The 553,750-nt window shown below is 37.4% G+C and overlaps 11 protein-coding genes across 24 annotated transcripts; 5 read left to right on the top strand and 6 right to left on the bottom strand.

Annotated features, from left to right (window-relative positions):
• Positions 1-85,370: 85,370 nt before the first annotated feature.
• On the top strand, positions 85,371-89,376 carry LOC121318289 (protein sidekick-2-like). Its single transcript, XM_041254842.1, has 5 exons — positions 85,371-85,620; positions 86,197-86,328; positions 86,427-86,579; positions 87,159-87,302; positions 89,000-89,376. Exons 1-5 carry the CDS (start codon positions 85,371-85,373, stop codon positions 89,374-89,376), a joined length of 1,056 nt encoding a protein of 351 aa, XP_041110776.1.
• A 9,341-nt stretch (positions 89,377-98,717) lies between these two features.
• LOC121316995 (splicing regulatory glutamine/lysine-rich protein 1-like) lies at positions 98,718-130,732 on the bottom strand. Of its 4 annotated transcripts, none has more exons than XM_041252487.1 (12): positions 130,423-130,732; positions 129,203-129,336; positions 126,111-126,226; positions 119,872-120,036; positions 112,478-112,656; positions 110,944-111,074; positions 110,740-110,836; positions 110,266-110,385; positions 107,961-108,104; positions 107,157-107,243; positions 106,844-106,973; positions 98,718-100,351 (listed from the first exon to the last, which is right to left on the bottom strand). In XM_041252487.1, the coding sequence occupies exons 1-12, from the start codon at positions 130,548-130,550 to the stop codon at positions 100,199-100,201; spliced, it is 1,584 nt and encodes a 527-aa protein (XP_041108421.1). In that variant the 5' UTR covers positions 130,551-130,732; the 3' UTR covers positions 98,718-100,198. The 4 variants fall into 4 exon arrangements, with proteins under 4 accessions (XP_041108421.1, XP_041108411.1, XP_041108429.1 ...); XM_041252477.1 differs by having other exon boundaries at positions 107,961-108,107; positions 130,423-130,730; XM_041252495.1 differs by lacking the exon at positions 119,872-120,036 and having other exon boundaries at positions 107,961-108,107; positions 130,423-130,728.
• A 7,440-nt stretch (positions 130,733-138,172) lies between these two features.
• Positions 138,173-230,367, bottom strand: LOC121316974 (erbin-like). 5 transcript variants are annotated; one of them, XM_041252443.1, is made up of 28 exons: positions 229,615-230,339; positions 225,356-225,442; positions 211,871-211,944; positions 181,370-181,561; positions 180,439-180,556; positions 178,268-178,346; positions 177,522-177,611; positions 174,828-174,884; positions 172,524-172,587; positions 171,635-171,709; positions 170,475-170,619; positions 169,281-169,353; positions 168,451-168,580; positions 165,272-165,387; positions 163,745-163,814; positions 162,583-162,682; positions 161,647-161,768; positions 159,347-159,517; positions 158,572-158,754; positions 157,527-157,644; positions 156,770-156,953; positions 153,875-155,471; positions 152,480-152,623; positions 150,920-151,003; positions 146,459-146,653; positions 145,370-145,462; positions 144,852-144,926; positions 138,173-141,639 (listed from the first exon to the last, which is right to left on the bottom strand). In XM_041252443.1, the coding sequence occupies exons 4-28, from the start codon at positions 181,553-181,555 to the stop codon at positions 141,532-141,534; spliced, it is 4,377 nt and encodes a 1,458-aa protein (XP_041108377.1). In that variant the 5' UTR covers positions 181,556-181,561; positions 211,871-211,944; positions 225,356-225,442; positions 229,615-230,339; the 3' UTR covers positions 138,173-141,531. The 5 variants fall into 5 exon arrangements, with proteins under 5 accessions (XP_041108377.1, XP_041108384.1, XP_041108368.1 ...); XM_041252450.1 differs by lacking the exon at positions 225,356-225,442 and having other exon boundaries at positions 146,564-146,653; positions 229,615-230,340; XM_041252434.1 differs by lacking the exon at positions 225,356-225,442.
• A 2,658-nt stretch (positions 230,368-233,025) lies between these two features.
• On the bottom strand, positions 233,026-247,679 carry nln (neurolysin (metallopeptidase M3 family)). 2 transcript variants are annotated; one of them, XM_041252412.1, is made up of 13 exons: positions 247,534-247,679; positions 245,993-246,249; positions 244,905-245,053; positions 244,189-244,296; positions 243,557-243,659; positions 243,211-243,371; positions 242,038-242,173; positions 240,704-241,070; positions 240,038-240,239; positions 238,072-238,258; positions 236,694-236,822; positions 236,190-236,326; positions 233,026-233,825 (listed from the first exon to the last, which is right to left on the bottom strand). In XM_041252412.1, exons 1-13 carry the CDS (start codon positions 247,572-247,574, stop codon positions 233,667-233,669), a joined length of 2,136 nt encoding a protein of 711 aa, XP_041108346.1. In that variant the 5' UTR covers positions 247,575-247,679; the 3' UTR covers positions 233,026-233,666. The 2 variants fall into 2 exon arrangements, with proteins under 2 accessions (XP_041108346.1, XP_041108355.1); XM_041252421.1 differs by having other exon boundaries at positions 247,617-247,677.
• A 22-nt stretch (positions 247,680-247,701) lies between these two features.
• Positions 247,702-263,463, top strand: LOC121316963 (small glutamine-rich tetratricopeptide repeat-containing protein beta-like). The gene is made up of 12 exons (XM_041252396.1): positions 247,702-247,783; positions 252,524-252,645; positions 254,023-254,126; positions 254,715-254,784; positions 255,100-255,199; positions 255,355-255,459; positions 259,757-259,895; positions 260,587-260,649; positions 261,124-261,161; positions 261,269-261,352; positions 261,778-261,911; positions 262,827-263,463. The coding sequence occupies exons 2-11, from the start codon at positions 252,546-252,548 to the stop codon at positions 261,887-261,889; spliced, it is 915 nt and encodes a 304-aa protein (XP_041108330.1). The 5' UTR covers positions 247,702-247,783; positions 252,524-252,545; the 3' UTR covers positions 261,890-261,911; positions 262,827-263,463.
• A 717-nt stretch (positions 263,464-264,180) lies between these two features.
• On the bottom strand, positions 264,181-275,160 carry LOC121316949 (trafficking protein particle complex subunit 13-like). Of its 4 annotated transcripts, none has more exons than XM_041252354.1 (13): positions 275,053-275,160; positions 273,373-273,441; positions 273,187-273,286; positions 272,072-272,156; positions 271,435-271,562; positions 271,245-271,317; positions 270,778-270,822; positions 269,504-269,521; positions 267,906-268,039; positions 267,523-267,721; positions 267,124-267,224; positions 266,615-266,765; positions 264,181-264,470 (listed from the first exon to the last, which is right to left on the bottom strand). In XM_041252354.1, exons 1-13 carry the CDS (start codon positions 275,129-275,131, stop codon positions 264,363-264,365), a joined length of 1,290 nt encoding a protein of 429 aa, XP_041108288.1. In that variant the 5' UTR covers positions 275,132-275,160; the 3' UTR covers positions 264,181-264,362. The 4 variants fall into 4 exon arrangements, with proteins under 4 accessions (XP_041108288.1, XP_041108298.1, XP_041108307.1 ...); XM_041252364.1 differs by having other exon boundaries at positions 266,615-266,762; XM_041252373.1 differs by lacking the exon at positions 269,504-269,521.
• Positions 275,161-276,129: 969 nt separating this feature from the next.
• On the top strand, positions 276,130-286,211 carry LOC121316938 (E3 ubiquitin-protein ligase TRIM23). Of its 2 annotated transcripts, none has more exons than XM_041252332.1 (11): positions 276,130-276,418; positions 278,265-278,427; positions 280,592-280,770; positions 281,038-281,316; positions 281,400-281,582; positions 281,780-281,995; positions 282,599-282,733; positions 282,862-282,991; positions 283,226-283,336; positions 283,909-284,033; positions 284,680-286,211. In XM_041252332.1, exons 1-11 carry the CDS (start codon positions 276,323-276,325, stop codon positions 284,857-284,859), a joined length of 1,797 nt encoding a protein of 598 aa, XP_041108266.1. In that variant the 5' UTR covers positions 276,130-276,322; the 3' UTR covers positions 284,860-286,211. The 2 variants fall into 2 exon arrangements, with proteins under 2 accessions (XP_041108266.1, XP_041108275.1); XM_041252341.1 differs by having other exon boundaries at positions 276,131-276,418; positions 280,649-280,770.
• On the bottom strand, positions 286,204-294,901 carry ppwd1 (peptidylprolyl isomerase domain and WD repeat containing 1). The gene is made up of 11 exons (XM_041252319.1): positions 294,753-294,901; positions 293,862-293,964; positions 293,583-293,686; positions 291,562-291,682; positions 290,284-290,731; positions 288,912-289,102; positions 288,191-288,380; positions 287,841-288,022; positions 287,580-287,661; positions 287,129-287,311; positions 286,204-286,774 (listed from the first exon to the last, which is right to left on the bottom strand). The coding sequence occupies exons 1-11, from the start codon at positions 294,877-294,879 to the stop codon at positions 286,631-286,633; spliced, it is 1,875 nt and encodes a 624-aa protein (XP_041108253.1). The 5' UTR covers positions 294,880-294,901; the 3' UTR covers positions 286,204-286,630.
• A 5,979-nt stretch (positions 294,902-300,880) lies between these two features.
• On the top strand, positions 300,881-387,228 carry LOC121316924 (A disintegrin and metalloproteinase with thrombospondin motifs 6-like). Its single transcript, XM_041252306.1, has 25 exons — positions 300,881-301,292; positions 304,620-305,017; positions 305,591-305,955; positions 307,536-307,707; positions 310,335-310,549; positions 313,196-313,279; positions 314,277-314,422; positions 338,146-338,189; positions 340,316-340,421; positions 342,306-342,452; positions 347,460-347,601; positions 352,768-352,875; positions 358,707-358,852; positions 361,067-361,130; positions 364,390-364,492; positions 367,222-367,355; positions 371,462-371,585; positions 372,195-372,275; positions 373,515-373,678; positions 376,794-376,932; positions 379,056-379,185; positions 380,024-380,228; positions 381,454-381,630; positions 383,459-383,615; positions 386,653-387,228. The coding sequence occupies exons 2-25, from the start codon at positions 304,921-304,923 to the stop codon at positions 386,760-386,762; spliced, it is 3,360 nt and encodes a 1,119-aa protein (XP_041108240.1). The 5' UTR covers positions 300,881-301,292; positions 304,620-304,920; the 3' UTR covers positions 386,763-387,228.
• Positions 387,229-438,460: 51,232 nt separating this feature from the next.
• LOC121316917 (spliceosome-associated protein CWC27 homolog) lies at positions 438,461-526,470 on the bottom strand. Its single transcript, XM_041252293.1, is given in 15 exon segments — positions 438,461-439,596; positions 449,077-449,183; positions 449,483-449,586; positions 469,114-469,217; positions 514,428-514,597; positions 515,244-515,283; positions 515,945-516,024; positions 517,595-517,598; positions 518,716-518,787; positions 520,945-521,048; positions 521,216-521,314; positions 521,448-521,591; positions 523,680-523,792; positions 524,033-524,129; positions 526,275-526,470. Coding segments are annotated over 15 exon segments (1,443 nt in total). The 5' UTR covers positions 526,317-526,470; the 3' UTR covers positions 438,461-439,433.
• A 238-nt stretch (positions 526,471-526,708) lies between these two features.
• LOC121316913 (protein SREK1IP1-like) lies at positions 526,709-553,058 on the top strand. 2 transcript variants are annotated; one of them, XM_041252268.1, is made up of 6 exons: positions 526,709-526,744; positions 527,073-527,179; positions 530,144-530,188; positions 530,848-531,006; positions 549,302-549,380; positions 551,215-553,058. In XM_041252268.1, exons 2-6 carry the CDS (start codon positions 527,167-527,169, stop codon positions 551,405-551,407), a joined length of 489 nt encoding a protein of 162 aa, XP_041108202.1. In that variant the 5' UTR covers positions 526,709-526,744; positions 527,073-527,166; the 3' UTR covers positions 551,408-553,058. The 2 variants fall into 2 exon arrangements, with proteins under 2 accessions (XP_041108202.1, XP_041108213.1); XM_041252279.1 differs by lacking the exon at positions 530,144-530,188.
• The last annotated feature ends 692 nt before the right edge of the window (positions 553,059-553,750 follow it).

Here is a 553,750-nt window from a genome sequence, read left to right as displayed (position 1 = left end):
TTTTTATTTTTCATTATATTAACTTGAATTCCAGCCAGAATATACATGTGTGTATTCCAATTCCCTAAAAAGGATTAATGAAATCATTTCCCGTATTCACTTATTTACTGTATTTTAGATTCCATCTATCAAACCAACAACTCTGAACTCATCAAAACAGAATTTCAAGGTTTACCAGATATAACTAATCTCGTATCAAATGCACAGGATTTGTAAACTGCCAAGAGTGAAAACATGATTCAAAATAGTTAAATAATGATAACAAATGACCTTGGGGGGGTGGGGATCAATCTTGCTGCTTTGATTTTGTCTTTCATCCACACAAGATATGTTTTCTTTGTATAACATTTACCTAATATAGTGTAGAAAACCACAGTTATCCTTTACGGACATCATTTGCAGTAAAAATGAAGGTGAATTCACAGGCAGTGACAATGCCCTGGATCAGGATTATGACTATCTTATCTCCAAATCTACCGTGAAAAAAAAAGTATTGATTTCCTGTCAAACTTTATCAGGGTGAGGAGTGATGCACATACAATTTCAAGGAGCAGTACATGCCTGGGGGGAAAAGATATAAAAAGGACAGGCTGTGAAAATGTTCTAGAACAATAATAACCTAGCTTTGGGGATTAGTTAAATGCTTCCTCAGTAAGGGACCAAGGTTAGCTCAACCGCGCAGACCAAAATAACAGCCGAATTCAGGAATGTGCAAAGTCTAAATATGTTGAGGTATCTTGTGGGTGATCAGCATAGCAACATACACCCCAGTTATCAGTCTGCTGGAGCTCATACAACACCCTGGCTGAGTTTAGTGAGACTCCATCTATGTGAAGGCAGAGGGAAACTAACAGTACAGTAGCGGTCAGCCCTACAAATGTTGATCCACCTCCTCCTGTCACAAATCTAATAGGATTAGGATGTCTGTAGCAGACTGCTGGGGGAGGGGGGGTGTTAAAGCATCTGTATGTCCGCAGTTTAATTTCATATTCTAATTTCATATTCTAAATGCAGGCATATAGACCAGCAACCAAGTCCCAGAATTACATACTGGTAAAAATAAACAAATAAATTTAAAAAACCACCACCACAGAATCCAAAGAATTTCAGCTAATGTTAGTGTTGCAACAAAACTAATAACATAATAATACTAATAATAAAAACACTCTTTCCAATTTTAAAAAGTGATTACAAGGGAAAAGGGGTATTTTTTCTAGCTTGCGCAATGCCATTTGTTTTGTATTTAGCTTGGAGGGCACTGGGACATCAGACACGCTCTCCAGCTGCCAATGTCTGCTGCCAGACGATGCGTTTTTTTCAAAATGATAAACATGGCAAAATGTTCGCCAAAAATCATTAACAGAAGCAAGGCCAAAATAAATTACTAGTCACTCATGTGAAGCTTGTGATATAAAAGAAATAATAAAAACTGACTGGGAGGCAAAGCTGTTGGCCCCCAAAGACCTCTTTTGTAGTAACAGTGACAATCAGGAATGGGGAAGAGTCGGGCCCTTCAAGGAATCTTTGCAGTGCAGGGAAGAGGAGGGAGCAGAACGCTCAAGAAAAAGAAATGGAAATATCAGGGGCCTGCCTGCAGAGCAAATATATTGTGTTGTCTTTTTTTAACCTTAAGCAGTTTACTTTAAAACACACAGAACCTTGTTTTGAAGAATGGATTCAACTCATCATATAGTACATGACCATACTTGTGCAGATATTTCTAATGCTCTAAGGGTACTTCACTCCTTATACAACCTGACAATCTGGTTGCAATTAGAATTCAGCATAAGTTTCAAAAAGCATCACATCAAAGCATATAAAACGATGTGTAGCGAATGTATGAGAACTGCTCCATTAACAATACCAATAGGCGCTATTCTTTCAGCAGTATTTCTTATTCAATATGATTGGCTTGCACATTAAATCAATCTGTGCGTTTACATGAGCATAAGAATTCCGATAATCAAAAGTCATGTAAACAGTTTTCGGAAAATGTATCAAAATATTCCTAAAGTCAGTTTTCAGAAAACAGCACCTAGAAATTTCCGATTAAACTCCGAAAACTAACAAAATGTATATCATGTAAACACACTTCTGAAAACTCATTGAAATAGCATACTGCGCATGTGCACACTTTGACCCTTCTCTCCTGCATGTGATTTTAGAAAATAATAATAATCTGTCAGAAAATAATAATAACAGTCAGTCTGCATGCATCCATTTGTCTAGTTAAGGATAAAGTAATACATTTGTTAAAGTCTCCACATGTTTTCCAGTTTTAAAATGACGTGAGAATTTAAAACAATGTCTGCAAAAGAAACTGGTAATATAGAACAGGATGAGCTGTTGGAAAGGCTGATTGCACATTTTGGGGAATCTGAATAGAGGTATAGTATAGTATTTTTTTAAATTAAGATCTGACTGTTCGATAAAGTACTTGAGTTATTGGATTGGTCTCCATTCTGTTGCAGAAATATCCAGTCAGTTCAAATCTTACTTCGGCTACTACAGTACTTTGCATGTAAAAATATCCTGCGTTTTCCGAACAAACAGTTGAATTCTAATGAGATTTTCTGTAAACACAGAACAGGTGACGCTTTAAAAAAATCATGTTTTCTGATTCAGTTTTCCGAAAAAAATTAGTTTTCGGAAAACGCTTTGTCATGTAAACATACTGAATGAAAAGCTTTTGCTTGGTTTCTCATGTTCCAACCACCCTACGCCCCTAACTGAAAAGATAAACCATGGCTGTCCTTCAAAAATGCGTAAATAAACAAACATACAATTAAATAAAAATAAATAAATAATTAAAGGTTAAGGATACAAGATGCATTATTTGTATACTACAACTGCTAAGAATACACCGTAGCACTATAACTTACATGTCTAAAACGTTTTTTAGTTGTCATTTCTCCCCTTAATGTCCAATATGCTTCAACCTAAACCACATCAGAATGCCAAAAAAGGAAGGCCACCTCAAAAGAGGTATATAACTAAACCTTCTCTGAATCAAACTGTGTATGTTTTAGGGTCTAAAACAAGCTCATATGGGATAAAATGACTTTTAAAAACCCAAGCGGGTTTCCAAAGAATTCAGGGTCCAGGGATTCTTCATTCTCTGCCCACATTCTTAAAGCATTAATGAGGCGCTCCTGAAAACAGAATTTCATTAAAAACTGGTCATTTGTGCATGAAAATGTCTCTGAAACATGTTAATTCCCCTCACGGTGGGCATGCCTCTGCAGCTGTCTGACATGGTTTACAGGATTGCTTGTTGAACCAAAATGAAGGCTGAGACGCAATGTATATTACTACCCAATGAAAAACAGAGAATCTGCAAAGTGTGACAATCTACAAAGGGTTTGGAACCAAAACTGACAATACCAGAAGTACTCTACAAGCAGAGCTTATGGCAAGCCAAGCAAACCTTGGGTTTCGGTATTTCTCTCACCCAATCAGAGGTCCACGCAATCTAGTAACGACTATTCAGAATACAACATGCCTCCAGACACCTGCGTTAGACCTACAGCCAATCATATTCATGCCAGATGTCAATTAAGTCAATGACTGTGTTGCAAAACCTGAAAACGTCTCCCCTCTTGTTTTGTATGTCGGCTTGGAAGTCCTGCATAAGCAAGCAGCTCTGGAAAAGCCAATACTTTTAATAGTGTAGGGTTGAGAATAATGTCATTACCCGTTAGATAATTGAGCTGAAGAACAATAACTGCTCCATTCAAAACAATAGACGATCAGAGAGGTTTATAATACCCCATTATAAATGGAAACTTCTATTCCACAGCATTACCTACACAACATCAACACCACCATTTCACCCCCTAAACACTGCTACTTGAATGTCAAGAAAGGTAGAGCCGAGACTGACTATGGGAAAAATGTCAGACACTAGATGAAATAAAATAATATTTGTGAAAATAGCACTAAAAAGCAGAATAAATATAACCAAGTAAAACAAGACAAACAGGGCCTTGTATGCTATTGGCTTTGTAAGGGTCAGTAAATTCTGCTAGTGTATATTCTTCTTGGAGCTGCTGGGAATAGATCTTAGAAAAGCCACACATCACATGCACGTACTGCACCATGAGCATCGTTTGCATATGTGCTACTCCAAATAACTCATCCCTCGAATGTCTGTGCTGTGGAGACGAGTCTGTGACATTTAAACCGTATTTGATACATTAAAGAATGCCGCTCACCATTCACTGTGTATTAACACAAAGCATGCCAATCAGGAACTTCCAACAAAGTCAGGCATCGCTGTATATAAAACAGTGATTATTTCCAATATAGTATGCATGGCACTCCGATTCACAAACACAGGATCTCCGTGTGGTTCTGTTTACCGGACAAGGAGGTTCAAGTTCAGAAGGACAGTTTACACATAGAATCCAACAATCAAATGGAGGTCACGCATATCAGCAATAAATCAGAAAATGTCATAGAATGTTATTGAGGCAGCATGCTTGTTAAGGAAAACCCCAGTAAGAAGTTCAAGGTTTTTCTGAGACTCAGCTGCAGCACTTTCTGAATTCCAACTGCACACACATGGCCTGGGGTGAGTACTTCCCTCAGTGGAGTACTTTTCTCAAGTGGAGTAATAAGGTTATGTACTATGTGGTAAGGGGAAGTGGAAGCTGTGTGTTACGTGGCCCCACGGAGGAGAATAAAAAGTTTATCGCATTGTTGATTTCACCTGTCCTGCATCAGTGTATTGCTGTCAATTTATAGATTTAATCTGCCTATGTTTTAAAATCCCTAGGTAAATCTTATAGAATATTGAATAGCAGAAGGCCTATGAAAACTCATAAAATGCTACAAGCCGTTTCCAGTGTTTTAGAATACATCCAAGCGCTCTTTAATTTTCATTGAGCTGCAGAATGCCAGAAGCATTCCTATTTAATTGCATTTCCCAAAAGGAGTTCAATAAAATGTCTTTAAGTGCCAATTGGAAGAAAAAAAAAAAAGTGCCTGCGTCTTTGAAACTGATGTATGATTTAAAAAAAAAATAAAAAAAACCACCTCAAAACAAAGCTCTAAAAAAAAAAATAAAAAATAAAAAAAATAAACACAGCTATAAATGGGAAAATGTATGCTTTCCTGGTTACAGAAGATTCCTGAAATATGATCTGGGGCCTATTCTTCGTAGTTCTGTAGACTTCCAGACAGAATAATAAATAATGCTCTCCTCACAGCCTCCAGAAATCTCAGAAACTGCTATATTGCAAGAATTATTGTCACAAAATTGAATGTCGAAGGCATTTAAACCGATTTTCATATTGTTTATATATGTTATAGCGTTGTGTAGAGTCTGCTAAAGTTTTTTGTGTTTTGTATTTTTAAAACAATTACGTTTTCATGAAGTGCTAAATTGGTAAATAAAACAGAATCTTAAAAGCCAAAAAAAATACCCCAAAATTACATAAAGCCTTTAAAATTCGTCCCTGATTGAATCAAATAAAACATTACAGCTTCAGACACCCTCTGCCCTGATTCAATTAATCTCAGAGTAAAAACAAACAAATAAAAACCACAAACAATAAGCCAACAGCACGTAAGATGATAAATTGACAGAACACAAGCACTTTAAGAAAATTACAGCATTCTCTGAAAAGCACCACCAGTACTTAATAAAGGCACAATGTTCGCAATGCAGAATGCCCATTAGATCAAATTACACTGCTTCAAGCTTACAGAACCTCAATAAAATCGCAATGTAAATAGTGCTCTGCTGGTTAAGATCAATTCTGAAAACAAGAATCTTAAGAAAAATGTCTTATCTATTAATATTGCATGTGATCACATGACTAAATGACTGCAATAGGAAATAAACTTTGGTAGCTATATGGATATATTCAGAAAGAACACTAGTGTTGTATCAAAATATGGTAGAATACCTTCTGATGTTAGAGGTAATGTGCACATTTCTAGATTGTATATTTTCCTGCATGGGCAAATCGCTGGCAACTTGCCCTCACCATAGTAAATGTATTACATGGCCAATTTGCCCACAGTGGAAAAGCAGGCCCATTGTCTCTGAATAATTTAGATCAGGTTCCTATAGCTGAATCAGTGGCCACTACACCTCTATCCATGAACTTCTAGATAAAACATGGACATTTGATCAACACTAATCATAATCTCTCCTCTTACACTTGCACACTGTTAGGCATAAAAAGGCAACCAAAGAGTAGCTCTGTGATTTACATTCCCAGGGATCCTATGCATATCATCTACTTAGTGTGCAAATGTAACCATTCAATGAATTCAGCCTTAACATGTGTGAAATGCACACAGGAGTAGAACCGTACAGTCGTCTAGAAGAATAGAAAAGTGACAGTTGACCTCAGAAACTGCTAGTCGATTAATCAGTTAGTCATGTGAAGCGTGTGCGTTCAGATCCACAGACGTACAGCTGCGATTGTGGTTGCAATTAAAGTACAAATTACATTGTAGGACATTAACAACTAGTTTTCTAAACGGTTATGAAATACAAAGAGCAGAGCACTACCTTCACAAACAGAGCAACAGGCATTATCAAATACATGAATCATTTATTTCTTTATTTTTAAGTGGCAACTACTTGACCAGTTTCACTTTTTTCTTTTTCAACTATTTGCAATTAGCAGTTGTTCTACCCCTATTGCATAGCAGACACAGTCATACAAATTCTTGACAAGCCTGCACTCAGCTCAAAAGCTGTAGTAAAACATACACTTGCCCCCTCTTGTGATTTTTATGAGTATGACAAGTAATTTCTACAGCTGCAGACTTAATTATGTACTGGACTGTTTTTAAACATTTTAAATGCTCTTTATAAAAAGATAAATATAAAATGACATTAAACATCTTGCATTTTAGTGGCACCAGTCACTCACAAAATACAAAGTAAATCTACCTGCCCCGGAAAGCATCTGGTGAAGATAAAAGCCTCAAATGTCGAGCTGAGTTGGCGCCCACTCTAGACATTTATTTTGAAGATAAGTACAAACCTTCTTGGTTCAGGAATTTTCGAATCACGTAATAAAATTGGTGCTTGTAATGTGGACTATTGACCACTAAGGGCAAAGTGGAGACCACCAAACTGGTTTCACTTCTGACCAAGAGTAAGACATATTTTAACCCCAGCCTCTACAGAAATTGCAAAGATAAATGATATTTTTGCATTTTGCATTAATACGGCATTTTTTTTTGCTGTCTTTGTATTTTTCTATTTCTGGATACATCTTATTTTTAGAAAGCTAAACTTAGTAGATTATTTTTGCATTATTTTTTTGTAATCTGAAATTGAAGAAATCCCTTTTGTATTATAAAATAACATATTCAACATTCCTTCAAGAATTAAACATATTTGTCACAGTATCTTTTCAATTCTTTTTTATGAAAGATTTAAGATAAAGTCTCTCACTATGCAGGTGTATTCCATCCTCTGCCATTGAGAATTCTGAAACTTCCATTTGGAAGGAGTAAAGCCTTCAACATATTAGACTTCACTCTTCTGCTAACCATCACCTTTCTAATTAAATGTAATTCAATTTCCCATTTTTAAGGGATTTCGTGTGCAGTTGCAACCAAATGCTTTCCCCATCTCTGCCATTGCAGCAAAGCCCTTGGTTGAAGAGACTGTCAAAACAAAACACTGGATCTATATTGCCTCATCCCAACTGCCTGTCAGCAGCCCCTCTTCATTGACAAATCAAGGGTTAAGTCACATGCACTGACCATTCAACGTAGAAAATCTTATTCACTCCTATTTGTACCCTGAATTGCCGTACCTGTATTGGAGAAAGAACCAGGATGATATAAAATGTCATGGGATCTTATACCCTCAAGACTTCGGTTTATAACATCACCCACATTAACCTGCCACTCTACATTAATGTGGCAGACCAAACTAAAGACGATGCTACTCACCAGGCTGGCAGTGAGAGAAGGGGCTGACTTCCCAAGGGTTTGCGAGCGCATGCGGACCAGGTTGGAGGTATCGGCTGGGGATGTCCATGCTTGCTGTGCAGCAACATAAGGCAGCAGATATTTCCCTGCAATTGAAATTGAAAAACGGTTGTGTTCATTTTTTTACATTTAATTTGACCTGAAACCAATTTTTTTCTGCCCCATAGGGTGCTATATCAGCACACAAGCTGCAAAAAGGAAGCATTCTTTAACAGACCTGTAAACTGATCTAAAAAGTAGACTGCAATTTCAGTATAGGAAAAAAAATTCCATGCTCTACTCAAGAGCTTCTCCTGTGCGTACCCATGTGTACTTTAGCGGTGGTCCTCTAACCTGGTTTCGAAAGATTATTTTTCAGTATAAGAGTCCAAGTCCTATAAATGTTTTCTGATCAAACAGAACTTCTACAGAACAAAAACATTCTTTAAAAAAAAAAAAAAAAAAAAAAAAAAAACACACTTGGTTCTTTGCACAACAATATAGTATTGAACACAACAAAAATAAATAAAAATTCAGCAGTAAGAGGGCAATATAAGACCTGACCACAGTTCAGATGGACCGGACCTGACCCGACCACAGTTCAGACGGACCGGACCTGACCCGACCACAGTTCAGATGGACCCCCTGCTACTCATCTCTGATACAAAATCTTTGTCTGTCTTTGAAATAAAACTCTGCCATGTAATCCAGCATTTATAATCTGCTTTCAACATATGTGATGACCCTGGGCTTGCCATGGTGATAAGAAACCACATCAAAACAGAAATATCAAGAGTTACTGACTGTAAGAAATTTAAAAAAAAAGCACACAATCCACTCGTTATTAATATAACCCTTTTGATCAATAAACCATTGGGATATTAAATACTTCCGGCTGAAATGGCAAATGAAAGCCATTAAAAGTAACAACTGCACAGGTTTTAACTAAAAGATTTACATTTTGCATATACCATATTTATTTAATTGCCACTTTTGCTGCTAGCAAAATATTAATGCAAGCAGAAAATATATTTAAAATATATATATATATATATATATAATATATATATATATATATATATATATGCGCTGTATATATATATATATATACCGTGACCAAGAGTCATATGGATCCATGTTGCAAAGTACTACAATTGCATTTTGTGGTTTCTTTCATGGTTTTCAAAAAATAGGCAAACTATTTCCTTATCAATTTTTTATCAAATCGTTGATCAAACTACTGATATTTTGTGGGGGAAAAAAAAGTTTCGAATTATGGCTTCATATTAAATTCATTCTGGTTCAGTTCCAAGGAAAAAATAAACTTGAAATGGTAGCATAGTCCAAGGGGTATGTCATATCAGATTGAAAGGTTTGTAATCATGAAGTAAAATGTAAATGTGAAAAAGATGGGTCACTAATATATCCACAGATTTAAAAAAAAAAAAAAAAAAAAGTGGCACTGACACAGATACTGTTAATGGCCATGTAATTGAGCTTTATTGAGAAACTAATAGAATACAACCAAACTATAAAAGCCTTATGTCAAAGCACGTGAACTGTATCATTGACATGGCCTGAGTTTAAAGCCTTTTTACTAGTAAAACCAATACTGGTAATAAAATCAAAAGAACACAGCTGTGTAGCAAATACTGAGACAATAATTCAAAGTGTGCTGTCTCTATTACAGGACCCCCAATATGGCTGCTACATTAGGTAAGAAGTCAATTTTATGACCAGCAACAACCCTGCAGATAAAGTAACTACTATACTGTGGTGGCTGCAGCTTTACAAAATAACTGTATGACACTCACTACTGAACTTCCCAAAACAAATCCCTGTTCCTACACAAATGGAACAAACCCCACCCCAGTCACACACACGGTCATCAGTACAGTTTCAGCTTCTTTCCTCCAATCCTGGTTAGACACATGGGATTGGAGGGTCTGGGTTTTTAACTGTTCGTTGTCTGGATAGCGTGGAGTCCTTAGACCTTACAGCTGCCCTGAGGTGTGTTAGCTGGACCCTTTTATAGTGCAAGACACACTGCTGAGACATGCCCCCCAATCAAAAATAAACATAACACAATGGTAAAAAAAAGTCAAATGATGTTCTGTAATGGCAAAACAGGTGTTGCTATTTCAGGGTAAAAGCAATCCTATCAATTGCCCTGTGAACCTGCATTCATTCGACTTTAAAACTTGAAGTCTTTGGGGGTGCAGACGAACCACTCTGCCGCTTCCCTGACAAAAGAGTCAAAAGGCTGCTCTGTTCTGTGTGATATGCTCCACCCTGCAGCAACATCCTGTACCTCACTGAACAGTGGAGCCATTATCAAGAAAACAGGATACAAGCAAGGGAATGTCAACGGACACTTTCTCAGTGTGCACTGCTGTCCTTGAAGGCATAAATCATGATGTTGGACAAGGCGATTCCTAATTATTAATGCAGTATGTGTCATACACCAATCTCAAACCTGAGAACAGGCAGATAGACTGTGTGTGTGTATATGTATGTATTTATGTATGTGTAGGTGTCTACTTAAAATTGAAATAAAATGTACATATTTTTCGCAGGTAGGTTATGGAATAAAATTAGGATTTCACAGACCTGTTTAAACATTAAATAAACCTAAGTAAACAATATTTCAGAGCACCATAAAAGCCTAAAAATAGTGGTACGTACATCCTTACTAAAACAGAGCGCTGTCATTTATTAAATTCCCCCAGCAGTTGCTGCCAACATTCTCTGTCTGGTGTGACCTTGCCCATACACTGCACTTTCTGCATCCACTGAATTGGCATCTGGCATACTTTAAAAAAGGCAATATATGCAGCATGTTCGTTGTCATGTTAATTTGTCCCATCCAATAATTTATTTCATTAGTACAGAGTCAAAACAAAGATAACGTGCCTACTTGGGTCTAAAATTCTAACTGTTTAAAAAGTTAGCAGCGTGTTGTTTGAAGTGAGGTGGCTGTGCTATATCGTACCTGTAGTACTGATTTAACTTGGCTACAACCGACAGGAATACTTTTTTTCTGCGCTGACTTTTCCGTTTGTTTTCTGAAGGGTGATTGTTTCAGCAGCCTCTGTAGTAGCCTTTTGTTTAATGTGTGATTCTGAAGCTAAATAGCGATCAATCGTACTTTCTCCAAAGACACATTACAAGATGGGCAAAACAATTACCTCCATCTGCATGTACAGTTTATTTGGAAAATATTTTGACACCACCATCAGCCGAAATATACTTTGCTTTTTTGCTTGGTCATCCATTTCTGGTATTTTACCTGAAAACTAGATTAACAACCTCAATCAAAACAATACAGCACTGACTTTGTCCCACCCTCTACTGTACAGTACAGGTCACAGAAAAGCCAGTACAGATGCACTGATAGGCTGATTAAAACACTGCTTTAATCTGAACAGTAAACAAAAACATTAACTGCTTTGGAGTATTTTTTTTGGAAATGTTATTTGTCGAAGGATGGGGTTTTATTGTTGTTTTTTTTGCCTAAGTGCAATGCACACAGAATGGCGAAGTAATATACTTTGCCATCTACAAAAGGAAGATACGTAGTTTGCATCGTTGTGTTGTGCAGTAGCAACATTTAAACAATGTTTCTTTTTTGTTTCCTCTCTGTACTTGTCCAGTATGCATTGGCCCCTAAAAGGAGGTGAATTTCGCGGTGACCCCTCAATTTCCCAATTTCCGCAAAACTGCGATTTAGGTAGACATGCATGTCTACCTAAATCGCATGCATGTGTGTGTATGTACATATATATATATATATATATATATATATATATATATATATATATATATATATATATATATATATATATATTTAATAGGAGGCTTACAGTGGGGAAACTACAGACCTGGGGGAAGAACTATAGTTACCAACAGGGGACTATAATGCCTGAAGCCAACTGACTTTCTCATTGTGTATTTATTTACAGAGTCAGGTTGGACTTTAGGAAGTCAGAAAACACTGAAAGCAAAGTTTTTTTATGACAATTATAGTGTTTGCAGCATCTTTGTTTTGTAGTATATTTTGGAATTCACTTTCAGTTATAAAGAGGATATAAACAAATCACATGTCAGAATTTAAGGACTATATATAAACAAATGCATACATACACACACACATACACACACACACACACACACACACACACACACACTAGAGGTTGGCATGGGTAGAAAATCCAAAACTGGGTACCCACCACGATAAATACCAGGGTACCCAGATCTTTTTCAGGTAATCATTTAAAAAATAAATAAAAAAATAAATCGCATATTAATGTTTTAAGTGCATGATACATATTTAAATACTATATAGTACTGTGAAAGGGTGCCTTTGCAGGGGTGACGTCAGAACCAGGAACAGAAACACGCTTTTGCTTGTGGATGAAAACTGAGCAGTGGCATTCAGATTATTTATTAAATAATAATACAAACAAAAAGCATTTAAACAAAACGCACAACACTGAAAATAAAATAACGCGTTGGCCAAACGAACAGACAGACAAAACAGATGTGGACGAACCCAATAAACAAGTACCGCGCTGGAGCTTCCAGCACGCTGTAGCAATTGTTATTATTTAACTCTCCTCTCTCTCACCAGTTCTCCACTTCCCGAACACACAACCCCGAGTGAGTGCTTCATGCATCTATACATACACACAATTGTGCTGGGATTCAATTACCAATTAATTATTCACTTGAATCCCAGCACGTGAACTAATCTGTGTACTTCCGTGGTCACATATCAATACCCACTTAAATATGCACATGGCATGAGTTGTGCCATCCTCGTGTCTAAATACAAATTACACTTTATAACACTTGTGCTCATAACCCATATTTATATCCTGTGTATTCTATACACTCCGCCATAAGTACACATACATTTAGTCCCTTCAGATCTGTAGACTTGTGTAACCTTTTTCAGTACTGGAAACAAAAAAAATAAATAATAAATACCTTCACTGCTCATTTCTTTTAGAGACGCCAACATATCTGAATTTTGTTTATCGCGGTTTTCTTTTGAAACTTCTCCAATCAGATGAAAATAATTTGTTGTTTTCTCATCTTAGTTTGACAAGTTTTGAAATTGGCAGGGGTATAGGGTTTTTAGTTTTTAATGTGTGATTAACAGTGGGCTGTGGACACCAATAAACTACATTCCCACAGTACATTAAGATTGAGCAACAAGAGTTTAGATTTGTGTTTGTTTGGTTTTTTTTTTTTGTTTTTTTTTTTTTTTTTTTTTTTTTTTTAATACTTTCAGCTAAAAAAAATTCACGTTTATTTTTATTATAACCAACCTTTAGGAATTTCTAGTGGCACGCGTGCCTAAATTAATTACGGTCACACAAGCAATTTTTTGTTGCATATGCAATCAAATTAGTCGCCCTGTAGAGCCTGTTATGTTGTTTTGTTTCCGATTTTAGTTCCTGTGAATAGTTGCCGCAGTTATTAATAAGGTGTACTTGCCGCTTGCTGTGTGTTGTTGTTTTCTGTAAAACACTGATATCCTGTCAGTTAAAAAAGGCTTAATGCTAAAGCTTGTTTTAGCGTCGGGTAATTTAAAACCGGGGTTTTAGGATACACGTGCCGACCTCTAATATATATACACACACACACACACACACACACACCTGATTCATCTAGTGGACAGAAAGAATGATGAGAGGAAAGGACTTTTCATTAGTTCTAAGATGACAGACAAAAATGGGCTGAAGAAAAAAAAAAGGAAGGAATATTTATTGCCTTAACATACAGAATAAATTAATGAATACAGGTTTGAAGAACATTTACTGTACAGCATGTAAGTGTGTGCCTGCCACACGTTATAAACGTACCTGTCAGAGCTCCACCAAGACTCCCTCTACGGGATCGTTTCCCATCTTCACCGAGCTGCCATTTCAATTTGAAAGCTTTTCCCAAGCCACTCGAGACCTCAGGGTTACTGGACTTGCGGAAGGGGATGGACGGAGCATACAAGATGTGATCCAACTGGTAAAATCAAACAAAAAAAAAAAGGTACACAAGTTTTAATCATGACTTTTTTTTTTTTTTTTTCAATCAACTGATGAAAGAACATTAAAAAACAACCAGTCGGACATGACCTAAAATTGTAGCAACAGTTTACCACTAAACATTCAGTAAGTCAACTGCAGCATTCTGTGTGTGAATGCAGACAAACTGGAACGCCAAGGCCTTTAAAACCTATGACACCCCGACAAAGTTCTTCATTCTGTGCCTAGTGTATGTCATTTAAAATGAAAGTTTACTTCTAAACTGTCTTTTAAAACTGTACAATACTAAAAATATTGTACAGTGGCTTGTAAACCCACAGGGGGGTTAGACCTTCACATCAGTAAATAATTTAGATTTCATTACTAACTGTATCACACAAAGTCAACGGGATTAGGTCTAATCTACAACAGTTGTATGCAATTCCTAAAGCAGAATAATTATTATGGGATACTGGAAGTTTGTGATTTTTATTTTCCAAATCATTACCAATTTTAAGTATTGCTTCATATGCTTTTAAATCTAATAACAAAATTATTCATCCTTCAACAACATAATAAATAATTAAAATGCCAGTTTAACAGGAGTCCTTTGATAAACTTATAGCTTTGCCTCCTACTTAAAAATCAGCCTTTCACAGGATGCAGCTTTAATTTTAATTCCACATGAATGAATTCAAATATACATTCAGCTAAGCCAAACACTCATTTGCAAAATCCATACATGTTCAACTACAACAATAGTTCAAATAGGTTTATCCCCATTTCAATCAAAATTATTCAAGCCTATTAGATTCTGATTGGACAAGAACTGACAGATGAAGGGAAAAAATGCATGTATACTTCTTGTATGTGTAGCCATTTATATTACAAGAGAGCAGCAGCAGAGTAGAGCACATTTCATAAAGACTCAATAGGGTTCCAGTCTTGAAACTGGGGATAAACCAGTGACCATGCACACCGCAATTGAGCATCCTAACCCCTGTGTCACAGAGCAAGGCACCTCTGCATTTGTGGAGCTTTTAATCTCATGTTACCAACAGGAATGCGATATCGTCACCCACAATTTGGCAGTCATTGCAGTTCATGGAGCAGGTGCAAACCGGCACAGCCTTTGGCACACCTTGCTTCTGTTCATGCAGTGCATGAGAGTATAATCCTGGTAAATGTGACCCTCCCTTTTTAACTGCCTAAACTACAGGTAATAACAAGTCTGCCTCATATAGTGCACTTGAGAAAATACATGTGGTACATATCAACTCTTAAATACATTGCCTTCTACACATTGACCCCAAACAATAAGGAATATCCAATAAGTCTAATTGGATCATTTTGGGAGTGCAAACATCTTGCTATGTGACACAGTAAAAGTGATCCATTTAAAACCACCGACGTGGAGGTTGTAACTACCACAAAATCAATCACGGTATTTCTGAAAGCTCAGACGAATAGGAAACATTTAGGGTACTTACATCTTTGTAGTCATTATACTTATCAATTTCAGTGTCAGTTGCAAATGAAAAGTAAAAAAAAAATAACAACAACAAATACACTGCAGAAAATGCAATGTTTAAATCCTGAAAGTTTTACAAGGGAAAACAGTTTTGGTTATTGGGAGAAGTCACTGGAAAAATGTATGTGGCTTTCATTGCAATTTTGGATCAGAAAATTGTGGGTCCAAGGGACCAATCTTTTTTTCTGAGGATCACTTGAAAGGAAACTAGCCACCACAATTTGCTAGTGAACAAAAATGTAGAGAAAAGCAGTTTGAGAAATGCAGTTTAGCACAAGGAAATATTCCTGTACTGTAGAAATTCTTCAGTAGCTTCTTGATATTTTCACACAGTAAATTAGCGTCAGCTCAAGACAAGCAGTCTCCAGAGTTTAGCTTTAAACTACAGCATGTTTATGAATCCAAGACAAATGAAGTCGGTCATTAAAATGTTTTGATGTCCTTGTAAATTGTATGAATTGCCATGGAGCCAATATATACCAATACTAACACGAGCACACAACGAACATGTTGACATTCCCCAAGGACAAAGAAAAAAGAAAAAGTCATTATCTTTCTACGTTGACTCTTTTGCTACCGGAGTCGAGAAAATAATATCTGGTTTTAAACACAGAGGCAGTGGTAAAAAGAAGCAGACAGTTTTAATATTGATATTGCCAACGCCACATAAGGAAAACACCTTTAAACTTCATCGTGTTTAAACTGCAAGAAATGTGTCTATAACCAGGTAAACATCCTTTCACTTGTAGGAGGAAAGGGTCCACCCTTTAAATGAGAACTCCACAAATACAGTACATGAAAACGACACACACTCTAGCCTGAATGCTGTGTACTATCTGACTACAGTAGGAGGGAACACCCTCTCCTAGGAGAGTATTAATCACATCCCATGCACATTTAACCAAGGGCACTCTTATTTTTAGCAAAGCAGGACAACTGTGCAGAGTCTGGTGGTAGTAGGTGAAAGAAGCACTCATCAGGTCAACTCAGGTTTCCTCAGAATTCTACACCCATTTGTATGACTAAAATAGTTTTACTCTGACCAAAGCATTCCAAATACAAATACATTCAAGTTGGAACAAAAAGAATCAGCTATCAAATAAAAGGCTTATCTCCTAAAATCATTTTGGACAAAGTTGCTCCTCACCAAATGTGGGGTTACCATGCTGTAGAATGATAGCTGGGGTTTGGCATGGTACAGTACGCGGAGAAGACGTTTAAAAAAAACGTCTTGAAAAGACTTGAAAAATACTTTTAAAAGGATGTGGCTGCAACAATTTTCATGTATTTAAATTCCAAATGTGAGCTGTACCATGTCTCTCTAAATGAAAAGTCAAATCCGAACTGTCTCCACGTCTACTGTATGGGTTTTTCTGATAAATTGTCAAGCAAGAAGAAAAAAAAGAAACACAAAAACTACCAATGTCACTTAAACTACCAAGACAGACAGACAGATATACAATTCCTGCTCATTTTCACAAACCTATTCTTTTGTTACAGTAAGTGTTAACATTTGCTATTCAGGGCACATCATTTAAATAATACCAAAAAAAAAAAAAAACCCACACACACACACAACATAAATGAATTTTGTTTAACTTATTTCAAGAGATAATGAACTTGGGTAAACACACTTAAAAACTAATGGAAATGAATGATGCAATTATATCTGGTATAACTGCTTCTAAAAGAGCCACTCTAATAAAATGTAGCATATCTTCTGAGAGGCAGTCATTTGGGTATGAATACTAATGGAATAGACCTAGCACAGTCCCTATTTTAAAATAAAGATAAGTAAATCAAAGTCTTATACTGTACAGTATCTCACAGCTGGAATGGAGCAAGTTGGGTCTTTGTTTATTCCAATTAGTTAAATCCACACAGTGAGAAATTTCAGTAAACAACCACCTTTCAAACAATGTAAAACAAAAAGAACAAAAAAGCTGAAGGACAACATTCTCATTCCCACTGGCTGTTTAGCCTGCTCTGGTTATAAAACAACTGCAGAAGTTCCCGACTAGAATACTGGGCGTGAATTTCAGCTACTGAATAGCATCATCATGGTATGGGCCTGTCCAATTTGGGGGGGGGGCCATTTTCTAAAGCGTTTTCTGAAGTGTGCTATACATTATAGTAAAATGTGCATTTGAGGGTACAGGATTACAGAGACTAGCTTCTTTGGTTTCTGGCTGCTGGGACTCCTGGACAAATGCTGATCCCCCATAATGTTAGATTTACAAAATTATAAATAATTGGGTACCATGAGACAAGATTTTGGCCTGTGCAATTCATACTTTATTTCGACCAAACACAAACACAGGCTTCTGGGTTTCCTCTTTCTGGACTGATTTTTTGGTCATTCTGTTGGTTAGTTTTTATCTAAACATTCAAGCGACAGATAAGTCAACAGCAATACCAACATTATTTTAATAGCAACTGCTGCACCAGGGCTAGACTCTTAGGGAACAGAAGACAGACACTTTCCAATTACAGCCAAGCAAAGGACTTGACTTGTATTGTTTTTCAAATCAAATGTGTTCCTGCATGCCACATCTTGAAATATAATGCTGGAAAAGGTAATTATTTAGCTCCATGTAGAGTAATCCTTCCACTTACCTAGCCAAATATTACCATTTAACCATTTATATGCTTTGAGTGCAGAATATGCTGAGAAGGTCCTACAGATTCAATTATGGCTGAGTGACCTTTGTCAGCCTAGAAGCAGAAGCATGAAACTCCCTTCCTCTTGAAGTGAGAATCATTATTTCCTCTCAACCCCTGAAAAAAGTGAAAGGGCATTTCTTTTTCCTTTAGTGTAATTTATATATAGTAAATAAATAAATAAAGACAGGCTCATTTTTTTTGTACATGTTTTATTAGAACCTTACTGGCACCAATTAGTCACCTCAGAACAAGCTACACCAATATGTTAATAAAAATCCGAAGATTAACTCAGGGAAACAATGTTTCATTAGTAACCATATCTACATGCAAGGATTTTCCCTGTACTATAACAACAAACTACTTAGTATTTCATCTGAATGCATATAGCCCTAATTTACAGTTTTGCACATTTAAAAAAAAAATGATTGAGTTTGACATCCTTCACATCAAGCTGTCTATTTTATACTATTGTGCTGATAGCTAAAATATAAACAGGAAGAACAGCAGCAATTATACAGAGGGCTCTGAAAGCACACTTAAATTGGGGGGGGAAATCAGAACCTTTGTTAAGTATTTGTAATAAACAACGAATTGCTACATACACCAAAACACAAAGAACTGTTGCCATGCTCGCCGTTTATGAAAGTCTGACAATATTTCATCCTCCAGAGGGTGTGTTTTAAAAAAAAAAAAAAAAAAAAAAATAGCAACAATAATAATAATAATAATAATAATAATAATTATAAATAATAATAATCTGTGCAACATTTTATTTTGCATGGTATAAGAGTATTTAATAGATTAACCATTCATTCAAGCTGCCACCAATGTTACAGTTTACAGCTAAATGATTGGCCTACCGATAACACTATGTAACACAATTTTTGTTCCTGGGTAGTAAGTGTTATTTCCTAATTGCTTATGCCTCAAAAGTATATAAAATGGCTATTATTCCCCAAAGACTTTGCTTTTGTGACCAGGACAGTGATTTTGAAATTTACCTATTTCCAATGAGAAAACGGGTGAATGTGTGTCTTTTCGTTCACATAAAGTCAGAAAAAAACAACATATGAATCCAAATTAACATGTATTTATACTAAAGTAACACAAAAAGTAAATGTAAATACAGTATAATCGTAAATCTCGAAAAACTACTCGCTTCTAAATCTTTTGTAGTCATTTTTGTATTAGTTTAGTATACATACATGTTAATTTGGATTCATATGTTGTTTTTTTCTGACTTTATGTGAACGAAAAGACACACATTCGCCCATTTTCCCATTGGAAATAGTGATATTTTGAAATATCACTGTCCTGGTCACAAAAGCAAAGTTTGTGGGGAATAATAGCCATTTTCTATACTTTTGAGGCATAAGCAATTAGGAAATAACACTTACTACCCAGGAGCAAAAAAAAAAAAAAAAAAAAAAGTGTTACACGGTGTAATTCTATAATTCTCATATCTTGTCATTCAGGTGTTTACATTCCATATTGCATAACTACTGTCTGTTTATTAACATGTAACTGAACTTCAAAAAATGAGTAATTTAATATCAATGAAACACTATGCCATGCAAAATAAAGCATTACCAACGCCTCAATAGAGACATTTGCATAGCAGTGAATTATTCATTTGTCCTGTACATAAACCATATATTCTTGGTTATACTGAAATGACTCTTAAAAATATTGTTATAGAGCACTTCTAATAACCTGTTTGACAATGCACTTTCTGCTCCAGTTAGTGTGGCTTCTGAGCTCCTGCTTTAAATTCTGCAAGTTAAATATCACTGCTGACAGCCTGTCAGGACACTTGCAGGCATATTTGGTAATCCCCAAGGTTCTTCCACCAGAAGGGAGACACACACTGCACATATCACTTAACAGAGAGAGAGGCAGAATCCATGCAAGTGAGGTGTTCCTAACTACACAGGTCACATTTTTATTTAGGGTCCACATGAAGTTTTTTTTTTCTTTCCTTACGCAATTAGGTGGCTTAGCATTACAGTCTGAATACACAGTCTAAGTGTCAGGTGTCAGATTCTTGCTCAGAATATAAAATAGTCTAAGTTTGTGGAATATTGCAGACTGATGCAAAGCCAGTCATGTCCTCGGCTGTGAGCCATTAGTCCTTGACATGACCTTTTAAACCCAGTCCTCCCTCGAGTTGGTGGGTCCACAGTAAATAAGAGGACCTCAGTAAGCATGTGTGCTGCCTGGCAGAGCCATTTTAACCCTGTTACTGTATAGAAAAGAACACAAAATGGCACTAGTCCTTTAAATGGCTGCTTAATTACATGCACCAAATAGAGATAGAGAAAAAATATAGATCAAATGTCTTGCAGATCTATGAATTATAAACTTATATAGTACCTTATTGAGCAAACAGAATCCCTGCAAGCTGTCGGAGTAGTCTCAATTCCAAATGCAAACACCTCTTTTAAAATAAACAAACACTTTGCCAAATGAGTAAATATTCTATTCCTAAATACACAGGTTCTGGCAGTAACGTTTGCCCTGTATTGTTCTGCCCAGCTTGCAACACAATGCCCTAAAATGTGTGACTACTGTATGTGTGCCTGTGCATAACCTTGAGGAGTTGATGAGAATGAGTCAAAGTTTAGTTATATAGCCAGAGTAAAAATACTCCCAACTCACACAGCAGTCGTTTAAGCTAAAGCCATTCCCAAGCTATAGACAGTGGCTAATTGAAAGGAAATCTTAATCATTTTTTTTTAAAGTGTATTTTTTCCTTCCATGTGTTGGGCAGTCCAAGGATAGAGCACCACAAGTGTCTTCAGAACTGAAAAGCTGGCTGTAATTAGTATGTTGGTCATTAAGGCTACTTATATTGTTTTTACATTATTTTTTATTTGAATAAAAAAATACCAATACCTCCCCCCTGGATCCCCATGAAACTAGAACAGGATGTTATCAGTGCATTGCATATTCCTTTATCCTTGAAAGATAGCATCTGAAAACTGGGTTTAAAAAAGTTAGTGCTAAACAGTTTTGTACCTAAATGACCTTTGAACTTCTGCAGATGAAGCCTAAGGGGTGAAACTGACTTGAATATTTTCTTTAAACAAACATTGGCAACATCAGAACTTTTGGCTGTCTTTGAGTTGCAGTCTTTGCATTTCAAATACTCAAAACACAAGTCCACGGTTTACAGAAATGAACAAAGTGAATATCAGTGTGCCGGAGATTACAACATTTTCCTTGCCTGTCAGTTTGACAAGGCATCCTCTCAAGATGCTTTCAATGACGATGTCAAAGCATTAAAAATATATCTATATTCTGCACATCTAACTGTATGCTCCAGTGCATATTTATCAAATGCCTGTAGAGGATTCTACTGAAATTATACATTTATTGATAAGTCTACCACAACCGACAAACTCCTACACTGAAAAAAAGGGGTTGAATAAATCGTGTTAGTTCATGACATAATGCAAGTAACCTGAACGACTTCTTCATAAACATTGCCATTTACAAACCCACTGCAAGGTTTAATAAGAGAGATGTCCGATTCTGAAGCACCCTGAATTAAGTCGATGAAAAGTATTTAGGCAATAGAACAGAACACCCACCTTCAGTTTAGTTCACAATAGGGTTATTTACAGTTTCATTTCATTTTTAAATAATGCTTGTTCAGAATCGAAACAAACTGCATGTGTTTTGAAGTCACACATTTTGCTGTATGGGTAACACTAGAAAAGCATGTGCAACCATTAGGGCATTGTGTTGCAAGCTGGGCAGAACAATACAAGGCAAACATTACTGCCAGATCTTGTGCATTTAGAAACAGAACATTTACTACCACTCATAGTCTCATTTGCCAAAGTATTTATTTCAAAGAGATGTTGGCATTTGGAATTGACTGTATCCTGAAATACACACATTGTTTGTGTAAGTGAAATAATAATTAAGTATTTTATTAAAAGCCAGGTTATTTATATATGGTTTGTCTTGTAATAAGAAATTACAACATAAACCACAGCTTACTCTATAACCTGTTTTATTGGTGTATAACAACTTTCAGTACAGGCACATAAAGAGCCTCCTGGGTATGGGGCATACATGAAAACTCTTATTTGCACATATGTCTTCTCAACATTTCAGTTTTAGAATGTGTCCCACATTCCCACAACTACAGTTTAGAAAAGGGTCCCTACTTATTCACAATGCATTCTCAAGTTATTTAAGAAGTGGTTGTTTTTTGATTAAATAGCTTTGTTTGCATGGAACTTTTCTAGAAGTAGAACAGTTTCATCAAACGTTAATTTAACCCATCAAACACTTATCCTTTTAATAACTTATCAGTCAAGAAGTATGTTAAACACTGTAATACAGCACTCATAACATTTATTTTGAGCCAACTCCAGTTCTTCATTGTTAACTGTGCAACAGGCCGATGGTAAAGGTAGAGGTTTTACTACAGACCAGCAGAAAAAAAACACACGTAGGAAGCCCCCTCACGTCCTATTGGAAAAAATGTGGGCACTTGGTAGAAAATTAACAGTACTGTATTTATAATACTGAACTTTTTTAGATTCTAAACGAAAGCTTAAGATATAACTGAATAGTTACATTAAAAGACTATGCCAGGGTTACATATGAAAATGACTAGACATATTTTCCATCCAATTCATTCACTTTGCTTTTGGTTTACCATTATCACAGTGAAATCTGACAATGAACAGGTTTCACGTTTCAATGAAGATCCTGAGTCATTTGAAGAGATAGACACTTTACTCCAAAAATGAAGTGATTTCTTATGGCATTTTGTGAACGCCTGAAATATAAAAAAAAAAAAAAGAAGAAAATCCTACTCATGAGAAAGTTTTGTGAATGGAGCCCACACAGTAGATTCAAGGCCCTTTTAACGTTTCGTCTCATCTGCGACGCAATACTTCCCAGAAGGCCTGGCAACAGCCATCGGTGTTATACAGTACAAATACCAATTTCCTAATAGCACCATAAATTACAACTAATTTAAAACTAAAAAGGTGATGTGTACTGCATTCTTTTATGTAAACATTACAAACAAGACCCGAGTTACTAGACCCATGTTAACAGAGTGAAAAGCAAATTGTGTGCAAGATAGTCTGGAGCAGCAGGCTACTGTAGGGCCAACCTAAAAACATGTTACCAAGCTTACGAATGCAATTACCTTTAATGTATTACAGAACTGCAGGTATTTAATCTGTGATGGATAGGATATAAAATCATCATTGTATTATTTAAGGGTAGTAACAGGAGCATTTCAGCAACATGTTAACTGTAGTTCAGTGAAACCATAAAGAACTGATTTCTAATGAAGTCCAGCACACAGAAGAGTAAAGTAGGAAAGAAGAAGGTGAAGTTCGCCAATTGACTAAGACCCTCTCGACATCAAGCAGTCAGCGTTTTCTAAAAAAAAAATAATAAAATTGAGCTCGGATTTTTACAGAAAAAATACAATGTTCTTATTGGACTGCAATTTTATAATACAAACACTTCTGAGACGCAAGGCCTCAGGCCTTAGTAAAACCCAGGTGTGCAATTATAACATAAGTAACTAGTCATTTGTTACTGCTCAAATCTGTACCATTGTATTCTCTGAGTGGTAAAATGGACAGAAAATTGCTAGTAATTCAATTTTAAGGCAAACACACCTTGTTACAGTCACGCTTTGCCTTTAAATGATCAAATGCAAGCACAGCCACAGTATTTAATTACAGGTAATGTTAAAGGTAAACAGACCCATTCAAACATTAGACTACAGTAAAAGCAGTCAAATGCAGTAATGACCGAAATACTACCGTGTGAAATTAAATGGTTTAGTAAATTTAGAGCAGGGGTACTCAATAGGCGGACTGATTAAAAAATATTACCAGTAAAAGATACAATATAATGCTCTTTTTAAAAACACATACGAGTCAACGTGTATGTATGTTACTGTTGGTACTCTTGACTCAAGGAAAGCACACAATATGGTACCATACTGTACTACTCGTGTGCACGAAACTTCACTTTGCAAGCAATGGCAGCGCAACAGACAGAACCTGGCCACGACAGATATCTCATCATTCCACCATCCACCAAAATGTGCTGTGTGTGCAAAACTTAGCAAGGAGTATGCTGACTGTACTGCCGATTAAAACTGTCAAATTCTGCGATCCAAATCAGGCTTACAACACACACAGTTAGTGTTTCTCGTCTTAGATATCTGCAGATCACATGATGTGTGCAGATATTCGTTCTCCAAGACAAACATTATTAATATTAATATCAGCGTTCTGTTCTGACTGATGCAAATCTTTGCGTCTCTGTATTGCCCTTGCTGAGCTCACCTGTAACTCAAGGTCCTTATTATTTTTAAGGTGTTTTTATTTTTAATTCACTTGAAAGAGAAAGCACAGTGATTTTTCAGTTCAGTTTTTTTCTTCTTGTGCTTCAGTTTTGTTTGCTACAATGTGCTTTGTTTTTGCAATGGTGAAACACAATGTTTGGCTCTGCTAACACAGACACATACTAATACAGTAGTTGTACAATTCTGTGGTTATGGCTGGGAAATAACAAGTAACAAATCAGTAAAGAAGGCAGACTAGTAAAAATGGAGACACAGTTTTGGTTCCCCCAAAAACTCATTTAAACATAGTGAAGAACTCTCAAACCAACAACACGTGTAAAACCATATTTGTGTAACTTTGTCGGTATGGGGCTAGGAGTGAAAATGTGCTCCGGACCTTGACCTTGCTGTAACCAAGAATTTTGGACCTTCACTAAAATAACTGAGTACCCCTGATTTAGAGAGAAAAAAAGGTAACTTTTCTATACAGCGTGCATTTGAAAACACACAAATGTTCCATAAAACCGGTTGAGAGTAGTTTGGTTATAATTTTCTAATGAATGGATTTCAAGTGACAATACGTTACATAAATGCAACAATGAGACACTGATATGAATACAGCAAAATAAATTTAAAAATCAATTATTTTATTTTATTTGAATCCACGACAATCTGTAATGTTAAATCAGTTATTTCCTCTAGCAAACACTGATTTGTTACACAAAGTATTAGAGCTTTCCGACTGGCTTAGGTCTTTTTGTCACTATACACAAATGCAGTTATTGAAAAAAAGAAATTTAAAAAGGAAATATACTGTATAAGACAGTTCACCTCCAAGAAGTGTAACATCAGAACATATGAAAGTTTACAAACGAGAGGAGGCCATTCGGCCCATCTTGCTTGTTTGGTTGTTAGTAGCTTATTGATCCCAGAATCTCATCAAGCAACTTCTTGAAGGATCCCAGGGTGTCAGCTTCAACAACATTACTGAGGAGTTGATTCCAGACCCTCACAATTCTCTGTGTAAAAAAGTGCCTCCTATTTTCTGTTCTGAATGCCCCTTTGTCTAATCTCCATTTGTGACTCCTGATCCTTGTTTTTTTTCTCAGGCTGAAAAAGTCCCTTGGGTCGACACTGTCAATACCTTTTAGAATTTTGAATGCTTGAATTAGGTCGCCACGTAGTCTTCTTTGTTCAAGACTGAACAGATTCAATTCTTTTAGCCTGTCTGCATATGACATGCCTTTTAAGCCCGGAATAATTCTGGTCGCTCTTCTTTGCACTCTTTCTAGAGCAGCAATATCCTTTTTATAGCGAGGTGACCAGAACTGCACACAATATTCAAGATGAGGTCTTACTAGTGCATTGTACAGTTTTAACATTACTTCCCTTGATTTAAATTCAACACTTTTCACAATGTATGCGAGCATCTTGTTAGCCTTTTTTATAGCTTCCCCACATTGTCTAGATGAAGACATTTCTGAGTCAACAAAAACTCCTAGGTCTTTTTCATAGATTCCTTCTCCAATTTCAGTATCTCCCATATGATATTTATAATGTACATTTTTATTTCCTGCGTGCAGTACCTTACACTTTTCTCTATTAAATGTCATTTGCCATGTGTCTGCCCAGTTCTGAATCTTGTCTAGATCATTTTGAATGACCTTTGCTGCTGCAACAGTGTTTGCCACTCCTCCTACTTTTGTGTCATCTGCAAATTTAACAAGTTTGCTTACTATACCAGAATCTAAATCATTAATGTAGATTAGGAATAGCACAGGACCTAATACTGATCCCTGTGGTACACCACTGGTTACCACACCCTATTCTGAGGTTTTTCCTCTAATCAGTACTTTCTGTTTTCTACATGTTAACCACTCCCTAATCCATGTACATGCGTTTCCTTGAATCCCAACTGCGTTCAGTTTGAGAATTAATCTTTTATGCGGGACTTTGTCAAAAGCTTTCTGGAAATCTAAATAAACCATGTCATATGCTTTGCAATTATCCATTATCGATGTAGTTAGACACGATCTCCCTTTCCTAAAACCATGTTGACTGTCTCCCAGGACCCTGTTACCATAAAGGTAATTTTCCATTTTGGATCTTATTATAGTTTCCATAAGTTTGCATATAATAGAAGTCAGGCTTACTAGTCTGTAGTTACCTGGTTCAGTTTTGTTTCCCTTTTTGTGGATCGGTATTACGTTTGCAATTTTCCAGTCTGTCGGTACCACCCCTGTGTCAAGAGACTGCTGCATGATCTTGGTTAGCGGTTTGTAAATTACTTCTTTCATTTATTTGAGTACTACTGGGAGGATCTCATCCGGCCCAGGGGATTTGTTTATTTTAAGAGCTCCTAGTCCCTTTAACACTTCTGCCTCGGTTATACTGAAGTTATTTAAAACTGGATAGGAACTGGATGACATGTGGGGCATGTTGTCAGTATCTTCCTTTGTAAAAACTAATTAATAAGTAACTAAGTAATCATTTAATATATTTACTATTTTTATTTCTTCATCTACGATTTTGCCATTTGTATCTCTTAAACATTTAATCTCCTCTTTGAATGTTCTCTTGCTGTTGTAATATTGGAAAAACATTTTGGAATTGGTTTTAGCTCCCTTAGCAATGTTCATTTCTATTTCTCTCTTGGCCTTTCTAACTTCCTTTTTGAAGTGCCTTTTTTCGCTGAATATTTTTTTTAATTGATCTATTAAACCATTTTGGCAATTTAGTTTTACATTTAGATTTGTCTACTTTAGGGATGTAATTGTTTTGCGCCTCTAGTACTACATTTTTGAAGAACAACCATCCTTCTTCTGTGGGTGTTTTCTCTATTTTACTCCAATCTACTTGTGTTAGTCTCTGTTTCATACCTTCATAGTTTGCTTTCTAAAATTGTAAACCTTAGCTTTAGTCATTACTTTTGGGGTTTTAAAGAACACTTCAAATGAGACCATGTTGTGGTCTGAGTTTGCTAGTGGTTCTCTGACCTCTGTTTTAGTTATTCTGTCTTCGTTATTTGAAAAGACTAAATCAAGGCATGTCTCCCCTCTGGTCGGTGCCTTGACAAATTGTGTTAGGAAGCCATTTGTCATTTCCACCATTTTTATTTCATCCTTCGTGCTACCCACCGGGTTTTCCCATTTTATTTGGGGGAAGTTGAAATCCCCCGTTAGTATGTCTTCTCTTTTGCTACACGCATTTCTAATGTCATTGTATAACAGATTATTGTGCTCACCTACTGAATCTGGAGGTCTATAGCATGTTCCTATTATTATGCCCTTTGAATTTTTGTCCGTTATTCTGACCCATATTGATTTGGTTTTATTTTGTTTGTCCAGGTTTAACACCTGGGCTTCAAGACTGTTTCTTATGTATAGCGCCACCCCTCCTCCTCTTCTGTCCTGCCTGTCTTTCCTATACAGTGTATACCCACAAATATTATATTCGTCCCCATCACTCTCAGACAACCACGTTTCAGTAACACCTATCACATCATAGTTACCTGTTAGTGCAGTAGCTTCAAGTTCTAGAATTTTGTTTCCGATACTTCTAGCATTTAGATAAATACATTTAATGGTTGTCTTACCTGAGTTGTTCTTGTTTTGATGCAGTCTCCCTTCTGTTTTTTTGTTGATTTCTCCCCCCTTCCTTTCTAGTTTAAATGCTTCTGAACCTGCTCGAGGATCTTTTCTCCGAGTAGACTGGTTCCCTTGTTATTTAAATGCAGTCCGTCCCGTCTATACAGATAGTCCTCGTTGTAGAATGTGGTCCAATGATCAAGATAGATGAAGCCTTCCCGTGTGCACCACATCTTCAGCCATGCGTTTTGATTAATTATTTCCAGCTGTCCATATGGTCCTTTGCAAGGTGCCGGTAGTATACCAGAAAATACCACAGTTTTGGTTTTCTCTTAATTTCCTTCCTAGCTCTCTGAATTTGTTTTGCAGGGATTTTGGTCTGTCTCTTCCAATGTTGTTTGTACCGATGTGGACGACTACTACCGGGTCGTCTCCTGTTCGTTCTAGGAGCCTGTCCACGTTCTCAGTGATGTGCTTGACCGAGGCTCCCGGAAGGCAGCACACTGTTGTAGTAAGGGGGTCCAAACTGCAAATTGAACTTGCTGTGTTTCTCAATATGGAGTCCCCAACAATCATGACCTCCCTTCTTTTTGCTGTCTGGTCACCACTGTCAATGGGGTCCTGGATGTTGTTCCTTTCATTCTCCTGTTGTTGGTTCTGCTCATCAAAATTCTGAAGTGACTCAAATTTGTTGGTTGTTTTGATTTCTGGTGGTTGTGTTTGACGAAGTTTCTTTTTTTCCCTGCTTCTGCCTACCTGAACCCAGCTGTTCTGACCTATCTCCCTGGTGGCTTTCAGTTTGTTAGGGGTGATGCAGACTTCCATGAATTGTGGGTGTGCCAGTTCCTCAAGATCCTGTTGCTGTCTCACTTCTTCCAGCTCCATTTCTAGCATACTTACTAGTTTATGCAAATCCTGGATCGCGCTGCACTTTACGCACACTTAGTTTAGCTCCACTGGGTTTTCTTGGATTTCCCACATCAAGCAGGTGTCGCAGATTACTGGCTTGAAGACCATGTTGAGGGTTTTTTTTTTTTTTTTTTTTTTTGAAATTTAGTTTCTTCTGCAGCCGTCAGCCTGCTTTCAAACTGCTTCTAAACTGCTCTGTACTTTTCCACGCCTGTACTTCTCCCACTCGCTGTCGCTGGGAGGACTGCCTCGTTTAACTGCGTTGTTCTGCTGTGCTGTTGGCTCCTCCCCTCGCCCGTGTCTCAGAACGGCGCTGAATTTGAATCAGCTGCTCCGAGTTTCAGCTTGTTTGTTATCAGAAAAACACACGCGGCTGTTTGACTTTGAGCTGCTGCTGCGTTTCCCCAATGTCCTCCGTTTTCTGATTAAAGCAATTCAAGATGCAATTTCTCCTTGCTGCTTCTAAACTGCTCTGTACTTTTCCACGCCTGTACTTCTCCCACTCGCTGTCGCTTCCACTCGCTGTCGCTGGGAAGACTGCCTCGTTTAACTACTACTTTTAAATCAGCATTTAAAATATAAAACTCTAAACAGCAATGAATGTCAGGGTATATTTATGTCCTTACCCTAGATCTGAGCTCCATCTCAAGGCCAGTCTCTCATCATAATGCTCAAACCTTTAATTAGACTGCTTGTTTGTTTTCAGTGGAAACCAATCCTACAGACATCACTGAATCATTTTAAATTTCTCAATTTTGAACCAGCCAGCTATTCTCCCACACATTAGTTTAATGAGATAGATCATCATTGAAACCTGGTAGCAAATACTACTTTTATAATCAACATGATACGCAAACCTGCATCTAAGAGCAGAATCTAAAATTACAACCAAAAGTGTTCAGCAAAAACAAGAACATTTAGGACGAACAAAGTGGTTTCTTAGCAACCCTGTCATTGCTATAACAACTACTTAAGATAATAGATAAAAATAACTAATGAATAGCAAGTGGACATGAAAGCTCATATTCTTTGATCAATCAGCCTATGATGACTAATATTTTTTTTCAATGCAATTGCAGCATTTCCTGCTTGCTTAATCCCCCCCATACAGAAAACAAATAGCTACTGTAGTATAACCAAGAAAACGTTTTATCGTGGTTGTTGTAATTATCCCCCCCCTCCCACAGGATATTTTCCCAATTTGGAATGCCCTCCCGCTTTTCAAGCGCTGCACAACCCTGCACCCTGCTTCTACCAGGTGAGCCCCTCGAGGAACTGCGATTTCATTTTATTAACCTTAATTCACAATTTACACAATGTCATACCAATATATGCATGGATATGATCCTATTTTTGTAGAAACATATGTCAGTGCTTAGTGCTGGGATAAATATCCGAACAAATTTATTTATTTTTTTCTTTTTTTTTTTTTTTACCTGAGCTGTATTCGGATATAAAAATCACATGTTCGTATTCACTACAAATGACAAAATGCCTTGAACTTATTTACCATTTCACAAGAATTTGCGCGACAGTTTAAAAATATGGCAAATTAAAAAGAGCTCTGTGTGACATGCAACATTAAATATATATATATATATATATATATATATATATATATATATATATATATATATATATATATATATATATATATATATATATATATATATATATATGACACACTCACACACAGGATCAACACAGCAGCACTTGGGCCTCAATTTAAAAGTAAACAAAACAGATTATGGGCGTGCATTCATAGTGACCTCTATGGAAAGCCATCTGGGACAAAAATGCATTCCGCTGTGCGAGCCACAATCTCATGGGAAAAGAAAAAAAAAGTTACGTTTTTAAAGGGGCGAACGAACAAAGTGAGTGCCATTGTGTTACACACACACACGGCTACTAAAGTCACTGTTTAATATAACCAACCCGGTATCCTGTCAATTTGTCTCGCACTTTTCATCACCACCAATTCATCACCAGCGACAATTCATCAAGGACAATAACTCGCTGATTAGGGTTAGGGTTAGGGCTAGGGTTACAAGCGCTGCACCTGTCATTTTCACCTGTAGTGTTTTAGACAGCTGCGATATGGTAATGTACCTTCCGTAATGAATTGTCACTGGTGACACAGTGTCACAGTAATAAAATAAAATTAGAAACCATTAAAAAATATATTAGATTTTATATTATATATATATATATATATATATATATATATATATATATATATATATATATATATATATATATATATATATATATATATATATATATATTTGGCACAGGTTTATACTGCACTGCACCCAACGAGGTCAGACTCTGGCAATACCCAGTGTGGACAATTATATCAATTACTTTTTTTTTTTTTTTTTTTTTTTATTATTTTCTTATTATTAATTTAGATCATTATTATGGGTTTGACTACCAAACTATTTCTAACTAACTATGTTAACACATTAAGAACTTTTTACATCTAACTCCTCTCAAACATCTGTTTTCTGTTAGCAAAAATAACACCTATACATGCCCGTAATGTTTTCCAATCATTAAATCAGCTGATTAAGCAGTCGCAAGGTTTTTTGTTTTTTTTTTACTTGGCTGTTATGGCGTCAAGGTTGAAAGCAGTGATGGGAATGGTGAAAAGACATAGGGACCTTGAACACAATTAGAGGGTATTTACAATGAATCATTACAGTGAGCCTTTATGTTACATCCCCTATTAACCCACATGCAGTACTGTGCTTTAGGGGTGAAATGACTACTAACTGGACAAAGTCAAACAGAAAAGGCAATATTGGAGAACAGATGAGATATGGTTGGCTTAACTGCAAGTGGGAGCGAAACTGTGAAAGAATCTGTGTCTGACTTTACACATCTTTGTTTTGATTCCAGACACAAATCCAGCCGTGATCATCATCACTGTTCAAAAATCAATTCAGTGATGTGACATTATAATTTACTGCTCTGGTGACAGAGAAACAAACCAAGTGAACAAAAACATAAAATGTAACCTTTAGTACAATACATTTGTATACCTTAGTTTGCAAAGCATTTCATTGAACAGAACATGAACTTAAAAAAAATATGAAACACTGTTTTCATCATATTTCAGTTAGGAAATTAACTTGCCAATGGTTTGAAAAAAATTAAAATCAAGCCCAATATGTTTTGAATTAATCTGCTAGTGTGGTTACATCTCCTATTGTTGTATAATGCATATATACAGGGCCATCATGCTTAGCTTTACAGTAGTTCTAGGTACTTTAAGGACGGAACATTTCTGTGTGGAATAGTGGCAGCACTAATATAATAAAGAATACAGACTGGTTGAGTTTTCACACCACTGACCCATATTGCTAATTACATGAACCTTTTCTTATTCCTCCCTTCCCAAAACCATTATTCAGCATATCCTAAATAACATTTGATTTACTGAAAAACATTACCAATGACATTTGGTAATTTGATAATTTATCATACAAACAAAATCACTACTGTTTTGTTATTAATGATATGTTGCAAATTGTTTTATGGACTGACAACTAATTATATTTAATTAAAGTGCTACTGTATTTTCATCAATTTTTACATTTACTTCTAAGAAAAGTTAACCAACCATGCTGAGCCTGCCAATGTTTTTAATTATTAAAACAGTACAATCATACCCATTCTTGCAGAATAGTGGCTTTATGCTTGGTTCTACTGAGAAGAATACACATTGGTATTCTGATTCCATACCTGTTCCAGCTTGATTGCCGAGTTGTCGGATGTGCATATTAACAATCATCACAGAATTGTACAAGGGTTACAGGGTTAGACGATAGAACCAAAAGGAGATTCTGGTACCAGAACATTCAAAAACCACAAATAATCTAAAAATATGAGAATTAAATCCAAAAGGTGGAAAAATAAAAAGGAAAGGTTTAAAAAAATAAATAAATAAATGGGGTAAAGATTTATCCCGTCAATCTGTTATGCAATGAAACCCTATCGCATATAAAAAGAAAGGAAACACAGGACAGAAGCTTTTGAAAGCACAATGCTACTGAGATACTAGCCAAGGACTGCAGGGTACGGCAGGTCAGGAAAATCTAAATCTAAAATTGAACCATCAAATTTGATGTTGCAGCAACATGTTCAAAATATTTCTGGAGGGATATGTAACCACACTTGAGCAACAAATATCACAGATTTTTTTTTTTTTAATATTATTATATTATTATTATTATTATTATTATTATTATTTCCAATAAACCAGCTACAGTGCTGGATGGATAGACTGATGGATACTTCTTGCACCTGGGAAATGTACATGATCTGTTTTAAACGCCTGCCGTTACACAATAAGGAAGCAGGAAGTTTCAAGTTCAGATTCATATTCCAGTTGCCCATATACCCATACCCACTATGGAAATGGGTTTAGGTGATTTTTATTTTTTTTTTCTCAAATCTTACTCAATATGCATTGCCATCATTTTGAACTACAAGTCTTTTTTCTTCACAAAATGCACATTGTAAACGTGTATTTGATTTTGTACTACACGAGAACGTTCCTGCACATGAGGTGTTTGCATCTCAGTGGACTAATCCTGAAGAAATAACTATGCTTATTTTCAAATTTCCCTTTATTTATGCAATACTGATTAGTTTTCAATGGCTACTGTACTGTACTGTACAGGAAAAGAAATAAGTGTTAGAAAGGAATTCCGGGGGGGGGGTTCATATATTGCATGTTTGTGTTATAAAAATTGTACCTCTGGGGATATGGGAACGGCTGTAATTATAATTGCCCTTATGAAATTCCCAGTTCACCAGTCCCAATTGATTCCTAGTGGTGGAAAGTTAATTGCAGGGAGGTTTAAGAACATTTTAATCCGTTCAGTTATTAGTGATGTGAGAAAGAATATTTAAAAATAACTGTGTTCCGATTTCTTAACCACAAAACAAAATCTAACCCCATACACCTGCAGCAAAGGAATATAATACCAGTAACCACCCAGGGGGTTTTGTTGAATCAGTGCATTTTTTTATATATATTTCAGTTTCCCTTGAAGTAATTTTAATTGTCGTAATAAACAGCACTAGAAAACAGTTTAAAACAATTTTCTTTAAACCAAGCACATTAAGAGTGGATAAAAAGCAGGGCTGATCTCTGTTCTCCGGGATCAGCAGCCCACCCACCTCTGCTCTGGATTACTCAGCGTAAAAGCAATTCTGAAGGCTTGTGAGATCGTGGGACACTCAAACGTCTGTGCTGTGTGGGGACTCACTGCGGTGAGGTGAAAAAACATAATTCTACCTTCTAAATTGGGGGGAAATAAAAAAAATTAATTGGTCACTCTATAGATACACCGAGCATCAAAAGAAACGTATCACTATCACAACACATTTATTTAAAAAAAAAAAGTATATAAAATGATGGGACATTGACAAAATGTTTTAGCTTTTTTTTTTTTTTTTTTTTAAATCAGTCAATCATTCATCCTTGACCATGGCATGCTTGAGTGACTACGACTGAAGCATATGCACTTAATCACCTAATTAGTGAGACAGTTTATTGGACACTGGATATGGAGTGATTTCAGCTGTTGAATTGCAAGCTTGAATAAAAGCCATAAAGAAAAAAAATATATATATATATATATATATATATATAATCACAGAAAAAAAAAAAAATATGCCACATCTGTCAAGACAGCAGCGCCTTCGTGTAATCGGCATGTTGGAGGCTGGACTAGTGCAGTGTACTGTGGCTCGCCGTCTTGGGTGCTCACAGCCAGCAATTTCAAACCTGGCGAGACGGTACAACCGGAAAAACTTTGTCAATGACAGGCCACGAACTGGGAGACCAAGAGTCAAAACACCAGCCCAAGATCAACAGATCATTTTGCAGCATCTTCGTGGTGTCAGTTGTTAATCAGCACAATAAGAGGTCACTGCACCTGCTTTAAAACAGAGTTCACATCAAGTGAATTTTATCCAAATATAAGTGATACATTTCTTTTGATGCTCAGTAATTTTTATATTTGTTATTTTTTTCTTATTTCTGAAAATATTACTCTCCCACTAAAAGGAAAAAAGAGAGCAAGTCTATATACGGACATTTAAAGGATTAATGAACGTGATTTTGGGTTGACTGAATGTCAAGCAGAACGTGAAGGTTCTGAAAGTGCTCATAGTGACTGCAGCTAAGGAAATACCATAAACCCTTACAAGTGTTGCACTTCCATTTACTACACAGGTCTCAAATGTACAGTTCTGAAAGAGACACATGTTATAGCAAACATGTATTTTCATTTTAAAGCATGTTATCTAGTTCTACAATAAGCAAGTTTCCAGTTTCCATGCCTTACTCTTGGGACATTTGGTACATTTTACCACATCAGTGTCTCTAGGGTCAAAGCATGCTACTGGCTGCAAAGCCTGTCAGTCAGGAATAACTGGTTTGTTAATGACTGTTAGAAGCCGTTGAAAGGGACAGTTAAAGAAAATAAACAATCTTTACCAATAACATTTTCACAAATACACATTTGAGACCTATAAAACAAATAGAAGTCACAAGCAGCATGATTTATGGAAATCTTTTGTTAGCTGCAAATCAGTTATTGCTCTTGCAAATCCCTAAAGAGCATGCAGAATTCCACATATGTGGTGTCCCTGGTTAGTGGGTTAACATCTGCACTATGTTGTTTCCCACTGAAATCTCATTCTTCACTCGAGGTTTGAAGAGGTTCACACTGAACTCAGACTGCCAAAATCAACTTTTTCACAACATACAGTACACATTCACGCTGTGCCTTCTTTTAATTAAAGCACGAATCCAAATAGTTACAGTCGTACCAAGAGCTTTGACAGAACACTTTCCTATTGATTAGATCAATGGAGTCAAAAAAGAAGAAGAAAGAGTGCTAATCATTCTTCTGTTAGTTCTCTAGAAGTTCTGAACTCCGCGCTATGTGATTCTCAATCGGAGAAAGCTTCCTGTGTTGATACGAGTTTGTGAAACAGTGCCAAAAACCTCACTGATGAAGCTACAAAACCAGCAAAACTTCCCACAGCTTCTCATCATGTGAACTATCAAAACTATGCTCGAATGTCAAATATTTACCATGGAGATATGAATAGAATATAAATATGACCTACATAGCCCAACCTTTTTAGACATTTTAGTTAATTATACTTGATTGCTTCTGTTCTGTTTGTGCCAATACTGAGATTGTCCATTTGTCTGTGTGGATTTCACATCTATATGGTAAAAGATTTGAGCGGTCACACTAACATGGTTTTTGTACCATGTCTGGTTTCTCTTCAGTACTGGAATTAATGTATTATATTAGGAAGAAAAGTCAGAACTGCGATGGAATTCCTAAAACACTTTATGCATTTTTAAAATGTGCCCCCTTCAATTCTAATAAAGGGAAGCGTCCATAACTAAAAGGAAAAATGAATTACATAGGTAGGTGTAGTATTTGGGTCTTACTGGCTGCAGTCAGTTTTCTAGTTTGGAAATTCTGGCCTGTGATTGGTTAAAACCTCATCATCAGATTTAACTACTGCCCTCACATCCTTACACCACCGGGCAATAGTCTCACTCTGTCACGTGATTGGTTCAGTCCCCGCCCCTTTTCAAAGGAACACCCTCCACCTCCACTCCTAAACAAGATAAAATGGCTGAATGAAAATTGCTGAACAGCGATTCTGAAACCTAATAATACTAATGAATTTTCTGTTATTTGTTTATTTATCAGACGCCTATATCCAAGGCAACTTACAGACTAGGGTGTATTAACTATGCATCAGCTGCAAAGTCACTTACAACAACGTTTCACCGGAGCACAAGGAGGTGAAATACAAAACATACTACAAAAGAAAGAAAAAAACTTGCGGTATGAACTTATTTACTTATGCTATATCTAAATACATTAAAGCCATAAATATTTGCGACTAAAATATTTGGCGAATCACACCCATAAAACCTATTTTGCTCCATAAATGTTGGCGTCCTGTTGCACAGGTAGTAGTATACTACTTCATTATATGTACAGCACTAAGATATTTGTGCTAAAAATATTTACTTTTTTTTATATGCAAAAAAAATAAAAAACAATAAAAAGCATGCAAATATTTATGGCTTTACAGTACAGTCATATTTACTATCCAACCTTGCCTCTCATTTTGCTGGTGACAGAGTTAGTGATCTTAACCAAGTCCACGGCAAGCTCAACCAGCATGGCTATCATAGCAACTTCAAAGGCATGCCATTCCATCAGGATTACGGCTAGTTGGGCAGTCCTTCATTCTTCAGCAAGATAATGACCCAAAACACACCTCAAAGTTGTGCAAGAGCTATCTGGCGAAGATGGAAAGTGAAGGACAACTCAATCTAATGACCTGGCCTGCCCAGTCTCTAGACCTCAATCCCATAGAACTTGTATGGGACGAACTGGACAGAAGAGTCAAAGCAAAGCTACCCACAAGTGCCCTACATCTCTGGGAATTGATGGGAAGACATGTCGGGTGATTTCCTGCTGAAACTTGTTAACCGAATGCCTCGTGTTTGTGAGGCTGTTATTAAGGCAAACTGTGACTATTTTGAGGAATCCAAGATTTACAGACAATTTTCAATTTTCTTGAACATTGCTTTGATACTTCTTATGTTGTTTTGTATATTGTAACACGTGTTTTCGTTTTCAAGTATTTACAGAAACATATACGACGTAAAACATTGTCAATTATGAAAAAAAAAAAACTAGTTTCCAGCAAGTGTACTCAAACTTTTGACTGGTACTATATATATATATATATATATATATATATATATATATATATATATATATATATATATATATATATATATATATATATATATACACACACACACACACACACACACACTATTGAATTAAGAAGAACTTAAAACCAATTTTTCTTTTAATTTGGTTGCGTCTTTAAATTCGCGAACAGTACCGGACGCAGTATTAAAAACGGCAGCAAAAGACGTGACTACCCGAGTGCACTAACAGCAACATATCTAACGAGTTGAAGGGTTCTGTAGTATTTATCCTGCAGAGCAGACGCTCTCCTCCTCGATGTAAACAATGTAAGCGTTGCGAGAGGAGGAGCTACATTTGTGACAATTCGAAAGTGAGTCGCGGGGGGCATTGTTAAAAAGCGTAGGCTCCCTGGTCAAGCCCCCCAGCTAATCAGGACCTATCGATCAGCTCAGCTCCAGGCAAGTCTTCCTGTTTACCACAGCAACAGTGCAGCTGAACCAGTGACAGGGTCCTCCTTGTTACAAAGCATAATTAGCTTCCTGAGGAAAATCGAAGAGACGCTTTCACGATTTCAGCGTTTCATTATTACGCTTAGTTCTAATCGGACTCCAGTATTTTTCTACATGCCAAGCAATGCCACAGTTCACAAAAAGGTAGAAAAACCAGATGAGATTGGAAATGAAATGAGAAACAGCAGATAACTAATGCCCTGTGACAGCAAATGGTTGCAAACTGCCTCCATATGTTGTTTTCTTATACAAGTAAAATAACCTTTGTAAATGCAGCTTTGATTTTTTTTTTTTTTTTCTCAAATTAAGGATGGGAAATTTGGGTTACGTCTTACAATTCGAAGAAAATGATTATATATGTATACACACACACACACACTGCAGTTTAAAATGTTTGTACTCTTAATTTTATTAATGTCTATGCAAAGTTTCTGGCAGGTTTTTTTGATTAACAGTGAAAACCTTGTAACCATTGCAAAAAGTCAAGCAGACATACGACTAAGGTGGTAACTCCTAGATTCATGTCAACCTTCGACTCAGTGGAGCTACCAAAAGAATAAGCCAATAGCTTGCATCATCATTCCTGATTGACATTTTAAGATTAAGAGCATGGAAATAAACAGAGGATCAATCTGTTTGTACAGAGGTTCAGACACCTGCTTGGGTGCTGCAAGGTTGCTGGTTCATGACTAGCCTCCCTGCGGTTACACATACAGCACAAAAGGCTAAACTGTGGCACATGCAGCCTTGATCTAGCTTGAGAGGTCACATCAGCAATCTCTGCACTAAGATGGAAATGGCTACATGACAGCCTAACAGACATTTTGTTTCCTCAGAGTGTTTTAGTAAAGACAGAGTATTAAAATCTAGTGTAAATAATAACAATGAAACCTTTTTGCCGTTACATCACTCTGTGGTAAACAAAAACACTTCAAACTAGTTCTTAAAGCAGAAGGAGGTTGTAAAAGACATCTTCAAGCTTGCTTGTACCCAGCAGGATTTGGAACCAACCTCTGGAAGGGTCAAATGATCAATACATTTTTTTCTAGAAATAAACAAATTTCCTAGAATTGCTTTTTATTTGTTCCACTAAAAAACTTGATTTTGAGTAGACACATCTTCCAAGGCCACGTATTAAAATGTTACGGTTGCCTTTTTTTAATTTGTTCATTTCCTCTTTGTTCCCAGTTTGACCAAAGTGGAAAGCAACTGCCACATTAAATATATAACAAAGTACTACATTGACCTATTAATACAAGAGAATGAGGAATTGGGGCATTGACAAAGAGACAAGAGGGGATTGTACACATCAGGTCACCAGGGGGCTAGTCAAAAAACAAAGTTGCACAGAAGAAAGTTCAGATAATCATGCTGATTTTACTCTGTTTAGAAAAAGAACGATTCGATAATTTCAGATTAATATTCTGGAATTTCTCAAATTCGCATGTGTACTGCTGTTTGAACATTAACATTTTTATTTATTTCTTTATTTTTATGAAAAGGTATAAAAAAATACATGGAGACATTAGTTCTTTCATGGGGTCAGAAAAAAAAAGGTTTTACTTTCATTAAAACAAATAAGAAATTTACTTCAATTTTGCTTATAAACACATTCTTGGCTCGTAGTAAGGCGGCCAGCTGTATGTTATCCAGTATCAGACATGCCAAACACTATTTCTAAAGAAAACAGTCTATCAAGCCAAAACATACTGTCAGGCTGACTGTATCAGTAAACTAAAGAAAAAACATTGTTTTTTGCTCTTTTATTCCACTTAACTATTGTTTTTCTTTGTTTGAAATATGCTTTAAAAAATGAGAATATTGTTACTAGGCTCTGTCACCTCCCACAGGTCAAAGGTCATGGGCCTTTTCACCACCTTCAGACAGCTCACCTTTTGTATACAAACAAAACCTGGTACCATTTTCTCATTTAAATGTGGCTTACATATTATCAACCACAACTGGAGATCGCCCCTCAAAGTTTGATGCTCAAATATCTTGATTGCCGAGTGTATTCAATTCTCTGAAGCCTATTTTCACAGTGCATAGCCAGTTGGTATAAAGTGTTGAAATGTCCATTAAATTAATTGTTTAAACCAGCACTGCAAATAACATTGCAATACAGTATCATTTAAATCAATCCCTAAAGTCTGAAGAGAACACACATTAATAACCAATTACAGAGAATATGTATTGTATTGTAAAGTAAAGTAAACAAGGCCAATTTGAATTATACACTAGTGCTGTTAAACAGTGGAGCTGTCATAGGAAGCCCCTCTGAACAACATGACTGGTGTACAAATGAAGAAAAACTGCATATCAAATCACCCACTCAGGTAATTACACATGCTACAGATTTCAGAGCACTGGGACAGCAGAGAAACACCGGGCAGAAACTACCTGACTGTTATGAACTGTGACTCTACGAGAACAGAAATGCAGTATAAATTATAGCACTGCATTCCATTCCCACAGAGTTCTTCAGATGGCCTCAAACCAATCCTAACTTTGAGAAATGAAAACAAACAGTAATTAAAAATATGCCTCAAAGAAATAGAGCCAATAAAATTATTCCAATGACATAAATGACGATGACTCTGTTAGGTCTCATATTTTCCTATATGAAAGATACACACACATTATGGTAAACATGTATTTCATTATTTTTTTATTCAAAATAATTAAGACCAAAGGGTTACCAAGAAAAATAAAAATAAAAATCAAAGCATCAGGACTCCAGTTCCCAGAAGCCACCAACACTTTTAGTAACCCATGGCTGCTGCTTCTATGCTGAAGTTGATATTAAAATAGTGTCCTTTCAGAAGGTGTTTTTTTTTTTTTTTTTTTTTTTTTTTTTTTTTTTTTTACTGAATGGTTTTCATATTTAAAACATGAGTGTGAGAGAGAGAATACTGCAATTTTGTTTTTTCATTTTCATATTCAAATGAGGTCTTAAACGCTTGTACGTTAAACAATCAAAAGGAATATTTCAAAGGATGTGGTTTTTGCCATCCTGTAAATGAAGAAAAAAAAGCAAACAACCAGCACAACAAATGGGGGCCAGTGTTTACAGTATATTTCTAGCACTAATAAGATTAAATTATATCACTCCTTGATTTACATACAAACCATCAAAACTATCTTGAACAAATTATATTAAAATTGAATGTACACCCTTTTGTAATTTAGGAAGAAAATGGCGTGGTGCACATTATACCTGTGCAATATAGGTGTAACAGTGTACAGTTTACCAATCGTACATACCACAGGTCCACTTGTGACTGGTACCAGTAAACTACAATGGAGAAAATGGCAGAAATGGGACAGAAACATGCTATTTTCTCTCCTTTAAAAAAAATATATATTTTGCACGGTCCTACTTTGTCTACACTAAAAATCAAAGCAGCAGAATTGTACAGCAGGGGTTCCCGTGCACGTAATAAGATTTTCTATTTCTGTGTTAACCGTGATTTACTGTGAACATGCATTAAGGTTATCATACCGTTAACAATTCTATACCATTATGCCCCTACCATGCAATAGTACTCCAGAGAGTACACTGGTGTTTGAGATAGTAGGAGACTGTTACATATGTGTGCATTATCAAAGAATGCATGTTAAAGCAGCTCTGTCTTGTTCGTCATGCAAGGGGTGCTTATAAAAAGCTGAGCATTAAGCAAAAAAATAACAGTACTGAATATTGTCCCTTTCATTTACAGCATAAATTAAAAAAAAAAAAAAAAAAAAGGTTATTTAAAATGTATCCAAAACAACTTTAAAATGTAGTTTAAGGAGAGCAATGACTAGAAAGCCAGATTACAGCCACTAATTCATCACTGCCTGTTTGCAACTGCATTATTCCTCTTTCCAGTGCAATTTTACTTGGTATTCAAGCCAATAAATGGAAAAGGGTTTAAGTAATTAAAATTAGTAGCCAAAAATAATACTTAAAGTACTTAGAGTATTCTTGCTTCTGAACTGCTAATAAATGAGCCTAGAACACTATCAAAGAATCAAATCAAATCATGTACACCCTCAAATTAACATTTGAAAAATGTGTTCTGAGGAACAGCGTGACTGGAATAGCTTAATCCACAGGAGTAAATGAAAACAACCTTTTTTTTCCCCCATACAGGTAAAAGATCTGCCGGCCAGTACGCTCTTTACTCATCTGGTAACTAGGTAACGGTTACTGGACAAACAGATTGTATTTGGTTGTAGGGGTGTATAAATGGGCCTACACTAATCTAAGTTACTAAATACATACATGAATGGCCCTTTTGGATCCTTAGTCAAACACAATGGCTAATACAAATTCATGAGGCAAGCGAGTTTAATTAAAACCTCTACATTACAAATAGGGTTGCCAAGGTAAGTCACAGAAGTTTTCCTCTTGCAATGGATCCAATTAAGGCGCAAGGTTTCACACAGTTCGTGACAACCCCCCCCCCCCCCCCCCAGAGTACCTGTCCATGCAATGTATTATGCCCCCTATAGTCTGGATGTCACCGGCTGGAGTCCAAGCTATCTCTTTGCCGATCGAGGACGGGAGCTCCCAGGGGTGGCGGCGCTGCCTGGGGGAAGGGAGGGTTAGGTTGGCCAGGGTGTCCTCGGCTCACCACGCACCAGAGACCCCTGTGGTCTGGCCGGGCGTCTGCAGGCTGTAAGCTGCCCAGAGCTGTGCTGTACTCAGACACTGTAGCTCTGGGTTACTGCATGGCGAGTCTACAATGTGTGAATAAGTAAGCGGCCGACGGCACACACTTCGGAGGACAGCATGTGTTCGTCTTCACTCCTGCCAAGTCAGCACAGGGGTGGTAGCAGTGGGCTGAGCCTAACAATAATTGGACACAACTAAATTGGGGAGAAAACTAATTAAAACTAATTGGTGACTACTAACCCTAACCACTAAAAAAAACATTTGAAATGTTGTGGGGTTTTTTTTTTTGGGGGGGATTGAATGCAGTACAAACCATTTACTCTATCCTATGAGTAATGAGGTTTGTTCAGAATTCCATATGTGTCTTCACTCTCCCGGTTAGAAATGGTTCATTCAGATCCTTTGGAATATTCCTCAATATGTTTTCTAATAAAAAAAAAATAAAATAAAAAAGAATTCCAAGACTTATCTCGGGATCATCGTATGCTGTATAGCTTTAACCAGCGGTGGACAGCATTGCTTTGTGGGAATTTCCAATAGCCCAAGTAATAATGTTAATCAACCTTCTACATACATGCAGCTTACCTTGAGTTCAGGCACCTCATACACAATGCTAAACATGATTGGTGATCGGTTTGTTTTTATCCATCTCTTAGAAAAGCAACTTTGTTTTTTTGTTTTTTTTTTTATTGGGATTTGAACGCAGGTTTGTGCAAGATTCAGTAATTCAAAATACCTAGTAGCTTACATACAAGCCTACTGTTTATGTGTTAATGCTGACCGTGCTGCGTGTTCAGTAACATGTTAGTGTGATCATGAATTGTATTCAATGCCTCCTGTGATAGATTAGAGCACAGTGCCAACCAGGTTAAAGGAAATTATCTAATACTTGTTAGAAACTGGCCTTTACAGTAACGTTTTGACCATTGTCTTCTTGTAAGGATATGGAATCACTGTTTACAGTATATCTACTGCCATATGTTACCCGCTGCCACGTGAACTCCCAGCACAGTACTAGTTCAAACAGCAGTTCTAAGACATGCTAAAAAAAAAAAAATTCTCTCAGTACATATGTACCAAAGTTTAAGCTCATATCTGTTATTAAATCAGGTGGTACGTCTATAAAACTTTAGGTCTGATGGGCGCATTGGAGTAGCACATCTTCAACAATTACAAATTGTTCAGTTTTGGAGCTTTGACAACTATGATGTTAAATGATTTTTTAAATGTTTTGAGTTTAAACATTAACTGAGTCTTACACAGCGTAACCATTTTCAAAACACAGCCTTAGTGTTTATACAACAGTGTGTATACAATGTATGACTAATATTGTTTTTCCATATTCAATATGTATTCAAAATCTTCCACATGTACACATTTGTTGTGCACATGTAGTTTTAAGTTTTAATATTTAAGAAAGTAAAACCATTGTAGTAATTATCAAGACACACGACTTTCACAAACCTTGATCACCCAACCTTAGGCAATGTAGTCCAAAGTCAGTGTTAAACCTAGCCTGTGCAACCATCCATATATGATAAGTGGGGTTAGGATTACTGCTAATCAGGGTCAGTCAAACCAGCTGTTCAAGATAAATGGTGTTAGTATTAGGTTCCAAAAGCGTGTCAGCAGAGGAATATTTACCTATGGGGATAGTTAAGTAGCATGTTTTCAATGAAGAAAATCGCCCATATGAATCTAAAAGGCAATACAGAACCACCTCAATTTAAACTGCGTTCCATACAATTTAATTAGTTCTAGTCAGATAGATCCTTAGTGATTTACCCAGAGATTACTCCTAAAAATGTGTAGGTGATGCAATCCAGGTGGTACTATAAAATATACACCAAAAAAATAAAAAAAATAACACATTTATCAGAGCAGGGTATAGGATGATCAAATCAACCCTTAGTGCTAAAAGAGTTAGCGTAATGACTAGCAAGGTCTTTGTTCTGAGGCCCTTATATTTATGTTATACATGAAAACACATAAGTGATGCATTCTGTTTCAGTAGCCCATAATATTATACAAATCCTGCCTATGCCTGGTTTAACTACCTATTGCCTCTTGTTCTTGACAGGTATGTATCTCAGCAGAGCAGCATACAGAGTGCAGTGTGATACCTAATAAGTCACAGCTTGTCAATGTTTTTTCTTATGCTGAAATGGTCCAATGCCTGTTTAATAAATCTGTCAAAGCTTGTTTGGATCAGAGTATTACCGCTGCCTACAACACCACTACTGACCGCATACAACATGAGCTCTACATACTACAGTAATTGCAGCTGCCTCCAAGACATTACAGCCTCCCTACTTCATGAAACGCTTCACAATTTTTTAAACCCATTTAGGCCTAATTAAAACTAAAGTCAGTGGTTTCCAAAAAAAAAAAAAAAAAAAAAAAAGTGTTCCTTTTGTAAAAACGTACACTTACTGTAGCGGTCGTCAGACTTAAGGTTTAGCACATTCCATTATAATAAAATAATAATGTTAGTAACATGCATCGACACTACAAATATACTTACTTATGGAAGAGCAGACGGGTTCCTCCATATACAAATACCCTGACACAAATCCTCTTCTCAAATTCTACAAATCAGGTGTCGACCTCACTGTAAAAGGTCTCCACACACCGGGCGCGATGCGATCAGTCCTGCAATAAAGTGGTACTTTCGCTGCGACACTACCTTTCACACCAGTGGCGCCAAGTGTGCTCGATGTACAGCTAATAAAAATATGTAATAGCTTTTCAGAATACTTATTTCAGTAAAGGTAAACTAATCACACACCAGCTATATCCAGTTCCCTGGAAATGGACTGCCAGATGTTCTCCCTCATTGCTGTGCCTTTACAATTGTTGTCCTTTGTTGCACAGCTCCAGGTATTTTAATACTGTAAGAATTATCTTTTATTCTGCCATTGTTTACTGAAGGTGCGCAAGGGAAGCAGATCCTCATTGGTCAGTTCCCCAGCTACCATGTGACAAATCGCAAAAACAGACACCAATCCTATGTTTGCCCCCCAGTGTCACCAGTCTCATCACAGGCAGTGCGAACGGCTCATATCAAAAATACTATTTTTTTTTTTTGCAGTGGTGCATGGTGTGGTACGACACATTTGCTTGTCACACCGCTTCGGGTGTGTAGAGGCCTTAATCCTTAACCTATTAGCTTTTCGGATGTCCGCACTCATACAAAACTTAGTAAATTATGTCAGAATTTCTTCATCTCTATCTTTATTAATAAAAGAGTTAATAGTAATAAGCAGCTGCCCTCAGGATTTTCATATACACCCAGATTACAGGGCATTCAAACCAACTTTCAATACCACAGGATAAGCAGTTAGATATATGTAAAAATACACATTCCTAAAAGACAAAAGGGTCTAGCATTTCCTTATACTGAAAGTCATCCATTTATTTATTAGATTATCTGCTTAAATTTGTATTCAAAATCCCCCAAAAACAGCTGCTTCAAAATGCTCTCCTGAGTGTTAGTTTTACAGGTGTACGCTTGCTTTAAGCTGTACTTGTTCAATTACCATTTTTTACATGTCTTTGGGCAGGATTGTTAAAAAAATGCACTTGAGATGGTCTTATCTGCACTGCCACATGCAGTGACATTTCAAATTTATGTAAAGTCTTTGTGGGAATGGCTACTAGTTCATAATGTACAAATACCCCTTTCCTGATATAACTGAAGGCACTTCTGATTCCTAATTCTTGTTTCAGTGTTTCTGATTGTTTGTTGGATGGTTTTAACAGGACGCCAAGACAGATTATATGATCATATAATCACTGTTTCATTATTTTAAACACCGTTCTCACTGTTAAGGGAAAAGTGACAGACTTGAAAAGGGACTCTTTTCTAATCGTTCTCATCAAGCCAGCTGAACTTGAAAGCAAGCGCTGACAGCATCACACATTTGTGTTACATTTAACACTAAAATATTCCTTGGCATCCTGTATGTTTAGTTGTCCAATAATGAAGCATTCAGAGGACTCTACTTTTAAAATCTCTAGTTTCTTCATTAAATGTATTTTTCAAATTTTGCATACAAGTGTAACTTGCAATTTTGTTCTGATGCAGCATTCATGTGGTGAAAATTCCACAGTGGTAACCTAAGAGTGCTACTAGAGTTGAGATATTGTAACCCAATTATGACTCCTCCCTATACTTGTGTGGATATAGGACTCAAACAATATTCCATACTTTCAATTGCATATGCTCTATGCAACCTTTCTATCACTACATCAAGTTTAAAACATGGATTTATTAATGCCACTCACTGCACAGTACTGCACAGTTTAATCATGTAGTTGACATTACAAAAGCATAAAGTGACCACAATGACAACCTTGTGATTTGCCTTACCTAATAAAACATTTTTAAAAAGCTATCAGCAGTTTATCTGCAACAAATCTCTGATGTTGTGTTTTTCATGCGTGCCTTGGATAAGGTAAACATTACTATTATACAAACCAATCAGCTCACTTCTCCAAAACCCACTTACACACGCCCAGGTACACCGGTTTAAAGATGCATGCTAATAATATTGATCATTCCTAACACAGAACAAAAAAAAAACACAACATTGATGTATACACGAATGAACATTTACCATTTCGTCGTCCTCTTCCTGGTCATCGATATCAAGTTCGTGCTCGTTATTCTGTGTGTCCTTTTCTTCAAAGCTTCCTTCAGCAGCGCTTGTTTCGCCTCCCGGACCGTGTTGTTGCTCACTTCTTTCCCCAGAATTCGCCTGTCCTTCGGAGTCTGAGGAGTCCTCGTTGTTATTATTATTGTCATTATTATTTGTATCGAGCAAAACATGTTTAATTTCTCCCTTGGACAGGGTTTCCGAACCAGAAGAGTTATTGCTCCCGCCACTCGCAGGCGCAAACCTTGGATAAACTTCCCCATCCATTTCACTCAATTGCCGAATGGTTTTCCCTTATGGAAGAACCAGACACGCACAAAAACACCGAACTTCACTGTTTAACTATATCCATAAATACATTTTTAAAAGTATACTTTGCAAAATACTCTATGCATCTTTTCCCATTTCAGACGATGTTACACAAATAAGCTGCAATACTACATTTAAAAAACAAAAACAACAGCGCCTAAGTTTTGGACTGAGCGCTACCAAACTAACCTGGACTCAAAGCACTGCCGCATTCTGACTATATCTGAGTACCCTAGTCTCCGCCCACAGGGACAGAAGTATGGAACTGCTGTGGAAACCCACAAAGCCTGCTTGCATAGATAAACAAAAACAGCAAAGTTGGAAAACTAAAGTCCACATTGAATGCATTAGAAATGTACATAGACAGCATAAAGCCAGATAGTGATTGTATTTTTTTTTTTTAATCTAATGCAAAACCAACACCATTTTCATATCTGCTCATTACAGCAATAAAAAAAAAAACATGCGCTTAATTTATTTTCTTAATAAAAATCACACGTAAGCATTTTTTTTGTATAAAAAAAGTAGAAGTTGGAAAATCGAAGTTTGTTAATTGTACAGAAATGGTCAATGCGACGAATTCCCGCGCTTCCATCAAAATGTAAAAAATAATAATAACAATCAAGAAATCAAAAGTTTTGATGAAATTTGATGTACCATTTATAGGACTGCAACGTCAAAGTTTTTAACTCAGAGTACATTTTAGTAACTGGGTTTTTTGTGTTTTTTTTTTTTTTTTTTGTAACTGAAACTCGTTTTAAATCCATGGATTATGCGTCATTACGTAGTGATGTACAAACGTACTACTGATCAAAACCCTCTGTTGCTATGGCAACTGTCTTTAATGTGTTATTGTGTTTAATAAAATATTTCACACAAGTTTCAGTACAATAGATAAAATACATGCTGTATTAAAAGTATTAAAAACATTGGCCAAAAAAATGGAAAAGGTAATTAAAATTAGACACAAAACATGCAAATGTGCGTGGTAATGTGACGTGTTATGTGATCGACTTCACCATATACGATTTGAGAGAGTTATGTGCAACTATTCAGCAACAAAGCAGAAAGAATTCAGTGACTGCGCAGCTGCATCTCTCTCTCTCTCTCTCTCTCTCTCTCTCTCTCTCTCTCTCTCTCTCTCTCTCTCTCTCTCTCTCTCTCCCTGGATTACCCCTGAAAATGAGTGGTTAAGCAATCCATGTGAATTCCCACGTTTGGTCAAATGCAGAAAAAAACACCTGTGGTTTTCTCAACAGGGTCCCAGTTGTCCCATATGATATATATATATTATATATATATTATATATATATATAATATATATATATATATATATATATATATATATATAGTTAGTTGGTTGTAATATGATTTGTCATTAAAAATAATAATATCAAACCATATGTAATTGTTTAACCTGATAACCTTGCAGCAGCACAAGAAAAACAAATGTGTAATGCAAACAATAAAACATATGCGAGGGAAGAACTGAGAGAGCACAACATAATTATCTGTCATTAAAGACATGTATTTAGCATAAAAGGAGACCCACTTACAAATCCAAAGGAAATGATCCAAACGAGCACAGGGTATTGATCGTGTTGATCGTGTAGCAGCCTGACACTCCATCCCATCCAAAAGAAAACATTCCTCACACTTGACTTTTTTAAAGTTCAAGTTAATGGAAACTCAGAGTATAAGCTATATTACTGCCTGAGTATTTCAAGGACTGTTTCGGAGAGTGGTTTACCTTTGCCTTTGCCAGCAAGGCTTGTTGTTATTGTTAAGTTTAAATGAAATGCTTTTAGTTTATTACATTGAAAGGGTTCAAAGCATGCAGGGGTTATGTTAAAATAATGGTAACACATTAGGGGAGCATGGTATACCACACATGTGCATGGTAATTCACAGGAAATACATGGCACACTATAAGCTTTGTGAAGTGGAAAATCACAATAGAAATGTAACTAGTAAATTACCCAAGTAAGGGAAACATTTTTGTAATGCTGTCTGCCGTGTCTCTCATCGCAGCTCAGCTGTTCTGTTTCCCAATTGTCCCAAATCGATTTTCCATTTGGTTGTTTTTCTTCTTAGGTTGCGACTGCGATGAAAGTCACAAAGTTCTGACAGTGAAGACATCATCCCATGTAGGGTGTTCCCAGGGATGGATGGGGTGTGCGCATGTTAAACTGAGCTGGCTAGGGAAATCGAAACAGAAGAGATGTAAAATGTAGTCACAGTGAGTACACAGACAAAATTAGGGAGGTCAGAAGATTCAATAGCACTAGTGCGTGCTAAAAACACATACAGTGCCTGGAAATGAATGAAGATAAAATAGGAAAATAATAATAAAGTTATACAATTTAAAAAAGTCCTTAAGCTCATAAAACACCAGACAACTTGCTGTCAGCTTTTCCTGGAAAATTATGAATCAGCTTGTTTTAGAGGACATTTTTAAGCAATTTTAAGCATAATAATAGTTACAAGATCTAAACTATCTCGGTTTCAGCTACTTTATAAAAATTGCCTAAAAAGTCCCCTAGAACTAATTGCTTGAGAAGTTTCCTAAAAAAGTTGCTAAAAAACATCCCTACAAATTAAAAAAAATTCCCCATTATTTTAGGTTGCATTTCTTATTTAGAAGCAAACAGTTTTGAATTGTCCTGCCTTCAAGAATGAGGATACTAAAAGCTCACATTAACACACTTGCTTGTGTTGGGGTGTTAGGATTGTATTTTATATGAGACAAGCCAGCAGGCTGTTCAGAGAAATGTTCCTCTAGATGATGTAGTTTATTTTATGTTGGAACCTATGGGTTACTGCAATGAAACCTGACACACACACACACATTTGCATTTCTGTATTTGTGGGGACTTCTCATTGACTCTTACTATATTTTTATTTACTATTTTTAGCTCCAGTCAGATAAAACGCCACACAGGGTGAAAGTCGATAACAAACTATATATTTTGTCCCATTTTTTTTTTTTTTTGAAAGGCATATTTAGTTCTTAAAAACATTTTACAAAGTGCCCACAGCATAGTTTTTTCAGGAGTTACTATCTATGTGGGGACATTTTCTCAAATGTTGTCCGCACATTGATAGTAATACCTGTCCACACACACATAAGCACACACATCTTCTTCCACTGAAAAATGTGTGGTTGCCATCAAATTCCATGAAAAACTCATTATGGCATATCATGTTTTCTACTACCCACCTGTGACATGTCTACTGTGCAGCTTGCCTTCAGGGATGGATAGGAAGGTCACTGGTTTGATCCTTATGGAGCTGAGAAGAAATGTTGTTACAGTACAAAAATACACAGTTAATATAGAGTTGTATTTCAAATGTGTTTATAGATTTTTTTTAATGAAATGCTTGAGAAGATGATAAAAAGGGTCAATTTAAGAAACATGAAAAAGGGTAGTGTGCTATGTGCAGTTGCCTTTTGGCCCATCTCCAGAAAATGGTAAACTCATATATACAATTCTGTTATATTGGCACATAAATAAAAAAACATTGATATTTATTTTGCTAAGTATCTACATTCATTTTAACATTAGTAAAATCTTCGCAGCACGTTTGCTTCTTCTGTTGGAAATATTAAACCCAATGTGGCTTCTTCTAGCACCCTCTGTTGCTGAGCTCTGTGAATGCAATTTCACCGCTCTCCATAGCGCTGGTGTCAGCTTAGGTTACCTCACTCAGCTGGAGTGACATTTCTCAAAGGAAACTGGAAATTACATTTGCTCTGTTATTTTCTAGCTGGTGGTCCACGTGGCTGCTGCAAAGCTAATGCCAGCATACTGGACTAAGTCAAAATCTTTTAAGTCAAAATCTAGTTTGCCTACTGTATTTTTACTTTAAGATACGAAGGTTAAGAAAATAGGGCAATATGAGAAATATAATTATTACAGAGAAGCTTTTCAAATGAAAAGGGAAGACAGATAAATACTTAGTGCCGATTTGGATATGAAGGGATAAATTTAACTAGTCCAGTTCCTTAATGTTTTGACATAAAAGTATGTATCAACAAACTAGTTAATTGTAGCATGAGCTAGGTCAGAGGCACCAGTGTTTTCACCCAAGAAGATCCTTAATTGCTGGGTCAATTGTACTGTTGAAACAAATTTTTGCAATGGTATTGATTGGTACAGAAGTCTAAAAGTAATGCTGCTCAAGCAACAAAAAAGCTCTGAGCATATATCTGGTTTAGGGGTGTGAAAAAGAAACTAAACAAAATTGGAAAAGTGCTGCAGTTGTATTGAACGAATGTATGAGCAGATAGGAGTGCACACACAGAAAGTGACACAAAGGACACAGGAGCTAGCAGAAGTAATATATATGAATGAGGAGTAAACAAGCTGTGGAGCCCTAGTGTAACGGAATGCAGTTAAGGGCAGCTTCCGCACCTGAACCAAGTTGATAAGACTGATAAATGATTGTATCTGTTGTTAGTTAATCTCATCTTCATCTCAGGATGCTTAACTGCTGCGCCACTCGATTGTCATTTTTATCAGTTGCATTGGATAATATTGCTCAATTGTCAATACATATACAAATATTACAAATGCCAGGCAGCTGTTTGTGTGAATGTATTGATTTGTATTTGAAGCACTATTTTAACACATTTTTCAAATGTACCACAATCTTTCAGTTATAACATGCAACCCTTGTATAAAGCTGACTGAGCAGTTCAATGTAGTTATATAACCTGCACCCTTTGTTAAAACACACTCCTCTCATAAACGGTGCCCCTCTCGTAAAACTTAATACTAATACCTAGTAGGGTCAATCATACTTTTAACTGTGTTTATATATACAATATATTGTGTATAAGCATACAGTGCCTGATATAAGTCAGACAATCCCTATATAAAATGTTAGCTTTTGTAGCTAACATAACATCAGTAAGTTATGATACACATGTAAACTGCACTCAAGAATATCAAACCCATCGTATATAATGTGCATCCTGTGTGTAGCCTGCAGCAATGCTCCCAAAAAACATAAAAGGGTGCACATTGTATTCTGATCATTATGGTAATCCTTTGAATCCAAATGGATAGGTTTGGTTTGGACTTTATATCAAAAATTTGCACCCCCTTTTGCCCTCAGAACAGCCTCAATTTATCAGGGCATGGACTCTACACGGTGTCGAAAGCGTTCCACAGGGATGCTGGCCCATGTTGACTTCAATGCTTCCCACAGTTGTGTCAAGTTGGCTGGTAGTGGATCTCTACTCCGAATAGCTCGTTCAATCTCATCCCACAGATGCTCAATTGGATTGGATCTGGTGACTGGGCAGGCCACTGCAGTAAGCTGAATTCACTGCCATGTTGTTGGGACCATTCCTGGACAATCCTAGCCTTGTGGCATGGGGCATTATCTTGCTGAAAAAATCCATTAGCAGATGGATACACTGCTGCCATGAAGGGATGCACCTGATTGGCAATGGTGTTCAGATATCCTGTGGCATTCAAATGTTGCTCCACTTTTATCAATGTGTGCCATGAAAACACACCCCACACCATCACACCACCACCACCAGCCTGAATTGTTGACACGCGGCATGATGGATGCATGTACTCATGTGGTTTTCTCCATACTGTAGTCCTCCCATTAGCGTGAAACAGCAGGAACCAGTATTCATCAGAACAGGCAATGTTTTTCCAATCCTCCAGTGTCCAGTGTTTTCATCCCTTAGCCCACTGCAACCGCAGTTTCTTGTGTTTTGCTGAAAGAAGTGGAACTCTGTTAGGACATCGGCTGCCATACCCCATTTGTGTCAAGGTACAAAAAGTTGTGGATTCTTTTATGGGTCTTTCGGCACCAGTGTTGTACTGGACTGTCAGTTGACTAACTGTAGTCGGTCTGTTGCTCTGCACAGTTCGTGCCAGTCTCCTTTGGCCTCTTTCATCAATGAGCCGTTTTCGACCACTGCCCTGCTGTTGGCTGGATATCCTTTAGGTGGTGGACCATCCTTGATACACACGGAAAACTGTTAAGCGTGAAAAACCCAGCAGCGTTGCAGTTCTTGACACACTCAAACCGGTGTGCCTGGCACCTACTACCATACCCCATTCAAAGGCACTTAAATCTTTTGTCTTGCCCATTTACCCTCTGAATGGCACATATACAGGGTCCATGTCTCAATTGTGTCAAGGCTTAAAAATCCTTCTTTAACCTCTCTCCCCAATTCATCTATAGTGATTAATGTGAATTTAACAGGTTACATCAATAAGGGATCATAGCTTTCACCTGGATTCACCTCATCAGTCTATTTCATGGAAAGAGCAGGTGTTCCTAATGTTTTGTACACTCAGTGTATATATATATATATATATATATATATATATATATATATATATATATATATATATATATATATATATATATATATATATATAGATAGATAGATAGATAGATAGATAGATAGATAGATAGATAGATAGATAGATAGATAGATAGATAGATGGTTCTTCAGTGCTTTAATCAGGTTTTCATGAACTCTAATGTTTCCTCCCAGGCTTTAAAAAAATAAGGTTATGCTATAAATATAAGTATGCAAAATATAACAAAATACGCATTTTTTAAAACAATCGTATACTCACCAGCCTCTCAAGTCCCCACGAAGCAGCTTGATCAATATTCCTATTTCTTTTATTCAGGTTCCATTGCAACAATCCAAACAATTACCAATGTGCTTTATGTTGTGGTTTCTGGCCTTCAATACAGGAGCTTGTTCCACCCATACTGGCTCTAACCTTAACTCTTAAAGTGACATGAGGGCAGTTCTCTAGCCATGCTAAATATGCTCCCTCTCCTCACAGTAATAACACACAAACGTAGCCTGTTTACCATCTTTATTGTATGCAACAGGCGTGTGACGCGACAGGGTGCGTCGGCAAGGTGTCTCAGAGACCACAAACGCTACAGTTCAAGGGCTCACGCGTATTTATTTACATTTATCACACAATACAAACACAACAAATCGCACCACGCAGCACCTTCACCAACACCCCCTCACTAACACCTGTGATCACCTTTTAAATACACCTGTGGCTAATCATTTAATTATTTGTTCATTCAATTGACGGCTCCAGCCACATCCAAATGTGTTTTTCAAGAGAGGACTTGAACCTCCTCCCTGCCACTCACACACACACACAGTGCACAGGCAGAGCTTTCAGACCAGGTTTGCCTGTGCAGCTGCTACAGGTTTCTTTTTCCCTCCTACTTGTTTTGAGTTAAACACTTGGTTCACTGCACTCATGATCTTTAGCAGTGGCATCGGTAAGCAATTGTGCAGTCAGCACTGCTCAGTACAGACTGGTTGATTTATGAGTAATGCTACATAGGCCTCATCAGTAGCTGCCGGATTAGTGATACCACTGTATGCCTTATAGGTTCTAATTAACCAGGCCGCATAGGCCGCTGGATGCTCCCCATCCTTCAAGTTAACTTGAGTAATTGTTGTTCAGTCTGTAGACCGGCACCCCATCATAAGAACATAAGAAAGTTTACAAACGAGAGGAGGCCATTCGGCCCATCTTGCTCGTTTGGTTGTTAATAGCTTATTGATCCCAGAATCTCATCAAAGCAGCTTCTTGAAGGATCCCATTGTGTCAGCTTCAACATTACTGGGGAGTTGGTTCCAGACCCTCGCAAATCTCTGTAAAAAAGTGCCTCCTATTTTTTGTTCTGAAAACCCCTTTATCTAATCTCCATTTGTAAGCCCTGGTCCTTGTTTCTTTTTTCAGGTTGAAAAAAGTCCCCTGGGTTAACATTATCAATACCGTTTAGAATTTTGAGTGCTTGAATCAGATCATGGTCTTTTTTGTTCAAAACTGAAAAGATTCAGTTATTTTAGACTGTCTAAATATGACATGCCTTTTAAACCCAGGATAACTGTGGTCGTTCTTTGCACTCTTTCTAGAACAGCAATATCCTTTTTGTAGCAAGGTGACCAGAACTGAGCACAATATTCTAGATAAGGTCTTATTAATATATTGTAAAGTTTTAACATGACTTCCCTTGATTTAAAGTCAGCACTTCACTATATAGCCAAGCATTTTGTTGGCCTTTTTTATAGCTTTCCCACATTGTCTAGATGAAAACATTTCTGAGTCAATATAAACTCCTAGATATTTTTAATATATTCCTTCTTCAATTTCAATGTCTCCCATATGGTATTTATCATACAAATTTGTATTGCCTGCGTGCAGTACCTTACACTTTTCTCTATTAAAATGTCATTTGCCATGTGTCTGCCCAGTTCTGAATGCTGTCTAAATCATTTTGAATGACCTTCGCTGCTGCAACAATGTTTGCTACTCTTGATATTTTTGTGTTGTCTGCAAATTTAACAAGTTTGTTTACTATACCAGAATCTAAGTCATTAATGTAATTAGGAAAAGCAGATGACCTAATATTGATCCCTGTGGTACTTCAATGATTACCTCGCTCCATTTTGAGATTTCTCCTCTAATCAGTACTTTCTGTTATCTACTTGTTAACCACTCCCTAATCCATGTGCAGGCATTTCCTTGAATCCCTACTACACTCAGTTTGAGAATGAATCTTTTATGCAGGACTTTGTCAAAAGCTTTCTGGAAACCTAAATGCTTTGCAATTATCCTTTGTCAATGCTGCATCCTCAAAGAAATCAAGCAGGTTAGTTAGACACAATCTCCCTTTCCTAAAACCATGCAGACTATACTGTTATAATAAAGGTAATTTTCCATTTTGGATCTTACTGTAGTTTCCATAAGTTTACATATAATAGAAGTCAGGCTTATTGCTGTAGTAACCTGGTTCGGTTTTGTCTCCCTTTTTGTGGCTCGATATTACGTTTGCAATTTTCCATCTGTTGGTACAACCCCTGTCGCATGATCTTGGTTAGCGGTTTATAATAACTTCTTTTATTTCCTTGAGTACTATTGGGAGAATCTCATCCAGCCCAGGGGATTTGTTTAAGAGCTCCTAGTCCCTTTAACACTTCTGCCTCTGTTATGCTAAAGTTATTTAAAACTGGATAGGAACAGGTCGACATATGGGGCTTGGCTTATCCTCATTTGTAAAAATATATTTATATATTTGCTATTTTTTTCTCTTCATCTATGATTTTGCCATTTGTATCTCTTAGACATTTTACTTTCTCCTTGAATGTTCTTTTGCTGTTATCTTTCTAACTTCCTTGTTGATTTGCGTTTGCAGTTCCATGTACTCTTTCTGTGTGCTTTGTTCTTGGTCCCTCCAGTAGAGCATCTCCTCTATTTTTCTTATTCTCTTTCCCGTCATTAATGTTTTTGAGCAGACCCTCTGCAAGTGAGCCCGTACACACACACACACACACACACACACACACACAAATATACCTGCAAACCCATCAGACATTTTAACATAGGACTATTAACTGTTAACACACACACACACACATATATATATATATATATATATATATATATATATATATATATATATATATATATATATATATATATATATATATATATATATATAGTAGTTTTCAATCATTTCCATTCAGGTTTTAAAAGCGGATTTTTGGATCATCTGGGCAATCAAGGAAGGAAACAGTTTGCTGAAGTGAAAAAACAAGTCATCCTCAACACCAATATGTTGCATAGTGACTGATCAATTAAACTCAGAAACACAGAGTAATGTAAACAGTGTCTTTACTTGTGATCCTCCCATGTAAGAGAACCTGCGCTGTACTAGTAGAAAATACATCATTATTAAAAGTTTACATTATAACAGGCAGACCAGTCATCTGCAATTACAGGATCTAAGTTAGCCTGAGTTGTGTTATTCGTCCACAGTTGTCTAGTCATAGTTAATAAAACCTGTATGTGTGATTCTTATGTGTAATACCACAACTTTTGAGATGACTGAATATATATATATACATACACACACACATATATATATATATATATATATATGTGTGTGTGTGTGTGTGTGTGTGTGTGTGTGTGTGTGTGTGTGTATATATATATATATAAACAAGCCATATTAGTTCATTTTGTACATGGTATTGTTTGTGTTTGTTTAGCACTTCCCTTTAATAAGCTGCTTGTTGGTATTATAGGTTCTGTACAGCACTGTGCAGATCTGCCACTGGAACTGGTTCTGCCATTTGGTGCTACTTGTGTTTGCACTTTAATAAATTCTCAGTTAGTAGATATTCTATATTTTATGTTGAAACACCTGTCCAATTATGTGGGTTTATTATTACAAAAACAGTAATTTGAAAAATATTGAACAGTAAAAATTAGGTTTACCAGAGCTTCTTACCAAAGAAAAAAAAAAGTTTGCATCGCTACACACGGCAGTTCTTTACCTTTGCCCTACCAATATTAAACAAACTTAGACGCCTCTTCCTGTTATCCTACACATTTGCTATTTTGTATATTTGTGTAAGTTTCCGTGCGTTTTAACAATTTGTGGCACTACAATTTTTTAGTGGGTTGTACCTTGTAACAATAAGCAGGTTGGTGCATTGTTAATCCAGGCCATCAGAGACAGTATATACAGTCCAGACACGGCTTGCGGGAGAAGAAATTAGCACATGTATTTTAGCAGTCAAATGCATTGGCCCTACCTAGCCTTGTTTCACAGTAATAAGAGGTATTCAACAAAGTACAACAAAGTAGGTGTTTAATGTTACTTAAAGGTTTTGTAACTAATTGGTTCCAGTTCATTGCACCCCTTAGAGATGTTATGACAACATTAAGAAATTGCAATGCGAACTTAAAGGTAAGTAAAAAGGTTGGGGTGCAGTGAAAAGCGTAATTAATGGTTGTAAAATAGATTTTAAAACGTCATTTTGTACACTTTCAAAAATAATACTTAAACTGTATACATTTAGCAACGCTCATTCTTCCCAGGTATAGCTTATTAAGTAGGCTGCTAACAAATAGAGCTACTGAAATAATCACCCATAACTGATAAAAAGCAAGGACGTTAACAAAAAATTAACTGTTGTATTAAACACATAAGACATACTACTGTGGTAAGAAATATGGTTATTTCAAATGCCCTATAATGGAAGATTTTTGATTTTGCATTGATTAGGTCTTATTTTAAGGTAAGGGTTTCTAATAGAAGAAGTATGCTAATTAAGAACATTGATTTAGAACTACATCTTAATATTATCATTAAAATGTTTACTTGTATAGTATACTGTAACAGTTTATGGCTCTACTAAAGCACTTAATCAAATCGTGCACTGATAGTGAATATACAGGTACACTGAATCGGTTTATTTAATTGCAGAGGAACAGAGCCATCTGTTGGTAGAAAAAAGTATGGTGCTTATATTTAGTGAACTCAGTGTTGTCACAAGGAAAGGTAGCAGCGTTAATAACATGCTTACCTACCAGCCTTGCTTCAGTGTGGCACTGTAGGCTGTTAATACTGGCTGGACAATCAAAAGAAACACCTGCTACAGCATACATTTGTGAAAAATGCTGTTCCACACATGACTGGTAATTTAAATGCATACAGTATCTTAACATGTGTTCTGTAACATCTAGAAGCTGCATTACCTAATTATATGTTAGCTTTAGTCACAATGTGCAAGACATCAAATGTGACAGGGCAATAGTAGGAGCTCAGTACTTCTATACCCAAGACAGCAAACATATTGGTGGTTCATAAGGAATAGTCTCAAAAGGAGGCCTATGAACGCTATGGACAGGTATTTTAATTATCTAAACAGCAGCCAATCTAAATACTGATCTCTATTAAATCATTGGGTTTCCACCCAGAACTCATCTATTTATCTTACAGTTTTTCTCAATTGCTTAAACACTTTTCCTGAAACGCTATTTACATTTTCAAAACAGTTAACACAAACCTCAGAACAGTAACATATTTTGCAAAACTCTATATCATTTATGATTGCTTTGAAATATAATTCAAATGTCAGGCACATTTTTGCAAAACTCTAAATACAAATCTCAGCACTTGACACAAAAGTCAATCAAGTATGTCTCATTAAACAAAACAAATTAATTTGTTCACAGCTGAAAGCAGCCACGCCCAAATCGGGTTATCTTTCACTCATTGGTAGAAATCTTAATTTTTAAATTGTTCAATCAATTATTATTGCTGAAAAACACTTATAGATGAGGCTACCAGGGAGATGATGATGAAAAATAGATCAGCAAATTAGAGAGGAGCCACAACCTGGAGTTGACAGAGGAAGTCTGTTTGTGAGGTGGGAGAGCTGGTGGAAGGGGAAGAGGAAGGGGAAGGAGGGCGCCATCCACACATTTCAAATGACATACGGGCTACAATTGTAGAACATGTCATCAATCATGGCCTGTCAATGGCAAAGGCTGGGCAAAGGGTTCAGCCAAATCTCAGCCGATCCTCTGTGGCTTCAATTATCAAGACTTTCAGGAATGAGAATAGGTATGTATGAATATAATATGGATCATGCAAAAGAGCCACATGAACACATTAGTTCACAGTTTTAATGTACAGTAAAATATATGTTAGAGTAGTTTTGCCATTTATGTATTGACTTTGTATAGCCAGGTGTTTTTGTTTACAGGATTGAAAGACTACCCAACTCTGGTGGCAGAGGACAAGTTATTACTGATGTACAAGAGACAGCAATAGTGAATATGGTTATTGCCAGTAATGGCATCAGTTTCAGAGAAATTCAGAGTGCCGCGCTGCAAAATCAAGACATGTTTGCAAATGTGCATGCAGTGAGCCTGTCTACGATAGATAGAGGTTTGAAGTGAAATCAGCTGAGTATGAAGCAAATGTATAAGGTCCCTTTTGAGAGGAAGCGCAACAGAGTGAAGGAGAGATAAGGTACTAATATATACAGGTAAGGCCTCTTGAAAGCACAGTAATTTATTTTCTTTACTATTGTATTGAATCTTTTGCAGAGAATAATGGAGCTGGAGGCCAATGAATCCACTCATGTGTTTGTGTATGTGGACAAGGCAGGATTCAACTTTACTAAAGTGCAGAGACATGGGAGAAATATCATTGGTCACAGAGCCACGGTGAATGTGCCAGGACAGCATGGGGGGAAACATCACAATGTGTGCGGCAATAGCTGAAAATTGGCTTTAGTGGTAACGTCAGACCAGAAATGAACACACACAGCACTGCAAGGGGATATGGTGAGCGAAATGAGCTGCTGCGCTGTTTAATCAATAAACAGAAAATAAAACTCGAACAAACAAAAAACACTGTGTAAAATAAAACGGCACAGTAGCCAAAACGAACAGACAGACAAACGGTGGATGAACAGAGCACAAGTACCGTGCTGGCACTCCCAGCACGCAATAGCACTTGTAGTTTTAATAGTATGTAATGTAAATCTTCTCTCTCTCACCCGTTCTCCACTTACCGAACACTCAACCACAAGTGAGTGAAAACATGTTGCTTTTATGCAGCTGTACTGAGACTCGATTGCTAATCAATCATTCAGTTGGAATCTCGGTACAACTGCACGTGAATTAATAAAGTGCAATTCCCCCTGCTCACATATTATTACATTTTACCTGCACGTGAAGTCCTGTGCAATCCTCGTGCCTAAATACAAATATACATTTTAAACACTTGTGTTACACAGACCCATTTATATCCCGTGTACCAATGACTATACACCAACATTAACACATTACACGTAACATACAACACAAATAAATAGCACAGGGGCGGGGCACTTTGCCGCAGAAATTAAAATGTGAACTTTAAAGATAAGAAAAACTTCATTTTATGTTTAAATCTAGCTATATAAAAATATTCCCACACCATACCAACTTACCACAAGCGTTATTAGCAATTATTCATTTTCACATATCAAACATCACACCTGTGTGTGGCAGTTTCTCAGAACTTGAGTTTACATATTCCTGCTGTGGCTACTGATGAAGATTACACAAATGGCAGTTTGTTCCTATGCCCTTTCTTTCATTTTTGTAATTGAGGCAAATACTTAAATAGCATACAATTTTCTGTAAAGTAAGCACTGCATACCTTCGCAAATACCAGTTGCTATTGTCCACCCAAAAGGTGTTGCTATATAGCTAGAAACCTGGATTAAATTAGTTTTGAGTTGTGTCACTTGAGGGTGCCAATCAGCATCCCAACTAGTTCCTTTATATTGTGGTGGTGTATCTGAAACTGCTTTCTGAGCCAATAATACTCTTACAAAGCGAGCAGTGTTTAAACAGGCAGACACACGAGACCAAGTTGAGAGGGTCGGATTCTTTTAACCTTCTCCAGTCAATTCAAGACACTTTGTTTCGGTTAATAAGAATACACTGTTTGTTTAATAGAGAATGTATTCCTACTGGCTTTTCTCCAAAATTACTGAGCAAGAGACTTGAACAACAATCCCAACCCTTTGCAGGCAGCCCTTGTAAAAGCAAAAACATAAAATGCTGCTAAATTGTTTGTAGTATGTTAGACACCTTTACTACAATATTTACTTGATCCTTTTTGAGATACTCTAGGAATGCTCATGGACTATAGTAGATTGTTATTTCTTGAATTGCTGGGGAAAAAAAGACCACTCATCCTCACAAGTGAAATAAACACAACATACTTCTGTTTATATAACAAGTATATACAGGTATTTGAAAAAAAAAAATGTTTGAACCTAAATTAAACTGAATTCAGGGAGTTACTTTACTTTCATGGAGCTACACATCTGCTTAGCAATGCAGGGTAAATTGTAACGTAAGCAGGGTAAGCAGTGAAATTCGTTAAGTCATTTTGTCGTTGGATTTGAATGAATGCCAAATAGATCCCAAAATGAGACCGAGTAAAAAGTAAAATGTTCACTCTGTGGCATTGAATATGACAACGTTATTCAACATTACAACATTGCTTCAGCAAACAGAGCACTCTGATTGGCTAAGTGACAACAATTCCTTTCACTTCTGAGTATTAGGGAACTGTCTTTGCCCCGTGCCTTACAACACCATGCTACAGGACAAAATGACTGCACAAACTGTGCTATTACTTACCCAAAACTAACTAATAATGGTCACTCTACTACAGCATTTATTGGTTATAATATTCTTAAGTATTTACCTTCAAGGAAGTTGTAGTAGCTTTCAAAATGGTCACTATTAAGCACTTCAAAAATGAATTTAATGTGAATTACTACTGTAATTGTAATATTTACTGTACAACACTGCAGTCAAATGCGGTATTGTAATTTTCATATACTGAAAACACACTTTGTACTATTTGTCACAAATGATTACAATAATGGTAACTTTTACAATTATTTTCAATTTGAAAATACAGTAACACAGTTTATAAAAACACATAAATAAACCACATTGGTGAAACACAATTTAGCATTCTTGCACCAGGTCCCAGATATCCCAAACAATGGCAATGATTTTTGTGGTGCAGCACTCTACTTGCACATTGCTTTTCTTTTTTAAGTAGCTAGTACAGATTGTTATATCAGACAAAGGTAACGTAAACAGGATATTTACTCATCATCCTCCAACAACAATGCATTTAAGAAATCGTCTCGTTATCAGATCTATACCCAAAGTAGAGTGACATTGTGACAAGCAGGCTGTAGCGGTGACGTCAGACTCGGAAGAAACACTCAGTACTGCCAGGTGAAATGTGAATTGCGCTGTTGTGCAGTTTAATCAATTAACAAATAAAAAATTTAAACAGACAACAAAACACTTTGTAAAAGAAAACAGTGCGTTGGCCAAAACAGACAAACAAAACGGACTAACACTAAACAAACAGGGCACAAACACTAAACACAAAACAAGTACGGTGCTCCTGCTTCCAGCACTCGTAGCAGTTATTTTCTTTATTATTATTATTATTATTGTTATTATTATTATTACCTTGTTACTCTCTCCCATTCCTTCACCCTGAACACACAACCCCGAGTGAGTGAAACATGCATCTATATATACTGTTGTGCCGGGATTCAATTACTAATTAATTATTCACTTGAATCCCAGCATGTGAACTAATTTGTGCAACCCCTTATATTATTAAATACTTTAAATGCAGGTGAAGTGAAGTGCAATCCCTGTGCCTTAATACAGCTATATATTTTAAATCACTCGTGCTACACAGAGTCATTTATATCCCCTGCACCAATACCTATACACCAACATTAACACACCACACACAACATATAACACAGAAATACACACAGGGGCGGGGCACATTGCCACAGACACCTGATGGCATGATTAATAATTATTTATCTAAGATGATATTACAACATTTGCCATCAATGTTGATAAACTCAGCAGTACCCCAAGGACTTCTAAATTCGCATTTCTTTTTCTTTTTTATTTAAATGAGTCAGGAGTTAATGTTTGAAATCCCACAGTTGGCGTATACCAGTGGTGCACAACTCAGGTCATGGAGGGCTGGTGTCCCTCCTGGTTTTTGTTCTAACCATACCCTAAATTAATTAATTGGACCAATTAAGCTTCTAATAAGTTCCAATAAAGTACTTTAGGATACAGTTGGAATAAAAACCTGCAGGGACACCGGTCCTCCAGGACCGAGTTGAGCACCACCGGCCTATACTGTCCTTCGATCACCCAGGAAGGTTCCTTACCCGCACCCCTCTGGGAGAAGCAGCTGGCTGGGAAAGCGGACCACCCTGAACTTTGCTGGTATCTCACTCGGATTAACAGATTTTTACATCTAACTGATATTGTAGATGCTGGAACTTTCTTTCTAAAAACAACTGTGGTCTCTGAATACTATTCTGGTTTTCCATGGTTTCCATACCTGGACTAAATCTCCACACTTCAATCAGGAGCTTTAACAATGCAGCGTTGATCTACACAGTAGATGCCTTGATTTTCTTCTTTTTCTATTCCACTCTGTTAAGCCATCCTAAGCCTGGATAGGCATTGCTGGCTTTGTGATATTTAACCTGGTGCACATTGGTATCCCACTACATGGGAGGTTACTGTTTGCAATCAGTCCTGGAAGCCTTCAATTTCTTAATTTGCTTGAGTTTAGTACACTGATGAGTGTAGATGTTTAATTATTTTTAGTTTCCGAAATTCAGTGCATTCTCTGAAAGTGAACTGTGTCCAAGTGTCTTAAACTAACTCAGAGGGATTTCCTCTCTGCTGAAAGCTGAGGTCAGGAATTTAATAACAGCTCTTAATCCACTTATGGAACAAATGCAAATTCAGGCCACTGACTGCAACAGACCAATTCAAATGATTCTACTATATCTATTGTTACTTTGTCCCAAGCACCTTCACATAAAGACACTGTCTAGAGTGAAGCTGGATGAGTTGCTGTTGTTTTGTCATCGTGTCTGGAGCACATTCTTTGATTGCTGCTTCCACTCTGGGCCACTAATAAAGTTCCCTGTTAGAGTGCATAAAGTAAAGGCAACTGTCTGCCAAGATCTCTCCTTTTTTTTTTTTTTTAACTGCGTAAGAACATCACTGAAGTCACAGCCTGATGTGAGTGATGGATCAAAAAGTATTAATGCGGGTCTGTTTCCAATCCTTTGCCTCAGCTGGTCAGAATTATGTTTGGCAATATCAGCAAACTCAAATGCTTTGTTTCCTGGCAGGAGGACATGCATAGGCTCAACCACTGTGGAGAAGATTAGTCCAAATTTACTATAACATTGTATTTTGTCTTGGTAATGGCAGCTTCAATCAGTGAAGGTTTTTCAAGGGGCAATTCCATCTGAAAAAGAAATATTTTATGAATACAGGGAAGCACGTCTTCTCAACTGTTTCATCTCTAATCAATTCATTCATCATTTGTCGAAACTTGCATGAAATTACTCGTCCTCGTAAGTCTGCAAGATAGTAATCAGTAGAGTCATCTATGTGTTATGGATGTGGTTTGAAGCGATATTTTTCAGATACGATATTCACATTTGGAGCAAAGTAAGCTTTTGATAGGGGAATTGTGTAATAGATCACCTGGATCTCCAAAGCAATGGCTAAACCAGGCCCGACTCTTTTCTTCTGAAAAATCATCTCCATATATTGCAAGTAAGTAGTTTTCAATCATTTCCGTTCAGATTTTAAAAGTGGATTTTTGGATCATCTGGGCAATAAAGGAAGGAAACAGTTTGCTGAAGTGAAAAAACAAGTCATCCTCATCACCAATATGTTGCATAGTGACTGATCAATTAAACTCAGAAACACAGAGTAATGTAAACAGTGTCTTTACTTGTGATCCTCCAGTATAAGAGAACCTCCCCCTCCCCTGCGTTATACTAGTGGAAAATACATCATTATTAAAAGTTTACATTATAACAGGCAGACCAGTCACCTGCAATTACAAGATCTAAGTTAGCCTGAGTTGTGTTATTCATCCACAGTTGTCTAGTCATAGTTAATAAAACCTGTATGTGTGATTCTTATGTGTAATACCACAACTTTTGAGATGACTGAAAAAAAAAAAAAAAAAAAATATATATATATATATATATATATATATATATATATATATATATATATATATATATATATATATATATCGGTCTCTGACATCCAGTGAACAACACTTGAAGAACTTTGACTCTTCTGTCCAGTTCATCCCATACAAGTTCTATGGGATTGAGGTCTGGAGACTGGGCAGGCCAGGTCATTAGATTGAGTTGTCCTTCACTTTCCTTCTTCGCCAGAGAGTTCTTGCACAACTTTGAGGTGTGTTTTGGGTCATTATCTTGCTGAAGAATGAAGGACTGCCCAACTAGCCGTAATCCTGATGGAATGGCATGCCTCTGAAGTATGTTATAATAGTCATGGACTTGGTAAAGATCACCAACTCTGTCACCAGCAAAATCGGTCCATAAGACCAACTTCCACTTCTCAAACGTCCAGTTTCTGTGTTTTTTGGACAAGGCAAGTCTCTTCCTCTTATTCTGCACAAAAATGACTACAAAAGATTTAGAAGTGAGTAGTTTTTCGAGATTTACAATTATACTGTATTTACAGTATAATCGTAAACCCGAAAAACTACTCACTTCTAAATCTTTTGTAGTCATTTTTGTATTACTTTAGTCTAAATACATGTTAATTTAGATTCATATGTTGTATTTTGAAATATCACTGTCCTGGTCACAAAAGCAAAGTTTGTGGGGAATAATAGCCATTTTCTATACTTTTGAGGCATAAGCAATTAGGAAATAACACTTACTACCCAGGAACAAACATTGTGTTACATAGTGTAATCATGAAAAACCGGGTTTCAAGCAGGTGTACTCAAACCTTTGAGTGGTACTGTATTTTTTATTTTTTTTTAATTACTTGAAAAAGACTAATTATTGGAATTACATGAAATACTGGAAATTGTTTATTATACTTGAATAAATTAACAAACATAACTAAGAATAACTTAAAACTTACACAAATTGTGTATATCCTTTTATGACTCCTGATACAATTCACTGCACAGTATAAATTAGATTCTATAGGGACCTGGGGTTGCAGTAAGATATCACTGGTACCAACCAGTCTACAACTAAAGCAACGTTTCGCATCACTTAGAATTTTAGGATGAGACAATTAAAATAAAAAACAACTTGAACATAATTTAGATTTATTTTTTATTTATCATGTAATCAAAGAAACTGCAAAATTGTATCGCAAAAGTCTACCTGAAGCCATAATAATAGTAGAGTGTTTCATGTTAGCTTTTGAAATGTCATTTTATGGAAAACTACAAAAAATGGTATGTAATTCATCAACGTAACATTATTTAGCAAGTTTCTTTTGACTTTATGAAGCAAAATTTGTTAATTCTAGATTGTTATTCAAAACTTTTGGCCATAACTGTAGTATTGACTCTCACCTTCTTCATCAATACCTTCCTCACAATCCAATGCAGTATATTTGGAAAGTATGCTCTCATGAAGACTTTTACTAAATATAAACTGCATGCCCACTATCCGAACACTGGTAACAACATCCTATTACACAAGCATGTGTGATTACATCTTACTGGTTTATAGATTATTAGATTATTATGTAGATGTCCATCACAACCTTAACCCATTAAGTGCTATTGCAGTTATTTACATTTTTCGGAGAATGTTTAACTGGCATCTACTTGTTATTTAAATGTTCTCTATAACTATATCATTATGATAATTTACTCTAATTTTGTTAACTACAAAAGATAAGTGTAAATATAATGTATGGAATGACTTAAATGCAGCTTGTGTTCTGATTTTTTCAAAGAAAAATTAATGTGATACTTCTGGGTTAATTTTTATGTTACCATAAGATCATTTGTGGGAACCACTATTTTTGCTAGTACATGGAAATCTGGGAAACGCTGATGAAAAACAATGTCAGTAAAACTGTTTTTAGATACTGTGTTTTTCAAAGGTTGGTGACTAAACCAATTTGACAGGAAGATGCAATAAAGTCCCCACATAGGTTCTAGGAACTTTATCTCAGTCACAAATCTTCACCATGTGGGTGAAAGCACCTTAAAGACAAAATACATCTTTGAGCATTTTGATAAAGTCAAAGAGCCTTGAAAAAAGGAAGTCGCAAATGTTATAAGTTGTGCCAGAACTTTCCGAGTGATTAACTTTAAGAAATGTAAAATTGTTATGTATTAATTAAATGGAATAAAACATGATAATTACTCAACACAAAACAATGCTTCCCTAAACAAAACAATGAGTCCCTCGGCTTCCCTTATTCACACAACTGTTGAGTATCAACCAAAATCTGACGGGGTTATTTAATATAGAACCTGTCGTGCTCAAACCAACTAAAACTAATTTATATTATAAAAATGATTACTTGTCTTACCTTTTATCCTTATGATCTTTTTTTTCACTTTCCTTTGTTTCCTTATAAATGCTGGGGGTTGTAGACCTGGGTAAGATGTTATCGCTAATGAAACGAGTGAGTTAGGTTTAACGAAAGGTCACATTTACATGATGAATAGTGATTTGCTAGTTTTACAACATATTTTCATTTCCAGTGTATGGACTCAGTACGGCAGTACGGCCGTAAAAATGTTAGCGCCCTAGATGAGAGGAACATTTGCTTCCAGTCTGCTTTTAAAACAATCAGTGTGGAAGATAATTGCCATTTGAATTGGTACTCACTTGTAAAGGTGATAAATATGTGTGTTTTAATTTATTTAATACCTGTCTACATAAACTTTTTTTAGTTTTTTCAGAAATATGAATATCTGCACACCCCTATCATTAATACTTTGGTAATAACCTGTTGAAATTCCAGTATAAAAAACTGTTAACCTATTTTGAGGCTCTCTTGTTTTAAACACTAGACTAATATGTTTTAAACACAATTTTAATAACTACATACTACATAAAAATAAGGTTTTTAAAAAGAAAGGTATCTAACATGAAAAATATTCAAGCACATCTTACGAGCAACGCTAGTTTTAAAATTAATAATAATTAAAAAAAAAAAAAAAAACACTGTCCGGATCACTTCATAATCATCCAGTATACTGGACAAAGTGCAAGGGGTGAAGTTATGTTAGGAGACAAATGTGATTTTCTTTTTACGTTTACTAAGAAAAACACTGTAAGTGGGCCTGTCAACTCTCGCCTGGAATAGTGCCATTGCACTTTACATGGGGTAGGAAGAACAATGACAACTCTCAACGCTCAACTAAGACCGAGTGAGAGGACCCCTCAACCCCTCTAAAAGAGGCTTTTGGGCAAATGCTTTTGCCTCTTCTGCAGATGTGATCTTAGGTGGAGACAAAATAATGGTACAAATAAAACATGTGATGGTCCAGACCATGGAATAACCTCCAATCCCAGTTAATGGGCCTTAATAAAATAATTAATATATACAATTAAATGAAAGTTATGGTCAGTGGTAACATGAAGAAGATTGTTAACCCCTGAATGAATGGTGCGGTCATTACTGGACCAGTAAACACTGTTTGCTGAATGTGGCACTTGGGAACTGCTCCTTGCTCGAAAGAAGCTGTCAAGACTCAGATGTCAGGGTGGTGATGGGACTTGACCTGTGACCCCAGAGTTGTGTAGGACACAAACAGTGAGCTGCCCTTATTGAGGGCACAGGTCGGGTGATGGGAACCAACAGCCCCCATGGACACAGCGCTTTACCCCTAGACTGGACAGTTTAATTTCAGCTTTCCTAATGTATTAAGCAGAATAGTTCCATATTTCAGAAACTTGAGCAGTTAAAGAGAAATGCACATGTGAAACACATAAGGCACAAAAGAGAACTAATCAAAACATAAAGATTTTAAAGGCTTGATTAGATTTTAATTCTGCATTCATTTGTTTCTCCAACAGTGGTTTTAGGAGAAACATTTGAGACACAGAGCAGATAAAAATGGAAAGATACAAGATTCTCAGAGAAGCCTTCTGTGTCTCATGTCTCCTCTGTGGCTCCTTATTGCTGTGTTTCTATAAAATGAAAGTGGAATAAAGTGGGGAAATCCCCACATAGTGCCTCATGTGTAAAAATCTAATGTATCAGTTTTATTATTTTACTATCCAGTATTCTGAAACTATCATTCCTTTTTCTGTGAATGAAACACACCGATTTGCATGAGCTACAGATATGACAAAATGCAAGAGCTTAAAATAGTATAGCTCATTATTTCTGCTCCCCCTTTTATTGTGCAGAGAATCATTTGCTTCTTTGTATTGAAGTTTTATTCAGGATATTGTGGATGAAATTTGTAGATATTTCAAATCTGAGTCTGAGATGCTGAGATATTAAGTTTGTCTTCCCCCCCTTAATATTCTCTAGATCTACTTAGTAGTAGAGGATCGTAAAGATTTAAATTGGGGAATGCTGTGCTGACCTGCAGGTCTGGTCTAAACAAATTAAGTTGATGTTCATCTGTTAATTAAGAATGCCTGTCCAAAAGAAAATATACAATTTTGTTCCTATAAAGGGTTAAGAAGTGTGAAAGCAATGACTTTCTCTCATGAAATGAATTATTATCATGAAACATGGAATGTCTCAGTGAATCGAAATTCTTAATTTCCTTATTCTAAAACTTAATTGAAAAACAAACCTTTACAAGGGTATAATATTGACTTGTTTAACAATCCCAGGGGTTTAAATTTACTAAAACTAGGCGATTGAAACATAACAAATAAGTAAAAATTTAACTGATAAATTGGTTTTAGAATCATTTTAATAACTAATCTTGCAGAGGCAAGTTTAACAAAGGTTTCCCAATAAGATTGAAATGTGTATTGTGTTTTAATGAAGCTTAAAGTGAAAATAATTCTTAAATTATTTTACTTTAATTGTTGTAAAATGTGTTTAACATGCATGTAACGGTAATCTAATTAGGAGGATGAAACTATATTTTTATTCTTTGATGATCAATATAACTAAATTAATTTTTGTTTTATAAATGTTAATGTTTTCCTGTTATCACTGAGGAGGGGACACTACCTTTGTTAATGACACACATTTCTCGTGTAAGGGGAAGCGTCATTCAAACTAATTGGTGTCGGGTTTAGCTTCCTGTTTACCCGGAAGTGAATGGATCACCAAGTAATTGCCTCTTTCGGTGCTATATTTAAAGCAAAACAAGCATGAAGTCATTCTCTTGGTTCCGGACACTCACATTTTTCATAACCATTTAAACATTGGTTGAATTTATCAGAGGAGGCTGTGTGGTCCTGTGGTTAAAGAAAAGGACTTGTAATCATGGGGTCCCTGGCTCACTCATTGTATGACCTTGAGCAAGTCACTTAACCTGCACATGTACATAACCATACATAAGCATGCGGGATTCTGAAAATGTTTGTTTAAAAGTGTTCCTGCTTGTGTCTATATTCTTCTTACTTTTGTGAGCCTTAATAAACTTAATAATTTGTATGTGTTGAGCTTCTTTTTGCCTGTTATGAGTACTAAAGTAAGCGTTTATGATTGATTTGGGATCCTTAAACATATATATATGAACTTAATGTTTATTGACTCTTAGTTATTTGACTGGTCAACCTCTCTTGATATTAAAACTGAAAAGCATGTTTTTATAACTTATCCTCCTATTTCTTTTCTATTTTGTTCATAGTTCTTTTGATACTGAAAAAATGAATAATGGAATTGTATAATATAATTTTATAAGAAATATGAAAATGGTTAAGAACTAAACCCTAGTTTTATATTTCAATATTAATCACAGAAATTAATATTAACTAATATGTTTGTATAATACCAAAATAGTGGGGGTTGGCCTAGGATATTGAGGTATTCATGTTAAATATTATATCTTCAGAAATATGCACTACAATATGCAAATATTTTAAACCGCTACACCCTGTTAGATTTGCAGTAGGCCACGTGTTCTGATTTCAGTGAGTTTGAACTTCAGCAAATAAAGGCATCAGGATGCAGAGGCAACACTTCTTCTTCTTCTTCTTCTTCTTCTTCTTCTTCTTCTTCTTCTTCTTCTTCTTCTTCTTCTTCTTATTATTATTATTATTATTATTATTATTATCATTATCGTATGTCGCTTATTTCAAATTTAAGAATAAAATGAAGCAGAAGAAAAAGAGAAGGCAATGATAATATTGTTGCTGCTAATAAAAGGTCAATGCTCTCCAGAGACCTTGTATTTCAGCACCTTGACTGCTACATGTTTAGCGTTCGCTGCATGTTACAGAGTGCATGATACAGTGGCATGTGCTTATATCTGAAATCACACAGCATGGATCCTTTTGGGGGTTGAGGGGTGGAAAACGTTAGTTCTGGTAAGTATATTTTTATAGATTCTTAGCTCATACAGAAACTCTTCAGTTTCAAAAGAAACAACTTCAATACTGAAGTTGTCGTGCTAGTGGAGATGAACACTTTCATTTATTTATTCTTCTCTGGCAATTAGCCCAATCGCAATTACAGTCATGTTAAGACATGATCCTAATATTGTGTGTATACAGTACATACCTGGTTGTAGAGCTAATTTATTTGCCAAAACACAAGATACATATTTTAACAACAGATTTGTCAATCCCTGAACGTAGTTAAAAAGATAAACTTCAAAGCCAGACTACTTGTGAACTGATACAGATGCCCTAACTCAATAATAACTTCCACACACTGTGTGGGGCAAAAACATTGAAAATAATTTGATGCTGCCCTGCAGCTAACAGTGTGGTAGCAAGGATGGACCTTGATGGTCCAAACAGTTTATTGTCAATTCCTTTTTCTTATGTTTTTACAGTATGTCTAAAACACTGACATATGAATCCATTGAATTCTATGATACATCAATGTGAACCTATGCAAACTACTGGTGTGACAGGCAGGATTTGGACAAAAAAAATGTACCTCCTGGCATAAGAGTTAATCAGACATTGCCTTGTGAAGTGAGTTTGGTGCCTGCGCTACCACCAGGTTTTGTGAAAAAAATTCTAGGTGTGGTCTCAATAGTAAAGCCTTAGATTCCTCAGTAACACACCCCTTCTAGTGTTCTTATATGGTCTCTGACCTCAAACCATTATAGAGGCCTTTAAAATACAGGTGGGTTGGTTGAGGGAGCTTGATTAGTAGGCAATAGCCCACAGGTGTAAACCCCTTGTCTAACAACACCGTGTAACAATTTTGATCCTGGGTAGTAAGTGTTATTTCCTAATTGCTTATGCCTCAAAAGTATAGAAAATGGCTATTATTCCCCACAAACTTTGCTTTTGTGACCAGGACAGTGATATTTCAAAATATCACTATTTCCAATGGGAAAACGTGCAAATGTGTGTCTTTTTGTTCACATAAAGTCAGAAAAAAACAACATATGAATCCAAATTAACATGTATTTATACTAAAGTAATACAAAAATGACTGCAAAAGATTTAGACGTGAGTAGTTTTTCGAGATTTACGATTATACTGTATTTATTATTTATTTATTTATTTTTACATTTTTAGCTAGATAAACCAAATCCTAATAATTTGGCTTTTAAAAGCATTCGTATTTTTTTTTTCCCCCCCACAAACTATTGTTACTGGCTTTCTTCTAATTATTTCAAACAGGTTTTACAGAAAAACTTAAACATCACTATCACTATAATGGCCATTGCTCACAAACTCAAAATAAAAAGGTGTTGACACACGACTAGCTAAACCCTAGTACCCTCTATGGAACTTCCTTCTGGTTAGCATAGCTGTAGTAACAGACTTTGTTTTTTATCATTGCGTCTAAACAGCATTGTATACTGAACGTGATCATTTTCTTAAAGTCAACAACCTAGCATGATCCTTAGCCAGTTAGAGAACAAAAAGATCTCAATGATAAGCACACCTGCACAGTTTTAAAATAACAGTCACTAAAAGGGTTTCTCACAGGAAGTATTAAGACTAGCTTAGTACACGAGAAAGAACTTTTAGTCTCTGTTATTTTGAAACTCCTCAAATACATTTCTTCACTGCTTTACAATGGTTTTTAATGTTATTAATTTAGTTTATGTTTTAAAAAGGAAAAACAAATAGATCAGTTAGTTGAGTGTTGCCATGACTGATTTAGAGTCTTATAAATATATGTTTATTTTTAAAATGAAAAGTCCTCAGTTATCCAGTGTTTAGAATATTATGAAGTATAAAGATAAAATGATGCATATTATCAATGCAATACATTTGTGTAATAATGGTTTAAAAATAATGTAACTTTAAGTTTACCCAAATTTCATAGACAGTTGGTGGCATGCTATTCCATTCATTCTTCAGTGAAGTGTTCACTTGGTAGCTAAATGATCTAAACATGTTAACAGTTGAAGCCGTGATGGAAGTACAGTACATGTGTGTACATGCTGTAAACAGCTTTAAAAAGAGTAAAGAGTCGATGGTGACAGTGGTCTTGGTAATCCTGCTGTAAAACTTGCCCCCTATTGCATAATCAACATGAGCCCACTTTGTATGTGCTTTTCACTGCTTGCAGGATTGTAAGTGGGAGCTAGCATTAGCAGAACTGTATTTGATACATGTGTGCAGTTGTATCAGAGACAGCTGTGTCTTCCATTGGAAAGTCTGAAGATTGCCGTCTGTTATTAGTTTCATGTGTTTATTTTGGTGTATGCTACTAATAAAGTGTGCAAAAGCACTGAAATATGTGATGCCTGCATGACTGTTGACACTTGGTCTACCCTAACACACTGTGTATAGCCTTTTTAAACTTATAAAGGTGCATAGACAACATAACTGAAACTGTAGAAGCAATAGGAAGAACAGATAATTGAACTGATAAAGGCTGCATGGCCACGAGAGTGGATCAAGAAACTGATAACTTAAAACTATTGTAGAATAATACTCTGTTAATAACTTGCATGTGTTTTCTTGGGAGACGTATGAATGTGGGTTAATTATGAACACTTCTTGTACTTGCTTTAAGTTTTGAGCAATCTTGTTTGCAATTTTAGAGATGATGTATTCTCACCAGTCACTACAGTCTGTAATTAAGCTACATGTATTTAACTGTTGAAGTGTTACAGAACCCCTGCAGTGTTTATCAGAAACACATTGACCTTTGCTGTATCCTTTGTTGTCCATATCGCAGAATGTATTTTTCAACACATTCCTGATTCACACTCCATAGGTACGTTTTACCTCAGGAGAAAGCTATTCTTTTTTCTGTATCCAGTTCATGCTCCCTCCTGTAACAATGTTGGTGCTCTGGTTGAAATTAAAGGCGCTGTGGAAACAGAAAATCAGCATTGTAGGAAGGCACATGATCTGGATAAACTGTGATCCTTAGAAGAGAATAAGAAGTAAACATTGAGAAATGTGTTGACTAGTTAAAGAGTCGGGAATACAGAAATAAAATATAACACTGCGATAGTGACAACACAAGACACAGCTAAGGCAACAAACTCTGTAAATAATATCCAATCATTTTTCATTTTTCTTTTTGCAATCAAGTAAGGACAACAAATAGGGGCTGTTTTATATGTTATCTGTTAATAACGTTATATAGCTGGAACACAGTAATGAAAGTTATATTTTTCAGGTAACTTAATATTTCCTGTAAAGAAAAACTACAAATATGAAAAAAAGTTCTTGTTTATATGTTTTATACACAACTGAATGTAAATTTTATTTTTGAAATTATAATGATCATGCTCTGCACCTTTTTAACCTGTCCACTGCATTCTCAGGCTCAAGACATCAACTGAACTCAGAGAATGTGATCAGAATTTGAGAGAATGAGTAATTAAATGAATGAATGATGCTACTCAGGTAGTCGGGTCAAACAATCTCTTCAATCGTAGCTCTCTCTCTGTCCCCTGAAAACATAAAATGAAAGATATTTGAGATTCATTTCGCACTTTGATTGGGCATTAATTGTGGGGCACTTCTAGATCTGCCTGGGCAAAACCTGGAATGAAAGATTCATTTCAGACTTTGCCTGAGCAATTGTTTCAGGGATTGCCCATAACATATGAACTGCATGGTTCACTAAGTGATAGAAATGTGCAATTGTCACGCAAGAGAATAGACTGACATAACCAGTTGCTTTGCCACTTAAAAGTTAAGTATCAGTACAGAATGCTTCATGAGAAGAAGAAAAAAAAAAGATTATACAAAAAGGCATAGCTTACACTTTTTATAAGCAAACCGTATATTTAATGTTCTTCAACTAAGTAACACATGAGTCACTGAGACTTGCCCCCTTGTGTCATAGCTGTATTTCAAGTATGTGGCTTTTCGCCAACGCTGGTGGTAATGAGAGACTTGCTACGTGGATCATTCGTAACTCTGTTGTTAGCAAGCAGCTGCTTGTGATGTAGGGGGTTTGGAAAGGCATGCCTGGGAACTTTGCTTGTATTGATCGCTGTAACATGTAGTAAGCAGAGGAGATGAAGTATGTTGCTTTCTTGTTGCTGCTCCGCTATGTCACAGTGGGTAAGTCTGTGATTTTTGGTCGTTGCTATTACAAAGAGAGGCTGGTGTACTGCTCATCCATAACTATAAAGTAATAAAGAAAAAACTTAAATACTGCAGAAAGAATATATTCTTTGTTTGTTTCAGTGAGCTTGTTGGAAACCAGTAAGAAAACTTCTGCAATTGCTATTTTTTAACACCTTTTTTCTTTTTCATTGAAGAAAAAAGAGCTTTAAACTTTGCATTGGAGCTGCTGTTCAGTCAATCTGGAACTTTTTTTATTGGAAATGGCTGGCATCAAAGCATGTGTAGTTCAGATCAGTGTCACAAATGAATGTACATTTGAATGCAACTCATTTGAAATACTACTTTGTGTAAATAGTTGGTAACATTTCTAATAAAAAATACCCACGACACTTAAACATAAACTGTGCTTTTAAGTAGAAACAGTGCATGGCGTACAGAGGAGGATTGTATCCCATTACTGCAGGTGGTAATGTAACACTTATACACTAAGGGGTATGCAATCCATTCCATTGAAGGACTTTGTTCCAACCAGATCCTAAATTATTTAATTGACCCTGTTGGAGGTCAATTAAACAATTAAGGCTCCAGGTAGAAGAAAGTCCTGCAATGGAATAGATTGGAAGTGCCAACAGCTGCCCACCCCTGTGGAACTGAACAGAAGATAAGCACACTGCAAGCCTTTTAGTATTTTTATCATTATGTAGATTTTCTCAAAATGTAACACCTGGTATGGAGAGGTTAACCTGGTGCAATTTTAAGCAGGAAATGACTGAGGAAATAACAGTTATTTTACAGAAATATATTCTTTGTTTTCTTTTAAGCCTTTCATGTATGAAATATTGCAAATAGCTGGGGAAAAAATAAATAAATAAATAAATAATAACATTAATTGGGGCCTAATAAACTAAGCGGCGGGAAACTAATGTGCCAACTGCGTATGGTAGTTCCCAAAGTGTCACACCCTGTTTACTGACTAATTAGAGGCAAAAATACAGATCTGAAAAATTCCAATTACCATACAAATTGTGGGTGGCAACAAGTCTGAAGTTGCGCACAGCTAAGATTTTAGTTTTGGTTTGAAGGCAGCAGGAGCTTAGCCTGATTTTTAATTTTTGCTTGAGGCCTTAGGCAGGTCGACTTACAGAGGTAACAAGTTATTACAATATAGCTAAGAGATTACAATACAGCTAAGATAAAAAGCAATACAGTTTTTTTTTTTTCTTTGGGGATTTTTTTAAGTTTCTGTTTGCACTTTTTTGTCAAAAGAAACGTTTTTTTGTTTTTGTTTTGTTTTTTTATTATTGTGATCGGTGTGTTTGTTTCTGTAGGTTGTAGGGATATGTGCTTTGTATTTGTAGTGTAATACGTGCAACTACTGTTATAAGCTGCAAAAAATGTTCGTCTTGCTTCACTCTTGCACCATACATTTTCAGTCTTGGCTACTTTGCTCTGCTCAAACCCTGGGGAGATATTTCAGAGTTTTAATTGATTTAAATCATGTTTGTAATGTAAACTATATCCTGTCACACGTCAGACCTTAGGTACTTGCCCGTCCACCCGAAGTTGGGGCCCACCTAAATTTCCATTCCTAGCTACGCCCCTGAGGTGGACGGGTCTCAACTGAGTGTCTGTCAGCATAAAAACATCCGGTGGGGATCATTCTGGGCAACTGCAACACCATGCTACACAGAGGAGCTCTGCATACACTCAGGAAGAGAGCTTCCGCTCTGCAGGAACCCTTAAACTGCAACACGGTACTTGTGAAGGCAATGCCCAGCCAAGGCCATATGAAGAGGCAGGAGTTGTAAGAATACTGGCTCATAGGTAGGTTAGTTTAGGGAATATTGATCCCAAGGAAGGTATAGCGAGGGTTACGTAGTGTAGCAGGTTGCTGGAGTGGGACACTTCATTTAGTAACCCTGTGTGGCAACTTTTCTTTGCAGTTTTTGTATGGTGTTTTATTTTGCCTTTTGTACAGTATTCTGTATGTGTTCTCTCTTACGCTACCATCGTTGGTAGCAGCACATGACCCGTTTGTTTACTTGTTGTGTGTGAATAAATCCTGCGCGCCTGAGCGGCATTTCAACTCCAACTCCCACGTCTCTCTGTCTTGCATAACGGTTACCCACAGAAGTGACTCGATTACCTGTCACAGCATATTTAGTACATTTCACCCTAGACTTCCTTGTCACAGTCCCCCCGTTGTATATTTGTGGCAGTGGTGAGTGAATACAGGTGAGTGCAGTGCAGAGCAGATTAATCACGCAGACAATTGCTTTCAGGTGCAAAGGTGTTTTATTTAATGAATGATAATGTCCAGAGTCCGAAGGCAAACATCAGTAAATTGTCACTGGGTTTGACCCCCAACCAAAAGTCCAGGTTTTAAACACACCAACACTAAATACAAAACACAAACAGACAGTGAAGTCATATTATGTGCTAGTGGTGCAATTTCTCCGTGAAATGCTAGGGCGAAAGTGATGTCCGGATTGATGCTGGCTTGCGCTACAGCTCCAGATCGTGTTACTGGTAGCCTATGGAGACAAACAACAGTTACAGCCAGCACTAACAAACACTCACGTTTTTCAGTATTAACAGTATTCCTTCAAGGTCAAATCCAACAATTTGCAAAGGAACATATTACTTTGCTACACCCTTATTTTATACCCTCCATCATGATCCCTTGGTTAACGAGCGCATCTGCTTCTCCAATTCATGGATGCCACGTTGGTTCCCATTGGAGTTATTGAGTCGGCCAACTTCCACCTATCCACGGGAATAAAGTGTCATGCCTTTTAGTCGAGGTACTCTGTTTAATGCCCTGACAGATCAGGAGGGTGATCTAACACCAAGCATCATTTGATCTCTGTCACAATATTATATGAGGATTTAAGTAAAGTTAACTGGGATTTTTCAAGACAAAATCGTTGACTCATTGTGAGAATCTTTGAAAGACTTCATTACTAGCTAGATGTCATTTGTTTACAAGGCTTCACATTAACTTCCTGCTGTGAGAGCAACCCCATTTATTGTTCTGACTAAACAAAGGATTAAATGGATATAAAAAGATGTGTGGATGTGTGCCTGAGAACATGTAATAGTAATGTCCCGCAGGAAGTCCTGCAGCTATCAGCTGAATTGGGTAAGGAGTAGGTGAGGCTGGGCCTGCCGAAGGTCCCTTATTACAACATTCTTAAATAAGTAGCTGTCTCACTGCTGTAACAGCCAAAATATCATAACCAGAAATAAAGTATTTTCTTATAATACCAGAACTCCCAAAGGCAATAGGCTATGCAAATGAAATATAAAGGAAATGTACCACAAATGCATTTGATTATGCTGTACTTACATTAAGGTACGCAGTCAATGTTTAGATTTCTATTGATGGATTTTTTCTTGTTTTATCCACGCAGGCATTCTATATGGGTGTACACTGTTTAGTCGTGTTTACTGCCAGTCTTACTCAGGTATTTATTGACATATCTTTTATTTATGATTACAATTCTTTAAAATATAGGTGTCTGTGTGGTCTTTGATATTGTTTCATATTAATTCAAATGTCTCAGTAAAAACTGACAGTGACTGTTTTTTTTTTTTTTTTAAGTGATCACAAAGTCTACATGTTTTGATCTTGATTATTGCCAGACAGCCCCAGGTACTTTTTTATTATTATTTTCATTTGAATGAATTCATTTCCAGGATCATACATGAGTCTCAGTCTTATGGGTTTTCTTTTGTTCTGTTTCACAAAGACCATTTTTAAATTTTCAAAGGCGATATTAAGGATGCTAGTTTAGTCTGTTGTTTTCTATAGATAGATACATATGTTGTTGTTTTTTTTAATTTTTGCAGATGGGATCCATGGCTTGGAATGTTACAAAAAATATCCTGAAAATCATTTGAATTGCACTTGGAAGCCTGGAACTCACGCCTCAAACACTACAACATACACATTAATAATGGAACAGTGAGTTTTAAATTATGGTATATATGTTGCAAGAAATAACAAATTATACCTTTGGACAAAAGTTGATCAAAATTAAACCTTACAGGGAAAAAATATTGTTGTCGTTGTCTACAAAGTTAGTTGATAAAACTGTGAGTGTGGGCTTTATTTAGTGAAAGCTGAGGTTTGTTCAGAGGATCTCGCATCATCAGGGAAAAGAAGCTGGAATTCTGAAAATGGTGGCCAAGGTTTCTCCCATTTCTCAAAGTCATTTTGAAGACAAAAAACACCAAAATGACAAAGCAAGAGTGCATTTCACTTACCATCGGTTTGAGAGAACCTTAATAATCTTTTCCTTACAAAAATTGAAACGGCTATATAGGAACATAAGAACAATGGAAACGTTATGAGCGTGACAAGTCCGTTTGGCTCATCGATGCTTCGGTCCTGGTCTGGTTCCTAGTTGTGATCCATTGCAGAAATTGGTCAAGTTTTTTTTTTTTTTTTTTTTAATCTAGAGTGACCAATTATTATTTTCATTTATTTTCACCCAATCTGGAATGTCTAAATTATGTTTTCTGTTCACCACCACGAGTCCTCCACACAGCACAGAGGTTCTGAGAGCGTCCTCCGATCTCACAAGCCAGAATCACCTTTGTACCAAGCAATCCAGAACAGAGGTGGGCGGGGCTACCGATCCCAGAGAACAGAGATCAGCCCTGCTTTTTATCCACTCTGAATGTGCTCAGTGTCTGGCCAGTAGGGTTCGTGTTATAGATATAGATTAATATACAACATATTCTGTAAGCTGAGAGAACAAATAACAGCATTTGTATTATGTGTAGGTTAAATTTTTTGTGACTAGGGGCAATTGTAATATATTAACATATTGCTTAATTCATGTTTTGATTTTATAAGGATCGACAGGAGCAAATGTAAAAAATTCATGAACATTTTAAATACATTCCACTTAATTGAAGGGCTCTTCAGTAAAAATTCTATGACCATTTGGGTCGTTGAAAGTGACCCCTACAGGAATTGTTCCAAAGCAATTTTCAAAGGCACGCCAAATCAGTTGGGTAAGTAGCACACACTGAACAGCTCTACATGATCAATATATTATTTTTAGTCCTTAATCCTGCATCAGTGCACCAGCCATGGGGGCCGATCGGTTCGGTCTCACTGAGAGGGCGGTTCTCCCTGAGCCATGGGAAAACCTTTTATTCTTTACTAACCACTTGCTTTCATTTATGCCCGTGTTCTTCTCTGGCTGCTTCCTTGCATGTTCATTTCCTTATCTCTCAGAATTTCTGTTGCCCCGCATGATTCTGTCTCTGAGGTCTGTCCGTGCCATTCTCCCTAAGCATAGGCTTTCCTTGTTAGTCAGGGGGACTTCTAGTCTTCTCAAATGTATCCTCTATCCGTCTCTTCATTTTCCCTTTGGGGGAAGTAATGCTTACTTCCCAGCCTTGGAGGCCTATCGGTTCAGTCTCATCTCTGTAAGAGCGGCTCTCCGCCAGCCAAGGGGAAAGCATCTCATCTTCCTAAAGTCAAAAGCACATAATTCCCATTTCAAGTCCGAGGGCATACTCCTCTCACTCCTTGTGCCTGTCCTGTGGATGGTTTGTTAAACTCATGCAATTTAATTCTGAGTTTGAAAATTATATATATATATATATATATATATATATATATATATATATATATATATATATATATATAGTTTTTTAAAGTATATACTGCATACTTCCTGTTCCCAGGAAGGCTGTCTTGACAGTACTTTACTTACAAAGCCTTAGATATAAAGTGCATTTTATTTGTTATTATGATTATTATTATTATTTGTTTCTTTAGCAGATGCCTTTATCAAAGGCGACTTGCAGAGACTAGGGTGTGTGAACTATGCATCAGTTGCAGAGTCACTTACAACAACGTCTCACCCGAAAGATGGAGCACAAGGAGGTTAAGTGACTTGCTCAGGGTCAAACAATGAGTCAATGAGTGAGCCAGGATTTGGTTATAAGCCCTTTGCTTTAACCACAGACCACACAGCCTCATATACCAATTTAAAATAAATTGGTAACAGATACGTACACTTTTAATAATTAACAGAGTCGAGCATGTCTGCCAGAATTTCAACTTGTGAGGTAATTTCTGACGGAGTTTGTCCTAGCTGTGTACTTTGCTTTATCTGTGAATTTCTCTCCACCTTTCTCTGAACCCTCCTTTGGAAATATTTTTCTTCAGCTAAATATGTTGGTTGTTTGTTTCAGTAAGATGTCCTCCACCATCACAAATAAGTTATACAAGAGGTCAAGGAACGTTACACATATCTTGGAAAAAAGAAAAAAATGTTTTTCAATATCTGGTTAAATTCAAAGAATCTAACATGGTTACCTGGAAAACGGTAAGTAAAGCCAAGTCAGAATTAACAGAATTAACTACTGTGCCTCATTTAAACAAGGTATAGCTGCACAAAACGTTTATTCAGATGAGCTCTCTATAGAGGAGGGTCATTGCTGTTGATTGGGCTATTTTACCAATCCAAGTGAAAGAAGCGAAGAAACAGCTGCTTGGATTTGTAATGACTGCTGCTTTTTTTAGACTGCAGAGAAAAACAAAGCACACCAACCCAAGCGGCTGCATCTTCACTTGGTACGGCGCTAACAGAGAGTTTCATTTGCTCAGAGATACTTGGAGTGACTGCACGTCAGGTAGCATGCCTGCAGTTCCATGACTTCCCTCAAAAGACAGTTTAGCTGGATATATCAAAAGGAAAGTCAGTGGTTATGTTTACAGTTACTTTTTGGATCCTTTTTCTTTTTCTCTTATGGTATTTTTCTAGGTTCTAAAAATGCATGTTTAAAGCATTTCCTGTGTTTGACCAGTGCTCGAAGTTCACAATGGTACTATCCTTCCCCAACAACCTTGACAGACCTTTTCTTTATTTTAAGCAATCTATGCTGGACTAGTTAGTAAGCATGACAAATTATGATATTAGCAGAAACAACAATAGAGAATTATGCTAAAATTAAGTATTAGGAAGGTGTAGATGGTAGAAAGTATCCCTTTAACCTGTTTTATCTTGGAGCATCATATGTTGTTGTTGGCTTTGCACAATGTTATAAAAGTTTACCATGATTTTTTTGCAGCTTTACTATGCTTTTGGTTATACTATGCATTTAGCAATAGTTTAACCAGGTGTGGCACGTTTGTTCATATGCTTTACCTTACCTTGTTATTCTTTACCATGCTTACCCATGCTTTACCACACTCTCACTATGCTTTATTATTACACTTTGCATGGTAAACTTTTAGAGGGGCAGTATCTAGGTTACAACTCTCATAGTAGTGCTGACTATTCAAAGACAAATCAATCATAAACTCTGCTGATATTTGAATAATTTGAATAGCCACATGAACAGCAATTTGAATTATTAGACTGTATTTGGGAGTTTGTTTTAGCAGAGTATTGTATCATAAACATCCCCTGTGTGTTTATTTGTAGGTCAAATCAGACAATAATCATGAAGTCACAGTGTCCGGGTTGAATCGATCAGTTTCGTATGCAGCTCAGGTTCAGTGTAATCCTGACAGCACCAGTAGGAGGTGTCAGAAGTGCATGTGGAGTGATGTTTTACTTATCCCTCCTGGTAAGTAATCTCTGACAAAAGATTGTGCAAGCTGTCCATTAACTAGGATCAACAGCAGTGAGGTCCACAATTCAGTAGCTGTTGATATGTTGTGGAGCCGAGAATGGTAAATAATAAAGGACATTTTTAAAAAAGGTAGCCAAGCAATCGTGGCTCAGATTCAGGGCTGCGTGTAAACAAATACTGCACCCATGATGCTTTGAAAATGTAGCAGTAAGGGTAAAGTGAGATTTAAATATACTTTACACATCAAAGAGATGACATTAAGTCTAGTGAGACACCCCTCTTGTTTACTGGATTAGATTTATTTTTAAATCACCTGTATTTTGTTGTTGCTAAATAGAGCTGACAGAGGAGCCAGATATTGTGGAATCTATTACAGAACTATTACCAAGCGGGAAACAAAGGTTCCATATGAGCTGGAAGGTACTTTCTTTGTCATTTAACTTTTAGTTTTAATAAAAAAAAAAAAAAAAAAAACTACTTTCAATTATTGCTTTTGCACAGGATTTCAAATCGGATTACTGTTTATGTGAGCAATGGTCCATCTACATATATAATACAAAGCTATGAAGTTTAAAGCATATTATACTGTGTGTCGATACTTAGTGGTTTGATTCTAGTGTTTTAAGATTAACAGGCATTTGTCTTCAAAACACAGGAGTTCATTAAAAACTTATGTAACCCCTATCCGCTGATGAGTCAGATACGGCTTGCTTTAATTATTTACCTTTACATTTTCTTTAGTACAACAGCAATGTTTCAGGATACAGTGTCACTGTCAAAGAAGAATCTGGAGAATTTCAAGAGACCTTCAACACTACCCTTCCAGAGCTCAGTCTGACTCTTTCTCTATCTGCCTACTTGGTCCGTGTTGTAGCTTTTAACAGCGGCGGACAATCGCCAGCATCTCAAAGAAAGATCTCAGAGCCTCAAAATATAGGTAACCATTTTGTGCAATAGTCAATGTGTTTGCTTGAATTAGCATCAGTGGTTTTGCTTCAAATTATTTTAAAATTACTAATCTTTGAAAATATCTTTACAGACTTGCCTAGTAAAATCAATGTAGCTGCCTGCTCAAATGAGAGCTTTTCTATTTCCTGGAATAAAAGCCTTGTTAAAAACTACACCTGCTATTCTGTTGTGTGGGGCCTGGTTCATGGAAACAAGTCATCACAATCATTTCATTCTCTGTCAGAGAATATAACCTTACGAGGTACATTTTACCAGCAGTTCGTTATAACTATTTCTAGTGCCTGGTATGCAAGGAGGCTTGCTTGGGGCAGTTTAAATGTCATTAAAGTTGTTTTTCTAAGCAATTTAACCCAAGAAAATGTTTGTAAAGGTTTTATTTTTTATTTTATTTATTTATTTTTTTTAAATCCTTAATTCACAACATGAATATGGTTTTATATTTGATTAACTGGACAACAAAGCTCAATAGCTAATCTCAAAAATCAAATTTCAGTACCACATTTAAAAAATAATGGCCAAAAAGAAATGTTTGACGCACACCCCTTTGGTAAATCTGCTTGAATTTGAATTGTGCTGTGCATGTAAATAGGCCTCTATCCATTTTTGTAGCTGGCTTATAAAAAAGAACATTTTTAACAAACAGCAATTTATAGTTTAAATATAAATGCACAAATCAATCAACAGTCACTCAGATTTGGGAATTTTGTATTTAAGATGTTCTTGCCTTCAGTGGGAAATTTGATAATAGCCTTGATGCAATATCAGAGAGAAATTGAGAATGCATGCTCTTACCGCAGTGTTGCATTGGTATTTTCAGGGACCTTGGAACCTTACAAAATATACAGATTCACTCTACATTTAAGACACAATAAATCCCCCTGCAACTTGAAAAGTCTGAATAACAGTGAAAGCACATATGGCAGGACGGATGCTTATTGCATTGAAGGAAGTAGGTTTTATTCATCGGGACTTTTGACAAGCATTTTCAAACTAAAATGTTACTCTGATGTTGGCTTAATAATCTGTTTAAATGTTATTGGGTTACAGAACCAAAGAGTGGACCTACCAACGTGACCTACAGCAATGTTACAAAAACATCAGCTGTGATAAACTGGAGTAAAGTACCCCGAGAGGATCTGCAGGGATTTCTTCAGGGCTATATAATCCACTATAGAGCTAAAGATACAAGTGCTTCCTCAGGTTATTTTTAACTATATATATCTATATATCTATATATATATATAATTAGGGAGATCCTCTATATATATCTATATATCTATATATATATATATATTATGGATATATATCCCTATCCGGGGGTCTGTCACATTGGTACACCAGGACACATATAAATTGTGGATTAACCTCCTCATGGAGTAGTAAATACATTTTGATTTTTTTTGTCCGAGGGCTCATGTGGATTTTTGACTCTGAGATGCAGTACTTTCAACACCTGGACCTGTTTTGACAACTATTATAAGCATTATCAAAATTGTTTGGTGACAAAACATTCCTTCAAACCTGCCCTTCTGAGAATAGGGTCCCAATTATAGACCCACACACACATATATAGAATATATATATATATATATATATATATATATAATATAATTAAGATATATGATTTGATATAATTTGACTTTTGTTATACGGATACTATAAAATAATATATTTAAATGATTATGTGAATTTAATGCCTTGCTTTTTTATATTTATAATACTTACAATAATATATTGTATGCATGTCTTACCTTCATTGTTCTATTTATTCTTTTTCAGCAGTCACTGTTAATGCCTCCACAAACAGTTATCTTTTAACAAAACTGAAGAGCAAAACAATCTACAAAGCCAGTGTGTCTGCCTTCACAGCGGCTGGGGAGGGAGTCCGAAGCGACCAAATCATATTTGAAACAAAGAAATACGGTATATTTGAAGGCGCTTATTTTAGATTACAACACCATAAGGCATATTGGCCCCCAAAAATCTGGATTTTCTTTAATAGCCCTAACGTATCTAGGTTATATATATATATATATATATATATATATATATATATATATATATTAGAGAGAGAGAGAGAGAGAGAGAGAGAGAGAGAGAGAGAGAGAGAGAGAGAGAGAGAGAGAGAGAGAAAATATGCTGGTTTTGAGAACCGATAATAAAAATGTCTTTAATAATCCAATCTAAATAAGGGAGAAGCACAATAAGGTTGTCAGGTGTTGATGTGATGGTGTTGAAACCTTGAATACAATAACTATCTCGTAATAAATGTCTCTTCTGAGCATGACTGCTGTATTTGATGATGCTTTATTTTCCTGATTGTTTTTAACTCAATAATAACCCTGAAGACTGATAATGTGATTGTTGAAGCAAAACTGACAGATATTTTTCAATATAAAAAAAATACAACTGGAAACGTTAGCATGGTAAATAATTATGCAAGCATAAACAGCAATACAGAATAGTAGGGGCACACATTGTAGATGAAATAACACATCTTACTCATCTATTATTGTTGCAGAAGCATCACTTTTATTTTGTTTGTTTGTTTCTCTACAGAGCTCAGTAATATAACTGTCATTGTTCTGTGTGTCATGCTTGGAATACTATTGAGTCTGTGTGCTGTTCCTATTTGCTCCAGAGCATTTAATAGGTAAGAATATAATTTATCCCCTTACTTAACCAGAAGAGTAATTATCATTCAAGGAGTGTAGAACCCAAGGATTACATTCTAATTATACATTGCTTTGGATAAACCAAGGACTGTGATTGGCTGAACAAGGTCACATGACCTTACAATAATCATCTTACAGCACAGTGTATCTGGGAAGAAAGCGTTAAATGGCAGGCATGCTGATTATGTCTTAAATGAAGGCCACAAACTGTCTAAAACCACACTAGCATTGGTTATATATATATATATATATATATATATATATATATTATATTATATTAATATATATATTATATATTATAGTATAATTTTATCGAAATAGCTTTTTACACCTCGCTCCTGTTACAAATGTATAACATATTTGGTTTTTGGGAAGTGTACATGTTATATGACATATACCTATATTGGATAACCTTGTCTTTTTTGCTTAAAGAGAAGAAGTCTCTCGTTTTTCTACAAAAAAAACCGGTTTATATTGCGTTTGCAGGCCGTTTCCGCTTACGGGCTATATCTTCACGTTTACATGTCGTTTTTACGGATTCACGTCCTTTAACTAACTTCGATTAGTGTAATGTAAGACATATCAGCCCACTGGTATGTACAGCAAAATGAAACCTAAGTGAAGGAGAAATACTGCAATTGTATCACTATCACATTACATTCTGTATATACTTAAATAAAAGTAGTCTTCACTGATGTACCTACATATTCAATTAAGACTATAGGAAAATTCTGACTGGTAGCTAGATATCCAATGCACTTGAAACTAATGTTTGTATTTAATTGTGTATTTTCACCATTGAGATATTTCATGATTCCATTCCACTTCTCAATACTGTTGAAGGCAATACATTTTCTGAAGACTCACATGACGTCACACTACCCAGATGTTCTTTTTTCTAATTTAAGAAGTTTTTGGATACCACAACGTCGCCTCTGTTTGAAGCTGAGACTGATGATAAAGATGCCGACAGCCTGCATATCGTTGAAGATTCGTCAGGGATGCTTGCAGAGACTGAGCAGCTTCAAAATGAAACTGTCCAAAGCAACATGGATCCCAGTCCAACAAATCCAGCCCTCCTGCCTGTCAGTGATTATACCACCATGAAGTTCTTTCATCAAGTCATGCCTCACGCATCCATAGCCACTGCTGTAGCTCATGTCCAGCCAGGCAGACAGAATGACATAGAGCTGAGTGCCATGGCAACGCTGAAGGGTGTGGCAGCCCTTGACTATCTAAAGCAAACATTTGGCAATGTTTACTCCAATGCAAAAATGCCACAATTGACACAAGGATATGAATGTCAAGCACAGAATCTTTAGTCTTCAAAGGAAAAAGAACCTGCCAATGAGTGAAAGCCCATCAATTTTTAGTTGTCTTTCGAGAACCAAGCAATCACAATAAACCATCGTCTGCAAAGCCTCCTGCTTCTACCACAGCAGGTATTGTATATACAAATTATGCTGTCTGTTACAGTGGTTTAGAATTCCAAAAGGTTTATGTTTGAGTCAATATCATGTACATGAAGAAACCAAGTCAAGGAGAAAAACCTTTCAACTGCTGCTTTTATCATTACTTTTTTTGAGTTTTGAGAATAGATACTGTGAACCTCCCTATCACACAACACATTGTGTGTTACCACTGGTAGACTATAGAGAGATTTGCTTTACTGTCTTCCAGTCATGGTATCTATTATGGTCACAGTGCACCTCAAATGCCTTTCTAAGGATGCAATAGATAGACGTACATACTGCTGGTTTAATAAACTAGTTTTCATTGTGTTTGTATGTTTGGCTCTAATGTAATTTCGAACTTGCATCATTTGTATCAGCGATGTGCAGGTAAGAGTAACTATTTTTAAGGTTTTTTAAGTTGTTCGGTATTATTTAAATGGAAGCAGGCTGAGTGGTCAACCAGGCATGACTCTCAGGCAACAGTGAGTGTGCTTAGTGTCTGCGAGTGCAATTGCTATAGAAACTTGCATGACGCTTACATCTGCAACAGCATCTACAGCGGCAGACGGGGTGTGCAGCAGGTCATTCTGCTTGCTGCTGCAGGTAAAGTCAGTCAGACTGTAGCCACCAGAGAAGGCAGCCAGCACAGCTAACTGTGAATACAGTGCACATGAATCTAGGTATCACACAGACCTACTGCACCTGTGAAGGCGGAGAATTGCTCCTTAATACTGACACATTTCAAACACACATTTGCACCAGACAGAGTACAGGGCAGCTCACTCCAGTCTTCCACCAGCTTGTATCAAACAGCTCGTATACAAGCTGTTAATTTACTGCATAACTGGTGTGGCCTGCCTCTAGCCCTCAGTACCATAATATGTGACAGGGGTACATCCTTCAGAGAGACTCAATATAATTTGGTCAGTGTAACTTTTTGGATGAATACATATTTTCAGTGTAGTTTCTGTGATTCCAAGACTTTTAAAAAATGTTTTGTCTCACTTTTCTTTCAAAAGAGCACATATACAGAATTAGCATTATACTCATCAAGACATGTTAAATAAATCACTCATTACCTCATATTTATGTTTTTGTCCGGAAGAAATTATTTTTTAGATGACCTATTTTAATTTAATAATAAAACCACTGATTATGAATTTTGTCTTTCATTTACAATATTATCATGTTATACTATAATTGAGTCTGATTTTAATTCAGTATAGTAAATTAGTTAATATGTATTCTTCAGCATTAAATGATCACTGAATTCCATTAGTAGTACTGCATTATGAATTGCATATACTATAGAAACATCTTAACATGGATGCATACTGACTAAATACCCAGAACGTCCTGTTAAATATATTACCAGTTTATTGTAGGTGTTCTCTAACATTCTCTACTGTTGTTTCTGCTTGGTTAATTATTTACATTGCCTGTTGCTGATTTATCCAGTGTTTGTAAACAGTGGGACAGTTTCTGTCTCTGGGGCATATAGTATTACATAAAAAATAAACACTTAATTAAGATTGGAGCATTTGAGGCCATGGAGAGGTATTCCCAGCCACCCTATGACAATAAGATCCCAATGCTCAAATAGATTTTGGAAATACTATCCTGACTGAAGGATTTCACAATGATAAGAAAGAAAGAAAACTTGTAGAAACAGTTTTTTTACTACCAGGCTCTGCTTTCTCCTCTCGGCCTGAGATTGCCAGTAATGCGTTGTATGCCAAATCTGCCTCAGTTTGAAGGAATTGCCACTGGGTCCTATTGAAGACTCTATACTGAGTAGTGATTATATGAATAAATTATTAAAAAATACAACTTTTAGTACTACTGCAATGTGAAGGGGACATTTCAAAATCGTTGAAAAAGTGATAGGGACATGTCCCCTGTGTAAATTACGCTTATGTTTGTGACTGGGATGTGCAGCTGTAATGTCTGGTTCTAAGTACCGGTGATAATTTTATATAAACAATTTCTAGTCCCAAACTGACAGTTGCTGAGAAAGATTACATTTCAGTTTCACACCTCTAGAGACCATTTCTAAATTTACCCTGCCTGGTTGGACGACACTTGTGGACCGCAATTTTCAAATAGTGCTACAGATTCTCAATGGGATTGAGATCAGGACTTTGACTGGGCTACTGTAGGACATTCACCTTTTTGTTCTTGAGCCACTCCAATGTTGCTTTGGCCTTGTGCTTGGGATCATTGTCCTGCTAAAAGGTGAATTTCCTCCCAAGCTTCAGTTTTTTAGTGGACTGAAGCAGATTCTCTTGCAGTATATATCTGTATTTTGCTCCATCCATTCTTCCTTCCATTGTAACAAGATGCCCAGCCCACAGTATGATGCTGCCACCACCATACTTCACTGTAGGGATGCTGTGTCTTGAGGCATGGTCAGTCTTAGGTTTGCGACACACATAGCGCTTTGAGTTTTGGCCAACAAGCTCTATCTTGGTCTCATCTGACCACAAAACCTTTTCCCACATCGCAGCTGGGTCACCCTCATGCTTTCTGGCAAACTCTAGACGTGCTTTCAGATGGTATTTTTTGAGTAATGGCTTCTTTCTTGCTACCCTCCCATACAGGCCAGTATTATGCAGAGCTCTTGATATGGTTGACTGGTGCACCATTACTCCACTCCCAGCCATTGAACTCTGTAGCTCCTTCAAAGTGATTGTTGGCCTCTCTGTGGCTTCTCTCAAAAGTCTCCTTCTTGTTTGAGCGCTGAGTTTTGAGGGACGGCCTTTTCTTGGCAGTGCCTGGGTGGTGTGATGCAGCTTCCAACTGTGATCCAACTGTGCTCACTGGAATATCCAAACACTTGGATATTATTTTGTACCTTTTCCATAATCTATGCATTTGTATTACTTTATCTCTAACTTCTGTAGAATGCTCTTTGGTCTTCATTTTCCTTCAGATTCACAGCCTTACCAATGATCCTTCAACAGTGGGGGTTTTATCCAGAAAATGTGACAGCAACTTTAATGGTTCACAGGTGGAGGCCAATGGTAAGGTAATTGTGTCCTCGTTAGGGCAATTTCTTTCATCGGTGCAAACTGGGAGCTTCCACAGCACAGGGGTTGAATACTTATGCAAGCAAGATATTTCAGTTTTTTGTTTTTCTTAAAAATATTTCCCAACATAAAACCAATATCACCTTACAATAATTGATTCTGAGTTTCAGTGTTTAAAAATAAAATATCAAACAGAACGAAATTTCAATGTACCATTTGTAATTCAGTAATATGAGAGAATTGGTCAGGGGTCTGAATACTTTTGCAAGCCACTGTGTGTGTGTGTGTGTGTGTCTATATATATATATATATATAATATATATATTATATATATATATATATATATATATATAATATATATATATATATATATAGATATATAGATTATACGACATATAACTCTCTTAAATACATATAAAGATGGAAGTGTATGTTAGGTTACACCAACGATTATTGTTTAATACAGACTACTTCAAATGACTTACAGACAGTCATTGTTACATATTGGGACCCTACTATCATAAGTCGTCAGAATGTCAGCACGGTGTTTGTGGTTTCAAGTTTAAATGGTCATATAAATTACTTTAACAATCTGTGATTTACTAGAGTGTTTGTTTTTATTTTTTTGTTCCTCAAAAGTAACTGTAATAACTAAAAAAAAAAAACATTTTAATTTATTGCAAACATAGAAGGTTGTGTGTGTGTGTGTTTTTTACCCCCTCGGTATAACGCCACCCTCGCTTATTGCCAGTTTTTGCCCATGGCCCTTACCTGGCACTATAAAGAGGGCTGACTGTATTTCATATTTCAGGATAATTGTTAAAACATGGTGTCAAATACAGTTTTGTGTCCAGACTACCCCTAAATAAATATGAATTAAAAAAAAACAGTTAAAATTTTAAAAGTGAAACTACTTTTTTCAGTTTCAACTTGAACTTCAGAATTTGATATGACACAATTTATGTAACTGTAAATTCCACAAATTATGGTAACTACACCTACCTAGAATAGAGAATATTCAAAGTGAAATAATCAAATTGAATAATCTGCATTTCAGGAAATACTGCTTTATTTCATGTCTTACAGAACAATATGACTATAGTCAAATATTGTTGAAAGAAGCAATGTTGATCCATTATTCTTTTTTTAGATGACATTTGTCATTTATATATTGCATTTTTAAACTTCTTGTTTAACTGAATCTTCAAGGGGGTTATCAAGTAACTATGGTTTGAAAGGTCGAGACAGCGAAGTACAGTATTTTTTAACACTAACAGAGTCCATATTCATAGTTTAAAACTGACACTAGATTTTATTTTTGTAAATTTTCATTTCTCAATTGTGCTTGGTGGGTCTAAAAAACGTTAAACACCAAGGAGGTCTGAAGCATACATCTGAGATTTCCATTACATGAGAATAGATGTTAAAACTTCATGCTGATTTGAACTCGGCTCTCGCCAAGATACCAACTAAGACGTAGCTTTACAGTAAACTAATGTGATCCATCTGCATCTCCATCCATTTGCGTTGCTTTCCATCTGATGATGTAGATATCCTTCTGTCTGGTGTTGATTGCTGAAGTGTAACGCTGGCTCCAGGGATCAGCTCATTTTGCCTCCCAGCGCATCGGCACACACAACAGCTGCGATGCTGGCTCCAGGGATCAACCACAGTGCTGTCTCCCCAGCGCATCAGCATGACAACCGTCTGGATTGAGCTAAGTAGGGTACATCTCTGGGGTCTTCAAGTGGGCACCTTCCATCCTTGTTTCGCCGACTAGCCGACGACACCTCAAGAGAGCTTGACAATGATTCTGGCATTCTAGCATCACCCCCCACCGTCCCTTACTTAACTCAGCCCAGCTTACTTACCCATACATCGGTGTTGCTTTCTTCCTATTGTGCTTGAGATCCCCAACCAGAATCTTTCTGTCTCAACCACAGCCAGTTGCTTCTCCTTTCTGCTGCTTCAGTTAAATTCTTCACTGTGCGATGCAACTCTTGGCCACTGAACCTGACATCTCTGAGAAATCGTTGTCGAGTGTGCCACAAATCCTCGACAAATCACCTCCACTGGATAAACTCGGACTCTCCATCCTCGCTGTTCAGCAGCTAGTTGAGCATACCGAAGTTTCTTCCTCTCATACACCTCATCCACAGCATCCTCCCATGGCACTGTTAACTCTACCAGATGAACAAGGTATGCTGATCCTGACCACAAGACAGTGTCAGGTCGAAGGTTAGTCGTGGCAATCTCAGGTGAAAAAATAAGCCGTTGACCAACATCTGCCAGCAGCTTCCAGTTGTCCTGGACGAGGCTTGGTTTTAACACCTTTTATTGGTGGTTACTTTCCTGGACGGAGGAATATTGTCTTTTGTGTGTAATGCTTTGATGGAACTTGTGGCAACTTATTGGTCAGGTTAAACTTGTCTTCCAATGCTAAGGCCAAACATCGCAGCACCTGGACATGGCTCCAAGTAAACCGTCCTTGGCTAAGACCCACCTTACATCCTGTCAAAATGTGCTTTAATGTTGCAGGTGATGAACACAAAGAACATCAGGGATCCTCACCCACCCAGAGGTTTAGGTTCTGTGGTGATGGGAGAACATCATATGTTGATTTGATGAGGAAACTGATCTTGCTCTGTTGCATTGTCCATAGGTCTTGCTAGCCGATGTTGCGTTGTTCCACACTTTCCCATCTCATCCATTCTCCCTGCTTGGCCTGGGAAATATCATTTACACACCTCATCCTCTCCTCCTGCTTTTGCACCTCGTTGACTACCAGCTTCATCCGTTGGGCTCGGGTTGCCTTGTGCCATGTAGGAGGAGCTGAACTGAGACCAGACCCCCTCTTCCATGTTGAACCTTGAGACTTAGCATCTTCCACAGCTTTCTTTGCCACCCACTTTCTTCCAGTTTTAAACACAGCTGCTGCCTCCCTTACGCATTTGTCGTGTGAATCTACTAATGTCATTTCCAGTCGGACCTTGGCGCACTTAAACTCCTTGGTTAGAGCAGAGTGGTAGCTGCAGTATTCATTTACCATAAAGTCACACTCTGCTGAGGCAGCATGGAACTCCCAACCATTTCCTGACATATGACCCGATTAAAGCTTCCAGCTTCTCAACTGTTGTCAAGGAAACCTCATACACAGTCAAGGCCGCAAATTGAAAGGACCAGAGCCTCAGTTTTCCCGGTAAAGCGCTGCTGACTATTCTCTTCAACCCTTCCACTGCTTGTTGTCTAACTTCTCCTTCACAAACTGAATCCTTTAGATCCCCATCGTACCATCTCCCAAGACTTTTCACTGGCTTCTGCACTACAATGCGCACAAATAACGATCCGCAATTATGATAATGAGGGTCTTAATGAGCGCACTGGTCTATTTAGCGCCCACACTTGCAGAGCTAGAAGTACAGAGAGCAATAGTCACTGTATGACGTTTGTGAAGCACAAAAATACAAACCAAAAAAAAGGGCAGCAAAGTCATCTTTGCACACAGTAAAGAAAAGTTTTCTGAGAAGGAGCAGAGAGCCCTTACGGCTGAGGCCTAGCATGACACTGAGTTGTTTGGAAAAGCCTCAGCCAACATCAGCTATGCTAGTATCCATAGCAAATGACATATATTGGCCTGCCATTTTTAGCACGACATCCAGAAATTTGCCTAGCACTCTGGAAAAGCTGGATTGTGCTATCTCTCCAGACATTCCAACTGTGGCCTGAAAGGAACCAGAGGCTAAGCAGTGCAGAGAACACAGTACTCATATATGCAGGGATAGCAGCCCCTAGAGTGGCGCTGGAGTCTAGCTCATCCCTCAATTCAGCTATTAGGTCTAGGATGACAAAGTTCAAATTTGATAATCAGTGCAGAACGCCAGGTGAACACCAGTCTTGACATACGTCATTTTTTGTGGCCGAAAAAATCAGACTTTATGGCTGCTAATCATGATTTACAGCAGCATTATGAGGGTTTTCACCCGCAAATCGCTTTGCACGAATCCTTACATCACCCCCAATATATCAACGTGAAACCAACGTGGTGCAAAACAGAAACACATAAAGTTCTAAACTCTATTGAATTTATAATGTAAATTTCACATCTGTAAACTGAAATACTGTATCTGAAGATGTTCATATCCATATCATTTTTTTTTTTTTCCCCTTCAACTGTGGTTACAGGAAAAAAACATGAGATTCACAACAGAAGAATGAGCTCCTCAAGCATTTCACCAATTACTCCTTTCTTTAATTAGTGACTCCAATTCTTTTAATTCCATGTTAATGTTACAAAATGAGGAACAAAGAACTATAGCAAAGCAGAATCCACAGTTTGTCAATTGTATTTGAAATATTTGAAGAACCAAACAAGCTCATCACAATAAAAAGGGACCAGTAAGCATGTCAATAAGGCTTTCAAAACCTCAGTTGGCACTTCAGACCTTGAATGATATTATGTAGTTTCTTTTAAAGTAAGTTTTATACTCAAAAAGGTAATTGATTCCAATTTAGAGTCGTTGACCATATATCAACTGTGTGCATAGAATAGTGGAATTATGTTTAATCACAATTTCATAAGTAATTCACCAGATAAAGTATATGCAATAATACTACGTTTCACCACAATTGGGTAAGTGGTTCTCCAGATATGTAAAAATGTTGTTACATGCAGATGCACAAACATAGACATCCCAGCCCTCTATAATCTTATTTTGTAATAACTTAAAACTAAAGTGTATTAATATTAAGTTTCATGAGAATTGAATATGCGGTTCTCTAGATATAAGGAAAAATACAACAGAGCTGTTCATACGAGTATTGTGTGCATGGTATTAGATGTAACCTATAACATGAAGCAGATCATCTGTAAAGGTGAAGTTTCTGCATTGAAATATGGGAGGACAGGACAGAGGGCACAAACACACACACACACCAAGCTGAATACAGCCAGATTTCACAATGGGGATAAATGTAAACTCAGGCTCCTATATATATATACAATTAACAAACAAACAAGTTAATGAGGACATCATCATTTAATATTGGAAATTAGGATTTCTTTAATGTTGTTTCCTGCCATACAAAGGTAAAGATACATTAAATATCTTAAAAGGGTGGGACACAAACTAATTCCATCCAAAATTAATCAGCCGCCCACACCACTCAAACCTGCACTTATCCAACAAAGGCGCTCTATGCAGATGTGCCCTATAGCCTGGGGATCGCAGGTTCGAGTCCAGGCTATGTCACAGCCGACTGTGACTAGAAGCTCCCAGGGGGTGGCGCACAATTGGCCGAGATGCTGCCCGGGTAGGGAGGACTTAGGTCGGCAGGGGCATCCACGGCTCACCGCGCATCAAAGACCCCTGTGGCCGATAGGGAACCTGTGGTTCTGCAGTGGAGCCGCCAGATCTGTGTTGTCCTCCGGCCCTATAGGTCTGGTGGCCTCGCTGTGGATCCGCAGTGTGTAAAATGATGGATTGGCAGCAGCATGTTTCAGAGGACGCGTGCTCCAGCCTCCGTTCCCAGAGTTGGCGGGGGCGGGGGTGGGGGGTCATTGCGAGCGGGGGGCCGAGGATACAGATAACAATTGGGCACACTAAATTTGGGAGAAAACCGAGGTACAAAATTGGAGACGACTAAATTAAAAAAAAAAAAAAAAAAAAAAAAAAAACACACTTGGGAAAAGGTAATACCAGATCAGAACTTTTTTTTCCCTTGTAATACATTTATCACATTTTCTCAAAAAACATCTACATTACATAGTTAATTTCAAACGTTATATACAATTGTGTACAACAAAAAAGTAACATATTGCCAAAACTGGCATCTTCAGATACAAATCCAAGTTCTTTTTCCCCAAAAATAATATTCAAAGAAACTTTGTGGAAAGTTATTGCACACACACACACAGACACAAATGTGATGTAGCGTATACATTTTACAGTAAAATTTAATTTACAGGATAAAGCAGATAGTGAAAAACTGTTTCTGTACAATAGCAGTTACACAACATTGACTGTTTTCTTGAATTGCTGCCTTTGTAAAAACAACTGCTCTAAATCATCTTTTAGAGCTGACCCCCCCCCCCAAAAACATTTATTTTGCACCGGGTAATTATTTTCCGCATGTAGGACAACTGAGAAACTGTCCCTGCTACTTTTGGCACCCAGTCCCCCCCCCCCAAAAAACATTTATTTTGCACCGGTAATTATTTTCCGCTGTAGGACAATGAGAAACTGTCCCTGCTACTTTTGCCTCCCCAACCCACAGACCTGCCAGCCAATACAACATTCCCTTCGGGATTCCCCAGCAATGACCAGTGACTTCGTATATCCAGGTCTTGAACCTGCACTCCCGACTGTATGACTCTGCACAGCACATAGCTGTGCTTTTACCCGGTACTGACACTTTTCAATTTGTGTCTCAATGTAAATACCAGCCATGATTTGGGCTTGGTATGATTTATTGGTAAACTTGATAGAAGCTGGAGGTCTCTTTTTCCCTACTTGATTATAAAGTACAGTACTATACCCCAAAGAGGCTCCAAAGAAAAATCAGAGCTTGTGCTGTAAAATGTGCAGATCACGCATATTAGAATATGCATCTATAAAAAACATAACTGTTAAACTGCATCTAGCACCCCTATTTTACTGTTTGACCTGCAGCAACACTCACTGATTACCTATGAATACAGATTTATATGATTGCCAGTTGTGTATCTTAGCACAAGAAACAATGCACCTTATAAGATGAAATCTGTTATAGGTTTACAATGAGGGACCAGGCACTTTTCATTTGTGTATGTATGCAAGAAATTTCACTTGGATTATTCGATGCACACAGTCTAATCTCCACACCAAACCACCTCATAAGTAACGTTATTTTTGGCATGCAGTTCTACAAAAACAAATAAGAAACCGTTCAGAAAGTGTCATGACATTTGGAGTGCTTTTTCCTCAAAGTATTTCTTATATTAATATAAAGCGGTCTATACTGAAAATTTCAAAGACTGCAGCTGCTAGTTATAAGAAACCGTCAACCATACAATGTCACAGTTTAGACAGTTTTAAATAACCATAAATCCAGTAAAGACAGTATTTATAACTAACCAACTAAAAGCATGCAAAAATAAGAGCAATACGAGATCATTTGGTGGGAATATACATGGCAGAACTTAACTATATACATTTAAAAAAAAAAAAAGTTGCAATTAAAAAAAAGTGGGCAATACAAATTGTTCTAGCAGACATTTAGCAGCACAAAACTATTATTTTAAGAAATAAGTTTGAGCACTACACATGGATAATACATTACCAAGAAAGCTGTGTGTGTGTTTGTGTGTTTCTGCACATCCTTCATATGAATATCATATGATACATTGATTCACAAAAGTAAAATGTGCACAAAGGAAAATAAAAATAATAAAATAATGGATGAACATGTCATTATTTAGAAATTTACAAAATACGAAAAAAAAGAAAAAAAACCACATTTGACCAGCTGGTATCTAACAATGTAACTTTCTAGTTTACATTCCAACACTTCTTTGAATATTCCTGGATTTCCCCCTCCCCGTTTGGCAGGCTGCTTGGTTCACTTCAGTTTTAGTTGACAATTCTTTTTTCTAGCTGATCCACAATCTTGGTGTGATTATTGATTCACTCAGACACCTCTGTTTGGACCGAGAGACCTTCCTCATGATTATTGTAGTTGCCATTCTGTCGACCCTTTATGTGATCTAGACGGTTGGTATGAATGCTGTCCTTGTCACTTTCATACTCTTTCTCTTCTTTATCAGATTCTCTTCCCACCTGAAACACAAAAGTTGGAAATAAAAAAGGCCTAACTTAGCCACTTTTGTATCTACCAGTCAAAGGCAACAGTAGCAGCACTTATTCCTTGATATGTCCATAGGTTAAAAACAAGGTGGCAGTGAAAACAAACATTTCTACTGGACACCACCTATAATGAAACTTTATTGTGAGAATTCACAGAATACAACTGTGTGTCAACTATAGGGATCATATGATGTGTATCACTGATATGGCTAGAAGTTAAAGACTTGTAGTGCATAACATTTTGCACCAAATGGGTTTTACTGGCATTTAGCTCATTGTGACGGAGAGCGAATGAATCCGAATCAAAAATCTCCCTCTCGATCAGTGAGGGCACTGTACAACAGGAGCTGCGGGCTTCCTACTGAATGGTTGGGCAGTTCATCCCAGGGACAGTCGGGAGCCGCCATTCAGGAAGAGGGCGGCGTTACGGTACCTGGAGTCATCACCCTAGTACGGTGAGCGAAGTTTCAGTCATGAATTGGAGGAGACGTGATTGAACTAGCTATCGGAGGGGGCGGGGCTTAGGGTACTTTAGGGGGACGTGACGCCGTAATTGGCTCCTTTGTTGTGGTTAATGGGAGGAGACAAGGACGGAATCTTGAATGAAGTGTGGGTTCATTGAGGAGTATTGTGTTTGTTTTGCCAGACGGCTGATACAAAGCTGGAGCTGCAGCAAGAAGCCCGGACCTGAACGCGCACGAGCACCAGCACTCAGAGCACCGCACCTGCACCAGAGCACCCAGTTTGGAGACGTGTTTTTGTGTTTATTATTTCGGGACTGCAACCCCTTTGTTTTGTAGCTGGTAATACCCATTGCTGGGTAGAACCAGCTTTATTATTTTGGGTCCAGTTTTCACTGGCAATACCCATTGCTGGGTAGAGCCAGCTTTATTACTTGAAACCCGGTTTAAAAAGGGCATTAAAAGAAACCTGACCGGTAGACTTCGTGTTTGTCCTTTGTTGGAGCACCTCAACTCACTATACACCGGAGCACTACAAACCACTTTGCCACAATTGGTGTCAGAAACGGGAGCCATGGACATGGCTGCGCTAACCACGCTGCTACAGGCACTGGAGCACAGACGGGAGACGGAGGATAGACAGAGGGAGGAGAGATTCACGGCGCTGATCGAGAGGGTCGGTCTTGGAAACGCACCCCGAACTCCAGCAGTACCCGTGATGGCGCCTCTCAATACACGGGCACAAAAGATGACTGCGGAGGATGACCCGGAGGCGTACTTGGTTGCCTTCGAGCAGTTGGCCACCACTGCGTCATGGCCGAAGGAATACTGGGCCAGCCAACTGGGTCCCTGTCTGATCGGGGAGGCTCAGGCAGCATATCAGGCCATGACCAACGAGGAGGCTAGCCAGTACGACCTGGTCAAACAGGCCATCCTCCGACGCCTCAATATCACGGGGGAGACACATCGGCCATCGGAGGCCACGGGAGACCCGCCCCAGGGTGGTCGCGCAAAAACTTTGTGACCACATGGTGCACTGGCTCAACCTGGCAGAAAAAACGGGTCAGCAAATGGGGGAAGCCATCGTCCTGGAGCAGTTCTGCCATGTGGTCGGCGCCGAGACCCAGGGATGGATACGGCGCCACAATCCCACCACCTTGGAGGCCGCCGTCAGACTTGGGGAGGATTATGAGGACTCCCTGGTCTCCGTAAAGACCGGACTACTGACCCCTCTCGGCGCGCCCATCACCCGCGGATCAGTGCCCTCGTCTCTCCAGTTGGGAACCAGACCTCCCAGATCACCAGCCTCAATGGGCCGGCCCACCTCCCTACCATGGAGACAGCGGTTGGCCCCCAGCTGGGGTAGATTTACTGCCCCCGACCCGCTGCAGTATCAGCAGCGGGACAGACAGCTAACCCCAGTGCCTTCTGCCCCGATCGTCTGTTTCAGGTGCCATGAGCCTGGACACATCGCCCGCTTGTGCCCCGCGGCAATGGAGTGCAACATGGCGACCTGTTATCTGGCATCTGAGGCAGGTAAGGTACGGGGAAAGGGTCGGGAGGGGCCTTGTATTATTGATGTAGTGGTTGGTAATGTGAGTACCCATGCTTTAGTGGACTCAGGGTGTGCACAGACCTTAATTCAAACGTCTCTCTTAGGCGGTATGTCGTGGCAGCCACAAGGCAAGGTGGCGATCTCCTGTATCCATGGAGACACGGCGACATATCCCACCCTAAAAGCATACGTGTCGATAGGTTCGACACAACGCCACCTCATAGTGGGGGTGGTGGAAAGGCTGCCGCATCCCGTAATCCTGGGTCGGGACTGGCCACAGTATCGACAATTGCTCCAAAAGGCAGTCCCGACCACACACGTAACCGTGGCAGACAGAGCAGGGGAAACGATTGGTGATATTTTTCCCCTGCAAGCCGACCTGTTTAATTCTCTTTTTCGTCCTAGGAAAACAAAGAAAGAGAGACGAATCGAAAAATGGGAAGGTGCATCTCTGAATCGAGGCTGGGGACTGGTGGGAGAGAGCGCAGATGGTATCAAACGCCACTCAAAGGGAGTCGGTACGCAGTGTGACCGAGGGGGCGAGGTTACTGGGCCATCCAGGGCAGATGCTACTCCAGCCCCTCTCAATGTACCGGACATGTGGGGCTAAAGCGCGGACCTAGTGTGGGACCAGAAAAACGACCCCACACTGGTGCACGCTTGGGAACAGGTCCGGTCTATTGAAGGTAAGGAAGTTGAAGGTGCTGAGGCGCTGGTATATCCGCACTTCATTATCAAGGGGCAATTACTGTATAGGGTAAACCCTGCCACGGGCACAGGACAGCCTGTAACGCAATTGATGGTTCCCCCGTCGTGTCGGCCTGAAGTCATGAGGCTGGCGCATGACATCCCCTTTGCAGGACACTTGGGAGCCGACAAGACGAGGGAACGCACATTGGCTCGATTTTATTGGGTAGGACTTCATAATGAAGTGTCGAAATATGTAGCCACATGCCCAGACTGCCAGCGAATAGCGCCGGGTCGAGTGCGCCCCGCTCCTTTGGTCCCACTGCCAATTATTTCCACTCCCTTTGAGCGCATTGCAATGAACATAGTTGGCCCTTTGCTACCTTCTGACTCTGGGTATACGCATATATTAGTAGTGGTGGATTATGCAACGCGATACCCAGAGGCAGTTCCATTGAGGTCCACTAGTGCAGCTGCAATAGCCAAAGAACTAGTGCAGATTATGGCGAGAGTAGGGATCCCCAAAGAGATTTTGACTGATCATGGAACTAACTTTCTGTCTAAACGCTACAGCAGGTGTATAAAATATTAAAAATACGTCCCATCAGGATGTCCGTTTATCACCCACAATCGGACGGTTTGGTGGAACGTTTTAATCAAACATTAAAACAGATGCTGAGATGATTTGTGAATCAAGAGCAAAAACATTGGGCATCACTTCTCCCCTACCTCCTTTTTGCAGTGAGAGAGGTGCCGCAGAGCTCAACAGGGTTCTCCCCCTTTGAGCTCCTGTACGGCCGACAACCTCGCGGTATCCTCGATCTGTTGAGAGAGGGGTGGGAGGAGCACAAAGGCTCGTCCAAAAACATAGTGCAGCATATGCTCCTACTCCGTGATCGCCTGGATTTGGTCGGTCGTTTGGCCCAGGACAATCTAAAATCGGCACAGCACCGACAACAGCAGCATTACAACAAAAATGCACGGATTCGGACCTTTCGGCCAGGAGACAAGGTAATGGTGCTTCTTCCCACGTCGGAATCGAAGCTATATGCTAAATGGCAGGGGCCATATGAGGTGATTCGGGCTATAGGGAAAGTTAATTATGAAATTCGGCAGCCCGATCGCCGTAATGAACGGGAAATTTACCATGTCAATTTATTAAAGCCCTGGCAGGCAAGGGATGCCTTATTTATAGCCCCAGGTGAGGTAGAGGATGATTTTGGACCCTGTATAGAGGCTCCTAGCATACAGAACATTCCGATGGGGGAACAGTTACTCCCAGATCAGCAGAGAGATCTGCGTAGGTTAATTGAGGAGTTCAGGGATGTTTTTTCTGATGTGCCCGGCAGAACTAATCTCGTTTTATATGACATTATCTCTCCCCCAGGTGTCACGGTTCGAGAGAGACCTTACAGGATCCCAGAAAGTCGACGAAGTGGCGTTCGCAAAGAGGTATGGGATATGCTCGAGCTTGGGGTGATTGAGCCTTCCAGGAGCGAGTGGTGCAGTCCGATTGTGATAGTCGCCAAAAAGGACGGCACCAACCGCTTCTGCGTTGATTTCCGCAAGTTGAACGCTATTGCCAAGTTCGATGCATATCCCATGCCTCGGGTCGACGAGCTTCTAGACAGACTGGGAACGGCGAGGTTCATCTCGACTTTGGATCTGAGGAAGGGATACTGGCAGATCCCATTAACCTGCAGATCACGTGAGAAAACGGCATTTTCTACCCCTGATGGTTTGTTTCATTTCACAACCATGCCGTTTGGGCTACATGGTGCACCTGCTGCCTTTCAGAGACTAATGGACCAGGTTTTACGCCCACATCATGAATATGCAGCAGCGTATATTGATGATGTGGTGATTTACAGCTCCACCTGGCGGGAGCATTTGGCTAGGGTCGCAGCCGTCTTGCAGTCTCTGAGGGTAGCCCGGCTGACAGCTAACTTGGGTAAATGTGCCTTTGCCAAAGAAGAAACACAATATTTGGGATTTATTACGGGACATGGGCAGGTGAAACCAGTCGCCACCAAAGTCCAGGCTTCGATGGACGCGGCAATCCCGAAAACCAAGTCCCAGGTGAGGTCTCTCTTCCGGTTGGCCGGTTATTACCGTCGATTCATCCCCGAGTACGCCACAGTGGTAAACCCTCTAGTGAACCTCACTAAAAAGTGCACACCAAATTTAATTAAATGGACAGGGGAATGTCAGGGGGCCTTTGATACCATTAAGCAACGACTCTGCCGAGCCCCCGCCCTGATCACACCAGATTTTGATAAGGAATTCCTCCTCCACACCGACGCTTCTGATGTTGGTCTGGGGACGGTCTTGTCCCAGCAGGTCGACGGAGTAGAACACCCCATCCTCTACATAAGCAAGAAAATGCTCCCTCGGGAGCGCAACTACTCCGTCATAGAAAAGGAATGTCTGGCCATTAAATGGGCCACTCAGACCTTATGCTATTACCTCTTGGGTCATTCATTCAATCTCGTCACTGACCACGCCCTACTCAGATGGTTAAGCACGATGAAGGATAGCAATGCCCGGATAACTCGGTGGTATCTGGCGCTGCAACCCTTCATGTATTTCATGACACACCGTGCAGGGAAAGATCATCAAAATGCGGATTACTTTTCCCGGGAGGGGGGTGTAATGGGTAAGGTAGATTCAGCCGAGTGTTCCTTCGGCTCCCCTCTGAGCGGTGGGATATGTGACGGAGAGCGAATGAATCCGAATCAAAAATCTCCCTCTCGATCAGTGAGGGCACTGTACAACAGGAGCTGCGGGCTTCCTACTGAATGGTTGGGCAGTTCATCCTGGGGACAGTCGGGAGCCGGCCATTCAGGAAGAGGGCGGCGTTACGGTACCTGGAGTCATCGCGCTAGTACGGTGAGCGAAGTTTCAGTCATGAATTGGAGGAGACGTGATTGAACTAGCTATCGGAGGGGGCGGGCCTTAGGGTACTTTAGGGGGACGTGACGCCGTAATCGGCTCCTTTGTTGTGGTTAATGGGAGGAGACAAGGACGGAATCTTGAATGAAGTGTGGGTTCATTGAGGAGTATTGTGTTTGTTTTGCCAGACGGCTGATACGAAGCTGGAGCTACAGCAAGAAGCCCGGACCTGAACGCGCACGAGCACCAGCACTCAGAGCACCGCACCTGCACCACAGCACCCAGTTTGGAGACGTGTTTTTGTGTTTATTATTTCGGGACTGCAACCCCTTTGTTTTGTAGCTGGTAATACCCATTGCTGGGTAGAACCAGCTTTATTATTTTGGGTCCAGTTTTCACTGGCAATACCCATTGCTGGGTAGAGCCAGCTTTATTATTTGAAACCCGGTTTGAAAAGGGCATTAAAAGAAACCTGACCGGTAGACTTCGTGTTTGTCCTTTGTTGGAGCACCTCAACTCACCTTTACACCGGAGCACTACAAACCACTTTGCCACACTCATTTACAGTTTTAACACTGTGCTTCTGCAAACCTTTAATGCGTTTACAGGGTACTTTAAGTGCACCTGCACATTTATATGTGGAAATTAGTTGAACCATTTATTTTTCAGGTGACCTTTTACTTGTTTATTGGAATATCCAGATTTGTCAATACTGGGGTGTGATAACATCTTTAAAAATCAAGGTTACCCTAGGCAAGGGGAAAGACCGACAGCCACTAAACAAACAGGTTTCAAACAAATGCAGTAGTTTTTGTGATGTGAACAGTAATAAAAGAGACTGAATGAAGCTCATGTTCTGTATGGCCTCACCTTGACCGGGGTGCTTCTTTCCAGTTTTTCTTTGTCCTTGCTGCTCCTCTTCCTGGAGGGTGATCTTTCCCTTTCATTCCTTTCTCTGCTGCGTTCCCTGACTTTCTCCTTCCTCTTCTCCTTTTTAATTCTGTTAAAATAAATTATTTTGTCAATTCAATATTGATCAGAGAAGGTTGTCAAATTAAGTTCAATATAAAACATGGACTAGCTCACAACACTTTTACAATAGGAGTCAAATTTCCAATTGATACAATACACCATTTCTTTCATTTTATTAATTAAACACTTTGTAAATCCCTTTGTCCCTTACCTCCTTGGAGAAGGAGACTTCAATTTTCTTTTGGGAGTTCTTTGCCTTGGAGATTTGGACCTACTCCTGCTCCTCTTTCTGCGGCTTCTACAACACAAAAATCAATTATTAGCAAAGGTTACCAACAGGATCTCACATTATCCACACCAGCAGTTTAGAAAGCACATTTGAGACCTTATTTCATTGTTAATGACGGGACAGGTTACTGCCTGTTAATGGCCTGCAGGATTAGCTAAACAACCCACAGGTCATCAGGTGACAGTAAAGGACCACTTTTGTGAAATTACATTATCAACACACGTGCCCCATTGTTAAATATACATTAACGACACATCATAATTTTAGAGCACAGTTACTGTGTGACCTGTGCAAGAATCTAGAAGATTAAAAGTTGTTCATGCAGATATGCTCCAAAGTATGTGGAGCTCTGTTATTGAACCAACTGAGTCATGGGTAAATAGGCAAAACAATTAACATACCTCTAAAAATCAGAAAACATCATGAGGCTTCTATGAAAATGTAACACTGTAAAAAAGCAGCGTCATATTTCAACAGGCTGGAAAATCACTTATTTATTAAAAAAGAAAATCACTTATTTATTTGTTATTTTTAAGTGGCTGCGTGGTTGTTCAGTTTAGAGTGATCCAAGTCCTTCAAGGAGGAAACCAAGCCCTTCAGTAATGTGAAAAATATTCTAAGATTACCATGTCTGTAGTCTGATTGAGTTGAGAGCACACATGCGAAACGATGTTTTAACATTTTTACAGAATAGTGGAATTGCAGCTTTAAAACAAACGTGCTGACCTGCTGGTGCTTCGAGATCTTCGGGATGAACTGTAGCTCTTTGGTGGAGATTTCCCTTTCTTTTCTTTCTGTTTCCTCTCGTCTTTCTCTCTTGAGTACTCCTCTTTACTTCTTGATTTGCTGTCCTTCTCTCTTGTTTTATCTCTGCTAAAAGATAAATAACAATTGATAGCTCTTTCACCACTCCCCGTTCAATACATGCATCTACGCGACTAGCATTTCAGACTAGGGTTTTTCTGATGATTATTCTGTGAAGTATTATCATGACAATTGCGATACAGCATGATATTTTACTATTATTAATCTAAAATGTGTTTTACCACATTATAAACCTTGAAACTGAAAAAAAAAAAAGTTGCTTAATTATAATTTGGGCCTATGTTTTTCATTTTTCAGTGCTTCTTTTTAGCTATTCGTTTTTTCGGAGCTTTCGCTTTGTATGTACTGTATGAAATAACTGTTTTCGGTTACTTTTCAAAATGCTTTTTTTTTTTTTTTTTTTTACATTTCACCACAATTTGCAATACTGTTTTAAATCCACCATATCTTAACTTTAACACAGCTTTAAATCCTGCGAACAAGCCGTTCGCAGGATTAATCTCATTTTAAACCTCACAAGAAACGTAGAAATGTGCTGCCACTCAGTAGTTGTGGTGGTTTTAAAGTATTCAAAATGAATCAATGATGCATACAAGCCAGGAAGGAGGGACATTGTCCCGTTGCACCATTTTTTTTTGTAGTAGGTTTTATTTATTTATTTATTTAAATGGGGAACATGAATTGATTAACCACTTCCACTGTTTTTCCAGTTTTACTGAGTTTATTGGCTATACACCTTCACTACAATTTCATTTATTTATTTTTTTTTGTATCTGGGGTGTTTTATCAGTTAAAAATGAAAATCAGAAGCCCTAATTATAATACAACCGATATTTACATATCATGCAATATTGTAAACTCAGAACACTTTCTAAAAATCAACGAAAACATAATTAATCAATTACTGTAGACAAATTACAGTGCAATTTTAATCAACAGTCCTTATTTAAAAATAATTAAATAAATAATAGGATATTTGTTATAAGAGTACTTCCAAAATAATTAAATAAAAACATAATAAAAATGTAATTGGCATTAGAGCGGGGGGGCGGTGAAATGGCTTGGTTTAAGTTTTCTAGCCAATTAATTTTGGCGTTTCTTATAATTGTTAGTCTGGTTTAAGGATGTTAAAAATGTCTTGTTCCCAAATCTAATAGATACACTATTACTGGGTTAAATGCATTTCTAAATGGAGCTGGTCACGTCAGCCTGCCTACGTTTTACTCGAGTACCAGTAATTGAGCATATGAAAATGAATGCATAGAACAGATGTGCATACAGACTAGATGTGGTGAGCCTCTCCTTATAGCTTTTTACTTTAGGACCATAATAAGAACGGCACCAAGAGTCAGGACCCAGGGGGATTTTGAAATGCAAAATATTTGACTTTACTGGTAACTGTATACCAACAACATGTTAAACTTTAATTAATGTTTGAAAATGCTAATATTTAGTTGAAAATAAATAAGATGCATGGATATAGTGAGTGTGGTGTGCACTAACCGTTTAGGGAGTAGCTTTTAAAATATATCGAGGGTTCCTGTTTGAATACACACCACCCTCACTATATCCTTGTGTCTGTTTAAACAGTGTAAAAATGTAGTCCTCCTTAAACGACGTATCCAAAAAATGAGTCATAAAACAGAAACTTAAAAATGCATTATTATTATTATTATTATTATTATTATTATTATTAGTACTACTACTACATGCAATTAGTTTTACTTAACACTGTTTTTAATAAACACTATTCCTTAGTGATGTTTCTTCTTCAAAAAGCGCTTGGTGGTGATCTCAAATAACTGATTTTATTTAGGAGGAATGTTTGTTTCCTTGCTATCAGCCATATTTGGCTATATAAAATCCAGTGAAAGGTTTATTATCGCCATCTACTGGATGTCCATGTTAGTTGATGCGTTTCTCAGGAGTGGACAAAATCATAAATAGAAATAAATAAATTACTGCGATAATTAAATATTGCCAATAGAATAATCATTAAAAAGATAATTGCAATCTTAATTCTATCGTCCTATCACAACACCCCTTTCTCAGACTATTTACTAATTCGTTTATTGTATGTACTGTGGTTTAATACTGAAGCAGTGAGCTGTTTATGCATCAGAGTAAGCAATCTTTGGAGTCCATTATGGAACACTATTCTACAGTCAATCCACAAAGCAATGTTTGAACTGTTGCAATAACTCACCTAGACCTGGATCGGCTTCTGGTGCGCTTTCTATCTTTCGATCGCGAGCGTTTTTTCTGGGAACTTTGGGTGCTACGTGCCTCTCTCGGTTTTGACCGAGATCTTTTACGGGATCTACTCCTGAGAGAGAGAGAGAGAGAGAGAGAGAGAGAGATTTATAAGTGGAGGGGGGGCAGAGAAAATGGAAACTACATTTTATGATAAATGTAGGGCTAAATCAGAAGCTAGTTTTGCTTGCATAAGTGGTCACCCTTAAACAGCTGTGTAAAATGAAATTTTATTATCACAATACATAGTTACAAGTGTGATGTACAGATCACTATTTCTACGACAATAAAACTAGAAGTATAGACCTAGGATGTTATCTGCATGAACTCCTTCATACAGTTAACATCCTAGTTATCAGCTCTACTGAGAAGATACATACAACCACGTAATCACTGCATAGTTTGCCTTTGCTGTGCTGTTTTTTACCTGTGTCTGGAGCGAGACCGCTTCCTTTTGGATTGTGAGCAAGATCGAGATCTTCCAGCCTTTTTGCTGCTAGTGGTACTGTTTTTCCCAGACTCGACTGTAAATGTCAGATAAACAAAATGCAGATATATTTTAAGTGCAATATTTCACGTGGAAATGTATTCATGGCAAAATAATGTTTTTACATTACTTTAAAAACTGTACCTGGCTCAATAGCTGCAGAGATACATGACTGCGCTTCCCTCACTCTCTTCATCACATCCTCTAGTTCCTTAGCAGCAGCCTGTGCAGTCATCTCAGGAGGTTTTACAATAGCATTGTTAGAGTGATTGATTCTAGAGGATGGATAATAGAAAATTACTCAAACTAATTTCATAGATTTTTTCTTTCAGCAGAAAATTTGCTAGGTAGAATCTTCTGCAGATGAACACGCATAAAAAGAAGATTATATAAAGACACATTTTATTTCATAGTATTATCGCAACGTTCTTAGTTTTCCGATTAGTCCTGCACTGCATGACTTGCATGCCCTGACTGCACACCACTGAAACATTTGATAATATCTTGCTTTTATATATTTCTAAAATGTTATAAATTTATAAGTGGTCAAACCTGTTCATGGGGCCACTTTTATTCAGTGACCACAATTCTCTTAACCAGCAACGAATTCAAACCTGTATTAAGCACCCTTACACAGAGATATTGTTATAAGAAAACTTTGGTTTTAAATGGTACGTCCTAAAATCAAAGGAATACAGTAACCATTTTAGCAGTCTTTTACCCATAATCAATAAAACAGCAGCACTCGCTTGTAAAGGAAGAGAGAAAACGTGGAGAAACAAAAGGCACTCCCTAAATGACAGAATTTAAGTTATTAAACGTAAAAGACAGCAAGTGCCAGAAAAACTGCTGAACAATTCGGCACTAGAGACACAGATACAGCATTCTGAAACGGAAAGAACTAGGGCTTGAAGTTTTAGGTTTTTATTTGTTAAACTCAATTAAACTCTTAATTACTAAACAAAGTCGCTTCTTTTTACCTTGCTGTCCTGACTGACTTGCTGATTCTGTTTCACCTTCGTCATTATTCGAACACAAGAGCAAGCAATGACATTAATCACTACCCCCAGATGCTACTTTAACTTGCATTTTGTTCTCGCACATGTCTGGGAACTAGGTACCTTCCAATGTGTCCATTTCGTGTTGTGTTGTTCTTTCCCACTAATTTGACAGAATGTTTTCATAATTAGACCTAAAGGCAAACCGTTAAATGGAAAATTCAAGCCATTCTTATAAGAGTATGAAAACAATGTGCACAGTAATCGAAAAAGATTCCTCACTTTCACAAAAGAAAATGTTTTGTAAATGCATTATCTAAATTAATGTTACTAAATAACAGACTTCCTTTTGTTCATATTACATCTGCCGGCTTTTACAGTGTATGTAAGATATACATACTCATAGGTAAGCATGTCAGACACAAATAGAAAATTCGTAAGTTTTGGAGACCACTATTAAACTGTCCCTTGAGTGGTCTCTTAATACAGGTTTGACTGTACATGTTTTCAATGTGCAATGTTTTATAAAAGTTCCCAGGAGATGGTGCAGAAACACAACACGCTGTTTGGTAAATCCTTACTTGTTCATAGCCGCTTAAAACTCAAAAGCGCAATTCTGTTTTTTGTTGTTAAGCAGACTTAAATTAGACTCAATTGACATTTTTACTAGATTGACCTACTTCAAGGGTCTGTCTCCAAACACGACTCCATTGAAGGTCAGAGCTCTTGGCACAGACTCTTGATCAGCGAATTCCACAAAGGCAAAGCGAGTGGGCTGAGTCTCATCCCCAGCCATTCTTACAAATTTCACATCTCCAACTTGCTTGAAGTACTCCAGTAACTGCTCGGCTGTCGCTGTCTGGAACAAAAGAATAGTATAGTCTAATCAAGGAACCACCAAACAGGAGTACAAACCTAGCTGGTACAGACATGTTGCTCACATGAGGAATAGAAGCAAGAATCCTGCACTGCTGGAATCCTAGTTAACAGCACATCTTACTGCAACGGAGCAATCTTATTGGTTATAAAGGTTGTGATTATGTTTCCATCAGCAATAAACAACTCAAGCCTCTGCATCGAATGTGTTCACATTCACCTTGTTTTACCTGTAGACATCCTGAAATACATCAGTAAGAAACAGCATACTAAACAAATCCACATGTTGCAGGTCGGAAGGTTAATGGTTACACTATAAATGTACCTGGGCGGTTTGAAATGATTCTGAGCTCTACTCAGCTATGGCCAAAAGCTTTGCATCATCCTAGAATTTTAGGATTGAGACAATTACATTTATTTTTTTGTTTACATAGTTTTGATCTTTCACACCAAACTGACTTTATTCCAAAGTTCAGTATCACATTAATTCAAAGAAAGACTCTTGACATTTGCAGAATTTTTTGTTTAAATATAAAAAAAAACAAAAAACACACTTATCTGACTGGCAGCTACGGAAAAAAAGATCAAAAAACAAACAAAGTAAATAGTCTCGGACGCAGAATAGCAGTAACAAACTAAACCAGCATCTCCCTCGATAGGTTGCAAACTAAAAAAATAATAATAAAATAATACATCAACACGCCATTTTGTAATGTGGCTCACCAAAATACATACAATACGTGCTGACTCCGGAATCCTCCACAATTGAAACTGGTTGCATGTCAGTTGCAATCATCTCAATAATCAATCTGTTATGTTTCAGCCCCAGTTTTGTTGCATTTCCTAGCAGTATTAGCATATGCTTGCTTGTTTGTCTGGGCCCCACCTCCTCCGCGTTAGATCCAGCACCAGTAGTAGAAGCAGACATTGTATGTACAGGATACTTTATTTTCACTTTAACATTGTTCCAGTTCTGCCGCTGTAACTAAACTCTGCAGAGCACAGCCTACATTTCACTCTTTGGTCTCCTTTTTTATCGAAATATGCCCAGACAGGGCTTTGCTTTTTTCAAGCTCCGAAAGGATGACATTGCTAGTCATGGGAGTAAGAGCATGCTGGACATTGGGAGGTGAATATCCAGACACAATGATGCCACGTGACAAAGGCAGGAAGTAAATAAACAAATAGATAAATAAATAAAGAGTAGCTGTTATTTGCAGACACCATCTTAATCTTAATATTTGACCTGCACATTTATACAATTAAACAAAATTAAAAACGTCTGACACTTTACGAATGATTAAACTCTAAACGATTAACACCCCTACATTCCATTATAGTTTAAGACTTCCTTAATCCTCTCAGGCATGGACTCAAATGACCCCATTCACATTACTGGGCTGGCCCAGGACCGCTGCATATTTTGGTCTGCAACCCCGTTCATATCTGCGGTTTAAGGCTCTTAGCGTATTCACATATGCAACTGAAAAGCAGGCCTAAAATGTGTCGAATTGCTTGTATTTCTTTTTATGGAATGCTAGCCTGCACTCAGAATGGAAGAGCTAATGGGATATACAGTATTATAGGCTAACTTCACTATAATGACCCCCATGGGACCTGGAGAAATGTTTGTTATATCAGGGTGTTCACTATAATAGGGTTTGGCATTTTTTCTTTATCAGAATAATGACAAAACAGCAATTTTGAATTGATCATCAATATATAGTACTTTTATGACAATTCCTTCACATTGATCAACATTTAAACGGTACTGTGACAAGGTACTCGTATCACGTGTGGGTAACCGCATTGCAAGACAGAGAGACATGGGAGTTGGAGTTGAAACGCTGGCACAGGTGCGCAGGATTTACGAAACACAAAACATAAAGTAAACAAATGAGTCTACGAACAATGGTAATGCAGACGACTGTACAAAAGGCAAAATAAAAAGGTGCCACACAGGGAGAGCACCAACCTTACTGAACAAGGCGTCCCGCTCCAGGAACCTGCTACATTACGTAACCCTTGCTATACATTACTTGGGATCAATATTCCCTAAACTAACCTACTTATGAGTCGGTATTCTTAGAACTCCTGCCTCTTCATATGGCCTTGGCTGGGCATTGCCTTCACAAGTACCGTGTTGCAGTTTAAGGGTTCCTGCAGAGCGGAAGCTCTCTTCCTGAGTGTATGCAGAGCTCCTCTGTGTAGCATGGTGTTGCAGTTGCCCAGAATGATCCCCACCGGATGTTTTTATGCTGACAGACACTCAGCTGAGGCCCGTCCACCTCAGGGGCGTAGCTAGGAATGGAAATCTCTCCCCGGGGTTTCAGCAGAGCAAAAGTAGCCAAGACTGAAAATGTATTGAGCCGAATGAAGTAAAGCGAACATTTTTTGCAGTTTATAACAGTAGTTGCACAGCCAACCACTCGCTGCCCTTCTCAACTAAACCTAGCAGGCAGCAAGTCTCAAATCGAGTGCCCATCTGTAAACAATCACCTGATCAAAACTAACTGCAAAAAGTACACAAAACAAACCTGTTTTCACATATAAATTACACCAACACTAATTTCCCCCTGTGCAGGGCAATCACCCTGCTACAGGTATGTTTAAAAGAACAGCAAATAAATGATAAAGAAAAGAATGTACACTTACATGCCGAATACAGTAATTAATGTCCTTTCTCTTGAAAACATTAAGCAGCGTAGATTGCTCCTCACGCCCGTTGCCTGGTTGCAGTTTGTGTGAAGATGATAGACAGGCAAAGATTGCATTCGTCATGCATGATTCACACTACAGTAGGTTGTCTTTGAATTCGCGAATCTGAACATGGTCTTTGTTTTCACTGAGAGAATAACGCTCTTGCCACTGGAGAAAGTTCAGTGTCAGTCAGTACTCAGATTGTTGTATCTGGGTCGATCCTGGATGTTCTAATAGGGCTAATTTGCATTGAAAAAACTGGTTCTTGCTTTTGGGATCGCTAAAAATGGGTGTTCGTTATACCGACGTTAGCCTGTACTTGATTTGTAGCACGTTTGTTATTAATATTTTTTTTTCAATGCAGTGCAGTATTTTATGCAATTTTACAGTATATATTTAGAAAAACATATATTATTGATTATTTTGACTTAATGTTATGGTGCATCAAAGATCTTAATACTTGTGGATGAGAACAGTACTTTACACGCAAGTAAAAGCAAGCAGAAATCACTGTTGGGAAAATGGTTCTGAACAGTAGGGAAGAGATGGACTCGAGTGTTTTCAAGTACCAGTCCTTGTTCATAGTGGTCTCCTTGGGTAAAACGTGTTGGATCCTGTGTCTTTTTTAAAAAACGTATCCCCAGATATGGACCTTTTCCGGATGCTTTGTCATTGGGACGGTACACTCTGGCTTGTATCTTTCTGCTTTGCACCTTTGAACTCTTAATCCACCTCAGTTTCCCAAACAGCTTAAATGGTTATTGTCAGAGAAAATTACTTTAGGCCAGTCATCTTTGGTCCAGTTTTTGTATGTGCGATCTCTGATGTTTTTCTTGCTCAGAAGTGGCTTTTTAGCAGGCATCCCTGACACTAGACCATTCTTCCAAGTGGCGCCTTCTCACAGTGCGCACAGATACCTTCACTCCAACTTTCCATTGTCAAAGTAAGTGGACACTACTGTCCGTCTCTTAACTTGCATAAGTGGCGATCCTGGCCAACAGTGCTGACTTTTGGGCATCCAGACCTGGGGGCAGCTTTACAGCTTCCAGTTCTTATATTTATGGATGATCCTAGATACTGTGCTTTGGCTGGAATAACCTCTGTTGGCTATCTGACGACTGCTAAAACCTTCCTGCCGTTACGGATTCTGACCAGTCCTGTCAGTGAATGAGGTTAAAAGATCTAAAACTATGCAAGCAAAACAAGCCTCTCTCTTTTGTATTGTTGTTAAGACGCTCGCTTGCGGTGCACAAGGGTCGCCGTTTTGCACCCAGCCTCGACCCTGTTACAAGACCAGTGATGGTTGAGCATGTTTCCAAGGAGATATGGCTCGCTCTGAAGTTACACTACCTATGTAAAAATGAGGCTTATATATGATGCTTAAATCTACTTGTTACCACTTCTAATTGTCAACTTTCAATTACTTCTATTTGAGTAACACGTCAAGATTTGGGATGTCTTCGGAAAAGACAGTATTGTAGATTTTGAAATGTCACATTTTGAAGTCAGTTTTTCATTAAGCAAATGGAAAACTGGTATAATTTGACTTTGTGAAGCAAAATTTGATAATCCTCAAGCATGAGACAGCTGGGACAAGTTTTGCTGTTATACTTTGCCCATCGGACAAGTAGTTTTTGTTTATTTATTTTTCCTATGTTCGTTCTGTTGCTGTTGACACACTGGGTACATTTGTAATGAGCCACGCAAGTTTCTGAAAACTGAATTGCAGAAGTGTTTATGTCCCACCCCTATCACTTCTGATTGGCTAGCTGTGAAAAAAGCTGATATACTATTGGTTACAAAGAAACCCATAAATGGCTGCCTGAGAGCTCCTGGCAACAGACTGACTCATCTTTTAATTTAAGGTATTACCAGGATTTACGTTTTTTTGTAAATTAGCAAATAAGGGATACTGCTTTCTTAATACAGAAACCTGACATTAAAATGCAGAATACATCCAAGGAACTGTATGAAATAAAGTACCTCAAACATCCCAACATCAGTTTACTACTCACCACTACTGATACTAATATATTGGGATCTTCATTAACAATAAACAAACTGTCATTGGTTATGCTGAATGTGCATAAACATAGCACATGTATTCATACACCAATAACAAAAAAATTAAATCATTAAAAATAAAACCGTCAACAGCACACTGCCAAGTGTACTTCCTACCAAGAGCCGCCAATCCACCACCACGCGGCTAGGCGAACGAAGACTTGCAGCTTCCGTTTGATTGGTGGGCCCCGGGGTGGTGGGACAAAGGCATGTTTTAGGCACCTCACAATTTGAATGAATGTACACTATATTACCAAGAGTAATATATGCATTGTCATAAATTCACAACCGTTTATTTGACTTTTAATAAAGGTGTTGGTCATCCTTTGACAGCAATCACAACACAGACCCTTTCACTAACACTTTGTACCAAATTTTGGTAGATATAGGGTGTAATATTTCACTATTCCTCCATCAGAACAAGTGCCAGTTCAGCAGTGGATTGTGGTCTGTGGACTCTAGCCCTCAGGTGGCATTCCAAGACATGTCAGAGTGGTTCACTTGGGTTTAAGTCAGGGCTCTGGGCTGGCCACTGCAGATTTTCATTCGTTGAAGGGCTCCAGACAAACTTTGACTCAGGAGCCAATGGCTCCTAGGCCAAAAAAAAAAAAATATTCACCAAGTGCAATTGTTGGGTGCCACTTTAGGAGCAAATTGGTTGCTACCATGTTCGACTTTGCTAGACAGTAAAGCGATATCAAAACAGTAACAATGTTTGTACTCATTTCTTTGTTGTTCTCCTGAATGGTTAAACTAGTCGCTGATGACTGCAATGAACTCATAATGCTAAGACTTTAGATATTTTATAAATGTTGTGTATGGAATTGGTGACTGCATCTTTAATCCTTTAACTGTTAGTAAAGTCCTGACTTGAGCATGTAACACAGCCAACTCTTGTGTATATGTTAGTTTATTTTTTCAGAAAAAACAAGTTTCAACAAGTTCATTCTGTTATTTACAATATTAAAAACACACAACAGCCACCACAGTCATATTTTAGATATTTCCAAACCATTCTTTTTCATTTTCTACTACAAATCAAGAAAGCTGCAGTACATTTCATTTTCAATTCCCTAAATGTAATATTTCAAATCAGATCCAAACACTTCCAAATTTATGGGTTCTGTTTTCACAGTTCTTAAAAATAGTCAGTTGGAGAAATAAACTAAATTTTCCCTGCAGCAGCTGACCCTGCTTTAGTACAAAACTCATGCTACATTTCTGTTTTTCATGAGGGTAATGTCATAAATGCCTGTGCCTGCTTCTTTAGCCAAAGTGATATCAGCTCATCATCTAACTAGGTAAGATGCTGCGCAACAAAATCATCCTCAAACACCTGACGGCAAACAATTTAACCAAATCTATAATATCTGGGATAGATGCAGCTGCAAAAGACAACAAAGTGAAGAAAAAAAAGTGATCGGTTAACTTAACTTTATTTAGGCACAGTACGATTTGACCGACGAAAGACAACATTGGTTTTGGTATTGGAGTTCAAAGAATTTTTTTTTATTTTTTTAATCTTAATACAGTAACCTTTTCATGTCAGTTTTTTTTGTTTAATTTACTTTTTTGCTGCATTTCAGTCCCTCTGCACCTCCAGACATTTGTGTTTGGTTATTGTTACCGTCACACTTGCACTTCAGTTTAAAATGGGATGCAGACTTTTTTTTTTCTATCTTTACAGACTGGCATCATGGTGCGTTCACAAATATTGACAAAGGTTTTTACAGGGAGAGGTAGCATGTTTTGTGTTACAGGAGGCAATTTTAAGTTGCAGTCTGGAACATATGTTGTTGTCCTCAACCCAATTCCGTCACTACAACCAAGGGACCCAGTCCAGACTAGAGAGTTATGCTTCCTTCATCAACAGTCACGTGGTCTAATTTGTCAATAATTTTGGCCTGCCTGTCCTATTTCTACAATGGCACAGACAGCTGTCTTCCACTTCCAAAGGACATTACCCACAGTTGACTTGGGCAAAGTCTTGTTAAACCTGTTTTTTTTTTAGAAATGCACAGCTATAAGTTTTTTCATTTATTAAAATTGTCTGTGTATATAACGTAGATTAATGCATAAACGTGAAGTGTGTTGCATGTTGTTAAAGGAATTTGCAACTGTTTTAAACTTTAAACTGGTGGCCTTCAATAAAACCACCACAGCTTTACTACTATGCAACAATTCAGAACACTCCACTGGATATGCATTCATTTTTCAAATTCATAATATGGCAGTGATTTATTTTTTACTAAAGCTTTTAAAAGAGCTAAATCATTAATTGTTACCTCATTCATTGTCATGTTTGTATGTTCCATTTTTGCTTCTGCATCTCATATCTATGCTGTATACAGATATATATTCTTTATTTAACGCAAACCATGAAACAGAGCAGCAAATGGTTTAAATAATACGAGTACTCATTGGTTGGAATTACCTGTGAATTCAAGTTGCCAACATAAACAGTTCTTCTGATCTCATCAATTTTGGAGGGATCCACATTTCCCATCAAAGGGGGTTGTGACGAGATTCCTCCCAAAGCTGCCAGGGAAGGATCGAGGCCAGCCTGCAACGTTCCCAGATTGCCAATTGGGATACCAAGCTGCAACATTACAAACATAGTTCAATTTAGGACTACAAATATTTACTACACTGAATCAAAATGAAACTGCTACAAGGTGCCCCAGAGGCACATGAACAACAGACAGCCCAGCACTCTTTTCTAGCTGGTTAGGCATTACATGTTCCCTCTGAGGAAATGCAAAAATTCAATTTGTTACAATGACAGGTATAGGAATCTATAAAAGCTATGACCCCATTTTCATAAAACTAAACTAATCCGAAAGGGAAAAACAAGCTGGTTTAAAACATCCATTCCTCTGTAAATAAGAGCCATGTTGTTTAGTTTTAAAATGACTATTTGTATGCAAAAAGACCCTGTAAATAAGAAGAAACATCTGTCAATTCATCCTGGTATAAATTCTTGCTATACTGGGTCAACAGATTTCCATAATGACAATAACATGTAATACAAATAATCCACACATTTCCCTAAACTATCAGACGAAGGGGTTCCTTTACAATGCAGCATCAAATCCTACACTTTAAAGGATCAACAATGTAACTGAAGAGTTGTTTAATACATGTGGATTAAATACAATTATTAGATACACCCTTCTGTGTGCGATTTGTAAAAATAAACCAGTTAGATGCATTTCCTGGATTAAAGTTTTAAAATTAAGTTTTTAATACTGGTAGTGAAAACATACTAGTTTACTTGTATTAAACTAAGCTGAATAATAGTGGACCAACAGTTGATATTATGCCTGTTTTGCGATAAACAACGTTTACTTGATGATTTCACACATTTTCATAAAAATAAAGCATATCCCTCTTCTTCTCTTCACATGATATTCTACATTAGTATGCCAAATAATTATAAGATTTCTAAACCAATCTGTTTATTGTTTGTATTTTAACCCCAAACAAGAAAAATAAAGCTGATCCACTTGCCTCAGAAATGAACTTAAACAGCTTCATATTGGAGAGGCGGGGGTTTACTTTATCCAATGGACCAGATAATCAAGTGTTCCCTCTTTTTAAACCAGATTTCAATAGCCTACAGAAATGTAAAATTTACAAACACCACAAGGTTTTGGCTCTGAAATGTTCCAAGCTTAAAATCAAGCATACACTAGGTGTCCTACTCTATGACAGACACTTAACCAGATGAACCCAACTCAGGTTCATGGTGACGCGCTTTTTTTTTTTTTTTTTTTTTTTTTTTTTTTAAGATTCACAGAACTGGAGATTGAAATCCTCTGCTCAAACAAACAGCACAATGCAAACAGCTGTACAGCAAGCTTCATATCACTAAAATTTGAACAGCTGGCCACATCAATACTACTGTATGCCATGTAAAAATCTTATCACAATCAGTAAAACAATAACTTCTTAAAGGGAAAGACTTTCAGCCAGTTTACATTTTTTAGCCATTGAGAGACCACAAGGGGTAAAAGGATTCAGTTTCCAGAGGCCAATTTTTAAAAACTTGTAATCTGGGTATCAGCGATCTGGATTTTGTAATCAAGATTACTTTTATCTGGATCTTTTTTATCCATTTTTTCAGAAAATGTCACTGCTACATTACATTTATCCAGATTACAAATAATTACAAATATACTTAACCGTGTGTGTGTGTGTGTGTCTAATTATATATTTTATATATACATATATATATATATATTATATATATATATGATATATATATAGATATATATATATATTAATATATACATACATACACACACACACACACACACACACACACACACAGTACTGTGCAAAAGTTTTAGGCAGGTGTGAAAAAATGCTGTAAAGTAAGAATGCTTTCAAAAATAGACATGTTAATAGTTTATATTTATCAATTAACAAAATGCAAAGTGAGTGAACAGAAGAAAAATCTACATCAAATCAATATTTGGTGTGACCACCCTTTGCCTTCAAAACAGCATCAATTCTTCTAGGTACACTTGCACAAAGTCAGGGATTTTGTAGGCATATAGTCAGGTGTATGATTAAACCATTATACCAAACAGGTGCTAATGATCATCAATTCAATATATAGGTTGAAACACAATCATTAACTGAAACAGAAACAGCTGTGTAGGAGGAATAAAACTGGGTGAGGAACAGCCAAACTCAGCTAACAAGGTGAGGTTGCTGAAGACAGTTTACTGTCAAAAGTCATACACCATGGCAAGACTGAGCACAGCAACAAGACACAAGGTAGTTATACTGCATCAGCAAGGTCTCTCCCAGGCAGAAATTTCAAGGCAGACAGGGGTTTCCAGATGTGCTGTCCAAGCTCTTTTGAAGAAGCACAAAGAAACGGGCAACGTTGAGGACCGTAGACGCAGTGGTCGGCCAAGGAAACTTACTGCAGCAGATGAAAGACACATCATGCTTACTTCCCTTCGCAATCGGAAGATGTCCAGCAGTGCCATCAGCTCAGAATTGGCAGAAAACAGTGGGACCCTGGTACACCCATCTACTGTCCGGAGAAGTCTGGTCAGAAGTGGCCTTCATGGAAGACTTGCAGCCAAAAAGCCATACCTCCGACGTGGAAACAAGGCCAAGCAACTCAACTATGCACGAAAACACAGGAACTGGGGTGCAGAAAAATGGCAGCAGGTGCTCTGGACTGATGAGTCAAAATTTGAAATATTTGGCTGTAGCAGAAGGCAGTTTGTTCGCCGAAGGGCTGGAGAGCGGTACACGAATGAGTGTCTGCAGGCAACAGTGAAGCATGGTGGAGGTTCCTTGCAAGTTTGGGGCTGCATTTCTGCAAATGGAGTTGGGGATTTGGTCAGAATTAATGGTCTCCTCAATGCTGAGAAGTACAGGCAGATACTTATCCATCATGCAATACCATCAGGGAGGCATCTGATTGGCCCCAAATTTATTCTGCAGCATGACAACGACCCCAAACATACAGCAAAAGTCATTAAGAACTATCTTCAGCGTAAAGAACAAGGAGTCCTGGAAGTGATGGTATGGCCCCCACAGAGCCCTGATCTCAACATCATCGAGTCTGTCTGGGATTACATGAAGAGAGAGAAGCAACTGAGGCTGCCTAAATCCACAGAAGAACTGTGGTTAGTTCTCCAAGATGTTTGGGCCAACCTACCTGCCGAGTTCCTTCAAAAACTGTGTGCAAGTGTACCTAGAAGAATTGATGTTGTTTTGAAGGCAAAGGGTGGTCACACCAAATATTGATTTGATTTTGATTTTTCTTCTGTTCACTCACTTTGCATTTTGTTAATTGATAAATATAATCTATTAACATGTCTATTTTTGAAAGCATTCTTACTTTACAGCATTTTTCACACCTGCCTAAAACTTTTGCACAGTACTGTGTGTGTGTGTGTATATATATATATATATATATATATATATATATATATATATATATATATTATAGTTGAGGTGCAGGGTATTTAAAGAAAGCAGCCAGTCTGTTCAGGGCTGCTGCTGTGTGGGGCCCAGTTGATGGTGCTTTCAACCATTAGAAAAAAAAAATAAAAGGTACTGTGTGAAAATCTTTTTTGTGTATTTTGTTTTGTGAATTTTTATAACAGGTAATCAGCCTAGCTGTCCTGTTTTATAGTTAGGTTCCTGTTTGTTCAGTGCTCCAAGTAGGAGCTAGGTGTTTATTTTGTTTTGTTTATTAAACACAGTGCATCAGAGCTGAAACTTCCATTTCTGGGTCCTGCTTTGAAAGGGGCAACGAACTGTGGTGAGGTGCAGTCTTGTTACTGTATAATATATATATATATATATATATATATATATATATATATATATTATATATATATTATATATATATTGATATTTATATCCCATATATATATATATATATATATACATATATATATATATATATATATATATATATATATATATATATATATACATATATATACATATAATATACATATATATATATATACATATAATATATATATATATACATACATATAAATATATACATATATATTTTGATTACAAAATCCTTATCACTGTTCCAGTTTTTTTTTTTTTTTTTTTTTTTTTTTTTTTTGGAAAAAACGGCCCCAGGTCTATCCAATCTTGTGTCTGGGATGTTGCCAAGACAGTTGACAATTATGTAATGTTAACCAAAGATGTGCCAAGCATTCATGTTAAATCAATATTGCATTGCACATCAAAGAGAATATTTAAAGATAGTGAGACATTAGACCAATTGAAGTGGCTAACTAGTAGTACATTTTTACAAGATAATTATTACACCTGTAGTGGAATAGACCTATAGCCGTGGAATTGTCTACCACTGCACCAGATAATTTTTTTGGCCTTGCCTTAATTTAAAAATATATTATTAATTATTATTATTATTATTATTATTATTTTTAAATAATAATCATAGATGACTTGGTTCCTGACACCAACGGTTAGGGTAGTGACTAACCCGAGTCCAGTCTACCCCCAGGTGGGGGGGGTGGGGGTTAGGGAGGGGTTATGGAGTAGATCGTGCAGTTTCTTTGACTAATGTACAAACCACACCAGGTGATCTCTGAACCAGGCGAATGATATACAAATATTTATTATATTTATTATAAATAATAATAATAATAGTAGTAGTAGTAGTCATAGTCATCATTAATTAAATATTATTATTATTAACTGGATTGTTAACAATAAGATGTAATATAAGTAAATCGAATTTTTTTTGTCTCAATCCTAAAATTCTAGGTGATGCAAGTTTTGGCTGTACATATCACTAGATTTCTAACCATAACGTACCTGTATTATTCATACTTTCCAGCATGCAGTTTACACACTGTTAGAAAGCTTGCAAACTATACTGGTTGTATGTCAATCATTTGCATTTGGCTGCTTTTCAAATGTAAACACGCATCAGTGCAGACATTAAAATCCTCCACTGTCATAAGTTTTTGTGAAGAACTCACCTTAAACCCTGGAAATATCTTTACAATTTGACTGGAGAATAAAATAAAAAAAATGTTACAGGAATAGCTAAAATAGTTCAAATGAGGGCATTTGGCTAAAATATGTCTTGGGAGCCCAGGGTTATCACTACTGAACAAAAGGTACATCATCACAATAGGTGTTAACATTATTTAGCATAGGTTACTGGGTGTCTCTGATTGTGAGAATATATGGTGGTGGTGGATTTCCACATGCTGTAAATCAATCGATTTACTTTACCATAATAAACACCTCTAGGTCTTAGTTATCCAATTTCCACTAAGTGGTTCATTGCCATTTCAACAATTCTGTCCATACTTTGATGTGTCACGGGCATCAACATTTTTGTCATACTGATACAGACATAATTGTTCTAGTACTGAAACATTTGCTTTTTTATTTGAATTAGAACCAAATGGAGCAAACTCTGCACTGGAGCAAAAGCTTAGTAAAGCTGCCACTTAATTATCTTACCTCTATTATTAAAGAGCAGGTATCATACCAGTTTTAACTGAGGGCTTTTTAGTACTGGATTCCATCAAAGAATCTTCCATGACACAGACTTTTGCATAAATACAATATTAGGTATAAACATACTCTATGTTACATATATAAATATATACACATTCAAACCTCAGCATTAGTCTTTAAGTGTAACATTTTAAAACTATGATCACAGCATATCTGACATATGGAAGACCATATAATATGTAGGGCAAATATGTGTAGGCAGATTGTTTTATTTGAGGAGTACATTACAGAAAACAGCTAGCTGAACAAAGCGCTATCATTCCTGTTATAAGATTACATACCTTTATTCTTGACACTCAGTTTTCTTCAATATGAACAGCTTGTCTCACCATCAGTGAAGAAATACATAATGCTTCACATTCATTTTGCTAACATCTTGGACTTTTCCCTTGATTTTTTTTAAATCTGAACTATAATTGTTTAACCTGCATATGAATAGAAGTCACATTTTGCCCACAACAGTGTCTTTATGTTTGTATATAGTGTATAAATGCCAGTGCTTAGCTGCTTGCACATTCAAATCACAAATGCTCATCTCAGACTTGAACATGGAGTAATCAAAGCACATTAGACAGAAAAAACCAGCAGAAGACATGTTGTAAATAAGAAACTTACTGAAGGGAGGGGAGGCGGCGTTGGTATTGGCAACAACCCCGCACCTGGCATCAAGGTTGCCACAGTAGTGGCAGGAGCCAAGAGAGACAGCGCTTTGGCTTCTTCTGGGATTTTACCTGTAGGGCAAAAACAACATGTTATGGATTTGAATGGCTGTAAACACCAAATCTTCATTTGATTTCACAAGAACCAAAGTATTCTAGACAAATTTGATCAAACCCCTACTGAACTAGATAGTGAGGAGCTCTGATAATGATACAGCCACTTTATCAAAACGGAGCATCTTCATTGTTTGTGTGAATATCACATTCGTCAATGTATCACTAATCTTTACTTTAAGTATACCATTGTAACATATTTTAAACTAGTTATTCCTTACAGAAAAGATTTATAAACTTGCAAATTGCCTATTGATGTTTTCATTTTTTAAAAAGAGTTTTCAAAATATCAAATTTAATAAAATCGATTTTTTTTCTTCCTTAAGAGCTTAAAAAAAAAAATGTTGATAATTGTGAACACTTGGAGCTATGGGTCACCTGTACTGGAAACTTATTGGTCATGACTCATACGATATCAAGCGCGGACGCTTTCCCAGGCGATCGTTTCAGTGTTGTGACACAAGACAACCGTTCGTGTTGGCTGCATCACTAATAGCACACAGAACATCAGATACAGAAAAGAAGAACATTTTTTAAAAAAATGGAATCCCCAGAAATTCAAATACGCAAAACAATAAAACAATATATATAGGTTTATTTGTTAAAATAAAAAAATAAAAAAAACCTAGTGTGGATTTTGAAATGCATTACAGCTGTTTCGTGCAGTCTGTGCCAATGCATGCATCTCACTGAATAAAAAAATAGCAGTGAATAAGTAGCACAAGGTACTGTAATGCCTATTTACATAGAAATCTTTAGTATGGCAATCAAAGAATTCATTGCAATGTCTTTATCAAAACAAAAACAAAATCCTAGAAATTATATGCACTAATTACATAATTAAAGAACAGGTATTAAATTAAAAAGGTAAAGATGTGCATTCTGAAAAGAAACAACACTTGCAGCTAAATGGAAGTTAATCAACACTGTATGTGTACCCTTCTTGACCACAGAAAGATGACACTAGGCATTACAAATTATATGGGTCCTACTTCAATCACAATACTTATTTTAAATCCTGTTCAAAAGCCCGGAATGACGATAAATATCTTCCCCTATTATGACTCCTACATGCAGGGCAGATTGTCTGGGGGTTTAATGAGAAGCTCTTAGGTTTCCAGCTAGCTATTTTTTTAAATGTATTTTCTGTACATAGCAGCAGCAGTTAATTTTTGGATGGGGCAGGGTACCACTACTATGTAAAATGGTCATGACAAAAAAGTACAAAAACATGCAATAGTTAGCCCAAAAGGATGTCTAAAATAGTTATGTATTTTAGACATCTGAAGAAAGATTTAAAATGTGAAGTTTCTTTCTGGGTCCATAATTCTTTACCTAGAAGTATATCAAGGTTTAGCCTTTAGAAGTAACCAAAAATGCCCAAACAGTAATGTTAATTCTATAGATTTACAGGTGCCACCTGGACAATTACTTCAAATACAGTGCACAATTGTTATTTATTTATTTATTTATTTAAAGAGCGAACCCTAAACTTGTATTTTAAAATAAATACATAAGAAATCAGTCACGGGTGAATACAATTTAGGACTGAAAAGCCAATTCCTAGAATAAAACAGAAGAGGTTATTATTATTATTTTTTAAGAGAAGCAAACAAGGGACAAAAATTAATTAATAAAAAAATTAAAAAGAAAAAAAAAAAAAAGGGAGACAAGGTGTCCATCTTGGAAGGGTTCATCGGCTATTCTCCCAGTCACATTTCCCCATGTAGAGTGCGTCTGCCAGCGGGTTTAGTGGCATGGCAAACAATGCCTTACTCAGGCAAGTGTAACAGGTCTGCCTTGGCCAGTCTAGTCATCTAATAATGCACACATAATTACACAGAAAAAACATACAAAACCAAATTAATAACTTCAGAATCCATCTACCAGTAAATGTGGACAGCAAGCAAAATATTAGAATGAACCAGAAACACCATTATAAATAATAAGTTTAATAAAATGTACCACACTATTCAATGAAAACGCAAGTTCTTGTTTCTACTACAGCCTTATCTGTACAAATATCCATCTCCACTTCTTTACTAGTTTACACTATTAAACAAATGCCGGGAATGTGTTTCAGTTCCCATTTAAACTGTGCTACTTCTTTGCCTAAAGAAAAACAAACCTCTACCAAAAACAGGGGGGCTTGTGAAATGATCTTAAGTGGGTGATGTGGGCTAAGACTGGTTTCCCAAAAATGAAATCCTAAACACTCAGCATTGTCAGTGATTCTATCATTTTAACATACAGTGTTTCCTGCGTTGGTGATTACTGTGTGAACTATCAAATAAATGTTGGAAGAAAAAAAAAAGTGATAGAAAATGGTCGTGAAATATTTTGCCAAAACAGAGGGACATATCAAAAAATTAATATGTTATTAAAAAAAAAAAAAAGTAGATATGGTAAGTAGAAATGGGAACTCTGTACAGCAAGACAAGCAAACAATTTGCTTGAATACTGTTTGGGGAAAATTCCTACCATCACATGGTTGGAAACAGAAGCCAGTATAGCCATTGTTAAGCTGTGTTACCACCAGCTGGATTATGTGAGCATTGAAGCTCATTTGCCAGAAGGCAAATTCAAAATCTTGTTCCTACTGTAACTGGTACTGGTAAACAAAAAATAAATAAGCAAAACAATATTTAAAAATAAATTTAAAGAGAATAAAAGATTAGAAAAAATTCCATTCAGATCAGTGGTCTCCAAACCTTCTACATCATGGCCCAATTGTCACTAATAACAAAATAGAGCATTGAAGTCCTTTAAATCAATTGAACTTTCCAAAACATAAGATCCCAGGAGACTTGTCTCAATTCAGATCTGTTTACAGGGTTACAGGCTGAAGAACACAGGTTTAGATTTTGTAAAATATGCACCTTTTACCAAGTTTTATAAACGCAAAACCCTTACATTTACATGACAAGTACTCACCTTCTGCACAGGGTACAACTATCAGAGCTCTGTCAATAAAAACTGTGTTGGTTAAATGCTGGGCCACACCAACACTTGGAGGCTCACGGAATTTTATATAACATACTTTAGAGGAAAAAGGAAGAGCAGCATTGCTGAAAGATAAAATTAGACAGAATTAGATGACTTCATTCACATATTGAAGCGAATGCTTCCTTCCACTATACAGTCAGCCCTGTTCAGTAAAGACAGTATGTATAGAAGTTACTCGTAGAATTTGATTTGTTGTTTGCACCGTTTTCATCCCACACTGCAAGATTGCACAGCTTGTTTTCAACAAAGAACCAGTTGAATCTGCTAAGTTGGGAGATATAAACTCTCTATTTTAAATTATCTAAACGTCATCTGATGTAATAGTGCATTAGCATTCAGGTTCTTAAGTGATCTCATTTGACACTAGATCATAGAAGTCAAGGTCCTGTGACTGTGACCTTTTGAAGTCTGTAAAATACATGGATGCTCAACTCCCAAGATATGCAATGCATTCGAGAACATTAGATAACACTTCAATAGAGCCAACGTCAATATAATGTTTTTTACATCATGCAGGTTTTTTAAAACATGTATTCCAGCAAAACTGTAAAACAGTCCAATGCATTACAATAAACTTCCAACCCAAAATGCCATTCTGCTTACTTAATGCATCAAAGCACATCTCATTGTCAGGTCCATTACATTTGTAACTGATAAACAGTAAAGATTTACGGTTACAGGGATCAAATTAATTTATCACCATGACTAAACACTCTAAAACATGGTACACCATCATTGGTTTATTTAATATGATATCACTGTATGCACTTAGAATTAATTATACACGTCGATATAGTACAGAACTAGCCGCGGCACACATATTAAATAAATATCATATTTTCACAAACTCGCAAAGCTCGACAACTACGTCATTTAGAAATAAATCACAAATGCCTGTCGACTTGGCAATTGTATTTCCATTACCGTAAATAAATCACATTTTCTATGCTATAAACCTCATGATATCGACAGGTAATTTGAGAAGCATAAGCTATACAATATTATTGCGTTTTCATGAAGAAATCTTACTATTTCAGTCTTTCTAAACTGTAAACTAAATGGACTTGTTCTCTACCAAAGCTGTGATATCGCAGGCCTTCAAATCCCGGGTATTTCCTAACCCGTCTTCACCATTACTCGCCACTTACTCGGGCGGGTAGAGGCGCAGTTCCTCGACATCACCGAGGAAACCGAAGAGGGTTCGCATCTGCTCGCTAGTCACGGCTGGGGAGAGGTTGGTGACCTGGATGACACAGGTTCCAGGGACCCCACTCATGCTGGAGCTTGCTGGAAGAAACTAATAAAATATACTCAATTGAAATGCCGAATTTCCGAAGTGTTTATGGTTACAAATGATTCCCTTGCCACTTTTTTTTTTTTTTTTTTTTTTTTTTTTTTTTTTTGCGTTGTTGATCCCAATTGAGAATGAAAATATGCCGTTACAGCAGTTCCATCCGCCGTGCTGTCACAGCGCCACCTTCTGGTGGGGATGTATCAACAATAATATTAAGGATGTCACGTGTTTGGCTTTTAAATATTACAGTTTATCTAATTTCCTTTAACAACGGGTGCATTTATTTTAGTAAACCAAAGGCATATTAACCCATACTATATCAATTAATTTTAAAAATAATTAGTCACATCGTTGTTTGTCCGGTTCAGAGTAGTTGATTAAGCTGTTGTTTTGTATCTCAGTCAAAAATAGATAGCCATCTTAGATCGTTTTAATTTATACAAGTCGCGTAAGTATTCATGAAGTATGAAGACATGATTTCCATTACATGAGAGTAGATGTTAAACTTCATAATGATTTGAACTCGGCTCTGGTCAAGATAAGCACCAACTAAGACATAGCTTTGAAGTAAACTAATGTGATCCATCTGCATCTCCATCCATTTGCGTTTCTTTCCATCTGTTGATGTAGATATCCTTCTGTCTGGTGTTGATTGCTGAAGTGTAATGCTGGCTCCAGGGATCAGCTCATTTTGCCTCCTCAGCACATCAGCACACACAACGGCTGCGATGCTGGTTCTGGGGATCAACCACAGTGCGGTCTCCCCAGCGCATCAGCATGACAACCGTCTGGATTGAGCTAAGTAGGGTACATCTCTGGGGTCTTCAAGTGGGCACCTTCCATCCTCTGTGTTTTGTCGACTAACCCACAACACCTCAAGCTGGCTCAACAGTGATTCTGGCATCCCAGCATCACCCCCCTCCACCCCCCACTCAGCTCAGCCCAGCTTAGTTAACCTGTACATCAGCGTTGCTTTCTTTCTACTGTGCTTTAGATCCCCATCCAGAATCATTCTGTCTCAACCACAGTCAGTTGCTGCTCCTTTCTGCTTCTTCAGATAAGTTCTTCACTGTGCGACGTAACTCTTAGCCACTGAATTCGACATCTCTGAGAAGTGACAATGAATAAGTAACCTTGTGAAGAGACAGCAATAGCTGACTATTTCAAATCCAGGTAATGCACATTACCTGATCGATAAGAAAACTATGTGATGGCGCAGTGTCTGCTTTAATGTTTTTGTAAAACACCAATTTAAAGGGTTAATAAAATATTTATTTTGTGTGACAATGTGTTTATTATTTCTCTTTAGAATGGATGAGAAGATTGCTGCGGTTTATAACTATATGCAAAAATCTACTTGTAAAAATCAGGGCAGAATCTGAGAGGTTTGGCTACTAATTATTCTTTAGAAGGTTAGTGCATTTATTGTTTTATATTTTACTTGTTTAATTATTTTGTTTATATCTCCTTTTTCTTAGTTATACAGTAGTATAAACAAGGATGGCATTTTCTGACAAGGTCGCAAATTGTGATACACTATAATTGTTAGAAATTGCTAAGGGTAGCAAATTCTATAAACCGTTGTAGGGCTAGAAAGTGGCTATTGTCAGAATGTGGTACCCCTACCACAACTTGATATGTGTATGGTCAGAAAGTGGTACATTGTCCGATTTTGGTACAGGTACATGCAGTTGCTATAGTCATAAGGTTTGTAGGAAAATTTAAAGCAAATGATAAAGTTAATTATATACACTACTGCCTGACGCACTCCTTTACTCTTCAGAGCTTCTACTTTCAACTTCTCAAAATCCTCTGAGTTCAAGCTCCTGCCTCAATTGCTCAGTTTCCCTTTTCAGAGTATGTAACTTCTGTTCAGTTTCTTTAACTCTAGTACACATTTCAGTAGACTGCACTTGAGCTTGTTTAAGTTGTAGAAACAGCTCATTTTCTGTATCTTTTACTTCATTCTTCTGATGCAACTCCACTACAAAACACTCATGTTCCTTACTCGCTTCAAGCTCCTTCATCTTGAACACACAGTTGTGTAGCTCAGCAGTTAACTCACAGATTTTCTTTTCTTTCTCGTCCAGCATCTTGTCACTCTCAGACTTGCTTCTGGACTGTTTAGCAATAGCACTGGTGAGCTTGCTTAACTGGATATCTTTCTCACAAATTTGCTTCTCCAATTTTGTCAATTTGCCTTGGAGTGGCTTGATACTGCTGTGGTTCTTTGTGAACTTGGTTGCGGCGTTTGTTTTCTATTCTGCAAATTTCTTCTCCCACACCTTGGCCTGATCAAGGGCAGTTGCCTTCCACTGGTTAAGAACCTCCATGCTTTTCTTTACCTCCTGTAGTTGGTGCTTGAGCTTCTGGTGCTCCTCCCCTCCATCCTGGGTCTGTATGTGTTGCTGCAGGTCACACTGTCTTTTCCTCAGCAGTGCCTCGGGTAGCTGCTGATGGTCACACTTGTCTAGCACATCTTTATCTGGCTCTTCCAGCACCTCCGGCACCTCAGGCTTCCTCCAGCCCTGCTCCATTTCCCACTCGCGCAGTGGGCATTTGTCTCCTCGTGTCCGTACTCTTGGCACCAGAAGCACATTGGTACACCCTCCTGGGTCACCCTCGTCTGCTCTGCCTCCCCTGGCTCCCACTTCTTGGCCGGCAGACACTGTGGCTCCTGTGTTCGCATCCGGGCAGGCAGCTCCTCCCTCTCTGTCTCTTTGTTTGGGCATTCTTGCCAATCGTGTCCAAACCTTTCACACAGTCCGTACCAGTATGATGGGACATTAGGGCACTCTCTCCAGTGATGGGCCTGTTCTCCACAATATTCACACCAGGGAGAGCTACTGACAGGTGCTTCTCCTTCTGGATCTGGCTTTGGTTCCTCCCTCTCTGGTTCTTGGGTAGGTAGCTCCGGCAAAAACAACTCCGTCCCTGTATCTGGAAGAAGCTCCTGGTGCCGGCCACATGCTGGACCGTCTTCAAAGCAATGATAGGTTTTAAACAGGGCAGTGCTTGTATATTTATTTTCACACAAACAAAACAAAACCTAACTCCAAATTGAAGTGCTAACTAACTAGCCACAATCCCTCACTACCAGACTGGACGGCTAAGCCACTTACCAGTCACAAACACTTATGTACAAGTGTAACTTTAACACTATACCTTGTTCCCTTTGTTGTCAGTCCACAAACAAACTCTCACCAACCCCCAACCACCAGAACCAAACTGTGATTTTCTTTATTAATTAACTCAATCAGTCGCAGCTGATTAGCATTTTCTCATTATCTTTAATGAATAATAAATTAATATATATAGATATATATATATATATTATATATATATAATATATAGATATATTATATATATATAATAATATATATTATATTATATAAATAATTTTACAAAACTGAAAATCAAAAAATGGATAATTCCACCCCCCCTCCACCCAGGCGTTAATACTTGGTGGAAGTACCTTTAGCAGCAATTATAGCTGTGAGTCTGTTGGGATAGGTCTCTACCAACTTTGCACACCTAGATTTAGCAATATTTGACCATTCTTCTTTACAAAACTGTTCAAGCTCTGCCAAGTTCCTTGGGAGCGTTGATGGACAGCAATCTTCAAATTATGCCACAAATTTTCGATTGGATTTAGGTCAGGGCTCTGACAGGGCCACTGAAGGACATTTACCTTTTTGTTTCTTAGCTACTCCAGTGTAGCTTTGACTTTGTGCTTTGGGTCGTTGTCATGCTGAAAGGTGAACTTCTGTCCCAGTTTCAGCTTTCTTGCAGAGGACAGCAGGTTTTCCTCAATGACTTCTTTGTACTTTGTTCCATTTATTTTCCTTTCTGTCCTGACAAGTGCCCCAGTCCCTGCCGATGAGAAACATCCCCATAACATGCTGCTACCATCACCATGTGTTCTTTGGGAGATGTGCTGTGTTGAGTTTGCGCCAAACATAATACTTTGTATTTAGGCCAAAAAGTTCCATTTTAGTTTTCATCAGACCACACAACTTTTTGCCACATGGCTATAGAATCTCCTGAGTGTTTTTTTGCATACTTCAAATGGGATGCATGGTGGGCTTTCTTGAGTAATGGCTTCCTTCTTACCACCCTACCATACAGGCCAGCTTTGTGGAGTGCTTGGAATATTGTTGTCACATGCACACTTTGACCAGTCTTGGCCGTAAAAGCCTGTAGCTCTTGCAAAGTTGCCATTGGCCTCTTGATCGGCTCTTTAATCAGTCTCCATCTTGCTCAGTCATCCAGATTGGATGGACGGCCTGATCTAGGCAGGGTCTTGGTGGTGCCATACACCTTCCACTTCTTAATAATCGTCTTGACTGTGCTCCAAGGGATATTCAAGGCCTTTGATATATTTTTATATAAAATGAGAAATGACCGCAAAGTTGCACAAGTTTAGAAGACCCAATGTATTGCATAGCACAAATATTTGTATACTATTTTCTTAAAGGTTGAAATATATGATCAATTGCATTAAAAAGGATGTAAAAGACTGGAAAACATGACAAATGCAATTAAGACCAATAACAACATAACATACTGGATCTGAATGGGTGTGTCCCTGTTTTCTTAGTGGAAGTTGTTTAGGCATTCTCGAGCAAGCACCGTGTGCGGCATACCATGTTTTAATGTATACCTCAAAATAAAACACCAGAATCAAATTTTTAATGTGTTTCAGGTACTAGTTCTTTTTTAACACAGCATGAAAAGTTTACAGAGATAAAAACAGAACCAATGAAATACAGGTTCTTTACATCACACAACCAATAGTAGAACATTAACATGCCAATGAGGTATAGGTCCTGATTGGCAGGGGGCGTGCCCGGGGCACCTGCACAGCGCTGGCGTTCAAGGCTACTGCCCAGCAATAGCCATGCAGATGTGCACTGAGCAAAAGCTTGCTGTGTTTACACTGAGGAGGAGAGCGTCCGCTCCGCAGGATAACGTAAAGGCACTGCCCAGCCAGGACTGTCAGGAAGACCCGGGAGGCCAGGACTTTGATTAGGGGATTTGTATTTCTTATACCAATGCATTTCTTACACCAGTCTCATGGTTTAACATTCATGGTGTTGGTCATGCATTCTTATTCATTCAGTTATATAAAACGTTTCCTATGTAACAGTGTTTTTGTGCTGTGTTTTGTTGTTTCCTCACTCCGGAGAGCCCCACCTCTTGCTGGGTTACATGAGCGAATCCTTCGAGGATTTTCAGTTTAGGTCCCGGAAATAAAAATTCCAGACATCAAAGTGCTACTTAAAAATAACACTGACTACAGGAATCAAGATACACCTGCTCACCGCAATAGAAGTAACCTGTCATTCAAATACTGCCCCCTTGTCCATTGGAGAACGACACGCTTAGCTTTTTCTCTAAAATGCATCTTAATGGTACATGGTAATTTCTTAGAATCACGTTTGTTAAACATTTTGAAATGATTTATTGAGAGGTGCGTTTAAGATCTATGGTCAAGATTATAGTCAAGAGTAGAATGATAAATATAGGCAAAATAAAACAAAGATAATGTCTATACTACACATAAGCCTACACCAGTCAAAGCGACAGTTATTATAATGTTGGGACTTCTAACCCTAATAATAATAATAATAATAATAATAATAATAATAATAATAATAATAATAATAACAACAACAAAACAACAAAGTACACATTTGAAAGAAAAAAAACAAGTGTATATGGTTCTTATATTCATTGCTGCCTCATCATACAGAATTTTTTCAGGTGGTTCATTTTTTAATAGTTCAAAGCCTGTTTGTGAGTTACTGTATCAAAGGAACAAAACAAACGAATGAATGAATAGCCTATGCAAAATGCTGGGATGGCACTTTGGAATGGCTTCTGGTTAGGAACAGGACATATATGAACGTGGCTCTCCGAGGGTGGGAGATGGGAAACCTGCAGGGACTTATTCTCCTCAGCGCACAACAGCAAACCCTACTGGCCAGACACCGAGCATATTCAAAGTGGATAAGATCACTAAATTAAAAGAAAAAAAAAAGAATGTACAAAGTGATTCTAAAAACAATTATTTATTAGTTAAGGGTTCTATTTAGTAAAATGAGTACAGACATTGCTGATGCGTTGGGGAGGCAATATAAGCTGATCCCTGGAGCTAGCATTACACTTCAGCAATCAACACCAGACAGAAGGATATCTACATCATCAGATGGAAAGCAACACAAATGGATGGAGATGCAGATGGATCACATTAGTTTACTATAAAGCTACGTCTTAGTTGGTGCTTATCTTGGCGAGAGCCAAGGTCAAATCAGCATGAAGTTTTAACATCTATTCTCATGTAATGGAAATCACAGTACACAACTAGCAGTGCAGTGCTCAGCAATAATATACTCTTTGGTGCATCAAAGGTATATCTTACTCAACCTCTACTCCACTGGAGTGCAGTGCAGGATGTGAAGCACTCTCAGAGGGGGGTGGGTTAAACTACATATAAAGCCTAAAGGGTGCAGTACATCCTAAAAGAGGTTGTTACAATAGGAAAGGCCCATAAAGCAAGCAACGATTTCTTTATGTGCCGTGGGAAGCACCAAGTGACTGATAGGGGAATACAATTGATCGATACCTTTCAGATGTTATAGTCCTCTCCAGTTGCCAATAATGACTGAGAATCAGTTGTTCTCTCAAAGATCTGCCATTCCTTAAAGCAGAGTGACAGAAACAGTCTTGAATTTCAAGTTGGAGTTGTGTTCCACTATCATAAGATTGACCAAATCAACCCCCAAGACATATATACTGTAGAGGCCTATTGCACTTTTATTTGTAATGCTTACCTAACAATTGTATGCTCACCTCCACAGTGTATTGGTTGAACTGGACTGTTTTTCTTCGTTATTGGAAAGTGAATGTAAAAAAATTGAATGGTGCAGTGCAGGAATTTTTGTAACGTACGGTAATTAAGCTGTATTTCTTTCAAACACTAAATGCTATCTACTGCAATTTGTTTTTTGGGCAAGCTGACATTCATGGATGGATACACGAATATCCAAAGTAAGAAAACATCCAATCAAATAAAACTGAAATTAAATTTTGTTCTTTTCACTGAAAAGAATATGTACCCCCAAAAGTGGAATTCGTCTCAGTTACACTTGCAGAAAAATACTGGCTGTCAATCCCCCTCTTTGTGTTATTGCTTCAAAACAGACACTAGATGGTGTTAAACAATCAAGTTAGAGGGTGTTTATATATATTTCACATGGAAGGGTCCTTCAGAGCAGCCCCTGTAAATCATCACCAAGCCCCGCCCCCCACTTATACACAAGAGAGTAGAATGTTGAAGGACATAACATGTCCTTCTAGCAGACTTCGATTCCAACTGTCCCATTGGAGGTCATGAAGCATACAAGTTGTTGGCTGCAGACAAGGGTTGACAAATGCCGCTTGGGAATAGCTTAAGGCCAAATTAAACACTCAGAAAATTGTGTAAAGATAACTTAAAGTTTAAGAGAAAAAAAACAACAAAAAAAAGCAGGAACTTTGTTTAGGAGGCATTTTACAGCACAATATCAATAAGTTAAAAAAAAAAAAAAAAACACAATACATTTTAAAGAGCATTAGTTTATTTCCTACTGTCCACAGGTTACTTTAGAAACAGTAAAGTTATATACAAAATTTGGAATGTTCAAATAAAGCAAATCTTAAAAATCAATCATTTCATCACAGCTGCTTAGAGAGAAAACAATGAAATTAAACAGTAATACGGTAAAAGGGCTCGTTTTTGCATTTCTTATTTATTGCTGGTTTACTCGCGGTATGTTTATTTTTAAATTATTTACACGTTCAATTAGTAAAATCTAGTCAAAAAAAGCAAACTACCTAAATAAATAAAAAAGCATAATAAATATGTATGAATTTTAGAATTTGTTTTAAAAGAATTGAACTTTAATGATTTGGCAATAGAGGACATGCGATAAAGTATAAAAAGGGGACTTGCGTTAAATCATAAAAAAGAGGAGTTAAAAGAACAAAAAAAAACAATATTATGCCACATTCCCATTTATTTTAATCTGTCAATTAAAATTAAACAGGTGCATGTTTTATATTAAATTTCAATTTTGGGCAGCAGTACAGACATTTGAATTGCCTCAAATGACGTGAGAAAACCAAGAGAAGTAGAACAATCTCATTTCAAATTTAAGGGAGCACAGCTAAGTGTTTTCTTCATTTCAGTGGAAATAATAGAATTTTAAATTGAAACTTGCATTTGCAAGCAGTCAGTTGTGGCAGTTTCATTAAAGCGGTTTATGTAATGATGTAATCACTAGTGCAACTACATTTGAAACATAGCCGAGAGTTCATGATAATCCATCCATTTTTGTTAACCACTTAATCCTTTACAGGGTCGTGGTGAGCTGGAGCCTAACCCGACAGACACAGGGCGCAAAGGCAGGACTGCACCCTGGAAGGGATGCCAGTCCATCGCAGGGCACCTCACACACAGGGCAATTTAAAGCGTCCAATCAACCTGAACAGTATGTCTCTGGACTGTGGGAGGAGACCAGAGTAGCCGGAGAAAACCCACGCGAACACGGGGATAACATGCAAACTCCACACAGACAGACCTCAAGGAAAAAAGCAGGTAGCCGATAGCACACAGCGAGGGGTGCGTCCTACAATGGTTTTTAAAAGATGCATTCTTGTTGAAGAAACTGCTTATAAATTAGACCACCACATTTTAGTGTCCGGTACTATTGCCAAGTTCATTAAAAAGTCAAGTTATATCCAATTTATATAAAAACAGAGGAGCAGTGCTGATGAAACAGAAGACATGCATTATTTTCATAAATTTGAAACCTCACATATTGACTTTGTTAATTTGCTATTACTATTCTTGGTGAAATAGAAAAAACAGCAAATTTTGTTAGGCATCTTCAAATAGCTATCAATTACGATTCTGAAGTGTCTAAGGAAAAGGCTTTTGGTAGAGACACTGCTGCATGTTTTCTGTAGCACAGAAACACATTAATAGTTGGGGTAGTTATACATTGTGCTACAAAATATCTATATCGAGAGAAAGAGAGACATGAAAAGTTTCTTAGAAATTGTTTTGAAAATTAAAGTTCCTATGTTTTCATTCAATTTTAAATATAAAATTATGTATAACAATCTGCTGTTTGAAGAGTCCTTACAGGGTTTCCTTGCCATTAAAAAAATAAATAAATAAAAAATCAACCTCTATTTGAGTCAGATTAGCTATTGCTATTTTGACAAGTACAATAATACCAAAACATATCACGAGTTAAAACAGACTATATGAAATTTTCATTAAACAGTGTTAAACATGCAATTGAATAATGCTTCGAGTTCCCCCTTGGTTCGAACAGTTCATGGTCTCCTATGGCACTTTACTGTGTTCCACATTGCTGTGTGCATCATCCCCCAGCAACAAACTTTTTTTTTTAAATGCATTTTGAAACTGTCAATAAAAACTCTTTAAAACAATTAATTTTAGTTAACATTAAAAATAATAACTTTAAAACACTAAGGAAAGGCAGTCAGTGGTGTCTGATTCTTTTGTTAGAAACCCTTTAGTAACTAATCTTGTGTCTAATTCACATTTTTACATCTAGAAGAAAAGCCCTTTGATAAATGCCTACCAAAACGGTCCCATCCACACTTCCAGTCCTCAGCAGTCTCAGTCACAATGCCACAGTTTACACACTTACTTTGGTAACCTAGCACCATACTTGCTATTCCCACATACAAATCAAGGCAACTTAAGGCCAAACAAAATAATTTTCCCAATTTCACCAATGTCTTCTCACTGATCCAGTACTTCAACAACAATTGACTGTGTTTTTTGTTGGTTATAGTTCAATGCATTTACCAGTGTGTTATGCTGTTCTTCTATAAAAACAATGGTGCCATTATTTCAGAATTATATTACAAAAAGAAATACATGGGTAACATTTGCCAAATCATGAGGTGGTTTTCATTAAGTGATGCAAAAACAAAACAACCCCCCACCCCACCAAAAAAACCCAACAATGCTTCCACAGAAACACTCTGCACCAAATGTGGATTACAAGGCAATTAAAGCTAAGTTGTTCTTTCTAACAAATTGGGTGACTGTGTAGACAAACGACGAACTACCCTCCTACTACTAGTGTCCCAAGCCATGTGGTCCAAGGTGAAATTCGTATTGTCTCAGGGTGTCAGGATCTGTCAAAGGATTTCCACTGCAGGTCAAAGTCTACACGACATCTGCAAAGTCTCATAAGTACAGCCATTTCAAAAAACAAGAATGACCTGGAAGCCCAGGCCACCTACACCACTGTCTGGATGGAAAACAAAAAGATGAAATTGTGTCTTGCCCAACTCCGAAAACTCAATCCAGCACCACATTCACCTTCACAATATGCACATAGCGTTGTCTTCAAATCACCTCTCCTGTACATTTCTAGAAGTGGTTTCAGCATTGAACAGTTGAAAAATTAAAAATAAAGGCATATACATCTATGTAACAGACAGCCCTGCCATCTGCGAGCCAGCTAAAAAGGTAGGCTTACTACTTAGGCTTTGTATGTTAAAGTAACGCAGATCAATTATTAAAAAAAAAAAAAAAAAAAAAAAAAAAAAAAAAAGCACACAGGTTTGTTCATGTAGTAGTATATCTTTAAAAATGTACGATTCTTTTGTTAAAAAAAGAAAAATAAAAAAATCCCCCCAGTGTAAGCTTTCAAAATCCCCACATTTCCCAATGCATGCCCCTACCACTAACAATGGTTGTGCCCCACACCACAAGCACTAATTTTCATTACTGTATGCAGTTCAAACATCTAATTTATATAACTGACTTTCGTTTACAAAAATAATGAAGCAATCATTCTTTTTTGTTGTTTTTCTCAATTTTCCAAGGCGACGACTCTTGCTGGGCAAGTTTCTTGTTTTGTTCTCGCCTTTATGCACAGACGTCTCTCAAAACGATTAGGTCCACAGTGCTCTGAAAAGTTTTTAGCAGGGAAACTGCCTGTCCGTGATCTATATTAACAAAGTTGTATCCATTGGCCTGCAAAAAAGACATCTGAGTTAGAATATAGGAGACAGTTTTCACATTAAAACAGAATTTCTCTCTCTTACAGAAGTTTTCTGACTTTAAAAAAACATATATCTATAGGAGAGACAGTTTTCACTATAAAATAGAATTAATCTCTTGTATCCTATATATATATATTGTCTAACATATCACTCGATTATATTATATACGATCTATAGTCACGATATCCTACAGATAAACATTTATATCATATATATATACCCATATATATATTTAGATATATATATATATAATATATATATACATATATATATATACTATATGATTATATATCTATTATACATATATATATATATAATATATATATATTATATATATTAACGTTATATATATATATATATATATATAGATATATTATATATATATATATATATATATATATATATATATATATATATATATATATATATACATATATATATATATATATATATATATAATACTAGAATACATGGTGCCCTTCATTAATGCATTTGTAAAAACAGGAAGGTGTTAGTTATGATTTGTATGAAACAGTGTTACAAGCTGAAAAAAGCAAGTTTGGTATATTCCATCAATGTCTTAGTTTCATTGTACTTCTGACAGTTTTTGTAAAAAAGAAAATTAAAAACTCTGTCAAGTGATTGGAATCTGTCTAGTTGGTTCTCTGGTATCCAGCCAAAATCAATCATGCCCAGGTAACGTTTGGTTATCATAACCCTGGCTATCGTAACCTTTGTCTTGGCCTCTGTAAAAATTAAGCAGGCTTTCGCTATTGAGAATGCCTGCATCTCACTCAGCCACTTTGTGGAGTTGATAGCGAGCAAGAAAGCCACTTTAAAAATGATAAAAATTTCTGCTCAGCTGAATGAAGGGGCTCAAATAGAGGGTTCATGAGTGCATTAAGCACCACGTTTAGCCTCCAGCGTGGAACAATATCCTTCATAGGTGGCCGAAGCTGCAGAGCCCCTTTCAAAAATTGCCCCACCAGGAAGTGCGACCGAGTCAACCTTGACATGGCAAGCTGAAATAGCTGCCAGATAGACCTATAAATGTAGAGGGTGATTGCAGTATTACTCAGTATTACTGCCATGGGGTCAAAGATGCAGGATAGCTGTTTCTCAAGTATGCACTTGGAAAATGAGGCACAAAACTTGCAGAAGCTAATATTAGCCAGCGCCTCCTTGGCATGCTCTGTCCACAGGCAGTAAAAACACCTGCCGTGCTTGTGCCCAATAGGCAGATGGCCTTGCATGTCTCACAGACAGCGCTCCAGATAAGGTTTTTGGGTATGGGAACAACTTATGGGAGTAAAATGTATTTTCAGGGGGTAAAATGCAACATTACCTTGAAGTCATGAGTAATTTCAATAAATACTGTACAATCTTTAATGGTGTAGGCATTAAAAAGAGCCTTTCATTTTTCTGTGTGTGCTACAAGCTTCTTTATCGGCTCAGCGCATTTTTTTCGAACATACCGACTGCAAATTAATTACATTACTTACATTTTAAAATAAACTCCACTTCAATATGAAGCCATACAGATAAATAAGGAAATACATTAATGAGTTATAACATTATAGGCATCTTTTCTTAACTTTCTTAGGCCTCGGACGATGGTTCCAGTTGGATTTGTGGCTGGACTGGGGTGTTTAGCTTCAACCTGTGTAGCTTCAAATTTGTATTATTCATACTGTGATTGGCTGCAAAAGACAACAGAGCTAGCCAGAGACAATGTTTGTTGGGTTGGTTTTTCTTGTGTACAGTTTCCTAATAACTGAAGCCATTGTATTCTGGGAGATGTAGTTGTTGGTGGTAGTTATAAGGGAGGCACACAAGCTGTGCAGAAAAATTGCGTATTTTTACGCATTCAATTAATTTAAAGTGTATTGCGAATTTCTTAATGCATAAAAACGGCAGGTACACAGCTTATCTGGACCGCTGCTCACAGGGAAAGAACCTGGGCATGATGTGCAGGCAGTGCAATGTACAGATACAGTTTGGAACCAAACCGGTGACCTGAGCACCGGTCGGTAGAGGGCTGGAACCGGGTCGGTACCAGGTCAGTGTGGAACCAGTTTGGTGCATTTAACACTGGGTTGGTACTGGTACAGGACCGGTGCAGTACTGGTTTGGAACCTGTTCTGCACCAGGCTGGTACGGTACCAGTTTGGTGGTTTTGCTCCGCGCAGGACAGGGTCAGTGACTGCAGCACCGGGTCGGTTCGGTGTTTTAGAATTGGGTCTGTACCGGTTAGGTGACTATAGCACCAAGTCAGTACCTGTGCAGTAGCCTCCGTCACCGGTTTGCCATAACCGCGGGTGGCATCATATGGGGATGCCCACTTGTAAAAGACAATGGCAAAACCACTCAACCAGTACTACACATGAGACTGAGGGAAGCCTGCTTGTTAAAATAAAAAATAAAAGCTGTCACCAAAACAGCATCAAGATACTGTGGTTGAATTGCAAGCAACAACCTAAGCGAGTATCTCGGTCCTGCGCAGTGCTGCTGAGCCCAGCAGCTGCTCTTACTACAAGTGTCATATGGTGCTAAAAAACAAAAATGAGAAATAAAATAAGCTCCAGCCGGAGCTATGCAGCTTGGGGGGAGAGCACAAAGTCAGCTGACTTATTTTGCTAGACTGTAGTGCACACAATACGAATAATTAGTAAAAACTATTATATCGATTAGTTTAACTATCGCATATAATTTGTGTAAAAGCACAATAAATGCGATATACAGATGAAAGCCACAATGTACTTATCTGAACAAGGCTCTCCGATCAGGTCAGTCTTGAAAGGAAAAATGGTGCAGAGATCTGTGAGCGTAGTCCTTTTGTGCCCTCGGGGGTGGGCCATGACTGTGTCACAGGCTCAAAGAGCAGGTTTGGAAATACCAATTCCGTAATGCTTACATTTCATACTTCAAAGGGAATTATCTTTTACCTCGATGATGATGATGATAATAATAATCATAATAATCACCACCACCACCTGAATTTAACAATGGAATCACTCAAAGCTGACCCTGATGTCAGTGTCTTAAATAAATACTAAGCCATCATGCTTTCTCTCTCAATTATTTTATACATCTAAAAGCAGTCCACAACACTGTAATTTTCATGTGCTTTAAAACAGTTTGGAAAAAATTCCTTAGATGCATCCTGAATATTAACACATTTACCTGAATGATCTTATCCCCTGGCTGCAAATGTTTTGATGCAGGTCCTTCAGGCTGGACTCTGGTTACATATATACCCTGTAAAAAGCCAGAGGTTATTAAAAAAAAAAAAAAAAGGAAATGCATGAAAATATGCACAAAATTCACCACCTTTTGTCGATGATCACCTGTCAGAACACCACTAAAGACCAGGTGATCTCTCAGCAGCCTGAGCATCATTCATTGCAGTAGCAAAGTTCAGCCGGGCAAAGAATGGGACACACTGATCAGTACAAAGTGTGTGGTGTTTTTTGGGGTTTTTTTTTTTGCTTTCAAGGCAAAGCAGTCATTTTATCACAAAACAGGATATGAGTTTTACAGTTTTACATAGCTTTGTATTTTGATATGATTGTGACCAAAAAAACCAAAGTCTGTTCTTACAAATCTGTAACGACCCCGATGCTTGCATATTTCCCGGCATTTCAGGTTTTGGGATTGAACAGAAATATTATTTAAAAACACTTTAATAATCTGGTACATACTTTATCTTCTGGTCGAAATGGATTTCCTCTGCCTCCAACGCCTCCTGATATACTGAAGCCCAACTCAGGATTCTTCTCTATTTTGACATGCACCTACCCACCCCCCAAAAAATTAAAATATATCAGTGATACATTAAATACTTGGAATATTGCTATTATTTTTCAAATTATAACAAAATACATGTATGCTAGCAGAAGAAAAAATTCACTTATGTAGTATTATGTACAGAAATTATATAATGCATATAAAATACCAAATTTCATCACAATTAGATGCTCAGTTCTGAAGATAAAAATTCTGAAATACACAGAAACTTATGAACAAGCTCTTCCATTTTAATCACCACAGGGCATAATCAAAATTTTCAATTTTAGTACAGTACTCCGTTGCATATCCGCCCGTCACATATCCACCCTAACTGTTTATCCACCATGATCAGCCTCTTCAGCAACATTAGTTTATTATTGAACAGAGAAGATTAGTTCAGAGATTGTGAATCCTACCAAAGTTTTCACACACTGTGTTGTATGTATTCCGTGCGCTGCCATTGCTGGTAGTGTCACGTGAGCTGCTCAGTGTGTTGATATGTAAATAAATCCTGTTATTCTGCAGGGCGTATCAACTTCAATTTCAGTCTCGATATCCTGCCTGTCACTCGGAAGCGAATGCACGCACCCACACGGCAGCATTAACAATCTATCTTTCTAAACAAGGTTTTTAATGGAGCTCCCCAATAAAAGCTGAACTCAAAACTAATTGTGTGAATATAGTAATTGTTATAGCTATGTATAACGGTATTTAAAACAGGATTCATTCATCCAAGCTTTTACATACTCGCCCTTACTCTGGTCCCACCGCATTCGAATATGTGACGGATTACTGTATTTTATTTATTTTTACATCAAAATATATTCAAGTGGTCAGTGCCAGGATTAAAGCAGAACAGAAATGGCAGATATTTATGAAACAGTTCTGTTTGCTCTGTGTCTATGTAGTAGATGCAGTAAGAAGAGGGATGAAAAGGACGGAACACAAACTGTGCAGTAACACTATGGGTCAAACAACAACAAAGGGCTCGAAGGCCATACCTCCTTCTGCACAACCTCGTGGGGCTGCCTGCTGGGACCCTGGGGCTGGTGGGATACTTTGAGCATCAAGTAATCAATCAGCTGCTCCCTGGAGGGATGCCTCACCATAGTGGCCTGGGAAGGTTGACAGTGGACTTGGCTGCAGTTCATCTGGGGCTGGGAAGTTGGGCACATCTGTCCATTTGTCAAAGGCACCTGTGAACAGATAAGATAAATGAGCTTAAAAGCACATTCCACTGTTTGTCAGCCGGACCACTCTTGAATTTTTTTTTTTTTAATGTACACACAGTAGGACAAAGCAAAAAACACATAATGCCTTTGTATTTGATCTCAATCTATTCTACATGATACTGTTGTCTCTTGCCATTGTCAAGATATTTGGTTTGTTTTTATCTACAAACAAACACATTGAATAATGTGCACAGTATATTTGCTGCCTCAATGCCCTAGGGGCTTTTGATAATTCATAGTGGGTAGAGTTGATAACTGAGGCTACAGTACATAGCAGGTGATTAGCCAGTTTGGGTTTTCAATTATTTGTTGCTAAAGGTGAAGGGCAATGAATGTCATTCAGTTGGTTGTTCAGACACTAAACTTAATACACATGTGACCCTCCAGCTAAAAGTCTTTCCACCTACAATATTTTGGCAAAGTTTTGGAAAGGTCCATTTAACAGAAATGTCACATGACATGCTAGTGCTGTGGTTCTCAACCCTGGTCCTGGGGGAACCCTGCCCTGCTGGTTTTGTTCCAACCAAGCACTCAATTACATAATTGAACCTTAACTGAACTAATAATTTGCCTAATCTCAGCTTTTTAAATAGAGTAGCTTATAAAAAGTTTAAGAATTTATGTTCATTATACAATTTTATACCTAAAGTGAAATCTCCATCTGTTTAAAATAATTTAAAAGCTCAGAGTAGGCACATTATTATGTTGTTATTGTTATTAGTTGTAATTGAATGTTTGGTTGGAACAAAAACCAGCAGGGCAGTGTTCCCCCAGGACCAGGGTTGAGAACCACTGTGCTAGTGAATAAACCACTCAATATTTTAATAAAATATAATTCAGACATCTTAAACACATTTCACAAAACACATACTTTGTTAAAATGCTCTAAAAAGTATAGCCACCTGAAAAAAATGACATTTAAAAGGAGAACAGTAGACAAAGGAAAAGCCCCCCCACTACATGATGTACAATAGTTTTTCTGCCTCAGTAACTAGTGGACGATTAAACCTAAAAAGATGAGAAATGCAACAAGCCTGGAAGGAAAATTTAACTATTAAAAATAAAACTCTGAATACTAATTCAAGTATATTAAATATGAATGTTGCACAGATAGAACACATATATCATATCCTACAATTACATAATAAATGGGACCAATTCCAATATGTTAGATCTGTTTATCCAAGACTGACAATAATCCAACTCTGAGGTAATTCAATTGAATAAATTAGATCTTGGAGGTCTAAACAGTCAAGTGCTATAGATATAAAAAAAAAAAAAAAATGTTAGTCATGTAAGTGAGTGAGTGACCACATATCCTGTCTGTCTAATCTGAAAGAACATCTGCAAAATCTCCCAGGACTGGTTTTTCAAAACGTTGGTAAATCGGATTATTGCGTTTGATCTGGATTATATTGTGCAACTGGATTTTACAAAACATCGAAATGCGATCGGGATTACTGTGACCCAGATTTTGTTTTGGTAATCTGATCACACTTTTAATCACGATTAAATGCTGCAATTGGGTTTTTCTGAATTTAAAAGAGATGATCAGGATTACTTTGATCCAAAATAGCAGGATTAATGTTATCCTACTGCAGAGGTGGATTTGGCTTTTAAATGACCATAGAACAGTGACAGTTTGAATTATCACAGTAAACGCACACTATATATGTCCAAACAGAGTGTTAGAATATAATTTTGACATACTTCAGTTTTGTATCCATGCAATCAAAAAATAAAACTTATTTAGCTGGTACAGCTTTAATTAAAAAAAAAAAAAAGCATACAGACACACCATCACATATGCATCCTTAAAGCTCATCCGAGATGCTGGACTCCTGACCGTCGAGGAAGACGATGAAGATGTCTAAAAACACATCCTTTTTCAAATGTTTTATTTTTATTTGATTTAGATTTAGTTATTTAATTTCTGCCAAGCAGGCATAAATAAAATACCCTTTACTTGCATGCGTTATATGTGCACTTGATATGTATTTTTTGCATACAACCGTAAGTCGCCCTGGGTAAGGGTGTCTGCTAAGAAATATATAATAGCAGCTAACATTAAAAGTGATTTAGATTTTGTTAAAATAAATAACATAAAACAATAAAAAAAAAAAAAAGTTGTGTATTAATCATTATTACCACAATCTTATTTATTTTGTTAAAATTAGGTTATATGATAAATCAGGCCTGTTAAAAAATAAATAAATAAATAAATAAATAATAATAAAGAACTAGCCTATCAAACAACTGGATTTTGTAATCGTGATTATTTGTTATCTGGATAAATGAAATCCAGCAGTGACATTTTTTGAAAAACCAGATCTAATTTATGCAGATAAAAAGTAATCTCAATCACAAAATCTAGTATTACAAAATCAGGATCACTTTGATCCAAATTAAAAGTTTTGAAAAACCGGTCCCTGGTGCTTTTCCAGCTAAACCAGGCTTTTGTCCCCAGTGTCTGGTACAGTTCATATTTGGTATATGAAGAATGCGACTACGTTACTTTATCCCCAGACGAAGGCCACGCTTCCATAAATCACAGCACTCGGGTACGCGCTCCAGTTGCCCCTCCCATACCTCCATCTCTAGGTTTTTAAATTACTCCAGTTGGCTACCAATTCGGGAGGGAGTCCAAATTCTCTGGTCTGACTTCACTCCTCAGGCTGGCCTGAATTCTAAAGTCTGAATCCGGACTGGGAAGAATAATTATACATCCGGGTTTGTGAACACCAAAAACAAGTAAGACGAGAGCCATTTTTACTGAATAAAAAGATTTGAAAACATTAGTACAAGTATAAGGCATTTCTTTGTCAGATGCAATAATCTCTATCTATATATAGATTATGTAGCGATGTGGAGAAATGTATGTATATGTACTGCGTGAATCAAATGCGCAAAAATATCTAGATGGATTTATCTTTTAAATCGTTGACAATTTGACTAGAATACCGTCTGCAATGAATTCACGATTTTCTGGGGGAAAATCAGTAGTATTTCCTGCCCAACTCAAGTGATAACTCAGAAAAACATGGAAACAAGGTCAACTAAAAGTTGGCTGTCCATGGAAACAAGGTAATAAAAGTAAAAGTAAGCCCTATCCTGTTTGGCACATCAAGCAAGTCTGTGTGTGTGTGTTCATAACCTCTACCACACAAAGATTTCCATAGACAACAGTGTGAGGTAGCATCTGTTGGAGAGAAAACAGAGAAGCACAGCTGCCTTTCCTTCAAAAACCAGAATACACTTCCAATTGGACTGGTTAGATACTGTATTATATTAAAATGTGCTCATTAAAATGTTACAGCTATCAGAGTGGATGGATTATACAAACCCATGTATTATGACTAGTCACCCAGGACTAGATTATAATTTATTCTACAGACAATGAAACAAAACTGTAGTAAACAAATCAACCTAATAAGAGCAGCATTTTTAGGAGGAACTTATTTATTTATTTATTTTTTATAACCAATCCATCAACCATGCTTGAATCCCTAAGATGCAATGGGAGCTTTAAAATAGTGTTTTGTACACAGACAGATTTCCCTGTAATAGAAAAACTGCTGTCTGTCATAGTGACAGGTCACTAAATGCTTTACCGATCACAACACAAAATGTCAGCGCCATTCATCTGATATATGTCCACTCAAAGCAATACACATATACATAGTTGGCAAAAAAAAGGCCTATGACAAAGTTTATATATAACAAATAAATAATTTTCTCTGTGATTTAAAGAACGTTTTAAGACATCCATCACTACAGATTTCAGTCTCTCCGAGTCCAGTATTGATTGCCTGGGTTGAGACCAGCCCATAAACTAAATGTGTAATTAATACCATGCATCTCCAAATCTCCTGTCTACAGATCTGAATCCAGGGTACTAACTGGATTGCAAGGACTGCTAATAAGTGGTAAACTATTTGAACATGACAAAAAACAGTACCAAGCAAACAAACCCAGTAGTAGCAAACTATATCCAGTGTTAAAAGATGATGCTTCCATGCATCACAGCTTTATATAAACAGTTCAATGTGTTTGCCAGGTTGGTTTTTATATATATATAAGTACTGATTATAAACCCAAACACAAAATTATCTCCTTCCCAAATCGTTTGAGCACCATGCTGCTATTATGAATGCAATTACGACATCTGATACTTGCTTCTAAGTTTTGTGCATGATTTCATTTTAAGATAAAAAAAAAAAAATACCTTACTTTTCTCATAATGTCCATAGACACATCCTTGTGACCATGTACAACCATTTCGTAGCCCGGCGATCTTGGAGAAAAGACTTCGTCCTGCCAGAGTGAAAGTTGTTTTATATATATATATATATATATATATATATATATATATATATATATATATATATATATATATATATATATATATATATATATATATATATATATATATATCTATATCTGTGCAATGTGTACATAAATACTCAGTCATAATTGGAACGACCCAAGAGACAAGATAAATGACAACTCATTTTTCAAAAGGGATTCATAGGCCTCATAACGAGTAGCCACATTCCTTTTTCCAGCAAGCGGTTTTAACGATACAGTCATTATCCTAACGAGATGAGGCCAGAATTTTAAACACTCTATCTCCACTCCGATAGATAATAAATACATTTTTAGATTTTAAAATGTTCTTAATCTGGTAAATGCTGGTTTAGCACAACACTTTTGGAAATGCAAAATTCCACCAAACCAGATCTATACCTAACGGTGATCCTTTTGTGTTCAAAAGAACTTGTACTTTGGAGATTTAAATATATGCAACAGCTTTTGTAAGAATATTAGCTTTGAGATGCATAGTGATGAATTGAGAAAGGGGACATCACCAAGACTGAATTGAATATTTAAATAGCATTTTGTAATTTAATATTTTTGTAAGGAATTTGTGTGTCTACTGCCCGAATGTGTGTCTGTGTTTTTGTTTGTTACTTTTGCTCTCCACTAGGAACTGGAATTAATTCATTTTTAGATGACTTCAAAAATAGCAGAGAAATAGTAATCCTTGCTGCACCACGTGAATCAGTCTACTACATAGAAAGTCTGGATAGATTTCACCAAGCCTTGAATAACTTGGATATGAATCCTTTTGAAATGAGCTGTCTGCCATCATTACCATGAACTGTATTTGATTCATTTATACAGACATTTACATTTGAAATCTATTTAAAGCAAACATATTTAGTAACATGTCTTAATAGTGAAATAGAGAACAGGATAATAGAACACTGTCAAAGATTCAGAATAGTTCAATAAATAAATCAATTTCAGGACACTGACAGAACAGCATAAATAGGAAAAAAAAAAAATAATAAAAAGTGCGATTCTCCTGAAAGCAAAACTACATTAGCCCTATAAGCAAAACTACACTAGACCTATGCACTCTAGGTTTGATTTAGTTTTTAAAGATGTGTTGCAGTAGCAGAAAGACCAAGCAGGGAATGTGTAATTTCCACATGAGCTGATGAAGTGTTTGAAGAAAGGCATTGGTTTACTTTAATTCCGTAAACCCAATTTCAACCACTCCAACTTCAGATTCTCTGCACAAACTGTACTTGCTGGAAACAAACTGTACTTTACTGTAGATGTAAATTAGGACTATCCAAATACACATCCAAAAGAACCAGTATTAAACAAATGAATGTTTCGGCATGAATACAAACTTAAGTGGAATGCCTCTTCAAACAGGTTGAAACAAGAGGATGAGAGAAAGAGTTTTTGACAAGCCTAATGTACTTTGAGTGTACTCACACGGAACATGTGTGCTCCGGAAAGTCTTCCATCTGCAACACTAAAGGCAACACTGCCCTGGCTGCCATGCAGATCCCTAGAGCTGCCATAGTGAAAGCTGCTAACTGCAGCATAATTGGAATTAAAGGACCTAGACAGCACATTCTAAATAAAGAGGAACACAGATTGAACACAAGACAGTTTAGTACAGCATGCGATATCCACAGGACATGTTAATAGAGAACTCGCACAACACAAATACACAAAAAACTCCACACCACAGACTCCAACAGCATGCACTGAAATAAAAATACAAAGAAAATACAAAAATGACACCCCGTTCGTGCTCTTGAGGTCTGAAAGGAACCGGCATGCGTTATTTATACATACAAAGACATGCAAGTATACACATTTTCTAAACATAGCAGCTGTAAGTCATTCAAGTTCACATCTTTAAGGCCCCATTAGAAAATAAATGGTGAGTATATTGTACCAGACGAGAATAAGTTAAAAACTTTGAAGAGGCAAGCTTGATCAACAATCTAATATGACGTTTTTTTTTTAGTTCTTGTTAGATTTAAACAAGCAGCATACTTAAAGAATTGTATTCATATTCTTGTCCCAATCTGTTTAGAAGGTATTAAACATGCACAGCATTTTTATTAGCCAGACAATATTATTTGTTCTAACTGACATGTATTTTGATAATACAATAATACAATATAATATATTAAATTACATTTAAATATCACCCCCTACATGATATTCTGAGATCTTTCGGATGAGACATAAAACAGAGGTCTACTGTAAGTGACTCTGCAGAAGTAGTTGTTTGATGGATAGTTCAACGCCTAGTCTCTAAGTCGCTCTGAATAAAAGCGTCTGCTAAATGACCAATTAATTATGCTTGGCAAAACAAAACAAATAAACTAAACCGGTTAAATTGCTTTTACTGAGCCAAGTAGCAGAATGCAGGTGTCCATCCTTGGTAGTTTTTTGAGAAATTATTAATTCCTAACTTGACCTTGGGCACCTTGTCATGCCTTATTATTTGACCTACGTACATTTACCAGAACCAGGTTTCATCTGTGAACAAATGACAAATCTCACTGGCATTTTGAAATTTGAAACAGATAGATAACAAGAATGACAGCTGACTTTATAAAAACTGTAGCCTGGGTCCTTCACCCCTATCCTTAAAAGGATAGAATAAACTTAAACAGGTGTGACTACCCTGAAGCTGAGATCAGAACATTAATGATTTCAATAACGTAGCCAAAAAGCTAGACAAATGACTGCCTCTTTAGAGTTCACATACCATTAAAAGGCTTTCTGTACTCTGTCTGTCAGGAAAGCCTTTTCCCTCCCGTACCTGTGGAATGAAGTAAGGATTACTCTGGCACGAACAGCACATACCTTTTCTAACTTTTTTGCCTCGATGTGCCGCATCACCTGATCTCTCCAGTCGGCAGGTACCTTGCTGACCTCTTGTGTGTCGAGCAGCGAGTGCTCTGATTTCACCCTCACGTTGGACCGCTTGGTAGGGCTAGTCCTTGAATAATTGAAATCACTAATGGACATCGTTCTCTCAGGCACCTCATGTGCGGATGGCCGTGCGCTTTGCGGTCGGGGGATGTTGGGGCTGTCGATGCTGTAGGTCCTGGCGGAAAGGGGTCTCTGCATCCCCTGGTTCATCAGAGGTCCCTTTCCCATGCTGTGAATGTCCCTGTAAGTTAAGTAATCTCCAGCCGGGGCCGCGATGCGCCTGGGTTGTGTCGGGTCTCCAAGAGACATTGAGGTGGAGGAGGAATTGCTACTCTGCCTCTGCAGGGTGCTCCGGGGACCACCTGGCATAAATTTGTCTTTCTGGGGATTGACTTCCCACATCTCCATTTGTCTGGGCGGACCCCGTTGCTGCATGCTGTAGCCCAAGCTGGCCTGTGCATTGTTGCGGTTCGAGTAGTTTGTGTTGGCTGTGTGTTTCATGTAGCTGTCAGTACTGTCTGACCACTGCAGGCGAGGGGGTGGTAAATATCCTTGCTCTGGTGGGATGGCTGTTCTCTGAGTCCAGGGGCCTTCTTTGGGCATTGTGCTGCTTGAGTACTGGATGTTATATTGAGGCCCCCCTGGCATCTGCATGCCAGCAGGCATGGGCCCCTTCCCTGCTTGGGCGCTTTGTTGTTTGAAGTTGGGATCGTGTTTGGTTAAAGTTTTGGTACAGGACACAAGGTCAGATGAAGAGGCGGAAGAGCCGGGGTAGACCTGCAGGGGTTGGTGATTAAGTAGAGATGCCGACTTGCTGCGGACAATATTCTGCCCCTGAACATTAGCTGCAGGTACTCTTCCAGGAGCATTTGGCTCATGTGGTCCGTTATCGCCAACAATGTGGTATATTTTAAGCGCTCCTGGCTCGATGTTGGTTACACTTTGAGATTTCACCACAGGTCCCAAAGGCCCCCGCTTCTGTGGGGACAGTTCCTCAGTGCTCCTAGAGACAGACATATCTGCACTTGCTGTTACACCGACTGCAGCAGTTCTCACCATCTCAAACTTAGTTGGAGAACTGGGAGTTTCTTCAAATCGACCACTGAGATGATTAGAAAGAGCCTGTGTAGGACATTGGTTACCATTCTCCAAGTAGTATTCTGCAGCTTGTTCAGCATTGTTGTTAAGCAAAGACTTATTTTTTAAGTCTTCCCGGACTGTGTTCTTGGTCTTTTCCAGGGTATTTAACCTTTCCATATTATCTGGAGAGAGCTTAGATATATTCATATTGATTTCATCCCATTTGTTGTAAGAAACTTCCATCCCATTATTTAAATCCATACCCCTGTCTATGAGGGACAGTTTCTCGTCCACTGTGAACTCAAAATCTGACATTTTGATGGCTTCCTTTTGCACCTTCTTTTCCTGTTGATTTTTCAGAATGGCCTGCAGAGAGGTGTCCGAACCATTCCCATTCTGAAGGAGGAGTGCTGTTTCCTTCAACTGATTTGAATTTTCATCATCTTGTCTAGAAAAAAAAAGACATTCTGGAGTCAAATGCTGATTTAATTTAAAATGGCTAGAAGAGTTTACGCATACATTTTGCAACAACAATAAAAACAGCCTGGGAAATACTTATTTTTTCACTATTGTATATTTCAAACATGACAAATCACTTAAAACCCCTTCACACACGCTCTAACATATTTGGTTGCAAAAGATCTGTAACAATTTCTCAGCTGTGTTTTTTTTTTTTTTTTTTTTTTTTTTTAATACTTAGTCGTTGCCAATTATTTTTAATATTTTCTCCCAATTTGAAATGGCCAATTATTCATTTATGCTCGACTCACCGCTACCACTCCTGCACTGACTCGGGAGTGGCGAAGACGAACACACGCTGGCCTCTGAAGCATGTGCAGTCAGCCGACCGCTTCTTTACACACTGCGGATTCACCATGCAGCCGCCCAGGAGCTACAGCGTAGGAGGACAACGCAGCTCCCGGCCAGCTAACAGGCAAGCCCACAGGCGCCCGGCCAGACTACAGGGGTAGCTGGTGAGTGGCGAGCAGAGGACACCCTGGCCGACCATTTTTATTTTTTTAATTAATTTACTTATTATTTTTAAATCGCTGTCTTTATAGGCGAGTATGATTTGTTAGTTATCAAAATCTCAGTCAACAACTGAAGACAAAAAGAGGACAATTTCATACCACTGAATTTGCATCGATGAAACAACCTGGTTAACCATACTAATGGCACAAAAATGCTTAGATGACAGATATGGTTGTATTCTTGTAGAACTTAGAGGATAAAACAAAATACATTGACAAAGAATTGCATTAGTTCCATTACTTAGTTGAGCACAAGGAGGTTTCAATAAATACTTTCTGATTTAAATATAGGCCTACTATGTAATAGTTTGGGATATTCGGTCCATTTAAAACAGTAGGTAGGTGTTTATTTTTTATTTTTTTATTATTTTTATATATTATTAGTTGAATAAACTGCTGCCGAAGACCATTTTGCTACCTATTTTCCAGGCAGGTAGCAAATCCTCACTACTGCTTTAAACGTGAACTTCTAGCCCTGATAGAACATTAGAGTGTTAAAATGATTGGCTATATACAGTAAAGTAGCCAGTATTTAATGTCTTTGTAGCATTCAGTACACTAAAGTTTATGCACAAAATTATAAAACTGTAAACAATTGCATTTAAAAAGGCCTATAATTGAAACATGTCAGAATGGATATGTATGAGCTGTTAGCCACTGGCATTAAGTGGTTGAGAAATAAAACACACAATAGGATGTACCTAACTGTATTTACCTGATCTTGGTTATAATCATAACCTTTGCCTCTTTCTCTGGAGTGCAGAGGGAAGTGTCCTGGCTACTGTCTGTTGTCAGGGACACAGAGTCTGACATGCGAGATGGCGAGGAGCAGTTGCTGTTGTTCTGGTTACTGTTTGCAACAGTCTCATCCAATAAAGAATCAGCATCTTTACTTTCATCTATAAATAGAGATAATAAGCGTTTATGGAAGAGATACCAAAGTGCATCTGGAAAGTTTCTTCACACTGGGGCGAAATATAACCTCACCCAATAAGAGGCCAGAACCAGGCCTTGGTTCCTAACCCTCAGTACTAACAATAAACCACTCGCATCGTGTTTCATCATAAGTGGATGAGCAGTTGTCAAGATATACCAGAGCTAAAATTGTAGTTGTGACACATCGTACAATATCCTAATAACAGGTCTTGAGGGCTACGGCCTGCATGGATCAGCTGCTCCAGTTCGGTTTTAAATTTAAATCTTTGATACATCATGTCCCATATATGACCTACACAATCCCATTTCAGTCTCAAATCAAAACCACTCAGATAGGAAGAAATAAAAAATATCCGCCCTTTTTATCCCCTGCATACAGAGCTTGCACCTAACATGGATTTCAATGTTTATATGCCTTTTCAAACTTTAGTAGAATATTAATGATACTGGCTGTAGAACACTTTTACACAACATGTTATCTTCCTCTACAAATTAAAGTCAAAAGAAAGTCTGCTGTGCATAATCCGTTTACTTACCTTTCTTATCCTTACTTAGTGCCACCACTTTGGGCTGATTAATAGAGATCTCAATAAGCGGAGGTCGCAACTCTGCAATCTTCATCTCCTCTTCATCAGAGGACAGGTCTTCAGAGTCCTGAAAGCAAGGATTTAAATTTATTGATGTAAAGGGTTACAGATTCATGACATACTTCTTATGTTGAAGATCTTTTGATTCTAATCTTGAATTTATGCTTATATGTGGAATATGTTGATATTTAAAGTATTAAAATCACTTCCCATGCTGTGCTTCAGTCTTACACTATTGGTCCAGCTGCAATGAGGCAATGTGACCTACCGCACAGGGAGTAATTACAAACCATGTAAAAACAGTGGATATAAGGAAACAAAAATATCTTCATCAACATGGGGTGAGAGTAGTAATAATGCTGCTGCCAGTGCTAAAACCATGATAAATTCCACTTTGATATCTGTTAGGCTGATTGACTCCAATGGCCTTTCCAGTTAACTTTACATCTTTCACCACAATGCAGAGCCAAAGCACAACACCCGTTTCAGTGCTGAACTCCGACGTAAACAGTCAGTGTAACCCCGTAACCGTAATCCTGGATACACCTCTAGCTGTAGCAGATGATGTTATATCCAGAATGGGACTTCATGTGTTATTAAATGTGAAACAAAGGAAGAGAAAATAAGTCATTAGTTGGGTCATTTCATTTACTTATTTATTTTTCTTTTCATACTATTTTGTATTATGGTTTGCAGCCTATCCTTCTATACAGTCCATATAATTTCCAAGAAATTCTCCTGAAGCACTTTCACATTACCATTTCCCACCACCCTCCCAATTAAATTAAGTGTCACTATGAGTTACTCTCAAACAATATACAAAAACCTTGGTTGCAAAAACAATATTAAAAGAACAACAAGGTGTATAGCAGAACATATGCAATACTGGGAGGGGGGCTCAATTTGTATGGAAGTGTATTTTCTGCTGTTGTCACTGTTAGTTAAAAAAAAAAATATCCCCATGCCGGCTTCAGAGTCTGTCACAATGCCATACCTCAAGTGTGTCTTCATGGTTGATTCTAGCTCGAATGTTCTCAGAGGTCTTAACAAGTGCAGCCGTCTGTGAAGTCTCTTTAGTGTCCTTAGAATCAAGTTCACTGGGTTTTAGCACACAATTCACAGTTGCATTTGGATTGCTTTCCAGGTTTTTTCCACTTGCACAGTTATTCCCTGAAGCCTAAGAATGCAGAATGAAAGTTTCTGATGCAGAGTTGGAAAATGGGATAATGCACTCTCTCAATAAATTGCCAACTGGTGGCTCTATAATCTGAGAAGGCAGGTGCAGTTTCTGCCTTTTAAATTACATTTTAACAAAGTTTTTTTTTTTTTTTTTCACTTTAATGTCTCAAATAAGTTGTTTTTAAATAGCATTTTAAAAGATAGTGGGGTAAACAAAAAAATGTCAAAATTCTTGGCTGTAAGATGACATACGGCACAAACCCTATGCTGTAAACGGTTTAACAGCACATACCAATTTATTGCAGGTAGTTAACACGTTTACAATTTTTTTTTTCGTGGAAGCCTTCCTCATGGATCATCTCAGATGCCCTCAGGCTTAGCAATCCAGTCAAAAATACAACCTTAAAAACACGTCTTCACACACAAAAACATCTGATTGGTTTATAATAGCACCGATAAATTCCACAGTGGTCATTACCTGTGAATAATTCACTTGTCTTTTAAGTTCCTTTGACTCGGGACACCTCACTAACTGTGCGGATCGTTAATAATCTAGTAGGTCCAACCCTAGTCACTCCTGGTGTCCTTACCTTTACACCTACATCGTTCACTGTAACAGCCGTATCTTCGTTCTGTCTTATTTCTTTTTCAGACTCTGACGACTCATCCTCTTTGAGTCGATGGGCTATAGTGTGTGCAGTTTTCACCATATTTTTTAGTTCCTCTGGGTAAGGCGTTGGGTAGCGCTTCAGATTCCCCTCCTGTGTTCCAGACAGAAGACAAATCAACTCTGATTCATGAAAACAACCACACCTCAAAAGGGATGTCTTTGTAGAGGTAACAAATTAAGCTTACTAACATTTATTTTTATTTTTAGAACTACTATATATATATATCTTATATACTATTTTCTACAAAGACTTGCATAAGGTATACAAAATAAATAAATAAATAAATAATAAATCATCTACCACCCACCAAGGATATATAAGCAACACATTATAGGTGTCCCAACGACAGTGAAGAGGGATGGGTCGATATACCGGTTTTTCAGTTTACAGCGGTTTAGGTACATTACGGTATTAATACGGTTTCTTTTATTCTACACCACAATTATCGTAATTCGGTTATACACCTGTTAATGCTTTTTTCAACTGCAAACACATTTCTTCTAAATTAAGCGATGGTACTTGCAGCCTTAGCAAAGTGTCTGAGGAAGATCTTTTTGTGAACTGATACTGTATTTTGATAATGGTTTTGAAGAAAACTGTCAACGACACAGAATACACATTTCAATTGCTGCGTTCGGTTACCCAGAGATGGCTGTGTCGGCTGCTCTTGGCTGCTGTCTGTCTTTCTGACCTCGCAAGCAACTTTTAGTGAAACGCCTTCTCCAAACCTTGCAGCGTAGCACACATTTTCAACGTGCTATATTTGTCTGGATTATCTGGATTGTCAGTTTAGTGTAATAGATAAACATTACCTTTATTGTATAATTATACATCACTTAAAGATTTAGCACATTATTTATTTAAATAAATAATTGATTTATTTATTTAATATAGCGTTGACAAGGCTGTTCATGGCTTCATTGTATAATGATAAAATATTGTTCGCCTCCGCTAACAAGGTGGCAGCAGTAGTTTTAGTAGTTATTTGCATTATGATTAGCAGGTCACTCGTGATCTCTGCATCGTCCCTTTGGTTCACAGCCGCAGCCAGCCTCCCACAGTAACATTTCAAAGCTGTGCTGGGCTACGCAGAATCTGCACAGATTTCTGTGGGTGTTGAGTGACGTCTACAGCGCATCTCCGCGATTCAGTGCAGCACTGTGCAGAACTGCGGAAATCTGAGCTATAAGAACACGACCAATGTCTCAAACAAAACTAGTGCAGACCGGCAACTACAGCAGGATAGCCTACTTATTATCAACATAGTTTTGTTTAAACTAGCTGTAACACTATTCCAATTTTCTTAGGTAAATGAAGAAATCTTTTTTTTTTTTTTTTTTTTTTTTTTTTTTTTTTTTTTTTCTTTTTTTTTTTTTTTTTTTTTTTTTTTTTTTTACAAACTCCATATCTGTAATAATCATTGGAAGCTTACTTGTGCAATGTCGTAAATGTATATCCAATAACATGTTTTAGTATTAAAATACTTTTTTTTTTTTTTTTTTTTTTGCTATACATATTTTATTTATCCGGTTGAAAAAAATAAACGACTCATTTGTGCTCTTAAATAATAACCTGTGTTACATGTTTGTTTTAAGCAAAAGACCGATCATTTCCCAATTCTATTTGCCATCAGCTAAACAAAAGTATTATTTATTTATTTATTTATTTAATTTATTTTATATGTTAAAATGTTTTAACAAACTACACCACCACGTCATTTTGAGCAAATAATAGATCTTAATACTGTTGTAGTATAACATTGAGAGTGTACAAATTTAGGTTTTTTGTTTTGTTTTGGTTTTTTTTTAATTATTATTCTGATTGTCTTTATAAAAAAGAAACATACAAAGTTATTTGACATATTAAAATACTAAATACCAAATGTTTAAATCATTCCATGAAAAGTAATGTGATTTGCTGGTTTTATTTTTGTGAATTACAGTAATTTAAGCGATTTACATTAGTCTTTCTTCTTTTAAGCCTTTATTTGATAAAGCCTTTGTATACTGTGATATTAACGTTACCATGGTATTTTTTTTAACGGTTATCATACCGTACACATTTCATACCGTCCCATCCCTAACAGTGACAGTATTAGCTCAGCGAACCAGCTCTTTCTGGAGTTATGGCCTTCATTAGCACTCAAGAACTTGTCAATGAGTGCCCACACAAGTGTAACCTATTCATAAACAACACTGATTTTCAGGAAACACACTGACCCTGGGTGGTGTCTCCCTCTCATCTTTGTCCTCATCACACTCAAAGGCCACCTGTGCTCTTTGTTTCCTCTGTTCCTCCCACAACAAAGGATTGAAGCTCTCATTATCAGAGTTGGCCAAGACTAGAAATAAACAAGATAGTAAAAAATAGCAAGATTACTATTCCTATGTATTACGGGAGCCGCTCACACTGTAAAAGTGATGCAACATTATCCAATGTCTTTTCTGCCCATATAATAATTGTGGAACTGTTCAGCACTAAAACTAATTTGATCAATTTAAGATAAGAAATCTCACATTATTGACATTCAGCAATATCTCACAAACCAAGCAGGAAATAAAATTGAATAAAAAATAGCAAACATACATCTGATACATTTAGATTTTAGGGCGGCTAATGAGTGAAAAGGAATCAACAAACTAAAAGGACACTATCTGATCTTCATCAAAGGAGAGCAGTCTTGAGTTGGGCAGTAAAAGAAGAAATTAATCTAACTTAATGCTTATTTAGTGCATAACCCTTTATGGATAAGATAATCAGTCAGTGTTTTGAATGCGCTAGTGCGTGTCTGACACTTTACCAGCACAGCACCTAAATTAGTGAATCAGAATAATTTTTTGCAAGACACTGCCTCCCTAGAACAAGTGAGAAAAAACTGTGAATCCTCTACCTCCATTTTCCCCATTATGACACAAGTCAGGATCATCTTTCAGCTTTTTAGTTTGTCAGGAATAATTAAGTGTTTTCCAATTGCATTACGTGCTTAATAGTAGAAACAAGAGATGAATCCCTTAAAATATGACACAACAGAGCACTCTGGGTTTAAAAAAAATAGCATTTGAATGTTGCTACTTAAGATGTTAATTGAATTAAAAGACCAAGTAACATCAGCATTGTAGCCAAGCTGCTTCTGTAGTCGAGCTGTTTAAACTTACAATCTTCTGTCCTTGGCTGTTGAGGGAACATGTAGTTGGTAAGCACGGTTTTGTGTGTATCCTCATCCTCCTCCTTCTGAAGAGGTATAAGGGGCTTAGACTGAAGGAGAAATGTAATTAGCATAAAGGAATCAGAGTATATTTCATATTTACAGTACTGTACTTCAGTAGGTTTGTCAAACTTTTTTTTTTTTTTTTTTTTTTTTTTTTAAGTTAAAAAGCACTACCACATGAGTTCCAGTCACATTCACATAATTTTTGTAGTTGGATGTGAACAGTGCCTCAATTTAAGACTAAATGTTCTCATTAGTAATAAAACAGCCCATTGCAAAGCTCACCCCACAACATCAACTGGCTTGATTGCATATTAACAATAGCAGCTTTCAAAGGAGTAATCTGCACATATAGATAACAATCCATATGGACCAGCTGGCAAGTGGTAATTTTCACTTAAAAACATCTGTGACAACAAATCTAAATGATTTAGAAACTACTAAAGTTCATGTTAATAAGAAAATATTCTGTACCCAGTAACCATTGGTTATTAAAATGGTTAGTAATACAGTACAGTGTCATTCAGTTTATTACTAAAATATAATGAACTGACTGTGCCATGGTTAATCCTTCTGTGACCTCAATTAAAGCCTTGTTTTTCCAGATTGTTTACATCTCTCAATAAGTTTTAGCAGCAGAGATATAAACTTCCACTCCACTTGAAACCTGTTTGCCTTTGTCACTGAGTCAAACAGATGTTATCACCTGTGTCATTCTCATGGTGCTCCATTAAAAACACCATAGTTATGTACTGAGATCTGTTACATCACCAGCATCACAACAAAATCCCCTGTTCGGCAGATACATGCACCAAGCTATAGTATGTACAAATACTCCATGAAAATGTAAGTATCCGACCCATAAGCTATCCACACACAGTCTGATTTGTCTTGTACTACATGCAGTAAACTTCAAGTCAGCAAAACAAAAACAAACAAAAAGGATAACATTAACCACAGCCATGGTAAAGACTGCTGTCCCAATGGAAGACAACATGAGTCGTCAATAGTGTGTAAGGAATAATAAGATGGAGAAGAGGGCGAATGAGGAAAACTATCCAGAAATTCAAGCTTAAATGAATTAAAAAAGAACAACCACATCCACCCACCTGGTTTTCCGACAACCACATTGCTGTCAGCTGGCTCAGTTTGGTAAAGGTAAAGGGTAAATTCTTCAGCCTGTGGAGGAAATTGAATTGCATGGTCCAGTTAATGCAAAAATGAGCAGAAATTAGCATGGGTATTGAAACAAAACACTTTCAGCTGGGCTGATGTGTAGGTATTTTACTCAAGCCATTAGTCAGCTCCGAATCAGATAAGACTAAAATGCCGAGCAGTCACGTACATGAAGCCCAAGTGGAAAAAAGTAATTAAAGATTCTTTAGTGGTACAGGTCTTTTCTCTTTACCAGGGGACCACACATTCAGGGTTTTTTAAAATTTATAAAATACATTAGGGAGCCAACACAACCTTAGTTGTCTCTCCTGCCGATAGACTAAACTTCTAGCCTGATGATTGTATATTTTACAGTATTCAAGTCCCTTCATGCAAGAAATGGAGGTACTAATTATAAAGATTGACCTTAATGCCTCACAAGGGTGCAATAAAAAAAAAAAAAAAAAAAACACTTGTCTAACTGGTCGAGACAGAACAATAAATGTGCTAAAGATCAAAATCTTGGTGCTTAAAATCAGATGTTCAAATGAATTTCAATGGTAAATAATTTTTACTGGTCAGTTCAGTTCCGATAGTCAATTTTAGTGGCAAAATGAAAAAAGAAAATGCAGCAGTTAAAATAAGCTGCATAAAACAAGCTTGACAATTAAATCAGATTAAATACATCTCTACAAGACAAACAAGTAGTTTGTGTTACTTTGGTATTTCTAGTGTTTTGCATGTAGTCCTGTACTTAGGAGCTGCTGTTACCATCACTTCAGCTAGAGAGTGCATAATTATACAAATCTAAAAAAAAAGGCCTGTGTCCCCCACAGCATGCATCTGCCATTAATAAGACCCCAAAGGGGAAGGGTACAGATACTGTTACAAATATTCAGGAAAATACAGACATGACTCATGATCAGTGTATTCTTTATTGCCCTTTCTGAGGAACCAGTGTTTGCTAGCTTTCAAGAACCTGGGAGTCACTGAAGTATGCAGGTTATTTCAGCATCACTTCACTTAAAGCAGTGGCACGTTCTACATTCTACTCTCTTGGTAGATTTCAGTCCACTGTGGGGAAACCATCGGGATCAGCCAGTCCTCCACAAGTATTATTGCATGGTAATTAGCCACAGTTTATCAAGACAAGTTTTCCTAAACCGTGAAAATCTTTTATAATGCAATTTAATTTAAATGTACTACAGTCAAAAACACAAATCAGTAATGTGACTGAGAAACATTAGTTCACTTACTTTGATGCAAGGACAAGCAATCCTGCTGATAAAATAAGGGAATTGCATGTAACTAATGAATTTGATTTGATGCATAACTTAATATAAAACATATATTTTTTAAAAGATTCAACATTTGAATGGGACCAGTTCATACAAACGGATAAGTAATGTATGCACGTATGATTACTGTAAACTCAAGAATAAAAAGAGATAAAATATCTTCACCATGTCAATTTCACCCACCTGTTGTCGCTCAGATTGACAACTTTAAGTTTCTGCATTTCGCCCATTTCCTCTGGCAGAGACTCCAGTTTGTTTGAGTGTAGAAACAGCACGGTTGCATTCTTCCAGTTACCAACCTGAAGTTAATGAAGACACAACATACCCATGAATGTACATGGTGTTTTTGTATACAGTACTCTACCAAAATGTAAAAAATATATACTATTTGTGTTTCTATAGTGCTTTTCTAAAAGATCTAAAAGCAAGATTTTAAAATGAATCTGTTCATGCTCAGGCTGTGAAGTGGATTCAAGTCTTTACAGGTGGTATCAGTTTTGTGGCTGACCAACCACATAAGCCTCTTTACCTCAACAGTTTAATTTTACCCATAGTCGACTTACTCCTGAAGACCACGCAATGCAGTTTGAAAAGGTGTCAACAGCTGAAATTTCTAATTTGTTATAGGGGACACTATTCTTGCAACAGTAGGATATTGAAAATATTAACCCTGAATAATTGTACTGAACCAGTCTTCTTCTTCTTTAATACTCTGAAAAGACCCTCAAGACGAGAGTTATGAATCACACTTCTGAAACTACTGTATAATTGACCACACACTAATACTCCCTCCACTAGTTTTCAAGAGTTCCTGTAAAATCAGTCAGCAAAAATAAAGACTACTGAATTTACATTTGATTCTGTTTATTTCACAATAGCAACAGTATTTTATAAGCAATACAAGTTAGGTGGCAAGTGCCAAGTGTTCTTTGTTTTAAACTGTAAAATGAATACTGCTGGCCAATATGTAAAACCTGAAATGCATTAGCTGCTCAATAAAATGGTTTACAAATTACCTAATTTTCAAATGCTGCCTCAAAAGCTATTTATAGATATATAAAAGTTAATAAAAAAAAAAAAAAATTATATTAAAATCTTTTAATGCCTTTATCTTGGTTAACAACTAAAATAAAATTATACAAGGACTGGATAACTCAATGCAAGGCTTGGCTGGTTTCCACCTGCCACTGGGATTGAGTTTAAACCCATTTGAAATGGATCCCATTAGTTTTCATCAGCAACAGAGTAATATCAAATTGTAGGGCTGCAACGAAGTGTACATTCTGACCTTTGAAGGTTCAGAACACATTACCGAAAGAAGGAACTCTTCGATGGTACTCATTTGCATAATTTACTGGCGACGTCACCATAGCTACTTGTTTATATTTGATTGAAAAACCTATTTTTACAGGTAATCCATATAAAATAGAACATTTTAAAAATATGTTATATAGAACAGTAACTGTTTTTATAATTTAAATAAAAATACATGTTTATTTACACAATTGATGCTGCTTGCAATATATACAGTAAGCTTGCATTGCAGCAGCACCAACTGCAGCGGACTTGGGCAAAACAAAGCTTCTACTACGACTACAACTACTACTACTAATAATAATAATAATAATAATAATAATAACTACAATATGAACTTAGGCTTGTCAAGTGACCCCAGAGATTGGTTATGCCTCCATGATATGAGTCACTTGCACTGTTAACATTCAACTTTTGCCTCTGGATCACACAAGCTGGAAGGGGAATGGGCGGATGGTGATCAGTTTTCGAAATAATAAAAATGATTAGTGTTTGAAACATACAAAATATACGCAAACATATTCTACCATAGCATTTCTCTTACACCTGTCTTGTACACTAGGTATTCAGTACCTATTCTGCTGAAGCAATACAGCCACTAGAGGTACCCACCCACTGCTTTGGATACTATACCCTACTCCATACATGGGAGCAGCACCATGTAGAGCTGCTATATGTATAACGACTTGGTAGCGGATTTTAGTACCAACTTTTGTTTACGTAATATGCATTATACAAATTAAAAGATTGAATGTTGCATGTGAATGACATTTAATGTGTGATTTAGAATATTCACACACTGTCAAAACAGTTTTTGTTAAACAGGGAAAAAAAAAAAACACACAGTGCGTGAATGGCATCTGACGAACCTTCGAAGGTTTAAAACAATCTTCGAATCCCTGGCTAGTGAACAAACTTTCAACTTAATATTTTAAGCACAGCACAGAGACCAAGACCAGAGGACATGCAGTAGTCCGTCGCGTACCTGACTGCGGTGGGACCAGAGTAAAGACCGATAAATGAATCCCATTTTAAAATGCCTTTATACACAGCTGTAACAATTACTGTATTAACACAATTGTTTTGAGATTCACCCAATCAGCTCAGCACAGGGCAAGCCTTCCTGCGGGTCTCCTGTTCCATGTCCCAGCTGCTTTCAGGGAGTACACGTCTGTCACAGTGCTGTATACATTTACATTAGCGTCAGGTAATTTACACAGTAGCAAAATGCATAGATTTACACATTTTTTTTATGTTTTCAATTATAAGCACAACACTCTTTCCTGTAGCCATTTTTCATTGCTGAAGAGCTTGATCATCACGGATAAGCTGTTAGGGCGCATATGTGATGGGCAGATACGACAGATTACTGTAACTGGAAACTGAATGGAGACAGCCTTAGGACAGAGGTTAGGAAGCATTTTGTTGTGGTGAAAGTATGGAATCCCAAGCCACATTACTGGGGCTGAAGCACTGGTATCCTGAACTAGCATTTATGAGTGAAGATTTTTCTTACGTTTTTGTGATTTGAACCGGGACCGTCACAGTATGAATTTAAAAGATATACTGAGATGTACTGAGTTCACTTCAGCCCAGTTGCTTTCACGGACACATGATTTGAAGCCCAGATTTCAGGGGAAAAAAATAAATAAATGAATGCAAAAAGGAGGGCTGTGCATTGATTATAGTATGTGAACAATATTATAGAAAGGTTAATTTAAGAAAATTAGACTACTGTATAGTAAATGTGATACATGGAGGCAAATCACTCTGCAATGTCTGTCTGCTGCCCCAGTTTCATACTGGAACAAATACACTGAAGACCACACTATGTTGATTGTGTGTTCTGAAGATATGGATGAAACAAGATAAGAAAAACTTTTATAGTGCAGATGGAAATATATAAATCATTGGCAATTTAATTAGTTATTCAGACAATGAACGCATGTGAAGTGAACAAAGTCTTCCATTCAAACAAATTGTTTGACATTGCCACGTCTTCCAGAAATGGGCCTGACTTGTATGTTCCAGACTAAAATGTGGTTTACCTCAGGAGGCAGCTGTGTCAGAAAGTTGTGATCTGCAGCAAAGGTCCGGAGGTTGGTGAACTGCCCAATGGATGACGGCAAGGCTTCTATCTCATTAAAACTGCAATCAAGTTCTTCCAGGGATGTGAGTCTACAAAAAGTATAAAGTGTAAAGATCACTCACAAGAGACCCACATACATTAGTGTTTTCCACACGTAATACTTTTTATGAAAAGACTGGACACAGCTCAATTAGCTTTTCAGGAATGCAAACACTGATTAATATAAAACATTGCATTTAAAAAAAAAAAAAAAAAAAAAAAAAAAAACGGAGTAGAGAACAATTCACTCCAGAACTCAGAGTAGAAAACTCCTCATCCACAATCATGAGAGAGAATACCAGGGTTTTAAAATTCCTACAGACAATTCTAAACAGAATTACTGTGTATGTGTCTAACTTCTCAAAAAAATACCATTCTAACTCTGTAACAGAGACTGTTGAGCTTAAATGTACAAATGCCACTCCTGGCAGGTTTATAACATCCACAGACAGGATTAGCGTTTTTCAGAATTTCGGTTACGTTGACACAGCCTATATGGAGGATGACCTCAGATTACTCTTCACAAAAACGCACACATGGATCTGTATCCACTACTACAGTTCACATTTTATACCCTGGGACACGGGAATTACGAAACCACTGCTATCAGAAGTTATTAGGCATTTCATAACCCAGCACAACACTTTGCTGACAACAGGATCTGAATCTTCAACCAAAGGAACACTAGGTTTGAAAAGCCCAAAGTTACTGACAATTGTGCATGTCTTGTTGAATAGCAGAAACACCTACCCGCCTATGGAGTCTGGCAGGTACATCAACTGGTTTTCATCCACTTTGAGTGCTGTTAATTTCTTCAGGGAACCTGAAGACAAAAAAGAGTTAAGTACTGCACCTGCGATATCAGGAACTCATACTCCTGAACCCAGCCCTGGCTTTCAGAATTATCCTCAAATAAGTATATTTAAAATGGTGCCAAGAGTTTGAACAGTCAATCAGTTAAATGAATAGTCCCTCCTCTATTTATCCATCTTTTAATCAACTTTAAACAAGAAGACTGCGTAAGACTCCATCTGTATGCAAATTAATGTTTGTAAATACTGTACAAATATCTTTCCTGAGTCAGTGAATGTGTGTCTGTTAGTAAACAACCCACTATAGAAACTACCCTTTCTCTGGCCCTAGTGGCAGTGTTTCTCACAGGAATGTTTCAAAAAGCCAAAAGGAGGATACTCATTCCTTATTGAGTGGTTTAAACAGAATGTAATCCTTCTGCCTGACACAGTAAGTTATGTAAACAAATCCAAATCTATGAAAAAGGGACATTCATTATCTCTGCAGTTCATGTCAGGAAATTAAGATGAAGCAATAAAGAGGTTTGGCTGGAAGACGAGGGGGGTGTTCACTTGTTAAAAGAAAACAGGAATCGTACATGATCACATTTAGCATGCAAAAAACACCTAAAAACAAAAAATAAATGAATAAATCAAATCATGTGCCCATACCAAAGAAACTCCACATACAGACTACTTCCCAAGGACTAAAAGTTGCCCTTTCCTGTAATTCATATTTTTCTCTGGCTAGTTTACGATAATATAACGTTGCATAGACAAGGCCTTTATATAGCACACAGCTGCTGCTGCTGGAAATGTGCGATACACAGGCTACTATCTATCTGGTCAGAGCAGAAAGAGGAGGCGAGACCATGCCGCATAGGAGGCTTTCAAGGAATTTTTCTTTGTGGTCTCTTGACTCTAGGGTTATCCGACAATCATATTCAACTGAATTAGACATTTCAAATTTAAAACCAGGTATCAAATCTCATCTTTAACTCTGAGCCTGACCATATAACATTCTCCCCACTTATAGTTGCTTTCATGCTCTAATCTCAAACCCTCAGCCTCACACTGTAGCCACAGAACTTGGAAACCTGAAGGGTTAACATTCAAAACTCTGATACAAATGAAAACAGAGAAATAAACCAACCTGTGGATCCTGGAAGTTGCTGCAGTGCATTGTTGGAGAGCAGCAGGTCTTGCAGGCTTTCACAGCCTGACAGCTGATCGTCAACCATTTCAATGTTGTTCTTGGATACATCTAAATAGGTCATTTGCTTTAACGTCCCAATTACCTGCAAAATAATGTTTAAAATGAACCAGGGGGTAGGGATGCAAAGGTGGGGGGTGGGGGAGAAACCTAGCAACAGAAAGGTTAGTCGACTTATTTAAAACAGAAGATACGTTAGGCAGAGTACTTATTTATCTTAAATTCTCTTAGGGGTTACTTGAGAAGTATTTCTCTACTAGGAGATGACCTCATTGCTGCATCTGTTTTAATTACAGCACTAACTGGAACAAGTAAAAAAAAAACAGCACAGGAATAGACTATACACTAGGGAGTCTAACAGCCTGCATAAGGTTCTTTAACAATTCATTTTCTGAAAGCGCCAATTGGATTTTTAATGTATTTTGTGACACAACAATGCCTTTATTGATTAAATAGTATTCCTGAGGCAGCTCTTTGAGTACTAGAATAAGTAGCTTATTCAAAACCACCAAGGAAGGAAAGAAAATTAATTTAAAAACACCAGGACCACACCATGGCGGAAGGAGTTTTAAATAAAGCGGTGCTGAATTTATACACAAGTACACATTATAAATCTTACCTTTTGTAGAAAAATGAATGCAATACATCTTACTTCAGGATTTTTTTTTGTTACATTAATCTTTATCCCTCTTAATTTGGGTTTGTTTTCTGATTTTGCTCAATTATTGCCAACTCTCCCCAGGGTTGGCCATTTTGCTGAACAAATAAATCGCAGTAGAAATGTTCTAGACCAATGTTTCTCTACCAAGAATTTTTTAAACAGAGATTTTAAATACAGGTCGCGCTGTGCATGTGGGAGATTAAAGGACAATACAGTGCTTGCTGTGGCCCCCCAGCCAAGACAGGCAACTGTAGGGCCAGGATTTCAAGAGATCACATAACTCATCTGACACTTCACATGGCAGTGCCTTTTACTAAGTGAGTGAGCAGTGCATCTGAACCTCAAAGATTTACTTTAAATGTACCGCTGACCCCAGTGTCTTAGATCCAGCTTATTTCTGACCTTAGCAAATTAATGCTCTTTTATAATGCACACATACCCCTGGAAGGTATGCCAGTCTGTTCCCATCCATCCAAAGCTCCTTCAGACCAGTGAGTTGTTCAAGAACTTCAGGCTGAAGAATGATAAGAGACAGTTATAACCTACAAATACTGTAAGGCAGCTTTACTTTTAAATAAAAGTCCGATCAAGTGGTGAAAGGCATCTAATAGACATCAGGAAGTCAAAGGACTGCTTAAATTGCACATTCAACTAAATAACACAAACATGGGTTTATCCTTTGTTTACCACCATAGGAATACTTTTGGTTCTACAGTGGATAATAATATAAATTACAACCAAGAGTAATAAAAATACCGTTTTCAAAGGGTTAAAGACATTTTATTTCACAGTCCAATTTATGAATTTTAGCTCACAAAACAACCTGGGACAAGCATTTCAAAGCAAAGAAATTAGTTCAGGCAACTATATTAAACAATTTTATACTTCTGATACCACCAAGAATACAACACTACAGATATGCTTGGTTTTGTAAATTGAAAATAACTCTTATACTGTATTAGAATGAGACAAACAATCAATTCAGACAGTTATGGAAGAGTAAAACCTGTGCAAAAAAGTTCTAGTGCTTAAATGGTAAACTCATCCAATTCTGAGAAGAACACTTTTCTGAAAAGCATGTCTAATTGAGAAATTAAAAATAGCTTAACTTTTTCAAAGAGACAGCCTATCTGAAACCTAAGCTTCCTTGGCAAACATTACAGAACAGGAATAAATAACAGTTGTTGTCTTAAGTGTGAAACACAATGCATCATTTATCCCTCTGAACATCTTTTAAGTTGATTCGAAAGTTTGTTGTTGATTAGAAACAGAATTGGAGACAATGTGGTTTAAGCCATGTTCAAATCCTCTATTCAGCTGATACGCACCACTTCTGTGAACTCATTGCTTCCCAGGTCCAGTCTCTCCAGCTGGGTCAGCTTGCTCATGGTTCTGCAAGGAGGAGGGATTTACAGAGAATTAGGTTCTGGAGAAATCGCAGAGCAGACATCAGCTGAATTACTCTTAAAACTAACATTTTTACTATAAATCGAAAACAGTTCTGAATATTTTATCCAATCCTTTGGATACATATGAGACCTATTTTCTTAAAGTTTTGTATACAATGGAAATAATACTATGTAAATATTCAGACATTAGAATCCAATGTCACCCCTATTCTGTGCATAGGTGCAGGAATAAAACCTGACTAAACCCCTTTTTAAATACAATATTTATCCTGATTTTAACTGTAAAAACAAAACAAACAAAAAAATCAAAACCCCTGCTACAGTTTTATCCAAGTTGTATTTTTTCCTGTACATTTATAAATATTAGCATGTTCCTTCAGTGAATAACTGAATGTAAAACTGTGTGCAAGATTTTTCATCCTACAACATTCTGATCACTGCTTTGTGAAGAAAAATCACAACCACAAACAAACAAATGCATTTAATATATTACGTCAATGTTTTACTATAGGTACATTATGCCAATATTTCTAGGAGTGGGTGTCAGAAGTAGCAAATGATCTTCGAGTCTCTGTAGTGCACTCAGTCCTTTGAAATTTCAATTACCATACTGTTGCCAACTATACACAATAATCATTTTGGCATAGTGTATTTGGATATTCCAAACCACTTCTAGACTTCGGTTTTGCATAAATAAAATAACTTCTGCTATTTGCATCAAACTATACAGTAAGAAACATGCCTTTGGTTCCTGACACATATAATGCACTTCAGGACATAGGTACAATACACAGGTTCACATTGATGAACTTGTTTATGAATATGCATTACACACCTAGCATCATTTGGCTCAAACAAGAAGCCAAACTCAGAATGCCGTGTTCAGATTGCAGGTATGGCCCCTGTACATCTTGCATCTCCCTCTTAACCAGGCAAGTCTGTGTAGTAATGGCACATTACTGGATGTGAACAGTGGATATTGTGAAGGTCGGCACTGATTTACGACCAAGGATATGTGAATATAAATCTATTATAACAGCAGGCAGAAAAACTAAACAACGTGTTCCTTTGTAAACCCTCTCCAGTAGCACGTATGTGTGTATCCTGCAAGTGTGTCACTTCCTTTGATATCTGTACTGATTTTATTATTCTGCCACTTTTTACAGTAATTTCAGGGTTCAATTCATAGTTGCATTAACAAAATACCAAATCATTTCAGGTTTTAAACGTTTCTATATTTTGTGCAAATATTTCAGTGGTGTACCAGAAAGCATAAGTCAGTCATTAAAGCTGCCATTAATATGGATTATCACAACATTATAATAACGTGTACAAGAAAACTAAGCTTACGTACTAATTTTTAGATTGTTTAGGCAGCAACTATAAACCACTCACGGAAAAGAAACCTGTCCGAGCAGGTACTGATTACACAAGGCTTGCAGGTCTTCTACAAAACAGACCATTTTCACTTCTTAGAGATTGGGAAGGAAGTCCATTGCCAGCTCTGACAGAATGGTTAGCACTATTTAAAATACCTTTTTTTTCAAGGGGGGGGGGGGGTGCACGGGCTGTATGGTTGGTACAGGTTACAGGTTTGAAAGGATTAAAAAGGTCATGGCAATCAAGAGGAACTGGTCCCTCCCATCGTCTTTTAATCACTGAACTATTACCAGTATTTTGCCTTCTGCACAATTATGCCCATTAAAAGGAAAACATTCACAACTTTAAAGAGAAGTGGATTTATTTCTGCAAATCAGTTGGTTTCATCTTAGTACATTTAAGTACCACACATTTGATAGGTATAATCATAGTGAATTAGCTATTTAAAAACATACGTAGTAGTACAATGTGGTTCTAACATAAGACCAGATAGTGACTCCACAGTTTATTTCCTCTATATCAAGGTTACACTAGCGAAGACCCATGTGAACCTATTTACTAAAGTAGTGTTCCTTCTTTTTACTAAAAGACTATGGAAACTTCAGCAGTAACCAAAAAGGGAATTCCCATAAATCAATCTTGTTTGGCTTTCAACCTTTACATAAAATAGTTATATAAAACCACTTAAAGTTACCGTCACTGTCTTCAGCTGTAGTGGTTAGATTATACATATTATGATGTACACAAAATATATAACATTCAGAGTGTTTCTCAAGCAAACTCTGAGCTTAAAACATCACCCTTTCTATTAAAAAACACACAAGTAAAAACCTGTATACCTACTTTGGCAACATCTTTAACTGGTTTTCTCTCAGCTCCAGTATCTGCAGTTTGGTTAACCTACCAAAAATAAATCAATAAATAAATAAAAAGATATTAAAATGGCAAAAAACAAATAGGATTGTCAGAAGCAGGTCAACGTAAATGTATGTATGTCTGTATTATAGCTCCCTGGGGTAAGGAAGTGGTCTGGTGACAGTTGCACACAAACAGTTACTGTAATCCTTCAGCATACAAAAGAACAACATGTGCCTAAGTCTGTGACACCTGCATGTTCCCACTGCCTGTGCTATTGTATGAGTGGACCCAAGGTTGATGATCTTTGAATTATGTAATCATTAGTAAAAATTTGATAGAAAGGCTCAAACCACTTTCTTTTAGTGTCTTATTTCGATCATCCCTTCCAGTATGTGACTTTTTTTTCTTCCCCCAATTATTAGTATTTGTTTTGTTTTTTTTCATTGTTAACCAAGTCTAAGAGACAGCTGAACAAAACTTGATCCAGATGCGTCTTGACTCTGCTTCTTTCAGGCAAGACTTTAAAAAAAGCAATATATTTTCAAAATTAAATGCATGTTCTCAGTGGCATTTACAAGTCTGAGATCACTGTTTCTCTGCGCCTTCTATTAGAAAGGGATCGTGCAGCAGGTATGATGTAGTTTATTTATGACAAGGTTATGACCACCATTACATGGCATTACAAAGAGCAATCTTCATTCTTCTAAAACATGCTGCTTTGTTAAATGTTTAATCCCCTGCTGCTTAGGTCTGGAGATCATAAAATAGCACAACATATTTAAGAGAATAGGGTCACATCTTGATATGGTGTTCAGTGTCGCACATTAAGTTGCCACGATACACTGTATTAGTTATCCGTAAATATGTTAGTTACTCAGTCATTGTTAAAAACGTTGGTCGTGACCATTTTTGTTTAAAACAACAAAGTCAAAGTTTTAAATCTGCATAGTTTTATCAGTGAAAATAAAACAGCACTCAGATAACCTGTGAGACTTTAATCAGCTTATATAGCTCCTAGGTAAAAATGAGTGATAAAAGTTGTACAAGTGACCATCTAAAGTCACATTACAACTGTAGTCTTTGTCTGAGGTAGTTTGGTTCTGATTGCCAATAGTTACTTTTCATCAAGGACCTTATAAGTGTTCCAGTGTAATTATATTTTTTTATGGACAGTAAAAAAATTGTTTAAATGCATGGGCCAGATGGTGTCAGATTCTTTCTGAAATTAAATGCGATCTTTTTAAGTGCAAACAAATACAAGAAACACAGTAATAACTCCTGTTATTCACCTCTTAGACTTGGAATTCAGGTCATATTGTGATTCACAAAAACACATTTATATTCTACTTTTAAAAAAAAAAAAAAACAACAGCCCAACACCAAAAGTACATGTTCAGGAAGTTGTTCAGGAAGTTTAATGCAGTGCCTTCACATTGCATAAACTGCATTTTAAATCACTTATGATACAAAACTTTTCAGCAGGAAGTGAATTTTAATTACACCGCCAGATTGGAATTCCTGCCTGTCATTTTTAGTTACTGAAAAGGAGAGGCCTCTGTGACGAACACAGTACAGAACAATATGAAACAGGGGCGGAGGGCACCAGCTGACACAGGAAGCACACTGACACACACACCCATCCACTTGCAATAAATTCTACTTTAACATACAAGCTTGTGTAACCTACTGTACAGTAGTCTGAGGGCACTGAGCCTCCCAGCTAGATGGTACATGGGGTGAGGGTTACACTTTTGCCAGAAGGCACTACTTAGAGTGAGAATGCAAGGGGAGAGTCATGTTTAGAAACAGGAGCCCTGGTGACATCTGACCCTTTAAGACAAATGTTGGAATAGGGAATGTACACTAATAAGTACCAACAGCACATAGGGGCAGTAAAGTGGTCTGTATACAGTTGTCCCAGATTTATTAAATATTAGAGGAGTAAAGACTTAAAGTGCACTAGGGAATGGAGAGAGAATTATATATATATATATATATATATATATATATATATATATATATATATATATATATATATATATATATATATATATATATATTATATCTATATCTAGAAGAGAGAGAGAGAAGAGAAAAATTATTCTAAGATACAGGACTTCATTTTCTAGAACCAACTAGAAAAATCCAATACATTGGAGGGGTTAAATTTTGCTTTTGCTGCACAAAAAAAGGTCAGAACTCAAGGATGCTTTTTGAAGATGTAAGTTATGTATGACCCAGAGGGAAAAAGAACACATCAACTGAGTTTTAAAATACATATCTCAACTTTACTTGGTTAACCACATTCTGCTTAAACGTCTTGTGTATGCTTCAAATTAATTCAAAACCTTGACCACACCCAAGATGATGACAAAGCAGGTCTCAAGTTCACATAATATAATATTACTTAAAGTAAAAAAAAAACAATAATAATAATAAAAAAAGTAATAGCTTAAAATTGAAGCGCATTAGGATGTATCTCGATTTGCAAGACACATTACTTTTGTAAATGATATAGGAAAGTTAGTAACAACTAAACTAACTTCTTAGCATGCATGAGCATTCCTTTTCATGGCACACTGGTCAATTTTCAAATCCATTGTGAGGTCACGTCCCTACATAATACCTGTTAAGGTGGGTAATGCAGCAAAGATAGGAGGGGGACAAACTCAGACTTACCTGCCGAAATTTGCTGGTAAGAATTCCAAAAAGGCATCATTCAGGTACAGCTGGGTTAGGTTGAGAAGCTGAGTGAATCCATCAGGTAGTCTAAACAGCAATATAAAAAACATGATCTATTCAGTGTTTGGCCAAGAAGTTGCAGTTCACCATCACCTGGATCCCAGAAATGGGTATGAACTTGTATGTCATTTTGCAGTTCATTTTGCAAACATTTCTGCTAATGCCTTCATCAGTCATTACATAACACTTGTATAATGCTTATGCCGCTTTCAAACAGTTTCATGATGCGAACTGCATGCTCAGGAGTTGCTCCAGCCCTTTGGCTCATTATCAAAACAATTCTGTTATTGTAAACTTATGATCATCACCAGTGTCTTAAGATTAGAGGTGCTAAAAACCCAAGCTTTGTTAAGCTAGTGCCTTTAGTCCCTTAATTGTTGCCCATGGGGTTGAAATCCTGCAAACGTATTTCAATAAAATCAGAACTTCACCAAACCATCCTCCTAGATCACATCTGCTTTTCATGGTTTGCAAAATTAACTGGTTCCTGATTAATGTTTTCAGCAAATACACCCTAGAAAAGTACATGTTTGCTAAACCAAAGTAATGTCTTGCTTGATAAAACTTGAATGTCTGTAACTACACTGTTCAATTAGAGCTTGCTTTTCTTCTCTGTATGATTTTTTTATTCATTTAAATGCTTTGGCCAGATGGGTGTAATTTTAATCATTCGGAATGCTTACTTCGAAATGGGATTTACGCTGGCTTCGACTATTGTTAAAACCTTGCAGTTCTTGATGTTTTCTGGAAATTCCTGGATGCCTGTAGAGAAAAAAAAAATGTAAATAGATAATTGTACTTATCCCATTAGGCTACATCAGTAAGCACACACACACAGGGGCAAGTTGTTTATTTTAATTTTTTTCAGGTGTGTACAGCACATCTATGTTTCAAATGTATTTTAGATGATGTGCTTAAATCATTTAACAGGAATTAACAACAAGAACTGTAAGCGTGAGAAGGTACGGTAGAAGGTCTGAGTAGCCAGAGTTAAGGAACAGGAGATCCTGGGGAGAAAAGTCACTTAACGTTCTTACACCGAGTCACACCCAGCTGTCAAACATACTGGACTGCACTGCAAACTTGTGAATGTCTAAATGTGTGACATTGTTTGTTTACCAGGTTAAAGAGTTGTGTAAAGAAACACAAATGACACACGTAACCTGGAATTTAGCTGTATACACAGAAATGTTGTATTGTTTTGTAATCTGTTAAAAAAGGCACCAGTACTGTATAAACATAACACCTTTTCTGAGGTGCACCTACCAAATTCCCAGAATAACGTTTAAAAAAAAAAAAAAAAAAAAAGAAAAAAGTTAAAGAATTTGACCTCTGACACTTTAATACCAAACGTGGTGCGCATACTTTTGGCAACAAATTCCAGGGACCTTCAACAACATTTAGATTCACTTTGAAAATAAAATAAAATTCATACTGATTGCACAATGTTAATATTAAATATTCAAATGTATAACTTGATAAAAGATGTACAAGTACTTTACCGGCAATAAGAAATGTTGTTGTACCACACAGTATTTATTTAGTGGCTATATTATTTTATTCCTCAGAAATATGAAGCCTACATAATTCCTTCCTTTCTAAACCATTGGGCTTAATTAAGCATTAGATAGACCTAGATCTTATGAAGGGCTTGTACACATCTGTATTACCTCCTGAAACATTTCAGATGTGGCAGTCCTTGAAAGACCCAACATTGAAGGACTAAAATTACAGGGCATTTAAATATTTAGACATTTATTTTAAAAAATGGATGGTTTTATTTGATGATAAGAGGTAAAACATTGAACTGTCATGTACCCTCAGTTTAACATCCTACAACATGTATTAAACTCAGAATACATAAACAAGAATATACAATAAAACTAGAAATGGCATAATGTAAAGGAGAAATGGCATATCAGGTTGAACGGTTTGTAAACATGTCAAACATATGTGTGAAAAAGTTCTGTAGCATTAACATATCTAGTGGTTAAAACAAAGTGGCTCAGTAACAGAACGTAAATCACAACTGTGTGTCATTTAGGTAACTGATACGGCCAGAGATTAAAACAGCGTAACACTGATTTATTTTATTGCGCAACACCAGTACTAAAACTAAGAAAACTACGGGAATACAGTGGAGTACGAGATACTGTATTAGGACAATAATTCAAAGTGTACTGCCTCTAGACAGCAAAAACTGGCCTCTACAGTATATGGGAACCATATTCGTTTAGGAGGTCAATTTCATGGTCACCAACACAATTAGCTACAGTAGCAGGGCTTATAACCTGAAAATATCTCAAACAGTATCCAAAGCCCCCACCCCCCAAATTGCTAAAAGCAAAAACGGATAAGCCCTTAAGCGAGAAACTGGTGCACAGACGCTCTACCCAAGTCCACTGAAAAACAACCTAGAAAACATTAGATCATGTAAAAAGCCGTATGAATTTAAAGCTTAGTTTGCATTCAAAAAAGATAAGTAGATAAGTGTACTTTGCTATAAGACTGATTACACTAACAGGAAAAAAAAGTTGGTTTTGCATTTTATAAATCAATTTTAAAACTGATTATTAAAACACATGACAATTAATAAACTACATTTCAAACCAGATCAATTAAACATGATTCCCAGTGGATTTAAATTATTAAACTACATACAAGCAGAATTGGCAAATAGTGTCTGTTATGATGATAATGCAAGAACAGTAGAGGAATTTACATTCTCAATATTGTGACATAGGGGATCACTACTGATGAATAGATTGGAGTAATTGCACCGGGAACACGCAGCACAATAGACGTGTCAATTCTGCATTTACATATTTAATAAAGGAAGTGCTCATTTGCTTACCATTCTTGCTGACGTCCAGATCCCTGAGATTAATGAGGTTTGCGATAGAGGGTGGCAATACAGCTAGGTCGTTATCTGGCAAACTCAGTTTATGAAGAGACTGGCAGTTGAACAATTGCTGTAAAACAAGACAGACACTTCTTAAATGCATTAGACATCAATTAAAAACCAAGTCTAATAAATGCTTAACTTTTTCATCAGTGTGGTCTTAACATAGATACCAGTAACCATCATTTTAAAAGCATGCTGAGGGGTCATCTGTAACTCAAGAGCAGCATTAGCTATTCTTCAAATAAGGAAAGATTAAAAGACAATTGTTGCTTTTTTAGACACAAGGATTATGGATCAAGGTTACGGAATACCAATTAAATTCCTGTTCACAACATTCTAACTATAGAAGACAGTCTGTACCTAACGCTTAACTGTCCAAAACTTAAATCAAACTTGGTTCCTATTGAGTCTCAAGAACATCCATGAAGTGACAATTATGACGGGTCATATAAATGTTCCATCCTACCTACACTAGACACTTGTATTTCTTGTGCTCTTGTATATATAATACAAACAAACCTAATGGTCTTCTTGTTCCAATATCTACCACAAAAGTAGGCAACCCTCACCTCTTTTGAATGTTTATACTCAAATACAATGTTAATGTTCTAAAAATTTGAATGTCAAAAGCCTTCTCCAAGATTGACTGTTAAAATAAATGAAAAAAGGCAGCCAGCAATGCTATTCAAAACAACTCATATAACCCCTTATCTTACTATTCATGTTCTACATATGCAGTGTTTCCTTTTGCAGTACAAAAAAAGCCTAGCAGTATTCATTATTCTGAAAGCACTATTAGTTTAGTTTTGGTATCTGTACGTGGTAACATTTGCTGCTTATTCCAACAGCACTCAGCCAGTAGCTCTAAGAAAGACATTACCTTGGGAAGCTCCTCAATCTGGTTAGCATCTAAATAGAGCTCCTCTAAGGTCTTCTCGAATGCGAATATCTCCTTGGGCACCTGCTCCAGGCTGCAGTGAGAGTAATCCAGCGCGGTGACTGCCTCCTCCTCTCCTCGCAGACAGCGACATGGCACCAGCCGAAAGAAATTCCGCTTCATTGTCATCAGGCACTGTGAAGAAAACAAATGCAAAAAGGTCAGCAAATGAGAAATCCCTTCAAGTCAGATTGGGAAGTTTTACAACAGGCTTCAGGATACTGTATTTATAGAGTAGGCATGCATGTTGCACAGATTCGCTTTAATAAGCCATATATCAATATTGCTTACACCTTCTACTGTACAACAAGGTAAAGGTTGGTCAAGTATTTGGCCACCGGCAAGTTTGTCATTATTGTTAAATGTGTGGTTTCCCAATATGGGATAGCTTTCTGTGATGGCATTTTTAGGTGCACTTGGGAAGAAACTAACTAAGAGCTATTTTTCTGATCTTTGGTTTAACTGTAAACTACAGGTTCCCTAGTTTGGGAATTTGTTGCCGTCCCAGTCTTACCATAAATACTATATATATATTGGCATAGGCGCTACCATGTGTGTTCCTGTACCCTGTATCTGTGTAATGCTACTATAGAATTAGAAATGTGTGATGGTTGTTCATGACTACGTATGCATTGTTATTACCAGTTAGTTAGAAATCTAACAGCTTTCACAAAACCCTGTTAAAACACATACAGCAATAGGTTGTAGTACAGTATGGAATAAAGATGACTTCTGACATTTGTAGTCTCACAGCTACAGTAGAACCTGTTTTTGTGTTTCCTACTGGATGAAGGCAAATCCTGATTAAACAAGGACTCTGCTAAACCTCATTTGTGTCACTCGATTCTGTTAGAGAGAAACAACAACCTGAAGCAATATAGGATAAAGCTGCATGAAGGTGTCATGACTTGTAATGGTTGTTCGGGGTTAGGGTAAAAAAAGGAGGTGGCTCTGGTTTAATAAAGCAGCAGGAATTGTATTGTGTTGATTACCCAAATAGTAAAGACATAAGTGCTTTATTCAGTAATTACATGAAGCTGAAACTGTTGCTGTCCACCAGATTCAACATTGCACAAGTGTAGATGTTTATCAGTCTCCAAAGAAATTATATCAACAAACTGCATCTTCCCGCAGAAAACTTTCTGATCCAAGAAAGTCTGCAGCCTTCTTTTAATCACAAGCTTTAGCAATACATGCTGCTCGAACCATTATGCATATTACAATGCTTTGTGTTGGGTGGGGGATTGTACCTCAAGCACATCAAATAAGTGAAAGTTTCGATGCTGGTTTTCAATTCCCTCGAGTTGTTGTACTATATAGTACGGTACAGTACCATACCCATTTACTGAGTCTTGACTAAAAGATTTGCATATACTGTATTTTAGATATGTGAAACTATGTACAGACAATGTGGTAACATTTAAATAATTTTGTGAAGGCCTTACTGAAGATAGCAAATGATATTCCTCCTCGGTCGTCCAGGTAGCATGCAAGAACGGTGGAATTACTAGAGTATCTTAAATGGTTGGGAAAGGTTACATGTAACAAAACATGTGATTGACAGAAACCATTTAAAGTTTAACCCTTCGCCAGCTGAAAATAAACTTTTTACTCTGAAGGCAGAAAGGTGTGGAGGCCACGTAACAAATGCAGAATATGAATACTGAAAATATTGTTTATTGATGAAACAGAGCTTCCAAACTCTACCGCCGCAGAATATAAATCATACAATTTGAATTGCATATCTAGCCTAACAAATACTAAATAAATGAAGCAAACTGCACTCAAACGCGTTTTGTGATAAATACAGAACTGAGAAATATACATTTTTCAATCATTGTTACACATTAGTTGTCTAATGTAATGCAGTGATTTTTTTACCGTTACTTGGTTAAACATTTGCATTGTCTGCTGCTGATGTTAGGTTGCTACGAAGTTTTGACGTGAGAGGAGGGAAGAAGAGACACAGATACGGGCGCTTGTAATAAAGTCCACAGTTGTGATCAATCTTAGGTGTCCAATAAATGTCCATCTTCTCCTTCATGACACCCAAGCCAGAAGACATTCATGTTTCAAAAGTATAACTACAAACTGAGAAACTTGCTATTTTGACTGAGAAAGGGTCAATTATCAGCGAGAAACCTTTGGCCGTGCATTAACCCTTTTAATATATTTTTGTTGCTTTATACAGTTTTGGATCAATATTCCAAACACAAGCATCGCAACAATTTTACAATTTAAACAAGACATTTATTGTGGCTCTGCCTCTGATATTTTAATCATCCTCTGATCCTATGCAGCCCTGTTGGTTGTTATCATAGATATAGACTACACGCTTAACTGGTAGCCTACATAAAATTGCTTTATACTACTGCACAAAAAACAATTGTAACCATCTTTAGGGCTACTAATTGTTCCATTCTTGGGAATACCAAATTTAGTTTTTCAACAATGGCCAATTCCATTTGTTCCCACTTTTATCAACATATTAATAATTTAATATGGCATTTGCAGAAATGTACCAAGTATTGAAAGAAATTTATCACTATTATAATACATTTAAAAAAAAAAAGGTATATCAAATGATTAACATTGATGAAATCTTTTTGGTTTCTTTTTTAAATCACTCGATCATTCATCCTTGGCCATGACACGCTTGAGTGACTATGACTGAAGCATATGCACTTCATCACCTAATTAGTGAGACAGTTTATTGGACACTGGATATGGAGTGATTTTAACTGTTGTGCAAGCTTGAATAAAAGCAATAAAGAAAATCACGCTCGCATGTGAATTATATAGCATATAATATATATATATATATATATGTATCTATATATATATATTATACACAAACATATATATATCTATACACCACACACACATATATATATATAATATACATATACACACACACATATATATATATATATATATATATATATATATATACATATACACACACACATATATATATATATATATATATATATATATATAGTTTACTATATATATATATATATATATATATATATATATATATATATATTATATATATATATATAAGATATATATATATATATATTATCACATACACACACCACACCACATCTGTCAAGAGAGCAGCGCCTTTGTACAATCAGCATGTTGGAGGCTGGACTAGGGCAGTGTACTGTGGCTCACAGTCTTGGGTACTCACAGCCACCAATTTCAAACCTGGCAGTACAGTATAACCAGACATACTCTGTCAATAACAGGCCACGAACTGGGAGACCAAGAGTACCCGAGGTTCTAAATTAGCAGAACGTGTGCGGTTTTGTACATAAGCAGCTTTCTTTGCAACATTCTAATTCAATATAAAAGAAAATTTGAAATGTAGCAATGTTAGAATATTTGTTGTAGACACTATACTTTTCAAAAAACCATAAACTAGATATATTTTAAATACCGATATTAAATTGAAATAGACAGTAGCCTACTACACACAATTACTCAACATAAGTTAATACAATAAAGATGTTGAAAAGCACAGCGGCTAGATTTCAGCGGGACTTGGGAATTCACGTATGCACACATGGGATGAAATGCATTTTATATTGCGGCAAAGCAATGTATAAGAGCAGAAAAAAACAATTACTATAATGATTTTTACCGAGACCCATGCCTCTGGTGCCTCATAGCTAGCTACGGCCTCCAACACGCATGTTACAGTTTACATAAATATTACTTTACACTTAAAGGGGGTGAATTACTATTTTATATGTTAGAGATATTTTGATTTTAAAACACAAGTAGTTTCGTTTCAACCTTTCTGTTGATAAAGGAAGGGAATGCATATCATAATTACAATATTTTTTTTATAAATAAATAAATAAATAAATAAATAGTAGCTGCGTGTTTTACATGTCTCCCAATAAATATTAGCCGGCATTTAATCAAAGGAACAGTGTGATGGAACCGGACGCCATACTGGGAAGTTTTGGAAGTTATTATATCCGACACTGGCCCCCTTTGCTACTCTTCAGTCCTAATTTTAATTTCATTTTTTTGGTAAGGTTGGGTCACTTTCCTGCATTTTTTTAACGCAACTCTGAACATGAGTATATGTGTACATTTGTAAAGTACTCGCCCAGGGGACTATGGAGACACAGAGATCAACTAGTCCTCATCAGATTTAAAATTTACCAGAGGCGAGCATGAGTTTCTAACCCTGCTTATCATTTTTAAAGTCTCAAGATTCTAAGGAATCTGGACATTGTCCAAAGAACTTGTGTCAGTGTAAGACTATGGTACTGCAGCAACAGAGCTACTAAATCACAGAGAGATTGCTTTTGTCAGCAGAATGGTTCTGCTATGGCTAAAAGGTCTGCATCACTTAGAATGCAAAGAATTAGTATTGAGACAATTTTTTCCATAAATCGAAAAAAAAAATCTATTTTATATAATTATGTTTTCTTTAACATCATGTAACTATGCAATAATGTTACAAGTGTCTACTGGAAGACATAGTAGTATAGTATTAATGGTTAGATTTTGCAATGCCAAATATTTAAATTTGTCAGTTTTATCATTAAATATATTGTACTGTACATAATTTGGTCAAATTTGGGGTTTGTCAGAAACTACAGTAAATAGAGACATGTACCAGTTCCAGTAATCTCCCACAGCAAAACTACCACACACAGCAGGGACTTAATGAAATCAGCAAAGGGGAAATGGAAATGGGTAGTGAAGTTAATAGCTCACAGAGAACAAAATCCAATTCTTTGTACCAGTATTAAAACAAACCTTTCGTCAAAATGCGATTAAATATAAGCAATACTGTACACATCATTGGATTGTACAAAGTCTTCTCTCTGTACTGCAATTGCCACTTGAGGCAGTGAGAAGCAGTCCAATAAACTCCACTGGTAAGGCTTAATTTAAGAATTAATACACAGTTCACAATTCACTGCTGTGCCTAAAAATGTGTGGACTGCACTGCAGAATGGCAGAAATGCTATGAATCTGCATCTACCGTCAGGTGGTGATCTTGACATATACTGGGGTGTACAGTAGTATCCTTGAAGCAGAATTAAATTACATTTTTTTAAAATGGTTTTCAATCAAAGGGTTACACTTTGACCTGAATATAACAAAATACAAGGGTTATTTGGAATGAAAGCTAAAATACTGTCAAAACAGTTCCCCTTGTACAGTACTGCCAAGTATGATTAAAAAATTAAATGACTGTTAATGTACTGAGTAGTGCTGCTCACCCATCCTTCTGTATTGCATTAGAACCAATCAGGCACCACTACTCACTTTAGTGTACCTTTGAAGGTTATTCCACTACTATAAAAATCACATGGTAATGGAGCTGGTCAGCTGCCGCTGCTGATGCAGCAGCTCTGCCACAGACACCCAGAGTCTTTGTACTGTCGGCTCTTGATATTCACTGTCCTACTTTCTAGTTTATTGGAAGCTGTCAAGAATTGATGTCTTTACAGCTTTATGTACAGTAGGTCTGTATACAGCAAACTTAGCTTGATAATTCAAATAAACTAAATAACACTATGTAACACAATTTTTATTCCTGGGTAGTAAGTGGTATTTCCTAATTGCTTATGCCTCAAAAGTATAGAAAATGGTTATTATTTCCCACAAACTTTGCTTTTGTGACCAGGACAGTGATATTTCAAAATATCACTATTTCCAATGGGAAAACGGGCAAATGTATGTCTTTTCGTTCACATAAAGTCAGAAAAAAACAACATATGAATCCAAATTAACATGTATTTGTACTAAAGTAATACAAAAATGACTACAAAAGATTTAGAAGCGAGTAGTTTTTCGAGATTTACGATTATACTGTAAATACAGTTAAACTGTTAATTTGGATTCATATGTTGTCTTTTCGTTCACATAAAGTCAGAAAAAAACACACATTTTCCCATTGGAAATAGTGATATTTTGAAATATCACTGTCCTGGTCACAAAAGCAAAGTTTGTGTGGAATAATAGCCATTTTCTATACTTTTGAGGCATAAGCAATTAGGAAATAACACTTACTACCCAGGAACAAAAAATAAATAATTTTGTTACACGGTGAAATTCATTTTAATACCAAGAAACACACCCCTCCCCCGTTTACCAATATATAAAAAAGCGTGGATAGGGAGTATTTGGCAGTGATGGTAGGACTTTTTCCAGGGATAAAAGAAACGAGACATAATCCCAAAAGTGCAGCATGTGAGACACACAGTTTCTCTCTCCTTCTCTCTCTAGAAGGGCACTTACGACTCTGTACATGACCCTGCCGCTGCTATCACAGGACACATTATACTCTCTCTAAAAATTATTTTAGGTTTTACAATGTTTTATTTATACCACTATGAGAAAGTGGGAATTTCAAACATGACTTAGCAGTGACAGGCAGCAGGGCTCTGCAACATAGGCACATCACTAAAAAACTCACTTAGAGTATAAAGTCTTTTTGGACAGTAAGTGTCTAGGCATCGATTGAAGCTCACATATTGGCCCGAAGTCAAAGTCCGGGTTACAAATGTTATTATTTTAAATGCCTGCCACAACACTGTCAATATGGTGTAGGGACACTGACAGCCAAGAGGGCACCAATTCAAAAACATGTACACATACATGTGTATAGGGATTGACTATTTACTGCACATTCACTTAGTAACTGGTTGGAGTCTTTAATAATGCATTTATTAAAAAGAGCAGTTCCACACTGTTTCATTGCTTTTCATTCCACACTGATCCCCAAGCAGCCCTTCCTGTTGGAAGACTAAGCTATCGGGTCACTGCCTTTTCCATGGCTACTGATGCCAGAGCTTTACAGAGGCTCACTACAAAATTCAATTGAAAGAGACTGAATTACTGTACACTTCAAATCATTTTTAAAGCAGAGCACATGATTGCCAAATTATCATTATTTGTGCACATACAAATGCAATTTTGTAAGAATAACTACCACTCATTCAGTAACTAAAAGTATGTTAATTCTGTAATGGTCTGTTTTGTCAATGAAAAATAATACTGTTATTAAATGTACTGGATTTTTGCTTTTTAAAGCACTTGCAAATATTTCCTCACATTTCATGCTATATGTACTTTATTCAGAATACAAAACTTGAAACCACTGATCTCTCACAAACCACTTCAGCTTGCCATTTCAAATTTTCAAAATTTCCTCGGGCAAAACTCTAACAGCACCCTTGACTTTGACCTGCAACCTAATATGCAAGCCATCTTGGTGCTTTGTGACTTGGTTTGCTTTCCATATTACCTACAGTATTGCTTCGAGATACTGGCTTCATACTCTGTACACAGTTGTACTGTATTCTGCAATTCTCTGTCACGTTCAACTGCAGGTGTCTTACAAGAAATAAACCCTTTCTGACAGCTATTTTATAAATCTACCGCCACCAGAAGACTCATCTCAGAAACCATTTGAGATAGCAACTTCATATAATAGACAACTTGCTTTCAGACTGTGTCATTACAGTACAGCCAGTACACACTGTTGTATTCCCCGAGTTCTGCACTATATTTAGTACAGAAGTTATTTATAATATTTCTAAACCTGCCTACAAGAGTTGTGAATCTGGTAAAATCCCCACATTCCCAGTCAATGGCACTCTCAATACAGATGAAGGGAGCTTTGACAGAATACTGTTACAGTCTATCCTGAATTGTGTGGAGCAGAAAACCATCTACAAACACAAAGGATTAATTAAATAAAGTAATAAAATGAGAGCTCAGTGAAAAACAAGGAAATAACATACTTTAAACCCCTTGTATTGACCATTGAGCATGGATTTACAGAAAGTGTTTGAAAAATGCAAAGCTGTTAAATAAGTTTGGTATGCAGAATTACTCAGCAATTTATACTGTACTATACAGTACAGGTGAAAGAACACTAGTTGTGGATCAAAAAGTACGTGATACTGCAAGTTAGCTTTTACTAGTACACTTCATTTATGAATATTAAAAGACTTTTTTGTTCTTTTAAATGTAATCCATTGGATCATTTCACAGGTTACAGTAGATCAAAGAAACGTAAAAAAGCCAAAGGTAAACCTACCTCGATTTAAACTTAATTCAGGAAAAAAAAAAAAAAAAGTACTGCATAAAACCCTGTATTCGGTTACCGCACAAAATGTAATCTCCTTAAAAACTGTACTGCATTTCTCCCATTAAGTTGAGGCATGCCTTCAAATTCTATACTCATGCCGGGTTTGGCATGGGGTTTTATAAATTCCAGGGAAGGAGGGAGGCAAATAAAAAATAAAAAAAGCACCCACATGAGATTCTGCTGAGATCTTGGGCCAGGAGACAAAGCAGATACGGATAGAAGGCAGAAATTGTTCATGGACTTTGCTCCAACCTGACACTTAAGATTCTTACAGTAGTAAGGCTGCCAAAATCTAAGCTTTGCTGTTTGCCCACTATCATTCGGCAAGGTACAGTAAGGTTAGAAGGATAACTAAGATTCACATGTAAAGAAACTAGACTTTGCACATAGAATGGTCAAATTACTTTAACAAAAGTTCGGTGAACATCTTGCACACAAGGAAAAATAAATCTAATTCTGAAATTACAGTCATCACTCACATATCCAACCCTATAAAATTTTGACTTCAGTGATGGTTAAACGCATGTGACACATCTGATTATTTCATATTGGCCTGTTCCAACTCTTGTCCGTTTTACAGGGAACACAAAAAAGCCATGCTATCAAAAATACACATCTGAAATGGCTTTTAAAATTCCATTTAGATGTACTGTATTGGTTTTGTTTGTACAGTACTATATTTAACATAAGTAATATTTGAATTGAGTGATACGATTCTGAAAATATCACTTGCCAAAAAGAGACGACATGCAGACTAATACAGTACTACATTTAAATCCAGTAGGTATTGTAGCAGTACGTAAACTTCACCATTAACGACCCAACAGCAAAATTAAATCAAAATGTTACCCATGCACAGAACTGCATACAACGTAAAACACAATTTGACAAAAGATAAAAAAATAAATAAAAAAAAACACAAGTTTCCATAATTAAAACAGTATCCAAAATTGCAGAATATAGTGCTCCAAGTCCCTAATGTCACAGTTCACTTGCAAATGAAAATGCACAAAAACAACTAAAGATCACAGATTTAAAAAAATACACAATATCAAAAACTGTTTAGTGATTAACTGTTACATTACCGTAGCTTGACTCTTCGCTTTGGCTAAATTTTCATCAAGTGAAACTGAAGGAAGCGCTGTGTAAAGCAGCCTGTGACAGACATTCAAATAAACTGCAACATTGAAGAGATGTGCTTTGTAACAGAAAAATGGTGACGAGTCGGAAAATCGCAATGAAGGGTAAGTGCATTTATTTGTTACATACATACACACTGTATAAAACAAGACACTACTTTATACTGCAAGAGTCCTTTTCTGGTTACAAAAGATCACATATTAGAAAATGTAGTCGTGACAGTAGCAAAATATGTATGAATCCCTTTTACTTAATTTACCTTGAATTAGATCTTGTATTTTGTAATGAATGTATTTGAATAGTACATCTCCTTGGGACAAAGCATACTGTAACTGTGGCATAATATGCCTGTAACTGACATGATACAACCAGCTACTGTATAAGTTCAGCAAAGGAATCACTTTTAAAAAGGGATATTAACATCTATGTATGTATGTATGTATCGAAAGATTTGTTGCATAGAGAAGTCATAACTGCCACCTATCATTTAACCTGCTGCCATAGGGCACTACTCCAAACAAGGGGTTTCACTGCAGCTACCTAAATCCTGGTTAAATTATTCAGTGTCTTTAATAAAGAAGCATGCATACAAGTGCATGGTGACTTGTGGTCTCATCAGGTTAATGTTTCACCTGAAGCTTCATTTGATATACTTGACAGTACTAATGCACAGTTAACTTGACAATCTCTTTACTGCCAAACATCTTACTTTAATTACCTACACTTTTAAAATCATAGGGCTACTGCAGACAAATCTGACAACAGAAATTTGGCAACAGAAATCTGACATGGCACTTGTGGAATGTAATACTTTTGCATCAACAAAATAACTTTTTTATTCCAACTAAATGATAGTTTTCAGTTTCTGTTTAACAAAATTGTTTTGATTAGTTGGTAGGGTCAAGTTTTGCATCCCTAGGTGCTGAGCTTGATGTTTTTTTCTAAGGTAAAATCGAGCTGCACACTAGCAAACAGCAAGGCGTCCTCAACATCAGTCATTGAGCAAATCGGAAATGCTGGTCACTTGTGGGAATGTTGAAATCTGTAGCACCATCTTTTTCTTGTATGATGGTGCATTAGCCACCTCTTTCAACACCTCCACTTCTGTCTGCAAGGATGGTGTGTTTTTGTACAACTTCATGCAAATGGCACGGATGTGTGAGCACTATGGCAACTGGAAATGCATCATAGGATCAGTACTCCCAGAGGCACTAATCTGGATGCAAGTCAAAACATTTCCCAATATCAGAGTAGAAACTGTAAAATAGTACAAAGCCTATAGCTATTAAGTCATTAGTTGTTGAGGTCCCTTTTGTCCTAATATTCCATGAGTAACACATTAACAGCTCTGCACAGCAGATCAAACTGTGCTTTGTTTGATGCAATACTGGGCTTTCACAAACTGACCTCATTCAGTCAGTCATTGGCAGCCTCCATAACCGAGACGGTTTAAAGGCAAATTGCTGCGCAAGCAACAAGGTACATGACCTGTGGCCACTTACTGGCCTAGACTGTAAACTTGAAACTTTGTATACGACTGTCAGCCAAAAAGTAGGAGTTTGGATCAAAATGTAAAAGGGTAATTTCACAGCATGCATTTGTCTAATATGTATGCAACTATTTAAAAACAAAACAAAAAAAAAGTAAATATGTTTTTGGTTTAACACTTGAAGGCTATATATCATTTCAGATTAATTTGCATAGAGTCGAGCAATTGTTATTGTTGAGTGTTTAGAATCGAAGGGAGAATACAGTGCATGGGTGACAAGGTTTGCATACTGTAGCAAAGTCCTCTACATTCATGATGACCTGTCAGGGTACATCTTGCCCTCCTATCATGTGTCAGTGGAACAATTGATTTCAGTGTGACCAGCCGCAGCAGAAACGGTACATCATTTTTCAGTTGTTTTGTGTCCACGCTTTTGGCTGCAGATTCAGTCTCAAACTGGGATGTAAAAGCCAGAGATCAAGCATTGAGAAACTGCTGTATCACTACACAAGAAAAGGAATGGTACGCTACACAGCAGAAAGAGCTACGCTAGTAAATTCACTATCAACTGCATCACCAACTTCTGAAGGGGAACAAAATTAATGAAAAATGTGGATACCAAGAGCCACAAGCAGGCATGTCAGAATCTACAGAAACGCAGACATTTTTTTTCAATTTGGACTTCCACAGTACTGTAGACCACATGACATAAGATGGGGAAAAATAAAGCAGCCACTACAATGTATGTAGTCAGGGCCACAGCCAATTCCATTAGTAAATGCTTCAAGCTACTGTAGTTTACATTTTGTATGCATTGAAGAGATACAGTAAGTACATTTACAGCTTCATTTTTCTGCTTACCCTGACCTTTCAATCAGTATGAAAACATGTAAAAAGGGGTGGGGTGTTCCCATGATTTCTTCATTTAAACAGTATTCTTATTCTTCATACAGTGCTTCCTGGAAAGAGTCAAATTACACTGTCTCCTTTTTAGTCAGTGCTTGGGATAACCTGGGAACCTGCGACAGAAAAGCATAATTGCTGATTCTCAACAAAGGAATCTACTGTATGCAAGAATTAGAGGCAGTTGCCAGCCCAGAGATATTTACAGAAACCCGTCATGTCCAATTCTGAAAAAAAAACAAAAAAGCCATACGAGATGTGTTTACAGTAGCATTTAAGACATCTATTTGTGAATACTGTAGTTTACTGTAAACTACTTTATTCCCAGCACAAACCAAGTTGCATGTTAAATGTGCGATTGGTAATGTATCTCTATTTTAACTATGTATTCATGTTTTCACCAATTAAACTATGTAAATAAGGTAAGCACAATAAAGAATTGGGTGTGTAAGATAACTTCTTTGCTGAAACTAATCTTATTTCAAACATATGCTGTATGAAACAGGATTAAATTAAATATAAATCTGGATTAAATCTACCTTACCTTAATGAATTAATTAAAATTGGTCTTCATGCTGCAATTTTTATTTGGTGAAGAAAATATTTGACACAGTATGCTATTGGGTGCCTTTTCCTGACAAAACTGCAATTGACTGGAGAAGATCTCACAAAAACAAAAGCATTTTAAAATGAAATTGCTTTTGTGAAGTCAGGCCATTCAGGAGATCTACTGCATAAATGTCCCTGTGGAGATGGAGAACAGCTGTATACTAATTTAAGGCAATGTAGCAGGAAATATGAAGGGAATTAATCTTTCTGCAAAAGAAGTGACTAGCTAGAATCTGCTTATTTGTAATATGAACACAAACAATGCACAAAATGATCAACTTTAGCAGCTCATTCTACATCCCTCCTCAAGATCATAAACAATACTGCAAACTAGTATTCGCTTTTTAAGCAGCGGCATACCGAGAACTTTACTGGAACACAGCTAAACATTTTACACTGAATCAGAGACTAATCAATGTAACACACTTAGATAGTTGTAATAAGCTTTAATATATAGCTCAATTATTTTCTAATTGGACAACTGTCCCAAAATGTGTGTGCACAAATTAGAAAACAAGTACAAGGTGCGAGTGCTACTGCTGTAACTGAATGCAGCAATACAAGCCATTAGCACTCACTTGTACTGGGTTTTATTCTAGTGCTAATGGCTTGTATTGCTGCACCCAATAAACATTTACAGTAAAACTTTTACATTTTAAAATGTTTTTCACCAGGAAGGCCCAAGTGAGAGATTCAAGGAGAACCCACAGTATGGACTATTGTACAGTACGGACTAGCAGTTCAGTTCCAGAGCCAACAAGAAGAGTAATGGAATTCCCCATCATATCTGAGGATAATCACCCAGATACACAATAAAATACTTTCCTTTTAAATCCATTTAAAGTTTTTTTTTTTTTTTTTTTTTTTAATGTATGGCTGGTTTTACCGATCCTGATTATCACTAATCTTGTAACTCATGTTATTTTAGGTAAAGTAGTCCAAGTGTGAAAAAAAGAAAACCGTTAAAGTTTGAAACATTTGTTGTAACTTACTATACTGGTTACAGGTAAGAAATACAGAAGTAGAAATAGTAATATTTTATATAAAAAGTGATTGAAATTGATCATCGTCGACCAGGAGGCTTATTGGGTTTTTTATGTCAGTAGTTCAAGAAGGACTACAGTATTTGGAAACTGTTTTTCAGTCCCTAAAAATATCACTTGGTTCACCTTTTAAAACCTATTTAAAACTTAAGTCACCGATTTGATTAATACCATACCGGTATTAAATGGTTTACCGGCAGCAGATCTGTGGCACGATGCCATATAAAAACTTCTGCAATAGTGAGAAAAGAAAAGGACATTTGCATAATCAGTTAAATCTGGTACAGACCCAGTACAGTACCTACCCAGTACTGCAAAGCACTATGGTCACATGACTGTTTACATTTGGAGCACCAGGCACACTATACTGTCTAAAGCGCAAGCTCCTTTGACTTGCCATTTCCTGAGATGTACATAAACATGGGTTTTACAAATAGAGAATACCTCAAAAGTTTTTACCAAGCCCAGCACTAGTGGGATTACTACTGTCTATCAGTGGCTGTGCATAGAATTATAAAATGGTGGCCTATACTAAGGATAGGATGAATACCGCGGTTCAGAATAATTTTCCTTTAAAAAGGTCTCAGTGAACCAACACATTTCATTTGAAAGCTGGTTAAACTTTTAAATACAATTAGGTTGTTCTGTGTATATAATCTACAAAGTGCTTTCAATTAAAAACAAATTGTCACCCTTTAATCTGTAGACAAGTGAGTTTCACGTGGCCGATGCAGATCCACATTAAACACATAAGCATAACAATAGTGTATAATGTCTTCATGTAGGGTTTTTAAAAAAAATTAAAAAAAACCCAACAGAAATGACACTTAATTTGAACACAGTGATGCTCTTAAATGTCATTAGGTTCGATTCAAAGGGAATTGTCAGCTTTTAACTGGCCAATCATCACCATGTATGTTTTGCCTCCTCTCGATTGAAAACTTTTAAACCACAACATCAATAGATCAAAGAATTGTAACAAGAGGGATTTTTTTAAACCCTACCTGAAGACACACTATTGTTATTATTGTGTTTATAATGTGGATCTGCATCGGCCATGTCAAAATCACCTGTCTAAAGATTAAAAGATGACAATTTGTTTTTAATTGAAAGCACTTTGGAGATTATATACACAGCACAACCCAATTGTGTGAATTAAAAGTTTAACCGCTGTATTCGTCCCCTCCCTAGCCTATAAATTTCCAACATTTTTCTCCATTATACTGTAGAATTTAGGCCTACAGTTCTGTTCACTGCTTCCCAACAGGTTTAAACAGGTTTTTCAATGTCATGTATAACAAATCAAATAAAATGCGACAGGACAATGGCCCCAACATTACAAAACATCCTCTAAAGTCACATAAAAAGCACAAACAATCTCAGCATTGCTTGTTCTTGTACCTAAATGAAAACTGTCACAACATGTAAAAGCACACAATGTTTTGTTTTTTTAAGGATTACCAGGCAATAGACTAACACACACACTTCAAGGCACTATCGCTTCTGCACTGAATTAAGAGTGACAAGTATCTTCCCCCATCACAAATTCTTTGTTTGTCCTAGCTTTGTGTGAGGAAAGGCTGCTGCAGTTCCCCCATTCTCTAGGTTTGGTTAGCTTGGATTACTGTAGATGTCAACACTGAGCAGCGATACCGTGCAAAAAATGACCTCCTTCAGAGCACAATTTTAAGGAGATTCTATTTCAAAGTGTCCGAAAAACAATTGTTTAATTCTGTTTTAATCCCAGTTCTCCACAGAAACACAGTACACAATTTCAGATTGCAGTTTACTGTAGCCATCTGCAATAGCAAGTCCTCGCTGAAGCCCTCTGCCTCCCATACCCCGGGGCTTTTGCAGCTTGCCAGCAATATAATGTGCTTCATATAAAGTTCTGCATATGTAAAAGAATAAGGAAAAAAAAAAAATACATTTCATAAGTACAATATGTCACCTTTACAAAATTAGTACAAAAATAAAATGTAAAACAAGACTTTTCATGATCACATTGAAAAAACCAACAGAATAAACAAGTACGCCTACAATAATACATTCTTTATGTATGACTGGAACCATGCTCTTTTTTTCATGAATATGCAAGCTGCTCACAGTACTTTGCATTCTGGGTCTGTTTTCTTTAGTGTTTTCAATAGAATGAAGTGTTGCTGCCAATTCTGTGCCCCCTTCAAATAAGATGTCACATGTTAGGGGAGCTGACATAATATTTGAAAGAAACATTACAAAAAGAATAGCGCAGGGGTTCATTTAAGCAGCGGAGCCATTTTTTTTGTATGACATGGAACATTACTGTATTACTTACAGTTCTACAGTTTAGGGGGTTGTGGGGGGCAGTTTAGTGCTGGAAATGTTAGTTTCACAAAATTATAAAAAAAAAAAAAGGGGGGCAGTTTTTTTTTTTTTTTTTTTTTTTTTTTAAACACTTAATAGGACGTAACTTAGACCAGTGCTATATTACTTTGGCAATCAGTGTGCCTGGTGGGAGTTTGTTATTATGAAACAAAAGACTGCATAATACAGGGTGTGGAGGTGTTTACATAGTATTACTGTCCATGAGTGCCGGCAGCACAGCGAGCTCTGCATCTTCAATCCTGAACAAAATAAATAAAAATGAATAGAAATATAGAAAAGAGTATGTCCCAGAGGGCATTTGGGTCCTTTCCTAGAACATCCTGTACAGTACTGACTGAAGAGTTGGTTAGGGTTATTGATCCATGACTGGGTTTTACTGCCTGGCAGAAAAGAAATATACTTTCAAGGGGAAAGGGGCAGAAGTAGCTGAAGGATCCATGTAACTTGATACAAGCTTGTTCCATAGCTTGGCTTGAGTTGCACCAACTGATACAGGATGTTTGTCTTCAGGTTTACAGGGTCTTCTACTGCAGGTTCACAAAAGATCAGATTCATTCAGGATGCTTATCATCTATAAAGGTTCTGTCTGCTACAAGCTGAAAGGAAGCCCATGAAAACAAATTGGCAATTCAAGTGTTTTTCATCAGCAGAGAAAAAGTACCGTACAGAATTCTGTATTCACAGAACTGACATTTCACACAGCTTTTTTACTGTAAACCACAAAAAATGAAAAGCAGTCAACCGATTTCAGACAACAAATTAATTCCACTGCATATTCCACCATTAAATAAAACAAGCCTCCAGTAGTAAAATAAGCCTCTTGTACAGTAATATTTTTGTAGTGGCATGGCTTTTATCTGCTGTCAGTTACTCTGATGTTAAATGTACTGTAGCCTACACTCCCCTTCCTAACCCTTGAAATCCACTTGGTTCAACACAGGGTTTTAAGAAATGTAGAAACTAACAAAGCAAGTGACAATTTCCAATTTTCTAAATGGAAGACAACAGCTCAAAGTATTCTTGTGTGTACATGATAAACAATTTAACGAGCCATCCCCCTGTACTGCAAACCAATAGACAGAGCTTCTAGACAGATGATATGGTTTCACTCAAAGCCACTTTGTCCTGTCCTGTTTATACAATGCACTATGACAACTCAAATCGCATTTTCATAATATTTGCATCTGGTTGACAAGAGACATTTATTACTGAAATGCAAAAAAACAAAAAAGGTAAAAAGGTCTTTAAAATACAGATCAAAATAATGGAGGCAATACTTTATGTTTCTATTAAATATTTTGACTTGCTTCAAAGGACATTGTACATGACTATCGGAGCACACAGCACAGTAAAGGTATTTCAGAGCAGATAGAAGATTGTGTATATTTCACATGTTACTAAATCTGGACATGCTAAAATTTCTCAGCAAAAACAATACCTAGTTGGCCACAAACAATACAAAGATCTGAAACCCCCCCTCTCCCCCCACAGACTTAGTGTCGTTACAAAAATAAATAAATAAAAATAACACTGCCTCCATCGCTGCAAGATGCAATAACCTCTTAAACATGCTACTGTACATCAGACTTCAACCTACAAAATGAGTGCTGAAAAATAAGGCACAATATACCGGTAATGATAACCTGTATTAGCTTGACCACAAACAGGAAATCCTTTGTTAGATTAGAAGGCTGGTGTTGACTTTTTAGCTTACAGGGTCTTGCAACCATAACTCAGTTTCAATATTAAGTCTGCCATTAAAGGAAAATGCATCATTACAAATGAATTACTTTTGTGCCATAGGGGAAAGGCAATGTAGTTGTGGAGACATTTTTTCTTTGATATGTGATATAGTAATTAAGTCCAAGACTATAAGACAGTCGACACATTGCAGGAAATATTTAAAAAAAAAAAAAAAAGGACTAATTTCAGGAGAATAACCTAAAAATACAAGGTGTCGGTTTAATACATTATTCCATATTCGCCAAGGCAGTTTTAAGTGCAAGGATCCTGGCTCCCACGATATCTGCTAACCACTTTGAAAGACAGATAAGCATGCTTAGTGCAGCATGTAGCAGTTACGAACAACATATCCAAGCTCAGCTTTGTCGTTTTAAAAAGGAAGGAGTGGAAGTCAGAGATTAAATATGTTGTCAATCTTCAAGTGCAGCAAGCTACCTTAAGAAAAAAAAACTCAGTAGTCAACAAGGTATGTTGTTTTCTAATGATGTAATTTAGAGAGAGACCAGAAGAATAAAGAGTAAATGAACCTTGCAATGATTTTGGTGTAGAATTACACTTGATTGGGCAACACTACAACTTTAAAAATACCCCATTTATGAATCTTAACTTTGCACCACAGATCAATATACTAGTGATGACTGTTTCTTCTCTGTGTGCAAAGTGACATCCCCACGACGAAATGCTGGCTCATGCTTTAAGAGCCTGTTGGAAGACTGATTAAATATTTTAATCAACCGAGAAACATATCACTGCACAAACATGAAATCAAGTCTCAGATTAATTTGCAAGCCATACTTCAGTCAAGGTGGTTGGCATGTTTGCTTCACACAGTAGATTTCCTACTGTATGTTGTCAAGAAAGAAAAACAGTAGTGTGTGATTCAGACAGGCGTGTAAAATTACACTTCAACAGGAGACTGTTAATGGTATTGAAACATTCCCATTGGATCCTCTGATAATCTAAAAGCACCTGCACAATGTAGAGCAAACCTAGTAAGGCTTCCCAATACAAAAATAATCATATTCATTAATCTACTGCATATACATTACTGGTCAAATGTTCCAGTTTTTATTGAAATTTAAGCAGTTCAAGTCCAGTGAATAACCTGAAATGGTACAAAGGTAAGCGGTAAACTGCCAGAGGTTAAAAAAAAAAAAAGTTTAGGTTACCACAAACTGAAAAATAATGTACATTTCAGAGTTATACAAAAAGGCCTTTCAGGGAACAAGTAATGGGTTAACAACTTACAGCTGTTCTGCAGCTATGGAAGTAAATTAAGCCTTGAAAGTTGATGCTAACAATTCCTACAGGTGTCCCAACTTTTGTTGATTACTTTCAAACCCTCTGTCTGTATAAAAGCAGTGTTGGAACAGACCGTGTTACTACACCCTCTTAAGCATTACTTGGACAGTACTGTACTGCAGGAAGTAGTATATTGCTATCATAATGACGAGAAAAAGGCAATTAACAAAAAGGAAGACAGACAGACCATTATAACCCTTAGAAGTGTAGGTCTTTCCTTTAGAGAAATTGCAAAGAAAGCCAAGGTGTCAGTGAGTACAGTTTCCTACACCATCAAAAGGCACTTGGTAACTGGAGGAAACTCCGACAGGAAGAGGTCTGGCAGACCCAAAGCCACAACAGAGTTTGAGAGTCAACAGCTTGCGTGATAGGCGGCTCACAAGACAACAGCTTCAAGCACAGCTTAACACTGATCGAAGTAAGCAAGTCTCGGTTTCAACTGTGAGGAGAAACTTCGAGCTGCAGGTTTGACAGGTCGAGTGGCAGTAAGAAAGCATTGCTAAGATGGCAAAATAAGAAAAAGAGGCTTGCTTGGGCCATGAAGCACCGCCAGTGGACTAGTGAAGACTGGAAGGTGGTCTTATGGACCAATGAATCAAAATTTGAAATCTTCGGTTCACCACAGGGTTTTTGTACGCCGTCAAATAGGCGAAAGGATGGTTCCTCGGTGTGTGACACCAACTGTCAAATATGGAGGAGGAAGCGTGATGGTCTGGGGCTCTTTTGCTGGATTGCACAGAGTGAGTGGCACCCTGAACCAAAACGGCTACCACAGCATTTTGCAGCGCCATGCAATACCCTCTGGTATACGTCTAGTTGGTCAGGGGTTCATCCTACAGAAAGAATGACCCAAAACATACCTCCAGGCTATGTCAGAACTACCTTAGAAGAAAAGAACAAGACGGTAGGCTTCAAATCATGGAATGGCCAGCACAGTCTCCAGACTTAAACCCCATCAAGCTGGTCTGGGATGAACTGGACAGAAGGGTGAAAGCAAAGCAACCTACAAGTGCAACACATTTGTGGGAACTTCTGCAATAGTGTTGGGAAGAACTTTCCGAACAATATTGGATTTCCATTGTAGAAAGAATGCCACAAGTGTGTTCGGCTGTTATATCTGCAAAAGTGTACTTTTGCAGATATAACAGCTACTTACTACTTACTACTTTGAGTAAAAAATTTAGATTAAATTTTGTTAAACAAAATGATTCCATGATTTCTTTTTTATCTCCAATTGTTTATTTGTTCTATGTTTTAATTTCAGAGTACATTCTGACATTAAACTGCGTAAATTTCAATAAAAACTGGAAAAATGGAGGTGTTCTAAAACTTGACCGGTAGCGTACTAGAACTTGACAAAAGAAAATATTCATTGGTAAGAGTTCTCTTGGCCATATTGGACGAATTAATTCTGTGAATGAATTCAGTGACAGATATAGTTGATTGGGTGTCAATTTAAATATTGCAACATCTGTATATAAAAATGACGGCCTGGTATATTTTCAAAGCAATTTTAGAAATAGAATACACCATAATCCATGGTACATGTAGCATTTATATCCACTAGGCCATAAATCAGTGCACAATGAAATGAATATTTAATTCGGCCAATACTTTATCCCACAGCCATGTAGGGATTAAGTATTTAAAACATCTGATAAAATCTGAGGGTTAACAATGTTAAAGGTACAGTAATAAACATCTCTCAGTGAAGTGCCAAAATGTTTAATATAATTAGACGCAGATACTTTTTAGGAGCTCTTTATCAAGCTCTCCCTGCAGTATCACACTTTCATCTGCAAAGTCACAGCAAGCATACTGGCAACACAACCAATGTTCCCTCTAAGCTGCACGCATGCACAGCCGCGCACCAAAAAACATCAGGCCATGCAGCACTGCAAGTGCTCACAAAATAAAATCACATACAGCACTCCTACAGCTTTAGGACTTAAAATACATCCAGTATATTTTGTTCTGAATATACTGCACCACCGCAGGAAGTGTCAATCACCTGCTTTGTATATATAAGTTTGGACATTGAGGACACCTAACTTTACCTTAGATAATACTGTGCGAGTACAATATGTTATTTCAATGGTTTGGTAATTAGGAAGATGCTGAAAGGACGATGTTAAAACCTTCAGTCTATTTAAAATCTTGAACATTTGTAGTGCCTTGTTCTTGCTGATATTTTCAAGTTTATTTGTTGTGTGTGTTGCAATTTACTGACAATCACATTTGCTGGTGATCGTTGTTTAGCAGTTTATATTAAACTATGACATCACTTTTTAGTATTCAATCAAGCTGCTCACTGACAGAAAGGTAAAGTAAAGTAATGCTCAGAGAAGTTTGTAGTCCGCTCAGTACAAAAAAAAATCAGAGGGAACAATGGACGCAACTGCCATTGTCTCCAGTTCTCACCGTGTCCATATTGCTTTAAATGAAGCTTGAAGAATAGTATACCAATAATAAAATGGCAAGAATAAAGAAGCAATCTCAGGGAGGGTGCTGGGTGACATTGTATAAACGCAGTAACACATAAAAGGGTGTTAAAATATAGTCCGAAATCTACAGACCGAGGCAGTTTAAGGGCACTTGGCTTCCCCTAATGCCTACTGTAACAGCCCCTAGGCCTGCAGATACTGGACCATACTGTATTTGAACACCCACCAGGTGTCAATGCACTCACTCCATGCAAAACTAATTTCTGATGTTGACACAAGACAATGATTTACAGTTTTTTTTAAATCAACCAATATTGGTCAACACTTATACAGTGGCTCTCAAAACTGTTCAACCCCCTTGGACTTTTCCACATTTTATTGTGCTACAACATGGAATCAAAATGGATTTAATTAGGAGTTTTTGCCACTGATCAACACAAAAGTCCATAATGTCAAAGTGCAAAATACAATATACAAATTGTTCTAAATTAATTATAAATACAAAACAGAAAATAATTGAATGCATAAGTATTCGCCCACTTGAGTCAATATTTGGTAAAGGCAACTTTGGCAGCAATTACTGCCATGAGCCTATTTGGATAAATCTCTACCAGCTTTGCACATCTGGACACTGCAATTTTTGCCTATTCTTTGCAAAATGCTCCGTCAAGTTGGATGGGGACCTTTGATGAACAGCAATTTTCAACTCTTTCTACATATTCTCAATTGGATTGAGGCCCAGGCTTTAACTGGACCACTCCAAGACATTGACTTTTTTGACTCCAGTGTGGCTTTGGCTGTATGTTTGGGGTCATTGTCCTGCAGGAAGATGAATCTTCTCCCAAGTCACAGGTCTCTTGCAGACTTCAGCAGGTTTTCCTCCAGGATTTCTCTGTACTATGCTGCATACATTTTGCTCTCTATCTTCACGAGCTTACCAAGCGCTGACGCAGAGAAGCATCCCCATAGCATGATGCTGCCACCACCATGCTTCACGGTAGGGATGGTGTTCTCAGGATGATGTGCGGTGTTAGTCTTGCGCCAAATATAGCGCTTAGTGTTGAGGCCAAAGCGCTCTATTTCGGTCTCATCAGACCATAGAATCTTCTTCCACTTGGTCTCAGAGTCTCCCACATGTCTTCTGGCATACTCAGGTCGAGATTTGATGCAAGTTTTTTTTTTTTTTTTTTTTTAATAATGGCTTTCTTTTTGCCCCTCTCCCATTAAGGCCAATTTTGTGAAGCACCCGGGCTATTGTTGAAGTATGCACAGTGTCTCCCAGCTCAGCTGTGGAAGACTATAACTCCTTTAGAGTTGCCATAGGCCTCTTGGTGGCCTCCCTGACTACTGCCCTTCTCGCCCAGATACTCAATTTTGGAGGACAGCCTGTTCTAGACAGATACACAGTTGTGCCATATTCTCCCCATTTCTTAATAATGGACATTACTGTGCTCCGGGGATATTCAGTGCCTTGGAAATGTTCTTATATTCTACCCTGCTTTTGAAGAACCTTATTCCAGATTTGCTTTGAATGTTCCTTCGCCTTCATGATGTAGTTTTTGTTAGGAAATTTATTAAATCAACTGTGGGACCTCCCAGAGACAGGCGTATTTAACCTGAAATCATGTGAAACACCTTAATTGCACACAGGTGGACTCCATTCTACTAATTATGGGACTTGGAATGACAATTGGTTGCACCAGAGCTTATTTAGGTGTGTCATAGCAAAGGGGATGAATACTTATGCAATCAATTATTTTCTGTTTTATATTTATAATTTAGAACAATCTGTAGATTTTATTTTTTACATTGTGGACTTGCGTTGATCAGTGGCAAAAACTACTAATTAAATCCATTCTGACTCCATGTTGTAACACAATAAAATGTGGAAAAGTCCAAGGGGGGCGAATACTTTTGAGAGCCACTGTATCCTAGCAAAACATCTGGATCAGTGACTATGGCCATTTTTAAAAGCCTACTGCAACAATGTGGTCAGCAAATTTTTTATATAAATAAATAAACAAAAGAACCCTAAAAAAAAAAGGTTAAACAGGGTTTTGCTGCCAAATTTGTACTTTTTTTGGCAGCTTTTAAATATGGCACACTACAGTAATTCAGTTTCTTCCTGGTAATATACTGTACAAGGCCTCATTAACCTAATTTAACCTGACACTGTCTACTGTAACCCAGAACCTCCTTACCCCAGACAAACCTGTCCTATTGTCTGCATTGAAAAAGGCTATTGCTCCACTACTGTAGCAGCCGTTCCTTTAAGTATTTCTTAGGCTCCAAGTTAATGTACTAGACACAGGAGACAAGCTGCATCTTAATCTAAGTGTCATGTTTTGAAGGAGAAGCAAAGAAAATATTTTCTGATAGAAATAAAACAAATCATGTAACCCAAGTGCTTTCCTTAAATAAATAAATAGATAAATAAATAAAGACAGGAATGAGAATTGAATAAACCAGGGAAAGGCAACTTTGGCCTAACCTGGAAATCAAAACAGTTCTGAAGGCAGACAGTTGCAACTGGCAGTAACCCCCAAGAGTCTAATCTTTACATACATTAATACATTATATAAGCAAACAAGACAACAAATCAACCAATTTGCTAATCCAGGGTTATTAAAGAGTTCACCATACAGATAACTTCAATTAGCTTTGCAATTCATTTAATGTTATACTTAAGTCTGCTGTGTCCAGTTAGAGAAGTCACCAGCTCAGCAATACAGTACCAAATCAACTGTTTGTGGAAACTCTTAGGACTGAAAAATGGCTCTTTTGAGGAAAATGAAACAAAAAAATGCAAGTTATTTATGGGAAGAGGAGGTTGAAGAATGCATCGCTGGCCTCTTATAGTCTGTGCCTGGCTGTGTCAGAATGCCGCTTGATCTTACCCCAGTGAATTTACAACATGAGCAAACTAAAGAGTTAATGGGCTATTTTGTGCAAACAGCTCCCACTGCGCTCAAAATGAAGAGCAAGGAACACGTTTCTCCAGCAGACTAAAGTATTAAAACGATGGGGCTTTGTTTTTAAAGAAATGCAAGGCAAGTCCACAAGATGGCCTTCTCTTCCCTCCCTTCCACCCACCCACCCAACGACACACACAAACTAAGCAGGACTTCTGAAAACAAACTTAAATGGGAAACCAATATATTTCAAACAGGTTTGAAATAAAAGAAAGGTACAATTCCTATCTATTTATTTAGGTCACATGGCAGCAGTGACTGATCTCTTAAGAAGAACTTTTCCAGTAAAATGCCTTGCATAAGCTCTGTGCTCCTCGTACTAATAAAAAAGCCCAAGAATCAGTACGGTTATACGAGTGCATTCACTTGTCCCTTTACATTTTAAAACAGCTTCTCAGTTTGTTCTGAATTAACCAAGGCACACCATAATGACATTTTAGTATTATTTATTTTGAAATCATCGCTACCCAAGCAGAGCGTATACTGTTTTCCCTGAAGTTTTAAAATCCAGTTCCAAACTCCTTTTATTGTGAAATTAAGCTTTAAAGTAAATTGCATTTGTAATCGTTGATGGTACAAAAACAGAGCAGCCCTCTACTGTATGCTGGTCCACATCTATTCAAGTCCATTTACAATTACAACTTCACTACTGTATTGATATTCTGCTTCACTAAAGTGAGAAAGCTAAACACCACAGTAAGGGGCCCTTTGGAGTGATCCCAAAATCTGATGATAGAAAAAGTAATGGGCAGTGAACAGGGGTACTGAAGGGCGTTTTAAAATCATTATTATAGACCACTTACCAAGCGAAGTAAATGCAATATTTGAAGGTACTGGATGCTTGTTAATCACAAAATGTACATTTGCAGTTGAGATGAAAAATGTTCTTCCTCTTCTGTGAATAATTAGCTGGATGAGATCCAGAAATATCAAATCCATCTCACCTCTGACATAAAATATTTCCGCCAACACGGTAACTACAGCATCCCAGTTACTGTAGTTTTAAAAACACAGTAATAAATCACTCTGACTACCCACTTTTTTTTTTTTTTTTTTTTTTTTTTTTTTACATAATGCAATAAACCAATAACAACAACTGTAAGCCCATCTACACTTAACTAAGAACATCTGCATGGAATACAACTTTCATAAAAACTTAAAGAAAAAGCACTGTAAACTTGTCATTAAAATCAAAGCATTTTGTTTTTATTCCATTTCCAAATGCATTATTGCATACCGATACTTTTATAAATGATATTCTGTGGAATAAAAGTATTGGTATGCAAATAAAATATTGCAGTCTATGATGTGAAAACATGATTTCAGCAAGATCTTTTCCCCTGCTGAAAACAAACCTTAACCTATTCAGATAACTGGGTAGCTCTTTAAATTACAAGGCAGGGATACCATGCAATTACATTAATAAACACTGTGAAAATACATGGAGTGGCCTTACAAACATGTTACTGGATGCACATGGCACAGCACATTTGTGTGATTTCAAGCTTATCCATTGGTTCTTACCACGTTATTACAATGTACAACCATGTAATATTATGTGCCAACATCTACTGTACAGGAAGAACTGCAAGCCAACTATGTTTAAATGCTACCAGGCAAATGCACAGAAAGCGGTTAACAGAAACAACTGTACCAATTTAACACGTACTGCAGCATACCACAGTAAAAGTACAGCCATTGGATTTGTTCAGTACATGGCCTCATGCTGAAATCTTCAAGCTCAGCCAGCAATACCTGCAGCTGACTTGAGGAATTGCATTACCCCCTTAAATATAATTAAATATAAAATAAAGATGCGCTTGAAATTTGATTTACTTTTCCATTTCAGCTTTACAGTGTAGGTTCTCCTCTTAGACACTAAAGTGACCCAACATGTCAATGTGGTGGCTCATTATACTGCTAACATCACCCCCCAATTCAACAATGTGTCCACTTCTCACATTCAGCATGTCCGTTAACGCTTGCAACCAGAAGCATTTATAGCCTGGAGAATGTCTAAATCTCTGACACCAACACAGCCAGACATAAACGGGAAAATATTTTTAATGCATCACTGCATCACTTATTTATCTTGCCATCAGTTGTGAGAGCCATTACTCACTGCTGACCACATTTGTTTTGAGAAAACGTGTGTTCAGCAGTGTGTGCTTTATTCAGAATTATTGAAGAGTAATTAATGAGGCACATGGCTCTCCCACACTGACCGACTACCACATCCTTCTTCCTCTAAGCTTTTCTCTTCTCCTGTTAATCAAGCGTATCAATAAACATCAGAGGGGTAGGGAGAGGCATTTGCGCAGTGCTTTGGCTTGGGGATATAAAGCATTTCACCTTGATGTAACTGGCTTCAATCCAAGGCTGAAATTTATCTTTAAAAATCAGACAGTTGTTGACGGGCTGTTAACCTAGTTTCTACTAGACTGCAAATCACGGAACTGCTGACTTGCACCATCTTTGAGAAACTGAAATGGGCACTGAAAACGAAAACTACCTTTTTTCCTATTTGAGTACTAGACAGAAAGATAAGCTTTCTTACATTGAATTTAGGTCACCATTAGTATTCTTAGCAGTCATCCTTTTAGCATGCTTAGAACCTGTCAAGGAATAAAATAAAAGTCAAGATCTTATCTTTACTTTAGCTTTTCTTTTAAATGAAGACCATTAAAAACAGCAATGCGGCAAGAGGAAGATTTTTTTTTTTTTTTTTTTTTTTTGAGATTGATAACATTTTCTTTTGGAGAAACTAGCATCAAGTTCATTAATTTAAAAGGAAGCGTGACATTAACAGGTTGACCCATTTTACAAAAGTTACCAGGTATGTGTGTTTTTTTTGTTTTTTTTAACATTGGAATTAGGTGTGGTGCTATATGCACGTGATGACATCTGTACACAGTATAAGATGTACTGAAATTTTGGCTTCACTGTGATTGGTTGATTTCTGCCATGTGATTTACAATATTAGATGCTAACTGAAGACATCTTTAAAATAATGCATTTCTTTTACTGTGACCACCAAGCAGCTCTAATCAACTTCATTAAAGTTCAGGGACACAGGACTCAAATGAATTTGCAGCACACTCTAGAGAAAGTATTCAATCATCAAGTTTGAAAAACGAAAACATTATTGTTATCTTTACATTGTTGATTTTTTAATTTATTTTCTGCTCTTCTGGTAGCACACTTACTCCAGCCACTCCACGTTTCATATATAAAATGCTTGCAAATGAACAGCTAGATGTAAAATACTCCGCTCTCGTTACTATGGCATCAACAATAAAACATGATGTTTGTACACTGTGCCAGAACCACATTTCACTCTTAAGCTTGTGGCTTTAAGCTTCTTGCTAATCTCTGAAAAGAAACCCACCCCCTAGGTATCTTACTGGGAACAGTGAGCAAGGCAACAGGCACAATATCCTACATTGCCTTATAAAAATGTATTGGAACCTTAAAATCTTTACAGCTACCTGTTTAAAAAGTATCTGACACTGACAGTAAAAGTACTTTACTCTTGGGAGACCTATTGCAAGTGTTCACTTAGATATTGGCCACTGACTGGCACTTTATTAAAGCTATGCTTGACACTTGTAACGTTTTTTTAATAGTTTATGCAGGTGCCAAAAGATTCAAATGCACCATAGTACCACATGGAGTATTACAATCAGTAATACAGTATATATAAAATACAGTATATTTGCTAGCATTGAAAAACAGTTACAGTATAGACTGGACATATTTGGCTATATCTGACCTAGGAGTATGGATGTTTATTCAGCACAGTAATAATGAATATAATTGAGTACAATATGCCTTTAGAAATCTTGCAAGCCTATTTTATAGCTTTTTTTTTTTGGTTGGTTTTTTGTTTTGTTTTTTTAAATTTTAAGTGCAAGTAAATAAAATCCACTAAGTTTGGTTTCATCAACACTCAGTTTGATAGTATCTTTTTAAAAGGTCGGGCTAAAAACGGCAAGCTGTAAAACTCAGCATGCAGGCAAAAACATTGAAGTGTGAAATTCTGGAAGACTGACAGTGGAAAAGCTTCCTCCATGAGACTATTTATTAGCAGGATTACAAGCTTCACTCTGGTAAAATGACAGCCTATTCAATTAGGGGGCTTAGACGGTTTGCTGAATTGAACACTATGGTTAGGAAACTGGCAATTGAGGTTGTTACATCTAGAACAAAAGCACTGTGTCACCATTGCTTGCACCACATTTGTAAACATTTAAAAAAGGATTAACTTAACTAGTTAAGTAATTGTTTCCCAAAAAAAACATTTGAAATTACAAATGCATACTATAAAATATAAAATGACCTTGCAGATGACATTTAAAATCAGTCATGTCTGACTATAGACATTAAATGAGAACAAATGAAAAATGTACTATGCAGTACTATGGTACAGTGGCTTGCGAAAGTATCAACCCCCCTTGGCATATTTGCTATTTTGTTGCTTTACAACCTGGAATTAAAATTGATTTTTATTTGGATTTCATGTAATGGACATACACAAAATAGTCCAAATTGGTGAAGTGAAATGAAGAAAATAACTTGTTTAAAAAAATTCTAAAAAATAAATAACGGAAAAGTGGTGCGTGCATATGTATTCACCCCCTTTGCTATTAAGCCTCTAAATAAGATCTGGTGCAACCAATTACCTTCAGAAGTCACATAATTAGTTAAATAAAGTCCACCTGTGTGCAATCTAAGTGTGACATGATCTGTCACATGATCTCAGTATCTATACACCTGTTCTGAAAGGCCCCAGAGTCTGCAACACCACTAAGCAAGGGGCACCACGAAGACGAAGGAGCTCTCCAAACAGGTCAGGGACAAAGTTGTGGAGAAGTACAGATCAGGGTTGGGTTATAAAAAAATATCCGAAACTTTGAACATCCCACGGAGCACCACTAAAGTCATTATTAAAAAATGGAAAGAATATGGCACCACAACAAGCCTGGCAAGGGAGGGCCACCCACCAAAACTCACGGACCAGGCAAGGAGGGCATTAAATCAGAGAGGCAACAAAGAGACCAAAGATAACCCTGAAGGAGCTGCAAAGCTCCACAGCGGAGATTGGAGTATCTGTCCATAGGACCACTTTAAGCTGTACACTCCACAGAGCTGGGCTTTACAGAAGAGTGGCCAGAAAAAAGCCATTGCTTAAAGAAAAAATAAGCAAACACGTTTGGTGTTCGCCAAAGGGCATGTGGGAGACTCCCCAAACATATGGAAGAAGGTACTCTGGTCAGATGAGATTAAAATTGAGCTTTTTGGCCATCAAGGAAAACGCTAGGTCTGGCGCAAACCCAACACCTCTCATCACCCCGAGAACACCATCCCCACAGTGAAGCACGGTGGTGGCAGCATCATGCTGTGGGGGATGTTTTTCATTGGCAGGGACTGGGAAACTGGTCAGAATTGAAGGAATGATGGATGGCGCTAAATACAGGGAAATTCTTGAGGGAAACCTGTTTCAGTCTTCCAGAGATTTGAGATTGGGATGGAGGTTCACCTTCCAGCAGGACAATGACCCTAAGCATACTGCTAAAGCAACATTCGAGTGGTTTTAGGGGAAACATTTAAATGTCTTGGAATGGCCTAGTCAAAGCCCAGACCTCAATCCAATTGAGAATCTGTGGTATGACAAAGATTGCTGTACACCAGCGGAACCCATCCAACTTGAAGGAGCTGGAGCAGTTTTGCCATGAAGAATGGGAAAAATCCCAGTGGCTAGATGTGCCAAGTTTATAGATACATACCCCAAGAGACTTGCAGCTGTAATTGCTGCAAAAGGTGGCTCTACAAAGTATTGACTTTGGGGGGGGTGAATAGTTATGCACGCTCAAGTTTTTTGTTTTTTTGTCTTATTTCTTGTTTGTTTCACAATAAAAAATATTTTGCATCTTCAAAGTGGTAGGCATGTTGTGTAAATCAAATGACACAAACCCCCAAAAAATCAATTTTAATTCCAGGTTGTAAGGCAACAAAATAGGAAAAATGCCAAAGGGGGTCAATACTTTCGCAAGCCACTGTAATTGTCATACATTACCACAGTCAATCATGTATTAAACCACCACATAAATTATGCTTCCTGCACTATTTTTATTGTACATATTTGTATTCTAATTTACTTTTCCTTTGTCATCAAGTATACAGAAAACAATCTTTCAACTTCATAAATATGCCTGACAGAAACCTCTAAGAAACATCAGTGACTGACTGATTGAGTCAAAATTACAACAGTCAAAAGTCTGAGAAGTTACTGTACCTTGTCATTTATGATGTGTCTTTCCTGGAGTCCAGCTTGAGGCAGAAAAAGATCCAAGACCGGCACAAAGTAATCTGGGGAAAAAAATTAGGAGAAAAAAAAACAAAACACAGAATTAAAATCAGTTCGAGGAAGGAACCATATATCTTTATTCCTTTCATGTTTTTCCAATTTTCACTCAAATAAGGAAAAAGTGAATGAGAATTTAAACAAATAGTAGGTTTTTTTTTCCATTTTTAAATTTTTATATATATTTCATGTTGACTCCTGAGAGCCAGACTGTTGTACTGTATATACATTGCACAGGGACGTTAGTTAGTTAAACTGAAAACAGCAACATGAACCAAATGAATCAAAAAAGCATCGCTCCAGCCTGTACGTGAAGTATAGAGTGTCATTACATAGAGGCATTGAGAATTAGTGCCAATTATCATGCTGTGATTTTTATACTGGATAAATGCGCCAGTCCAGTTGAAATGGGCCTGAACACAAAAACAAAACAAAAAAAAACAAAAGTCATTAAATCTACAGTACTACAGACTGAAAATTCAAACACGTCACAGCATTATCATCTATTGTACAGGGCCACCATGCCTTGAGTACAGAAGTGTTTGAAATATGAACATGAAGAAGAGTGATTTGAAGAGTGGATACAATTTATTAGACTATCTGTGTCCAACCACTAGCTTGCAAGTCTCAAAAATATTTTTCAGGTGTAGGTTATTGTTTGTAGGACCTGTGTGCCTAAACTGAGTGACAGATATCAGAGATAAAGACCATGATGGAGATAAAGACCATGATAAAAAAAAATCTATTTGTACAAAGAACCAGACCAAGCCTATCAATAACATACCTCAATTACAATTCCTAAGCTGTCCCAGAAATACCAAAGCCAAAGAGATTAAGTGTACCATTCTGACTTACTTTATGTATTCATTCTAGTTTACAAGCATCTAAAAGGATTTCCCTGTCCACTTTAACAGTGGAAAGAATGGGACGTTAATTTTAAGTGAGATGTTCTAGGACACTATATTCTTTCCAAACGTACTACAGGGAGTGTGCTCTGAAGATAGTCTTTCAAGCCTGAGACCAGGTGAAATGAAAAGCCCTGTAAAAGCAGGGAAGTAACATTTCCATCGTATTGCAGAAACACTTAAAAGTAAACTACACAGCGCTTAAGAGAAGTACTGTAGAAAGCAGCTTCTAAGTTTAGCCTGAGACTTTATTAAAAAAAAAAAAAAAAAAAAGTACAAGCTAAAACAAAAAGCAACAGTGATAAAAGATAACAAAGTTGTGCGGTAATCAGTTTATATGGTATTTTCCAAAAAGCTGCGAAAATTTAGAAGACCCTAGAATGTTTTTAATTTAAACACACCAAGACGTTTTCAATCAATCTTTATTTTATATAGCTAAAGTAGTTTTTTTTTTTTTTTTTTTTTTTTTTTTTTTTTAAGTAGCGAGCAGTTGCACAGTCCTTTTCTTCAGATATAAAAAAGTTTGGTTTATTCAATATATACAGGTTTAATTCTGGAGACAAAAAGAACGCTCAAAGCAAAACAGTACAAATCATTTTCATATGAAAACTGCACTGTGCAAAACTTAAGTTAAAAACAAAACAGAACAAAATAGAATGCAATAGTGTAGATTTGCTCCTCCAGGACTTTCACGATTGACAAGTCTCCAGTACTAGTCTTGAAAAAGAGAAGTGAGCTGAGCTGAGTACACCTTGATTAAGTATCCACTGACTTCAGCCTCCTTCTCCTTTGTAGGTTCAATCCCCCTGGGCAACCCCCTGTGGAGAGTCTCATGTGCGTGTCGTAAAGAAAACTGATTCTGGATCACACTGCCTAAGATGGTGTTATCTTGGTGTGGCCCTTTGTTCCTTTATGCTTAAACTATGTTATCTCTTGAGCGCATTGGTTCCTCCAGTAATGTGCGATTGTTTAATTTCCAGCAATCAGACGGTCATCGTCAGTGCAAAGAAATGCAATCTCGCATTTACCAGTTACTACACCCCGTCTGAATCTCCTTTTAAAACTAACAGAGTGAATAAACCTGCAAACACCTGCATCTTATATTGCATTCAAACTTTGTTCCATGTTATCCAACAATAACACCTTTCATAATGGACCACCAGCACAAAGCATTTTAGTTTAATACAGGCCTTCTGTTGCCTTATTGCCTGGAATTAAAATGCATTAAAATACTTTTTTTTTCTTCATTTATCTACACATCCTACTCCACAACTTCCAAGTGAAAAAAATATTCTAGAAATTTGTAGAAAATAAATAAAAACTGAAATAGCTTGGTTGGATAAGTATCCACCACCCCCCTTGTAATAGCAATCCTAAATTAGCTCAGATGTAACCAATCGGTTCACTCTGCTGGGTAGTGCATATCAATGCAAAGACTCAACCATGAGCACAAAGGCGCTTTCAAAAGACTTCTGGGACAAAGTTGTTGAAAGACACAGAATATCCCTTGGAGCACGGTCAAGACGATTATTAAGAAGAGGAAGGTGTATGACACCACCGAGACCCTGCCTAGATCAGGCCATCCCTCCAAACTGGATGACCGAGCAAGGAGGAGACTGATCAGAGAGGCTACCAAGCCAAGACTGGTCAGAGTGTGCATGTGACAACAATATCCCAAGCACTCCACAAATCCAGCCTGTATGGTAGGGTGGCAAGAAGAAAGCCATCACTCAAGAAAGCCCACCTTGAATCCTGTTTGATGTATGCAAAAGCACTCAGGAGATTCTGTAGCCCTGTGGCAAAAAGTTTTGTGGTCTGACGAAACTTTTTGGCCTAAATGCAAAGCATTATGTTCGGTGCAAACCCAACACAGCGCATCACCCAAAGAACACTATCCCTATTGTGACGCATGGTGGTGGCAGCATCATGTTATGGGGATGTTTCTCATCGGCAGGGACTGGGGCACTTGTCAGGATAGAAGGGAAAATGAATGGATCAAAGTACAGAGAAGTCCTTGAGGGAAACCTGCTGCCCTCTGCAAGAAAGCTGAAACTGGGACAGAAGTTCACCTTTCAGCATGACAATGACCTAAACCACACAGCCAAAGCTACGCTGGAGTGGCAAAGGAACAAAAAGTTAAATGTCCTTGGAGTGGCCCAGTCAGAGCCCCAACCTAAACCCAATCAAATTTGTGGCATAACTTGAAGATTGCTGTCCATCAACGCTCCCCAAAGAACTTGGCAGAGCTTGAACAGTTTTGTAAAGAAGAATGGTCAAATACTGCCAAATCTAGGTGTGTAAAGTTGGTACAGAACTATCCCAACAGACTCACAAATGTAATTGCTGCTAAAGGTGCTTCTACCAAGTATTAACTCAGGGGGGTGGAGACTTATCCAATTATGATCTTTCAGTTTTGTATTTAATAATATATATATATATATATATATATATATATATATATATATATATATATATATATATATATATATATATATTTCTCAATAAAATATATATATATATAAGAGTTATTTACATATATAAGAGTAGAAAAAGGGTTCATCATACTCAATGCACCAAACATCTAACCCTTTTTACGAACAACAAAACGTCGAAAAAAGGTGTGTAAGGGGTGTAGAACTTTCTTACAGGCTCACAACTGTACCAAAGGTTTCAAGGGGGTGTAGACTTTCTATAGGCACTGTACATCAGTGCGTGTTATAAAAAATATATATATATATATATATATATATATATTTTTTATAACACGTGCATGTCACGGATATCTTGGTGCGTGATGTACAGTGCCTATAGAAAGTCTACACCCCCTTGAACTTTTTTCACGTTTTGTTTTGTCATATATATATATATATATATATATATATATATATATATATATATATATATATATATATATATATTGTAAGTAGAATTCATATACAGTACTTTCAGATAAAGTAAACAGTTACATTTTAAACCCCAATAAAGTAATAAAAAAAAATCCTGTACTGTATTGGTGATGTGCAAGTTAAAGAGGGGGGCAGTTCTCAGTTTACAACACTGAGAAAGTAAGGTTACTTCAGATCAATGAATTATGGCTGACTTCAAAGATTTGATTCTCATGTGGGACAATATTTATTTATACTGTAGACAAGTTTAATTGAGGTCAATGAAGAAAAATATGGATCAGATATTAATGCCCTATTCAAAAATCAACTAACAGCACCTATAGTAGTGACAAAAAGATCCTAGTCATCATAAGGTATGGTGTATATTTTTTGTTTTTAAAATGGGTAATCTAAAACGTTGAAACCATTACTTTAGCTGAAATGTTTGTCAACTTATTACTGTACATCTCAGAATTTATGATTGCGTGTGTGAAGTTATGAGTAAATGGACAGATTTCACATCTGCAGAATTGTATCCATTCAGCTAATAAATAGCACTGTATTGCAAACACCTGGCATAAAATATTTTGGGGAACAAACTGGAATGTAAACGGCTGCCGGCTCCTTAAAAACTAATTTGCTCCTAAATGGTAAAAGTATAGAATTAGACGAAAGTAAATTAAAACGAAGGGAGCACTGTATTTTGTACAAACAAAAAGGATTGTACGACAAAGCAGCTTTCATCTCATTCCGAGTTCATTCTAAATGTTCAAGGACTCATGGTAAAACAGTCCTTTAAGGGTTAATTTATTACCTCATGATAAAAAAATGCAGAAGTCAATTATTCTGTCTAGGTGAACAAGGAGTAGCCTGCTGCACAAGTAAAACTAGCCAAGATTTAACAATGAGCAGATTACTTTTTGCAATCTTGTAGGTTGGGCTCTGGTACAAACAAAAATCCCTGTAATTTATATTAGAAACTTTTAGCCTGTTAAGAACTCATTTTGTGCTACTGTAAATATGATGAATAACTGAGATGATGGGGGGGGGGGGGGGGGGCAAAGGGAACAAACCTACAGCTTTTGTAGTAAACTTCTCGTACTAAAATAAAACCAAAAAAAAAAATAATAATAATGCAACCCCCGGGGAAATGGCATCTTGGATTGAACAGTCTGAAATCCAGTAAAATTGGATTTGGGGCGGGGGATCCAGTACAATATGTATTGTTAATGGTGTCTTAGATATGGTTGGAGTTTAAATTACAACAAAAGTCTGAACTTGCCCAAAACTTGAGGATTTAGCGCAATACAATCCTTGAACATTCACTATGCTTAATGTCGGTTCCCAGGCTACAAGGCATTCACTTTATTAAAATCTGAAACCAGAAAGCAATAGGGTGCCAAGTTGAGGCGGCAAAAAGTGGACATCAAAATGTCTTTCACTGCCTCTGTAGTCATTGCCCCCTTTATATTAAAAGCATATCTATCTGCAAATGAACATTTGGTGTTTAGTGAGAAGGCATATACATGGGGGTATTATAAATCTAGCCTAATCTTTGCTAAAATCTCCTGCATGGTTTCTTACTTTAAAAACCCTCCTGATGCACTTGTAATTAACCATGCACTCTGTGATTGGTATGAAGGGGAAAAAAAGAAAACCTAAAAAACCGCTCTGTTAACAGGATGGAAGTGGCTTCATCACTACACATTCAAATAAACATGTAATCATTTAATTACTCTGGGATTTTTTTTCATGTATGATCCAGTTGCTTCACAATTTCTTGTTTTACTTATTAAAAGATGTACTGGCAGTCTTTAGACAGCAGGTGAAAGTGTCAATATAATGGCTTGATTTGTTTTGTTGAGGTGTCTGAATTTAACCAAGTCACCTGATCATGATTAAACTTGACCCAAACAAATCACAGGGAAAGATACGCCCAAACTTACAGAACTACATTTGAAGCATCCTGCAAAACCAAACAAGCTCAACCCATCCATATTGAGAAAACCATTGAACATGAAAGTCCCTGACAACTTCTCAGAAGTGAACAAACAGGCTGACTTCTTTAAAATAAAACAAAAGTGTTAATGGTAGAACTACAATATCATTAGCATAAAATGAACACTATTCTTGACAAATACAGTTCAATTCCTTTGTGAGAAAAATAAATAAATAAAATGCAACAAAGCTACCAGATAGTTATCAGTTTCCAAATAGGACATCCATTTTTTATCAGTGTACCTACACTTACTGTACCTTCAGTAAACCAAACTGTACTAGCACAATTTAGGGATCAACTCATTCAATGAAAAATGAACATCCACTATGTTGCAATTACTAAAACAGCAAGATATTCCTCATGTTAGTAGTGGTAGGTAGGAGGCAAAACTAAACAACTTGATGCAGACTTCAATACTAAAATACAGAAGCAGTTTGAACTAAAAACACAACTAACCTAAATGGTGTGATATCATTACCTAAGAATCTCAACACGTGACTACTGTAGTGACAAAAGGGGGTGCAGTACATTCCACTATTAAAAATGGAAGTGACATTCAGTATGGAGAAATAGAGGTATTTCAATCCCCAAATTCTGATATAATCAATAATACTCAACAACCCATGCTCTGGGTAAAACTCTGAAGTGTGAAATTACATACATGAAAACAGTATGCATCCTTAACAGGGAAGTAATACATGGGCCAAAACACACACCAACACCACACAGTACAGTATACAGCTAGTTCCAAAGAGCAAAGGGTGCCACTCCCCAATTATAATAAACTTTTGTATTGATTGTTCTTAAATGTAGCTCTTCACAACTGTATACAAATTAAATTAGTGTCCTGCTGTATCACATAACATCTTCAATTGAATATATACTGGTAAGACAACAATCTTTGACTATCTGATACCAAAGCATTTATAACTTAACCACAGTTTAAAACATTTCTACATAATTTCCTTCCTGTTCAGCACCTTGTATTTCCCAAGTTCAATGTCAGCAAGCACCACTACTGAAAAACATCTAAATAGCAGTTAACTTAATTATTTACTTACTATACTGAAGACCATGAAGTCCTGACTTTGCTTTGTTCCAAACATGCAGGTTTGACAATTTAAATTATATAATACTGCTGGGGGTACAGTACATGGTAGTAGCACACACACAACTCATTTTACTGTACAAGTAATGGACTTCTATACATATAAACCATAGGTCCTCTGTACATTATGTCCACATATATTATATTGCCCCCAAATTAAACTGCTCCTTTGGATAAGCACTAGAATTTAAATATCCTTCTTAAAAAGAAAAACAGAGATACAAGGTCAGTCATTACAAACAGCCTCTCCAGGGTGTCTTAACAAAAGCATTAAACGAATAGCAAAGAAATGGCAATGTATCCACTGGTATTCTACTGTAACCCTAGATTTGAGTTTTAAATATTTTTGGAATGACACATTACTGCAATACAGATATTGGGATGGGTTTCTGTTAAGTTCAAAGGAACATGCTGCCAAATGGGATACATAAATTGAGCAGGATCTAATTTATGAATGCATCTGTTTAAATAATTCATTGACTCACTTTAAATCATGTTTTGATTAAAACATCAGGCTAATTCGATTATGGCAAACAGGTTGCCTTTAAATGAAACTGTAATGAAATGTATTTTGTGTTGCTATTACCTGATCCATTGTGAGAAATTTATTAGAGTAGGAAGGGAGCATATTGTACAGTACTGCAGGATGAAAATGAAAGACAAACTTGTTGTAAAAGGAAAAGAGGCTAAGATCTTGCATCCCCCTCACACACATTCCTATAATTGCTTAGCCTGCTCATGGCCAGGCCACATCCTGAAGACCACCTGCTTTGCAATGTCACGTAAGGTTAGTTTGTAATAACTGATTATAGAGCAGTGTGCAGTGCTTTAATAGATGACAGGCTTTGCCTTCACCACTGCAATTCTAGGCCGTAAGTGCTTATGGAAAGAAGCACACATTGTCATCCCACATATTAAATCAAGGCCACAGTGACATTAGAGCAAATCAGCATAATAAAAAATGACCCCTTTGTTTGCACTTACAGTAGTTAACATTAACCTAGTGTTGGATCAGGTTGGGTGTATAACACAAATAAAGGGAAGCGACCCCAAATTAGTGGAACGTACATCTTACGCTACGGTGCAAGCATTTCAATACAGCAAAAGAAAATCCAAAAAGTTAAGGCACTTGCCAAGTAGACCAAACAGTGATAAACAGACAGAGGTCAAGACGACCAGCTACAGCTCCTCCACTGACCCACAACACCAAGACACCACCAATTACTGACGTGACCTAATCACCACAACTGGCAGGTCCATTATTGGGCATCCATTTTGTTCACTGATGAATTAGGATTTCACCGGTGTGAAATGATTTGCTCAATTCAACATCATTAAATTGAGCAATTTTGGAGAACATCTGCATTGGATCTTATCGTGCTTTCAAATGCCAAATTTACAGCAAATGTCTGTGGTCATACTGCCAAGACTGTCATGGATTATCTTGACCAGGAGACTATAGAGGTTATGGACTGCCCAGCAATCTAAAACCTTCTAAGAAATCTTGTTTATCAGCGTTAACACCTTCCACAAGACAGCTTGGTGTTGCACATATGGGACATCAGCCGTCACGTAATTAAAATCACGCCCTGTCGATGCAGACTGCATCAATGCCAGATGAGCCCACACTCCACTGTATGAAAAATTGAACTCCAGAGCCCAAGCATATAGGCATTTTGATTTCTATAGATCTTGTGTACAGATGTGCATCACTGATCTTACACATGATTTCAGCGAGTAAAAAGTGCTCCCTTGAAATAATATATATAAATAATATAAAATTAAGTTTTTGAAAAAAATAAATAAATAAATGGCTTGTCAGCAGTATAGGGCAAAAAGCTGGAGAACACCAGGGTAACAGTACAGCTTTGACAAAGAAAACCTGAAGTTGTAAATATCCTGTACATTAAACACAAATTTAAATAATCTATCCTTTGTGAGAAGTTTGTTTTTTGCATGCCTTTCGAGTTTGTCCTGAACTACACATTGTCCTCTTGTGGCAACCCATTAATAAAATGTAGCACCCAAAGAGGCGATTGAATCAGTTTAGCATGTACTGTATCAATGCAAAAAAATATTTTAGATAGGCGCCTGGCAACAACAATCACAAGCTTATGCTGGGATACTGTTACTGTGATAATGTAAACAGATCTCCAGCATCATTTACACAGAGCAATTTAATCCACATTTGTTCTCAGTTTGAGGCTGCCGTAGAGAAAATGCTGTCTGAGAAAACAAAGGAATTCTCAGTGGTAACTTCATTAACCCCCTGGTGTTGATGGACTGAAAAAACAAAAAACTAGTCTAAAAAACACAGCACTGATGCTGAATCTGTAGAAACAGAAAAAGGGTGAATTAAATCTGATGAGGACTAGTTGTCTCTGTCTCAGTAGTCCTCATTTCTAACAGGACCTAGCAGTGGTGAATAAGCATTCACAATGCTTACAAATGGTCACTCAAAATAGTCACCCAGAAAAACCTCCCCTCAAAGCCCACTTAATGATGCTTTACGTTTGTGTTCTACCTCTGCGCGGGATGCAAAAAACTACAAAAAAAAAAAAGACTGAAGATGTGACTGTACCAACGCGAGATCAAAAAATGGGTCATGTTTTACTAAACATTTTAAAACTAATAAAAAAATTGCCACAATGAACATAACACAATATTCAGCCAACTGTTTAATTTGTTGGAAAAGAAGATTCAAGCTTACTATTTTTAGGGACCTCAACTGTTGTTGTTGATTCCAATTTAAGCACTTCACATCACAACCAGCAAGTTTCACAAGTTTGTTAGTTTCTAACCCTGCTGAAGTATCAAGACTTAGTCACATTTTCTGCATCCGAAGACACATTAACACTATTGAGCAACAACAATAAATTACATTAGCATTTATTGCCTTAAGGTTTGTCCATGCTGCACTTTCGACTTTCCTATCAGATTAAAGAGCATTGAGGCGAAGCACAGTATCGAGTCTTTCTCATGTCTTTCTTATGAGTCAATTCATTTTAAAATTACACTTTTTCCTACCAAAAGTTTGAGTGTGGAATTTGGCCCTAAACAATTCCTCAACAAGGGCGTACCATCATTTCTTTCCACGCTTTTGCCACTCCTCAACAAATCAATCATTATTCAGGGCATGTCTGTGCACTACGACTGTGATAAACAGAAAATGTACAAAGAATTTTGGTACTGTCCACCTGACAGAGAAATTCACTCAGCAATGCCTCCATTTTAAATCTGCATGCATACATAATGTATTTCATAATCACTATCACCTCCCTCATTTATCAAACCCACTGAACACAAAGCTTCAAGATACACAACACAGTTGATTAAATGAATACAGAATTGTTAAATTCAACCCACTCTGAACTTGCACAGTAAATCCATTGATTAGATTTAAAAGACAAGCCCATGAGTGTCATCGGGTTTGGATGACAAGGGTATTACATTTCTATAAAACAAAGCAAGCAAGCCATAATAATAGAAGAGTTACACCAGCTTGCTCTGTGTGTTTTTTTTGTTTTTGTTTTTTTTTTTTTGGAGGGGAGGGGAGGGGGAGCAAATACTGTATTTATTCCTCTTTTAACGTGAATGGAAATATTCCACACAGCCACTATAAAACAGTGACTGCGTGGGATAAAATTGCTTCATATTACTCACTGCTATAATGAAATGTACAGTATCTCAAAGATCAATCTAAATATTTCCTTTCCCGTGACACAGACTTCTGCAAAATAGAGGGGCAGCTTGCAAAATACAATTCATCCCCGAGGCGTTGTCCAAAAGAGCAGCTAACTGTCGTCTGAACTTAAGAAAAGCTGTGCTTGCACATTATAACACAGGCATTTTATTCTGCATTAGTTTTATAACTAAATAAATCAGGCATAATATGTGGTTATCTTTCCCAATGTATTATATGTTTTACTTTTCTGTTGCAAGGAGCTGCAGCTTTCTCTAGGAGACGAGACACTTCAGTCCCGCTCCGGCAGCTGAACCTGGGGAGAGCCCATTACCTCTTCTCCTCGCCCGATCCGCTGTCCTTCTCGCACTTGGTTTACTTGTCTGCCACTTAGAACTGAACTCCCGACCACCATTTAGCCAGGCAATTTATAGTTTTAAAACTGCCAATTAAAATTATCCACGAGTGAGAATGTTACCTTTTTTTCTCCCCATTGGAACATATTGTAGCGATCTTGGTTAACGCAGGAAGACGCATCACACAAGGCGAAGCAATCCACACACAGACGGAAGATGAGCGCAAACCCGAGACCTCTCGCACTAAATCATAGCGTCGATACCGCTGTACAAGAGAGCCGGCTCCCTTGCAAGGAGCATATAGCATATATCGGGCTTATGTCTTCATGCATGATGCGCCTGTCTGCGTTGGCCGGGTTGCTACATTGGTGTCAGAAGTGGACGCAGGTACCCCAGCACACACTTGTCGGACTGTAGCCTGGTGAGCAAGTCCGGGGCGGACTCGAGGCTAGCAGGGGAGTACGTAGCGTGCACGGGGGAAGGCAGCAGCAGGGCTGGTAGGTGATGTGGAATCACACATGAAGACATAAGCCTTGCAAAGCAGCCGGCTCATTTGTACAGCAGTAATCGGCGATATGCTTTAGTGCGAGAGGTCCCAAGTTCGCGCACACCTTCCATTTGTGTGTGGATTGCCTTGCACTGTGTGATGTGCCTGCCTGCGTTAACCAAGATTGCTACAGTATTTTAATAGCAATATATTTTTGTTGAGTGTAAATCTCACACTTAAAATGTAAATAAAGAATTTGAAACAGCACTGTTACTAGAAAACAAAATAAACAAACATTGCAACAAAGCTTAACATCAACTGTAGCTGATGTCTGTTACTATATATCTTTATAATTGTAGAATGATTCACAATACTGCAAGTTTTTACAGTAAAACGAATCTTCTGAATAACCACATGTATCTGGAAAGATCACATTTTACATGGACTACTGGCTGGATTTTTACATCATGAACGTGGGACTTTCAAAATATTTCATGGTAAGTTTGTGTATATTTCTACTACCATTATTTATACTGTGTACTGTTTTGCACGTTAACTTCATTAATCTGACAACGTTACACTGGAAAATATAATATGTTTATGTAAAAATGTAAGTGTTATGGTTGAAAATGCAGATTTTGAGATGGTTTTCTTTTTACAAATGCACATTTTTAAAAGGCCAGCGCGACCTCTACATCTCATTAAACGCAAATTAGTTGTGTTACCGGAGTATCCCAAACATTACTTTCTTGCCGTCTTACTTTACAAAATAACAATGAATGGCAGAACAGCTCGGTCGATTCAGTATTTGTAATTCTAGCACAACCCTCTTAACTTGCTTCTGCACAGATCCAATCCCATCAGTTAATACTCACAGGGGACGGGGTAGGGCAGAGGGGAGAAGGTGTGCTCAATCATATGCAGATTCAGTGAGAAAGACCTAAGGGGAGCAGAGAAGCTCTGCGCTTAATATAAAAAATAATTGCCGATTCCAAATGTAATTAAAAGCAAAAGCTTTCCTTTCCTTAAACACTTTACACAAAAGCAATGCAGAGGCTTGACTATCGATAGCTGTCAAACGATACAATGCATCGCCTCAGCCTTAACGAATTCCACTGTGATAAGCTCACACATGTAAACAACGTACACTGATTCTTTAGCTTGGACTGCCCCCCAAAGTCCCACTAAGTTACCTTAAAACACTAACTGTGCTAAAGTGATCCCCCCCCCCCCAAAACAGCTGTCAATAACAGTCATCCAGTTAGAAAAGGCACAGAGACTAACAACTACAGTAGAGTCCTGTATTATGAAACGAAACCTGCTGTGCCTGGACTGATGTGTTAGGTCCTATATAAATTCAGGTCTGAATACGATCAGTAGCTGCCACCTCTTATATTAATATTCCACTATACTAGGACATGATTTCTACAACCACCTACGGCTTTCTTGTAAGTTTTTCCTCAGATGATTAACTGTATATAAATATTCTTGTTTTTGTTTTCATTTTACACACAAGTAACTATTTCAAGTTTGCTGTGTATACAGTACATACAATTATCATTTTACCCCACCCATTAAAAAAAAAACACAAAAAAAAAAACACAACAACAGGGAGGTGAAAATGTTTGAAGCCAAGCCCACGAAGAGCACACAAAGAATATACCAGGTTAGAAATGTAGCTTCAAGAGTACAGAAACTGGAATTACCACCTACACACCCAGCATGTTGACAGATTGGCGTTGTGGTACAAGCATGAAACTGAAACAGCTTAACAGGAGAAGTTCATACAGTACTTCAGTATTGTGAACAAATCAATCCTCTTCTTGAAAACCACAATTCAATACTACAGTACTAATTATGAACAGGGATGTGATTGTCATTTTTACATTTGTTTCCATTCAGTGTGAAAATAGAAAAGGAGCAGTTCACATCTTTTGAATTGGTTTCAGTGCAAAGCTAAAGCAGTCAGCAAACAAATAAATGTGAATACTTACACAGAACTGTAAAAAAGTGGCGACATTAAGTTCTAAGCAACTAGCAGAGCAATATCCCAAACAGTTCCATGAAAGCAGAGGGAGCAGCTGTAATGAGAAACAAACTTGAAATGAACCAAAGCCTTTTGTGCATAAAATATACTTCTGTACAAAAGGCTAAGGGGAGGACGGTTTAAAAGTTCAGGAGAAACACTAAACGCGATTTGCAGCTCTTGCAGTCGTTCCCCTGTAGTGCTTCACAGTACCTGTCAACAGTGTAAACGCAGAACAATCCTCCTAAATCTTTTAATGTACTGCTTGTAATACCAACACCACAGCTGTGTTTAAATAGACATTAACAAAAAAGGATACTGTAAAATTCAATTTACAAGCAAAACATGTATTTTAAACTACATTTCACTGTTCAGATTATCATTATTATTTTTTTTTTTTACATAGGGCAAGATATGTGGAAATTAAAAGGTAAGCATATTCCTGTTATGGTTGTTTTTTTTAAAAGTTACTCCTTAAAAAAATTTAAAATTAAAAAATCTGTGGGGGTCATGTATCAAGTGTTTGTGACGGCATTAAGGCCATAGCGCCCAGTTCATGCCGGCCTTAAAATTGCCCTGTATGTTAGCAACGCCAAAATGCGCTCCGCCATTCATTAGACATGCACTTTACGACGTGTCAAGCCTTAATTATATGGGGCTCATATGTAAATTAAGTCTGTGATATTAAATGAGACTTATGAAGTGGCAGAACAGCAGCGCCAGCTTTAAAAGGTTCCACAAATAAGTCTGTTTCAAACTGGCATTATTTGGGTGCATAGAAAGTCAGAAAGCAGATTATAGGAAAGAGCACTATGGCAGCAGTCTGAACGAATTTCTTAGATGGAGAGTGCAGGCTCCTAACTTTCCTTAACAACCCAGGAACAGAGGAAGAGTACTGAGAAGGGGGGAGAGAATATTTTGGGTCCGCATTACCCTTTTTGATCTCCTTGAGGATTAAATTATAGCTTAATAACAGCTATTTCATTATGTACAATTGTTTGTATTAGTCATATCATAAACTTGGTTAAAACCTGTACATTTTATTTAAAACACAGGTAAGCCCATTCTGAGCTGTCTTCTGCCTCTCCAAATGACCTACCTATTGTTCAACTGAGGTAGCTCATTTGGAGGGTAGGCGCTATTTTTCAGATTAGTCTATTAATCTGTGCTACCGGTAGCCCATTTTGCGCACCAGAGCAGCGCATTTAGCATTTAAGTGTGCCAGTTAATAAATTTGTGCCGCGGCAGAGCACTACTTTACACTCCACCAATTTAGCGCTGTGTCGTTGGATCTTGACACATATCCCCCTAGGTTTACTTTTGACTAGAAGCGTGTTAAAAGCAAACATACATGTAAAAAATACGTCAAATTCGTTACATACTGTTGTGATCTCGGTTACCGCAGGCAGGCGCATCACACACAGGCGAGGGTGGGCGCGAATCCAGACCTCTCGCATTAAAGCATAGCGCAGATATCGATGTACAAAACAGTCAGCTCCTTTGGAAGGAGCTTATATCAGGCTTGTCTTCGTATGTGATTACGTCACCTACCAGCCCTGTTGCTGCCTTCCCCGTGCATGCTACATTGTTTACTTTGGCAAATACTGAAGTATTACAGTATATTACATGAAATACACTTAAGTTCAAATCTTTGTTGCCAATTCTGATCATGTCTAGCAGGAAGCCACTTCACTTGTGGCTTATGTCCCATGATTAGCATTTTACAGTACACTCTTGGATTCTGTTAATCCAGTTTTTTAAAACTGGTGGTAAAAAAAAAAAAAAAAAAAAAGATACACTATACAATCATAGCACTGCTGGCAAGCTGTGAAATTCCTATTTTGACATGGTATTATTGTGCATCATGTAATACGGTCTACACCTGTGTAACTTGTACAAGTAGTAACAGAGGCCTGAATGCAGTGATCCAATACCAAAATAACATGAAAATCAAATATGGCATAAAAACTCTCCACTACAGCCACTAAATTCATTCCCAGATGCAATACAAAACTTTAATTTTCCCCGACAGGTTAAGATGTGTTGGCAATTAATTCAACCTTGTGCCAATTTATTGTACAAGCCGTTGAATCTCAGAGTAAATCACATTTAATAACTGTAAAAAGAGCTCAGTAGCATTAACCTTCTGAAGATGCTTTGCGGAAAAACCACAGGATCCTGTACAGACAGACAGACAGACAGACAGAGAGAGAGAGAGAGAGAGAGAGAGAGAGAGAGAGATAAAAAAAAAAAAAAAAAAAAAAAAGAAAAAAAAAAAAAAAAAAAAAAAAAAAAAAAAAAAAAGAAAAAAAAAAAAAAAAAAAAAAAAAAAAAAAAAAAAAAAGGAAAAAAGAAGAAAAAAAAAAAAAAAAAAAAAAAAAAAAAGAAAAAAAAAAAAAAAGAAACGGGTGTGACGTTTATCCTATGAGCTGTTTTTGTTATTAAAGATTACTAAACGCAATTAATTGCTGCTGGGCTCACACTGTACTGTGCAGTGGATGACGTAACCTAGACCACAAAATGGGGAAACACTTTAGATATTCATGGGGTAATTTGTTAAATCATGGCGCGAATAACAACGCTCCCCTGGATTTACAATCGTAACTCAACCGGTATTACTACTAATCACGTCATCTGAACGCGATACTTGTTAGACCACCGTTTATAAAAGTCAATAACAAAAAAGTTATTGAGAATTAGGTTACTTTGGGAACATTACAGATCATGGTATGCCATAGGTTGGATGTTTAACAGGCGGCATGATGACAAACTGGTGACAAGAAAAAAATGTCAGTGTTTAGAGTGCTTATACCTTTAACAAATGTGGATCTCACAAAGACGATCACTTTTTTCTAAAGATGGTTTACATGTACTGCATAAATGCCTTAATTATATCATACAAAAACATGCCGATCTCACTGTTGAAGAAGAGATAAGTTTTGTGTCTCAGGGATTACTATAATCCGCAAGTATCACTAAAACAAAGCGCTGCGACACTTTGCTACATTTTTTTGTTGTTGTTTTGGTTGATTTACTTTCCAGAAGCTTTTACAATACCAGGTAATTAGATAGAAGCACAGGAAGATTAATCGATTGTTACAATCAAACAGAGTATTACACTAGCCAGCTGTCATGTTTTGATCTGCACTGCATTGTTCAACCAGGAAATAAACAATACTGCTGTAGCCTCTATTGTTTATTAAATAAAAACAAACAAAACGAGTATTTAAAAAAAAAAAAAAGGTTTAGTAAAGCCCATTTCTTATAATTGCGAATGTACAACCCTCAGATTACCAAATTTTGGTAAACTGCTAACAACTGTTGGGCTAATGGGGTATGCAAAATGAACATTACATATTAGAAAAATGATGCATTGCATTAAATACATTTTTAATTAACTGTAATTGTTAATACGGTATTCTTTTTCATGACTGTCTGAATAACGAGTTCTCTAAGCAGACTTCTATTTCCCGACCAGTGACATTGTGAATGAGTTGGTACAGGAACTGAAGCAATTCAAAATGGTGCGTTTTACATAAACATCAGTTTATAAGCTTTGTATACAACATAGTGCAGTGATTGTGTATGCAACAGGAACAGAATGCACCCAACATCAACACCATTTATGAAAAGAAAAGCCTACTTACTAAACAGCCGTTTACATTAAGTGCCAAAACCAAACTAATAAAATGATTAAGAATTTCACAAATTACTGGAAACAAGTGTTTACATAATTGAAATGTTATTTTCAAGGCAAGGCGAGTTTAGCTGCCTTGTATTAAACAAAAACATTAGATCCGATGCTAACTGCTCTACCGGAACTAACTATTCACGTGCACAGCAGCTATGTTTGTGTGTACAGTCTGGGTGTGAACTCAAAAGTAATTTCTTGGTACCGCCGGTAATTAAAGGGTAATGATAAACTGTCCTGACAACGGTCAGATTAGCTTCAGGTTGGGATCTCCGCAGTTAACAAAAGGACCTCTGTTAGTGTCTCAGTAAACCCTTTCAATAGCTCCAAATTCCAGCTTAGTTTAACACCAGTCACTATTTGACTAGAAAACTACGACATTCATTGTAACAAAAACCGATACAAATGTTCAACTTCAAATCAATCTGAAATTATTGAAAATAATCCATTAAAGAAAGAAAAAAATATCAAAATTGTTCACTTCACATAATTAGGTAAACATAATTCGCTTTGGAAAGAAAGAACACACATATTACCTTAATATTTAGATTCCTCAGACGATTAGTTTACGATGTATCATTGGAATTTAAATCCGAAAAGTACTTAAATCCCCCAAAAGTTTGCCTTCTCGACTTTAGTTGAACGCCTTACAAGCGCTTTAAGCAACGTCTCCTGACTAGTGTCCAACTCGACCCAATGTGATTTATTTTAAGAACAGTTAAGTTCTATTCATTCGTGAAAGTCAAACGTCCTTTCTTGAGTTGCGTTCTGTCTGGCCAAAAGTTTTCTTATCGTCTGTAATACACTTCCCGTTTGCAGCATAAAATAATAAAACAAACAAAAAAAAAAAAGTCGTTCTCTGAAGACAGAAAACCAAAACCTCCGTAGATAAAACTCGCAAATCAGAGTACGAAAAAAATCCAAAATGTCCCCAGCGACTCGCAAGGAAATACAAAGGCGGAAAAAAATGTCCACCACAAAGCGCAATTCTCGGTGTCGAGTTTTTCTTTCTTCTTTTTTTCACCCAGCCACAGCAGAAATGCCGTTATATTGTGTTAAAATATTGGGCCACTGCACTCAAACGTTTCCAAATCTGACACCCCTGCACTCCTCTTTTAGGAAGAAATTGTTACATGTAAAAACGTACAGACCACATCATCCAATGTAAATTCATGCCTCGGCGGCAGCCAAGCACAATCCACTCAACACAACAGTAGCAGCGGCTCAGGCTGAGGTTGAGGTTGAAGAACTGGGAGGAAAGGTATGCCGCTCTGATTGGAGGTGATTGACTTCAATCTAACTTTCAGATCAGGTAGCACGGAGATGGGTGTGGCAACAGAACCAATACCAGCGAGCTGTTTTTCTTTTTTTGTTCGTGAAGTGAGAAAGCCAATGTCTGAGTTGGAGAGGTGGGACTTATTTCAAGACAGCATGTTCGGTTGGTTTAAAAACAGATGTTATTGAAATGTATTGGTTCGTTATACTAGATTGATGTGCTTGTATTTGGTTTGGGGGTACTGATTAGCTCAGAAAGCCCGCTCATAACGTCCTTTTTGTATAAAGTTGCGAAAAGTAAAAACAAATGTACACTATATTACTGCAAAACCGGGATAAAAGATGATTGTATTTAATGTGTAATGTCAAATACAGTTTTTACCTAGCAAAAGTGTTAGAAAACTAGAAAGTGGAGGCTCTGTGTACAAAAACAAAGGATCCCGGGAACATACTAAGGGCCAGTAACTCAAAATGTAATGCCTCTATACAACAGAAACTTTTTAAAAAATCACATGACTAATTTATAGACATTACATCAGGTCAGAAATTACTTTCATGGTCAACAACACATTAAACATGCAGGATTTATATAACCCTGTAAATATGATGTCAAAAGACAGAATTGTAAAAATAATAATAAAAAACAACTGCCAGAAAATGGTCGATCTAGATAGGGGAAAGCATAGAACACAGCTGTGCACCAAATATGAATATGTCTAAGCATTTGGTCTTTATTATTCATCATCGAGAAAAGCATGTCAAAGTGAGGGATGGTGTTAGATAAAATTGCCAGCTGAAAGTGGTTTATTAGTAGATGTAGTGGTGATGGCTGCAGCAGATTTGCAAACTCATTTAAACTCCCCTCGCAAGGATTCTTAAATATTAGCTTTTTAGGTTTTCCTGTGAAATATTTTTACAGTACTGTAAAAAAAAAAAAAAAAAAAAAAGTAAACAAATGTTCTTTTGTTCATTAGTTATTTGCTTCCCATGCGTAAAACAGAGCCTAAATAAAGCATGTGACGATAGCCCCTGCTGCAGCAGGTAGTCAAGCTAAACTATGGAAGAATTTAACACACATTAAACATAACAGTGAGACACAGTAGACCTAAAATTAAAAGTAATTAGCAATACCATGTTACCGTGTATCTAAATTCCGTGACAGATAGACAGAAAAAATAACCAACAGCTCTATATCCAAAGAGTACCAGGATCCAACAGGATACTGATCAACCACTAGACATTTTAATAAGTAACTTACCAATTACCTTTCTTCATTATATATATATATTGACCCATCATGTCTGATCAATGCATTGTATTTTAAGGTGAGTGTGGAAGGGTGGTGGGTAATTCACTGATACAGGAGACAGACAGGTGGATTTGGCAACACCGCACAGGTGCCCAGTTTTATTTCGGGGTGCTTTTTTTCTTTTCGCCCGAAGATGGCGCTGTGGGTCCGTGGTCCGCTTACCAACGATGGTAAACAGAGCCACGGGAATACCAAGCAATGGTACACAATACCGGCGCCCTTGCAGGTGCTTCGAAACAATAATTCAAAACAGAAGGCACAAAGAAACAGGGAAAATAAAACAGTAACAAAACTACAAATAAAAAAGGTGCTGCACTTGACAGCTATATCCCAGTTGCCGCTACCCGTGCGACCCGGATCACCGTCCTACACTGCCGGCTAACTAGCCTGCTCTTTTACAATACGCCGGGGTCTGCCCAAGGGTTCCCCGCTCTCACTGTCTCACTGTGAGACTCTTTCTTTTTCTCCCGGCTGATTCCCGGTCCTGAATCAGAGCTTCCGCACTCTCGGCCCGTCTAAGCAGGCAGACCCGAGGAAACAGCGGAGCATTATTTTATAGGGCTAACAATCTCCCATGACTCGCCTCTCAGCCATTCAGAGAGGGGGAAAGTCCACACACCTACCTTCCCACCTCCCCGTGTCACTGCCATGACTCACAGGCGGTTGTTGGAAGACTGCCGCCCTCTTCCTGCAGCCCTGTGAACACGCCAGCAGAGTCAACACAGATCTCCCCCTGCTACAGTGAGTAACACTTTGAATTGGAAACATTGACTAGATAGCACTATTTAAAAAGGTAGATATTAAATCTTCAATAAAATAAAAAGTGGCTTCACAGAATCGTTTTAAATGAATGTAAACTAGGGTAGTATGCACGGTATATTTCCCCCCATGCTCACCTTTACCTTGCACACACATCTTATCACACTTTTGGTACATCCATTTCCTATTTATTTATATTGTTTCCATACCGCGTTTCTTTAAACCAGGATAAATCAACTTAAAAGAAGGGGCATATTCCATCAATAATAAATACCCAGCAAAATACATCCTGAAAATGTATATTCCTTTTAAAGTTTGTTTTTACAGTTGTTTTTCTGAAGTGTCACAAGTCGTTTATGAAATAACGTACACAGATACAAGAGACAGAAGGCTTATGTCAGTTCTTTAAACAGCAGCAAATCTAAAACCCTGCTATCAGAACTGTTTACACTACTTCTACTGTCTTCAGTAACGGGGTCAATAAATACATTTACAGACAGGCATAAAGAGTGGCAGTGTTTAGATCCAATCTTTACATTTTTAAAACAGACCCCCCCCCCCCCCCCCCCCCCACCGAATTGTTATTTTAATTAACAACCCCCACTCTTACATGCATAGTTTTATTTTTTATTATTTTTCATTTCCATTTAATTTGTGCACAAAAATGTCACATTATTACTGAATTAAGAGGAAACATAAGAAATACAATCTGTTGCTGTACCAAAACTTTTCAAGTTTTCTTGTCATTGGATGTGAATGCAGCTGATGATGTTTACAGGTGGTTCTTGTCCAGTGCTGTGCCACAGGTTGGATAAGATTAAAACCCAGATTTTTTTTTTTGCACACCAGCATTCCAGGACCTCAACCTAAAAACCCACATGATTTAGGCAACATCAGGAAATGTGGCAACCCTGCATGCAACCTAAAAAAAAATAAAACAGCTAACAGATGCAATTCACTATATGGACCACACTGATCATTGTAAAGTACTTCAACATACATGACTGCTGAAATAATGCAAGGGTGTAAAGCTGGTTAAATATTCTGAGTCAAAAAATAATGTACATGCTGTCTGAGCATGTATACAAAGATTTGTCTTTGTATATTTCTAACAACGCTACATGCGGTTCAACAACACTGTAGTGTTTCTTAACCCCCTTCTCACGAGGCATCTTTTCTTTTAGATAACACTCTCTCTTTACACAATTCAGAGTTTTGCAGCTCAGACTTCCAGAGAGTCTGCTTTCAGTGAGAGTTATCCTGTTGTTGTTCATTGCAGGTCAGACCTTTGCAGAGAAAGAAAGCTGTTTGGTTTGGTTTGCGCCCCAGGAACGTTTTAAGCATATCCATTCCATCCACTGATCCACCTCTCTTCAGGATTACATTCCTGTATTCCATGCCAACCTGTTGAAACAAACAAAGAATACCATGTATCTTTTGTAAACCAGCAACATTTATGTTAAACCAGAGCCTCAGAATCCCCTAATCAGTGCTCTGCTATCGAGAGGGTTTGTTCCTCTCTCTTGCTGTAGACAACTAATTTGTCCACTAAGAGATGCCGGAGGGGGGGTATGTCCTACACATTGTGGGAGATTCATTCTGTGTATCCCCTATAGCAGTGGTTCTCAAACTTTTTTGTTTGTGGATCCCCTTCATTTTTTTTTTTTTTTTTAATCTCAGCGGACCACACATAAACAGTATAGCTGACTAAAATATAAGAACATAAAAAAAAAAAATCACTATAATACTTAGAATTAATATATTATCATTTCCAATCTGATGCAACTGGTGTCTTTTTCGTTGAAGACATTTTAAAGAAATCGTGCAGCTCTATGCAGTATGTTAAATCTTTTACCAGATGCAAACTATACCAGCTGCCAGGTTCCAAAACGCAGTGTAACAGGTAGTGAGTTAATAAGGCAAATGTTTGCTGTAGTTATTTTTAGGTGGTATACAGTGCTGAGAAAAGGTTTGTGAACCCCAATGATAATTATGGAAATTCCATAGTTTTACCCTGATAGCCTTCTTGAATCAAAACCAGTCTTTTCTTAAATATCCAATAGGGTTTATATCAGCCAATTCCATGTCTTTTGAAACAAAATGATGTATGAATTAGACAACCAATGAGTAATTAAGATTCAGGGTATGTGAAAAAGTAAGTGAACCCCTGGTTTTATCAGCTCAATTAAGGGGATAATTAGAATCAGGTGTTAAATAATTAGGTAGATCTTCAGGGGTGAGTTTGGGAGGCCCCACCCTATATAAAGATCAGAAACTTTGTGAGCTTGGTCTTCACCATACAGGTGTGTGGAAACACATCATGCCATGATCAAAAGAAACCTGAGGACCACAGAAAAACAGTTATTGATGCTCATCAGTCTAGAAAGGGTTACAAAACCAATTCTAAGGATTTGGGGCTCCACCAATCCACTGTCAGACAGATCTACAAATGGAGAAAGTTCAAGACCACAGTCACTCTACCCAGGAGCGGTCGTCCTACCAAAATTTCTCCAAGAACAAACCAAAAAAACATCAAGGAAGTCACAAAGAACTCCAGAGTAACATCGAAGGATCTGCAGGCCACTCTCACCATGGCTAATGTGAGTGTTCATGACTCAACTATCAGAAAAAGACAGCCAGGAGAAAACCACTGCTCTCCAAAAAGAACATTGCTGCCTGTCTGAAGTTTGCCAAAGAGCACATAGATGATCCACAAGACTTCTGGAACAATGTTCCCTGGACAGACGAGTCAAAGGTAGAACTGTTTGCCCTCAATGAGAAACGTTATGTTTGGCAAAAACCAGACACTGTGGTCGAACAGAAGAACCTCATCCCAACTGTCAAGCTTGGTAGTGGGAGTGTGATGGTTTGGGGCTGCTTTGCTGCCTCTGGATGGCTTGCCATGATTGATACAACCATGAATTCTGCATTGTATCAGAAGATTCTAGAGGAAAATGTCAGGTCATCCGTCTGTGAGCTGAAGCTGAACCGAAAGTGGGTCATGCAGCAAGACAATGATCCTAAACATACAAGCAGATCTACAAAAGAATGGCTGCAGAAGAAGAAATGCCGCGTTTTATGTTGTGGCAGGACCTGAAGTGAGCTGTCCATGTAAGGAAGCCCTCAAATATCACAGAGTTGAAGCAGTTCTGTAAGGAGGAATGGGCCAAAATTCCTCAAAACCAAATGTGAGAGACTGACCAACAGTTACACAAAATGCTTAGTTGAAGTCATTGCTGCTCAAGCGGGTGCCACCAGTTACTGAATTTAAAGGTTCACATACTTTTTCAGACAGGGATATTGAATGTTGAAGCATTTGTGGAAAAATAAATGTTGAAAAAGTATCATGTTTGTGTCATTGGTTTAATCAGGTTATCTTTACCTATTATTAGGACTTAGATTAAAAATCTAAAAGGGGTTCACAAACTTTTTCTCGGCACTGTATTTGCACTATTTCTTTCAGAAATATACATTTTCACAGGGAACTACATATTACACGGCAATGGGCACATTTCACAGAAATCGTGAAATCTGTGATAATGGTGAAAAAAGTACAGCCTTAAAAATAAGATTGTGAGATTAAGGAGTCCAAATGTGAACAGGAGCCAAACAAATATTAAGAAGTCCAAAATGGTATTATTGTAAAATAAATCTATTTAGCACACTTCAAGAAACATGGCGTAACTGGTTTTAACACCCATCAGAGACAGTGTAATTAAAAACAGAATTATTATAAAAAGCAAAAAAAAAAAGGTTATTTGTTTTTACCTTAGGATTCATTATTCCCTCTTTCTTAAAGCGGCTGAAGAAAATATCCATAGAAAAGACTTCACTCCACAAGTATCCATAATACTGGCCATCATAGCCACCTGTTAGGTGACTGAAGCTTGCAGTCATGTTCGTACCTGGAAACAAGAGTCAAGTCCCTGGGGTGAACAATAGTCCTAAAATATTTCAAGTATAAATGCAGTTTCAGATTATTTAGTATAAATCCTGCATATCTAATCCTCTCTCCGGTCACTTTAAAATAATACCCCTTGACTGAAAAACTACATTTTAAAGAAAAACAAACATCCTACCATTAAGCAAAAATATATTATTTGTACAAAAAAAAAGTGAAAATTAATCAGATAGTGTAATCATTGCCTTCTGTAAACTGTCGTACAGTGCTGTGTGGCCCACTGTTTTATATATTATTATTTAGAATCTCCGTGGTGACATAGTGGAGGTTGACGCATGGATAATCTGAATCCAGTGTGAAGAAGCTACTACCTGGTGTTGCAGGAATCTCCAGAATTTCTTCACAGTATTTTGCATATTCTTGTGCTGTATCCGCGCATGACTTGGTATGTACAGACTGGTCAACCTTGCTCAAAACAATCTGACGAAGGTTCAAAAGGCCTGGTGAAAAAAAAAACAAACACATTCATAGCCCTTGGCGTTGTTAAAAGAAAAAATGGGAGTTTTATTGGGTGCTACATTCTCATTGACCCAGTTCTGCTCAACAAGTAACAATAACTTATTATTAACTGTGGCAGGGTGAAATTCTTTAATATAAATAGTGTGTGTGTGTGAATGGAAGGTTGGCAGGGATGGGATTAAATCTGTCCCTGCCAGCAGTCACGGGTGTGGCCATTTCCCAGTGGCCACATGGATAAAAGGAAGGAGAAATCCTTTGTCTGGTGAAAGGGAGCAGGTGAGTGTTTTGATGTGTGTTTGTGTACTTACAGTGAAGTCTAATGCCCAACCTACAGAACATATTGTTTTGTTTAATGTTTTATTTTAGCTCTTGTGCCTGTTTATTTGTTCCTGTGTTTTGTTTGTTTTTTGTTTAATGAACGTGTGCAACATTGCTTTAAACTGCAGCTTCTAGCCTCTGAGTCTCATTTCTTATATCCTTCCACAGTAACCAATTAATGAAACTAATAAAAGAGCGCTATTGTCTTTATATTTGGTAGGCACCTGTATTCTTTGGTGTATGCATTAAGAAAACAAAAAGCAGTCTAGCAAATGCATCCTACTCTAAACTGGGGTTTTGGCTATATGTAGATGATCCTGTTACTGTACAGCCTTCACAGTCTACATATATAAGGCCCCTTTGAAACAATCTTCTTTTTTTAAAACACTAAGTTTATTCACTTGGTGAGGACTGTAAGTTATATACAGTAGCTCATATTTCAATTCTAAGTTAATTCAGTTTGATGTATTTACAAGAAGATGCATTTGCTGATGTGTTTATTGAATCCATTATTCTCTCCATTACTTTTATGAACGTGAAAGGCTTTATATTCATGTCAAGATGTATTGCCGTACTTTATGAAGCATTTTGAGCAGTAAAGTGTCACGGTGTGATGTCACTGTCCCTGTTTTATAAATATACATATTTACATAAAAAAGATTTTGCTCAAGAGAGTCAACTTCCCTACATATATAGTAGTAATGCAAGGCCAAATTGGAATTCAGAAACATTTATATATACCCTACTGTATTTTAATATTAATTAGGTAATTTGCATTTGGAAGGAGAATTTCTCTGGCTACATTGAAACACACATTACCCGAAAGGTACTGCCAAAATTGAGCGAGTTTCCAAGGAAACTGCCCTACTGACAACCACAGATGCTACATTCAGTCCAGTTAATAGGACTTACCAGTGTTGGCTACTCTGGAAGCAATCAAGTTTTCGAGCAAGTCATCTGGAATGGGGCTCCCGTCTTTGTAATGCCTCGACATTCTTCTGAGGGGCTCCTTCTCCCACACCCAATTTTCTAGTATTTGAGAAGGCACTTCCACAAAATCTGTTTCGACACGGGTTCCACTAAACTTAGCAAAATCTGTCTGAAAATAATAAAGACTAATCACATCCTTGGATTTTTTTTCTCTCCTCATTTCTGATTGGTATACACCAGCAAAAAAAAAAAAAAAAAGATAGCATCTCCCCAACTCCAGCCATGCTCATAGTACCTATCTGATTAGGTTTTGACAGTTTTTGCAATAAATAATAATAATAAAAAAAAAACTTTCACTACCTCTATGAACATGCATTCTCTTATCCTTTCACTTTCCATTGCTGTTATCATGCTCTTGGTAATTGAATTCCCCCATGGTCAACGTTCTGGCCTTTTAAAGACTTTTCTTATCAACAAAAAGCATTGCCTGGCTTACTTTTTCATGCTTTCTAGGATCCAGTAATCACCATACAAAACAATCTAAAATCCTGATTAGGGATGTAGAAAGGACAGTAACACTACTGGTGCTGACTTTCACCCAGGCTTAGCAAGTTATATTGGGAATAAACACTATTAAAGTAGACAAAGCCAGACTAGACAATACAGATAAGCATAAATTGTGGGCAAATATTTAAAACAATACAGAAGAATTGCCTGATAAAGAACAGCCAGCATGGATTATGGAAAACAAAGTTGACAGTAGACCAGCACACAATGATATGTGCTGCTGTAAAACAAAAGAACAATTGCAATTACAGTACATAAATGTATCCTCATATTCATATATACTAAATCTAAACTGAGGGAAGACACAATAGATGAAGCTGATTCACCGAACTGTACGTGAAAAAGATCTGTGTCATTGATATGTTAAAACAATGTGGCACTGCAACAGAACACTATTACGACCATCATTTAATATAGAGATTACTGTCTCTGCACCCTGTAAACGTTAGCTCAATATGACAGCTATCTAAAGTGAAGGATGCTCAATTTTGCCGAAAAAATAACATTTTGAAGTCGAATCTGAAATGTTTTAGGTTGTTTGAAGTTGAAATAGCAGTGGCAGCGGCTTTACTAGAACATCAAAGATGCTTCACACATCTATAAAAACACGCCACTTACTTTAAGCACAACATTTCAGATGAATGCAAAAGTAGTAACAGCAGACTAAAACCAATCAGTCCTGTAGCTTATTCATCAAAACCCCCTTCTCACAGGGAAAAGCAGCAATCAAAACAGTAACTTTGGCCATTAGAGAAAGATTCAAACCAGACTCAGAATAACATAAATATGACTAAACTGATCGTTACAGCACTCCCCCTTTTTAATGCACCAGGAGCCACAGTTAATAGACCATGCTATCTATCTTGTGCCTTAAAACATGACGCAAGTCCTAGTGGAATAGTATTATGGGGCAAATGGGTACCATGACCACAACTGCATAATAACCAGTTACTCTCTATAAAAGGCTGGCGTCAATTAATTTAAATTGACTTGCATCAGACAGCATTTCAATAATGTCTAAAGCCAAGCTTGCATGTACATACAAAATTGTGCAGAATGTATTTAAAAACATGACATGAATTGTGATCTCTAGGTTTCTCAAGATACAATGCAGACATAGTGACATGACGGATAGCATTCCAAAAATTCAAGGCATCCATAACATTCAAGGAACTGAAAGCAACAGCTGAGGGACAGGTGCTTCGGCAGATATGTGAATTCCTGTTCCTTGTCAGACCCCTGAGCTCTATAACCGTACATTGCTCAAATTCCACCTCAGTGATTACCTTGAGATGCTGCAGGACATTCTGACAGTCTAGGTATTCATTCTATTACTGTTTAGAAGAGGAAAGTAAACCATAGCAAAAATGCAGCAACATACCTTTGAACAGATCTCGTGCATCACATGGCCAAACTCATGGAAGTACGTCTCCACCTCATCGTGCTGGAGTAAGGCAGGCCGGTCAGCTGTGGGCTTGGAAAAATTCGCCACCATAGCTGCAACTGACAACATGCGGTCTCCTTCAGGCGTGAGGCAGCCTGGCTGAAGACCAAAGCAAGCTGCATGCCCGTACTTTCCTTCTCTGAAGAAAACAGAAACAGTTTATATATTGATATGTTCAGTATGCTTATATACATTTTGATTATTAACATTTTTCTAGATCCCACTTCATCTATGAGAACTGTCATTTTTCTTTACTGTATTCTTTCGAATTTAAGATGCACTTTGGTAAAAAAAAATGTTCTTCTGAATAATGGCCCGCGTCTTAAATTTGAGTATAAATCATGCCTGCATAACAAATCGCCAACAAAAGACTTGACTAACCGAGTACACAAACAGCAACGTGACTGGCTTCCGAGAAAAGGCAAAGACGTTACTGCCCGAGTGTACAAGCAGCAACTTGACTTACTGCGATAAAACACTAACAAAACCATGTACGGCCCGTCATGCTGTGTTATGCTACTGTTTTACTTCAATGGTTGTAACAGAAAAATTAAGATTGTGAGTTAAACTTCACAATCATAAAAACCATTTAAACATACATACCTTGGATGAAGGTCCAGGTAGAACTGCCCTATCTCCTCCCCAGTCACTGTGTCCTTCACAGAGTAGAGACTCACGCCCTCGTGCCACACATGAGGATTAGCTACCTGCTGGAAACCGAGTCCCAGAAGGTCCTGGTAAATGCTGAGCAATCCTTCTGTTACCACCTCTATTGGGAAATGCTCAATCAGCTTATCTTTATCCACCGAATACTTAAGCTCCTCTACTTTGTTCATGTAGTAAGCCATATCCCAGCCGTTGATTTTCCCATCAAACTCAAATCCTCTTTCTTCACATTCTTTCATCTTCAGCTCCAAAATATAGGTTCTCTCCTGCTCACCTAGAAGCCGAAGCTTCTCATAAAACTCATCTACAAAATGTAAATAGAAGTTTTGTTATATATTTTTGTTATGTAACAAAAAAAATTAACACTTTTTTGTTACTGTAATCTATACTTTTATATTAAGTATACGTCTATACGTCTATCTATCTTATTACCAACCCAAACCGCTAACTTAGGTATGTTAAGAGGAATCTTAACAAAACACCAAAAAGCATTACAAGTCATAACATCTAAAACGTTAACGCTGTGCTGTGATTCTCTGACAGCTATGTTCACTTTTATACTAAACCTGTTTACTGCTTTTTTCTGTAGTGTACCATTTTGTGCACTGTACTTTATTAGAAACCAGGCATGGTTGGCCTTCCAGTTTGTTTACATTCTGTAATATAAAAGCCGTTTCAGATCTATGTTTACATGTTCCTTCCTTCCCAGAAGTCTTCTTTTCATTCCCTCACCCTGTAATTTAAAGGCCTTGCTCCTACTGCTACCTACATCAGCAGGGGGTTATCAATTTCTTCAAGCAGTATATAGTATAACACAGTGCTAAGCTATAGTATAATACAGTGCTAAACTTTCTGCTACATCCATAAGGCTTATACATGGGCTTTTTTTTGAGTGTCCCAAATTAATAACTCATCTTTTAAAGGAATATCATTGTTTTTAGCTGACTTGGGTTCGTCGTTGAAGCATCATGAAACCTGTTAATTGTGCAACAATTTTCAGAGGCTTTGCCACTTCCACTTTCAATGTACTACTGATCAGCTGCATCAAACACTGACTGAGTGGATGAACATAAGCAATGCTGTATGCACACAAGTTTGATGTCAATCTTATCTGCACAATTATAAAAGAAGGCCTTTACAGGCTCATGACTAACCTGCTTATACAGAATAAGGAATACCGGTAGTGATCTAGTCCTAGACAGAAGTAATGTTTTGTTCCGTTAAAACAGCATGTTACATTCTTTAGTAAACACACAAATGAAGTAGCCTACCTAGAAAGGCGGCCACATTCTTGGTGTTCTTTGCTATGTTCATTTCAAGGACATAATCAGCATGTGTGCTGAAACCCAGCAGCTTCGCAACCTTTGCCCTGAGTGGGATCAACTGTTCAAGAATTTTCGTGTTCTCCTGCAATCACAAAACAAAGGCAGTGTCTCTAATTACCCTCTGAAAACGACCCACATTAAACCGGTTATGCTGTGACCCTAATACTTAGTTAAAGAAACAATTAGTTTTATCCTAGTAAAGCCAACATCATTTGCATCACTAACCATGCAGCCAAACTAGAGCAACTCTGAACTGTGGCTTTCTTTACATATTCATTATGCTAGACGGAATTGTGTATTATAGCTGTTGTGGGGCTTTAGTATTACTTTTTAAATTGGAATACAGATTGTTGTCACATATGTTGGGTTTGCCAATAAGTTATCAATAATCTTTGCCTCCTGATATACAGTACAACTGAACAATATTGAGACCATGAAACATTTTTTAAACACAGCATATATACTGAGCATCAAAAGAAATGTATCACTTATATTTGAGCATCAAAAGAAAGGCATCACTTATATCTGAGCATCAAAAGAAACATATCACTCGATGTGATCGAAAAATGACAAATGTGCTGATTACCAATTGACATCACAAAGATGCTGCAAAATGATCTGTCGATCTTGGGCAGATGTTGTGACTCTTGGTCTCCCAGTTCATGGTCTGTCATTGACAGATTGTGTCTGGTTATACCGTCTCGCCAGGTTTGAAATTGCTGGCTGTGAGCACCCAAGATGGAGAGTCACAGTACGCTGCCGTAGTCCAGCCTCCAACATGTTGATTGCACAAAGGTGCTGCTTTCTTGACAGACGTGGCATATTGTTTTTTTTTCTGTGATTTTCTTTATTGCTTTTATTCAAGCTTGCAATTCAACAGCTGAAGTCACTCCATATCCAGTGTCCAATCAACTGTCTCACTAATTAGGTGATTAAGTGCATATGCTTCAGTCGTAGTCACTCAAGCGTGTCATGGTCATGGATGAATGATCAAGTGATTAAGAAGAAACCAAAAACATTTTGCCAATGTCCATCATTTACATATATTTAAAAAAAAAAAGTATTATAATAGTGATAAGTTTCTTTTGATGCTCAGTATATTAGCAACACCAGCCGTACCTCTTTACACCGAGACTGGAAAGCTGCTTCCATTTTCCTTCTGGTTTCTGGAACGTAACATCTCTTCATTAGTGGGTAGTAGTGGGGGTATTGAAGGGTCACCCTGTATTTGTCATCCTCTGTCTTCTCTAAACTACCAACAAAGCTCTCCGCAAGGCCCCCTCAAAGTGACAGTGAAATCACAGAAATAAATAAATAAGCGTTTAGCCAAAATCCCACTTTCGTGCTTTAGCCAATCTCAACAGTGATATTTTTTAATGATATAGTCACGTAGATACTCCCAGTTCCAGTTTCCATTCACAATACCCTATCCAAAGCTGTCTGGTACTTAAGAACACATTCTTACCGAGTTCTTGTTTGGTGAATATCAGAGAAGTGTTTTCCTCATTGAGGTTTTTGTTGAAGTCGATGGAAAGCTCACATATTTGTTTCTTGATGGACTTGATCTCCTTAATAAACCAAATACAAACGTGTTCAACATTCAAACAGCCTGGCAGTAAATAGATTTGTTAAAATTTCTTTTTCTAATATTTACACATGATCAAGGAAGGTATATTCAAAATGAAATATTCTTCTTACTATGGTTTAGTGTTCTAAATATCCTTGTAAAACGTTTATTTTGCATGATAAAATATCTGTCATTCCAATAAACTGTACTGTAAACTTGAACTTGAATAAACAGTCTGGCTAACAGCACACTTTATTCATACTAATATTATGTATATAATTAACACACTAAATAAATATTTTTACATTACCCTCATTAAAACAATAAGTCAATTTTCATGATAAATGCCTTATTTTGCTTGTCCTGATCCCATTCTTGCATATCGATGTATTTGCGGTCAGCAGGTGCTACAGCTTGTCATTGGCAAAAACTGACTCTAACAGCATGTCTTAGTAATGTGCTGGCTGTACAAAGTGATTTCTCCTGACCGTGAAAGTGTACAAGCTGCAGATCGCTTCTCTTCTACCTACCTGCTGTATTTCTTTAGACAGGTGCAATCCGTTTCTTTTTCCAAGTTGAACAAGCCTTTCCATGAATCGCTTAGCTTCTGGTCTAAGGTCACCTATGTTACATTTTTCCTGAAATTACACAACATTTACCTTTACCTTAAAAGCACCAGACGTAAAACTACTTTTGGACACCTAGAAGTAAAAAGGCAGTGAGAATGTCAGAAAGAGCTTGTTACTGCAACAGGCATATCTGACATCTTATTTATTTTCTGCAAGTCTGTTACAGGTAAGGCAGCAGACTTGAAAGACTGAACAGGCATTTACGCTCTATTAAAATTGGTTACCTTTTTTAGTTTGGCACACAGTCACACAGATCAGTTACACATTATCACTAGTTCCCCTGTGATTTTTACTTTTATACATTAATGCAGACATTCAGACTATTTTTAAATCATGCTCAAGATGTGATTAGGTATCAGAAATTACAGGATCCAACATTGTAAACATATGGTGTAGTTCTTTGCAGATCCATTATTAAAAACAGTTTTACCAACACGACCCTGAAAGAAAAACACCATACTTGTCATGGCTTTAAACTGGTTCGATTCTAGCTAAAAAGAAGTGCTGGAGGGATGAGAAAGCTGTCCCAGATCAGCTATGTGACAAGCAGTGAATAGGCAGGGTTCCTTCTCAACTGTTATTTTTTTAATTATTATTATTTATTCCTATCGACCCACCTGCAGTGCAACAATCTTGTGAAACACGTCTTCCCTCATACTCATCTCCACATCAAAGTCTGACAGCTTCTTGTCTGCTCCAGCACTTGCCTCACGTACTGCTTTGCATGGGGACACATACTGAGGGAAATCCAAAATATTTCGCTCCACTGGAAGTAAATCAGCAGGTTTTTATACAAAAATGGTAATTCATTTATTTATTTTTTTTTAAAGTTCTCCACTGAAATATATTTGCATATTTTGATAAGAACCAGCTGCTAGTGAAGAGAAAAAACAAAACACTGAATGTAATACATATCCCCACCTTGCCAGCAGGTTACCATACACTCCTTGTTTACTAATCATGAAACATCCCCTTGTGGCAACAGACCTAATTACAAAAGAAGAGTGCCCTTTTTTCAACACAAGTTTTAATGTTACAACCTTCTTTAATAAGTAAAAACTAATTTAAACTATGTATCTGACATCAATTAGCCACAGTGAACTTCACCGTCACTACAGCCCCAAATGTAATTTTTGGGGTTGTAAGAACACTGTGTAACAAAAAAACATGAATCCAAATTATACAAGAAAACAAAAACAAAAGCATTGTTATCCACCAGTCTGTGGCATGACTCGGTCCATTTCATTGTGCGAGACCAAAGAGTCTGTTGAAAGCTACAGTAAAATTACTCTAGTTGTAGATATGAGAGCAGCTGTCACATGCATACATAAAAAAAATGTTTTTTTGAGATTTACAATTATACTGTAAATACAGTATAATCGTAAATCTCAAAAAACTACTCACTTCTAAATCTTTTGTAGTCATTTTTGTATTACTTTAGTATAAATACATGTTAATTTGGATTCATATGTTGTTTTTTTCTGACTTTATGTGAACGAAAAGACACACATTTGCCCGTTTTCCCATTGGAAATAGTGATATTTTGAAATATCACTGTCCTGGTCACAAAAGCAAAGTTTGTGGGGAATAATTGCCATTTTCTATACTTTTGAGGCATAAGCAATTAGGAAATAACACTTACTACCCAGGAACAAAAATTGTGTTACATAGTGGAATCTGCCAGATTAAAAAAAAAAAGACAAACCTGAATATTCTACTTCTGCATCTGCCAAAGCTTTTAAAATACTCTCACAAGTGGCCTTGTTGGTATCCACTGCTCCCACATTGTCATACACCTGCTGGATTCTCTGAATGAGTTCATCCGTTCTGGATTTGATCTCATCGGGTGAGAGACCCCAGTTTAAGCGATTTCTGTTGGCTGTCGTAGATGAATTGTGTTTCACATGCACATCAGCTCCAGATTGCAAGGTCATTCTCAATATCTGTCTGGCACTAGGAACTCTGAAAGAAGAACAGAGCAGAAGAATAAAGTCTCATTGTGATTCAATTTGTATTTATTAAGATAAACATTAAGTCAAAAGTTGGAAAATATTCTTCTTCTTCATCTTCTCTTTTGTAATTTTTTTTTTTTTTTATGTATGCATGTGACAGCTGCTCTCATATCTACAACTGGAGTAATTTTACTGTAGCTTTCAACAGTCTCTTTGGTCTCGCACAATGAAATGGACCAAGTCATGCCACAGACTGGTGGATAACAGTGCTTTTGTTTTTGTTTTCTTTGCAGCCAGCAGAGCCATGGGGATTAGGAGGGTACATTTATATAATGTATTACCGCAGGTGTGTAACAAGCTAGCTACATGCTGAACTGTAGTATTGTGCACTCAGATACAACAAAATGGACCAAAACCAAAACTTAGGTCTTAAAGTTGTTACAGGAAATAACCGCAAATTTAAATGTTTAGACTGATCAGGTCAAGGGGTCAAAAGTTATAGAAAGGTCAAAATGTGGTTGATGTGTACCCCCTTCCTTTTACTCAAAAACAGTTTGTGCTACAGACTTGTGGGAGGTGTCACTTTTTTGGAAATCGCACGACAAATTCAGAAAAGGTATACAAATATATCTGAAAGAAAATAAAAGGAAGTTACACATTAACAGAGTGTGTGACCTTTAACCTTGGGGTGAAACCCCAAAAATAAACAAAATCTAAAAAAAAAAAAATTAACAAGGTCACGGTCCCGGCTTAGCCTGTGCAACATTTCAGAAAGGTCATATTTTTGGTTTGATTTTATCACATGTGGTACATTAACATTTGCATTCCAGCAAAACCAATGTAGCGCAATATGCTGTAATGGTTTTAAAACTATTCTAACAATAGCTATACCGCTAAATACTGAATTTATGTAACAAGAATGTCGTGTGATTGTTTTATTACTGCTTTCGCACGACATCATGTAGTGATATTGAATTCCGTAGTTTTATATACATCAAATTCAAAAATGCACAAAGCACATTCCTAATGAAAAAGCAGACATACTTCAAACTGACTTGATTTTACTTGTACTCGTTTAAAAGACAGATACATTTCAACATAATAACGTTTCAATATAAGAAGCCATCGTATCGTACTGACTTAGTTTGTATAGTCCTCTATGTTCACCACTATAAAACCACATGTCATGATTCAAGTATAATTATAGCATGCTACCACATTACATAGAGCGCGTGGAAAACACCAAATGTGAAAGAGTACTAGTACGACTACAAGCAATGAAAAAAAAAAATACCTGTTAACCGCTCTAAACACAGAAATGCAAATAGAAAACATTGCACGCTATACAAAAGTTAAAGCTTCTGCAAATCCACCCACTTAGCGTTTTGGTTTTATTTTTTTTGCCCAATTTTGAATCTGCTACTCCAGTGTGTCCCAGTATTGAACCTGTCCACTTCCGCTGCGAGTGCGCAGGCGCTAGAGTGTATCTCTCTCACACACACATTTGTCTGTCAGTGTTGAGGAGCCTGGTGAAAAGACACAAGGTGAGTGGGTGGGGAGCACAGTAGCATCCTTGGGATAAATCATGTTCTAGGCATGGGCGGTGTTATATTACAGGGGAGTAAGTTTGCATGTGCTTGGTATGCAGCAGAGGTTGCATTGATGAAAAAAACGGGTTAAACCAAATCAGCCGTGATTTGACTGCAAATCTCGACAGTTATGTTGCTGCGTACGTAGCTTGCGTTACACACATATAACAATTGTTTATTTCATTAAGCATTTAAACAGTGTTTTCTTTTTTTTTTGTTAGCAGTATTATAATTTGTTTTACTTGTTATAGATAAATCAGGTTTGTAATATAATAGTTCAGTGTATAGAGTGCTTAGCCCTTGTGAACCCCTAGTCGATTACATCGCCATTAGCTTTTAGTTTCATCACTGCATTCAATTATACTTTATTACTTGACATAAAATAGTTATTCACGTAAAACCTACGATCCGAATTTTAATATTGCAGCATGATCCATTTCAGCTCCAGCAAGTCTAAGGGCTTGACTACTTACTTATAGACTTATAACTTATAGACCACTTCAAACTAGCAGCGCAGATATTGTAACAAAATGCCCCCAGTAGAGTGTTTTATGTATATACTGTATACAGTAGGTATACAGAGTTGTAGGTCCTGTGATCAAGGCTTCACAGAATGTGATAGAGAATGAAGCTTGTTTATGATTTTTATGGTATAACTGTACAAATAGTGGAACACAAATAATGTTTGTTTATCCAACATATTGTAAGACATCAGCCCGATATACGCTCTTTTGTACAGCGGTGTCGCGCTGTGCTTAGTGCGAGAGGTCCAAGGTTCGCGTCAGCCTTCCATCTGTGTGTGGATTGCCTCGCCCTGTGTGATGCGCCTGCCTGCGTTAACCGGGATCGCTACAATATTGTCTTCTTGACAGTAGGAAAAGAAGATGGCAACGTGTGTTATTGTATGTGCACAAATGCCACTCTACCAATATGGTATTATTTGAAAAGTCGAGTTTACTTTTTTTAAAATGTGCAATTTACAATTTAAACACTCTTGGACCTCTGTTGAAGAATCAATAATATTTCCTGTTATGTAGAGAAATGTCTTACAAAACTTTCTATTAAAAGTGTGTGTTTAAGCTGTGAGCCGGTTTGCTCTTTGTAATGGGATCAGAAATCAGATTCTAGTCCCTGTGTTAGGGTTAGGGTTAGGGTTAGCACATGGAGATGTTTATTGACACAAATTAAATGTGTGATAATAAAAGGTTGCTATGCCTTCATAAACACAGAATGTTCTTTGCATGCGTGAAGTATGGAGGTGTTTTTTTCTTCTTCTTTGTTACAGGCAATCCAGAATAATAATAAAAAAAGTTTACTCAGAAATATTTGGAGTGGGTTTAAAATGATGGGGAGTGGAGGTTACAGCAAACCACACCACATATGTTTGCTTAATGATAGCTAGTATCCAAAATGATTTCACACTGGTTTTAACCTTTGTTTTCTGTTTGTTAGTGTCCCCATCTGTGATCTGCAAAACATCCAGCTTCCAGACAGCTGAACCTTACTCCTTGGCAAAGTGTGTACAAATACTATGGAAGTTGGATACCCAGGGTTGTGTTTCTAGTGATGAAGTGTAAATTACCTTGTATAGGACCTGAAGCGAATTTGATCAATTAAAATATGAAATTCAATTATATTTTCGTTTAAAGTGATTTAAGGTCCACATAGTTTTTTTTTTTTTTAATGGGATCAGACAATGGTAATTTGTGAAGCGTAAAAACAATACGTACTTCTACTACAACTGAATTATTTTTGCTGTATATTAGATATTTTGATTACCCCGACCAAATAGATATAATTGTAGGATGTTTCAGTAGATTATAATAATCAAATCATTCATTTACAAATATCTAAAGATAATTACATACAATTGCTGGCAATACTTTGAAGCATAACTAAAAGTGCTGCACATTTCGTGACTGATTTTGATCACATTATTCAATTAAGAAAAATGTTCTCAGTCAGTCAAGTTGATTAAATATCCAGTGTCACGGACAACACTGAGAAAAGATATACTCTGGGGGGAAAAGTAATAAAACTCAACCAGTTTTCTGCGTTGTCGTCTTTTTATGGCTTTGGTTATTTATTTTCCACAAAGTAAAAATGATGTATGTTCTTGTGAGGCTGGCAGCTGGCTTTCTTCCAGACAGGAGCAGATTGCTGTTTGGGAGACAGATCCAGTGTAACTCCTGTAAGCTGCAACATTTACCTGCATCAGCACTTCAGCAATCCATGGATATCATTGAATTTCTCTGTTACTGGGAACTCCGTCAACATATTAATAAATCCAGGCTGGCACTAATATTATTATAATAGCTACCAGGGTCTTCTTGCAGGAAATACTGTGGTATCGATTGAAAGCTGCTTCTTTGCTGGCTCTGTAAATGATCGAATGTGTACAGTGACAGGCTGAACCATACATTTACGATGCACTTTAATAGAATATTTCTTAGGAGGTATGGGAGATGTCACTTTGATGGAGAAAAGTTGAGAGCAGTATGAACTGGAGGCAGTTTGATCTAGTCAGGGATATCAGTTTTTAATCAAATTATGGTTATTAAAAATAACCATTTGTCTGTTTAAATGACTACTACTGTTGTTACTTGATTTTAAAAATATCACAAAACTTTTAAAGAGTAAGTAGTTCGAAATTGATATTTTTTTTTATTTTCTGTGCTCTTCATGGTGTTGCAGTGAGTCTAAGATTGTTTAGCGGTGTTGAGCTGACAGAATGAGAGAATGGCTTCAGCTGAAGTGAGTGCAACACACGGGTTAACACTAGCCTGTGCTCTTAACCTTTGTGCTGTTTGCATGCTGAATGGTTCTTATAATGCCTCAAATACTGGCTGTGTTCAGGTGCTGCTCATCAGAGCTTCAAGCTGTCTGCCATTGATGTATGTAATGCAGGCTAGATCAGACATAATGTCTTTGTTGGTGTAAGAGCGAGCACCATCTAGTGATCTCTGAATTCGAGTTTCTCTCATGCAGTTAATCACCGTCATTATCTCCTGTCAGTTTAAGCCATTAGCTATGGTATGGGGCAGGACTTCCAATGTAAACAAAGCAAGGCTTTATTATTATTATTATTATTATTATTATTATTATTATTATTATTATTATTATTAATTAATGTATTTATTAGTTAGCAGACGCCTTTAGCCAGGGCGACTTACAGTTGTATACAAAGTAAAATACATATCAAGAATTACAGTACAATTAAGAGCAAGATACAAAATACAATGACTTCACTCCTAATAAGAGCAAATACAAAACACAGTACAATTTGATATCGGGGCAATTCAAGAGCAGATAACAGTGTTGATAGTTACATCAGGGTTAGATAGGAGTGCAAGTGAAATACAAAATACTAGAGACTGGGTTAAGTGCAGGATTAAATACAGTAAAATAGGGAGCAGGTAAGTGCAAGTTAAAATGCATCAGAGGCAGAGTGCTATATTGTCCAGAAGGGAACAGTTAAGTTTTACAAGTGTTGTCTGAAGAGCTGTGTCTTGAGGAGGCGCCGGAAGGTGGTCAGGGACTGGGCAGTCCTGACATCCGTACGAAGTTCGTTCCACCACTGCGGGGCAAGGGTGGAGAAGGAGCGGGCTCTGGAGGCAAGAGAGTAGTTAAATTCCTTGTTATTTTTACATTTACTACATATCTCTCATCGTTTACAACGTTGGTTGGAAAAGTCAATCAAATTTGGTACACATGCCAGCTAGTTCAACTAATGTAAAACGTAAATAATGAGGCGAAACCAATGCCTGAACAGGAATTTACTTTCTCACAAAATAAACAACTGTAGATATAAAACGTGGTTTTGTGTACTATGCTAGATGGTGGCATTCTGTTATATATGGGTTTAAATCCATCTCTTTCCCTCAAAGCCATTCTTTGCTGATCGAAGATTATTTAGCGATGTTGAGCTGTCAGAAGAGAAGGGCTGCAATTGAATTGAGTGCAGCACACAGGTGATTACTGAAACAATTAACAATCCCTTTACAAGTTAAATAAAACAGTCAAAGTTAATTCAAGTAATAATTCAGTGGCAGTCAAGTGGTTAATAGTAACCATTCCTGAGTTACTTTTCAAATATCCTGCAAACCAATCTACTGAACGATTGCACAATAAGTTTTTGTAGAAAGAGCATATGATTTACTACAGAAGCGTGCCAAAAAATGTCTACTATCCACCATCCAAGTGTTAACCTTAACCTGTCCCCCAGAAACACTTTGCCTCAAAGTGACATGTCTTACGTCCACAAGGGTTGAGTGTTGCAGGGGGAGAAGATAATGGTTACACTCTGTACCAGATGTACAGCACAATACTTAGAGCTTAGACATGGTACAAGGAGCTGTACTGAGGCCAGCTTTGCTGAGCTTTAAAATTTTTAGAACTCTTTAAAAGCTTTAGAACTAGGATCTGATGACTGAAACAGAAAATGATACAAAGTGGATCTAAACAACAACCAAACACAAACTGTTGCTATTTAATGCCCATTTCATGGTGCTCTTGTTGAGACTGGCTGCGGTCAAAAGGATATTCACAATCTTAATTGATAATTAGGGATTTAAACAATGGGCAAATCAGACCTGTTCCATGTTTCTCGACATATCCCCTTTTGAACTAATATTAGATTCATTTTCATAATGTAAAATTGTTATGTTTCATTTTTTTTTCATGTTTCCCATGCAGGAGACATTTGAAAACATACAGTATGTCTGTTGAGAAGCGCCTTGCGTTTTCCATTGTGCAGTTTCTACGAGATCAAACACAGTCAGAGACTTTGAATTCAGACGAACAGGAAAGCCTTGAAGGTAGGTGTGGCAGTGTGCTACGCCCCTGTGTGCATTTTGTGTTATATGTTGTGTGTGGTGTGTTAATGTTGGTGTATAGATATTGGTGCGCGGGATATATGTGGGTCTATGTAGCACGAGTGATTTAAAATATATAGCTGTATTTAGGCACAGGGATTGCACTCCACTTCACCTGCATTTAAAGTATTTAATAATATATGGGGTTGCACAAATTAGTCCACATGCTGTCATTCAAGTGAATAATTAATTAGTAATTGAATCCCAGCACAACAGTGTATATGTACATTTCCCTCACTCAGGATTTTTGTGTTTTGGTGAGTGGAGAATGGGGGAGAGAGAAGGAGAAAGAGAAACTTATTTAAACAAACAACTGCTACGAGTGCTGGAGGGCACTGTACTTGTGTGTTTAGCATTCATCCACCGTTCATTCCACTGCTGATCGTGGACCAGCGACCCCTGTGGTCTGGCCGGGTGCCTGCGGGTTTCCCTGTAAGCTGCCCAGTGCAGTGTTGTCCTCCTACGCTGTAGCTCTGGGTTGACTGCATGACGGGCCTGCAGAGTGAAAAAATGCGGTCGGCTGACGGCACATGTTTCAGAGGACAGTGCGTGTTAGTCTTCACCACTCCCGAGTCAGTGTGGGGGTGGTAGCAGCGAGCTGAGCCCAAATACAATTGGCCATTTCAAATTGAAAGAAAAACAGGGTAAAATCAATTGGCGACTACTAACTTTTATACAAAAAAAAAAAAAAAAAAAAAAATGGATTTTGATGTTTCTGTCTCAATGCTGTTGTATAGCAGTTCTGGTCCGATTTGCTGTCTTTTAAACAAAAAATGTCTTCCTTCCATTAGCTAATTAAGTCTGGAAGTTCAGTGTTTCATTTGGGCCGGCATGCTGCCACGTTCACTTCTAGGTTAAAGGGATGGTTTGTATCATCAGCATGTTGTTCATGTGTAATTTGTTACCTGTCACTGTCCCATTATGTGTGTTCTCTTCTGTTGTTTCTGCACAGGCCATTATTTACTAGGCTTTATAACAAATGTAATTTAACCACTGAAAGACAAATTTCTGAAGCGCTAGAAATCACCACAAGGTAGTTTGTCTGACCCCTCTGCTACTTGTAGTGAGTGGAAAGTCTTTTGACAAAATTGCAGTGTTCCATTTTGCAATTTCTGTGAGAACAAACACAGTCAGAGACAGACAATACAGCTGCATATGGTCAATAATGAGTTTGACAAAGACAACTGCAGAACATGGTGGAGAACACAAATGCTAAGATATTAAACAGGTAAAAAAAAAAAAAATTAATAAAACGTACCCTACTTTATACTTTGTAAATAAGTGTTTTTATTATTATTCATTATGAATGCATTTGTTAAGTTGCCATACAGTGTCTGGAGACAACGTTCAAGATCAGCTCAGTGGACAGTCACCTAGCAGTTCCACAGCCTTTGACGGAAATATTCTTAAACTCTGTCTTCAAGGTAAGTCACATGTGCCCTTTGTACATCACTGCATGTCTTGAATCACCAATTGGTCTGCTTTCAGATTTAAATCTGTTGATGGTTTTCTATTAAAAGTGTTAGTCAAACAGTAACTAGAGGAAGCTCGTGGAGTTGTTCCTGGTTAGAAGTATTAAAGGAAAAACACCAGAAAATGTAGGCTCAAGCAAGCAGCATTATCTTTGTATGTCAGGCTTCAATACAGCACCCTTTCAGATCATTCAGAGTTTAAATATTCATTTATTTTAAAATCGTAAGTACTTGAAACCAATATTCCAAGTTCCACGTGTACTCCTTTGTATGTGTAGTAGCTGCAGGTATCCATCAGGTGAGGTATAGGCTCTTCTTATCTAGCATCATGGCACAGTCTCTGCTAAAACAGCACCATTCTCTTTTTTTTTGTCTCAGCGGTTCATATATTTAATTCTGGTTACACACAAGGCTTTTTTGAGCCCTGGCATTACTGTTCTTGTACGGAGAGGCCAGGCACCCAGCCTTTTAAAGTTAGAAGAGGCATGATTATTACAAAGGCAAACTCTTATTTATTCTTTTTTAAATCTGTTTTTATAGAATGATAATGTGTCTGTGCCAGAGATTTCTCCTGAAGATGCAGAAAGGGCAGAGCAGCTGAAAAATGCAGGTACATTATTAAACAAAACAATCATTAAAATTCTTTTCGATTTTAATTTTGTGAACCTGCCATTCATTTGTAGATTATAGAGTGCTCATGGCACTTGATTAATCTGATCTGAGGTTTAGTGCTGAGGGATGGGAGGTTCATATTCCCGCTTATTCAGGAAAGTTGCTTGTCTTGCCTAAACCCCACTACATTATAAAATGTTACAGTTTTAAGTGTGGATTAATTGGGCTCCTCTACAATTATTTATATTACTAGAATTTCAAACCTAAAATTTGTATTGTGATTCTTTTAAGACTTATTTGTATACTTTTGTAGGAAACAATCACATGAAGGAAGAGAATTACAGCTCAGCTGTGGAGTGTTACACAAAAGCTATCAACCTGGACCTAAAGAACGCAGTGTATTACTGCAACAGGTGAACATGTGAGCAGAGCAATGCCTGTCTGTGTTGTTTACCAATAACATGTACAAAAAATGGCAGTAAAAACAAAAGCAAAAACAAACCTTTACAATAGCATGGCCAAAAATCAACAAGAGTTGTTGATTTATGCTACTGTTTTTTCTGTCTAGAGCTGCAGCTCACAGTAAACTAGGAAACTACACTGAAGCCACAAGTGACTGCGAGAAGGCTATAGAAATAGATCCAACCTACAGCAAAGCATATGGAAGGATGGGGTAAGTCACACACAGTCATCATACTGCATGTGTTCCAGATTTATCATCCTGTTCAGTCTGCCAACTTGATGACCACTTGTGACCAAATGACCTGCCTTCTGGGTCACTACTTCAGATAAATATCTGGGTTTATGGCTTGATTCTATTGAGATCGTGAATACCATACTGCACACCTTGTACATGCATGCAGAATAAATAATGTATTTTTATGTAGACATGGCAATGTTTTTTTTTTCCCCCATGAGGGACGCTCTCAATTTTCAAAACAATATTACCATTGATAGATAATGTTGGTGTACATGAGTGCTTCCCATACAACCTTGACGAAGTTGGTTCCTATTTACAATGGCGCTGCAATATTTATTTTCAGTGCAAATAACAATCAGTGTCGTTGTGTGTGTGTGTATACATATACAGTATATAATCAGTGGCGGCTGGTGAACTTTGAGAGGGGTGGGGCGTCGGAGAACCAACTCTTATTTTATCCCCCAACCATAACCCCCGTATTTCACCTCTCCCAAATACACGTGTAACATAAAAACATTGCATACTGCTTACACTCGATGTACTGGATTTAACTGTTCTTCAGTTATCCTCCCGTAATTGCTACTGTGCATTACATTACTGAAACGAAAGCCTGTGATATAAATGACCAGAGATACTAGGCTACTGATTTCTGTATATTCAAATAAATAGGCCTACAGAAGTAGTAGGCTGTGTAAATAACTAACGTTTGATATAAATACAGTATGAGTAACCATATCGCCCTATGCTTAAGTACTGCTTTTAGTGCAGAAGGAAAACAAATGTGGGGTACCAGGTTTAATCAGACAATAGATGACAAATTGTTGCGATTTATTTTCAGTGGCACTGGAACAATTTTTAAAGTGGGGGTGCTGAAACCATTAAAATAAACTGTAACCCCTGTATATGATGGAAGCCATGCAAAGCCAGGGGGTGCTGCCGCACCCCCAGTTCCAGTGCCCCCGTTTATTTTACTTTCTTTTTTGCAGGAGCATACTGTAGTTATGACATTAAAACACATTTCACCTATTTTAAAAGTGGCTTGATTGTTTAGCATACCATACTGTAGTCATGACAGCTATGCACTTTCATAACTGTCACTCCAGAGCTCATTGAAAACTTGCATTGCTTTTACCTGCTAAGAGCTCAGAAATCAGTACTGCGCATGTGCTCCAGGAGCAAAAGGCTTCAGCACCCCAGAACCAATTGGAAACGCAGGCTTCTGATCTGTTCCGCCCACCTCATTACTGTTGCGGCAGGGGTGAGAGGCAATGCATTGTGATGCAGGTTACAATTATTGGAATGTTAATAATAGTAGCTACCATTTAATTTAGATCATTGTTATTACTTATTAATTTAAACTGGTTTGGCGGAGCCCTTTGCTCCCGTATAGGTGAGCAGCCACTCTAATTTTATATATATCTATATATGGTGATAGTATATATATATATATATATTATATATTATATTGTATGATATATTACAGTACTGTGCAAAAGTTTTAGGCAGGTGTGAAAAAATGCTGTAAAGTAAGAATGCTTTCAAAAATAGACATGTTAATAGTTTATATTTATCCATTAACAAAATGCAAAGTGAGTGAACAGAAGAAAAATCTACATCAAATCAATATTTGATGTGACCACCCTTTGCCTTCAAAACAGCATCAGTTCTTCTAGGTACACTTGCACACAGTTTGTGAAGGAACTCGGCAGGTAGGTTGGCCCAAACGTCTTTGAGAACTAACCACAGTTCTTCTGTGGATTTAGGCAATCTCAGTTGCTTCTCTCTCTTCATGTAATCCCAGACAGATTCGATGATGTTGAAATCAGGGCTCTGTGGTGGCCATACCATCACTTCCAGGACTCCTTGTTCTTCTTTACGCTGAAGATAGTTCTTAATGACTTTCGCTGTATGTTTGGGGTCGGTGTCATGCTGCAGAATAAATTTGGGGCCAATCAGATGCCTCCCTGATGGTATTGCATGATGGATAAGTATCTGCCTGTACTTCTCAGCATTGAGGAGACCATTAATTCTGACCAAATCCCCAACTCCATTTTCAGAAATGCAGCCCCACACTTGCAAGAAACCTCCACCATGCTTCACTGTTGCCTGCAGACACTCATTCGTGTACCGCTCTCCAGCCCTTCGGCGAACAAACTGCCTTCTGCTACAGCCAAATATTTAAAATTTTGACTCATCAGTCCAGAGCACCTGCTGCCATTCTTCTGCAACCCAGTCGGCCTTGGCCTTTGCCTTTTTTCCACGTCGGAGGTATGGCTTTTTGGCCGCAAGTCTTCCGTGAAGGCCACTTCTGACCAGACTTCTCCGGACAGTAGATGGGTGTACCAGGGTCCCACTGTTTTCTGCCAATTCTAAGCTGATGGCACTGCTGGACGTCTTCCGATTGTGAAGAGAAGTAAGCATGATGTGTCTTTCATCTGCTGCAGTAAGTTTCCTTGGCCGACCACTGCGTCTACGGTCCTCAACGTTAACCGTTTCTTTGTGCTTCTTCAAAAGAGCTTGGACAGCAGATCTGGAAACCCCTGTCTGCCTTGAAATTTCTGCCTGGGAGAGACCTTGCTGATGCAGTATAACTACCTTGTGTCTTGTTGCTGTGCTCAGTCTTGCCATGGTGTATGACTTTTGACAGTAAACTCTTCAGCAACCTCACCTTGTTAGCTGAGTTTGGCTGTTCCTCACCCAGTTTTATTCCTCCTACACAGCTGTTTCTGTTTCAGTTAATGATTGTGTTTCAACCTACATATTGAATTGATGATCTTTAGCACCTGTTTGGTATAATTGTTTAATCATACACCTGACTATATGTCTACAAAATCCCTGACTTTGTGCAAGTGTACCTAGAAGAATTGATGCTATTTTGAAGGCAAAGGGTGGTCACACCAAATATGAATTTGATTTAGATTTTTCTTCTGTTCTCTCACTTTGCATTTTTTCACACTTGCCTAAAACTTTTGCACAGTACTCTGTGTGTGTGTGTGTGTGTGTGTGTGTATGCATGTAATATATAGTATATATATAATCCTTATCTTACTATATATATATATATATATATATATATATATATATATGTATATATGTGTGTGTGTGTGTGTGTGTGTGTGTGTGTACAAAATTGAAGGCATATGAAAGAAAATGTTTTTAAAAATGTGCACAAAGTTTAAAAGATTAAAAACTGAATACATATAGATCTATCTCTCTGTCTATCCATCTGTATCTCTGTCTATCTGTGTCTCTATCTCCGAGTTTCTAGGGTGGTTTAGTCCAGACAATGAACTGTAACTGAAACTAGATGATTCATACTGTATGCTGTGATACAGTACAACACAGGTGACACAGTAAATACAATTTGCATCTATTGTGCAGTTTGAATATTGTTTTGCAGGCAAATATTTCCCACCGGGTTGAGAATGTGTTGCCTGTGGGATGTGAATGTATGTGTAGGTGCATAACAATCAAACAGCCTTTGTGAAGTACTGGCAGCAAAATAACCGCCCAGGCCTCTGTACCCATTGACAGCCTTTTCATTTGTACCACAAACTATTAATTCAAGAAGAAATGGCAGACTACTATATAAGGACTTTCAGTTTTACCTGTTCACTGGAGCAGCAAAAAACAGCACATTACAGACAAATGCACACAGTCAAACCAGATTTCAGGCCTTACACCTCAGTAAGCAACTTGATTATATCAGTCTTTCCACCTCAGTTTGTTATTTCCGATTTTGTTCTTGATGTGAATTGTGTCACCTCAGGGCTGCAGCAAACTGTACATTTACTAGATAGATAGACAGACAGACAGACAGACAGACAGACAGACAGACAGACACGCTGCTTTATTAGTGGCGGTCATTATAAATGAACAGTGTGAGATACCTCGGTGTGTCTAACACCACAAGCAAGGTACTGGACATATCTATATAAAGAAATCAGTGAAAACTATTACAAAAATAAGGTGTTTTTTTTTTTGCAAAATGTGTTAATCCGAGACAGAAATGGTGTTTAAAACAACAACAACAACAACAAAAGCACAAACACAAACTGGCTTTGGAGGTCGGAGAAAAAAACCTTAAATTTTTAACAGCACAGTAATTATATTAATACCTTGCTTTCATGTTTTCTTGTATTGAACACGGTTAAACTGGGCAGTTTGTTTTATATGAAATGACAACGTTTAAAAAAGTGAAATTGAATTCCCAAAACACACCTTTTTTTATTTATGTGCAACTGAATCTATTTCATTTTTTTTCTGTCAGACTGGCCCTGACTGCTATAAATAATTACACAGAAGCTGCGACTTATTTCAAAAAGGCCCTGGTCCTGGATCCTGAAAACGACACGTATAAATCCAACTTGAAAATGGCAGAGCAGAAGCTGAAAGAAGCCTCCAGTCCAGTAAGTTTCAGTTCTGCACATCACGATGAGACACACAGAGCACACAGGGGGTTTGATCCAAAGCTTGGTCATTTATATTCAGTTAATCTACACTATAGAATCTACTACAAAGTAAATTTAAAAAAAAAGGAAACCACATTTTTGCATATTTACTTCAACGTTGTCATTTAGAGCAAAAAAGAAAGGTACTAACCAAGGTGTTCAAATAAAGCTTCTTTACAAGCTGACTGATGATACACTTCAATCCAGAACTTGTGCTCACCACAGTCTAGCTACAGCTTGACCATTGGACTGAGTTTCAACAGGAAGTGATTAGGTTCCAGACAGGAACAGAAACATTTAATCAGAAAATAAGAAATAATTTAAAACCTTGATTAGTTAAAATGCAAAACCAAAGTGGTTGACTGTTGGAAATTAGGAATGTAGAATAAATGTGGCTTTTGTATACATACGATTGAGGTTTTAAAAAAAAAAAAAAGATATGAAATTCATGGACCTTTTAAAATAATGTCAGCATAATACAGTCAGTGATTTTTGGTGAAAGATTAGCTGTAATCAGTTTCTTAATTAATAAATATATTTTATATAGCACCTTTCATAGTGGACCACCATCACAAAGCGCTTTACAAGATAGTGGGGAACAATGCATAATGAATTGAAATCTAAAATACTTGAATGTGTCTGTTGGCAGACTGGAACTGGACTGGGATTTGACATGGCAAGCCTCATAAATAACCCTGCCTTCATCACCATGGTAAGTGGGCTCACTGTGGACTAAAAAACCACTTTGTATGAATGTGAAACAAACATCGCTGTACTATACCATAGGTAGTTTGTAATCAATGCACAGAATACTGTAGCTCAAAACTACAGATCCATTTGAAAAATCACAGTGAAATCATTGATTTTGTATATGCACGTGCTAAAAATACTAACCTTTTATTTTTCAACTCAGCAGTAAATCGGTATGTTTTAAACTGGCAGCAAAAAGAGAGGCAAGAAATTAGACTGATTATTTAAATAAATAACCTATAAGACAAGGTTTTGGCTGTTTCATTAATAAAGGCATTGTCTGAATGTTTAATTTTTTATTAAAACAGAGGAATATTGCCCTGCTACAATATAGACCATAGTGATGTCATTAGAAAACAAGTTATACTGTATTATATTACCATGTGTACGTACAACATAGTTAGCTATATACACTATTTGTTGCCTTTATTTTCAGGCTGCAAGTGTAATGCAAAACCGACAAGTGCAACAGCTGTAAGTATTGGAATTTATTACTGTCATTGATTTTTTGTGTGTATAAATTTAAAATTCTACTTTCATATGAGATATAGTGAAATATGTATCTTTCGTTTTGCAAACAGCATGTCAGGAATGATGTCTAATGCAGTGGGAGGCCCAGCGGCTGGTGTTGGGGGTTTAACAGACTTGTCCAGCCTTATTGAAGCGTAAGTTTTTCTGATGACTCACAACCATATACAGTAACAATGGACTCCAAACAAAACATATGAAGCCACCACCCCTAATCACATTGTACTGTCTAAGACCTCAGTCTTGGATAAATTGTGTTGGGGTTAATCTCTTGTATTAAAAAGGTAGTTATTTCTAATCCTGTCTTGAACACTTTAGGTGCTCCATTTAAAATGTCAGTGTAACAGAAAGAAATTTACAAACAACTTGCACACTCCTTGAAATGGCTTTTAATGCTGTAGTAATGTTTTACCTTTTTTGTTTTGCTTCCCTGAGCAGATATAATTATGGGTGCCATTTAAATGATTAAAGTATTGCAAGGTATCTACATAGACTCCATAATTTACACATGAGCATTACCTTTCCAAGCATTATTTTTATTTCCAATGTCCCTTCCCTATAGGGGACAGCAGTTTGCACAGCAGATTCAGCAGCAGAACCCAGAACTGATAGAACAGCTGAGGAATCACATCCGCAGCAGGTCCTTCAGCGGCAGTGCAGAGGAACACTCCTGATCTACTGCAGGGATAGCAGCAGGCAAGCCATACTAACGTAATAGACTACATAGCCAAAAACTGAATTGTATTTAATGTGTGTTTATTTTTAAACAGTTCCCTTTTTACTTGTCGACATAAAACCAATGACAAAGGTGCCTTTGCTTGCTTGCGCTATGGACTCCTGTATGCAGGAAGGCATAGGGAGAAGTGGACACATGGTCAAACATGGCTGCCTTAGAGTAAGTAGCCGGGGTTCTGAAAGAGTTACACATCCCCACGTGTTGCTAAATTGTTTAAATAATGTACCTGTAATTTCTTTTCTTTAACATCTTGATAACTTTTTACACTTAACTTTTAAGTCTGTTTCAAAACTCTTTTCAAAATGGCCGCTCTAGTGCATTGAGAATGTAAAGATTATTGCCCACATTGTCAAACAGGTAACACAGCAGTTTACTATCCATGGTATCACACAGAAAAGAAACCAAAGCTTTCAGCCCCCCCCCCAGCGATTTAGAGGACAGATCTCAAAAACCCCAGTGCACTAGAGCAGCCATTTTGAAAAGAGCTTTGCAACAGACTTTAAAGTTCTAAGTGTAAAAAGTTGTCAGGATGTTAACGGAAAGAATTTAAATGACAGGTACGTTATTTAAACAGGCAACACGTGCTGATGTGGAGTGCTGTATTTTTCAGAGCCCTGCCACTTCCTCTTTTAAAGAAAGATGAAACCATTTTGAGATCTCCGTTCGAAATGGCAATATTGGTGCAACAACTGCAAGCCATTCAATCATTGCAGAAGTTCTACAAATTGAAGAGAACACTTAAAGACCGATCTTGAGCTAAATTTTGTTTTCCACATTGCAAATGAAAAAGGCCATAAAACAGATTGCATTTTCTATTACATGCATAATTTATTCCTGTGATATTTTAATATTTCAGTGTTAACTGTTTTATTTAGGAACACAGAGAGAGGTTGGAAAAGAACTGGGTTGTTATATGCTTAATATCAAATTCTTGGAGGGCATCACAATCAAGAGCGATGGATCAAATGGAAAAATGATGGAAGAAACGATGTTATTGTGACGAGCAGTTAAGAACTCTGACTGAATTAAGATTACTCTTTACAAAAGTGTTGCACTTATTTTACACAACTCTACATTTAACAGAGCAAACTAACATCACCACATTGCACTGGTATCATACTTAAACACATTTTGTATGTTTCAGCAATGTATTTAAGATGTATGCTGCTATTTACAGGCTTGCAACTATAGGCACCATGTATTAGCCTTGGTAGCATTATTTTTCAAAGTTTTTCCATGTTGGGAAATGTAGTTCAAGAAAGAAGACCGCAGCAGATGTCTTTATATAATTCCCTATATTTTAGGAACTATAAAGTGTGTATGTTACTGTAGTTATTCAGTCATGTTTGCTTACAGTGACTTTATTTTGCATGTTCCTTATGACCATTTGGATGCTTTCAGGAACGATTTGTATACTTCTACACTACAGAACAGGGTTTAATGTCTTGTCAAGCTCCAAGGTTACACAATTAAAGCTCGGTCACTACAAATAAAACAAACAAAAAAAAAAAACTGATCTAATGTGTTATTCTTTTAATCTGTGGGTTCTGTTCAGCTAAATACATTTTCAAAGCTATCCCCCCCCCCCCCCCCCCCCCCCCCCCCCACCCCCCTGTGACAACTGTAACGCCATTTCAAGTTTTGACGATTATAGCTATATGGAGGGACCAATGGAAGTTAAAGGCTTACCAATGTTACGGGGGCTTTGAGGGTTTACTTTGATGCAAGTGCCCCTGGGGTTTGAAAATGCACTAGTTCCTACATAAGTGCAATGCATCTAAAAGAGACAGGACACATCTCACTGCTACAGGAGCGCATGCAGACCATGCTGAGCACAACTGCTACAGAAATACAATTATCATTGTGGTTTTTTTTTAGTGGTTATGTATTTTCTCACTGCTACAATATATAAACAGGATGTCACTTAAAATCCATCTGAATTCCCAACCCAGGCATCAAACTGGCTCCAGGACCCATCTTAATGCAGAACATAATACATATACTTTACAGGGCAACTACAAAGTCTCATCTGTAAAGAACACATTTCACTCACTAATTGGAGGACAGAAATAAGATCAATGTTAGAATAGTAACATTTGGAATGGAGGTTTTTAATAAAATAAATTTTGTGAAATGCTTTCTTGTATAATGTACTAAACCATTTAGCAGTTTCACATGCATTAGCAATTTGTTCCTCAAATACTTAAAGGAGAACTGTTGTAAATCCTGACCATTAAAACTCATTAACAATTTATTCACACATTTAAAATAACTATACAGTACTTTGTACAATTCCGTCATATTTAAAACATTAGCGTTTTTAAAGACTTAATAAAATAAAAGGTAAGTGATGGTGCAGAAAGTTCCACTGTTGGTCCAGTTAGATATGGCCATGCTGTACATGATAAAACTTAGATTTCTGGATTCATATGTGAACAGACTACACACACTTGTGCAATATCATCATATTCGTATGTTCTTTTCAAAAACGTGTCCATAAGCCTCAGTCCAGATATACTCTAAAATGGAAAAAATGAAAATCATGTTAAGTAAGCCGTTAGCTATACTTTCACAGATGCATTTAACTAAAATGTACATGAGATTCCAGTGGCACAAAGATGAACAGATGTTTACACATATTCTTTAAAACAGAGTAAAATACCATTATTTTGGTAGCTCATTGTCCTTTCCACTATAATTATTTGTGTAATTCATGAAAACAACCCACTTGGCCAGTATCCTGCGTTTTCCGAAAACTTCAATCCATGTATACAGTTGAATTCAAATTAGATTTTTTTTTATCGTTAATCATGTAAACACAGGAAAGTGACGTTTTAAGAAAATCAGTTTTCCAAAAACATTAGTGTTAGGAAAACGTTTTGTCATGTAAACGTACTGCAGGATGGGAGAGGACGGCTTGGTTCAGTGTGCAGTAAGACTAGGATGGGAACAGACAGGGCTTGGTTCAGTGTGCAGTAAGAGTGAGGCATGAACTAGCAGGTATTTCAGATTTAGTAAAAGTTGCAAATTTGTATGCTGTATTCAACAGATTCTCATCCTGTACACCTCTCAATCCCCAGTGTGTGCAAACTGTCCACTCCTTGCAACAGCTCATCCATTTCTTCATAAACTACTGTACCTTACATGCTTGTAAATTCTGAATGTACTTTACCTAGGTAGAATTAATCTGCTGCTCAACGGTATAATTTCTGTTTAAAACTATAGTTGTAATAATGGAGTTTTCTTTTGATAAATACTATTTATTTAAATTAATATAACTATCCGTAACTAGACAAATGGATCCGTGTGAACTGATCGGTGACTAAAATCTGACATCCATTTATAATTTTACAGATTTTTGTGTCTGACAAATACAACAAAACAGAAAAGCATAATTTGAACTATATTTTATATAATCCAAATCATAAAGCGGTTCCCATTATGTGCTACTAACTTGCCAAGCAAAACTGATAGTTTCCTGTCTTGTGTATTGCTTCTTTTTAGATCTTGTTTTGTTCATCTTTTTTACAATCAAAAAATTTAGTAGTTGTAGCATTTACAAAAAGTACTACTGTATTGTTGGTCTTGTGATCCAGCATTGGCCAACTGGGACGCAACTGTTAATCTAGCAAGGACAAAGTCCCCAACATTTTTGATCTATGGACACAAATAGGAATTTAACAAAACTTGTTCTCCCAGCACTATTGTTCAGGTACCATTGTTCAAGTTCTGTGTGTCCAAAAAGTTTAATCATTATTGCCGCTATTTTTATTTATTTATTTTCCTGGCTAGAAATATGGATATATTAATCATCACATGCATAGGAATGTCAAAGTTTGCACATGTGCAGTACGCTATCAGATTAAATTTTCTGAAGTGTGTTTACATGACAAATTGTTAGCTTTCAGAATAGTATTAGTATGTTTTTGGAAAACGTTCCGGGATTTCCGAAAAATGTCAAAGTTAAAAAAAGCAGACAGACAATTTGAATAAAAAATAAGGAGCTCCACTCCTACCTCCCCCTAATTACTAAGGCTTCCTCCAAATATATTAATATTTCCTAATTGGTGTAACTGCGATAATTAAAATTGTCAAGTTCAAAATTCCAATTGCATCTAGCTCACTCTGTATCTCTCGCTTTCTCACGCTCTCTCTCTTTGTTCTCAATCCTCGCTCTCTCGCACACGTGCAATGCAGGGTCGGTGGCGCCGTCTCCCTGTGCTACAAAAATACTGAGCTTAATCCAATAAGAGAATGCTTTCAAGCACCATGTGTCTTATGCAATTTCAATGGGAAGAAACAGATAGGCAAAGCCCATGGAATAAGTGCCACCTTTAGAATTCCACCTGCAGAGGGCGATATTGCTTGCAAGCTCTATTTTTGTACTGCTAACACACGCACACATACAGAAACTTGTACTATACGTTTTGTGGTCAATTACACACACAAACACACAACACACACACGTGTGTGTAATATATATATATATATATATATATAATTATTATAAAAATGGGGAGGTGCTGCCTCCCCTGAGAACCCTCTCTGGAATGAAGTATCCTCTGTGTATACACTACCCTCCAAACAAGAATTGAATGTCAAGTACAGTTCGACCTCCAACTAATCCTTCCTCAGTGATAATATTCATTCCTATGCAGCCTACCTGTAGCCCTTGGACTGAAGCCAAAAGCTTGAGTGTAACATATAGGGATGAGCTGGGGTTTAGCTTTCCCAGCTGCCTCCCTGAAATTCCACACCAGTGTATAGAGTTGGTGTTGCACATTTCCAAAACCAAGTCCATTGTTCTCTCGCTGCTGGAGGAAATGGAAAAAAGTAAAAGGTTAAAAGCCAGGTCTGAAACGAACAAAGACAGCAAACAAGTACACATTCTAAAAGCTTATTACTGGAAAATAGAAGGGGAATCTTATTAGATCTCAGTTGACTACCACAGACAAAGCCCATGTCAAAACAAAACCTGGATGACGTTCAATAGAAAGAGAGCTTTAACAATAATACTCAAAAAGGAGCAACACTTGGTGGGGGGGGGGGGTTTACAAAGCTAACAAAACATGACCTAGAGGCTCCCAAAGATGTTCTATGGGATTAAGGTCTGGACTTCCTGTTAGCCAGTCTTCTGTTCTATGAGTTTAAGTGAATACTCCACTCCAATACCTGCAGTTGGTTATTTTACAAGTGATGTCAAACGGCTCTTCTAAATTTACAGTGTCCGGGATCAGCTCCAGGGAAAGCCGGACATCTCCATAACCAGGTGCCTAAAAACATAAGAGAGACTTAATATTGTAATATTATTTCATGTTCTGGCAGATTTTAGAAAATGTACTGAAATAACTAAATCGGCCCGATTACAGACATGATGTGCCAACTCAAATGAACCCTCTTTTGAGACAACCCCCCACAAACCACTCAGACGAGTTTGCTTCAATAAGCCAGCAACTTTCTGTAGCATTTAACTAAACCCTTTATGGGCTTGTTAAAATGATCTCTAATGGGAACTTCATTTCAACTAGGATGGAACACAGAGTAGAAGGTCTAATTCATCCTTAGACTTGCCATTCTCTGAAGCTGACTAGTTTGAAGCCGCCCCCGTTCTCCAAGGTTTGTTTTCCATACGATGTCCAGTTTTCCAATCACAGTGACTCCCTTAATCACTCCAGCCTTCTCTGCAAACTCAGGTTTGGGTTTCAGGCAGTACAGATACTGACGCGTGTCCATGGGCTGCAAGTAAGACATCTTCCCAAAGGTGGATGCACTGAAATGGGGTTTTCATTTGTTAGAACACAGGATAGTGCTGAATTGTACAGTACACACAACCACCATATAAATATGGGGATACTGTGAACACAGTTCCACCAATAATTACATTTTTAAATAGTGTAAAAAGACAAGAATTTCAGTATGCCCATCCTAGTAACTCATGCTCAGTTTTAACTCACCCCTCCTCTCCTGTGGAGACTGTATTAAGCTCTGTCACATTGTACATGACTGAGGGTTCCAGCGAGACCTTCTCCATAAACATGGGGGACGTTGTGATGTTCTGAATCTGTGCCTCCAAAAAGACTTCGTCTGTCTGTTGGGTCAAAACATTTGATTAAATTAATTCATGTGGGCGTCTTGCTTTTCTTATTAGTATTGTATTGGGATTAGAGATAGAATATTGTGATTAGTTCATGCCTGCGAATCACGGTACTAGCGATTATTATCATAAGCATAAAAATCAGCATCCAAAGCGATTAATAAATTACAGGTCTGATTAACTTCATTTAGAAAGGGATGCAGGATAAACTCAGATAAAACAATAAAATCACAACTACCCCTTTTGCATATATTCACACAAATACCATTGGTGACTGATGTTATATCAAATTCTTTAAAAATTAATTTCCCCCGACAACAGCCAGTGATCTGCATGATACACTGTATAACGTCACAGCACTGATCTAATCTGATGTTTGCAGGGAAAAAAAATGATTAAAAATAACCCACCACATCATGACAGCCTTGTGACCCCACCAAGTCATGACTTGACCACCTCTGTAAATCAGGCCTTGACCCTTTAAACCAAAGTCCGCCATTTGTGCAGAATTGAAGTCAAGCCTGCAATCTTCACACGGTACTAATTGCTTAACTCTTTCAAAACATTCTACCTCTACACAGATAACTCTACTCTAAACTATGCAATGTTCTTTTTAGCAATGTATAACTTCAGAGATTACACAACTCTACTACACATTGTATTAACCTTGTTCTAGTATCCACATAAGAGTAAAAAAATCAATTAGATGTCAATTAGTATCAGTTTGTGACAGACTGGGGATTGCAGCAATCATAATTTGCAAACTTTTAAAATGTACTTCACCAATAAGCTACCACCAGGGCTGGGATCAATTCCTGTTTTTCAATTCCATTTCCTTTAAAAAAAAAAATCAATTCCCAATTCAAATTCCCATTTAATCAATTCCAACACATCACTGATCAAAATTGCAATTAGCAGTATTCTGTTAAAATGAGCTTCTCACAGTGTCAACTACTTGAATTGAAGTCCCTGTTAATTAAAATTGGCTTCAAATGAAAAGTAGTTGAAAAAAATCACAATTATTTAATGTCTCTAAACTATCAATTCCAATTTGTTCAAGGAATTGGAAATGGATTTTAAGATAGGTCTTAGAAATAGAATTGGGACTGAAAAACAGGAACTGACCCAAACCCTTGGTACCACCCAGATCACAAATTTCCACTGCTCCCCACACCAGTGTGACCAATTTTCACACACTTGTTTTTAGTGCAGATTACATTTAACAGGCGTTCAGAGCAAGCGTTAAGTAATGAAAATAATGAAAAAGCATTTGTCTTGCAAATAAAACTGAATTTTAAAAAAATGTCAAAGGTTTAAAAATTAAAATGCATCTAATCTTTCGATGGGTTGTTGCACTGCCAGGGATGCTTTTCCATTATCTTTGAATTTCTCAGACTTCTGGATAACAGCCAGAGATACAGTAAGCAGTACAGACATTGGCAAAAAAAATAAAATTACCACAGAACTGAGGTCACTCTAATGGAGATAAGAAAAAAAAAATTGAGGGTTATACTCTAAAGAAAATGTTACTATCAAAAATTAGCAAATTAAAAAACAAAACACCCACAATGGGGTAATATACCCAATACTGCACTATAGCGACACTAACAAAACCAGTGTATATGCAAGGCACAAGCACTGTTGAATAAAATATCACAGTACCACACTGGTTTTTACTAGTCAGCTTTATACTGCAGCATGAACCTAGAGCTACAGCATACATTTCTCATTTCCAGTATGGCACAAATAACAGAAGCTACATGGTGCTCTGCTCAATGCAAGGATGTTTAAATCTGTTACAAGGCTAGCATGAAACATTTAGCAATGATGAAGATTACTTGGCATTCAGCCATCAAATGAAATGCCATCTTAATGCTGAAACATTGTAAGATGTGTTACAGTCTGGGGATTGAAGCAAGACTCCCTCTGCATAGCAGTTAGTGCCATTCCAGGTTTTATGAGCTCAACATGTGATTCAATATGTTAACGTAACATTATTCAGCAGGTTTAATTTGCCTTCGTGAAGCAAAATTAGTTAATTCTATAGCGATGCAAAACTTTTGGCCATAGCTGTAGGTCACTTTTGTGACACCTCAAACTAGGACGGCTGCTGCCTCATTGACACATTATAAAACTCCAGAGGCAGGGATTCACCGATTAGGGGGTTACTCTTCTAATGGAAGTTACTATATAAAATAAATGACTTTACTCAAATCTGAAAATCAGCAGTTGTTCTGGGCACTTTTCCAAAATAATCATTGTAAATGATCAGAAACCTTTACATCCACCACAAGCTTGCTGTCCTATTTAGTGCCTGCAATATATTCAGTTTATGTATTTGTACAGAATGATTTTCATCATACCAAAAGTGAAGTAAACAAAGTTTTATTACTGGTCACCAAGCTACAGTCTTCACACTGCAGCCAGAATAACTAGGTATACAGCATTTACATGTAGCTTGCAGCTTAATTTTTACACTGTGCAAACATAGCGACACCATGCAAGGTGTTGCTATGGTAAGGTAAAGGATTGACTCCCAAGTTCTGCAACGATGCTGGACAATCTAAGAGCAGTCAGTCTTTAAATAAGCCTAGAAACGTTTTCACTAATGTTACGTGTGATTTTTCATTTTTCTTTGAACAAAAGCTGTCTCCGCAAACTTCAGAACTACTTTTTAGATAAAAAGAAATAACTATTGGTGTACATCCTCCATAATAAGAAGTGTGCCTTACCTCTGCATTGTAAAACTTGGTCTTCACATCCAGTGGTTTGAGAACCTGATTAAAAAGAGAATGCAAGCTAATAAGTCACCCATAAGTCCAAACTCCTGCTTTTTAATTTAAAGATTCTTCAACACAAAAACTGGGTCGACCAAATCTATTGACAGAATACCTCTGTACACCATAAATCTCCAAAACGCTAACTTACTACAGACAGTTGCTCAGCAAACTTTGAACTGAAAGCTATGGGTTTATTTAACGAAGGGGAGCCCAGCCTTGTTCAGTCATCCTAGTTAGAAGACTGCAATTCATCTAATTAAATTACTGTTTGTCAAGGACATGCTGAATAGCTCAGAGATGAAGTCTGGACCACAGGCAAACAACAAGCAGTAATATTACACAACAGTGTCATTAGGGATCACACAGCAAAGCAGCACGAAGGTTTCTGTTTATTCAACTATAAGCAGTTTCAAGCGCACCTGAAATTTGAAGAATTTTCTGAAGTACAACTTCTCTCCTGTCTGGGTGGTGTAACTGACTGCACACACCAAACTGTAATAAAACAGAACACAGGAAATAAAAACACAGCGATCACAGGCCTCATCTGATACGTCAAGGCAACATCAGAATGAGTCCCTTTAGAAAGGGGGAAAAATAAAACTAGCTTACATGTGTGTTCCAATTTCTTTTACTTCATGATGAATAACATCATCGATACAGCACTCAGGGTTAAGATCCGACACAGAGGAATTGGATGCTGATAGGTTTAAACGTTGAGAGCTTGTCTGAAGATCTGCCTGAGGATCAAGATTTAAAAAAAAAAAAAAAACACACACGCCTAGTGTTAAGATTAAAGAATCCTCAACTCAAACCTTTTTTGGACATTAATTTATTCTGATTTAATCAGAAAATTATGAAAAACACCACCTTACTAGTACATACTAACAAGTGAGCATTGTTACATTACCACTTCAGATCTATTATCAGATCGTTCTATCTATTAACAGATAGTTCTGCATGTAAAAGCTAGTTAGTACTTGATCTCAACTAGTCAGCCTACAGAGAATCATCTCACTTCCCTGATCTTATCCAGCTATCGTTGTAAATAACCTCTATTCCTCATCCCTATGTCTACATGTGCTGGGAAAGACCAGCCTGTCAACATTAACTTGCAGCAGAAAACTAGTAGTCAGCTTTCTTCCTCTGAACAGAAGGCCACAATTGATCTGTTTTTGCTCCAATGTATCACATGAACTGCTCACCCCTAGTCCGCCCCCCCCAGTCCCTTCACCTGCTCCTATCGTACCTTCACCAGAACGTCCTTCACAACTTGAGTGCTATCATTATGCACACTGATGTAGCTGGAAAAGGTTTCCCCCAAAAAGATATTTCTGAAAAAAAAAAAAAAAAAAAAAAAAAGTTTAAGTCGTACTATTTGAAATCATAATTTAATTTATTAAAAAACTTCCAATACAACAAGCACTTTAGCAAGTACTCGTTGGAATAGGGCTAGTTAATCTGAATTTTGTATTCCCACTAAAGCACTTAATGCTTCATACCAAATTAAGACAATATATAAAACAGTTCAGTACAATCCTGTGGGTGAATTTTTTTTTAGGCCAATTCAAGTATTATTCCTTTAAGCACTGATTCCACAGTGTAACAATTTTTTTTTTTTTTTGTTCCTGGGTAGTAAGTGTTATTTCCTAATTGCTTATGTCAAAAGTACAGAAAATGGCTATTACTCCCCACAAACTTTGCTTTTGTGACCAGGGCAGTGATATTTCAAAATATAACTATTTACAGTATAATCGTACATCTCGAAAAACTACTCACTTCTAAATCTTTTGTAGTCATTTTTGTATTACTTTAGTATAAATACATGTTAATTTGGATTCATATGTTGTTTTTTTCTGACTTTATGTGAACGAAAAGACACACATTTGCCCGTTTTCCCATTGGAAATAGTGATATTTTGAAATATCACTGTCCTGGTCACAAAAGCAAAGTTTGTGGGGAATAATAGCCATTTTCTATACTTTTGAGGCATAAGCAATTAAGAAATAACACTTACTACCCAGGAACAAAAATTGTGTTACATAGTGTTCTTAGTGTACACATTTACTTGTTGGCTTGTAATGGCAACAGCAGATCATTACAGACTTGTATGGCATATGAAGTCATACAATGTTCAGCTAATCTGATTACTCTTTTATATTAATCTCCGATTCTGACATTCAGAGTTATTAAATAATAAAGCTATGCTGTTTAGGGACTGGGAGCTGCAAAACAGGGACATCAGCGGATCGTGCAGTAAACTTTAATAAATGCTATGGAAAACATCTGTTCCATTACTTCTTCTGTTCAGTGCTGCAGTTTCTGTGTGTGTGGGGGGGTGTGGGGAGCACTTTCTAATCTTACCCAAAGTTCTGTGGAAGTGTCAACATTTCTCCAAGCATTATCATCTCAGCCCCCTTTATTGTAGACGGGTCTTCCTTCATAAGATGGCCAAAAAGGTCTCCTGTATGAACATCACCATAAGTGCCTTAATTTGTTGTAAGCTTTGGAAAAGGCAACCTGAGGCAATAACGACATATTTCCAAATACCTGGCAGGTCTCTGTCTTCACATGTCACAGGCATGTTGGTGAACAACGTTGGTTTTGTCAACCGCATCACTGGGAAGAAAACAAAAATGTGTTTAGGATTTATAATCTTATCTTTTTATTTATCACTTTCAATATGAACTGGCCAAGTGAGAAAGGCTTAAAATCCATGTTTACATATAAAACAAATTGTTACTGTTGCTTGGTGGCCAGGTGTCATGCAATAATCATGTCAATTCATGAAATGTACAGAAAAAAAAAAAAAACACCACAGGATGAAATGTGGCACAACCGAATTTGGAGAAAATAACTACAGTATATAAATATATATTTTGTAGATATGGTTTGTTTTAAATACATATACTTAGCAATGTTATTGCCCCCCCCACAGTACAAAATGTCACAGAATACCCATACTGACCAAGGTCTCGCTGGATGTTTACATTACAAGTAGGAGGTTTGGAGGGCCTCATTGCTCAATGAGGCCGAGAGGCAAATAAAACATGTTCAATTCTTGTCACTTCATTAGGTGAAATGACTGGTGGGATTGTGGTAGGTGTTAATGGTGGCTTGCTGTCACTATGTGGGAACCACGGTTTAAATCTTGGTAAAGGTCTTGTTGGAAACTCCTCTATTGCTTTTTCTGCTATTTCCAACAACTGGGGTAGGTTGTTTTTTCGTCTGTAGTGCAACAGTACATCCATACCAGTAACAATCTGTTTGTGCACATTTTATTTGTTCACACAGCTCCGTCCGATGGAAAAAACGACACCAGACTCTTACCACGGATCGCCTCTGATGTCCATAGTAGGTCTGAAGACAGCAGGACCTGAAGCTATAGTATGGTGAAGTTGTTGTCATACAGGCGTTGCTTTTCAGGACTACCTACTACAAGTCTCTGGTTTCCACCACCCTCACATTACATATAGATGTAATCCAAGTTTCTATCTTCAGATCACATTACAGCAACGACTGAACACATACATTTAGCATTTTATGGTCAGCCTTGGTGTTTCTGTTTTTATTATAAATTCCTAACAGCACAATCATATTGTGCTTTTTGAAGAGCAGCAACATCAATTTAATTATTTGATTTACACAGATATATACGTGTGTGAGAGAGCGAGAGAGAGAGAGAATTTATGTACAAGAAAAGCTTGTACAAAAAGTATTTTTTGATATTAAAAGTACAAATTCAGAAACACCTTTGCAGGGTAGTATAGTATTTGTGAAAAACATGCATCAAAACTTAAACACAAAACCACAAAAGGTTTTTTTTTTTTTTTTTTTTTTATACCATTCAAAAACAATATCTAATCAACATTCGCAGATATCAAGATTCAGTCCTCCAACTTTACTGTCCAGTAGTTTTTGAACTTTACGAGTCCACCTTTTGGCTCAGAAGTACAACAACAGTAACCATATCTTCACACGGCATGGTGTTTCCGTGTAGTTTTATAAAATAGGCGTTAGTTATGCTAAAACACACTTTATGTTATTGTTTTTCAACTAACACAGTCAGGATGCCCCTTCCGCTTTACTGACGCCAACGCTTACTAAGCGGTTAGGTGTGGTGACGTTATTATATAATAATACAATCGAATAATTGTTTTATACAATGGAAAGTATATGTTATGCAGGAAGTCATGCATCATATTTATTATTTTATTTTGAACCATGTACCTTTTAAAGCAAGCAGATGCTCTTGTTTGGCCTGATTGACATCCATCTTCCCGGAATCTGCTTGAACTTTCACCTTCATTGCAGCGATGAGTACGGAATGCAGTTGGGCACAGACTCGATTTAAAACTAATGCGTAAAAAAAAAAAAACGTAATCCGAGTTTAGTTTTCCACTTTTATTTGGATTATTAGCGCCGCCTACTGGATCTTCTATAATTTAACACGTTCCCTTTCATTACTGGTTTTCAAACTTTGTACGCCCAATACCGCTTTCCAAATAATCTTGAGATCCAGAAAGGATAAACAAGTACATGTATCGATATACTTATTACTCCAATTACACAAACATACACAATACTTGTCATCTGACAAACAATGGCGTAGAATCAGAGCCAAGAGTGAGTGCCCTACTCTACTAGACAGTGTTATGGCAGGGCAGGTGTATGAAAATGTAATGCTGGTATGATTATTATTTTTTATGTGTTTATTATTAGATTCCTGTCGGTTAACTGAATTGTTGAAAAATGGTTACAACCCTTCTAAAATTTTACCTTTGTAATTTTGCAGTTTTACCATGCGTTTGCCGTGGCTATGGAAAACGCCTGTAAGGTAAATCTTTGGTTCCTTTAAATTATATGAAGTGCATTTATTTCTTGTTAACAAATGTCTTATTTTATTGGAGGCCGTTAATAATGTTGGGGATCATCTATTGTTAGTATACCAGGCAGGCAGCTTGTTAGAGCTTGCACTTCAAGCGTTTACAGTCATCACGTCAGTGCTACCACGTAGGCCTTTATTCAAAACGTGCGTTTTTCTTTCATTTCAATATATGATAATTTAGAAACATAACACTACTACTGTGTTGAAAACACCACAGTAGCCTGTATATGTTCTGGCTCTCGCAGACTACTTTCGCATCCATACTCGATCAAATTGTTCAGACTTCGTACATCCAACGCAAATGTATCCAACACGTGACTACATTAAAAAATAAATAAATAAATAAATAACGCGCATTTGCAGCAAAGGGATGAAGCTGACGGAAACAGCTGACAGGAGTTACCAATGTGTTTAATTGGGGGAAGCAGAAAATATTCGCTACAAACAAGTGATTACAGCAATGACATTTTACATTAATATTGCCATAGTTTACTTTAATAAGATTGTTTACTGTAACGTAAAAAATATGCGCTGCTATTTTATGTTAGTTTCACTTCAAAGGTTTTCAGCATATGCACCCGGTAGCGATACCGTCAGTGGTAGTGCCCAAGGATGGCAGCAGCTGTAGGTGTAAATAAGCAAGGAGCTGCGGCGGGGATGGAGGGGTGCAGTCGCAACAGTCGGACCATTGCAGGCGGCACGGTCAAGGTTAGTGAGGGAACAACTAAAGGGGTTAAAGGAGCGGTCGGTACGCAACACAAGAAGGCATTATCTGCACCATTGTGCTTGCAGTGTCTATGCACTGTGACTGAACAAAACAAAAAAAACAAAACAAAACAAAAACAGGTAGGGCGGCTGCTGTCGTGGCTGAGTGGGATGCTGTGTCTGAATGTGTTTCGCTTTTGCCAGGATGATGCGGACAATCCCAGTGACACTGTGTTGCAGTTGCACGTTTCTGAAGCCCTGCATTCTTCATGAGACAGTTTAATGTAAAGAAGTAAAATTTAAAAAATAGATATAGATAGAGATAGATAGATATTGTAAGGTTATTCTTACTTAAGTGTACCGGTTCGTCAAGGTCCCATGACTGGCACTAGGCAACAACACACAGTGGCGGCTGTGTCTTATTGTACAGTATGTGTGTTGCAGTTTCAAGAGCAGGCTGGAAATTTCCACTGTGTCAACGGGCTTGTGTCATGCCACGCTTGTTCCGCGAGTACGCATTATAAAACAGCACCAGAAAATTAACATGTTTAATAAAATAACAGTATACTATAAAGCGAAGTGTATACTAATACTCTTTTTAAATTCAAAACATTTCTTAAATTAAGCACTGCCTCTGCCATTTTGTTGCACTTCAGTCGTAACTGAATTCATGGATACAGGCAATTTACGATGTTGTGCTATCAAGTTTATAAATTAGTACACATAGCTCAGAACTGGGATGTATCTGAATTAAACAAAAGCATAATCTGGATAAAACAAAAACCTCTTTTTAGTTTAGTTTTGCTTTTTGAGCTGTGTAAAAGTCATATTCTTCTATTATAGCAGCTCAAACTACTGTACCTTTAGGGAATGTAAACAAACTGGAATGTTATACGAGGTCCACACCGTGCGTATGAGGTTATTAAGGAATGTAACACACACACACACACAAAAATATTCTTATTTTAGATTTAGTGAAATACAACATTTTAATTATATTATATATTTTGGACAATACATGCTTAAACGTTTTGGATCTTAACCACACATACTTAATGTTCTACACACACACACACACAGTATTTTACCTTAAAGAAGCAGTCTTCTAAAGCAGCATGTTTGTTTTATTAACAATGGACTTCAGATATTGCCATAACCTGTTTTCAGTTCCTGTAAATTTGCAAATCACAATTATTTGTATATTTTACCTCACAAAATAAAATTGAAAACAATCATTCAGGCAGTAAGGGCACAATCAGGACCAGTGATGATGTGTGCCTTGACCTCAGCAGTATGAATGGTATACTGTATAAGGGGCAGGTGTGTCATGTACAGAAGGGCAACCTTGCAATTGGTCTTCTCTTATAATAATCTGAAGAGTAGTGTAGCTTATTAGTTTTTTTAATGTTCCCATTTCTTGATGCTTGTAATCATTCTGACTGGTTCTTCTGTAATTACAACTGTGTTTCATGCTTTAGAATTTTATTTTTTTATATAAGTCGTTTTAAGGTTCTGAGTTCATGAGCTGCTCTACTAGTTGTCTACCATTAGACTATTTAATGTAGGCTAGATATCCAGAGCGTCTTTGTATTAGTAGTAAGCACCAGCACCGTCTAGTGCATTGCTTGAAAAACTAAATAATAATTAAAAAATGGCAGTACAGTAGCAATGATTTCTGCAGACACTGGCCGTAACAGAAAACAATCAATTAACAGAAAATATGTATAGCCTAGACATTAAAAAACAAACAAAAAAAAAAAACCCCAACTATTTATCACTGTTAGATATTTCTTGTCTTCTACTAAGTAATTCAATTATTTCTTTTGGCATTGTATTTCTTGTGTTACAGGTACTGGAATGTGGAGTGTGTGAAGATGTGTTTTCTCTGCAAGGTGACAAAGTCCCTCGGCTGCTGCTGTGTGGTCACACTGTGTGCCACGACTGTCTCACCCGCCTTCCACTTCATGGCAGAGCTATCCGCTGCCCCTTTGACAGACAAGTCACTGAATTAGGTCAGTGTACTGTTTGTTTCTGTGTGTGTAACAGTAGGTTTAGGTTAAATGACTACTGTACTATAGTGTGCATGTCCTTCCAAAATAAATACAGATACTACTAAGAACCCTGAGAAAATATCAGCTGCAAAATTACATGACAGCCAGAATAGGGATGGAAATACTGCAAGACTCATTGCATAGCAGTTTGATCCATTCCTAGTTTTATTATGAGTTTAATACGACATGCCTGAGCTTGTTACATACACAATCTGGCTAGTCAAGCTCGTATTAAATCCTGGAATGGGTGAAACTTTTATGCAATAGGAGTCTTATTTCCATCCCTGCAGAGTGACATTTTTAATTTGTAAAACCCGGTCCAGGGGTCTGAATATTGGTACAGTACTTCAGACTATACTTCTTCCCCCAATTCCCTAAGTTGATACTGAATCTCTACCTGTTTTCACACAGTCAAGTACTGAAGATGGAACACTAAACTTAACCCAGAGTCTAAACAAGCCACCTCTGAACTCAAAGGGTCAATTGCAACAAACTAAAAGGAGTGTACTAACTGTGGATGATCCCATGGTTAGTACGGAGGACGGTACTAAACTAGTACGCATGTTAATACCAATTGCAATGAACTAAGCAGCTCAAGATAGTCCCCAGCTACGTATTAAAAATGTTCTCAATTGCAACGAACCCAAAGTAACTGCTGTTGCCCTCTAGATGATACTAAAACATGTTACTAAGTTAGTCTAGCAATTTCTGTAGGCTATCATACTAATGGAACAATTATCAAAAATCCCAAAATGTATAGCCAACTTTTATGAAACTGAACTATTCATAACCAAAAATTATATAAAATGATTTAAAAACTTCTAGGGAGGGGGGAGGAGAGAGATTTAGATCTTAACACTCGAAAATAAAAAAGAAAAAAAAAACTATATTATTAGCTGAAACCCATCACTCAGATTATGAGCACTTTTCAGTGTTTGTTTGGTATCATACTACAATAAAGAGCTTACTCCTGAGTGCCGTACTAAAGGTGGGGATCCTATCTTTTTTCGTTGCAATTGGTACTAAGTTAGTATGCAGCTGGGGGTGATCCTGAGATAGCGCTGCATTAGCTAGTCCACAACTTAGTATGCAGCTCTGTACTAAATCTACAAGTGCGTTGCAGGCTGTATGGCCCAGTGGTTAAAGAAAAGGGCTTGTAACCAGGAGGTCCCCAGTTCAAATCCCACTCACTGACACTGTGTGACCTTTAGCTAGTCACTCAACCTCCTTGTGCTCCGTCTTTCGGATGAGACACTGTTGTAAGTGACTCTGTAGCTGATGCGTAGTTCTAGACCCTAGTCTGTAAGTTGCTTTAGATAAAGGAGTTTGCTAAATTATAATAATAATAATTGACCCATTGTTTACATTGACTTTCTTGTTTTGTTTTTGGACCTCTGCAGTTTAGAGCTTGGTCTGCCAGAGCTTATTAGTGTAGAGAAATCATGTGAGGTGCTAATACTGTGAGAGTACAGACCCAGACAGGACTTAATAATCACCATGGGTTTTATTTTTTTTAGGCCAATTTTCTTGTTTCTGTTGGCTTTGATCGCTTCACTTCACTATAAGTGGCATATTAACCAATACCCTTTATTAAGTGGCAATCCTGTTAATCAGTACTTTGCAATGTGTAGCATTATGAAATTATTATTAACTTTTCATTATACTAACCCATGAACCAAATTCCATTAACATAGAGTTGCAGCCAATTTCAGTGTCCTCATTTACACCAGAGCTGTGTGACTGTTTGTATGGAAAAACAAGTCCACTTTTCCCACATATTGTACCTAAAAGAATATGTGAAATCAGTTTTTTTTTTTTTTTTTTTTTTTTAATGAAGCTTTTTGTCTGGCTCAGTCATGGTACACCATTTGGGTAGTGTATGTCTGTTTGGTAAAAGAAATTGAATAAAAAAAAGTCAGACTGGTAGAATCAAGGAGTCTTGATTTCTCAACAGATGTATGCATAGATATGTTCAGTGTATATTTGTATTCTGTAATATTAATACATTGGAAGAATACCTGTTTAAAATATCTACCTTTATATGTGTGGGGTTTTTAGAAGTCCCACTGAGTGTATTTTATCACAGATCTCAGCCTGAATGAATTGTGCTGATCCTCTTCTCCAGCTGTGACAGGGCCTGTTTTCTACATAATTGTGAAATTCACTGCAATGTCCTTGTCAGGGGACTCCGGAGTTTGGGGACTGAAGAAGAACTTTGCACTCCTGGAGCTTCTAGAGAGACTGCAGAATGGAGCCTCTAACCAGTCCGGCACGGCTGAGGACACTTTAGGAGGTTCTGGAGAGGTAACAATAAAAAAACATGGTTAGGGAGGTGCATTTTACTTAACAATGAGGTACCCTTTGAGTTTGCCAGCATTGTAGACTGCTGTAGGTTTGGTTAACCTTTGAAACCAACGATTATATTTCTGTTTGTGTATATTGTTTTTATTATGTGCAAATTTTTAGAGGTAATTTCCAAATGTTTAATGAGCTATTTAAAATAAAATAATTATGTGATGTTTTGTGTTGCCTAATCTCTCTCTCTCATATATGTTTTTTCTCCTTGCTAAGCGTATTATCCGCTGTGATGAAGATGAGAACCACATTGCATCCATGTACTGCACTGTTTGTGCCACACACCTGTGCAGAGACTGCTCTCAGCTCACACACTCCACTCGGACCTTAGCAAAGCATAGACGGGTTCCTCTGGCTGACAAGCCCCATGAAAAAACACTTTGTCTCCAACATCAGGTTCATGCCATTGAGTTTGTGTGCCTGGAAGAACCTTGTCATGCCTGTTCCCTCATGTGCTGTGTGTGCAAAGAGTATGGGAAACATCAGGGGCACAAGGTACAATTCAAAACTTTTGCAATTAACTAGAATATACAGCACTTATAAAATATGTGTACTGACCATGCTGTTGTTTCTCGCAGCATGCTGTGTTGGAAGCTGAAGCGAATCAGATCCGGGCTTCAATTCTGGACATGGCACACTGCATTCGAACATTCACTGACGAGATCTCTGAATATTCCAGGAAACTTGTTGGCATAGTGCACCAGATTGAGGGAGGGGAGCACATTGTGGAAGACAGCATTGGAATGGCTCACACAGAGCATGTAAGGCTAATTCTAATATAATTATGGGTTGATTTGACCAACTAACTGTATTCCCCTCCGGGATAAACCACAGCTGGATTATTTCAGGACATTGTACTTTACCAGGGGGTGGTGGTGTATGTTTCTATTGTACTTGTTTCATGTGATTGTTTACTGCCTTGCATAATTCTCTTTGTGTCTTTTCACACCCGTTTCAGGTTCCAGGCACAGCTGAGAATGCCCGCTGTTGTGTAAGAGCGTATTTTGCTGATTTACACGAGACGCTGTGCCGTCAGGAGGAGATGGCGCTCAGTGTTGTTGACGTACACGTGAGAGAGAAGCTCATCTGGCTCCGGCAGCAGCAGGAAGACATGACCATTCTGTTATCGCAGGTCTCCACTGCCTGCCTGCATTGTGAAAAAACACTGCAACAGGTAGGCAGACAAATACAGCACATACTGCAGGCATTTCATCATTCTTTGAAATCCGTGTTTTGTTATTAAGATTAGATGTTTGTCTCTTGTGTAAAGCTGTTGTGGCAGCTTGTGATGGGTCATTTTTTTCCTGCGTTAGCATTAACAAGAGATGCTTCAAGCCTGATTGGTAGCATCTAAAAAATGTGATGCCTGTAAGTACATCTGGGTCATTCTGTGTCAATTGAACCAAAATTCTGTGAAAATGTCACCATACGTCTCAGATTTCAAAGCTCGGTTAGTAAAAGCGATTTCATGGAAAAATCTGAATTCTGAGCAGTCAACTAGAAGAGAATATGCCCTGAAAATTCAATTCTGACTATAAACATTTTTTTTTTTTAAATAAATCTTTTTATCTCAGGAATAGAAAAAGATCCCAAAATGAAATTTTGTCTGGAGTTAGGTCAATGTTATGTCTCTGTTTTGTGCTATTGAGTGTAAGGGTCTGGGGAATATGTCTGTCTATCTCTTTGTACCTACGCGCTCCATATTTGGATGTGCATGATATACTTTTTCATGACACCGATGACTTTAATTTTGTATTTGATATTCTCTTTACTTCAGGATGATTGCCGTGTTGTGTTATCCAAACAGGAGATAACAAGACTACTAGAAACTCTGCAAAAGCAGCAGCAGCAGTTCACAGAGCTTGCAGATCACATCCAGCTAGATGCCAGCATTCCTGTCACTTTCACAAAGGTACATTGGGCAGCTTTAATGCATATTATCTACCTGTCTGTTCTGTTAGCAGAATCTGCTACATGGTATGCTTTATATGAGGTGAGTGGTAATCAAAGTCACCTCAATTATTCTGTGTGTTCCCTCAGGATAACCGGGTTCACATTGGCCCAAAGATGGAGATTCGGGTTGTAACCTTGGGGCTGGACGGGGCGGGAAAAACCACCATTCTGTTTAAATTAAAACAAGACGAGTTCATGCAACCAATTCCTACGATAGGTAAAACAATCCATTAATAGTTATTTTATTCCGATATTGTTTTCCTGATGTTTCCCACTAATCCACCACATCATATGATAACCAGGATAGTTTATCCCAAACCTCCCCTTAAACAAGGAGATTTGCATTGTAATTGCTGCCTGTTGCTAATAAAACAAAAAGAACAGGTCATTAACACAGAGGGAATGTATGCACTTGTTTGTGATTTCTAATGCTGTTTAAATATTTCTTCAGGTTTTAATGTGGAGACAGTAGAGTACAAAAACCTGAAGTTTACCATTTGGGATGTTGGAGGTAAACACAAGCTGAGGCCTCTCTGGAAGCATTATTACCTGAATACACAAGGTAATAATCTGTGTGCCTGCATTGAGTTATCACAAGACTGTGTTCAGTGAATGGTTGTTCAATTGTAAAGGTTTCTTGTTTCCATGCTGGGAAAGGGAACCTCTTGTGAGCATTTAGAGCAGCAAGCCACTTACAAAATGATCCACGATTCTATAAATCCGTCTGTAAAAAGATATCTACTGCTACCGGCTTCAGTCACTATAGTTTACAGCTCTGTAATGACATTCTTTAAACTGATTCATTGTATTACCTACTCCGCAAACCAAAATTTACACAGGAAACCCAGGAGTATTACTGGGAGATTCCACATATAACATTGAGAGAGACATTTTGTTAAGTGTTCATGAATGTCTAACGATTATGTGTTTTAAAGTCATAGAGGATTCTCAAAAAGACAGGTGATTTGAGTTCTTTGTGGCCTGAAGAGTCTGACTGATGTCTTCTGCATTGTGACATTTGTAAACCTTTCAGAAAACAAAGTAGCTCTGCAGAAATGTGACATCAGGTGCCCAGATTATCTTGCACATGCAAGTGGGGTCTCATGTTGTGTGCTGTTTTTATTCTGTTCACAGCGGTAGTGTTTGTGATTGACAGCAGCCACAGGGACAGATTGATGGAGTCACACAGCGAGCTGGCAAAGCTGCTAACAGAAAAGGAGCTCAGAGATGCACTTCTGCTGATCTTTGCTAACAAACAGGTAAAAGATAGTGCTTTATTTATTTATTTTTCAACATAACCCAAGCCGGTAAATATAATAGAGAAATTAAATGTATATTTTATTTAAATGTTATTTATTTTTGTGCAATATAGTATATTAAACCTGCTTTGTTTTATTTACAAAGTGTAAGGTGTGTTTAGTTTTACATTTTAATTGTCTATTTATTGTCATGTGTTATACACTCAGGATGTTACTGCTGCTGTGGGAAAAACATATCTACAGTACAAAGAGGTGTGAAGTGTCCCTGTGAAAATGCTGTTCTCAATGACAGTAGCCATTCCTAGAGTTGTAGGCATCCACTATTGCAGCAGTCGCCCTCAAATATTGCTTCACTCGCCAGTTAACCATTTCAGATTGCAACTTCACATTTTTCAGTTATGAAAACTCAAATTTTGTAATTCCCTTTAGTTCCGTTACAATTGTTTATACGGTAAAAAAAAAAAAAAAAACTACTGTTTCACTGTGAAATGATAGGTCTTTTTCACACTTCATGTTCACAGGTCATTTGACCAGAGACACATTTCCCTGTTATATTGTGACCTGTGGCATACTTGTACTATTATGTAAAATAGCTGCAATTGTCTTTTTGTATTATTTTTTTTTGTATTCCTTTTTTTTAACCCAGGATGTGGCTGGTGCTCTCTCCGTGGAAGAAGTTACTGAGTTGCTGAGCTTGCACAAGCTGTGCTGTGGCCGCAGCTGGCATATTCAAGGCTGTGATGCTCGGAGTGGGATGGGCCTGCATGAAGGGCTGGACTGGCTGTCAAGACAACTGGTGGCAGCAGGGGTGCTGGATGTAGCTTAGACTCATACAAGAAAAGTAAAAAAAAGACTTTACAGCCATCCTTCAGTTCTGTTTATTTTAGTTTCCTTGTGCTGTGATTTAATGTTTTGTTGTACATAGCAGCTAACTGTGATTTTCCCTGCATTCTTCTAGGTGACCAGTGGTTTGTAAAAATATTTACTTGCCACACGATTCACAAAAAAATGTGATTGAGATTTTTTTTTTTTTTTTACCGGGGAAAGGGTCTGTTTTACCACGTGGTTGGTTTGCATGAATTTACACTCCCTTTAACATTGTTTCTACTGAATGATGTACAGTCCAAATGATGCTCCAACAAATAGCTGGTAAAGGCAGCTCAAGGTACTTAATATTTTGCAGCTAGACATTTGATATTTTTAAGGGATGTTTTTTCCACAGCTGTTTGAGTAAAAGGGTTGGATATAGAATGTTGGCAAACACTTTGAAGAAGCATCCCATAATAGATAAAGATTAGAACTATAACAAACTCAGAAGCTACTGTAGCATTCATGAAACCTGCCTTTTTTTTGTTTTTAAATAATGATTTTTGTCTTGAGGGTAAGAAAATGTAGAAATACAAATGACTAGTATGATGCTGTGGATCTTGGGGTTCATAGACTGAACAGTTCAATTGCTGATGGATGGTCAATAACGTGTATAGGTCTGTGTAACGTTATGGCTGTATTTACAGCTTTGTTTTAGGATATACTGCTAAGTTTGGGCACCTGCTTTGAATGGGAATAGTGCACTTTGTAGTTTGATAGCTATTGTTTGTACTCAACAGGGTTTACAAGATACTGTCATGTACTGGATTTATTTATGAAATAATTGGTTTTACCTTGCAAACAGCATTTACAGTACCAACCATTATCACCAAAAATATATAAATGTAAGAATTAAAACTGCAGTCCTCATCCAGCCTCATTACATTGTATGGTTTAATTGTTGCCATTAAAAGCATTCTACTTTATCTTTGATGCTAACATTTATTGTTGTGATGTAGGGGAATGCATTTAAAAATACATAGCATTATTCTGTAACTGTGTAAGAGCACAGTACACATTTGACCTAGTGTTTGTAAGTTAGTAAACACCTGTTACTGCTTTTCTATCACCACACACAAGTAATGTGACTCAGGACGTTATGCTATTTACTAACTGGGATTTTTTTTGCAAGTATGTGGAGAGCTTTAGCACATTAACCATTCATGTTTCCTAACTATTAAATATGAACTAGACTTAATGTAGTGTAAAATGTGATGTAGTCAGAACCCCTCCCCCATCCCAAAATAAATAGCATATGTTTAACACAAGATGTTCTTATTTATTTCCCTAAATAAAGAGTATTTAACAGTGTGTGTGTTTTTAAATACTAATGATTAGGGTCATTGCATTTATACTACACAAATGTCCAAAATCCTTAATTTGTTTTTTGTTTTATATCCAGCCCTACACAAAGTGAATCACAAATGAGCTTTGCTCCTAGGTTTTCTCTATCCTAAAATACTCCAGCTGCAACACCAAAGTATACATTGTGCATTTAGATCTATCGAATAGAGAGGTTTGGAACCTGTGCACCCCATTATTTAATTCACTGCTCAGTGTTCCCATCATGCATCTAACATGTATAAAGAAAAGTCTGTCTTGGTAATTGTTAGGACAAACTATATATACACTTACAAAAAAAAAAAAAAAAAAAACATTTTATTAAAGTTTTCTCTGAAATCATCAGAATGCATCGAACAGCCATTGATCTTTCTTCTGGCTACTTCTTTTTACTTGACAGTGATGTTTATGATGCTGATGTCTTCATAGGGCTTGTCCGTCTTGGGATTGATTTTTACGTTTGAGATTCTCTGAACGACTTCCATTCCTTTGGTAATTCTTCCAAAAACTGTGTGTTTGTTGTCAAGCCAAGGCTGTGAAAAATTAAATAAAATAATTTTATTTTAATTTTAGGTTTTCCCACTTCTTAAACTGCAGCACACATTTGCATTGACCAAGCACAGACATACCAATAAAGGTGCCTGTACTTGCAGCAGACCTACATCTGCCAGCAAACCAACTAGAATCAATTTATCTTAATGATAGCAAGGTATGTATATGGCTGTGTATATCAGGTTATTTTATGTAATTTAAGGATAAAACTATGCTTGCATGGGGGAGAAAAACATTTTCTGTATGTTGCCCATGTGATGAGATGATGTAGGTCACAGCTTATACAAACAGCAGAACAACATCTTATCCAACTACGTTTCGTTCGCAATACTTACTGTTGGCACAACGGTAATAAAGAACTGTGAGCCATTGGTACCAGGTCCACCATTGGCCATGCTCAGAGTGTACGGTCGGTCATGTCTTAACGTTGCGTGGAATTCGTCTTCAAACTCTCCTCCCCAGATGCTTTCTCCACCCATTCCAGTTCCTGTGGGATCTCCAGTTTGTATCATAAAGCCCTGGAGAGAAAAAGAGACCGCATTAAACAGGCTCCGCTAGCCACGGATCAAAGTTCTGAACCAGCTGCAGACAGACCTCCAAGATTAACCAACAGATGACAATGAAAATGATACATTACATCAAATTTAAGACACACAATGAAACAGATGGCACCCGACGTCTCTAATTGTGTAACTTATGGTAGAATCCAACTGCTTCAAGATACCTTAAAGATATTGCTCGATTACAATATTATATTAAAAATAAATTTAAAAGAAGGATATATACCTTTATTACTCGATGAAATATATGTCCATTGTAGTACCCGTTTCTGCTGTGAACACAGAAGTTCTCCACTGTCTTCGGACACCTTGGAGAAAAGTTACACAAACAAATTATTTATTAAGCAGAAAACACTACTGGTACTTTCTATTAAATAAAGTCTGAGGTTTCGAGCACAGTTATCTTTCCTACACCTGTATACTGTTCCGCAGGGTTGGAAGAGTTAAATAAAAAAAAAAAAAAAGAAACAAGTACACAAATACATACTCTACGGGGAAGAGCTTGATGTGAACATCTCCCATAGTGGTGTGTATAATGGCACTGTCCGAAACACGTTTAGGACCCTCTGCTTGCGTGGCTGCCATGACTTCCTCTTTGGATGGTTTCTCATTGAAGATGTCTCTGTCAGACTCTGCACTCTTTGTGTCTTCTGGCTCCCTTTTGGTGAACTGTGGATTTACAATGAAGGGGAGTTTGTTCACAGCAGCAGTGCATTTTCTTTAGAAAGACCCACACATTCAGGCGAGTCCTCCGAGTTGTTTTTAAGACCATCTTATCAGATCAACACCCACATAGAATTTGTCTACACCATACAGACTTAAGCCTGAAGAACCTACCATATAAAACCTGTTCTTTTTAAACGCTGTGCAGAAGATGGTTGGGTCTGGCTCGGCTCTCTGCAGGGCAGGATTGTCCGATGCCTTCATCTCTATAGTGGGAGCAGCGTGGTGTACTTTAGCAATGCCCTGGAACAAACCCAGCTGGACCACCCGGATGTTCTCCTGTTTGCCCAGGATCCGCACACACCTACAGAGAAGAAAACCACAGCAGAGTGTGTCAAATGCTTTGCCTAAGGTCTCTCAAAAATCAATGCAAAACAATGTTCTATTCCATTTCAAGAGTTTAGCAGAACAGACTGTATTACTCATCAAGTTTGAAAGAATTAATTCAGAACAGAGTTAGACGAATAACCTGAATGCCTAAGATCACCCACTTTCTATTTTTATATATTTAGACAGGTAATCCTTATATACACTGCCGGCGATTTAACAAAGGAAATTGTATTGTATGTTATGAAGCAATACTATGGAACCATGTTGAACCATGTGACAAGGCAAAGCTTCTTAAATGTTAACGCACACTTGTATAACAGTAGTGCCTTTTATACTGTTACTGACAAAACACTGCAAATTGACAAATGTACACTGTGCACACATCACATTATACAAACACTGGCAAACACCTTCAACATTGATTTTATATGCCTGATACACCAAAACATGCCCAACCACCATTGGCCAATTCAAATTCTCTACAGATAGACCAAACACTACCAACCTGTTTGTTTCCACATTGATAACTTTAATGCCCAGCATTGTCCCGTAAAGAACAAAGTGTCCAGTTTCATCAAAGATGATGTTGGTCAGTCTGATGCCGTCCACCTTCTCCAGTTCCCGTTCCACTGCCATGCGGCGACCAAACTCCATGTCAGGCAGCTGCTGCCTCATCTGCTGCAGCTCTGTGAACATCTGCAAGTGGAAGCATGAACTCAATACCCCAGGAGTGAGCTTCAAACCCACAACCACTGTACTAACAGGGCTGCTTTCCATACCCCATGGGCCACTTTGTTTTACAGAAGTCATTAGAATCAGACTAATGGCAAGCCCACGGTGATGAGTCAATCCTACTGTAATACACATGAGTTTAATCATCTCAAAGTCAGTAGTTGGATATTAATGACTTTTACAAATGTAGCAAACGTCACATTTTCATGAATGGCCCAAATGCACTCTGCAGTGTTAATTCATGTTGCAGAATTCATTACCACACATAATGTTACATAAGCAATAAAACCAGGACAATAAAACCAAAATCTAGTTTGACAACGAGATTCAAGACAGCAGTATATGATTATATTTGAATGCAGCATTACTGGTTCATGTTATTATAGAAAGTTTTTTTTTCTAGTTAATGTTTCAGTTTGATTAAGCAATAAATGTCAGTCTGCCAAAACTTTACTCTCTACAATTATAAGCATTTGCAACACATTCCCTCTTTTCCCAACAAGAAAAACACAAGGCTTGGAAGACAGGTAAGAAAGACATTTAAAAACAAAGAGTTAGCAATGCCACTTTCATTACCTAACTAAGTGCGCTATGGTCCAGATTTACTAACCATTTGCCAGTTTCACCAATTCTAATTCTTTTTTTAAATTTTTTTTTATTTAATAAAAAACGTTTCAGAACTAAAATAATAAACGGCATGTTAACTGTAGAGATTCTACTAGTTTAACATTTTAAAACGTTTTTTTTTTTATTTTAAAAAATAAATAAATAAATAAATAGATAAAAAGTGTGCAAACTGAAGCAGAAGTTGAGATAATCTGGTGTTATGTATTCAAGTAATTACATCTGTTAACCGTTCCAAAAGTCTTTCTAACTGCTATGATATCAGGGGCATGACAGTGAGGGAGTTGTGCTAGTACAGAAATAAATACAACACCGAGACGTCATTTGATTAACGACAACATGGCTCTATCTTGTGGAGACAGCCTAAATTAAAATAGCCTTTCCTAACTGGGGAAAGCCACATTCAAAGACTCAATATCTGTCACTCTGTTTGCCCAATAGGCACACTCCTTGCAGGGCTTCACAAAGGACACATTCAAAACAAAACACTTAACGGCTCTCAAACAGAAGTACTGACTTACCGTCAAGCACTCATCAAACACTCTCATGAGCTTCCCAGACAAGAAGCGGAAAATTCGAACTTTCCGGTCCGCTGCGATTGTGGCCATTTTCTTCCCGTCGTAAGAGAAGGCCAGGCTGGTTGGATAGGTTTTACATTTGGAAAATTCATACAAATCTGTGTCAGTCTTGTACTCCCAGTCCACATTTCTAGGAAATTTAAACTCATTTGGTAGGCCAGTCCAGTACTCTAACATGCCAGCCTTGTCAGCAGATACTACGACTCTATAGGCTGGATTCAGACGTATCTGAGACAGAGGGGAAGAGTGCATTTTTTCAAAGACATGAATTATCTGGTTGTCTCCTCTTCCATCGTAGACAAAAATCTTTCCTGTGCTTTTCTCCGAACAGGCTACAGTAGATATAGCATCGCCAGGATTGTAGATCCACTCGCACTGGCCAGGATGAAATCTTAACAGATGAACAAAATAAACTGTGGTTAGCATTATGCTTAATAGAATCAACACGCTAAAGTTATTGCTGTTCTTGTACATTATTTGTATATTGTTGTTTGATAATCTGTTTTTGAAATTAATGTTTTTCTTGTGTGCATGTTTTTTGTTTTTTTGAATAATGGCATCTGTAATTTTATAATACAGTCTTTATCATTGATTTAAGCAGATGTTCACAGAATCACTGAATACAGCAAGGTATCAACTGCACAGACATTATCCCCAAACGTGTGTCTGTATCCATGTGAAATGCAGAATATAGTTGTGTTTTAGGGCTTTGCATACTTAAACATGTTTAAGTTAATCATGTTTAAATTGTTATGCATTAATTTAATACAATAAAGCCTGTTAATCACAAAACAATGCTATCCTTTGGTTGCCGTTGTTTACACAATTACTGAGTACCAATCAAGAACAATCTGACAGTGCGATTTAATAATGAACCTGTTGTGATCAAACTATAAATAAAATGTCGCCTGGGATAAAGGCACCTGCCAAATAAATAATAAAATAAATAATAAAACCACTCATTGTACCTGCAATTTATCTTACCTGTATTTTATCCTTTTGATATAAAATTAACTAGGATTTATTATTATCGTTATTTGTATTATTTTACAATGGAAATTAAATAAATGCCACTTTGTTCTCCTGCTTTGTACTGTATTGTATTAATTTATGTTTTAGAAAGAATCCAGAGTTTTCATGAACAAGCAATACGAAGGCTAACACTTCAGGTGCACGCATTGACTTTCTTAAGAAACGCGCCTCTCGTTTAGGTCAACTTACCCAAGCTTAAGCATGTTGATCATGTCAAAGTTAACAACATCAAAAACTTTCATTGCCTGGTCATCTCCAACTGAACAGAACAATGCCCCCTCTGCACTTACGCCAATGCACTCAATCACACCTGTTTAAACAAATGTAAATTACAATTAAAGTTTTCATACAGGTATGGAAATAAGACTCCTACTGCATAGCAGTTTCACCTATTCCAGGTTTTACTACTAGCTTGGTCAGCCCCAGTATACAGGTAACAAGCTATGGTGTGTCTTTTTAAACTCATAATAAAACCAGGAATGGATCAAAATGTTATGCAATGGGGGTCTTTTTTTCCATCCCTGTCAGATCTGCTTTTGCTTTTATTTATATATATCTAATGGTATATATATATATATATATATATATATATATATATATATATATATACACACACACACACACACACACACACACACACACACACACACACACATACATACATACATACATATACACACACACGCACACACACGCAGTACCAGTCAAAAGTTTGAGTATACCTGCTTGAAACCAGGTTTTTCACAATTATCTATGCTTTTAACTGTATAAACTTGTCTATAAAAACTTAGTATGTCATTATATGATACATGTACTTAGATAAGCTTAAAATCATAAGTGAATTGCATTCAAAAATTAAATTTTTAAATGAAAATGTAAATCTTGCCAATTTCAATGAAATGGTCACCCAAAGCAAGGGGATTTCAGTCTGAGGCCCAAGTCAGTTAAAAGTCTGAAATGTGTATAACACAGTGTTTGAACATTGGCCTAAGTATAAGTGTTTTTGTTAGATGTTCTCTGAGTTAAGAAATGAAGGTCAATCTTTAAGACAAATCCTAAGAACTTTGCAAGTGTCTGTAACTGCTGTGGCCAAAACCATCAAACGATTTGAAGAAACTGGCACTTATGAGGACCGAACAAGGTCAGGCAGGCTAAGGGTGACCTCAGAATCAGAGAAGTTCATTCGAGTCACAAGTCTGCGAAACAGACTATTAACTTCCTCTGAAATAAAAGCTCAGCTAAATGCTACCAGAAGTACAGATGTTTCAACATCAACTCTTCAGAGGAGATTGCGTGAAGCTGGCCTAACTGGAAGAACTGCTGCAAAGAAACCACTGTTAAGAGTGCAGAATAAGAGGAAGAGACTTGCCCGGGCCAAGAAACACGTTTGAGGAGTGGAAGTCGATTTTATGGACCGATGAGTCCAAATTTAAAATATTTGGGTCCAACTGCCGAGTATTTGTAAGACGCAGAGAGGGTGAGCGCATGAGTTCTGCATGTGTGGTTCCCACTGTCAAGCATGGAGGAGGTAGTGTCATGGTCTAGGGTTGCTTTGCTGGTGACAGAGTTGGTGAGCTTTACCAAGTCCATGGCAAGCTCAACCAGCATGACTATCATAGCATACTTCAGAGGCATGCCATTCCATCAGGATTACAGCAGTTGGGCAGTCCTTAATTCTTCAGCGAGATAATGACCCAAAACACACCTGAAAATTGTGCAAGAACTATCTGGCGAAGAAGGAAAGTGAAGGACAACTCAATCTAATGACCTGGCCTGCCCAGTCTCCAGACCTCAATTCCATAGAACTTGTATGGGACGAACTGGACAGAAGAGTCAAAGCAATGCTACCCACAAGTGCCCTACATCTCTGGGAATTGCTGCAGAAGAGCTGGGAAGACATGTCGGGTGATTTCCTGCTGAAACGTGTTAACCGAATGCCTCGTGTTTGTGAGGCTGTTATTAAGGCAAACGGTGACTATTTTGAGGAATACAAGATTTAGAGACAATTTTCAATTTTCTTTAACATTGCTATGATACTCATGTTTTGTATATTGTAACATGTGTTTTCATTTTCAAGCATTTACAGAAACCTATACGACATAAAACATTGTACTCAAACTTGACTGGCACTGTACATACCACTGTGAACCTATTCCAACAACTAAGAAGACAAAACAGGCTAAATAAATAAAAAAAAAAACTCCACAAACCTAAATGGCTTCGAAAATGTTTAACAAACTCTATTCCTGCATCTTCTTTCTTCTTCCAGAACTTCACGTGCCCATCATGGCTTGCAGTTATAATAAAATCTGTCCTGCAAGTATAATTTAAACTATTAAAAACAGACAACACCATTTTCAAAACCACCAAAGCACCACCAACCCAGTATGAGTTGTGTCCAGTACATTTCTTTATATCAGGTTTGTTTATGGAAACGGTTTTTTTTTTTTTTTTTTTTTTTGTTTACAGAATACAGAAAAACGTCTTACTTCGTGCATGCTATGTGTGTGATGACGTCTCTATGCATGTAACTCCGTTCGTACATTGCAGCACTGGGGAGGTTGTTCAGGTACACGCGCTCAAATTCAAGCACTGCCAAAAAAAGAAGAGATAGTTAATGAGAATATACTTTAAAAGAGATATATTTTACTTTCTTAAAATAACAAGTTGCCTCTAAAAACCAGTGACAGTGCTAGCGTTTCCTATTTTTTATTTAATTGATATATGTATGTATGCATTTATGTATTTAATTAATTAATTAGTACGACCACAGAATAAATACGTTTCCTGAGAAAATTTGCTTCTGCACACAGGGGTAGAGAATGGTGGTCTGTAACTTCGGACGTGTGGATAACCAGCTCACCTTTCGGTCTAAAGTTAATAACATGCAGAGAGTGACGGTGTCGTACAATACTTCAACACAACTTTATACAGTTGTTTCATATTAAACTTTGTATTGATCTGTAAATACCTGACCCAGTGACCAAGGCACTGTTCAGTGCATGTAGCTGACACTACAGATAGTGCATATACTGTGCAACGAATGAAATAGTTTACAATAAAAAACATGCACTACCACATAATTTAATTGTTGGTTTATTAAAGTATGTCCTATGACTGATCTCTCGCATCCTATGGTTTACTGTTGCTGTTCTATTGTAGAACTCCAAATTATTTACGTGACGTGTTGAGTACAATTCTATATATATATATATATATATATATATATATATATATATATATATATATATATATATATATATATATATATATATTATATATATAATATATATATATATATATATATATATATATTATTTTAAAAGAAGTTTTATATATATATATATATATATATTTTACGACTTCCAAAAGAAGCTTGCCTTTTCTTTTCTTTGACTGCGTAGCCTCGGCAGGCATCGGTCCAACCCATTCATCTTCCGCTGTTTCTCCTCCATTTTCATCCTGGACCTCTAATTTTCTTTTTTGTTCCAATGTACAAGACGCCATGATTTTACTTTCAGAATGAAGACTACGCCCCATAACCTTCAACCTCAAAACTAAGACCAATCAATGCCGCCAGTTTAATAGACGGAAATTCCAGCCAATAATACTTTCAGAAGTTACTCTGTTTCTTGACCGGAGCGGATTGGACGAGAAGGAAACAGGTTTCCTGAGGAAGTGTGTTTAAATTCTGCTGATTCGGGGGACTGCGGTGAGGCTGGGAACCCCGCTGGTTGTGTTGAAATACTAGTACAATATGTTATGATTTAGTCGAGTTTGTTTGCTGGATACACACCGTTTCCGTTTAAAAATGTAAATATCCTAAGTAATTCAGAAATTATATATTATTTGTTGTAATAATAATGCGAAATATTTAAACATTAAATATAACGAAAGCTTTGTATTGCCCCTTCCCTTCTTGAGTGGTCTAATGCACATTTTAAATTTCTTTCAGTTCAGACGGTTTCATGAATATTAAGCTGTATTAATTAAACAGTCTGTTAAAAAAAAAGGACAATATGTATACAAAATAAGGAATTATTACAAGTCACATTCTTGTTTCATTATTTCATTGTTTGCGTCACACAGTTGTTGCCATGGAAACAAGATCTATAAGGTTTTGCAGGATTGCCTTTATAATGAAGTTAGGCAAATTATTAGTTCAATTAAGGGTTCAAGTGCTTGGTTGGAACAAAAACCAGCAGGGCAAGGTTCCCCCAGGGCCAGGGTTGAGAACCACAGCTGTAGACCAGGGCTGTCCAATCCTGGTCCTGGAGGGCCAGTGTCCCTTCCTTGGTTTTTGTTCCAACTGTACCCTAAATTAATTTATTGGATCAATTGATCTTCTAATAAGCACTGAATCATCTTGAAAGCACAATGGGACTGTCTGGCCTTGTCCTGTCATGGTTCAAATCTTAACCGTCTGGTTTCAGTTTGTCTCTATTGCAGAGGTAAAATTGTCATTATCGGAAGTTGTCTGTGGTGTTCCACAGGGCTCCATTCTAGGTCCCTTGTTGTTTTCATTAGATATGCTACAGTTAGGTGACATTATCCGCAGACACGGAGTGAACTTCCATTGCTATGCTGGTGATACCCAGCTATATTTCCCTAAAGCCAGGAATTTTTTCTGCCTAAGTGTTTTTTGCTACTTGACTTACAGACATCAAGCATTGGATGTCACAGAATTGAACCTTGCAGTCTCTCATCAAAACTTAAACTAGAAATTAAGAGTTTTGGCTCATCTTTGGTCCTTGTCTCTCATTTGAGAAATATAGCTAAACTTAGACCAATTATTTCTGTATCTTATGCCAAGAGACTAATGTATGCCTTTGTTTCATCTAGAATTGATTATTGTAATTCACTTTTTTTTTCTGGTCTCCCAAAACGTATGGTATTCTGCTTGCAGCTTGTTCAGAATACCACCGCTAGAATTCTGACTAAAACCAGGAAAAGTTAACATATTACCCCAGTTCTGGCCTCTTTACACTGGCTCCCCATTCAATATAGAGTTGATTTTAAGATTTTGCTGTTAAGTTACAAGGCTCTGAATGGATTAGCACCTAGTTATTTGCAGGAGTTACTGATCCCTGTATCTTACAAACCATACTCTTGAGATCCCAGCATGCGGGGCTGCTGGTTATTCCTAGGGTCAACAAAAGCAACACGGAAGGTAGGGCTTTTTCTTGTAAAGCTTCTAAATTCTGGAATGTTCTACCTTCGTTTGTCAGGGAAACTGGGACCGTTACAGTTTTCAAGTCAAGACTAAAAACGCACTTTTATAAAATGGATTTATTATCTTAATGGGTTTTAGTGTAACTTTGCAATTGCTGCTTCTGTTTTATGTGTATAATGTTATTTAAATATGTTATTTAATTGGTCTGATTATGACAGTTGTATGTGTGACATGCCATACAAATGTACTGTGGTTTGTTCTTTTTTTTCGGATATTTACTGTACAGTGCTTTGAGATACTTTGAAACTATACTGAAATGGCCTGAAAGAGCTCTTTAAAAAAAAAAAAAAAAAAAAGTGGTAGAATTGAAAGAGAAGTTTGGCAGTCCATACAGCATACAGTACATCAGAAACAGATCTGTACATGTGCTTATATTTGCGCATTGATGCATTACTATTGTTTTTTTAATGCTTTTGGTTGATCTGTCAACTCTCTACGCATACCGTAGGTGAACCCTTGAATATAGCATGTCTTCTATTTGTGGTATTATGGGTTACTGGTTAAGATTTTTTTTATCATCAAGTTTTTTAGAAGTATTCAAGCTGGGTTTATTAGCAGAACTTGTTAGTCAATGTATTGTGCTTCTTGTATTGAATTTAATTTTGAATGACAATTTTATACCCAAGTACCATGCTACAACCTAATTGTTTTGTGCCAAATTACTTTGGTGAGTGTCATGCTTTAGTATGACACATGGTTGTTATGTAGGCTACTTCAGCAGTGTATACACTATAGAGTAGTGTAAGAGCACATGGTTTTTGTTGTGGCCTACATTTAAAGGTGACCTGTGGAGTGCAGTATTGTCTGTTTTAATAGTTTTTCAGAGTCTCTAGGATAATATTGTGACCAATCACGGTTTCTAAATTATGATAGGTCTCCTAACCTGTCTAGTCAATAAGATATAAATCATGTACCACTACTAAGAGGTTTTAGGACATGAAGGAACTGGCAGACTAGGTAAAAACACGACCCTCCCAAGATTATGAACTCGGCTATACATCCTAGAGCAAAACCCATATTGAAATACTAGGCAATAAAGTGGTTTGTAATGTTTCAGTTCTTTTCCAAATGTTTTTTAATCCCCCTTGAAATTTTCATTTTTTTTGTTCTGGTGTTACATGCAAATATCACGGGAACCTGTTTTGTGTTATGCAATATCAGCTTCTAAATCTGCTTATCTAATGTGATTTAAAAATACATAAATAAATGGGCCAAAACAGGATGTGGAATTGATGCCAGTGTGCATACTTATAGATGAAAGCGTTAGATATTATGAATAACCATATTGTCCAATTCAAAAATTTATGGCATAAATCTGTTTGCACCAACTGTTTATCAAAGTTGAAAGTCGGTGCTTCAAAAATAGGTAGGATTAAAGGCTATAATGAACCATGGTAACTAAACAATGTTTTTTAAAAACTTGATAAGATCTTAAAAACACAACAGCTAGGTTTAAGAATAAACTTTGAGATAAGGGACAAACCCTTTGAAATTACAGGTGGTATGTTTTATGTTATATTTTAAACCACTGTGCTATTATCTGTTGCCAAATTATGTTAACAAAAGGCAAGAAACATCTATTTACTAGACTTTGATCATGTGTCTGAGTTAATGTACCTGTTGATACGGATCAGATCTGTTTTTCTTTCCCATGTTACAGTTGTACAAATTAATTACAAGTTTGTGTTTATTTTGCTGTTGCAACAAAAACGTGATTAGATTGAAAGAGAAAGGAATGTTGTCTAGCTACATCAATAAGGTAGCTTTCAGTACTATCTAGTAATAATTCATTATTTAGCCATAGCTGTCTACAGATATATTAAGGTTTGCAACCATGTGAGCCCAAGGATTCTTTGAAATCCATACTAGAAACCAAACAGTAGGTCTTGGTTTTCAAGGAAATACAGTACTCAAACCACTGTCATGCTGGTAACAATAAAACCCCATACATTAATAATAGGTTAACTTGTGGAAGCTAGTGTATTGTTATGTCTATATGTACATGCAACTATAATTCTACGTAACCCCTGTGGATTATGAAAGTATACATCAGTTTATAAAAAAAAAAAAGTTTGGAGCCTGTCACGCTGATATGTTTTTAAAAATAGGAAGGTTTGTGATTGAGCTGTATTTTTAACATCATTCATACATCCGCTGCTACATCTGTAAACACAAAATAATCTGTAGAGGAGTTGAATTGTCAATACATGTTTTATTTGGTTAATTGTATTGTGTAAAACAATAAATACATTGCAAAAACATACAAATACAGTGTGTGTGAATATGTTGCATTCGTTTTGTCAATTTGTGTCTTTTTGATTTTACACTTTGTAATAAATAATTAGTCATCTTAAAAAAAAGTGTGTGAGTAATTCTATTTCCATTCCATTGTCAATATCGGCAGCAAAGGGATAATTTATGATGATTGTAAAATAAGCCTATGAGTGAAGGTTAAAGATTATATTTACAAAATATTTCAATCCTCTTAAAAAGCCTATGAGTGCATCAGTGAGACAGGGATCTTAACCTTTCAATTGTTCTGCTGATGTAGTGTTGCATGATGAGTGTGTCAAACATACCAGTTATCCTACTAGTCTCCAACAAATGGAATCACCTCTACGGGCATCAAACACTACAACGAGGCGTTAATCATTTTAACAAAGACGTTTTTGAGACAGACGGTCCTGTTACCGATGTTTATTTTAGAGGATTGCAACCAGTCCTGCAGACTTTCTTTATAATAATTGCACTGTATAGTTCAGTGTCACCACAGGGTGGCGTACCTTGAACATTGTATTCTAGACACCATAAGTAATTATATACAGACAGATTCTGTACTTACTATTACCCAGGAGAAGAGTGTATCAGTGAACCATGCCATACAAAACGTTTTATTATAAGAAAACAATATTTTAGTCAACTGGATATATCAAATATACCAAACGCGTGTGTGTGTGTGTGTGTGTGTGTGTGTGTGTGTGTGTGTGTGTGTGTGTGTGTGTGTGTATATATATATATATATATATATATATATATATATATATATATATATATATATATATATATGTATTATATATATATACAGTTTTGTTTGGAGTGTGTGTATTTTTCTCATCTGTTAAGAAAATGGTAAATCGAATTCTAAGGTATATTTGTTTATTTATTCGTTTATTGATTTTTCTATTTTTGAAAAGTTGATAAAGTACCAACAACAACGGGGTGTATTTAGGTGACAGAAAGCCAGACACTCAGAAGGTAGTCCTGATTTACGACTCTGTCGACTGTTGTATTTCCCCTCTACTCCCCCACAACCAATGGAACATAACCATGGCATTCTAAATCATTGTCTTCGGCCAAGTGCTTTGTAGATCAACCAGAGGAATTACACCTACAACGTCGGCGTGGGATGGAAACATTACAGAAAATAAAATCAGGAAACAGTTGGGGTCGTGTCCATACGTTGCCAGTAAAAATACCAATACGACACAATGTATAATTCTATTATGTTCAGTGATTGTTCACTGTACACGCTGTTACAGTCAATACATTTTATCACGTAGAAGTGTATTTGTATTTAATTCGCAACATACATCAATATTAACTAACGACTGGCACTTTACATGAAGTTTACTGTAACAAATGAAAGTGTACAGTGAGTGACTCAATGGTAAAGCACTGGTTTTAGTCCGTTTTCAGACACGCTTCATCGCATGTGTATGTGTCACTTAATTGCCAGTTTCTACGGGTGTTCCGCTCCCACTTACCAGCCACTAATGTAGTTGATCATTCATAATGCTGTAAACGTAGCCCGCGTATAATTGAAAGGTACATCACACAACTAGTCAATCTTTCGCAATGAAAACCAGTATTATCAATTCAGTTAGAGTTTTTAAACAAACAATAAGTCAAGTCAATAACACTGTTCTACTTTAGTGACTGTCATTGTGAACAAGTAGTACGCGTTATATTTATAAATGTATCTGAACTAGGAAAGGGATGAACGAATCTCAGTAACTTTCATGCAATTTTAAAGCCTAGAACACTATCAGCCTAATTCTTTCTGAATGATTTTTTTTTTTACCCCGATTGTACCCCGACCCCCTCCCCCTTCACGTGATTCTCCATAGGAACATGCGCAGAATTCACTTTTAAGCAGAGGCACATCTGCACACACTGACGTCAGCCCGAACCTCCCCGAGTAGGCTGCCAGCTCGAAAACTTGGCTATAGGCCGGGTACTGTGATCAAGGGGACACAACTTTGCTGCCTTGCATCCTTCTTACAGTGTACTTTAATATGAAAGCTGTGTTTCGTTTCGCAAAACAAAAAAAATAACAGAAACAAAAAATAAAATAAATAACACAACCCTACGATTTTTTTTAATATATATAATTTAAAAAGTTAACTCATAGTGGGATAATAAATCAAATTAGCAGACTAGTTCCATGAGTGAATTGATAGAATTACACTTGCTGCCAGGTCAGATGCTGCAGTAAAGAGCCCTTTTTACAAATACAGTAGCGGGGAGACTGCAAAATTACTTTTGTCGGCAAGAAGATAGTTCTTATAGGTTTAAGACGAAAGGGAAAAGAAAAGCGAATGCAGTGAATGGGTACGGGACTTCTGTGCAGGCAACTCTATTGTCTGCGGTCTATACAGCACAGCTCCTGACATTGAAGATGAAAACGGTAACTATCGCTTTACTTGGTTTAACAATACCGATCTGGCTGTAACCTTGTCTTCTAGTTCTGTTTGCTTTTGTGATTGCCTCCTTGTACGTTTTTGTAATGCACCATATATTTTAACAGTGTAGTCGCTTTAGTGCATGCTATTGTGACTGTTAACGTTAAAAAATCATGCAGGGTGAACTGGATACGTTTGAGTTGTATTTCAATCATAAAACAGCTTTGCGACTTGAAAGTTGTGTCGCTAAATCAAGCTGATGAATGACACGCAGTTTCCACATCAGATCAGCTCAAGCTGTTTTATTGATACAGTGCGATTACTGTGCAGTGATATGTTACACTTTTAATGGGCTAATCAGCTAGATGTACGCGTGTGTTTTTCATTTACTTGTGGTCACTTGGGATTTGATTGCTGCAAAAAAAAAAAAAACTTTGCAGACCGTAATTAGAAGTGAGAATAAATAGAGAAGTTGATTCTTCCCCCATCCAACTTTGATTAATTTAAACGAGGGGTCTGCTGCTGAGCTGTGTTAAGATCAAAACCCGATTTCTTTGTTATATTGTACTGAAGAGACTCTTGTTTTTATTTGAGCTGCCGGTGTAATGCATTTGGGCTAGTTGCCAACTGTCTGGGTCACACGCGTTTTATCCAAATACATTTAGCGCTGCTGTCTGGATTTGGACTGCTGGATGTTAACTAATCTAAACCCAGACCGTTTTTGAAGATCACAGCAAGATGTACAATCTCGTGTACAGTCTAACAGTATTCAGTATACTGTATTTGCGGAATGCATGATCTTTTTTGTATGTTTTGATATTAATTTAAAACCACAGTCCAATAGTATAGGTTATATAACATCACAGTTCGATTAAAAAAAAAAAAAAAGAAAGTAATTATAATGGACTTTCCAGATAGATATATCAGCAACAGTAGAATCTTATTATTGTATTCACACTGACAACATTTTTCATATTTATTATTATTATTATTATTATTATTATTATTATTATTATTATTATTATTATTCAAGGCGACTGTCAGGCACACAGGACATATAATTTACAGTAAGTGCAAATAATGCTACTAAAACACAAAATGAAATAGGATGCACCAAGCTAGGATAAGAAGAGATTATGTCTACAATAACATAATAGAAGTGCAATAGTGCAAGGGTAGTGCACTAGCTGAGGATCCAGTAACTGGTGCGTAGATCAGGGAAGTCCAGTGCACAGGAGGAGGGGTAAATCATGAGATCTACAAGTGCAATTTAAACAGCTTTACCCCAGTTTGGCTGTAAACGCATTTTCTTCACTGGCCAACAGAGAAAATAAAACAGTAGCCCATCATAGTTTATTCTAATATAGTTAACTGTTACACACTGCCAGTGTGTGTTTAAAAATGCACTGTATTCAACATTGATATAGCATTTCGATTTCAAGACCACTTCACTAACATACTTTGCAGACAAAAATGAACCACACCCTATAAATATAGACTTATTTAGCTAAACTTAAATAAATTACCAACAAAATAAATATATACCATACAGGGGAAAAGAAAGTGAAAGAGTTTACCAGCGCCGGGGAAAATAAGCAAACACTGCTGGGGAAGGGCAAAAATAATATAAATACAACTTCCAAAAATCACTAACAGAAAAAACAACACTAACTGTTCCTAGATAAAGGAAGTGGTGTCATAATACAGTCAACCATCGCATATCGGACTGCGCTAGGGCCAGAGTAAGGGCGGATATGTAAAATGTCAGATCAATGTTTTAAATACAATTCTACATAGCTATAACAATTACTATGTTCACACAATTATTGTTTTGAGATCCAGCTTTTATTAGGGAGCTCATCTAAATCCCTTGTTTAGAGAGATACAGGGTACTAATGCTGCCACGTGGGTGCGTGCATTCGCTGCTGAGTGACAGGCAGGAGATCGAGATGGAGGTTGAGGTTGACACACCCCGCAGGCGAAGAGGATTTATTTACATATCAACACACTGAACAGCTCACGTGACACTACCATCAATGACACACATACATTACCATACAGTGTACGAAAACTTTGGTAGTAGCTACAGTATCTGAATTAATCGCCTCTGTTCAGTAATAAACTAATGTCGCTGAAAAGGTTGATAATGGCGGATAAACTGTTAGGGCGGATACAAGACGGATTGTATATCTCACTTTACTGACCCTTCCGGTGTCACAATGTGACAGGCATATGGGCACGCGGTGTCTTCTGGGAACAGTGGTTTAACTGGTACATGCTGAAAGGTGTTTCCAATCAGCAGAAATGCGGATGAAAACTACAACTCCGTCATCCATGCATGTCAACAACATACTGGCTTTGTATTTAACTTTCACTTTTTTAATTTGCCCTTCCGTTATGGTGGGTTGCTTTTTTCCTGGTCACTTTTAAAAATCTTCTTTGGAAAAAGGAATACGAAACTGAATTATGCAATTTCTAGGTAAATTACATAAACAACTTTCTTATGGCCCCTAACAATATGTATTAATGAACCAACTCAATAATGAATTGGATTTTTATGGAATGACAATCCAATGCTTAACTTTTAAACGTAATTTATTCAAAACCCTAATTTACATATCTTTATTAGTCGTGCACTTGGCGTCGTCTACACATTCCCAGTGAAATGACCTGTTGTCAATGCCAGATGTTGCAGTGACTGGAGGCGCAGGCAGTAATTTCTGCACAACCTCTTTTTAACTTTGTCAATTTGTTCTTAGGACTAGAAGTGGTAACTCGGAAGTTTGACTCAGGGGAGTTGTTGTGATTAACACACTTTCTTCTACTGACTAAAATCTGCTTTACCATGACACAAAAACTACTGTGCACCCTTTCCTGTATGTAATATCTGCCCGTCAGTAGAGTTCTGATCATATGAAGCAACAATGCAAGACTGCATATATTATCAAAAACACTACCGGGAGGTTGCATTGTGTCTGGCAAGCCACTAGCTCATTAAAACTCCAAACCCCTAAAACAAGAGTCAACTTGTTATTAGAAAATATGCTAGTGGGCTGTTTGTTGAAAAGTGCAACTACTTTTGCAGCTGCTGAAAACAGAAGCTCTATGTTTTCCCCTTGGTTTGTTATTGTCATGTTTTATGTTTAGCAAAAATACATGTTAAAAAATGTGTTATTACATTCATTATACATTTAATTGTGTAAATGGAATTATTAGGTATATAATGTTCTTGTTTGCTGACCTGTTCCAAAACCGTATAATGAATTATGTGTAGCAATATATAAGCATTGAGATGTGCATATTCATATAATACTCTCTTGTCATTCTTTCAGGTGCTCACATGGATAATCCAGGACAATCCTCCAATGTAGCTCAGCTGCTTTGGAACTACATTAAGTTGTTTTGCTGAACCTTTTCTGCTGCTCATAGCAAGGAAATGAATCCAGACACAGAAGGAAGCAGAACCCTTTAGCGAAAGTCCAATCTAAAAAAGAAACTGGGCACGTGGACCAAGTTGAGGAATAACAAAAAAGGAAAATAATAGATGGACTTGTTATGGTGCTATACTGGATTAAAGGAATGTGTTTAGCCCCCCGGTAGCCTCCCTCCCCCAAGTCAGAACTTCTCTACATTATGGAAATTTTGTGTAAGATGTTGACTTGGATGTTGAGCCTAGTCATGGCTGCTTCTGAATTTCATAGCGACAACAGACATTCACACAGTTCCCAAGGTAGGCTTGTGTTACCAGCATGTCTGTTTTTTTTTCACTGTGTGCATGGTTTCAACAGATTGCACCTTCACCTGGATAATTCCACAAAAACCTGTTCAATACAAAAGCTGTATGAGCTCCACCTAGTATACAAGCCTGTACTTTCTAAGTAATTCAGATTGATATTAATAATTACAGTTCCTTTTCAGAAGGACATTTAAGGAAAGTGAAGGAATGTACCTCTGTTTTGGTTGCCACGAGTAAAATGTCTTAGAATTTGAATTGTTAAAGAAATAATCTTTATGCATTCGGTTTGAAATAGCAGTGAAACGAGCTGAAGTAATGTTTGTAATTTGTGTTATCAGAAAAGGTCCAATCATTAAGTTCAGAAATGATTGTTGAAACTCATCACTGTCTATTTTCTTATTTAGTAGAAACCTGCTTCTATTAGAGTAATTTGGTGAGTCTGTGTGTAATTTTCATGAGTGAAAGCTTGTGGATGAAGTGGATTTGACTAATGTTTCTAGTACTTGTCACGTCCTGTTTTTTCTTTCACGCCTACTTCTTTGACGGGCTCACCTTGTGATCACAAAGAGGAGTTCCTTTCTTACCTTGAGCACTACCAGCTGACAGTCCCGGTGAGAGTGGACCAGAACGGGGACTTGATGAGTTATACTGTGAAACACAGCAGACACTTACGGCGAAGGAGGAGTGTGGACCCCATCGACCAGGACCTTGCAGAATCCAGGCTGTTTTATAAACTCTCTGCATACGGAAGGCACTTTCATTTAAACCTGACACTGAACACTCATTTAGTGTCCAAACATTTTATTGTAGAATATTGGGCTAGAGATGGACCAGAGTGGAGACACGATTTCATGGATAATTGTCATTACATTGGATACCTACAAGATCAACAGAGCACAACAGCAGTGGCTTTGAGTAACTGTAATGGTTTGGTGAGTAGATTTTTTTAGTCATATAAATATCCATGTATTGTAATTGTAATATAAAGTGAGACATGTGCTGTCAAACGGGCTGGACATCCAGGTTTTCAAGTATATCCAAAGGTAACTTTTATGTTTGTACTATTTATCCTCTTTGACGCAGTATATATATAGATGTTTGAGATTAAACTTTTTTAAGGGTTATTTATTTTTATTTTTCCTTTGATTAAATCTTGACAACAAACAGAAATAAAACATGTACTCCCAAACAGATGCACATGGCTAATTTGCATATAGATCTTGGCAGGATAATAGCCTGGTATCATTTCAAGTTGCCACAGAAGTTTACAGTATTTAAAAAAAATAAAAAATTACAAAACAAAAATTAGTGGCTGAAGCTTTTGAAAGGTTCTTCATCACTTTAGTTTGCTAAATTGCCATATATATATATATATATATATATATATATATATATAATATATTTTTTTTTTTTTTAAGTGATATATACATATATATAATTATAAAGTATTTAAAGCAGATATGGTCAGCAGAGGGATTATAAAGTATTTAAAGCAGAAGAAATGTGGCAAAGCTTATTAAAAAAAAAAATTATGTAAACTGAAAAATTAACTTGCAAATTTGCCAAACTTTTATAAAGACTTTTCGGAAATGAGGTGCTTCATTGCCAATTTCCACCATTATCTTTTAAATCTGTAGAGAAGAGAAAGCGACATGCTGTCATCTTAACAGCCTGTTATAAAAGCAATTGAGTGTTTCCTGCAAAATAACTATGTTTTTCAGACAATTTAGACAACATACCTGCCAAGTCTACTGATTTAATCAGTTTATTGGGAGACTATGTAGAGTGCCCAGTTGCCATTTTTAAATTTCACCCATCTAAGCTGCAAATAAGGTGACTGTGTTGGTGAGTGCTGTGCAGAATTCAAAGCCAGCATGTTATGGAATTTATAAATGTGTTGCAAACTGCTATTAAGTTCTTCACTCCAGACCAAAGGCATCAGGTATAGATAAGCACCTACACAAATGTGACTGTGACTTGTCCGAGATCGCATTTTACACAGAGCCACTAACTCATTGAAAGCCTTTGCACTAGAATACTATTCTTTTGACAAACATATGTTCATTGTAATTATACTTATTTTTTTATTTTGTTTTGCATTGACATATTGTGCACCTGCCATATGTAAAACATATTCCATGTAAATTGTTTTATTTGGTTAACTGGTTAATTGATTGCTTATCAGTTTCAGCATTTGAGCCAACCCGCAAGCTTTCCAATGACAGTTATAATTCTGTATGCAAACTGTAACTCTTGTTAGACACACATAGTATAAGCCTGTACTTCCTAAAAAATTCAAATTGATATTAATAATTACAGTTCCTTAACAGAAGGACATGTAAGGAAAGTGAAGGAATGTACCTCAGTTTTGGTTGCCACGAGTAAAATGCCTCAGAACTTGAATTGTAATTGAAACCGCAAGCCCATTCACAAGCAGGTGTTGTGTTTGAATAATTTGGTGCTTTGTTTCATACTTTATAACCTCTTTTTCAATGCTCTGTTTTTCAACAAGCATGGTGTTATTACAACAGAAGAAGAACGGTATTTTATTGAGCCATTAAAGAATATATCTTCCGGAAATTCCAGTGATTTAAACTTTGAAGAAGGACAACCCCATGTTATTTATAAAAAATCTTCTCTTCGGCAACAGCAACACAATGGGGATTCAAACTGTGGCATTTCAGGTAACTAGCATGATATACAGATTACTTGATTGTTTATTAATAGACAGCTAGATAAACTCTAGATGCAGTTCGGTATAGATAGATAAATTATACAATTTATTGCATGAGAAAGCATTTCTTATAAAATATGTTATTCTGAATGTGATGCATGCTATCTATTGTACAATGTCGTGCCATAATCGTGATTGTTTTGCTATTTTAACTTGTGTGTTTTGCATCATAAAGCAACTGGAAAATGTGACTGAACATCTCTCTCTCTCTCTCTCTCTCTCTCTCTCTCTCTCTCTCTCTCTCTCTCTCTCTCTCTCTCTCTCTATATATATATATATATATATATATATATATATATATATATATATATATATATATATATATATATATATATATATATATATATATATATATATATGTACAGTGGCTTGCAAAAGTATTCAGACCCCTGACCAATTCTCTCATATTACCGAATTACAAATGGTACATTGAAATTTCATTCTGTTTGATATTTTATTTTAAAACACTGAAACTCAGAATCAATTATTGTAAGGTGACATTGGTTTTATGTTGGGAAATATTTTTAAGAAAAATTAAAAACTGAAATATCTTACTTGCATAAGTATTCAACCCCTGTGCTGTGGAAGCTCCCAGTTTGCACCGATGAAAGAAATTGCCCTAACGAGGACACAATTACCTTACCATTGGCCTCCACCTGTGAACCATTAAAGTTGCTGTCACATTTTCTGGATAAAAACCCCACTGTTGAAGGATCATTGGTAAGGCTGTGAATCTGAAGGAAAATGAAGACCAAAGAGCATTCTACAGAAGTTAGAGATAAAGTAATACAAATGCATAGATTAGGGAAAAGGGTACAAAATAATATCCAAGTGTTTGGATATCCCAGTGAGCACAGTTGGATCAATAATCAGGAAGTGGAAGCTGCATCACACCACCCAGGCACTGCCAAGAAAAGGCCGTTCCTCAAAACTCAGTGCTCAAACAAGAAGGAGACTTGTGAGAGAAGCCACAGAGAGGCCAACAATCACTTTGAAGGAGCTACAGAGTTCAGTGGCTGGGAGTGGAATAATGGTGCACCAGTCAACCATATCAAGAGCTCTGCATAACACTGGCCTGTATGGGAGGGTGGCAAGAAAGAAGCTGTTACTCAAAAAGTACCATCTGAAAGCACGTCTGGAGTTTGCCAGAAAGCATGAAAGTGACCCAGCTGCGATGTGGGAAAAGGTTTTGTGGTCAGATGAGACCAAGATAGAACTTTTTGGCCAAAACTCAAAGTGCTATGTGTGGCACAAACCTAACACTGCCCATGCCTCAAGACACACCATCTCTACAGTGAAGTACGGTGGTGGCAGCATCATGCTGTGGGGATGCTTCTCATCAGCAGGGACTGGGCATCTTGTTATAATTGAAGGAAGAATGGATGGAGCAAAATACAGGAAAATACTGCAAGAGAATCTGCTTCAGTCCACTAAAAAACTGAAGCTTGGGAGGAAATTCACCTTTCAGCAGGACAATGATCCCAAGCACAAGGCCAAAGCAACATTGGAGTGGCTCAAGAACAAAAAGGTGAATGTCCTACAGTGGCCCAGTCAAAGTCCTGATCTCAGTCCCATTGAGAATCTGTGGCACTATTTGAAAATTGCAGTCCACAAGCGTCGTCCAACCAACCTGAACAACCTGGAGCAAATCTGCCAAGAAGAATGGGCCAAAATCACTCTGAGACTGTGTGCAAAGCTGGTACATACCTACCCCAAAAGACTTATAGCTGTTCTTGCAGCGAAAGGTGGCTCTACCAAATATTAATGTGTGGGGTTTGAAAACTTATGCAAGCAAGATATTTCAGTTTTTTATTTTTCTTAAAAATATTTCCCAACATAAAACCAATGTCACCTTACAATAATTGATTTTGAGTTTCAGTGTTTTAAAATAAAATATCGAACAGAATGAAATTTCAATGTACCATTTGTAATTCAGTAATATGAGAGAATTGGCCAGGGGTCTGAATACTTTTGCAAGGCACTGTGTATATATATATATATATATATATATATATATATATATATATATATATATATATATATATATATATAAATATATATATAGTTTATAAATATCTCAGATTCACTTATAAACCAGATGACAAGCAAATTTACTACTGTCAATAAGTATCTATTTGTGGCTTTGTTACGACGTCCCACCAGGACAGGAAAATAAACAGAAAACAAGCTGCAGTGTGGTTGTAGGAAGAGCTTTATTTGGATACATGTGTCAGAGATATGACTTTAGCCTAAAAGGCGGTTGCAATTATATTGAACTCCTACATTTATATGTAAATGTCTCTATGTGGAGTAACGCCCCATTTGGTTAACCCAGAAGATATGCATAAACAATTGTGATAATGTGGAACAAGATATTGCAGGCATACGACTACCGCAAAGAGAGAGGAATGTAGAGTAATGAGTTTATTCCTAAATGCTACACAATGTTGTGTAACTTAATGGCAGGATATTGAAAATCCATGCATGCTGTATACAGTGGTGTGATATGGAGCACCGCACATCAACTGCTTCATTTGTGACCTAACTGAAGTAGATAATTATATTGATTCCCTACAGACCTCACAAGAAGCAATAAACCTTGGTGGCAGAGCGATCCGTCCGCTCCTTCAGCTTCCATTCCAATAAACAATGCATCAAGCAGCGTCCATCGACAGAAGAGATCAGTCAGCGCAGAACGCTTTGTGGAAACCTTGGTGGTAGCTGACAAAATGATGGTGGGATACCATGGCCGCAAGGACATTGAGCATTATATTTTATCAGTAATGAACATTGTAAGTTTGATCCCTCTTTATTTCCCAAAACACTGTTGACCTACCTGTTCACAGAATTGCAAGAAAATGGAGAAGTGATAGAAAATGGAGAAGCCATACTAATGGGGGATTTCAACTTCCCCCAAATAAAATGGGAAAACCCGGTGGGTAGCATGAAGGATGAAATAGAAATGGTGGAAATGACAAATGACTGCTTCCTAACACAATTTGTCAAGGCACCGACTAGAGGGGAGGCATGCCTTTATTTAGTCTTTTCAAATAACGAAGACAGAATAACTAAAACAGAGGTCAGAGAACTACTGGCAAACTCAGACCACAACATGGTCTCATTTGAAGTGTTTTTTAAAACCCCAAAAGTAATGACTAAAGCTAAGGTTTACAATTTTAGAAAAGCAAACTATGAAGGTATGAAACAGAGACTAACAGAAGTAGATTGGAGTAAAATAGAGAAAACACCCACAGAAGAAGGATGGTTGTTCTTCAAAAATGTAGTACTAGAGGCGCAAAACAATTATATCCCTAAAGTAGACAAATCTAAATGTAAAACTAAATTGCCAAAATGGTTTAATAGATCAATTAAAAAAAAATATTCAGCGAAAAAAGGCACTTCAAAAAGGAAGTTAGAAAGGCCAAGAGAGAAATAGAAATGAACATTGCTAAGGGAGCTAAAACCAATTCCAAAATGTTTTTCCAATATTACAGCAGCAAGAGAACATTCAAAGAGGAGGTTAAATGTTTAAGAGATACAAATGGCAAAATCGTAGATGAAGAAAAAAAATAGCAAATATATTAAATGATTACTTTTCACAAGTTTTTACAAAGGAAGATACTGACAACATGCCCCACATGTCATCCAGTTCCTATCCAGTTTTAAATAACTTCAGCATAACCGAGGCAGAAGTGTTAAAGGGACTAGGAGCTCTTAAAATAAACAAATCCCCTGGGCCGGATGAGATCCTCCCAGTAGTACTCAAAGAAATGAAAGAAGTAATTTACAAACCGCTAACCAACATCATGCAGCAGTCTCTTGACACAGGGGTGGTACCGACAGACTGGAAAATTGCAAACGTAATACCGATCCACAAAAAGGGAAACAAAACTGAACCAGGTAACTACAGACCAGTAAGCCTGACTTCTATTATATGCAAACTTATGGAAACTATAATAAGATCCAAAATGGAAAATTACCTTTATGGTAACAGGGTCCTGGGAGACAGTCAACATGGTTTTAGGAAAGGGAGAGCGTGTCTAACTAACTTGCTTGATTTTTTTGAGGATGCAACATCGATAATGGATAATTGCAAAGCATATGACATGGTTTATTTAGATTTCCAGAAAGCTTTTGACAAAGTCCCGCACAAAAGATTAATTCTCAAACTGAACGCAGTTGGGATTCAAGGAAACACATGTACATGGATTAGGGAGTGGTTAACATGTAGAAAACAGAAAGTACTGATTAGAGGAAAAACCTCAGAATGGAGTGTGGTAACCAGTGGTGTACCACAGGGATCAGTATTAGGTCCTCTGCTATTCCTAATCTACATTAATGATTTAGATTCTGGTATAGTAAGCAAACTTGTTAAATTTGCAGACGACACAAAAGTAGGAGGAGTGGCAAACACTGTTGCAGCAGCAAAGGTCATTCAAAATGATCTAGACAAGATTCAGAACTGGGCAGACACATGGCAAATGACATTTAATAGAGAAAAGTGTAAGGTACTGCACGCAGGAAATAAAAATGTACATTATAAATATCATATGGGAGATACTGAAATTGGAGAAGAAATCTATGAAAAAGACCTAGGAGTTTTTGTTGACTCAGAAATGTCTTCATCTAGACAATGTGGGGAAGCTATAAAAAAGGCTAACAAGATGTTCGGATACATTGTGAAAAGTGTTGAATTTAAATCAAGGGAAGTAATGTTAAAACTGTACAATGCACTAGTAAGACCTCATCTTGAATATTGTGTGCAGTTCTGGTCACCTCGCTATAAAAAAGATATTGCTGCTCTAGAAAGAGTGCAAAGAAGAGCGACCAGAATTATTCTGGGCTTAAAAGGCATGTCATATGCAGACAGGCTAAAAGAATTGAATCTGTTCAGTCTTGAACAAAGAAGACTACGTGGCGACCTAATTCAAGCATTCAAAATTCTAAAAGGTATTGACAGTGTCGACCCAAGGGACTTTTTCAGCCTGAAAAAAGAAACAAGGCCCAGGGGTCACAAATGGAGATTAGACAAAGGGGCATTCAGAACAGAAAATAGGAGGCACTTTTTTACACAGAGAATTGTGAGGGTCTGGAATCAACTCCCCAATAATGTTGTTGAAGCTGACACCCTGGGATCCTTCAAGAAGCTGCTTGATGAGATTCTGGGATCAATAAGCTACTAACAACCAAACGAGCAAGATGGGCCGAATGGCCACCTCTCGTTTGTAAACTTTCTTATGTTCTTATGTTCTTAAAATGGGTTTGGTTAAACCATGGCATAACTCACAAGCCCAGTTCAGTTCAATATGTGCTGTGTTAAACTAGCCTCTTATAATTTGCATAGCTGTGGTGACTGATAACTAGATATTTTCTACTTATTAAAAGTGTTTGGTTTATTTTGTCTGACTTTGTGTCTTTTCTTATTTTCTGGAGGTCAGGTTGCCAAACTTTATCGTGATTCCAGTCTAGGAAACGTTGTGAACATTATAGTGACCCGCTTGATTGTTCTAACGGAAGACCAGGTGAGATCTCTATTAATTACATTTCAGGTTTGTTGATAGTTTATTTTCCACAGTGATTTGGATACCGTGTGAACAGAGTGCATACCTACATACTGACACTTCAATTATGAAGAAAATCGTATGCATCTCATTTAGGGTATCAGGATCTAGTTCATAGTGACCTGCTTTGGAGTGTGGTCTGGTTTTTAGTTTAGCAGTGCATATGTTATCCACGTGCTGTGTGAAGAGTTCCAGGACTTCAGCACTGATCTACGTCCTTGCGCCGGCACACATTTCTCTTTTCATTCAAACTCAGATAGAAAGCACTAAGAACTTGTATTACACATTGTATATATTTTGTATTACTAACATACAGCAACTTTGCTTTCCAATCAGAGCTGTATAGAAAGCAGTGATGTGTCATGTTAAGCGGCAGTGCGAATGAAGTGTCTGCAATGCAGATTAACTCACTGTACTTTCTTTCGTAACTCAGGGATATAAAAGAATCACAATACTTTTTCATTCAACAATAATGCCTGATGAGCTTGTAAAAAGTATTACCCTATAACCTTTGTAAACCAGGCTTTAAATGTGTGTTTTCTACATCTCAGGTGAAATGGGTTTAGTGGTTTAAGGTTCAACTGACAGGGAAAGGAGTGGATGGGCATCAAGACTGGACTGGATGGTCCCTTTTAAAATGAAGCATGCACACAGGGCATTGTGAAGAGGTTCACATTGCCATTGCTTGTGTTATCTCTGCTTGGTAAAAAAAAAAAAAACAACGTACTGTTCTGTGCATTTAAAAAACAAAAATGTATGTTTGATTTGGCATAAGTACTGATAGCTGATAATATCATTTAAAGTAATCAAAGTTGTAGTATATAAAGATGAATTACAGGGAGACATTATTCCTTGAAACCACGGTGGCTAATTATAATCCTCTTTTAGACTTGAGAGGCTTAACAACTGAACTTAGCAGCCTGTTTTGAACTTTCCCGGTATGCCTGTTGTGTTGCAGCCAAATCTGGAGATAAACCACCATGCAGACAAATCCCTGGACAGTTTCTGCAAGTGGCAGAAATCCATCCTATCCCACCAGAGCGACGGAAACACCATTCCGGAAAATGGGATCGCACATCATGACAATGCCGTTCTAATCACTAGGTAGGAGGCTGGTTATTTGTATACTTTTGACAAGCACAATAATATTCTTCTACAATCTCTGCAAAACCTCCAAACTAGTAATCCTGATTCACCTGGTGCAAAAGGTTTACACTGTGAATGATTTCCACCTTACCTCACTCTATAATAGTTTTAGTTTCCTCTAGAAAAAAACAAAACAAAAAACAAATTCAAAGATCTTCAACTTATTGGTTCACACATACTGTACAGGCTATTCTTGTGTGAGCCACAGCAAATTATGGGTGGAGGCCAGTCTCTTTTGGAGCATTGCTCCATTAGCAGAAGCCTGGTTTGTAATTGCTTGGGGTTTGAAACCTAGCAACTGTATCGACTTTCTCTTTGTTTACGTTTGTGCCCAACAGTAATGGTGACGAGCAGTCTTATGTGTTTAAATGCCCTTGACCAGGGGTGTGCTCATTCAACAATGAGTGTGATGATATTTATTTATATAACCATATCCACACACGCACACACACACACATATATGGATGTGGTTATATAAATAGCATCACACACAGTCGCCATTTCAAAGAAAGTCCATACGCTGTGGAGCTTTTTAACACTGAAACGTCTTTCTGCAGTTGCAACTTTAACAAGTAGCGTGGCCAAAAGCACCAGTAGGTCGAATACATCAGGATACAGAATTCCCAGGTCGTGTTCTTTACAGATCTTCATGAGTTCTGGAAAAGACATTGCATTGTTCGATTCTCAAGTGTTAAAATAGGCTCAATGTGGTGTACAAATAAACCGTAGTGCATTTCAGGAACTCTGCATTGAAATTCTTGATTCACCTTCACAAGTGCTTTCCTTTTAGTATATTAACAGTCTTCAGGTTTTCAGTTTTCAAGATAGGACACAGCTTGGAGTATTTCTCTACTTTTCTGATTAAGTTGTCTGTCGATCTCAACTATTGCAGCATCAAGCTCAGAGAAAAAACTATAGACTTTATATTTATCTTGCAAAGGTTAAAAAACACAGGATTCTGGCTGTGCGACTCCCATAAAAATGTCCCAGTGTTTTTGTCGGGGCGCCTTTTCCTGAATGTTGGCATTTGCAGATTCAGTTCATTAGTACAATTTTCAGCTTTTAAAAAGTTCTCATAGAAATAACTTTTCGTCCATCCTCAGGCTGCTCAAAACTTTGAAACAGCTGTCTATGACACTTACTGCACTGGCTAAATCAATGTTCTCCTCTGCAACAAAGTGCAAGCATAAAATAGCATACCAGTAATTTTTTTAATGTGCTGTTTTTCCACTAATTGTACTACTACAGCTGGACTCAACATTAAGAGGACACATGTGCCAGTCCTTAACTGCACGTTATGAGGAAATACGTTCTGTTTGTTAGTGTCAGTGACAGAAAGGGCAAACGTAATACATTGGTAAGCAGAAATATATATTTTGGAGGGGCCAGTGCCCCTGCTTGCCACCCCCCCCCCCCCCTGTTCTCGCCTCTGCCCTTGACACATACTTGGTGGCATGCATGCTGTCTGGTGTATTTTCATGCAGTGCTTTTTACAATGTAAACACCTTGTAAATGTTGCTTGTGTTTGGGTCAGTTTTAAGTGTGTTTTGGGTCAGTGCTGTTGTGGAATCATTTTTGGATGCAAAAGTAAACAAACTGATTACAGAAACAATGTTTTAATGATGAATGGAAATTGGGTATGTCCTGTAATAAGCTACGTGTCCTCCCTTGCTTTACCAGGTTATTGTGAGTCCTGGGAATGCTTGTGAGAATAACGTTATTATGGAAACCACAGGTTACTGCAGCCCAGTCATGAGTCCTGTATAAACGAGACTCATAGACAGCGATTTTGAACTGATACATCCAAGTGGTAAAGTATTGAACATTGTTGTAAATATCTGGAGTAATAGTTAATTTATTTATTTATTTACAGATTATTTGCAGATTTCAGAAACATTTATTATTAAATTTGTTCACGCCTAAGTCTACATGAGTTTATAACCTACCACCATTACGTTTCAATTGAACTGGGACTGTAATGGTTAACTTCCTGTGAAACCGCACAGTTTGGGCCAGGGTTAGATGGTTAGTGGATACAGTAAAGCTGGGAAAGCTTCTGTATGGTAAATGGTAGTTTGTAAGCAATTTGTGGCTAATCAGTGAGGATAATGAATCCTTTGAATTTTTACTGCTTGCCAAGAAATAGCATGAGCAATCTTTTTGTAATAGTGTAGGCAATGTGGTGCAGTGCTTCTACGCAAGAGTTAGCAGTTGTCTTCAGAGTTCATCTTTTGCAGCAAGCACGTGGTGTGGGAAAGCATTTCCAAATTCGATTTTTTTAATGTTTGACATACCCTAATTACAAGACAATAACACTCATGGAAATGGCTGTCTACCCATCTATATTTCTTCTGAGTTTTACTTTGGAATCTGTGATTGAGATTCTGAAGTTATGGGTGACATATTGAGCTAACTGTGCCACTGATTCAAACTAATGTTCAGTACAAAGAGGCTGTTCTAACCAGACCCTAAACAGGACTTACTCTTAAGGCCTGACATATAGATGACTATTCACGCTTATTTACTAAACTGGTAATCAATACAGATTTAACATGGAATGTGTTTAACATGGAACAGAGTTACAAGTAAGTAAGTGATTTACAATATATATATTTTTAGCCTGCTGGTTCTGCTTCTTTTGTGGATATTCTGCTCTCTAGTGTACTTCACTGAGAGACCACATTCTAGCTTTATTTCAGCAAATAATTAAGCAAACAATAAAGGAAACCACATTTTCAATTGCAAATGTATTTGTGTGTTTCTGCGGTTTGGATTGACATGTGATTGTTTTGTTCTGCATACGATTGAACTGAGATGGAGCCAACATATTTTGCTGAAAATGTAAAAAAAAAAAAAAAAAAAAAAAGTCTCTTAGGATTCGGTATATTTTTACAAAACCTAGAAAAAAACATTGCAGTATGCCAGCAAATACTACAGTATACTGGCATTTACGGCCTGTGCTATTTCTTTCTAAAAAGATAACAAAAGTTTAATGTTACAGCTCAAATAACTTCAAATAAAACTTTCTTTGTACAAGTAAAAGCATCAGATGTAGCTCTCTGGTATTGTATATTGTGAATATGGTGCTGGTATTCATGATTTCCCTTTGTTTGCTGTTTTCGGCATGTTTATGGATTTGACAAATTTACACTATCCATGTTTACCAATGTGATAAGATAAGTTTTTCCTTCAATTTTTCATGTTTTGTTGTCAGGGGTCTGGAAAGTTCACTATATGTTATTATCATTCAGCATTAATGTCTGAAGCACAGACAATACTTAAACACTGAGTAAGGATTAGATGCACAGCCTCAAACTCATGTCAAAACACGCTTAGACAAAAGGAATTATGATAAGAAACTGAACACGCCTGCCATCGATTTTTAAAGTGTAGCAAAGTTCTAAAGGGTTTCATTTTGCCTCCGTTTCTTAACGAGACAAGATGTTAAAATGGAAAGCACTCAAAGCTAATTACATGTAGCGTCAGCACTCATTACACTGAGCAGGTTTCACTCTCTTTTGATCTGCCTCTCTTGTCTTAGAGAATATACATATCAGCCATTCTTCCTCTGGTGATGTCAAAATTCTATTGTGATTGGGATCTAGAGACTGATATTGAGGGCAAGGAAGAGACTAGCTGGGTTGTGGTGCAGAGGACAATAAGGGGCTCTTCTTAAGGTCACAATGGAACCCCCCCCCCCCCCCAACCCCCCCACCCCCCCCCCCCCCACTCACACACATATACGCTTAGGCTCTCCTGGCCCCCTGTCTGGAGGTAATTCCCACTATAGAATCTACAGATGAGAATTTTTATAAGAGTCACTTAGTATTTATGTAACCTACAAAACAGAACATTTTCTTTTCTTTTATATACCTTTTTGAGGTTGAGGCAAAAGGCTCTTCATGTAAAGTTTCATTGCTACATAAGAGGGGCAGAGTCAGTCACATACAAGAGTTGCTTGTATGTGTTCCTATGCAATAATTTGTTGACTACTTGATCGTGAAAGTCCGTAGCACAGTCTACAAATAATAGCTTCAGCTTCACCCACCAGAGTTGTAGACGATTCAGTTGATCACAATACTAGGCTGGCATGTATTGTTGTAGTTGAAACTTGAAAGTGTAACCACAGAGAGATGGCGCTCTGCGTACTGAATTACATGCACCCCAGACGGTAGTACATAATGGCTTCAAAATCTGTTGGGGAACCTCATTGCTCGTTCTTTTTTCAATTTTATAAATGCCTTTATGGTACATGAACATGAACATCAACCTTTATGAACTGCATGTCAAATTCACTTGGAGTGTTTTACAGTTGCTCTTGGTACTTGACAGAAGTAGCCAGCAATACAAAGAGATTTAGAGAACTGATCTGCCTTTTTAGTGAAGAACAGGTAATCCTAAATAATGACAACATAAAAACCATGGAATTTAAAAGTTGCACGTCGAAGAACCCTGCGGAGGGCTATATTCTCACTTTCTAAATAATTATTAAAGGACCCAAGTGTTTTAAAATCAAACACTCTTCACTGAGTGCAAATTACTGTCATAGTGATGTCTGCAAAAGTATCAAAAAGGAAGGTTATATTTTAATTAATGTTTAATGACAACTTTTAGATTTGCTGCTATTTTAGATCAACTGCATAAAACCTAAAGTCCTTTATTATTAGTAAAACACCTCTAAACTTACTTTCAGTATTATAATAAAACTGTCATTGATCATCACTCTTATAATGCACATTTTCTTGGCAGGACCACTTTTTTAAAGTGTTAGTTAATTAGAACACTTGGTAATAATTTACAGGATACTGTATTCAATAGAACTGACCACATCTATCCTTCACAGGTTGTCTTGAGCTTTTCATTCAGTGTGTTTTGAAGTGCTTGTAATACCTTAACATTCAGTTGAAGTACAAGTATTAATGGGGCACTTAGAAAGCTATATTTATTACTTGACAGGATCAAAACAGTTACGAAGATGCTTATTTAAAGTTACCAAATAATGAATAATGGGCTGATTTTCAGTTGCTTTGCTTGTGTGCTAATTTTTCTAAGCTCCACTTTTATTTATTTATTTATTTATTTTTTAGTTTAGCTCCAAAATGCTATTTTCTAATTTTTTTTTTTTTTTATCACTGGCCTTGTCACTCCAATGAATCTCATTATCTCAGTGCACCTGCTGTGAGGCCCAATTTTCATCTGAAAAGAGGAGCAAAAGAGTCCATTTATAACCATTATTTTACACCTAGTTCAGAAAGCTATAAAACAGATCATTAATGTAAATCAGTTTGGACTAACCACAGTGTTTTTTTTTTTTATTCAATTGATAATTCACAAATTGCACTTGTTAAAAAAGGATGGAATTTAATTTCACTTAGGCTGCTGCAGGATAATAGATGGAGGCTCTGATCTTTTATTAAAACATGGACAGCTGTCAAAGAGTATTTCAAATCATATCCTTATATGTTTACTTTATACTGGTGCTTTTTAAAATGATAAAATAATGAATTTGGAACATTTCTATAATTTAAAAAAAAAAAAAAAAGCTGAATTGAAGTATTTTTCATTTCCAATATAATTTGTAGTTCAAACTATGTTGCTGTTTGCTGCTGTCTGCAAGAACAAAGATCATTTAAAAGGACATTCCTTAAAAAGTCCTTCCTTATCATAGAAATGAATACACGGATAGATGATTGTGTGGAAAACCGATTTTTTCATGAGAGCAAGTGAAGAGCATATTAGCTTAGAAAAAATGCAATTGATCTATAAGTGGTATAGCTTAAATATTAAAACTATAGTCTTTTAGATTATTAGAGAACTGTTTTGTCTGTGGTGTCCATTTGAGTTCTTTTTGTTTCAATTGGATTTTAATCCAGGCTTTGAAAGCCTGCTTGCCTACTCAGATCAATACGTTTCCTAACCCTTCCCAGAGCTCAAACATTGGCAAGAAAAAGATCAAAGTGTAGGGTGTTGTTTAATTTTACTTAGGATTCATATATAAAGCTAATCATTGGCCACAGGAACAAAAAAACACAGTTTAACTTAATAATAACTATGTATTCGAAAATGCTGTTTGTTAGGTCAACCAGCAGCCTAGACAGGTCCCTAGACTAACTTTTTGACTTAGGAGCCAGTAACTTAGGCCAAAAAAAAAAAAAAGGATACCAAATCCAATTGTTGGGTGCCACCTTAGGAGCAAGTTGGTTGCTACCATGTTCAACTGCTTAAAACACAGCAACTTCTTAAGACACTAAAGTGATACTACAACTAACTTAACTTAATGTCTGTAATCACTTATTTGTTGTCTTATTCAGTTGAATATGTAGACTATGCAGCTGATGACTGCAATGAACTCAGCATTTTATGTTTTAGATATTTTGCAAGTGTCTGGAATTGGTGACAGCAGCTCCCAATTGTGTACAGTTGTGATGTGGGGAATAGCATGCTGCAGCTCGCATGCTCAGTGTAAGGGTTGGTTCATATTTCAGTTTCCTACTGGAGTAGAGGGTCTCCGAACCTGTGCTACAGGTCGGAATGCTGTCATCCATACTATTGCGATGTGCTTCTTTTTTGGAAAGTTGTACAGCCTTTTCTCATGCATCTGCCACCTGAAATCGCATGGGGTCGGATAATGTTGAAAAATGTAACTGCTGCGTGGTAGGAGTGCACAGCTTTATAGCTGTCAGTACCTGACATATCTCATTCATCTGCAACAGAAGTATGAACCAACCCTGACTTAGTGGAATCCTGGTCTGAGCGCATGTGAACAGTGACAGTTTTTTTTTTACTGTACATGTAACCATTTATTGTTTCAGTAAAAAACAAGTTTCAGTGAGCATGTTCTGTTATTTATGACAATAAATACACCACAGTAAACACAATATCATATATATTTAGATATTTCCAAACCATGCTTCTTCATTACCACAACCTGAAAGCTAAGTTTAACGAGTGGCAGTTTTTCTACTGCAATCAACCTAATTACAGTCCCAAGTATTTATATATGTTCTGCAGTCACCATTCTTAAAATGGTCAGTGAGAAATAAGCTCAGTTTTACCTGCAGCAACTGACCCTGCTTCAGTGAAAAACCCATTATGGTAACGCCTAAAATGACCATGCCTGCTTCTTTGGCTGGTCAAGAGATATGGTGCAACTAGACAAGTTGCAATGAAATCATGCTCAGACTCTAATACATATGAAGTAGCTGCAGATACACTACGATTGAGTTCGCAACTTTTATTTTTCATCTTGATATGGTAACCTTTTTACTTCATTTTTTTTTTTTTAAGTTTTTTTTAATTATTAACCTTTTTGCTGCGTTTTTATTTTCTTTATTTTAGATTTTCGGTGCAACACACAGACCTTAAGTGTATTTCAATTTATGTTTTTCACTGTTATTGTTCTAAATTTCGTGAATGCTTTGTTTTATTTTAAGCAACATTTCTACAAAACAGTACTCACGTTCACTTGGTCATCATCACAGTTGCTGCTGGAATCTGGGGTTACCTTATTCTGCTCGTGTTAATACAACACCACTGGACTTCCAGGCATTTGTATTCAGTCAGATTGTTATCATCCCTCTTGCACTTCAGTTTAGAACATTTTTTCCTTTACAAGACAACGTCATAGCGCATTCAGAAATATTGACACAAGTGTTGTGTGTGGAATTGGTGCGACTTGAGCATGCAAATCCCAAACACTTCCTAATACAGGCGTCTCTCTCATTGCTGAAGCTAAAAGGGCACTGCGGCCATAATCTCTGTGAATAGACAACATTTCGAGGGGCATTGTGGCAATTAAGAAGGGCACCCACGGCAATTGCCGCATAGTCGGCATTAATTTTGAGCCCTGACTTCCCACTGCATTGAAAATTATTGGCGTAACACAGTATACTTAAAAACAGGAGGAGTGCCTTACAATTCTTGTTTTGGCTGCCTTTGAATCAACACCTAACGAGGACTTTGTATTGTTGCTGTTGTTGTTGTTGTTGTTATAAATGGCTATTGCGGTGAACTGGAGCTTGCCAAACTCTTGTGTTTTTGAAAATAAGACTTTACAGGTTGGCGTTGACAGACCAGAATGGTTTTGTTACGTTCCTGTAATGTGCCTCCTAGTACACTGATAGATTCTGAGTTATGTTTACATTTCTGTAGTTAGGTCCATTTAGCATTTTTTCTTCTTTCCTGTGTTTTATGAAGCAGCACCAAGAAGGGGAAAGGAATGGAGTTATTCTGCAGGCAGACAAAATAGCATGTGTTAAAGGAAGGGGCGCCCCATTTTGTGAGCAAGCAATCAATTAAGCAGTTTTGACTTTTCATGGCTTAGGGCTAGGTGTCTAGATGCATTTGCTGACTGCAATGTGTAAAATAATTTATACCTTTTTAAAACAGTATAGTTAGGTGCTCCTCCAAATTCACTGCATAGAGTTTGAGAGACTGGTAGACACCAGTTATTTATGATGGGAGCTGATAAGATAACATGACTGCTGATGACTGCAATTAATGACTGTGTGGCTCAAAACAAGGATGGCAACAATTCTCAATGGTCCCTTTAATTCTTCCCACTACAAAACTGCTAAACACAAAAAAAGGCTCTGACATGAGCAGTAACAGCATTTACAGTGAACTAACACAGATATGAGATGAGAGCAGAAAAATACACAGGCGAGTTTTATCTTCCAACAGCTGGCCTGTGACATGCCTAGAGCCTGGCTTCTACTAAAATGAAAACCACCTCAGAAGGGGCAGAGTTGTCTCAATTAATCTATAATCTCAATAGTCAGTTTTACATTATTTTACATATAAATGCACTAAGGACAACTGCGACCCTGTAAAGGATTAAGCGATTAATGATAATGGATGGATGGATGGATGCACTAAGGGCAAACAAACAAAAAGTAAATACGTTTAAGATAAGGTTTAAACATCTATTAGTATGGTAGCATAGTATTTGAGCAATGCCACAGGCAGGATTCAAACAGCAGATTTAGGGGACTGATGTCAGCAACTCCACTGATTGAGTTAAAAGAGTCAACCAGCAGGGACCACTTTTAACCCCTCCAGTTTCACTATAATGTTATGTACTTAGAGTACATTTACACTTGGGTCTTACTGATTGCTGGGTCATGAGAATAAATCTGCAGTTTTCCTTTGTTTACTTCCAGTCCATCAGGCACATTACGCCTCATTCTTTATGCAACAAGGGTCGCTTAAGCCAGTTCAGAAGTCAATTTAGATGCTTCTGGTGAGCTATTGCTGTCAAGTAGCACTTCTGCAACCTAGGGAACTGTTTCCAGAAGCTTTGTGTTGAATATGTGGAAGTCTGGTACAAAATATTGTGCTAAATTGGTGGGAGGCAAGCATCCCATTGAATGTGAACAGAGCCTATTTTTTCTGATGGATGTCTGTTGAACTGAACAGTGGTGAAGGGATCATTAGCCCTCTTGATAGACTTCTGTATTTTAGACGTGACGATTCTGGGTTTAATTCCATATCCCTCCCCCTGTGCTTTGAGGTTTATGGTAGACAGCTATGGGTGTGGGTAGTGGGCAGTTTGTCTTAAGATTACACATCTGCCTGTGTGGAAAAAGAGGCTGTATTCACTGTTGTGCAATATTTTTAAGACATGTTCTTATTGGTAGACTTACATTATCATAGCCTTTCTTCATGTGCCTTTACTGAGTCATACACGGCTTATATTGTTAATAACTGTTATATGCACTGATGTTCCTAATACATTCCTTGTAAATTATCAACAGGAAATTCTTTGTGAACATTTATTTCTTCAAATCGGCCGTTTTTTTTAGTCGAACATTTGAGCTGCCCTTTTTTTGCAGTTTTCTCTTGCACAGTATATCTTTTGCTCAATTACTTTAAGTGGTTATGATACAAGACCCTGTGGTGTAAGAACTACGTACTCGTCTCTTGTGCTGCCATCAACAGGAAGTCTCATTGTAAAATATGTCCAGAAACTACAGTGTGAGCATTATGGGTCTTTTCAGACAGCACTTAGCCACATCCCGGCATTGACACCGATAGCAGCTATTGGTTGAGTTAAGTTAAAAAGTTAATGATTGTTAAGTTGAAAGACCTTTCCGCCCAGAGGAATGTAGACATCAAGAGGCCAGTGGACCAAACAGGTCTTCATTCAGGTTTTTCTAACCTTGACAGCGTAGTTTATGGGATATCCTGACATTTATTGCTTTGCTGCTTGAAGAATGATGACCCTGAGTGGCCCTACACTTTTCATTTGTCTTTTAATCACATCCCGAGAAACGGGATCTCTTTTACAAAAGAATGGCTCCCTACCTGTGACCTCTGACCTGGGATTCAGTTCAGAGTTACTGAAGAGACTTTGAAACAGGAGCGGATCCTTCTGACAGTTAATAAAGGGAGGATCTTGGCCATGTTTGCTTAGCAATCACAATATAGATCTTTACAGAATATCAATACGTAGATGTAGAACAGCATATGACAGCCATTAATGTGTGTGGGTGCAGACATTAGATACAAAAGCAGTACAAGTGTTCTAAGAGTGGATGCACACATAACAGGTTAGCACATAGGTGGGGAAGCAATTTAAAGCTACCTTTGCTTGTGAACCATCCTGGTATGCTTAGACGTTGGATTGAATAAGTAAATATACATACAATCTCAAAGAATAAGAGAGCAATTGGACATGAGAATGATTGGGCATGGAGTAGTTTTAAACTAGCTTGGAGAAAACTGAGCCAAAGACAATTGCTTGTTTTATTAAATTAAAAAAGAGAAACGCTGGGAACTAACCAAAGGTGTATTGTTTTGCTTAATTACAGGTATGTTGTTATAAAATAAGTCCTTTAACAGGAAGTTTAGTGGATTTAAAAAAAATGTATTTTATAGAAGTTGCCAAATATTTTAGAACAATTCCATGAAAACATAGATATGCCTAAAAGTTGGTGACAGTACTAGAAAGCTTTTGGTAAAAGACTCATCGCCCAAGAAGCGAATGTGCCTAGGATAAGTGCTTTGAAATGGAGGAATAACATACTTCTAAAGGAGTGGAAATTTCAGACAGTTTATGTAAGCGATTCTTAACTGTGTGAAAGTTTATACTTTCATTTATGACTAATGATACCCTGGAAAGAAATTACAAAGGGAAAGGGGAAGTTGTTGTTGTTTTTTTTTTAAATCATCATTATTATTATTATTATTATTATTCAGGATCTACTTGATGAGCTAATCAACAGATGCAATGCAAGTGATTCAGAGTTTCTTAAAGGTCCCGATCCCTCCTCTAAACGCACTGTAATTCTATTGAAAAGAAGGCTTTGTAAACTTCGCAAATTGTATGTTTTCAAATTGGTTTAGGCATGCAATGCAAATTCTTTCAAAACAAGACCCTACTGTTCATCCTTTGTACTTAATGCTAAGCTGAAGAGCTGCTACTGAAAAGGCAGAGGAATGTTCAGCTATGCAGTGAATTGCATCTCTTTTTTTGTCACAAAGGACTGAAAGCCCTAAAAGATTTAAAGGGAAGTAGAAGAACATTTGAGATTTCGTCCATTTAGATAAAAAATGGACGCAGATGAAACCCTGCTATCATACCCTTCCTTATTCCCCAGGTCACTGCTGTAAATTACTTTCTGTTCTCAGGTTGTCCTAACTGGTAAAATGAAGAATGTGTTTTATAGATGGTTACCTCTTGGACACTTTACTTCTAAGGATATTTTTTTAGATGATAATAGCGCTCAAGTACACCATACTGTCTTGTAAGGGTGGTTACAAACGTACATGCTCCATTACGTCTGGTTTGGGGTCTAAAAGCTTGTGGGCAAGAGTCTTGTGGATACATCCTTAGTAATAAGGGAACAGGTTGCCCACCAGATGGGAACCGAGAAGACACAGGTGTACTGGTGCAGCCCAGCCAGGGATTGCCTTCATTGATACAAACTGGAAGACCACTTGAGCGTATCGCTTTAAACATGTCCGTCAGTCTCTTTGTATAGTCTAAATATGTCTGTCCAGCTGTCTCGGTATGTGTCGTATGTATTGATTTTTTTTTCTCGATTTAAAAGCCTGCCCTTTGCAGTTAAATCCTAGATAACAAAAGCATAACGGGGAACTGAGTTTGCTGTTTTCAGTACCATCTAAATCAGTGCTATTCAAACTGTCTACATTTGTAATAATCAGATATACCTAATGGCACAATATTTAACCCATTTAAAAACACTTAAGCACCTCAAAATAAATGAAATCCATTATTGCATAATTGTCATAATATAACAGTCTTTCACATTTTAGTAATTTATTGTTTTCTGCTTTCTGGATCACATGCATGTAAACCCATTTTTTGTCTATGGCATTTGTGCAGTACATACTAGCTGGAGATCAGGAGTCTGTTAACAGGAGAAAGCTATTGTTAGTTGGCTGCGAAAATGGATCGATTCCTGATCTCGAAAGGCACTGTACCAAAGCAAAAGCCCGAATCCACTGCACTTGATCTGGTAAAAGATCGACAAAGACAAGAAAGTATGATGAAGCATACTTGGATTTTGGATTTACTTCCATTATAGTAAGTGGAGAAGTAAGGCCTCTCTGTGTTATGTTTGCAGCAACTCTTGGCAAATTACAAGAAATCAATCAACAAAAAAGCAAAATAAAAAAATGCTGCATACACTGCAGCAAGTGCTTTGAAAGCCTCATATCAAGTCTCCTATCACATTGCATTGGTCGTCGAATCTCATATATGTCCGAGAATGTCCATGAGCAACTTATTACACGATTACAAGCCTCTGAATTCGCAGTCCAATTGGATGAAGCAATGGCAGAAACGTAGCAAAGGAGGCTCATTTAATTGCTTATGTGAGGTACATTCATGAAATCAATTGCAAATCAATAAAAGCGAGTGCGACTGGACGTGAATTGTTCAACATCCTCAACAACTTCTTTAATGACAACCAACTGAAGTGGGAAGCATGCGTTGCAATCTGCACTGACTGAGCCCCTTCTATGATGGATGAGAGGAGGTTTGAAAGCAAAAGTGCTTGAGATCGAACCCCATGTGTTGTGGAACCACTGCTTTGTATACCATGAAGCTCTCAAGACTCAAAATATGGAGCAAGAACTCAGTGATGTGTTGTATGCTGCTGTTATTTAGTAATATTGCTGTTATTACTTTATTAAGGCACAGCCTACAAAATCACGCTTGTTTGTGCCGACATGGGAGCCGAGCAACAGTCCTGTTAATGCACACCGAGGTTAGATGGCTGTCCTGAGGAAAGGTGTTACAATGCCTTTATGAACTGAAAAACGAGGTGAGAATTTTTCTTTTGGACATCAAGTACAGTAACGCAGACACGCTGTGTGATCCCCACTGGCTTACACTTCTAGCCTACCATGCTGATATTTTTGATAAAATGAACTCATTGAATCTTTCATTGCAAGGTGCCAAAAGCACAAAGTTCGACTTGACTCACAAAATCTCTGCGTCCAAAAGAAAGGTTGAACTGTGGAAAACAAAGATTGAGGCCGGGAGCATCCCATTCTCGTTGTTGAGTGACATTATCGAGGAGACAGAATTGGACATATCCAGCGTTGTTGATCCCATCAGGAATCATTTGACCTACCTCGGAGCCAGTTTTATGGAAATATTTTCCATAAAGTGTCGCACCCCAGGATGACTGGAATATGCAAGTGTTTCTCGTTGGCGTTTCTCACATTCGCACATCTTTCAAATGATGTCCAGAATTGACTGAACTGCAGAGTGACAGAACCCTTGAAAAACACACTATCAAAGCTTTTTTGCCATTCGGCTCCTCTTGTGTGAAGTCGGATTTTCAGCATTGGCTGTGCTCAAGACGAAATACAGATCGAGACTTGAAGTAGAAGACAACCTCAGGCTTTCCGTTTCGAAGATTTCTCCACAAATTGACATATTGTCAGCAGAAAAACAGGGACATCCTTCTCATTAAATTGGTAAGTTTCTATCCAATACTTTTTAAACCTAAATGTAGTTTATCTGAAGTTATTTTGTGATGAGCTTTGAGTCTGAGTGTGCTGTGGTTATTGTTATGATTAGATATTATTAATATTATTGCATATATTGGGGGGAGGCAAAAAGTTATGGACATTTAAAAGGAGGGCTCATGTTAAAAAAGTTTGAATACCACTAATCTAAATGTATTTGTAGTTTGACTAATTGATAACAGACAGGAACAACCAGTAGCTATATATTGTAGCCAAACTGCTGCACTGATTTGCACAATATCATATTATATATATATATGTATTTGTGTGTATATACACATAATGAAAAGGTATTAGAGGTGGTAATAGGATACCAACCTAATCCTTTGAGTAGAAAAACAGACCACATAAGTCCTGAGTGCTGCTGACTGAAGGGTAATGAATGGTCCTTCTTCAGGAGTTTGACTGACAAGGTGTTTTACTTCAAGGAATCAGATTTGCTGTTCATAGCACAAAACAGAGACAATTGGCCAGGAATGAAGGTTAATTTAATATTATAGATAGTTGTTTCTGAGTGACAGGTCCTAAAACTGTTTATGGTTTCAGCTAACGACATGACTATCAAAGGACTGATGTTATAGCTATTGATATAGCTATTGATATAGTTATATTTTTATATACTGTAATATACAGTGTATGTGTGTGTGTGTGTATATATATATATATATATATATATATATATATATATATATATATATATATATATATATATATATATTTTTTTTTTTTTTTCCAGTGTAATACAGTTTTCGGCAAGGTACCCAATTAGATCCATTCTCACATTCAGCAGCCTTTTACATGTTTACCATTCAGTTGTCAGGCGAACATAATGCAGCTGTCAAATGAGCTATTCTAAATTTAAAACCACAGTTTAATTATTTAATCCAGTTGCTTTACTCTAATGCACTGGGCAGTGATGCGTTGCTACTAACACAGATCTTTAGCCATGGAAAATGAGGTCGCTAAACTCTCTCAGCTGACTGGAACAATTCACATTTAATTTAAAGCGGCAGGTCTGCCTAGGTAAGTGTGTCTTTCCAGCTGCACAAGAGGGAAGGGATTTATAGTTGAAGTACAGAAGCTTTAAAATCTTAACAGGCCATTAACTGCAGGATATGGTTCATGAGATTTAATGGGTGGCTGTTAAAGTTAGATAGGACTGTTCCAGAGATGGAAAGGAACATATGAATCCGGGACGGTTTCATTTTTCCCTTTAAACTGATAATAAAAAAATATATCAGCTGCCCTGAAAAGCCTTCACCCTTTGATAAGCAGCGCCTTTCAACGTGAGGAACTTTCCAAGACTCACAAGCTGAATTTCCATTTCATTACATGTCCTGTGGTGTTGTAAATTTTTTTTTTTTTGTTCTTCATAAGAAGGAATTTCCAGCACATTTCTCAGCCCTTGACATTCATTAAATAGAACATTAAAAAAAAGGACTTTGTAACTGCCCCGAGCTAGGCTTCACAATTAGAAAACTACAGGGCTTGGGAGACCAGTAATTTGAGCAGTTGTATATATTATTACTGTCTACAAGCACCAATGTTTTGTGCCAAGGTTCTGATCTTTAGTTCACATTGCAGACCTTTTTCAGACTGTGTGGACCTGAATATCAATAATGCTTTTAATTGCTAACTATCTCATAAATAACACTGATGTTAAAGCCATGTCCTTAATTAAGGCATGGCAAGCTTTTGAAAAACGGAGACTGCACCATATAAAAATGTATATTGTGGTCAAGTTAACCATTAACCATTGTCTGACACAGTGGTCATTACCGGTTAGATAGACTGTTGTAATAGTTAAGTCTCGAAAGCTGAAGGAGTAACCTTACTGTATTGTCTGCAAATGTTTTAGTGTAACTGATCAAACTAAATTGACCAAACGAAAAGGTTTACAGTAAGCATGGGTAAATTTAGATTTGACAAACAAGGTCAGAAACTCTTCTAAGGTATGTGACAGATAAACCTGTTGCAATGACAAATGTTACCCTTATTGTGATAATAAAGTACTTAATTGCATGGAGGACAATATTATCTGTGGGTCCTCAGCTTTTGTTACGAACCTCCTCATTCTTACTGTACTGAGCACAGTTCAGGTGATTGGAAGCTTGTCAGGAAATAGTCTACCGTCACTTGAACTAAAACCAAACTACATTAGGAAGTTATGTGACGTATACAAATGCATAGTAACCAGGTGACAAATGTAAGTGAATTTACATGCAGCAGTAATGTTTTGAGTTTATGTTCAGACCTTTATATTTGTGGGGATGTGAGGAATGCTGCTCTATATTGTCATAGAGGAGAACAGCTGTTCTTCAGGAATGTGGAGCCCTCTGTAAGGTGTTAGCTTCTGCCAAGGGGCCTTGTAAAGCACTGGTCTCAGGGTAGCTTGTGGTCGCTCAAACACGATTTCTGATATTTCCGAATGGTCAACTTCCAGGGACCAGATAAAAAAGCCCAAACAAACCAGTCTATCAGTCAACATCATCACAATGTACTCCCTCTAAGACCTTATAAACAATTAACTTAGAACGCTGAAGACAAACATGTACCTCTTGACTTGCATTCACCAAGCCAGTGCTAGCCAAGCCAGTTATAGGAACTTGGAAGAGCACGATTGATGGTCCATTAAACAAAAAAATTAAATGAGAAAAGTTGAAATAAGCCCATCAGTTAAAATAGTGAAATTCAGCATGTAGGTTGCCAGCCCTTTTCTGTTTGTAATTATGAAGCAAAATTATTTAGTCAGTGGTGTTCGTAGTTCAGCAGATGCTGCTGACCCAGCTATTCTGGATTTCATAGATTCCAGTTCTCCCTACCCAGGGAAAACCTCCATCTGCATGTATGAGGAACAAGGATAGTTAACATAAAATTCACTCACTGTCCTGCAAGTTTATATTCCTTTTGGAGATACAAGTTTTGATACAAGACAAAAGAGTGCAGTGTTTAGAAGATACTGTTAAAAAGTGTTGAGTAAGGCCTGGTTCAGATCACTATCAGGTATATACTCTATGATAACTCTGTATTTGGTACTTTAAAAAAAAAAAAGAATTGAGTTACCATAATTAAAGTGGAATCCCTGGGTTAGTGTAACATTTTCAGTACATCCCTTGTAGCAAATCATGGTATTCATCACTTCAAATAACACAAGTTATGTACTGACTGATAAGTCATTTCCATCACACTGCAGTATACCTTCACTGTTCCTTTTTTTACTGACATGTATTTTGTTTGTTTAACCTACAGTTAATTTGCATCCCTGTACATTCCATTTTTTCTATATGAACACCATGTGTGTGGCATTGTTGAAAATCCAACAGCATTGAAAAGCACATTGTTGTTCTTCTGTAAACAATATTATTGTTTTGATTGTAACACAGTAATCAGATGATGAATGTTGGGGAAATTGAAAAGCAAATCAAAATAAATAGAATTATGTAAGGAATTAGACAGAGGCCATTTCCAGCAGTGGCACTGGAACACATTTTAAAGTGGGGGTGCTGAAAGCCATTTCACAAAACTGTAACTCCTGTATATAATGGAAGCCATGCAAAGCCGGGGGTGCTACCACACCCCCAGCACCCCTAGTTCCAGTGCCCATGATTTATAGACAAGTTTTTTGGATGTCAGCCACACAACTAAAAGTTAATTTGTTATGCCTGTCAAGTTTTAATAAATTAAAAACCTTCCAGCTAATGGGATTACTCATCCATTTGTAAGGATGATGTGCCTTAAAAGCACAACAACCTTTTATATTAGGCTTTCTGGTGGGGGGTTTGTTTCACAGATGGTTTATTGGTTTATAAATCTCCTTGTGAGTATAAAAAAAAGACATGATTGTGCATTTTCAATCTCTGTACACATTTAGGGAAATTCCTTTGTTGGAGAAGAACACCCATTGAAGTTGGTCTGGGTTGAAAATAGTTTGAATCAGGACATGCATGATAAACATGTTCTGTGTTCACTAAATGCCAGTGAGGTTGGGGTACAATGGAAAAACTCCTGGCCTGACCTTATTCTAGTGTGTCATTCCATTGGCGCTGGATCCATCATTACACAAATGACATCTGGAAAACATTAAAATAAAACAATGCATTATTGTTTATTCTTATTACACTAGTTATCATCTGAAGCTATATTCTGTGATTCTTTTAGATGTAAAAATGTTAACAGGCTCTAAAATCTTCTTGCTGTGACTAAAACTTACTCTGTGTTTGAACTGATGTCAAATAATTCCACTGGTGTGCTGTCCAAATTCTATTTTTTTGGCTTTAATTTGGCCCATCACACAAGTCCACGCTTTTGTTTTGGACCAGGCCCAGGTGAGGATATTCTGTTATTCTGAAGTCCACAGGTTAGTCCAGAAGTTCGATGAGGTGACGTCATGATGCATTTTACCTTGGGCATGATGGATTGCTGTCGTGCCTGTAAGCATAGCTGCTAGTGGGCCTAAAAGGTCAGTGTCACCAAAGAGCTACAGACAAGTCTCTTCCAGGAGTTACTGTACATGGATCATCGAGCCAGATATCATAATGGGTCTTGAAACCAACTTATCAAATAACCTAACACCATTAAAATAAATTTTGCCTCACTTGTCTACTCTTAAAAAAAAAATGGATATAAGTTGGGTTCTCTTGTAAAAGAGAGGGAGTTGAAAAACCTAGGATTTTTAGGGCCTCATGCACTAAACAGTGGTAAGCAGTTTACCACACAGTAAACTCGTTACTGCGTGCTTTGTACACCTGCTATTTTCACTAACCAGCGGCAAATGACTTTGCACTCAAAATGAATCACATGGAAAAAGATACCGCGTGTGAGTCATGTACATACAATTAATAATGGCAATCCATGGAAATGTATTCAAATTCTTTCCGATAGTACCGCGAGGGAGGGACTTGGTATAAAAAACATATTTACTTAAAGGTGCTAACTTTCCTAAGTGTCTCGGTACGTGTTAAGTTTACCGCTTATTGAAACCAGGTGGTGTCTGTCTAAATCACAATATAAATAGAGCAGACCACAAGTAGTGCTGTGTGGGAAACATGATAAACGCGTATATCCGCTTTCAGGTACTGTATTTAATTTTTTCCAGGATAAACGAGTGCCCGTGTTCCACAGAACACTACCAATAAAATGTCAAATATAGGTTACATTGGATGTATTTTGTTGGTTTTGTGGATTAAGAGGGCAATATTTTAACATACGGTGTTTTAATAGTGTACATAATGAAATGATTCTGAAAATGCAACTTACTAAAAGATGACTGCGCATGAACTGTATTACGTAATAATTTCCTTTATTCCGATTCCAAACATGTTGCTTTCTCAATGCAAGATGCATTGTAGGAATGGACAGTGCTGTATAAAACCCCATGATGTAATTACTGTATTTTTTCCATTTTGATGTTGTACTGCCAAAACGACCAAAAGACAGTTGTGCTCTTTTTAAGACATAAATTACACTGAATTATTTCGACCCTGAAAACATTAGTATTTTTGTGACTTGTCTGTGCAGCACATCGAATTTGCCAGATAAACAGCTGGAAGGTTAGTTTCTTAAAAGAAAAAAAAGAAACTGCACAATTCAATCTCTTTAAAAGAGACCAATTCTTGGTGTTACGCAGAATTCTGTATCCCCGTGTGATTCCATGCCTGTGCAGATACAGTTTTTCAAAACTGGATGTGGATGCGTGATATTCCTGTGCCTGATTCCCACTGTGTTCTTAGATTTTAGCAACCTAAATCAAAACAATGCAGCACTGACTTTGTCCCACCTGCTAAGTACAGTACAGCGGGTCACAGAAAAGCCAGTACAGACACACTGATAGGCTGATTAAAACATCATTGTCATCTGAACAGTAAACAAGAAAGTTAACTTTTTTAATTACATTTCTCTAAGTTTTTGTTTTTGCCTAAGTGCAATGCACACAGGAAGGCGAAGGAATAAAAAAAGCCTGTCTACTGAAGAAAGATACGTATGTTTGTGTCGCTTGCGTTGTGCAGTAGTTCACAAGGTTTCTTTCCTCCCCTTACCAACTGAAAGTGTCCCGATTTTTCACTCTTGCTATCTGGTCACTCTATCTCAAGCACTGCCATTGAGTTCTGCTGCAGTTTGCAACAAATATTAAAAACGACCAAACTAATTCTGTAGCAAAATAAAAACAGCGCATTTAACACCACTGATTTTCAACAGTACACTCAGCCTCCTGCATTGCTCAATACACGAAGCCCTTGATTAAAACTAACCTTATAAAACTGTATTTTTCTTTTAAAACACATTTTCATTTTATTAAAAATGTATAGCGGTCTTGATCTATGTAAGCGTCAAATCTAAGGGGATACAGAATTCTATGGAGATACAGAAATCTGCGTAACACCGGGCCGCCTCCCCTCATCCTACGAAGACCCACTGAAGATGTAGCTGGTGCCGGCTGCTGCCTCCTTGGTCACTGGTCAAATGAATCATTTAGCTTGCCTTATTTGTGCATATTATTATGGTAGTGAATAGGGCGGTCACACCTTCCTTTTTATGAGCAGTATGGGTTTCTCTTACCATGCAGTATTTCAGGTCATTTACCACCGTTTAGTGCATTAGGCCCGAAATACAAATTCACTTTTTTCTGTCCAGTAGACACATATTTCAACTGTCTGGTTTTCATCATCTCGTCTAATACAAGCTATGATGTGTTTCACTATATTGAAGCAAGAGGGTTCAGAATGTGGTTCACTTCAAAATAAAGGGAGGGTTTAACTAATAAAGGTTGCATCAGAGCTTGGTCATGGTTAGCATTATGTACCTTTGGATGGCTGTATTGATTTTTCTTCCACTACTTGCTTTAACCTTGAACTAAAAACATAGAGACAAGTTTCAAAACTGAAAAACACTTCCAATTTTTTTGTTATAAAACAGCTGTTTAGGAAAGAAAGAGGACATTTGACTGTTTTCATGTGGTATTTTAACTGTCCATCAGTTAGTCTGGATTTATGCTACATTTTTACATGCAAAACAGAACCAATTGGTAATAGCAAAATTCACAAGATATTGCGAGTATCTGAATATGGGGCTATACTGTGTGGAGACAGTCTTATCATATGTATGACTAAATCATATTTCTACCTGAATATGGATCATGGTGATCTACTTTTTTCATGATACCATTGCTTTATATTTGCAGGCTACTTACAAAGAGGCAAAACAGATAAAATATGCAAAATAAATAATGCGTTAACAGAACACATCTGCACATCACAGATCACCATGCCAGATTTCCTCTTTTTCCTCCTCTGGGCTACACTACCTAGAAGACAATATTAGAATTCACTTTTGGGAAGGAGGTGAGTCAGGTCATTAATGATCTGAAAATAATTTCAGTTTGAAGTCTTCTCGGTCTATGTGAAATGAGTTGGGGCGTCCTCAATACACACTGTTGGGGTTGCTACTAATGACGAGCAGCACTGGAAGCATTTTCCCAGGGCGGGGGCAGTCGCTGGATTGAAACAGCAGCATCACAAGGGCATAAGAACTGTTATGCTCACACTGTACAGTTCCTTGCTGTTTCTTGCTCAGTCTCCAGGTTTTTTTTATAATTTTTGTTTTAAATCTCTAGCCATGTTTAAAAGTACTGACCACATCACCAGGTGAGAAGAAGAAAAAAATCTGCTGACTTACTCCCAAATACAAATACTTTCTGATCTTTTTTTTTTTTTTTTTTTAATTTTACAAGGTTGCAGTGACATCTTCTGCAAACATTTTCCAGACGTTTTGTTATCGTGTCTTGCCAAGCTGTTGTAACAGGCTCTCAACCACTCCCATGTCTGTTCACAGTTCCTGTACCGTACTTCTGCTTAATGTAGGTGTATCCCCCCGTGGAAAATGAATCTTTCAGTGCTCTCCGTTCGGCACTGATGGTTTCACCAGTTTCCAGAATGGAAACAACTGGTCTTACAAATTGCTAATATTTTGAGCCCAGGGGCAACTGGACTAGAGCCTGCATGGTTATTTACTTTTTATATATACCAGGCCTCTGACAGCTGAAAGACATCTACTTATATTATAGTGACCCAGTGTATAAAACACTGTCTTATACCTTTTGCCAGCACATTTTTCAGTATATTGTTTAAATGACTTTGCACATGTGTGTAACCTTGATCATACTGTGTGTTACTGTCATATCGATTAGAGCTATCATTTGTAACTGCGACTCTCATAAAGTTCTCCTGAACTGGCATCATTTAATGTCAATTTTGAATGAGTCTCCACTTATAGCTGATATTTATATGTCTTGTGGAAGTGTGTGTTTTCTTCTAAGGTTACTGTAAACCCCTTTCAGTGTTTTGTGTTCTTGCTGTTAAGGATTCCAAATTTAAAAAGTGCAGTCAAACAGCACTAAGTTGTCATTGTTTTTTGGTCGTCTACATTCTAAATTCTTTTCAAGTTCCGTTGAGCCCGGGGGCTGAAAGAGGAGCAAGTGTAGAGGAAGGGTACGGATGCAATCTCTTGTAGAGGCTAATTTGGGATTAAAGAAAACATGAATCAGGATTCCTTCTTTTAATTACAAAGACGTGTGAAATTTATTTTGTATCAAAATCCAAGTAAGAACATTTTATCTGTCTGTTTTTCCAGGGAAATGATCAGACAGTAACAGGGCCAAGAGATCCAGGCTTCAGGGGATGGAACACTCACAGATTGGAAATGCAAACAGCAATTTTGTATTAGCTGCTTATTATTGCATCTTTCTGGCATGTCAGTGTGCGGATCCACAGGAAGAGAGGCATACTCAAATTACAGTGAGAAAAAGAAGTGCTTATCAAGATTGAGTCTCTGTTATTGTCATACATACAGTTCAGCTTTGGGATAAATGAGTTTTGTTTTCATTGGAAAAATAGCATATATACAATTTGCATGCACAATATCAACTTTAGAACGTGTTTGCATTTTATTGTTCAATTAAATGTCTTATCAGGGACACATCTGTTTATATGTGAACACAGTTAGCTTGTTTCCAACTACAGGATCTCATAACTCATAGTCCTCATCCATAACCACAATACCAATAAGTACAACATCTGTTGGGCATTGTGTTGCTTTTTGTCTTATGTAGGAACAACATGATAAAGGCTTTATGAAGTATAGCCAATACCTAACTGGTGTTATGTATGTGTGGTCCCTTTTTTCACAATTGTTACTTCTAATTTAGCATTACAGTAATTGCAAATTCGATATCACACAATTATTCCTACTTATAAAACAAAACTGCTTCGTATGTATCCACCTAACGTTCACCTAGGATTAAAAATGCTTAAGAGCCAATGACGGGAAATAGTTGTTAGTGGCACGCACACACCACTGCACTAACCTCTTCAGTGACCCAGGTAAGTGCTTTAGTGAGGCAGCAATTACAAAGATCCACTTTAACCTTATTGATTATTTTCAAAACTGGCAGGTGTCCCACTAGCCTGAGGCCACGGCTCTGCCAGGACACTTCTACCTGCCGTTTACAGAGGGCTGGAAATGTGAGAAATGCTGCCACGCCAGCTGGCTGCACATAGTGGTACCGATCAGGGCCTGACAGTGAGGGCTGTATCAGGAAACAGAGCACACAGTTCAGCTCCCCTTTAAAACAAGCAGGGGTGAGATTTGTTTTTAACATGTTTTTGTTTTTCTGTCCTTTACAGATATGACATCTGCACTTACAAAAACAAACCATGTGGGACTCTGGGTAAGTGTGAAAGATCACTCAAAGAGATATATTAATTATCAAAAGTCTGGTGCACCAAAATCACACAGCAATTTAAATTATTTTAATTTGTGTCCCAAAGCTACCAAAGCATCATATTTAACAATGCAGCCAGTACATGTGTTCTTCTCTTTAAAACTATGTAAAGCAACAGTGAAGTAATTAATCATTTTAAACTACATAGCTAGAGGGGAATAGAAAGCATTTCTTCTTGTACTTAAGACATTTGTTGCAACTTCTTCTTGTTTCCAGTGAGTTCTTGCTTCATTTTTGCAAAATTTTAGTTTGCAAGGAAAAATCAGTTTACCCTGTGTGGAGACTGACCTATTCAAACCACATTTGAGAGTCCCTGAATCCCACTCTAAGCTGGGATTCAGGGACCCTCACCACTCCCTCCCCCCACCTGCTATTGAAACAAGGCCATACTGCCTCACTTTATCAGTAACCACAGTGCGGTGACAGTAACAGTAGTGCTGATCCAAGGCCAGTGCTGCTGTATATGCCTTGGCATATTCAAATACTACCCATTCATCAAACTGTATTTAGCCATCATGTCATAATGGTTAATTCAAGATGTATCACAACTGGATTTCAAAACTGTGATCTCCCAGTCCCTGAATTCCAGAGCATTGATCTGCTTGGTTTTCCTAAAGGAAAGATACAAGGCTAAATGCAACCTTTGCATTTTTGAGGGTCATTAAAAGTTTAAATGATGTGAAACACTCCTGGGCCTTTGCAGGAAAACAGCAACAACAACAGAAATCCTGCCTGCTGGATGGTTCAGACTTAGCAGTCAGTAATTACAGGGGGAGCTCAGGGATCATTTCCGTACAGTCCGTCTCCATTGTACTCGAGTCCCTCTCCAAAAAAACAAAAGCAGCATCGTTGGCAAATAAAAAAAGTTGTTTCTGTGCATATCAGGCTGTGAAATCAACAATTAAGGAATGATCTTATAGAGTCCCTCCAGGTGGAACAATATATCTTGAAAGTAATATTGCTACTCCAGGGGTGGCTTGACAGGCAGGCTACATTTGTCAAATCCTGCTGGTGGGTTTACTCACTCAGGCATCTGCTGAGTGTCCTAGATTTTCCACAAGTTTGTGTTCCTTGCCCAATCTGTGGCTGGTGTGCAAAGCCCCATGCCTGAGGGTTATCCAAGGACAGCAACTTCTTCCAAAACCTCTCATTAACAAAAAAAACATCTTATTGAAAGTAGTCCCTATTTGTAAAAGTCCAGCAGCTTGCACTAGCTCCAAACAACTGACTTCAATAGTCAAGGCTGCTGGTTTCACAACAGACTTTCCTGCTTAGCAGTAAAGTGACTGATTCAATAACTAAAGTAACTGACAACTTATTTCTTAAACTATATTATTGATGCTAAGCCATCAGTGGAAGTAAAATGCTAACAATTCTGTAGCACTGCTGTTTTACACTGGTAACAATCAACACCCCCCCCCCCCCCCAACCCCCCCCCCCCCCCCCCCCCCCCCCCCCCCCCCCCCCCCCCCCCCCCCCCCCCCCCCCCCCCCCCCCCCCCCCCCCCCCCCCCCCCCCCCCCCCCCCCCCCCCCCCCCCCACCCCCCCCCCCCCCCCCCAAAAAAAAAAAAAAAAAAAAACAACCAATATAAAGTGGCTACCAGTAACAAATCACCTCAGTAAACAAGAAAAAAAGGTGCTGGGGCTATCTGTTGTAATATTATGATCTTCACCCAAGCACTGTCAATTGTTGCTGATTTAAAAAAAAAAAAAAAAAAAAAAAAAAACGGAAACATTTTTTTTTCTAAGAGAGAGAAAAGAAAACGTTTTCTTTAAATCCCAGCTCTGGCTCAAGTTACTAGGTGGTCCCAAGTTACCAGAAGTAAAATTTATAAATCTAACCCCTAGTCTAGACATTTTCCAGCAACGACTGTAGTTCAAAAAATATTAATGTCTAGTCGGCAAAGTGAAATTCCCCCCAGTGATTTTGCAAATGACTTAGAAAGTTAACCTTTTGCCAACTCTTCCTTCTGTGCAGAGAGGGTATAAAAAGAATCCAGACACTTATAACTGGGGCTTTTAATACTGCAACACCTTGGCTTGACCATTTGTGTCTCCTCCTGTTTATCCAGGCTTGGCCTCTGTGGCTGGAATGTGTGAGCCTGAAAGAAGCTGCAGCATTAATGAAGACATTGGGCTGGGTTCAGCTTTCACCATTGCACACGAGATCGGCCACAAGTGAGTGAGCTCAAACCAACGGCTCCTACAAAATCGACAGTATTTATTTATAACAGGATGGACGCAGTGTCCGTTTGGGAATTCTTTGGTTCACTAAAGGGGATGTGGTGGGAGGGCGCGTGGGGAGACATACAACTACCAGCATTCACTTTTGTACATTGTTGTTCTTCAGGAGGAATACCAAAAATTTCAGGTCACCGTTCCCAGTCTTGGGCTTCTGCTTGACAGCATTAGCAAGTATGGGTCTACCATGACCAAGTCATGTACTCATATACTGCAATAATACACTATAGTAGCAGTACCAATAGTAAAAAGAAATATACACACATGCACACACACTCAAAGAAACACTCACACATTATTTATCAGCTATATGTGTAAATTAATTTTTAAATTGTGTATGCAATGCAAGCAGAGTAAACCGAGTATACAGTGCTGCCCATAAGTATTTACAAGCTGTGGTTTCTAAAACCCTTTTAGCTGTCTGAATAGGAGTTTACTAGTCAATTTAATACTTGATTAACTTTCAAAGGAAAAGACAAATGAAAATACATTGTTTAAGTGATTTACATAGTCTGGGCTATGGACCAAGTGCCTTGATTTACCCACTCCAGTATCAAAACATTTATGAATGCTAGTGAAATAAAATGGGAATTAACAGAGAGTGTCAAACCGTAACACTTCAGATAATAATAATAAAAAGAAAGATTTTTGTTTATATGACAGTCATTATAGTTGGTTTCCTAATTTGGGTGAAACTGGGATTGCATTACACATTTTTTGCTGCCTCTTGCCAGTGTCATCAAATTGCAGGTTTTTATTTTGCAAGAAAGAGTGAAAGTGCATAATTACCTTATGCATTTGTCATGCTGAGTGTGAAGAAAATAATTAGGAGGTATTTGTCCCTACATTTGCTTTCCAAAGAGTTCAAGAAAATGTCAGTTTCCTTTATTATGTCTCATATCTGCCTCTATTCTGTAAGAAATGTAAAAAAAACAAGAGATTTCAGCTGTACTGATATATTACCAAACTAGAGTCAAATGTCAGAAAGGTCAGTCTTGGAAAAACAAGTTGAAGCTGTGTGATGTGGTTAGGTATGTTAGATGCATTAAAACTAATTTGTGTTTTTGTGCGGCATGGAAGCCTCTTTTCAATACTTAGCATTACAAGATAGTCTTTTTATTTCAGATTCAGTACATATTTTACTACAATAAATATGAAAGTGTATTTAGAGAATTTGAAAATTGGGTATACAGTGTGTTCTAGTATCAGGCCCAGAACTGAAATACCAGCACTGCCTACATCACTGAGCTACAGATAATCGGCAGCCAAAGCAAGTACCAGCATAGACCATTGTGGCTGCGCTGTAACTCATTTTATTACTGCTATGTAGCTGCAGGGAGAATTGGGTCACATTGTATAAGAAGAATGTCCCCTTAATAGAAAAACTGGGGGTTAATTTAGAGGCCCTGCATTCTCATGCTCTGATTTATATCATGGGTAACCCCATTCTCCCAGCTTTTGACATGGCCGCGAAGCAACCCATAATCATGCTTTTTGACAACCAGTCATCAAGCAGTAATTATGACCTTCCAGTTCCTCTAGAGACGCAATCGGCATAGACAACCTATGACCTTTGTCCTTATCCAGCTATGAACAGCTGTTGCAAAAGTCCTTTTTCTTTCGTTTGGACCAGAAAAATGTGACCCATTTATTTAGGGTGCACGTGTGTGTGTGTGTGTGTGTGTGTGTGTTTGGGGGGGGGGGTCAATGGGCATGTAGAGAAGGATATATTGAGTAACATTTTTCATCCACATTGGACTGATGCATTGTTGGGCCAGGTTGCACAGTGGGGTTAATGTAGTCCTTTGCTTTCCCTGACAGTTTCGGCATGAACCACGATGGAATTGGAAACTCATGTGGGACCAAAGGTCACGAAGCAGCAAAGCTCATGGCGGCTCACATTACAGCCAACACCAACCCCTTCTCCTGGTCAGCGTGCAGCAAGGACTACATCACCAGCTTCCTCGAGTAAGTGCCTCAATGGGAGAGGGCTGGGAGCAGCGGGCTCAAACACCTCCCCCTTTTTTAAGGGTGATCAAGGTGCTTGTTTGTCTTTAGTGCTTCAGTTTTAGTATCAGCATTCCCCTCACCAGGTTGCCTACCTAAACAGGGAGTATTAACCTGAGGGTTTGAGGTAAAATGAAGTATCTGTGCTAACACTTTAAATACAGATGCTAGATTCAGAGCATACTTTGAAGCAAGGGTAAAGTTGTTCCTGAATGATCTAATAGTTAAATATGGCACATTTCACACTTTATTAAGCCTTATCTGCTAGGGTGTGTCAAAATGAGTTTGCAAACCCATTTGTTTTCTAATATGTCAAAAATATGCTGCAGATTATGGCACCTTTATCTTTGCTGTACAGTACTTAGTGATGCATGAAAGGCGCTCTTTAGGTACATTGTCATGTTAGGTTCCATGTTGGATCACTGATAAGAATATAAACATATGATTCAATGCTTCCCTGTCAAACAAATAGTTATGTCATCAGCTTTAAGCAGTCAAAATGATGTTGCATTAAAACGGAAACTCAGAAGGCTGCATATAAAAGCCAGCAGCAAAACCAGTGTGGAAACGTGAACTGTGACAACTTAATTTAATTTAGTTCTCTTTTCCTGAATTTAGATGGTGTCAAGACCCTAGTTAGATTTTTTTTTTTTATGTTTTTGCTGAAATTATGTGGCTCCAATGCTTTTCACTGGACTTTTATACCCTGGCTGAGCTGCAGTTTTTACATATCACAACTGATCACAGCTGCAGGGACTCGGAAATGTCTCCTTTGGTCTAGTTTAACATGCCTCTCTTGGATTAAGCTGATGGTGACTATATTGTGCACATATCTCTTAACTGCTTTACAACATCATTTTCCAGGAGGTTTCTGGGAAGAAAGCGCATGGCTGTTACTCAGCCAGCAGAGAGAGCCAGTACTCATTAGGGGCTGTACATTTTAAGTTTGCACAAAATGAAAACACAAAACGCATACCTGATTAGAAAGAAGTGCATGCATTATTAAGAGAGAGGCAGAATTCAGCCCAGACAAATACTGTAACGACCCAGGCATTTGCGCTGCAAAAGGGACTTGTTGACTGTCCTGTTTGTTTGTCCTTTGTGTTTGTTTCACATGTTGTACTGTTTTGCTGTGCCACGCCACGAGCTAAGAAGGGGAGGGGGAGTGTTGGTTGTCTGTCTGTCCGGGCTCACCAATTCTCGACATGCATTTGCACCCCTAACATGCCCGGTATTCGTGGGGGCGGATGGAGATCATGGTTAAGAAAGAGATAAGTAGGAGTTCATGTCTGAGCTCGGGGAAGAGAGTTGGAAAGTGAGTGAGTGACAGACTGAGAGAGACAGAGTGTAAGACAGAACCGGAATTTGCCCAAGTGAGAGTGACAAGGAGCTAGGTTCAATTATTTTATTTTACTTAGCATGGTTCACGGCACACAGTGGTCCATATTTGTTACCGTGTTCAAATAAAGAACTTGTTGAATCGTCCTACCTGTGTGGTCCACTTTATTTTACACGCAATGCAACACTACTATCTAAATGAGACTTCCCCTTTAAACTGAAGGTTTGACAATGGTTAAATGAAATGGTTCTATGCCATGCAATAAAGAAGCAGGCGCACTGCATCTGTTAAAAGTGAACTTTAGCAGAGTAATGAGATTGCTGTAAACCAAAGCTAGGTGGCTCACAATGCAAGGCATCACTGACGTTGAAAGTGACGCCTTCTTGAAATGTTTGTCTGCTGGGCTAAAGTTTCTTTTCTTTAGTGGAGACGGGTGGGCTCTACCCAGTTTGTGTTATTTGTTTTTTAAAGGAATCCAGGCAATGCAGTGTTGAGAGCTCTCTCAGCCACAGAGATTGCTTTAGCAAATGCAGGATGGTGGCAGACCTTGTTTATTCTTGAGCATTGCTTGTTTATTTGAAGAGCCTCTGCAGTCCTACAGGGAATCGGTGGTTGTTATGGTTGTTAAAGGGGTAAAACAAAGAACGGGTTGAATATGAAATGCATGCTGTTACAAAGCCATACAGCTAGTCCAAATTATAGTGCACTGTGCTGAGTCAAAACTCAAGGAGGTGCTTCTGTATTTTATGTTTTTCTCAACTGCCAAACTGACCTCAGCAAGCCATGGCTTCTTCGCCATTGTCTTATTTCTCTGTATATTTTATTATTGTGGAAGTAGTGTATCTTTGAAGTACTATCTTTAAATTAATTGGGTTTATTCTAAATATAACCAGTACTTGCTGATTAATAAGCAGAGATGCCGTACATGAGTACTAATTTGTGTATGTGAGAAGATTACGGCAGTCTGCTTTTAATTTAGCTTGTTTTAATGTCCAGGAAATGTTGCCTCCCCTTAGCCCCAATAAACAAGTGTTTTTTTGTGCTGGAATGGGAGTCTAGGAGATGTCTCAGACTAGGATAGCTACAGGGATATTCTTTTCTGTTGTGGGGATATTGAGAGCCAGGAAAAGGGATTAGATGAGCAAACATCAGCAACAAAAACAAACAGAGCCAAAGTCAAATACTGTAATTGCATTTCACTTCTCCTTGGGGCATTACACTCATTTCACCCAGTCATTTCAGTTTTTTTTTTTTCCTGAATTTGCTTAGTAATTCAACCAGTTAGACTCCTAATAGCGGTGTTCTTGTGAGAATGAAGGACTGCTGAAGCTCTTAGGTTTTTATTTCCTGATGGTTATCTGGAAATGAAAAAAAAAAACAGAACATTGGTTGTAAAGGTAAACAAATCTAAAGCAGCAATGAAAGCCATGTCTACAGTGTTCTAATGGGACAGCCTCTTGCTTTGCAAAGTTATGGCCCAAGTAAATGCATTGAATCTTCTCTAGCTTCTCTGTCCGCACGCTGACACATATTATTTAATGTCCATTCTGCCTGGTTTTGAGGTGGTCAGGGAGATAGGCTGTGTGTGTTTTGAGCGGCTGCTGCTAGTTTAAGATTTGTTATTACTGGCCCTTAAACTGGTTGTGATTGTTCAAGACCTCTGTAACACAGTTCACTGTAAATGGTAAACTCAGCTGTAAATGGAAAATAGTTGTCTACAGTAAAATGTACAGCTTAATTATTCTTGTTACAATACATCTGAGGTGTGCTTTTATAAACCAGTTGATTAACAAGTGGTTAATGTGAGTTCTAGCTTACCTGTAGAGTGTGGTTGATAATCTCTCTTTGTATCTATCAAGGATTCTCAACCTTTTTCTCAATCACTGCCCACCTTAGCATTTTTTTTTTTACTTGAAGCAACCCCCCCGCGCGCCAATAGCGAGAATTATAAATCACACATCAAAAAATATATATAAAATTAAAATGACAAAATATTTACGAGTTTGTAAAATTCACACTTAGACTTTATGTATACATTTTTATTTCAAATGTTGTTATTATTACTATAAATACTGTAATATCAGAAAACGCTCCTCACCGGTTAAACAGCTGTTATGTATACTGGGCTTCATTAGTAGTTGATTCCCCAGCAGGAGCTATGGGACTAAGTAGCTAACACAGGTTCTTCCTGGTGAATTTTTTCCAACCCTCCATCAAGTAGGCAGCTGAACCTGGATAATAATTTTATCCTGCCAAGCATCCAACCTTGACAAATTCAGAAGACAGTTCTAACCACTGCAACATTTTGCTGGTAAAATGTAAACATGTGTGCTATATTGAAAACCATCTGTACTTGTAAAGGGTCATATATTTCAAGTATATTCTTCAAGTGAACATTTTGTGGAAAAGATATGAAAACAATTAGCTCTGGCTGTGTTCAAAGAATCAAGAGAAGAAGAGTACCAAAACAGACTTAAAACATTTACTCTGCAAAGGAAAAAAAAACTTGCCTTCCGGGTTAAATGTGAGTTAAGAAAAGCATCCATATGACAACCTGAGGGATGAAAAAAAAAACATTTTAAAGTCTAGTGTAAGCATTCTCAACAAAAGAGACTCTGTCTGGCCCTTGGCTTTCTTTGTTATTTTTTTCTGCTGCATTAAAATGTTAAGCTGAGTATAAAAATAGTTGAAACAGTGGTTATCAGTGTAGCAGTGAGCATTACATATTTCTTTATGACAAAATAGACTAAACACCTCCTGTGCACGCGAGAGAGGACCTGTGCCCTATTACACATGTCTCCTTTCAGAGAACTCTTTACTGTTGCACTGAAAGGCCCTGCAGGCAGTTTTCCCTTACCATGGTAGTATCTGTTTCATTGTGGAGGGCAGCTATTGCACAGGTCCACAGGGTTACTACTGAATTCCTTCTGTACACATTCCAGGGCAGTACTGTGCATTATTGGATGTATTTGGATTGAAAACAAAAAGAGTTTTGTAGAAGAGAACTGAGAACCTTTGCCTAATGATTTCGGATTGAGTTTTATTTTTTTTAAGTTCCAAAGGAATTTATATATTTTTTAACATTTTTATTTAGTGCTCATGAAAGGTGATGGGTAATGGCACAATGGTGCTTCCTGCAGTCTGCGTGTCACTCACCTGTACATCCCATATCATTCAGTCCCTTGTCTTTCTCAAGCAGAAAATGGCAAATTGTGTGGTGGGTTTGTGCAGTGGGGCTTTATCCACACCACCAAAATTGTTTTACTTGTTACCTGTGCTAGGTGTGAACAGGCATGAGAAGCTTGTGAATTAACCTGCTGTTCCAACCAGCTCCCTATCGTAGTGTTCTGCATTCTGCTATATTTACATACCAAACAACAACAACAACAACAACAATTGGGATTTTAAGAATTAGAACTAAAAACAATCAGAGAACAGGACTGTCTTCTTGAGACCATGTTTTAAGCTTACAGTATGTCGTCCAGTAGATTGGAGGCATCCTGCTTTCTCTGTGATGCGCACGTCTTTTTACACCTCTAAACAAATCAATTGTGTTGAGGATTCAGTAATTCTACTCTGTGCTCCTTTCGAAAAGAAATGATCCTATTGTGTGTTTGTTTTTTTGACAGCTCAGGTCGTGGGACATGTCTGGACAATGAACCCCCAAAAAGAGAGTTCCTGTACCCCACCGTGGCTCCAGGTCAGGTGTATGATGCTGACGAGCAATGTCGCTTTCAGTACGGTACAACATCCCGTCAGTGTAAATATGGGGTAAGTCTAAATCCTAACGCTTTGTGACTTGCTTTGTAATCCAGTTGCAGTTTTATTTGGCATTCCTGTACACAAACTACAGCTCCCATAAACATTTAGCAGGCAGTCACATACCCCATTTCAGCTTTAGGATTGATGAAACCACGGAAAACGAAACATTAGGTCAACCTTCAAAATAAACCGAAAGGACCCTTGTGTGTTTGATGTCGATTCGCAGGGTATTTGTCAATCCGTGAGGGATAGTCACCCCCTCCTACATTAATCTTCATTAATTTACTTGGATGACTTGCTCTCATTTAGCTATGTACAAAAGGCGGAATATCACCGGTATCCTGACCCACAAACTAAGCACATATGAAAGTATTTAGGGTATTGTAATTAGAAGTAACTAAATAAACTACTGAACTGGAGAGTAAAGAGAAACATATTTCCTTAGAGAAGCATGCCACCCCATCTCTTTCAACTTCACCAAGTAACTGCTAAACAATGATATTGTTTGTAACCCACCACGATGTCATCAGAACTTCGTCTGCAATTGAAACAAATCATAGAGGTCCAGGTGTATATCATATTTTAATAGGCTGTGCTGTGTGTGTGTATGTTTGTGTGTGTGTGTGTGTGTGTGTGTGTGTGTGTGTGTGTGTGTGTGTGTGAAACAAATCATAGAGGTCCAGGTCTCTATGGTTGTGGCAACGTAGTTCCAGGTGGTATATATTAATAGGCTAATAATGTTGTTATGCTGGTGTGTGTGTGTGTGTGTGTGTGTGTGTGTGGTGTGTGTGTGCGTGTGTGTGTGTGTGCGTGTGTGTGTTGTGTGCATGTGCTTCTCTGTTCATGAGTTAGTTTGGAAGGCATACTGTGTTTTTTTTTTTTTTTTTCTCTCCCTTAATTGCATCCAAATAATTATTACCTTTGAATGAATTAGGGGGCCTGGACTGGGACCTAATATTATTATTGGAGATTATTAAGCCCACCGCAGCCACCCTAGAGACCAACAGCGAGGTTAGGGTTGTTAAACTTTTGGTAAATTGGCTTTCATACAGTGGTATCCAACATTGTTGGATAAGTAAACATATTATTATAATACATAATTGCTTTATTAGCGCCTTAAGCCACATCATAGTGAAGCACTAGCAGATTTTAAACATTCTTTCATTTTCCAAGCCTGAAAGGGGAAAAAAAGTCTCTTACCAAAAGAAAACCAAAGATTACTTGAATACTCGCTAATGTAGACGTTAGCAATGGCTTATTGATTTATAGGGGGGATTGAACAATCCAGTTGCTTGACAGTATATTTATTTAGTGAAGAAAGAAAACCAGGCAAGAGAAGAGAAGGAGGGAATAGGTAGCTTTGGCTTCACAAATGATGACCATAAACTGAAATTTCAAGATGCTGAGGAACATGCACAGATATAAGCCTTCCAACTTTCGACATTTCTTTTTTGTTGGATAGCAAGAAAAAAAAAAAAAAAAACTGAGGGGTGAAAACAAGCCAGAAAGTGTATTTTTTTTAAAAAAAATTTTATGTGCTGTATGGAATGCAACTGTAGCACTTATCATTTATTCATGAATTTATTTTTAAAAAAAAATTGGTACAGCTGGCTTTTGACCTTTTTCTTAGCTTAATAGTCTCATAACAAAAACAACTGTGCAACGTGTAACACAAGGAGATATCAGCCTCTTTATCTGTCTGCCTCGCTGTACTGTAACTCAAGCAGTGCTAGTACCTGCGTTTCAGATTTCCGGCTATGGCTGTACCCCCCTGATTTTATTAACAGAGGTTTGCTGTTCCTAAAGGACCAAGGCTGTGCGATGAGTATCCTGTACTTTTTGAATGCAGTTTCAAGAGCGAACCCGTGGACGTGGGAACGACTTTACCTGCGGAACTCATCATAGTGCAGCTGTCTTGTGCAGAGTAAATGATTTAAATTGAAGCTAGGCAGGCCTACATATGAAGCCCTGCCTGCACATAACAAATACTGTCTGGGTGTTCCTATTCATCAATTTGTCAGCTAGTGCCAGTAGATTTTTTTACAAAACTAAGATTCTTGCCGCAATTACATTATTTAATCACAAGGTGGCACTGCATGCTGTGCAAAAATGCCACTTAAAGAAACTTCAGTTACAAAATGTTGCCACCGGGTCTCTCAGTGTGCAATTAAAATACCACATTATTATTAAAATAAAAGCAAATTTCAAAGGGCAGGTGATTTCAGCCACAATATTAGGATTCCCTGCTTATCTGTAGCACAGAAATTCATAAAAACAAACTGATAGGAAGCTCAAACCGTAACTGGAAAAGCACTGTCTTTACTAACTGCCAAAACCAGAGGCCCAGCATGGAAGTCATGCTTTTTTCTTTTTCTTTTAAATGTAAATCCATCACTTCACTATCTGTGAGTGATTCTGTCTGAAATGTTGGTCTCTTAAAAGGTTTGCAGGCTGCTTTATTGGAAACAGCTGTTGTGGGAGGTTTAACTTGCATGACAATCTAGGTTTTTTATTATTTTTATTTAACCAAACTGGCACTGAAGACCTGAGGTGGCAGGACATTAGATGCTGCCCTAGAGGTCAAAACCTGTGTATTGCATAATAACTCATAGTGCACCTTTTTCATGCTCTGCATGCCCTATAAACCCTTTGAAGTTCCTGCCACAGAAGTGCCCGGTAGATTGTTGCACATGCAACACTGAAAGACTATGCTTTATGTAGTATCCTTTCTTTTACACATTGTTCTAATTAGGGCTAAGATAAAGAAAGAAAAAAAGTTAACTTGTTGTAGCTGGCTACTTGTTTTGTTTTTAATTAAGGATGAGATTCACCAGAATTATGGGTTATGGTGCACATATAGCAAAAGGCTTTTTTTGTTGCTTGAAAGTGACATTTTAAAGGGATTTACTGTACAAGGATATGCCTTTCCTCCATAAAATGTTTAGCTGTGAATCAGAGCTGGATGTTGGTTACCTGGGCAAACCCATCTACCAACTGGGCCTGCGGTAGTGTGTGTGTGTGTGTGTGTGTGTGTGTGTGTGTGTGTGTGTGTGTGTGTGTGTGTGTGTGTGTGTGTGTGTGTGTGTGTGTGTGTGTGTGTGTGTGTGTGTGTGTGTGTGTGTGTGTGTGTGTGTGTGTGTGTGTGTGTGTGTGTGTGTGTGTGTGTGTGCAGGGTATTTAGCTGTGTTATTAGAGACTTCTTCCTTCAGATGAAATGCAAACCAGATGTCCTGGGTACCGTTGTATCCTAGATATAAAATCAGCTGTTAGAGTAAAAAAAAAACAAGAGGAATTGGGACTCGAATAACAGTGAGGTCAGAACTACAAAAAAGCAGAATCGGGTACTGCTAATGAAGTCGTGTCAAGGGTAAAAAAAAAGGGGTTAAGAAGCATCAGCATGTTGTGAAGCACAGCAGGAGTGCTTGTTGTTACAGGAATATCCAGTAACATTTGTTGATAAAGGGCAACAACGTTTTGACATCACTAGGTAACAATGAAAATGGAATATTTGACCAGGCTGCAGATCTACTGTCTGTCAATGTGAATTTGCAGTCCAGTATCACCCCTGTGCTAGATATTTGAAACCCAGCCATGTCCACCATTTCCTTCCTGGTCTGCAGATCGCTGTAAATTAGAATTCATGAATTTGATTGTGTAATATGTGATGCATTGAAACACTGAAGTGCTACTTGGTGCTATATGCTATTGTGCAGCACAGTTGCAGATGCACTCACCCAAAGGCAAAAGGGGTTCCCTTTTATGGACAGTTGGATGAAGAACAATATACAGTGTAAATAGAGGTTAGAGGTCCCAGCCTCTGTTGACAGCACAAGGAAGTGTCATTAAACTGTTTAATGTATGCTGCTGAGTGAATATTTGTTTGGAATCATACCGTTTACACTGTTTCAAATGATCAATATCGACAAATTCCGCTGTGCAGATGCAGAGCTTGATCTAAGCAAAGTAATTATTTGAATTCAGCTGTTCATTTCAGTTTAAACATAACTTAATTTCCATACATTGCACTTGTTTTATGAACAGAATACTCCTTGCATGTTACTCCATGGAGTGCTGCGGTTCTTTCACGAATAAGGAGAGCCGTAGAAAATATATTTATTCAGCAATCTCGGCCATGGAATAACTACAGTACTTACTGAATATTCATAGTGTACCCTTTATATATGGCATACATTTAGAAGCATCACCATTTAGAAACCAGGTATCTTTATTTCATGGGCCTATAATCTCTACTCAGTTATAGGACTCAGTACAGACCCGTGAAGACTGTTGCTAATTATATAACTACATTTCATTGTAAAGAACCCTTTTAATACTGTTAAACATTTGTGATGACTCATTTCTCAGATTGGGCTCCCAATGAGAACCTCATGGTTTGCGAGCCAATAAATGTTTACAAAAATCTGTTTTAATGATGGGAAGCATTAGGGAGTAATTCATACCATGCCTATGTCTGCTGTCTGTAATATCAGGTCACATCACTGAAATCTTCAGGGCTTTAACAGTGCAGTTATATCACTTTTTATGGAGTATAACTGCTCATTTTGACCTGTAAACTAACACATGTTTCTTTTCAAGATCCCTCTATATTTTCACTTTGGATAAAGGGACTACTGGCGTTGCATAGTGAATATAGATGTAAAAAAAAAAGAGTTACAATAGAGCAGCTTTTCAATGTAGCGATACATCATAATTTGTAGAATGTTAGTTTAAGCTTGTGTATTTCAGGAGTGGCCAAAAACCTGGACATATATTAAGCAACAGCATTTTGTGCAGTCAGCTGGTTTTTGCTTACCCTATAATGCACAATGGGGATTTTAATAAATCAGATGCATGCTACTTGCAATGTTCCAAACCACGACTGCTAGTTATATGTTATTTTATTAGATGACAAGAGACTAAAGCCACACTCCTGGCCCTTTTTGTCAAGCCATTTGGGGGATAACCTTGACCTTTAGTTTCTGGCATGGAAATTTGCTTTCCGGATGCTTTCCAGCTCACATTCTTGTTTTTTTTTAAATGTCATTTAGTTTTACATCTGTATATAAATAAAATGTGTATTATATAAAAAGGAGATCACTAACTTGTTATAAATTCCTGTGAATTGTATTTTTAAATATATTTTTCTGATCAACTTGCTTCTGCCTTCTTTCCTAGGAAGTGTGTAGAGAGCTCTGGTGTCTTAGCAAAAGTAACCGCTGTGTCACCAACAGCATCCCGGCTGCCGAGGGGACCTTGTGTCAAACTGGAAGCATAGAGAAAGGGGTAAGGATTTATAGTAGACAAAACACCCCCTGACGTTTTGTGTATCAAGCCTTGAACTTGACTGACTCTTCACTGCACTTGCTGGCTTAATAGATTAAAAAGTAGCTTATTTATAGGATATGATATTGAGACATAATTATGTATTTGACACCTTGCTATGCTTTTGTTGACAAACACCCCACTCGATTGTAAGCTGTCCAGCTACAATGCAATTCAACAATGACAGTTTGGTGGCACCTGTGGAACTCGCTGCCACTCATTTCAATGGAGGCCCCTTCTCTTGATGTTTTTAAATCTTGCCTGAAGATGTACTTTTATACTAAAGCTTTTTAAATTATTATTTGTTTTTTTATAATTGTATTGGCATTGATTTTAGTTTTGTTTTGCTGGGTTTGTTGTATTGTTACTGTTGTACAGCGCCTTGTGATCTCTTGAAAGGTGCTTTATAAATTATTATTATTATTATTATTATTATTATTATTATTTTGATGCTTAAATTACTGCAGGTATAATTAAAGAAAACAATAACTCTATCAATTCAATGTACAAAGAATCCCTTTCACCGAGGTCTGCCAAAGTAGTGACAAAGAAGCTATACTTCTGATAGATACAGTACTGGACAGTACATAGTAGAAGTAAAACAAACAATCATTTTATCCATGGCTACAATACTCAACAAAACCCTATCAGATTATGTTCAGAGTAGGGGTTCAGCATAATCTAATGATGGTGTATAAAAGCAATACATTGTCTTGAATGGAAGAGGATGTAGAAGAAAGACCCTATTGCCTTTAAAGCTATTGTCACAGACATTTGGTTCTGTGCTGTGTGGCGAGACAACCAAAAAGGGAGGGCATCTAAAGAGATTCTCCTCAATCTGACATGTGCTAGTAACAGAGTAGTTACTCACATGCTCTTACCTTGGATAATGGCCATTGAGTACAGGGCAACTAGCGACCACTCCACTGTCTGTCCCGCTCAGCAGTTAGGGACAAAATATTTACAATATAACCAATAACTAATTCACAATCAATAGTGTATCCTTCAAAGGCTCATGCAAGAACATTGGAATTCCTCGGAATCCCAGGTCCCATACTGCTGTAGTGGGAAAATTACTACAAAAGATTCTGTACAGAACACAAGGTGTGCAGGTGCTGTATGTAGAGCTGTAATAATTTACCATAACTTCATTGTCTTTGATATGGGAACAAGAAAACTAGCAAAGCAGCCATTCCCAGGATTCATTCATGCATACTGGATTTGTGAAAACAATGTGATTGGGTCATCAGTTCACTGCCAGGTTAGGGAGACAGTTTCAACAAAGATTACAGTGCATTGTAAATCACAATCAGATGTCTACATGCAGAGTATCAAAGCTTTTAGCCAGCTGTCATGCTGTATTTATGACCGGCTGATGGCTGCATTCAGGGGCGAATTCGTGGTCAATGTCCTGGCCAGCACTCAGGCCCCAGTTTAATGCCAATAGAAAAAGAGTTTTACTGTGTACAGCAAACTCATGTGCCTGGCTGCATTGCAATCTGTATCAAAGCTATAAGAGAACTGGAGGGTCATCTCCTTTAGGAGGTCACTGTGCTATATTGGTGAATATTTGGTAATTTTTTTGTCATGTTTTCTATGGTGATTTTTTTTAAAGTTTGCTACAAAATGTACAAATACATGTGATTCCTGTGAGATTTGTTTACAGTTGAGTGTAGTTGTGGACATTTTTAAAAGCGCTGACATTATTTTAAGATTATTTACATTTCTAAAGAAACATAAACCCCTTGGTCTTACAGCAATGCTACAATGCGTCATGGTAAATCAGAGCATACGACCCCTGAGTATTTGGTATCAATCCTGTGGTTTATTTGTAGAAAATAATTGATAATAACCTCGCATGTGAGCCCCAGGAAACTGCCTGGGAGTGCTGAGTGAGTAAACACCAACTAGCAAGCTGGAGCTCCAAAAAAGATCACTTGTTTATATAAAACTCCACTACAAATCACCAGCCATGTCAATGTCACTCCCTCATCTGTCACCAAAATTCCTTGGCAGAAGCACAGTGGCTGATCGGCTAATGGTTTTCCACATGCTGTCTTGGGACAGTGAGCTTTTGAACTATTTTACTGCCCCCTCCTCCTCCTGCGGTCACTGCTGGCCTTGAAATAGGTGATGAAATGCAGCCAAGATAACAGACAGAGAAGACAGGTACTGCATCCTTGGGCTTTGTCTGCCCCCAGATAAGAAGTTCTTGGATTGACTATTTTGGGTGCATAGAAGTCTTTTGTCCTTCAACGTAGTCTCCTCCCATCCGTAATCCTATTTATAGAGTAGCTCGCAACACACACTTTGTCTGGCTGCGATGATGGAGGACTCTGTGATTGCATTGCCGATTCCTGTAGCTTCACCCCTCCGCTGCCAATACAGTACTTAACCTACTGACACACTTGTTTTGCTGTGACAGCACACGGCTGCAACCTTCTAATCCCTGTTCTCAGGTTGCCACAAAGAAATCCCTTTGAAATATGACAAGAAAAAAGCAAACAAAAAGAAAAGCATTAAATCTTAGACATAAACAGTTATTTTAAAATTGGAATGGTAGGGTTGTGAGTTTGAATTATTGCTGTTGCTGTCTCATTTGTTATTGTGATGAAAAATATGTATATATATATGTATTATACAAAGCGTGTGAGAATGCATTTTCTTAGATGTTATGTGTGTTTATGACGCGTCATTGCAAGAAGTAATCTGCTGGGCCTGTCATAGCAAAGAATAACATCTCTTGGGCCTGTCAAACCAAAAATGACATCTGGTGAGTTCATCATTATAGAGGTACGATTGTCTCTTTAGCTGGATCTGATTTGACTGTATTTCATTTTAAGAAGCACTGTAATTATTTTTTTTTTTTTTTAAAACTCCCTGTTCATTGGTATGTTTCGCCTAGCCAGAATGACTGAACAGCTTGGTGTAGTGTTTATTAAACAGCTAAAAAGCGATTCTAGATATTCTATATCCTTTACTGCTGATAAGAGCTGGCTGCTGATCAGTGGGCACTAGCTGCAGGACTTTAAAGACATTTGCTGCCACTGTAGCATTGTATGTGTACTCTTGTTTAAAGAATATGCCAGCCTGTGGAGCTTTTGACACCCTCATTCCCAGAATGTCATTTTACAGAACTGACCTTTGAAGATCCTTCAGATAGACAAAATATAGGACATTTCAGCAGGGTCAGAAGTGCATGCAGTCTAACAATTCATGGGCTTCATGACTGTGATCTATTTATAGGAAGATTACCTTTTGATTTAAGTCAGGTATAGACAGGGCCACAGGAGTATACACTTTCTAAAGCTGCCTGCAGGTCTGAGGCACCAGATCAACATGATTTCAGTCCGTTCAGGTCAAGTTGAAACCAGTAACTGGTGGCAACAGCTGCGCTAAATAAATCAACTTTATTTTACCGTTTCAGCATTTTTTCTCAAACAATGGCCAGTGCATGTAAAGGGGCTCTTAGCAGGTCCGGAGAGAGTCGTTTAAGAGTAAATAACATGCAAATCGAAGTTGGATGGATTTGACTGTTGTGATATTTGAAAGCATTGTACGCTTCAAGTGCTGTGAAATGTAGAGATTTGGGTTTCTGAGTAGCTCAGTGGTTAGAGTTCAGGTTTTCCGTATGGGAGAAAGTAGGTTTAACTGAAGACCCATCTTGATCAGTCAGTGGTGTTTTTGTAGGTGTCTGTACAGTAAATTAAAATCCATATAAGAAATTACCAAATTTGTTAGAGGTATGACAGTATTATCCTTGATCATCACCCTCTCACATTAATTTAGGGATTATCTGAAATTAGAAAAATAAATAAATATTGTATATGCGATGTGGATTCACAGCACGTCAGTCTACTTGTATGTCCCCTCATCCGATGACTCTTATCTCTCTTACTGTCTCCTCTCTCTGTTTCATTTTTCATTGTTAAACTCCATTCTTCTTTTAAATGGTTTGTCTTTTGAATATTACATGACTGTTTAGTGATGATTATCTTATTCTGATTTTCTTTGTGTTTGATGTAAAAAGAGTGAACAGAGAGCCATAGGAAAATAAAAAGGATTTAAGATTCTGTACTTCATGTTCCAGGCGATAGTGGAATTGGATATGAGTCTGTTGTGCAGGTAAGATTGTTTCTGAGCTCCTCAATAGCACTGCTGTGAAAAATAGCCAACAAAAGCCATAAATTAGGAGGATTTGTGAGGATTGTTTAATTGCCTGTCTCCAGATCTGGGGATGAAAGACTATTTGAGTTTCAATTACACTTTATGACACTGTGGACAAATATAAGCCTCTTGATCCTGAGAATTAGTTTTTTAATGAGGACTGAAATACCAAGAGCAAGGGGGCTGTCTTCAATTAGCCCTCTGGATTCCTGCAACTGGAACGTGTTCCCTGATCAAAATGTATAAGAACATTGTAAGATCATTGTTATTTCTGCGGCTATGTATGTATAGTATTGCATCTGTTCAAAACTTCTAGTGAAAAATGCACCATCTGGACAACCTAAATGGGTTAATTATTTAGTGAAGCGAGATTAAAACACTCATCTTCCTCAGACTTGCATTACAAAACACAGGTTTCATGCTGCCAACACTACCTTAGCTGGTGATATCATATAAACCGCTTCACATTTTTAACATTTCACATGAAAAACCCTTGGGAGAAAATCTTATGGCACTGTTTGCTTTGACCTGTGACCTAAGATGGCAGACTTATTATGGCCTTGTGATATTTTGCTTTCTGGATGATAAAGACCTACCTCTTTGAAATATTGGATTCAGACTCGGAAAACAACTGTATGTTATGATTCACTAGGTCAATTCAATACTGGCTGTTGTTCAAGTAAAATAAACCTTTTTGTGCCAATAATTTTACAATGCTGCTGCCGCTAGTGTCAAACCCTCCTATTAATTTGAGGTAGTGACTTCATATTTACATGATTATATAAACACTTCGTGCTAAATGTGTGGGTGACCCCTGACCTAACATAGCTGTCATATTGAGGTCATGTGACATAAGTTTATGGGTTTTGGAGAACTGTCTTAATATTTGGTACATTACCAGTGTTGTTCAGTAAAAATGAACTGTTTCACTGCCTCGTGGTTTAAACCTCTTTAAACCAGTTCATTGTGGTTCAGACCACACACTTTGAGATACTGGCTTTACTGTTGGTAGACACAGTTACTTTCTTTGATTCTTTGAGTCAATTTTCATTAGTGATGTTATCCAGCTAAAATGAACCACATTGTTTTAACCACTGACAATAACATGTTTACATTTCTTCAGCGATGGTGTGTTTTTATTTTTGATCACAAACCCACCATTTCAAGTTAAAATGTAAATGTTCCTTGTGCGACTAAAAATGTATCATTCTCCTACCAGCTGTTACCCCCATCAAAGTAAGACCTTACTATTTTAATAGTGACAAATCATTTTTTGTATCCTAGCCACTACCCCCATTTTGCCCTAAATAACCAGCAAGTCTTTGCATCACTGTTGTAATAATCCTTGATTGTGATGGATATAAGTAAATACTCTTTCACGATACAAAAGTATGTTTTCCTGTGGTGAGGGTTTTATTACGTTCAGAACAGGAATCTAAGGTTCACCCTAAATTAGACTTTGACGAAAGTTTTTTTTTTTTTTAAGCCACTTACACTGTGTTTATTATCTGGAACAGGAATTGTGATGGTGAAAGGAAGATCCTCTGTAATTGCTGGTGGACTGGTAATTCTATCTGCTGAAGAGCTAATTGTGTATTTGTTCCTTTCTTCCCCCTCTCGCCCAGTGGTGCTATCAGGGAGAATGTGTTTCTTTTGGCACTTGGCCTCAGAGTTTGGACGGTGGCTGGGGACCGTGGTCAATCTGGGGCGAGTGCAGCCGGACTTGTGGGGGAGGTGTCTCCTCCTCTGTCAGACACTGTGACAGCCCAGCGTAAGTAGCTAAAGTAAGCCAGAGCAACAAATGACACATTTGGGAACAATATTGTTTTCATGTTTTCAGGGAAATATATTTGTACTGTGTCAGTTGACACTTTCCAAGAACCTTTTTTGTTAGAAAAAAGCGACTCTTTGTAAACCAATATAAACATAGAATGGGATTTTGTTGCACCATTTATATGAGCAGACATGGTCAAGTGTTTTAGAAGCTGGTTTAAAATGTGTTACTCAAATACAATTTTCTATAGTGTAAAGTACTGTAGGTTCTCCGCTTAACTTCAGGACCTGTTTGCTCGAGCCTCTTAAACACAGTGTATGTTCAGATTTCACAGTCAAGATATTATCAGAAATATCTCTCTTCACAATGTTGCTGTCAGACAGTAGAGGAAACGGGGTGGTAATGTGTAAGACCTGTGTAAAATAATAGCTTTAAGAACATCAAGGTACAAATCAGTGCAGTGGAAATTCCTTCCACGATGTAAACATAAAAAAGGGACCATGGTCGATATTATGCAGCGTATCTTGATATTGGGTATCCCATACAAACACGAGGATTTTGATGCTACACAGCTCAGTATTTTTTACAGCATATGAACCACACACAGCAGTCACTGGCCACAGAGGTACAATTAAGAACTTATTTCAGTCCTGGCACCTCAATAAGCACCATGGTTTTATTGTCTCAATTCCAATGGTGATGCTGACTGTGAGAGTGTGGCTGTTTGAATATCACTGGCAACTGATTGAAATTGGTTCGGAATCATAGCTCTCTTGTCCTTGTCACCTCTCTCAAACTGTCATCATTGATTAGGATACAGTGCTGCACTAAAGGGGATAATTCATTTGATATTTATTTATTATTCAACGCTGTTCTCCTGAATGTGAGGTGTATACAGTGCTGCGGCTAATAACCAGGCAACAGGCACACCAGCATTACATATATCATTTATTATATATTGATGGTAAATGCATAACACAAATCTTATTTTTGAATCTCTGTTTAACTTCCCCGATTCTCTACCTCTTCATCCAGTTTAACCCAGTATTTGCCAATGCATTTATACTGTGTTTCCATGTGTGCTGTAGAGTCTACGCATGTAAACCCCTCCACAAGCTTTGTTTGGTCTCCATAGTTAATACGTCAGTAGATTTCTTATCATTATTGCTGATAATGCAGCATAGAATATGGAAATGTGCTCTTTAAGTTAAATTCATACACAGGTACAACATTTCTACCTCACAGTGTTTCCAGTTTGCATTGTGAGGTAGAAATACTACTATGATGCTACGATGAATAAAGGTCATTCTTAGTTTGAGAAAGGGTGTACATTAAAATGTAGGAGAGATGAACCAGACTATTATGTTGACACTGATAAAACACAAAGATACGTTTTAAAAAAATAAATGTTTAGTTTAACTGAATGTGTTGTTGTCATGTTCAAGGCCTCCAGGAAACAAGATTTAAATCTGTTTTTTTTTGCCTTGTTTTTTTTTTTTAATCTATAATTGTAAAAGAAAGAAAAGACGAAAAAAAAACTTTGTATTTACATTTAGCCAGATATCATTAATTATCTAATCAAATGCAGCAGCCTTCTTGGCTGAATGAATTTGACTGGGGAAAACCTTGGAAATCAGGTTGACCTGAAAGCTAAACTGGCAAGGCTGCTGGATGGTCACTGGGGGAGCTTGGGCTTGGAATACAAGCTGCATTGCTAACAAGGGGCGCGTTCCTCTGATTCAAACAACAGGCAGCCATCAACTAATTGGGAGATGTTTTCCAGATAAGCAACAGGAATTCTACCCATGGAGTTTTCAGGTCATATTATGCTTCTCACAAAAGCAAAAAAATAAATGGCTGAAAATGGTTTCTCTGTGGTAAACTGTGGAAGCCATTTATTTAACTTCCAATCCCAGTAAACACAATAATTCATCTCTAACCTGGTCGCACTACAAACTCCCTTCTCTCTGTAAGAGAACAGCAGAAGAGACAAATGTAGTCACGATGAGCTGCCGGCATATGGGGGTTACCTGGGGGGGAACCTCGTTACAAGGTAACTGCCCCAAATGTAGTGCAGATGCCTGCCAGTGTTGATTAAAATGTTGTGTGGATTTTACTTTGATTCACTTTTTTTAAAAGGCAGACAGGGGGGCTGACAAAAAGGAGAAAGTACCTCATTAATCTTTTTTTTTTTATTATAATTTGTTTCAGGCCTTCTGGTGGAGGAAAGTACTGTCTTGGGGAAAGGAAACGTTACCGCTCCTGTAATACCGATGTGAGTCAAAGGCGTCCAGCCTTGCAGCTTTCCACAACCTGGTTCACAGGTTTCACTCTGACAGATTCTAGGGCAGGCTATGTAGTGTGAAGGAAAAATGCATCCATAACCATTAGGCACTTGAAAACACTATGTACCATGCGCCATTGCAGGATAACACTTCTTTAAACTTGTCTCAACTCTGCTGTATATCAGCATCAATTGGTGGTATGAGGTTTTTTTTTGTTTTGTTTTATAGGTTATACCAAGAATAAAGAGAACAAATATTTTGAATTTGGGCAGCAGATGTGCTGTCAAAAGACCATCTTTATTTAAATAAATCATATTGTTCATGCTTTGACATTACCATGCATGTGCTGGTGTGATTATTGACTATAAACCATAAAACCGTAGTAGAATTATACAGAAGATTGTGAAATATACAAACATTTACCAGTGTATGTATGTCTGTTCAGTGTGTCGTTTGCAGATATTCCAGAGGAGGGTCCTGTTTAATGATTTAAATAACGGTGGTACTCAGATCTGCCTCTGTTTATACCAACTGAATAGACCTCTTTTAGTATTTGGGTCACGTAAACAGCAGCTTCTTTATTTTCATTAATTGATTTGAAAGCATTGACTTGGAGTAGCCCTTTAGAGAACACACTCATTAATTGATCTGTCCACACCTAATTTGGCCAGGGCCTTTTAATCTCATTCCACAATATGCCATTGTTATCAACATTTTTTATTTCTGGGTTAAATCAAGTCCCTTCTGGCCCACATGCTCTCTCCTTAACTTTCTGAGAACCATAAACTAAAACAATGATAGTCTTCATCAGGCCACTGAGCAGTACATCAATCCTGGTTCTACAAAGCCTGTAGCTATAGCTTTTGGGTGTTTAGGGTTAAAACCATATGGTCATTATGCATTTCCTGGTAATTATCGTGGTCACAAATGAATTGGTGATAAGAACAGTACTCCCACAGGTCTGAATCCGTGACCTGTGACTGAGTAAACGGGACATTGACTTCAGAAAGGAGAGTCGTTCATCCAGACTAAAGTAAACTGTTTGAGAAGCCTTATACAAAATAACAACATCTTCCAAACTCCTTTAGACTTTGTCATCTAACCACAAGTGATCAAAGACTGAACAGGAAGCCTCTCCTAATGCATATGTTAATAGTTCAGAGAAACAGAAAGATAGGCTTAAAAAAAACCCAGGCAATGAAAATGTATCTTTAAATATTGCATTATTATTGGAAGAATTTGGTTTTGTTATTACAGACCTGGTCTTTTGGAATATGACCACATCCTTGTTCAGGTATATCAGCTGATGGGTCTTCTATGATGAGGAAGCTGCCAGCCTGTGGCTCACAAACACTTTGAGTGTTTCTGTGAAATTTCTGCATTTATTTTTCTTCAAGCACTTTACCCTCCCTTCCCCTCCCTCCTATGTTTCTTCAACAACTGCTGTTTAAGAAAGATCAATTCTCATTTGCTTTCTTTTTCAACAATAAGCTAACCCCCTCTTGCATTGTACTGTGACCACGTTCATTTTCTTTCACTGCCTACACCTTGACTCCTACTGGTATTAATACCTCTTACTAGAATTGCCTTTGTTGTGCTAAATGCCACTTTGTAATTGAAAGCAATTTAACAACAGAAAGAACCCAGATCATAAAAAAAACAATTATAAAACAGCTGGCTGCAAGAAATGTGTACTGTTTACAATACACGCTACATTCAAAACTGAGTCTATGTCCAAACTAAACAAACAGCTGCCAGATTGGTTTAATCGATCCATCAGGCAAAGCATCAGGAAGAAGAGTGAGATCTACTGAGTGTACAAAAAATGCGTGAGTACAAAGAAACGCAAAGAAATAAAGATATTAGACATGCAAAGAGAGCTATAGAACTCCATATTGCCTTGAACATTAAAAATAGCCCCAAACTGTTCCTCCAATAGCACAACAGCAAAAATAAGACGTTAAGAGCTGAAGGGACAACAAGGGGAATGTAGTGGAAGATGACAAAGCAATACCAAACGTATTAAATCATTGCTTTATACACATTTTCACCAGTGAAGACGTCAACAACATGCCCCCTGACACAGATAGTCCTCAAACAATCCTACTCATTTAATATAAATCAAACCAAAGTACTAAGATGACTGGGGCCTCGCAAGACTAATAAATCACTTGGTCTGGATGGCATATACCCAAGAGAGGGATAATATGCAAAAGTCAAACTTGTAGACAGCGCAAAACTTCATGGAGTGGCTGACATGCTTTCAGCCACCCAGGAAATCCAAAAAGATTTAGACTGCATACAGAAATGGGCAGAAACATGGCAATATAGCCAAAAAGTGTAGAGTCCAAACCACAGTGTCAGAGTTACTTTGTGACCCAAGAGAGAGAGAGTCCAAAGAAGAGCAACCAGACTAATCCCAGGGCTTAAGGAACAAGCTTTTAAGAAGGCTAAAAGATCTGAATCTAATCAAAGAATAATTAGGAGGGGGTCATGTCTTTAAAATCTTAAAAGGAGTTGACAATGCTTAACACAAATCATTACTTTAAGCACAGTACAAAAACTAGGACCAGATGACTCAGTTGGAAACTAAATGGAGATAGATTTAGGAATGAGGGAATGAGACACTTCATCACACAGAGTGATGAGGGTATGGAATGGGTTACCAAGTCATGTGGTTGAGGCAAAATAACTTGGATCCATTAAGACCCAACTTGACGGTCAGCTGCTAGGAACTGGATGAGCTTAGATGGGTCGAATGGCCTCCTCTAATATTCTTATGTTCTTAATTGTTTTCTTTGTAGTTAGTTTTTTTCTGCACAGTGTGTGCTGTATGCAGTATATTTTAATTTCCTATCTTTTTTTTTTTTAAATGGGTACGGATAGCTATGTAAAAACTTTTTTTTTTAAAAACGGGTGTTTTAAAATTACTTGAAATATTTTTTTTCATGTGAGTTTGAAAAAGCTTCTAAAAATGCACCTTTTTTGCATGATATATTGGGATTGTCAGTATATACAGCACTTGAGGGGTGCAGGAAAGTCTATTTTCTCATCCCTTCAACCATAACCTCAACATGCAGCTTATATCTGAGTAAACTAAAGATGCTTATATGCTAATGTTTGGACTTGTGAATTTTCTTACCTTCTCTTTCTCTTGAGAAATCCCCAAATAAGCTCTCATATAAATGTATAACCTTGTGCATGGATGTAAATATGTGACACAAAGTGTTTTCCTTTTATTCATTGCAGGCCTGTGCAGTGGGCGCCCGTGATTTTCGGGAAAAGCAGTGTGCAGACTTTGACAACCTGCCATTTCGGGGGAAGTATTACAACTGGAAGCCATACACTGGAGGTGAGTTTGAATAACAATGCAGAACCCTGCCTTTTTAAGGGGTGTTTTATGCACTGTAGGGCCTATATCACGTATAGTGAACAATTGTCGCACACGCTGCAAATGGATTACTGCTGTTGTGTGTGATTCACTTTGACTTTGTCCAAACTTTGGTAAGTCTATACCCTTCTTAAAAAGGACAGTCTGTTTGCTGCTCTGGATGGTGTATAGCATGCTTGTATAAACAGCTAACCAGTCCCTTTGATGTATAGAACATTCTTAAAATTCCTAGGAGTAAAATGTTTGATCATCTTCTGCACCACTGTTCTGCTTTTTTCTACTCACGAAATGTTTAGTTTATAGAGTAAAGCTATTTGGAAATCTCTGTCCTGTGAAAAGGCTCTGGAGAGGAACTGGGTGGAATATTTCATAAGGGCATGTGATATACAAGTTTTACTGCAGGATTGTCTTGTCCTCTGATCTCTAATATTTTCCACATGCAGTTTGCCTTTACTGATTAATTGCCCAGGGAAAGCCAACTAAGGAGATATTAACTGATAACCGAAGATATTCGCTATGTACTTATGTGGCACGATGGACTTTCCCACCTCTCCCAGAGCCATAGATTGAGTACATCATTGGGAAAATGCTGAAAACAAAATAGGGCAGAGCGATGTGTAGCAAAACAAACAAACAAAAAAAAAAACAAGATCAGCAGAGAATGTTTTGACTGAGTTCCTGTACAAACTGTGCCAATACTATAGTTTTTGGACACCTTGGAAGATTTTTCATTTGAACTGCCTAAATAATAAGTAATAAAAAAACGAATTACCTGTGCCCATAAATAAAGTAAGCTTTTATTTATTTATTTATTTAATTTTTCTGGCAAATTGAAATCAGATTGCTTAGTTTAAAAATTAAACATTAAACCTTTGTGAATACATTGTATCTGTCAAAATAGTTCCAAAACAAGGCAGCATATTAGGGCATGGATTCACAGTGTATATATTCCAGTTTTTAGAAAGGAGGAATAAACATGTTAAGGTCATTTGGTTTGTCATTCTTTGATCACTTTGGAGAAAGAGCAATCCCCCTTTCAAAAAGTAGGATGGAAATACTGACTAGAGTAAACAGATAGATACTGTATCATTGTTCTGTAAGGTTATATCTCTGTATCAGATCATATCAGACCTGCATTACTGCATACATTTTAAATGTTCACCCCCAGTACTAACTCGAGGAAGCTGTTTACCTGGGGTGATAGCTATTGGCTGTCAATAGAATTCTTATTGACACACTTTGACAAAGACTCCTGGGTTACTCAGCCACCCTCTCTCGTGGGATAACTACAGTGATGTAGGAACATACAAGATGTAGCATTCCAGTCTCTTCAGGGTAATAATATAAAATGTCTATGAATTTGACAACTGTTTTCTGTGCAGCTGTTTTCACTAAACCACAGCTTTATATTGCATGCTACATCTCTCAGTGTGTCTTTGTCATTCAGATGAAGCAATCAGCATATACCCTTAAGACCAAGAAAGCAGTACGTAGCAATAAACAAGCACACATGTTTTCTGTGGAAAATTGAATCCTTCAATTTACACGTCAACAGATGCACACGTGTTCACTGAACAAAACCCACAATAAGATGTAATGTTTATGTACATTATATTATTGAAGCATTTGGGTTTAGGATTTAAACAATTTAATCTTTTAAAAATATTCACATTTAAAAATACAGCTGCACAAATGAGTCATTGTTAATCTGCCACAAATCTGAAACAGTGAAATAGAATAGTAGTGGAGCTTGGACGTGCAAGATAGATATGATGCTAATATTCAGCTGCACTGGCTTCTGATAACATGTTTACTTAGCTTAAATGGCTTAGCTGCTATTATTACATTGCAGTTTGCAGGTTTCTGTAGCAGTGCTCTTGTTTTAGTAGTATATATGTTTTAATAATAACTATCAACTATCTATAGTTATTCATTTTAATTGATTAATTGAATGGATTCATGTATGAGGAAAAAACTCTATTTTAAGTAGGGAGTGGCCAGATCCTTAGTAACTGCTTGTGCAATACAGCTCTGCAACTGCTCAGTCACATCAGTCACTTCTGACTGCATGCAGACTGATGAGCACTTGTCTTTTATGTGTATTTACAGTCTGGGATACAGATGCAAGTCAGTCACTTACTGCGATGCCCCTTTAAAACACTGACAAATCTTTGTCACTTGTTTTACGGTCAATTAACTGACAAATAACTGGTTAAGACCTTATACACAGCATGACAAATTGTTCAGCTACTTTCCATACCATTGTATCATGATGTGGCTAATTTATTTCCTGATACATGGCTCCTAATAGAGGACACACCATGTAGACAGCTATACTATACACACCCACCTTTTTATAATAGTAATAATGCTGAATCATTGGGATCCAAGTTCTGGGATCAGTCAGCTACTAGGAACCAAATGAGCATTGATGGACCTCCTCTGATTCGTAACTTTTCTTATGTTCCTATGAAAGGCAGCTCTGTAGTTGCACATGCTGGAATGTAATCTGTTTTGTTCAATATGTAAACCATTTGGCTTAAAGTCATTATTTTCTGGTTACTGATGCTATGCACTGCATAGTTGAGATATGTACAGCGTTTGCATGTCTAGCTAACTCATGCTTGTCCTAAGTTGGGTGTGTCACGTATGCTGTCTCTTTTTATCATTCTTTTCTGTTCTAACTACAGGTGGAGTCAAACCCTGCGCATTGAACTGCTTAGCTGAAGGGTATAATTTCTATACAGAACGTGCCCCTGCCGTCATTGATGGGACACGCTGCCATGCTGACTCATTGGACATCTGCATTAACGGAGAGTGCAAGGTACTAGAGATGTGTTACCGTTGTTCTGCTGATCTGTGTCTCACTCTTTTATAACGTTTTATTCATGTTAACTGCTGGGTGTAGTCCACCTCACAACAATTTCTATTAAACCCCTTTTATCCTGGATATTCCTACAGTTGAAATGTTTATTTTTTTATTTATTTATTTTTTAAATCTCTTTGTTTTCTTTATTTCTGTTGAATTCCACATACAAAACCAACCCAATCTTCTGTTATGGTGGAACTAAGAAGGGGAGTGGGAAATCATACAAACCAAAACCAGGTTTGGAACTATCTGTAGCTGCGTTGCATGTCAGATAAAACCAACGACCACAGAAGTTACATCCAGGGAGAAAAGGGTTACATTGATTAATGCATTTTAGCTGCATTTTAGGTGTGGCCTGAGCAATGTAAAAGAGTTACAAGAAGACAGCACCTTTCCTACTACCTTTAGTGACAACACATTATAAAGGTAAATTATATAGACAGATGTGCTACTATTGCACACCTTCATGATCTCAATAGTAAATGTCACGCTTTTGTTGATTCTTCTGGGGTGATCAATGTAAAGTTTGGCTGCACATCCAGATGAAAATCTACACAGTCCAATTCTGTATGTAGTAAGTGTTTGTTTTTTGTGGAAAAGACACCTTGCTTTACCACCATAGTTACAGCTGCTTGGAGAATCTAAAGTGGTTTAACAAGCTTTAGGACATTACATCATTTGAAATTCCAAATTTCAGAGTCAAGTTTAAAAGCAGATCATTTAAGTGATGTTCAGAGCATGTTTGTTTAGTTTTCAGAACGCTTTGTTTATAAATCGCTGAATTTGCACAGAATGACTTTTTCCATGTCTAAAGTTTTGGCCTTTTCTGAGGAAATTCAACTCATTCCCTAGAAAGCATCAACCTGACAGGGTTTCAGCAGTGTGATGCATTAGTACCCGCAGCCGTGCGTTCTGCAGTGTGATGCATTAGGAACTGCAGCCGTATGTTCTGCAGCGTGATGCATTAGGAGCCGCAGCTGTACGCACGTTGCACACCTTTGGTTTGCAAAATTTCGAGTCGCTTTTGCGATCGGTTGAAGCGAAACAGACATTTTAAGCTTATAGAATCATGGTGTTTATTTAGTGGTAGTAATGAGCAAATGGAAGAAAATACATTTGGGTGAAGCTTCAAAAAGAGCGAAAATCTCTCTTCTAATGATCCAGAATATCAGAGGGAAAAAAAATCAGTAGAAGCAAACCGTCTGTTTCTGGCTAATATTTTGGAGGCATCGAAAATATTACTACTGCATGATCTGAATTCTGCTGCTCTTCCAGAATTGAGCACAGTAAGTGCACATTTAAAGTTGCATTTGTATTTCAATTTTATAAGAGTCTTATATTAAAATTAATAATACATTTTTCTAATCATTTACACAGAATTGCCAAGCTGTGTTATTATTATTATTATTATTATATTATTATTATTATTATTATTATTATTATTATTAGTAGTAGTAGTCGTAGTATTATCAGTAGTAGCCATTTACAACCCTATAGATTATATTAGAACTCCTGAAGTTTACAGGCTTATTATGTACAGCTGTAAGATTATAAGGTTTATTATGTATAGGTTGTGTGGGCATCTTAACTGACTTCACAGCATACAAACTGGCAGTTTAATGAACATGACGACCAAATTTCAAAATGTTACCGATGAAAACAGAGACGTGTCTGTTGAAAATCAGGAAAATGCTGCCACAAGAAAAAAGTTGAGTGATACAAATTTACTAAAAGTGTAACTGGAAAAAAACATATAGCAAAAGTACAGAAATTCAAGAACATTACAGAATACTGGGAAGCAAAGACATGTATTTAACGAGCCACAAATACGACAGTTCAATTTACTACGGTAACCAAACGGACTTCACAAAAGCAAAGGAAAGTACTCCAAAGTGTGCAGTAAAAGCCTGTAATTCTATCTCAGGCTTCTGGTGACATGGATCCTGTACCTTCGGTGTCATCTTTTATCTTGCCATGAGAGTTTATTCCTAATATTATTATTGTTATTAATGTTTTATTTTTTTAACAGCCTGATTTGTCACGTGTACCATAAAAAAGTGTATGTTTATACCCCATGCTTAGGTGATTGTGAGACTAAAATCATTAGAAATGGAACCAGCCTAAAATATTTGTTAGCTAGTTTTTCCCCTAGTTTAAGCCTATATTTCAAATAGGTTTATTTGTAGCTTTTATTGTTGTTGTGGGCTATTTGCCTATCATTGTAGCTGCTGTTCTGACTCGATGGCAGCATGCTGTGTTTACTCATTTTTAGAAAGGGAAACAGCAATGCAATTTGAGTGCAGTTTTCTAATGTGACAGTGCAGGTGCAGTACACAAGTGCAGCACTCTGATTGGCTGAAGCTGAAGTCGTTCTCTGCATGAGAAGGGATGTTGGTGTGGTTCAGTTGTGGGTACCATGTGAAAGATTTCTGGGGGCACTTCTGGTTTGACGGTGGACAATACTGATTTGGTGGCACTTCCATGCTAGCTTGCCATTCCGTAATAGGGTGATCTTGGGTTGCAGGGTTACTTTAACATACGTAAAACATTTAGGGTCTTTCCAGTTTACGCTGAAGTGCTTATTTAGACTGTTTATTTCAGGTTTGAGGCTGGTTTTTTTGGAAACAAAGATTTTTCACTTTAAAACTTTTTAAAATGTAAAAAAATTATACTGTTTCAGTGATACAAACTGTTTAAGTGTTCTTTGGCACATAAATTAAAATGTACACGTTTCATCCGTAAACTAGTAGGACATCCGCAATGTAAGACATCGGTCATCATGTTGAAGATTTGTGGGCACATGTGCTGTTATAAGTTGCTCATTTATTTGTTTATTTGTTTTTTAAACAGACTGCATAATCACTTTAAAAGGGTTGTTCCGAGATGTTTTTGGCAAGGCTGTAAAATCGCTGCAGCTCACTGCACAGCATGTGCTCACCCCTCCCACACTTTTTTAGCTGTTGCCAAGCAACCTAAGAATCATTCTGAAATTCCATATCTCCAGATGACTCTTATCAAGCTGCCTGAAAAAGCGGCTCACGACTTCTCTTTGCTGTTGTGCAATAGCACACAGCTGGTATTTCTTAAAAGAGAGGGCACACTTTTGTTTTACATGACTTTCTTAAGGGGGGTAGGGGGAAGGGGCGGGTTAATGAATTGTAATTGGCAGTTTCCTGATATACCTTTGCTCTCAGTATCAAAAACAGATACAGTATGTATTCATATGAAGGCTAAAGGCTGTGCTTGTGTTCTGGAAATCTCCCTGCGCCCATGTAGAAATTATGGCCAGCCTTTTATTTTTGAGGTGACTCAAGATGCAGCAAACATTTAACCAAGGTTTTGCTAGTGTAAACAGGTAGAGGCCCGAGTATCCTGTGCTGTTATCAGTGCTGCGATAACAGCGATTATTCTAAGGTATTACTGCATTCAATACAACCACCCAAGGAGAATTAGGGCAGGAAATATGTTCAATAATATTAGATTAATATTAACCCACTCTGATATGTTTTATAACAGGTTCCATATAATCTACCCTCTCTCCACATGTGTTATGGGTTAGTCCTCAGACATGGCTGTTATCAGCTGATGATCACGTTTAAACAGGTTTAATTAAGTCAATACCTTACCTTATGATAATGCCCAAACCTGAGGATGTAAGCGATGTTTTTTTCTTCTCTTTTAAGAACATATGAACATAAGAAAGGTTACAAAAGAGAGGAGGACATTTGGCCTATCTTTCTCGTTTGGTTGTTAGTAGCTTAATGATCTCAGAATCTCATCAAGCAGCTTCTTGAAGGATCCTATGGTGTCAGCTTCAACATTTGCTTTACATTTTAAAACAAAGCAGGTTAAAAGTAAACCTGGAAGAAAAGTGTTTTAAATCTACAGGTATAATTCAGTTTAAATGTTTGGTCATAGACCAGGGATAAGTACAGATTCTGAGTACGCCTCCCACAGCACTAGGTGCAGGGTGATAAAAACAAGGGCAGGGGGAACCCCCTTCTGTTTTAATCCATGTTTTGCTTTATGATGACCTTTACTCACAGTTCTCCTCTTCTCAGCACGTGGGCTGTGATAACACCCTGGGCTCGGATGCGAAGGAAGACCGGTGTCGCATTTGTGGGGGCGATGGCAGCACTTGTGAAGCAATCGAAGGCCTCTTTAATGACTCTCTTCCTAGGGGAGGTAGGCAGTGCCATCACTGTAGCTTTTGTTTCCAACTGGGACAAGTTTTTAATTTCTTTTCAGATGATATCCTCTTATCTTGCCGAAGGCAACCCTGAAAACTTCCAACACTTTTTGGCTTAACAGTTCATGCCAGTTTGCAGTGTGTGCCAAGCACTTCAGGTCTTCATTTTTCATTGGTTTTAGTGCTGAATTGCATATAGTTATATAAAGAAACTTGTAGTCAAAACAAATAGTATAAGATGGTGAATTTGAATTAATGACACTGTTTACAAAAGTGGTAAAGCTCTTATGTGGTTACCTCTGTTTTTCCCACTGGTAAGAACCTGTTATATTTCAATTTAAGTCTGTGTAAAGCTGCATTTCAAATATATGGACGATCCTTTTAAGAGAATGTTCCTTTGACAGAAATGGTCACCAGTTGAGTATATTTTTCTATGGGGGTGGGTCAGATTTTTCTGATTGTGGAGAAAGGGTCAAACTCAACTGGGGTCTTTAAAGGACAAGCTTCTTGTTGTTCTGATTTATGTGTTACATACAGCTCTACCCACATTCTAGAGTCCAGCCTGATGTAGATTTTCCACTGAAATCTTCCTGTTTGTCTTTTAGGTTACATGGAGGTTATTCAGATTCCGAGAGGCTCAGTGCACATTGAAATTAAAGAACTGGCCATGTCAAAAAACTACATTGGTAAGTTCAGAATAATGGGTAATATAAAGGTTCAATTGCCAATTAAAAAAAAAAAAATATATATATATATATATATATAGCGAGAGAGAGAGAGAAAGAGAGAGAGATAGAGATATTTAGCACTTGTTTTAAATTAACACACATACACCAGATAATGTAATGTCCAAGTTTATAGATAACTTTATATGTTTATTTCAGTGGGTATGTTCTCCTGGGTTAAATTCCATTCCTCAATCAAACAAGAGCTGTATGGCAGTCATATGTCTTTTGGAAGTAGAAGCTGAATGAATGCAGTGACGCCCCTTATGTTTACAGAGTTGCTTATCGGTTTATAGTGTTTAAGCAGTTTCTGTATACACAGTAGTAACATAAACAGAGGATACATTAGGGTACTAAGTGGTTAATGAAAAATAAACATTGAGTGAGAGACATTACCACTGAGAGAAAAGCCCTGAGTCAGTTGTGGCTTTACTCACAAGATACATTATTGATAAGAGGCTACTAATAAAGTACTAAAGTAAATGTCTATATCTGTGTCAACAACAAAACTTGAATGGCTGATTTCACAGACGCAGATTAACATTAACACTAATTCTGAACTACCCAATTCTGCTGTAGGTGTGGTCATCCAAGACTAGTGGTAAATCTAGTTTTATATATACATTTTTATAATTTGTAATTTGATAAGTAGCCTAATTGAAGTACAAGACAAACATACATTCCACATGGTATTCCTAATAGTGTAGGCATGCCTGTTCAAACATTCAACATGCAGCATACTCAATACTGGACAGCAATGATATGAAACAAGTGTATTATGTTTGCAAAGAATCCCAGCCCAGCTGGTTCCCATGAAAAAGAAAATGTTACAAATGACTGAAAATTAAAATTGAGGATTCATGACTACCAAACCTCTACTGAAAAGTGAGCGCAGAGCATGAGTCATTATTAAAACAGAGTATTAAAAAAAATATTGTGGTTGGTAACCAAAACTTGTTTTGACTACTAGAATTAAATGTTCTCTAATCTCCTATCAGTTGATTATGTAATACTTTCACCTGGAGAACATTTTGAGAGGTTTTGTGAAATCATCAACTGTTTCGTTGGTTTCCTCTGTGAAGACAATGTAGAAATGATAATGATGAATTAGCAAAATGACCTCATCTCAGCATGTATTGCCTAGTTTATATCATTGCATTTACCAAAAATGTAATGGTATTTGTAATCTATTTTTTCCAGCCTTAAAATCTGAAGACGATAACTATTACATCAACGGTGCCTGGACTATTGACTGGCCTCGTAAATTTGATGTGGCTGGAACAGCCTTTCATTACAAGAGGCCTGCTGATGAGCCTGAGTCTTTGGAAGCTCTGGGTGGAACCACAGAAATCCTTGTTGTTATGGTAACGTTACACCTCAGTGGCCTTTGGTTGTGTTTATCAGCTTTATTCTGAATGACATTAATTTATTGTTCTTGCAGTGCTCTGTCACTAGTTAATCAAACTTTTGTCGCAAAATGTGAGCTGTGGCTTGTGAAATATTGGAATACATTTGTGCTGAATGAGGTACAGATACAAATGGTGCAAACCTGTAAAGGACCGACTGGATTCCTTGTAGTATGTGAAAGGGAAAACAAAACATGCGGTAAGAAAGTAATAATAATAAAAATACAAGCGGGGGGAAAAAAAAAACAAAACAGTAGAATTGCAATCAATCAGCAGTACAAACGACATTTTCCAAAATCTTTAGCTTCGTGTAAGATAAAGAAATTATGCAGCACTCGGTACCCCTTTTTAAACATTGATTATTTTAATTGATTGCGAAGTCCCCTTCACCAGAACTGGAAAAAAATCAGGTCATTTCAGTGCATGTTTTAGTTTCAACCACGTTCTAAATATACATTTTACAAAATACAGCTGAAATGAAGTAAAAGGTTGTGGCAAAGTGGCAAATAGTAGAGGAGGTGAAGTGCAGGTGCAGTAATCCAATAAGAAAAGACAGACAACAAAGTATGGGTGAAATGATTTCTGTTTTTATTTGTATCCAAGCAATCTGATGACCAAACAGTAAACAATAGGAGGGCTGGCAATACACAGCGATGTGAATTGCGCAGAGGATAATGATGGGTTGCTGTCCCGTAAATAATAACAAACAACAGTCCAGTACATATACAAAGTAAGTGACGTAGTGCTCAAGGTGAAGTACAGTTTATTCGTGATACAAAGTGCAGGGTTGTCCGGGTTTAGTGCTGGCCTTGGCCATAACCATCACAAGGAACAGATCACATCACTACCTCCCCTTGTATACCGTCAAACATGATCCCTTGGTTAACGAGCACAACCACTCCTTCAGTCCGCGGATGCCAGGCCGTTAACCTTCCTGGTCAATGATTTAGTGTACCGTAGCTCCACCCCCTTTCTAGATGGCCGACTTCCACTGAACTGTGAATAAATTGTCGGGCCATCCATTCCAGGGTACTCTGTTCCAGCGCCCTTGCATGTTGGGAGGGAGATCTAACACCAAGAATCATTCTTTCTCTGTCACAAGAGAAAGAAGGCCTGAACTACAATGGCCCTTGAGAGTTGTCCTTGGGGACCCCCTATTTCTGCTGATTGAGCCTTGATTGTCTACACAAAAACTCCTACAAGCTGACTGAAAGAGCTAGAGCAGCCCCAGAATTACCTGTGTCTGCTACTGTTGAAATAGTACTCTGGGGTGTCTGGCCAGAGGTTTGGAATCTGTTAGAAATATGGCCTTGAGAAAACATTTAAACATAAAGGGTTAACGAAAATGAGAAAACAGGAGTACGTAATCGGATTCCATCCATAACCATCTATTTAACAGCAGTTGTTATTAATGCGTTGTTAAGCTCCAACGATTTTTGTCTATGAAGGCATGTTTTTAACGAATTGAGAGAAAAGTTAACGTTTACCTCATTAGCATAAAGCTTTCATCAGTCCTGAGCGTCAACCTGCTATTCATAAGAGTGAACGACAGCAAAATGCTGCCGATAGCTAGGTGTTATTGAACGCTTTCCACAGTCAAATCTAAACTAACGACAGCCTTGCCAGACTATTTTTTTTTAAGACATTTTATTATTACACTTGCTCTGTTATACAGTTTGACATACCTGTGATTAACACTGCCTATTTTGTAACAAAAAGAAAATGAAGGAAAATGTTTAATATAAGTATATACTCACACAGTGGCACTGGAACATTTTTTTAAGTGGGGGTGCTGAAAGCCATTAAACAAAACTGTAACCCCTGTATATGGTGGAAGCCATGCAAAGCCAGGAGGTGCTGCCGCATCCCCAGCACCCGTAGTTCCAGTGCCCCTGTACTCACACAAGAACATATTCTCTGGCATAATCATTTTGAAACAGCGCTGAGAAGCGTAGAGCCTGAGAAGTCAGAGACTGAGAATAGACAGTTATTTTATTGTTATTATTTATTTGCCGTGATCCGCGGCTGACAGCGGTCCTTCTCTTTTTATTTATTTTACCTGTGTTCACAATAAACAGTTTGGACGAATACTGCCTTTGTGAACCTCCTTATTTTCACGGAGCATTGCAATACAAAGTATACCAGTGCTGCTGATGCAGTTGGTGGGAAATTTGGGCTTGCTTGTGTCGCACATCACAAAACTATCCATTTTGTGTACAGTGTGCAATACGGCGTGTAATTTTCACTGATTCATAAACATAAACTCACCCTGATTGATTCCCTGCTTTAAGCAGGGTTTATTATTATTATTATTATTATTATTATTATTATTATTATTATTATTATTATTATTATTCAAACAACCTCCTATAGTGCTTTTTGTTGAGGGTTTTTTTTTGGTCCATGAGTTAAAAATGGAAATCTTATGTGTGCGTATGGAAATGTGTTTACCAGTGTACAAAACAGAATACAAAGTATTTTTTTAAAAAGTTATTTATTTATTTATTTTTTTGGCAGACATGATAGGGACATTGGAATCAGGTTTTGTAAACTGCCGTGACTGGCAGCTGCAGCTGTTTCAGTAGTAGGCTACTGTCAGTGGATTGCGTTTTTCTTTTTGCAACACCTACCGACACAACGCAGGGAACATTAATAATGCTGATAATGTCATCACAAAGAGGCAGGTTTTCATTCTTGAACGACTCTATACCCATTCATAAAGTGCTTTGTGACAGTCGTCTGTTTACTCAGATCATTTTATGAATAGCAATATGGACAGCTTTTGTTAGTTTTAAACAAAATTTGTTTTATTAAGGCAGTCGGCAAGTATGTTTATGAATAGGGCCCTAATTCTGTAAACCGTAAAACATTAGACCTCAGAACAGAACAGGAATAGACCAGGCAGACAGTTTTTAAAAAAACTACCCACACAAAGGATGACCGCTAACCTCCAAGTAAAATTAAAGGCAGCAAAGTGGCAGGCGCACAGCCTTCTGCTTAGGGTTAGGTCACACTCTGGGTTTGCATCAGGTTTCAAGAATCCTTTTTTTTGTTATTGTTATTTTCATTTTAGGTTCTCCTTCAGGAACAGAATCTGGGCATCAAGTACAAGTTTAACGTTCCAATTACTCGCATTGGCAGTGGGGACAATGAAGTTGGTTTTGCATGGTATCACCTGCCTTGGTCAGAGTGTTCTGCCACATGTGCAGGAGGTAATAAGTCACATTTACCATAATCTTAATGTTTTATGACTGCAGCATGGACTATTTATTGTTCGTTATAGTTCAATGCTGGTATTAACAAATTTCATCTGAACAAAATGAATATGAAGAAAAGTGTAAGTAAGTTTCTGTTGAGTTGTAAGGTATTATATTTCACATTTTTTTAAAGGCAAGATTTTATTTAATGTCATTGATGTTTAAGAGATTGCATCCAATGGCCTTTCATCTCATCACACTGCTTTATGTCTGAGCCACATTTGGAAGAGTTCCCTCCAGATTCAAAGTGAAAATACAGCTAATTGCTCAGTGATGAAGATTATTCAGTAGCAGGATTTTCTTTGTAAGATACATAGGGGTGAAATAACAGATTACTATTATTTTTTTTGATTAGTTGGTCTCTGCAATGCTTAGAAAATCAGAGTGCATGTTTTTCATATTTGAAATTTGTGTCGTGGTTATCATGTAATTTGTCTGAGCGAGCGCCCAAGTATTATTTTTTTTTTTTGGTTAGCCAGTACAACTGTTTTACAGATGGAAGATATCCTGCAGTTTGGCTCCTGTGTAATTAAATATTTTAACTCTGGGACAGCAGTTTCATGTGGTCGGTCACAAAAATGACTAAAGCATTTTTGTTTGCCTGCAAATTAAGGCGTCTTATAAAAGAACAAAGACTGTTCCTTGCAGTTTTAATAGCTGGTCATTTAAAAGCATGTAAAATATTTGCAAACGCAATTTTTGGAGAAGAGCACTTGGATTATGGTCACTAAACCTTACAAAAAACATTGCTTTTCATAAAAAGTTGTGTGGATGTATATTGTGGGTATTTTATAGGCATTTATTTAAAAACTACACACGTGGGAGAAACTTACTATAACTCTGCATTCGTCAGCCCCTGTTAAGAATAATTTGTCTTGAGTCTAGCATCTGTGCTCTATGTGATTTAAATTTGACTGCTTCAAGCTTCACAAGGCTGAGAAATATAATAGAACTGCACTGAAGACAATGCTGACACCTCTGATTTTATAATGCTGTGTGTGTTTATAATCAACACCTTTATAAGGCTCATAATTAAATGAAGCTGGTTAAGGTAATTTCTTCATAAATATGGAACTGCTGCACAATACCATTGTATTTCATTTAGTATTTATTTAGGTTTATTACATTTTATACTTGAAGTAATATAAACTCCTATTAATACAACTTTTATATTATCTTTCTAGGTCTTAATGTAATTGCATAGGCAGTCAAACAATATTCGATCTTCAATAAATGAAATTAAATCATAACATTTTATTCAGACAGTAATTCACACAATTTCAGTACTGAAGTGTTCCATAGCTGTTTCCTTTCGAAATCCAAGCCTTCCTCTGAAAAATTATTGAGCCAAAACTCAAATAACAAACCTGACCAGTTAAGTTGACCGAAGCAACATCAGACAGGAAATGAAACTGATAAGATCAGCCCAGGGCACTGCTAGGGTTAAAAGTAATAAATCGTCTTGTTAAGATTAAGTTATCTCTATTCACTCTGAAATTAACATTTAAATGTGTCAGTTTCTTATGATAAAGTGTTAAAGTTATGTTTTTTTTTGTTTTTTTTTAAAGATATACCGATGCCGTCTTTGACAAGAACTGACATGTATTCATTGCTATTCAGAGATTTAAGGAATCAATCTGCCTATAACGGTTCTTGAACAGTGATTCAGGGGTCTTGCTGTTTGAGATGCCCACCCACAGATACTATGGGACTATGTGGCAAACACTCACTTATGATATTTGTAACCAAGCAGGATTTACCTGGCTTTATGGCAAACCTACCACATGCCTCAGACTTAATTCTCTTGATCTTCCTCACCAGGGAGTGACCTCATGGCTGCCCTTTCTGAAAGCATCTGAGCTCACACACTATTGGTTTGTTTTGTAACGTCAATACCTTCCAATACAGTAAAGTCTAGGTTAGAAGACAATGGCCTATACAGTATTCAGGTTACATTTCAGTACTTTTGCACAAGTAACCATGATGTACATCTTATTTCCTCTGATATTAAAAATTACTTTGGTTAAATTTCAGTGAAAGTACCATTGTTTCATAATCTGTGTGTTCTGTTAATATAGGTTCCCAGAAACAAGAGGTAGTGTGTAAAAGGCTTGACGATAACTCCGTTGTGCAGAATAGTTACTGTGACCCAGAGAGCAAACCACCAGAGAACCAGCGTGCCTGTAATACTGAGCCATGTCCGCCTGAGTAAGTCTTCTGTTGTGGGTGTGCGTGTGTGTGTGTATTTGTGCTGAATCAACCATTGTGTCTATTCTACTGTTACATCAGTCATAGGGTTTGACAACCAGAGCATGTTTGTGTGAATTACCAAGCGTCATTAGTTTTCCATTCACTCCCAAGGTCAGGGTTATCGGAGAGGAGGCCTTTGGTTTTTGGACTTGGAGACAACCTATTTATCAACAGGGCAAAAAAAAAAGAAACAAGGAGATATAACTTTTAAAACATAATAATGTCTGAAATGGAAATGTGCTGCAGACAGTAAAGTATTCTAAACAAACTTTGATATACATCTGTTCTGCAGTATTCGCTCATGCAGCAGTCAAGAAATGGCCTATTTTGCTATTTGAATGAATGAAGCAAGACCGTGACTGCCCAACATTATTACTGTTAAAACATAATTTGCAGACAGGTGTTCCAAATACATCCGTAAATAGTTATAGAAATAACACCTGTTTACCATTTACCAGTATGTAAACAGGATAGTTCTGGTAAAATCTTTAAACAGGGGCGGATTCACAGAAAGCTGTTTATTTGTGCTCTGAGAACATAATATATTCATATGATGGAAAGAGTTAAATAAACTATTTCGTTTTTTACACACTAATAAGTGGTCATTTATTTTGTATGTCAGCGCTGGAGAATGGGCTTGCATGTGTTTGCGTTGAGCTGAACATTGAAAAAGACACTTCTGCTGAAGTGTTTGTCTGCTAGACTAAGATGTGTCCTCTGTTTTAAGTGTTTACAGCTATAGATGAAGTATCAATACGCAGTGATTTTGACGCCATGTCAATGCTTTATTGCACAGGTGGTTTATCGGGGACTGGTCAGAGTGCAGTAAGACCTGCGACGGGGGAATGCGCTCTCGGACCGTGCTGTGCATCAGAAAGATCGGACCCGCGGAAGAGGAGAGCCTGGACGACAGCAACTGCCTGACACACCGACCAATCGAGAAAGAGCCCTGCAACAACCAGTCGTGCCCACCTCAGTGGGTGGCTCTGGATTGGTCAGAGGTGAGCCACTGCCTTGAATTCTTGCTGTTGTAAGGAATTAGCTGATCCAGTTCCATTCTGTAACTCTAGTGATGCCCAGGGCTACTTTAATTGGCACATTTCCTGCCTTAGGAGTGCACTGGGATCAGATTTATATTAACTCAAAGACACGCTTGCTCTGTGAGCATACTATCCTGGAGTTACTTTGAAAGCTGGGCTGGGTTAAATTGTTTTTGTCAACTTTGCTGCTGCTTTTTGTTTTTTGTTTTAGTCAATGAAATTATTATACAGGTTGTTGAACCTGTTCAGCTTGGATGGTGAGGCTAAATGTTTTTGGAAACATCATCAGCCATTTTTAAAAAAGTGTGTGTGACATTACAGAAAGAAAAAGAAAATGGAAAATGTGCTTGCACAAGATCTTACCAATAAATAACTCAGCAAATATAATTTGTTTTTCAATTCGTCATTTAAAAAAACAAATATAAGCAAGTACTGTTATATGACTACATTTATTTGGCACATGAGTTTAATGAATGGAATACATCTTGATATAATTTGTACATTACAAAATGTAAGACCTTGTTGATGTCAGCCTACCTACCTTAGGTTCTGTAGTGGGTAATACAGTATATTGGACTAGCAACAGGTTATACAGCATATTTTCACAATTGATTAACAATGTTTCACAACTCCTTATTAATCTGTTTTTCTTTACATCTGGATATGTGTTAATTACATTCTTACCTATATCATGTAAACAACTGACCCAATTATAATGACATTCCTTATGAACATTATCGTTCTTGTTATGGGCATGATTTGTGCATTAACAATTTCTTAATGATATTACAATTGTATTCTAAATTAAAATGGCAAAATCTGAAGTTGCCGCAGGGCTCCCTTGTAAAAGTTCTTCAGAGTAAAAGCTTAGCAAAGTGTAATAAAGCATTGTTAAAGCACAGGTAAGCATTGTAAAGAATAGCAAGGTATGGTAAAGCATATTAATCAACATGGCAAACGGGGGTAAATACATAGTATAACCACAGGAAAAGCATGGTAAAACTGCAGAAATACAGTGCTAAAATACTGAGATAAAACTTCATAAAGGCTGAGATTAATTGCTATGGGTGTTGAATTGTGGAAGTCTTCAGTATTAGGGATAGCAGAAGCCAGCACCTCTGTAACTGTTTGTGGGAGACATGTACATACTGTACATCAGTATGCATTTGTTATTTTCTTCCTGCAGTGTACACCGAAGTGTGGTCCAGGCTTTAAACACCGCATCGTCCTGTGCAAGAGCAGCGACCTGACTAAGACCTTCCCGCCCTCCCACTGTCCTGATGTGAGCAAGCCGCCTGTGAGAATCCGCTGCAGTCTGGGCCGGTGCCCGCCTCCTCGCTGGATCACCGGGGAATGGGGACAGGTAAGTCACCCGGCATCACAGCTCCTGTCAGGCTGAAACCTCTTCTCAGAAGAAAGGTTTCTCAATAATAGTGCCCTGTATTAAAACTTTCAAAACATTTGATTAAGCTTCATCCGGAGGATACTGTTTCAAGTTGTATTATCATGGTGAGGAGGTGTTACTTTCTGTGAGTATGACATTGTATTCAGGGAGGTGGTGTGATGCCTACTGATGCTTGTAGCTCCTATGTTCAAGGCCTGTTTTTCCACTTCTGTGCAGCAGTAGAGACATTGGTCACCAAACAACAGTGCAAGATGGGGTTATACCAGTTAATGTCCTCAATGAGCTGCTAGTGTGCCTACAAGAATATAAATTATCTTATGTAGTGATGTTTTATAAGGCCTTGTTAACATTATATCCTGTTTGAAAATAATTTCTAAGAAACTGTTTCAAAACTACTGCAGTGACATAATCTAGTGATTTAATACATTGAGGGCGTTTTAAAGTAGTTATTGTTTGACATTTACCTGCAGAAATGCACCATAGACTTCCTACCAAGATGCCAGGAATATGTTGTGAAAATGAGATAGGGGGTTGGCAGCCAGGCCAGAGACATTCAAAGTGATAAACAAGGAATGCATTTATGTTATGAAATTTAAGTCTTGGACCAAAAATAAGGCCAGTTAGATAAAAAATAAACATTTTGAATAAAGGTACAAACGATTCAACTGTGGCTTTTATTTTTAAGTTTGGACAATATATCCAGGTATTTTAATGACAAAAAATAATAATCAGAGTAATTTTTTTTGTATTTTGCCATTCTGATAATTATATCCTGCTGCAAATTATTTACATTCAGTGTCAAACTTTTTTTGAAAACATGTGCAGGCCTTTATTTGGAGACTGAATGGGAGGCAGAATCAGTATACTGAATGAGGTGCTTATGAGCATGATTTTGAAGTTTAGGCAAACTTTTTTTTCTGAAATAATTGATTGGCAGGCAGCAAGTAGTTGAAAATTGTAGATGTAAATCTAAAGAAAAAAAAAACCTAACAGAAGTCTAATTCAAGCACTGCAGTTGAATGACTTCCAATTCAAATTTCACATTTGAGAATTCAAGCAGGGCAGCAGTCTCAGACTGTTGGTGGCTCCACACGTTGGACACTTGCCTTCAGTTCATAGGTTCACTAGTTTAAATCCTGCTGAAGGCAAACGCTGGACATACTGCATCTGTCTGTGCTGAAGCTCTGTACTATTTATTAATCGTTACTTTATTTGGAAGATGTGTAAAGCTGAAATTCTGTCTCCTTCCTGGACAATTAAGAACCCTGTTCACCCACTGGGAATCTCCGCACTTCTCCCTGAGAATATACCTGCTGTATTCTATTTGAGCAATAAAATAAACACTGTTTGGATTCTCACAATGCTTGTTTTGTTCTGGGTGGGACTTGAACTCTAAATTGTTCCACAGTTTTGGGGGCCCTTTTTATCTAAGGATTGCATTGTTGCTCTTGAATCTATCAGTGCTGCCACTACATGTCATCTTGATTTATCCTTTAAAAGCACAGCAGGTGAATGTGTCAAGGTATGTTTAAAAAAGAGTGGCTCGCTTATCAAGGGGCATTTATGTCTACAGTGTCATTTTCACTGTTTAATTTCTACACAATGTAACGTTATATTCAGTCAGTTATAGAACTTTGTAATCCAGTATAAGAAAAAATCCTGAATGGGGGACAACATTATAGTTACTCAGTCCTGTGTAAAATATCACAATACAAAGTTCAAATGAATCTTATTTGCTTTTGCAAATGCTGTCTTTAGAATATGTCTTTGTTTGTTTTTGCCACAGTGCTCTGCTCAGTGTGGTTTGGGACAACAGATGCGGACGGTGCAGTGTCTCTCGTATACCGGCCAGCTATCCAGTGACTGTCCAGACAGTCTTCGGCCGACGACCATGCAGCAGTGCGACAGCAAATGTGACGCCACTCCCATCCTCAGCACAGAAGGTGGGTATATTATTTGAGCGAAGCCCACTGGGGGAAATAACACTGACCTTGTAGTGCAGCGCTAGTGCAAATGGATGTCCTTGAACATTTTTATAGACTTTGGGAACTGTTGTTCCTCAGTCTAGCCTGTTAATCTTAGACTGTGTTTTTTCTAATTTTCAATATGTGATTTTTTAAATTTTTTTTTTCAACTGGGTTTATAATAGTCGGCTTGCAGTATGAAAAACTGCAGTTTTAATGTGAGGACAAATAAAATAATAATGGTAGCTTAAATAGGCAGCTATTGTGACATGCTTCCCATTTTTGATAAATCCCCTTACCACCAAACCCCACAGACAGACCAGCTTGATGACCTGCTGTGTCGGAGGTCATTGTTTCAGTGCACGTCAGCTGGTTGATTGGTATGTTTTTAAAACTTAACAGTAATACCAAAGGGAAGTAGGCTGGAGAATGAGATAAACCCTGCTGGTCCATATAAGGGAGGGAAGAACAACAAAGGTTTTTTTTCTTTGAACAGGATCAGCTCACCACACATGGAGCCTGGTATACCTTTTATGAGGACGCCTTGCTAAAATAAATTATGTTTATTGTTGCATTTAGTTAACTAAAACTAGGCATAAAAGAATATTTGTAGTTACCTAAATGGCTTTTAGATGCTGTTGAAATAGATTAGCAAAGGATAATAGCCAAGTCTTGCGCTCCATATAATGACATAAGACCTAAACTTTTAGAGCTTTGGGGATACTGATGATTCTCCAGTCAGTGAATCACTTAACCATTTTCTTTACTGTCCTGCAGATTTTACTGCACTCAATGAATAGCAACGTGTTTTGAGTCACATTAGTTTTTGTTAAAGTCAAGAGGAAGCTTTTTTTTTTTAGCATTTCAGTAAGTAATGCTACAATGGAATTAGAAGACAGAGGGTTCCCTCCACGTTGCCCAGTTTCTGTTTAAATAATAAGATTGAGCACCATTCATTCTTCAGACATTGTGTTGGGTTGAGCAAACACTTCCCACTGTTTTGCCTCATTCAGGTGACATTCTTCAGTTCCAAAACAAGATTTGTGGGATTTGTTTTGCTTTAAGCTGATCCTGATTTCTTCACGCTCCACAGGCGGGTCAGGGTAAACTTTGTTCTGGATTGACAAGAAACAGGCAGTAGCAACGAAAAAGAACAATGCCAAGGCAGTTCCCAGAAATATGACTGTCCAGATTTATAATTATTTGAATTTTGTTTTTTGCTGATAATTATATGTTGGCTGCAATGGCATGGCAGTTTGGTGAAACTATTTTAAACTGCTGTGTCGGGCGGAATACTGAAATGTGTGGCTTTTAATGTGACTATATTATTCTTTCCTCCTTGTTAGTATAGTTGCTTTGTAACTGTTGTGTAGCATCACCAGAGGCAGGGCCCTAGAAAAGGGCTCTGCTTTGCAAATTTCTTCCAAGTGATTAAAAGACAAATGGATAATTGGATAGACTACACAGAATATAACACTGGATGTGCATTAGATACATTCTTTTTAAATGTTCTTTCTACTTTGTGACCTTTTTTTGTGCAGTTTTTTCTCCCGCTGTTGACAGGCTATTTTGTTAACGAGAACATTAATCCAAGATTGCAGACAGCTTTTCTAACAGAAAAGGAATATTAGGTCAGAGCCTTTCCTAATGTATATTGCTGTTTGATCAAGACTGCCAAAGGTCACCTGAAACTTTACTAAAAAGCAATATAGGCTGCCTTTCATGCCGTCTCATATTTCCTGCTATTTTATGATGAGTATCTCATGCACTGCTCACAGTAGCTGCAAGGACTTTGTCATTTTCTAATTTATTGTCTGAGGGTAATGGTAAAAATGTTTAAGGGAAGTCAAGGTCACTGCATGGCTTATTAGTTTCCAGAATGTTTAAGAACTTACCTTACCAATAATTAATCATGTACTGTTAGGAAATCCTGTTTATTGGTGAAAAAATTATCAGAAGACAACTGGATATTGTTAGTTGTTCATCATGGAATTTAGGTAAATCCATGCAAGTCATGGCACATAGTAACAGGGTCTCCCTAATAAAATGGTAACCTGCTTTTAATTTTCTATGTTAAAAAAGCAACAAGCTTAACTGATTCCATAGGGTATATTCATGTGGTGGAGCTGGTAATGCAGTCGAATGCAAGAGCCTGAAGTTCAGTTTCAGTACACTACAGGTGGTAAGAGTAATTGCTTGCAGCTGATCCTGTACTGTTTGTTTGGTAATTGTGAAATGGTTTTAACAGCAGGAGGTGCGTTTGCTGTATTTTTATATTGTTGGTATCTCATTGGCTTGGACAAACTGTACTATACACTGTATAGACCTACTACACCGAGCAGCACCAAGCATTTTTGTAATGGTCTGTTTCACTATCTAAAATTTCTTGCAATGGTTAAATTATTCCAGCCCACTCCTTTCTTGCCCAAAGTTAGCAAAGCTCTCTTGCTGTGCTTGTGTTGAGTTGATGAGCTGAATCATGAAGCAGCTGTGCATAGATACGTGCTGACGTGTGCACTCAGTGAGGACTACCTGGCTCTTATCAAAACCTTCATTATTGTCTATAGTGAGGATATCATTCAATTTGCTTGTTAAGCAAGTACAGTAAGACTGTACTATGTGTTATTAAAGTATTACACTTTAGCTTTCTTTAAATGTTTTATTTAAAATAAGGTTTTTTATTATTCTGCTGGTGCACAGGGATATTACTATTGGTGAGATGGGTGGTTGTCAGGCTATTGACATAAAATGACCCCTAATTTTCAGGCACACTTAATTTTTCAGCTCCCAAAGAGAATGCACTTCTGAAAGTGTTAAAATATAGAAAGCAGTCTTTCAAATAAACATGAGCCCTATTGGGGTAAGAAGTGCCAGGGGTATTAACAAAGCTTAGCTTTATGGGACTGTAGGGCAATGTGGATAATACTAGTGGAGGCATGCAGAACTTGGATAGAGGTGTGTTTTCATTTTTCTCCCTCTTCTCTGTACTCATTCTTTTTTTATGTTTCCCCTCCAGAATGCAAAGACGTGAACAAAGTGGCTTACTGCCCACTGGTGTTGAAGTTCAAGTTTTGCAGCCGAGCGTACTTTAGGCAGATGTGTTGCAAGACCTGCCAAGGACACTGACCCACAGATAGCGGGTGAGAGAGAGCGAGAGAGAGAGAGAGACAGAGAGAGAGAGAGAGAGAGAGAGAGAGAGAGAGAGAGAGAGAAAGAGAGAGAGAAAGAAAGGAAGAGTGAAAGCTTTGTTATTCTACCACGGAAACAATGCCCATCAATTCTAGGAGCCACGCCGAGAAATGGAATGGATCTCCTCACACTCTTTTACCCTGTGGAAAACATAACCACTGGTCAGCCCATGCTGACAGGATTTCTATTTTATTTTAACTTCTGTGAAGTCAGAATTTAGAGCTCTTTTTTTTTTTTTTTTTTTGTTAAATCCAAAAGTGCTGGACACATCACACGGAGAGGATACACCCAACTGGAGCAATCAACATAACAAAATACAAACACCTGGTGACTGGAGGAGACCCTGTGTTACAGTCCTGAAAAAATAGTTCAGGTTCCATCCTGGGTTTTTCATTGTAGAAAAATAATGCATGGACTTTAAAATGTACAAATGTACTCATACATGCATACATACATATGTTTTTATATTTTTGCTCTTTCTTTCTCCTAAATATGTTTCTCTAGTATGATTATATTGTCATATATATATATATATATATATATATATATATATATATATATATATATATATATATATATATAATTTGAAATAATTTGAAAAAGTGCTGTGTAACAAAAGGAGCAATAATTAAAAAGAATAAGGTAATGTAGGTACATAATAATGTTAAGAATTGAGGAAAAAGAATTATCAGGACGCTGAAGAAGGGCTTGTAGCCCGAAATATCCTGATAAAAATAGATTTTTAATCAATTGATTAGGTAACTACATTGCCTTTTTCTTTTTGAAATGATATATATATTATATAATATATATATATATATTATATATAATATATATATATAATATATATAGATATATATATATTAAATTGAATTGAGGGTGAAATACATCCAATGACAGCAGATATACTTGCAATGATGAACCAATGTTTATTCTCAGACAGGATGGCAAAATCACAGTACCTTACAGCAAGCAATAACATATTGCTCTCTCCAGCGCAGAACGGATGAGTGTCCACATCCGAGCCATAAGCCTATTAGCAATCAGCTAACTACAACTAACATCAGTATTCCCTGTTATACTATCCCAGTTTTTCCGGTCAATAACTAACCCTGCGATTGGATAACAGGCAGGAAGGGTCGGTACCGGTTCCAATACAATAACAAACCTCCAAGTACCTAACCCTTTGTAACACCAAGCCCTTCTGGCAGTGCAGAGTCCCTTCAGCACTTCTGCCAATAACACTCATATTGGTCTCTGTATTGACGTGAACATTAACCATTTAGCAATTAATACTGAAGTACTGAAGGAATACTAAACAAAAACACAGTACATTTAAATTCAGTCTTTGTAACTGGCCGGCAGATGAACAGCCCGTCCATTGGGTTTTCTTCAACCATGGGCCCTGCTTCATTGGCTCAGAGTCGCCATCAGGGCCAGACGTGGGGAGTCTTCATTATGCGAGATGTACGATGGCGACAAGCAGCCGACAGATGTTTCTTTGTGGGCTGCTGTTGGGCTTCTGCCCCAGGAACGTCAGATCCATCGCTGTTACTGTCAGCGTCGATTGCTGGGTCTTTGGAGTTGACAGGGTTCTAACCCTGGGGTGGTTTCAGAGAATTGGGGCTCTGGAGCGTGACCTCATGTCTCATACCCCTTCTCCACTGGCACATCCGACCTGGGTACGGGTGGTTCTCCACTGGCTATTTGTCGAGCAGAGCGAGAACCAAACCTTGAATCTCCAGCCTCACAAGACTTCTGAATCCAGCTGCGAGCCAAGCAGAGCCAGGGGCGGGGTTAAGGGTTTTCGTCATTTTGTTACATCAGTCAGTACAGTCCAGAAAGAAAAACAGCAAACATGGTGGGCAGCGAGTGTGATGAGAGAAAAGTACAGCCTTGGGACACTGAGAAAGTCCACGCTGTAGTTTCTCTGTGGGTAGACAGAAGTGTTCGGGAATTCATGCTTCAGAAATGAGAACGTTTATGCCCGAATTTCTGACTATTTGAAGCAAATGGGCATAAACCGTGGGTACGGTACACTTAACTCACACACTAAAAAACACAAAATTTTAACAAATTTCTCATCCTTGGCCTTTATTATATTAATATAAAGAAGAAAAAAATGCGGAAATTAAAACAATTCTAAACTTACTTACAAAAATATAGTCAAACAAAATACTGTACAACTGTACCATACGTACATCTACGGCTCTCGTTGCACTCCTTAAATGGGATATCTTTGGCAAATCATATGTTTAAAACCTTATTTTTTCACCTTCAAAAGAACTAATTGAGCTTAAGTAAGTCGATATAATCAGTAAACTTTGTGGAATATAAAGACATTCCTGAATATCTTTACAAAATATAGTGATAAAAGATACAGCTGTACCATTTGTCTGTTCATTTTTGTACACCATTTGTTGGCACATCTTTTAGCAAACTGAGTTAATTAATAACAAATAATAACAACTGTCTTTTGTTGCGTGTGATGTCAGTAGCATGGCTTTACTCTGCAGTGGAAAAACAACCCAGGTTCTCCTTAACTGCACCTTGAGGGCTCAGTATGGCCCCGGCGTGGCTCGGTTGTAAAGTGGAAAAGAGGTATCAGTCACCTCATGCATCCTGGGATCACATCGTTGGTAAATAGTTGTAGACAGTCGGTGCATAACCTTCTTACATGCTTAACCCTGAGTTCATAGAGTACTGGTGGAAGGCACACACAAATTACAAATGGACTCTTCCGCAGTGCCTGAATGTTTAGGCTGTCCTTCTTCTTAGTACTGTCCCAAACGTAAACTAAGTCACCAACATTGTAGACCTTCTCTCAGGCTCGCAAGTCATAGGTCTTCTGTCGTACATGACATGCACAGAGGTGCTGTCGAGCTGTATGATGAGCTTGCCTGAGGCCTTTCTTTAGATTTTGTAGGAAGTCTGGGGCGTCCATTTCATCGCGATTCATTTCCGCAGTATGCAACCATGGTCCTAGGGTAGGTGAACTTCTCTCCCCAACATCAGCCAGTTCAGTGTGAACCCAGTGCTCGAATGGAGTTTACTGCGGTATGCAGCTGTGAGCAGAGGCAGGTGTTCGTCCCAGTACTTTTGGTTTTGCAGAAGTGTGCGATTGAACCACTCTGCTTGCCCATTAGAAGCTGGGTGATATGGCATAGTTTTTGTTTTTGTTATTTGTAAAAGCCAACATATATCTTTGAAGAAGGGGCTCTCAAAATTACGCCCTTGTTCAGTATGTAGCTCCAGCAGTGCCCCAAAATTAACAATAAAGTCGTACACAAGTTTCTTGGCTGTTGTCTCAACTGCTTGATCGGGTCCAGGGAATGCTTCAACCCAGCAGGTAAACTGATCAGTTATAACTAGAATATATTTATTTCCAAAAGCAGATGTGGGGAACGGGCCCAGAACATCAGTATGCAGGCGGTCTATGAGTGTGCCTGCTTGGTAATTTAGCTATTTAGCTTTGTTTGTAGGACTGGATGTTTTATGGATTTTGCACTGTTGGCATCTAATAATAATTTATTGAATTTATAAAGCTCATTTCAAGAGATCTCAAGGTGCTTTACAACAGTAACAATACAACAAACCCAGCAAAACAAAAATAAAATCAACACCAATACAATTAAAAAAATAAATACAATTTAAAAATCTTTAGTATAAAAGTAGTACGTCTTCAGGCAAGATTTAAAAACCTAAAGAGAATGGGCCTTCCTTACCAAGAGTGGCAGTGAGTTCCATAGGCACGAGGCATAACAAGTTAAAGCCTAGCTTTAGGAACCATTAAAAGATTTAGATCAGCTGATCAAAGGGCATGAGAGGGGACATAAACATGCAGGTATTTTAGATATTTAGGAGCCAAATCATTAAGTGCCCTGTAGGTAAGAAGTGAAATCTTAAAATTGACCCTGAACCTCACTGGCAGCCAATGGAGGGAGGCCAGGACTGGGGTTGTATGCTCAGATCCAGCAGTTCTGATTAAAACCCTAGCTGCTGAATTCTGTACCAGCTGGAGTCTCTGAAGGACCCTGCCAGACACCCCAGCCAACAGACCATTACAGTAATCAATGTGTGTGGAAATATAAGCATGAATAAGCTTCTATGCATCTGAGATGGACAGAGTCTTAAATGTGCAATATTACGCAAGTGGAAGAATTACACTTTCAGGATGTTTTTATCATGAGACTTGTGGAAGGGTGGTGGGTAATTCACTGACACAGGAGACAGACAGGTGAATTTAAGCAGCACCGTACAGGTGCCCAGTTTTATTTCAGGGTGCTATTTTTCTTTTTATCACACAGATGGCGCTGTGGGTCCGTGGTCTGATTTACCAACGGTGGTAAACAGAACCACGGGCATACCAAGCGATGGTACACAATACCGGTGTCCTTGCAGGGGCTTCGAAACAATAATTCAAAACAGAAGGCACAAAGAAACAGGGAAAATAAAACAGTAACAAAACTACAAAGAAAAAAGGTGCTGCACTTGACAGCTATATCCCAGTCGCCGCTACCCGTGTGACCCGGATTACCATCCTACACTGCCGGCTAACTAGCCTGCTCCGTTACAATGCTTCAGGGTCTGCCCAAGGGTTCCCCGCTCTCACTGTCTCGCTCTGACACACTCAGTTTCGGTTTCTCCCGAGTGGTTCTCGGTCCTCGACCAGCGCTTCCGCACTCTCGGCGTGTTTAAGGGCAGACCTGAGGAAACAGCAGAGCATTTTTTTATAGGACTAGCAATCTTCCAAGACTCACCTCTCAGCCATTCAGAGAGGGGGAAAGTCCACACACCCACTTTCCCACCTCCCCGTGTCACTGCCATGACTCACAGGCGGTTGTTGGACGACTGCCGCCCTCTTCCTGCAGTACTGTCGACACGCCAGCAGAGTCAGCACAGATCTCCCCCTGCTACAAGACTCAAAAGACAATGCAGAGTAAAAAATTGCACCAATATTTTTTGCAATAGCAGTAGAATTTATTTCCACACCATCTATTAATAAACTGACACTATTGGCTTTGCAAAGCTGTTTTGAGGAGCCAATTAACATCACCTCAGCTTTATCACAATTTAGCTGCAAAAAATTTTGTTGCATTCATATTTTAATTTCCGACAGTCATGTGGATTAGAAACATCCAGTCCTGCCCCAGGTTTAGCCTGCAGATGTAATTATGTGTCATCAGCATAACAATGAAAATTCCAATACGACTAATTATCTGACCAAGGGGTAAAATGTAAATACTGAAAAGGAGAGGTCCCAAAACAGAAACCTTAGGTACACCAGCTAACACATGCTTTTTTTTTAGATTTAAAACTCCCCATTTCTGCAAACTCTTGACAAAGAGGTGAAAATCCCCTCCCATCCCGTACCAGTGATAGTGTTGTTGGAGACGTTGGAGAGTCTTTCCTTCCCCTAGGTGGATGGACTGAGAAGGGTCATGGCAAAACGGCATGACTTCTTGTAGTGATGAAGGTACAAGCAGTAATAAAGATGAGCCGGAGCTGGAGGCGACCTCCCACCGGTAGTGAAGGACCCCAAGGTGCAGTTGAATTTCAGGCCAACACAACCAGAACTTCCTCTGAAACTCTCTTTTTTAAGGAAAATGTTCAGAGGGTTTGCAATCTCAGCGAATGACAAAACAAACCTGAGATAATAATTGCACAGGCCCAGGAAAGCCTGTAATTCCTGGACTTTGTGAGAGGAATGCCAGTCTTGCACATTCTTTATTAGAGCGGTGTTAGTTCTAATGCTCTTACCACTGACAACATGCCCTAGGTACAGAACCTATTCCTTCAGCAACTGACACTTCGATGGTTTTAGCTTTGGGCAGTAGCTATGAAGGCGCTCAAAGACGTCTGCCAGGCGCTGTAGACTTTGTTCGACTCCTTAAAATGATGCTTTCATCAACCAGTTCCATGGCCCTCTGAAAGATACTGGGGGCATTGCAGAGTCCAAATGGCATTCTGGTGTAATTGCATGGTCCATACCTGGTGACGAACGCAGTAGTGCCCCAGGCTTTCTTACCCACTTCAGTCTGCTAGTAGCCAGACTGCAGATCTAAGGTTGAAAAGACAGTAGTACCTCCAAGAACATTGAGGCACTTTTCAATCTTTGGTAGAGGGTACACAAACTAAACTGTCAGGCTGTTGAGGCACCAGTAATCTACACACCAGCGGACTCCATTGTCCTTCTTGTGGGCTAAGATTACTGGGGATGCCCATTCAGAGTTAGATGGTGCAACAACACCTGTAGTTAGCATGGCTTGAAGGTGCTGTTCTTCCTCACCTTGGAAACCCAGTGGGGTTTGTCAAGCTGGTTGGCGTACAGGTCTTACTGATCCAGTATTTACTGTGCGCAACAGTAGAGAAGTGGCCCAAGTCAATATCGTTGGTTGCAAATAGGGACTGGTATTGCAAGAGTAGTGATCAGCTGCTGTTGCTGGTCTTCATTGAGCATTTCACTTGAAGCTGCAAACAGGCCTTGAGGATGTTTAGGAAGGTCTACTGCACTTACTGACTTTACTCTTCCAATCCGGTGCAGTTGAGAGGCTCCAGGCTCCTCTTCTGGGCAAGGCTCCACATTCTGTCTCCCTTCTTGGACTGAATAGGTGGAAAGTCAGGGAATGTTTAAACTAAAATCCCTAAACATAACCTTAACTGTCAGGCTGTTGAGGCTCCGGTAATCTACACACCAGCGGAATCTGCCATCCTTCTTGTGGACTAAGACTACTGAGGATGCCCATTCACAAATAGTTGGAGATGCTGGACAGCTTCATCCTGGTTCATGTCTTCATAAGCCACCTTCTGGTTTTTTAACCCATTGAGGAATGCATCAGTAGCAAGCTGGTCTTGTAGTTCTATCTCCTGAATAGACAAGAGTGACAAGGCGACGTACCTCTTCAGTAAACTTGGCTGAGGACTCCTGTGTGTCACAGTTGGGAGTGTCCTTTTGACCGAAGCTCAGCGACAGCTGCTCTTTTAGAAGAGAATAATCAAATGGCAGGCCCTTGGAGACACTTGTGCAGTTTGTCTACATTCTGGGCACCATTGCATCCATACTTGCATGCTTGGCGCTCAAAGGAAGTAGGAAGGACTTCCAGTCTTTCCCATCATAAGTAGCGAGCTTGGCTTTGGGACCATCATAGGCGTGCAATCGATTTGAGTCATAATGGTAACTAGTCCTGTTGCGGTCAGTCATCCCTGTGGAAGTGTAGAATTGTCTGGGTGTACTACCATAAAAGGACAGATGTGGCACTGGTGTGCTGGGTTTGGCCTCCGAACCTGTGCAGGATGGACGGGGCGCTCGGTACTTCCAAGGCTGAATCTAGCTTTCTCTGGTGCTGGGTTTGTGATTTGTGCTCCAGCACTAGATATATTTTGTGTATCTAAGCGCTGCAGAGTGGTTGTGTTTGCTGGTTCAGTAGAGTCTTCAACCAGGCTGGGGGCTGCTCAGGCTCAGGGGGGCTTCTAAATGGACCTTGCTCCACTTGATTCATTACAGATTTGTTTATTTGTTAGTTTGCCAGCAGTTTTTTAGTAGATGAGCACTTGTTGTATGAAGCAGCAGTGTTTTACTAGCACAGCAAATAGAAATCGCTGAAGCGTCTTTTCTTTTTAATCTTTACATTTTTTTTATTTTTTAGTCTGCACTGATGACGTTGATGTTGGCTGGCTGCCAAGTCTCTAGGGATTTTTCACAGACGGTCTCCACACAGCCACATGGATCTTGCATGTAACAAAGGCAACACTCACACGGTTTTGTTTTTCCTTAGACTTTTGAAATAAGTCCTGTTTTCAAGATTATAGTCAGATTATAGTTTTCCAATGGTTTAATAAGAGTCAATACAGCATCTTCTGACTTCCTAGTTTTTTTTGTTTTCTGTGTATTTAATATCCCACGATGACACCATTTGTCATGCATATGCTTTTACTATTATTTAATTGTGGCGAGGGTGAAATACATCCACATGACAACAGATAGTACTTGCAATGATGAACTGATGTTTATTCACAGACAGGATGTCAAAATCACAGTACCTTACAGCAGGCAGTAACATATTGCTCTCTCCAGCGCAGAACGGATGAGTGTCCATGTCTGAGCCATAAGCCTATTAGCAATCAGCTAACTACAACTAACATCAGCATTCCCTGTTCTACTATCCCAGTGTTTCCGGTCAATAACTATAGCCTATGGCTATGGCTATGGCCATAAGTTTTGCATAACCTAGAATTTTAGGATTAAGACATAATTAAAAAAAAAAGAAAAACTATATGGACATAAAATTTAGATCTTTTTTTTAACATGGGATTGGGAAAACTACATAGCATTATGTAATTCAAAATGCTAACACAATATTATTCAGCAGGTTTGATTTTGTGAAGCAAAAATATTTCATTCTATAGAGTGATGCAAAACTTTTGGCCATAGAGAGAGAGAGTGTGTGTGTGTGTGTGTGTGTGTGTGTGTGTGTGTGTGTGTGTGTGTGTGTGTGTGTGTGTGTGTGTGTGTGTGTGTGTGTGTGTGTGTGTGTGTGTGTGTGTGTGTGTGTGTGTGTGTGTGTGTGTGTGTGTGTGTGTGTGTGTGTGTGTGTGTGTGTGTGTGTGTGTGTGTGTGTGTCTGTGTGTGTGACAGAGCGTATACAAAGGAAATCTAATGCAAATGTTAAGAGATTCCAAAATTATATTCCACTAGGATTTAAAAAAATAATAAAAAGACAAGGTAGGATGTATGTGTTTGTTGCTACACTACTGTGAGCCATAATTCAAGAAACTACTCCGTTTTAAAAACTGGGATATATATATATATTCATCAGAATGTCAGTTCCATTCAATGCGGTTAGATGCAAATACCTAGATTATTTCTTGTATAATGACTTAAACATCAGTCGTTGGTACAAGGTTTTCCACTGAGTGAAAAAAAAGTGATTGACCTTCATGCAGGAGCCAGGCAAAGTGGGTGGAGATCACCTCCAGAGGCCTTTTAGTGGCGCTGTATTATGAAAGGATTCCATAAGCTTCAGTTCTATCACCCTGCCTCCCGTATGTTAATGTCACAAGCTGCAGAGTGACCTCGACCACGCAGACATTTAAAGGCACTGCTCTCTGGTAAGACACCACCGTGCTAGACAGGATGCTTTAGAAAAGACTATCCATGTTGTTATGAGGCACACCTTTCAGGTGAGCTTTGGAAAATAAAAATAAAACAGAGGCTCCAAATCCTGCTGTGTTTAGACACCTGTTTTAATAAGCGTGCACAGAGTTTCTGTCTGTGTCACTAAAGAGGTATCCGCAGCCAAAAATAGAGACGGAAATTGGTAGCTATGCACGTATTGTAGATCTTTAATTACAGAAAGCATGACCTTGTAAGTGCTTTTACATTTGAGAAACCAAGCATTAGTATTCTTAAAATTTAGACCAATTCAAATTCCAGAACTTGACACTAAGCAGTGCATAACTTACTAGCTTGAATAACAAATACTAAAAAAGATATGTGTGTGTGTGTATCTATATATATATATATATATATATATATATATATATATATATATATATATATATATATATATAAAGTATATTATGATAAAAGTAGTACTTGAAATGTTTTTGGTTTGCGACAGGTACATGATGAATTTGCATTCGTTGTCCAGCTGTGCCTCTTTTTGATTTTAGTGCAATGATTCTATAGTATAAAAAAATAAATACCAGTATGTACGAAATTATAATTTGAATGGCACTTTTAAAACATATGTTCCATTGTACTTGTGTAGTATACACATGTGATAAAAGACAGATGTTTTCAGAATTGAATGTTTCATGTGATTTGCTGAGGGAAAAAATGTGGTAATATAAACCAAATGTGTTGTCAACACAAAACTAATGTAAATAAGGGAGGGTGATATATCCTGGACTAAGAGAAGGCTGAGAATATTGTTGTTCTGCGCAAATAGTTATGTCTTATGCAAAGGGGTTGAAATGACTGAAGGATTATGTCTAAAATCAAATTTGGACAACTAAACAAGCAACAAGAGTGAAATTATTACCACACACAGAAAAGGTAAAGAGGTGAAACACTAATACTGATGATGTCTGGTACTCATAAACTGCCAAGCTTACAAAAACTTTTTTCAGTTTGTCAGAATGTGAACAAAAAATGATTGACCTTTCTGTTGTGTGTGCTTTTTATTTGATCCAAGCACATTTGCCCACATGCTTTTGTAGAAAAAATGTTATAATGTTGAAGAAATTTCTATTCATGTCTGTACCAGGCATGAATGTGGAAACAGCCTGAAATGAATGAGAACCGCACTATAAAAAAAAATTAAAAAGTGGCTTCCAGGTCTCAATGAGCAATATTCCACTTAAAGAAATAGTCTTGAGAACTCATATACGTTTCTCATAATGTAATGCTACAATTCTTTGCAAATAATAAGAACTGAATTAATTTGTGGTTCCAATCAATTTTGTAGCCCCAGTTGTTATTTTAATTATTGATCTTCAAATGCTTGGTGTATTTACTTAGTCTAATTCCAAAAGATCACGACAAAAAATTAACCTAATGATTTGGTACATTTTTTTATTTTTGTGTCTTTGTATTAAACCTGGCCCCCTGAAGAAATTCATAATGATGGGTTTTGACAGTTGACAGTATTGCTGCAGTTATATGGTGCTGTAAGATGTCAAACAACAAAGGATTACTAGGGTTAGATAGTTATAGCTTACCTTTTCACCTGGCTTGCTTTTGACAGTAACTTAAAACCTCAACTAGTGAGAACACCTTTTACCATACCTGTACATCAGGACTTCACAGAGACATAAGGGACAGTTATTTGAACCCCTGTGTGTTGGAGCCAGTTGGCCTCAGTGCAGAATGATAGATTTTTCCAGGAAGAGTTGTGCAAAAATGTGTAAATCCTGTCTGTCACCTTCTACCTCTTGACGGTGTGTTTGACTGCTTACTCCCAAATTGGACCCACATAGCCATGGGAAATGCAGGTCTTTAAAAAAGCTTGAAGGTGGTTCATGTGGTGGCTGGTTGGAATAGAAAAGCTTTGTAAAATTCCTCCACAGGGAAAACTTAAAATATCTTGGTGCTATCTGGCCTGCAGGCAGGGTGGGATTTGGGTGGTGGGGGTTTACCCATGCGGGACTGGTGTTGCTATGACATTTACCAAGAACAGGGCCCTTATATCGGGGTCAAGTACTTCAAAAGGGCTTGATTGTGTTTTATCAGCAAATGTTAAAGTTTCATAAGCAAGGAAAATCTTTTTTTTTTCTTTTTTTTTTCAAAAAAAGAAGGAAAAAAAGCGACAACCTTTAGTTACCTCACATAGGGTATTGACATAGCAGTAACTGTTCAGACAGAGACATTTTTCTTTTGTCTTTTCAAGTGGTGCTACATAACTAAGAAGTCAAACATTTTATAATGCTGCATCATAACAGCTTTTGGAGACAAGGAACTTGTCAAAGAGCCCTTTAATAAATCCTGGAATCACTTTGTTAAAGGGAACATCACACAGAACATGAAAAAAGAAGACATAAACTTGACAAGTTTAATTAATAAAAAAGGGACCTAAAATTAAGGACAAATGACAACGGACCACAGCTTTTATTTTTATTTTGTAATCTCTACAGTACTTTGTTGCTGCTGCTACAACATTGTAGCCACCTATACAATCTGTTATTGTATTATAAACAATAATCAAGCACATGAATTGGTGCATCTGCTATTAAGGAACCACACATCTCCACATGCTACGGATACGGTGTGGTTAATACTATGAGGAGCCTAAGGACTAAGGACTACAGATTTATCACCATTCTGTCCTGGAGCCTAGAAAAGGAGCCTGCGTCCGAAACAGTTTCCCCTCGGGTGCTGATTTCCAGAAGTGGAACATCCAGTTATAAACTCCATTAATCAAGTGAATGTCACTTAGCTATCCTTTTAACTTCAGAACAGAATTACATGTATTATTGTGATTAGTTGCTTATATTTTATATTCAGTATTAATGTTGTTACACACTGTTACTAATTTTTTTTATTTGTAAATTATATGCTAATTTATTGCCATGTTGCATTGACACTTGTACATTTATTTCACTGCATGCAGTTGGAATTTAGAATAGCTAATGCAGTGAAATCCCACGTGACACAAACCTGTTTTAACATAGATAAATTAGAACAATAAAAGTACAGCTTCTAAAGATATTTCCCATGTTATCAGTCTTTTAATGAATATCCAGGGGTGTACGTTTCTAAAGAGATTTCCCATGTTATCAGTAATGAATATCCTGGGGTGCACGTTTCTAAAGAGATTTCCCATGTTATCAGTAATGAATATCCTGGGGTGTACGTTTCTAAAGAGATTTCCCATGTTATCAGTAATGAATATCCTGGGGTGTACGTTTCTAAAGAGATTTCCCATGTTATCAGTAATGAATATCCTGGGGTGTACGTTTCTAAAGAGATTTCCCATGTTATCAGTAATTAATATCCTGGGGTGTACGTTTCTAAAGAGGTTTCCCATGTTATCAGTAATGAATATCCTGGGGTGTACGTTTCTAATGAGATTTCCCATGTTATCAGTAATGAATGTCCTGGGGTGTACGTTTCTAATGAGATTTCCCATGTTATCGATAATGAATGTCCTGGGGTGTACGTTTCTAAAGAGGTTTCCCATGTTATCAGTAATGAATATCCTGGGGTGTACGTTTCTAAAGAGATTTCCCATGTTATCGGTAATGAATATCCTGGGGTGTACGTTTCTAAAGAGGTTTCCCATGTTATCAGTAATGAATATCCTGGGGTGTACGTTTCTAAAGAGATTTCCCATGTTATCAGTAATTAATATCCTGGGGTGTACGTTTCTAAAGAGGTTTCCCATGTTATCAGTAATGAATACCCTGGGGTGTACGTTTCTAATGAGATTTCCCATGTTATCAGTAATGAATATCCTGGGGTGTACGTTTCTAATGAGATTTCCCATGTTATCGGTAATGAATATCCTGGGGTGTATGTTTCTAAAGAGATTTCCCATGTTATCAGTAATGAATATCCTGGGGTGTACGTTTCTAATGAGATTTCCCATGTTATCGGTAATGAATATCCTGGGGTGTATGTTTCTAAAGAGATTTCCCATGTTATCAGTAATGAATATCCTGGGGTGTACGTTTCTAATGAGATTTCCCATGTTATCGGTAATGAATATCCTGGGGTGTATGTTTCTAAAGAGATTTCCCATGTTATCAGTAATGAATATCCTGGGGTGTACGTTTCTAATGAGATTTCCCATGTTATCGGTAATGAATATCCTGGGGTGTATGTTTCTAAAGAGATTTCCCATGTTATCAGTAATGAATATCCTGGGGTGTACGTTTCTAAAGAGATTTCCCATGTTATCAGTAATGAATATCCTGGGGTGTACGTTTCTAAAGAGATTTCCCATGTTATCAGTAATGAATATCCTGGGGTGTACGTTTCTAAAGAGGTTTCCCATGTTATCAGTAATGAATACCCTGGGGTGTACGTTTCTAATGAGATTTCCCATGTTATCAGTAATGAATATCCTGGGGTGTACGTTTCTAATGAGATTTTCCATGTTATCGGTAATGAATATCCTGGGGTGTATGTTTCTAAAGAGATTTCCCATGTTATCAGTAATGAATATCCTGGGGTGTACGTTTCTAAAGAGATTTCCCATGTTATCGGTAATGAATATCCTGGGGTGTACGTTTCTAAAGAGGTTTCCCATGTTATCAGTAATGAATATCCTGGGGTGTACGTTTCTAAAGAGGTTTCCCATGTTATCAGTAATGAATATCCTGGGGTGTACGTTTCTAATGAGATTTCCCATGTTATCAGTAATGAATATCCTGGGGTGTACGTTTCTAATGAGATTTACCATGTTATCGGTAATGAATATCCTGGGGTGTACGTTTCTAATGAGATTTCCCATGTTATCGGTAATGAATATCCTGGGGTGTACGTTTCTAAAGAGGTTTCCCATGTTATCGGTAATGAATATCCTGGGGTGTACGTTTCTAAAGAGGTTTCCCATGTTATCGGTAATGAATATCCTGGGGTGTACGTTTCTAAAGAGGTTTCCCATGTTATCGGTAATGAATATCCTGGGGTGTACGTTTCTAAAGAGATTTCCCATGTTATCAGTAATTAATATCCTGGGGTGTACGTTTCTAAAGAGGTTTCCCATGTTATCAGTAATGAATATCCTGGGGTGTACGTTTCTAATGAGATTTCCCATGTTATCAGTAATGAATATCCTGGGGTGTACGTTTCTAATGAGATTTCCCATGTTATCGGTAATGAATATCCTGGGGTGTACGTTTCTAAAGAGGTTTCCCATGTTATCGGTAATGAATATCCTGGGGTGTACGTTTCTAATGAGATTTCCCATGTTAAAATATTTAGGTAATGACTGACTAGTTATAGAAAATCCATTTTTTTAAAGACGGTGGTACCAATAGGTTAACCACCAAACTGTTAAAACACGCAGCAGCTATCATTTGCTTTCAAGAGAATAATTCATGTTCATCTTTCTTCCCCATCCCTGGCAACTTGCCAATATTATTACTCTACAGTCTACACAACACTGATCGATTATCCCATTTCCCTTACTCCTGCTTAATATTAGACTTTTAAAGCGATTTCCCAATTGCCAGTTATTGAATTATATACAGCACTGAAGTCACCCGGTCAGACAGCCTGGCGAGTACAGCGGACGCCAGCATCTTGTTCTCTACCTGCCGAGGCCCGTTCCCGGTGGGAGCACTGCAGCAATTCGTCAACGGCTGGTCCAAAGTAATGGTCAGGGGAGGTAGGGGCTGCTTTCCCATGAGGCCGCAACATAATCGCATCATGGTCCTCCTCAGCAAAGCTGAAATCTGGTTCTTTAACATCTGGGGCAACTACCGGTACAGGCAGGGTCAGCTCCAGGGCCAGCTTTATCAGCTGAGCTGGGGCAACAGTGAGGGCTTGAGCCTGCTGCCTGGCCAGGGGCTCCCAATGCTGCGTATGGCTCAGCCATATATAGAAGCACTCAGGCACCAAGGGTGCAGACGCACCGAGGACACTGAGTGAGGTAGAATACACTACTGGTTCACTGAAGCATCGGGGGCACCGAGTGCAGGTGTTATTGACATGCTGTGGTGCTAAGCACCGAGGCTTGGAGCATCTAAACAACGAGGGTGCCAAAGCACTGAGAGGCACCCAGCCTTAACCGTGTGAAGTCAACATAACCCGGGGTAGTGCAAAGATAACCCGAGGTGGATACACAGGTTATGGGATATACGCCTACCAATAGGCAGGCGTATATCCCATAGACCATGTTTGGTGGCCATCTTCGAATTGAAAGGGAATCACAGTAAGACCTTCAATATAAAAAATGTAAATGATATAAAGTATCCATTTAATGTATTTGAAATATTATTTAGTTAAAATAAAGTCTGGATAAAAATACAGCAACTATACTGGCAAACCAAGACTAAGTAGAGACCTGTGTGCGTATTCGTGCTTGATACAGACAGGAGATCGATGTTTTAGTTGGCCTGATTTCAACTTGATTACTCTTTGGTATCCAACCCCGGTTTTCTCTCTCTCTCTCTCTCTCTCTCTCTCTCTCTCTCTCTCTCTCTCTCTCTCTCTCTCTCTCTCTCTCTCTCTCTCTCTCTCTCTCTCTCTCTCACACACACGCACACACACACACACACACAGCCGTCTGAAAAGTTTAGGTTTCTCTTCATAGCAGACTCCGACCCTGGAACAGACACACGTTTTGTTTAGAGCTTTGCTTCTCTTAACAGAAAGTTGGATTACTTGCAGATTTTGTGAAATGTATAAATTACCAAATTTAGAGAATTGTAATCCAGCCGACCAGCTTGAAACTACTACAGGAGAATCTTGTCAAGGTTCCTTCCGGTAACATTACGTATATGGACCTCCAATTGGGCTAGACAACGACACTGCATTGCTAAATTAGTTGGGAGACAGTTTGACAAGATGCACGCCATTCCTTAACTTGATTACACGTGCACTAGCCAGGGTTTGAAATTCCTGTGGTGATTGTCGTCATAGAGGGGCCGATTGCAATGTGTTACAAGAAATCACAGATGTTAGATCGGCAATTACAATTTTTTTTTTTTTTTTTTTTATTAACAGCCCTCGCTTTTGTTTGTTAACTGTTTACAAATGCGTGTTTTCATTTTTGTTAATAGGTAGTTTGTATAAAGTTCTCTCTTTTATTAAACATGTTTTTTTTTATATGTTACCGTCCTTTTATTTGTGATATCAGATTGTACAGTATACTATTCTTATTTTATTTTATTTTTTTTAATAGGTTCCAATATTATAACTAACCATTAACAAAATAGTTATAAGTTAGTTGCTGAAAGTTACCAAACACAAAAGACTATTAAACTCTTTGCATGAAGTCTGATCTGGTTAAACAATGACAGCTTGCAAAGGAACACAACAAAATCTGCATTAGTAACCTTACCAACAATGTTCACTCATAGTAGTAATATTCACTGATAGTCTAATGACAATTATTTACAGCAGCTCCAAGTGTGTAACTGAACTGGAGGTCTGAAAAGCAGACATTCATAGGTTAAAGAAATGGTTTATATCCAACTCCTTAGCAATGAATTCTAAATAAACAGTATGTGCACAACTTGGCTCCAGAGTAAGGCTAGCGAATGCTAATGCTCAGCTTCAAATTACAGATACAAATGGTTCTGTTTTGTCTAATGCAACCAGTTTAAAATACCTGGGTGTCTGGTTTGACTGTTGTCTCAGTTTTACCACTAACATGGATTACATTATCCCTAAAACTAATAATAAGTTGTGAGGCTCTTTAAAAACAGGGTCAAAAGGTTAGACACAAAACGGTTGCACAGCTGTTATAGCCCCTTTGACACTATGATGATATTGTGTGTCCCTGCTGAAGAGGCACACGTACAAACCAATACCAGTCTTGCATTCTTAGCTATATCCTGAGAACCTCATTCAGCAGTAATGAAGGTATGAGCATCCCTTTGAGCGCAAGATTTTAGGGTGCCATAATCTAGGTCATAATGACAAACTCTTTTCTCGAGTTGTGGTATTGTTTGAGTGTAAGAAGGTTATATCTGTACAAATGTAGTTGCCTATACAGTGAGTGTGCATCATACTTTTTTAGGGTATTGAAAGCTACTATATATAATAGGAACCACTTGTCTGGTTTTGATGAAGCTTTACGTGATCATTTGTATGGACTTATTCTGTGTGCTGTGGGTGTAGCACATGGAGACCTATGTTTTCCTGGTACTGAGACAGATAATGGGTTGTTTATATTCTTGTTAACTATGCAAGGTTCATTTTATCCCAAAACTAAGTAACGATGCATTCTGACCGCTCCTGGTTTTCAAAAGGTAACATCTATACACAACTATTAAACAATTGTGTAAAATCAGCAGAGAGATAATCTGTTTTATTGTCATTCCAGCTCATCCCATCATTTAGCCCTGTAATTCAATCTGACAAAGCGGCTGCGTTAGCACTGCACAAATCCCTGATCTGGATTTCATTGCATACAACCTTTGTTTGTTTTTTTTGCTTTTTTTTTAAAACCAGGCAATTACCTTTAATTTGTGTGTGTGTGTGTGTCTGTGTTTTTTCTTTTTTTTCTATGTATTTTATTTTGTGTAGCATGTGACGTTTGTATTGTTACTTTGTATAATTGCTTATTCTTCTGGTAGAATATAAGTTCCACATATAGATAAGAAAAAAACAAAACAAAGGTATTACTTGACTTGACACAGTCTCACTCACAAGGGCAGTTATTCCAAACAGACTCTATTGTTGACACACGTCAATTCACATACATGGTGCAACTGGTCAATTGAGAACAATTTGTTTGACTGAGCAATTGTCACACATACAAATAAATAAAAAACAAGCAGTGCATGAGCCCAGTTTTATGTAATTACTGTAGTCCCATTCAGAAGACAAATCTTGAATGTGGGGTGGCACGAGAAAACAAAAAAAACATTTTATGAAGTGAAAGGAATAAAGGAATTACTGTGACTCACAGGGTTTGTTGGAGGGAGACTCAGCACAGCCTGCAGCAGGAGTGTCTCTGAACACCCCCAGGCTGCAGTCATGTCCTCCCTTCAGCTCTGAAAATTACTCTCTGAAAGTCAAAGGTGAAAAGGCAGGTTGAAACACTGTGCACCAGGAACATTCTTGATTACTCTGTGGCAACTCGTTTTCATTACTTTTATTGCTTTTGGGTCCCTGTGGAGCACTTGTCCTCCCACCCCAAACTCCCTGCAGACACCTTCCCCGCCGCAGTCTGTAGGTACGGTAGGCAGTGGTAACAGTTCAGTGTGACTGAGAAACCAGGGACTGTGTTTATTAGAAGGAAAGAATGCATAAGTCTGTGATACAAATATACAAAATGAAAATAAATAATATGATAAGTGCAATCTCTCTGCCATTCGCTTTCATGGGGTTCCAAATCCTGTTATTAAGCGATAAAACAGTAAGCTGAATAAACACACATCATAAAGAACATAGTTTGTATTGACGAATTCAGATTTCTGACGAATGCACAGTTCTGTTTTTAATTTGACAAATACACAGCTGTCAGTTGAAGCAGACAATCTGTTAAAAGATCAAATAAGTGTGTCATACATTAAAAATGTTTTAAATATAAAGTTTATCAATTGTCATTTTCAAGGGTGCATATTGGAAAAGTATATTTTTTGAAGAAAGATAGATCCACTGTCAGTTTTATTTTCAGGGATTGCGGACCTGAAGTTTGAGAATTAGCCAGGGGGTGGAGAGTTTAGCCAAGCATGTATTTTGACCTGACTTGGGATTCAGCCAGGAAATCAAGGCTAACACCTCTGTTATCTTCAAGGAGATTCAACGGATTCTTTATATCCACAGAATAGACCTCTGTTTAACGTCACATTCAAAAGACAGCACCTTCAATAGCCTCCTGTTGACCCCAAACAACATCCTGGGCCCAGCCTAGCATCTGGAATCCGAATTCAAGTATATTCTATATAGTATATTCTCTGTAAAAAAAAGTACTATAATGAATGAAAAATAAATAAATACTGCACACGGCTGAATGCTAGTTTGAATGAACTGAGAGAGAAAATGGGAACATTGCTTAGTTAATTAAAACCCAGCTTCTTTCTTTAATTCTATAATGTTTAAAGTAGAGCAGGCCCTATACTAACAATAACAGCTTAATTTACTGTGAGATTTCTGTTTTTCTTCATGTAAAATGGGTGGATAACAATGGTGTTACGAATGAAACAACAGCCATGTGTAACTGATCTAACGGATTGGGGATTTGTCAAGAGATCTTCCAGTGACAAGGTTTATATGAAGAAGCCAAGATTGCTTTTTTTTTTTTTTTTTTTTTTAACAGAACAGCTCCCTAGGGACTCCTACATCTCTCTTGTTACAATCTCGCCAATAGAGTTCATTTGCCTCTGTCAGATTCACTAAAATGTGACACGTTTCCTGTTTAATAGCCAAGTAATTAGTCGTTACCAGGTCATTTATGGTTTGGGTTTTCTTTTTGTCCTACACTTAACCGAAGGAGCCAAGCGTTCCTATCCCATTGTATCATTTAAACTTTTCCTATTTTTGGCTAAAGATGTCAAGTCACCTTCATTTATAATCTCAACATAGCATTGTGCCAATGTTGCATTTTGAAGAAGCTGTGCAACTTCTCCCTCAGCTGTGAAGCTGTATTTCACCTTGGCCCTTTAGTAAACCCAATGGAACCCCCACCTAGAGGGAAGACTACGTCCCATTGTAACACCATGAAGTTTTACTGTAAGCTGAACATACTGTCATATCTGTTCTACAACACTTTGATGCCTTGGTATGAAAAGCACTTTGTAAGTCTATTTTAGTTTGTTGCTATTGTTTTTGCTATATCCACCATTCTACTCAAACAAAATATTAATAATGTGATAACTTGTAGTTACACAGAGTAATAAAGTCACCATAATTTATTAATGGACGGTTATCACATTACAAGGTAATTTTAAATAATATTTTATTTCTCTTACTATGTTCATGTATTGCTCTGTTTTTAGGAGTGCTATTGTAACTATTTTTCAACCTGCCTAAAATCAACCGGAACGAGGAATAAAAATGTAGAGTTTGTAGTTCTTAGACATTTGATGGCCCTAATCTATGAAGGACCTTATAATTTATTATGGAAATTTTAAAATCAAGTTTGGCAGCTCACTGGTAACCAGTGTTAGGACCTAAGCACTGGAGCAATGTGTTGAGAAGGACGAGTGTGAGAAAGCAGTCTGGCAGCTGCGTTCTGAACAAGCTGAACCCTTCTGAGTTTAGTGGCAGGTATACCAACAAGCACAACCTATATAACTGAAGGAAGTGCAAAATGGGAACGATTCACTGAATTATTTTAGCTATAATTAAGTTATGTTAGCTATAATTAAATTGTGCAATTACAGTCCCATTGCATAAAGAGTTATCAACTTTTAAAAATGTCATTGTTTACTGTCTTGTTTTAAAGTAACAGGGGACACAATCTCACTTCACATGAGTTAACTTGGAAACCTGTAACAGCTTTCAATTGATTTTCCCAAACAACTGTGATGCATGTTACTTGACTTTGGAAGGGCGACCTAAATCAAGAGATTTGGCCTGTCCCATCCCTTTGTTCAGGTGAGTGAGCCACTTTAGCCCTTGTCTGAGTGCTAAACCTGGACTTTGTACAACCTTATCCAGATATAATCAGAACTGTAGCCAAGTGGTGCAGCCAAGTACCTTATATGCCTGATTGCATGTCAGTGTTAGTATAAAAATGGCATTCTTCATTTTAAAACTACATTTACAAAGTCTAGGGTGGCATAATGTCTTGATTCAGCATTGTGCAATTTATTAGGGTTGTCACATGACCCATAAAGCCATGGTTAATTGATTGACTTTTCCATTCTATTAAATCTTGAGCAGGAATGTAAAATATGCAAGCAGCAAATGATAAGCATATGCTAATTATGTGCTGATTATAAAAAGATCTCCCTCACTGTTCTTTAATGAAAGCCTCTCCATTCTCTCCAGCTTTGTTGTTCACCACTCCAAGGGATTCCGCAACAGCAACATGCTAGGGCTTTATAGTGGAGGTATTTCATTATTACAAACTTAATTTAGGGTTGTGTAAATACAAGTGTAAGACTGAAATATTTCAGTTTATTTGTCGGTTCGAATTTGGAGGACTGCACCTTTAAGTTTCGAGTATTCTGTTTGCCATAGAGAGCTGTGAAAAAAAGACCTATTTATATCCCATGTACCAATGACTATACACCAACATTAACACATTACACGCAACATACAACACAGAAATACACAGGAGTGGGCAACATTGCCACAAGCTGTCACTTTTCCTGTCATCTTTAGAAACAGCTAGTTAGCTCTTTAGTATATACAACAATGCACGGGTGTTGCTAATGTGATGAACCAAACAAAGTAGTCATTACCAGCAGTTAATGGCTTGTTTTTGTTGACACTCTCCAGTACCAGGCATTAACCGATTTGGAGAAGAAATTAATGCTGTTTGCAGTTTGCTTACTTGTCCACCCCAGATGATCCAAACCTACTCAAATTTCCAAGAAAATATACGTTTAACTATTATTGAACACACTAAAAGTAGTCATAAATAAACGATGAAATAAAAAACCCAGGGGCAGACTGATTATGCATACGTTATTTTAAGTGGATTCTCACAGCCACGTCAATAAGTCATCCTGCTATGAATCGACTGCTCTGCTCTAGACTGAGGCTCTAGATAGAACCTTGTTTTATTTAACATGTTTGATCTAAATATGACATTTAATCCCTTAATTTCTTAGAATTTAAACTGCAATATAGCAAGGTAGAACAACTGAATGTTTGATTTCTTGTGACAGCCTTCTCGAACTGCCAAAGTCCCAACAGAATGATAAAAATCACTTTGGACAAGGCGATGGAACAATAAGGTTACTATAATAAGATAACCAAAAAGGCAAAAAAGTCTGACAATATGTGGGGGATGACTACCCTTACTAGGGTAAATCCTAACTCCCTTTATATAGAGTGTGTCCTTTACCTTGAATATGGCATTACTATGTTAATTATAATTAATGACCATCAAAGCAAAAATGGACTGTATACAGTCCTGGAAAGTTGTATGCCAGAAATTCATACATATTGCAGAATAAAACAGAACTGCTAGGTTCTATTATAAAGGGAACTGATTAATCTGTACAGGTCTGGAGGATAACTGGGGAAGCATTCCTCAAGTACAGTATTGAACCAACTTTAAAACACCCAGTAGCAATTAAAATTTGGCTCTGCATAACATCTAAATGTGAGTGCCTTTAAATAAGTCACTCTGGCTTTGCAGCAATAATGACCCAAGACAACCATCTTAAAAGCTATCACCTATTCACAAATAACAGAAGTTAATGTGTACAATTGACTCTTATGGTGTAAGATTACATTTTTGTGAGACAGTCAGCTGACTGAAGGGTCTATTTATAGGTTCATTTTTAATATTGTTTCTCTCAGTCCCACTCCTGTCACCTTTATTATCAAGCAGCAATGAAACAAGCAGAGTAAGAGGCCTAGTACCCATTACTTTCCCTGTTGGCCGCCCATCTCACGCGTGCCAAGATCACACACAGCCCATATTATTCTCTCTCTCTCTCTCTCAACACTTTAATTAATGTCACAGGTCCAGCCCACCACAGCAACCAATCTTAATCCAACCCAAATTAGTTTTCTAGTGATTGACCAAAAACAACCCAATAAAAAAACAAAATGTAGGGTACTCAGTTTAGCAGGGGCCCAACCAAGATTATACAAACCATAACACAGACAGAGACAGAAACAAGTGACCAAAGACATGGACTAGCACATTCTTCAGCTGGTTTTATAGGGGCTATTATGAATTATCTTCAGTGAAAAGAAAAATCTGCCAGTCCTTCTTTGAAAAATCAGTTGTGTGAAAGTGATTTTTTTTTTCAAGGGTTTATTTTTTTCATGCAATGAGGCAAAAGTCAAATTGTCATTAAATGGACTCTTTCATTCGTCGAGAGAGATACTTTAGTAATAGAAAAATAAAGCATTGGGGCTGTTGGTATGCACAGATACAACCATGGGCCAGTGGTTTGAAGAACTGCTTATAATTAGGGCTTCCAGTTTTCGGTTTTTATTTTCCATCTCTCTCTCTTTTTAAACAGTTGTTAAGCCTTAACTGAATACCAGATTGTTTAATTTAGCAACGCACTGCTAGAAACTGACGCAGTGGAAATTAATAAGCTGAATTCAGCGATTAGAGCCAGAACGAAATACAGGTTCAAATAGAATCAAGTGAGATCAATGCATGTTGTTTGTTAACTCCCATCAACATACAAGGGTCAAAAGAAACAACTTCCTTTGGTAATCAGTGTTTGATTTAAGAAAGCGAATCGGCTCATATGTTTAATGGGACATCACGTGATCAAAAATAAAACCTGAAAACTAGAAGCTCTAGTTATAATCTATATAACCTCCACCAAGCAAAAGTGATAACCTTCCAAATTTTCTTGGTGATACGATTACAGATAAACTTTAAAAAGACATCTGGTTTGCTGCTACCGCTCAGGAACAACCTGTCAGTTATACTGTATGAGGGCCAGCGGATATGGGATAAGAAACTGTAACAGGCTAGCAGGATCATGTGGTGTTAATTGTCTCCCCTCCATGTGTTGGTGTCAAGAATGATAGAAAGCCCTCAGCAAGGAAATAAAAGTGACACAGGGGTATTCTAGTCAGCCTACTGTAATACTTCATGTTGTTGAGTGCAGACTTAAGTGCTTCTCTCTATTTAACGTCTAAATACGAGACACTGCTGTAAACACCCCAGAGGGTTAGGCAGCTCCATTTCTGTGGTAGTTCTGGTTGAGCTGACCCCATGCTGATAAGAACACACTTCATAACGGTCAAGGAAATGTACATTGCAACGACGTGCCAAAGCATACTCTCTGCTAGCAAGAGCTTTTTAACTTGCTTTTGCTTACATCACCTTATATGGTGCTATTTCAAAACACATCAAAGAGGCATGTTATTATCAATGCTGTTGATTATCCTTGGTGATGCCATGCTCCATTTCCTATTCATTTTCCTTTCATAGGTAGGAAATGCTCCACTTTTCAAATGCAACACAACCTATTTTCTGTTCCGTGTGCTCACATGTGTTTGGGATTTAAGAGTGAAGTATCATTGCAGGTTCCTTAGAGGAGGCACATTGTTTTGTAGCATTATAATATAATAATGTTCTATACAGTAACTAAAAATATCATCTAAAATGCAAGAATGACATTTTAACCAAAACCCTAGATTCAACATTCCTATTTAAAAGCAGCACTGTTTCCTCAGAGGAGGCAAGGCTCCGGTATAAATGCCTATCTGCTATTAACCACAGTACTAGCAGTAACAGATCACGTGATCTGAGCACAGGTTTTAATTGGAGGAACCCAGAGGGGTTTTTTTCCACCAGAGGAGACAAGCCTCTGCTATAAACTCCTATCTCCATAACCACGGTACTGTACTAGCAATGACAAGCGACGTAATCCGAGCCCTAGTTTTAATTGGGGGAGCAACTCATACCCTCCTGCCCCCCTGCTGAAGCACTTCAGTGTTGAATAATGAAAATTGGTTTCATATTCAATTTTCTGAAATAAGATTTTTTTATAAGTGTCCAGAAAAAAAAAAAAAAAAAATCAATCATAATGGTAGGACAAATTTAAAAACTTGACAGAAAGTTAAATATTAAGTCAGCATGTTGTTGACATGCAGTCAACAAGTTGTAGTTTTAGTCAGCATTTCTGCTGATTGGAAAACACCTTTCAGCGTGTACCAGATAAACTACTATTCCCAGAAGACACTGCATGCCCATAAGCCTATTGCATTGTGTAAATAAAGAGTGATATATTTTCAAAGTTTCATATTATGATACCACTTCCTTTTTCTGGAAACAAATCTAGTTGTGTGTAGTGTGTTTTCTTTTCTCTGCTAGTGTTTTTTGGAAGTTGTATTTATATTATTTTTGCCCTTCCCCAGTGTTTGCTTATTTTCCCCAGCGCTGGTGAACTCTTTCACTTTCTTTTGGCCTGTACGGTATATCATTATTTTGCTGGTCGTTTATTTAAGTTTAAGAAATTAAGTCTATATAGGACATGCTTGATTTTTGTCTGCTTTTTTCCTGCTGTAACAATTTTTTTTAGACAATATTTTATGCAAAGTTGTTAGTGAGGTGGTCTTGAAATCGACACTTGCAGTGTGTAACAGTTAAGTAACAGAATAAACTATGGTGGGCAACTGTCTTCTTTTCTCTGTTGGCTAGTGAAGAAAATGCAAATTGGGGTAAACCTGTTTAGACTGATCTCTTGATTTACCCCTCCTCCTGTGCACTGGACTTCCCTGATCTATGCACCATGTTACTGGATCTTCAGCTAACGCACTATCCTGCACTATTTCATTACTATTATGTCATTGTAGATATAACCTCTTGTAATCCTAACTTGGTGCATCCTATTTCATATTGTATTTTAGTTGTATTATTTGCACTTACTGTAAACTATACTGTATTTAAATATTAATCTTGCACTGTAACCCTGTAGCACCTGTAAGTCACCTTGAATACTACTACTACTACTACTAATAATAATAATAATAATAATATAAAAAATGTTGTCATTATGAATACAATAAGATTCTACTGCTGCTGGGAGCTTAAGGGGACCCTAAGCCTTCTGCCTTGCTTCTGCCTCCCCATTTTGTTTTAGTAGGTTATTAATCACGGAGGCACCTTGTAAACATTTCCTCAGCTGGCTGTAAAGTCCAGACATGATAGAATGATCGAAGATTTTGTTACAGTCCCATTTTTTCAGAGTGCATTTGGATGGAGTTAGATAAAGACCAGAATCAGGCTTAGGTCACAAGGGAAATGGATTCGGTGCTCTCAACTCAGCTTCCATTACAAAACAACTACACATTTTGGTGGTGGGCTGGGTGTCTGATGAGGACTGAATGGCAGGGTGTAAACTGTGTGTCAAGGCTTAGCTGCATTAGTATAGTTATGAGGGGAGGTACACATGGCACCTTTTCACACTATTGTCCCTCACCGTTCATTAACAATGCACTCAAAAACCCCACCTTGGAAAAAAAGAATAACATTCAATTGCCAACAGAGTGCTCTTACCCTACTGTTTAATGTGGTATACTGTACAGTACCATGTTTAGAGCAAAGTGTAGTAAGCGTAGTAACTGTACAGTGAAAGCAATAGTACACCCCAGTAGAAAGCATTACAAAGACATGGATAACCATGTTAAATGCATATTATATGGATGGCAAACAGTAAAATTACTATACAAATGCCAATACTATAGTAGTTTTCTAAAAAGTAATTGAATCATGTGTCTATTATAAATTACATTCTGCTTTAGTGAACTCATATGTCCCCTAAATTTACACATTATCATTTTTGTTGAATTTCTGCAGTACCTGAATAAACCCTGCAGATCTTTACATGAGTATATAATGAGGAATATAAATTCTAAATTTCCCAGAAAATAATTAGTTAAAACATCATGTATTTAATGTTGCATGCAATACAGTAAGATTTAAATAAGTCTTCAATAAAGAACATGCACTCTGCATTCTGTGTAACGTAGACGGCACATAGGGAAGCAGCTTTAACATGTTATGGATTCCCAAACTCTAAAATAAATTCTGCAGTACAATGCCAGGAATGAACGTATTTGAAAGGGTCAGGGGGCTACAGAATCAACACAGGGCTTGGTGGAAGGTCATTTTTCAGTGTCTAATGTGGAGTAAAACAATGTGCATGAGAATTATCAGTTCATCTCTACGGGGTGCTGAAGAACTGGTTTGGATATCTCAAGGAATCCTGTTCAACTCAAATTCCAAAGATGGAGGATGGGATTCACCCAACAAAAACAAAACAAATGTTCCCTTTTTTTTTTTCTTTCCATCTGATATAAATAGCTAGCTGCATGATTTGGGTGGTCCTTTAAGGTGTGAACACATATCTTTGTTGTCGTAAATTCTCTTCAAATTACAAGCAACTTTATTTGATGTATTACACACTATAAAAGTCAAATACTCATATAATAAAAAATAAGTTAGCATTATACAATGAGTACAAGTTGGACTGAGTGCCTGTATTAAAATATTTCTTCTTAATCACTCTGTTTTTCCAGATGTCAGCTCACTGGAGACTAGTCATGCATATTTTACATTTGTGAAACTCCTAAGCAAGTTTTTTTTTTTTTTTGTTACTGAAATTATAGCATATATTGATAATAGTTGATAAAAAAAGAATATCTTGTATTTAAATATTCCTATAAATAATATATTTATTTATTTAATCTCCCCCTCAGAAAAAGCAGTATTGTTTTTACTGCAAAAGTCTTGATTTCACCTAACCTTCATTTAGACAGGGTGGCACATTGACAAGTGAAAGCAGTCTCACATGAATATGCAGAGAAAAGGGTCATGGTGGTTGAAAGTATTGTTTAAAATTCATATACTGTGAAGAACTCTTCCAGTAGTTGACTGGGCAAATAATACAGTAGCAGACAGCTATTTGGACTCTAAATATGGAGACCAAGGTTCAACCAGCTCTGTTTTTGAAATTGTATTTCAGGTAAAGGTTTTTCTAAAGCATTTGACATCAAGGAGAATGTTACTAAACAGAAGAGTTAACTTTCTTAAAATGGAGTCCCTTATTACCTGGGTATCCTATTCCTTCTTACACAGACACATGAATCTTACTTCAGAAAGGTTTGCTTTTGCTCTAGTTGGATTGCCTTACTAACTCTGAATGAGACTTGTCATCCCTATGCCTGAAGAAACATGAACTAAAACTGAGAAAAGTAAGAGAGACGCACACATACACACACAATTTCAGACAGTCCTTCTAACAACCAATAGAAGACAGGCAGCCACTTACCTGAACATGAATAATTTTGTACCCAGGCCTCAGGCTGTGTCCATTGCAAGTAGACCATACGGGTTAGATAGTTAAAATACTGATCTCCACCGGCATCACATGCCAAATCTTCAGGTTTTATGATACACTATACAATTCTTAAATGTTGTAGTTTCTTCAACTAAGCCACTAATGTTTGAATTGAATAGCATAGACTAGTTTATTTTGCCCTGTACGTCTAACGACATGCTTTAGGGATAGCTTTTAAAAATGTAAAAACAAAAGAGAAAGAAAGAGTTCACCTAAAATAAGTATGGTACAAGCACATGTTTTAAAATGGTAGGTACTATAAGGAAGAAATTAAACAAAACTTGAACATGTCAAAACTAGAATAAATTAAATAAATAATCCCAATGTCAGGATAAACAATGAGACATTTTAAAAATGAACCAAGAATTGGAAGCATATAAAAACAGAACTATTTGGCAGGACACAAATCCCTAAGCAATGCAAGTCACATCTGTTCTTGTTAGTAATTGTTTAAATGTACTGGCTGGTGGCTGCTAGTCAAGAACATTTAGTCCAAGCCATTGAAAACTACAACTCTTACCTGACTATCAAAGCTTCTCAACTAGACTCTTTGCTTTACAATCTGTGTACTGTATCTGACAATTTATATTAAAAAATGTTGCTTCATGGTATTTTACTGTGCTGTTGTGTTGATGCTTTTTGTTACAGACAAGGATCCAGTTTGTACAAGTTTAATACAGCAGGCTGGTAATGTTAAAGCGTGGCAGCTACATTGTTAAATTGTGCTAGAATATCATACAGGAAGGCATCTGTAAATCTAATCTATAACAAAATGTCAATGTAAAAAACAAGTTAGAAAAATGCAACAGCCATTTAAAGTGGTGATATCAAACACAAAAGCTCAAGTTAAGAGAAGCAATTGGGGCAACCTTGTCAAGCATCAAGCAAATAGGCACAATTGGAAAGGTGCTGGGGCCCAACATTCACACAATTGTTGCTTCTAACTTGGCTTCTTTTTTTGATCGTGGCACTTTATTGCTCCACTTTACATTGAAATGCTCATTCCCTTATCAGCTGGGTTGTAACCAGAATAAAGATGCTGAGACACATATGTGCCAAAGAAAGTGCTCAACACGGAATGAAGTGTTCTTGGTTATCCTTACAGGCACTACTACAGCGAGAAAGACAGATAGGGAATGGGAGAGGTGTCATCACAGGTGCAGATAAGTAAGCTTTGGGAAGACACATGGAAAATATGCAGGTAAGGCACAGGTAGATCAGGGCACACATGGACAGACATTTAGCCCATACATACAAGAATACGTGAAAGAGCATGAAGCAATATATATCCAACAATGAAGATGATGATCAAGACCAATAATGGCAACGAGTGCAAGGGATAATGAGAATGCAAGGTAAGTATACGGGAAGTGACAGGGCAGGGCAGGGATTGCAGATCCAGGGCTGGGGTGTTGGAGCCTTTTTTTTGGTTGTGCATTGTCAATGTTTTTTGTTGCAGATGTGACTTTTGAGCTGATAAGGGAATGGTCACAATCCCCTTGAAGTTGTACAAAGAGCATTTCAATGTAAAGTGGAGCGATGAAAAAAAGCAGCTAGAAGTTAGAAGTTAGAAGCAAAAGTTGTGTGAATGTTGGGCCCCAGTACCTTTCCAATTGTGCCTATTTGCTTGATGCTTGACAAGGTTGCCTCAATTCTTCTCCTAACTTGGGCTTTTGTGTTTGATATCACCACTTGAAATGGCTGTTGCGTTTTTATAACTTGTTTTCTTAGCAAGGGAAAGCTAAAGCAAGGGAAAGCTATTCGAGAATGTGCATGGTAAATAGACAGACAGACAAGACAAAAGAGTAATAAGTAGAATAATATAAGAGAAATGAGAAAAGATTTGAAAGTAAAATAATGGTAGAAGTGATTTTTGGACAGTATTGAAAGCGTAAGCATTGTATTCTTTTAGTTGCAAATGTACATCCCTGAGTGGTGAAAACAATACGTCTATTTTGGTAGGTAATAATATATTGATATTTACGTAGGTACAAAACAACAATGTTATGAATGGTTAAAAATGTACATGTGTATGTCAGTGCTAAAGTTTAGTATACTGACACATTTTAATGCTGGAAAAAAAACCTCCTTGTTATAGAGGTGTTATAAACTTAGGCCAATGTAAGGCATTTGTAAAGCATTTGATCTCTTCATAAAAGGCCATATCCATGTCCTTTGCATTTGTTGGTCATGGTTTGACCTCAATGAGTGCATCATTTGCATGCACCCATTTTCCAGTAGCACCCACAGCAAGAAGAGTAACTGTCCTTGGTGTATGATAATGGAAGGTAATTGGTCATTCCTGTTGTCCAAAGTAATTTTGCTCTTCTGCACAGCAGTAAACTTGGCATTGTGTCGCTTTGTAACGGTCCTGTCTGGTTTGGACTGCAATTATTCTTCCTGCTGACTGAATAAGTTTACATTTCATGATTGGAGAAGTTTTGCATTGCCTACATTTGCTACCAAGAATCGTTGCCCATTTGTAATTTCTAAACACATGGAATCTGTACCAGCAGATACATGTAGAGGGTAAACATGCAACACCTGTCGGTTTGATGAGCAGTAGTTATATCTAGTACATAGAATTTCATGACTTATTGTGACTGAAGTCATGCGAGATACTTCAAGATACATTTCTGACAATTTGTTGAGAAACTCTGAAACATCTTGCTGCTCACCTTTATTGAAGGGTTCACCTAAGAAGTGCAAATAGCCACAGTAGTTACAGATGCAGTGGATGGCAAGTGATTATAGTTGTGAACAAACCTCCTGATAGCCTCTCGTTGACTGTGTTTTAATGAATCCCTCAGAGGCTGCAAGTGAAGAAGGAACTGCAATGTTGCATTTGCGTAGCATGAGGTGAAATTCGGATTGCTCAAGCCTCTGAATGAATGTGTGACTGCAAGTGTTCTCTTAGAAGATTGAGGCTTTTGCTGTCCCTGAACATTAGTGATGCCTCAGTGAATGAAATGCACTCAATCTTTTACCTTGTGTCCCTTATGCGTGTTGGTCTCCTTCAAGCTTATCAACTTAGGGCAATAAATCCCTCTGAGCCTATTGTACTCTGCAACTGCAGTTTGAGGTGCCTTAATGGAGGTGGGGTCAAAAAGTTGATAACGTGGACACATGTAACTCTGGAAAGTGCAACAAAACTTTGTCTATAGGAGGAAATTGAGTTATCACTGTTTTTGGAGTCTTACCCTGGCATTTGTGAATGGTGATTGCATAAGCACCAGAGACTGGGAACTGCTCTTGAACAACGTAGACTCAAACTTTGAGCGTAAATGTTCAAAGGTATGGGTGACGCCATTATTAAATTAGATGGGTATTGTTTTGACCATACTTGTGTTTTCCAGACAGTAGGAAACATCTTGAAGCTTCCTTATTGCCACATTGATGAGACCAGTGGCAATGTCAATGTTTTTGTGAAGCACCAGTTTGCAGCCTATTTTGACTAGTATGGTAGTTTCCAGTCCAGCTGTATGACTGCAGTCAGCCTTGTAGATGTTCACCTTTTTTCAGCACATTTCTCTATAAGTTACAAGGGCAGTCCACAGTCCATAAGATAAATGTCCTCTCCAGGCATATTTTCAAGCACAGCAGTCTGGATCTGGTTACAGGTATCTACAGTAGGCATGACACAGGTTGAGCCCTAGGTATGAAACAGCTAGGTGGCTATTTTTTCAATTAGTATTGGGAGAAAACCACTTCAGAAAATACAATAGAATCTGCAAGAACTGAGGGATGTTGTATCTACTATAGATACTAATGAGAGCAAAACAAATGCAAAACAAAAACAAGAGAAACACAGATCTTTTCAAGAGAGCTGGGAGTCTTTGTATAAATGGATTTTATATTTTTAAATGCTGCAATAACAGTTCTGCTTGTGATGCATCCACACTATAATTTGACATAACAGGTGATTTATTTGCACTGTGCAAGACCTTATTTTCCCTCATTGGTGTTTGAGCCCCACAGCGCTCACGGAATCAACGCCTGTACACCTATTATCAGTGATTAAAACCTGGTTTTCAAACAAACTGATTATCACTCACCAATACTGTATTGGTATAAGAATTGTGTGTTTTTAACAAAGTAATTTCAGCTTTCAACCACTTAAAATATGCTGAGGATAATGTAAACAACACCAAGCTACAGACAGGGAGTCCCAAGCTTTAAACGTGTTACTGTTTATAGATAAGAACTCAACTTTATTATGAATATTGTGTTATTATGTTTTAAGCAACACACTACGATAGTGTTCATTATGGCAATGGTTTGTTTATTAGTTTTAAATTGTTTAGTAAATGAGGAACTGCAATTTATCAGAGATCAGACATTTAGACAAGGAAGCTACATGCCATTTTTGTGTACAATTCCATTCTATGGTATCTACCAAACAGGAAATAGAGCATTTCTAGAATTTAACATTTTCAGTTAAAGCTGGTCAGGCATGGATGTGGTGCAACAAGCAAGCTAAAGCCGTGTACTCTTTAAGGACGTCATGTTGCAAGTTCAAATAACAGCATATATATATATATATATATATATATATATATATATATACGATATATATATATATATATATAATATATGGTGTGATATGTGTTGTTTTAAAACATAAATAAATTGTTTAATATAAATGGTGTGGATATCAAACTGCTCGCCTTCCCTGGTTTATTTTGACCTTGACCAACATGTGGAATCACATGATTGGTAGATGTCCAGTTATTTAGCTTTTCTGTTTGAAAAGTCTCTACACACTCTTAAAAAAATAAAAAGTAAGAAATGGAAGAAGAAGATGATTTTTTCCTTAGTTTGACGACCTATATCTCATTGTTTATAAGAGGCATTTACTTTTTTTCACATTTGATGTAAGAAAGTTTCAGACTTTTGGCACTGGTACAGATGGTAATTCTAAGTGTTTTAGTTTTGCCACTGCAACATGGTGAAAACAGCAAAACTCTTGGAGCTCTATAGAGACTCGGTAGTTTCCAACAAGTTTTTCTAACTTGTACGCGGAACTACCGTTCCTCTCAATTACAATCTTTTCATTCTCTTACCAGTAGCATGTTGGTCCAGATTTCTGCTGTTATACCATGGCCTATAAACCTACAGTATTTGCCTATAATCTATCTAATGATTTAAGTATCTCTGTCTTTCATTGTGTCTTTAGTTATTTATCTCTCACAAATGTAGACCTCCTCAATTTGTTCGACGGCTGTGGTAAGAGCAGATGGCCAGATCAAGGAGCCGAGGCAGCAGAGATGTGCTTCAGAAGAGTAATTGGTCTGCACTCTCCAGCAATACTTCTTCCATCTTCTGACTGCAATCACTGTTACAGCATTTCAGATGGGCCGACCCCCAAATGAGGTAATGTATTGCACTTCTAATTGATTTGAAACCAGAAGCTGCTACACACATTTCCTCTAATGTAGTGTAATAACATATGTTTTTTTTTAACTATATTTAAAAAGCAGACATCTTAAATTGATTTCACAGCTGTTGCTGCTGTTGCCGAGTATAAAAGTTGCCTCTATACACAAGTATGAAAAAGGAGAAAATATCACACGCTCAACTGGAATCATGTGACCAATGTGTTCCACCCTGACTCGTGGCGTATATATAACTATGTTGAATATAACAAGATGAATGTGTGATGGTGATATGTTAAACATATGCATGCACACACACACACACACACACACACACACACACACACACACACAATAGACATTTGTTACTACATCTGAAGCTAAAGTACTCCAGCTAATACTCTTAACAATAATATAGAAGATCATGTATGGACAAAGTAATATGAGCCAATATTTTACTCACAAATGTCTACAGTGCGGTAATTTCCCTGCATAAGATTAATTGAACAACCTCAGAATACAGACTGTAGGGCATTTAAAATGTGCTTCACCCAAAAGGATGAATTAAATGTCTTTAGAAAAACAGAATATGTAAGATTGCTGTTAACATTGAATCTGACCTTGAGATAAAACAACTGTAGATCTATTACATGACTTGACATGTCATTACAACACACTCCATTTTATAACACATTGGTTTTCCACTGGATGGGCTCTCAATAAAAAAAAAAAAAAGAACAAGCTCTACGTGAGCCAAATGTTTTACATTTTCCCTAACTTCTAATTTATGTATTTTAATAGAGGTCATAGTGAACCTGATCCACAGCCACCCACCCCTCTTTAAGAAAGCAACAAAACGGTTGCTCATACGTTCTGAAATAGATTTTCCATTCTTATTAGCTGTTGTAGTCATCTCCACAACTGGGCATGAAAGTGGTAATGTTTCCGTGGAAACTGATTTCAACTTAATGAAAAGAGGGCAGAGATCAACAAATAATTAGCCAATTAGCCTCCATTTACTACTTTGTAATTCTACATGGATTCTAATCGCTTTGTTTCAAACTGAAGTAAAACTATACTGCAAAAACTAGAGTTATCAAATTTCATTACTTCATTCAGTTTCTACGCAGATAGATACGATGGTTACTATACAGTTCCTTTATAAATGTGTATTTTTGAAGGCTGGAGACATCTCACAGATCTGAAATGTAACAATATGATAGATAGACACTCTCCAAAACAGATTTTGTTTTTTAAATGCAGGGCTGTGACAGTGACTGTGGCTGTGTGTTTAAATGTTGGTGTATAGACATTGGTTTACACGGGATATAAACGGGTCTGTGTAACACGAATGTTTAAAAATGTATATGTGTATTTAGGCACGAGGATTGCACAGCACTTCACGTGCAAGTAAAATGTAATAATATGTGAGCACAGGGAATTGCACTTTTTAATTCATGTGCTGGGATTCAAGTGAATAATTAATTGGTAATTGAATCCCAGCACAACAGTATATACAGATGCACGTTGTCACATACTCGCGGTTGGGTGTTCGAGAGTGGAGAATGGGGGATAGGGATAGGGATAGGGAAGTGTAAATATAGATTTCAATTGTTTGTGTAGCGTTCATCCACTCTGTGTTTTGTCCGTGTTTATTCATTTTGTTTGTCTGTTTATTTTGGCGCGAAGTGCCGTGTCCTGTGTTTTCGTGTTTGTTTAAACCTTTTATTTTACAATAAACCGGCACCAGCCAGCGCCATCATCATTTCATTTCATCCGTCCTGTGTTTTGTGTATTTAATTCCTTTTCCTGGTTCTGACGCCGCCCACTTCGGCCGTCTCTGTGACAAGGGCACACTAACTTTATTAATTTATTTATTTATTTAGGCTTTATTTTGCCTGGTGAGTCAGTTGAAAACAAATTCTCATTTACAATAACGACATGGCCAAGAGGTTTGCACTATAGCAGTAAATAAATAAATAAATCTATAAATACAACACAATACAACACAAAAATTCACACACACACACACACACACACATATATATATATATATATATATATATATATATATATATATATATATATATACACACATACACACACACACACACACACACACACACACAAATAGCAGTTAAAACTTGATAAAATCAAATAATTAGCAAGGAGAAACATCAATCAGCAAAAACGTTAACCTACAGCTAAAGGCTTCCATGGAAAGAAAGCTGTGTAACTTTAGTTTAAGTTGCAATGCATTCCAGTCCCTGGCTGCAGCGAACTAAAATGAGATACGACCAAAAGCTGTAGCAACCCTAGACTGCACCAATTTAATCAATTCATTGGAACGCAAATTATAAAATGAGAAAGAGATTTGTAGTAATTTCTGCAATTAAATAGTATTTTTACCAAGCAAAGTTCTGTAAAATAATAAATACAGAGTCAGACATCTCGTGTATAAAGAATGCCAATTAACCAGGGAGCAAAGATCACAGTGGTGAGTGTGATAAGGAGCACCAGTCACAAATCTTACAGCGGAATGATGTATAGGACATCAACCATCCCAAGAGCCTTTTTAGAAGCCATTTTGTAAATTACATCGTCATAATCAAAAATGGGACGGACGGACATTTGAATGAGGGTGTACTTGGTAGAATGAGTAAAACAAGACTTGTTTTCAATATATCGAAACCCAAGTCTAGATTTGACTTTAGCTTGTACATTATCAGTATGTGTATTACAGTGGTTCTCAAAAGTATTCCCCCCCCCCCCCCCCCCCCCCCCCTTGGACTTTTCCACATTTTATTGTGCTACAACATGGAATCAAAATGGATTTAATTAGGAGTTTTTGCCACTGATCAGCTCAAAAAAAGTCAAAGTGAAAAATAAAATCTACAGATTGTTCTAAATGAATTACAAATATAAAATGGCAAATAATTGATTTCATAAGTATTCACCCCCTTTGCTATGACACACCTAAATAAGCTCTGGTGCAACCAGTTGTCTTTAGAAGTCACATAAGTAGTTGAATGGAGTCTACCTGTGTGTAATCAAGGTGTTTCACATGATTTCAGGTTAAATACACCTGTCTCTGGGAGGTCCCACAGTTGGTTAGTACATTTCCTAACACAAACTACATCATGAAGACGAAGGAACATTCAAAGCAAATCCAGAATAAGGTTCTTCAAAAGCAGGGTATGATATAAGAACATTTCCAAGGCATTGAATATCCCGGAGCACAGTAAAGTCCATTATTAAAAAATGGAGAGAAAATGGCACAACTGTGAATCTGTCTAGAACAACTCTAAAGGAGTTTCAGACTTCCACAGCTGAGCTGGGAGACACTGTGCATATGGCAACAATAGCCTGGGTGCTTCACAAAACTGGCCTTTATGGGAGAGTGGCAAAAAGAAAACCATTGTTGAAAAAAACTCACATCAAATCTCGGCTAGAGTTTGCCAAAAGGCATGTGGGAGACTCTGAGACCAAGTGGAAGAAGATTCTATGGTCTAATGGGACCAAAATAGAGGTTTTTAGCCTCAACGCTAAGCGCTGTGGTGGCAGCATCATGCTATGAGGATGCTTCTCTGCGTCCGGGCCTGGAAAGCTTGTGAAGATAGAGGGCAAAATGGATGCAGCAAAATACAGAGAAATCCTGGAGGAAAACCTGCTGAAGTCTGCAAGAGACTTGGGACTTGGGAGAAGATTTATGTTCCAGCAGGACAATGACCCCAAACATACATCCAAAGCCACACTGGAGTGGCTCAAAAACAAAAAGCTCAATGTCCTGGAGTCGTCCAGTCAAAGCCCGGACCTCAATTCAATTGAGAATATGTGGAAAGAGTTGAAAATTGCTGTCCACCAAAGGTCCCCATCCAACTTGACAGAGCTTGAGCTTGAGCGCAATTTTGCAAAGAAGAATTGACAAAAATTGTAGTGTCCAGATGTACAAAGCTGGTAGAGACTTATTCAAATAGACTCATGGCTGTAATTTCTGCCAAAGGTGCCTCTACCAAATATTGACTCAAGGGGGTGAATACTTATGCAATCAATTATTTTCTGTTTTATATTTGTAATTAATTTAGAACAATTTGTATATTTTATTTTTCACTTTGACATTATGGACTTTTTTGTGTTGATCAGTGGCAAAAAATCCTAATTAAATCCATTCTGATTCCATGTTGTAGCACAATAAAATGTGGAAAAGTCCAAAGGAGGTGAATAATTTTGAGAGCCACTGTAAAAGTTAATGTGCTGTCCAACCAAAGACCCAAGTATTTGTAAATTGAGATTTGCTCCAATTCAATCTTATTGAGGGTTCAAATCTTGTGGTCACCGTTACAGATTCTACTGCTATTTTTTTTCTATTAAACACCATAAATTTTGTTTGGTCAGTGTTCAGTAGAAGACGCAGATCAGAAAATGCCTGCTGAACACTGTCAAAACCAAGTTGCAGATCAGACACAACTGAAGACATGGAAGAGCTTAAGCCATCTGCACAAAAGGTGGATCGAGGAACTACCTGTGACCTTGAAAACATTAATTTTAACTTCCCCCCCCCCCAGTATCTTAAATTTCTGGAAATACAAACAATATTTGCTGCAGTTTAACACATTATTCTACACTATATGATCTCTCTGCCATTCGCTATTGTTGGGATCCTAAATTCTGTCACCCGACAGTGGCACAACACATTACAGTTTGCATAAACATGCCATATATAGGGTCCATGAGATGAATGAGTGCAAACATTGCAAAAACTACACTAAAATGAAAATACACTCAAATAAAATAATGTCATTGTTGTAGTACATACAAACTAGACAGCACTTGGCAACATGTCACATTCTGAAATGTAACATTGGCTATCTGCTTCCAAACCACAAATTAACCTTATACCAACTTTCAAAGCGCATAATTTCATTATAAAATGTCCTATTTTCCTATGCCTCTAGCAGAATAAATAACCACTCAATCTAATAATGTAAAACATTTTATAGAGTAAAATAAAACAGGCTAGATTTACTAATCTGCTCAAAACGCAAGTTTGCAAATAAATAGTTTCTTAACTTTCGTCATTATCTTTTGTGTCAAAACTTTGCACTAATGCAAAAAATAAAATAAAAATGTAGTGATTAAAATGTTAGCACATTGTTCTGCGCATTTCATACCACAGGTTACACGGTCATTTGATTGGGAGCATAGAGTTTTCTGGGTTTGCTTTGGGTCTTTAATTAGGATTGCACACACGGGTGGTTAGAATGTGTTGGTTGTAGGACTGTGCTGGAGCTTGATGCTTGGGATGCTTGAGTATACTATAGGTCTGTAGGTGTTCCAAAGCATATTCATTTTTCATATTTCAATAACCAGTTCATGTGAACAAAAAACAAAACAATCATCAACCAGTGGAGAGTGGAGTTCCATCTGTTTAAACTCACAGAATTCTTTACCAGTTTAAATGTCCAGAACATTTCCAACAAGGCCGTTCTTCACAATACCATCTTCACCAAGCTTTGAATTGAAAGCCCCACACCCACCCCACCTCAACAAGGGCAATTAATTAAATCTAGTAGTGAGGAAAGATATTGTCTTCCATCAGTCTTTGATTATGTTTGTGTAACCATTTAGAGCCATTGTACATGCTCTCTGTATAAGGGCTGTCAAAATACAGTGTCCTTGAGCTGGGACCTATTTTCCTGACCAGTTAGCAATGTGGGCAAGCACCATGCATGGCCATCCTCATGAGTGAAATAAACACTGCATTCCATGAATATTTCTGTCGGTAAAACAAGTGTGCAATGTATGGAAAAGAAAGTGTGTTCAAACCTATATATATATATATATATATATATATATATATATATATATATATATATATATATATATATATATATATATGAGCAGCATAATCTGGAGCAGTAGGATTCACCCAGTCATTCTGTTATTAGATTTGAATGAATGTGAGATAGATTATAGATTTAGGTCAATTATACCAATGATTGCGTTGAAAGCAAACAGAAGTTATTAAAATGTTTAAACTCTCAACACTTGTTGAATTGTTCTGAAGGGACTAGATCTTCCAAGGCTCTTGAAAATCTCAAAGAGCACCCTGGTATTTTATTTTACAAGATTAAATTCAGGCAGACCTTAAATGGAAATATTTTTATAGTCTCCAACTGAAAGGTTAGATAACAACCATCCAGAGTGTAATTTAATGCGAAATGTTCATTCAGGCAGAAATAAACTATGTTTGAGGTTTCCTTTTCAGTGTTTAACCATGGACTTTGGTTGTAGACTTCGGCTTAATTTATTGTTTTGACTGGTTCCTTTCTGTGCTTTAAATTTTTGGGGAAATAGTATTCATTCCTGATCAGTCTCGTTCAATTCCTTTGGTACAATGGTTTTCATATGCAGTCTATCTTGGATTCCAGGTCTGAAAAAATTGATATCTGTTATTGTTAATGTTCCAATACTTTCCTCAAAATCCTGTTATTATACAGTATCATATTCCGCCTTGCTTTTTCTAGTTGGCATCCCCTTTTGGCTTTCAATGCCAGCTCCTTCAATGGTGTATCTTTAATGAGTTGCTTTGCAAATGTAGCCGTGCAGGCTAATTTCAAACTGAAAGACTGGAACAAAAGTAGAAAACCTCAAGATAAAGGCTTAGGGTGATTTATTTAAACCACCAAACACCAAAATTTGAATGGGGAAGTCACTACTCTGGTACTATTTAGCATTCAATTTCTGTTATGAATAGAGGACAAATGTTTCCTTAAATCGCAAATAAATTACAATTTGAATGCTTCCTCACTTAAGCAACAGACAGACCAATTTAGGAGGAACAGGCAACCTCCTTATCCTCTATCAAATCAATTGCCTCTTTTCAACCTCCCAAACCAAAGTAATGGAAGTTCCTAAGCCCTGGAGAGGGCCAGCTTGGACAGTCTGTATCTGAATTTATCAGGCACCTGACCAGTCATGGTCACTGTTGTGGGATTCAGTGGCAAACTATTTCAGTCCAATACTGCACAAAATTATTATTGAGAAGTCTATGGATAACTGCTTTGTTTATTTGCATGTTCAGGTAATTCAGAAATTTGAACTGCAATGTGCTGACATCTGGTGGATAATTGTTGTTAATTAAGATAATTAACCACTGCATATAAAAAACAGATGTTTGTATTTCTGATGATAAGCCCCATCCAACGATGAAAAAAAAAAAAATTATCCTAGGTGGATGGATTATCTTTTCCTTACATAAACATATAATTTCTCTTTTTTTTGTTTGTATTAAAAGGTGCTAAAAATAAACCAAGTAAATACAAAATGTTCAATATATACAGTACTGTGCAAGAGTTTAGGCATGTTTGAAAAATTGCTGTAAAGTAAGAATGCTTTCAAAAATTGACATGTTAATAGATTATATTTATCAATTAACAAAATGCAAAGTGAGTGAACTGAAGAAAAATCTAAATCAAATCAATATTTGGTGTGACCACCCTTTGCCTTCAAAACAGCATCAATTCTTCTAGGTACACTTGCACACAGTTTTTGAAGGAACTCGGCAGGTAGGTTGGCCCAAACATCTTGGAGAACTAACCACGGTTCTTCTGTGGATTTAGGCAGCCTCAGTTGCTTCTCTCTTCATGTAATCCCAGACAGACTCGGTGATGTTGAGATCAGGGCTCTGTTGGGGCCATACCATCACTTCCAGGACTCCTTGTTCTTCTTTACGCTGAAGATAGTTCTTAATGACTTTCGCTGTATGTTTGGGGTCATTGTCATGCTGCAGAATAAATTTAGGGCCAATCAGATGCCTCCCTGATGGTATTGCATGATGGATATGTATCTGCCTGTACTTCTCAGCATTGAGGAGACCATTAATTCTGACCAAATCCCCAACTCCATTTGCAGAAATGCAGCCCCACACTTGCAAGGAACCTCCACCATGCTTTACTGTTGCCTGCAGACACTCATTCGTGTACCGCTCTCCAGCCCTTCGGCGAGCAAACTGCCTTCTGCTACAGCCAAATATTTAAAATTTTGACTCATCAGTCCAGAGCACCTGCTGCCATTTTTCTGCAGCACAGTTCCTGTGTTTTCGTGCATAGTTGAGTCGCTTGGTCTTGTTTCCACGACGGAGGTATGGCTTTTTGACCGCAAGTCTTCCATGAAGGCCACTTCTGACTAGACTTCTCCGGACAGTAGATGGGTGTACCAGGGTCCCACTATTTTCTGCCAATTCTGAGCTGATAGCATTGCTGGACATCTTCCGATTGCGAAGGGAAGTAAGCATTATGTGTCTTTCATCTGCTGCAGTAAGTTTCCTTGGCTGACCACTGCGTCTACGGTCCTCAACATTGCCCGTTTCTTTGTGCTTCTTCAAAAGAGCTTGGACAGCACATTTTGAAACCCCTGTCTGCCTTTAAATTTCTGGGACAGAAGACCAGAATCAGCCAAGCTTAAAGCATGTCTAGGTACATCTATGTTATTTTTGATAATCAGCTGCCAGGCCATGAAGTGTTTTGTTTTCAAAAGAATGATCTTATTAATCAACTCAAAATCATACTGGAAACCTGTATAGAGAAGGCAGCACAGAAGTTATGTGGTTTGTTTACTAAGCACCCGTGCAGCTGAATTTTGAAGAAGCTGCACCGTGAAAAGGCATAGTCTGGAAATTCAGCAAAAAGAGCATTGCAGTAATCGACTTGAGACGAGACTAAAGCATGAATTAGCTTTTCAGAATCCGACAATGAAAGACAAGACCTCATCTGAGCAATATTTAGTAGATGATAAAAAGACAGTTTGGTGACATTACGGATATGAGCCTCAAAACATAGATCAGAATCAAATATGAATCCCAAATTTCTGACCTCTGATTTTAGAGAACTGGCAAACTCCAGTTGTTGTTGAGGACCCAAAATCAAAACTTCTGTCTTATCTGAGTTTAAGTGCAAATCATTTTGAAACATCCAAATTGTTACATCATTCAGACACACAGCTTAGCTGTGAAAATATACACTATGTTTACGAAATATCTCCCCCAGCGGTAGCATGTATGAAGAAAAAATGTGGGACAATTTGTCTCTGTTTAAACTAATTAGGTACTTGAATTGTGATCTTGCAGACTGATACTATTGTAACCTATGTTCTGGTTAGAACTCTCATTGCGCAGATTAATAAATTAACAGGAAAACACAAGGATGTAAATCCAGCTGGAAAAAGCACACTATAAGTGTTGACAAAGACGTTTGTGCTTTGCCTGTCCATGTTTGGGGTTATGTTGATGTAATCTACAGTTGTTCCAAATATACTATGTTGTATAAATAAAATGCTTTGCACAAGGGGGTATTGGTTTCCATGTTGGCATGTATGCTTATTGCCCATCGATGCGGTTTGATGAATAAATGAGAGTGGACAGCTATTACAATCAGGAGGGAACAGTATTGGCATGCCGTTGTATTGAAGACAGTAAAGCAAGGCTAAGTGCTTATTATCTAAATAAACAGAGCCTAAATATAAGATCATCTGAAGCTCTTTCATAATTCTGTTATTCATGTTTTCGGCCCAGCAGACTTGGAAAGTCTTCATTTCAGAAACAACAACAACTTAATAATAACTTTCACAAATAAGAACTTGAAATATCTTTTCTTTTTTTAATTTCTAAAATTACAGCATATAAAAACAAAACAAAACAAACAGAATATTTTGGCAGGCAGGACATCCCTGTAAATAGAAAATAACGCAATATAAATGAGAAAATGACAGAGATCCCTGTTTATGCTTTAGTCTTAACCTATTCAGAACTCTATACAGACGCTATCATTTTTCTTTCAATTACAGTTTCACTAAACATAAGAAACTGGTCTGTCTGGTTATAAAAGGATTAGGCTTGTGCAGGATCTGCAGGGTAACTGTATACGAAACAAAACCACAATCTATTCCTTCAAAAATATATGGAAAAGATAAAGCCCCTTACATATGCTTTGAAAAACTGTCTATAAATATAGTAATTAAGAAAAACAGTAACAGTGCTCACACAAGCACATTCATGCATAGAACATCATGAGTGTTTTTTAAAATACTTTTATTTTCTAACTTTATTTTTCACCATATTCCTTCGTCAAAGAACCACCTTATATTGTGATACACTTTCACCTCAACCAATCAAAATACATTATGGAAACGGTTTCTGGACCTCAGTTCAATCATACTGTACTTCAATTGAACCTGGCTGAATTCTCGTCTCTTCCCAAGATACACGACATACAGATAGACAGATTTACAGACAGACACCTCCATATATCCCAACAATCAGATACTGACAATAAATCATGGTAACCATGTGTGGCAAAGTGCCCTGCCCCTGTGTGTATTTTGTGTTGTATGTTGTGTGTTAATATTGATGTATAGTCATTGGTAAACGGGATATAAACGGGTCTGTGTAACACGAGTGTTTAAAATGTATATTTGTATTTAGGCACGAGGATTGGACAGCACTTCATGTGCAGATAAAATGTAATAATATGTGAGCACAGAGAATTGCACTTTATTAATTCACGTGCAGTTGTACCGCGACTCCAATTGAATGATTGATTAGCAGTCGAGTCTCGGTACAGCTGCATAAAAGCTACATGTTTTCACTCACGAGGGGTTGTGTGTTCGGTGAGTGGAGAATGGGTGTGGAGAGGAGAGAATTAAAAACGAGAAAACTAAACAAAGTAAAATATATAACCGTTGTTTTGACTCACCGTGTTTGTCTGTTAGTCCACTGTTTATTTAAGTGTTAGTCCATTTTGTTTGTCTGTTTATTTCGGTTTCACATGCCGTGTGCTGTTTTTGTTACAACCTTTATATTTACTGTCTGTTCATTTATTTCCTGGTTCCTGTTTCTGGTCTGATGTTCCCCACTCCAGTTGTCTTTGTGACACCATGTTAACCTGTTTTCCAGATATATGCAAAAATTCTGACATATTGACTAATAAATATATGGACAGAAACCACCATATTTCCCCAGAATCAAAGACTTGCAACAATATTTGCTACAAAATGTTAATACAGATTTTCATCACAACTGGATTTAATGGGAATAATGGAAAATGTGAAATGCATACGCCCGTTGCCAAGGGTTACATCCCCTTTGGGGGATGATAAGAGGCAAGCAAGATGTTTAAATATATAATATATGCAATAAACAAAAAATAGCCCATCCCAGGAAAAATACTAATTATTTTTGTACCTTTTTTTGAGGAGTCTAACCTCTCTTAGCTCTGCATTTAGAATATACTTAGGTCTGATGTACAGCACTGTACTACAGCGTATGTGACAGCCCTTTGACAATTAGTTACTTCACACCTCCAGCTTGTGGTGTTGCTATCTCACTGATTCTACAGCACCTTTGGGGCTATGTTTAGTACCAGGCCATCCTACTCCTGTCAGAATCGTGATAATAAAATTAAGCAGTGTTATATGCTTTGCACTTCTAACTCTAACACCACACTTGACAGTGGCAGCTTCAGCAGAAAGGCAACAGTTCATAGTTTGCTGCCATGAATTAACACATTCCAGCGATAGCCATCACTAAACACCATCCTGCTAGTCATGCTTTCAGAAGATACAGAGCAGCACATCCATGGAGTTAAGGAGGACAATCCACAGGCTGCTGCACTTAGTAAAGGTGTCATCAGGAAAGCTGAAAGAAAGCCAAGGAAGCAATTTTGTTATCTTGAAAAAGTTAAAAGGGTCATGCACACATATACAGATCTGTGAGATAGACATCATGTTGAAAAAGTGTTGTCATGACCTTTCATAACGTAGTAATACTGTTGGCTGTTAGAAGGCTGTCTGTGCTCACTGTCAAGGCAGGATTAATGTAGTGCAGAACCAGTGTTATAGGGGTTTCCCACCTTTTGAAGATTTTTGCAAGTTTCTCTAGATGTTTATTGTGTCCTTGAGGACACACATTGGCCTTTGCACTCCCACGGGCTACTGAGGAAAGTAGTCTGGGATTGGTTTTCATCCCAGAGCCACAGTAACCACTATTGGTCAGCCATCAAGCTTCCTGGGTGAAAGGAGTGATTAGCTGGAAAGCCAGAAGAGAGCATGTCTGTTGTTCAAATTTGAGTAAAAAATGAAATAGCTAACTGGGAATTCTAATAAAAAACATGGCTTTCTTTATATATATATATATATATATATATATATATATATATATATATATATATATATATATATATATATATACACACACACACACACACACACACATATATATATATATATATATATATATATATATATATATATATATATATATATATAATATCCACATTGAGAAGCATACTGCACAGTATCACTTAATCACTATAGCGATGCAGTTCAAAGTGTGCCTGCCTTCTCGTGAGGGCAGGCTCGCATGGAATAATAAATCACACTCTCACTCAAATACATCACTGCCACCACTCATTCCTTTCAGAAGGCTTCTCTCTACGCCAATCAAAAAGCACAATGCAGTCAACACTTAACTTCTATGGGAGATTGTCCTGACAGGAAAACTTCACCTAGCCTGCTTTTTGGACTAAACAGATGCAGCTGCTGTGGAAGAAAAAGAAAGAGAGGGGGCTGTGTTAACAGTCATGCCCATTTTGTTTTTTGTTTATATAACAAACTACATTTAATGCCAAAACATCCCAATGGCGCTTTTGTTGATAAGCCAATAATTGGCGGCCAAATAAGACCAGAACTGTGGCTTTACTTGAGTGGCTAAGATTCAGACTTCAATAAGAATTCATGAGACAGGAGTATAGAAGGCAGAAGTGTACTTCTGAATACGGTCAAGTTTTATAACCCACACACCACTTTGTGGCTTATGAGAATATGCAGCAATAATTGAATCCACTCAGTAAAATTAGCCTTTTTATCTAAACAAACTTGTAAAAGTCTCAGTATACAGCATATTGCTAGCCACCTGAAGGCTTATGCTTCTCTGTTAAGTGACTTCACCAGTCGTATTTTTCATGTTTCCATTTCACTATTGTTTAGTGTTGTTGTATCACTTGTAACACACAGTATTAGTTCTGATTATTAATAATACTAAAACATAACCTTATCAGACACTATTTAAAGCCTTACAGTTTCAGCAATACATGTTAGGATTACATTACAGGCATATCATGCTGTGGTCAGTTAACACTGCCAGCTTCACAGCCCTGATTCAAACCACTGTGTGTAGTTTTGAAATACAAAAGGAAAAACAAACTAGGTATGTTTACACTGACAGCTGGGGTGTAAATCTATAGTTTATATGAACTGAAAGACTATTTAAAAAATGACACCAAATGTGTAAAATGTTTACAAGATATTTATTTTGTGACACTAAGCGAATTAAAAATTATGGGCCATATTCATAAAACATTAGCACGTTGATTAATGCACAGCAAAGCGCTGCAGAGCATTTATTGGCTTGCTTAATACTTTATGAATATAACACTGAGTTTTTAGAATAGAATGAATACATCGACAGAACTGAATAATGTAGACCACCAGTCTGCTCTAAATGGGAACGCATGGATATAATGACTTTATGAACAGAATTGGTTTCTGTGATGAGCTGAAAGGTTAAAGATCTGAAAAATGAACATTAATATCAGCCTACACAAGCTCTACGAGTTTTACTGTATACACAACTCAGTGGTAGAGGTAAAACAAAGTGGGAAAACGATCATTTGAAATTCAGTGAATCTCACCTGTTTTAAATTTGTGCTGGCCTGGCAGAGCAGTCCCTGAAGAGTAACATTAACTTTCCTTCCTGTACCGCATGAAAATTTAGGTTTGGTCCCTGAAGTGCACGAAACGTCTGCCCACAGAACCACTGCCAAACTGTATACTGTGTTCCACGTGGTGGAGTATTTTATTTATACAAGCTATAAAATCTGTCACTGCCACAAGTCGTATTTTTTATTTATTTATTATTTATAAGAAACTCTGATACTGACTGGGTTAGCCAAGCTTGACTGTTTGCTTGTTGAACAATACCTGAAATAGCCTTACTGAATTCAATGTATAGTATATATTGTCTCATCGTGAGCTTCTATTAGTGAGAAAACAACATAAAGAAATGTAGTTTACAAAGACATTTATTGTCTGCATCATGTGTTACATACATTCCATTATAAACGGAAGACTTTTTTGATACCGTAACTTATAGCCTCTGCAGCAAACAGCTGCGGGCTGGTTCTGAATACCACCTCTGGCAGCAGGAGCAGCCGGCTGTGCCAATCCTTCAGGTTTCTGGGGCCTGGGGTGCCAATTTGCCTCTGGTTTGTGCAATGGGAGGTGGTTGCTTTCTTACACGTGTGATGCAGCATGCAATGCAGACAAGCCTGTATGTAGTACCTGTGAAAAAAGAAAAATGTAATGAGAAAAGAAAATATTTCTCACATACAATAATACAATTGCTTAATTATATAAACCGTCTCGTAATTTTGGCTGAAGCCAAAACAAGAATAAAATAACTCCAGCCAGAGCTATTGCAGCCTGGTGGGAGAGCACAAAGTTAGCCGACTTACGTTGCTTGATCCTTGGGAAGGGGCGGCTTCACGGGGGGCACAAGGCCGCAGTGGTATTGAACAAACAACAGGCTGTAGTGCACAAATACGTGTAATTAGTAAAACGAATAGTGTATATTTGTAATATCACGCTCCATTTGTGTTAAACACAATAATGTGCAATTTTATAACAGAAAAGTAAGAAGCACTTACCTGACTAGGCTCCCCTGTCAGGTCAGTCTTCAAAGGAAAAATGACGCTGAGATCTATGAGTTGAAATTGGTTGAAATTACTCAAGTTAAGGTATAGCTCAGAGAGAGCAAGGTTTTTGTTTGATGTTTGTACAGTGTTTTTCTGCTTGCATTTAAAAGGGACAGTCGCTGTAATTCTGTTTTTGACTTTGAACAAAATAAGTTATTCACTACAACCCAGAAACCCCAAAATTCAGTGAATGTGTTAAGATAGCAGGCTAGCCACACTACCAAAAAGGGGCGCTTTGAGTGAGTGGGGCGCGCTATATATATATATATATATATATATATATATATATATCTAATATATTATATATATATATATATATAGATAATATATATATTATATATATAATATGTGTGTGTGGTGTGTGTGTGTCACGGTTATCTTTTCAGATGTGGGGGGGTACACAACGGAATATCGGACTTAATTTTACATAATTTTATATATTTTTTTTCATTTATCTACACATCCTACCCCACAACTTCCAAGTGAAAAAAATATTCTAGAAATTTGTATAAAATTAATAAAAATAATAAAAAATAAAAACTGAAATAGCTTGGTTGGATAAGTGTCCACCTCCCTTGTAATAGCAATCCTAAATTAGCTCAGGTGTAACCAATCGTCTTCAGAATCACACACCAAGTTAAGTGGCCTCCACCTGTGTTAAATTGTAGTGATTCACATGATTTCAGGATAAAGTCAGCAGTTCCTGTAGGTTCTGTCTGCTGGGTAGTGCATTTCAAAGCAAAGACTCAACCATGAGCACCAAGGTGCTTTCAAAAGAACTCTGGGACAAAGTTATTGAAAGGCACAGATCAGGGGATAGGTATAAAAAGAAGGTGGCAAGAAGGAAGCCATTACTCTAGAAAACCCACCTTGAATCCCGTTTGAAGTATGCAAAAAAAAACACTCAGGAGATTCTGTAGCCATGTGGCAAAAAGTTTTGTGGTCTGACGAAACTAAAATGGAACTTTTTGGCCTAAATGTAAAGCGTTATGTTTGGTGCATCACCCAAATAACACCATGCCTACTGTGAAGCATGGTGGTGGCAGCATCATGTTATGGGGATGTTTCTCATTGGCAGGGACTGGGGCACTTGTTAGGATAGAAGGGCAAATGAATGGAGCAAAGTATAGAAAAGTCCTTGAGGAAAACCTGCTGCCCTCTGCTATACTGGAGTGGTTAAGGAACAAAAAAGTAAATGTCCTTGAGTGGCCCAGTCAGAGCCCCGACCTAAATCCAATCGAAAATTTGTGGCATGACTTGAAGATTACTGTCCATCAATGCTCCCCAAGGAACTTGACAGAGCTTGAACAGTTTTGTAAAGAAGAATCATCAAATATTGCCAAATCTAGGTGTGCAAAGTTGGTAGAGACCTATCCCAACAGACTCACAGCTGTAATTGCTGCCAAAGCTGCTTCCACCAAGTATTAACTCAGGGGGGTGGAGACTTATCCAATTATGATCTTTGTTTTTTATTTTTAATATATAATTTTTTTCTCAGTAAAAACCGTAAATCCAATAAAAACAAAAAATCCTTATTTAAATGCATGAAATTCTGAGGCACTGACACAACAAAATGTTAAAAAAGTTCAAGGGGGTGTAGATGTTCTATATATATATATATATATATATATATATATATATATATATATATATATATATAGTCATGTTGTTGAGGCAAAATTACTTGGATCCTTGAAGACCCAACTTGACAAGATTTTGATATCAAACATATGGGCGTCCTCTCGTTCATAAAATGTCCTTATGTTCTTAAGTGATGGACAAATTGTGTAATACTGTACTTGTAATACTAATAGGGCAGTGCAGTGTGGCAGGTTAGAAGTCCAGTTGCTATAAATGGTGTGTGTGTGTGAATATAAGGTTAGCAGGGATGGGGTTAAATCTAGCCCTGCCAGCAATCAGTGTGGCCATTCCCCAGTTTAGGTAATTGGTATTAATTAGGGAGTGGCCACATTTATACAATGAGCCAGAAATACTTTGCTGGGGAGAGGAGATTGGGGGAGAGTGTTTGTGCTGTGATTTTTATATTGTTTCTGTAGTGAAGGCTAATGTTCAGCCTGCAAGCGAGTTATTCTTTTGTTTGAACATTGATTTTGGCCCTCATGCCAGTTTATTTTGTTCCTGTTTTTGTGTTTGTTTTGTTAATAGATCTGAGCAGCAGCACTTAAAAACTGCAGCTTTCTGTCTATTGGTCTCTTTCCTGCTTGGGCCGTGACAGTACCCTGTTACTTGCATATTTAGCAAAACTGAGCGAAACCATTTCTAAATGTTAGTTGTAATTTCACTGTATGAGGTGGTCCCTAGATCTTCTTAGAGAATTCAGCACAATCATATGTTTAAGTTTAAACACTACAGTTTGTTTGCTGAATCTACTGTACATTTGTATGCAACAAATAGCAAATGAAGAATGAGACAATGGAGTTACATGTTACAGAATTTAATACCAAAGTGCTCAAACTAAAGACTGCACATCTCATTTTCTGTAGTCTCCCAAATTATTCAACATTAACAGCATTTACAAGTGGGTTGCTTAATTCTGTTTATATGTCAAATAGGAGTTGTGTGGGGTCTAAAAAAATAATAGTATTGTATAAAATACAATAAAAACACTTTATTTGAAGACTCTTTGGTGCTTGTTTGCCTTTGTTGTGGTCATTGGTACAACAAGAGCTAAACAGTACACTGTACAATGTTTACTAGTTGGTACTGGGAAAGAAGATGGGTCTGTAGTTGAATGCAAGATAGGAATTACAAAACTTGCTTAAAAAAATTATGGATCACTGAATATAGTAGAAACTCTATAGAGCATAGAAACACAACAAAATATTCCTTCAAGTGTTATATGATGCACAATGCATCTATTTTAAACCATGTACAATAATAAACACCTTCAAAAGGTATTTTCCCTTTAATCTTTGATAAAGTTTTGAATTATAACTATCAGGTAATCAGAACTACATGGTTTACTTGTAAATTGTTTAGTCCTGATTACAGCTATGGCCAAATGTTTTGAATCACCTAGAATTTTAGGATTGAGACAATAAAAAAAATAAAACAATTTAAAAACTATATGGACATAATTTAGATCTTTTATTTAAGATCGTGTAATCAAATAAAATACTAAATTATACCGGAAAAGTCACAATAGTTGTATAGTACTTAATATTAAATTTTGAAATGTAATAATTTAAAACTTTTGTCCATGAAGTATATGGAAAACTACAAAGTGGTATGTAATTCAATATGTTTGTGTAACATTATTCAACAGGTTTAATTCAACTTTATGAAAAAAAAAAAAGTTAATTCAATACGGTGTTGCAATACGTTTGGCCATAGCTGTATATTTATATTGTGAGGGACTGGTTAAAAAAAATGAACAAAATGTGAAATGACAATGTAAACCAACTGAATGGTGAACAAGGAAATCAAATAGAGTAAAGTTTTGAGGATTCAAACTAAAGATGGGTTAATTAATAGTCTTGTAAATGATAATGGTGTATTAGATAAGGGAAATTTAAATTAAATAAGTTCGGGCTAAAATAAATATTATGGGGCAGGAATAATTTATTGGGGCATTAGGACCCTGGGGAGTTTTGAGAGAACACTCCATTTTGGGGAAAGCCGACGTTATCAGGCGCCATCTTAGTAAAGGGCTCCTAAATTGGATCGTTTATGGGATAATGAATGCTAATTGAGAAAATACTAATCAGCTGCGACTGATCATGCTTGTGAATAAAAAAGGCCACCGTTTGTGTGTTCTGTTGGTTGGGGGTTGGAGACAGAGATTGGGTGTGGTGTTTGAACAAAGAAAAACAGGTCAGTTAAAACTAAGAGTTGTTTGGTTGGAGACCGGTAAATGGACTAGCTGTCTGGTGGTTAATCTGGTTAGTGGGAAAAGTTTAGTTCGAGCAATGGAGAAGAGTTAGGCTTCTTGTTTTGGTTTATTTTATTTGGAAATAAATAAACACACAGGCCCTTTCCTTTTTCACGGAAAGCAATTGTGTAAGTGCTTTATTTTCCCACGAGAAGACGGGGCTTGTGAGTGCGGACGCTTGTTACAAGGCAATCCGTCACAATATATAACTCGGTATGCAAAATACATGATAATTCCTATGAAGATCACACATAACACCATCGAATCCCATTGTAAAACTGTAATTTATGACTTGTAGCATTTTGCAAGGCACACTCAGAATGATGCAGCTGAAGGTACTGAGATTGGTGACTTGGGCAGAGCATGCACAGCTAAACCTCTCAGTCATTGTCTTTTGCAAAGGAGACAGACAAGTTCACCGTCTTTCTTTTTTCTCTCTCATTATCTTTTTGCTCTCTTCTCTTCGCCTCTTGTTTACAGGGTTGCGTGGGTCATGGATTTCAAATGTGTCTTCATCTTGAATGGTTGCATCCTTTACTTTTCTGCTTTGCTCGTCAAACTGAAGGACATGGGACATCCTAAAAGACACAAAAAACAACATAAAAGGTTTATCTTGTATAAACAAGACTGCTGGCCAAATACACTATAGGTTTTGGAATAATTTGTATTTTAGTTCCTTGTTAAAAACCACCACCAGCATGATTTCACAAGGGACCACCCCTAAAGTTAATTGGAGCAAGTATTCAAGTGTAAGAAATGCTAGTTTGTTTGCTTTAATTTGGTCAAAATACCAGTTGAAAAGTTGGCAGCAGAACATGCTTAAGTTATAAGATATCAACCGTGGGTCGCAGGGCTTTTTGATTAAAACAAGACTGAAAGATTATTCTTTATTTGATTCATATATGCTTAATCTTCAACAGAACACCTCGTGGAAGATAATAATTAAGGTTAAAATGTTTTGTTTTATTTGTACAGTGATACATCTGTACTGTATTATACCGCAACAGTATACCATTGAAAAACAATAAGCACTCTTGCTGATATGTGAGGTGGACATGTTTCAAAGACAACACTCAAACACCATAAGCTTGTGTTAACATTCAACACGCCCCTAATGAAAAACAGAAATACACATATACAAATTGAACTGAACATAATTGTCACAGAATGGAAAAATATTATTTTTGTAAACCCTTTAACTCATACACTGTTGTGGAGTTCACTGGTCCTTTCCCAAAAGAAAGATTCACTTGAATACATATAATTTAATGAGGTTTAAGCTGCTTAATATTAAAGCTAAAGCAATGCAATACAGCATCAAAGAAACCGACAGTTTCTCTAAACATACTTCCTCTATAAATCCAAAGAGATTGACATTGACAGTTTTGGCACCAGAAGAGGAAATTGTAAGGTTCTGTTATAAATATATTGTATTGTCAACATTAGCAGTCTGGACTATGAATAACTAATCAATAATGAACCTGAAATGACAACCTTACTCAAAACAGGAATTATTTTTGACTGAACATGTACTTTCAACACATTCAATGTTTTCTCTCACAACAGCACAATGTAACCCCTGGGAACTGTATGTCTGGTCAAAGAGCCCTGAGAAACCTATCAGCACAGATTTAAAGCATAGTTGGTTTCTGATTATTGTGATGTGATCCTGTATTTGTTTTTGAAAGACAGTGAAATTTAAAAAATGTTTAGTCTTCTTGTCTTTTACCATGCTTACAATTTACTTTATTGTATTTCTTTAAAATAAAAAATGTAGAATATATTTGAAACATTCTACTTCATAAATCACAAAGCTTGGTGGACTGAAACCACTTCTGATATATATAGTATTAAAATGCTTTACTAAAGTCTATATGCGTGCTTGTTACTGAAATCGTGTCAAGTATTTCAGTGATGTTGGCTCTTAATTTCTACTGGCAATCGTTAAGCTCAATTTATTTCACCTTGACTGAAAAATAACTAAATATGGAAATAGCTCAAACACAGATTTTTGTTTTGAACCTCAAGCAGCAGCTTTATAATATGTATTCTGACTGAATCTTTTTGGAACACAATACAAATTAAAAAATAAATCAGGATACACATATACAAATTGAACGGAACGTAATTGTCACAGAATGGAAAAATATTATTTTTGTAAACCCTTTAAGACTCATACACTGTTGTGGAGTTCACTGGTCCTTTCCCAAAAGAAAGATTCACTTGAAAACATATAATTTAATGAGGTTTAAGCTGCTTAATATTAAAAGCTAAAGCAATGCAATACAGCATCAAAGAAACCGATAGTTTCTCTAAAGAGAAAGAGATGTACAACATATTGAAACGCTGGGCAGCTGGCTCTTTGAGCTTATATATATATGTGTGTGTGTGTGTGTGGCCGGGGTATATTTGGGCTTTTTTTAAGTCGATTATCTATTTCTTTACGTTTCATCAATACATACAATACAATTACAATTTTTCACATTACATACAATTTTTTGTGACTTCACTTTGTTCATAAATACAAATTAAACATTGTCTGTTGTAATGTAAGCTCCCTGGCACTTTCATTCCATCTTCCCTAAATAACACCCAAGTGTATAAAATGTAAATAGCTGGAATGTCTGACTTTCATTTTTCATGTTGTCATCAGTGCAATGCCAAACACATATATTCTATGTCACCAGGGCAACAGACCCCATAACTGGAAAAAATAAATCCTGATATTAGTTTTATGTGGCTAATATTTTTTTCAGATTTTACTACTTCTAACATCATCATCTTGTTCAGTGTGCAGTCAGTGCCACTTAATGTCAACAGCCGCCATATTTATCACGAACAAGACTAGAGCAGACAATAATAGACTACAATCAAAACAAAGATATGGACCATTCTAAAGAAAGTTCACACCAATAACATAATTAAAAACAAAAGTTTTAAAAAATTTAAATTACAAGAATAAAAACAATTACTCACATAAACTGCACAAAGTTGTATTTGTGTTCAGTGGGAGAAACAAGAGAATTTCACCAGATACCTAAAAAAGACCTGGACAAATACCTTTTGAATGTAATATTTTCAGTAAAAATAAAATAAAAATGGGGACGACTTTGAACCAAGTTCTCTCCAAAGCATTCTTTGCAGTGTTGCATAGACATACTGTAACTACGAATGTGCCATTTTCTACAGCAGTGTGTTGCAGTTTACAAAAACAAAAGAAGCTCTCTCAGCCAAACAAAAACAGCTTAAGAAAGAAGGTATAAAACAGAAAATATATAAAATAATAATTAACCTTCAGTAACAGACACTTTGAACATTGAAATAATATGGCTTAGAGTACGACTTCAAACATGTAAGTTCCTGGGAGCACCTAAACAAGTGATCTGTCTACACAACCAAATACACAATGTGCACATACTTCCCTTTTAACTTTGTTATTGAAATACTGTTTTTAATTTGAGACTGAGTAAGCATTCACAAAAGCAGACTACACTGCATTTATAAGAGTGTATTAGCAGGAATATCAGTTTGACCTGCAGATAAAAGCCATTACAGCGTGGGATTTTGTTAAATTCCAGGATGCAGATTTAACAAGCTTGCACTCTTTGGGGCTGCTAACATGCCTACATCAAATTAGTAATAGAGAAATCTGAAAGACAGCAAATCAGCATCAGCACCCATCAGGTAATTTGGTTTTTGCACCAAAGTTTTCTGTCTGTGTAAATGACATGTGGTTGTTTGTTTTACACAGAGCCATTTCATTTGTGCTATTATTTTCTCTCTGTCTTCTAAGACCATTTGGGCTCTCACCATGACACTAGGCTGTCTTGATAGTTCCTCTAGCCGTCTCGGTGCTGTCAGCTAACTGGTTTCATTTTTGTGAACTACAGTTCTTTCTAAACCCTACTGTGCTACCTGCACGTATCAAAATGAGCTGACAGTTCATTCTGCACTGCCGTGACACGCGACTTCAAACCTGAGAGTTTATTTTCTTTACTTTTACAGTGAAACAAAAAAAGGCTGGTTCTTTTAAGAGGTTTTAGACACAGATGGAACAGTTTACACTTCAGGCCCAGGCTTGACTTCCAGTGTCTGACCTGCTGTAGCCTATGCTCTGTCAGGAGGGCTCACAAGTCATTAAACAGCATTTCATTTTCAAACCTCCCACCAGGACTTTCTAGAAGACTTTTGTTCTTCTCCTTCAGTATATGTTACCATCTCCTTCCTGCATTTCATTCTACCTGTTCTCTTTAGACCTTGGCTCTATTTTTATATCTTGAAAGTGCTGTCATGGTCGAGGTCATGTTGTGGTTTAAATGAATCAAATTCTAATTTTGGCTGCCACGCTGTGTTTCAGAGGTTAAGTTACAGATGGGAAGTTTAAATGTTTTTTTTCTCTTCATATTTTCTTCTCTCCAACACACACATATGGCAGACCATAGTGACTCTCGGCCTCTATCAAGAGAAGGATCTGCTTTGAGCAAATGGAGGGGTTTGGGAGTAATTGCAAACCTAAATTGCACACAGGCAGGCCTGCAGACACCCCGCCAGCCACAGGGGTCGCCGATACACAGCGAGTCAAGGATTCCCCAGCCGACCTAAACCCTCCCCGCTCAGGCAGCGCTTGGCCAATTGTGACCGCCCCTTGGGAACTCCCGGCCAGTCGGCAGTGGCATACCCTGGATTCGAACTGGTGATCTCCAAGTTATATGGTGCATCCTGCACTCCAGGTAGAGTGTCTTTACTAGTGAAACACATAATCCAAGTTTTTGGGATTTGGCGAATCTACAAAATCTGTCAAGAAAACTGTGTAACCAGATCTGAGATGCGAGTTAAAAAAACCTGACCTGCCTTTGTGTCCTGAGGTTCTGGAGCCTCTTGACAACCCTACCTGAGAGCTATGAGAAAAAAATTACCGTGATGAGTGAGCTGAATCTCTCTGTGAAATGAAACCCACGTTGATTTAAATGCACCGTGTGTGCAGTATCAAATAGGCTACGAAATAGTTAAAAAAAATATTTTAATAAAACACAGCAGTTGCCAAATAAATCAACTTGTATTGGCACATTACAATAACTAAAGTAAAGTAATTTAATTTACTAAAGCATATTGTTCAACAACGTCTATCTGACAGTTGTAAAGTTACAAAAAAATATATATTTCTGTGCACCGATTATTATTTTTTTCTCTCAGCGTGATCTCTGGAACACGTTTGACAGACAAAGCAACAAAGCACAAAATTCTACAACAGTTTGCTCTTACTATATATTACAGGTTTACTGCAGAATTTTACTTCATGAAAAGTGTGATCGGGTGCTGTTGCATTTGGGGGTATGTTTGCATTCAGCAGCTGCGCGACTGTTTAGTGCGTGCGCCACCAGTAATAGGGAGTTGAGAGCTGCGACAGAGTTCATCAGACGTGTTCTTGTTATTAAATACAACAGTTATGTTCAATATCAGATTTGTGTCTTTTATTTAAACAAGAACTGCACACAATGAAGGGATGTATTAAAATGGATGTGCGTCTGAGTGGATATAGGATTCGGTTCACCGAATCCTAAGTAGCCAGCCGAATCTGAACCCTGCTCAAAAAGTAGGTATACACAGAAACAGGCCATCCCGTAAACAGACATTACCACTGTGTTAAAATATCTACAATACAGATAGTTGTTTATCAAGAACAGGAATGACACCAACTCATTTTACGTGGAACCTACAAAAGCCGATGTGAACCTGATGACTGAGAAGTGAATCCCACTGTCCGTTTGACAATGCACCAACCTGTTTTTAAATACATATTGCAGAAGTGAATGATCTTACTTTTTAACCTTTGTATATTTAGTTTTTATCTATATTTATTCAATAAGCAGGACTAACTTAGCTCTTCATGTTTCTTCTCAAGTTAAGAAAGATTTCAAATCAGGATCCTGTTAATTAGTATAACCTTTTCTTACAAACTGCAGCAAAAAAACAACAAAAAAAAGTCTTCCTCTTCTAAACTGTTTAAAGATGCTGCAGGGTACACTGCCACCAGAGGCTATATGTTTGCAAAGGCATCATGTTTGTCAAAGCATGTTCTTTTCAAAAGCTGCAAGAAACTTCACTGCATTGTCAAAATAGCACACAGTCCCAAAAACTCACATTCTGAAACACTTCAGATCAGAGCTTTACTTGGCTCAATTTTAGCATTAAGAACATGGTTGAAAACTGACTATGACTAGAAGTGTGGAGATTGTCTACCATGGCTATATTAAATGGCATGCTTTGTAGGATATGACTATTCCTATAGTGGTTCAGCCTAGGCCTACAACAACCAAGACAATACCCGTTCTTCAGGATCTCTCCCGAAAGCTTAACTTATTCTTATAAATACATGCTACACAAAACGAAATACACCAACGGCTTGCACATGGACTGCTACGAGTTGAGTTACATAAAATTGGTACACATAGGGCTCTATTTAAGAATCAAAAGATCAGTAAAATTAAAAGTCCAAGGTTGTGGAGTCCCCCCCCCATGTACATTACAAAGACACCAGAGACATGCTCTTAGGGGATGACTGTTTATCTACTGAGACTGTCAAGTGAATGACTGATTCACATTTGTTCACTCTACCGTAACAAAAATAAATGGTAGAAACTGTTTAAAACAGTATCGACACAGTCGAGAGACTGAAATATTGCCTTTTACAATGCTGGTGATTTATTTATAATGAAAGGCTATTCTGTGCTCCACAGCACTACCTGTACCTCCTGTAGATAAACCTAAACTCTATTAACTGGGGTCAGAGACAGACACTGCCATTGTGTAAACTACAGGAAGATTACACAGCTGCTTGTCTTGATTGACAGACAAGACTAAAATGTAGTTGTATAAAGTACATACCATACATGCATGGTTCACTGTACTCATGCACAATACATATACCTGTAGTAACTGACAGTTTATCTACCCCAGTATGATAAACTCTGGGTTCACATTTTACCATTAGGTTAACAATGAATACCTGCACTATTTGGTGTGCACCAAAATTAGGGCTCACTACAATTAAAGGCAAAAAAAGGATTCTAAAAAGTGCACATACTGTATTTGAATGGTTTGAAAAAGAACCCTGTGCACTGTTTCTAACTTTTTTTTTCTGAAACAATGCTGACATTCACTCTTATCATTAGAATTCTGAATACATCTTTTAATGAAAAGTTATTTCATTTTTGCCCCAGGCAAATATTTTTATGTGGGAATTATCCTATACAATAATATCCATTATTTAAAATGTATTAACATTTATAAAAACATACTTACATCATTTTTTTTTTTTAAACAAAAACAATCTCCACTACCCATCATACTAGCAAATAACAGAAAAGGTCAAGCCAACTGTCAGCTTTCTTGGAAGGTTCACAGTCTAACTAGGTTGTATGGAAGTGAAATTGGACGAGTCCGCAGGACCTGCGTGAAATCCACTCAGATGACGGGAAGTTCGGTGGCACATTACTACATAGTAATCACAATCAGAATATACCAGGACCATTGTACCCAAAGGTTCCATTATGCCTCATCTTCACCTTAACTTTTTTTTTGGTTTAATGAGGGAAACAAAATGCTGGTGGATTGGTACTGATTGGAAACACATGAATAATTTAATGACTCCTTGCTCTCCTAGAAGATCCCTGATGTGCCCCACTCCAGTTCTTAACTGAACATGGGATAGCACAGCCTGTTTGTGCATGCAGTCACATGCCAGCAGCAGTAACAAGCTTTTAGGACTAACAGCCCTTTCTAGCCTAATCTATGGGATTTAGAAACTCGACAGAACAACACAGTGCTTAATCTTATGACCTTTTGGCTCATGGTGGTCTAATTATCTTTGATCTTTTTTTGGAATCAGTGCCTGCCCTTTTCCAAATATATGCATTTGCTTGTGTTCAGTGAACGCTACATATCTCTGAAAGTAATGCAGCTAGGAGTCTGTGATTTTGGAGATTATAGCTAGATGGACTAATTCACAAGCCCTGATTATTTTGTATCATTCAGAGATGTTGACCCAGGAGGCATCTGCATTTTTGGTGGAAGAACGGAATCAGCATTTGATTACAAAAGCAAGCTGTCAAAAACAGCAACAGTAACCCTTGACAGAATGGCTAGCTATATGGTAATACAGATCTAAAAAAGCAACAATTCAACAACCATAACATAATTAACATTACAAGTGCACTGGATGAAAACAAATTTCTCATTTACAGTATAATCCACTGACCTCCTGGCAGATAACTTTAAAAAAAAAAAAAAAAAAAAAAAAAAAAAAAATCGCAAGCATAGGCAAGAAACACGAACACCCAGCAATACAAGCAAACAAATGTTGCTGCTCAGCACGCCAGACAAACACTGCACAATCCTCTCAGGCAGCACATTCAAAGCAGTTTCATCATCAAGGGTGTCAAGCAGTAAAAGTGCATAGGCTAAATACTACAGCATGCATTATGCGAATAGTGCTAATAAACAAAGCAAAGTGAGACACTATCCATGCCAAGGCCAAAAATGAAACAGAACAAGGCTATTTCATAATATAAAACATCTTTAGACTATGTGTTAGGTCACGGGAGGTGTGCAATATAATTAACAACTTGCACTTAAAGGCTTACGTACTGCAGGTCAACTTGAAAAAGAAAGGCTAGCACTAGCAACACCTTTAAAGCTCACCTGCACCGATTATTTATATACGTGCAATCATTTGCAATGAAACATGGTTTAAGTATTATTATTAAATAGATGGCAGTATAGGGTTGACACTTGAAGAGAGTAACATGTATTGCTTTGAGGTCAAACTCGGTTAATCACTTAGTTGACCTTACACAGAAGTGGATCCCATACCCATTTAAAATCATGGAATGTTAATCGCTGAACCATAAGTGTATGTGTCACACATGTTCCGAGGTAGTTTTAAAACATGCAAGCTGTATGCCACTCTGCTGTCACTCCCATTCTGCTTGCTATGCTTCCACTTCTTTGTTAGGTGCCCTGTTTAGAGTTTTGAGTTTTTCTTTCTGGATTAAGCATACCACTTACTTTCATGGTATGATATATATATATATATATATATATCTATATATTATATATATATATATATATAATATATATATATATATATATATATATATATATATATATATATATCTATTATATATATATATATATTATATATATAGATATATATTATATATGGATATAATATATATATATATATATATATATATATAATATATATATATACTATATAACGAACACGCTCACGCTTGTTGGTCGAATCTAGCTGGGCTTCTATTTTGCATAGATGCCTGCTGGAACACTGAAGTGCTTAACTGTGAATTAAATTTTAAATTAATCTGCGCATAAAGACATTCTAATCTACAACTAATCTGATAACATAAAAAGCTACTTAAACATACTTTGATGCTGGTCTTGAGACAAGCGAAATCATATGTCTGTGAAAGAACATCATAATGAAGGCTCAATTCGGAGCTACAGGAGAGCAAATCAACAGGAAAGACACAATTGGTCCACAATTCTGTCATCAGCTGGATCCAAACAACACCCTCACTCAAAATCAGCCAATCAAACTGCCAAACCTGTTTCAGTTCTTTCCGCACAAGCCAATCCACTCCCTTCTAGCTTGAATGACGCCCCGCCTCCAACAAGTTTCGAGTCCGACACTATAGTACACAGACTATTCAACATTCCTACAGTTAATTTATCTGGCAATGTCATAATAATAACAAAAACAGTTTTTTCTAACATGTATGTCGTTTTTCTATTCTAACTATGTTAGGGACCATTTTCTTCAGTGGAAGGTTACCCAGCGATCTATCAGAAGTTCAAGGTAAATATAGGTTTTAAAGTTTTTTTTTTTTTTTTTTTAAAGAAAAAATAAAGAAATATATATATCCCCAAATAAGGAATAAACAGAGGTGTTGAAAAGTTTGTTGAATTCAGTAAGCAATTCTCCGAAACAAAGCTTCCTTGTTTCAAGGAAGCGCAGAGGGTAACTACCATTAACTTACCATCCCTTATCATCATCTTCTGCTGCTAATTCCTCAACATCTTCCTCTGGAGTTACTGTGATGGCACTGGACAGTTTGGATTTAAACTGTTCAAGAAGAGCCAGCGTCTAAAGCGTCACAAGTCAAACAATAGTATTTAGTGTCTCGTAAGTTAAAATAAATGTGACATTAATTCAGTAAGCCGAGAAGCATTTCAGCACTTTTGTGCCAAACCATTAGAAAATATAAAATATACTGTGTCCAGTACACAATATAAAACAGGGGGCACCCTACCCCCTGATGTACATACTTGTAAAACATGAGAATACTAAAATAATAATAATAATACAAACATAAACACACATATGTATCTGTCTAATCTATATATTTGTTCTACATTTAAACATACAAAATAGTTGTACTGTACCTGTTGCTCTCTGGTTGTCCCTTTCTTCTTTTTCTGCTTCCTTAGTTCATCATACTTCTTCCTTTCTTCTAAATATTCTGCCATTGCAACATTAGGGGCCTTCTCTTCATCAGGCAGATGCACCAAAAAAAAAAAAAAAGTTGAGTCACCACTGTAAACTTATCAACAACATAACAAAAAACAAAAGTGGTTTCACACAACCAACATAAAAGCCCAACAACTCCATACATGCATTACAAAATAGGAATTGTAACTTGCATGTATAACATTTAAATATTGCTGGAACATTCTTGCAGAGACCTGGACTTGCTTTAAGTCAATGTTGACATCCTTGCAAGATGTGTCCTACAAGTTTAATAAATGCTGCTTTTATTACACTATGTAACACAATTTTTGTTCCTGGGTAGTAAGTGTTACTTCCTAATTGCTTATGCCTCAAAAGTATAGAAAATGGCTATTATTCCCACAAACTTTGCTTTTGTGACCAGGACATTGATATTTCAAAATATCACTATTTCCAATTTCGTTCACATAAAGTCAGAAAAAAACAACATATGAATCCAAATTAACATGTATTTATAATAAAATAATACAAAAATGACTACAAAAGATTTAGATCAATCTTGCAGCTTTTATTCCTAAATACTGTATTCCTTTGAATTTAAAGACGCACTTTTTGAATCATTTTTTGCTTCTCACAAATAGCCGGCATCTACATTCTAGAACATGTTAATTAATGAGTGTATTAAAATCAGCAACAGAAGACTTGACAACCTGAGTACACAAGCAGCAATGTCAAGAAAAGAATAACCAAAATGTTATTGCCTGATCTCAAATCGTCCACAACTTACAGGCAACCATTTTCAAGTGTCATTAGCTTCCTGAGGAATTCAGAGACGCTTTTACAATTTCAACATTTCTAACAAACAGTACCAGCTTGGAGAGATCGGAAATGCTGATCAGACCCCTGTATTTTTCAACATGTCAAGCAATACCACAGTTCACAAATTGGGTGAAAAACAGGTGTGAGTAATCACAACTGGCAATGAGAAGCAGGACATAATTGAAATGCTCTGTGTAATAACAGACGGCCGCAAACTGCCTCCATATGCGTAACTGAGGTTGTATCTTTGTAAATGCATAGTTATTTGATGTTTTATTTTTTCCTCAAATTAAGGGTGGGATATTTGGGCTGCGTCTTAAATTCGAATGTGTTTAAATTCGAATGAATACGGTAGTGTCTACAGACTATTACAGTTTATACACAAAATACTGGTGATAAAACACAAAACCTGGCATTAAATCTGGCCCACATGTGACCGGCCACAAGTCAAGCTAATCTTGGGCACTGTTAACCATCATTTACTGTAACAACATAATGACCCGTTTCATTATGGTGACAATCTGAGGCTGGAATCCAACTGAAAGCATTACAAATATGCTAGAAATCCTGGAAAGTTAGAGTATGTGGCTTGATAGTCAGTGCTGTAACAAACTAAAGGGATTAGATTCCAACTAATCCACATCACCCAATTAATTTAAAAAAAAAATATTGTTTGTACAATATTTTATAAATAAAATAAGTTTATGTCCGATTTCAGTAAACAATGTGCAGTCAGATGTAATGTTTGCATTTCAAGACTGCTTTCTGGGCATACCACAAAGCTCCTAAAAATACTACAAAGTAATAGGTCTAGGAGATAATCACAGGACATGGCCAAACACCTTTAAAGATTAAACTGTAAAATTGGTTCAGTGTCCACAGCTAGGATCAGCACAGCCAATACAGGAACGCTAATGTGCTTCTGCAAATCTCTGAGGTCAGAGAATCTGGTAACGTTCCAGGCACTCAGAGGACTCTGTTCTGTCGTTCACCTCTTTCTGGGTCTTAGCTCATTTTCTTTTGGAGGCTTCGTGCTTAACTCTGATCTGGCCTCTTGAGGTGCACACTAACCCCAGCCATAAACAAACCATGATAAACTGTAAATATGTCAACAATCACAAACACATCATCATCCATTTCCTGGCAAAAACTTGAAATCAGTCTACTTAAGCATTGGTTGGCTAGTAATTAATCAAGGTTTTTCTACAGGGATTTCCATTGTCACTTTCAATTTCTAGTCCCAGGGTATCAAAACCCATTTCTACGAATCTCAAAGGGTCAATTTTCTTAAACAAGAGCTTGTTTTTCTATTTCAGACTTCCCAGAAAACATCCAGATTCCCTAAAAAGCTCTTGAGATTCTAGTCATACATCTTGATGATATGTGCAGTTTGAATATGTAACTGGAGTCTTTATGAAAACTTAAAGTTCAGTTGTACTGTAGAGGTTTTGTTTCTGGGATTTTTTTCAAAACATTATATTGTCTTTCAATTGTGTTTTTTTGTGCTACAGGCAAACAAAGTCATATTCCTCCCTGTATATGATAATTTTGCTTTGTTCCAATGCAGAACAAAGGAGCTTTGTATTTTTTGTTATAGAAATTAGAAGAGTTGTATTTGTACATATAGATAATTTAACTAAATTCATACTGCACTATATAAAATGCAATAAATAAGCAAACAAATACATAGGTACATTAATACATTTTAAACACATACTTTACAAATTATATATACATTTTCTGTAGATCATGCAAAATCATGTATTGACGCTATATATATATATATATATATATATATATATATATATATATATATATATATATATATATATATATATATATATATATATATATAAGAATCTGAAGTGAAGTGTAAGCATAGATTGTCCAAAACTATTACAGTATTGTGTGTACTTGAATAAAGTGTGCACGCATTTATATACAGGGGGAATACAGAAACAAGAAACACAAAACCAAAACAAAATTCTGCCCTTGAACAATGAATTGTACTTTCATTTAATTGTAAGTGGTGCTGTCTCTCTGTACCATTTGTCATTCAAATTATCTCCTATGATATACACTGTTATTAACCATTACATTTAATAAAAAACAAACTTGACTTGAAAATTTCAAACATGCCTATAAATTGAGAAAAATAACCAGATCTTGTTAATTCTCCATTGCCGATAATAAAATGCCAGTCATTTTGGACAGCCCCAAATAGAATCTGAGGTTTTGTTTGACTTTTGATGGAGAATGTTTCTCACGTAGGATCTTGGAAGAATATGCATATAGAACTGGATACACTCAAACAAACTCCCTGGTTGGCAGCCCATAATGTTTTTCCAGGGACTACTGAGAGTTTCAGCTACTTGGCTAACAGTTGAGTTTTGTGGCTTTTCACAGTCACTCACAGACGGACAGACAGATAGACAGACACGCACACATAATGCAACAGTGCAACTTGAGAACGGCTGTGGGGCCAGTTAGCATCCAAACGTACACAACTCTAACTGACTATAACTTTGATTTAATTGAACATCATGTAATCAAAAAAACTACAAAATGATACTGCACAAGTGCACCGGAAGCCATACAAATAGTACAGTATTTTTGTCAGTTTTGGAAAACTACAAAGAGTTACGTACTTCACAACATTAACGTTACATTAGTCAGAAGGTTTCATTCGACTTTATGAAGCAAAATTTGTTAATTGTATAGGATGATGCAAAACTTTTTGCCACAGCTATAAATAAGAACCAAGCTTATCATGACAAACGGTATATTCCACCAGTTCAACATTAGAACCGAAACAACGCTACAAAACGGTTTACTAAAAACATTTCTACATCGGCTCTACAGTACAATGTTGGACCCAGCAAAGTCCGAAAATGGTAGCATACTGGAAATTCAAAACTAGACACTGTTTAAAATCTGGGGCATTATAACTGATGTCCACCTCGAATGTCTACGAAGGTCATTCACGAAACAGAAGTGTTTTGAGAACTATACAGTTGAAAATTTAACCTACATGTCTTCTGAACTAAACACATGGGACAAATCATAGCTAGCCGAGAAAGATATTAAACACAGGAATAACCATCTAAATGTTGTCAAAGCTCATCTGGACCAAAAGAAAACAAAAAAGACTTTTGGTGATCTAAATGACTTCTGTCAGTCCTTTAGTATTATGATATAAAACAACTGTTTTTTCAAAGAGTGGGTCTGCAGTACTGAAAACAATACTAGGGGTTGGTTTCAAAAGCATTGAGGAGGAGTTAAACACTTTATTTTTTTGGTAGTGGCTGTCTCAGTGTTATTTTCCCGTTATTTTGAAAAACAAAATTTCCCGTAGGGTTAAACTTCTAAAACCCCAATCAGAGTTAAACAAGATGTTTTGTTTTGGCTTCTGAAAGGAAACTAATTTGCCCCATTTCAAATATGGGCGAAGATGACTTTTATTGCATTAAACAGAAGGGCGCACCTCAGCTTTTTGGTATGGTCAGAATAGTTGGTAAATGTACTGAAGTCCAACTTTCCAGCTGTCAGCAGTCCTCCATCTTTGTACTAACCCATTGAGCGCTTTCATTTAGAAACGAACACTGCCTACAAAACATACAGGATGCTGAATGATATTACCCTCAGGCATCACGGTGAGCACATTTCTTACCACTCCAGCTGTTGTCACTAAATACTATCTTTGAGTTTGATGGCCATTCTGACAGCATTCCTGCTTTGTCCTGTCACTGAGCTGAAGCAGCTACAAATCAAGCCTTCGATGTTGTGGCAACAAGAGTAAAAACACAGAATTCTTTACCATAAACAGATTTTGCCTGGCCAATCAGGTGGACCTTGTGAAGAAACAAAGCAGTGTTCTTATAGAGAGCCTTGGGCGGTGGCTCTGCAAGCTGTTTTAATAGTTTCATTGGATTAACACAGATGTCAGGTAATTCCACAAATTAGCATTTACATTCACCTAGTCTTCCGGATTGTCCAGTTTGGTACATATTTCAGTCCTGTAGCCTTCTATAGTACAGTAGAGGATGCACTAAAATGACAACCTCAGGGATAGAAATAAGACTTCCATTGCATAGAACTTTGACCCATTCCTAAATGTACTATGTTTCATAAGACACAACTGAGTTTGTTACCTATACATTGGGGCTAATCAAACACACATTTAAACTTATTTGAGTCTTATTTCCATTCCTGCAACCTGGTATTTGTTTCAATACTTTGTATGCATGATACTTTTAAGAGACAAAATGATGAGTGTGTATGATTTCTTTCATTGAAGGTTCATCTCCCGTACTCCTACTCTAACTGTGCAGACTGTTTTTGAAAGCAACCACGCATGCAGAAAGACATATCCAGTATAAAGTGGTATTAAAAAAAAAGTTGCGACATCATTCAGGGTGGGTATAAAATGGACAGTGTTTTTTGTGTTTCTTATTTTTGGCACTTCGTAAAGGCAGTATTGCCAAGAAAGAGAAAATCAGACTAGAGGAACATGCCATAATTTATGTCTTAAAAATTGAAGAGATGTCGGTCTAAAATAATAACTCAGTAGGTACAGATGTCTCTTTTTCAGCTGTTTGGTGAATTCTGAAGAGGCAATTGGCTTTGGGCTCAAAAATAATGTCAGTGTCCTAGAAAGAAATGAGGTCTGTTGGTACTCCATTGGAGAGAAATAATTAGTTTGCTTTTGGGACTGAACTGAAAAATCCTCCCTAATGTCACTGTAGATCAGAATGAAGCTGTACCATGAGACCAAAAGACTGCTGTGTGCCTGTGAAAAGTAATTTATTCACTTTAGATAACAGCACTGAAGAGCACATAAGATAAGAAAAGACACTTCTGCCTAGAAACAAGCACTTTAAACAGTGTGAGAGCTTCATATTTGGCTCTTACTGAAGGATTCCAAGCACCTTTATCTTTAGGCTAAACCCTTTAAAGCTAATTAAATAATCACATTTACATTCTTTCGCTAAATAGCAAGGTGTCACTTAAGTCCCCCAAAAAGTCTTATTATCACCACGTGTATATATTTTAGCCCTAATTCTATAGACAACACAACAGACCTACATACTTGAAGTATGTGTTATAGTAAATTCAAAATGTCAAACGATGCTGGTAACAGGGACAGCAAGCTGAGTTTCAGTATGTCAGTAATTGGTACAAAAACAGAAATACAGTCGGTGTCACTTATTTGGGACACAAATCGGGATTTCTGCTTAAATGGGCCAGAACTCTGGGAGACAGTTATTCCTAATGCTGTTTGTACCATTTAATTGGGTAAGTACTTTCAAATGATGAATGGAGATTGCTTTTCAGAGCAAGGCAGGTTTGTGTAGCGCAGTGCAGCGATTAAGTGATTACACTGTGACCTGCGTAAATTGTGTAAAACACTATTTTAAAAAAATTGATGCGCTTAACATGTATTTATAATGTGGTCATATTTCATTCTTTTTCTTTAAATTTTGAAATTAAAACAATTTCTCTCTTGTAGATGTCGTCAATTATTAATATAAGTGTGACTATGGTCCTCTCAAATGCCTCTCATTTCATCTCATCTCCCAAGGCATCCCGATAAAGCAGCGTTGACTGTACTAGCATACATTTATTCAACTCATAACCACTGGCATACTTAAAATGGGACATCAATGAAATTGTATTGGTGTACATCCTCTAGAATTAACACACATAAATTCAAATGAAACCTGCTGAATAACATTACAAATAACATATGGTATTGAATTACATACCGCTTTGTAGTTTTCCCCATATACTTAACAAAAAACTGACAAAAATGGAAACACGTTAGGTTATTATCATAACTCTGGTTCCCTGAAATAGGAATATTAACCATTACAAACTCTATACCAAAGATTCTCTCTAGAGCATCATGGCACTGCTGAGGCTCCTCCCCGCAACCATAAATAGCAGTCCGGCATTTCAGCAATGTCATTTTCTTTCAAAGACCATGAAGTTAATGGCTATTATTCCTATTGCAGGGAACCAGGACGTTCCCTTTCCCTTTCGAGTAAGAAATATTAACCAAATGGGTGAGTATCCCAAGCTGTTGCAAGGACATGGCATACAACCCAATTGCAAGCTAGTGACCATTTGTGTCACAGTAACGTTCCATACTGAAAAACATAAGATGGACCCACCTCTAATGTTACATTGTGAGGGTAGACTGGGAAGCCGCCCTCAGTACTCTTGTACCAAATCCAGGATTCTGCGGGTCCACTACATTCAGCCGATAGAACCTTGCAAATGTATGGGAGGAAGCTCACACTGCTGCACTGCAGATGTCCTGGAAAGATGCACTGTGGAAGGCCCATGAAGTCACCTGACCCCTGGTGGAATGGCAGATGAGCTTCTCAGATGGGGGCAGATTGGCCAGTTCATACGCAGTCTATACTGTGCCTGCTAACCATTTGGACAGACGCTGTTTATAGAGTTCCTGTCTCTGGGAGTTAGTCCAGTAACAAACAAACAGTTGTTCTGACTGCCTCCAGCATTTAGTTCTCTCCACATGATATGCTAATGCCCGCACTGGGCAAAGTGTATGGAGCTGGCGCTCTCTGTCAGACTGGAAAGGAGGGGAATGGAAAGCCTCCAATTCCACCGACTGATTAACGTGGAAAGCCAAGATGTTCCTTGGCAGGAAAGCTGGGTTAGTATGATAGCTGACCTTCATTCTGGCCTCTGAAAAAAAAGACAAGTTTTCGAAATTAAAAATGCTTGCATTTCATTCACCCGCTTAGCAGAGGTGATTGCAAGCAAGAAACCTCTGCCTTCTCGAATCTCTTGCACAGGAGGCTGACTACCTTGGGATGGAGTCTCCACTATGCACCGATGGGGATCCTCCAAGCAGGTGGACTGCACAGCTATAGCAGGTTCATTTGTGCCCACAGCAGAAGCTTGTGGGCCCCACGGTGGGGACTGGGTGACCGCAAACCACCCTGGTGGTTTATGTAGGAGATCACAGCTGTGTGTCCTACATAAACATGTGTCTTCCTTGAACCTGCTCCAAAAATTCCTGCGGCTCTCCATCACTCCATCCCAACCTGAGTTGGACACGTCTGTCGTGATGACCTCTCTCCCAGTGACACTGCCCAGTGCTACGCCTAGGCATGCATGAGCCAGCCATTTCCACCAGGAAAGCACCTGTAGACAGTGACTTGACACGGTCACGAGCTTGTTGCGGTTCAACACCGGTTGGAAAACTGCAGTTGAACCAGAGCTGCAGATGGCACATATGTGGAAGACCCAGTGGGAGAGTATTGGATGCTGCTGCCATCAAACCCAGAATGCTTTGGAAAACCATTACTGGAAGTGTTCTGCAAAGTTGAAATTGCTTGCTGGCTTGAAACCGCTTTCAGATCTTGTCAATCTGCTCCCTGCCTGCCGAACGTGATCGGTGGGCTTTCTTCCTCCTCGGCTTTGGGAAGGTGAGGGGGACTGTAGAACAACGGCAAAGAACGAGAGGTAGAGCTAGATATAGGGTTCTTCCTAGCTCAACTCCTACTCTTTCTCTGGAAAGGACCATGAGAGGAGGGGCCAACTTCACTGATGGGGCGTGGCAAAGCTGAGCGTCGCGCAGGCGTGAGGGATTGTTCCCTAGAGTGCTACTCGGTTCTTGAGAGTACGTTTCTTGAACGAGGCACAGATATTGCACAACGTGATCTCTGTCAAAGCGTTCTGTGCATGCCTGGGGCCGAGGCATAAAATGCACTCCACGTGACTGTCCTTTGCAGGCAGCTTGTAAATGTTACATGCATGGGACCCAGACATGTTAAAAACAGCGTGCAATAGCGTGCAATACACTATAATGTGCACTTTGTACTGTATATTAGTACCTGCACACTGCACCTGGTGTTCGGTACTGACACACTGTGCTGACGCTGTGGTTGCGGGGCGGAGTCTCAGCAGCACCACCCTGCTCTAGCAAGAATCTTTGCTGTAGAGTTTTCAGTTCAGGTGTCTTAAAGGGAAACACCCATTTGTAATGGATAATATTCCCTATTTGAAAGGGAATGAGACATTTTCAATATAAATTTTGTTGTTTCTTTGATTACATGTTAAATAAAATATCTAAATTATGTTCATATAGGTTTTGTTTTTATAATGAATGTCTCAATCCTACAATTCTAGGTATACATAAAATGGGGCCCATGCACAAGTCAGATGTGTGGCTGCTATTGGACTGTAGTACACATTTATTACCATTCATTAAGCTGTTTTGGACACATTCCTCAGTAAATTAAAAACAAAAATATGTGTAACCTGTAATTTTCATTATAGAAGGTAAATGGCATTCCTGGTAGCAACTAGTAAACTGTACTACATCAGTTTCTGTAGACACAAACTGCAGGGCAATGGAAAGTATAGCAACGTTTCTCTAGCCTGTGTATTATTTATAAAAACATTAGATAATCTAATTGCTAGAAAATCTAAATGCTATTATGTCTGCATAGCAGATCACCGACCCTTTGGTTTGGATTTGGAGTATTTGGTATGGGGAATAAAGACTTCACTAAGTGTCTTGTCTGTTGTGTGCGGTTAGGATTTTTTTCCATTCTAATTAGTCTTCAGAAGATTTGTGATGCGTTTTTAAAAAGGTTAACAGAAGATCAATACTCTAAATGCAACTCTTAAAAGCATGCAGATCCTTTACAAAAGTTATTAGCTGGAAACAAAGACCTTATTTTCTGATACAAGTCACTTGTGCAACAGTAATGGACATTCTTAGGTTTCCATTTGAACATCACACACTTCACTGGTAAGAAAGATTACCAGCGCTTCCTATTGTCTTGATTCCCTGATATTCATTGGAATGTCAGTCTTTTATTTCTGAACATGACACACAGGCATTCCAAGGTACTTGAGAGTATTTGCAGCTCTCAAGAGTTTCTCACCCCTCCTCCAAGATATCTTCAAGAGATTTTTTTTTTTTTTTTTAAATCTTAACAGTTAATGTTTATGACTGTTTGCTGGCTTTTTTGCAAGATTTTACATTTTCACCTGTTTCAGGTGCATCCTGGCAGGACTGGGAGCAAGCTAACTCAACATCCAACCAATAATCCAGTCTCTCTCCACACACCAGATACCCATGCTTGCTGCTGTTTTTCTCTTTCTCTGGAGAGATACAAGAATGATGGGAAGCAGTGATTTTCCACATGGTGACAGTGTTTCTTTCTAGATCAGGTATATTGTGCTCACCACAGCCGGCAAGTTTCTCAAACTTCTCAATTTACAATCATGTAAATAAAACTTCACAGAAAACTGACTGCCTGTTGCAGGCTATCAATAATAAAGAATGAAGAAAAAAGAAGGGAATACAGTCTGATTTGTCTTAACATATGCACATCATAATGATCCACAGATCACCATGTCTTACTGTAACAACATATCTCTCAAATATGATTTTTTAAATAAAACTAGCTTGAGGAACAGAGACAATCCCTGCTTTTATGAGCTCTTCTAAGACAAGCCTATACAGCCGGTATTCCATCTTGTCGTGACAATCAATATAAAAAATAGGCTTAAACAGCATCAATATCATGCAGTTTCACAGTACTGGCGAGTTAAATTATTTAAGTTTTTATCACTGTGATGCCATTAACACTTCCAACATATAACCCAATTCGGTCCCACAATTCTTTTACATACATCATGCATGGTTTTGTTATCTGCTATGATTTCATAATTTTATCACTGATTCTTGTAATTTTTTTTTTTTTTTTTTTTTTACCAATGCATTCTCACCTACTGTATTTTCTTGGTTACTTTAACAAAATAACTATAAATTCTGATATGCCAGTTCTGGTATGCCGAAAGTCTGCACAATGATGAATGCAGATATACATAGCACAAAACATACCTACTTTTAGGAAAGTACAGATACAAGAGGACCAGTTTAATAGTTTAGGTTTAATAGTTCCATATGTTGTCACACCTTGAGCTAATACCTACACTAAACTTGGCCAGTCTGGACCTAGACTTGAATCATGAGGGACCTGGCCTGGACAGCCCATCTCTGATTTCAATATTTTGCTCTGATTTGCCAATATTTTAAGAGCAACAAAGTTCATACAGTATTTTGGCAATTAGAATTTGCCCAATTTTCTTTCTCACAAGTCTTTCTCTACTTCAGGACTGGAATCAACCACAAGTCACATGTCATTCATTCTGGAGATTTCAGAAGTCAAAACAGGAACCTATAGCTACCAATGATGCATATTTCAATTGGACAACATTTATTATGATTTTTTTGTCATCATTCTTTTTTTATATTGTGTGAAAACTATTCAGAAAGGGATCAACACTTTTTGCCCAAGCCCATTGCTCCTTCACAGTAACCTTGGGGGGGAAAAAAACAAATCTGGGAGAGATAACTTATGTTATCAATAGGGCATAAAGAAATGGTATGCTAAACAGTAGCTAAGCTGTTAATTACAATACAGTAATAAAACTTTAAAAAATCTTTAAAAAATAAAAAAGTAAAAAATCTTTAAAAGGCGGATTGTCTAGTGACACTCGGAAGACAAAGGAAAAAAATTAAAACTTTACAAACTATTTAAATAAGATGTGCAGTGAAAACAAAATTCTACTGCTACCTTCTGAAAAAAAAAAGATATGAAGTTACTATGACAAAACCACTGTGTTTACAAATAAATGAGCATTCCATGGTTCTTTTTCATACCAGAAAAACAAAAATGGACATATATTTCAATGAGTAATACTTTGTGCTGCATCTGTGACTCCCTGCGTACTTTGCTCTGTAATACAGATGGACCACATTTTTAATTTATATTGTTGTAAAAACACAATGTTCTGCCAGGAGGATTACATTATTTTAAAGGTCGCACATGAATTTAAGCGTCAGAATTAAAGATTTACACTGGAACACTAGTTAAAAAATAAATAAATAAATAAATAAAATATAGCACTAAGTGTTTTTATCAAATCAATAGTTTTTTTTTTTTTTTTTTGTGTGTATTCAATTTTTTTTTTGGCAGCAATGAATACCAAACATTTACTTCCAAAAAAAGTGGTATTGTATTACATGTTTAACTCTCTGAACAGCCAACCACTTCAACTTGTAAGTTTTAAGTATTGTTCAGTCAGGCAAGAAAAATGCATTCATTCAGACTAAATGACATTAGGTAGAGCTACCTAAAATTGGTCCAGGAACCTGTAATTTAATAAACCTGAAGCGAATAATCTATTACTAGAATAGTGACAAACAAAAGGTTATTGTGATCTGCGTAGAATGCACAGTAAGTGGTCTTCCTACAAGCTGCTATCAGCTGGGCTATTTCTGGGAGTCAATAACATGTCAAGTGAATAAAGCAATAACATGACTACCAAATAGCTAGTTATCTTTGAGAAAGCCCCTATATTGTAAAGTTCACTTGACTGACACTTATGCCCCTAGTTCAAAATGGTGACAACACAATCGTTTGTGTACCTCAGCCACTTAACGGTATTCTCTTCCTCAACCTTTTCCCTCTTTTCCATGAAATAGCCAATGGACTAAATAAAGGTTGGCAATGATCAGAAAACAAATACAGCTGGATTTTTAACTTGTGTAAGAAAGTGTGCCCAAGAAAGTGTTGAAACAGAGAAGGAGAATACTGACAAAAACAGTCCAAATCCTCACTTGGCAATGTCACACATGGGATTTGTATGGGATGAATAAGAGTTAATAGTAAAAATACATTCTTGAAATGTAGTGAAAATTGGTTAGGGGGTTATGATGAAACCATACCTGGTTATTGATTTAATCTAGTGAGTCACTTCCTTAACACAGCACTATTTATTTATTTATTTTTGCCGAAGCACAGTTCAATTAATAAATTATCAATACACAACATACTAAACTCACAATAAATATACACATTCTTACGAGAGGTCTTTTAAAGTTTTTAACAATGAGTGTCATTCCTTTCGTCACATTTTATCTTTTCAGAGGCATGACAGCAGAATGTTAGAACTACAAGAAACAAAACCGCCACTGAAAAACAGCAAGACACACAAAGATTTCAACAACCTAATGAAATCAAAGAAAACATAAATGCATGGGCAGCTGGTGTTTTTATTGATTTGATGAAACATACAGAAATGGTAAAATCAAGTTAAAAACAGTTTGTCTTGAAAATGTAAATGGCCTGTTATGATAATTATATGCTTCAGTGTATAATTCGGCTGGTCAAGAGTACTCAATTGTGTTATGTTACCTTCATTCATTTAAATTAATTACAATAAATGGAAATGTTGAAAACATCCAGTTTAATGTTTACAACAAATACTGCCTCCTTGTTTGAGGGTCTATTTCTTCTCCAGAGTGGAAGGATATATAATTTTTTTTTTATTTATTTATTGCATGCATTTTATAGGCGGGATAACACTCCAGGGCTTGTACGTTGTGTTGCATTAACAAACGGCTTGTTGGTTGAAGGCACTCAGCTTAGCGTTGTGTCACCAACCCAACTACAGCTGCCTTGTCGTGTGTTATCTATTACTTTACAAGCTGCTGTGTTGAGTACATGTGAGCATAATACACGAAAACTCGCTTGTAAAGAACACATTTTAGACACTCCAAAACTATATCTGACGGAGAGTTTAGACTTTTTTTTTACTTGGAGATTTTATCCATGTATGCACGTTCTTCTTGCTTCTTTAGCTGTGTTTTAAGGTCTCAAATTTTGGGTTTGCAATGGGATCTATAAACTATGCTGCCGCTTCCTTTCCGTAATTTATGTAACCTTTCCACGGATCGCCTGAAGGAAGCACAGATGGAGAACCACTGCATTAAAGACATGTTGCCCAAGCTGTGAATGGGTAACTTCTGCACAGCAGTGAGATTTGAATGTGACCATATCACCCCCTTGTGTACTGAGCCCTGAGAAACAAGCATTTCAGCATACAAACAAATTCATTGACTTGTTTAGGCTTGGCAAAGACTTTAGACCATGGCTTAAAATGCATTCCTAATACAATACTATCCTGTGTCAGACATGCTTACAAACAAAAATGTGAAGAATGTCCAGGCTATCTCTAATGGCATTTTTTCAGCAGTCAAATTTCTTTATGCTGGTACTTGAGTATGTTTTTGTTTGCACCGCCTAATAACATCCTTTCTATAGGTGGTAATTACTGTACAAACCTGCTGATCTGACCCATTGGTTTACATAGTTTTTTTTTTTTTTTATTGAAAAGAAAGGCCCATTTTAAACTATAATTCAAGTATGTACTTCCAGGTTTGGGTGTAGGGATTACCAAGTACAATTTGGTAACAAATATGCATGCTTGCAAATGATTATGCTCATAGATCTACTAGTAAGTTTGGTAGAAAAATATGGTATTCAGAAGTTATAAGCCCCACAAGCTGGGATGCCAGCACCACTATCAAGCCTTCCTGAGGTGTTGTGGGCTAGGTCAACAAAACACAGAAGATGAGAGGTGCCCACTTGGTGGATCCCTGGAGCCAGCATTGCCACCGTTGTGTGTGCTGATGAGCCAGGAAGGCTGATTCCTGGAGCCAGCATTACACTTCAGCCATCAACACCAGGCCAATAGGAAATCCATGTTACCTGGCGTAGGAAAAGGGCTGAAGGCGCATATATATTCCAGCATTACAGAGCTGCTGTGTCTTGGTTGGTCCCCACCACTACTATCTTATTTTATCTTGGCAAAAGCCAAGTCCAGTATTAACAAAGTAAATGACAGCTACACTCATGTAATGAAAATCAGGAATTTACAGCGTGTGCATGGTTCTCTCATTTCTGTTTGCTTTGGATTCACTGCCAACTGCACACAGTGATTTTCAAAAGTGAAAAACAAAAGATAAAATCACTTCTGCTAACTCCTCCGGCAACAGGAGACTTCAAACTGGGTTCTAATTTGATGCCTCGATTCACCATTATGTAATCGAAGCTTGGGAAATTTAAGAACAGGTTATCAATAATTGATGCATTGATTAATTGTTGCGCCCCTAGATTGTCAGCATATTACAATGCTAACATACTTGTTTCAAAATCTGCAACTGCATCCAAATTGGCCGATCCAACCAAATATATATCTCCACTGACCAATGAATCTAAAATGTAAGCACTGGTCAATTGTCCAGGCAAATGTCCACTGTCAGCATTAAATGATACTCACATCTTAAGCCTTCATAAATGAAAAGTTTGTACAGGGAGCTCCAATATTGACATTGGACAGTAAACAATATAAACAATGTTTGGCTAAAATACTCTGGCATGTGATGGGCCATTGTCCAAAACTGTCATTTTTATTATTTTTATGAACTTTTGATACAATAATATTCATTGCAAGAGACAATATCCAATGTCAGCATGGGTCCGTTTCTATCTTTGGAGAAAAACAAAATTCCATTCAAAAGACAGAAATGGACAAATTGCCTCCATTGGCAGCCTTGTGCTTGATGCTGGCTAGAGACCTAATACATAAACTGTGTAATTTTATAGGCTGTACACTGGGCTAGGTAACTAGTCTCACGGACTCACATGTTCTAGTTCATGCTACAGAAAAAAATAACAATATAAATTGTCCAAATTCTTATGTTGTAATCTCAAGAAAGCTGTGCTGGGAATAGCTAGCTCATGGTGTTAACTGTAGACGGGTCTGATTTGTCACAATTTATAAAGGAATGACTCCTTGCTTTCTCCATTTAGCAGCAAGAAATCTAGGTTAAATCAGTATCCTTAACATGCAAATATCCAACAAAGAAACAAAAGCAACAATTGAAACAGACTGGACAAGGGTTTAAATGAAAACAAAATAAAACAAGCAAGATCCACTTTAAAGGACCTATCCTGTTCAAAAATAGTGGTTACTCCATGAGTACTGTAATTATTCAAGCTTGGCATAATTTTGATTTGAATGAATGCAAGATGGGTTCCAAAATGAGATCCAGTAAGAAAAAGTGACTCGGAACCACTGAAGATGAAAAAAGCTGTTTGTTGCTACACATCAACAACATTTTCTTTAGGAAAAACAATAACCTAAAGATAGAAAAATGTGCTTTTACAGATTACAGTACTATAATTACATCTGATTTATTGATGATTGTTACGATTATCCTTTAAGAAGAACAAATCTACAGAAAATGGCTTCTCGGATCACACTGAATAACTGCTTTTGTTGACAAAGTTTTTACTACAATTTCTGCTGATTTTCAAAGTCAGTTCCGCTGATGAGGTAACCTGAGTTTGTCTGTTGACTTCCAGCTCTATAATGTCATTGGTTCAAATCCTGACACCATATATCATAACCCTGGTTCCCTGAAATAGAAATGTAACCATTACCGAATGGTTATTTACCTCCTAAAGACCCAAATCCTGAAAATTGTATACCAAAGCTCATAGGCAGTCCTGACCTTATTTGCTATCCACTTGGACAGCCACTGCTCAGACAGGGCTTGACCATGGGACTTTACCCCATAGCAGACAAAAAATTGTTCAGACTCCCTCCAACTTTTCGTCCTGTCTACACAGTACACCAGGGGCCGAACTGGACAGAGTGTATAGATCTGTTGCTTTCTGTCAGACTGGAAAGGAGGTGGATGGAAGCCTCCAATTCCACAGACTGGTTGCTATGGAATGCCGAGATCATTATCGGCAAAAAAGCCAGATTGGTACGGAGCGTAACCTTTGTCCTGGCCTCTGTATAAATAAAGGCAGGTGTCCTTGAGGTCCACCGTGGTCAACCAGTCTCCTGGCCTGATTGACTACAACCACTGTTGCATTGTCAACACTTTGAAACTCCATTGACTCAGATACAGGTTGAACTGTCTGAGATCGAGGATCGGTCTGAGGCCACTATCCCGCTTTGGCACTAGGAAGTACCTGGAGTATAACCCTTCCTCCAATTGGATGAGGTCTATCATGCTACTAGCCAATTTTTGCAGCAGAGTTGCTACCTTCTGAGACACCACAGTGGCGTCCTGTGGGTCTGTAACTGATGCTGTAGTCATGCCCTAAGAGGGAGGGGTACTGTTCTTATACTGCTTATATACTGTACAGTAGTAAGCACTCAGATGTCTGTGGTGCACTTATGCCAATAGTCCAGATGGCTCCCTGAGAAGGACCATGAGCCTGGGCCTGTGGCAGCAAATTCCTAGAGCTGCAGCTTCTGTTTCTGCACAGGGCGGCGGAACCTATTAAAGCCTCAGCGGTGAGTAGTCGTGGGCCGATCTCCAATATCACCTCCCGCAGCGACCGCTCGGGCCTAGGATGCCAGTTTGCCTCTCGTTTACGTACTGGAGGTGGTCGCTTGGGAAGCAGATGAACCAGCTCTTTAGTGGATTCCCACGTGTGGTGAGAGCACTGCAGCATCTCATTCACCGCAGGACTAAACGTATGCCCTGTAGTGATTGGGGCGTCCAACAGCGATACTTTGTCACCGTCAGGCACACCGCATGATTCCAGGAAGACTGGATTTCAAAGATAAATTCAGGGTGAAGTTGGGGGGTTGTGGGAGAGGTGAAAGGCTCATCGTCGAAAATCGACTGCCTTGTTTCCCCTGCTTTAGGCCAGGGTACTTGCAAGATTGTAGTGGCCCTATTGATTAGTGGTATAAGCTCTGCTGACAGGGATAACTTAAGCACAGGGTCCTAAGGACGGGAAAGCCAGCTCTGTTCGCCCACCTCCTCAGAGGCAGTAATGGAAAGAATGTCCTCCAGTGGCAAATCTGTACTTGCAGCCCCATGGAGCCCCAAGGGGATAAGCGGGGCAGGTGGCACTGCAAGTTCTCGCAGTAATTCAGCAAGAAAAGTTCCTTGGTGAGAAACAGCTGCCCAGATCTTTTCCATCTGCTCCGAGTCTGCTGATCGCCTGGAACAGCGACTCTTCCTCCTCTTCCGCGGAGCTCGAGGAAGACCGTGAGGATAATTTCCTGCTTGGGCTACTTTCCCTGAGTGCAAAGTCCGCTCTCCCTTGGAGCAGCTATGAGATGAGGACGCAGCCACCTCTCCTAGAGAGGGTGATGGGGAAGAGCGCTAAGCAGGAGTAAGGGACACACAGCGCACCTTAGAGTTACGGGACAACCTTTTCTCAAGAGTGCGCTTGGAGCTGCGATTAGCCAGTGCCTCCTTGGTGTACTCTGGTCCCAGGCATCAATCTGCTTATAGATATGCTTGACATGAGCTGGACCGGTTTGGTACTGGACTGGTGACCTTGGCACCAGTCAGTAGTGGGCTGGAACTGGGTGCCAAAAAACGAGAAATAAAATACGATCCAGCCAGGGCTATACAGCCTAGGTGTAGAGCACAGTCAGCCAACTTATGTTGCTAGATCCCTGGGAAGGAGCAACTTGAGCCGCTGGCTTCACGTGAGACACAAGGCCACAGCGGGGTGTCAAAAGCAACAAGCTGTAGTGCACACAAATAAGTAATTAGTTAAAAACTATTAAATATCACATATAATGTGTGTAAAATCCCCCAAAAAATTCAAAATATATACAGACAGAAGCAACTATGTACTTATCTCAACAAGGCTCTCCGATCACGTCAGTCTTGAAAGGAAAATGGATCTGAGATCTGTGAATGCAGTCCTTTTGTGTCCTCGGGGGCGGGGCCACGACTGCATCACAGGCTCAAAGAATAGCTTTGGTATACAATTTTCCGGATTCGGGTCTATAGGAGGTAAATGCCCATTCGGTAATGGCTACATTTTATAATCCGTGAAAAACATGCTGTTCAAGCTTCTGAAAACCCTTGAAACCTACCCACATGAAAGCTTTCATCAGCTACAGCAGAATGGCTGCAAAGATTATTTATGATTGTTGTTGTATGCAGTTCTCAGTTGCAGACACTTGAAGCATAATTCTGCCATGACAGGCAGACAGTTTTAAAAGACATTTCAGTGTATTTTGTTTCCAGACATCCTTATTATTTCCCCTAAATTTCCTCGAATCTTATGTCACGTTGTAACAGAATTTAAACAGTTTAAAACACATTTTCATTCTCACAGTGATAAATTACCAGTCAAATGTTACGTAGTCTGTGGTTTGTCTGTCATCAGCTTTTCATTTCTTTATACTTTCCTTCTTAATTATAAGGTTATGGATTATAAATGTTGGCTTAAAAAAAATTATGAAGTCATTTGTTGTTATTAACAGGGTGCTCTGAATTGAATAAGTGTTGGATGCGTTGGTCAGTAATATTTAAACAACAGAGCTTGACTGGTATTTGATTAACAGGAGATGACCAGTGTTGTTTCATTGAGTAATCCTTCTTCATAATTATATATATATATATAAAACACATTCTCATGTTTCAATATTTACTTGAGTAATAGCTCTCAGCCATTCCCAAATGTTACCTATGTGGTTGCTAAATGGGAGTAAGACATATTTTACTGAACTCTTGATGCAGCAAAAAACAGTTGTTGGCCAGAATGCACATCAAAATTAGGTGTTTGCAAAACATGGCGTAATACAAGGTAAAATACTATTTTTTTTTATTGAACAAAAGTAAACGGACAATTCTTGCTTATAGCCTCCAAAAAAAAAAAGTACAGGGACTATTTTGCAATGGTGAATGGATAAATTCACTAAAATATTAATTGCAGTATTATTTACATTTATTTTTACAAAGCTCAGACTCATGGCAACATTTAGTTTCATATATGAAGTTATTGTTAATTCCACACTTTTTCTGTATTCAAACAGCCATTTTCCAACCCCCCAAAAAACAAAAGAAGATGCTTACTTTCTAGTTCCTTTTCCACTTCCTTTTCACGAGAGTCTTCTTTCCTCTGTTTGGCTGCCAGAAGTTCCTTTTTCAGTTGACGTGCCTCTTTACGCAGTTCATCGCTGCAAAGAAAACAATCCTTACATGAGCAAAAAATCTGCCATGTAATAAAACCACTGGGGAATATAACTGGGCTTAAAATCTAGTGTGTAGTAAATCTCTGCTGTAAACAATGGGAATGCACTTACAGGACCACCTTCTATTAGCCAGAAAAGCTTGGCATAAACTGGAAGTCTATTAAATCCTTAAAAACTCAGTTTAACCTCGGTGCCTATGAAAGCAACAGAACAAAACAAATGGCTTCTTTAACTAAAAAGAGAAAAGAAAATACAAGGAGAGAAATTACACAACAGTGTAAACAAGTTTGTCCCCATTTCTTGCCATTCTCAATCACACTTCTGAGTACTGTACAATGCTTTTTGACAGTTTCATGACTAGCCTCCAGGACGATCTAAAACCGCTATTAACTGATTGTATAAGCAAACATCAGTAGTAGCAGGGGTGTGCAATTCATATCAGCCACGCAAGTTTCTGAAAACTGAATTGCGGAAGTCTAGCACCTACATACAAACAATTTTAAAATGTGTTTACATCTCACCCCTATTACGTCTGGTTGGCTAGCTGTGGAAAAAACTGGTCTTCTATTGGTTACAAAGAAACCCAGAAATGGCTGAAACGACAGCTTCTGGCAAGGCACAGACTAATCCTTTAAACTTAACGTATTATTTACATTTTTAGTAAATTAGCAAATAAGTGGTCCTGCTTTCTTAATACAGGAACCTGACATTTAAATGCAGCAGTCTAGTAAAGTTAAAAAAAGCACCACCACCATAGTTTATCAAAATATTCGTGGATTAGAAAAAAAATTGTGTTGTGTAATTTATACAATTCTTTCTGAATCTACTTTGTAGTCAAGCGTGTACTTGTTGGGATGTTTGAAAAAAGAAATGTAAAGTTTACTGTTTTAAAGCATTTCAGGCAAACTTTCCCTGGGAAAAAAAAAAGATTTTTTTTCTTTTGACTTTGAGAACCTTTTGTGCATCTTGACAAATTTAGTGAACTCCTCAAGCTACAAGTCTAGATCCGCCCCTGTTAATCAGTAATTGACTGACTGTGTTCACAGTTAAATAAAACCAAAACCCTACAAGTTATATCCTACTTTTTTGTGTGTATTTTGTGTGATAGGGCAAGTAGATTTTTAAGAAGGGCAAGTAGATTTTTCTAACATTTTGTCCCTTGGACAAGAGGTTTCTTTTCAACAGTTGCACAACCCTGAGTAGACGAGGAGTTAATTTGATCCACATAAGCCACCCCTGGATTTTATTAGAGCACTTACAGCACTTCTGAACCCCTCTGGATTGAAACAGCCACTTGTTTTCAGGGTAATCCTGATATACTGTAAACAGTGGTTAAAACTGGCAATCCAGGTTGATTGTAAATTAGTCCAGAAATATTCAGCTGTGTCTTATCCTGACAGGTCATACAGTACGGCAATCTCTAAAGGCTGGTTTATATTTCAGTCTTGCAACCACCAGCATACGGTGGCCAGTTGTAACTGGCGATCTGTCTCCTGTGGATTGCCACACAGTTGCAAGACTAGAATGACTAGAAATCACTTTCAACAACGATTGCACAATTGAAGTATGAACCAGCTTTTAGTCCAGGTAGCTAGAGTGAAGCCCTTAATTACAAACGTCAAAGTGATGGAATAAAAAGGGTCTTACGAGAGTTGCTTCTAATAGGCTGGATCTACAGATAGTCTCCAAGCTTAATTTTTTGTTACGGTTTCATTAATAATTAAATACAATATCAAATGTTATTCGTATAACTTTATAAATCTTAAATCTTTGTTGAGGGGAATGTCCCAGAGAGATGTATTGCATGCAAGCAGATATTCTCTTCATTGTTTGTTTTTATCAGCATTGAATGAAATAAAGCAGTTCTTCTTTATTTTTATTGTAATAAGGACTGATAACTCAAAACCAAAGACCGGTAAACTAATGTCCTTTATACTACTAAGCGCTGACAGAAAGGCTTAGTGCTGAAAGGCACTTTCATTTGAATCCAGCAGTGCTTTAATAATTTTTGCTTAGTTCAAACTATATCCATTTCTGTGTATACTTTTAATCGGGGTCCCATTAAGAATGCCTTAAAGTGCACTGGGTGGCGCAGATAACAACAGAGATTTATTCTGTCAGGACAATTAAATCTATATTTATAGAATGTGAGTTTCTTGGTCCACTGACAATCACCCCTCTCTGGCTGTTTACCTAATGAAGGATTTAGGAAATTAATCAAAAGTGTCAAGATAAAACCGTCGTCAAGAATGCACACTCCAACATATAGTTTACATCCTCCCCTCCAATGACTATATTACAAATGATACATATATATACACACACACACACACACACACACACACACACTGAGTGAACAAAACATTAGGAACACCTGCTCTTTCCATGAAATAGACTGACGAGGTGAATCCAGGTGAAAGCTATGATCCCTTACTGATGTAACCTGTTAAATCCACTTCAATCAGTGTAGATGAAGCGGAGACAAGGTAAAGAAGGATTTTTAAGCCTTGTCACAACCGAGACATGGATTGTGTATATATGCCATTCAGAGAGTAAATGGGCAAGACAAAAGATTTAAGTGCCTTTGAACTGGGTATGGTAGTAAGTGCCAGGCTCGCCGCTTTGAGAGTGTCAAGAACTGCAATGCTGCTGGGTTTTTCACGCTCAACAGTTTCCCGTGTGTCAAGGATGATCCACCACCCAAAGGACATCCAGCCAACGGCAGGCCAGATGGTGAAAATGGCTCATTGATGAAAGAAGCCAAAGGAGGCTGACACGAATTGTGCAGAGCAACAGACGAGCTACAGTTAGTCAACTGATAGTCCAGTAAAACATTGGTGCCGAAAGACACATAAAAGAATGCTCAACTCGTTGTACCTTGACACGAATGGGGTATGGCAGCCGATGACCTAAGAGAGTTCCACTTCTTTCAGCAAAACGCAAGGAACTGCGGTTGCAGTGGGCTAAGGAATGAAAACACTGGACACATCAGAGGTTTGGAAAGACATTGTCTGGTCTGATGAACAGCTAATCAGCTTATTGCAGTGGCCTGCCCAGTCACCAGATCTCAATCCAATTGAGCATCTGTGGGATGAGATGGAACAAGCTATTCGGAGTACAGATCCACTACCAGCCAACCTGACACAACTGCTGGAGTCAACATGGGCCAGCATCCCTATGGAACACTTTCAACACCTTGAAGAGTCCATGCCCTGACAAATTGAGGCTGTTCTGAGGGCAAAAGTAGGTGCAACTCAATATTACAAAGGTGTTCCTAATGTTTTGTACACTCAGTGTGTGTGTGTGTGTGTGTGTCTCTCTCTCTCTCTCTCTCTCTCTCTCTCTCTCTCTCTCTCTATATATATATATATAGACAGACACACACACACACATATATACAGCTCTGGAAAAGATTAAGAGACCACTGTAATTTTTTCTTAAATCAGCATCTCTACATGTATGGCAGCCATTCCATTCCAGTGTCTGTTGAATTCCAACACAGGCACACCTCATTCTACTGAATGAGATACTGATTAGGGGATCACCTGAACCAAATCTTATTTAATGAGGAAATGTATAAAAACCACTCCTGTGGTCATCACTATCCTCTTGCAATAGGACCAGCTGGATGGCAAAACAGTGCTAATAGTACTTCAAAAGTAATTGAATCAAAAAATAACTATTGACCATGCCAAAAGAGTTGAAAAGAAAAGTTTTGAGTGAGGAAAAGAAGGGTTCAATTCTGGCTTTACTGGCAGAGGGATACAGTGAGCGTCGGGTTGATTCCATCCTTAAAATTTCAAAGACGGCGGTTCATAAGAACAAGGTCAAGCAGCACACATTGGGGACAACAAAGCTACAGACCGGCAGAGGGCGAAAACGACTCTCTACTAACCAGGATGACCGCCAACTCATTCGAATGTCACTCAGCAACCGTAGGATGACATCAAGTGACCTACAAAAAGAATGGCAAACGGCAGCTGGGGTGAAGTGCACAGCGAGAACGGTTCAAAACAGGCTCCTAGGGGCAGGGCTGAAGTCGTGCATAGCTAGAAAAAAAACCTTCATCAATGAGAAGCAAAGAAGAGCCAGGCTGAGGTTTGCAAAAGACCATAAGGATTAGACCGTAGAGGACTGGAGTAAGGTCATCTTCTCTGATGAGTCCAATTTTCAGCTTTGCCCAACACCTGGTCGTCTAATGGTTAGACGGAGACCTGGAGAGGCCTACAAGCCACAGTGTCTCGCACCCACTGTGAAATGTGGCGGAGGATCGGTGATGATCTGGAGGTGCTTCAGCAAGGCTGGAATCTGGCAGATTTGTCTTGGTGAAGGACACATGAATCAAGCCAAGTACAAGTTTGTCCTGGAAGAAAAATTGCTTCCTTCTGCTCTGACAATGTTCCCCAACTCTGAGGATTGGTTTTTCCAGCAGGACAATGCTCCATGCCACACAGCCAGGTCAATCAAGGTGTGGATGGAGGACCACCAGATCAAGACCCTGTCATGGCCAGCCCAATCTCCAGACCTGAATCCCACTGAAAACCTCTGGAATGTGATCAAGAGGAAGATGGATGGTCACAAGCCATCAAACAAAGCTGAGCTGCTTGAATTTTTGCGCCAGGAGTGGCATAAAGTCACCCAACATCTAATGAGAAAGACTGGTGGAGAGCATGCCAAGACGCATGAAAGCTGTGATTGAAAATCAGGGTTATTCCATCAAATATTGATTTCTGAACTCTTCCTAAGTTAAAACATTAGTATTGTGTTGTTTAAAAATGAATATGAACTTATTTTCTTTGCATTATTCGAGGTCTGACAACACTGCATCTTTTTTGTTATTTTGACCAGTTGTCATTTTCTGCAAATAAATGCTCTAAATAACAATATTTTTATTTGGAATCTGGGAGAAATGTTGTCAGTAGTTTATAGAATAAAACAACAATGTTCATTTTACCCAAACACATACCTATAAATAGTAAAACCAGAGAAACTGATAATTTTGCAGTGGTCTCTTAATTTTTTCCAGAGCTGTATGTGTGTGTGTGTGTGTATGTGTGTGTGTGTGTATATATATATATATATATATATATATATATATATATATATATATATATATACATACACACATACACACACACACACTTACTTTCAAAATGTTGAAATCCCTATCTGAGATTGAAGCACAAACAAACCAGCAGCCAAACATATGCCCACTACATCATTGTTTATAGAAACATGGTTGCAACCATGCTGTTAGTTAATAACCACTGTTGACTGACATCTGATAAGAATTTATAACAGATGGTAATAATTGCAAAATGCACAGCATGCTCTTCAAGTGCTCAGCTCATGTGCTTTAATCAAGAAAGTATTGGATCAACTTGTGATAAAACCGTAGCACTCTTGTTGATGAGATCACCAAGTGCCCTAGGGTACAATACAATTAGAACATTGGCTATGTAACACTCTACCTGTAAATGCTGAACTACGGCGGAATAGGACAGTTTCAAATATCACTAAAGGTGGCAGAAACGTTGTCATTAACTGGGATCCAATACAACGGCTAACATTTCTCACTTGTATCCAGATTTCCGCCAACCATAAACCACAAGTTTATTACTCGCTTTTATGACTGTGTATTATTAACTTACAGCGGGCAGAGTAAGCATTAAATGTAAATAATTACCACCAATATCTGGCACAAAAAGACCACTTAGCATTTTAGCACCTCTCTCCTCTAAGGCAGCATTCAACTATTCCCAGAATTCCCATTAAAATGTGTACAAAAATTACAGGTCTAAATAGCTTGTTTTTACCCAGTCTTGCTGCAGCACCATGCATGAACCTTCACAAGTATTCGTTCAATTGCAGATCATGACTGTCTTCCACAATGCTATCATGTTTGGTGTGTTGGAAACCCAATTGAATCAATTACATAGGACTACTATCCAGTAAGAGGCAACGAGCCTTGTACAGTATTGCTTATTCATTTTTAGAACAGGGTCTCCCCCTCCACCCGTGTCTCATTTTGTATTGTTTATTTGTGATTTATGTACATATATATATAGCCGTGCATTTTGTTTTGCTTCTGTCAGTGTGTAATTAAAAGAAAACCTTGTGGTAACGTGTGGCTGTCGGCTAGTGTGTTGTTAAACTAGTCGGCAGTCACACCTAATTAATAAACTCGTGCAGATTATGGCCGAGGGGTAATAGAATAATTACTAGCTAGTTAAACCCCTCGGCCACGGTATATAAACCTGCAGCTCTCTGAACTCTGGGCGGGTGTTCAGAGGAGGAATGGAAGAGCGAGAGGAGAGAAATTTACAACTAAGCAAACTTTTTTTTTTTTTAATTTAGTCGTTGTCAATTATTTATATTTTCTCCCAATTTGAAATGGCCAACTATTATTTAGGCTCAGCTCACCGCTACCACCCCTGCGCTGACTCGGAAGCGGCGAAGACGAACACCCGCTGTCCTCCGCTTCTTTACACAGTGCGGATTCACCATGCAGCCACCCAGGAGCTACAGCGTAGGAGGACAACGCAGCTACCGGGCAGCTAACAGGCAAGCCCGCAGGCGCCCGGCCAGACTACAGGGGTCGCTGGTGCGCAGTGAGCCGAGGACACCCTGGCCGACCTAGACACCCCCCCCCCCCCTCTTATGGTAAATGGTCATCCACCTTTTAAAAGCAAGTATTTATAGTCATCTTTCTGTTTTACTTTTAAAAGTATCTGATATTTTTACTTAGATTTTTACAGTGGTTTACAAAGCATCAAGACCTTTAAACAATAAGACACACAAAAACAAAAATTGCAATATTCTCCTATTAAACCTTTACAGCCTTAATTGTAATACAGAGTTTTGGAAGCAAATTGATTAAAAATACCTGCCAGAATTTACATTTCTTGCTTTACCTTTTATTTATTTTACTTCATTTGTCTGAAGATGTCCTAGTAGATGTGATACAATCAAAAAATCCATCCTCAGACTGAGGTACTGCACACTATCTTGGGTTCAGCTGGGGGGCATATTAGCCTGAATTCTAACAGGTTCCAAACGCACGTTTCTGTGGAGGCCGTATCTATTAATATGTCTCTAAAGAAAATAGGGTAACACCTGCCTGGATAAGGGCAGTCTTTAGTTTAGACAGAATGCACATTGCTGCCACAGGAACCCTAATGAACATCAGTGTAAAAGGAAACCTATATCTGAAATCTGTTAACACTTCTGCTCCATCCTGATCAAAGTTCATGAACATCAAATGACTACCGTTTAACACCACAGACTTCATCTGCAGATGGTAGGATTTGGAATGAAGTATTACCCTTTTTGCCTCACCAGACTCAGACTAGACTAAGGCAGGATGCATGGACTTTCTCAAGCATGCATTACTCACTGGGAGGACCACAGCCTTCAAAGAAAATTGAGAACTACCCAGCACTCCTGTCCTTGACACTTCTGTGACTAGTTAGCTCAACTGCTTATATCTGAAATGCCTGATATTGTGTATTCTGTTATGCCACTTGCAAGACTCCTCAGAAATAACATCTGCTGGGTTGGAAAAGGACTACTAAAGCTGCCAGCTGACTGTGACATAGGACTAACTGATTTCAGATGGAAAAGTGTGTTACGCTTCATAAATCAAGCCCTTAAAATGCACATTTTTTGATAGGCTCTGAAATATGTTTTTTACAAAGAATATACATAAGTAGAATAAATACCGGTACATCCAACGTATCAAGTAGGATCATGCTTTAGCCAGTTTTATTGCTCCATTGAACTGAGGCACAAAGACATGACTGACATGACCCAAAGGCACATTGTATTTACCAAGTTATCTCATTTCTTGTAATCAAAGCACATTTTCATACCTGAAAATTCCTCACTGTAGCTTTTGGGTAGAAAAAAATAAAGATTAAGGAAATCGTGATTTTTGCAGATTTTATCCAAGCTATGAAATAGAAAATAAAAAAAAAAAAAAAAAATAAAAAAAATACTTTTTGGATTTACTTCGCTTCAGATTTATGCCAAACTACAGTGCTTTTTAGGCTTCTTTTGATAATTATGATTTCTTCTGCTATACATTGTATTGCTCAAGTCTGATGCTGACAGAAGTCTGTAAGCTATTTATTTTTGTATGTACAGTAACCACATCGCAAAAAAAATAAATAAATAAATAAAAAAACTAGAACATTGTTTTCTTATGAGTTTAGTAATACTATTCAGGTCTACAGTAATAATGTTTTTATTTTCGTTCATTTTATACATTCTTCCTCCAAATTCTGTTTTTGTAATAAAATCATACGAAGAAAATCTACACCTCAGCAATACTCAAGATCACCTGGACTTATTGCACCATTACTTGCTAAAGACGTACAGTGTGAGATGCACTAATAAGAATGTTATATTACTTGCAATGACTCACTCATATAATGGATCTTCTTTATACATAAAAGAGAGAAAGTCAACTATCTTTGTAGATTTACCATTAAAGCATTCCCTTGAATAATACACCAAGTGACCCCTCTTCTTTTCCAGCTTTCTATTATAACCACAGAGTGGACTGAAAAAGGCCATCTTCTTAACAGAGGGACTTCGCTTCAGTAATTTTCATGAAAAAATTCTGCCAGCATAAAACTATGACAGGGATCAGCCAAATGGTACTTCTGTTACATTGGCACCCAGTTCCTATGTGAGCACCATAAATGCATCAACAAGATTTTCTACCGATATAATTAGAAAGAATTCATTCATTCACTACTTAAACAATACTTAACAGTCCATCTCTTTACAATGATACATTGCTTTGCTGTCATTATTTTCTTTTTAATACAAACTTACTGAGCATCACCACCATTATTACTGTAATATTCTTTTATTAAAAATTTTCAAGTGAAAAACATTTTGCGGCTACTAAAAAAAATATTTCAGAAATTTAGGAACTTACTTTCTACCTCAATATGGCAGCTTAAATGGATCAGAAGTTACTAACACATTTAGCATACAGTGCTTTGGAAATATGAATTCATACCTCAAATGTTCTTAGGGTGTTTTATTGGACTCAAATGTGAAGACATTATCTCAAAGAGTTTGGTATTTATCATTCAGAAACTCATACGGCAGTGATATTAGGTCACAAGTCAAATGTTATATTTTGTTATTCAATAACCCTGAACATATTTCTTTATTAAACTTAGCTCCCCTTTTATTTTAATATGTCTGTGTATTTTTTTTTTACTTGACAAATGCAGTGGTTTATACAAGTATCCCCTGCAGAGGATACATTGATATACAGTATATTACTAATATTTATAATCTGATCTTTTACGAGTGTTTACCAAAACACTAATATAAATAAAACAATCCACTTGAAAGCAGTCTTCCTGTTAGGCTGCAGTGACATCTGTTCAAGCATAATTGTACACTTGTAAGTATAATTCCTTGAGTTCAATTAAATACAGTTAATTAATGCCTATTTAGTATTGGCAAAGGCAACCTTGGCCCTTTCAGTCCAGGTCTTTGTTCCAGCCATTTTCTTAAATTTATAAATTGAACTAAACCAAACCTCTGACAAGATCCTAAAGTAACTAATAATTTAATGATACCTACTGTATTAAATATCTAGATGAGCAGCCCTGAGGCACATACTGGAGTTGCCTACCTCTGGTCTATCACATTAATGCAAGGATTAGACTTATTTTTCAAAACTAGATTGGAAGGCAACAACATTCTTCAATATGAAAACTAAAAAAGAAAGAATGGCACAAGACCTTTAAAGAAATCCAGGATATGCCAGTCAATACCTTTTGGAGAAGGTGACAGTGTTTGCTTAGTGTAAACCACTGCTCCTATCTGCTTGAAAAAAGCATCAGTATGGCTTAAAGAGATTTTAAGTGTTGAAAAATTCAGCTTTACTTGTCTGCTCATTTGAAGCTCATTACTCATGGTAAACTATTACAGGACTTGTATGCATAGTACCGTGTCACTAACATTACTAACAGCTTTTTTAACCAAACCATGGTTAATTTCACATGATATATATGTATGTATGTATATATATATATATATACACACACACATACATACATACATACATACATACATACAGTTAGTGGACAAAAAAATGGAAACACCATCGTAAAGTTACTTAATAGGGCGTTGGGCCACCACACGCCGCCAGTACGGCCTGTACGCGCCGTGGCATAGAAGAATGGTGCCGCATCCCTCCTGCAGAATTCCAACGGAGTCTCGCCCTCTTCCAGGCTTGCCGACTTCCCTTGAACCCTGGGAAAGAACTGTCAGACCAGCCCGTCCAAGGAACTCTGTTCTCGCTGCTTAGCACCCTCACAGGTCAGAAGGGAGATTTACAACCAAGAACCATTGTATATCTGTCACAGTATCCATATTCATGTTTTTTGTAATTGCTCTTATTTGAAATCATTCTCTCCCATTTATCGTACTTACTACATGCTCTTACTGGACTCGTATATGCAAATATTTTTTTCTATAAGTTAACTGCTCTCAGTCAAAGTTGCTCTTATATGTAATTATTTACTGTATTCTTTATTTTGCTCTTATTTGCTGCTGATTTTATTGTACTTCATATAACTATTCTTACCTGTAACGTGATATTCTGCAATGTGAGATTTTACAAATGTAATACTTTGTACTGTGATATTTTGTAACAACTGTAAGTCGCCCTTGATAAGGGTGCCTGCTAAGAAATAAATAAATAAATAAATAAATAAATAAATAAATAAATAGTGACTTTCTGCATGCAAGCCACTGTGAAATCAAATGCGTTTATGCCAAATTTTAAATCAAATGTTCAGACACATTAATGAAGAAAGCTGTGGCCAACTATCATTACTATTCTTAACAACCAGCTCTTTGCAGTTTGTATTTAATTTTAGTCAGTTAAGGTCAATACAAATGAGTTGTTGTGTGCAAATTTAGCTATAAAAACCAAAATGCTTTTTTCACTAATAAATCAAACTGCGCCTTATTAGGTTTTTCTTTTCATTGTGCCTATTACAAGCAGCTCAGAAAACTGGAAAGACAAAAAGTGATGTTGTGGTTTCACAAAAACAGTACAGGCTTGTAAAACTCAAGTCGTGAGAGATTCATATCTTTCTTGGTAAGCAGCCACAGATTCTGACACTTCAGATACATTGTTTTAAAATGAACTCCAGTAGAATAAAATGTTTCTTAATGGTCACTGTTGTAACAATACATGTTGATCACATGCTTATGTACTGTTTTCCTGTTGTCTAGGCATGTCAAGAAAAGCATTCACTGTACTAAAAAAAGACCACTATCTGCAACTGGTCAGCAGAGCATTATTGTAATTTTAAAAGAAGGTCCAGTTTCTCTTACCTAAAAAAATGCTGTTCATGGATGGCGGTGCTTGTTATAATCTGTACGTAGTCTGATGAGCAAATGCAAGTGACTGGAGAAAAAGTATTGGAAAAATTAATGTGGCACATTTTAAAACATCTCCCTTTGCATAGTGTGTATTAAAAGGTAGCATTTGTGGAGCCGACAAAGCATTTTCAGCAGGGGGGTACAAATGCATTTCAATAAACATAATGCAGTAATAAAAAACACACGAAGGGACCTGCTTAAACAATATCTGTGGACACTTCTAAGCAACTGCCTATGGAACACCCAGCCACATTTCAGGCATGATTTTGTTGACTTCTAAATATTCAAATACTATGAAAAGTACATATGACATGACGGGGATAAATGAGGAAAAGAGTGCAACCAAACTATTGATTGTGCTTCATAGCGATGTGCTTTTAACCAGTTAATAACTGTTTACGTCCTGCTGCAATGGGAAACTGTTTTTTAAAAACAATAAATGATACAGTTCGGGAAATTCTCTCAAACCCTTTGTCAGCTTTACTCTTATGCTGAAGTAGCTCAGCCAAACCTTTCTTTGGATATCAGTTCTGAATACGTAGTATTAAATAACAGTAAAACATTTTCACATCAGATAGGAAAGTATTCAACAGATATTTTCACAGAGTGCCCACTTGAGTAGGACTGTTTCATTTCTTTGAAGGTTTATATTTCGGGCAGCCCTCTGAACAAACAATTTGGACTTCTTCCAAAGGAGGAGGAAAGGGGGTTTGTTTTTAAGTTTCACGATGGATTGCAGCAAGTGCTTGGAGGCGACCTCTTTTTGTTGTGCCATATTTCAATGGACGACTTGAAAAAGCACCCCTTATGACATGCTGAGGTGTCAAACACAGTGAAAAGTTGACAGTAAATCAGGTCATATACTGCATCTGTATATTTTTTTCTGCATGGCGCTGCTTACAACAAACACTTGTGATGGCAATTTAATGGCTAAACGTTTCTATCCCTGATAAAAACAAGGCCACTGTACAGATACAGCATTCCTGGAAAGAAGAGAAGGCTTGGCTTCAGGCCAGGGGAAGTTTGGAGAGACGTGAAAGAGAGTCTGTGCCGAGAGCCAGCACTTTTACTTGTATTGTTCAGTTTAACACGGTATAACCACTGCCAGTTACATAGCAGGTATCTTGTGTAAAGAAAACAATAACATTTTTATACAGACCGACAGCTCAAGTTTTCATCCTTAGTTGTTGCCTGGCCACAAAGCACAGGTAAGCTGCAGTGTCTGGGCTAGAAGCCCAGAACACATAAAACATCCCACACTGAAACAATAGCTGTCTTTGTTTCACACATCTGCTGCACTGAACACCATATATGTTTTTTTTTTTTCTCTCTCTCCCGTCTCTAAAAACCTGATGTGGTCTGTTTATACAACTTGTACAACTGCACTGAACTTCCACTATTTGAATTATGTTTAAGGTCAACTGTCAAAATATTGCTTTTCTGACATAAAACGTGTTTCAAATCTACAACCACATCAGCGTGTGTAACTTTTTAGTCAAAATAAATAAGCCATGTCCTGCTGTAGTATAGTACCTATAGAAAGGTGGCGCATGATGGAAGCTCACTCTTTTGTTTGTTTAAGGTCAAAATACTATGTTTGTCGTCCTGTTTTAAAAATATAAAAAACTTTATTCACTAAAGCCTTTGAGGAACCTTCAAAGAAAGTCTAATTATAACTCAAAAATATATATTACCATGGATTACATAAACTAAAAGTCTCTATATTTTGGTGCTTTTTCAGAAGTAGCAGACTGGGTGGTGCAGTGGTCTCCAAGCAACGTCTTTCATCTCTAGATAGCCCAGCTTTGAAATCTGGCATGAGACCGGAAAAATAGGAGCGAGCGAGAGAGTTTGGTCTCAGCTTAGCCCCAAGTGGACCCACTGGGAGGTAAAAATATATATATATTTACCCTGGAAGGCCCGATTGAGATGCCACATCTAATTTCCTGTGGGGTACTGTTTTAAAAGCAACAGCTGGGCTGGCTGAGGTACAAGGAGGCGAAACGACTTGCCACGGGGGTCACATCAATTTATGAAAGACACCCACATAAGTAATCTCCATATATTATACAGTGGCTTGCGAAAGTATTGACCCCCCCTTGGCATTTTTCCTATTTTGTTGCCTTACAACCTGGAATTAAAATGGATTTTTATTTGGATTTCATGTAATGGACATACACAAAATATCCCAAATTGATGAAGTGAAATGAAAAAAATAACTTGTTTAAAAAAATTCCAAAAAATAAATAACGGAAAAGTGGTGCGTGCACATGTATTCACCCCCTTTGCTATTAAGCCTCTAAATAAGATCTGGTGCAACCAATTACCTTCAGAAGTCACATAATTAGTTAAATAAAGTCCACCTGTGTGCAATCTAAGTGTCACATGATCTGTCACATGATCTCAGTATATATACACCTGTTCTGAAAGGCCCCAGAGTCTGCAACACCACTAAGCAAGGGGCACCACCAAGCAAGCGGCACCATGAAGACCAAGGAGCTCTCCAAACAGGTCAGGGACAAAGTTGTGGAGAAGTACAGATCAGGGTGGGGTTATAAAAAAATATCCGAAACTTTGAACATCCCACGGAGCACCATTAAAGCCATTATTAAAAAATGGACAGAATATGGCACCACAACAAACCTGGCAAGAGAGGGCCGCCCACCAAAACTCATGGACCAGGCAAGGAGGGCATTAATCAGAGAGGCAACAAAGAGACCAAAGATAACCCTGAAGGAGCTGCAAAGCTCCACAGCGGAGATTGGAGTATCTGTCCATAGGACCACTTTAAGCCGTACACTCCACAGAGCTGGGCTTTACGGAAGAGTGGCCAGAAAAAAGCCATTGCTTAAAGAAAAAAATAAGCAACACGTTTGGTGTTTGCCAAAAGGCATGTGGGAGACTCCCCAAACATATGGAAGAGGGTACTCTGGTCAGATGAGACTAAAATTGAGCTTTATGGCCATCAAGGAAAACGCCAGGTCTGGCGCAAACCCAACACCTCTCATCACCCGAGAACACCATCCCCACAGTGAAGCATGGTGGTGGTTGCATCATGCTGTGGGGATGTTTTTCATTGGCAGGGACTGGGAAACTGGTCAGAATTGAAGGAATGATGGATGGCGCTAAATATAGGGAAATCCTTGAGGGAAACCTGTTTCAGTCTTCCAGAGATTTGAGACTGGGATGGAGGTTCACCTTCCAGCAGGACAATGACCCTAAGCATACTGCTAAAGCAACACTCGAGTAGTTTATGGGAAACATTTAAATGTCTTGGAATGGCCTAGTCAAAGCCCAGACCTCAATCCAATTGAGAATCTGTGGTATGACTTAAAGATTGCTGTACACCAGCGGAACCCATCCAACTTGAAGGAGCTGGAGCAGTTTTGCCTTGAAGAATGGGCAAAAATCCCAGTGGCTGGATGTGTGAAGTTTATAGATACATACCCCAAGAGACTTGCAGCTGTAATTGCTGCAAAAGGTGACTCTACAAAGTATTGACTTTGGGGGGGTGAATACTTATGCACGCTCAAGTTTTCTGTTTTTTTGTCTTATTTCTTGTTTGTTTCACAATAAAAAATATTTTGCATCTTCAAAGTGGTAGGCATGTTGTGTAAATCAAATGATACAAACCCCCAAAAAATCAATTTTAATTCCAGGTTGTAACAACAAAATAGGAAAAATGCCAAGGGGGGTCAATACTTTCGCAAGCCACTGTATTGTCTCACCCAGTAGGTGAATCTTATAAAAACTTGCGAATGTACTGATCATCTGAATGTAAAACTTGAAATTAAATAACATCCACGACAAATATGGAGACAGGTAACTAAACAAATGAATATAAACTATGAATATGCAGCATAGCATAAAAACATTTAGGGAATTTAAATATTTTGAATATATCATCATTTTAATGATTAATACATTTAGTCTGCTTAACTCAAAAACTTTAATTTAACAGACTCCAGAGAAAGATATGGGAAGTACATTTTTAGGGCACATATTTCGTTCTTAATGCTTCCACTGCTCTAACCAAAGCACACAAACCAGTGCCTTGTTGCCATCATAGAAAAGAAACACATTCAACTGCCATTGGTCATACAAATAAAGAACAAAGTATAAACACCAGTACCAATCGAGAACCTGCGCAGTTGATTGGACATGCGGTTGTTGGGAGTTCTACTGTTATCACCAAATACTAAATTTAGAGTTCACAATTATGTTACCTCATGATTTTCTTCACAATTTCTTCTCAATCCCTCAGCGCAGCAATTCTCCACAAAGCTCAAAAGAACTGACGGTTCAGTGGGCCTCCATACCCATGACCAAGCCAGCTTCCTCTTCCACACCCAGGAATTCAAAAGTTGAGCGATCGATCAACTGGCCTCTGGAGGACAAAGTGTAGCTTTTCAGGTGTCCCCGAGCTCACCATGTGCCTGGCCAGTACAGTGCGTTGTACTGCGATGAAACAGTCCCTGGGGGTTTTGCCTTCCTAACCTGCATTAGCAGCAGAGCCAATGTAACGCTCCTTCCGCAATCCCCAGTGAAGACTTTGACTTTGCACAGCCAGGACGTGAACCTGCACCCCCCTGGCTGTATGCTTTTTACCAGGTGAGCCAGTCGGGGACCGCAACATAAAAATATATTTAAGAAGTATCAATGATTTATTACATTAAATGCCACAACTCAATATGAACAATTTAGGTTTGTATCAATTAACTGACTTCCCACACTAATCAACAAATCTATGTATTTGCACATCACAATGTGACAACATACCCAAAACGAGACTCAGTTAACTGGTTTGGAGTTATTTTTTTCCGGGCAGTGGAGAGATTTGTCCTATTCTACATGGCTGAAATAGTTCAACATAAACATGTAATGTAATTATATTTATATATATATATATATATATATATATATATATATATATATATATATATATATATATATATATATACGGACACAATCAATATTCGCCTAGTATATATTTGGTGGTGGTATGTTTTAGACGACAGTAATGAGCTGGGATGTTCCAAGACAACACAAAGTAGTAAATACAAGTGGATTTCACAAAAAATTACACCATTAAAATAAGAAGTTTACGTTACAATGACATCAGGAGGGACTGCATAATCAAGCAGTCCACTTGAACTGTTGCTTTCAATCGCAATTTTCAAACTTAAAAGAAAAGTACAAAACCCATGAAACATTTTAGGACCTGGTTGCTCTTTCTAAAACTATACTGCAAGCTGGTTTTGTGTTCCTTGCCATTTTATTTTTTATTTCACAAAAAATATTTAAAATTAAGTTTTGGGTTTTTTTTTAAATGTAGAATTGTTCTCATCACTTGATTGTATTGCTTATTTATTACTACATTTCATATACAAAATATAAATAAAAAAATAAATCCTAGACACTACAAGGATAACCCAATGTCTGCAGTTCACTTTTTACAATCAAATTAGAGCAATGAACTTCCCTAAACCCTGAAACCAAATTTTTAGTGTTTGAGCCAGTTGTGTTTTTTAGCAAGACAGCCTGTTTTGTGTCAGTTTAACATCGGAGGCTGTAATTCCCACACATTTCCAGTGTAGGAAAACATTTCAGCCAGCTGGTCCACCACCGTTTTCAAAAACTCATCATGAATTCTGCCTATGAAAGCAAAGAATAAAGATTCCTAATGATTTCAAAACAGTACTAAAGCATGGTGATTGCCATTTAGCAGCTTTTCAATGTATTAGTCTAGAAAGATACAGTATGGCTTGAAGGGTTTCAACTCGCAAATCAATAGGCAAAGTCACAACTTGCCAACAGCAAGACCATTGTGTAAAATGGCAGATGTCGGCTTTTAGCAGGTTTGGAAACAGCTTTAGCAATAACTACTTAGCACAGATATAGGTTTTTACTGTATCACACTGTAGATGTTAGATTGTCTTTCAGAGCTATTAACACATTCAAGGCCTAGTACACAAAACGTTTTTTTTTTTTTTACAGCTTTTTAAAAATGTTTTGATAAAAGAAATACAGCCAAATAGTCAATAGGCTGTTCTAGATGGACTTTTTTTTTTTTTTTTTTTTTTTTTTTGGAATTATAAGTTTTACTATAATCAGATAGGCAAGAAATATCTTTACTGAAATGCATACTTAACATGTACTTAAAGTCTAGGTACACAAAGGTTTAAACAATGAAGAATTAATGAGGCTTAGGATTCAAAGAGAATAATGCAAAGCTTTATGGTTCCATAAGAACAGCAGTCCTGTTAACAGCATTCTTCATTTTACACCTGTGTCCTGCATGAGGGATTTTCAGCCGCAAAAGAAATCCCATTCAAAAACTACTAGCACCCTAGCTACGCACTAAAAACTGAACATCTTGCTCCATCCCCTTACAGCGACTATTATTCTGAAAATATATCTACAGGTATTTAGGTTCACCAGCATTAAGATTAATTGAATAGACCTCAATATGTAATAAGGTACCAGGAAGTGTTAAATGTTGTATTAAAGCACATTTTTACGAGAGTCTTGAATATGGCTTTTCTTTTTACAACAGCGCTAAATACAGTGCAACTCCAAACATTGTCATTGTCAATATATACAGTACATTATTTATTTATTTTTTATTATATATATGGACATGTTATTCTTAAATGGGTTAGGGCAATATTTGTTTAGCTTGTGAAGGTAACTGAGCATTCGGACAGTTTTGTTTGTATTATCATATTAAAATGAAACCAGCCATGCAGCTTGTAGTTATTACCAGTCAGCAGAAAGTTGTAATACAGAAAAAACATCACAGATTCTCATAAACTAATGTCCACCTGTCTAATCTACACTTTATCTAATGAGGTTTAATGAAAGACGGTTTCCTATTCTATACAATTTTTTTAACTCTGAAATGTATTCACTATTATCAATATGCTAGCTAATTTACAGATGGCATAAAATACATTAAGTGTAATGCTGATGTTTCCCTATTTTTTCCCTTATCAGCCAAGTAATGACGAGACGGCAGCAACCTGAAGTTCCCTTCACTTCTGTGACTTGTTGGTTGCTGTTCCTGCTAAGGAACAGTTAAGGGCATTTAAAGTTCGAAGTATCTAAACTTGCTTTATGCAGCGGCCCGTGGTGGTGAATTGAGCTCCATGAAAGGAAAACAGGCGTCACAGAAACCATCATGATGAAAACAGTAACACTGTGATTGACCAACATGAAAACCACCCAATGCATGAAGTGTCACAAGGTTGGAAACATTTACTTGTGGACAAAGCTAGTTTTCCACCTCATAAAACCTATTTTTATTATTCAAAACAAACATTTCATTGAGTCAAAATAGACACCATACATGCATATAGTGGCAAAGTCCTATTGATGCCTACATTCAATTGTTTTAGGACACGTTTGGTGTACCAGATTTCTTCATGAAATTTTATAATATTAACTAAAAGCAGCGATTGTATGGCTTTTATTTACAGACTGGGACACATTTAAGTCAGTGATACTCCCACTCAATAAAAGATAGGTTTATGGCTGAAATCAGTTAAATCTCAGGTGTTCGTCCACTCCCCTACAGCACTCCTGCCGCTGGCTTGAGGGTGAACATTCCATTCTAACAATGCAACCTGCATTTAAAAAGGTATTACAAAAGGAAGCAGACATTAACAATAACTGAAACATCTGAAAATAAGGAGGACTCCAAAAATACCTGTGGTTGTACCCACACTTTGATTCAAGTGAATCATTACAATACTTCTCAAATTGTAAACTTTTTTAGATCAATTTTCTAACCATCTTTTACTGGAAGACAGCTGGAGGCTAGCATAGTAAACACGTCCTAAGTCCAAATCGGACAGACAACCTCCCCTCCCCCCTAACCTTTTTAAATTCAACAAGTGATGATAGTAAGTCAGAAACAATCCTAACTACTATATACTTTCAGACAACTTGTTTTTACAGATATATTGATTGAACAACGACAACAACAGTAATCTGTTAGGTTATTACCGTATTATGTGGTGTTGAAAGTGAGAAAACCTGAATCATACGGTACAGCGCTCTGCACAAAATTTGTTTGCAAGTATCTAAAGGTTAAATAAAAATTGAAGTAAATATAGCCATATTAGGATACAGGTAAAGGTGTAAATATGAAGTCTGCATCTCAAATAGCTTGGGTAGTGCTGTGGCAACAGATTTACTAATACAGTTTTTGTGCAACACACTCTGGCAGTGATAAGCGCTGAACACGGGTTTCGGACTCACTATGGAGTCAGCAACCAACCTTCGAGGCATTTCACAGTAAAGCAGAGACAGTCAGGGGACTTGCTGCTTTAGAGCAATGGCAGCAATATGTAAACCCTTTCACCTCTAGGCCACAGCTGGTTTGATTCCAAATCAGTTTGATGGCTGTTGGAAACCCTAGACTGATAGAAGGATTTCTGCATTTAAATAAATTCTGAATCTCAACCCTGCTAGCCTCATCAGAAGGCACTCCCACTACCTTTAAATACATGACTTATGCAGTCTGGGGAGGCTCAAACTTTGACTGCCCCAAACCTGCTTAGCGGTATTTGATCTCAATCCAGCAGTAACTTCGTTAACATTAAAAAAGGGATATTTTACTTCTTAATGAATTAGGTTAAAACAGTGTGGAAGTAATACAACCTGCGGAAATGATAGAATGCAGGTGTGTACCAAATATGAAATTATATATATATATATATATATATATATATATATATATATATATATATATATATATATATATATATGAATGAGAGAATGAAAATTAGATTGCGATAACGTACTCACACAGGCAGGGAAGTGCCAGGAAATGGCAAATAACATTGCTCTGGCAAATGGCCAGTGGGCTGTGTGTGTGGGAGGCTCCTTGCCCACCACACTTGCTCGCCGGTGTAATGGTTACGTATTTCATGCGACAAAGTGAGTGCAAAGTCGAAGTACAATTCCTGCAGACTGTTTCTTCTTTTTTTATTTCTAACAATGGATACATTTTTAACTGGAGAGAAAAGAAAAAAGGAAAGATTCAAAAATACCATCAACAAGTGGAACAGAGGAAACGAATTCCAAACTTAATTCCAGGAAATACGATGAAGCATATCTTTCAATCGGCTTGACAAGCACTGTGGTAGGTGGTGAAGAAACACCCCAGTGTATTATGTGTTTAAATATACTTCCAGCTGATAGTTTATTTGGTTTTAAACTGAGTCGACATTTAGCGGCTAAGCAGAGATCTTGTGGGAAAGCATTGCAAATTCTTCGTTAGAAAACTGAATGAATATCGTGGTCAACAAAATTGTTTTATCAACACTACGTCCATCTCTGCAAAGACCCTATACACTTTGTATCAGGTTGCATACAGAGAAGCTTGGTGTAAAAAGCCTCACACCATTGCTGAAGAATTAATCTTCCTCCTGCCATCGACACTGTTGCAACTATGCTGAACAAATCCGGAGTGTTCCCTTAATTAAAACCACAATAGCTCGATGTATAGGCTATTCAAGTGGATGAAGCCACTGACAGCAACAAAGATTGTTATCCGATTACTTACGTGCAATACTTAGATAAAACACTAAATGAGGACTACATTTTTGTAAACCTATATCAAATAGAGCAACAGCTGAACAGTTTTTCAAAATTAGACACTTTTAAGCAACAGGCTGGTTTGAAATGGCAGGACTGTGTTGGAATATGTACAGATGGCCGACATGAAGATCTTCAGGCTTTGATAAGAAGGGAAGCGCCAGATGCTATTTGGACACACTGTAGATCCATTGAGAGGCACTGGCTTCAAGGGATTTAAGTTCTGAGTTACACAACTGTCAACGTCATTATGAACTACATAAAAACAAGACCTTTAACAGCCAGACTTTTTACTGTATGTGAAGAAATGGGAGCAGATCACAAAAGCGCTGTTTATTACAACTCTCGATAGCCCTCAGGTGGAAAAGTTATGACATGTACCTTTGAGATCAGAGATGAAGTAGGCATCTTTCTGGAAGAAGAAAAGCACTCATGCAAAGATATTTCATGATGTGTAATGAAATTGACGTATCTAAGTTATAATTTTGATAATGTTTTGAACACACAGTTACAAGGCACTCACAATCACATTCTTCAGCTTGCAGATAAGATAAATGTGTTTGTTAGGAAAGTGGAAATGAGAAGCAGCACACTAGAAAAGGATAACCTGAACATATTCCCGAAATCTCAAAACATCAGCTGAGTAGTAGAATTTCAGAGAGGTACGCAGTGCATATAAAAACACCTTTCATCATTGAGAACTCACTTTCAGAAATGGTTTTCAGACACTGACACTGGAAAATATGACTGGATTAGAAACCCATTCAGCACAAGGTGATTTTCATACTCTTGAAGAAAAGTACATAGACATGACTTCGGATTTGAATTTAAAACTGCCTGAATTTTGGTCAAGTAGAGTAGAAGAGTATTCACTTTTAACTATAAAGGCTATACCCATACGTCTTCCATTTGCTACTTATTTGTGTGAAATTGGTTTCTCTGCAGTTGCCTGCATCAAGATAGAATATAGGTCGCAGCTGAACATTGGATGAGAACTAAGAGTAGCGATTTCTAAACTGCAGCCTTGTATAGAAACACTGTGCAAAGAAAACCAGGCCCATCCAAGTCACTGAGAAAAACTGTGTTTTTATATATATATATAAAATGTATTAAGTTTTGTATTTTGTTATTATAATATTTACATTTATACGGGGTCGGTGCGGGGCGTGAGAGAACTCACCTTCACTACTGTTGAGTGGGAGCCAAAATAATTTGGGAAACGCTGCATTAAAAAGAACAGACATATTAGATCAGAGGTCAAGGTCACCAACATTTAGTATTCAATCTTTATATAACTGCAGAGTATATGAAGTCTCTGCCTCAAATGGTACAGGCTTTGACAGTGCAGCTAAGTTGCTTTGTAAAATGAGTGCCGATAAACCGTAAGTCTTTGTCATCAGGAAAGCCACCTTAGATCACAGGTTAAATTGAAGGGTGGAGTTAGGGTTCCATAATCCCGAAAAATAATGAAGTTGCAAACTGAAATGGTTTAGAAGTAATTCGCAAAAGTGGCGGTGAGAGATTTGCAACTTCCCCTCACAGGAATAAAAAATATATACATACTGTATGATAATGGGCTGAATAGAGTCAATAAATGAATGAAGGTTGGAGTCATGGTAAGAAATCAAAACAGATAAAACATCTTGATTAAAAAAATAAAATACAAAATTGTTTAGGTTCTCTATTAAAGAAATTATTAAAAGTTATCCAACCCTGAGGATAGCAACCAGATCCTGGCCGCATGGTAAACTTCACTAACCCAGACAAAGTTTATTCCATCCTTCTGGAGGTAGAACAGAACAAAAGAGTTAAATGCTTTCTTTCCTATACCTCCTGCAGGGACATCTCCTTTTAATATGCCCTCCAAGAAGCAAGTAGAACTTGCACAATGGATCCATACATGTGACAATTCTGGGTCTGTGACCTTTGAAAATCAGATTAACAGAAAGTAGCTCTTAAAAGATTAAGAAATAACCATTTTATCATAATAAAGTAAGACAGGGAGCTGTAATCAAAATATGGAGTCACTTTATGCATTCTGTAATCCTTCATATTTCAGTAATGATATTTAACAGCCTGGGCAGTGACCCATAAAGATGACTTTTGACCACCCAAGAATAAGCCTGTAAGCATATTCCTGACTTCTGACAGTTGCACAAAGCACATGTTCTGGTAGCTCCGAGCTATTATTAAAGATCTTTACACCTGCAGTCTTGAAAATTCTTCAAAACCAGTATTGGATGCTGTTGTAGCAGAGCAAGAGTTTAATGTGTTCTATTTGAGCTTCAACAAATAAAAGCTGGGAAAAAAATAGATCCCAATAGTGGTCTACTTAAACTGTTAAACCATAATTATTCAGGTAGCAATTACTTTTTCTTCTTTGCAAATTTGCTTCTCCCCCCCCAGGACCAAAGTTCACATTGCTGGAATTTGGTTTTGCATACTTTCACCAGATAGCAAGATTTTTGTGAAATTATGTCATTTAAAAAAAAAAAAAAAAAAAAAAAAAAACAAGAGGCATAATGTGTACTTATTTATATACTGAACACCCACAATGATCACAGAGACACTGTTTTGAAGTATTTCAAGGTATGCAACTTAAGTCCAGTAAATCATTACACTTGGATAACTGGCTTTGAGAAAGCGAAATGTGGATGAACAAAAAGATGATTAAATGAAAGGCTGGGAAGGGGGGGGGGGGTGTTCTGCTGCAGATTGCTCCAACAGTCCTGGTTATTTGTGCAAAAGCATTCATCTTAAAAACAATTCTAAATAACAACAACATATTTGCATGAAAATGTAACAACCTTGACTAAGTTACATTATTTATTTTTTTTACTCTACCTGCATTACAGGTATACACATAATAAAAAGGTAAGAGTAAGCAGGTTGAAACACTAAATATATTTTTTACAAATAAGAAATTCATTTAAGGGTGAGCGTTCCTTTATATAAACCATTAATTATTTATAAAAAACAGACTTCAAATTGAATAGGGAGTGTCATAAAAATGCTAAAATCTTCGACTTTTTCATAATTTATTATAGTGCTAGAACACATATTCAAACTAATATTTTTTGACATCTATTCGGATACAAAAATCAGATGTTTGTATTCACTAAAAATGTCAAAAATTCTGGTGCTGGTCGATACAGAGGTGAAGGCTGCAGTATCACCTCGCAATTATTTTTAAAAAGTTAAAATGCACTATGATTAGGGAGTAGTGAGTAGCGACTATTAAAAATGTTAACCGTACCATTAATCTCTACCACAATATGAACAGCCATCTACAATTGCATTGCCTGCAGGTGCTTTCTGTCCAGTCTGTTTTGGCAGACCTATGAGAAGTTTAATTGTGGATTTATTCATAGACACAGTCAAAAGTAATCTTATTTCTTGCTAAATGACCTGGCAGTGTCAAGCGTGGTCACCAAGTAGGAACAGTTTAAGCTCAGGATTTGCTGGTTTGTGAATGTCATACATGTATTCGTTCCACCAGTGTGACTGTGTGCCTTATTGCATAATGAACTGGTAGATACAGAGCTGCTGTTTCAACAGGGACTTTTCAGCCGGTTGTGAATGTACTACTGAGTGACTACTTTGATCAGGAGACAGTGTTGCTACCATCTCTCACCCAGCACTTTCACAGATTCACTCAGCCAGAGGTGCTCTGGTCCACAGCACAATAAGCACCATTGAACAAATCTGGTTAGCCAGGGGCAGGAACTGTCATTTCAGCAATCACAAAAATGTAACAACTCAGATATAGCTGCTGGCGTTGAAAAATGTACATTATTTTAAAATTGCTTCCCTAATAGGGTGGTTGTAAAGTAATTTTGTGCAGCCACTGTAATAAAACAGAGTACCACAGAGCAAAGAAAATAGGCAAGGAGGCACAAAGGATTTTAGAAATACCACCACAGGCTTTTATCCTCAAGATAAATATCCTTAAATAATCCAAATTCCTTCCTTTTCACAGCACGTCTTAAAGTGACTGTAGCTTACAAAATAATTTTAAATAATTTTTTTTTTTATTATTATTATTTTAAAACTGGTACTACACTAGTTAAAGAAATCTCAGTTTGCAAACCATGCTTTCAGATAGTGTTGCACTCCCTTACTCCTTTCACCTCTGGGGTGAAATTGTTCACACCCTTTTAAAAGGCTTCCTTCCCCTTAAATGAACCAGCTGTTTAACAAGTTTTCTGAAAGTAAGGCACGGAAACGGAGAACTTTCTTTAACCTAATCTACTATTACGTTTAAAAAGTTTGTTGTTTGCTACATTTCTCTCAAAAATGAACATTTAAAACCTAGCTAGCCAATAGGAGTGTAAAACAGGGTAGGTTTATTTTGTTAGCTACAATCACTTTACTAGATGGAATCGTTAATTTTGGTTAGAAACAGCTTTTACAAAGCAGCAATGTGCACTTTTCTGCTACCATGTTTGCCTTTACACAACACCTAGTTTTGCAGCATCCATCTGAAGAAACTGAAATCCATGGCTATAGAGGTATTTTGTGCTTTTTGTTTACCGGAAGATTGCTGTGGATTGCAAAGTATCACTCTTTGTTACTCCTAACAGGGTTCAGGGACCTTTGTCGTCTAGGTTACACGTGAGCAATAAACCTCAGTAAGGGATTTGTTTTTTCAAGTCTGGAGGTGAAAAGAATGTCAGTAATGTCTGCTGTTAAATAATAATGTTTTGGGTTAATAAGAATAGATTGTGAAAAACACCTTGATGGAAAGAAAAACATATGACAAAGGCTAAATTATACAGTATGTAATTTTCATTGACCTACACAAACCTCAAAACAGACACCCCCTTAGATTTAATAGTTAACATATGAACAGTGGAATATCAGAAGCCACATCAGCAAGCTGTTTGTATGTACCAGAAAATCTTAATGTGATTAATCAAAGGTCACCTGACCAATACATGGGGAAGGATTGAAGGATGACCGATTCATAAATGGGTAAATGCCAGAGCTGTATTTGGTCTTCGGTCAGACTCGAATATCCAGTAAAAAATAAAAAAAAAATAAAAACATAAGCCAAGTTCAGGCAAAATGCACAGTGTTGTGATCACAACTGGGAACAAGTGCCTTATACTGGAATAAGCAGGTGTACTGCTAGTCAAACTGGTGTACAAGCCATCACATGCCAGATAACTGCCTGCAACGTTGAATTTTACTGAACTGCATCACATTTTACAGGATCTGAAGGATGGTAAATCTAGTCTCAACTTAACAACGGAAATATATTTTCAAAGACTATGGAACAGACTTGGAGAAAATGTACAATACTTGTAATAGAAACCTTTGGAAGCAACCACTGTTACAGGATTATGTATTGCAAGACACAAAATAATGATGCTTCATTCTTTAGATTCTGCTTTTGACAATCCTTTAACAGTAGAGATATCTCTTGATTAAACATAATTGTCTTTGCCTAACATACAATTCACAGTAAGTCAGATGTATTAATTTCAGATGTATTAGTTTGTTTTAGTACAGTGCATGTCTACAAAAAGGAACTACTAATAAACAGTTATCAAGGTAGCAGAAGCAATTATACATTTAATGATACATCCATCTTTGTAATCTGAATGGCCATTTTAACAAAACAGAGGTATTCTATGTGCTTCCTGAGGTGGCACAGAATCCCCATAGTAAGAGTTTGCATAATTATAGGAAGCAAAACCACCTTTATTTACACTGTAACTAACCCAATAAGTATTCATGGTATTTTAAGTTCTGAAGAAACACAAGCTAACACAAGCATATATTATTTGCATGTTATGTGATCCATCATAACTTCAAATATACAAACTGCAATGCAAAACTTACGAAACAAATAGGCAAACTCTTTACATAATATCATTATTAGAAAGTGTTAAAGTACTGCATGTCTTTACATAAATAATGAATAATCAAATAAATATCTATGCAACCTACCACTGTGCATACACAGTGAATTACAGCTTTAAGCATGGCCAGCTCTGCCCTACTGATCAATCACTGACTTCAGCAAAGTACCTGCATATGGTGCACTTCCCCAAACAGAACCCCATACAGTGTTAATGCAACAGAGGTCGAGAAATCTGCACACCGACAGTCTTGTAACGAACACTGTGAGCTGCCAAAACTGGGATTATCTCTTACAGTTTTCCTCAATAAGCTGGTCTCTTTCTAACCTTTAACATGAGGTTCAACGAATATTGGATTATGCTAGTTAACAAGTGACAGGTGCAGCCAATTAACAGCAGTGACTTCCAGTCTTTTGCAAGGGTGCTGTGCAGAAATAAAACGCTCTTCTATCAGTGCCCAAAAAAGCAAACTGCTTATCTGCAGGGCTACTGGGGAACATCAAAAACTTTCTCCCGGCGATGTCCCTCTCATTAAATAGCAATTTCACTTAGAAATTCCCCCAACTGTGTTACAGTATGCTTTGCTGCTCTTGGCAGGTTTTCAAAAACTGTGCCGCATTAAAATGTCAGTGGGAATTTTAACTGTGCATTCTTTGTGTACAAGGCCTTTCATTAATGAAGTAGCATGCTTTTCAAGAAGCCAGCCATCTGATGCTTTATAGATTATTAACACCAGCAGCATTTAATGGATACGTGAAAAGAAGATTTATGAATGGTTTGTGCCTGCAGTTATACATGGACATGAATGCTTTCATTCCGAAACATTATGGTACATTTTGTAATTTTATAACATTTTTGACAGTTTGATCAAAAACAAGCCAGAGATCCTGGGTTTCACTTCCATCTCAGCAATCATTGATATTGCCCTTCCGTCTCTAAATGTAAAGCTACATGTAGACACAAGTTTTAGCTTATGTAATGACCTCCGGAGTTTATGATTTCATATGAATTACTGACTGTGATACATCTCAGTTGACTATCCTAGAAAGAAACATTTAAATAGTTCACATTGACACAGAAAAAGACAACCCTATAAACTATGCTGGATTGAATTGATGCGGCGTTCATGGTAAACTCTCAATGCAAAATGACAAAATAAGGATTAGCAAAATTTAGATGACTACAAGCTAGTGAAACGTGTGTAATATTGCTGATTGAATATACTCAACCTTCTACACTTTATTTGAATAACATATCTGCTAACTTGATTGTTCTTATACCATAGAACCAAACATGTAACAGAAATAACCTTGACATTTTGTTCTAAGAACAACGCAGTATGATGAATTAGAAGATAGACAACCTTAAATGTAATAGCAGGCCCAAAAGCAGCCTTGTCATTTTAAGGCAGCGTTCTTGGCAGCCCGGCGGCAAAATCCGTCTGCGAGAGCCTTCCGTCTGTATCGTCGGATGTCAGCTACAGTGCTGCCAAATGGGTGATTTTTTTTTTGCAAAATGTGGCTGTTTTTAATTATGTTTTGCAGGAGAAAATGATGCTAACCGTGTTCTCTATTTAACACACATAATGTCCCAGGGTTCTACCCCCTGCACTGTCAAGTATCCACCAATAGGATTGTTGTTGTTTTTCCGGGGGAAAACAGACAAAGTTATTTTTAAGTGATAAATAGAAACCGATCCTGCAAAGTAAAGATGTCGAAGTCGTGGGCAAAATATATTAAAAAAACAAACCCTTCCTGGGAACGAGAAGCAGTTTTTAAGGGGGCGTGTATTGTTGGAGCTCGACCAAACACATTCATTAGAACTGACAAGAGCAGTTGGTCATTCATCAGCTACTACCTTAACACTGTACTAACACATGCCAGTTGCATCCTGGCTTTAATGTACACTGCCTATAGAAAGTCTACACCCATTGAACTTTTTTCACATTTTGTGTGTCAGTGCCTCAGAGTTTCTTGTATTTAAATTAGGATTTTTTTCCACTTATCTACACACCATACTTCACACTGTTAAGGGGAAAAAAAGTTTTTATTGAGAAAAAATGAAAAAATTATAATATTGAAAATACAAAACTGAAAGATCATAACTGGATAAGTCTACACCCCCCCCGAGTTAATACTTTATTATATATTAAAAATACAAAACTGAAAGATCAGAATTGGATAAGTCTCCACCCCCCTGAGTTAATACTTGGTAGAAGCACCTTTGGCAGCAATTACAGCTGTGAGTCTGTTGGGATAGGTCTCTACCAGCTTTGCACATCTAGATTTGGCAATATTTGACCAAACTGTTCAAGCTCTGTCAAGTTCCTTGGGGAGTGTTGATGGACAGAAATCTTCAAGTCATGCCACACATTTTCGATTGGATTTAGGTTAGGGCTCTGACTGGGCCACTCAAGGATATTTACCTTTTTGTTCCTTAGCCACTCAAGTGTAGCTTTGGCTGTGTGCTTTGGGTCATTGTCATGCAGAAAGGTGAAATTCTGTCCCAGTTTCAGCTTTCTTGCATAGGGCAGCAGGTTTTCCTCAAGGACCTCTGTACTTTGCTCCATTCATTTTCCCTTCTATCCTGCCATGTGCCCCAGTCCCTGCTAATGAGAAACATTCCCATAACACGATGCTGCCACCACCATGCTTCACAGTGGGGATGGTGTTCTTTGGGTGACGCACTGTGTTGGGTTTGCACCAAACAACGCTTTGCGTTTGGCCAAAAAGTTCCATTTTAGTTGACCACAAAACTTTTTGCCACATGGATATAGAAGTGTTTTTTTGCATACTTCAAAAGGGACTCAAGGTGGGCTTTCTTGAGTAACCCTACCATACAGGCCAGATTTGTGGAGTGCTTGGGATATTGTTGTCACATGCACACTTTGACCAGTCTTGGCCATAAAATCCCGTAGCTCTTGCAAAGTTGCCATTGGCCTCTTGGTAGCCTCTCTGATCAGTCTCCTTCTTGCTCGGTCATCCAGTTTGGAGGGACAGCCTGATCTAGGCAGGGTCTTGGTGGTGCCATACACCTTCCACTTCTTAATAATGGTCTTGACCGTGCTCCAAGGGATATTCAAAGCCTTTGATATTTTTTAAACCTATCCCCTGGTCTGTACCTTTCAACAACTTTGTCCCAGAGTTCTTTTGAAAGCACCTTGGTGCTCATGGTTGAGTCTTTGCTTTGAAATGCACTACCCAACAGACGGAACCTACAGGAACTGCTGAATTTATCCTGATTGCTATTACAAGGGAGGTGGCCACTTATCCAACCAAGCTATTTCAGTTTATACTTTTAATTAATTTTCAATAATATTTTTTTCACTTGGAAGCTGTGGGTTAGGATCTGTAGATAAATGAAAAAAAAAAAAAAAAAAAACTATTTTAATTGCAGGCTATAAGGCAACAAAAGGTGAAAATGTTATCATTACAACCCCCCCCCCCCCCCCCCCCCCATTTATTTTCACCACTCAAATCAGCAAACTAAAAATCACAGAACTGCACAATCAAGTCCGTAATCATGAAGTTGACTAGACCAGTGGTGCGCAAACGTTTTATATGCCGACCCTCTTAGCATACATTTTGTTGCTCCCCCTGGCACATATTAAAACATTAGAACTTAACTTTATATTTTAAGGTGTTTTTTCCATATCTCACATCTTTTGTCCTAGATTTAAAATCACAAAAAGTCCAGATTTAGCTAAAAATACATAAATGTTAACAAACACATTCTTAAATGTTTGGAAATTTGTACTTTCAGATATAATTTATAAATGTTGAAAACGTGCACCACAAATTTAACATTTAAAATCAGTCTATAAATGTTTTATTTAGACTTGAGAACATTTGCTGACGTGTTAAATCTTGGTTTCTAACAAATAAATCTGTACATTTAAATACTGTCTTTACACTGGCGGGTCAACATTTAGCTAACATGTCTAAGAAATAAATCAGTGAAACATATGTATATATAAAAAAATACATATTTTTACAGTTGGAGATTCAACATTTACCTAACAGGTAAATTAGTTATTAACATTATTGTTCAGCAATTAATTTAGAAAAAATAAATCTGGGTTTTTACAAAAATAAATAAAAAATTGCCAGATAAAACTGAAGCGAACATGCAAATGAGCCCCCGCCCATTGATGCGTCTGATTTGGTATGCTGCAGAGCTGCTCTTACACTCGGGAGAGCCAATCCCTCCACTTCCCAGCCTCCTTCCCAGCTAAATCTGGACTTTTTGGTTAAATTGAGGAAAAAATACACGAGTTACATTAAATCTGGGGAAACACACAAAATAGAAGTGCATTTTTTACACCTGATACATGGAAGCCGCCATTTTGGCTCTGTTCACTGACACTTGCTCCTCCAAACATAATTTTTCCGACTCCTAGCGTGATCGTCAACGGCTCATTTGAAAAGGTAAGAACTTGGACTGATTAGCTATCATTTATTAAAATGTTCTATCCTTTTTTTATTTTATTTAAATGTATATATATTTTTACAGTACTGCCCCCTTTATAGTCACACACTCCACACTTTGCGCACCACTGGACTAGACCCCAAAAAGTATCTACCCCCAGGAAAACAAAACTGAAAAAAACAAAAAACTAAATAAAAAAAAAAAACACACACACACAAGAACATTAGCACTGCACATGTGTCAAGTGAGTAACAGCTTTAGAGGGAGCCTAATTCCATCACACAAAGACCGAGAAATTGCACACTCAGCCACACAAGTAGAAAACCCCAATGCTGCAATTGTTCCTAAATGTATGACCAGCTGATCGACCAGACTGCCACAGTATGAGTCACCCCGAAAAGCATGCACTGCATAATCTCAATAAATGATGCACTCCAGCTAAACTATGTTATTATAAAAAAAGAAAGGCACAAACTGGTTGCCCTGTCCTTGCACTTCGGAGCTGATGACAATGTGTTTATATTTCACAAAGCACAGGGAAAACTCCCTCCTCTTTTTGCCACTCAGACTCCCCACTCTTCTTTAAGCGGATCTCGACAGTCCACTTTCTATTTGGCAAAGCCACTGTGTATAATTCCCTGACAACTGACCAGTAAAAACCATGCAAATTCTTCCACTCTTACACAAACTTCAGACGCTTAAACTGCTGCCACCCTCTGACTTCTAGGAATGTATTGGAAAATGCTGACACGGTGCCGCAATTGCCAAGCATCCATATTATTAAATGTATTCTCTAGTGGATTCACATAGTTCCATGACCTTGTCTTCTGGGAAATATTTAATATAGAAACATAAGGAAAGTTACAAAACGGGAGGAAGCCATTTCGGTCCATCAATGCTCATCTGGATGCATTGGATGGATGCTGTACAATATCGTTAGAAATGACTGAAAAATACCTTACCTTTTTGTTTTACACAACACAACTCAACACAAGTCAACTAACAAGGGCAATTTATTTGATCATTCGTGAACTATCTGCATGCCAACCACTGACTCCTCATTCAAGTAAGCAGTTTTTGTTTTCTCAGATCCAGCTTGCTGATAGAAGTCCCGGGGGCTATAGGAGTACTGTTGGAAACTACAACATAAAACAATGTGCATCACCTACTCTACATGCCAAACGTTACTCATTCCAATAATCGAATCATCTAGACACTAATAAAAAAAAAACGACCAGTTTGATAAAAGAACTTCACTTTTCCTACTTTCACGCCAAGTTATAGCACATGACTTAAGTCTTACCTTTCACGCACTTCTATTTATTCTGTGGGTCTCAAATGTGCAGTTTTGAAAGAAACACCTGCTAAAGCAGACATCTAGGTTAAACAACATCTCAGTTTGCTTGCCTTGCCTTCCAGTTCCTTTCACTGCAGTAGTGTCAAAGCATGTTACTGGCTGAAAGCATGTCAGTCAGTAGGGGAAGCAGCTGATTGGTTATTGACAGGTGAAATAACACAGAAAGTGCAAGACAGTCTAAAAACACAGCTTGCAAACATTTCTTTGTCCTAGAGTAGTATCAGATATCATGCTTTACCATTGTTTGCTCTAACATACATTTCTTTTAAAAATGCACATTTGTGCAGTAGCTATTGAAAGTGTGAAAAAGGTCAGATTTACATTTCATCTATAAAACATGTGCATGCCTCCATTTAGTTTACTACTAATAAACATATATAAAAACTAGAAACTAACACTTATTCGGATATATAAATATAGATATATATATATATAATATATATATATATAGATATCTATATATATTATATATATATAGATATCTATATATATATAAGTATACATTATACATACATACATACACACACACAGCTCTGGAAAAAATTAAGAGACCACTGCAAAATTATCAGTTTCTCTGGTTTTACTATTTATAGGTATGTGTTTGGGTAAAATGAACATTTTTGTTTTATTCTATAAACTACTGACAACATTTCTCCCAAATTCCAAATAAAAATATTGTCATTTAGAGCATTTATTTGCAGAAAATGACAACTGGTCAAAATAACAAAAAAGGTGCAGTGTTGTCAGACCTCAAATAATGCAAAGAAAATAAGTTCATATTCATTTTTAAAAAACACAATACTAATGTTTTAACTTAGGAAGAGTTCAGAAATCAATATTTGGTGGAATAACCCTGATTTTCAAGCATAGCTTTCATGCGTCTTGGCATGCTCTCCACCAGTCTTTCACATTGATGTTGGGTGACTTTATGCCACTCCTGGCGCAAAAATTCAAGCAGCTCAGCTTTGTTTGATGGCTTGTGACCATCCGTCTTCCTCTTGATCACATTCCAGAGGTTTTCAATAGGGTTCAGGTCTGGAGATTGGGCTGGCCATGACAGGGTCTTGATCTGGTGGTCCTCCATCCACACCTTGATTGACCTGGCTGTGTGGCATGGAGCATTGTCCTGCTGGAAAAACCAGTCCTCAGAGTTGGGGAACATTGTCAGAGCAGAAGGAAGCAATTTTTCTTCCAGGACAACCTTGTACTTGGCTTGATTCATGCCAAAGCTGCCCGATTCCAGCCTTGCTGAAGCACCCCCAGATCATCACCGATCGCCCACCACATTTCACAGTGGGTGCGGGACACTGTGGCTTGTAGGCCTCTCCAGGTCTCCGTCTAACCATTAGACGACCAGGTGTTGGGCAAAGCTGAAAATTTGACTCATCTGGGGGTGCTTCAGCAAGGCTGGAATCGGGCAGATTTGTCTTTTTGAAGGGCGCATGAATCAAGCCAAGTACAAGGTTGACAGACTCACAGCTGTAATTGCTGCCAAAGGTGCTTCCACCAAGTATTAACTCAGGGGGTTGGAGACTTATCCAATTATGATCTTTCAGTTTTGTATTTTTAATATATAATTTTTTTTCCCCCCTTTAACAGTGTGGAGTATGGTGTGTAGATAAGGGGAGAAAAATCCTCATTTAAATGCATGAAACTCTGAGGCACTGACACAACAAAATGATAAAAGTTCAAGGGGGTCTAGGTTTTCTATAGGCACTGTAAATGCAATAATTATATATTTAGGTGTGGTTTACATACATTCCTTTTCAAAGTTCATGCTTGAAAAGCAATCCGATTATATGCGCACTGTAGATGTAGGTCACCAATGGTGTTAAACCTTTTCTATTTGTCTTACAAGAGTAATAACTTTTCACAACATGCACATTTATCTGCAATGAACGTGTACAGTGCAAAGGTGAACTTTATTCTACAAGGTTTGGTAAAAAAACACCGACATGAGCATTCCTCAATAGTAACCTCTCCCAGTTCCTTCAGGGAAGCTGGGGATGGAGATCTGAGTAAATTCTGTTCTCAATAACAGGCCAGAAACCAGGGATTCCCAGCTTCTTTTCCACAGACCACTACCAATACACAGGAACACACCTACTGTATTACTACAAACTACAGAAGCGCTGGTATTGTAGGCCACTGTTAACCAAACTAGAGGGACTGTGAGAGTGCTTCAGGGAGCTGAACCACATTCAGAAATATTCTCTCCTAAAATACCTTTACATCTGTCAAAGCAATGTTCAGTTTATTAACATGACTACCGCTGGTAGGTTCTTAGGGTTATTTTGAATGCAACACTGCCCTGATAGATATATTCTACATTTATAATCTCTATTCCCAATACCCACACAAACAGTGCCATAGAACCCCTGACGTTCAGACATTTAGATTTTGGTTATATTATAGCAGCGATTGACAAATTCCAGCATGATAAATATTTTCTAATCTTGGGAACAGCTGGAGAAATAGCAACTATGAATATGGGACACACAGCTTGTCTATTGACATGAGTGCATTGATTCTAAATGTTCTCCTTTCTGTTTTAATGCTTCATACTATTTCAACTCTATCCTTGAAAAAGGCTACAAAGCTTAAACATGTTAAACTACTTTTCTGTCTGGATTTGCAGCATGGAATAAACATAACCTTGCACGCCAACAGGATTCACATTCTCACTCACTGTTTTACTTCAGACAGTGGCTTTACCTTCCTTATCAAAATATATATATGCTGACAAATGTCTGTGGATCAACTAGTCAAGTTCTATTTAATATATTCAAAATGTTTTATTAGATTTGTTGGATGAATTAGGAGGCCAAAATGTGTACCACATGTGTTGGGTGATAAACACTAGGCTATCAGCATGGTAAAAGCCATTAAAGATAATTTAGTACCAAAAAATTGATAGCCTGCTCCCACGCTTGCCTAACATGCATCACCTGAACGTTGAGAGAAAAACAAAACTCCTCTTTTTCCAATAAATAGAGAGTTCACATACTGTTCTGCAGTTCAGCAGAGGCTCTTCTTGTCTCTGTAGTAAAACTGGTTACTACTGTTACTTGCTATTGCTACTTTGTTCCTACATCAAGTACTACAGTGTTAATCCATTTATCTGCAATGTGCATTCATCGTTCTAATTACTGTAACCGGCTACTGCTGCTTACTGTAGTCTATACTGCAAGTGTACTTTATAGTTGTCATATTAACCCCATATTATACTTAACTGCTTACCTGTTTCACTAATTGAATGTTGTGTGTATTGCGCATGGTTCTCCCACTAATGTTTCTGCCAAGGCCATAAGAAAAGAACCAGAAAGAAAAGAATGCTTCTGTAGAGGCTCCTCAAGACTGATTGTGCAGTAGAAAGGCAGGGAAGCATATCACTGCTGCATAGTCGTCAGTAAACAAAACCTTTTTATATGACCTTCTAATATGCTTTGCCATTTCACCATTTAGGAATCTTATCAGAGGCATTGTTTTTGATGAGTAGTTAGTAAGCATGCGAAAATGTTGCTTAATAGGAACACATGTATATGCTGTAAAATCTCTTTGCTCCTTTGTGTCTGCTTTTAATCTTTTTTTTTTTTTTTTTTTTTTTTTTACAACATTTCAGTTGGTCCACTCCCATTATTTCTCTTGACATAAAATTGTGCTTTTCCTTAAATGAGATAAAAGTGAAAACACAAAACACTAGATTGGTAGTTGGTCACTGGTGTTAATAAAATGCCCCCTTGGGCTGTTTCATATACTAATATTACATCCACGGAAAAGGACAGAGAATACAGTATTAAGATGGCTTTAGGATAGAAGCACCTTATAGAACATTCCTAACACTGTGTCTAAATTCTGCTCTTAATAATAGGCAGGGGCAATGCAGGTATAATATCCTGTATCCCACATTCTAAAATTGTAGAAAAGCATACAGTACAACCTTTCTTAAATCCTACTACAGTAAACCAAACTAATGCATCTACTTAGAAACATTTTTAAAGTAATTGCAAACTGTTAGGCGCCATAAAGCCACTACTGCAGCAGATTCATAGGTTTGCAAATTACAGATAAGGGTAAGAGGCTACATAAAAAAGACTCCTTGTGTGAGGAAGCCTTTGACAATCACATATTGGGAATTGTTCAAATGCTTGAAACTTAGAATGCTTGTACACTTCTAACTTCACTAAGCCTGCCAGAAACAAGAAAGGAGAAGCGGTCAAGCAGGAGGATACACTGCAGTTGTATTTAATAGAAATAGTTACAATTCATAAGGTGTAAGTACAAATCTGTTTTGAAATCTCCAAAACTGCATTAGACAAAGAAAATGTAATGTTATCATTGGATAAAGATTCAGGATTTGAACATTACATGAGCCCACCAGTTGCAAGTGGCAGACACTTATCTATCCTACTGAGGAGATGGATCATATATATGTGAATGTAGCTATTCAAAGTGTGGAATTCAGCATTTAACCCAATAATATACAAAAACCTGAAATGTTTAATGCCATAAGGGGTTATCCATAAAATACAGAACACATGTGTCCTATTTATTTTTACCAAATAATCAATTGCCTAGTACATAACATTTCCCATGCAAGCATACTTAAGGTTTAAAAGATTTTGCAGTAATAAATCTAATGTCTTTCGTGAGGATTTGTTTAAAGAGCAATTCCCATTTTGCTTTAAAAAATATTATGAAATTATAGTGAAAGAAAAAACTGGTTCAAGTAGCCGAGCAATTAAAAGGCACATTGTCATAACATTGCCAGCCCGTTTTGGAAAACCTTATGAAAACACAAGTCAGGTCAAACAATTGAAGGCTCTGTTGTGGTTTGAAATTCTACCTTGCCTTCTGCTGGTGCAACAATGAGCCTTATAATACAGATTACACATTCTCACCTTCCACCATATCAAATGCTCATTCACGGGTCCTATAAGCATCTTTTATTCCAGGTGACAAGGCAAATGCACACACAGCCTCACCTAAGAACACAATGATCCTGCCAAGCAGCAGCAAGATGAAATGCACCACTGTAACAATTCACTCTTTGTCCCAATCCAACACTATACCTACCAGCACTCTGATGCACAGCCAAGAAAAGCCACTGTGTTGGGTTACAGCTCTTGTGCTCAAACAATCTGTGCTTGTGCTTAATAAACTACAGTCTGTCTGCATTTTAGTCACTGCCAATCATCTGTAAGGATAGTGTGTCTGGTTTTATACTTTAATAATTTATTATAAGAGTTAAAAATAACGTTCAATGAGCCAGCAATAGCATAATTCTTATTTAAAAAAATGATTTATTTGGAGATTGTGTCATTTGAAGTATCCATCCTTGATTTAAACATGGTTAACAGAAGAATGAAAAACATAAAAGTATATATTAATACTATATAAAACACAACTCAATGTGTCGTCAAGCTTATTTTTTAAATATATTTATTAAACAGTGAACACAAATGTAATTAATTAGTTTACGTAATACAAATAATTGTGAGTCAAGCGCTTTTGATCTGTACAGAAACTAACCCTAACCACAAACCTTACTTTATTCCAATTATTCAGTTACAGGTCAGCATGACTAAAATTGTAATAAGAAATAGTAATACAAATGTGAAATGAATTATTACCTCCTTTTTAATGATTGTGTGGCTGGTGTAAGCAAAGATGCTGCACTATAAAAGAGAATAACAAATATGTCAGTAACAAACCGGTACATTCTCAGCCACAGCTGTAAATTTAAAATTTAAAGCAATCAGTATGACGGAAAAATGTGTGACCATGACACATATCAACAAAATATAATGAAATATTGATAAGTGGTATTTAAGACCTAAAGGTAAGTTAATGAAATGTTATTATCATGGTAAACTACAATAAAATTACTGGTTTAAAGTGTGTGGAATAACGCCTAGTGTTCTCAATATACAAGCGTGACATACAGCCAGACGAATGTACAGACAGAGTGGCATCGCCATATATTGCCACAGTCTTCGGCCTCGGGCATGTAACTGCACGAGGCGGGCATTACCACATGATTAAGCCCGCTCTTTGGGGTTCAAATGCTTAATTAATGAGATTAAAATGCACAAATATATACCTCCGTCACATCCAATTGTAGCAACCTTAGATAATGTTAAATACCATCTTTCAATCTAATCCGGGTTAAAAGCAAAACACCTATCAAAGACCCTTCAACTGTCTAAATCACGGAAGTTAAACTGCAAATGTTGACCCCTCTTTATCAAAGTTCTTGAAAGGGCGCCAGGTTGATGGATTTGTGTCAGCAGACATGGCTGCAGTTGACTGACGTATTCAGTTATTCTCTCGGGTCATGAAGGGATCAGACAACAGAGAGAGTTTTACATCCAAACATCGTAACCATTTCAACCTTATTTTCTACGGCCTGTTTCAGAGCCCTGTACAGCACCCCCTTCTCTACCATGGCTGTTACATCAGGGCTCAAATAGCAGGGAAATATTAGTCTTAGCTACAAATAAGCAGATGAACCCTGGAGGCTCAATTTCCGTTTACCAGCTCGACTGACAAGCAGGGGTTGCTGTAGCACAGTGAGACGAACAGTACCTACCCCTGCAGCATTTCAAAATTTCTGACACATTTTCAGGATTGAAAAAACATAAATCTCCATGTGGACATATTATTTACCTGAGTTCAGTTGTTAGAGCATTACTCATACCTACAATCGTACCTTGTTCCAATACCCCGTCTGGACTAGTTAGAAACAAATTTATCGAGATAATTTATTGAGCTATATATACACACATAGTGTTAACAAGGATCACTTTCTTTACTTAAGTTCCTTTAATTATAAGGCACAGTAAACCCTACCAAAGTCTTTAATAAATGTTTAAATTTGTGATTTGATACCAGAATTGCTGAAAAGTGGCCTTGGCTTTGTGCAGCAGACTAAAGTAGGTTCTGTAAATTAAATTAAGCACATCCCAAACTTTATTCGACACACAACATGCACAGCAAGCTTTTGGCAAGACTTCAGCTATATAGGAGTTCTAACTTTTTATAGCAACACTATGATCGTTGACAGTCAGTTTAGGAATTACCCTTATTCGGGAAATCTGAGGAGTACCTTTTTTTTTTTTTTTAGTAACGTAATGTCTTATTAAATAATCTTATTCCTGCCAATTTGATACAGTACTTCATTTTATGTCCCTTTTAATGTGAAATGTTTATAGATATATTGATATATATATATATTTATATATATATATATATATATATATATATATATATATACACACACACACACACACACACACACACACACACACAGCTCTGGAAAAAATTAAGAGACCACTGCAAAATTATCAGTTTCTCTGGTTTTACTATTTATAGGTATGTGTTTGGGTAAAATGAACATTTTTGTTTTATTCTATAAACTACTGACAACATTTCTCCCAAATTCCAAATAAAAATATTGTCATTTACAGCATGTATTTGCAGAAAATGACAACTGGTCAAAATAACAAAAAAGATGCAGTGTTGTCAGACCTCAAAGAATGCAAAGAAAATAAGTTCAGATACATTTTTAAACAACACAATACTACTGTTTTAACTTAGGAAGAGTTCAGAAATCAATATTTGGTGGAATAACCCCGATTTTCAAGCACAGCTTTCATGCGTCTTGGCATGCTCTCCACCAGTCTTTCTCATTGATGTTGGGCGACTTTATGCCACTCCTGGTGCAAGAATTCAAGCAGCTCGGCTTTGTTTGATGGCTTGTGACCATTTATCTTCCTCTTGATCACATTCCAGAGGTTTTCAATGGGGTTCAGGTCTGGAGATTGGGCTGGCCATGACAGGGTCTTGATCTGGTAGTCCTCCATCCACACCTTGATTGACCTGGCTGTGTGGCATGGAGCATTGTCAGAGTTGGGGAACATTGTCAGAGCAAAAGGAAGCAAGTTTTCTGCCAGGACAACCTTGTACTTGGCTTGATTCATGCACCCTTCAAAAAGACAAATCTGCCCGATTCCAGCCTTGCTGAAGCACCCCCAGATGAGTCAAATTTTCAGCTTTGCCCAACACCTGGTCGTCTAATGGTTAGACGGAGACCTGGAGAGGCCTACAAGCCACAGTGTATTGCACCCACTGTGAAATGTGGTGGACGATCGGTGATGATCTGGGGGTGCTTCAGCAAGGCTGGAATCGGGCAGCTTTGGCATGAATCAAGCCAAGTACAAGGTTGTCCTGGAAGAAAACTTGCTTCCTTCTGCTCTGACAATGTTCCCCAACTCTGAGGACTGGTTTTTCCAGCAGGACAATGCTCCATGCCACACAGCCAGGTCAATCAAGCTGTGGATGGAGGACTACCAGCTCAAGACCCTGTAAGTTAAAACAGTAGTATTGTGTTGTTTAAAAATGAATCTGAACTTATTTTCTTTGCATTCTTCGAGGTCTGACAACACTGCATCTTTTTTGTTATTTTGACCAGTTGTCATTTTCTGCAAATACATGCTCTAAATGACAATATTTTTATTTGGAATTTGGGAGAAATGTTGTCAGTAGTTTATAGAATAAAACAAAAATGTTCATTTTACCCAAACACATACCTATAAATAGTAAAACCAGATAATTTTGCAGTGGTCTCTTAATTTTTTCCAGATATATATATATATATATATATATATATATATATATATTATATATTTTTTTTTTTTTTTTTTTAATGAGAAGTAGAAATCATTTAACAAATCAAATAGCATCGCATGTTTTCCCCCAAAAACTACACTAATATAAACAGCTTTGGTCTCCTGTATAGACAAATAGACAGAAGACCCCTAGCCCTGAATCCGAGGTCTATCATTGGCTCACTTTGTGAACTTGGGCCAAGTTGCTTCACCTCTGTGTGTCTCAGCTATAAAGTTGTTTTTTTTTTTTTTAAATGGATGTTTAAAAATGAAATTTACCGCATCCAACCCTATTTAAAATGTGTTAAATTGAATAACCGACAACAACGACAGCTTTGAATAAAATGCATCAGATTCTTTTAGCAGCTCAATTTCTACTCATAGTTAGTATAGTTTATTTGTCAACGTTCAAAATGTGTACTTTCAAAAGCTACATGATCAATGTCTTATCAATAGTCAATTTTAAAAAAAAAGCATTTTAAAATCAGCTGTGCTCCGTACAGTACAACTGTTCAAAGGTTGGCAGTGCCTCCTGCTGCCTATTCTATATAAACCAAGAGCAACTGCATTACAGAGTAATCCCTGTTTCTGTAAGCCAAACTTTGCTTTCTTCTGTGTTAATTCTTTTGTATACCGATTCTCTTACAATAGGTCCTCTGTGGACTAGACATATGGACTCATTTTATCCTCTTACAGAACGTATATCTGACAGCGACTCAAGCCTGTGATTGTTATTTACAGCTCTAAAAGAAAAAAGGAAAAGAAAAAAATGACAATTATGCATCAATAATGCTGTTTCTTTTTAGCATCTACTTGCTATTCAACATACACTTCCATAAAATGAAATGGGGCAGTATTTGTTAATAACACTTCACTTTCAACATTCTTGGTAGGAAAATCAACACTGATTTTTCACAATTGCCTCAAGATATTTAAATGCACACCAGTGAACACAAATACCATTACAGATGGGCCCCATTTTTCAACTTTGTATACAGTTAAAAACATAGTAAACACACTGATCAAATTTGCCTGTCAATCAGCACGTCTGTCCTAACAGTCTACGCGACAAATCCTCTCGATTGCCTGTCTTAGCAAATTGTGCTCCAAGATTAAGTCACTCTCGACTAAAATACACTGTGCCCCATACTGTGCTACAAAGGCGTGACATGTTTTACTTTACAAAGGAAAATTCAGAGAAAAGAATGCTTGAGCAAGATCAAAGGACAGTGGAAAAATGTATTTAAGGAAATAACAGGATCTAAGGAAATTTTAACTCTGACAGATAAAAGCCACACTGTGTGGAAGCCTGGCCATCACAGAAAATAAACAGGCAAGATGCAATTGCTTATTTAAATACAGACTGTAAGATTTTAAAGAATACTTATAAATAAAATAATGAGTCAGAATATATTACCACACAATAATATAGACCTATTTTCTATTTCTGTATGGGAATATATTCTGACCCATATAATTTATGTATATATTCAATGCTTTTTACCCTCTTTCTTAAGCTGTTTTTGCTTGGCTGAGACAGTTTCGTTTTTGGTTTTGCGACACGCTGCTGTAGAAAATGGCGCATTCATAGTTATGTCTGTGCAGGTTATGCTGCTATGTGTTGGAGAAAACTTGGTCCAGAGTCGTCCCCATTTATTTACATTACTGACAAGATGACATTTTTCAGGTAGCTGGTGAAATTCTCTCATTTATACTGAACACAAATACAACCTTTTGTGGTTTATGTCCATAAGCGTTTTTCTCCTTGTATTTAAATTTTCTTGAACTTTTAAAAAAGTTTGTTAATTATTATGTTGGTGTGAAATATTTGTTTTGAATGTATACTATTATTGTCCGCTTTACAGGCCTTGTTTTAATTGGTGATAAATATGGTGGCTGTTTACATTAAGGGCACTTTCACACCTAGCTCACTTGCAAGTGATTCGAATCGTGGTTCACTTGCAAACGAAAGCCCCTTTCACACTGGTATTCCTACCCGGGTCACAATCCCCGCGTAATATGAAACCATGTACCTGGGTCGTATACAGGTTAACCTGGGTCCCAGCGACTCACCTCAGGATGTGGGTCGACACGCTTTGACCTGGGTTGAGCGAGACAAAATGCTTGACGATCGCTCATTAGCCGACGCAATAACAAAAAGCCACGCCTGCATGAGGGTTTCACTTCCGCAAGGAACATTTCTCTTTATTCTGTTTAGCTAGATTTTTGTTGATGGACACACAGCATGGGCCAGATTGCAGCAGGGATGTAGAAACATTTGCTCTAATCAACAAACATGGAAGTTCTCTCTGGAAAAACTTTCCATCATGCACAATATGGAGAATACTTTATGTGATATGGTCGTGCTGTTGTACATGTTATTTTGATTTATTTGGAGCAAACAAAATGAAACCATTGCCAAAGAAACATAAAATGTCGAAAGAGCGTCAAGTATTTGTGTTCTTTTGGAGGAAATGCCAGAGATAATCATGATTATGAAAAAGATATTGTATATTGTACATTCAACCAACTGTAATTTAGCTTTTATTGATAATAGCTTGTTGTAAATGTTGTATGTGTGATAGTGTGGTGAGATACAGATACAACAGCAACTGGTTTACTGTAAGCTCAGGCAGAGCAGCGCAAATGCAACAGTGACTAATGTCTGTACAGACAGTACTGCTTTGTCTTGGCACAATGTTTTCCTGCCAGTGTAAATGGCAGAGTTATAATAAAGTTAGACGTAATACATGTGCTAAATCATTATTCAATTGTCATGCTTTTCTTTGCTTGTGACAGTTATTATGCTTAAAGAACATGCTTGCAGCAATAGTAATTAAATCTAAAAATTGTGTGTGATCTGTTATTGACAGATGCCAATTAAATACTAATTTCTGTGCAAGAAATTGTTCTGGAATTGTATTAAAGAAACCATCAAAATTATTATGTATCTATATTTGGTGCAATTTGAAGTCTCTGGTGAAGGGTTGAGTTGTTGCAGTGTGCTGTAGTAAAAGAGATACAATGGGACTATGGGGAGAGCAGATAGAGCACATTTCTAGAGGTTCTCACACTTTTTGTGCAGAGGATCCCTTTGCAAGATGATTTTAAAATGATATCCAAACTGAAAATGATAAAACAAGAAAGAAAAACTGTACTGCTGCGAACTTAAATGTATATTGTCTGTAGGTATCACAAAACCTGTCTCTCACCACATCAGTTAACGGACATTTTTCGAACATTAGATAGATCTGTTGTTTTATCATTTTCTGGGTCTGTTGACCAAAAAAGTTGTCTAGGGGGTCAAGTGGAACACAGTTTAGGAAATGTTGCTTTAAAAGGTTCACTTATTTGTTTGACAGGAAAGGATCCACCTAGTATTATATGTTTCCATAGATGCTTAGTAGATATGCTCCAGTCAGGAGTTTTCAGTGGATTGTTTTGTGTGCTTATGTGCCACCTGCTGGTCAGGTTTAAAACATTTTGGGCAACAACATTTCAATGGACTTGGTGTGAAAGCACTTGTCCGAGTGTTGCAGCAGTCACAATTACAGGAAAAAAAGTTATTGCCTTTCAAAGATTCTGCTATTCTTGTAAACTCCAAACAATGTCCACTTGGAGTAATGGGGAAAAGGTGCAATATATCATCATCTTGAGATTATTACAAGATTACACTTCAGGTGAGAAAATTCACTAAATTGGAGACATAAATGCATCCCAAAAATTGGATTTTGATGCTGGTTTAAATTTAAATATAAAACAATGTGAATACAAAATAGAACACATTTAATACAGTACAAACGGTACACATGTAGCAGAGAGCAGGTTTCTGTGGGTATTCACTCACCTACGGCTGGTTTTCATAACCCTTTCCTCTTTCTCTCCAGGCTCCTGTTTGACATCTTCATTTTTGTCTTTTTTCAGTTTCTTTGAGATCCTGTCTTTCATTTGCTGCCTTTCTTCGGTGTTGCAATCACTGTCGTCTGCACCTCCCTCTTCATCTTCCACCTCCTCGCCCTTTCAAAACATTAATATAAAGGGGTTACATCTAATGAAATCATTTCAAACATATTACTTATTCTGCTCTCTACAGTGGTCTCTGTACAGGTTTTAAAAAAGCATGTTATAGGAAACATAGCTGATATATTTCATTTTAAAAACAGTATCTGGTACCATACTAGGTAAAAGGAAGCTCTGATTAGTGTTTTATACTTGCACTTTCTACAGTAGGTCATTTTACCTGGAGTGTGAAATTCTCTCCTCTTTTACACTTTATTTCCTGTTATTAACCAACCAGCTGTTTCCCTTAAAGACGGAGGTGCTTTGTACCAGTGACATGCTTTGATTCCCAAAACATTGCTGAAGTGAAACGATCTTCAAAGTGTAAGTGTGCCTACAGTAGCATGGTATCAGATACAATTATAAATAAATAAATAATTAAAAACAACACTTCTAATATGTGCGTCTTTCAAAACTGCACCTGCGAGACCTACACAGTGAATGGAAGGGAATGAAATGTAAGATTCCTGTTTAGTTTCTCCTAACCCCTCTATGATGTAACAAAAAATAAGCAAAAATAGGTGACTGGAATTTTGGCATCACATGTTTCCAGGACACCCCTCAAATCAATACCATTGCATTTTTTATAATTTTCATAACATACCTCAAACGAATCCCCTCTTTGACTTTTAGACTTTTGTCCCCTGTAAGAAAAGTTAAATTACAGTTAGCATCTCATACAACCAGTTACATAAAGCATTTAACTTGACAGAGTATGAAGAAAAAAACAAAAACAAAAAAAAAAAAAACTGTCTTGGGTCTGGGAATTTGTTTTGTAAAAATCCAAAACAAAAAAAATAAAATAAATCAGAGCACATAGTTCTTGTTTTACATTTTAGAAAACAAGCCAAGAACAATATAACATTGCACTGAGCTACATCACTTTCAGGTAAACTATCCATGTGTATCTAGTATTACTGTAAATGCCAAAAATATATATATAAATAAATAAAATAAACTACATTTTACCAGAGCTGATTAAATAAGCCAACAGAAATACAATCACTCAAATGGTTTTGGGCAGAGGAGGTATTGAAAGTCTTTTAAAGCAAAAAAAACGGATCAAACCTGACTGATTTTTTAAAATGTTATTATTGATATTAAGCAGTCTGAAAGAGCATTTCATTTGATACAATGAAATACAATAGTGCTGATGTTACACATGGATGAACCATCTGTGAGAAATAGGACATGAAACATGACAATCACAACAGGATTCAAACCACTAATATAAAGACGTCCTTGGGCATTAAAAGCAAACTATTAACATAAATTGCAATGATAAAAAAAATATATTAATTATACCGGTCTACAGCAGGAATTGAACTCAATCTTGGGTCACCTTTCAGTAAATCGTGACTGCTCTTGCTTCTTCCCTTCATACTCTAGAAAAAAAAGCAAACAAAAAACACTTAGCACAGAAAGTACACGCAACATGTACTCTTTTGGCTAGGTTTAAAATAAATTAGTTCCTTAAAGTAATGGTAGCTGACAAAATAATTCCATCAATCATAGCCATGTTACACTTCTATTAGCAACATAGCTCTAGAGTGTGCAGTTTTAAAAGAAAAACGTTTTAACATTAAAACCTGGCATCTTGTACTACTTTAGTTTAAAGGAAGCGCTCACTTTCAATGACTTATTCATCTGTTCACACTTGAGATTCCTGGGTCATTTCACCTCAGCAGTGTGTTCTGGGTCAGTCTGTTACTGTCTGAAAGCACTTCAGTCACTATGGGAAGTTATTGACAAGGTTATTGACAAGAAAGAAGCCAGGGAAGGGGTGGGGACAGTTTCACTCTTCAGATGAAATGACCCAGGATGTACAAGGCAGTCTAAAAGCATGGCTTACAAACAGAGTTTTCTTTAATCTAGTGTAGTACTAGACATCATGTTTTGAAGTGAAAACACACATTTGCTAGAACACATGTTTCTTTAAAAACTGCACATTTGAGGCCTATATAAATGAGCGGGTATGGATGGCAGAGATAATTTATGGAAATGTTTTCCCAGACATAAATAAAGCCAGGACTGGGGTGGAGGGTGTGTGTGAAAGGCTTCAAATCAGAAGGAGGAAAGGTTCATTTGGATGAAGGAGTCTGCCAAATAAATGATAATAAATAATAAAATAATAGTAATCAGTTTTTTATACTACAATTTTCAGAATACTGCCCGTCAAAAGACAAAAAATATTCAGATACTATGTTTTTGTAAATTATTCATACAAACCCTTTAAAAAATGCAGAACATTAAAAGTTTTGGGCAATTACACTTAAAATGTGTGCTTTGTATCTCTGGAATAACATGCACATTCATGAATTATACAATAGCATAATAATTATACAATAACAGTTCAATAGCTTTTTGGGTCATCTTGGTTTTCGGATAATATGATTATATATATCTATATATATATATATATTATATATATATCTATATATATATATATATATATTATATATATATATATATATATATAGCTGTGACACGTTCATAGTGACACGTGGTAGTTGGACGACAGCACTGATGGGAGGACGTTCTACATCTGCCGTTCAGGTTTGTGTGCACATTCAGCTCTGCACTGTCTTCATGGTATTTTTTCTTGCTCACCTGGCTCCGCTGTTCGAGCTTCTGACCTGCTGGAGGCGGAGCAGGTGACCACGTCATCAAGCCACGGCTGGGAGGCCATTTACAACAAAGCTTGCCGCATAGCTCCCCACCCCCTCCCTACCCAAAGTACTTCCCTCCAATCTTGCTTTCAGTGTTGACCTTGTGTCTAATTCCAGGCTCAGTGTGAGCTCCTTATTCCTCCATGCCAACCAGCCCCCTCCTTATTTATCACATCCCCCTCCTTCCAATCTCTCCCCGCTACAAAGTAACCAACCCCTGTTGCTCCCTTCCCACAAACCTGATTTAACTCTCCCATCAGTAAAAACTCCCTTCCCCCGTCATCACCTGACTTTCCCAGTCCCTGAAACTCCCTCCGTCCACTCTCCAAACAAAATAAGCCGCTGGAACGCATGTTCAGTCTGCAACTAGCAGGCAGCCACCTTAGATGCGTTCCTCTCCCTCAACCTCGATGTCCTTGCACTCACTGAAACAGGGATCACACCACTTAACCCTCCGCCCAGTTGGTAAAGGCGGCAGTACTGGATTACTTACGCCAGCCTCCTGGACCCCTGGTCCCCCTCACACAATAACTACCACCTTCCCCTCTTTTGAGTACCAACTTAACTCCTTTGCCTCCCCCCCGCACTACCTTTCTTGTCATTTATTGTCCTCCCGCCCCCCCCCCCCCCCCCCCCCCCCCCCCAATTTTCCCCCCCCCCCACCACCTCGACTGCCTCCTCTCCTCCCTTCTCCCTCTCCCCTACCCATTCATTCTCTTCGGCGACTTCAACCTCCACCTACATTGTTCCCCCATTGCTTCTAACACTAGTACATAAACTAGTATATAAATCTCTCCATGGCCTTGCCCCACCTTATCTGGCTGCACTAATTTCCTATTATATTCCTCCTTGAGTTCACTACCTCCAGTAGTGATTGTCCTCCCAATCACTACTGTCCCTCTATGTCCCACCCTCGCCCTGTGCCCAATCCTGTTCCTTCTCTCTTCTTGCTCCCCTAATTGGAATAAACTCCCACTCATCATAAAACAGTCACTCACTCTATGCAGTTTTTTCTCCTCCCTTAACACTCTTCTTTTCTCTCTAACCCATCTACCCTTACTCCTGGCCTCCAACCTCCTGTTATGACCTTGCCTGCCCGACCCTGACCTAGCCTCTGGCCCTTGCTTTCGTATAGCTATTAATCTCCTCACCCTGCCCCAATAATCTTACCCTTTTTCCTCACCCATTTTTTCAGATTGTACAAATTCTAAAAACTTGTAAAGCATTTTGGTTAAAGGCTCTATAATAAATGCTTATATATATATATATATATATATATATATATATATATATATATATATATATATATATATATATATAATATAATATATATATAGTTCATACATAGCAATACCAGAATACATGTCAAGTCCTTTACTGAATCTTCCTCCTTTGTGACTAAGGGACCTGACTGACCTAACTGGCTTCCGAACTTCTGCCTCTTAGCTGCGAGAGCCGAAAGAAAGCAAACTGAAATTCCTAAAGAAAATAAAGGGAAATATTATACAAATGTTGAGAAATACCATGTATCATTTATATGCCTTTCAGCAATTGAATTACAGAATAGTAGTTAGTTCAAATGGTTCATATTGGGGAAGCAGAGGAGCGTAGGTACTTGACCAAGATAACAGAGTAAAAAAATCCAATTACCAAATTATGAAAGAAACGTCAAGTGGACAAACTCAATGTACAAACTAACAGCTGCCTGAACAAGGTCACCTCTGCACTGCACAGCACACAAACGATCTGTATAGCCTAAATGTGAATTTAGTGGCAAAAACAAAGGACCCTATTCACAAAGTCTTAACTTGTCAAAGTCATGTTTTAATGGGTCAAAAATATTCAACGACAATAAATAGCCAGTAGCCAAAATAACTCAGAATTTTACACTGTAGTGAACCGTACACTGCATATATGTAAAAACAAAAAACAGGCCCTCTAGATCCTGATACTCACAATGTGCTAAAGAATACACACACACACGTAAAAGTGATATAAGGGATCTTCACTAATTAGTCTTTTCAGCATTTCACTGTTTTCTGATGTACATGTCATACAGAGAAATAAAGTGCTAGCACTTAGTTTGTGTTATTGGGATAGAAAATGTTCATTCATGAGGACTGAATAACTTTGATCTATTGTTTATGCTTCTCTTACCCCCTCTCTCTGCAAATCAAACAGCTATATTATTTTATAAAGCAATTGAGAGCACAGCAGCTGTGGTCTAACAGAATATACGCAGGTTGCTTTATCATGGTATGCACAGTTTGTACGCACTAGAAAACATGAAAGCAGTTAATAGATGAAAATTGTTGCATATTTCTCTCTGTATTTAACATTCAATCTGCCAAGGCAATTTATTTTATAAAATGTTCTTATCAGCTTCTCAAGAGTCAGTCTGCTGAGATACATTTGTTAGAAAAGATTGAGCACAATAAAAAAAAAAACACATATTATTGTATCCCTAATACATTTTAAATTTGACCAATGAAACAAGTACTCTGCAGAAACTTAAAAAAAAGGTCCAGAAGGATTTTTTTTTTTTTTTAATTCTAAATTAGAAACAAGTAGGTCTAATGGAACCCCTTTATATGAATTCAGAGGGATGCTATGATAAAATATTCCAAATATAAAAAAGTCCAAAGATCTCAGATGCAATCCTCTCACTACATGAAAAACAATGAAAATGAGTTTGTAATAATATTAGAAAGATGGATGCGACAAACGCGATAGCAGGACTATACAAATGTGGAGTTCACAGAAGAATCCCAGACAGACACAAAATATACTGCTGCTTTACATGAGTGGAGTCAAACTCAATTTCACCATACATACAGTATGTGTTAACACAAATAATGCTGAAACCAGTGCTCCACATTCAAGTTATTTGACTCCCTTGTATTTTTGGTTACATGGTTCAAAAATAACCTGAGAAATATATTCATTAAAAAGGACTATATAGATTGTATAAAACAAATGAAGATTGATAAATATATGACCTTTACAGATAAACAAAGATGAACAATGCCACTGAACCTACCGAAGGAAGCAGGAATGAATGCAGTCCAGAGCAGAAATTATTTTCAAATGGGCTTGAGTCTTCATTCTTGTGATTAGCTGCATATTAGAATATGCTCTCCTAATCACGTACCTTCATCTCTACACAGCATCTGGTTTCTATAGTTTACAGTGCCATTTTGTTCACCTCTGATTATATGCTACTGCAAGTGATCATTTTTTGAAGAAACTGATTTTTTATTATTCCTGGTAGTACTGTAATGATTCAAAATCCTGTTATTCTACAATTAAATGACATGGCACACATGCCACTAACAGCACGGCAAACAGCCTTTCACCAACTCAAATGACTGATCAGTTCACACCAGATTCAGGAGACGAGGCAGCACATAACTGAACTTTATTAAAATTCCAAGATTTTAAAAAATGAAAGACCAAAACACTTACCATGTAATACCCATAACTAGAGAAAGAATTGAGTGTACATGGAGACTGTATAAGTATAATATAAAACAAAAAACAGCTTAATCTCAAATGTTAGCCACTCTGAAGACTGTACTGCACTCTTGCTGCACCCAGCAGATATTGCTTAAATAAAGAATAATGAAAAAAAATTACTTTGTGGCTTTGGACTGAAATTTCTTTCCGTCGTCCTTTTCTTTTTCCTTTTTAATGTTTTTTACTGCCCGTGGAACTATGTCATCAAAGGGACTGTGCAACACCTGCGAGAAAATATTTATAAATCATGATTGTGGGGAAAAATGGGGGACTGCAGACATTTTTAGTGGTTCAAACAAAACTAACCAGACTAGTACTTTTTTCAGTAACTTGTCACAGTACTTTGAAAAATCTTGAGGATTGTTGATTAAAAAAGTAATGTTTTATTTACCTCAGTAGATCGTACTTTGTGTGCATTAAGTGGCCTGTCATCTTTATCCGTTTCCACTTCTGCTAATCGCAACATATTGTACACTGTATCTCCTGTAACCTAGAAAACAAACCAGCATTTTAGAAATGGATTCTAAATTCTACATTAACTTTATACACATATACATAATAAGATCCAATCCAAAATGAAAACTGGATCTAATGCTGGAAATATTTAAGGCACATTTTATTACCTTTCCGAATATAGTGTGTTTGTTATTAAGCTCATCTGCACGGCCCAATGTAAAGAAAAACTGGCTGCCATTATCATGGGGTCCAGCGTTTGCCATGGCAACCAGTCCTCTTCTGTTGAAACGCAGCCTGGAATGGAATTCATCCTGCAATTTAAAAATAGAAGACATATCTATCAAGGTCTTTCAGAATGAAAAAGAGACCATAAAACACATTGTCTAACTTTCTTATTTTCAGGCTTTTGTTGATGTACTCAAGGATACAGCCATTTAAATTGTAACAACCAGCAAAAGAATGAACAATACAGTTTAACACCTACTTAAGAACACAGAATGTATTCATCTTAAACATTATTCTACATTGTCACTGGACCCTTCTCAGAGCTGCATCACCAAAAATCATGATTATACATTGTCACTGGACCTTTCTCAGAGCTGCATCACCAAAAAGTTTGGGGTTGATATTAATATTAGTAAGCAAACCGATATCATACGACCTGGAGAGAGAGGCCCAGCTGTAAATCTTGTGCTCTGCTGACTGCAAGATTGAGAGTATGCCTTGCACAAGCAGCAGAAGTACCAGTACATCAACAAACCCTTACAGCTTGCTCCACCAAAAGTCACTCTACAAAGCAGCGAATAACAAACCGAACAGTTGAAATGATGGCTAAAGACACACTGACTATCAGCACTGTTGAAGGACAGGGCTGAATAAATAATGAACAAAAAAATAATAATAATAACGTGACTTTTAGTTAATGACATTCAATGACTTAACATCTACTCTGTAGCTTATAAAGCTTCTTGCAGCAGAACGTACACCAGGCCCGGGAGGTATGCACTGCATTCAATATGATATGTTACATAATGGACACATTTATTTAGATTTCATAGTTTTCCAATGAAGACATAATTTATTGATGCATTATAATCTGTATGTTGCCTTTAATTGTTGTTTAGAAACGATGCATAAATTGGGCTTTATGCATACTGTACTTGTATTAGACATCCTGCTATTAAAAACAGCTACTTAATGGTATTATGCAAGCATTATTTTTAGCCAGTGGCACGTTGATGTAAAGTATAATATTGTAATTAATTAATCGTTTACTAAATGACGTGTATTTGATTAGTAAAATATATTGAAATGCCCGTCCCTAGTCTACAGTAAACAAAACATATTTGGCCTCGGACATCATACGTATCATCAGTCTTTTAAAATTCCAGCATATCAAATTCTCTCAACCTACGACAGTGGCTCATTCCTTTAAATCCCAAGATTAGTCCGATTGCTCTTCGCTGGTCTCTTTCAAGCCAGTGAATTATACAACCTTATCATATTTCTACGGATTTGTACTTCTGAGTTAATAACCAAGCTTTCCATTTGCTTTTTAAATTGCTACACACTGTCTGATTGCTGACAATGATGAGTCTATTACAAAACATTAGAATGAGGTTTTAGACACATGAAATTGAAATACACATCTGTGAATATACTTTACGAGAACCCAACTAAAGAGCATCTGGGAAAAAATATCAAGGAGAGAGAACAGTCAAGGGTATACAAACCTATATTAGCAAATCAGCTTTTTTTACATCCTATTGGTTTGCTAAGAGATATCGAAAAAAACATTTTATACTCTTACTTAAACATCAACAAGTTCCACCAAGTTAGTCCAAATCAGTCCAAATAAATTATGCGGTTAAACATTATTCTCCGCGAGACTGAAGTGCAAGGCGACTCATTTTAATATTTACTGCAGCACATGGCTTTAAATTTAAGATGTAATTCAGGAAAGGGGACTTTGACTAGATGTCAAGAAAAAAAAATATATATTTTATATATATATATATAAAATTTTAAAAAACAGGGAAAAGGGAAAACGTAACAATTAGGCCTAAAAGTTAGTGCTGAGAAGGACTAGATCAATTGACAATGTGGGTCAGCTGAAAATGCTTGATAACACCCAACAGCAAGCTAACACAGTAAACTACTAAATACAGTAAAAAGGATGTATCAGGCTATTTAGCACTTCCCTTAACCAGATATAATATTAACGACAAAAACAGCTTTTAGATTTTGTATCACTAGAAGAACAGGCCATCTAAACACATAAGAATTACACAGAGCTTCTCCTCTTTGGACTAGCACTAACATTTGATCTCCAGGCAACATTACATTCTGAACTCTTAAAGGCATTTAATGAAATACAGTATACTCTTGAGATTACTTACCTTAAAGGGGCGTCCATAGATGGATTCTCCTCCAGTTCCTGTTCCAGTGGGATCCCCTCCCTGCACGATAAATTCTGGGACAACACGGTGGAAAATTGTACTGTCATAGTACCCTTAAAAGAAAGAATTTCTTTGATAATTAAGACTTTACAATCTTTTTTATTACCACTTATTGACATAAGAAACATAATCACTTTCCCATTTTCTGAATAGATTAAGCAAAAAAAATATGCTAGGTTAACGGAAAATAAACAGCTTAATAATAAATTAAACAAATATTCTTGTCAAATAACAAAAAATGAGCAAAAAGCACTAACGCTATGAAGACCAGTAAAGAGAATCTAAATGCTTACCTTCCATGCAAAGTTGAACAAAATTTCTGCATGCTTTTGGGGCCTCTTTGGACCACAGTTCAATATCAATATCACCTGCCGACGTCTTTAACAATACCTGGAGAACAAAGCAGTACAATTGTTTTGCAGGTGAGATTTGCTGCTTTCATGCAGATGAAAGCAAACAAAACATGATCTTGGCAAGTGCAGTGTGGCTTAAGAATTCTACAGCATACAGTATAAACTTGAGGGGTAATACTATCCTGTAAATCAAAAAATATGTACCTGAAATATCAGGTTTTAAAAGAATGCACTGTGCTCGATATATCAAATACAAAATGTATCTGGTCTACATTAGATTATTCAGTCACTGAGGAATAAAGCAGTGATCATTTATTTTTTTGCTCAGTTCTTCATTGATGTGTTGGACACATATGGCAGCAACAGTTTGTTTCTTCGTATTTTACAATAACGAATTAGCAAATATCCATAAATATTTATGTGCATTATTCCAAACCATTCAACAAACTATTTCTTGATGAATACATCCCAATCAACTGGCACATTGATCATCATCTGGCTCTGACCTGTGCCGCTTGCAGATTCATAATTGTGTACCTAATGCTCAGATTCTGCATCCACCTTTAATCTATTCACACTACCTAAATAATATGTGATCATCATGTCTTGAAAACATGGATTAATTATGGTACAGAATACATTCAATTATAATGAAAATAAAATACTTTTGTTTGAATGCGGATGTGTGTATTTTTGTTATGAGCTGCATAAACCGGTTATTGGATTATTCTGCAGCAAGCAGATGCTATCACAAAGGCAAGGGTGATTGGTTTTGATTGCCATGGTAATTTAGTAATTCCAATTTAAACAACTGAAAGAAACAGCGGCTTGAATTGGCTTGAATTTGCGCTGATTCCTGCCAACTGCTTTATTAGCCTTAGTGGAGCGCAGCAATCAGCATGAATTGAAGCAGCTGTTTGGTCAATTGTTTCAACTTGAATGGTATATTATCCCAATCAGCATCACTGACCCGCACTTGAGTGTCAGCATATGCTTACATGACAGTGATTCCCATTCTATTGAAGTAATTGTATCTAACAAAATAGTTCCATAAACGTTCTCCACCATGCATATCCATTTCGAAATGTCTGTTTGCAAGAGGTCAGCCCTTCACTGGTTTCTTTCCTGTCAATAACCAATCTGCTGCTTCCCATATTTATTGATGTGCTTTATAACCCAAAAGACAATGCCGGGGTGAAAAGACCAAGGAGGCAAGGCAGTAACAAACTTCCTGGAAGGCAAGAAAACTTAGTAGTGTAATACCAAAAATACATATTTGCTTTAAAAACTTTACATGGGAGATCTACGTAGCTAATGGAAATAGGAAACCATATTGACTTTTACCCGCTAAAATTTCAGGGTGAGTAAAAAATCGTGGCGTTTCAAACGTTATCTTGAGACCTGTTAAGGTTTCTGATGTGTTTAATTTTAGAATATTTAAAAAGATCGAAAACATCTCTATAAAATAGATTTAAAAAAATCCCCTCCTTGTTAATAACATTTCATTGGCTGAATATCTTGAACTAAACACTTTAGTCAACATGTTAATTTCTTCTGATTTTACACTGTCTGTCAAAAAGGCAGGACTGTAATAATTTAATAGTATTTTGGACAACTTCCCACAATCTTTAGCTCCAGTCTCCAAGTGCTGGAAAAGTCACCTGAAATGTGAGGGACTATTCATCTGCAGTCTCAACGGAATGAATAGCACAAAGACGTCAGTTAGTTCATTAGGTCTCGTTTTTATTGAGGGCATATACATTTTAATTATTATTGGGATGTGACCAAGACATCCTTTGTGCGTCACTCCAGATGCGTGAACTGCTAAACAACGGCCACTTCAAATCTCAAAAGAACTGATCCACATGTGAAATGTTGGTAAGATAAAGTACTATTTCTAGCTAAATCCTCTACTGCAGATAATAATAATATGAAGCTTAACCAGTAACATTATATCCATAATAATAATAATGCATGCAACACAGTACCTCTGCAGTGCCAGGTGGAAGAGACCTACTGTGTGCGTGACAGCTTCCGTAACGAAGCCTGTATAATCTACTAAGTCAAACAAGTATTCAGTAGCAACACGAATATACAAAATAACAAAACATGACACCGGAAATCACTTGTGCTGTCCAATTAATTACTGTACCACTAAACAAAAACAAACATGTTAACCTACCTTTCCATTCGTTGGGGGTTCTTGTATATAAATGTTACTCATTGTTTTCTTCTGGTTGATACAATTAAATTATACAACTTAAAACAGAAAGAATAAAATATAAAAGTATCAGTCTTCCCTTTGATTTCTGACAGTAATAACAACCCACGAGCTAAATTAGAGAAAGCAATGTAAATATACCGCCATGTTGTTGAAAAACAAAATCACGCATGGGAAAAATAGGGGTGAGTTCACGACCAAGGTGCACACATTTAACATAGCAAGAAAATAAATCAAATTAAACGATGTTTTAATAAAAAGGACACAAATATATTAAACAAATAAAGGTATATTATTACATTCTACTGAAAAACGTTGTATTGTATTTATTTATTTTTTTGTCCACCCCTTCAAAATTGGTAACTTCACTTTGGTACATCTGGTGTCACGGGCTAAAAATTCCCTGCGGAACGTTACCAACTTAAGAAATTGTAAGTGCTCATATGACATGATTAATTTGTTGTGTGACTGGACAATAATACTGCTTATTAAGAAATTGATTGAATAATTTTTGTAAATTTTACTTTATGATTTACAGGACATAACTCGGGCTTTATTGATTATGAATAATAAACTGCGTATATGATTATTTCTGCTTTAGGTTACACAGACATGCATGTTGGGCATTGTTTATTTTATGCTAGTAAAAACATGGCTATAATTAGCTCTAAATGAGTTGCTGGTAAAGAATGCTGGTAAAGTAACTGGGGAAAAGTAATGGCATGTTTAACTTTTTTTTTGTTTGTTTGTTTCCGGTAGGACCGAACTAACTGATGAAACACTGGGCAAGTTTTGAAAGTGTTTGAATTTTGATGTCCGGTGGAGCAACTTTCTTTTTTTTTTAATCCTCAATATGGCATTTCCAGGTTGTTATACTGTTTATTATTATACCTGTATGTGTACAGATTCGAGTCATTAGATATCAAGTACTGCTTCATACTGTCAGGCAACTAATCACGCACACATTATGTGTAGGTGTGTGTGTGTGTGTGTGTGTGTGTACTGAGGGTTTGTCAGGTCTAGTACTGAGGGGACGGTGTTACTCGCAATAATATAATATCCTACAGTATGCCCTATTTACATTGTATGGAAAAAAAAAAAAAAAACAGGACACGATTAATGTGTTTTGTTTTGTCTTCTCACCACGGATTTGGCGGTATTCGCAGGCGATTGAAACACAAGCAGAGGTTGGCAAAGTAGTCTCAGTCTAGTAGTTTTAGTAAAACAATCACTTAACCGTGGAATTGAATCAATGAAATTGATCGCATACGTTGTCTAACCTTTCTTTAGAGTTACAGTATCAGTACGTAGGCATAATCGCATATAAAATTATGATAACATCTGTAGAAACTAGCACGAGTCTGTGGCGTCTTGTCTGTGTTGTAACGGTATGACACGCTTTCATTTACATACAGAGACTAGGGGTGGAAATAAGACTCCTATTAGATAGCAGGCTCACCCATTCCAGATATTACTACGAGTTTGATTAGCCACAGTGTAATAGGTAGCAGGCTGAGGCGTGTCTTCTTATTAAACTAGTAGTAAACCAGAAATGAATCAAACTTCTGTGTAATATGACTAATTTCCATCTCAGAAAAGCTTATCAAATTTTATGAAACCTACAAAGAACAATTTTAGCACAAATTACTGAGTCAAAACAGAGGCATCCTACCACTGTCTGTCAGCTTGTCTGTGTGACATTTTTACAGATGAAAGGGGAATGTAATTGTAACCTACAAAGACGGTGCTTTGAGAAAATAAAATTTGAATGGCCCACCCAAATGTCAAATTTCTGTTTCATTGGACCAGCTGTTCAATTACAGTAGGGTGAGCATTATTATTATTTATTAGCAGACTTACAGTTGTTACAAACTATCACATTACAAGATATTATATTACAGATAAGTTATAAACTACAATCAAATCAGTAGTGAGTAAGAGCAAATTAGACAAAATACAGTAAATTACGTTTGGGAGCGATTATGACTAAGCAGTTAAACTTAAAAATATTTGGTTCTAAGAGTAAATTTCATTAAGAGCAAGTCTCAAGTACAATAAATGGATAAGAACGATTCCATATAAGAGCAGCTACAAAAAAAAAAAAAAAAAAAACGTGAATATGGTTACCTTTAAGAGTAAAATCAAGACACAAGATACACAAAATATAATTGTGATTGAGAGCAGTAGTAGAATACAGTAAGGGCAAGTACAAGATGAGGCAAGTACTGATACAACTGGGTTCCATATAGACTAGTCATTTAGATAAGGGCATTCAAGACTAGTGCTAATCTTAGTCTGTGAAATCAGCCATTAATGTATTTTGATGTTTTTTTGTTTTTTTCAAAGACACATTTTATTCCTTTTGTGCAGGCTAAAATTACAAAATGTTACTCATATTGGTGCTTTTATGCAGTTCTAGCTCTGTTGATTATGTATTTCTTAGTCATTGTGCATCTAATTTTCTCAAAATAAATTTTAAGAAGCCACAGTATATATTGTTTTTAGTTGTCAGCTTCTGGGTTTAGTCCCCTTGTAGAGAGCTCTTTGTAAAAAAAAAAAAAAAAAAAAAAAAAGCTTTCAATTACTTTCATTTTTGAACCACGCATTACAAAAATAATGCATGCAATATAGAAAAAAACAATATTGTTGCTAAGCAACGGCCATGATTATACAGAGGGCTTTCTCATAGTTATTATTCTACTGAAATTAGTTGTGTCTTCGAAGAATGTGTCTTTTGTGTTAATCCATTTTGTTCTAAAACTGGTCAACATAACAATGTTCAGTCAATTTTCTACAAGCACATTTACTAGTATTTTATTGATGAGTGAGATTTGTTTTGGTTGATGACCTACATTTCTTCAAGGTGCTTCTTGCAATGTAATGGTCAGTGAATGGCAGTATAGCTGAATAGCTGAAGTAAACAACGTGTTGTTTAATCCTTTTCTTGACTACTTGTATGAATATGAATTACCTTTAAGAACTAGAAATGTTAAGTTACTGGATGGTCAAGCTAAATCTTATCTGAAATAAAAAGAATGGACACAAGCATAGCATGTGTCTATAAATCTGAGGATTGAACTACTGTGCCCCTTCTAGTCCACTTGGGATTATCAGATGAAATGCATTTCAAACATTAAAATACCTCCTTGGTGTTTAAGGATTTTTTCATGGACCAGCGCTGGCATGGGATCAAAAGCATAGTCTAGATTTACTAGTATTGGTAGTTTTGCTATTAAACTTATGCTTGTAAAATTACAAATGGAAAAATTAACCACTAATTATTCCATGAAGAAAAATATCAATAGTTTTATTTATTTATTTGACAGGGACAACCTACATTTTTTTTTTTTTTTACATTTATGATCATAAGATGTCATAAGATGTATTGCACCCAGATTTATCGATGAGCTAATTTTCATTGGCTGTCCCTGATTTATGCATGCATGACTTATCTGCTAGGCACATTTTTCAACAAAGGTTTGTATTCAGGTTTTTTTGTCTGAAGGGGACTTTATTGTTGGGTTACAGTATGTTTGAAATACAGTAATGAGGAATTCAAATCAAATGATTTATTATTGAGTAGGTCTTGCAGTACATAGCCTTTCAGCTGTGCACTTCTTAAACGTGAGAAAGGCACTGCATCTACAAAGCTATACGTGTGTTTTTTGTTAAGTCCTAGACAAATGTAGAGAAAAGCATCACTTTAGATCATTAAAACAGGTCCCATGGTCTGTCAAGAAAGGGTTTTTTATCAGTAAAAATAAATACTTTTTGTTATACATTGCTTTGTAAGATTGAATAGAAATATGACAGCGTTGATCTTGTTTCAGGTCCAAATAAGGATATCAGGGCAGGATGCAAGAAATGTGGATACCGTAAGTGTTTGTGAATGCGTATATTTTTACACAAACCTGCAGCTCAATCAAATAATACAACTTTTTCCTTTCCTCTTTTTTAAATTGTGTGTGCAAGTCTTGCGTTTAGTTGAAAAGCTTCAGTGTCTCCTTGTTGTTTTAAATATAAGCTTATATATTTTAAAACAGTTTTAAACAGAAATTAGACACTGATCAGTTACCCGATCCTAGGAGAAAGCTCAGGTACAGCAATGGTCTGTTGTCAGGAGAGGCTTCAGATATGCATTTCTTAGTAGCACTAATCAGTGCCTATCTTGTATGTGGGAAGCTGATCTTAGCGTGATCTCTGTTTTCCTAACAATATCTTAACACTATCTATTTCTTGGTGTGTCAGCAATGTTTCTTCAGACACAGAACATCCATCCCTTCTGCACAAGGTCATATTTACCCCACTTTATAAATTCCTTGTTCATCTGTATTCTGAGTGGTAAACATCCTCCCACAACTGCTTACCTTGCAGCCGTGCTGATCAACAGTGTTCTGAGGTGTGCGCAAAATATGTTTAACCTTCAATCATTAACCCTATACTGGTATGTGTCTTGATACTGTATCATGGTATTGTTATGTAGTGTATTGTAATCTCTTTAACTACAAATTTGTTACTTTTGCTTTTGTTTTAGCGGGTCACTTGACGTTTGAGTGTCGTAACTTTGTACGAGTGGATCCTAAAAAGGACATTGTTCTGGATGTGAGCAGCACCAGCAGTGAAGACAGTGATGAAGAAGAAGAGCAGGAGGGACTGGGAACTAAAAAGCTGCTGACGGGCACCAAAAACAAGAGTAGGTGTTATAATACAGTAAAGAAATACATGTTTGCTGTGAATGTTTTCCTCGATTGTGTCAAAAGGAAATACTGCAGGTGATCTGTGGTATCATGGTAGACTTAGCTGAACCTTATATTATTACCAGAAGTACGTAAAGAACAAATGTTCTAGGGTCAGTTGTTGAAGCAGTGAAAAGGAGGTCTAATATTTGATAGATGCAGGTTTTTTTTTCTATCCTATATCTACCTAACCTTTCAGATTTTAAATTAAACCAGCCTTGTCTTGTTTCTAGTCTTGTTTCTGTTTGTTTGTTTTTTTTGGTATTATTAAACACACAACAACAGTCTTGCTGTATTTTCCTGTGCACTGAAAAGCAAGGCAGATTTAACAAAGAACATGTTCTGTAGTTCCTGGCTTGAACAGCTAGTCAGAATTACTGTATAAATTATTCTATGATGTAGTCAGAAAGGTTTAATGCGAATGCCTACTGCTCCTTAATTAAATAATCCTTTATGTTCATGACTGGGACGGCAAACAGTGTAGGATATAAATAAATCCTGCATTCCACCAAATGATCTTTTGAAACATAACACAGCAGTTAAAATATTGTAAATATGCATACAAACATTTTAGTACTATTGTTCTGTTAATACACTGTTGCTACATAAAGACTGACTCAACATTAACATTTTTATCCCAGCATTAGCATATATGTGCTTATTCAGTAAACTGGTATCCTAATTACTTTTAGTGTTGTTTAGTTTGCTGATTTTTATGTGCACAGTCGCCACTGCTTAGAACTGGCATGTTTGTGTTAACGTGATTCATCCACAGTAAATGACGGACAGTATAAACTCCCACAAAATAACCTGACATTCAAAATGTCCCCCAATCACCAGTACAGTAAATAAAACAAACACGTGTTGTGACGGTCAGGCAGTTCCTGCAGAACAGTATCCTAATCCCAGACTGGAAAATATCCATGCCAGCCCTGTGCACACATACACATTTTCACAGTTTGTTGTGTTACAATCTGAAATCTTGATGCATTTAATTGGGATTTTTTTTCCTTTGATTTATACAACCTATTCAACACTTTCAAGAGACAAGGAAATTTTTATTGTGAAACAACAATTAATGAAAAAAAAAAAAAACCTGAAATGTCTTGGTTAGATAAGTGTTCACCCCCCTGAGTCAATACTTGATAGAATTAACTTTGGCAACAATTACAGCTGTGAGTCTTTTGGGTTAAGTCTACCAGGTTTGCACATCTGGATTATGCAGTATTCGCCCATTCTTCTTGGCAAAATCGTTCAAGCTCTGTCAAGTTGGATGGGGATTGTTGGTGGACAGCAATCTTCAAGTCTTGCCACAGATTCTCAATCTGATTCAAGCTCGGGCTTTGACTGGGCCACTCTAGGACATTCACTTTCTTGTTTAAGCCACTCCAGTGTCGCTTTGGCTGTGTGCTTGGGGTCATTGTCCTGTTGAAAGGTGAATTTCTGTCCCAGTCTTTGGTCTTTTGCAGACTGAAGCAGGTTTTCCTCAAGGATTTGCCTGTATTTAGCTCCATCCATTTTGCCCTCTATCCTGACAAGCTTCCCAGTCCCTGCCGATGAAAAGCATCCCCATAGCATGATGCTGCCACCAGCATACTTCACAGTAGGGATAGTGTTACCTGGGTGATATGCTGTGTTGGGTTTGCGCCAGACATAACGCTTTGCATTTAGGCCAAATAGTTCAATTTTTGTTTAATCGGACCACGGAATCTTTTGCCACATCTTTTCAGTCTCCCACATGCCTTTTTGCGAATTCCAAGTGGGATTTTACATGAGCTTTTTTTCATAAATGGCTTCCTTTTTGCCGCTTTTCCATACATGCCAGATTTGTGGAGTACTTCAGATATTGTTGACACATGGACAGTTTCTCTCATCTCAGCCATGGAACACTAGGTCTTTCAGAGTTGTCATGGCCTATTGGTGGCTTCTCAGACCAATGCTGCTTACCCAGCTGCTCAGTTTGGGAACTCTAAGCAGATTCTGGGTGGTGCCGTATACCTTCCACTTCTTAATAATTGACTTGACTGTGCTCCAAGGGATATTCAATGCCTTCAAAATCTTTTTATACCCCTCCCCTGATCTGTGCCTTTCCACAACTTTATCCCAGAGTTGTTTTGTAAGCTCCTTAGTCTTCATGGTAGTATCTTTGCTTTGAATGCATTACCCAACTGTGGGACCTTACAGAGACAGGTGTTTTTAATCTGAAATCATGAACCACTTTTATTGCACACAGATGGACTCCATTGACCTTACTGTGTGAATTCTGAAGGCAGTTGGTTGCACCTGAGCTTATTTAGGAGTGTCATAGCAAAGGGGGTGAATACTTATCTAATGAAGACTTTTCAGGTTTTTATTTTTAATTGATTTGTTTTTTCATCGTCATGTTGAGTAGGATATGTAAATCAAAGGAAAATAAATCCCATTTAAATTCATCAAGATTTCAGGTTGTAACACAACAAACTGAAAACGTCCAAGGGGGTGAATACTTCCAATAGGCACTGTATCCCAGCTTATCGAAAGCAGGTGGTGAGCAGAACCCCAAATGGTAACTCACTTAGTTAATAGTTAGTTAAACGTAGGTCATCATAGCACCTAGTTTCTTTTAATTTACTTCAAATAATAACAATAATATCAATAGATATAATTCTTAAAATCACCAAACAAGCTAGCTTCCTAACAAAACAAAATGTCAAGTTGTACCATCGACCATATGAAACAAATAATTAACCGTGCCACTTATCTGCAAAGTTTGTCTTGTTTGCGTTAAAGTGCTGCCCCTCTTTATTTTTATTTGTTCAGACTCCAGACAGGTAACATTTTCAGTTTGTTCTTGGCTTTTGGTTTGAATTCAGCGGGCTCCACTGTTTTATCCAACAGATGATGGCCAATTATGCCTCCACCCTGCGTTTTTAAAACAACGGTAAGCAATAAACCCTTAAAGGCATAGGCAGCCCTTTGGTCTGCCACAGCTTGTATGCACTTAAAAATCTTTATTAAAACACTCATTACACGCACAGTTGGTCTGGCTGGGCACCTGCGGGCTTGCTTGTAAGCTGCAAAGGGCTGTGTTATCCTCTGACGCTATAGCTCTGGGTGGCTGCATGATGAGACTGCAGTGTGTAAAGAAGTGGACGGCTAATGGCACACACTTTGGAGGACAGCATATGTTCGTCTTTGCCCCTCCTGAGTCAGCACAGTGGAGGTAGCAGTGGGCTGAGCTTAAAAATAATTGGACATTTCTAAATTTGGGAGAACACAGTAAAACTAATTGGCGACTGCTAAATAAATAAATAAATAAATAAATAATAATAATAATAATAATAATAATAATAATAATAATAAAAAAACCACTCATTACACTAATAAATGTTTTTATTAAAACCTATAAATGTAATAAAAGTAAGTGCAGAAAAGTAATGCAAGTGCAGAAATGTACAGTACAGGTCGGTTACATTACTGCACATTGTTTCCAGCAAAGAACTCTGATATATGCACTGAACGGTCTTTTTTTGCAAGAATGGACGGCAAACTTCTTCATCATTTTCTAAAAAAATTACAATTCATCTCTATAATCGTATGCTGCTCCATAGCACAACACAGTGCACACATACGTAGCCATTCAGAAAAAAAAAATTCCCCAGTCATCCAGAAAGTTCTGTTTGTACGGTAAACCACAACAGGGTTCTCCCCAGGAATTCTGTACAGCTGGGCGGCAGAGCATTATAGCCGGGAGCACTTTTAACAGAAAAGTAAACTTCCCTTAAATATATAATACGACAATGAATTTGAATAATGTGTTGTCTTTCGTTGACTATATCTCGTTGCGCTTTTTTATGTTGTACATTCTTTTTCATGACTGTTTTATATTATGGTAAATTACAGTGTTTATTTAGGCACTCTGCGATTTGAGTGGGGAAAGGTAACATGTTTATTGGAGTTCACAAAAAAGGTAACGTTTTCACTTCCTTTTTAGCTTAATTATTGAGCTTATTGCTTCATTTAAATTGTCGCCTTTAGGTTAAGTTTTCAGGGCACTTTGTTAATGCACACCCATTTTAGTTTATCGCTATTCTACATTTTTTGAATGCAACTGTTTATTTTAATCACTTTAACATAACAAAAAACCGGAGTGTAATAATCCAGCACCTCTGCACTTCAGCATTTGTATGTCAGCTGACAAATGTTCGTCTGGTATCCCACCACGCCTTTCTTCTTAAAGGCGTACAGCCCCTATACATGAACCCCACAAACACCTGTGTACATATTTTTTACGCTATCACAACAAAAGGAATACACTTTTTTTTTTTTTTGGTACATATGTACAGCTATTGTGTACTATATATCACCTTACAGTACAATATGACAAAAAATGGACTGAATGATAATAAACAAAAATAATCTTAACATTTTTTTTCATCGTCCCTATTTTTGCTTTGAAAATAATCGCAATTTTTTTAGCAGTCATTTTTAACATTTTAGCCTTTCAAAGTGCAGAAAACCCGCCCCTTCGACTCTCTGATTGGTTAAATATTGTGTCAAGACGTAACACAGCAGTCATGTGGTTCCAAGATTTTTTGTTTACCCAAAAACGTGTAAGTGATCTAGTCTGCTAGAAGCGCTAGCAATCCTTATTATTAAAAGCACAGTAGCATCTGCAAGACGGGTTGATCAGGTTTTCATCAGCCGGGCGGCGACAACCACTTTGCTGGGAGGGGCGCTCGGCTGAAAAGGCCTGGGAAGAATCCTGTGCAGGCAGGTGATGAACTCCTCTAAAACAACGTGGGGTTTTCAATTCGCATTTTTCACTGCCATACTACAGCAAAGCAGGACTGAAATTTTCCAGCCATGCTTGCTTGCTGTTGCAGTCAGTGCTGTTTTTTTTCAAACTGTAAATCTGACACTGTGTACTGGGATTAAATAGCCAAGGTACAATGCAGAGTTAATCGCTCAGTAGTGAGGTGCAAACAGCTGATTGATCAATCTGATAAGCTTTTTACAGTAAAGTGCTGCCTTTTGTATTGCAATCTATGTGAACAGCAAGTTAACAAGGTGAAAATATCTGATTGGTGGATTAGTAAGAGCGATTACTATAGTACTAAGCAGTGTGTTTGTTATTCTATGTGAATGGCACATAACAAGATCCAAACAGCAGAGTTTGCCCGAAATGTACGACATGCTTATCACGGTATAAACAATGCCTTTATTTGAAATCAGTGGGAATGGCAAACGCTGTTTCTCCGATATTAACAGCTGCCCGAAATAATCCTGTACAGTATAAGTGGTGGATACTGTATTATGTTTTAATATTTCTAACAATAGTATGTCAGTAATAAAATGTAGTAGTAATTTAGTTTTAAATATTCTACATAATTCTCAATAAATATTAAATGCCAAAAATAATTGTAATAAATATGAATGTTTTGTTTGATATGCACAGTTACCCGGATGAGCTACCAGTATCAACTAACTCTGCTAGAGATTGAGAAAGAGAAATTAACCATGGAGAGAGAAAGATTAGAGATGGAAAAGGAAATACTAGCAATAAATAAGCAACGTCTCTTATTGCAGCAGAAAAGTTTGGAAGCGCTTAAACAGGCATAGTGTACAGCAGCAACCGCTCTGCCCAAGAAGCAAGGTGAAAAGTTTTCATTTTAATGCCACAGTAACGATTCAGTTTTCAATAGCAGTCTCTTCTCTAGTTTTAATGCTGTTTCTTCAGATAGCATTGGATCGTTTAAAAAAATGTTTTGTTACACATTATTTTATAATTGCATCTGTTTTGCAACCGACTTTGCATACACTAAAGAGTTTTACAGTCTATCTTTCCTTATCAAAGGTACTCATAGGGATGCATTTTGATTCCACTAGGGCTGTTGCATCTAATTTCCTCAAATGTTAAACTTAAACTTGATCATACTGTGTGTGCAATGAGTGTAACCAATGTAAAAACCCATCATAATTATTTGAAATAGTATGCTGTTAATGGACTATATGTAAAAAGCATCTATGGCTAAGTAAACTTTAGCCAATTCAACTGTATAAATACGAGGATTACATCTGATTATGTTAAACATTTAGATGAAATTAAGATCTGTAACATTTACAGGGTTACACTCTGATGTGCCTAGTTATCACCAGTTAAACGGAATACTATATTTACTACATTAAAATTGCTTGTTCTGCATTTTCACACAAAGATAACATTGAACTGTGATTTTTTTTTTTTTGTTGTTTTGTGAACTATTTGTCAAAGTGTGATCCTCAAAGTTATTCAGCCATGAGCATGCATTATTACAAAGTATAGGGCATAGCACTAGTTTTTCACAGATAAAGTTACTGTACTATCCTTAATTCTGACCCTGTGTTTTTCTCCATTTTCCCTTCCTCTGATTGCACGATTTCTATCTGTTTCAATTTAGTGGCACATTATGGCAGGACTGTTTTTGGTTTCCTGTGATTTAAAGCACAAAAGCTTTTGTGAACAGTGTACACTATCTTAAATGCGCACTGTATGGGATGTGTTGTGGCTCACTAATGATTCAAATGCGCCAGGAAGTTTACTTCTCGTATGACACCGATTAATTCATATTAATGGAAAATGTTACCTGTGCACCTGTTCACAATGTTTAAGGAGTAGATTATTTAGTGTGATCTTGTTAAACCAAACTGCACAGATGCTGCTGAATATTTCAGTGATACTGTATTGACAATATTGGCACTCTACACATAATATAAAATTATTCAAGAAAGCATGTTAAATACAACCATTTAGTGAATGTTAGTCACTAATTAATATGACAAAAACCAAAATACACAATGTGTGGTAGTTTAACAAACAACACTATGTAACACAATTTTTGTTCGTGGGTAGTAAGTGTTATTTCCTAATTGCTTATGCCTCAAAAGTATAGAAAATGGCTATTATTCATCACAAATTTTGCTTTTGTGACCAGGACAGTGATATTTTGAAATTGACCTATTTCCAATGAGAAAACGGGCGAATTTGTGTCTTTTCGTTCACATAAAGTCAGACAAAAACAACATATGAATCCAAATTAACATGTATTTATACTAAAGTAATACAAAAATGACTACAAAAGATTTAGAAGTGAGTAGTTTTTCGAGATTTACGATTAACCTGTAAATCACTTTCACGAGTCAGCCCACAAATGTAGTCTCCCATCATGTTCTCGTTATACTGTCCTTGGTAGCGACATTCAAAGTCCAGTATATCCTGGTGGAAGCGCTCGCCTTGCTCCTCCGAGTATGCTCCCATGTTCTCCTTGAATTTATCAAGATGAGCATCAAGGATATGGACTTTGAGGGACATCCTACAGCCCATTGTGCTGTAGTTCTTCACCAGAGTCTCAACCAGCTCCACATAGTTTTCGGCCTTGTGATTGCCCAGGAAGCCCCGAACCACTGCGACAAAGCTGTTCCAAGCCACTTTCTCCTTACTAGTGAGCTTCTTTGGGAATTCATTGCACTCCAGGATCTTCTTTATCTGTGGTCCGACGAAGACACCGGCTTTGACCTTTGCCTCAGACAGCTTAGGGAAGAAGTCTTGAAGGTACTTGAAGGCTGCCGACTCCTTATCTAGAGCTCTGACAAATTGTTTCATAAGGCCCAATTCGATGTGCAGTGGTGGCATCAGCACCTTCCGGGGGTCCACCAGTGGCTCCCACTTGACGTTGTTCCTCCCCACAGAGAACTCGGTCCGCTGTGTCCAGTCCCGCCTGTGGTAGTGCGCCTTGGTGTCCCTGCTGTCCCAAAGGCAAAGATAGCAGGGAAACTTGGTAAAACCGCCTTGGAGACCCATCAGGAATGCCACCATTGCAGCCTCTTGATGCCATCTCAGAAAAATGCAGATATGTATCCACTTAGGCAGCTGGAACTAAACTGAACTGGTGGGCTTAAGGCCCCTGTATTTATACTATTATTTATATTACTGGAAAGTTCTAGAAGGTTCTAGAAGTTACTCCAAGTTTACTCAGCACTGAATCTATCTGCAATGTTCTAGAAAATAGGTAAATTTCAAAATATCACTGTCCTGGTCACAAAAGCAAAGTTTGTGGGGAATAATAGCCATTTTCTATACTTTTGAGGCATAAGCAATTAGGAAATAACACTTACTACCCAGGAACCAAAAAAAAAAAAAAAAAAATATTTGTTACACAGTGCAATCATTAGTTAAAAAAAAAAAAAAAAAAGCAATTTCAAATATTTGTTCATCACAAAAGTGTTGGCACCTTTACATTAAAAGTAGAAATGTAATAAAATAATTTCAAATATATATTGTTTGATTGAAACCCCTTACACAGTAACTAAACTACATTACAAAGTCAATAGGCAGAAAAAGAGGTCATTATTTCCATCATCTGTTGAAGAATGTTTTGGCAACATGGCAAGTGATGGTCAAGACAAAGAAGTTGGATACACGTTTGAGAAAAACATTTGTAGCAAACAACACCAAAGGAAATGACTACAGAACAGTATCAAAGAAATATGGAATACCAAAATGAACAATCAGAGCATTAGTCAAGAAGTACCAAAGAACAAATTTAACTAAAGCACAGAGCATTAATCAAGAAGTACCAAAGAACACATTTAACTAAAGTACTTGAAAGAAGTGGACGTCCAAAGAAAATTATGTGTACAGCAGGATTGTCCCAGCAGCTTAAAAAAAAAAAAAAGTCCAAGATTAACACGAAAGAACTGTACAAAGGCACCTGAACACAAAGGAGTTTTATGCATGTAGACTTAGCTACAAACCATTTTTTAAAGAAAACTAATAAAACAGTCTAAAATTTACCAAGAAATCTGAAGCATTCTTCAACACATTTCTCTGGTTCAATGGTACTAAAGTAGAACTATTCCCCCAAAAATGAACTGCGGAGTGTTTGGAGAAAAAAAGGTAAAGCCTTCAATAAAGAAAAGCTTTCAATTGCAGTTAAACGTGGGGGTTATTTGATCATGATTTGGGGTTATTTTAGCATTCATGTGTTTGAAGATTGAATGAATGCAGCCATGTATCAAAACAAGTACAATGTTACCATCTGCTCGTAGGCTGATTGGCAGACAGTTTATCTTCCAACAAGACAACGACCCAAAGGATTCGGCTAAGTCCACTGTGGAATTCTTGAAGAAAACGAAGATAAAAGTTCAGGAATGCCCTTCACAATCACAATCTCAATCAAATAGAAATGCTTTGAAATGATATGAAAAAAGCTGTAGCCAAGCATTATGTTTCCAATCTGTCTGAGCTGAACGAAATGTGCAAGACAGAATGGGCCTAGATTTTTCCAACAAGATGTATCATACTGGTTAAGAATTCATAAATGTCTGAAAGCCACAATAAAAGCAGGAGGACACACCAAATACTAAAACAGGTACCAATACTTGTTATGAACAATTACTTAAAATTTAAAATATTTAAAAAAATGTAGATTATTTGTTAAATTACTAGTAATTGTGTATTTCCTTTTCAAGTACGAAATGCAACCTAAGTAAGATATATCAAAGCTGCTTGCAGAGCATGTGTTGCAGTCATGGCATGCCCCCAAGGGCATGTAGGGACTGTACTCACAGATTTGAGAGCCGTTTTTCCTTTCAAGACTGACCTGATGGAAGAGCCTTTTTCAGATTTTCTGTTTTTGCCCCCCCCCCCCCCAAATGCCCCCAAGAAGGACCTAATAACCCCAGTTCAAACCAAGAAAGTTGGAGATGGTTTTATTGGAAATCTCACAGTCTGCAGCTGATCTCCAGGCTTGTATGGTTCCCTCCCTCGTGCCATGGGCTGGAGCAGTGGAAAGTTTCTTATAAATAATATCAAGAAAGAAGAGTGTCCACTGACGGAAGGGAAGGGAATGCAAAGGTTGCCAACGAAGAGCAGTCCCCTTTTTAGCAGCTGTTAGACTGGCCAAACGGATTCGGTTTTGCTGTAATGATAGGTCAAGGGATGAATCCTCAATCAGCAGTAACACTGTAGCAGAGCAAGGAATATTCTTCTCACGACTGGTGGACAAAGCTGAAGAACCCGATCCCAGAACTCACATCAGGACACTCCCAGACCATATGTAAAAAAGGAACCCGTGGCGCCCTGGGGACAATGTACACACCGGAGTAGGGATGAACATCATTTGAAGACATCTGCGAGGGGCTAGATATGTCCTATGCAGAAAGTTATAATGAATCAGCTGATGATTTGGATTTTTGCAGGCAGAGCTTAAATTATCCCAGATAGTTTCCCAGCAGATTACTTCATTTTCAGAGGATAAATCTTTGTTGCAGATATTAACCACCAAAGGTTTGTGAGAGGCCTTTAGTAAATGAATATAGTGTGGAGACCAGGCCTGTAGTTTTGCCCCTTGTGTGTAGTAGATCATGCAGTGCATGTGATGACAGTTATGTCCCCCAGGACACCTGTGGCAAGCTGGCCTGTGCCGTGACATCTGACCCGGAAGAAACGTAAGCACACAACCTCGAGAATAAATTGTGCAACTATTTATACAGCTGTGCTGGGATTCAATTACTAATTAATTATTCACTTGAACCCCAGCACGTGAACTAATTTGTGCATTCCCTGTGCTCACATATTATTACATACTTTATCTGTACATGTTAGTTATTGTGCAGTTATTGTGCAATCCCCATGCCTAAATACAACTATATATTGAGTATGTATTCCCTTATCTCCCCATTGTGGAAATGAAAAGGGACGACCGTCTGACAGCAGTGCAAAATTGTGAAAAATAGGTGAATGAAAGTTACAATTTGTTTGAGGTTTGGTATGTTATTCTACCAAACGCCAAATTGTAATTAAATAAGAGATTAAGGGGCCAAAATGTAGTTTACATAGCTTGAAAGGAATGCCAGAATAAACTAGCTCCTGAAGTGTGGAGATACAACATATTCCTCAAATGGTCACAATGAAGCAGGAGTACTGGGATCAAGCCAGGCAGTGATCGGGTGCAGCACAAACGACCAAAAACAATATTTAAAGTTAGGTAAGGACAAACCCCCAGTGGATTTCTCATGCTGCAGTGTAGAAAAATTGAGACGCTTTGCCCTCCAAATAAATTGACATTATTGAGTGCAGTTTGTCCCAATAACCAGTAAGAGGAGAGAGTGGAAGCATAGAGCTAAAAAAAAAATAATGTGTGGAAGTACATTCATTTTTATTGTGGAGATGCAGGCTTGGAGCTTAATAGGGAGCTGTAGCCATCTGCTTAAATCGGTCTCTACCTGTTTAAGAATCTTACTGAAGTAAGTTAGTACAATGGAATGTAACGAAGGAAAGATTTCTACATCAAGATATTTAAAATGTTTAAACACCAGGCTATTCCGAAGGCAAAATGTATTATTCATTGCCGTATTCTAAGTCATTAGGGCGGACTTAGACCAATTAATGTTGCATTCTGATAACCAAAAATTGATAATAGAGGGGGAGCATTGTTGACAAATAATAATACATCATCGGCATGAAGTGAAATATGATGCTGCATGTTATTGAGAGTAATAGGGGAATGAGTGATAGGCTGGCAGTCCGCTTGAGCAAGTGGTTCAGGTGACAAGTGCAAACATGAGCCTGATGAGTGCCCCTAGAAATAGCAAACTGGGGTGAGAATTTGCGGCCTGTGAGCACCATCGCCGAGGGCTTGGCATATAGAACTTTAACCATGTTAATAAACTGTGTACATAAACCCATCTAGTCTAGAGTCGACCAGAGGTAATCCCATTCCAGACTATTGAAGGCCTTTTCAGCATATAAAGACAGAACCGAGCACGGGATGTCAATACATAGTCAAGTGGATAATATGCAGTTAATGATGAATATTATTGGAAGCTAGACGATTTTTGATAGAACCTGTTTGATCATGATGAATTAATTTAGTCATATGGGATTCAAGGCGATGCGATAACACCTTGGCATATAGTTTGACATCTGAGTTTATCAGTGAAAGTGGACGTAAGCTTGCACAATTAGTAGGGTCTTTATCTTTCTTCAATAGTAACAAGGTAAAAGCCGAATTAACATATCTGCAAAAAGAGCCTTTGTCAATAGCACTTTCTGTCATATCCAGCAGAAGGGGTCCAAGTTGATTCCAAAAAGAATGAAAAAGCTCGGAATACCATCAAACCTAGGGGATTTACCTTTGCTCATATCTTGTAACGCCTCCTTCATTTCATTTAAGGTGTGTGGAGCACCCTGATAGCATCTGATTTGTTGGCTGATAGGTGTGGCAAATTAAGTTTTTGGAGGAATTGCCTGCATTTATCCTTGTCACATGAAATATCAGAGCTATAAAGTAGAATAAAAGGAACGAAATTCAGAGTCTATTAACGTAGGGTCGGTCAGAATAAATCCCGAAGTGGACTTAAATTTAATTTTACTGTGATACATGATTTATTGAGATTCGAAGAAAATAAAGTGGAGGTATTCTTAATAAATCCCTTAACTGAATCCCATAAAATGCGAAAATCATTTACCGAGCCATGGGTAAAGCCGAGGAACTCGTCTAGCTCGGATTGTAGTGTTTGTTAGAAATGATCAATTCTGTAATAGTGTGGTGTTGAAGCGCCACCCTGCAGCTCGAGTTAGGGTCGCAGTAAGCATAAATCCACAATTTATTTGCATGATGATCTGACAGCGACATGGGAAGTATATCAGCGTTATGTATTTCAGAAAAGAGATTTAAATGCAAAAATCTAGTAAATCCTGGAGAAAGACTTACATCTGGTTGAAAAGAAAGTGAATTATTTAATTGTACGATTAAACACATGGCAAACATCAATTACAGCAAAATTGGAAATGAGTCGCTGCAGAGCAGTGGAGGCTGGTCATTGTGTATTGCACTGCTGCAACCCAGACCTGTCAAGAGTAGGGCTTATAACTGCGTTCATATAAGCATCCAGGATTAACTGGAAATCTGATAGATCTAAAAATATTTTGGTCAACAAGTGGACAAATTGCAGATCAAATGCTGTTGGGGCATAAACTGAGACAAAAGTATTTCTTTTTTTACCCGAAGTAATAGTTTTTAAGGACGCCACCCTCCCATCCTGATCTCCCTCCGAGCGCAAGATAGTAATCTGGAGATTATGCTGCAATGCAATGAGTGTACCTTTCATTTTGTTTTCAGCAGAGGAGGAAGCAGCCACGTAATAGTACTTAATAGCTAGCCTGGGGTGTCTTGTTGTTTTAGGTGAGACTCCTGAACCATGGCAACATCTATTCTCTTTCTACGCAATAGTAATTATGCGTGTTTTGTGCACTACAGCCTGTTGCTTGTTACGTCCCACTGCGGCCTTGTGCCCTGTGTGAAGCCAGCAGCTAGAGTCGCTACTTACCAGGTATACTGCAACATAAGTCGGCTGACTTTGTGCTCTCTCCCCGCCCCAGGCTGGCTTGAGTTATTTATATCTTGTTTTGGCTTTGGCTAAAAGTAGAAGACCCTGTCCGACATCGTCAAAAAGATGTTAAGCACATGTATCTAGTCGTTTTTTCTCCGGAAAAAGCAGAGAAAATTAATGCATCTTAGAGATAGCACGGACAGAAACAAAGGATATAGCTGCTTCTGCATCCAGTGCTCAGAGAATATCAGGGACATTTGCAGAGCTTTTTGAGATGTTATAGTAATAAAATAATGACTTGAATCGCATTATTGAGGAGTTTGGTGATAGAGCGAGTGATCAGGAGAGGATTTATCAGTATGCACATCTATAAAGAGATATGTGAAAAATACAGCAAACAAGGGGTGGGGCTTGGCTGGAGATATAGTACTGAGTGTCCTTTTGCGTTTCAATGCCTTTTAAACCTGTTTTACTGTGAAAAACAAAATATATTTTAAACATGGCGTGTAAAATAAACAGCACCTGTGAAAATAAATTGGACCTGACACGCCTGACAAGCGCTGAATAAATGGACTGCAAAGGGCTAATATTATTTATGTAATTGTTGAAATGACTATTAGTTGAGAGTTTTTCTCTTGTGTGTTTCTATGTGTTTTACAGAGACTATGCACAGGCCTGTCTGCAACGTGGTGCTATAGCAACATACTTGCTTCCTTTGTGGTTGCTTGCAAAATCTTCCACAGTATCTTGCTGCCGTTTCCGTGACAGCTTTAACATCACCATTACAAAGGCTGTTCGTACATTCTAACAGCAGGCTTCACTCTGTCTCGTGTGTGGTACTGACTGAGTGGTTTTACCAATGGCTTGTACAGGTGGGCATCCTTGTACGTTGCCACCCGCGATGACTGCAAACCGGTGGATCGGTACCGCACTGCTACCAAGGTCAGCGACACATTCCGCTCCTGACCAGGTACCGTACTGGTACCGAGGTTACCCCGCTGGTCTCGGCACCCTCCCGGTGCCATCCAAGACCATACCCCTACCTACCTGGTGCTAAAGTCACCGAACGTTAGATTATTATCATAACCTTGACTCCCTGAAATAGAAATGTAACCATTACCAAATGGTTGTTTATTGGAAACCTGAATAAGATATAACAAAGCTGCTCAACCAAGCCTGTCACAATCATGCCTGTCCCTGAGGGTATAAATCTGTGTGCAATGATCTCTGAGTCATTTTTCCTGCAAGCCTGTTGCAATCATGGATGCATTGACCTTGAAGGTTAATAGTTACATTTCTATTTCAGGGAACGAGGGTTATGATAATAACCTAACATTCCCTTTCAAATATGAAATGTAACCATCACTGAATGGGTCAGTATACCCAAGCCGTCGCAAGGGCAAGATTGTCTGACAACAGGAATGCATTACCATTTGGAACCCCAGGATCTCGGCATTCCATGTCAACCAGTCTGTGGAACTAGAGGCTTTCCATCCATCTCCTTTTTAGTCTGCCAGAGAGCGACAGCTCCATGCACTCTGCCTAGTGCGGGCCCTGGCTTACTACATTGACAGGATGAAAAGATGGAGGCAGTCCAAACTATTTTTGTCTGCTATGGGGTTGTCCCGTGGTCAAGCCCTGTCTAAGCAGCGGCTGTCCAAGTGGATAGCAGATGGTCAGGACTGCCTATGAGTGAGCCAACCTGCAGAAAAGCTCACTGCCCATTTGACCAGGGGTGTGGCAACTTCGTGGGCTTTATTCCAGGGTGCATCTGCAATGCAGTGTTGTGGGCTACTCCCCTTACCTTTACCAGGTACTACAGACTTTATGTTGTGGATCCTCAAAACCCTGGTTTTGGAACTTGAGTGTTATGGGCGGTTCCCAATCGACCCTTGTAACACAGACAGAGTTAAAACTCTCCTTCAGTATTTTCACCCTAGCTACTTGTTACTGGAGTTCTGTATGGTAACACACAAGACAGCTTCTCTGCTTAGCCTTGTAGAATTCCAGTCATTCTGCAATATTGCCTTTGAGACAGCTTTGGTACACTCACTGACCCCTACTGTAATGGTTACGTTTCGTACTTAAAATATAAATGTAACCATTAACCTTCAAGGTTGTTGCGTACATGATTGCACCAGGCTTGATGGAAAAATGGCACTGAGATCTGTGAGCACAGTCTCTGTATGTCCTCGGGGGCAGGCCATGACTGCATCACAGCTTCTGTGAGCATCTTTGATATGTCTTATTCAGATTTTGGGTCTCTACAAGGTAAATACCCATACGATAATGGTTACATTTCTATTTCCAGGAACAAGGGTTATCATAATAGCCTAATGTTTTCTTTTTGTTTATTAAAAAGTAGTTAAAGTTTACTAAATGTTTGTCCTGAAGTTGTTTGAATTATGGTATAGTAAGCGCAGGGTGCCAATACTTTTGTCTGTGACAGTATGTAAGAAGCTGGTACATAGATAAGTTCCTGAAACGCGTCCACAGTTAATATTAATTTCTTATGAGCATGAGGAACGTTTATATGCCTAGTAATGCATAATTTACTTAAAGAATTATATATATATATATATATATTAAAAAAAATAACAAACCAAAAACATTAGACTTTTCTCTGTGGCATACAGTGAGACAGTTGCTATTTACTAGTTTGCAATAATTTCAATATCAACGCTGAAGTTTAAATTAAAATACTGTTTTAGAAAGGTGAACAATTTGAAATTAAAAAAAAAAAAGTTGATGTACCACTTTGCCATTCCAAAAAAGGTGACTGAATCATGCTGGCTGCTTTTGTTTCTTCTGTTGCATTTTATTCTTCTTCTTGATGGCCTAAACTTAACCCCAATTAGAAGTGATTTTGGTGATATTTCATTTAGTTTCCAACAATTTCAATTTTTTAAAAAATAATAACATTTTAGGACTAATTGACTCATTACAAAATAATTTGTCGAAGTATCTTGAGTTGAATCAAGCAAACAAATACACAAAACAAACTATTTGTCTTCGTAATGGCAGGTAAAAGGAACATGTGCAATGGTAGATTATTATAATAAACCATTCCCTCAAAACACCCACCCACCCACTGGTTATTAACAGCTCTATGAGAATAATAATTTGAGAGTGCATATTGGCAATATTTTCAATGTTAGGCACAACCCCTACTGGTTAATTTAGCTTTTAGCAGTTGAAGGAAGTAAATCACATGACAAACAGAAAACATTAAAAATTGCTGCAGCAGAGTTTACATTTCAAGCTCTTATCTGATAGCTCCCCATTGTACTGAAACTCCAACTGTAATGGATTTTAGGAAAAGTAAAAAATAAAGAGTTTCTAATTGTTATAAAACTCCTTCTGTAAGTCTGTTTGTAAGGACTTACGAAAAGGACCTGAGTGACTCGCACGTTTTAAAAAGATGAAAGCATGGATATCTTTTGTTGTATGTCTTAATGTAGTGTTTACATAGAAGGCCCGTTCCTGAATGCTAGGACTAGAGATTTCCCCTTTGGTGTCAGAGTTGATCAATTTATTGTGTTTCTTGTACATCTTGCTAAGCTAGAATTAATGCCTCACCGTTTCCTACATTATACTGTAAATCAATAAAAACTTGAATAAATAAAGCCCTGTGACAAAGTGGCTGAGTGGATGCAGGTGCAGGGGTGATGCAGAGTGGTAATGAAACAAACAGAGACTTAATCCAGTTTGGAAAAGGGGTCTTATTTGTATTTCCAGGTCTAGGGACCAGTAGCAATAATAACAAACAATAATAAATGAGACGTATCAGCCCCACAATAATACACACACGGTCACCAATCGTGGGTAAGTGCAGTAGTGCTCGTGGTGGGTGATAGATATTGTTTTGTGACAGTAAGTGCAGTGCTGTTCCGGTTTTAGTGCTGGCCCTCGGCGACAGCGCCAGAATCGTTTTAGCCATCCAGTGTAACAAACAAAACTGTTTCACTATTTAACACAGTTCTCTCACAGTCCTTCTCAGTTCTCTCCATGGTAAACCAATGTGAAGGAACAGATTACGATTCTTCGTCTCGTCACACATGACCCCTAGGTAAACGAGGGCAACTGCTTCTCCAATCTGCGGCTGCCACGTCGTTTCCCTTCCCAGGTCAATGTGTTCTTGTAGCGGAGTCTCGCCACCTTCCAGACTGGCTGACTTCCCAACCCTGGGAAAGAAGTCAGACCAGCCCATCCAAAGAACTCTGTTTATGCTACTTAGTGCCCTCACAGGTCAGGAGGAAGATTTACCACCAAGAATCATTGTATTTTCTGACATAAGCCCTTAAAATACACACTAGGTATTATTCACTTTATATAAACAGGGATAGACCTACGTACTGCAGCTGTTTAAACGTTCATGCAAATCAAACATCTAATTGTGCAAGTGAGTCTCTTTAGTTGACACTAAGAATGTGTAGAACAACAGGAAGGGTCCCTTTTGAATGACAATGGCATTTCGATCCGCCAGTGTTTTATACACCCCACAGTATTATATATATTTAGTATTGGTAGTGTGAACATTCATTTATTAGGCGTGTCTACTAGATGAATGTAACAAACCCCTTGGGGACTTATCCACATATCTACAGTTAATCTAATCTACAGAACCTTTAATACCAAGAAAACTCAGCAGACTTGTATTCAGTCTGCAAAACCACTATGGTTCTATGGTAGGTTGCAGTATATATTTCAATATATTAATGTTGACTGATAATACTCAGTTGAATCTAATCGACTCATAAGGATTCCTAAGGCTGGCAGTGATACAAACAAATATTTTATTTTTCTGATTCAAATTTGTAAGAACTCTTAACAGTAAGTTCAGTCTACTTTTAATACAGCGTTTATATAAAATATCTTAACAAGTGGATTTCATTTCAGATTCAAATGAAGAACCCAAGAAAGGACTGCATAAAAAGAAAAGCAAGGACAAATCTTCCCATAAAAAGTTAAGAAAGAGGTAATTGCAGCCCTTCTTATGTTTGTGTGTTATGCCCACGTGGAGCAAATGTATCTCCTTTGTCCTGAAACCTTTAGTAGTTTGAGATATCATTTTAATTGCTTGTTTTACATTCCCCTTATTAGATTAGCAATCACCCTGAGGGTTATTTTTTTCCAATATTGAGTTACAAACATTGAGCACATTTGCAAACCCCCGACTGCTGTAGCTGCTACTGCAAATATCTCATAACCCATTTAAGCTAGCAACTTCAAATTAGTGTTGTGGCAGCCACGTTGAGGTCACATGATTTTTGAAGCTACAGCAGCATACAGACCGCACACAACCATAGTCTTTTTCATATTTCAAGTTTATTTCATGTTTATAAACTACTCTATCTGATGTATGTGTCTGTTTTTCAAATGTGATCATAGTAGCAGACCCATCTTTTTGTCACATATTCAATTTACACGACTTTATCCATGGTTACAAACCATTCAGATATGACATTCCAATTACATTTCTGATCCTGTGGTTTCTTTGTTCAGAAAAAAAGACCACATTCTAGTTCCCCCTGATGTTAGGCTTTTTCTTTTTTTCTTGCATGCATCCAATCCTTCTCTCTTTTAAGTAGTAGTTACATTAGAGCTTTCAGCCTTGCTCAGGGCTTGCCATTATTATTATTATTATTATTATTATTATTATTATTATTATTATTATTTTTTTTTTTTTTCCAACCCTTTGAGTTTTGAACAGTACATGAAAAGCATTGTTAATTTTTAAACTCTTACCATTTAGCCTTCAAAAAATCTATATGTGGCTCGGTGAGCATCTGTTCAAGTGGACTTGAATATGTTTCTGTCTGTATTCATTAAGAGTATGACTCATCATTCCCAGTCACGCACATCCAGATAAATTGGTTGGTTGTGAGCTCTTATACAGGTACCATGATTTAAAAATGTTGTGAAGGATATATCTGACAAATAATGGCTACCTGTTTCAAACAAGTACTTTGATATCACTGCATTTAATAATGGAACCAAATACATTTAGCAGAAAGCAAATTAGTATAGAAAATAAAATTGCCAAATAATAAAGTCTTTGTTAGAAATGAAACATTTAAAATTAATAAACAATTATACTGGTAGTATTAACAATTATATGGAAAGTATTTATCACCAAAGAAGTATACAAAGTATGAATCGCCTATATAATGTATAGCAAATGTAGTGGACATTTTAGGCTTTCATCGACCATAAGTGGTAGCCTTGGTCAGTTTTTAATCAGACAGAGTGCAATCATTTTGAATAGGGAGCTCTAACACACTGTGTAGATTAAACAAATGATTCTGAAAGGTCACCTTCATTACTCCCTTGTAACATAATAGCTGCTCAATCAGGCATTGACTTGGCCCACATGTTACTGTGGAAACTGTGATTTAGTTGAGTTGTGACAAAGTCAGAGATTGTATGCAGCATTGAGCAAAGTAAAACATTATAAAATATATGAGCACTATTTCATTATTTGCAAGCAACATATAATAAAGGTTAAACATGTGTATGTATTCTTATGGTGGTATAATATTACATTGATATTTTATGAACTGGAATATGACACTTAATAATGAATGGAGTCTTTTGTCGATTTGTTTTTACCTCTCTTTACCTCTTTAAGGGAAAAGCTGTTTTTTTGTAATTTTATAAACTCTGTTGAGTCAGAAGGACATGCCACCTTAATCTGGACATGTTTCATCTACAAAGCTACTCGGCTGATGGTTACATGTAGGAGTCAGGTCCCATCTGCTGAATATCAATTTCAGTGAATACATGTGATACCGTTTTATTTTGTTTTTTAGGTCGTGCTCATCAAGTGACGATGAAGAGGAGCATCATAAGAAAAAGAAACAGAAAACCCACAAGAAGAAAAAGAAACAAGAAAAGAAACACAAGAAGGAAAAACGGCCCAAGAAGGAGGGAAAGAAAAGCAAAGAGAAAAGACATTCATCTTCATCTTCCGACAGTTCCAGTGCCGCTTCTAACACAGATTGAAAGTACCTAGCTGCAGAATAGACGCTGCCTTAGACAAACAAAAATAATCACACAGGCATGATTTCTCATACATTTCAGGCAGCGTTCTGTAATGCTTAAAAAAAAAAAAAGAAAGAAAAGATCTTGCTTACTGTTGTGTATTATATTATGCTCCAATAACAATTATTTTTTAATACAATCACAATTTATGCTCATGGCCTATGCTCATGGCCTTGGCCACTAATCAGCTGTTCCTGAAGCAATTCCTCTGTGCACACCAATCTCCAGTTATAGTGTTGCATCTGAATAAATAGGCCTCCCTTAATCAAGTTGTTTTCTCTGTTTCAAGAATACCAGTAATTTAAACTGACTGACATCAAACACATGGTGGGGGTAGTGAAGGGGACCGCAAATAGTGACATAATTAAATGTGCTACTGTTCAGGAAAAACTGAAAGCATCAGTACAGGTACATATAATCTCAAATTTCTTGTCTTCTGTGATGAAGTTACATAGGGTAAATATCTTCAGGCAGTTTGTAAGTTTCCTAGTCAGAGAAGGAAACTGATACAAAATGCCAGTAACTTCAAACTTGTTTTCTGTTTCTTTTAAAAAAAATAAAAATAAATATGACTAATCGAGGACTATTGTTCACATTTGGTTTTCAATAATAAATAGTATGCAAATCCATTCAAGTGAAAAAGCCAATAAAACTGGTACATACAATCAAGTCTTTACTAAGTCTTGCTCTAGCCTGAAGTTCAATTCTACTGTATTTCTTCAATGTATATTGTAGGGTGGACTTTTTAAATTAACATTTGTTGCCAGCTCTACCACATTCAGAACGTTTGCTTATTACAGAATCTTGGTATCTCCAAATAATCCCCTTTCTTCAAAAAAGCTTAATAAGCAAGAGTGCAGTTGTACCAAAATTTCATCAGTTTACTATCAATGTAGAACGAGTGGGTTGGATATTCTTTTGTTTTGCCCCTCTAAAATGTGTTTCTGCAATGGAGTCTCCAAGGCTGGTTTTTCATTCAATGTAAACACCTATTGTTTTTGTTCTTTTAAGAAATATTATTGTGTTTAATGTTAATTCATATGTAACGCATATATGTCATAGATGAAGAGGTAATGACTATTTTAATAACTTCAGGTGCATTCCTAGAATTTTGAATGGCCTATAGTGTAACCTGAGTTTTTCATGTAGCTATAAAATCTCTACAATCTTGTATTACACTTACACTGTTAGATATAAACAACCTAAGTTTTGACACAATCGCTGTACATTGTTATGATTTTCAATGGGATATGTGTCATTCCAAAGCATATTCAGTTGGAATTGATTAGAATTTTGAATCCATTATTTTAAAGTTACTAGTATAATTTGTGATACAGTAAGTATAATACAAATGTATAGCAGTACAGTAGAATTAGAAAAGGAAAATACTGTTTGAAAGATATTTAGATGTGTCTGTAATATTCCCTTTGACGTTATGTGCATTTGAAACCTTTGTTTTTATTTATTTTTTAAGATTGCTTAAATATTGTTATTCTGAAATCAAGAGTGCAGGTATGTAGATCATTTCTTTATGTGGGTTGTCGTTAATGGAATCTCTGAAAGCAGCTTTTATAGGAAAACATCACTAAGACAATAAACCTGGAGGCTTGAATTCTGGATTTCAGTGTGTATGTTTGCAGTTGTTGGCTTAACATGTAACCATACAGGTATGAGGAAAACATATTAGGTATGCCATGTGTTAGCATTAGCACCTCATGAATATATCCAGATCCATAAATAATAAAAATGTCAGTATATTGTTATTTTTTGTTATTATTATTGCAGTTAAAGACTGATTTAAATGAAAATGAGTTGTTATATTTTCGCATGGTATTTATATCCTCCAAACTTAAGATCAATTGAATAGACCCCAATGGGGTACGAAACTGATTTTAAAAAAATGTGCAAGGATAAATTGTAACAGACAAGTTTATGTATGTTGTAGGGTTTGGTAATGTGTGCTTTTAAAGGTGTAAATCATTCAAAATACACTTTCTTACCTGTCGGTTTCCTACCGGCATTGATCTTTTTGATAATCAGTCTTCCTTTTCACTTCAGATGAAAATGTTTTTCCAGCCACACAACGCTGATATAGGATTTCAGTTGAGCCTTAAACATATGTCCATGCCTATCCCCTGGATGACTGGAAGTGAATCTCTTTATATCCCTTTATAACACCTATTTATATACATGGTGCACATACATTTTCTGTGTATAAATCTCCATTTCGAGCAGCCAATTAATAAATCTCAATTCATATATTAGCTTTCAAAGTCGGGGTAATCAGGAGGTGTAACAGTCCCA

This window comes from Polyodon spathula, chromosome 1 (assembly GCF_017654505.1).
Source record: "Polyodon spathula isolate WHYD16114869_AA chromosome 1, ASM1765450v1, whole genome shotgun sequence".
Lineage (NCBI taxonomy): Eukaryota > Metazoa > Chordata > Actinopteri > Acipenseriformes > Polyodontidae > Polyodon > Polyodon spathula.
The sequence above is the reverse complement of the archived record's forward strand: the minus strand, read 5'-3'. Positions and strand labels throughout refer to the sequence as shown.

Excerpts from the sequence above, each read along its gene's own strand:
- LOC121316913 (XM_041252268.1), top strand. Across the intron at positions 531,007-549,301 it reads GACGGGCACCAAAAACAAGA|ATTCAAATGAAGAACCCAAG; the intron begins GTAGGTGTTATA and ends ATTTCATTTCAG. Across the intron at positions 549,381-551,214 it reads CATAAAAAGTTAAGAAAGAG|GTCGTGCTCATCAAGTGACG; the intron begins GTAATTGCAGCC and ends TTTGTTTTTTAG.
- LOC121316974 (XM_041252443.1), bottom strand. The coding sequence starts at position 181,555 with ATGACAATGAAGCGGAATTTCTTTCGGCTGGTGCCATGTCGCTGTCTG. Across the intron at positions 156,954-157,526 it reads ACTAAGTAAGGATAAGAAAG|ATGAAAGTAAAGATGCTGAT; the intron begins GTAAGTAAACGG and ends CTCTATTTATAG. Across the intron at positions 155,472-156,769 it reads ATGATTATAACCAAGATCAG|ACAAGATGATGAAAATTCAA; the intron begins GTAAATACAGTT and ends TTTTTTTTCTAG.
- LOC121316938 (XM_041252332.1), top strand. The coding sequence starts at position 276,323 with ATGGCAGCAGCTGTAGGTGTAAATAAGCAAGGAGCTGCGGCGGGGATG. Across the intron at positions 281,317-281,399 it reads GGAAACATCAGGGGCACAAG|CATGCTGTGTTGGAAGCTGA; the intron begins GTACAATTCAAA and ends TGTTTCTCGCAG. Across the intron at positions 283,337-283,908 it reads TTATTACCTGAATACACAAG|CGGTAGTGTTTGTGATTGAC; the intron begins GTAATAATCTGT and ends TTCTGTTCACAG.
- LOC121318289 (XM_041254842.1), top strand. The coding sequence starts at position 85,371 with ATGTGTTTGCTTGAATTAGCATCAGTGGTTTTGCTTCAAATTATTTTA. Across the intron at positions 86,329-86,426 it reads TGCTTATTGCATTGAAGGAA|AACCAAAGAGTGGACCTACC; the intron begins GTAGGTTTTATT and ends ATTGGGTTACAG. Across the intron at positions 86,580-87,158 it reads AGATACAAGTGCTTCCTCAG|CAGTCACTGTTAATGCCTCC; the intron begins GTTATTTTTAAC and ends ATTCTTTTTCAG.
- LOC121316924 (XM_041252306.1), top strand. The coding sequence starts at position 304,921 with ATGGAAATTTTGTGTAAGATGTTGACTTGGATGTTGAGCCTAGTCATG. Across the intron at positions 361,131-364,389 it reads ACCGCTCCTGTAATACCGAT|GCCTGTGCAGTGGGCGCCCG; the intron begins GTGAGTCAAAGG and ends TATTCATTGCAG. Across the intron at positions 380,229-381,453 it reads TGGCTCTGGATTGGTCAGAG|TGTACACCGAAGTGTGGTCC; the intron begins GTGAGCCACTGC and ends TTCTTCCTGCAG.
- ppwd1 (XM_041252319.1), bottom strand. The coding sequence starts at position 294,879 with ATGGCGTCTTGTACATTGGAACAAAAAAGAAAATTAGAGGTCCAGGAT. Across the intron at positions 291,683-293,582 it reads ACATTTTCGAAGCCATTTAG|GTGTGATTGAGTGCATTGGC; the intron begins GTTTGTGGAGTT and ends TTGTTTAAACAG. Across the intron at positions 288,381-288,911 it reads ATCAATGTGGAAACAAACAG|GTGTGTGCGGATCCTGGGCA; the intron begins GTTGGTAGTGTT and ends TCTTCTCTGTAG.
- LOC121316963 (XM_041252396.1), top strand. The coding sequence starts at position 252,546 with ATGTCTGTTGAGAAGCGCCTTGCGTTTTCCATTGTGCAGTTTCTACGA. Across the intron at positions 254,785-255,099 it reads AGAGCAGCTGAAAAATGCAG|GAAACAATCACATGAAGGAA; the intron begins GTACATTATTAA and ends ATACTTTTGTAG. Across the intron at positions 261,353-261,777 it reads TTGTCCAGCCTTATTGAAGC|GGGACAGCAGTTTGCACAGC; the intron begins GTAAGTTTTTCT and ends CCTTCCCTATAG.
- nln (XM_041252412.1), bottom strand. The coding sequence starts at position 247,574 with ATGTTTTCTATTTGCATTTCTGTGTTTAGAGCGGTTAACAG. Across the intron at positions 240,240-240,703 it reads TACCTGGACCTTCATCCAAG|AGAAGGAAAGTACGGGCATG; the intron begins GTATGTATGTTT and ends TGTTTTCTTCAG. Across the intron at positions 233,826-236,189 it reads AGGGAATAATGAATCCTAAG|GTTGGCATGGAATACAGGAA; the intron begins GTAAAAACAAAT and ends TTGTTTCAACAG.
- LOC121316949 (XM_041252354.1), bottom strand. The coding sequence starts at position 275,131 with ATGAAGGTGAAAGTTCAAGCAGATTCCGGGAAGATGGATGTCAATCAG. Across the intron at positions 270,823-271,244 it reads GAAAATTCTTCAAATTTCAG|GTTCTCAAACCACTGGATGT; the intron begins GTGCGCTTGAAA and ends CTTTTTAATCAG. Across the intron at positions 264,471-266,614 it reads CTTCAGTCCAAGGGCTACAG|AGTATATCTGGACTGAGGCT; the intron begins GTAGGCTGCATA and ends TTTCCATTTTAG.
- LOC121316995 (XM_041252477.1), bottom strand. The coding sequence starts at position 130,550 with ATGAGTGGGGTCCCTGGAACCTGTGTCATCCAGGTCACCAACCTCTCC. Across the intron at positions 111,075-112,477 it reads TTTGGAGACAGACCCTTGAA|AATCAATCACTCTAACAATG; the intron begins GTAGGTCAATCT and ends TCCATCCTCTAG. Across the intron at positions 106,974-107,156 it reads AAGTCTCCTTCTCCAAGGAG|AATTAAAAAGGAGAAGAGGA; the intron begins GTAAGGGACAAA and ends TTATTTTAACAG.